General features: G+C 42.0%; 2 protein-coding genes and 1 pseudogene across 7 annotated transcripts; 2 read left to right on the top strand and 1 right to left on the bottom strand.

Moving 5' to 3' along the window:
• Positions 1-44,632: 44,632 nt before the first annotated feature.
• LOC117053869 (meiosis expressed gene 1 protein homolog) lies at positions 44,633-45,152 on the top strand. The gene has a single exon (XM_033162162.1). The coding sequence runs from the start codon at positions 44,675-44,677 to the stop codon at positions 45,095-45,097; it is 423 nt and encodes a 140-aa protein (XP_033018053.1). The 5' UTR covers positions 44,633-44,674; the 3' UTR covers positions 45,098-45,152.
• A 106,198-nt stretch (positions 45,153-151,350) lies between these two features.
• On the top strand, positions 151,351-491,170 carry TAFA5 (TAFA chemokine like family member 5). Of its 6 annotated transcripts, none has more exons than XM_033161854.1 (7): positions 151,351-151,701; positions 318,426-318,575; positions 356,871-356,927; positions 408,889-409,016; positions 462,354-462,401; positions 475,587-475,750; positions 489,773-491,170. In XM_033161854.1, exons 1-5 carry the CDS (start codon positions 151,584-151,586, stop codon positions 462,381-462,383), a joined length of 483 nt encoding a protein of 160 aa, XP_033017745.1. In that variant the 5' UTR covers positions 151,351-151,583; the 3' UTR covers positions 462,384-462,401; positions 475,587-475,750; positions 489,773-491,170. The 6 variants fall into 6 exon arrangements, with proteins under 6 accessions (XP_033017745.1, XP_033017750.1, XP_033017747.1 ...); XM_033161858.1 differs by lacking the exon at positions 151,351-151,701 and adding an exon at positions 247,973-248,198; XM_033161859.1 differs by lacking the exon at positions 356,871-356,927.
• On the bottom strand, positions 483,068-483,144 carry LOC117054610 (annotated as a pseudogene).
• Positions 491,171-576,716: the final 85,546 nt, after the last annotated feature.

Genomic DNA, 576,716 nt, shown 5'->3' with positions numbered 1-576,716 from the left:
AATTGAGCCAACTCTCAAGTGATAGCCATCTTGGCTATATTTCTCTTACTTGACGTTTAAGAAAGAGCAACTATTTAATTCTCAGAAGAGATGTCTCTGTATTATGGTATCCAAATAGGCTTTTAAATTGAAAATCTTTCTGTAATGCAATTCATTTCATGGCAAATATACAGTGTCACAGCTGAGGAGTCATAAGGAAATATTGGCTATTCAAATATAACCTTATTGATACAAGGCTAATCCTAGCCTTACAGAAGAAGGAATGGCAGTTTTGGCTAAGAAACTAGCAAGAAAGCAGACAGCCCTCCTGGATTATTGTGTCTTTGCAGCACTACAGATATTTGCTGTCCAGTAGCAATGGTACATTGCATTATTCACCACACATATAAGATAAAGATGCAATAAGGGTACTATATTCGTGCCACCATATATTGTATTACAGTCATAGAATATGGAGTTATTTTACTTAATTGCTCACCTGTAGGGGTGGTGGCAAAGGAGAATTGTGTGAATCAGGTCTGTGCACATACATGTTAACATACAGTCCAAACTAAGTCTGAGCACTTGAGTTTTCTAGTGCATATGAGTTATGACTCTTACCATGTTGCACTATTTGCAGTTGCAGAAAGGTGAGAATTTTGAACCAAATGTCAGTGGTTTGCAAAGGCAGCTTTTCAATTTGGGCAATCTAAAATTAATAATAATAATAATAATAATAATAATAATAATAATAATATATTTATACACATTTGTCATGACTTAAGTCCCATTGATTGCAATGGGAACGAAGTGCAATTAACAGCCAAGTTACAGGGAACCGGGCAGAGGGCCTTCTTGGTAGTGGCACCCACCCTGTGGAACAGCCTCCCACCAGATGTCAAAGAGAACAACAGCTATCTAACTTTTAGAAGACATCTGAAGGCAGCCCTGTTTAGGGAAGCTTTTAATGTTTGATGGATTAATGTATTTTAATATTTTGTTGGAAGCCGCCCAGAGTGGCTGGGGAAGCCCAGCCAGATGGGTGGGTTATAAATAAATAAATAATAGTAATAATAATAATTCTTATTACATGCAGCACAAACCTAGGCATGTTTACTTAGATGTGTTCAATGGCGCTTACTGTATGGTAAGTGCGTTGAGGATTGCAGCTGTCATCTGAATCCTAGTGTCCACATCCCATCTTGCCTAATATTTTCAATGTTCACCTCAACATCCTCCATAAAGTTTGGATTGTCTGCCTACTTTTATTAGATTGTGGACTCATCACATTCTCTCTCTCTCTCTCTCTCTCTCTCTCTCTCTCTCTCTCATTTTATTTTTATTTTTTGAATTATTTTTTATTAATTTTCCAAATTAGTACAAATCAAACCAAATTAATTCAATTCAATTCAATTTCCTAAATTCAGGTTTCCCACTCCTGTTCCAAACATATGACCATCATCATTTCCTCACAGCCTTTAAACCATTCTTCCAGCTGACCGCTTTTTTCACCTTACAAACAGCACCTCCGTTACATCTTATCTGTTTTGCTTTTTAAGTCTATCAAATCCTGAAAAGTTAAGTAGTTTTCGTTAATTTTCGTTGCAGTGAAGTAAATTAGGCATGTGTTTAACTTGTTTCCTGGAACTCCGTGGGACAAATGAAAGGTCAATGTTATATGGAAAAATATGAGAGAGACATTGCATTACCTTTGTAAATCAAGTATATATATATATATATGCCAAACAATATTTCCCGTAACTGTGGCATATGAGTGAAGTAACTGATTTACTAACAATGTGACAAGTTTGTATTGAGGTCAAAGCAAGAGTGAGGAAACCTCTAACCTTTCATCTGATGTTGGGCTACAATTCTCAGCAACCGAGGTTATTGAAAATGCTGGCTGGGGTTGAGAGGAGTTGGTGTTTATCAGATGGAAGGCCACAGGTTTCACCATTCCTGAATTAAAGGGTGATATGCAGTGCTTTCTTCTTTTTTGTAGCTGGAGTGTGCCGTAGCGCAATTCCGGCACCTCTCAGGTGGGCGCAACTGCGGTCCGGCCCTCCCACTGCCTCCTTCTTGCCTTAATGTACTTCTGAGAAGCCCAAAATGAACATTTCTGGTCAAAACAGAAGCTGGATAGTTTGTGCAAGTTTACATTTTATTTTATTTTAGCTCTGTGACTCCACCTAGCTCCTTGCCTCCCCTAGCCGTCAAGCTACGAGGCAGAACCAATTTGTATTTCCTTTTCTTCAGTGCATCTCCCATGTAGCAGCAGTGGGCTTTAAGCTTTCCAGCCAGGTCTCTACCATTATCATCATCATCATCATCATCATCAACCTTTTATTGGCATCAAACAAACAAACATACATACATACAAAACAGTAGCGAAATCATACTTTCACAGTGGGGCAAACTATATTAGAAGAGAAAAGAGACAAGACTCCACTGTCCACGATCACATCTCTGGGACTCCTGATAACTCAGACGATTGCAGAGCATTACGACGAGAAAAGAGCAAATGTAGGTATTGAGCTACCAATTTGGTAAGCGCCTGGTCAGTTCCCTTTAGTAGGAAATGCAAGACTTCCCGCTCTGGTCTCCTTCTAGGGATACAGAGCTGGTCCAGGAATTGCTGGCGGAGATCGACGTAAAGTTTGCAGTGAAAAACCATATGAACAAGGCTTTCCACCTGATGGTCATCGCATGGACAAATCCTCTCGCCCTCCACCCTGCCTGAAAACTTTCCCCATAGGAGGTTCGATGGATTTGCGTTGAACCTGGCCAACGAAAAAGCCCTTCTTTCTGGGGGGTTCAGTAGAAAATCTACCATTACATACATGTGTGTTTGCAAGAGGGCTCTTCTGAGCTGCTCTAGCTATCCGCCTGAATCTAAGAGAATGACGGAGGGAGGGACACATTTATTTGACCTGTACAAGAACCAGGGGCAAGACAGCTTACCGTAGTTTTTCCACTTCTGCAAGCATTGAATGCAGCTGTTGTGAAACCAGCATCTGTCCAGGGCTGCCCAGTGTCACCCTGCAACTTACTGGAGCAACTTCATGGTGAGTTATGGCACCTATTTTTCTTGCCAAAAAAAAAAAAAAGCACTGGTGATACGTATTTTAACATACGTGAACTGTTTCTCACTTTCTACAAAGCACATGGTGGTATTCCTAAATATTCTTTATGTGAAAAAGTGGGAAATGTCTAGAAATATCTAGAAATTTGGAATAAAAACCAATGCAGTTTGTACAGTGGTACCTTGGTTTAAAGGTAAAAGGACCCCTGACCATCAGGTCCAGTTGTGTCCGACTCTGGGGTTGCGGTGCTCATCTCACTCTATAGGCCGAGGGAGCCAGCGTTTGTCCACAGACAGCTTCCGGGTCATGTGGCCAGCATGACAAAGCTGCTTCTGGCAAACCAGAGCAGCACACGGAAATGCCATTTACCTTCCCTCTGGAGCGGTCCCTATTTATCTACTTGCACTTTGACGTGCTTTCGAACTGCTAGGTGGGCAGGAGCTGGGACCGAGCAACGGGAGCTCACCCCATGGCAGGGATTCGAACCGCCGACCTTATGATCAGCATGCCCTACACTCTGTGGTTTAACCCACAGCGCCACCTGGGTCACCTGCCTTGGTTTTAGAACAGCTTAATTTATGAACAACTTGGATTAAGAACGCTGCAAAGTAGGTGTTTTGGTTTGTGAACTTTGCCTTGGAATAAGAACATGTTTCGCTTCCTGTTGAGTGTGTTCCATTTGTAAATTGAGTTCCCCGCTGCTATGGGAAAGCACGCCTTTGTTTAAGAATGCTTTGGTTTAAGAACAGACTTCCGGAAAGGATTAAGTTTGTAAACCAAGGTACCACTGTAATAGAATGCATAATTTTCTTAACACAGCCCGTTTTGGTTTTGTTGGTGTTGTTGTTGTTTTTTACTTTCCATAACTCCCAAAATATAGGGAAATGAAGATAAATAGCAGTCTCAAAGCATGACATTGAAATATGCTTTAATGACAGAAAAAGAGTGGGCTTGTAGGGGGATCTGGGTCCCTCCTTCAGAAATACGAAGAGAGGTGCAATTTCTGTGTAACTCTAATGCGAGCCTGCCTGTTATATACTGTATTGGAGATCCTGCACTAGAATTAACTTCCCACTGGCAATTTCTGCTCTGTTACATTATCAGCATACCATGCTTACCACAAAAAAATATAAAATAAAAATGCCATTCCTGAAGGGCAGAGCACAAAACATTTTATGTGGCACAAAGGGCTGTAGCCAGAAGGAGGAATCAGCTATTCATGTGTGCATGTATGTCGTGCCTCAGATTTGCATAAAGTCTCTTTGAACCCTGGCCATTTTGGGATCTTCAGACACAAGCCAAAGAAGCCTAAGGAAATTCATGCATTGCAGGGGGATTGGAATAGATGACCCATGGGACCCCTGCCAGCTCTGCAGTTCTATTCTAAAATAAAGCCTGAAATCAGAACTGATCAGAGGCCACTTGAACTGCCACAATGGGAAGCCTTCCTGTTTTTCTCCAGAAGTCTTCTGTCTTAGCTAGCCAATCAGCAACAGTGCTGTGGCTGGTAAATTCTAGGGATTCTTGGATGGTAAATTCTAGGCAAGCAGTTAGAATCATAGAATCATAGAATCCTAGAGTTGGAAGAGACCACAAGGGCCATCCAGTCCAACCCCCTGCCAAGCAGGAAACACCATCAAAGCATTCCTGACAGATGGCTGTCAAGCCTCTGCTTAAAGACCTCCAAAGAAGGAGACTCCACCACACTCCTTGATAGCAAATTCCACTGCCGAACAGCTCTCACTGTCAGGAAGTTCTTCCTAATGTTTAGGTGGAATCTTCTTTCTTGTAGTTTGAATCCATTGCCCCGTGTCCGCTTCTCTGGAGCAGCAGAAAGCAACCTTTCACCCTCCTCTGTATGACATCCTTTTATATATTTGAACATGGCTATCATATCACCCCCCTTCATGGATCACTGCCTTGTCGTGGCGAAGGGGCTTGAATTACTCAAGAAGCTATTGACAGGTCAAGATGGACAGGTCATAGTGGAGAGTTTGGACCAAACGTGATCCACCTGGAGAAGGAACTGGCAAGCCGCTCCAGTATCCCTGCCAAGAAAACTCCATGGACAAAGACAACGGGCATATAAAAGATATGACGCTGGAAGATGAGCCCCTCAGGTCGGAAGGCGTCCAACATGCTACTGGGGAAGAGTGGAAGACAAGTACAAGTAGATCCAGAGCTGATGAAGCGGCTGGGCCAAAGCCGAAAGGACGCTCAGTTGCGGATATGCCTGGAAGCGAAAGGAAAGTCCAATGCTGTAAAGAAAAGTATTGCATAGGAACCTGGAATGTAAGAACCATGAACCTTGGTAAGCTGGATGTGGTAAAAAATGAGATGGCAAGAATAAACATTGACATCCTAGGCATCAGTGAACTAAAATGGACAGGAATGGGCGAATTCAGTTCGGATGACTATCATATCTACTACTGTGGACAGGAATCCCGTAAAAGAAATGGAGTGGCCCTCATAGTCAACAAAAGAGTGGCGAAAGCTGTACTGGGATGCAATTTCAAAAATGATAGAATGATCTCGATACGAATCCAAGGCAGACCTTTTAACATCACAGTAATCCAAGTTTATGCACCAACTACCAGTGCTGAAGAAACCGAAATTGACCAATTCTATGAAGACTTACAACACCTTATAGAAATGACACCAAAGAAGGATGTTCTTCTCATTATAGGGGATTGGAATGCTAAAGTAGGGAGTCAAGAGATAAAAGGAACAACTGGCAAGTTTGGCCTTGGAGATCAAAATGAAGCAGGGCAAAGGCTAATAGAGTTCTGTCAAGAGAACAAGCTGGTCATCACAAACACTCTTTTCCAACAACACAAGAGACGACTCTACACATGGACATCACCAGATGGGCAACATCGAAATCAGATTGATTATATTCTCTGCAGCCAAAGATGGAGAAGCTCTATACACTCAGCAAAAACAAGACCTGGAGCTGACTGTGGCTCAGATCATCAGCTTCTTATAGCAAAATTCCAGCTTAAACTGAAGAAAGTAGGAAAAACCACTGGGCCAGTAAGATTCAATCTAAATCGAATTCCTTATGAATACACAGTTGAAGTGAAGAACAGGTTCAAGGATTTAGATTTGGTGGATAGAGTACCTGAAGAACTGTGGATGGAGGCTCGTAACATTATACAGGAGACAGCAACGAAAACCATCCCAATGAAAAAGAAATGCAAGAAAGCAAAGTGGCTGTCCAATGAGGCCTTACAAATAGTGGGGGAGAGAAGACAAGCAAAATGCGAAGGAGATCGTGAAAGATACAGGAAATTGAATGCAGATTTCCAAAGAATAGCAAGGAGAGACAAGAGGGCCTTTCTAAACGAGCAATGCAAAGAAATAGAGGAAAATAACAGAATGGGAAAAACCAGAGATTTATTCAAGAAAATTGGAGATATGAAAGGAACATTTCGTACAAAGATTACCACAATTAAGGACAAAAGTGGAAAGGACCTAACAGAAGCAGAAGACATCAAGAAGAGATGGCAAGAATACACAGAGGAATTATACCAGAAAGATATGGAGGTCTCATATACCCCAGGTAATGTGGTTGCTGACCTTGAGCCAGACATCCTGGAGAGTGAAGTCAAATGGGCCTTAGAAAGCCTCGCTAACAACAAGGCCAGTGGAAGTGATGATATTCCAGCTGAACTATTTAAAATTTTAAAAGATGATGCTGTTAAGGTGCTACACTCAATATGCCAGCAAGTTTGGAAAACTCAGCAGTGGCCAGAGGATTGGAGAAGATCAGTCTACATCCCAATCCCAAAGAAGGGCAGTGCCAAAGAATGCTCCAACTACCGCACAATTGCACTCATTTCACACGCTAGTAAGGTTATGCTTAAAATTCTACAAGGCAGGCTTAAGCAGTATGTGGACCAAGAACTCCCAGAAGTGCAAGCTGGATTTCGAAGGGGCAGAGGAACCAGAGACCAAATTGCAAACATGCGCTGGATTATGGAGAAAGCCAGAGAGTTCCAGAAAAACATCTACTTCTGCTTCATTGACTATGCAAAAGCATTTGACTGTGTCGACCACAGCAAACTATGGCAAGTTCTTAAAGAAATGGGAGTGCCGGATCACCTCATTTGTCTCCTGAGAAATCTCTATGTGGGACAAGAAGCTACAGTTAGAACTGGGTATGGAACAACTGATTGGTTCAAAATTGGAAAAGGAGTACGACAAGGCTGTATATTGTCTCCCTGCTTATTTGACTTATATGCAGAATTCATCATGCGAAAGGCTGGACTGGATGAATCCCCAACCGGAATTAAGATTGCCGGAAAAAATATCAACAACCTCAGATATGCTGATGATACTACCTTGATGGCAGAAAGTGAGGAAGAATTAAAGAACCTTTTAATGAGGGTGAAAGAAGAGAGCGCAAAATATGGTCTGAAGCTCAACATCAAAAAAACTAAGATCATGGCCACTGGTCCCATCACCTCCTGGCAAATAGAAGGGGAAGAAATGGAGGCAGTGAGAGATTTCACTTTCTTGGGTTCCATGATCACTGCAGATGGTGACAGCAGTCACGAAATTAGAAGACGCCTGCTTCTTGGGAGAAAAGCAATGACAAACCTAGACAGCATCTTAAAAAGCAAAGACATCACCTTGCCGACAAAGGTCCGTGTAGTTAAAGCTATGGTTTTCCCAGTAGTAATGTACGGAAGTGAGAGCTGGACCATAAAGAAGGCTGATCGCCGTAGAATTGATGCTTTTGAATTATGGTGCTGGAGAAGACTCTTGAGAGTCCCATGGACTGCAAGAAGATCAAACCTATCCATTCTCAAAGAAATCAGCCCTGAGTACTCACTAGAAGGACAGATCCTGAAGTTGAGGCTCCAGTACTTTGGCCACCTCATGAGAAGAGAAGAATCCCTAGAAAAGACCCTGATGTTGGGAAAGATGGAGGGCACAAGGAGAAGGGGACGACAGAGAATGAGATGGTTGGACATTGTTCTCGAAGCTACTAACATGAGTTTGGCCAAACTGCGAGAGGCAGTGAAGGATAGGCGTGCCTGGCGTGCTCTGGTCCATGGGGTCACGAAGAGTCGGACACGACTGAACGACTGAACAACAACAACAACAACAATCATATCACCCCTTAACCTTCTCTTCTCCAGGCTAAACATACCCAGCTCCCTAAGCCGTTCCTCATAAGGCATCGTTTCCAGGCCTTTGACCATTTTGGTTGCCCTCTTCTGGACACATTCCAGCTTGTCAGTATCCTTCTTGAACTGCGGTTAAATCCAAACAAGTACAGCCGGTATATTTATCCAGATCAACAAATGTTCAAGCTTGGTTCATGACAATTGCTCTTCATTCTGCTACGAGACTTAGATAACAGGAAAACACTGCAAATGACATGTTTAGGGAAGCTTTTAATGTTTGATGGATTATTGTATTTTAAAGTTTTGTTGGAAGCCGCCCAGAGTGTCTGGGGAAGCCCAGCCAGATGGGAGGGGTATAAATAATAAATAAAAAAGAATAAATAAAAAGTAAAGAATGCAAAATAATCTATGAAATCAAAGATTAAAGCTTTATAACAAGGGGGGGGGTTAGTGTTATGCTTACCTGTCTCTTCAATTTCTATATCCTGTATCAATGGAGAGTTGGATTAGGGAAGTCAAATGTTTATATATAATTAGTTCGTTATTCAGTGGTGAATGGAACTGTAAAAATGTATTGAAGATGTATTGGAGATATGTGTTTTTAGTTAAGTTTGTTATGTTTAGTGTGTTTTGTTAATTTTGTTTTCTCTTGTTATACTGTAAAAAATGAATAAAATATTTTTTTAAAAAAATAAATTATTATTATTATTATTATTATTGACTCAACTTCATTAGTAAAGAAAAAGCATTTTTAAATGCATTATAACACTGTGACACCAGATACTGGTGGAGTTCTGTCTTTCAGCAACATGATTTCCCATTATGAGGTCTACAACACGTTTTCCTGAAACGTTTTTTTTTTATGTGTGTAGATCCAGCCTATAATTCTGTTTTAAAAAATCACAACAATTGAAAAATAGATACTCTGCACTGTGTTTCTTTTAGGGTAAACTTTTGCGTGTAATATTAATGTTCATAGATTTTATTTATTCAAACACAAACTTTAGACTTAGCCACAAAGAACTACCTGTATATCCTGATATAATTACTTCAGCATTACCTACTGATTCCTAATGTAGTCAAGAACAGAAAGATCCTGTGTAGATTGTAGTTCTGTGTTCAAGTGCAGGCCAATGGCTATAATTTTTTGACATGTTGTATCCATATCAAAATGTCTGACCTTGTTTCAGCAATTTTATTGTAGAAGGATAAGTGCTTCTGTTTTACCTAAGAAGACGAAGACAGCACAGTAGCTCAGGATACAAGTTTCTCTACCAAGTTGTCAATTCTCATATCTTTTCTTCAGGCTGAATAGGAAAAATATTTACTTTTCAACATGGGAGATGATGGATTGTTGGCTTTTTAAAAGGAAGGTTTTCTGAGATCAGAGGTTACCTCTGATCCAAAGGTATATTTATTGGTATATAACTATACCAATAAAGGTGGTGAATTATCTTCCTCCCCTATATGACCTCAGATTCGTCACTGTAATGAAATAGGCACTGCATTAAGCCTTAGTACTTCTGGAAGCACCTCTCAGTGTGGCTTTCAGGTCTTCACCTCTCCTTCCTTTGAAGTTAGGCTCAGAGAACGCAGCTGTTGAGTTTTGCAGAACCTTTTGCGCCCCTTGAATATATATCCCAAGTTCTGATTTTAAAATCCAAGCATTTTCCCCCCTGCCATTCAAGCAGATCCCTCTTTAATATTTTAGTTAATTTAATACCATGTGGTAGCATGCCTCAAGGCAATGAATATAGTTCTCTCTTTTTTCCCTTTGATTAAACATGCTGGCACAGTTTGTTTAAAGCCTGTGTGATCACAAGACATATGTAGCCTTTGAGAGTGAGGCCATTGGGGTGGTCTCATTGACGAACTGGTTTGCGTTCAACTTTATTTGGCAGGCCATGGTGGTAGTGTAGGGAATAGAAACTTTAAGGAAAGCTTATAATGTTACATCACACTAATCCACACAGTGGTGGCATCTGAAGTTGCAAAACTGTGGGCCTCCTTTTACAGCCTTCATCTTGAATGCAAGAAGGCAGGGAAATTAGTTGTTGTTGTTGTTGTTGTTGTTGTTGTTGTTGTTGTTGTTGTTGTTATATCCCATGTGTATGCACTGCCATACTATGTCAAATGAACATATACAGGTATGTGTATGAAGCAAAAAATGTCCAGGAAGGGCATAGATTTAGGACAGCATATATATTTGAGAAGCAAGCAACAGCAGAATTAAACTGGAATTTGACATCTGCATTAAAACAAGCAAACTTGTTGTTCGTTGACTTGGTTGTAAACCTGCTGTTTGTTTCCCAGGTCTTCGAGGTGGATTTAAATCTTGTCTCACTAACAACGTACAGTGGTACCTCAGGTTACAGATGCTTCAGGTTACAGACGCTTCAGGTTACAGACTCCGCTAACCCAGAAATAGTACCTCGGGCTAAGAACTTTGCTTCAGGATGAGAACAGAAATCGTGTGGCGGCGGAGCAGTGGCAGCGGGAGGCCCCTTAGCTAAAGTGGTTAAGAACAGTTTCAGGTTAAGAACGGACCTCTGGAACGAATTAAGTTCTTAACCCGAGGTACCATTGTACATACAAACCTATACTGTCTGCTGAACCTTGATTGAGGTTGCACACATGTTAGATTTCATAGATAGGTAGATGATAGATAGATAGATAGATAGATAGATAGATAGATAGATAGATAGATAGATGATAGATGGATAGATAGAGATAGAGATGATAGATAGATAGATAGATAGATAGATAGATAGATAGATAGATAGATAGATGTTAGATAGATGATAGGTAGAGATAGGTAGGTAGGTAGATGATAGATAGATGATAGAGATGATCACAGTGACATAGCGTGGGTTGCCAGTGCCCGGGACCACACAGAGGGTAGGTGGGTGGGTGGGCGATATATGAATGGATTATGCATGTGCATCCAGCTGCCTAAGGCATTCACAGCACCCAGGAGATTGCAGCCACAAAGATAAGAAAATAAGAGTCATTTCATCATCTGGAGAGGTCACTTCCTAGTTTTCATGGAGAAACCGTTTTCAGTAAAGCCCAGTGACAGAAATGTGTAGCTATATTGAGGAAGCAACGGGTGTTGAACTGTTCCACCCCTAACAAATGTTGTGCCCCATGGCCCCTCTCAATACAGGTAGATCAAATAAATAAATTTTATATTTATTGCTCTGCCAGGAACCTAAAATGTAGGCTTGCAGTGAGATTTCTCCTATTCCAAAGAGGAGAGCCTGGGTGCTGATCCAGTTAATTCACTGTGATTGATTACAACACATCTTCCATTCAGACATATTAGCCCCCATAACCTCACACCCATACCAACCAATTAAGAAATAACCAATAACTCATTACTCTGTGTACAAGAGCTAAATCTGCTTTATTCATGAACCATTTATTAGCCATGTTTCAAGTTAATCAGTAAGAATCTGAATATGCTTCATACTGCAGGCATGTTTCTGTGATACCCAGACCAAGTAAGCAGTTATCTGTTATTAAAGTTGACATTTCCTCCAAGGAGCGTGTTGTAACTTCTTCGGGCACATAAACAGTCTAGGGAGGATGGTATTTGCAAGAGTTGCTTAGATATCAGAAGAGCTAAATTCAGAGCTAGAAGCAGCAGCGGCATTCCAGTCCCAAGCTGGAAATCACCGCTAAAAGTGTGTGCCGGGAAGGACTGAAAAGATTTGACTCCTTAGAGTGTGAGGCAGTACACCATGCACTTCAAAACAGTCCCTAAACAAAGGCAGTGGTGAGTGCTGAATTCCAGAAGTCAAATCTGCATCCCTTGGCTACACCTTCAACTCTTACATAAAACATACAGTGTGGAATCAAAGAGGTCACAGTGGCATAAATGCCATCTGCCAGGTCTTGTGCTCAAGATTACCAACTTTGATTGGAATCAACAGCACAACACACACAATGGGGCTGCGAAGTCATGTTCCTTTCTCTTTCCTGAGCACCAGGTTGGAAGGAACAGTGGCAAGCATGAATGGATCCGTCTTAAATGTGTGATTAGCATGGTGCTGTTTGTCACAGAAAGCACAGCCCAGGGGAAGTGTGGGTTCACTCAAGCATTCAAGCCATCATAATGAGGAAGCAGGAAAGGATGGGGAGGGGAGAGAGATAATCATTCCTTGTCTCTTCTCAACTAATCTGAGAGAAAGAGAGAGAGAGAGAGAGAGAGAGAGAGAGAGAGAGAGAGAGAAGGCACATACAGCTAGCCATTTGATCCATGATTAAGCTGAAGAACATATTAACATGGGACCAGTGTGGATTTGAAGACTGCAAATGATGAAGGATCACTTTATGGAGAAAAGATACGGGGCATCCAACACAGTATCCTGCAAGCCATTAACTGTCACTTATTTCATTCGAGTTAATGCAACCAAAGATTTGCCACTGGTGAAAAGCAACCATGAAGAAAAGAGGTTTTCAAAAGATCTGGATGCCTGTCTGATCAACAAGGTTTGCTTTCTCACCTGCCATTTACCATGGGTTTGAGCAGGGCCAATTTGACCTTGCAAAGCACTGTACCAACCAGGGCAGAAACCAGTAGAAGCTGGAACCACTAAATAGGGAGACCTGTGCAATCTAGAGGACCCTTCTCCCAACTGTGCCCTGCCTTGTTTTGTTGAAAACTGCCTGAGGATTGTAGATGTGGAATATCTTCTAAGAAGGCCGCTCCACTTCCTTGTAGGGTGGTGTTCCGGGCAGGCCAGGTGGTCTCCCATACACAGCAGGGGCATGGCTAAGCCCCCTGCCGTGTCACGGCCCCCGGCCAACCAATCCGGTTGCCCGGGGGGAATGGCTTAGCAAATTTAAGCAGCTGCGCGGCCGAGGGATCTCCCTTCTTGTTCCGGCTTCCACGGGTCTGCACGCTTGGCTCCTGCGGTCATCAAACTTAGGGAGGCTTTGGTGTGCGGTTTGGCTGCAGTTGACTTCCTTAAACATCTGACTGGCGGATTCCCTACATGACAGCAAGACTGCATACCAAATAATAGGCTAGAAGGCTGTGGCTCTTCAGAAACTTCGCCACAGAGAGTCAACCTCCCAAGGCATCCATTCCTGATGAGTTGTGTACATGCAGTAGTTTATTACTCAGATGTTCTAGCAATGATTTAAAGTTTCACATAGCGTGTTCTCTTTCCTGGAGAGCACGTGTTGCGGTGGGGGCCAGCAAGACACCCCTCTGTTGCTGGGCGGGTTAGGATAGATGGTCTCTTGTAATTGGGTCCAGGGTGTAGCTGGGGAGATTTGTATGTAGCAAATTGTTGATTGACAGGCCAGGGTCTATATATAGTTTAGCACGATGCTCATTCCTCCTCTTTGCTGCGTGCATCGTATCTCCCGCCCTCCCTCCCTTTTACTAGGCCTCTGTGTATGACCTTGCTATGCCTGTCATGGGGTCGTCTGCTTTGGGGCAGGGGCCTGGTCGGAATTTTTCCTTTTGGCTGATTGGCTGGTGCCATCTGGGTTTTCGCCTACTGTGCAGCAATTAGTCACAACTTTGTAAGGTTGGCAGTTAGGCATTGGTTATTATTGGTTGGTGGAGGGGTCAGAAGTGACGGTGGCTGCCCCTCCAATGCTGCTGCTGCACGGGGAATTCCGTTAAAGGAATCCAGGGGCTCGCTATGCTTTTGTCCGTATCCCCCGGTCAGGGGCTAGGGCCACGCAAGAGCCCCTGGGAACATTTGGGGAGAGGCGAGGGCCAGACCCCCAGCTCCAATTCTCTCCCCAAAGGGTTTTCCCCTTACTGACAAATGTCAGTTCTGTCCCTAGAGTGACAGATAGTCTGAACCAATGCCTAAGCAACCACTCACGTATTTTGTATTTGAATAAAGTTGTGGTCAAAAGTTTTGGTTAAAGCCAAAAACCTTAAACTTAAATCATGTCTGAAGTGTGAATTATTTGAGGGGTGGTCTGGGGACCTCAACACGCAATTTGTCACTTTTGTACTTTCGTTGCTTTTGACAACATTGTTAACTACGCTCCAATGTGTCCCCAGTTTTGTTTTCCGCTACTTCTTTCTCAGTCCACTTAATGGACCTAAGAGGCCGTTAGCTTGACTACTGACAGTTCATGCCACAATAATCAGCCTTTTAAAATGTGTCACACCATCTTCTGTCTTTTTTTTGCTGCTACAGAGTAATCAGGTCGCTGTTCCAAAATCCACTGTATGGAACGTGGCAAAAGGAGCACTCTAAGGAATTTGTCCAATAGTGTAGACTCTTCGCTTTTGAGGGATCAAAGGTAGCATAATTTACTGGTGCTCATTCAGACTGGTATCCTTGTTTTTGTTTTTCAGAGTGACCAGTGCTACATTTTTCTGAAAAAGTTTAACTATTACACAAATAATCTGCACACACAGCAATTTCTTCCTAACCCACTTAGCTAGAAGTTGGCTTGTGCCCTGAAGCTTCTGTATGGTTTCCAAAATTATAATGCTGAAGAAGTTGTAGACTCTTGTAACTTATTTCATTATCCTCATAAAATGGCCAGTCTTCGGTGTGTGTGGAAATGCTGAGTTCTAAGCCTCTATAATTCCCTGTGGCTATGACAAATAATGTGATTGTTTTTCAGTTTCATTGAATGCCCAATGCTATTGTTTCTGAAAACCGAGAAGGCCTAGTTTCACTTTATCTACAGTGCATTCTGCAATCTTGTTCAGATCTCGTCAGTGAAGTGCACCCCAGATGTTGTTTGACTACAATTCCCATCATCCCTGACCATTTGTCATGCTGTCTGAGGCTGATGGGAATAGCTGTCCACATTACCAGGAGAGCACCTCATTGGGTACCTCAATCTTGTTCTTTAGAGCTGCCTGCCCAAACCAAAAACTAAAGCACAAAATAAGAAAGTAGCTTTCTGTGTTACTGACTACTAGTCCAGCATACCACTGGGATCAAAGAAAGTGATCGGGGACAAGGTACTATTTTTCATCAAGGAATTCTGAACATTCACCACATAGGCCATACTGTTCTCCAGATAGACCAGAAGATACTTATTCGAAGGATGAATCACTTATCAAACCTTTATTAGGCATTTACATGTAAAATTGCGAGAGCAAGAATCACGTACAGGAACTTTAAAATATATATACACAAAGAAACAACATTTAAACTCATAGGCTGATTGTATGTGTGTGTTAGTAAAATCTAGAATTTCCTCCTGTTAAAGTACTCCTTGAAGCACTGCTGCCAAAAACTCGGCATTTATATTGACATAGCTGACCCAGCTCAGTAAAGTCCTTCATGCAAAGAATGTACTCTCACATTTGGACTACGGATATCAGAAACATTGGAATACTGTGCTTAATCACCAGGGAACTTTCCAGGTGTTGACTTTCTCCAGTTATAGTGCTTATTTGCATATGATACATATCCCGCTTGATATCTGGAAGCCAGTTGAACACTGTGCCAGTCCCATGCTAGTCCAAGAGGCCCTTGCACTTTGGTAGTCCAACTTACCTGCACATGAAACAGGTTCCAGTTACAGGTGGGTAGCCGTGTTGGTCTGCCATAGTCGAAACAAAATAGAAAATTCTTTCCAGTAGCACCTTAGAGACCAACTGAGTTTGTTCTTGGTATGAGCTAAAGCTCATACAAAGAACAAACTCAGTTGGTCTCTAAGGTGCTACTGGAAAGAATTTTCTATTTTGTTATGAAACAGGTTGTTTCGTATGGTGGCACCAGTTCTTTGAAACTGCCTCTCAAAATACACGAGACGCTTATGATCTTTTGATTCCATCATATACAGAAGAACATTTTTCTTTCTTTCTTTCCTTCACTGAGGCTCTCCCAGTTTACTTAATTTGTCCACAATTAGGCTAAGGAGTAAACCCTACACAAATCCAGAGCAGAGTCCCTAAGCTGGTTGGATGATGCCTTGTACGCCTCCTTCCAGCAACTCCTGCAGCCATGCTGGTGCCAAACATATTGTCCTGCTTTCCTTTGGACCACATCAGTGAGGCTAAGAAGGAGGTTTGTGGTTTGGGCAGCACAGGACCTCCATACACACTGTCCAGCCTTGTGCTCCAGGAAGGTCACTTCAACAGTTGGGCTTTGCCACCAGAAGCGTATTCCATAGTCTCTTGAGACAGACAGACAGACAGACAGACACCAGCAACAATTACTGCTGCCATTCTGGTATTTGCCTTATTTTGTTTTTATGACATGTTACTATTTTTATGTTATATATTATAAACTTTTTTTTAACAAAAATTTATTGGTTTTCCACATTAAAAGAACAAGTACAACTAAGAAACAACAAATAATAACAATCATTCAAAGAAAAAACAAATACTACAAACAACATCAACAAAATAGAAGAAAATAAAACAAATACATACCTTACACGTAGAAACACACCAACTATTAATTTTAATCTTATTCCAAATCTTATTTGGGGGGACTTCCCCCGTTCTCTCTTCTGCGTTCAGTTCTAATTTACTTTAGTAACTTTTCCAATTATATTAACTAAACATTCACCATCATTTCTTATTCTTCATTTCAACATCTTATAACATTTAAATTCCAAATAAAATAAAAAATACCACATCATATTGCGAGTCTTAACTTCTTATAGCCTTATCTTTCTCTTAGTTCCATAAAACTGCTGCTCTTATTATATTATAAACTTTTAATGCACCACTTGAATGGTTTCATGGTGAACACTCTAAAAGTATTTTTAAATAAATACAAATAAATAAGGTAAAGATTGGTACAAATGGCACAGCAGCCTATACATCTTTTAAGAAGTTTCTGCTTCGCTTCCAGGCTAGGCATGACCATGGCAGGTGCAGCCACCAACTGGAAATGTCTTCATCACAGACTAGGAAATATCTTAAGATGGAAATAATGGTTATGCTATATTGCAATGTAACAATTCAGGAGGTTTGGTTTGCCCGTGGAATGGAGTGGGGCTGAGGGGGAGTTTGTTCCCACATGAAAGCTGCAGCATTTTTAAAGAAATGTGTCCCTGGGGCAGAATATCTGACAACTAGCAAAAATAAATAAATCCACATGCTTTAGGGATAATTGCCTTCTCATTTGCTCCAGGGTAATCAATGTATATGCTGACGTACTCTGTTGAAACATAGCCCATGGTAAATGGCTCTAATAAATCATTTGATCCCTACCTCGAGGAGACCCTTGCAGAATTTGTTTTTGTGTGTTTAGACCTTTTACCTTTCCCCAAATAAATTCACACCAGAGTCAGATATTTGGTTTGGTTTGTGGCAGAAATTTAGGCCACAACTTTATTGAAAACAACTAAGTGAGTGGTTGCATAGGTTCTGGTTCGACTAACTCCCTGCACCCTTGCAGGCAGTGCTGTCCCAGAGCCACGCTCGTAGGACAGCCAAGGATGAACACCAGGGACAGCTGATGGAAGGAGCACCAATCAGCTGCCCTGGACTCAGGCGCAGGCTGGACCCCTTTCGGGGAACACCAAACCAATAAGTCCCTGGATTCCTCTACCAGAATATCCTTCATTTGCATAGGAGTGGCCATGTCACGTGCCACGCCTATCACCTGAACCAGAGCCTATCTACAACATACAAGTTGTGACTATTTGCTACGCGGCAGGCGAAACCCAAATGGCACCAGCCAATCCGCCAAGTGGGGAAAATTTCTGCCGTGCCCAATGGCGGATGACACACAACAGCATAGCAAGGTCAAGCACAAGCCCTAAATATAAGGAGAGGTGGGTGGGTGTTCCAGTGCGATAGCCCCAAAGAAGAAGCTCAGTAGCCTCGCATGGGCTTAAATAGGTCCCGCGTTGCTGCTTTTTGCGACACCCCATTGGTCAGATTGCACCCCAGCAACACGGGACCGACCTATCGGGGGTTGTGGCTGATTCCATATTACCCCCCACAACACCGGGTCAGATGGCCAGGTCGCACTGCAACACGTGCCCTCTGTTATGTAGGACACGCTTTCTTGAAAACCATCTCCGTGTCTTTTTAAACAATACAAATTAAGATTGGGAGGAAGGTGAGCTTGCTTAAATTACCTCAGGGCAGCTGTTTTATATGAACCAGCTTTTGCAGGAAATATGGCCTCGAGTTGAGATATACATGTGGGTCTCCGGGCCTTTTTCATCTGGTGACAGCTGCCTATCTATATATATATATATTTCATATATGCAGCCAGCTCTTCCTTACCAAATCAAGGAACGTTTTTGATTTTGTAGACTAAATCATAGTGGGAAATTGTTATTATTATTTTCTTCCTCATTACCAAGGCAGGCCTGCTTGGCTAGATTATTATGTTATTCCGAAAGTAGCTATTCCCTCCAAGTCTTGCATACAAGTTTATTATCTACTTCTTTTCACTGTTAACAAGCCTAAACAGCATCCTGAGGCAGGCTTGGAGCTGCATATTAATTAGGCATTTTTTTAATTATTTTTTTGCAAGGGAAAAGTTCACAGAAAGCAACAGGGAAAGAGAGCTGTTCAGATAAGTATGAAAGGAGGGAATTAGAACTAGTATAAGCAGCTGGGTAGACCTGCAGGACGATTTCTGGATTGGGGCAAATGTAAAATCTCGGCAGCCAATTCCCCCCCTCTGTGCCCACCTGTGGATGCTGCAGCTATCATCTCTTCTCCCTAAGGTATACTCATCTTAAGCATCTTCCTGTACAAGCAATGCTGAGAATTGTCCCACCCAAGGCAGCTATACGACAGCCTCTTGGGCATACCGTATTTTCAAGATGAGCTCTTGCATTTCATTGCCATTGCTTCAAGATTACATTCAACGAAATTCTTATGCACTCCTTCGTATAACACATGACCGGTATGTGGAGTTCACTGCCACAAGGTGTTGTGATGACCAGCACCTTAGGTGGCACTAAAAGAGGGTAGATGATTTATGGAGGGAAAGTCTATCATCAGTCATGATGGTGATATACAGGTGAAACTCGAAAAATTAGAATATCGTGGAAAAGTCCATTTATGTAAGCAATTGTTTTCATTAGCTACTGGAGTTTAATATATGAGATAGACTCGTGACATGAAAAGCGAGATATGTCAAGCCTTTGTTTGTTACAATTGTGAGGATTATGGCGTACAGCTGATGAAAACCCCAAAGTTGAAATTGTTAATTTGGAGTTCTCATCAGCTGTACGCCATAATCATCACAATTATAACAAATAAAGGCTTGACATATCTCGCTTTGCATGTCATGAGTCTATCTCATATATTAGTTTCACCTTTTAAGTTGTATTACTGAAAGAAATGAACCTTTCCACAATATTCAAATTTTTCGAGTTTCACCTGTATAGTCACTTTTCCAACCTGGCACCTTCCATATTGAGCCCATCATACATGGCTGTTGACCATTCTGGACCATTATAGTCCAAAAGATATGGAGGGCACCAGGCCAAGGAACGCTGTTACATAGAGTCACCAAGTTCAGAGGCAATATGCAAGTGAATATGAGTTACTGGGGGAACAGAATGAGAAAGGGCTATTGCGTTCATGTCTTGCCTGCAGGATTCCTGGACACATCTGGTTAGCTATTGTGAGAAACGGGGTCCTCAGTCAGAAGGATCTTCATTCTGATCCAGTCAAACTCTTGGAACCTTGCTAGGACAGACCAAGAGCCGACTGCACTCACCACTAGGACCCAAGTCCTCTTGTTCAGAAGGTAGCCCTTTGCCTTATAGTGATTATATAATCGAAATTGCAGTAGTATGTATAAACAAACAAACAAACAAATGTGAATGCTATAATAGGACAAATGGAAGAATGGTTAGATAATTCAGGGAAAATATACATAATAGATTTGTAAAAAAGAAAAAAGAATGTAAAATAACGAACACTGTAAAGGAACAATTAGCATTATATATATTATAGTAGAGTGAATTTTGTGCTAAACAGTCATATTTGTATACAATGTTGTGCTTTAATGTAATTTTATGTGAATCCTGAAGGGGGGAAGAGGGCTGTTATATTCCTACTTTATTGACATTATTTTTGTAATGCATTTTGCATTTTAAACTGTGTTCTAACTTATATGTTAATCAACTGTTTTGTTTTTTGTTTTGTTTTTAATGTTTTTACTGTATTTATATTCGATGTTAGCCTCCCTGGGCCCAGTCTTGGCCAGGGAGGGCAGGGTATAAATTATTATTATTATTATTATTATTATTATTATTATTATTATTATTATTATTATTATTATAACATATCTCTATCTCTATCTCTATCTATCTATCTATCTATCATCATCATCTATGTACCAAATATGGCCACCTCGTGAAAAGACTCCCTGGAAAAGACCCTGATGTTTTGTTGGGAAAGATGGAGGGCACAAGGAGAAGGGGACGAAATAGGAAGAGATGGTTGGACAGTGTTCTCAAAGCTACTAACATGAGTTTGGCCAAACTGCGGGAGGCAGTGGAGGATAGGGGTGCCTGGCATGCTCTGGTCCATGGGGTCACGAAGAGTCGGACATGACTGAATGACTGAACAACAACAACAACAACAACAACAACAAATTCTGTAAATTTAAATGCTTTTAAAATACACTGCTTTTATGCTACCTCCAGAACCAAATATCAGTCACTGGGGAGCAACAGTGAGAGGGGGCTACTGCCCTCATGCCCGGATTGTGGTCTTCCCACAGGCATCTGATTGTTCACTATGAGGGATAGAGTCTGGGCTAGAAAGGGCTGAACTTGTGCCCTTACAATTTAACTGAGGCTATACCTGGGAGAGCATTTGCACCTGATTGAAATTCCACCCTGTGTTAAGTTCTCAGGCGCCGCCCTCCCTCTCCCTCACTTCCTCTGCTCCTTTCACTTTGTAAATTTCCTTTTCAGAAATATAGAGATACTGTCCTGATTTATTAAGTGGAACTCTGCAGAGGAACGATGTACTCTGCTAACCAAACTTCAGAACACATGTCCTCCCCAAAGTTGTTAATTTTAGGAGCCACGAGGCACAAAGAATGTTGATATGTGTGTAGTGTATTTAATGGCGTCCTGAACCTTTGCAGAACTCATTAGCTTGTATACAGCGAGGTTTTCAAATACGCTCCTTAGACAGCAATCCAATACAGTTTGCCAACTGAAGGTTAAATTTTATTTTTAGATAATGCTTTATATTAAGGTGTGCCCTTCCTGTGCCACACGCACACATGCACACCACATGCCTTCTGCCCTGTAGATACATAGAAGCATAATAAATCCTTCAAATCCTTCAAATTGCAGAGATGCCTTGGAGAGGGGAAGGGTGAACACTGAGGCATTTGAGATCTCAATGGGATACAGAAGCGCTACCAGATGCAAATTCACTTGCCCTGGTTTTTTTTATAGTTTTCAACAAAGATATTAGCATATTAGTCTTCCATTAGATCTAATGCATAAATCAAGTCAAGATGACCCTTTGTTTTACTTTGCAGAGGAAAAAGAAACATATGCCCCATACCGCTTCTGCCTCCTTCACCTCTTCTCTCAATATAGTAGATTTTCATAAAGCGGTTAAATGAAAGAACAATATTTCAGAGCTCTGCTTCCCGGGGCTACGTTCTGTCAGGTAGGGGAATTAAGCTCATTAGACTGCTTAGGAAAACTTATTTTGGGGAAGATGGTGATAAATGGCTGCATCTGAGTAGCTGCAGGTGTCTTGATGGACAGCTTCATGCAAATAGAATACTGTCCCTCCACCCCAGAGTGTCTCTCTCTCTCTCTCTCTCTCTCTCTCTCTCTCTCTCTCTCTCCTCTAACTTTATGGCATTTTGACAAACCTTAAACTCTGTGTTCCTGTAAGATTGCTCTCTCTTGTCTAATATGTCTACCAATGACACCCATTTCCCAACCTTATTTTTCTTCTTACTATGGAGCCCTATGCTCCCCCATAACCTTGGCTGATAACTCCGACTCTGTAGTGTAATGTAGCAGTAGGATCGCTGCTTTCTCCATAGCTTTCTATTCTGTTAATGTGTATCTGTACAAGGGTCTTGTCAAGTCCAAGGCGGCCAGAATTGCCACTGTCATAGAACCGCAGAATTGTAGAGATGGAAGTGACCCTGGGGAACATCTGGGTTATATTGCATCTGGGAAATGTTTATTGGGTGGAATCCTTTCGTCATCTTCCTAAAGGGGTGTGTGGGGCGGTGACTCAATGCCCCCAGTGTGGCAGCTATAACGGGGTTCCCCGTTAAAGGGGTATTGGGGGGAGGCATTGACCATACACCGAGAGGTTGTCATTGCTCTCCCCCACCAGTGGCGGCAAATGGAGGGCGGGCTCTCTGCTTGAACATATGTTCTCCAGAGCTAGCCCAATCTCCACACATTCTGGATAACCCTGCAGTTTCCCAGATCCCTGGCTGGGGGCTGGGTAGGATAAACGCCCAATGCCTGAGCCAAGGCCTCCCTACATCTGAATCTTAATAAAGTTGTGGCCAATTTTAATCCCATAGCACGTTGTCTTGTGTTATTATTCCGCTCGGGGGTTGCCTGGGGTTTGGGGGACTCCGCCTGTCCATGCAATAGGCAATACCCACAGGTAATTTAGTATCAAATGCTGCTGACCAAAATCCTCAGGGTATTCTTGGGCTATGGAATGAAACAACTGTAAAAAAAATAAGATGAGTACACCAGAACCTCATACCACTTTCAAACCCATTGATTTCTCCACCCCTTGCCAGAAACACTCCCCCGAGACTGTATTGTGACTTTCCACAGACATTTTTAGAGACAAAGAGAAGCATTCTAGAACATGCATACCCCTTTTCTGACAAGTCATGTGAAGCTACTCCAGCAGTGATGCCAGAAAATATCCAAGGCAACGTTGACAGGAAGCTTATTGAGGTAAAACCGCATGGCACGTTTGTGATTGAAAGTATCAGAACAGCATATCAGCTAGTCTGGTCCCAGTGACAAAAGTATCCTTGGAACTATTTTAAGATACCACCGAATAAAATGAGACAATGCTCAGGGACAAAATTATAGATCTGTCATTGTAATGAGAGATCAGCCACAGAGTGACCTCAAAGTGGCACTTGAGAAGTTAACACACTTATTTCTCTCATCTATGCATTATCCATATCTTGCGGACTAAAGGGTCTCCAAACTAAGGATGCTTGAGGAATTCAAGGGGTCTAGACTGCCAAGTAGGTTTGGAAGGATCTGTCCATTTTGGTCCTCTCTGTTTCGATTTTTCCATTCTTAAAATCAGCTCTCCACATTTTTGCAACAATTTGCATTTTTTTGAAAAATCCTCACGAAAATTAGTCAGCATTTTTTGTGAGATTTTCTCTTAAAACCCCTACTTTTGTGTGCAGTTTTTACTAATGTACTAATGTCCCCATTTTCCTAAGCAATTTCTCCTAATATAATGCTTTCTCTTATGTTATTTTCTCTCTCTCTCTCTCTCTCTCTCTCTCTCTCTCTCTCTCTCTCTCTCACACACACACACACACACACACACACACACATCCCACACACATATAGTCAAAAACTAAGGCCATGTTGGGCTACACAATCTTGAAATTATCTTGAAAAGTAGGGATTGAAATATCCCTACTTCCTCACTATATTTAAGGATCTGGTGACTTCTGTTTCAGTGTATCTGAAGAAGTGTGCATGCACACGAAAGCTCATACCAAGAACAAACTCAGTTGGTCTCTAAGGTGCTACTGGAAAGAATTTTCTATTTTGTTTTGAAATGTAGAGTTCATGTTCATCTATCATCTATATCTATCTATATCTATCTATCTATCTATCATCTATCTATCTATCATTTACCATCTATTCATTTTAATGCATATAAAAATCTATGCATTTTTTAAAACAGTGCTTAGTTGGCAAACTGCATCACAAAATTCAGATAAGTGGACATTTGAAAGCATGGCTGTGTTTTTGTTCTCGAATCTCTTGCCCCACCTCTATTTCAGAGATAATTCACCTGTTCTACAGCTCCTGATCTGAGTTGGTGACAGGAACATAATCCCACCTCCATATTCTCCAGTTCTTTACAGTTAGCACCCGCTTGGAGATCAGGGACCACTTTTGACTAGTGGTACATTTGGAATTTTGCAAAAATACAAGGAACACCAGTCCCAGAATGGCTGCTGTGGGGCATGTGTCACTCAATAGGGTGGCCACATTTTTAAAAAAAGCAGAAAGAGAGACAGGAGCACAAAATAGTGCAGGCATGACCCTCATTGGCCATCCTATCAAATGAAAAAAGAAGAAGATGTCACCTTGTCATGCAGCAATGTGCTTGCTCACAGAGATAATCTCTTTGCATCTCGTCTCTCTTCAGAACAGATTGGAGGGCAGGTTCCCAATCCTGGTAGCCAATGAAATATGCATATGATATTAAACATTAAAACATGATGCATTATAATGAAGATCAGGGAAGGAATCTTCCATCATCCTGGTTATGTCCCATGTACCTTTATTTCACTAGCCAATAATGTCTGAAAAGCTATAGTTTATCAAAGTTTTTAAGAAACATGAGATCCGCATTTCAAGATAAGTGTGTAGCCCAACATGGCCTTAGCCAGGGAACCCCAAACTCAGCCCTCCAGATGTTTTGGGACTATAACTCCCATCATCCCTAGCTAACCGGACCAGTGGTCAGGGATGATGGGGATTGTAGTCCCAAAACATCTGGAGGGCCGAGTTTGGGGGTGCGTGGCCTTAGTTTTTGAGAAGAAGATGAAAAAGGTTTTGAAACAATTTGGTGAAGCGAGTTACGTTAGGCACTATCAAAATGGCAACACAGTATGTTACACGTAAGTCTGCTCACCTTTCCCGGTGGGCAGCATTGCGGCCAGGCAGCTGGGACCCAAGAGTGATCTGGCCGGGGGGGGGGGGGGGAGAGAAAGTTGACACCCTCTTCTGCATCGTCCCAGCTGGGACCTTCTGAAAAAGGAGAAATTGTTGATTTCAATTTATGCTTTAAAATATATTTAAGGTATAAGGGCAGTGTCTAACTAAGTCATACTCAGAGTAGACTCTTTAAAATCATTGGGCAAGTTACCGGTACTACATCTGTTGATTTCAGTGAGTCTACTCCACAGGAGCCAACGCCTAGGGGCCGAGGGCCCTCCATCCCCCCAATAAAATATTTGAGGGGGCTGCCTCCCCATAGCTGATGGACATTGTCATTCAAATGGGTTGCATGCACTGTGTCATGTGACTGATTATGTGGGGCGGGGGCTCAGCTCAGGCCCCCAATATTTTATTCAAGTTGGCACCCCATGTCTACTCTCAGTGTGACTAACAATGAATATGATTTAGACCATGGGTAGGCAAACTAAGGCCCAGGGGCAGGATCCAGCCCAATCGCCTTCTAAATCTGACCAGCAGACAGTCCGAGAATCAGCAAGTTTTTACATGAGTAAAATGTGTCCTTTTATTTGAAATGCATCTCTGGGTTATTTGTGGGGAATAGGAATTCATTCTTCTTTTTTTCAAAATACAGTGGTACCGCGGGTTAAGAACTTAATTTGTCCATTCTTAACCTGAAACTGTTCTTAACCTGAGGTACCACTTAAGCTAATGGGGCCTCCCACTGCCGTCGTGTGATTTCTGTTCTCATCCTGAACCCAAGGTAATTTCTTAACCTGAGGTAATTTCTGGGTTAGCAGAGTCTGTAAACTGAAGCCTCTGTAACCCAAAGTACCACTGTATAGTCTGGCCCCCCACAAGGTCTGGGGGACAGTGAACTGGCCCTCCGCTGAAAAAGTTTGCTGACCCCTTATTTAAACAGATTCTTGCTATGTAAAATAAAGATAATCCAGTTTTAAAAAAGCTTTCCAAAAGCCACAATATGTAAAGCACACCACCCACTAACTTTTTGAGAGCAATTTCTCTTAACTCCCTTTACGCTTATTTTGAATGCAGGCAATATTTATTTGTCAAAACGTTGATTACGTTTGTGCAATACATTTGCCCGGAATTGAAAAAGCTGTGTTTTAATTTCACAAACATGCACAACTTTGGTGAATGTGGAAACACATATTCGGTAGCAGAAGCAACAAACGTGGTCCAAAGCGTTCTACTGTATAATTCTTCTGCACCAGAGTCTACTGCTGCCTCATGATGTATTTTCTCACAGGCTATTATTAACATGTGTTGTAGCAAAGCACATTGCAAGAATCCTTGGGTACAACACATGTTAATAATAGCCTTTGAGAAAATACATCATGAGGCAGAATGAAGCAAGCTGACACAAGAAGACACCTCTAATGAAATCTGAAAGGGAGAAAAAACGGACCATTATTAGAATTCAATCTAAAATGATATCAATGGATGAAGGCAGATGGAAGAGTGAAATATTTGCAGATTCCAACTACCATCTGGCCCTAATTTATTATCCATCTGATTGCAGGTAATTATTATTTGTCTGGTATCACTAAGCACTTGTTATTTATCTTGTTAAACCACATTTGGTTTTAACACAAAGACCTTCGCAGATTTGGGTGATGTGTAATTTATGTAAGTCCTTTTATTGTCCTTTGCTTTCTTCACAGGGCATCTGAAAACAACCACTGCTCTCAACTTAGCTGATTAATTAATTTCCAGCCTTCCACTTCCCTGGATTGCAGCCTTGGGTTACAGGTTTAAAATGATAAATTTGCAGCAGGGCATCATTTATCAAGCTATATACTGCGAATTCCTGAAAAATCCCCCTTTTAGCCAACATTTAATAGTCTGTTGTCCCCCAAATCCTCTTGTCCTACCTTTGTTTTATCTTTAGGTCTGGATATGCATATATTATGGTATGCTTTGAATTTTGTGAGAAGCGTTGCCTTTAATTCTATTATTGCTGAAAATTGTATATATATTTTTAGCTGTTATCGTGTAAGCTACCTAGGATGACTTTTACACATGAAGCCTGGCTATAAATGTTCTAAATAAATAAATAAATAAAGTGATGTACTGGGGCCACAATTGTGTGTGTGTTTGTGAGTGTGAAAGCTGTAAAGTTGTGCAGTACTTGATATAAATGACAACATTCTACCTGCTACTCTTTCGTTTCCCTGCATACTTTCAACCCTCAACAGTTCAAACATGAATACCTGAATACCCAAGCAGTGAAGATTACATAATTTTGTAAAACCTAATTGCATGTTGACATGGTGGCACAATCTTTGCTCCAAAACCCAAATTGTTCCCAGCATCCTTGGCAGGAGATTGGTGCTTCCTGTTTAGTGCTGATCCGTTGATAGAACCTTCTTATTGGGTTTTTGGTTTCTGCAACATCCCATTGGTGAGGTGTGTTGGTCACCCCCCATGAATTAATATTCAGGAGGAATTTAAAAGCATTATTGTTCACTCAGGCATTGCCCCTGCCCTGCTTGTGGGCTTCCCATAAGCATCTGTTTGGCTACTGTGGAAATGGAATTCAGGATTACATTCGTCTTGGTCTACTCCAACAGAGATCTTGTGTCGCATTTTAACTGTGGGTGCATTCCTGAGACCTTACTGAATCTTAGGGTTTTTTATGTTGTCTCCACCCACTCAACTACGCCTCATCTGTCAAACATTCCCTTCACTCTCACATACAATCATTGTTTTGTTGTTGTTCAGTCATTCAGTCGTGTCCGACTCTTCATGACCCCATGGACCAGAGCACGCCAGGCACGCCTATCCTTCACTGCCTCTCGCAGTTTGGCCAAACTCATGTTAGTAGCTTCAAGAAGACTGTCCAACCATCTCATCCTCTGTCGTCCCCTTCTCCTTGTGCCCTCCATCTTTCCCAACATCAGGGTCTTTTCCATTTGTACTAAATGCTGCACCACAAAACGGACACATCTCAGCAGATGACTGGAGCGGGTGGGTGGGTCTATGCTTGTCATCATGAAATAAATCGCAGTGAGACAAAATAAGTCCCAAGGAACCAGCAAATATACCCAGCACCGAAATCTGTTGCATCCAACGAATGATACCCAAGAATGAATTATGACCACAGATATACTCATAAAACAATTGCGTATCTCCAGCTACATAATAAAGCTTTGACTGATTTTGAGAAGTACATGAAACCCAAGATGTAGTTACCCTAACAACATGCACAGTAGCTAAGACTCTAAATGTAGAATGTGTTATTTGTGAATTTTGGGAGCTCTCCACAACTGTAGCCACCTGTAAGGTTTTCAGTGGCTGCTTTACACTACAAGCTAGCTAAGACTTAGTTTGCCATTCTATTTTATTGTATTTTATTGTTACTGTGGGGTTTTAGCGGCTGTTGTTCCCACTTGCACAAACTGTTTTCTATGTGTTTTTTATTTGTATGGGCCTATGGCCGTAAATAAAATTCTATTCTATTCTAGCCAGTGTGGTGTAGTGGTTAAGAGCGGTAGACTTGTTATCTGGGGAACCGGGTTCGCGTCTCCGCTCCTCCACATGCAGCTGCTGGGTGACCTTGGGCTAGTCACACTTCTCTGAAGTCTCTCAGCCCCACTCACCTCACATAGTGTTTGTTGTGGGGGAGGAAGGGAAAGGAGAATGTTAGCCGCTTTGAGACTCCTTCGGGTAGTGAAAAGCGGGATATCAAATCCAAACTCTTCTTCTTCTCTTCTTCTTCTCATGAGTAACCAGGCTGACGCAGAATCTTCTGAAACTAAGTTTCTTTATTGTGCAATTATATACAGTGCAGCTAAGGAAAAGTCATCCAGCTCAGAGTCAGGGAATGACCCCTTCCGGTTCTTTGCCCAGCACAAAAGGCGCGGGATGCGGAACCCCCGCCTACCCCCTCTGTGTCTTTCCCCCCTGCGCAAAGTTCACTGAAAGTGGAACTTAATCAGTAACAACACTTCTGAAGGAGGGAAGCCTCACCTTTCTCTTCTTTGCCGTTAAAGTTTCCCCAAAATAAATTTCAATTCAAATGTGCAGGGTCCTGGTAGTTGCAACACTCGGCAGGGGGGGGGAGGCTTCTTTTCCTCACTGTAATTTCGCCTGCAATGAAAGAAGAAGAAGAGTTTGGATTTGATATCCCGCTTTATCACTACCCGAAGGAGTCTCAAAGCGGCTAACATTCTCCTTTCCCTTCCTCCCCCACAACAAACACTCTGTGAGGTGAGTGGGGCTGAGAGACTTCAGAGAAGTGGGACTAGCCCAAGGTCACCCAGCAGCTGCATGTGGAGGAGCGGAGACACGAACCCGGTTCCATTTGCTTTTATTTACTTTAAATCAGCAGCAGAGGTAAGTAGCTAGAGTTAGGTAGTTGTTAGCTTTTGCTTTACTCTCACCTCTCTGTTGGGTAACAGTACACAGGAGCACAGGGAACCATGACATGTCTAATTCCCTCAAGGGCTTCTGCGGCTGGGGATCATCTAGCAAATGAGATGATGTCATCACTCATCACGCCATGTTGCCAGTGTGATTCGACGACCCAATAACATTAAAGAGGGCAATCAAAGCCAATTCAGAGTCAAGGCCATGCTTCCCAGCTCAGCATTGCTGCATTGGGGGCACATTTCCCCCTCATTTTAGAGGAGTCATTGGCACTGGCGGAGGAAGATGGGGTCAGGGGGAGCGCACCACCCCCGGCAGTGCGATCCTCGTGGGGTGCCATTATGTCTGCCCCTGCCCACGCTGGGTGCCACACCCCCACAGGTAGCGTGCCACACCCCCAGGCAGCGCACCACGCCCCTACAGGGGCATGTCACACCCCCAGGATGCATGTCACGCCCCTCTGGGTTGTATGCCATGCCTACGGGATGCGTGCCAGCCATGCCCATGCCTGCTCTCCGCCCCCTGGTGCCGGAGCATGAAGCTCCGCCACTGGTCACTGGGGAGAAAATCCAAAAGTAGGAGCACATTTCTCCCATGCTCAAAAAAACTTGACCACCTTTCGGCAACATTCGCTTTTTGTTTGCTCCAGATGTATGGTATTGCACAGTTCAGTTCTCAAATCACTCCTTTTCAGTTTACATGGCAGAGACATTTCTCATATTGGAGACACCCTCCTATGTATATAGGTGAACTTGCATGCTCTTTTTACCTCTGTTAAACTCGTTAATTGCCTTGTGTAACTTTAATCTTCTGGGGCTTTGTATACTCCCGTTTTAATAAAAGGTGGTCTTTGAAATTCTGTTATCCCTTACCTTTTTACTTATGGGCCCTTTTAATTACAGTTTCATTGTGTTTGCCTTAGCATGGCCTTAATGTTACTATGGCACAAGCCCAGAACTCCTACTAACATTTCGTGCGCATGTGGGTCACTTTAGGCTGATCCAGGTTTGTCTGCATAGGAGAAGCGTGGTAGATATCTTCAGCTTCCTGGTGCACTTCTTCCTGCACAAACATAGTTGTCATGAGCATATCCAGCCCAAGAAGGACAGTGGCTGGTAGTTTAATTCTCTATTGACAAAGCACACACTTACAGTAGCTCCAAAACACCAAGAAACACAGTTGTGGTGGCTCAATAGCTGGCATGCCCTCCCTAGGCTTGCTGTGTGAGATGGACTCTTGGAGCAACAATGTGACCATGCCTCCACAAGTACTTCCCAATGGAAATAAGGATGTCCTATTCCATCATCATCATCATCATCATCATCATCATCATCATCATCACTGTTTACACCACAGCCATCTGACTAGGTTGCCCAAGCCCTTCTGGGTGACTTCCAACATATATAAAAACATAGGTAAAGGGACCCCTGACCGCTAAGTCCAGTCGTGGATGACTCTGGGGTTGTGGTGCCCATCTCATTTTACTGGCCGAGGAAGCTGGCATTTGTCTGCAGACAGCTTTGGGGTCATGTGGCCAGCATGACTAAGCCGCTTCTGGCAAACCAGAGCAGCGCACGGAAATGCTGTTTCCCTTCCCTCCAGAGTGGTACCTATTTATCTACTTGCACTTTGATGTGCTTTCGAAGTGCTAGGTGGGCAGGAGCTGGGACCGAGCAACAGGAGTTCACCCCCTCGCAGGGATTCGAACTGCCGATCTTCCGATCGGCAAGCCCTAGGCTCTGTGGTTTAGACCGCAGTGCCACCCGCATCCCTATATAAAAACATAAGAAAACATTAAACATTAAAAAGAACCTTCCCTATACAGGTCTGCCTTCAGATGGCTCAGGAGTTGGAAAACTCTAACATTTCTCCAATGAAAATAGGGGAGTCCTACTATACCCTCCAACATTTCTATGATGAAAATAGGGACATCCTAAGGGGAAACGGGACATTCTGGGATCAAGTCAGAACCAGGACTGCTTCTGTAAATCTGGGACTGTCCCTGAAAAATAGGGACACTTGGAGGGTTTGATTAACTACCCTCACATACAAGCCACATGTGACTTCTCCTAAATGGAAGTTGCCTCTGTGTCTGCTTCTTCAAGCCCCTCCTGGTTCTGAGAGAAAATGGAGAAGGGGATGGAGGGAATTCTACTGCCCTGCCCCTCTCAGGTCCCAACTCCACCTTCACTCCTGCCATGTCCTGCACCTCCTCCCCAGTCTCTGACTACTCAGACTCTTCCCCTTCCTCCTGCCTTGGCTCCTGTATCACAGGAGGTGAAGAACCCCTTAAATTTATACCCCCTTCACCTGATTCAGCCTTAAGGCCTGTGCCACACACTACTCAGAGCCCTGCCAGACCCTGACAATAGTGGAGGCTGGTTCATTCGGGCCAATGGAGCACTGTGCCATCAACCTAGCCTTACTTACAACCAATCAGGGTGTATCTCTGCCTGTCATTGGCACTGACATAACCTACTGTTGGTCTCCCCGTATTCCGCCGTACCCATTCAACCCACCATCTACCACTGCATAGGCTGATCGCCGAAGAATTGCTGCTTTTGAATTATGGTGCTGGAGGAGACTCTTGAGAGTCCCATGGACTGCAAGAGGATCAAACATATCCATCCTTAAAGAAATCAGCCCTGGGTGCTCACTGGAAGGGCAGATCCTGAAGCTGAGGCTCCAATACTTTGGCCACCTCATGAGAAGAGAAGACTCCCTGGAAAAGACCCTGATGTTGGGAAAGATGGAGGGCACACGGAGAAGGGGACGGCAGAGGACGAGATGGTTGGACAGTGTTCTCGAAGCTATTAACATGAGTCTGACCAAACTGGGAGGCAGTGGAAGACAGGAGTGCCTGGCGTGCTCTGGTCCATGGGTCACGAAGAGTCGGACACGACTGAAGGACTGAACAACAACAACAACCACTGCATACACAAGTGGGATAGTTGCTGCTGAATGTTGCTTACCCTTCTTATCCCATGTGCCTCTGGATATGTATAGAGCTCAAGGACTCACTAACATAGAGATCTATAATGTATTTCTAGGGACCTGAAGGAAAGCAATGTCTGCATTAAAGTAGTGCTTACAGTAACATCTGCCCTGAGAAATAATTTGAGTGGGGGATGAATGCTTCTTATATGTATTTATTTTATTTTATTTTATTTAAGCAGGAGGTAATTATAAACCGATAGCTGCTTAGAAATGGCACCCTGTAATGTTCAAGTGTTGGCAATTACCAGAGAGAAGTTAGAAGTGGGCATTCAGAAACAAGCAAAAAGTACAATTTCTGTGTAGAATTGAGGCCAAGTTCCACTGTTAAGGGAAGCAAAGTGTCATGAACAAATACCTTTGGTGTTGCAACACCATATTCCTTGGATAATTGTTCCAACTTAATTGGATTTGCCTGTTGGGAGAGGTCGGCTAGAGGTCTGGAGTAAGGAGCCACCAGTAAACCGGTGGGAAGGCAAAGCATACAACTGTGTGCACATTGTGTGCAACTTATAGGATATGTACACACCCTACAGTTAAAGAACACGATTTTCCCCGAAACATCCTGGGAAATGTGGTTTGTTAAGGGTGTTGGGGATTATAGATCTGTGGGGGTAACCTAAAGTTCCCATGGCAACTTTTGAGGTAAATGTGTGTTTTAAATATGCACAGCCATAAGGAGATGACAGACAGACAGGCAGACAGACAGACAGACATTGCCCACAATTATTTCAAGTTGTGTGTATGTGTGTAACTTTGTACTTCTAAATGATGCAGTATCACACATTGCTAAGAGGCGTATAAATGGAAAGTAAAGTGGTACTTTGGTTCTCAAATGCCCGGGCACTCAAACAACTTGGAATCCGAACATTGCAAACCCGGAAGAAAGTGTTCCGGTGTGCAAACTTTTTTCGGAAGCCAGATATGCTCCATTTTGAGTGTTATACTTCCGATTTGAGTGCCACACTTCCATTTTGAGTGTTACGCTGAGGTGTGTATGTTTTTGCTATTTATTCTGCGTTTTTGTGGCTCTCTTTTTGTGTGTGTGACTGTGTGAAACCCAGGTCAGCTACTGATTGATTGATTGATTGTGCGACGGCAGTACATTGTTTATTTCTCTCATTTTATGGATCAATGGTCTCGTGAGATAGTAAAATTCACGTTAAATTACTGTTTTAGAGGTTGTTTTTAAAAGTCTGGAACGAATTAATCCATTTTGCATTACAGTGGACGCTCGGGTTGCGGACACGATCTGTGCAGGAGGCGCGTTCGCAACCCGTAGTGTCCGTCACCCGCAGCGCCGCATCTGTGCACATGCAGGTTGCAATTTGCTGTGCCTGTGCATGCGCGAAGCGCTGAACCTGGAAGTAACCCGTTTCGGTACTTCCAGGTTTGGCGCGTTCATATCCCATGATGAACTCAACCCGAGGTATGACTGTACTTTCTATGGGAAAGCGTGCCTTGGTTTTGGAACACTTTAGAACAGACTTCTGGAACGGATTAAGTTTGAGAACCAAGGTACCACTGTACAAATTTGTATGCAGTTGTATGTGTGTGTGAACACATAGGTATATTTGCACTTGTCTGTCATCATGCTGATTGAACGAGTGCACATGCATCACGAAGCAAGTTTGCAGGCAAGTCTTCCATCAATGTCCTCTTGGTCATCATCACCACCAGACCAGGGAGCAGGAAGAAGGCAAAGCTGAGCTGATGAAATGGGAAGGTGGGAAGTCCAGCCTACACTCTCTCTGCCGTTGACAAATTTAGAGAACTGCAGATGTTCAAGGAACAGCTACATTTCCATTTACGTATCTTTTAGGTAAAGGGACCCTTAACCATTAGGTCCAGTCGTGTCCGATTCTGGGGTTGCGGCGCTCATCTCTCTTTACTAGCCGAGGGAGCTGGCGTACAGCTTCCGGGTCATGTGGCCAGCATGACTAAGCTGCTTCTGGAAAACCAGAGCAGTGCACAGAAACGCCGTTTACCTTCCCGCTGGAGTGGTACCTATTTATCTACTTGCACTTTTGACATGCTTTGGAACTGCTGGGTGGGCAGGAGCTGGGACCAAGCAACGGGAGCTCACCCCGTCGTGGGGATTCGAACTGCCGACCTTCTGATCGGCAAGCCCTAGGCTCTGTGGTTTCACCCACAGCGCCACCCGTGTCCCACCTGCGTATCTTTTGGGGAACTGCAAATTACGCAGTTTATCCCCCATCACTCCCAACAGCACAGGTTATGCTTTTAACCTTATTGTAGTAGAGAATGGAAGCCTTTGTGTCATATTTAGAGACGTTCACATATCTCTGTTGTAGAGAGTGTGATGCAAAAAGGAAATGTCCTTGATTAAGAGTAGAAACCAAGATAATATTTGGCTGTGTGAACAACCAGATGAACAGTACCGGGCACTACCACTTTCAAAGAAATGATTACAATACAGATACGTTTCACTGAATATTAATCAAACGCATCCTAAAAGAATAGCCAGTAGACAATCTTCAGTAAAGAACTAGGGTTTTCAGTCCATCATCAAGTAGCCATCACTTACTGACAGCTTTTTAGGGCTTCAGTCCTATGTGCATGGTTAAACTCCTATTAGAGTTCAATTATTAGAGGAGTGTAATTCAGGTACAGAGCAAGAAAAGCAAACATTCATTTATGTGTTATATGAAATGTTTTTAACACCTTCTTTGTGACTCATACCCTGCCAAGATAGAGGGACACTAGTATAAAGGAAATATGCACATTGACAGCCTGAGATTTCCGATATGCACGTGCGTGTAAAAATGTATGAATTAGATTAAAAATGATTCAGCTATTGCAATAAACGGCTACTGTTGCTAAGGAGCATTTTGGGTCTTTTGTGGACTATTCCATGGCTTTGATTCTATTCTGCTAGAAAAACATAACCTGACCTAGGGCTATATGATAATACTCCCCCCCCCAATGATACATATGTCTGGTTCGCCAGTGTCATTGTCATGACCTCTTATAGTCTTACAGACATTTTTCCATCTGTGCCATATCAAGCAGTTGGTCCCCTACCTTTCCCGCCCTGACCTGACCACAGTGATCCATGTGATGGTCACCTCCAGGCTTGACTACTGTAACTCGCTCTATGCGGGGCTGCCTTTGAGACTGTCCCAGAAACTCCAGCGGGTGCAGAATGCTGCAGCGAGGCTCCTCATGGGGACCTTGCCATGGGAGCATATTCATTCAGTGCTTTACCAGCTGCACTGGCTCCCGGTGGAGTACCGGGTCAGGTTCAAAGTGCTGGTTCTGACCTTTAAAGCCCTATGCAGCTTAGGACCCTCATACTTACAGGACCGCCTCTCCTGGTATGCCCCACAGAGGACCTTAAGGTCCACAAATAACAATAGCCCAAGGGTCCCGGGCCCAAAGAAGCCAGATTATCCTCCACAAGGGCCAGGACTTTTTCAGTGTTGGTTCCGACCTGGTGAAATACTCTGTCCTATAGACTAGGGCCCTGCGGGACCTGACCTCCTTCCGCAGGGCCTGTAAGACAGAGTTATTCCGCCTGGCCTTTAATCTAGCCTGATCCCCTATTCCTTTTCCCCTTCCCTTTTTTCTGGAGAAACCCTTCTGGGTCCCTACATTAAAATTCCTCCCTGGTCTCCCTACTGGCCTAGCATGACTAACCTGGCCAGTTAGCCCTGGTGATCCCATTGATGTTTGTTTTTATGCTGTTTTTTTTAGCTGTTTTTAAAGTTGTTTTAACCATTGTCTTGCATTTGTTGTTAGCCACCCTGAGCCCGGTTTTTGGATTGGGAAGGGCGGGGTAGAAATAAAATTATTATTATTATTATTATTATTATTATTATTATTATTATTATTATTATTTGCAGAAAAATACTGCATTTATCCCAGTTTGCATCCATCTTTCATTTTAACTGGTTCTATATAGTTCCTGGTTATTTTTTTTACATATAATAGTTTTCATTTGTGCAAATGTTTTCACTGCTTATATATGCAATTGCTCACTCTATGTTTTTATTGTAAATCACTTTAGGAAGTCTCATGGGATGCAAGTCATAAAAGAAATAAATATGCACTTTTTCATATGAGATACATTTTTGCGCGGGGTGGTGGTGGTAGGGTTTTATATCTTTTATTTCTTAAATAGGGATGAGGCATCTGTTGTTCTCCAGATTTACTTGCGCTGCAATCCCTAAGCATTGATCAAGCTGCTGAGGCTGATGGGAGCTGGACTCTGAAAACATCTTGAGGAGCCGAGGTCCCCCATCTCTGTCCTAAGAGACTAATAACTCAACGTATATGTTACTGGTAAGCAGCCTGACAGTATTCCTAGGTATCATTCTGCAACATCTATGGATATGAAATACTACATCTATGCATATTCAGTGAGAGGACTGCACTGAAAGTATGCATGTCCACTGACTACAACAATATTCACTTAAGATCTCAGATCTCAGAGCCAGTGTGGTGTAGTGGTTAAGAGCAAAGGACTCGTAACCTGGTGAACCAGGTTCGATTCCCCGCTCCTCCACATGCAGCTGCTGGGTGACCTTGGGCCAGTCACAATTCCTTGAAGTCTCTCAGCCTCACGGAGTGTTTGTTGTGGGGGAGGAAGGGAAAGGAGATTGTTAGCTGCTTTGAGACTCCTTAGGGTAGTGATAAAGCGGGATATCAAATCCAAACTCCTCCTCCTCCTCCTCTTCTTCTCCTTCTCCTTCTCCTTCTCCTTCTCCTTCTTCTTCTTCTGATGGGCCCTGTTTCTGAGGCTGTATAGTGGTGCCTCGCAAGACGGAAATAATTCGTTCTGCAAGTGTCTTCGTATAGCGAATTTTTCGTCTATACGAAGGCAGAATAGCGGTTTTCGCGGGGGGGGGGGGAATTGTCTTGCAAGGCAAACCCATTGACTTTTTCGTCTTGTGGGGCAGCCTTCTGCTAGTGAATGCCTTTCATCTAGTGAGTTTTTCGTCTAGCGAGGCATTCGTCTAGCGGGGCGCCACTGTACATTTTATTCCAGGTTCAAATCCCGATTAAGAAAAATGAAGCTTCATGCTTGAGCCATTCCCTATTTTGAGGAGATAAAGAAATGGCTCTCACACATACTTCTTTTTGAAATGGAAATGGGAAAGTGAATGTGAGGGCGAGATTATGGTTTGTACCAGGATAGCAGTTGATTTTTAGGTGGGTTCCTCCTTGCTTTGTTGTGTATTTTTTTAAAAATCTTTCATGCTGCTGTTTATCTGCTCTGCTGCCAGTTTTAAAAAATCTGATCTTTCTGGTTCCTTTCATTCTTGCTGATGTATGCCTCCTTGAGCATCTTATTATTCAACAGAAAGGCAAAATGTAAATATTTTAAACAAAGAAATAAATGCTTCCTCTCTTCTTCCTTTGTTTCTCTAAATATTGGCAATATGGGTCTTCTCCCCCTCTCACAAATTAGACCTGTTACCAAGTCTTGTAATTTTCTTTCTCTTTAATATTTATAAATTCAGGTTTGTTTTTTTAATTATATCCATAGATACTGATACAATTTTACTTCAGGCTCTTATTATTTCTCTTGCCTCAATTATTGCAACATTGTGTTAGCACTTGTAGCGCAGGCTTGCTTGATGAGTCCTGGGCTTAGTGGCAGAGAGGACATCTTAACATTTAATATTGTTATGCAGATGTAGCTCCCTAATTGCAAAACTGAAATCACCGGGTATTCTGAAATTCTCTTCCTCCCTCCTGGAATGCATTAAAATTGTTTGCAAGCAATTCTGTTACTATGGAAATGATCTGCCATGCTTAAGTTAATTTGCTATTATTTTGTTCAAGGGAAAAAAGTTCATATTTGAGTCAAGTAGCCTTCCTCCTAGAGCACTGCACTAAATTTCGTTACTCACATAGTTTTCTGCAATGGTGTCTTGCCACAGTTCATCATTACTATTACTATTACTACTACTACTACTACTACTATTAGTAATAATGATAATGATAATAATAATAATAATAATAATAATAATAGTAGTAGTAGTAGTACTATTACTACTAGTACTATTACTACTAATACTATTACTACTGGTAGTAGTATCTCTAGATCCCATCCTTCTTCGTAAAACATCCCAGAGCAGCAAACAGGAAGCAATAACACAAAAGTAATGTTACAAAAGTTAAGTGCCACTAGGGCCGGATTTAGGTTTAATGAGGCCCTAAGCTTCTGAAGGTAATGGTGCCCTTTATATGCCCAGCTGTCCTTTGCCAACAACAAATTGTCACTATTTTTTGTGCTGAATATATGCTATATGGTAATTTATGGACCTAATAGGTATCTAAAGCCATTTGCACATAACAAAATATGTATTTTATCAAAGTAATTGTTGAATTTACCTTATATTTTGGAAATGTACATCCAGTTTTTTCCTTTAATTTTTTTTGGGGCCCCCAAGAGAGTGGGGCCCTAAGCTATAGCTTGTTTAACTTATAAGTAAATCCGGCACTGGGTTCCACCCCCACTCTCTGCCAAGGAATAGCCAGATCTCGGGATTCCAGGCACTCACCGCACTCACCCAGGGGTCTGTGTTCCTTTGGAGAAGTGAGACGCAGTGGATATTGTTGTAGCTTTAAGAAATATGCTTTATTCACCTATTTATACCTTCAGTCTACATGGAGGGACAGAATAGCATCTTATACAACCCAACCATCGTGTCTAGGAACTGACTTCAGAAACCCTAGATTTGAGAACACACACTCTGAGCCTGGATTCAAATGTGGACCACAGTAACACTAAACACCACCTCAGTTTCCACACATTTCAAGTAAGATGTGCATGACAAACCAGTTCTGTCCCATTGACAGAACCATAGTGAAAAAAATACTTCATTACCCAGTTTCCAGAATGCACAAGATTTACTGCATAGGCACTGTTCCAACCATTCCAGCTGTAAAGATCCATACTTTGTTGACCACCGGGAGTGCCGTTCAGTGGAAAGGTGGGTTATCAATTTAACAATAAATATTCATGGGCTGGAAAGTTTATCCATTAGATAATGTTTGAAACAAACCCTGCATTATTGTCCCACACAACTTGCGTTAACCACCCTAGAATATATATTTAGCCAGAAACAAAGGAATGTTTTTGTTGTGTGTGTAATTTCGTTAACAGATTTTCTTTCCTTCAGTCCAGAAACAACAAATTAAGCTGCCTGCTAAATTCCTACACAGTCTAAATTCCCCTGGTGATCCTTATTTCATTCCAAGGAAGAACAGTGATCCCAAGACCATTGTTTTGAGAAATCTATTGCCATTATGCAGCACAGAAGAGGGTACTAAAATCAGTCAAACACATATTTATTTATTTCTGTTTCATTTCTTAACTTTACAACCTACCTTTCATCAGTCATGGAACCCAAGGTTCATTCGAGTAGTTCCTATGTGGTCACCAAGTTGAACCAGACTCACATTTGCTTAGCTACAGCAAGCTTCATGTACTTTCAGACCATTCCCATTCATAATCCACACCGTGATCAACTCCAACCCGGAAACCAATGTCCCCACTGTGGAAGGACGTGTGGATCCAGAATTGGCCTCCACAGTCACTTACGGACTCATTGTCAAAAAAACGTGTTTATGGAAGACAATCTTACTCAGCTACGAGTGATCGCCAAAGAAGAAGATTCATGGCAACAAAAGAGATGTGTCATCTTATGCCAAAACCTCTGAAAATATCATTGGAGATACCAAAACAAGGAACGTTGACCATGAGTATCATGAAGTGTTTGGAGGGGGAGACAAGGAATTTGTTGTTGTTCAGTCATTCAGTCGTGTCCGACTCTTCGTGACCCCATGGACCACAGCACGCCAAGCACCCCTATCCTCCACTGCCTCCCACAGTTTGGCCAAACTCATGCCAGTCGCTTTGAGAACACTGTCCAACCATCTCATCCTCTGTCGTCCCCTTCTCCTTGTGCCCTCCATCTTTCCCAACATCAGGGTCTTTTCCAGGGAGTCTTCTCTTCTCATGAGGTGGCCAAAGTATTGGAGCTTCAACTTCAGGATCTGCCCTTCCAGTGAGCACTCAGGGCTGATTTCTTTAAGGATGGATATGTTTGATCTTTTTGCAGTCCACGGGACTCTCAAGAGTCTCCTCCAGCACCATAGACAAGGAATAGCTGCTGATAAACCTCTGCCTTTCAAACCCATCTTGTCTATCTAAATAAATTACCAGCTGCCCTGAGTAACAGAAGCTATCTTGAGATCCTCCTTAGCTTTGCTCCCTGAAATTCCTTTTCACTGAAGGTGTCAAAAACTCAACCCCAAAGCAAAGGCTTTTTTAAAACGCAGAGCAATCGTGGGATACAAGATAAATGTGTGGTAGATCAGTACAGACAAATTTAACAATATAAGGGAGGGGGAGGGTTGGGAAATTATTTCATGGTTCCTGTGTGCATTTTATAATTTAAAACCTTCTTGTAAATGGGTGCTACACCTTGTGTATATAAGCAATATAAGCAAATATTGGCTTCTAGGAACATATTGGCTTACGGAGCAGAAACTTCATGTCTATACTAAGGGTGGATAAATCTTCTCCTGACAGTTTTGGTTTCTTTTGGTTTCTCATTTTTTCCGTTTTTTCAGTTCACCACAATTCCAGAGAATTATTATTATTATTTTAAATAACCTTCAGAACAATTCATAAGCATTTCAGTATATTTCCTAATAAACACATTTATGTATGACATTTTGACCGGGAGAGCTCAGTCATTAGAGCATAAGACTCTTAATCTCTGGGTTGTGGGTTCGAGATCCATGTTGAGCAAAAGATTCCTGCATCGCAGAAGGTTGTAGGAGACTAGATGACACTCGTGGTCCTCTCCAACCCTACAATTCGGTGATTCGATACACATTTTGCAAGAAATTGTCCCATTATATTTTGTATGTTAATTTAAGATACACGTGTGAGCAAACTTTCTCTGAATATATGCATTTTCCCCCCTACACGTTGTCAACGGATAGTTGTGCTTTGATTTACAATTGGTTCAAGAAGTGTGAAGAAACAACTGTTAAAGACAAGAATGTGTGATAAAATTGCATGTGTGGGCAAGCTTGTCAGAACAAAAAAAGGAGGGATTTTAACAGCCACTGGAAATTGTACAAGATAAACCTTATCAATAGGCAGGTAGTTCCAGAGATTAGGAGCTGCCACACTAAAAGACCAGTGCCACAGTGCAATAACTTAATGGCTGAGCAGAGATTTGAACCTGGCAATCCTATATTCAGACTCAACATTTTTATCAGTGGACCTCGCACTCCATTCATTTTCCATCAAGATGAACCACACCGCAGCACAAAGTGATCTGCAAATTGTAAAGATAGCAATATGAAAGTAGTTGGGGGTTGTGAGCACAGCTGTTTAATTAAAGACGCACACTTTCTATTGTTCTTTTTAAGGCTGGTGCTTGACATCATTCCTTAAGACTCAAAAAATGAATTATCTTGCCCTTGCGAGGCTTAAGCATCTATTCATGATTCACTACATACAATAACACAAAGATTCTGCTTATCTCATTCCACTTAGAGATATGTGCAGACAAATGTTATTAACACAAAAGAGGTCAATGGAGACACTCGTGCGAAGCTCTTCTTCATATGGCAGATGGCAGTATTGGGCAATTGTTAATGCGGTCCATTTGTTGTTTCCTTTCCACCTCAAACTACGAAGCTGATGACCTAGAAGCTCTGTGTCTGCTTGTTAAGGGAGTGAGACAAATGCCATTGGACTGCTCCCTGACACTGTTCCTTGCAACCAGGAGACATCTCACATCACAAAACAGGCATAACATAGCTCTGAAATAAACACCATTGGACTCACTTTGCAAAATCAATTGCTTAGATATAGTCAAATCACAACTCCAGTTGGACTGCATGGCTGATGCAACAATGAAAGCATTTAAAAAACAAACAAACAGAAAAGTCCAATTTTAAAAATAGGTCCTATTTAAAAAATAGGAAATCAGCATCAAATGAGATCTATAGTGGTACCTTGGTTCTCAAACTTAATCCGTTCTGGAACTCCGTTCCAAAACCAAAGCGTTCCAAAACCAAGGCACGCTTTTCCATAGAAAGTAATGCAAAATGGATTAACCCGTTCCAAACTTTTAAGAACAACTTCTAAAAGAGCAATTTAACATGAATTTTACTATCTAACGAGACCATTGATCCATAAAATGAGAGAAATAAACAATGTACTGCAGACGCACAATCAATCAATCAATCAATCAATCAGTAGCTGAACTGGGTTCCACACAGTCACACACACACAAAAAGAGAGCCACAAAAACACAGAATAAATAGCAAAAGCAGACACACCTCGGCGTAACACTCATAACAGAAGTGTGGCACTCAAATTGGAAGCGTAACACTCAAAACGAAGCACGTTTGGCTTCTGAAAAGAGTTCGCAAACCGGAGCACTTCCAGGTTTGCATTGTTCAGGTTCCAAGTTGTTTGAGTGCCAAGGCATTTGAGAACCAAAGTACCACTGTAGTGGGGAAATGTAAAGACATCCTATACAAAAGAGACAGACCCTCCAAGTGTCCCTATTTTCCAGGGAAAATCCGGGATTTGCAGAAGCCATCCCGGTTTCTGATTTGATCCCGGAATGTCCTGCTTTTCCTTCTTGTTGTTCAGTCGTTCAGTCGTGTCCAACTCTTCGTGACCCCATGGACCAGAGCACGCCTATCTTTCACTGCCTCCCGCAGTTTGGCCAAATTCATGCTAGTCGCTTCGAGAACACTGTCCAACCATCTCATCATCTGTTGTCCCCTTCTCCTTGTGCCCTCCATCACTGTGCCCTTTTCCTTAGGACATCCCTATTTTCATTGGAGAAGTCATAGGAATGTTGTAGGGTATTGTAAAGGTAAAGGTAAAGGTACCCCTGACAGTTAAGTCCAGTCATGGACGACTCTGGGGTTGCACACTCATCTCGCTCTATAGGCCGAGAGAGCTGGCGTTTGACCGCAGACAGCTTCCGGGTCACGTGGCCAGCATGACTAAGCCGCTTCTGGCAAACCAGAGCAGCGCACGGAAATGCTTTTTCCCTTCCCTCCAGAGCAGTACCTATTTATCTACTTGCACTTTGACGTGCTTTCGAAGTGCTAGGTGGGCAGGAGCTGAGACCGAACAACAGGAGCTCACCCCATCGCGGGGATTCGCACCGCTGACCTTCTGATCGGCAAGCCCTAGGCTCTGTGGTTTAGACCACAGCGCCACCTGCTATTGTAGGGTGCCCCTATTTTCACTGGGAAAATGTTGGAAGTTATGATGTTATGTGACCTCCTCAAGCCAAGGAGGTAAGTACAGTATACAACCTTTAGAATACATCTGAAAGCATCCCAGTATAAGAAAGTTTTTTTAATGTCTAATGTTTTATTATGTTTTTATATATGTTGGAAGCTGCTCATAGTGGCAACCCAGTCAGATGGGTGGGGGGTATAAATAATAAAATGTTGTTGTTGTTGTTGTTATCATCATTATCATCATTATTATTAATACAAAATTTAAAAAAAAATCCTTCCAGTAGCACCTTAGAGACCAACTAAGTTTGTTCTTGGTATGAGCTTTCGTGCACACTTCTTCAGATACTATTAGGATTCCCTATTTTCATCAGATAAATATTGCACGGTTTGAAATGTTGGAGGGTCTGGTGGGTGAAGGTAGGGCCATAATTTGGGGGTGGCATGAGTAGTCACGACGACCAGTAGATTCTTATCTGCTGCAGCCTTCATCTCCCTTCACAGCCGTTGTAACATACCACTTGTTATCATCCTCCTGTTCTGGAAACACTTGCCTGTGAGTGCTCCAGTTGGAGAACAGCCTTTACCAAAGATGTCATGGGCTTTGAAGACGCTCGAACTCAGGACTCAAGAGAGAAACATGCTAAGAGCAAGGCACGCTTGGCAAATCCACACCGTGATCAACTCCCGCCTGGAAAACAATGTCCCCACTGTGGAAGGACATGTGGATCCAGAATAGGCCTCCACAGTCACTTATGGACTCACTGTCAAAACTGTGTTTATGGAAGACAATCTTACTCAGCTACGAGTGATCGCCAAAGAAGAAGGAGATAATTTGGAGAATCCGGGTTCAAAGTCTGACATGAAGCCAAAGGCTCGAGACGCAGCCCCATTGGCCGAACTCCCGTCGAAGATTGCTAAGCAACTGCACAACCGCTGAGTGGAGGAGGGGAAAACGGTGTGCGCGGAGACGCTCCCGTCAGGGGAGCTATTATGGAAAACCCAGTAGCATTCATGGATGGTAAGGATGTACCATGTTCAGCTTTCTCCTCTGATGAAGCACCTGTGTCAGATGTGCCTGGGACATCATTCAGGAGAGAATCAGATAGCCTTGAAGACTCCAAATTAACTGGTGAAGTCTCTGGAGCCACAGCCGGTATTGACACCAAACCTAAATCCATACATCGTGCCAAGATACGGTCAGGTGAAGTTGAGAATCTCTACAGATTTCAGCAAGCCGGATATAGGGATGAAATTCAATATAAGCAAGTGAAGCATGTAGACATGGTGGAAAGGTGGCCTGAAACTGGATTCATGAAGAAGCTTCAGAGAAGGGACAATACTTTCTATTGTTACAACAAAGAAAGAGAATGTGAAGACAAAGAAGTTCATAAAGTTAAAGTTTATGCTTACTGATTTTTGTTACGCCCCACTGTTGTTGTTTTTCTAAAAGTAAAGTGCATTGAAATCATGAAGACAAACTAATAAGGTGATGAGTTTCCCTTAGGAATGCTCTGCTCAGCTCCTGGGCACGTGTCAAAATAAAAACAGGGCTGTGAATATAAAGAGCCACCCAGAATTGAGCTTAGCATGGACACAGCAACAGCATTAAGGTTTCCCACTCTATTACAATGCTAGATGGCACTAGCAGTGGCGGAGAATTTATACCAATGAATATCATAAACTTTATAGCCCAATATATACCTTTGCTTTGGTCACTGAGGATAAGACACAAAGCCTGCATGTCCTCTGCAGATGGAATTGCAGGTGATTTATTTCTGTCTGTAGAGCCCGAGCGCTGCAAGTTTCAATTTTCATAAATACTTCATGTGCTTTTTCTTGGAAACAGTATATTTTTCTCATTAAACTGATCTTCTTTCAACAACTCCTCACAGCTTTCTCCCTTTTAAAAAGTGATTTATTCATCCGGAGAGTTATGAATTAAAAATGGACCTTTGATAAACTGACCAAAAGCTGTTCTCACTTTTGTATCACACTACTGGAAAAGAACGAGCTACTGGAATGTAGCAGCATGCCTTTACATGCTTGAGTTTTGCGCACCTCGCATCATCTTCACATTTACAATTTAAAACCTGTCTTTAAGTGCATTAAGAATCAAAGTGTTTTACAGATGATGATGATTCCATAGCTGTCAACTTTTCCCTTTTCTTGCAAGGAATCCTATTCGCAATAAGGGAATTTCCCTTTAAAAAAGGGGAAAGTTGACAGCTATGGATTTTGCTGCTGCTGCTGCTTAATAATAAATTCCTAAAGTCTAGTGTACTGTTCTCTGTAATAGTACAGGTAGTTAAACATCCCTAAAATGCATCATATTACAAAGAGAAATAGATGAAGCTGCCTCAGGAATGTTATAGTTTTGAAAGTTAGCATGGAAATATCCGAAATAAATGAATGGGTGGTGGCGACGGCAGGTGGCAGTCATATATTCTGGTCAATTTAAAGACCATTCCATCTCCTCAGGAGGTTTTAGGGGGTTGATTTGGAACTCAGAGCTTTTTAAAGAAAATAAGAAGAACCTGCCAATGCAGAGATGTAGCATGGAGACCAGGGGGGCAGTAGCCCCGGGCACACAATCATAGCTGTCAACTTTTCCCTTTTCTTGCGAGGAATCCTATTTGGAATAAGGGGGTTTCCCTTTTAAAAAAGGGGAAAGTTGACAACTATGCACACAATTTTGAGGAGGCTCAATCAGGCGCCCTTGCATCAGGTATGGAGCCTTTGCAGCTGAGGTGCGGTGGTTGGTCTAGTGGGCAGGTGGGTGGAAGCAGTGGGCAAGGAGCCTGTTGGAGACAGGCTCTGTTCATCCTCCCTGTGCGCCCCCCTGCTGTGCGCCCCCAACCTCTCAGCAAGAAGCATAATTACTGAGGCTGGGCGTGAGCCTCTGAATAATAACACTGAGAAGCAAGCCAGCCCCTTTTACCACTAAGCTCCCTGGGAACTGTAGTCCCACACGCGGTCCCGCACAGGGCGCCCACATTATGACATTATGTGCTTCTTCCTTTAGGTCCATAGAACCCCACACCGACTGCCTGAGAATCATTTTATAGTTGCTGCTGTGTGGGCCATGTTCAACAATGCTCCAATTAGAAGCCCTAACCTATAATTACTACCTTCACTGCTGGAGACTGAGGCATTTTCATTTGTGATGAGGAATTTACGGCAGTTTTTCAATGTTCCTGAGTATATTATTAGCACATGAACACATGACAGAGAGACGGGAGGTGGGGAGAGGCAGGAACAGAAAGGGATATTAACGTGCTTAATTTCTTTATCGTACATGCTGCTTATTATTAGATATTTTGTACCCTTTGAAAAAAAAGTTAATAGCTTTCACTGGATTAGTAACTGGAGGTTTACGTTTAATGCTTTAGCTAAAGCTGCATGGTATGTATGTCAGCAGTAGCCAACCTGGTGCTCTCGAGAATGACACTTCTCATCATACATAACTATTGGTCATGCAGAGAGAGAGAGAGGGAGAGGGAGAGGGAGAGGGAGAGGGAGAGAGAGAGAGAGAGAGGGAGAGAGGGAGGGAGGGAGGGAGGGAGGGAGGGAGAGCTCTGTATTGTTCTCAAAAGACCTTGGTACTCAAACAACTTGGAACCCAAACACTGCAAACCCAGAAGTAAGTGTTCCAGTTTACGAACCTAACACACCCTGGTGGGTCTCCCCAATAGAGGCCTTTAGTATGAAGAAAATAAATACAAGAGCAAATTGGCCAACCTATAAACAGTTACTGGAAGAAACGCAAGGTAAATTTAAATTAAAAACATATGAGGAATTAAAAGAATTGGGTTTGGATAGATGGCACTACATTCAATTGAGAAGTGTGTTCAATGCGGACCAAAAAAAGGGGGGGTTTGTTAAGGAGGAGTCCAAATTCACAACTGAGGTCATACAAAATAATAGGAAATTATTATCAAAGACATATAACTTATTATTAAATTGGGATTTGATGGATGGAGAAGTGAAGGAGACAATGTTAAAATGGTCAAAGGATCTTGGGCAAATGATCAATTTAGAGCAGTGGGGAAAATTATGAAATTATGATATACCGGTAAATTTACGGCCTCGTATATGATTAGAGAAAACTTCATAAAAATGTTTTACAGGTGGCATTTAACACCTGTAAAGCTAGCAAAAATTTATAAGAGGAATACCAACATTTGTTGGAGGTGTGAGAAGGAGGTGGGGTGGGTAATGCATATGTGGTGGACGTGCGAGATAATTAGGCCTTTCTGGACAATGATTCATGAGGAAATTAAGAAGATGCTAAAATTATCAATAATTAAAAGACCAGAATTGCATACCTGTTGGGACTATTAAATCAAGAAATACCACAGAGAAATTGATTTTGTGGTTGTTGTTGTTTTGCGGCTCTGTTTTTGTGACTGTGTGGAACCCAGTTCAGCTACTGATGGACTGATTGTGTGGCTGCAGTACATCGTTTATTGCTTTCCTTTTATGGGTCAATGGTCTCGTTAAATAGCAAAATTCGTGTTAAATGGCGGTTTGAGGGGTTGTTTTTAAAAGTCTGGAACAGATTAACCCGTTTTGCATTACTTTCTATGGGAAAGCGCACCTTGGTTTTGGAATCCTTTGGTTTTGGAACGGACTTCCATCCAGAAGAGATTAAGTCTGAGAACCAAGCTAGCACTGTGTTCAGTTCAGATCCCAATTTAGGGCTTTGGAAAACAGCCCACTTTGGTTCAAGGTGGTTTATAGGCTATCCAAGTCTGCTTCATTTAGAATCATAGAATCATTGAATTGTAGAGTTGGAAGGAACCCTGGGGATCATCTAGTCCAACCCCTGCAATGCAAGAATATGCAGCTGTCCCATATGGGGAATGAACCTGCACCATGCTCTAACCAACTGACCTATCCTCTTCCTCCCCCCTCCATTCAGTATTGAAATATTTTTTTTAAAAAAATGTCAATACCTTGAGTTGTGCTTATCTAAAGGGAAAAAAACTGATAATATTAAGTAGCAGAAAATTAGGCAAGAAGAACAATATTGGCAACAAATCCTGGAATGTTTCCTTTGGTCAAGTTCTTGGTATGCAAAATTTAGCATGTAGGATTGAGTTGGTGCATATGCAGGAGGCAATGGAAGATTAAGGCTGTTGATCTTTTCTCCTTTTTTTAAAGGCACCATGAGCTAGATTTGGAGCAGGAAAGGTGCTGTTGAGAGATAGCAACGTAACCCTCACTATGACAATTTACAAAGAGGCCCGAAGCACTCGTTTTCGTTACTTGTGTGAAACATCGGCCTAAGAGTCTGGGACTGCAACAGAGATGAGTTTCCTATGAATGATTCTCAATTATACAAGCGCAGCAGCTAGAATCATTCTGTTCGCATGACACTGTGCTTGCTATTTCCCCACTTGTTTAAATCTCTGGCATCTCACGCGTTGGCATGAATATTCGCAAACATGCAAAAGGGTAAGCAGAAACTGAGGGTGAGTTTTCATATTCCATTTAAATAGCTGCCATGCAGTAGTAACAAGCAGCAGCCTACATGTGATGATAATAATAATAATAATAATAATAATAATAATAATAATAATAATAATAATAATAATAATAATAAAACAACTCTGCCTGATAGGCTTATTATCAGTGCTTCTTGGGTTACTATTGTTGAATAATTTCTTGCTATGACGAACGTCAGTAATCTCTGATGACTGATGACACGATAACAGGTTTTTAAATTTTCACACATTGTCGTCATTTAATAATAGCTCTGTGCAGATCCAAATCATATATTTAAAGCACATCCAATGTGCATTTGAGGCACATGCCAGGGTGATATATACTGGGCAAGCCAATTTGTATTGTATTGTATTGTATTGTATTGTATTGTATTGTATTGTATTGTATTGCATCACTTTGACATTGTCCATTCCATTGTCCAATTTTACAACCAGTCCAATCCTCTTTGGTCTGCATTGACCCATACCAACATTCTGCTGGGACTATCTTCAGAGCTCTCACAGTGATGTATATGGACTTTAACTGGTATTTTGTGGACTCAGGATACGTAACAGCATGTATTCCTGCCTTGCCACTTGTTTACGTTTTAGATGTTATGGAATGAACAACAGTAATAATAGCAATAATAATAATAATAATAATAATAATAATAATAATTTTTAAAAGAATTATAGCGTGCTGAAATGTATGGTTTGATTTTCCATTTCATTTTTCCTGCTGCCCAATGAATAAGAGAGAGGAAAGAGGCATTGAAAAACCATAATTCTACAAGCAGGAAATCCTTCTTTGTTTAAATTCATATAACTTCCCTGTAGAAATTCATATAACTTCCATTCGCGTCATGATCAGATTCACAGGACCAAAGGAAATCTGCAGAGTGCACATCAGTCTCGCTAACAAAGTCAATTTTTTGTAGTTGCTCTTTCACTCCAGCTTGTACTGTGAAGCTCACATTTAACTTTTAATTAAATCTCTGGAATATGAGATGGTATAAAATGTTACATTTATCAGTTTAATTTTGAAGCATTTATTGAATACACAGCATTGCCCTATGATTCAAATGAATTTCATTTACCAGGAATCACGATTCATTTATTTTATTTTTCTGACACTAGCACAGATTCTCATGCCCAGCTGGTCTTTTCGAGAAAAATGGTTAATAAATGAGGTTTAAGTCCTTGTGTATTGCCAAACATTTCAGATCTATTGAATGTTCTGAAAAAGAGATCATTCACTCAGGAAATTAGTCTTTTCAGCAATACATATATTTAAACTTCTATTCTTGAATTAAATGCCTCCTGTTGCAATAAACATTTTTTTAAAGGCAGTATATAATTAGGTGGAGCTCTGAGAGTTGTGAGGGTGGTGGGGTAACTGTTATTTGTGTTTAGGTCTTACTTATTCATTTGTTAAACTGTATCCAAATCTTTAAACTAAGAACCCAAAGAGGGGAAGAGAATCCCCAGGTGTTATGCTAGGCTGTGACATTTCAGGTGAAGAACTAAATGCTCATGTGTTTGAATCTTCTTGCACATTGCAAACAAAAAAAGCACAAATTCCTTGCAAATGTGATATAAATAAATAGGTATAGCACCCAGTTGTTACAGGATGATGTGCGTTGTAGTCCAACAACTTCTGAAGGGCCTCAGGTTGCCCATAATTTAATATAAGGCACCAGTGGCCTCTGTTTGCTTGGAAGTTTGAAGCAAATTTGCCCACTGAGGGCAAAAAGAGATGTGCTAATAGTGAGCTCAGCTGCTGAGTTGTGATGGCTATGTGACCAAAATAGAAAGAAGAGAGGGGTTTTTTTTGGGGGGGGGGCGTCCTAAGGTTTACAAAAAGTATAGGAAATATTTAGGGGGAAAAACTTAAGGGGGGAAGCCCTCAGTGCAGTGAAAAGGGAACTTCTTCAGTACAGATACTGAGGGAAGAAAGGAGAACATGACGGAATATTCCGGAAAGGCCATGGCTGGCTGGCTGAAACACTGAACACTCCACACCATGACATTTTGTAGCAAGCTACATTTATAAAAGTATAATAATGACACACATTACACAAACAACAACGTGGATAATGAGCTTTCATAGTGGAATTATTTTGCTAATGGATGTGTTGGGGACATTCCATTGCCGGCCCTACCATTAGGCAGAGTGCTAGAGCCACTTTCGTCTGCTGATTTTGGCTGTCTTGAATGGGCAGCAAATCATTAGTTATTTAATTCATTGTCATTGATTTTTTTTTATTTTTATTTTTTGCTGCCAGGGAAGGGGAAAGGCATTTGTGGATTCCTTCCCCGCCCCCCGCCCCCACCGCCTCGAGTACCAAAATAACTTGAATGGCCTTGGGCACTCTGCATGTTGACTTGGGAGAATGGAAGCTATTTGCTGCTCTGCCTCAGGCAGCAAAATGTTTTGGGGTGCAACTGCATTTAGTTTACATTAAACGTTGCCCTAAACATTGAATTAAACATTACAGTCAAAACTCGGTTGTCAAACTTAATCCGTTCTGGAAGCCCGTCCAGCTTCCGAAATGTTCAACAACCGAGGCGCGGCTTCCGACTGGTTGCAGGAGCTTCCTGCACTCAAGCGGAAGCCACGTCGGACGTTCGGCTTCTGAAAAACATTTGGAAACCGGAACACTTACTTCTGGGTTTTTGGCGTTCAGGAGCCAAACGTACAGTAACGGAGGCATTTGTGAGCTGAGGTTGGACTGTACATCTAAGGATGGAACTCAATGCTAAGCTCCACATGGGGCTGGCACTGAAAATATTTAGGTACATTTCCCCATGTCAAAATAAATCCATACATTGATGTCACCACACTCTCTTTCTGTTCCAAATGAATTGAAGACAACAGCAGGGTAGTGATTGGGAAATATGAGGTGTAAAATGCAAAAGTATGCTTAATAATAATAATAATAATAATAATAATATATTTATATCCCACCCATCTGGCTAGACTAGGTTCATCCCTGATGGATGACTTTTACAGGAACAGGACAGAGTTACCTTCCTTCTGCTTCATGATCTCTCTGTGGCTTTGGCCATGGCATCATCCTGGACCACCTCCACAGAATGGGAATTAGTAGCCCTATCAAATCAAGAAAGTAACATTTGAAGAGTGCTTTTTGTTCCTTGGCTATACAATGCCCCAGGGCCCTATTTTATCCCCAAGACCTGGGGTCAGAAAACTTTTTCAGCAGGGGGTCGGTCCACTGTCCCTCAGACGTTGTGGTGGGCTGGACTATATTGGGGGGGGGGTGGAAATGAATGAACTCCTATGCCCCACAAATAACCCAGAGATGCATTTTAAATAAAAGCACACATTCTCCTCTTGTAAAAACATCAGGCTGGCCCCACAAATAACCCAGAGATGCATTTTAAATAAAAGCACACATTCTCCTCTTGTAAAAACATCGGGTTGGCCCCACAAATAACCCAGAGATGCATTTTAAATAAAAGGGCACATTCTACTCATGTGAAAACATCGGGTTGGCCCCACAAATAACCCAGAGATGCATTTTAAATAAAAGGGCACATTCTACTCATGTGAAAACACACTGATTCCCGGACCGTCCGCGGGTCGGATTAAAAAGGTGATTGGGCTGGATGCGGCCCCCGGGCCTTAATTTGCCTACCCATGCCCAAGACTATTGAATATCTACATGTAAAACCATCCACCTATCCCCTAAATAATTGTTTCATTATTTTTACTATTTTAAAAACCTCCTTGACGCACTCACATCCAAATCCCAAGGTTAAACCCAAAAGGATTTGCAGCTGTCAAACACAAAATCATTACTGCTACAAATTTTTCAAATGTAACTTAAGCTTTTTCTGTATAAATATGCATTTGTGAAATAAAGTTTGCAATAAAAAGGACTTGCATGATGTAGCTAAGTAAGTGATATAATGTGCAATCCTAAACCCGCTTATCGGAGATTGAATTAAACAGGACCTACTTATGAGTAGACATGGTTAGAACTGGACCAATAAATGGCTTTGTGATGGGCCATTAGTAACTTCATTAACTTTGTCCTTAAGGTGCCACAAGACTTCTTGTTGTTTTTCCTCCAAAAATAAAAATAAAAATGGGCTACTCATCTGGAAATTCATTAACTTTAAATAGGAACACACAGGGAAGGTAATTGATTTTGTGGATATCTGTTGATAGCAGAGATATGCAAATCTATTGTCTGCTATAAGTTAAAAAACACACACCATGTATTTCAGCATCAGTGAATAAAAATGGAGGAAAGACTTGTGTAAAATAATCCAATTGAAAATGTAATGGAAAATATCAGATGAATGCTGGAATGGATTGGGGAACATTTATACATCTCTAGTTCATTTTTAGGGATGCAGTTGGCTCTGTGGGTTAAATCACAAAGCCTAGAGCTTGTTGATCAGAAGGTCGGTGGTTCAAATCCCCGCGACAGGGTGAGCTCCCGTTGTTTGGTCCCAGCTCCTGCCCACCTAGCAGTTTGAAAGCACGTCAAAGTGCAAGTAGATAAAGAGGTACCACTCCGGCGGAAAGGTAAAAGGTGTTTCTGTGCGCTGCTCTGGTTTGGCAGAAGCAGCTTAGTCATGCTGGGCACATGGCCCGGAAGCTGTACGCCGGCTCCCTCGGCCAGTAAAGCGGGATGAGCGCCGCAACCTCAGAGTCATCCGCAGCTGGACCTAATGGTCAGGGGTCCCTTTACCCCTTTACCTTTAGTTCATTTTTACTTGTCGCCCCTTTGCACATAAAACAAGATTTCCCACCCGCTTAGTTGATCATTTTGCCAGTGTACCCAACCCCATCACCTCTCTTTGTTTATCTAAGAATCAATTCTTTGTCTGCTTCCAGCCTAGATGAAACACGGAAAACAAACACGGGCTTTTCTGTTCAATTTGCATCCAAGGAAAGTTGCTGCTAACAACCCTTATCCATGAATTACTCACTCCTAAAGATCAATATTTATATGCTTGCTGAAGTGTCCTCAGCAAGATCAATGAAACTCACTAGAGAAAAAGAATGAGAGAGCGCTGTTGTCAGAGGCTAGCAAACAGCGACGGGTTTCTGGTTCACAGTATGCACATCCGAACATAGTAGGGCCCCATATTCACAACCAGCTTTAAAATTGTGTGTGTGTGTGTGCATGTTTACGATTAGTCACAGGCATGTATTGAGTAAGCCAGTTTCCTGCTTCTGTGATGATAATCAGATATACGTTATTGCTTCTAGTTTTCTAAAACAAACAAACAAAACATTGGTGCTATAAAAAATGTATTTGGTTATTCCAGGGATGGAAAAACTGTGTGTGACTCTGACCTTAACATGGTAGGTTACAACCATGGAGATATCAGAGGTTCTCTCTCTCTCTCTCTCTCTCTCTCTCACACACACACACACACACACACACACACACACACGTTTGTGGGTCCATGCACAGTTTGCCTAAGGATGAAAAGGGTGCAACAACACTCCAGAGTTAAAATTGGCCCACAACTGTATTGTATGCAGATGTAGGTTGTCTTTGTCGCCAACTGTGCTTCTTGCTTATCAGCGCACCAAGCCTTTATATCACAGTGGTGGACCAGAGTGAAGACTTGCTCACTCCGGTCTGCCGCCAAGGCGCTGCCCCCTTTGACAGCCTCTCCATTTTCCCCCCGGCATGCTATCCCATCATCCCCTACAGCCAGCTGGGTCCGAGGACAATGTTCAACCATTCAACCATAGAATCATAGAGTTGGAAGAGACCATAAGGGCCATCCAGTCCAACCCCCTGCCAAGCAGGAAACACCATCAAAGCATTCCTGACAGATGGCTGTCAAGCCTCTGCTTAAAGACCTCCAAAGAAGGAGACTCCACCACACTCCTTGGCAGCAAATTCCACTGTCGAACAGCTCTTACTGTCAGGAAGTTCTTCCTAATGTTTAGGTGGAATCTTTTTTCTTGTAGTTTGAATCCATTGCCCCGTGTCCGCTTCTCTGGAGCAGCAGAAAACAACCTTTCACCCTCCTCTATATGACATCCTTTTATATATTTGAACATGTCTATCAGATCACCCCTTAACCTTCTCTTCTCCAGGCTAAACATACCCAGCTCCCTAAGCCGTTCCTCATAAGGCATCGTTTCCAGGCCTTTGACCATTTTGGTTGCCCTCCTCTGGACACGTTCCAGCTTGTCAGTATCCTTCTTGAACTGTGGAGGAGGAGAGGCTGGCTACATGAAGGAGGAGAGGCTGGCTACTCCCCCTCCCCTCGCTCCCCAGAGCCACACTGGGCTGTGACTGTTGCCCACCCAAAGAGGGTAAGTGATCTTTCCATCTAGGCAAGCAAGGGTCATTATCACGGGCCCAAGGACACATTCCAGTGTGGAAAAGGAAATTGTGGAGCAAGGTCAGTAGGAGAAGTGCCCTGTTTAGAGTCCTTGGGTCTGAATAGAGAGGTATGGAGGCCACATACATAGGATACAAAATTGTGTTTATTAGAAGAAATTATCACTAAATGTTTATTAAAAAATTTTAAGGTGGAAATGTGGCAGATGGAAATGAATACTGCAAACTGAAAAGAGCTGAAATTGACAGATTCCTGGATTTGAGATCTTACAATACATTCGTCTTATTGGTATTAAGTGAGCTGCTGGTAAACAGGTTCCTGGGTTTCCCCCAGAGCTCCCACATTCAGATAGAGTTCCAGAATTATCTCAGTGGACACTTTGTTGAAATGCAAAACTGTGCTTATTTTTCTTTGAAAACATTGATTCTGGTGAGACTTCTGTTTAGAAATGGCCTCTGTTGTTTCACAGACAGCCTTCTGCAAGGCAGTGCACAGGAGCACATGGGTACGAAGATGGTTCCCCATTTCTCTTCAACAGACATTGTGGGTGAGTGGGTGTCTGATTACATGAAAAGAGGGGAAGTAATACAGTGGTCCCTTGGTTCTCAAACTTAATCCATTCCAGAAGTCCGTTCCAAAACCAAAGCGTTCCAAAACCAAGGCACGCTTTCCCATAGAAGTTAATGCAAAATGAATTAATCCATTCCAGACTTTTAAAAACAACCCCTAAAACAGCAATTTATCATGAATTCTACTATCTAATTGCTCCATAAAATGAAAGCAATAATCAATCAATCAATTTATTTATTGCATTAGCCAATTGGCCATAGCACATAGTGAGAGACCAGGCAGTGACCTGTCACGATTATACATAGAATACTACAGATACAGTTAAAACATTAAGTGTAAAATCATGCTAAGTAATACAGATAAAATAAAGAGCAATGACAGGGCATGTTGACTGTCTCTATGTCAGGAAGTTATAAAGGACTAGGGCTGAGGCAAGTTAGCCAAAAAGGTGGCCCTGAGTTGAGCTCCCGTTGCTCGGTCCCAGCTCCTGCCCACTTAGCAGTTCGAAATCACGTCAAAGTGCAAGTAGATAAATAGGTACCGCTCCAGCGGGAAGGTAAACAGCGTTTCTGTGCACTGCTCTGGTTCACCAGAAGCCACTTAGTCATGCTGGCACATCCCTCGGCCACAATTGCGAGATGTGCGCCGCAACCCCAGAGTCGGACATGACTGGACCTAATGGTCAGGGTTCCCTTTACCTTTACCTAATATGTAGATGGCCACTCCACGTGAAATCAGGGGGTTGGCATCCGCCAGTAAGTATTTCATGCGGTCATCGTCCCAGGCGATGATCGGTGCAATTAAAAGGAAAAGTCTGGGTCTTATTGAGGCATATAGTGGGCAGTAGAGGAAGAAGTGAATAAAGTCCTCTATCTTTCCCTTGTTGCATGGGCAGAGACGAAGATCCAGAGGAGTATTGGAAAATACACCCTATAAGAATGCTGTGGGGATGGCATGAAATCGAGCTAGTGTGAAGGCCCTTCTTAGCGTAGGATTTATCAGGTCACTCAAATAGTGGGCCAAAGATCTAACTACTTTCACGCGAGGGAACCAATGTATTCTACTATAAAATAAATAAGACAGCATTGTAGATGATAAAAATTAAAATTATTTTTTTTTCTTACCTGCACTGGTGATAGTCATTGTTTGGATGGGGGACTTCTATCAGTCAGTAGTTGAACTGGGTTCCACACAGTCACAAAAAACAAATTAATCGAAAAAGCCTTAAAAACAAAAAACACAAAATAAATAGCGAAAACAAAAGCGCCAAACTTAATCAGTTCCGGGAGTCAATTTGACTTCTGAAATGTTCAAAAACCAAGGCACAGCTTCTGATTGGTGCAGGTGCCCCAGAAACAATAGCCGACTGCAGCATCGGATGTTCAGCTTCCGAAAAACATTTGAAAACCGGAACACTTACTTCCGGGTTTTCGGAGTTTGAGAACCAAAGCATTTGAGAACCAAGGTACCACTGTGCTTTCCTGGAAGCCATATGCAATCCAGTAGGCATGGACTGGGCTGGAAAAAATATACACTCTGCAAATGCTCAAAGACTCTTCTATTTATTTAATTTTCCATTACACCCGGGGCTGCTGAAGGGACTGCATGAGTTGTACCACCTTTCCAAGGAGACAGAAGGGCAGGCCTGCCAGCCTGCCAACTGAGGCTGCTGAAGAGAAATCAACATGCTAACAATGTATATTTTTTAAAGCTTCCTATCTAGCTGAAAGCATAAATTCCTATTCAGTTACTTATTTAGCTAGTTATAGATGCATTAAAGAGCTGTATGAAATATGTAAGGATACATCAGTGCTACATTCCCCACAAACTGTCACATTTTGGGGGTTCCTAAAGAGTCAATTAAGAGCAATTAAGAAGACGGCAATCTTCTGCCTGCAGCTGTGGCCAGAAAGAGAGGGATATATGACATTGCAAGGCGTCTAAGCAATTAAAAGAACTAATGAATCCTCGCAACACACATTTAACAAGACAATATTCTACTCAAGACTCGGGATTGGAGAGCTTTCTCTCCATCCTTGGTCTCAGTATCTTCTAGACATTCGTTTTCAGAAAGAGCATAAGCTCGTGTACATGAATGGGAGCCTCAGACACAGCCAGGTGACAGCTTGCTTCTCTGAAAAAAACTCTCCTAGTGTTTTTCTCAGTTGGATAAGCAAACCATTTTCCTCCTTGTCATGAATACATCACGCTGAATCTATTTAAAACAACTTGTTTATTTTCATTGCCAGGCATGTTGGGGGGGGGGAAAGAGGGTTGAAATGACTAATTTTTGTATTCACATTTTCAAAAACATCCCATTGCTACCACCCAATTAATTTATAATATAAAAAAAAACTCTTGTCAAAAGCATGAGAAACCTGTTGACAATTTCTGTTTTGAGAAAATAATTCACACCTATGAATGTTCAGATAATTTGCAACCCAGATATGTGAGTTGTTGTTTTTTCAACAAAAGGAAAAAAAAAACACTCAGCGTCATGCTGACAACATGAAACATTAAAGAAGAGAATGCAATTAGTGTAAAAGTTAGCTCTGTATAAAATCTAACTGGAATATTTCCACTTATTTTTTCTGTTTAATGAAGAATGTGTGTCTGTATATTTGGCATTAGATCAATAATCTGTTCTGAGATGACACCACAGCAGATTGGGTAAAACTCTAGGTGAAATGAATTGTGTGTAACTCCATTAAGGAAGATTAATTGGAGGTGCTTACACAGGTGTAATATCCAAAGAGGCCTGGTTCCAATGTTGTTCTGATTGACAGTATTCAATGTTTTCTATGGCCGCTTATACTGCCAGTGCCCTTTCACAAGGGCAAGCAGCTCTCTGCCTTCATCCAAAGAACATTATGTGTTTAATTTAGTGGTGGTCTAGGTCGTCCGTCCGTCCCCCCATTCATTTCAACTGAAGATGTTTATGTTGGAAACATTTTATTCTACAACGCAACTAGATAAAAACAGAATAAAACGAGAGAATTATATAAATCCAAAGTTCCATTTTCAGTTAGCTGAGCATTAAATAAGTTAAAAGTACAGTGGCACCTCAGTTTAAGAAGTCGGGTCCACTTCCTGGTGGGGCCGTGTTGCGGTCCGGCCCCCTAGCCACTCCCCCTCAGCGCCAGTGCGGGACGGCATCCCATGTCACGATGGGGGAGATCCCATCCACGTCAGGATGCCAGGTGGCTAATCCGGATGCCTGGAGGCGTGGCCCGGGGACGATTTAATCGTTGGCGCAACTCTGAGGCTTCCTCTTTCAGCCTCGTGCCGCGGATCTCCCGCCCTCCCACCCTTTTTCAGGTTGCGTCATTGGCCTTGCTATGGACTTTGGTTGGTCGCCATTGAGGGGCCTGGAAGGACTTTTTCCACTTGGCAAATTGGTACCAGCCACTTGGTTTTCACCTACCTCGTAGCAATCGTCACAGCTTTGTAAGGTTAGGCGGTTAAGCATTGGAATAGCGATGTGGGGGGGAGGGGAGATGCGGCCATCACCTGCCCCTCCATGCTTAACTTAAGGGTGTACCGTTAAAGGAATCCGGGGGTGTGGATCTCGTCCAGAGCCCAGGGAGGGGCTAGGGTCATGCCACGACCCCAAAGGGAACCCGGGGGGTGCTCGAGTCGAGTCGGGCAGGAGTCAGTTATAGTCTGTTGATGCCAATGCCTAAGCAAATACCGCTCACATTCTGTAATCAATAAAGTTGTGGCCTAAATTTTGCCCATTAACATTTAACCTAAAATTCAGTGTCCTTGTGTCTTTATTCTCCTGGGGGTGGCTTGGGGGGCCTTGACACGCAACAGTCCGGATTAAGAACGATTCGGTTTACAAACTCCGCAAAACCGAAAATAGCGCCTTGGTTTGCGAACTTTACCTCAGTCTAAGAACGGAATCCGAATGGCGGAAGGGCACCGGCAGTGGGAGGCTTCATTAGGGAAAGTGTGCCTCGGTTTAAGAACTGTTTCAGTTTCAGAATGGACTTCCAGAATGGACTAAGTTCGTAAACCGAGGTACCACTTTAAGATAATCCTTCCGAGAAGATGCACAAGGAAGGTTTGGTACTGCATACATATTTCGTCTATTAACATTTGTGGCAAATAGGTACCAAGTTTAATGGATTGAGTCCCTTTATGGATACTTCTGATCACTCTTGTCTCCTATGTCAGTTTCTCAGAAAGATCTCGGCGGCAGATTTATTGGGCATAGTTCTGCGACAAATGTACTCCTGCTGACTTTCAGTAATGTGCTATATCCATGCACGATGCTGTTAAGAGCAAAGTAGTGAAGTCTTTATGAAACACAGTTTTGCATTTACTCCCATTCATTAAGAACTGAACCAGCCTGGGGGGGATCCTTTCAGAACCAAATGGTGGAAATAAAAATATCAGTGTGTATAAAGAAATGGTCAATTTAGCAGCGAATGTGGGAGACACCTGCAATCGTTTTCTTAACTCTGTGACAATCTCCTCTGTCCTGCTCATTCGGCATAAATGTGAAATATATAGATACAATTAAATGAAGGTGTGTGAAGTGAAGATTTTACATTGAGATCTTATAAATTTGCAATTTAAATACATATATATACTATTGCTTGAAGTAAGGGAAGCAAAATTGCAGCTAAGAAGCTCAAATCATATATATTACTGACACCCTTCTTTTGGAAATTAAACCAATGTCCAGACTTCAGCATTATAAAACTTTACTTGCAGAAACTTATAGATAAATTAAAACGTAATATTTACAGTCGCAAGTCAGGTAAGCAACACCAGCCCACCCAATTCCATCACCTGCTACTGGGTTGCTGACACATCTAAAACCTTCTCTTGCGAGCAACCAGAGAGCACCAGACTTGATGTACAACTTGATTCATAGGCAGGGTTTTTATCTAATCAGCATGATAATCTGGGGTGGGGGTGGGGATTAGGCGGCCTTCATCCCTAACCTCACTCACCTATCTTGGCTGTCTATGGCACATTTTGCTTCCTGTCTGTCAGAGACCGTGCTGAAGAGGATGGCACTGAGGAGGAATGGTGGGAGCCAACTCCTCCTCCTGCTCCTGCTCTGGATCCTGGATCTTCCCAGGAGCAGGAGGACAATATAGATTTGGAGCGGTGGTTTGCAGAGGGGCATAGTTCAGAAGGCAGAAGCTGGGAAATACTGGATGGGGAACAGCTAGCAGAAGAAGCACAGGAACAGAGAGGGTTAACAGATTCACAGTCTCTGGATAGCATTCACCCCCCTTCTTAGAAGTGACGTAGATTAATAGGGACAGAAGGAGGTGGGGTTCTTAATTGGGATCACTGCCATTCTAGGAGATCAAATAAAAATAAAAAAAATTCCTTCCAGTAGCACCTTAGAGACCAATTAAGTTTGTTCTTGGTATGAGCTGTCGTGTGCATGTGTTCTTTGTTCTCTCACTGTGATTATTAAAGTTTCTAACTGGTAAGAAGACTCTTTTTCCTTTAGTCTGCTTATCTACTGCCACGGTCAAGGAAGCTGATTCCCTGAAGCCTGACACTGTCTGAGTTTTCCACCCTGGTGAATTTCCATGTTTGCTCTGCTAACTGGCAAAACAAGATTCCAGTTTCCAGCATTTGTCCCAAATCTATTGACTGATCCCCAAGAGTCCCTGTGCCTTTGGTTACAGGAACATCTGATTTTATTTTCTATGTGCCTCCACACACACTATTTATTTTCTACCTAGGGATGAGGGAGACTTTTGACTCAGTTTTGCTTTTAAAGGTGTAGTTATCAAAGCTGCACTTTCTGAAACAATGTGAGAACAAAACCACAGGAATCCTTTGAAATTCACATCTTATCCACGTTTTGTGATGCAGCTCTCCAACCATATTACCGCTTCCGGAGTAGATATAGCCTGCCAAATTACGGATGATAAAACGAAGGGGTTTTTTTGTGGGGGAGACCTTCGAAGTTGCTTCTTTTCCTGTGGTTATGTAGGGAACAATTTTATCATGAAAATGGCATGTGTCACATAGGTGCTCCTGGAAAAGTAAACCTGAAAAGATTCAGAAGAATATGGACTGGGACTATGGAGTTATGATGAATGAAAAGAAAACATCTTCAGACTTGCCCTCTGCTCAGCTGGAACCAAAAGTAACAGAAAGCAAGTGCAAAGATGATTTAACAAGAGTGGATGTGTTGGCATGTGACAAAGGAGGCAGAAGAACTTGAGCATAGCAAGAAGAAAGTGATACATTACTTCAACATCCCTTCCCACAAAGCTCTGTGATTGGAGAACCCTGATAAAACCGCTCTCCCTGATGAAAACCTAGACCTGTCAAGTCACAAAAGGGCCCTCTGAATTGTGGCCCTTTCCTTATGTGGCAAGTTTGGGAAGAAACATTTCATGTTTTGCGGACACAATGTCCTCAGTGATGGTTTTAAGAAGTGAATTTTGGAAGCACTTCTGAGGTCCCTGCTTCAGTTTGGGGTGCTTCAGATAGCCCTGAATCTTTCTGAAACACACCTACTTGGTATCTGAAGAAGTGTGCATGCACACAAAAGCTCATACCAAGAACTAACTTAGTTGGTCTCTAAGGTGCTACTGGAAGGGATTTTTTATTTTGTTTTGTTTTGTCCAGAAAAAGCATGCACAAGTGGCTCCTGGGGGAAAATAAAATGTCTCTATATCCAGCATTCATATGGCACTCATGGAGCAATCTCACTGCCAACTCTAAAGTAAGCTGTACTGAATTCAATGGGTGTATAATATTTAAACCAGTAGTCAAAACAAAATATAAAATATAAAATCAAAAAATCCTTCCAGCATGCACACAAAAGCTCATACCAAGAACTAACTTAGTTGGTCTCTAAGGTGCTACTGGAAGGAATTTTTTATTTTATTTTATTTTGACTATGGCAGACCAAAACGGCTACCTACCTGTAACCAACACCTACTTGAGTTATTGATGAAGGATTGTACAAATCCAGTATTAATGATGTACTTACTATTGTTAGATGGATAGAGGCAGTAGAGTTGCTGGGAAGTTATTCCCAAGTTTCTGGCAAACCTAGGCACATATACTGTGGCTTACCTCTCTTTGCACCATCAAGTGCTACAGGAAGTAAAATTAGGTTACATATTTAACTTTTACAGCAATGATTACAACAAAATTATTATGAACTTACAGTGGGGACATATAAGGCATTATGTAGACAATGTTAAGCCCTTCAAAGCTGCAATCCTACAATGCCCTGGGTATTCACTGGGACTTCCTTCTGAGTAGAACTGCATTTTCAGTACCACTGGTTTCAACGGTAGAGAGCTATAAACATGTTTACATATCCCACTGCAATAAATTGGACCAAGAAGTGCTTAATTATGTCTGGGTTGTGTTCATAATTTCCGTGTAAGTTAACAGCAAATTCCCATTGAAAGAATTTGAATTAGAAGCAGACAAGCCATTAGTAGAGAACATCTGCTTTTTCTCAGTAGATTCCATTTCTTAAATTTGATGAGCCTGTTCTGTAGGATGGAATCTTCACAATTTATTACTTGCTGAGTTAAATTCTAATGCCAGTTGATATTTCTCATTTATCTGCTGATGTAAATGCATAGCAGAAAACACAAGGCATGTGAAGCAACATTACAAAGGATACAGATTTGAGATGAGAAGGATCTGAGATCTTTAATAATGTCAGTATCATTAAAATAAAAGTTTTTTTAAACACACACACAATAGAAAATACCTCCTAAAAACCAGGGTGCAAAATTAATCCAGCACACTGGCTAATTAGCATTCCACTCAAGTCATGAGTCAAAGTCAAAATCTCCATTTAAATGAAGATATTCGAAAAGAGTACCACAGACCATTCTGCCCGCATCAGTTTAATTCAGTGAGTAGGTAGAGGCTTTACAGCTCTTGTGTGAACACCGTATTTCACATCTCCATATGGCTTCAGTTATGTACATTTTTCATGTTGCTGAGTGACTTTACAAAGAGTGTTGCCTGATATTCCTGGAGAATGAGTCGACAGGTTTCCCTCCTGCTTAAACACGCAGGAAACTTGGTCCACGTGAGTCTTGCACTGAAATGAAGCGTGCATTTAAAATAGAAGCAGGCAGGCATTATCCCCAGTCTTCAAAAATAAAAATAAAAAAAATCCCTCTGCTATGTATTTCCAAATAAACATGAAATTGGCTTGTGCCGATGTAATAAATATTTTCACCCTCGGATTCACCTTTATATGTCCTGCTTTACATTTGGCAGAAATCCAAACTGTCATTCTACAGCCTAGCTGAGTAATATTGCCAATGTTTACAAATCCTTAAAAAAAAAAGGTTTATTTCCTAAGGATTGAGCTCCCTTTTTAGCAGTGAATGCACCCTTTGCTTTGCTTTCTGCAGCAATTGTGTCTGCGCCTCAAAGAAACAACTCAATTCATAATGTCGCAATTTCACCGAATCTGGATCACAAAGACAGGCTTTGATGTACCCTATGCATACTGCAGTTCGTTTTCAAAATGCTTTCTTGTAATTTGTCAGTGAATTATACATCACAAGGATTGTTGAAAGAAAAGGAAGAGGGCTGCTGGGCTAAAAAAGAGGCTAGAGTTTCAGTCTGTGTAAACAAGGGTGGCTGAACTGAATTAATGATGGGGATTAATGTATCTTGGGTCCTCGAGCATTAGGAACCCCAGGGTGCCTGACACATATGTATACCCATCAGCGGTAGAAATCTCTTCCATTTTACAGACTTTTAATACACAGGGGGGAATCCTATGACTAAACATAGCAGCAGACAAGTGAGATCAAGCATTGCTACTAGCTGGCTCAAAATGAGAAAGGAGTCCAGTTGCTCGTGATGCTCAAACGTTACAACATGCATGCAGTGAATCAAGGGCAGGGTGATGTGGGACCACAGGGGGAATTGCCATAGTTTGAACTGAGCTGCTGTTGGAGTCACTTCTGACTTACTTCTGCTCCACAGAGGCATCCCAACAGTGGAAGGAGGAGGAGGAGGAGGAGGAGGAGGAGGAGGAAGAGGAGGAGGAGGAGGAGGAAGAAGAAGAAGAAGAAGAAGAAGAAGAAGAAGAAGAAGAAGAAGAAGAAGAAGAAGAGGAGGAGGAAGAAGAAGAAGAAGAAGAAGAAGAAGAAGAAGAAGAAGAAGAAGAAGAAGAAGAAGAAGAAGAAGAAGAAGAAGAAGAGGAGGAAGAAGAAGAAGAAGAAATAGGTGGCACTGTGGTCTAAACCGGGGATGCCCAAAGCTCAACTACTTTTACTTCCGCCCAAAACTCAACAACTTTGACATCCTAAAAAAAGCTCACCAACTTTGGTAGATCACTCCCAGTTGTTTTGTTTTGTTTGTTTTTTTGTTAGTGGGAGTAGATCTCAGCCTCTTGAAAGTTGGACATGCCTGGTCTAAACCACTGAGTTTCTTGGCAGGGGCAGAGCAAGGGTGGGCGTTGTGGGCGGTCCGCCCCGTGTTCCACCCTGGAGGGGTGACACTTGGGACCCTGCCCCCATGACTGGTGACTCCCAAGCAGAGCCCCGTCGCCCGGCAAAAACCTCACTTGGCGCGGTGGGGCTCTGCTCGCTTGCTCAGCCGGCGCTTTGCGAAGTTCTCCCTTCCTGCTACTGGCAGGCCCTGAAGTCGTGGAGGCGAGGGGCGGGCCAGCGAGGGGCGTCACGCCCGTGCATCGTGCATTGTGACATCACGACGCATGCACGCTGCATAGCAGCACCCCGCATTTGGCGCCCCGGGCAGCCAAGCGGCTCCTTTCGCAGCTGCCTCTTGGGCTGGCCAATTGGAAGGTAGGCAGTTTGTATCCCCGTGACGGGGTGAGCTGCCATTCCTCTGTCCCAGCTCCTGCCAACCTAGCAGTTTGAAAGCACGTCAGTGTAAGTAGATAAATAGGTACCTCTGCAGCGGGAAAGTAAATGGCGTTTCCGTTCTCTCTGGTTTCCGTCACAGTGTTCTGTTGCACCAGAAGCGGTTTAGTCATGCTGGCCACATGACCCAGAAAGCTGTCTGTGGACAAATGCTGGCTCCCTCAGCCCGAAAGCAAGATGAGCAGCACACCCTATATTCGCCTTTGACTGGACTTAACCATCCAGGGGTCCATTACCTTTTTTTTTTTACCTTTAATTCCCACTGAGTCCAATGGGGCTTGCTCCCAGGTCAGCATGGCCTATATTATTTCTGTGTAGTTACAGGAATCATTATGACGAGCCAGCAATTAAAGCTTACCACATGCAGTATACATTTTGCGCATCAAATGTAACTGATCATAAGTTCATAAAGGTAAAGGTAAAGGGACCCATGGCAATTAGGTTTGGTCGTGTCCGACTCTGGGGTTGTGGCACTCATCTCGCATTACTGGCCAAGGGAGCCGGCGTACAGCTTCCGGGTCATGTGGCCAGCATGACTAAGCCACTTCTGGTGAACCAGGCAGCACACAGAAACGCTGTTTACCTTCCCGCCGGAGCGGTACCTATTTATCTACTTGCACTTTGACGTGCTTTCAAACTGCTAGGTTGGCAGGAGTAGGAACCGAGCAATGGGAGCTCACCCCATCGCGGGGGTTCGAACCGCCGACCTTCTGGTCAGCAAGCCCTAGGCTCTGTGGTTTAACCCACAGCACCACCCGCGTAAATAAGTTCATATACGTGACAAAATGATAGACCTTTCTGTTCTGCCCATGTTTTTCAGTCCTGAAACTTGATCAGTTACTTTTCCATTCCAGTGGCCTCTACCCTGTAAAGCCAAGGAAAGTGTCTTCATTTTACCTCCTTATGCTGTTACCCTGAAAGGACAGAGTCCTCTGCCCTAACTCCAGTGATCAGACAGAGCATACAGAGGAATAGTATAACTCTTTCTCTTTCACTAACTTTCCGGTTTCCAACTGCAATCTTCCCCTTTTCAGAAGCCCAAGCAATCTTCTGAGCAGACTTATTGCACATTCACTTCTTATCCTCACCTCCTTCCCACCCACTCCTATCTCTGGGATAGCTTTCAAAATTAACCAGTAAACTGCCATTTAAAGCTCTATTTTTTGGGAAAGTTCTGGTCTCGTCTCTGTTTCTTTCCTGTATTTCTTACGAGGGCAATCTGCTACCTGGGCTAAACAATCCACAGTTACTCACATTGTTATCCTTTGTATTTGAGAGTTGACCTGTGATTTGACACTTATTGTCACACTATCTCTTAGGGGAAAATGTGATGGAGCAACTGTATCTATAACCTTCTCTCACACATAGTTTCAAGCACATGGACGGCTAAGGCAGTCCTGTGACTCAAGATCAAAAGCAGATAGTAAACAAGGAATTGAAAGCCAAATAAAAAACCCCATTTTTTCATAGTAATGTTAGCATGTCAACATTATACACATACCGTATTTTTGGCTCCATAGGACACACAGGACCATAGGGCGCACCTCATTTTTAGAGGAGGAAACAAGAAAAAAAAATTTTTCTGGTTTTCCTCCTCTAAAAGCCGTTTTGTTGTTGTTGAGGATCAGCTAAAAGTTTTGCAGCTTTTTTGCAAGGGGAAAATCCCTGGCTTTTTTAAGGATCAGCTAAAAGTTTTGCAACTTTTTTTGCAAAGGGAAAAGCCCTGGTTTGTTTGTTTTTTTGTTTGTTTTTTGAGGATCAGCTAAAGGTTTTGCAGCTTTTTTTTGCAAAGGGGGAAAAGCAAAGAGGAAAAGCCCCATTTTTATGGGGTTTAACTCACATTTCTGAAAAATCTTAAGGAAAGGGAGCCGTTTCTACAGTTTCCAGACAGATAATCTAATCAGCCAGTCACATGTCCAGGGGAAACAAACAACCTCCCTCTGCAGCACATTCAACAAAGGAGGGCGGGGCAGAAAGGGAGCTGGGACTCTTATCTCTCTCCAGATCTCTTGCTGATCAGCTGCTGAGCGGGGTCCTTTCAACACTCCCCTTTCTCTTTGTAAAATAAAAAGCACAATCTGCTTTTGGCCCCAGGGCAATTCAGCTCCAGGGACCACCATTCGCTCCATAAGATGCACAGGTATTTCCCCTTACTTTTTAGGAGGAAAAAGTGTGTCTTATGCAGCGAAAAATACAGTGATTTTACATAATGTTCTCCCACCCTGAATATGATGGTGTACAAAGCATACTTTGTACTTTCAGATCAACCATACATACTACTAAAGAGGTAAGTCACTATTCAATTTACCTCTTCAATAACATGTCAATTTTATGCTCTTTGAGTACAGAATTGTCATGCAAAGGAAGTTCTGTTTTTAAACAAAATAATAGAAATAGATACAGCACATTCATAGAGTGCAAAACATAGGTTATATCTAATCTCTTTGAAGACTTAGAATCAGTATTTGCATGCCTAGGCCCCATGACCTGTGGTCCCCTAGTGGATAAATATAAATAAAATGCACAAACAAGCAGATTTTGGTTTATGGGTTCAAATAGGCCACAACTTTATTGGTTGCAGATGTGAGCGGTTTGGCTTAGGCATTGTGTGAAGCCAGACTATATATTGACTCCCGCCCATCTGGTGGGAGTCCAACTAACTGTAAACCACAGATAGGGGGAGCCCCAAGACTTACATCAAATAGGAGCACCCAAGGGGTCCCCGTCCCACATCCAGGCGTCAGATAGAATCCACACACCCAGATTCCTTTAGCAGGATACGCTTAATGAGGAGAGAAGTGGAGGCTAAAACCTCCCCTCCATCTAAACAAAGGCTTACCCAATGCCTAACATCAGAAAGTTTTGACAATTGCTATGAGATAGGCAAAAACCAAATGTCAGAGCAAACTTTCCAAGTGGGGAAAAATCCTACCCGGTCCAAAAAATATGGCGACCTACAGTTAGTCCATAGCAAGGTCATAGCAAGGTCATAATGCATCAAAGCAAAAAAAAGAGGGTGGGGGGTGGGAGATTCGGTGAAGGGTATAAGAGGATGGCCTCCCCACCATGCTGGAGTTTAAATTCCCAGCGGCTATGCCCCTTGTTGGCACTGAGCCAGTGTGGTGTAGTGGTTAAGAGCAGTAGACTTGTAATCTGGGGAACCGAGTTCGTGTCTCCACTCCTCCACATGCAGCTGCTGGGTGACCTTGGGCTAGTCACACTTCTCTGAAGTCTCTCATCCCCACTCACCTCACAGAGTGTTTGTTGTGGGGGAGGAAGGGAAAGGAGAATGTTAGCCGCTTTGGGACTCCTTCGGGTAGTGAAAAGCGGGATATCAAATCCAAACTCTTCTTCTTCTTCTTCTGAATGGTTGGTGAGTACAGGGAGATGACGGCAGGGAGTGTGCCAGTTTCCAGCCCTCGGCTGGGTGATGCAGGACCCAGGACCCAGCCGCGATGCTGCCCACCAAATAAGGCACAGCAAAATCGAAAGCAACACGATGGCCAGAAACAATTACAGTATAGAAAACTTTATGGAATAATGCAAAACACCAAAACTATCAAACTGAAGTCTCTGAAAGTCCTTGAATAAGTCACGGTGCCAGACATCACCCGGCGGAGATCAAGCTTGTAAAGCTTTGTATAATCGGCAAATGTCCAATTCTGATGTCCAACTCTGAACTCTGCTGAACAGTGTTTCCGGATAGCAACTACTGTTTCGTTCAGTTCTTCATCAGCCAATTAGTTCAACAAACATTTGTAAGTAGAAAGATGTGTAATTTCTTCATTAACCAATCTTTTATGTCACTGCGACTACATAATCAGAGGAGAGTATTTTTCATTCTCATGTATATTATAGCAATTCAAAAAAAGATTGGTTAATGAAGGAATTACACATCTTTCTACTTATGAGTGTTTGTTGAACTATCCGGAAACACTATCACAGAGTTCAGAGCTGGACATCAGAATTGGACATTTGCCTATTATACAAAGCTTTACAAGCTTGATCTCTGCCGGGTAAAGTCTGGCACCGTGACGTATTCAGGGACTTTCAGAGACTTCAGTTTGATAGTTTTGATGTTTTGCATTATTCCATAAAGATTTCTATACTATATTTGTTTCTGGCCATAGTGTTGCTTTCGATTTTGCCGAATCATATTTTGCAACACAGGGGTTTGTTTGTTGGTTTACTCACCAAATAAGGCAAGCACTGGCGGAGGGACGGGGGTGCGGAGGGAGCGAACCACCCCTGGCACCACTATTTTGGTTGGGTGCCATCGCGGTGCCCCCCTGACAGGCGCCGCACCCCCACCCCCACACACGCCAGTGGCTGCACCCCCACAGGCAGCACGTCACACACCCAGAACATGTGCCACGCCCCTGAGGGCGGTGCGCCACACCCTCGCGGGTGGCGTACCATGCCCCTGGGATGCACGCCATGCCCCCTGGATGGTGTGCCACACCCCCAGGATGCATGTCACACCCCCGGTAACGGAGCATGCTGTCGCGGGCCCTTCGCCCTGTACAGCCCACCCCCGGACGTTTTACGGTCTATGAGTGCTGCACCAACGACAAACAGTCCCCAGCTGCAGCCCTTCAGACTACTGGCTGGATCCTGCTTACTTCATTCACCACAGACGAGGATATTGTGAACTAAAAAGATGTTTATTGCGTACAAAGCTTGTGGTTGCTGATAAATAAAAGGTTGTTCAATAAGCTTATAACAGTTGTCCTATACCGGCCTAATACCTCTAAATGTTACCGGCCTATTACCTCTAATAGTTAACTAAATATCAATAACAACACGTTTCACAATCTCTTTATCCTCTCTGCTAACATCCACCTAAGACTCTAAACTCCCAGCTCTATCTCTTGACTCACACTTCACCTTCAACTCCCCGCACTTAACTGCAACTCCTCCTGCCCACACTTCAACTCTAACTCCTCCTGCCCATACTTCAACTCTAACTCCTCCTGCCCATACTTCAACTCCCTTACTGTCCACTGGGAGGGGTGTTTTATACGCAGGCTAAGCCCGCCCCTAAGGGTTCTAACTGTCAGAACATTTAACCCCTACCTGGCATGAGGCTAGTTCTCCACATACCTCCCTCCTTTTTAGGTTTGTATCAGAGGAGTTACTAGCCAAAGTATCCCTCTGATACAAACAACATTTTAAACATCACTATAGACATTACATAAACAAACATTTTATAACTCTTACCTATATTACCTAACTATGGCATAATATTACCTCTTCAGTAAAAGTACATATAGTTGTGAACATTATATACAATAGTTCATGCAGCATTAGGTCTTTATTGCAAGAAAAACCGTAACTGTCCATTAACCTTTGTCTTTGGGTCTTCATTATAAGGCGTCTGCGATGATGTTTAGGATCCTTTCACGCTCCTTATCGTCCTTAACCGTCGCAAGAAGTATCTTTCTCGGGGCACCAGTCTTTTCTCTGCCAAACGTGATGGGATGTAAGCTGTCTTCCCCGGCCAGATGACACAGTCCCATTCCGATCTCTGCACTCGAGGCGTCTGTAACGATTGTGGATCTCAAGCTGGGTAGAGTCCTTGTTTCTCAGGATCAAAAGCTCTCTTAGTTCAACCTCTCCCTCCTTCAGGATCTCTGTTAAATGTTTAAGCTCGCGGACTTGTACACACATCTCCAGGTCATCATAAGCTGCATAAACACTGGTTGTCTGGCTTTTAAATGCACTGGGAACTATTTGCAGAAGTTTGTGGATATCCTCTGTTTTATTCAGCTTGCTGAAGCTTTCTAGGCAAGCGTGATCTCTTAATGAAAGTAGGCTAACAAGCTCTGATTGCTTATTGCTCATAGCAATCTCCCTTGTTGTCAGTTCATCTTTGGGCTGTAGTGATTTATTAGTTCCCACTTCGAGCAATTTTAAGATTACTTTTGTATGTCTTTGACGTGGTAGCCCTGTTAATGCTGTGTAACCACATTCATTTTGGACATTTATTTGTGTTGCATGAGCAGCAGGGTACCCATCCTCCCACCACACAATCTCTAGTGTAGGAAACACTTTCACTTTCATAGAAAGTCGATGGGACCCCATGCCAGCTATAACTTCTAGCACGTCTTTCTTTCTATCTTTCCAACTGATGAATGGTTTATCATAACTTTGACTAGTTGTTCTAACTGATCTCACGGATAGGTCACTGGTCATTTTGCAGATAGACACTCCTTTACCAATATCATAGGCTTTTTCAACAACGTGACTACTGTAGTCTAGATTGGGCTCATGGTTTAGTGACTTGATTGGGTTTATCATATTCACATGCATGACCCGCCTCCCTTCACCATGCTGAATTATGTCGTTTATATCATTCATTTTTGAAATGATCTTACAAGGACCTTCCCATGTCAGTTGTAACTTGTCACTGTTTACTGGTCTGATTAATAAAATATCCTGTCCTGGCTCAAAAGATCTCTCATGTGTTTTTTTGTCATACCAAACTTTCTGTTTGTGTTGAGCAACCTTGCACTGTTCTCCTGCCAGCTCTAGTGATCGTTTGAGAATGTTCTGCAATTTAAATAGGTAGTCAACTACATTAATTCGCGCTACAAGGCCATTGGTCTGTGGGTGGTCAAGGGTATTGGTGATATGTTTGATCCCACACCTCTCCCACAAACGCTGCATAAGTTTAGAGGTGAATGAGGCTCCAAGGTCTGTCACGATCTGTTCTGCAAACCCTAGCCGACACATATAACTTATTAGAGCTGAAGCCACTGTTTCAGTCTCTATGTTTCGTAACGGATTCGCTTCCGGATATTTCGTCGCAAAATCCACAATAGTCAACAAAGTTTGATGTCCCCTGCGACTGGCTTTTGGCAGTCGTCCCATTACATCTATTGCGTTGGAAGGGTTGTGATATTATGGGCAAGGGGCATAATTGTGCTTTCGTTTTATCTTGCCCATGTCCTTGTGATTGGCAAGTATGGCACGTTCGACAAAATAACTTTATTTGCTTGCCCATCCCAGGCCAAAAGAAATTTTGGGACACCCTTTGTTTGGTTCTGGTGATTCCCAAGTGACCTCCAAAGATACTGCCATGGGCATGTTGTATTATCTTGGTTCTAAATTCAGTAGGTACGATCAGTTGCCTGTGGATTTCATTACCCCCTCTATTAGGCTTTAAAAGAATCTCTCTGTATAGCAACCCATTGTTGACTATAAACCGCTCCGGGCTTTCCGGGGTTAATACTGTATTCAAGGCTGTGGCTTGAAAATATTTCTGTAAATCTGTATCGAGTTTCTGCTTGGCTGCAAAACTAGCTGCTTGACTATTTGTAACTGGCACTAAACTTGTATCTTGTGTCAGTTCAACAATTGTATCAGGCCTTTCCTCCTGAGGTAACTGTCGCAGTTTTTGTGCCCTAGTTATTACAAATGCACTCTGTACATGGTCAAGTAGATCCCACCCGATTAACATTGGAGCTGGGATTTCTGGTGAAACTGCTACTTGCCATTTTCCAGACCATTGTTTATATGTCAGATTAACTAGTGCGACTGGCAAGATTTCTGGCTGTTTTGATATTCCTTTCAAACTGATTGTTTTGCCTTTAATAAAGTCTTCTGGCTTTAACAAATCAGGATGTACAATACTAATCTGAGACCCTGTGTCTTTTAAGCCTTTATATCGTTTACCATTCACCCAAATTTCTTCTCCTGTTTTGTGTAATAGCATGTCATCTTGTTGAATTATATAGCACCTCACAACTTGGGCCACTGGTAACTCATCAGCCTGTTCTCTAGACTGGGCCTCGGTTGCCATGGCAACCATGTTGGCAGTTGGCTCTGTCTCCACAGTTTGGACACAATATGTCTGCTTCTGAGGGATAGTATTTGCACTCCTAGTTCTGAGTTCAGTTCTACAGTCCAATTGTCTATGGCCTTTTTTCCCACATTGCCAACAGATTAATTCAGGCCTTTTACCCTCACTATATTTATTTACTTTTCCCTCAGTCCCCCCCGTTGTCATAGGCGTGTTATGGGGAACATTTGCATTGGCGGGAAAAATTTTCTTGGCAGTTTCTGTGGTAAACTTTGTGGGCTGTTGCGTTCTCTTAAACTTATTTGTTTCCCACTGCTTGTCCTTATATTTTGGGGCATCATAAGCGTGTTCTCGGATTTCATTTATTTCATCTGCCAGATTAGCAGCTTCCAGGATGGTTTTAGGGCGTCTTTCTTTAATTAAATACTTCAGATGGCTATTAATCGTGTCATAAAATTGTTCCAATGCGATCACCTCTTTTATTTTCGCCACAGAATCAGCACCCTCCTGTTCTAGCCACTTGTTTAAATAATTTGTAGTTTTAGCTCCTAGTTGAGCAAATGTTTCCTCACGCAACTTTTTTATTGTTCTAAACTTTTGTCTCAATTGTTCTGCAGTAATTCCGAATCTAACATAAACCAACTGTTTAAATGCTTCAAAATCTTTAGATTGATCAGATGGCATTTGAGAATAAATCTCTGTTAATGTTCCACTAATACGCGCTCTCAGTATTTGCATTTTCTCCTCATCTTTTACTTCAAAATCTTCGCAAGCCCTCTCAAAAGAAATGATAAACGCTTCAGGATCGTCTTTATCTCTGAAGTCAGGGAATCTTTTTAAATCCACCCTGCTAGGATTTTGTGTGGAACTATTGTTGTTGTTTCTATTTTCTACAGCTGATAATTCAAGTCTTTTCATTTCTAATAAATATTCTCTTTCCTCCCTTTCTCTTTCTCTCTCAATAGTTAAGGTCATTTCTTTCTCTTTCAGTTCTCTCTCTTTTGCCTCTCTTTCTCTCTCAATATTTAAGGTCATTTCTTTCTCTTTTAGTTTCATTTCTTTCTCTTGTAGTTCTCTTGCCTCTCTCTCTCTCTCTCTTTCAATATTTAATTCTCTCTCTTTTGCCTCAGCTTGTAACTTTAATTCTCTCTCTTTTGCTTCAGCTTGTAATTTTAATTCTCTCTCTTTTGCTTCAGCTTGCAATTTTTTCTCTCTTTCCTCAGCTTGCAATCTCATTTCTAATTCCTTCAGTTTATATTCTTGTTCTAGTTTCCATTTCTCAAATTCCTCTGAGGCTTTAAAACTCGTCCCCTCAGCAGGATTTTTGTTAACTGTTTCAGTACTGGTTTCCTCAATCTGGGAAACCCCATTTTCTTCTTCAGAGCTTTCTACTTGTGAGTCCCTAAGAGCTGTTTTAGTCTTTCTAGGTGGCATTTTCTATTTATTTGGTGGTATTATTTCTGTACTTAAATCAAGGATGTTTCAGTTAAACTATTTCTCCAGGCTTAGTTTCCACAGTTTAGGTCCAAAGTCACGCCTAAAGTTACCTCAGTGCACTTTGTCCAGCGTACTTTTCCGACCTCTCACTATAAACCTTTCTGCCTGAAATAGTTTCAAACGCAAAGTATCTTTGTAACTCTCTCACAATCTCACAGTCTTAGGCGCTATCACACCACACCCTAGGGCCAGGTAATTCCTCTCTGAATTCCCCTTCTCCCTTTCCAGGTGTATGCGATCCCCTTCCTGACTAGATTGTAGAGTCTCACAGAAGTTTGCTTAAATCCTCTTTAAGCCTCACACTTCACACAATGCGTCACCCTTAAATCCTTCTTGTACCTTGGCACTTCTTGCCAACACTTTAGATCTATCTTTGATCTCAATGTGACCACCACTTTATGACAATCTTTCGTCCCGCCGCTGCCACCACTTTAATGTAGCGGGCCCTTCGCCCTGTACAGCCCACCCCCGGACGTTTTACGGTCTATGAGTGCTGCACCAACGACAAACAGTCCCCAGCTGCAGCCCTTCAGACTACTGGCTGGATCCTGCTTACTTCATTCACCACAGACGAGGATATTGTGAACTAAAAAGATGTTTATTGCGTACAAAGCTTGTGGTTGCTGATAAATAAAAGGTTGTTCAATAAGCTTATAACAGTTGTCCTATACCGGCCTAATACCTCTAAATGTTACCGGCCTATTACCTCTAATAGTTAACTAAATATCAATAACAACACGTTTCACAATCTCTTTATCCTCTCTGCTAACATCCACCTAAGACTCTAAACTCCCAGCTCTATCTCTTGACTCACACTTCACCTTCAACTCCCCGCACTTAACTGCAACTCCTCCTGCCCACACTTCAACTCTAACTCCTCCTGCCCATACTTCAACTCTAACTCCTCCTGCCCATACTTCAACTCCCTTACTGTCCACTGGGAGGGGTGTTTTATACGCAGGCTAAGCCCGCCCCTAAGGGTTCTAACTGTCAGAACATTTAACCCCTACCTGGCATGAGGCTAGTTCTCCACACATGCAGCTTCACCACTGAAGGCAAGTGGACTTGAAAAACTCCTAACCAACCCACTTGCTTTCTCCCCCCCTTTTGTAAAAAACAAGCACAATGACATTGTAAAACATCATAACTTCATTGCTATCATCCATGGATGAGGAAGGGAATCAACTCATTTTCTCTTGTGTGTGGAAGCATATCTGTCATTCTAGAGTCTTTGTAGATTTCTCTTTGTTCTTCCTTGGCTTTGCTGTCTCCTGTCTGTGTATAATAGCGACATTAACAGCAAACAAGTTGTTGTTGTTTTTTGCAATCCGACTAATGCAATCTTTGGCAGCACTCCCAAAATGCACATTGTCACCCCTCCTCACTCACATGTTTCCCCATACCTCCCTTCCCCCTTACCACCATTGTGATGGACTGATCATTTGTTTACAGGAGATGGAACAGTCAATAAGTGAGTTTTTCAAAGCTGTGAGTGGGGATGTTTGTCATTTGAATAGCAGGTTCTGTGTCTGCAGTGGTTGAACAGCTTAAGATACTTTTTGGGGGGGGAGGGGGCAAACAAATTTGGTTAAATATCTTGCTGGGGATGTGCAGTGCCTTAGTAGGCAAAAGCGACTTAGAGGAGATATACGCCTTGGCTTATCTGCAGATCTCTGAAAATGTTATGGTCCATTTTCTGTTCAGCACCAATTTGTATAATGATTCTAAAGGAACATTAAGATACCCTGCGTTCACATGCAGTGTAAGTATATATTTAAAATGGAAAGAAACTGGGCATTTGTTGTTGATAACGATGAGCATATTGCCTTGCATACAGTTTAAATGAAGTGAGAAATACGCATTGGTGTTATTGGACAGAGCACGGTGCTGAATTCTAAATTAAGGGAAGGAGGAGAGACCATTGCAGTTTTGATCAGCAGAAAAATATTGCAGGGACGAATTGTAAACAGTGAGTCATGTTGGCCTGAACAACATACTACACTACAATGGCAATAAACCTTTCAGCCATGTAACATAACAGAGAATAGCCTACTTTATATGCATGAGGTATCCACTGTTTTCATACTTAACGTGGTGGATCATTGCAAAGCAGAGATATAAGGAGATGGATCTCCGTGTCTCTACTGTGATCTCCCCTGATCACAAGCTGTTTGCCCACACAGATCTCATTGCAGGATTGAGACCATATATCCGACATTTGTTGAGAAAATATGGTGGCTCAGGCATGCATTTGTTTATTTTTACATATACAGTGCAAAGCTCAGGAGTGTGATATATAGCAAGCCCATAATGTACACAGGGTTGTGTTCCGGGGATTGTCCCTAAAGCCAAAATCACATATAGTCAAAACACATTGGGTACTGCCAGGGACTGGGCAGAAAGAATTGGTGTAGACTGCCTCCCTAGCTTGACCCTTCCAGGGAAGAGGAAGAGGAAGACAGTTTAGAATTACAACAGGGGTTTGAGGGAGGTCACAGCTCATAGGCAGAGGAGGGGGGTAGTTGAGATATAATGGTAGAGGAGGAGAAGGAAGCTGATGGACACAGTGCCTTGAGAAAGTATTCCAGACCCCCCCCCTCTCCCGACCAGCCTTGAAAGTAGGAGAGCAAAGAGCTCAAAGACAAAGGGCACTTATCAGCACCCGTAGAAGAGACGACAAGATTGACGAATGAGGAAGATGGAAGAGACAGGGGGTGGAGATTCATTTGGGGCAACACCATTATCCAAGAGACTGGGTTCTATAGCCTCTCTCTGTAAAGACCGAATAAAAAGCAGACAGTAAGAAGCATTTCCTTGTCTTTGTACATTCCTGGGCAACCGGCCATGAGAGTCGCTGATAGCTGCCTGGCAGGTGCAATGGCGGCTGGGATTGCCAAAGTCTTTTCCCCCAGGCATCTCTCTCCCCTTTTCTACCTCACTTACTTGAACGCACACAAGTAAAATGTGCATAAGTTGCAGGCAAAACAAGAGAAGGGAACCTGTGTCCCTCCATATGTTGTTGGACTTCGGCTTCCATCATCCTTGATGCTTGGCCACCATGCTGGCCCCAGGGGTTTGTCTGTGAAGCGAGGTCCAAGTCCAGTCCTGGGTCTAGGGGTCCAAAGGAGGTCAGTCCGGCAGGGAGCGAGGCAGGGAGCAGGTCGAGGTCCAAGGCAGGTGCAGGCACGAGGTTGCAGGTCAAGCATACATTCACAACTAAGTTGCTCACGCAACTTGGGCTGGGTCTGGCTGGCTTTTATCTGGCCCTATGCTTAGGGCGGCCCCAATCCTCTGGAGACTCGCCTCTCTGGGCCTGGAGGCAAGCTCTTGTAAGCACTTAGCTCTCTTCGCCTCTCTGCCCTGAGCCTCTGCAGCTCAGGAGAGGCTGGTGGGTTACTGGACCCAGGGGCCGCCTCAGCTTCCTCTGATGAGGCTGGGAGTGGAGCACCTGCAGGCAATGGGTTTCTGCCTCCCATCAGGAGCCAGAACAGACTCTGCTGATGCCTGCACCTGGGGATCCAGCACAGGTGGGGATTCTTCAGGCTCAAGCCCTAGCCCTGGCTCAGCTGGTTCTGGAGGCGGGGAATCCTGTGCAGGCTGGGATCCCTCAGGTTCAGCATCTGAGTCTGACTCCCAGGCCATCACAGCCACTCTGGCTGGGCCATGGGCTACCCACTCCTGGGCTATGTGGTTCCAGAACATTCAGTATGTGATCCTTATTTGGCTGAGATAATCTGTGAAAATAACAGAAGCAGATTTGGAGACAGGAGGCCTGGAAGAACTTTGATAAAGGCTTTAAATAAGGTCAGATGAGGTAGCTTTCATAGCTGAAATAGGTGCTTATCAGCAAGAATTTTGAAGTGCTTGTGAGGAACATTCTCAGGGATGACTCACACCCTGGCCAGCACTTTTTTAATCTCCTGCCCTCGGGCAGGAGATGTAGAAGCACGATAAACCACACCAACAGGTTAAAGAACAGTTTCTAACCATGGGCTGTGAGGCTGCTGAATGGAAGACAGCAACATTGCAGCTGACGTTCGGGGTTGGTGGTCGTACGACAGCACATAGAGTGTAACAAGGACTGAGAGATTGTGTGTGGGGGGGGGTCTTGTTTAATCTCACTGTAAACATGTGGCACGGTGTCAATAAAGTATTTCTATTTACTATTCCTTTGTAGAGTGCTCTTTCAGCATGTGGCAGGGGCAGCGAACATGGTATCCTCCAGATTTTCGGACTATAATTCCCATCAGTCCCAGCCAGAGTGGCCAGTGGTCAAGGATGATGGGAGCCATAGTCCAACAATATATTGAGGACTACCCTTGTTTTGTGGTACTTAACACACACTGCTGATCTTTGGCCTATATGTGCTAAACTAAATGCATAGGAGTCGTAGTCTGTGGCATCTGCAGGGCACAACATTTGCTATAACTGGCTTAGTGAAAACGTCATTTGTGATCAGTAACCACAGCAATTTGAAGACACTCATCCTCACAGAAACACAGATATTGAAATGGCAACATGATGAACTCCAGGAAAAAAACTGCTTTCAAGTCTTCAGAAGAAGAAGAAGAGGAGGAGGAGGAGGAGGAGGAGGAGGAGGAGGAGTTTGGATTTGATATCCCGCTTTTCACTACCCGAAGGAGTCTCAAAGCGGCTAACATTCTCCTTTCCCTTCCTCCCCCACAACAAACACTCTGTGAGGTGAGTGGGCCTGAGAGACTTCAGAGAAGTGTGACCAGCCCAAGGTCACCCAGCAGCTGCATGTGGAGGAGCGGAGACGCGAACCCAGTTCCCCAGATTACGAGTCTACCACACTTAACCACTACACCACACTGGTCTACATCAACTCTAATAGTGGCAATCCTGACTGCCCCCAAGGAAATCCACTCACATAGAAATCCACACAAACACAATTTGTTTCATATTACGGTTTCTCTGTGTTTTCTTTGTGCCAGTCCTACAAATTCTGGAGAGAATCCAAGCCACAAAGCTATTGTTAGGGGCGGTTTTGTGGGGGTGGGGGTGGGATGTGGAGCACTGGATACAATACCTTTCAATGAACCAATTTCTGTTCTGGTAGAATCGTAACTTAAATGACAATAAAATATTATTACTCTCTTGGAAGATTTCCTTGCCTGCCAGTGTTTGCAATGAATAATGTGCCCTTGGCTCTAATTACTGACAGGTATTTATTACATCCACTCTACCGCATTTATTCAGGATGAATTGTTCATGTGAAGGACTAGCATTAACTTTTCCATGGAACTTAACAACAAAATCAAAAATCTAACTCCCTACATTGCAGGCATGGGGAATTATCCATCAAACACTTTAAGAACGATATTATGTGTTCCATAGTAGTGTGGTTTTCAGGTTTCTACAGAAACAACACAATTTCTGTAAAATATATGCATTGTGATGGCCTGGGACTCAGGCTCGGACTCAGAACCAGAGAAGTCTCAGTCTGCACCGGATCCTCTGCCTCAGACATCATCTGAACCAAGTCTGGGGCCTGATCCTGGAGATTCTGAGTCTGCACAGATTCCCCTGCAAGAAACACCAGCTGGGCCGAGTCAGGGGCCTGAGCCTGTCCTGGCTCCAGATGTGGAGATTACCTCGTTGCCTTCAGCTGGGCCATCACTTACAGCTGTTCCACTACTGGTTTGGTCAGGGGAGGCTGATGTGGCCCCTGATTCCAGTAACCCACCGGCGTCTCCTGAGCTGCAGAGACTCAGGTCTGAGAGAAGGAGAGACCTGAGTACTCGCAGGAGGAGTGCTCGCCTTCGGGCAAAACAGGGAGGTGAGTCGCTGGGAGATTGGGACCGGCCATTCCCCCGACAAAGATAAAATGCTGTCAGGCCCTGCTATGCTGGCTGGGACTGATGAGATTTGGAGTCAGCAGCAGATTTGTCATTTGCCGCTGAAATTTAAGACCCCAAGATCCACCACTGTCGGAGTCCCAATCTTCTCACCCCTTCTTTACAATATGACTGCAGGCCGATCCTACCTTTTCGGCTCTGAAGTGACAGGTTGTTTTTGTTCAGTCGTTCAGTCGTGTCCAGCTCTTCGTGACCCCATGGACCAAAGCACGCCAGGCACCCCTATCCTCCACTGCCTCCTGCAGTTTGGCCAACTGAAGTGACAGAGAGCTGGTTAGAAAATTAAAAAAAAAATGTTTTTACAAGTTTGCACTTGCCCAGTTTATTTTCTGGTTACTGTTGTTCTCACCGCTTTGTTGTTGTGGGCCTTTTCCCATGCGGATAAAAGGAGGAAATCCAATCACTACTTCTGTGCTGCTGGTATTGATGTCCGATACAGCTCTTGACGGTGAGACTGATGAGTGGCATGTAATGTCAGTTGAAGATGAGAGGCTACAAAGTCAAAAGAAATCTGCTGGACATGAACCCCATGGCACTACAGAAGCACTTAAAAGCTTGGACTTTCCAAGCCAAAAATGACTGAGGTTAAAATTATGAATTAAGAGCAGAACCACAACAGCAGTTCAAATGCAACTGGTGACAGCCAGGGTTACTACTAGCCTGTGTTCTGTTATAAAAGCAGAGCTTCCACTTAAGTCTCTGGGGTTTTTTATTGAAAGTTTGTCAGGCAATGAATATTGCCTGGCTCAAGCAATAAACATCTCAATCCTATGCATTGTGTGTAGTTGATATGTCTTCCCTGCTGCACAGAGCATATTCGTGGGAGCTGACTATTCAATGGAGAAGTGGCTGTGCTGATTAGCAATTACCTGGAGCAAACTTTGCTCAAGGTATTCTAATTGAAGGTCCTGATCTTTGTAAAGTCTTTGGGGCAACTCGAAGAGCTGTTTCTGTTCAATAAGGCTTGTTCACATTAAACCATCGCGTTTTCATAATTAGCCAACACAAACTGCCCTAAATGTGGGTTAGAAGCCAAATTCATGACAAATTCAGGCTATGGCAGCATATCTATGAAGGTAAAAAAGGGGGGAGTAAAGGACCCCTGGATTGTTAAGTCCAGTCAAAGGTGACTATGGGGTTGCAGCGCTCATCTCGCTTTCTGTCGGGGTTTGGGTGCTGGAGCTCCTCGTGCACGGCCTTGGACTGGTTATGCACGAGGTACCAGTTGCGGGGAAAGCGGCCAGCGTTCCGCGTGCTTTTGAGCACGGTCGCCGGCCAAGTCTCACAGTCTGAAGGATGTTGAGTAAGCCAATTGACGACTCCGATGAAGTGTGAGTTCCTAATTGCCTTCTTTAATGAATGGTTGCCTCGTGAAATAAAATATATACCCTGACTCTGAATAGACGGACCAGTTTAAAGAAATTAAATTTTTTTACTTTACTCCCCCTTTTAACCCCAAAGGAAGACAGACACCGGTTGTACCTTTAGTGGCTTCGGCAGAACCCGCATAGGCTCGTCCCCTAAGCTAAGTTCTCCTAAGCTTAAAGTCCCTGCGCGCCCAATCTTCCGCGAGGCTAACTAAATAAACTAAAACCGAAATATCTTCCGCGGGTCTAACCCTAGGCTAACCTAAAAGAACCTATCTAAAACTAAAACCGAATGATCTTCCGCGATCTAACTCTAACTAAAGAAAAACCCATCCAACCCATCCAGCCCGCTCCTAATCCCTTAAACTAAACTTGACTTCAACTAAAACCCAACTAAAAGAACATAAGAAGAACGTGCCTAAACCCAAACTGAACGTGAACGTGCCTAAGCGGGGTGCCTCTGCCTTTTATTAGGGAACAAACGTGACATCATCAATAATGCCTTAACCAATAAAATCACTGTTGCTGCCCTCCAAAAGGGCGGGAAGCAAGTTTAACGCTCAATAACAACTTTGAACATGACCGGAACTATAAAATAAAGGCGGATTAATCTCATAAGTGAACCACACTATTCATTCATGCTTTCACTTTCGCTTTTACGCGCAGTTATACTAAAAGTAGACCTCGAAAAACTCATAAAATAACCAAATAAATATGAATCCATGGCGGATCCGTGAAACGTATTCCGACATATCATCTTTCTTTTTTTGTTTTAAATTAAAATAATTTTGATTTAGTTATATAAAAAAAAATCAGAGATATCATAAGCATCCATCCGACACAAACACCACCACTTGCTCCGATATAGACCTCTACATGAAAAGGCGAACGTCGACAATGTCGACAGTGTCCATACCAAAGTCTACATCAAAACCGTGATAATGCCCGTGCCAGACAAACGCCCATGACACCAGCAAAACCATCAACATCCACCCCTTTCATAGGAGGAAATACTTGTACAATAATGTAGCAATAAAGTCATGAAAATAACAAACCACTAGCCGAACATAAAAAGTGATCGATCCGATACACTGTAAACCTTTTAGGCATATATAAATACTTCAATATGTAGTGTAACACAACAAATCACCTCATAAGCATGTATACTTTCGCGTGCAGCGTAAAACAACAAATTACTCCCCAAACACAAGAGAGGGCCTGATACAGGTCCAAAATTAAAAATAACGGATAACGACTGCCCAAACATAAGAGAGGTCCCGATCCGGGACCCAAAATTAAAGTATAACTAGAGCTGGGGCTACATAGCCTACCCAGACCCCTCCCCCATTTTTTTTAATTTTTATTTGGAAAACTGAAGAAAAATGGATAAGGTAACAGAAAAGGGTTGTGGCACTGAGGCTACAGAATCGAGGGAACTTTCAGGAAGGTAGATTCTGTGCTTACCACAGGTAACGGGGAACTAGGATCCGATTCCAGAGAGGGGATTTAAGCCACCTATGTAATGGCTTTCCAGCCATGAGGAAGGATTTAAGCCACCTAAGTAAAGGTCTCCCAGCCATAAGGAAGGATTTAAGCCATCTACGCAAGGGTTTCCAGCGAAACGAGATGGGATTTAAACCAGCTACATAAGGGTCTCCCATCTACAGCAGGAAACAGAGTGAAGGGAAAAGCTGGGAACCTGGTTTACTGCCAAAGGTAGCATATAGAGGGGGATTTTTTCAAAGAAAAAAAAAAGGGGTACCAATAGGGTAGGATGTCACCAGACTTGACATATATACCTTGAAAAAATCCGAGAATGACCAATTCTTTGACCAAAGGAAATATTTCAAATAAAGTATATAAATGTTACCACATTTTGAACTACAACTTTTGCAAGCACAACGAGGAGATTTAAGATTACTGAAATAAAACATATACGCATGAATATGTCTATGACTAGAACTGCACAAAGACGATGCTTTGACCTTACACAAACATTTCCATATCATCAAAATTGTGACGCTCTAAATGGAAACCATTTCAGAAAAGTTTTGTATACATAAACACCCATATCATTAATTACCAAGCTATATTGAAAAACACATGTAACATGCGAGGCGGATATTTCAAGAAGCATACAAAGGTAAATATGCAATTTTCTACAAGTACAATATAAAGTACAAGACAGGTTTAGAACTGCAAAATGGTGTTGGAGAGGAGGATGAAGACGATGAATGAGTTGCCGGTCGTCTTCTTCTCCGACTACACACGACCATGTAGAAGAAATAGTCCTGGAAACTCAGGAAAAGTTCATGGAACTCAGGAAAGTACTGAAACATCGAGTTCTGAAGAAACAACAATACCTGAAGAAGAAAGGAGGTTAAGCAAGCAAATCAGGGTGATCTGCTAATGAATGCAGGTAAGAGAGTAACTGGAACAAATCCAGGCAGCCAGGAACCAGAGGCCGCCCAGAGGCAAACAAAAGGCCTAGGCAGTAGGAGGGTAAGGCAAACTGCCCAGAACTCAACTGGTGCTATTTGTTGAGCACTTTTGAAGAGTTGCTGCATTTGACAGGAAGTTGAGAAGTTAGCGAATAGCTAACAACCAGAGTTAGACATCACGGCTTGCGATGAAAAGGGAGTATCGAATTTCACGCAAAGTTAGTCCAGCGTGTTTCTTGAGCGAAGAATGGAGTTGAACACACAAACAGGGTGTGGGAAGTAGGAGTTTTTTTCCGCAGAAGTAAGGACAGTCCTCCGCTGAGAAGGATTAAGCAACAAGGGGCTGTCGTTGAAGACGCAGGCTAGCAAGTACCACGCAGGGTTACATGACTTGATCTTCAGGTGAAGAGTTCCTTGCGGAAGACAGCACTTCTGAGCACAAGGAGGAACCGCCTGAAGAGCCTGTAGTAGAGTTCTTGGTTGATGCAGGAAAAGATGCTCCAAAAGAATACCTGGGGAGACGCGGAGCATATTTGCAATCAGGTAGAGAGCAACAGAAAGCAGGTGAAAAGGGTTTGCGGTTTTGGTTGGAAACAGGTATGCTGCAAGAAGTGATGGCGGCAACCTGTAGGCACGGTGAGTACCATTCAAAATCAGCCAACAGAATGCCCATGCAAAAGACAGCACGGAACATAACAAGGAGCGTCCCACGGTTGGTGATTGGATCACTGAGACAAAGGAAAGTTTCAACGGCGTGAGAGCGCTTGAAGATGCTGCTGAACAGAACTTGTAGACAGGAGAATTCACCTCACCAAGCAGTGAAACCTTCCAGGGGAACTTTGCAATAGGCTTATAGCAAAGGACAGTTTTAAGACTATCAAGGGAACGCTCTAAGGCCAATGACTGTGGAGCTTTATCCATGAGGTACTGACGGAGAGTAAGGGGTTGGATGCGATCCTGGTGTAGCAGCTCTTTGATTAGGGCCTCTGCTGCAGCGAGCTTTTCTGACGTCAGCGCCCATTGGTCGACCCATACAGGGGGTCCTTCCTTCCATGTGAGTGGAAGAGCATGTACTGGCGCTGATGCAAAGGCCCACATCAAAAATGCGTATGGACAACAGTTCTTGCTTTAGACAATAAGTCTCTACCCCAAAGGGTGATAGGCACATCCATAACAAGTGGACGGAGCTGCACCATGGAGCCTGAGTCTGACTGGAAGGTAATCGGATGCACGCTCTGGTGGGCGGGTTCGAAACCTCCGACTCCGAAGACTTCCTGGGTGACAGTCGTTGCCCACTGGTCAGGCCAATCTTTTCTGGCGATCACTGTGACATCTGCGCCTGTATCAAGAAGACCTTTGATCTTTCGTCCACCCATTTCTAAGACGAGATGAGGGCGTTCTTCTGTAATCTTGATTAGCGCCATTGCTGCCTGAGGAGGCAGAGAGTCTACAGGAGCTGTAGGTGTGGAAGTAAGCAAATAGAGTCTGGCAATTTCCAAACCTTTTGTTAGGACACAAGGAACAGTTGAAAATCCTGGAATCAGCAATTGCGATGAATCTGTGATTCGAACTAGGCCTGCAGTCAGTGTGACTGTGGCAGGGAGGCGATCCATCCTAGGCAGAATAAGGCAAATCGAAGTGTCTGGGAATGGACCACGAATGGATGTTGGCAATTGCTGAGCAAACCATGGATTTGAAAAGTAACAGTCCTCTGTTAAGAAGAGTGGTATACCTGGGACAGAAGAAGCTTCTTGTTCTTCATTGGCAGTGTCTGAAGACATCTTTTTGGCTTCGGGTTTTTTGCACTGCTGAAGTTGGCAAGTCTGAAGCTGCTTGGCGTTGAGTTGGCAAACTTGGGGTTCTTCTGTTAGTAAAAGTTGCTGATGCTGTTGAACCTGCTGGCACTCAGTCAGTTGTGCATCAAACTGGCAGGATGGAACTTCTTCTTTGACACAAGGCAGTCGAAGTTGTTGTTCCTGATAATTGCTTGATTGTGGCGGGCTGAGCTTAAAAGCTGGAGGTGACACAAAGGTGTGGACATTGTTAACTGGAGTGATGTTGAAGCTTCCATAAGAGGGAGCTGGCTCACTCACTTGTATTCTTTGGCCACATGGAAAGTGATCATCAGCTGGGTTGCAACTTAAACACTGCTGTTTCACCAAGGGCAAATGTTCTTCAACGATAGGCTGACCTTGATTTGAAGGTGAATAAAGCTCAGGTGTTGCAAGGTTGACTTCAGTGGGATGTCTTCTCAACGTTGAAGGCAATTCTGCGATCAGAGACTTGACTGTGATTGCTTGCTGTGAAGCGGGGGTGACATCAGCAGGAACTGAAGGTCGGTCAGCAGAAGGTGAACTGAATGCTATGTTCTCTACTGGAACCCTTTGAATAGGTAAGGCAGACGATGAAACCTCTGGAACCTGAATGTCTGATGAGGTCACATCTTTTCTCTGGACATCTGAAGAGTAGATATCTCTCTGGATTACTCTTTTTTCCTGATGACCTGGATAAGGAGTAGCGTTGTTCACCTTTCTGGGATGGTTGACCTTCACGATGTTCTTGAGCTTGCACCCTATTGTTTTACCGGGGCCGGGGCGCGGCCCGCAGAACCGTTTCCCTGAACTGGAGATGAGGTAGGTGATGTATTTTGTGGATTCAAACGACAATCATTCGCCCAATGAAATCCTTTTTGACAGATGGGACATCTCTCTGGCGGCTTGGCAGAAGGCCTTGGTGTTGCCGTGCACTGCGACCTGAAATGCTCATCGCCTCCACACCCATAGCACTTCTTGACTGGCGTAGAGCTGTCTTGACGTGGCATCTGTACCGCAGCTGCCAAGAGTTGTGCTTTGTAGGAGTGGGTACCAACATTCTGGCAGACGCGCAGCATCTCAGTCAATGTGGCATCTGGACGAGCTGCAACTGCTGTTAGGGCATTCTTGCAGTCATCATTGGCATTTTCAAAGGCAAGTTGTTTTGTCAGCATGTTTCTGGCATGACGATCTTCTATCTGGCGTTCCACTGCAACAATCAGGCGATCCACGAAGTCCCCATAAGGCTCTTTTGGACCTTGCCTAACTGCAGCGAATCCTGATACTGAGCTGGCATCTGTGCGATTGGGTAATCTGCGCCAAGCTTTGACCACGATGTCTGCTATGGTGACGAGTGCAGCATCGGGTATGGCTAGCTGTTGATTGAGATTGGAATAATGTCCTGATCCTGTGAGCATATCTTCTGTGGCGAGTGGCGTTGCACGTCTGGCTGCTACTTCTTTCCACTCCTGCAGGCACAGAAGAGCATCTGTAGGCGACAGGAAGGTGCGAAGAATCAACTTCCAATCAGATGGCAGAAGTCTACTAGTGGACAGTCCTTCAAGTAAACTTCTAGTATAAGGAGCTTGAAGTCCATTTTCGCGTATGGCTTTTTGCAGTTCACGTAGTGTTTCAAAAGGGATGGCCTGATATCTTGCAGGTTGTCCTCCATTAGCACGAATCACTGGAAAGATGTGCATTGGATCAGCACTAAAGTCTATTTGTCCCAAAGCTGCTTCCAAAGCTTGGGTTCTGCAGATGGGTTGCATTGCTGTTGGATCTGTAGGTGGCATCAGTGAGTTTAAATCTTCTTGATGCTTTCCAAATGATGAGCCACTAGATGGTGCTAAAGAGTCTTTGACATCTGGATGCCTTGAAGATGGCTGACTATGAAGACAAGATGGCTGACTTGAAGTTGGATGAAGACAAGATGGCTGACTTGAAGTTGGATGAAGACAAGATGGCTGACTTGAAGTTGGAGCATAAGGTTGTTGGCTCTGTACTGCAAGTCCTGGCATCTGGATCATCATTGTTTGGCTTTGTTCTTGTCTTGGAATCTGCATTGGCATCGGAGGTGCTGAAGGGTTGGTAAATTGCTGTTGTGCTGCTTGCATTGAAGCTTGGATTGCTGTTGATTGGAAATCAGCTTGCTGCAAAACTGGAGCTGCTGGCTTGAGCGCGGCCTGCAGGGCAGCAGGGTTTGCTGGCAAAAAGGCTGCTTGCTGCTGCTGCTGCTGGATCGCTGGCAAAAGCGCGGCTTGCGATGGAGGAAGCGGGACCGTTGCTTGGAGCGAGGTCCGCGGCTGCTGCTGACTTGAGATCGCTGGCTGGTAAAAGGCCTGCGATGACTGCTGAGCGACTGGCGGTGGGGCAGTCCGCAGCGGGGCTTGAAAGGCCGACGGCGTCTGCTGCACCGGCACAGGCGGCAATGAATCTGGCAATGACAAATTGGACAAGGGCGAGTGCGTGTACGACAACGGGGCCTGAACTGGCTGCTGCGAGGGGGCCGAAAACGGCACAACCGCAAGCGGCAGCACAGGGGCACTATTAAAAGCAATATTTCCCAAATTCACTGTTCCATTAAGCAAAACATTTCTTGGAGCGATTTGTTGAAAGCAGTTTCTTACTTTGCTCCATACTAATTGTACAGGAATTCCGATTTTCGGGTTGGCCATAAATTCTAACCCGATCCTTTCCCATGAAGCTAAATCTTTCGTTCCCTCCCTAGGGACCCAAGGGCAAACTTCCCCAATAGTTTTAACTAAAAGTTCTACTTCTGATTCAGAGACAGGGTGACCATTTCTTTTCAAAAGGTACAATAAATCTTCACAAAATTTAACTTGAGCAGTTGAGAGTGAGGAGCCCATTTTTTAACACTTTTCCAAAACTTTTCCTCCCCCACCCGTAGGCTTCTACTAGGGGACACCGGTCCTACCCGTAGGCTTTAACCGAAAAACCTGGCACCCGTAGGCTTTAGCCAGAAAACCTCCACCCCCACCCGTGGGCTTCTACTAGGGGCTACCGGCCCTACCCGTAGGCTTTGACCGAAAAACCTGGCACCCGTAGGCTTTTGCCAGAAAACCTTTCCCTCCCACCCGTAGGCTTTTTCGGGAGACACCGGCCCTACCCGTAGGCTTTGACCGAAAACCCTGGCACCCGTAGGCTTTAGCCAGAACCCTTCCCACCCGTAGGCTTTAGGGAAGACCTTACCCTGCCCGTAGGCTTACACTAAACTCCTTGCCGCTCTACCCGGGGACCCCTTGGGGCAAAATACACGCGCGCAATTTCTATTTACACTATCTTGGGCAAGCGGTGGATTCGCGCTACTGCAGCGAAATCCTGGATGAACCGGGCCGTTATACCTCACCTCTCAATGTCTGTTTCCGAGCCACTTCCGATATGTTGCCTTTAACCGGAGTCTTCGTGGAAGCGATTTTCGACTACGCTTTGCCTCAGAGAGGGCACCACTTGTCGGGGTTTGGGTGCTGGAGCTCCTCGTGCACGGCCTTGGACTGGTTATGCACGAGGTACCAGTTGCGGGGAAAGCGGCCAGCGTTCCGCGTGCTTTTGAGCACGGTCGCCGGCCAAGTCTCACAGTCTGAAGGATGTTGAGTAAGCCAATTGACGACTCCGATGAAGTGTGAGTTCCTAATTGCCTTCTTTAATGAATGGTTGCCTCGTGAAATAAAATATATACCCTGACTCTGAATAGACGGACCAGTTTAAAGAAATTAAATTTTTTTACTTTACTCCCCCTTTTAACCCCAAAGGAAGACAGACACCGGTTGTACCTTTAGTGGCTTCGGCAGAACCCGCATAGGCTCGTCCCCTAAGCTAAGTTCTCCTAAGCTTAAAGTCCCTGCGCGCCCAATCTTCCGCGAGGCTAACTAAATAAACTAAAACCGAAATATCTTCCGCGGGTCTAACCCTAGGCTAACCTAAAAGAACCTATCTAAAACTAAAACCGAATGATCTTCCGCGATCTAACTCTAACTAAAGAAAAACCCATCCAACCCATCCAGCCCGCTCCTAATCCCTTAAACTAAACTTGACTTCAACTAAAACCCAACTAAAAGAACATAAGAAGAACGTGCCTAAACCCAAACTGAACGTGAACGTGCCTAAGCGGGGTGCCTCTGCCTTTTATTAGGGAACAAACGTGACATCATCAATAATGCCTTAACCAATAAAATCACTGTTGCTGCCCTCCAAAAGGGCGGGAAGCAAGTTTAACGCTCAATAACAACTTTGAACATGACCGGAACTATAAAATAAAGGCGGATTAATCTCATAAGTGAACCACACTATTCATTCATGCTTTCACTTTCGCTTTTACGCGCAGTTATACTAAAAGTAGACCTCGAAAAACTCATAAAATAACCAAATAAATATGAATCCATGGCGGATCCGTGAAACGTATTCCGACAGCTTTCAGGCCAAGGGAGCCAGCGTTTGTCCACAGATAGCTTCCCAGGTCATGATTAAACCACTTCTGGTGCAACGTAACACTGTGACAGAAGCCAGAGCGCATGGAAACACCATTTACCTTCTCACCGCAGTGGTACCTATTTATCTGCTTGCACTGGTGTGCTTTTGAAGTGGTAGGTTGGCAGGAGCTGGGACAGAGCAACGGGAGCTCACCCCATTGCGTGGATTCAAACCGCCGACCTTCCAATTGGCAAGCCCAAGAGGCTCAGTGGTTTAGACCACAGAGCCACCCATGTCCCACATATCTATAAAGCACCACAGATGACTGATAAGCAGAGCTTCCTCAAGCTACAATGATTGTTTGGAAAGACTTTTACATTTGTTTGGAAACATGTGTCAAATAGTGGGTGTCTCCCCCTCACCTTCTGCTTTTTAAAAACTCAGTTATGCTATCTATGGGCAAGGTACAGATGAAAAGAATCCCAGCATTGAAGACCTGGCACTCACCTGAGTCTCAGAATTATAGATATTCCTGTATTTTTCTGTGTATAAGACTAGGGTTTCCCCCCTAAAAAATAATGTCAAAAATTAGGGTGCGTCTTATACATGGATACATCCCCCCATTTTCTTAAATCTGGGTCCCCCCAAATAGGGGGTGTCTTATACATGGGGGTGTCTTATAGACAGAAAAATACGGTATATACTTCTAATTACTTATTTCAGCAAGTCCACCCAGGCACATAATTTAGTAACCTATATGTATAGGATGACAATTTTGTTTGGATGCCTATATGTTTAATGTAAGATGGCTATTGTGAGCATTTTCTTCTACTGCCACCTTCCAGAATGGAGCTGCCAGCTGCGCCCCATTGCCGACAGGCGGGGGGGGGAGAGCGTGGAGAGACAGAAGGAGGTAATTAGGCAGGAATGTGGAACGAGGGAGGAGCAGCCTAGCTGCCGTAGAATCCTGAGCTCCAAGAACAAGGAGAAGGAAGGGGGGAGTTCAAGGGAGAAGACACAGACTGACAGTTTAAGCTCGGACTCAGAGGGAGGGCCACCGGAAATAGCCCATCCCACGACACGTAGGCACGCAATAATTAATGAGAGGCATGAACAGGAAAGGAAGCGGAAGTGGGGCCTTAAATGTGGAAAGAGGAAGGGGCGGAACTCAGACTTGGCAACAGCTGATTTGGAAGCAGACGCTGAGTGACTGAGCTCCAGAGTGATTTGTGTGTTTTGAGCAATAAACCTCAGTTAATTACTGCCGGAGTTGTCTCGCTTCTGTGGGAGACACCCAACCATTACAGGAGCAGGATAATGGAAGTTATCCATTCTGACAACCCAGCATGCAGTCTGAGCAGGCCACAGGAAGGAGACTTTTTCAAAACTCCACCAGGGTCTGTCCCTGCCCCCCCGCCCAAATCATTCTCTGCAAATGTGACAGAACATTCCTTTCCAGTCTAATTAAAAACCAGCCGTCTTTTTAATGGAAATATTTCAGTCAGAGATGATTCTCCAAAAAGACCCACAGACTCAAAAGATCTTGACTTTGGCTCAGAAGCTTCACACCGTGCGAGAGATCCTCCCATAGAATGTCAGCTGGCGGAAGGATGAAAGAACTGCGAAGTTGATTCTAATCGAGAAGTCAGATAAGTCAAGCTTCAAAGGCTAAGGAACTGGTTGGACCTCTCTCTCTTTTCTGGGTGGCATTAGCTCAGAACATAGGAAGCTCCATTGTACTATTTATCAGTTCGTCTCAGTATTGGCAACACCAGGAGTAGGAAACATTTTTTGGTCAGAAAGGCCAGGTCTTATGATGACATCAGGTGATTGACAGGCAGGTGATCCCACCTGCCTGTCATAGTTTGCCTGCTGGGGTAGGAGTTAGTCACCAAGCAGGATTCATACCCCACCCTGTTCATCAGCTGGTTTTTCTGCAGGCCAATGCCTAAAGAATTTAATACTGCTTTCTGTAGGGAATATAACTGTATCTGCACCCCACATCAAGTGGGTGTGGTTTGGGGGAGATTATCTGGCAGGCCAAAATTGCCTGCCAGGGAGGAGGTTCTCCACCCAGTGTCAGGAGCGGGAGTCAGAAGCAGGTCAGCAGTAAATCACACAACGTCAGTGAAATTAACACTTTATTCGAGAAAACACAGTCAACCCAGGAGGCCAGGCCTAGTGAGCACAGCAACTCGTCCAGTAGATCTTGCCCCATGAGGCATTTGTGGGAACTGAAGGCCCCCACCGTCCCACAGTTCCTCCTCTCCCAGGTCCTTCCCAAGTAATTTGAGACTCTATCATCTTATTTGTCTTTGCTCCTCTCTCTTTATACCACTTCTGGTTCTAGGAGACCAGGAGTAGGAGGGCTGGTCAGATCAGGAGGTTCTTCAGCAGGCTGCCTCATCTCTGCCTCTTGGCCCCCCTCATCTCCAGCCTGTACTTCTGCCTCTGATTCTGGACTCTGCCACGGCCTCTTCCTGCTCCTGAAACCCTGTTTCCGACACCTCCTCATCCAAGTCTGCTCCCTCTTCTCCTTCTGACCACTTGTCATCGTCCCACCACCAATCCCCTGGCTCTGCGCCTTCTTCCCTTAAGGGTTCCCCAACTGGTGCCTCCCACCACTCCTCTTCATCCAGTCCATAACACCCAGTCTACACTGACTGGAAGCAGATCTCAAGAGTTTCAAACAGGGGACATACCTGGAAATACTGGGGATTGAATCTGAGATATTTTGCATGCATAGCAGACACTACCACTGAGCTATAGTCCAGAACAACCAACAAAAACTCATCAGTAAGTATTGATGGGCATTCTTATTCTGGATATGCATATGTCTCAACAGAAAACAATACCTGTTTCAATAAACTTTAATGATCAAGGACCTTTGCATATTCCAAAAGGATTGTGTGAAGTGACATCCTGGGAGCCATTCTACCTGAACAATTTGAAGTTCAGTCATTGTTCATTCTCTCCAGCCTGCACCCTGCAACTCCTAAACGAAGATGGCTTTGATTAAGACTGTTAATAAAATATTAATGTCCTCATTAAACTTTGTGAAAATGTTTCAGTTCCCCCAAAGGGAAAACAGGGTTAAAAGAGTATTTCAGTTCTTCCCCACTGTAGCTGTGAGCCTTCTTATAGCCTACAGGTCTACAGTGGGTCATCCAAAATGTTCCAAGGAACAGACAGAAATGCTTCTGGGGTGATAAACTGAGGTGTAACCAGTCTCTCAACTTATTCAGCAGAACTGCCGGTTACAAAACCTTTGTGTCTTTCCAAAAGCCAAAGGTAAAGTCAGGTCAATTGTTGCCTCTGATAAAAAGGGCTAGGAGGCAGGATGACTACTCTTCACACAAGGGAGCAGATATGAATAGTTTCTTTGGAGAGAGGAAATAAGGGAAAGCGTAGATGTGATGAAGCATGACATTAAAATCCCAAAAGGTAGCTAAGGGTTTCCTTTAACAATATAGGTCAGGCTCATGCCATGATTTTGGATGACCCTGTTGCAATAATTAGAACTATTAAACTTGGAAAAATAAAAAAGTAAAAGTAAATGAAGGGATTGGAGTTTGGTCTTTGAGAGACATTTCAAAGTAAGAAGAAGAAAGTTTGTTTCAAAGGAACAACGTGTTGAGGCAAGTTACCTTGTTGAAATCAGTGCTGCTGCAGCTCCTAATCATTACCATTAGAATATGAGCTTGCAACTTCTGAGGAGCTTCTTCTGAGGAGCTCACTTAACAGGGCAATTCCTCAATAAAGTCCATCCTACAACACAAAGCACCATCTTATGGTACAAGCAAGGAACTTTTTAAAAAAGAAGTTCACTGTCTCCACATCCTCTTCATGGTTTGCCATGCAAGGCCACTCAACTACCCCACTTCCTGTTTTCCATTTTTCTTTTCCAACTGGCACTCGACATTCCATGGCTACTGAGCATGTGCAGTCCTCACTGGGGTGCCATCTTGGATGAGGTGTTTCCTTCAGGTCTTTTAATAACTTGTTGCTGTTTCGTTATGTTTTTGTTTCTTGTACCTATGCAAGTATCAATGTTCTCTGGCTTCACCACCTGCACTCACTATTAGAGAGAGTGGTGTTGAAAACGAGATTGTTTCCTCCTGCTTCGGAGGGGGGGACTCGTACCAATGTCTTCAAGTTGCAATAAAAGAGATTCCAACTAAACATCAGGAGGAACTGTCTGACATTAAGAGCTGTTTGACGGTGGAGCAGGCAAACTTTCATGAGAGGTGGTGGACTTTCCTTCCTTGGAGGTTTTTAAACAATGGTTGGATGGCCATCTGTCATGGTTGTCCTTGTCAGGAGGTCCTACACACGAGTAGGAGGGCATGAGTACATCTGTGCATGAGCCGCTGGCATCGGCACAAAACCAGTCCACCTATTCGCTTTCGGTTTTAGCTTCTTGCGTCTCCAATTACAGCTGTACTCACACAGACTCCACGCTGCAGCTACCGATTACCGGAGGCTTCAACCAGGACAAAAACAGCTCCCAGTCCTTTCTGCTGGCACCGAGCCTGCTGTCCTCTGTGGCCACAATCCCTGGGTCCATAACCATTGTCAGGAGGTCCTACACACAAGTAGGAGTCCAGTAGAGACACATGCCCGACTGACATGTTCTCTCCCTCCTGGTCGTTCAATTGGGAGATTCAAAATCTCTCTCCAGCCCGAACATCACAGCGACTGATACCTAAGAAGCATCAGCACACTTCAGGATCAGCAGAGTATAGGCAGTCAGCATTCAGACTCAGTACCACAGCTTTTAGGCTAAACTACGTTTATTTACATATACACTCTTGGAGCATCGTAACTCAGCTCTTTCCTCTTCAGCATCAGACATCAAAGATAAAGAACAGAGGACAAAAGTCCTACATAACGGAAACACAGTAATCCAAACATCCCGTCTCCGTCACTTCCCACAATGTGGAATGAAAACATACACCGTCATGTGATAAAAACAATCCCATGACCGCAACACGGGAAAATAATCCTAACAGTGCTATCTAACCTCCAACTTTGGAGTTTACAGCAACATGTTCTAACCAACTGAGCTATCCAAATGGTCATAGATTTTTTAAAATTATGGATTATCTTCCTAACTACCCCCCCCCCAAAAAAAACCAAGGTTCATAAGAAGCAATTCATAAATGGAAATAAATAAATAATGAAACCACAAGTCACAGGAAAATAGGTGTACGAGCATCAATTGTTTGAAAGAACAAGGAGAGATATTCCACTGATTTACTGGGCGACCCTACACACATTTACCCAGAAGTAAGGCTGGGGGTTTCAAGTAAGTGGGTATAGGATTGCAGCCCTAGGCTACAATGCTAAACTTCTTTACTAGGAAACGGTGAGGCATGCTTATGTCTCAACATGCATAGTGGAGGGCTCGAGGATCCTCTGAAGCATATGAGAGTTTTCATGGGGAGATTGAAAGTGGTGAAATTGCTAAATACCACCTTCCTCTAGTGGAAATCGCAGTTGCCTCCATCAACAAGAGGCAGCTTTTGTTCATAGAGCCCCAAGCTTGAACTGGGTTGGACTAGATGACCCTTAGGGTCCCTTCCAACTATACGATTCATGTTCTATTTAAAAGGTATCTCTTTATCATTACCATTTTATTTCCCCCCTTTCAATTCCTTTTTAAAGTCACAAATTCTATAAACTGCACAATCATTCGTGCCCGCCCACCCCCTTATAAAAAGATTCTTCACAGCATAGAGTTCCAAACTGATACAATTGATAATTAAAGCTCTGAAAGATTGCTTGGTTCTGAAGAGCTGATGAGCACCTTGACTTCTGTGTTACGCAGGCAAAGTGTTTCATAGCTGCTACAAAAGTTTGATTTCAGAGATTTCACAAGCAAATACACCCAGCTCTACCTCTCTTTTAAATCAGAACCAGTGAAGGCGGTGAAGGTCCTGTGTGAGTGCCTGGAGGCTGTTGGAGGATGGATAGCGGCTAACAGATTGAGGTTGAATCCTGACAAGACAGAAGTACTGTTTTTGGGGGACAGGAGGCGGGCGGGTGTGGGGGACTCCCTGGTCCTGAATGGGGTAACTGTGCCCCTGAAGGACCAGGTGCGCAGCCTGGGAGTCATTTTGGACTCACAGCTGTCCATGGAAGCGCAGGTTAATTGTGTGTCCAGGGCGGCTGTCTACCAGCTCCATCTGGTACGCAGGCTGAGACCCTACCTGCCCGCAGACTGTCTTGCCAGAGTGGTGCATGCTCTGGTTATCTCCCGCTTGGACTATTGCAATGCGCTCTACGTGGGGCTAGCTTTGAAGGTGACCCGGAAACTGCAATTAATCCAGAATGCGGCAGCTAGACTGGTGACTGGGAATGGCCGCCGGGACCACATAACACTGGTCCTGAGAGATCTGCATTGGCTCCCAGTACGTTTCCGAGCACAATTCAAAGTGTTGGTGTTGACCTTTAAAACCCTAAACGGCCTCGGTCCTGTATACCTGAAGGAGCGTCTCCACCCCCATCATTCAGCCCGGACACTGAGATCCAGCACCGAGGGCCTTCTGGCGGTTCCCTCACTGCGAGAAGCAAAGCTACAGGGAACCAGACAGAGGGCCTTCTCGGTAGTGGCGCCCGCCCTGTGGAACGCCCTCCCATCAGGGGTCAGAGAGATAAACAACTACCTGTCATTTAGAAAATACCTGAAGGCAGCCCTGTTTAGGGAAGTTTTTAATTTGTGACTTTGTATTGTATTTTGGTATTTGTTGGAGGCCGCCCAGAGTGGCTGGGGAGACCCGGCCAGATGGGCGGGGTATAAATAATAAATTATTATTATTTATTATTAGTAGCAGCAGCAGCAGAAACCAAGACCACAAAGATCTCAGGGGCAATTCTTCAGCAGATAATTAATGGAACAATCTTTACCATTTTATCTGTCTGGGAGCAAAACAAAGCAGAAGTTTTCTTTATTGAACCCAATTTGGCAGGGAAGTTGAGTGGGGTGTGTGTGTGGAATGCAACCCTTTGCATCAGTTTTGTAGAAAAATAAGCAAGACAAGCTGTTTGAGGCACTAAGCATGTTTGCTAATTCGGTGAGAAACTGCCTGGACTAAATGAACAAGGTCAGATTTGTTTCTATTTTGTGTGAAAAATCTGAGGCCCCTTTTCACATGCCTCCTCCACAAGAGGTTCGGAAGGTGGCAACATGAGACGAAGTCTTTTCTGTGGTGGCTCCCCATTTTTGGAATTCTCCCCCTAGGGAGGCTTGCCTGGCACCTTCATTACATATATTTAAGCGCCAGATGAAAACATTTCTCTTCAACTAAGTATTTGGTTAATTAACATTATATGGCCTTCAAAATGTGTTTGTGGGAGGGAGCTTATTGGTTTGTTTTTGTTTTATTATGCATTTTGTGTTCTCATTTTGTATTTCAATGTTCTCATCTATGTTGATTTATGGATGAGGAGTGGCATACAAATTTTAAAAATAAAAATACAGTAAAAAATGTTGACTGCTTCAATCTGTTAATTGCTAATCAATCCCATGCTGCTTTAATAAATTCATCTTCCAAGGCTGCTCTGTCAATATTTAATTAATGGGTCTTGGTATAATAAATTTTCTCATTAACAGCTGCTCTTTAAAACATGTGAAATCTCAATCATTTGGAATTTGGCACATTCTCTTTTTCAGACTTCATTCTATCTATGAGCGATATTTAAAAGTTTTGCTTTAATTGCCATTGCAGACTAAAAGCTTGGGGCAAAACATTTCAGAGTATCTGTTTTTGTCTCTCCGTTTATACAGTGCGTGTTGGTGCATCAGCCAAAGATTCACCCATCAAAATAAGGAAAAGAGACTGAGGCTGGATCTATATACGTTGAAAAAAAAGTTACATAAAAAGCGTTATAAAGCTCTTAATGGAAAATCCCATTGGCAACGGATCACAGCTCTACAGCATCATCTGGTGTCGCCTGTTTATAATGCAGTTATAGCGATATATTTGATTAGTGTAGCTGAGTCCTTACAGTGCAACTCTAACCATGCCTACAAAAAAAGTAAGTTTACCAAATTCAGTGGGGCAGGCTGCCAGCCAAGCAGATGGACAGTTGCATAGACTTACACTGCAATCATGTGTGTTTCTACTGAGAAGAAAGGTTTGCCCAATGAATTCAATGGGGCATAATCCCAGGAAAAGCAACACAACATTACAGCCTTAAATTTCATCAAAATGTGAGAAGGATTTTAGCACACTGTTCTCTATGCTGGATTGAAAGACGATTATGTGTTGCAGTAAGTGCTTTTTCTCTGGGGGTATTTAGAGGTATGCAGTACCGGCACACACACCCAAACACACACACACACACACACACACACACACACAATGTTAAAAGTGTGGCACTTACTACAACAAGTAGTGGTTGCAATAATTCTGCTCTGGATACCTGAATTACGTAAAATGAGGTGGGAAATGAGCGACAGTGTTTTGTGCTCCTCCTGCAGCTGAAACCTAATTCGAACAAGTAAAAGTAAACTTCGTACTGTGCAAACTGTTTTGTCAAACTGCAATTTAGGGTGATAAAATGTTAATTTTAATTAGGCTTCCCCAAGTTTCTTTCATTGCCTGCCCTTTAAAGTGCAATTATACAATATCTAAGACCCTCGGAGTTCATGCGATTATTTGCATATTGACCACATTTGTTCTCCACCATACTTGAGATCTGTAGGATTTTGTTCATTATAATGCAAATTGGCTGGCAAGTCATCTGCTAAAAGCATCAGGCGTACTTCATATAAATGCAATTAATAGCACTTTATTCACACAAATGATAAGTGACTGGAGTAAATCTTCCACTTTTAATGGAATGAAGGCGCAATTATTCCTTAACTGTTGAGGGGCTTGCCATATCTTCCCGATTCAGCAATTATGGTAGTTCGGCAAGCCCCCAAAAATGTTTCACAAAGGCTAAAGGGTAAATAATCATAATAACGGGTGGCTTTGGGGGATAGAAAATTGCCTATTTTGAGTCTGTTTCGCTTTCGTAGCAAAATAAAGAAATTAAGGGTGCAATATGGAGTGTAAGACTCCATCATATACACTGCTACGCTTTTTAAAAAAGTACGAAAGCGTTTCTATATATTGCCCTAACGTAATTTTTATCCCTAAAGACTCTATAAAGCAGCTCTTTATGTATTTTAGTTTTACTAAACAAGTGGGAAATATATAATGGGGCAGCAGGGGTGAATTTGGTTCTGTTCACAGAAAGGCTGTTTTATAGCTCTTTCTACCGTGTTGCATAAAGACGGTGAAACTAAATACAAATTGAACTTGTGCGGCCTGTTCCCTATGCGTAAATATGAGGAAAGTACAAGAGCTTCCTGACAGCATTTACAGAATAGCATTCGTGGTTCTTTGGATTCAATCCACTGTCTAGAATCAGGTAACTAATTTAATGAATCATCTACCTGATTTTTGTTGGAAGCCGCCCAGAGTGGCTGGGGAAATCCAGCCAGATGGGCGGGCTAATAATAATAATAATAATAATAATAATAATAATAATAATAATAATTTCAGAATTCTCCACCTAAGCTGCATAAGGAACTTTGGACTGACAGGACAGGTGTATGCAATTGAAAGGGAAGAAAGTAAAATAAATAAATAAATTCTAAGCTTAAGACATCTAATGCATAACTCAACTTTTCCCTTTTCTTGCAAGGAATCCTATTCGGAATAAGGGAATTTCCCTTTTAAAAAGGGAAAAGTTGACAGTTATGATCTAATGTAGCAAGAATCCTTGTGGCGAGGAACTGGGAAAATGAAACATTACCGACAATTCCAGATTGGCAGAGTATTTACAACTAGCAAAACTGACGGGAAGAGTTAGAGGAGCATTAAATCAGAAAATATATAGATTATGGAGAATATTTAAGGATTACTTACGGTAATATTATATTGTACTAACCATACCATACTAGCAGAACTTGAATGATATTTGTAAGTAAAAACATACAACAAATATTGTTTTTTGACTCGGCAGAAATAATATTAAAGAACATAAAACTGTGCGGGGAAAATAACGACAGTATAAATAGTATAATGAGAATGATTGGAAGGTTTACATTTAAGTGTTACATTTATTTAAGTGTTAATTAAGAAGATAATGTTTCTTTTTGTATATAGCTTTTCTTTTTCTTTCCTTCTTGTATTCTTTCCTTTCCTTTTTTTTTCTTTTCTGTTTTTCCTCAGTTTTTTGTAGTAACGATCTTGTATATTCCTGTATATGTTTGTTCTTTTAATCAATATAACAGGGGTGGCCAACTCCTAAGAGACTGTGATCTACTTACAGAGTTAAAAACTGGCAGTGATCTACCCCTTTTTGGGGGAACAAAATAAAAAATTCTTTCCAGTAGCACCTTAGAGACCAACTAAGTTTGTTCTTGGTATGAGCTTTCGTGTGCATGCACACTTCTTCAGACTCTTCTTTTTGGGGGATTCAGGTCAAAGTTGTTGAGCTTTTTCAGGGAGGAGGAAAGCCCCGTTTTTTAGGAGTTCAGGTCAAAGTTGTTGTTGAGCTTTTCTTAGGGGAGTTGAGCTTCTTCAGGGGAGCCAGTGATCTACCAGTGATCTACCACAGACGTCCAGTGATCTACTGGTAGATCACAATCTACCTGTTGGGCGTGCCTGCAATAGAGAATACTTATTTTAAAAAGACATCTAATGTAGTTTTACTGGAAAAAATAGGCAGTGTTGATTGCCCAGGCAGACGCATTATGTGACCCTTGAGAGCAGCAAAATAACCAGACTATACAACAGTGATGGGCCAAATCTTTATTGACAGCAGCAGGCCGGGCAAGGGTTGGCATGGCATTGGGTCCCAGAATCAGTTCATCATTCCACAAGCCCCATGTTGATGGAATAGATCCATTTGGTTTGGATCTCTCCAAGCCTGTATGCTGGGAGTCAGCCAGTCTTGAACCTTGGTGTGGTGCAAGCCGAGCAAGCAAAGTCTCCCAGGGGGACCAGGGTGCAGATTCTAACCAGGCAGATTCCGAACCCATGATTGGGTTTTGCCGTGGTCAATCCTCCCCTCAGGCCCCATACTATGGTGATCCTGCCCAATGCCATTTCCGCCCTCATACCAACAATGTTCTTCAGCCTAACAAAGGAAAGCGATAATTTCACTGAGAGAAAGGCGGAAAAACCCAACCAAGTGCCAATCAAGTTGAGAGAAAAAAGATCCTTCCCAGCCATGTCAACCAGTGACCAAAAATTGCTAAGTGAAGGCTCTAACTCAGGGGTAGGCAACCTAAAGCCCGGGGGCCAGATGCGGCCCATTCACCTTCTCAATCCGCTCCATGGACGGTCTGGGAATCAGCATGTTTTTATATGAATAGAATGTGTCCTTTTATTTAAAAATGCATCTCTGGGTTATTTGTGGGGCAGAGGAATTCGTTCCTATTTTCCCCAAAAAATATAGTCCGGGCCACTACATGGTCTGAGGGACGGTGGAAAGGTAGGTGTTCCCTGGGAGGCAGAGCTAGTTGGCATTCTAAAAGGAGGGGGAACAACCATTGAAAGGCAGTTGGGGGTTTGGCAGTTGGGGGTGGAGGGTTAGAGAGAGAGAAAAGGGGAGGTTAGGCTTTGGGGAATGGGAGGAAAGGTCATTACCATTGCTAAAGGGATGCAGGAAATATTACAACAAAGCTGAATTACATGAGAAGATTTGTACCAGTAATAACCCGAGACATCCATGTTTTCAAGTAACCTAATAAAGTTAAATGCGCTTAAACGTTCGCTGACTGTGGCAGTGTATCAGTACCTTAAGAGGTGTAACTAAGAGGAGAGAACAAAGCTTTCCTGTGGAAGAGGAAACTGTTTGCTTATTCTCCTGTCATACAGAGGGCTGGACAGTGAAGCCAAGTGTGCTACTTAATTGCCTAAAGGGAAGGCAAACTGCAGTAGTTGGGAACCCTGGTAGGGAGATCCCATAGGTGGCAAGAGGTTTTCAAATGTAGAGCCCTGAGGTACCTCAGAGACAGCTCCTGTATGAACACTGAAGGATTCATCCTAGTTGTCAGTGAAACCTAGGGAGTGTCTCTGTTGGGGAAGTATTGAGGGAGGGGGAAATAGGATCCCTCACAGCTGAAACAGTTGCTGACCCCTGCTCTAACCCAAGGGTGGGCAGGCAGCAAGTTCTCAAAGCAAATTTGTTTGTGAACTCCAGGGGAGCAGCCTTATATAGGCTTTCCCTTCCCCTATTCACCAAGGGCTAATGGGACAGTTTTTTTCCCCCATGAGCCCAACACACAGAGAAGATCCTGCGCAAAATCTTGCACAGCATTTTGCTGCAATCTATGGGACACAGCGCCATGGGCCAAAGGCGTCCCATGCTTATTGGGCCTGGAATGGGGCCTATGGGAATGTGTGCTTAATCACGTTTCGGCCTGATCAACACTTAGCAAATTGTTAAAAACTTAAAGGTAAAGGACCGCTGGCGCACAGAATGACCAGGTGGTCATGCAAGCAGATATTCTTCAGATTCATTTTTACTGATATTCCCTTGTGGAACTTTTCAGAAAAAGTAGATCAATTAGATAGTGAAGGCACGGTTGTGTTAATTTTGGAATGGAGATTTGTGAATGCTTTGATATGTCACTATCATGCCCCTATTCACTCTCTTACTAAAACCACAACAACAACAAAAACCCCTTTCAATGTGCAAGTTGAGTCAGCAAGTGATTTCAGTATGTAAAAGTATATTTCATAGGAGCATAGAAAATTACAGTAAGGTAAAAGGTAAAGGTAAAGGAGCCCTGGACAGTTAAGTCCAGTCAAAGGCGAATATGGGGGTGTGGCGCCCATCTTGCTTCAGGCCGAGGGAGCTGGCGTTTGTCCACAGACAGCTTTCCAGGTCATGTGGCAGCATGACTAAACCGCTTCTGGCACCAAAGGGACCGCCTCTCCTGGTATGTCCTGGGTAGGACCTTAAGGTCCTCAAATAATAACTTTTTGGAGATCCTGAGCCACAAGGATGTTAGGTTGGCTTCAACTAGGGCCAGGGCCTTCTCAGTACTGGTCCCGACTTGGTGGAACGGTCTATCACAAGAGACCAGGGCCCTGCAGGATTTGGCATCTTTCTGCAGGGCCTGCAAGACGGAGCTGTTCCACCTGGCCTTTGGGTTGGTTTCAGTTTATTTATTTTTTTTATTTTTTAAGCAGAATTTATTGACATTTTCACAAAATAACACAAACCCAACCCCCACACCTACAAATATCAAAACAAATACAAATACATATAATGTCAGGATTCTTCTTCTTATCTGTATACCTTACTGAAAAAAAAAATTTCTAGTTCCAAATCTTGACGTTTGACTTCCCCCGCCTATACACCTTCGGTTTTAAAACAATACACTATTTGCTTAACAACTTTTCTCTATAAAAATTTAACTTTACTTAAAAACACAAAAACACCTTTATCTTAATCTTTGCATTGTAACCTAAAACTTAACCAAATATTCTTACAGCTAAACTTATTTCTTCTATCATTTATCATGCTGCTTTTAACTTAAATTCAATATCTCCTTACTTATATAAAATAAACTTGTAATTAACAGACTTCACACTCCGATTTCGGATGCCATGGCAGACCATCTATATTATACATTAATTAGTTCAACCCACTCCCCTTCTGTCCATTATCTTCTCCTGTCTTTCACCAGAACCGAATCTCCTATTATATTCTTCTAAATGTCCACAGATCCAGGTTGCAACCACAACAAACCCTGCATCGAGCTCCAAGATGTTCATCCTCTCCATTCTGAGTTTCTCCGTGCCTTTGTGCCATACTTCTTCTTCTTGTAGAAATCTTAATTCTATGTCCCTCGACCCCGGGCTGCCACCTCGGAGTCTGGATATTAAAAATCTTTCCGTTCCAGGGCTGCTGCCACCCCCTGAAATCGGCCCCTGTTCCATTCGGATTTGCTCAGCCATCTCAAACCATCCTTCCAGCTCTTGGCAAAAGTCTGTTTCCATTGAATAAAACTTTCGAAAAGCCTCCTCTGTGGAAAACAAATTCTTTCCATTTATAATCGCACTCAAGGCTCTTAGTTTTCGATCAAGCAGTTCCAGTTGAAAGACAGTAAGCTTTTCCTCATCCTCCCAGTCCTTCAGTGCCAACGTAAGCGCAAAGTCCAACATCTTCGGGGGGGGGAGGTGGGTATCAAGTTACGTTTCCTGTCTTTCCTTCCTTTGTCTCAATTTTTTCCTACGCAAGTCCAAATCGCCGCCATTTCTTCCGATGCCGGGGTATAAAGACCAAAACTTCAAATGGAGATATTTTTTCCTCAGTTAACCCCCAAAAGGAGATCTCAACAGACTCAACTTTCAAGTTCCAAATACTTTCAATTGATTATTGTAGCAGCAGTCACTTAAGTTTAAGCAGTCACTTAAAGAGGCGGGCTGCCTGTTCTTCTTAATCCCAGAGCTTTCCCGGAATACAAAGAGTCAGTTAATTACTCACAGCTTCTGGTTTCTTAGCAACTCCTTAATGACAGGTAGAACAGAGACGCTCATCACGGACTTTGCCGCCGCATGTAAACATCCCGGTTAGGGCATTTCCCCTCAAGCCCGACTCCGTGGTCCCTTCACCCCCACTCCCCCTTTACAGGGGGCGCGGGGGAAGGGTTCGGAGCACAACGGGCACTGCCGGGGAGCCCAGGGCACGGGACGCTCTTCCCGCGCCCCAACCGAAGCCCCGCTATGCGGCTGCAGGGCTCCTGACCCCCGGGATGAACTGGGTGCTTCGCAGCCGAAGCAGCCCACGACCATCCATCATGGCGCCAGCCGCCGGAAGCCGGTTGGTTTCAGTTTAACCCTGATGTTTCATTCTTTTGGTGTGATTGGTGGGCTACTTAAAAATGAGGCTGCAGTATAAATTAAATTTTAAATTGTATTTTAATCTGTATTTTAATGAATTATTTTATGTTTTTTGTTGTGAGTTTATTGGTGTTAGCCGCCTTGGGCCCAGTTTGGCGGGGAAGGGCAGGGTATAAATAAAAATTTATTATTATTATTATTATTATTATTACTACAACAGAACACCATGATGGAAACCAGAGCTCACAGAAACACCGTTTACCTTCCCGCCACAGTGGTACCTATTTATCTACTTATCTATTTATCTACTTGCACTGGCGTGCTTTTGAACTGCTAGGTTGGCAGGAACTGGGACAGAGCATCAGAAGCTCACCCCATAGTGGGGATTTGAACCGCCGACCTTCTGATCAGCAAGCCCAAGAGGCTCAGTGGTTTAGATCACAGCGCCACCCGCGTCCCTCGAATTATCAAAGCATCTTTGGCCAGCCAAAATGCAACTTTCTAATTAGAAATGGCTTAGCACAGTGGGTAAAATTGCTTCTTGTCCCTTCTCAGTGGCCATCAGTGTCCATAGCAAGGACTAATCTAATGCAGGGAAGGGAAGGGACATTTGGACTGTTCTGTGCCATAGCCCAGGTTTGGATCAACTCTCGTAAGACTATTCTGTGGCAAGCAACTGAGTTCATCCCCTGAGCTAAACCAGAACACAGCCACGGCTTCCACACACACCCAACCAATCAGGAAGCAACCCCCAATCTTTGCACCATGCTGGCATTGCAGTGTGATGACATGTTATGGTGACAAGCTGAGATATAATACCATATACAACGCCATATTGATACATCACTGAAAACACCAAAGCTGTCTTTGGCAGCCAACACCAAAGGATCTGATCAGATTGAATGCTTTGAGATTAAATGCAATTGAAAACTGAACACAATGACCTTTTTGTTATTATACCAAAATAACAGCAGGAATTTTCACATTCAGCATTACGTTACCTAGTTTAATTTACAGAACAGAAACATTTAAATATAGTAATAGAAAAGGGATTCCCTTCAAGGCTATGAGAACAAAACAAAGGCATGTTTTATAAAAATATGCTTTCTTTAAAAATGTATTTTGTAGTTGTCCAATGAAGTGAACAGATTATATTCATCGTGACATATCTTAAACATATATCTAATTATACATTTATAATCCCTGTGCTGACTAAATTCAGTTAGATTATTGTTTAAGACCAGCTGTGTTGACATTATTGCAACGCAATGTACAACTTATGTTTTTACCTAGAAGGTTATTTGTGACAAATGACCTTTTTATAAAAATTGACTCATTTTTTAAAATTATGATTCTGTGGAACAAATCAGCCCACTCCTACTCCTACAGAAGTCGGTGGAAATTTCCTATCAACCTAAATACAGATTGGATCTGGGCATCAATCATTAGGCTTAATTTGGCATATGGTCTGTTTAAAAAATAATTATTACGTTTATTGATCACAAGAGCTCCCTTAGATGTGCCAATGGATGTAAGCATGCCAATTGGGATTATTATTATTCAAAAGCATTTTTTTTCTAGTGAAAAGATTTCCATATCGCAAAATGCTCACGAAAATCCCTGCAATGTTGACAGTTTTGCTGTGTAACAAAATCCTTCTCCCCTGGATACATGGAATTAGTCACACAGTTCTTTGGACGCAATTTGGAGGCAGTGAGAGATTTTACCATACTTTCTTGGGTTCCATGATCACTGCAGATGGTGACAGCAGTCACGAAATTAAAAGATGCCTGCTGCTTGGGAGAAAAGCAATGACAAACCTAGACAGCATCTTAAAAAGCAGAGACATCACCTTGCCGACAAAAGTCTGTATAGTTAAAGCTATGGTTTTCCCAGTAGTGATGTATGGAAGTGAGAGCTGGACCATAAAGAAGACTTTTGAATCATGGTGCTGGAAGAGACTCTTGAGAGTCCCATGGACTGCAAAAAGATCAAACTTATCCATCCTTAAAGAAATCAGACCTGAGTGCTCAATGGAAAGACAGGTCCTGAAGTTGAGGCTCCAGTACTTTGGCCACCTCATGAGAAGAGAAGACTCCCTGGAAAAGACCCTGATGTTGGGAAAGATGGAGGGCATAAGGAGAAGGGGACGACAGAGGATGAGATGGTTGGGACAGTGTTCTCGAAGCGACTAGCATGAGTTTGGCCAAACTGCGGGAGGCAGTGAAAGATAGGCGTGCCTGGTGTGCTCTGGTCCATGGGGTCACGAAGAGTCGGACACGACTGAACGACTGAACAACAACAAAGAAGAAGGAACCGGAGAAACTTTGCCTGGAAACCATTGAACTTGCAGAATGGTATGCCACCTTCTCTCCTGTACCATCTGGGCTACGATACCGCCCTTGAATCTCTGAGGTATAGCCTCTGGGACATATCACACAGTTATCTCCGATCTCGATCTCATGTTATCTGTGGCCCATTAGCAGTAGGAATTCACTCTGGGTTCGATTTTCAGACACCTGCATGTCTTAGAAATCTGTCTGTACCAATTTATCAGCGTCTTTTCACCAAAGCCAGATTAAATGTATTTCCATCAGAAGTGCTAAATGGCCGACTGAGAGGCATCCCTTATCAGAGTAGGATCTATGTATGCTCTCAAGACGTCAATTGTATGAGGCATATTTTATTGCATTGCGTACAATATGACCAAGCTAGGGAACTATTGATTAAACCGCTATTGGCAAATTGGCCGGGTCAGTCTGAAGCCTACTATACCAAATATATTTTGGACGACGTGCAATGATATCACAGTGGCTGTGGCAAAGTTTCTTTCAGTAGTCATACAAATCAAAGATCATCACACCTATGACTAAACAAATAACGCCTCGGTCTCCCTCCCCTGGAGGGTTGCCTGTATGAACCTGTATTTTATTCTGAATCCATGTTATGGGTTGTTGGACAGCAATAAAGAATAATAATAATAATAATAACAACAACAACAATAATAATTGTTGTTGTTGTTGTTGTTGTTGTTGTTGTTGTTATTATTATTATTATTATTATTATAGATATTTATTATAGATCATTGGACCACAATAAAGAAATATTATTATTATTATTATTATTATTATTATTATTATTATTATTATTATTATTAACATCATCATCATCATCATCATCATCATCATCATTATAGATCTTACAATCATTTAATTATTATTTTTAGCCTGCCATTCATTATGAGATCTCAGAATGGGTTACAACATAATTTTTTTAAAAAAAATAAGCAATCACAATACAGTCAAGAGCAGATAAAAGCACATCACTAAAAGTTTCAGTCGTAAAAAAACACCCACAGAGTCTCCTAATTACATAACACTGTGCCAACTCACATAGTACAATACAATTACATTGGTGTAAGTGATGTACACCCCTATTACGCCCAACTCAATGAAGACAATAAAAGTCAGAACAATTACAGAAAATAAGTTTAACCAAGAGCACTGATTCTGGCTATATTTCAGGAAACCTTTCCCAGTAAAAACAAAGCAAGACTTAAACAGGGCTATCAAGAGGGGAAAGTGCTTCGATTTTTTTTTTTAAACCCACACACCCTATTATTACATAATACGAAGATATTGCTGGGCGCCAACAGCGTGAAAACAGTGGCTCTTACTGTAATTTAAAATTTGCATGGGACACCTAGGGGCAAAAGGGACAATGTGGTGCTGTCAATTATTTTACAACATTATTTGATTTTTTTCTGTGTAAAGCGGAATGAGTTCACGACCTCATATGTTTCATCATTTACATGCCGTAGCAAGGGGGAAAGAGGAAAGCTCCGAGTGAATGTTTGAAGACATGGGCAATCGATAATGAAAAGCCTTGTCTTATGAAGTATACATTTTTATTATCCTGTCTTAGCAAGAACTTGTTTTCCTGCGGTTTTGACAATAATTGATCGCTCAGGAGTGAAAACCAGAGAATACATGGGATGTAAATAAATTTCAATCGTATACTTCTTTCCTCAGAAATGACATCAGTCAGTGAGGCTTTTTCGGACTTAACACTAAAATTATTGTTTAGTGTAGGTAAAGGAAACCTTAGGTTCAAAGCCAAATGCAGCTGTCTTGCCTATTACACAAAGGTGTAAAATTTACATTTCTTGCTACACACACTGCACCCAGCACTGGAACCTGGCCCTTAGAAGGTAGCCCAAAAGAGAATATGGCCCTCAGGCAGAAAAATATTCCCTGTCAATTCCCTGCTGGTTAGCTCAAACCAGTGTTTCCCAAACTTGAGTCTCTGGCTGTTGTTGGACTACAACCTCCACCATCCCTAGCTAGTAGGACCATGATGGGAATTACAGTCCCAAAACAAATGGAGACCCAAGTTTGGGAAACACTGGTTTAAACTCTGGTTAGTTCAAACACGCTTGGATTCATTGTGGTGTATTGGTGCCAGACTAGGGCCAGGTTCAAATGTCAACTGGGCTGTGAAGTACACTGAGTGACCTTCGGCCAATCGCTTTCTCTGAGTCTGACCTACCGGTACTTCATAAAGTTGATGTGAGGTAAAATGCCAGTGGTTTTGGTAAAAAGAGTTGATTGCTTGCAGTTAGTTGCTTGGAGGAAGGGCAGAGTATATATGTGAATATTAAAATGAAAAACAAATAAAGTATGGTTAGTTTAAAAGCAGAAGCAAATGCTCCTTTGGATCTCATCCTGGCCACCACACCAGAAGAGGAGAAAGCTTATGAGCATAAGGTTCAGAACAACATGGGTGCACAATGCTTACACAGTTTAGGATCTCAGTACCTAACATAACTCCTATACAGGCATAGGGAAACTCAGCCCTTCATAAGTTTTGGGACTACAATTCCCATCATCCTTGACCACTGGTCCTGTTAGCTAGGAATGATGGGAGTTGTAGTCCCAAAACAACTGGAGGGCTGGGTTTGCCTATGCCTGTCCTAATACGATATGCTCCCGCTCATGCCCTAAGGCCATGTACAGGGACCCTTCTCTAGGTGCCCCTTCAGTCTGAAGCTCAGAGGGTGGCCACAAGCATGACTATTTTTTCCAGCTGGAACTCAGTCCTGGCACCTCTCAGGTGGACATCATTGCCATCATAAGAGAACAAGGTAGGTGTTCATGGTGAATTCCGGAACCTCTTTTTCTAGAAAAATAGCACTAGTCGCAAGAGATATGGCTTTTTTCGTAGTGGGCCCCAGGTGCCAGGGCTTCGGGAATTCTGTTCCTTTCCCGGTGGCAGCAAGCACCAGAGAAATGAGATAAAGTCCTTTTTAATGAGTTTAATCAACCATAACAGCGATAGTCAAAAGAACGCCGTCTTCCCTAATTGTGGCGTCGCTCCAAACTGGGCTCCTCCTCCCTCCTTCCCTAGCAACAGCATCTCCCTTTACAGTGGCCATTCATGGTCAAAGGTCTATGATTTTATTGTTCCTGCACTCTTAACGAACGTTGAGTTCTGGGAGAAGGGGGATCAGAAATACTTTCCAGTGATAATGTGTCAGCTGGCTGCCCTTCTGCAGTTCACCCCTCCTTCTTGTAACACTTCCCAAGTCTTCTGTTCGTCTATCACTGAGCTGTGACTTCCCCCAAACTCCTCAAACCCCTGCTGTAAATCAAAGCTGCATTCCTCTTCTCCCGCCACGTCGGGAGGAGGGGGGGTGATCTCCACCATTCCTCCTCCCTCTTGCCTTCTTGAGTCCAGTCCCTGACACCAGGATATGAAATGCTGTCCTTGAAGAAGACCGTCTGGCATTACTGCCTTCTAAGATCTGGTTAAAATCCCCATTATATGGTCAGAGATTTTTAGCATACATGTCTGATGGCTACTTTGGTTCTGTGTTGTATGTGGCATTTTATTGTGATGGTTTTGTATTTTTATGCTTGTTGCATCAGTTTATTCGGTGTAGAAGAAGAGAAGAGAAGAAGAGTTTGGATTTGATATCCCGCTTTTCACTACCCAAAGGAATCTCAAAGCGGCTCACATTCTCCTTTCCCTTCCTCCCCCACAACACTCTGTGAGGTGAGTGGGGCTGAGAGACTTCAAGAAGTGTGACTAGCCCAAGGTCAACCAGCAGCTGCATGTGGAGGAGCGGAGACGCGAACCCGGTTCCCTAGATTACAAGTCTACCACTCTTAACCACTACACCACTCTGGCTCTCACCACACTGGCTCACTGGTGTAAGTGACTATGGACAGTTACTATTGCTGTCGTCCACCTTACTCCCAAGTAAATATGTGTAAGAGCGAGCCTAGGTTTAGTTGCACTTGTACTTTAATGTGTGCAACAATATATTAATGAAGGATAAGCAATATTGTATAACTGGAGCTCTATGTGACCTTGCAAAAGAGCAACGTATTACAGTTCTTAGAGCGGCAACTCCCCTCCCCCCCCCAAAAAAGTCATCAGTAACTGTTCAGCAGTTAACAGAAATAATTTGGCACAAAAGTCAAATACCATGCTCTCCTGACCATGGAAACAAAAGGGAAGAATTTTGAACCCATTAGCTTCTGGACGGTAATTCAAAAGCTAGATTCAAATCGCTGTACAGTATTCAGCTAGAAGACATCTCATGTAATTTCTGGATTTACATGGGTTGCACTCTGCCACATTTGAAGAATCAAAATAGCGTTTTCCAAATTGAATGGAACTTGCCTCCCTTTCCTTTCCCCAGTCCTCCTTAACTGGGACACTCTCCTGGGGAATCAGTGTTGTCAGCTGAAACAGAACCAAAAAAAATGAATTCATCGCTTATTGTCACAGTCTTATATTAGTGAATATTCAGCCCTAGAGTTTGTGTTTTTATTTTTTAACAAAAAATAAAGTGTACTCAAGACTAAGGTTGGGTGGTATCTGGTTTTCAACGTAGCGATATATCAGCAGCTAAACATCATGATATAGCAATATACAGTGGTACCTCAGGTTACAGACACTTCAGGTTATAGACTCCGCTAACCCAGAAATAACGCTTCAGGTTAAGAAATTTGCTTCGGGATAAGAACAGAAATCGTGCTCTGGCAGCGCAGCAGCAGCGGGAGGTCCCATTAGCTAAAGTGGTGCTTCAGGTTAAGAAGAGTTTCATGTTAAGAATGGACCTCCGGAACGAATTAAGTTCTTAACCTGAGGTACCACTGTATCACGATGTCTGAAATAAGGATTGAGCTATGTAGAGGCATTGGCTAGCTTCAAGGTTTTTCCCACTTGGTGATTTTTGCATAACACACACACACACACACACACACACACACACACCATTATTTGCAATATACTGCCAGGTCAAAAATTATGAAACCAATATCATGATATGGACTTGAAACTGGTTTTGGAAGATATATCATTATATTACCCAGTCCTACTCAAGACTGAATATTCTGAATAAAGGAACTGAATTTCTTGTGAATCTAAAACTGCACAAAATCTGAATAAGATCAAAACATAATATCATCTTAAACATATAGCTGGATTCTTGATTTTGTTGGGGTTGTGAGCCTGGATAGCTCAGTTGGTTAGAGTGTGCTGCTGATAATGCCAAGGTTGCAGGTTTGATCCCCATATGGGACACCTGCATATTCCTGCATTGCAGGAAGTTGGACTTGATCCATGGTTCCGAATGTGGAGCACCCGGGGGGGCAATTTGAATGGGCGGCAATTTGAGAATGAGTTAGACCAAGTTAATGGCCTTTTAGGCTTCCTCCATGTGAATAGGAGTTCGCTTTTTGAATAATAAGAATAATATCTCACAGGTAGGAGGCACCAGGATTTTAGAGGTGCTTAGGTGGGGTATGGCCCCTGTGGCGATCACCCAAACTTAGGAATGGCATAGAAGGAATTAAAAGGAATAACCAGTAAGAACCTTTAGGGGGCGGAGTTATGTGGGCTATATAAACCCCTCCCGGGGGAAGGAAGGGGGGTCTTTTGTCTTGTCTTTTGTCGGGGTCTTGGTCTTGGTCTTTGTCTTGGGGCTTGTTGTGGGTATTGAGAGGCTGGAAGGAGGGTGGCAAGGGAAGGAGTAGGAACAAGGGCGGGAGAAATCGTTGGGCACTGTTGTTAACAAGAACACAACCAAGAAAGAACTGTTTGTTCAGAAACCGCATGCTTATGTACTAAACTTCAAATAAAATAGTTTTTGTTCCAATATTCTCCTTGACTGAACAGAGTGAAGTAAATACCAGGCAGACTGGTTGGTAGTAGCGGTTAATTAACAAAGTGGTGAGCACAGGTATCAACGGACCGTTAAACGTCTGGGGGACCTGTGCAGGTTGGAGTGAACCGCCACAGCCCTCCCAAAAATGTTGGGAACCACTGGACTGGGTGGTCCTCAGGATCCCTCCCAACTCTACAATTCTATGATTCTATGAGGGTGCCCAGGATTCTGAGATAGAGAATGAAATCAGTGAAATGTAGCAATGGGTGACTTCCGACAGGATGGTGCAATGTGTGTTCTAGATATGACAAAGAGATAAAAGGTCTAGATATACATTCCAAGAGGCTGCCTTAGTGGGAGAGATGGGGAGTAGGGCTAATTCCAGCAGCAATGCCAAAAGACCAGCTCTGCCCGGCACCTCCTATCCTTGAATTGTCTCTCTTCCAGCTGGTCATTGTAAGAACTCTTTAAGAACTGGTGCTTGCGTTTGATTCCCCCCTCATCCTCCTCTTGCATGTAGTCCTTTTTTAGATGGCAAGCCTACAAACAAGGGCTGCCTTGTTTAAATTGATTGTGTGTAAGACTCTCTGGGAGCCTTTGGGCTGAAGAGTGGGATACAAGTAATCTAAATACCGCATTGGCCCGAATATAAGCCACACCCAAATATAAGCCACACCTTTAAAATTCAAGAGGGGGGGAAAGGGGAAAGGACAGTATCAGAATATAAGCCACTCCCTTAAAATTCCGCACACACACACACACCCCTGTTCCGTTTTACCTTATGTCTGTTTCAGCAGCGATATCGTAAAAGCCAATTTTTCTAAGGTCACGAATGTAAGCCGCACTTTAACATTTCATGGTCAGAATTTTTTTGGGAAAGTGAGGCTTATATTCAGGCCAATACGGTAAATAAATACATGGCTGTATCCTCAAATAGCTAGTCCTGCAACCTACCAGAGGTGACCTTGGAATTCATCTCAAGTACAACACAGGACCTACTCCCCAAGATGTAAGTATCGCTGAGCCAGTTTGGAGCAGCTTCTGAGTTAAATTAAGCTGATTGTTGTAGCTTTGAGACCAGCTGGTCGATTCAGTTCCAAGATGGAGATTGTCTCCCAGGTGCTACAGATAATCAGATTATACACCTATGATTCTGGGGTAAAGAAGCAGGGGCTGCTCTCCCCCTTGTTGATGAAAATAAAGCTTGTGAAAACTCCGAGACCAGAGGGAGGAGAAGGTGCAAGAAGATTGGAAGAAATTTAAAGAATATTTAAAACGACGTGAAAAGTTAGAGATTTGAAGTTGAAATCAGTGGATATTATAGGTGATAGCATTAAAATGTTAGTATAAGAAGATTGTGATTATTTTCATTTTTTTGTATTTTTGTTAAGAATAAGGTGGTAGATATAAGATGATAGATAAGGATTAAGATTAGTTGTAAAAGTAGAGTTAAAGTAGTTATAAAGTTACTACAGTATATTTGAAATGAACGCAGAAGAGAGGACGTGAGGAAGTCCCCCAAGTAAGATCATAAATAAGATTAAGATAATTAAATAGGTGTTTTGTGGTTTTAGGTGTGTTATATGTATTGTTTTTTCTTTTCTTTTTTTTGTATTGTGTTCTGTTTTGTATTTTATGGTCTGTATTGTTTATGTAGGTTTTCCTTTCTTTTTTCTGTATTTTTCTTAAATACCAATAAATTGCTTATAAAAAAAAAGAAAATAAAGCTTGTGAACCAAGGTTTTTTCCCCCTTCTTTGCCAGCTCACCCCTACCTTCTCCTTAAAAAGGTACTATCCAACTGCAGATTTCAGAATTAGTTAAAGTTAACTATCAAGCACTTGTTTGAACAATTTGAACAGAAAAGGCCCTCTCTCTTAAGCCCATCAAGCAAGTTGACCTTGCAAACAGCCTTACGAGCAGAACCTCCCAAACGCCCAGACCTGTTCATACAGGTGTAGGCAGTCTGCCAAAAACCGAGGTCCTAAACCATTTAGAGCTTTAAAGGTCAGCGTCAGCACTGTGAATTGGGCCTGGAAATGCGCCGACAGCCAGTAATTAGTACAGAAGTGGTGCCACAAACTCTGATCTTGAGGTACCTACAAGAACCCAGGTGGCGGCATTGTACACTGCAAAGTTTCCAAAGTTTCTTTAAAGGCATTCACGCATATCTCAGGGCTCTTGCAGTCTACTGAATATTCACCCGGCTTTGTTTCCATGGAGGTTAAATGGCAGGCATAGCCACACTTGTACGCTTAAAGCACACCCAATGCACATTTAAAGTGCATCTCTATTCCCAAAGAATCTTGGGAACTGTAGTTCGTTAAGGGTGCTTGGAATTGTAGCTATGTGGGAGGGAACTACAGTTCCCAGGATTCTTTGGGTGGGCTTGTATGGTGTGGGTCTTCCCAATATCAGTTCTCTATTGTTCTTGGGGCAGACCATTGTGTCGAGAAAGTGTTACCCCACAATTCCCTATCACTTTCCTCATCACGGAAAGTCCAGACTTTTGTGCAAGTGGGTTTGCTGAGCAAGACCCGAAAACCAACCTTAATTGTGCGATGCAGATTTGCTGGTATGCGACTGAATTCAAACTGAAAATATCAGCAGCTTGGAAGTGCCCTCAATTCTAGCAGTAAAATGTTGTTATGAGGGTTTTTTTTGGGGGGGGTAGGCTGAATGCCTGAGCCCCCTTCTAATTGTTAGCCGACTGGGGAGGTGATGAGCCATTAAGGGGAATAAAGAAACAGGCTCTGGTAAACGGATGGGGCCCCTTCCCCCAACTCACAGGGCACTGAATTTTGGTGTTGCACAGGGTGCCGCTGAAATTTGAGATCCCAAGGTCCACCACTGCAGCAGTCCATATCCATAGCAAGTGCCGGATTTACGTATAAGCTAAACAAGCTATAGCTTAGGGCCCCACTCTCTTGGGTCCCCCCAAAAAAATTAAAGGAAAAAAGCTGGATGTACATTTCCAAAATAAGATTAAAAAAACAAATAAAATAAAACCTACATACAGCAACAATGTTTTGTGTTGTGTAGGCTCCTATGATGTATGTCAGGCATCCCCAAACTCGGCCCTCCAGATGTTTTGGGACTACAATTCCCATCATCCCTGACCACTGGTCTTGTTAGCTAGGGATGATAGGCGTTGTAGTCCCAAAACATCTGGAGGGCCGAGTTTCGGGGTGCCTGATGTAATGTGCCCTGCCTTTTAGCCTGCTCCCTAAAATATCACTGGTTTGCACATTTCTATATATAGGGTGCCTGCATGCTGCATGTGTTGAACATATAGCATATGTTTAACACAAAAAAACAGCAACAATTTGTTGTTGTCAGGAAAACCCCCTCCCCGCTACGGCCAGCGTCGCAGGAGCATTTAGAATACAGGGATCCATGTCCGCTGTTTACGAGCTCCCCCTCCCCTTCTTCCAGTGGGAGCTCGCATTCTTCGCATTCCTCAGGCGGGGAAGGAGAGGGGGAGACAGGAAGGCGATGCAGGGGCTCAGAAGGGGTCAGAAAGCCTCAACACCACAGGGAAAGCAGAGATAGAGGTCAGGTTCCCATGCTACGTGGTCGGTCACAGGAGGGAAGGAGGAGGGGTTTTAGAGTTCCGAGGTTTCTCTGCTGGAAGAGAAACCGGAAGAGTTCATTCCTGGACACTGCTGAGCACTGAGATGGACGCTTGAGACTTTGCTTTGCTGTACATAGCTTGCACAATAAAGAACTTAGTTTTTAGAAGTTCTTTGCCTTGGATTGTTACTCATGAGCAACCACTCAGCGTCCTTACAGTTGTTGACAAAGGACAGCTGGACATATAAAGGGCCGCATTACCTTCAGTAGCTTAGGGCCTCATCAAACCTAAATCCGGCCCTGTCCACAGCACAAAAGTTTTTTTAGGGTCTGCAAGTATCCTTGTGGTATAAAAATGTAAATAACTTGGGAATCACAGAAAATATAACCCACAATTTACAGGTTTTCGAAGGCTTAAAAGATCCAGAGCATTGTTATATTGTTTGTTGGGATTTATACCAATACAACTAACCCCCAGGGCTGTTTGGTGCTACCAGTGCAGGAAATATGGGCTTCTTAATGTTTCTACTAACAGGTATTTCCTCCCATCTTCTGATTTTGTTGACAAATTAAGAGAATGGATACTCGGCCCTCTTGGACATTGCTGATTTTTTTTTAAAAAAAAATGTTTGTTGTGTTTGTTTGTATTTATCTCTCATGTATGATGGAATAAAATAAAGCAGACGTTTGAGCCCCTTGGAGTTAATAGTCCTCAGTTTAAATCCAATCTCTTTGAAATTCTCTGAAGCTTTGAGCTGCGTCGCTGCAACAACGCTCCTTTCGTTCAGTGTCGCAAACGCCTGTGAACAAATAAAAAGGTCAGAAACACAGCCGATGCAATAGGTATCAGTAGAACAAGTAGTATGATTCATAGCAGTGGTTCAAAAAAAATGGTTTGCTTATTTATGTGTGAAGAAGATACACAGAGCATAGCCAAGGCCAGTGCTTTGGTAAATATAAAAGGAAGAAGAAGAAGAAGAAGAAGAAGAAGAAGAAGAAGAAGAAGAAGAAGAAGAAGAAGAAGAAGAAGAAGAAGAAGAAGAAGAAGAAGAAGAAACAACCCTGGAGGTGCAGCTGAAACACAGAGATGGATTATTTCCATGAGGAAAAAGAAGGAGCAGATTCTAACACTAGAAATTATTACAGAAAGGGCATTTCACCCAATACGGTGGTTCCTTGGTTCTCAAACGCATTGGTACTCAAACAACTTGGAACCCAAACACTGCAAACCCAGAAGTAAGTGTTCCGGTTTGCAAACTATTTTTCGGAAGCTGAACATGCTCCGTTTTGAGTGTTACACTTCCAATTTGAGTTCCACACCTCCATTCTGAGTGTTACGCTGAGGTCTGTCTGTTTTTGCTATTTAAGTGTGGAAGTAACAATATGGGCCTTCAGTTTAGGATTGAATTGTAGCATAGACCATTCTTCGTTGAATTATCTATCATGGCAGCGCAAAATCTGGCGACTGAATATGTGACTTCTGGGCTCTTGTCCTGTAGTAATAGGGAGAGGCTAAACAGAAGCAAATAAAGGAGGAGCTCTCTGTACTGGACCACTCTACAAGGAATCACCCAGCTTGGCAAGAGTTCCACAAGGAAAGACAAACCATTTACCACTCTCAACTGGAGTTGCTGTATCTGAAGAAGTGTGCATGCACACAAAAGCTTATACCCAGAACAAACTTAGTTGGTCTCTAACGTGCTACTGGACAATTTAGCAATACATTTATTGGGCAAAACTGAGAGCATGGATACATGTATCAGGAGAAATGAACAGGATAATGCACATGCATTTTTGTACAGACCATTTATAATAATAATTATTATTATTATTTTGCAAACTGATGCAGAAATGGATTGAACTGCAGATAAGAATGAGAAATGGAAAGACACAGGAACCAACAAGTCCATCCATCCCTCAGCAGTCTTCTCATTACCAGGATCATATCTTGGAAGCTTGAGGTTGTGTGGTATTTATATAAATTAAATAAGCCAGTGGGAACTTTTTGCCCTCTCTCTCCACTCCTGATGCATTAAGGATTTCCTTGCTCTTTGGATTCTGAACACACAGTTTCCAGTGGGATTATACTTCCACTTTATTATGGTGGTATATGTAATTAACAATAAAAAAATACTTATAGCTTTATTGTTTGAGCATGACAGGCAACCAAAGTATGGTATAAAGGTGGCATTAATCACAGTTCCTTGAAAGGGGGAAAAGATGCAGTGCTATATTGCCTATAAATCAGAAAGACTTGTTTGGTAATTTATAGTGAAGTTTCTTCTCCCTCCTATCAATACATTGCACCGCTAATGTGTAGAAACTATGTGTTTCCTTTGTCTGCTATAGTATAAAAAACTCTGACTGGTGATAAATCTGTGTGTATATATTCAGGTAGTGGTATTCTCTTTGGCCCATAAATTTAGAAAACAGCAGAGTTTCTGAAAATATATAAAGCAGAAATAGGACTCCCTCCAGACAGAAGGGCAAGGCAGTAAAAATGAAGTTCTCTTTTTGCACAGGTCTTTTATAGGAAAGTATATGGCTGTTCTGGTTCGATATAGTCAAAATTCTATCCACGGCCCTAAATCATTTTTCAGTGGGAAGACGAGCATGAATTATATATTTGATGTGGTCTTCAATAAAATGCAAGATATGTGATTATGATTTTAGTGCCATTTAGGGACTATTGGTCAGGCAAAAATATAGCAAATGTGAAAGTCCTAAGTCAAAACATACGCCAACTCTTGAAAGAATAAAACTAAAGGAAATGGTTAAGATAAGTAGTGTGCTTTAGACCATAGAGTGCTACTAAATGTAATTTACAGATAAACAGAAAATAGATACATATATTATGTATAATGCACACAATGCACACCAACAATAGATATTTGTATTTTTGTCTAAATAGAAGAGCATTGGTATTCCTGCCTCAATCAAAACCCATAAAGCTGTCCAAACACAAAATCTGATGTAGTTCAGAAGCGTTGCCTAGAATTCAAATGAGTTATGTTATGTTGCCCTCATATAGATCTTCAGACAACAAGTTCCTCTCCCTCCTCTGTTCTGAATTTAGTTGTGATCCCCTTTATGGAAGAAAGTCCTAGTTACTCACTTTACTTATTTGCTTGCTTGCTTTATTTAACAAAATTTATATACTGCTTGATGGTAATAAAACCTATAATTATCTTACGAGAAATATTAAAAGTATCAATAACAAGCAGTTGAAGACAAAATACGCACAGATTATATATAACTACAGTCATACAATAATCCAGCTTTCTAATTTAAGAGGTTAATTTAATTTCTAAGAGGTTGTCCTTGGAATCGACCATGACATCCTTCTGGACCATCTAGAGGGGCTGGGAATGAGCACTTTGGTTTCGGAATGCTTTGGTTTTGGAACAAACTTCTGGAACGGATTAAGTTTGAGAACCAAGGTACCACTGTATTGGAGAATACTTCATTACAGCCTAACTAGTTTATTAAGTTTGTTAAATGCCTGATACAGCAATATTGTGAAAACTATGTGGGACATTTAGTGGACGAATCAGCTTTTATCTCCAGGGATTATACCTTTGATTTGCTGGTTTGGGGGATGTACGTGACTTTATAACCATTTTTAAGGATTTTTTTGAGGATAGAAACCACCGGCATATATTTGACACCATAATTATGGACACACTTGTGAAAACATTATATAACTGCACTCTATTGAACACTGGCAGCTTTGACATTTAGGAGGTGATTTTCAATTCATTTATTGATTCCATGCAAAGTCTCCTAACAAGCACCACATTTTATGGATCACTACCGGCTTAAGAAAGAGACACGGGTGGCGCTGTGGGTTAAACCACAGAGCCTAGGGCTTGCCGATCAGGTCGGCGGTTCGAATCCCCGCGACGGGGTGAGCTCCCGTTGCTCGGTCCCAGCTCCTGCCAAGCTAGCAGTTTGAAACCACGTCAAAAGTGCAAGTAGATAAATAGGTACCACTATGGCGGGAAGGTAAACGGTGTTTCCCTTTACCTTTACCTTTACCGGCTTAAGAATAGAAAGCAACCATGTGATTGGGCCAAATGATGCAGAACATGGACTTCAAATGGTTCCATGGGGAAAGCCATGTTTTCCCCCAGACAAATCTCTCTGAGTGTGATGACACATCATTAAGTCCCATTGCTCCCAATGGGACTTGAAACAGTATTTTCAATGTATGTGGTGGCAGGAGCCCAATGTGCTAACTAGCCACCTCTCTGAGCCACTGGAAGTACCTTTTTAAAAAATTGCAAGAGAAGAGAGAAGCAAAGCTCAGACCACCTCATAATGGATATCAACGATACTATGGATCTGGCAATGTGTGGCTTCCCAAATGAAATCCCTGATCTAATCTGCATATAGGTTGGTGGATCAGATCAGGAATTTGCTCTAGAAATCAGGTTTGCTGACTTCCACCTCATCCCTGCCCATAAAGGTAAAGGGACCCCTGACCATTAGGTCCAGTCGCACATGACTCTGGGGTTGCGGCACTCATCTCGCTTTATTGGCCGAGGGAGCCGATGTTTGTCCACAGACAGCTCCCAGGCCATGTGGCCAGCATGACTAAGCCGCTTCTGGTGAACCAGAGCAGTGCACGGAAATGCTGTTTACCTTCCCTCCAGAGAGGTACCTATTTATCTACTTGCACTTTGACGTGCTTTTGAACTGCTAGGTTGGCAGTAGCAGGGACTGAGCAATGGGACCTCACCCCGTCGTGGGGATTCAAATCACCGACCTTCTGATCGGCAAGTCCTAGGCTCTGTGGTTTAACCCACAGCGCCACCCAATGTCCCAATCACATGGTTGCTTTCTATAGTCTGGCTCAGAATAGGAATATGTACCTAATTAATAATTGCAAATGCCGCTGAACTACCTCTAGAGAGAAAATGCATGGCAATTGTAAAGCAAAATAGCAAATGGTGCCACTTATCTCTTAATGAACATGGTTGACATAAGGGAAAGTGTGTTTTGATTCCTTGTAATGCTTGCTGGCGGATATAGGAGGTTTGTTCTGTCGGATTAAACTGACAAGCAGAGAAGACTTGTTTGTATTCTCCTGATATGTAGATGCATGTAGGAAGGTGTGTGTTACATTGAACAATAATGGCAACAGCTATTCCCAGTTAATGAGAATTTGAAAAAAGAAGTCTATGCCGAATTGTTTATATAAGAGATTCACACTCCAAACAGCTCAGAATAAATACCAAGTCATAGGCAAGGCAATTTCTGTAGGAAGTGAGGTGGAAAACCATCCATATTGTTCTCAAAGAGATTACACCAAATCATATTAATTTAATTAAGACCTGAAATCAGGTTTCTGTAATTAATTTATGCTGTCGGCAATCAGGATGATTGAGTAGCTACCTTAGTTCATAGGCTAATTCTAGCGAGGTTGTTTACTAGATTCAATTTATGATCAAGAATGGAGAGAAAATGGTGCTAATATCTGGATGTAATTTTTTTTGTTTGCAATGTTTACATTATGGGGAGAAAGGTTGAGAGGCCCTTAAATGACTTCTGAAGCACAACCCCAACTCCAGTCAATTTGAGTCAAATCATGCCATCCCTGTATCCTTCTGAAAAGAGAAACTAGAACAGGAGCAAAAATTGTCAATGTTCATTTATTTATCCCACTTTCACAACAGAAATCAGTCCAGCAAATATGACCAGTATTCTCGGCTGTTCCTGATTTTTTTCTGCAAATGATACTCAGCAATAAATAACTAGACAATCCCCCTGCCTCATTTGCATTGCATTTCCTTTGCACTGAAATACATGGTGTGGAATAACATACAGGTGAAACTCGAAAAATTAGAATATCGTGGAAAGGTTCATTTCTTTCAGTAATTCAACTTAAAAGGTGAAACTAATATATGAGATAGACTCATGACATGCAAAGCGAGATATGTCAAGCCTTTATTTGTTATAATTGTGATGATTAGGGCGTACAGCTGATGAGGACCCCAAATTAACAATCTCAACTTTGGGGTTCTCATCAGCTGTACGCCATAATCATCACAATTGTAACAAACAAAGGCTTGACATATCTCACTTTGCATGTCATGAGTGTATCTCCTGTATTAAACTTCAGTAGCTAATGAAAACAATTGCTTACATAAATGGACTTTTCCACGATATTCTAATTTTTCGAGTTTCACCTGTAGTTAATTCGAAAAAGTGTCTCCATAGCAGACAGCAAGACAAAAATAATAGTTTTTTGTTGGAAGTTGATTTGCAGCTGCATGGAAACAGCACTTCATGTGACAAATAGGAGGTAGAATGGAAACTGATACCTTCTTATTACCCTAGCTAAGGTACATCATAAAAGGGGAGATGGGCAGAGGGAGTCCCCCAGGAATTTGTTCACTCTGGCGGGAATGTAAACGGCGTTTCCATATGCTGCTCTGGTTCGCCACAAGCGGCTTAGTCATGATGGCCACATGAACCGGAATCTGCATACCGGCTCCCTCGGCCAATAAAGCAAGATGAGTGTCGCAACCCCAAAGTCGTCCGCGACTGGACCTAACAGTCAGGGGCCACTTTACCTTTTAGATGTGTATAGTATTATACAATAGATCACCCTTTCACACACAAGGATGAGTCCATTTGTGGAGGTTTATTTCCATATATATGGAAAAATTCATATATGTTAATACGAATCAATGCTGTTTTGGTTTTTGTTATGTATTGGGTTTAACACGTTATGATTCTAACCAATCGCAGAGCGTAGGTGGACGAAAGTTCTAATGGCAATCTCTGTCAACTGTCAACTGCCAACGGGCAGTTCTTGTTGTTGGGCTTTCAGAGTGTGTTCTTGTTTTAATATGGGAGTGAGCTGTTGAATAAATGAAGTTACATTGGGCTTCTGACTTTTCCTGAATATTCAACACTGGCGACGAAGGTGGGATTCTGGCCCTCCCGGTTTTGAGGCCTGCCACACACAGTGAGCTTGAGTTGGAGGCCTGGATTTGAGGCCTGAGTTGGCACTGCAGCGCCTTCGCAATCAACCAGCACAACACAAGCGACAGCTCAAGGTACGAAAATGGCCACTGGACAGACTAGGCCACCACCAGACTTCGACTTGAGCCACCCCGAGCAATGGCCACAATGGCTCCGCCGAATAAAGAGCTATGTTCGGCTTCAAGGGTTTACTAGGGAAATTGATAAAGTAGATGTACTTCTCACTGTGCTGGGAAGTTCCGCCATCACTCTACTGGAAGGTCTGATGGCACCCAGGGACATAGAGGCCTGCACTTTCGATGAGCTGACACAGGCTATGACAAGACACCTCGCGCCTCAGCCAACTAAGAACCACTGCCGCTACGACTTGGCGCACAGAGTGCAACAAGTGCAAGAGTCAGCGAGTGAATACATCACCGCGCTCCGGGCAATTGCGATGTATTGCCAATTCACTGACATCGAGGAACGACTTCTCGAAAGATTCATCACTGGCGTGCGAGACAGCCATCTCCGCCGCAAGCTGCTGGCAAAAGATGACATCACAATGATGGAAGCAATAAATATGGCCACAGCCTTTGAGAAGGATAACGCCCATGAGGCGGCCTACAGCCTACATGCCGAAGTGAGAACTCACCGCATACAGCGAGACCGGTCATCTTCAGTAGATTCCCACAATGGGGATGTCCACCGAGCTTCGGACAGATCCGACCGACACCACAGCTCTCAAGCTACGAGCACAGTGTCGAACCAGCGATCATCTGACGCACCTCAAGGGACCTGCGCCAGCTGCGGAGAAAACCACGAGCGGCGGACATGCAGGTTTCGGAATGCCACATGTCGCCGCTGTGGGAAAACTGGGCACATTGGTCGAGTCTGCCGCTCCAAGACCTTCGGAGCACGACCCAAGCAACGTGTCCATGAGGCCTACATAGAGGAGGAGTTACAGTCCACCTCTTCAGCCAGGGTACTGCAACTTCCGTCCCCGGGGCCCAATAAGCTTAGGGTGCGACTCAAGATAGAGGGATCCCCGTGTACTATGGAGTTGGATACCGGCTCATCCTACTCCATAATATCTGCTAAGACTCTGAAAGAGCTTTGTCCTGACGGCGGTCCTCCTCTTCGCACAGCCCCCATAGTTCTGCGGGACTTCCAGAGGAAAAGAATACAGCTAAAGGGTATGGGCACCTTCAAGGTCCAGTTTAAGAAGTACACCAAGAATTTGAACCTAATCATAACTAAAGGCCCATTCACTAGCCTTCTAGGCCTAGCATGGTTCGGACCATTAGGCTTAAGCATTTCAGGGCTCAATCAGATTTCCCCAGGGGCAGAATTCGAATCAATCTGCCAGGAGTTTCCATCAGTCTTTGATGGAACCCTGGGCCTGTACAACGGACCCCCGATTTCCCTACGGCTGAACCCCACAGTGCAACCCATCCGGGTCAAGGCCCGTAGAGTCCCATTTGCACTGAAACCCAGGATCGATGAGGAGCTTGATCGCTTAGTCGCACAAGGGGTCTTAGAGCCGGTAGATTCGGGAACCTGGGAAACCCCAATTGTCACACCGGTTAAGCCAGACGGCTCAGTCCGTATTTGTGGTGATTACAAATGCACCCTGAACCGGGCCTTACAGGACCACGCATACCCGGTTCCAGTAGTGAACCACGTGTTAGCGACCCTGGCTGGGGCCAAGATTTTCGGGAAGTTAGATTTAGCGCAAGCTTATCAGCAGCTGCCCGTTGATGAAGCCACCGCAGACGCCCAGACAATCGTGACTCACAGGGGTGCTTTCAGGGTCAAACGCCTACAGTTTGGAGTTTGCGTGGCCCCAGGGTTATTTCAGAGCCTAATGGATCGTCTTCTTAAAGGCATTCCCGGAGTCACACCATTTTTCGATGATGTGCTGATTGCCGCATCATCAAAAGAGGACTTTACCGCCAGATTACGGACAGTGCTCCAACGCTTCCAGGCAGCAGGACTTAAAGTAAAGCAGAAAAAGTGCCTGTTGGGAGTTAGCAGTGTGGATTTCCTGGGGTTCCGGGTTGACGCGGATGGCCTGCATCCAGCAGAGGACAAAGTGCGTGCCATTTGCGATGCCCCAGACCCAAAGAACAAGGCAGAGTTACAAGCCTTCTTGGGACTTCTTAATTTTTATCATGCATTCCTGCCACACAAGGCAGCCGTAGCTGAGCCTTTGCACAGGCTCCTGGACAAAAAAGCACCATGGGTCTGGGGCCCTCGACAGGCCAAGGCTTTCCGAGGGGTCAAAGACTTGCTTGTGTCCAACTCAGTGTTGGCACACTTCGACGAAAAGCTTCCGGTGGTGTTGGCTTGCGATGCTTCCCCTTATGGAGTGGGCGCAGTACTGGGCCACCAGCTCCCAGATGGGAGGGAAGTTCCAGTGGCTTACTTCTCCCAAACTCTCACGTCGGCAGAGCGCAACTACTCCCAGATCGACAAGGAGGGTTTGGCAATAGTTAAAGGAGTCAAAAAGTTTCATGACTTCCTTTATGGTCGGCCTTTCACAATCATTACAGACCACAAGCCACTCCTGGGACTCTTTGCGCCTGACCGCCAGACACCCCAGATGCTTTCGCCACGAGTATTGCGCTGGTCCATTTTCCTGGCCGGGTACCAATACTCACTACAGCACCGACCTGGGAAAGCCATGGGTCACGCAGACGCGCTCAGCCGCTTGCCACTGCCGGAGAGCGGCCCTGACCCTGCTCCTGCCCACCAGATCCTGCGGCTGGAAGACTTACCTGACCAGCCCCTGCATGTGAAGGACATTGCCGCCGCAACCGCAAAGGACAGACTATTGGCCCGTGTCTCGGACTGGGTGGGGAGGGGGTGGCCCGGGAAGCCGGGTCCAGAATTTTCATGTTACACAGCCCGCAAAGACGAGCTGTCTACTCACCGAGGATGCGTGTTATGGGGTAGCCGTGTTATAGTCCCCACCCCGTTAAGAAAAAAAGTCTTAGAAGGGCTGCATGTGTCTCACCCGGGAATTGTCCGGATGAAGGCATTGGCCCGTAGCTATGTGTGGTGGCCAGGCATAGATGCGGAGATAGAGGGTTGGGTGAAACGTTGCGAGCCCTGCCAGGTCTCCCGGCCGGATCCACCCAAGGCTCCAGTACAGTCCTGGGAGTCCACACAGTCCCCATGGTCCCGGGTGCACGTGGACTTCGCGGGGCCTTTTCAGGGCCAACTCTTCCTAATAGTGATTGACTCTCAGTCCAAGTGGCTAGAGGTGGTGCCGACCTCAACCGTGTCCACAAGAGCAACTATAAACGCGCTTAGGAAGCTATTTGCAACACATGGCTTGCCAGACACACTGGTGAGTGATAATGGGACTGCTTTTACTTCGGCGGAATTCAAAGAATTTGTAACAAAGAATGGAATCCGCCACATTCGTTCCGCTCCTTTTCACCCAGCCACTAATGGCCAAGCTGAACGCATGGTCCGTACTACCAAAGACGCACTTAGGCGCATAGTGCATGGTGACTGGACTCTCCGGTTAGCGGAGTTCTTATTGGCCCAACACACCACTCCAAGCGCAGTGACCGGCCGGAGCCCAGCGGAGTTGCTTATGGGAAGGAGGCTCACTACCCTCCTTGATCGTATGCACCCCGACCGGGCTCTTGAGCAACGGCCATCGACTGTGGTGCGGGGGGCTCCTAGAGGGTTCTTCCCGGGGGACACTGTGTACATCCGGAACTATGGGCCCGGACAGGGTTGGGTCCCAGGTACCATTGCCCGCTGTACAGGTCCGGTCTCCTACGAGGTAGGGTTGGAGGGGGGTCTGGTTTGGAAGAGACACCTTGACCAGATCAGAACCAGGACACCTCCGAACAGGGAACTTCAAGAGGAACCAGAGTACAGAGAAATGGGTACTTTGGGAGAATCTGTGCCCAGGCCAGGGTGGGAACCAAATGGGTTGCCGGTGACCGAGTTACCCCAGCAAGGTGACTTCAGGCTGGAGTCCTCAATGGTGCCATTGGCCACGACCCCTTCAGAGCTGGCCTCCCCACTTAGACCGCAGGTACCGGAGGAACCTCCTGGGTCACCCATTCGGGCACAGGAACCACGACGGTCCCAGCGGGAGCGGAAAAGGCCAGCACACTTTGATGACTATGTTTGTTCCTTTTGTTAGGAAGTTGGGGGGAGGAGTGTTATGTATTGGGTTTAACACGTTATGATTCTAACCAATCGCAGAGCGTAGGTGGACGAAAGTTCTAATGGCAATCTCTGTCAACTGTCAACTGCCAACGGGCAGTTCTTGTTGTTGGGCTTTCAGAGTGTGTTCTTGTTTTAATATGGGAGTGAGCTGTTGAATAAATGAAGTTACATTGGGCTTCTGACTTTTCCTAAATATTCAACAGTTTTCAAATACAAGAGCATATTTGAAATGCTATTTAACCCTGTTTAGAGAAGTTTTTAATGTTTGATGTTTTATTCTGTTTTTAATATTTTGTTGGGAGCTGTCCAGAGTGGCTGGGGAAACCCAGTCAGATGGGCGGGGTTAGAACCACATGTCCCTTGTAAAATATTTTTTAAAGTCTTGCCCCTTAAAAAAGAAGAGGATAGAAAGTTCTCCAGTTCAAAGAGACTTCTGATTTCTACTCTTTCCTCTCTTTTTGCCTCATTTGCTTGTCTTTATCTCTGAAAGAATAATGGCAATATCTTAATTCAATTGCAATCATTTGAAGTGAAAAACTGCTCATCATTAATCTTTTAGTGACAGGCCTTTTGCAATTAAACTCCAAAGATATATAATTTCTTATTAAGTAAGATTCTTTTATTGTACAAATCACAAGTCAAATTTATCTGTTCTTGGGGCACTTCATGGTAATAAATTTGTATCTAATTTTATTTGAGTGTTTCAAATGTATGGATTTTCTGATTCATATTTGTGTCTAAAATTGCCATGATGAAATTAATTCAGCTTGCTAATGAATTAACAACAAAATGGAAAGGTGTTTTTTGATTTATTCCCGAATACTCCAGGAATAATGCCAAGAGATAGCAAAGGGTACATGGTTACTCTCAAAACGTATTTAGAACCCTGGAATTCCATGCACTAGAGATGCACAACAGCTTCAGGGCAAATTGCAAAAAGCAGGATACATTTCTAGAAATTTATAACGGGGTTGAAAGATACTCGGAGTCCAGTGTGACTTTCATGCTCTTTATTCAGCTCATAGTAGTGAGGAATGTAGTTCCCCCAAAACGTTTGCTTTATATACACTATTTACACAATGAGCCCCACGTGATTGGCTAATTCCGGGATACTCCTGTATGCCAATCAGAGTGCGGATTCACTTCCACCTGGAGCTGGATTGGGTGGCTCCTGCAGACCAATCAGACTGCTGCAATCTCAATCCTATTGTTCTAGGACCAATCAGACTGCTGCAGTTTGGATCCTATTCAACTCAGTACATAACAGGGGTGAAAGTCTCATTGAACTCAACAGGACTTACTTCTGAGTAGACATGCATAGGATTGCACTGCAAGTGGCATAGCAGCAACAAGGGTAGTAAAGCCCTCTTACTGGTGGAATGGGCTGTATTGTGAAAGAGAAGAGCTCAGTGGAAGAGGATCTGTTTTGCATGCAAAAAGGTTTTAGTTCAATCTCTGATGTCTACAGGTAGGGCTGGGAAGACTCCCGCCTGAAACCCTAGAGAGCCACTACCAATCAATGTCAACAATATTGAGCTAGATGGACCATGGTCTGACTTGGTATGCACCTATATGGGTGGCGTTTTGGTCTAAACCACTGACCCTCTTAGGCTCGCCGATCAGAGGGTTGGTAGTTCGAATCCCTGCAATGGAATGAGCTCCCGTTGCTCTGTCCCATCTGCCAACCTAACAGTTTGAAAGCACGCCAGTGCAAGTAGATAAATAGGGACCGCTTCAGTGGGAAGGTAAACAGCGTTTCCGTGCACTCTGGTTTCCATCACGGTGTCCCGTTGCGCCAGAAGCAGCTTAGCCATGAAAGCTGTCTGTGGACAAACGCGGGCTTCCTCAGCCTGAAAGTGAAATGAGTGCCACAACCCCATAGTCACCTTTGACTGGATTTAACCGTCCAGGGGTCATTTACCTTTACCTTTAATGTTACGTTAGTTTTCTATGCTCCTATGAAATATATGGAACATACTGAAATCACTTGCTGACTCCACCTGCACATTGAAAGGGTTTTTTGTTTTTGTTTTTAGTAAGAGGGTGAATAGGGCCATGATAGTGACACAGCAAAGCATTCACAAATCTCCAGTCCAAAATTACCGTATTTTTTGCTCCATAAGACGCACTTTTTTCCTCCTGAAAAGTAAGGGGAAATACCTGTGCGTCTTATGGAGCGAATGGTGGTCCCTGGAGCTGAATTGCCCAGGGGCCAAAAGCAGATTGTGCTTTTTATTTTACAAAGAGAAAAGGGAGTGTTGAAAGGACCCCGCTCAGCAGCTGATCATCAGGAGATCGGGAGAGAGATAAGAGTCCCCGGCTCCCTTTCAGCCCCGCCCTCCTTTGTTGAATGTGCTGCAGAGGGAGGTTGTTTGTTTCCCCAGGACATGTTACTGGCTGATTAGATTATCTGTCTGAAAACAGTCGAAATGGCTCCCTTTCCTTAAGATTTTTCAGAAATGTGAGTTAAACCCCATAAAAATGGGGCTTTTCCTCTTTGCTTTTCCCCCTTTGCAAAAGGAGCTTTGCTTTTCCCCCTTTGCAAAAAAAGCTGCAAAACCTTTAGCTGATCCTCAAAACAAAAACAAAAACAAAAAAAAACCCTAGGGCTTTTCCCTTTGCAAAAAAAGCTGCAAAACTTTTACCTGATTCTCAAAAAAGGCCTTTTGCCTTTGCAAAAACAGCAGCAAAACCTTTAGCTGATCCTCCAAAAAAAACCCCCCAAAACCCCAGGGCTTTTCCCTTTGCAAAAAAAGCTGCAAAACTTTTAGCTGATCCTCAAAAACAAAACAAAAAACAAAACAAAACAGGGCTTTTAGAGGAGGAAAACCAGAAAAATATTTTTTTTTCTTGTTTCCTCCTCTAAAAATGAGGTGCGCCCTATGGTCCGGAGCGTCCTATGGAGCGACAAATACGGTAACCCAACCGTGCCTTCCCTATCTAATTGATCTACTTTTCCTGAAAAGTTCCACAAGGGAATATCAGCTCACCCTAAGAATGAGTCTAAAGGGTTTCTGTTTGCATGACCACCTGGTCATTCTGTGCACAATGGAAACACACCACTCTGCACAAAATGCATATTCATATATATACGTACGTTCCGGGTTGCGTTCTTTTCGGGTTACGAACTCCGCTAACCTGGAAGCGTAACCCGATGTGTGCATGATTTGTGCATGCACAGAGCATTTTTCACAGTTTTTCGGGGGGTTTTGGTCTGCACATGAGCAGAACGAATTGTTCGGGTAACGTCCTTATCGGGTTACGTACTGTAACCCGGAACGGATTAAGTACGTAAGCCGGGGTACCACTGTATATATATATATATTCTGTTGCTGAATAGGAACCACACACACAGTGATCATCTCAGTTGCAACACAAATTAGCTTTTCCAGCAGCCATGTTGAGTCCAGGTTCACATGTGATTGGACCTTGATTTAATGGATGGTGCTTTAATTAAAATACCACCTTACAAGACTGCTACTAAAATTGCACACAGACCTTTCCAGCCGTCCTCTCATTACATCGTAACAATCTGACAAACAGAACATTGTTGGACAATAAATCAAAGACAAGAAATTCACAATTCTATTGTATTCAGTCATTCGGAGCCAGCAGGATAGCAGTCTGAAAAGAGAAAATGAACAATGTTGTCTATGATACATATCGCTGTAATATCTACTTTTCTAAGGTTATCACTGCTTTCAGGTAGCTTGATTTTGCACATTACAAAACAAAAGAGGTACAAGGCAGAACCCAGCCATTTTTTGTTTCTCTAACAGACTGGAAAAATGCAGGAAACTAAATTGTCTCGTGCTTCCTTGTTCCTAACAGGCAGTTCCACCTTTCAGAAATCAAGGTAAATAGTTCAGCTGTCCATTCAGCAGCTGTGCATCCAGAGAGTCTCAGTTTGAATCCCACAAATAATTTCTGCCTCTCAATAGACAATGCTGAGCTAGAAGGACCATCAGTGGTCCTACTAGGTACAATTTAACCTCATGCCGGCCACATGACCCGGAAAAACTGTCTGCGGACAAACGTTGGCTCCCTCGGCTAGTGAAGCAAGATGAGAGCCGCAACCCCAGAGTCGTTCGTGACTGGACTTAACTGTCAAGGGACCTTTACCTTTACCTTTTTACTCCAGTCCAAAGTTACAAGAGACCTGCATCCAAAGATCTGGTTATATATTCTGAATAAACATTGCCTATCTGATCTCTTGCTATGTTCTCCCCACATTCCACCTGTGCATATATTTGTCATCTTTTAGGTTCAATATTAATTTTTCCTGAAGCCCAATTCATCTTCCCTTTGCAGCTGTACTTAATACCAGTTCACCCTTGATCTGCTTTGCCTCCTTCTTGGTCAGATGGTTTATGAATATTCCTCAGCAGCACAGTGGTTACTAGGAACCACTGAGCTAGATCCTTCTTTTGGTGAATGAATACAAGTGGAATGTAATGGTCAATAACGCTATTACAGCATGAATGAGAATACCATAAATGTTATACTAGTAAGAGTCCTAGCATCAAATGTACATGTCCTTAACCAATGTCATTCTCTCTAAGACCTGACTTGATTTTGGGAACAGGGCTGGATTAACCATTAAGCAAAATAAGCATGTGCTTAGGGCATCAAGGGAAGCCCCCCCCCTTCCAGAAATTCTCCATTGCCAGATTTAAAGGTTAAAGGTAAAGGTACCCCTGACAGTTACGGACAACTCTGGGGTTGCGGCGCTCATCTCGCTCTATAGGCCAAGGGAGCTGGCATTTGTCCACAGGCAGCTTCCGGGTCATGTGGCCAGCATGACTAAGCCGTTTCTGGTGAACCAGAGCAGCGCACGGAAACACGGTTTACCTTCCCGCCAGAGTGGTACCTACTTATCTACTTGCACTTGACGTGCTTTCGAACTGCTAGGTGGGCAGGAGCTGGAACCGAGCAATGGGAGCTCACCCCATCGCGGGGATTCGAACTGCCGACCTTCCGATCGGCAAGCCCTAGGCTCTGTGGTTTAGACCACAGCGCCACCCGCGTCCCATTGCCAGATTTAGCATAGACCATATGGCTCATCTGAACAAAAACAAACATCATTTATGCAAATATGCAAAAATAAACATTATTTTCCATCTTGCTGTAGGTTTTGTTTCATTTCGGGGGGGGGAATATTTTATTTTGCAGTTTATTCTTGTTTATATTTTGAATTAGATACATATGGGGACAACGAAATCTTTTAAGTGCTTGGGGCCTCTAAAGGTCTTAATCCAGCCCTGTTTGGGAGATTTGGGATTTATACTACTGGAACACAACAGGCAGGAGAGAAAAAATGTCTTGCCATTCATATCATATGCGTAGCTTTTCTTAAACAACAATCCCAGGACTGCTAATTTGATTGATTTGCAAGCTAAGGCAGCACAGCAGACACGATCACAACTCCAGGATAGTCCCAGAATGTAGGATCTCATTTTTTAGAAGGGTCAAATGCTTTACTTAAAAAACACATTGTAAGAATAAATTTAATTCTGTTTTAGTAGAGCAGTATGCAGTTGAGACAAGCTCTGCAGTATTTAATCCTGTAGCAGATTCATATTCAAAACAGCATTTTGTGTCATATATATGGTTTTAACAGCCTCATCTTGACAAATTTTCCATAGCTTCGTATTTAACAGCAAAAATTATTTAAAGCCTTTAACAGATGATCTATAAATAGGGTTTTTTAAAAAAATGTTAATGGGGTACATTCTCGAGTATTAACTACAGAAGAGGAGCTGCAACAAATTCTGAAGGAGGAGCTCGGTTCTAGGGATGGCACAGTATTAAGCGTGTCGGTTTCTTAAAAAAGCAAACAAATGTACATTGTTTCCTATTTATTTCACACACTCTGTCCTCAAGGTTTCCACTTCTGTGCAGGATTATCATTTCCCCCCAAGCTTTCAAATTACAATACTTTGTAGCTAAAAAAAAAAACATTGACCTTCTGATCGGCAAGCCCAAGTGGCTCAGTGGTTTAGACCACAGCACCACCCACGTCCCTTTACAAAGAATAGTAAGCAGCAATATGAATTCCCTGCAGAAATCTACAACTGATTTTATCCGGTTGTTTATTACCTTAAAGGTGGGTTCAAACAACCATAGAATGAACTCTTCTTCTAAAAAAAAAAAAAAAAAATCATACCCTAAAGGCAGCCTACATCTGTCTTCGGAGAATGTTCAGTTCACCATGCTTTTATATGTTTGGAAAAAAATTTGTTTCATAAATGTAAAGGTCAAAATCAGGGGTGAGGAACCTCCTGCCCTCCAGATGTTGCTGGATTCCATTTCCAGCCATCCCTTATCTTTGGCCATGCTGCAGGGGGCTGGTGGGTGTTCAAATTCAACAAAAACATCTGGAGGGCCACAGGTTCCCTAACCCTACTTAAATGCTAAGCTGGGGGACCACAAATTAGAAGGAACTAAAGGTGCCGTCTTAAGGTTGCAATCCTGCATAAGTATGAGAGATTTCTCAGCAAACAGGCATAGAATTGGTCCTGTTTCACCCACCAAGCTGCCACAATTTTAGTGAATCCATTATGACTTCCATCTGCACCAGTATGTACAATGTTGCTTATGCACAACCAACGTGGGCAGGAATGTGATTAATGTATTTCTTTTTCCTCTTGCCTTTTAATCTATCTACGTGGGGTTGGTTGTCTATTTGTTTGGTTTGTAAGTCGCTTTGGCTTGACCTGGGCAAGATGAAGCAGCCAACAAATTTAATAAATATAAATAAATGTGCTGATCTTCATTCACATGAGCGATGACATACAGGTCAGACTTTAGTTCCATTCAAGTTAGTTGTACCATATGACGTTTTTTCACGGACTTCCTCTGTAATAAGACGATTGGCTTTTCCTACCCAGTTTCGATCAGTCAAAAAACACTGGGTTGCCGTCAGGTCACAAAAGATCATCTGGGCCAAGCCACTCAAAGTCAGGGCTGGATAACTTGAAAACCAAGACTTCCACTGGTTTAAAGGTTCACATTAATAAACCTCAAGTTGTATTTTATCCCTCCAGTTTCCCTCCCGTTTGCCCCATACTCCATGCAGGGTTTCCCAAACTTGGGTCCCCAGCTGTTTTTGGACTACAATCCCCATCATCCCTGACTACTGGACCTGCTAGCTTGGGATGATGGGAGTTGTAGGCTGAAAACAGCTGGAGACCCAAGTTTGGGAAACTCTGCTCCAAAGCAAGAATTTGATTAATCTGTTGGCCGATATTAAATGCATGCATTACAGTTAAACTTCTATTTGTAAATTAAATACTTCTCCTGGTTGTTTTTGTTGTTGTTCAGTCATTCAGTCATGTCCGACTCTTCATGACACCATGGACCAGAGCACACCAGGCACGCCTATCCTTCACTGCCTCTCGCAATTTGGCCAAACTCGTGTTAGTAGCTTCGAGAACACTGTCCAACCATCTCATCCTCTGTCGTCCCCTTCTCCTTGTGCCCTCCATCTTTCCCAACATCAGGGTCTTTTCTAGGGAGTCTTCTCTTCTCATGAGGTGGCCAAAGTACTGGAGCATCAACTTCAGGATCTGTCCTTCTAGTGAGCACTCCTGGTTGTTAGTATGCCTTTTAAAATAGTTTCTGGTCCTGGCACCTCTTTTTCTTTTTTAGCATTCTCTGTCCGCAAGGCATGCCAACACCCTACAGCTTCGTAAGCAATTGGCTATATATATCACAGCGATGGGACTGTTTGTCAGCACCCTTAATGTCATAGGAAAAGTCAAAAGCAAATATTGTTTTTGGAAGGCAAGACACTAGTAGCGTCGAGTGAGCTCCTGTTAAAACAGCAGCGGCTCCTGGAAAAGCGAATTTCCTGCAGAGAGCAGCATGTGTGGCTCTATGTGGAATAAAAGCATGTAGAAAGCTGTCCCAAATCTCAGAAGCCCTGGCTAAAATAAGGCTTAGGGTCCATATGCTAGGAGTTGTGAAGTCATCCCATTGTGTATAGTGGTTAGTGGTGGCTCCAAAATTCGTAATTACATGGCTGAGTACATTAATTTGCCCAGCTTGTGATGCTCAGGTGTATATATGGATCCCCGGTTTCCTAAAAGAGAGAGATGTTTTCTCACTCGGAATATTAATTGAGATTCTGCGCCTTCGCTGTCAACAGACTAAAGAACCTCATGGCAGTTGGTTTGTAGGAACCTGCACAGAAGTCATTTGATGTTAGTGCCTTATACTTGAGTTGCGTACACATGGCATTTTCTTCAGAATCATTGGAGACTGAGTGCTTGGTTGTTGTTTTTTTTACATAGACCACACACAATCCAGATCTACTGCAGATTGTTTGCCATGGAAAAACGTCTCCTGAGAAACTGGTTTCGTTCTGAAAATAAACCTTATACAGGTAAAGGTAAAGATAAAGGGACCCCTGACCGTTAGGCCCAGTCGCTGACGACTCTGCGGTTGCGCGCTCATCTCGTTCTATAGGCAGAGGGAGCTGGCGTTTGTCCGCAGACAGCTTCCGGGTCATGTGGCCAGCATGACTTCTGGCGAACCAGAATAGCTCACGGAAACACCGTTTACCTTCCAGCCGGAGCAGTACCTATTTATCTACTTGCACTTTGACATGTTTTCGAACTGCTAGGTTGGCAGGAGCAGGGACCGAGCAACGGGAGCTCACCCCGTCGCGGGGATTTGAACCACCGACCTTCTGATCGGCAAGCCCAAGAGGCTCTGTAGTTTAGACCACAGCACCACCCGCGTCTATATTCTATAGTACAATACTAAAGTCTCACATTGAATATAAGTGATCTGTGGAAAGGACTTTAGGATCTGAAAATTGAGATGGTGTATCTACTTTTGTAACCCAAGAAAATATTTAATAAAAACCACTAAAAAAATTACTTAGCCAATTTCAGTTTTAGTCAAGGGAGTTGTCCCATAACCAACTACAGTACAAAGTTGGAGTTAATATAGCAGTCATCATGGTGCCTCCCAGATTTTGTTGGACTATAACTCCAATCATCCCTAAACTGGCTGTGGCTAATGTTGATTGTATCCAGCAACATCTATAGATGGGAGGGGGGGAGCTGTTTGTACTACTTACAGAATTCTGCCCGTAAATATGCATTGGAGAATTAAAGGACACAAATGAGCGTTCCCCACATCAAACGGGGTGTGCATGTTGCGAGGTTGCGAGGAGGCCCTTTGAATCACAGTGGCAGCTCCTGGCAGTTGGTCTGGCTTCACCTTCCCAGGTTGGGATACCTGTGGACTCCACCTACACTAGCAGCGACCCAATCCTGGCTGGGGAGGTGTTGCCAATGGGATTGGCCAGGTAGAGGGAGGGATTATGCAGTACACACAATAGAACTTGAGTCATACCTGGGAAGCGGCCGTTGGATTCAGAGCTTCCCCACCCTCCACTCCCTCAATTGATGCTTACTTTGCAGGTTTAACCACCCCTTTTTCCACAGCCACACAGCCACGCAGGCGCTGCTATGACAAGGTCGCTGTTGAAGGGCCGGAAAGGAATTTCCCTGCATTGGCAGGTTTCGCCTTTCCCGTAGCGATTCGTCACAAGTTTGGCGGTTGCAGGCCTTGGGCGGAATCCTTTAGTCATTTACAGGATTGGGGGGGCATGGGGCGGTGACCCCCGCCCCCATTGTGGCGGCGATAACAGGGTTCCCGTTAAAGGGGTCTCAGGGGGAGGCATTGACCAAACGCCCAGGGTCATCATTGCCCTCCCCTTCCAGCGGCGGCGAACATAGGGGGGTGGGCTATCTGCTTGAACATATGTTCTCCAGACTAGCCCACTTCCCAATCAAGCTGGATAACCCTGAAGGTACCCAGAACCCCGGCTGGGGGGCTGGGAAGGATAAACGCCCAATGCCTGAGCCAAGGTCTTCCTACATCTGAAATATTAATAAAGTTGTGGCCAATTTAATCCCATAGAACGTTGTCATGAGTCTTTATTTCCCTCAGGGGCTGCCCCGGGGTGCGGGGGGACTTCGCCTGACTGCGCAATTGAAACCAAACATTTATATAGCTGATTGCTTCTTCTTTTAGACCAGTTGAAGGGGAAAGCTTCTAAAAATAAAGAAAGAGTACAGAAAGTACATTTTTTTAAAAAAGCAAAACCCTAATGATTTAATATAATGATCTCCTTGAGATAGTTGATTACAATCCACAGCCTCTTGAAATCTCTTCTTTTTAGTTTTTTTTAAATGCTTTATTGTTCATTTTCCATATATATACAACACATAATTATGTTCATTTCAATCAGTCCAATAAGGATGTCTAATGTTCACCCAAAAAAAAATATGCATACAATTTCATGCTCTTGAAATCTCATGTATGTTACCACTTCTGACACAAATATAGCCTTTTAACCCACACCCAAGTCTTTCAGTAGAGGATACTAATGGTCATAAATGACTTTAAAACATAATAAAGCTTGTAACAGGCTTGTTGATGATAGTCATTTTCGTATTGGTAATTCAGATCTAAGCCAATAATAATCCCTAAGCTTCCCCTGTGTGAAAAACAAACAATAAGGTGCATGGGCCCCATCCAGCTCAAAACATATTTTACTGCTTATGCATAAAGAGGAGAGGGGAATTCTCATATCAAATTCATTTCGTTTTTGTTATGGTGTAATAAAACAGAATTTGTCAAAAATAAAAATCATGGGATAAGTTGCCTCTGCACAATATATGCTCACAACTGAATCCCAGTTGCAAAAGGCCCAGGTGGACTGCTGCTCCCAGGGCAACAGAGCGAGCGGCAGAGAATGGGGGTGACAAGCGGCAGCCCCTCCCGCCACTCTCCACGTGCTGCCGCTCGCTCTGTCGCCCTGGGAGCAACAGCGCTGCACAGACAGGGTGCCGGGCAGCGGGGCTCCCCTTGGGGAGTGGCGGGAGGGGCCGCCACTTGTCTCACACACACACCCCCCAGCACCTGGGGCGTACCACCACCCCGCCACCCCCTAGCAACGCCCCTGCTCAGCCCCACTCACCTCACAGAGTGTTTGTTGTGGGGGAGGAAGGGAAAGGAGAATGTTAGCCACTTTGAGACTCCTTTGGGTAGTGATAAAGCGGGATATCAAATCCAAACTCTTCCTCCTCCTCCTCCTCCTCTTCTTTTTTCTCTCTTTGCTGTGTGATGCTGAAGAGGAAGGAGCTGAGTTACGATGCTCTGAGTGTGTATATGTAAATAAACATAGTTTAGCTTTAGCCAAAAAGCTGCGCTACTGAGTTTGAACGTTGACAGCCTATACTCTTCTGATCCTGAAGTGTGCTGATGTCTCTTAGGTATCAGTCGCTGTGATGTTCAGGCTGGAGAAAGATTTTGAATCTCCCAAATGAACAACAAGGAGGGAGAGAACATGCCAGTCGGGCATGTGTCTCTGTTGGATCCCTACTCGTGTGTAGGACCTCCTGACACTTGGAAAAGTTTTTCAGAAAAAAGTGATGTCCTGCTGCAACTGCTTCATAAGTAGCTTCATTTGTTTTGGCAAGCAACATTAAAAGCCCAAAGGTACCTTTTCAAACAGGATGGGAACATCTTGCTTGAATAACCTTGATGATTGCCCACATGTTCAATACACAATGCACTAATGAAGCTCACCCCAATCTCTCTTCATCTTTGGCGTTCTTAGGGTTTTTCCCTTGTTTGGAATAAATGTTGCTAAACATTCTGTGCACAGCACCGTTCACACACTTCTCAGTCTTCCACCACAGCATATGCTACCAATAACACCAACACTCATTACAATAAAATAAAAAATAAAAAAATTCCTTTCAGTAGCTCTTTAGAGACCAACTAAGTTTGTTCTTGGTATGAGCTTTCGTGTGCTCATTTATTTGAGAAGAAAACAATTAAAATATGCATACTTCTTGTTCAAAAATATGAACAGTACATATGTTCTCTACTTGCAGGTGCAAAAACAACCGTTTGAACCTTAAAACTGTTGACTGTAGTGTAGCTCTTTTGCAAGTACTAGAGCTACCCCATAGTGATTGATCTGATAAATGTCACCCAAGAGCCTTTTCATCCCATAGTATTACTAAGTACATTCCTTGGGAGTGTAAAAGCAATAAATCTGTTTGACCCCAAAGAAAAGAACCATCTGATTTTTATAAGTAACCATCTTCTGCTGACTGCATCTGTGACCTTTTCGACTTGTAGGTGTAGCGAAGAAAAGTTAAAAGGCATCTCTTCTCATCTCTGCCTTCAAGAAAAATAATAAGCTGCGGCCCACTGTCAGCTTTGAGTTTTTAGGCTTTCGAGAGTATGATTTCAAGCACATTGTTTCAAAGCCCTTATCACCTCCACCAAAATACTTTTGGCAAAGAGATTCTAAGTCATTACTAACAGCACAGTCCTAAACAAGTCTGTGCAGAAGTAAGTCCCATTGAGTTCCAGGCAAGAGGCTATATAGGACCGCAGCCTAAAAGATTCACTCATCACTTGTGAAATTGACTTGTGCTCCATAAAATGGGGACTGCCATGTTGCACACTAAATGATGCCCAACAGTTTTATTTATATATATATATATATATATATATATATATATATATATATATATATATATATATCTCAACCTCCCATCGAAAGATATTAGAAATTAGGTGAATTTTTATTTATTTATTTAAGAAGTTATAAACCACTAGTTCGTGGTGGCGTTGTGGGTGAAACTACAGAGCCTAGGGCTTGCCAATCAGAAGGTTGGTGGTTCAAATCCCCATGACGGGGTGAGCCCATAAACAGTCACTTCTATGGACTAAGATTTTTTTGTCATTCCCAGTTCTATGTATTATGATTCTATGGGTATGACAATAAACCTATACAGTGGTGCTTCAGGTTAAGAACAGTTTCAGGTTAAGAATGGATCTCCAGAACGAATTAAGTTCTTAACACTATTTGACTGTTGATTCAAAACCCTAAAATGTAGTTTATATAATTGACTTTTTATTTCTATTGTTTGTATATCGTATTGCTGTTTTATTGCTATGGCCGATGGCTGACCCAAATAAAGATTCATTCATTCATTCATTCATTCATTCATTCAGACGCTCTATCACTCAGCCACGGCCCTTCTCCACTCACCTACAATGATGTAATGGCCAGATAGGGATTCAAAGGATACCGAACTTATGCATAATGGATCTATAGTGTCCATTTCCATACCCATGTATGGAAGCAAATATAACACAAGTGCAGTGACGCCAGTCAGTTAATGTTAATCCTTTTCACTTTCCAGTAGGAATTGTACTCATGGTCTCCTGTGCACTGACCAAACAATAAGGTAACTTGATTTAATTTGACAACTTTGGCGATTTAGCATTCAAACTGCCTTGTTTTGTTTTGGTGGTGTTTGTTTTTGCCAATAAAAAGAAGAATATATATAACACGGGGCTAGCGAGCTCATTCATATAAGAGGACTTTACATTTGAAATAGACTGTGTCCTGCTTCGCTTTTTGCCAAATGAAGACCTAATGAGCTGAATCCAGAAAAGACAGTTTGACTTTCATCCCAACGGGACACGTTTGTCAGATTTTAAATCCAATTTATTTCAGTGGGGCTAACTTGTTCTTGATCCCACCCAAATGTGTTTTATTCTTATTAAGTTGGACACTGGGTTTATGGTTTATAGTACATTTTATCTACATTTTGTTCACATGGTCCTTTATTTCCCTCCACATTTCTTCATTTCATAATAAAGAAATCTTGCTTTGCTTCAGATTTACCAGTTCCTCGTAGTTCTAACATTTTGTAATGTATTTGCTGATGAGAAATAGATGCAAAACAGTATCCTAACATATTTCACTGGGATGTTTCAGAACAAGAAAGAGGAGGAGGAGAACTGAACCACAATATTTCTTAAAATTGCATTGTCCTTACAAACATACTTCAGAGGGAAAGAAATCCTTACTTTTTTAAAAAGCATAAGAAAAAGACAGAATGAATTCTTTCACGTAATTACTATTTTCAGTTGTCACAAATTCTTGTTGAAATTTTGGAATAATTAAGAATGAGGCAAGTGCTGTTTGGATAGGCAGAAGAATAATGTGAGACTCGGCTGAAGGAGACTTCGGAGAAATTAATAATAATTCCATGTGGATTCTTAATCTCTTTGAATCTGCTCAAATTATAGTACTGTGAGTATTGATGGTCATATTCTTTTGTTCAATGATATCTACCCTGCATATAACTATTCTGGAAAATTAGCAGTGTATTTGTAAGGGAGTGATTCATCAGAGACACAAATCCATGAGTAACCTTATTATATGGAAACTTATACTAAATTAGTCACAAATGTCACATACCTAAGAGAGGCAACACCTAATTTAGAAGGTAGAAAACACCTATAAACTTGAAATATGAACTTGAGGTAGCTGGAACCCCTTTGTTTGATGTCTCCAATGTTCAGCATATTAGAAATCCATTTCGTAAAACTCGTAGGCGTTGGAGCTCTTTACATCAACGCTATCCACTAATAACCATAAATAATGATGAAGAAGTTGATTTTATTATTTGTACCTCGCCCATCTGGTTGGGTTTCCCCAGTTTGGAATCCAACAAGTTAATTATTATTATTATTTTAAAATTTCCAGGACTTTATTGAATTTTGAAACAATTACAAAAAAGAGACATAAAAACACATTCATACATATATATGTAAAGTTATGTGTAAAGTAAAACAGTAAACAAAAGACAAAAGACAATCTGTGCCCCCCACCCAATATCAGCTTCCAGCCTTCCTGTTATTGCGGTTTGTACTAACTATATCTTTTTGTATACCTATTTTTTTTTATTTCTTCTTGCTTAACTTTACTCTTGAGGCCCACTTATACATTTGTTAGAAGATTGGCTCTTTCCACTATGTTTCCCATATAGTTTTTAAAAGATTCCCAATCTCTTTCTACTGCTTCATTTGTCACTCCTTTTACTTCTCCTATTTTTCTGGCCAGATTCTGATATCCTAATAATTTTATTTGCCAACCTTCCAAATTATCCAACAAGTTAATTAGTTAGTCCAATGATTTCCATTTGGTCAACAGAACTTCCCATTCCTGTCCTCTCTCCTCATGCACTCTCCAAATCCCCTTTGGGGGACTGAGAGAATCTGCAGAACAGATTCAGGGGGCATGGGAGTGCATGGGGAAAAGTTCTGGTGTGCAGCTGGAAGATCTTGCACTCATGGAGCTACTTGGTTGGATATCACCCAACGAATCTGGCAATAGGCTCCTTAGCAAAGCAACCTCTTGTCAGAACGGATAAAATGAACATAAGTCTTTCGCCCCATTTCTTCCAAAAACCTGCTGCTACCCAGGTGGTTGCCCTGTGGTTGCAGGTTATTGTCTGTGTTTTTAATGGATCTTTTAATAATATTTTAATTCTATTTAATTACATTTTAATGATTGTCTTTTCTATTGTTTCAGCTTGTTCTATTTTATATGTGTAAGCTGGGGGGAAGGCATAATATAAAATAGCAATAACAATAATAGAAAGGGCAGTCTGATCCCAGTACAGTGGAACCTCGAGTTGCGGACGTAATCCATCCTGGAGGCACATCCGCAACTAGAAGCATTCACATCCAGAAGCGCTGCATCTGCACACATGTGCGCCGTGATTTAGCGCTTCTGTGCATGCACCAGCAGCGAAACCCAGAAGTAAACATTCCGGTACTTCCGGCTTGCCGCGGGACGCAACTTGAAAGGACGTAACCTGAAGCAGACGCAACATGAGGTATGACTGTAATGCAAAACTGTGATCTGTACTCAGAAACACAAGCATAAGGCAATACAGTGGTACCTCAGTTTTCGAGCATCTCGGAAGTTGAACGTTTCGGTTTTCGAATGCCGAAAACCCGGAAGTAAATGCTTCCGTTTTCGAACGCACCTCGGAAGTCGAATGGCTTCCGCTGAGTGTTTTATCATTTTCTCCATTGAAATAGAAATTCTCCCTTTGCACCTCGGTTTTCGGATGTTTCAGAAGCCAAACGGTCTTCCGGAATGGATTATGTTCGAAAACCGAGGTACCACTGTAGGTGCTTTGTTGGTGTTTATATATTTGGTAAATCAATCTCACTGTTCTTCCGCTGGCAGTGAAGACTTAGAATCATAGAATTTTAGAGTTGGAAGAGACCACAAGGGCCATCCAGTCCAACCCCCTGCCAAGCAGGAAACACCATCAAAGCATTCCTGACAGATGGCTGTCAAGCCTCTGCTTAAAGACCTCCAAAGAAGGAGACTCCACCACACTCCTTGGTAGCAAATTCCACTGCCGAACAGCTCTCACTGTCAGGAAGTTCTTCCTAATGTTTAGGTGGAATCTTCTTTCTTGTAGTTTGAATCCATTGCTCCGTGTCCGCTTCTCTGGAGCAGCAGAAAACAACCTTTCACCCTCCTCTGTATGACATCCTTTTATATATTTGAACATGGCTATCATATCACCCCTTAACCTTCTCTTCTCCAGGGTAAAAATACCCAGCTCCCTAAGCCGTTCCTCATAAGGCATCATTTCCAGGCCTTTGAACATTTTGGTTGGACTTAAACCTGGCCAAATTTATTCCCAGGTCTCTCTCTATTCCAACACAGAAATTCTCTTCATTTTAGGTTAGGGATGGGGGGAGCAGATTGATTCAGTTCACATTTAAATCTGAATCTGTTGGATTTACAATTTCCAAAAGAATGTAAGGAATGACTGTAGCCATCATTTGAAATTTGCACTTATTAAAATTTAGCAATGCAGTTCTCCTACCAATGTTTACACACACACACACACACACACACACGGAGAAAGTGTGTATAAAAGTAAGTATATTAGTCAAAACAAGATAAATAAATGCACTATAGAGGAGAAATTTCTTGCAAAGTGAAATACAAAAATGACAGAACCTTCCATCCCTATTTTAGGTATACATTTTGATAGCCTTCCTAGTTCCTAATCTGAAATAAAGGCATTTTTGTGTGTTTGTCGTTCTTTCAATCACATTTCCAATTGTATCGTCTTAAATTAATACATGGTTTACTTTAGGGTCAAACTAGATATATTCTAGCCTTAGCATGCATGATTTTTAAAAATAAACAAATAACCAGCATGTGGGGAGGAGACAGATCAGGACGATGGTGTAGGGTGTCACTGTGAAATTCTTCTCCCATAGCAAATAGCCAATGTGGGAGGCCTAAGTTTGACTAGGGAACTTCGCAAAGAGAAAAGGTTGAACTCCCTTCCCCTTATGCCATGGTTCCAATCTAACTGGGTCACACTAGGTTACCTGTCAGGATCTTCCCAAGTGTTGCTCATGAGTAACGACAGAGTCTTCAGTAGCTAAGACTATTTATTGTGCATTTCTATTTACAGTGTAGAGCTAGTTCCAAACATGACCACTCAGTCACTTGCAGAATCCGGAAGTGCCCCTCTCCGGTTTCCCGCCCAACACCAAAGTCTCAGCACCCTAAAACGATGTCTGTGGTGCCTCCTGACCCCCCCCCCCCGATGCTGTGCTGGCACCGGAAGCAGCAGTTCTTCCTCAGATCCTCTCTGACTGGCGGTGCTGGGTCTTTGTCCAGAGTCTCCAAGCTCCTGCACCTCCTCTTCGCTTGGAGAGAGCTCAGAGGAAATGCTAGAGGAGGAGGAGTCCATCAACAGAAGTGGCTGGGGTTTCCTGTAACGTAGAGAGTCCTCCTCTTGTGAAGAGCTGCTCTCCCAGTCCTCCTCCCAAGGAGGAACTCTTTCCCTGTCCTCCTCATGAGCAGGACCTCCAACCAGCCCTTCCCCTCGTGTAGTCCTCCTGTCCCTCTCCTCCTCGAGAGGAGGACCTCTCTCCCCTTGCTCCTCCCAAGGAATACCCTTGCCCTGGCTCTCCTCCCGAGTAGGACCTCCCCTCTCCCTCTCCTCTCGAGGAGCTGGGCAATCCCTGACAGTACCTATTCTTAAAAAACCAGGAACACCAGGGGTAAAAAATGTGAGCAACACCATGTGTTGTTTGGATTTTAATATAATGATCTACCAGTGAACAGATTCGTAGCTGCTTAACTACTTAATTCTTGTTGGTGAGTCAGGTCAAGTTCATGCTATCATCCAGACTGAAGCAGTGACTCACTTCAGAATGAACAGGCAATTTGCTAAACTATAGGCATTTTTTTCAGAATAGAACGTTAGGTACAAAAGATACAACGCTTAATTTTCAATAGCAGCTAAGGTTGCTAAGTGATGTGCTTACCCATCACTTCACCTATAAAATCAAAGTGCTCATTGCACGAAGAAATGAAAAAAAAAACCTATTATTTAAAACTAAAACAGTTTCTCAAAATAAACACATTCACAGCTTTCTCATTAACACGAGGTGAGCAAGGATAGTGAGCTTTATACACATACCTTTTTGCACTGGAGGAACTTGTTTGAGACCATGTAATATCCATGTAGGGACGCGGGTGGCGCTATGGGTTAAAGCACAGAGCCTAGGGCTTGCTGATCAGAAGGTTGGTGGTTTGAATCCCCATGATGGGGTGAGCTCCCATTGCTCGGTCCCAGCTCCTGCCCACCTAACAGTTCGAAAGCACGTCAAAAGGGCAAGTAGATAAATAGGTACCGCTCCGGTGGGAAGGTAAACTGTGTTTCCGTGAGCTGCTCTGGTTCACCAGAAGTGGCTTTGTCATGCTGGCCACATGACCCGGAAGCTGTATACCGGCTCCTTCAGCCAATAAAGCGAGATGAGCGCTGCAACCCCAGAGTCGTCCACGACTGGGCCTAATGGTTAGGAGTCCCTTTACTTTTACCTTCAATATCCATGTACTCTTATGTTGTATCACAGAGATAATGACTCCAATCCAGCAAGGAGTTGTTGAGGCAATGCTCTCTTTTTTTTCTTAAAAAAATGTTTAGGGGTACTCTCATTTTCCTGCTCATATTGAAATACTGTCCCTTGATGAGGCAAAACTTAGATTCACAAAATGTTTAGGGGTTAGGTGTATAAAGAGTCTGAAGAAGTGTGCATGCACACAAAAGCTCATACCAAAAACAAACTTAGTTGGTCTCTAAGGTGCTACTGGAAGGATTTATTTATTTTTTATTTTGTTTTCTGGCCTAATAATAATTTGTTGTTGTTTAGTCGTTTAGTCGTGTCCGACTCTTTGTGACCCCATGGACCAGAGCACACCAGGCACTCCTGTCTTCCACTGCCTCCCGCAGTTTGGTCAGACTCATGTTGGTAGCTTTGAGAACACTGTCCAACCATCTCATCCTCTGTCGTCCCCTTCTCCTTCTGCCCTCAATCTTTCCCAACATCGGGGTCTTTTCCAGGCAGTCTTCTCTTCTCATGAGGTGGTCAAAGTATTGGAGGCTCAGCTTCAGTATCTGTCCTTCTAGTGAGCACTCAGGGCTGATTTCTTTAAGAATGGATAACTATGATCTTCTTGCAGTCCATGGGACTCTCAAGAGTCTCCTCCAGCACCATAATTCAAAAGCATCAATTCTTCGGCGATCAGCCTTCTTTATGGTCCAGCTCTCACTTCCATACATCACTAATAATAATAATAATAATAATAATAATAATAATAATAATAATAATTTTATTATTTATACCCCAGCAACTCTGGGCGGCTCTTAAATCTCTACATTAATTTTCCACGATCCAGTGGTGTTAACCCATCTTTCTGTTTTCCATTAAACAAAGAATCCTTTCCTGAAGGTTCAAATTGTATCCAATTGTATCCACACATACAATTAAAGTCCTGTCGAGCTCTCTGGTTTTCTCCTCTTCCCCTATCCTGCAGCAGGAGCTGTGAAGGAGTGGAAGGTGGATGCCCACACCCCAGGGGGGCTCCGCTGTGCCACCCACCCCTGTAGTGCCTTATCCTCTAAGCTCTGCTACTTTCTGGGAGGGGAATAGTGCAGTAGGAAGCAACTGGCCTATGGTGCTGCTTTGGAAGAGAGTGCAGACGGCCGCCTCTCTACCCACTTGCCCTCTCTGCTCTTTCTGCATCCTGCGGCACAAACAGTTGTCCACCTCACAGCCTCAATGGTCCACTTGAGTTTGCCCTCTGGGCATTATAGCAGGGAGGGATTCAGTCCAGTGTGAGCCAAATTCTTCCTGCCACACCACCAAGTGTGGCAAATGAGACAGCATGACGAGTCCTTATTAGTTCCCTCCCTTCCTTACTCCCAGATGGGCAAATCCTGCAGCCGACATGGCTTCCTGGGCACAGGACCAATCCAGCCTGCAGGCTGTGCCCAGAGAGGAAAAGGAAGGAAGGAAGGAAGGAAGGAAGGAAGGAAGGAAGGAAAGGAAGGAAGGAAGGAAGGAGCCTTCTCTCGCTTGCACCTCCCAAAGTGTACCTCCAGGTGTACCTATGTTCTTGGGACAGTCCTGGATTTACAGAAGCCGGTTTCCGATTTAATCCCACAATGCTCCGCTTTTCTTTAAGATGCCCCTATTTTCATTGGAGAACTGTTGGATGGTATGGTAGGACGTCCCTGTTTTCATAGGAGGGTATGGCATTATGCAACCCCAAGCAAAGGAGATAAGTAAGTATACAACCTTCAGAAGTCAGCCTTGTATAGGAAAGGTTTTGTTTTGTTTTGTTTTTTAATCTTTAATGTTCTCTTATGTTTTTATATAGGAAACCTCCTAAGAGTAGCTGGGGTAACCCAGTCAGATGGGCGAGGTATAAATCACATTATCATGGAATAGGACGTCTCTATTTTCAGCAGAGAAATATTGGGAGGGTATGTAAGCGACAGGGGAGGTGGGGACGCTGGTTCGAGGGACTTCATTTGGGGAACCCCTTCCCCTTTTAACCAGCCCCTCTCTTCCAGTGCTAGGAGGAAAAACTGCCATGCTGGGCGGATCCCCTCTCTGTTTCACTAGCAGCAGCCCCTTTTCCTGCAGCAGGCAGAAAGTGGCAGCGTTCGAGCAGACTTTATTAAACAACGACAAAAACAAACAGGTTCTTTAAAACGTGCGCTCCGGCACCGAACGCGTCGCGACGCGCGCTTTTTTGCAAAGGCGCGTTCAACTTTGCGCGCAGTTCGGCCTCCAGGGAGAAGGGGGGCCCGCTTCCCCGTCCGCGCGCACGGTGTGATTCTTTCGAGGCGCGCACATCGCCCCCCCCCCACCACCACTCCACCGCCGAAAAAGCCGCAGCCGGCAGAGGAAGGGGACGCAGCTCGCGAGACGAAGCCGACGACAAGCAGCCGCGTGCCGCCCGAATTCGGAGCGCGCGCGCGCGGCGCTTGGCGTCTCTCCCACCCGCGCTCGAGCCGTCGCCAAAGCGCGCGGGAAAAGACAAGAAAAAGAGAGAGAGAGAGAGAGAGGGAGAGAGAGAGAAGAGGGCGGGAACGGGACGCAGGCGGCTTCGCCCTCACTGAGCCCCCTCCTCACCATATATATATATAAAAGCAAAACAGTGGCGGAGGAGGAAGAGGCGCCGCAGGGCAAGCGCTCGGTCGACGGAGCTGCCTGCTACGAGCTGCCCAACCAACGGGCAGAAGGAGCTGATAGCTGTGCGGGGACGGGAATTATCCCACTGCGGACTGAAGACGGAGCGAAGAAGGCGAAGGGCAAGGCGCCCGGGAGAAGGCGGCGGCCAGGGGACTCCATCGCGCGTTCCCTGACTTGACCCGAAAGGCTGGGTGGGGGGTAGAAAGAGGATACACGTCGTCGTCTGTTGCGGAGGGCGAGCCATCACCTGTGGGCGCGGCCGGCTTCCCGCCTCCTCCTCCTCCTCTCCGAGGACAGCTGCGGCCATCACAGCCGCCGCCGGGGTCCGCGACGAGGCTGGGGACTCTACAAGTGCCGAAGGGAGGCGGCGAGTGAACGCGGAAGGGCCCGCTGCCGCCCCTCGGATAATACCGCCCGGAGGGGTTTCGAGCAGCTCCGCCGGCATCTTTTCCCGTCTCCCACCAGGATGCGCCCGCTTCTTCTCTTCGCCTCGTGGAGTTACGACGTCTCTCCCCACGTTTGGGCGTAGGGAGACGCCGCTGGCTGGCTGGGTTGCGCGCGCGTGCGCGCGTGTGAATGTGTGCGAGGCGGTCGTTTGCGTGTCGGCGTGGGTCTGGTTCCCCCGTCGCAGGACTCGCGAAGACGTGCCTCTCGCTGACGGGGAGGCTGGAACCGCGAGGCATCTCCGGCGCAGAGGGAGTCGCCTCGCCGATCTGTTCTGCTCGAGCCTCTCTGGATTCTCCGTCGAGGGGCGAATGGTAATAAAAAATGATAATGATAATATGCTGATTTTGGACACCGAAGCGAAATAACTTTGCCCTTCCTGCGAAACCAGTGCTCGCCCCGTCGAAAAGGAAGGAGGAAAGTTGCGGTGTTTTTCTCCCCTTCCTCGCTTCCCGATGAATCTGAATCACCGGCGGAGGAGAAACCTGAAGAGGTAAAATAAATAAATAAAATAAAAATTAAAAAAGTGCCTTGGCTTCCTTAGGCTGAAGATGCTCCTCGCTGCTTGTGGATGCTGAACCCGAGATCGGCCTGGAAGATGTTTCTCTTTGGGATTACACGTGGCGAAAGGCGGTCACTCCGAGGGAGAGCTGGCTGGTGGTGAGACTCACCTGACCCGCCCTGCCCTCCTCCTTGTTTTGTATTTGTTTTGGGGTGTTTTTTTCCTGCTCTGGGGGACGCAGTGGCTTCAATGGCTCCATCTCCCAGGAGAAGCAGCAGCAGCAGAAAAGATGCCATTGCTTTGCCAAGCGCGTCCTCAACTTTCTGGGCAATTATGATCTTGGTTGGCCTCCTCATCGCCTACTGCAGTAAGTAACAGCCGCAGCCAGATGGCAAATCCACTTCCTTTTTGGCTTGGGTTCTTGGTGGGTTCCCCGCCCCCCGTTTCTTTTTTTCTTTTCTTTGGGAGGTGGGGATAACATTATGCTTGAGAGGCCAAGTTGTCAAAACAGGCACAATGTGTTAATATTAAACTATGGTGCCAAGCAGTCCATCCCACAGAGGGGAAGCTCTGCGAGATGCTCTTCCTTCTATTCGAAACACTTTAATGCTAGCAATAAGAAATGTGGAAAGCCTGTGTTTCCTGTTGGAGGATGTGAGCACACCAGCGGAATCCGTGCCTATATTGTACTTGGTTTACTCCTGTAATTGGAAGCCTGTTTTCCTTTCATCTGTCTTGGTCCGCGCGCCCCCACTTGTGTTTCATGCGCTGAGTTTCACTTGCTCTCGTGACAGATGTCCTGGTAACCACTAGCATCATTTATGGCTCGACACATAGCAACGGAATTACCTGGCTGTAAAACTGCAATAGGGACAAAACTGGAATGTCCTTAGCATCATTCTGGAAAGACTGTTACCAGTGTTGTAATTATTTTTTATATAGTTTCACACTTCTACCTCTTAAAACTAGGAGCTGAGTAAGTGGAGGGTTGTGCATTGTTGATAGATAAGATGTGCTTCGTTTATAGAGGCCAATCTAAGGCTGCAGTCATACACTGTAAAGCTTACGGTTCTGACCAGTGACAGTTCTTGTATAAATATGAACATATTTGGTATGGCTGGGGCGGGGAGCTGTATTTGAACTGAACTGAAATTGATTTGAAATGCAGTTTCCTTGGTGTCTCAGAAAATGTTGCAGTTGAGCACTTGTGTCATTCTAAGGCTTTAATCCTATACAGTACACTTACCTGAAAGTAAGTAAGTACGGTGGAACTTAATAGGACTTATATTTGAGAAGGTGGGGATAGGATTGCTCTGTTGGTCTTCCTTACATTCTCTCCCCCCCTCCCCCTTAATATTAGCTTTTACGGTACTGTATTTTTAATCTGTGGTGGTTGCAAAACTCACTCGGTACAGTATGTTACTGAGATCCTTTCAGGGAATAATTCTTAGGCTGAAGTACAATACAGAGTACAAAAGTCATTCTGCAGCCTATGCTTAGGTTATCGAGAAAAGAAACAGAAGTGTGTCTTTCAGAAGTGTGCCTATCATACCCCGTACAGTTTTTATTTTGTGCACTCTCTCTCTTAACCTTTTGTGGGATACGTCATCCAGTGCTGTAAGGAAATTGAAGTGAGCTATGATGCTTCATCTCTTTGTGATGAATTCCATCACAATTGGGATCTTCTGTCATTGGCTCTATAAAACAGACTCGTCATCATATCCAAACATTCTAGTAGCACATTTCATTGTTTAAAACCATAATGTTCATTTAGTATGCTGATTTCCCCCTAGGCTTTCAAGTTCTTTTTTTACCTGTATATTTCCATTTGTAAGCATTCAACAGCATGATTTCCTGCATGTTTTCCTGGATTTTCATTGGGACTTACTTCATTCATACTTAGAGTTTATGGGATTGTAGCCCAAGTGTTCTTTGCGACTAATAAATATATTGGAAACTGGAAAGAGCACTCTGCAACACTTTAAATTACACTGTTTAAATATCGTGCTAAACGTATGTTAGAGAAGCATGATAATATGTGTGTATAATATGCAGTATATAGACATGATATTTCTAAATACCATTGACCAGGATTTTTTTCCTGCGCCAACAGAAGGAAAAACTTCAATAACTGTGAGAGAGCTATTTCCTAGAGATTTGATCTAGATATTGTGCGTTTTCTTCCCTTAAAATGTGTAACAATAACATTATTGTTTTCGTGTCTTTTCTCAGCACATAGATAAAGACTCATTTGTTTTTGTAAATGAACAATTCCTGAATAACTTATTTGCAAACAAAACCTCTGTTAGTCAACACGCAGTATATACAGGTATATTATGCCATTCAACTCTGAGCAAACATCAAGCAGTCTAAAATCTGTAGCATTGCAACAGTCTGCCCCTTATATTCTTCACTGACTTCAATGCACAACTTTGGAATGTTGAAGTATAATTTGCACATCAACTGACTGCTGTAGTGTTTGAAGTACATTTTTAGCTTTATCCTTTATCCAGGAATAATAATAAAAATCCTGTGCATATCTACTTAGGAGCAAGCTACTCCTCTCTGTGTAAACATGAATGATGATTGCTCTGTCAAAGTGTAAGTAGGGGGAAAGGTGTGCTAATGTAACTTCAATAGAGCCCCGTCACTTTAATAGTATACATGTTTGAAGATTCCCCTCAAGAATTGAAACATAGGCAGTTTGTTTTAAATGTCTCTTATTCAAACCATTTAAGAATTAGTCATTGGTTATTACTTTTGTGATGTTTGAAGTGTAAACAATATGAACATTTGCAGCATCCTTAATGTTATGTTCATTAGTATAAATACATCAGCGCATTTTAAATTGGGCAGCTTTAGTCCAAAGTACGCAGGCAGTTAAATTACAGCAAATTACCCCGAACATAGACTTCATATGATGGATAAGTAAAAGATTGAAGTAACCTTTCAACATAATTCAAAGTGTTGCTTCTCTTATTCCTTTCTCTTTTCTCCTCTATTAAGATATGTTCCTATTCTGGGTATTTTTAATGAAGAAGTGCAGGAGATAAATTTAGCTTGTAAAAAGTGTTACAAAAAGCATTTAGATCAACACACCACTAATTAGAATGCTATTTATTCTTTAATTTATTGACATGATAGCTGTTGCTTGTATACCCTAAGATGATAATCTTCTCGTTTCTCTTCTCCCACCCCCCACCCCTTAATTTTTTGGCTTATAGTTAAGGATAGTGGCTCCACCCAATGGCTGAAGGAGAGACCTGTACTAGACCAATTAGGTTAGTTGCTATAGTGATAAAGCTTTGTCAGGCATTTCCTCCGGAGGGAAAAAGAACCAGAGTTAAGAAGGCTCTAGGTGGGAGGCAGTGGCAGAAACTAGGGGGGGGGGGGAATAACTGTGATAAAATATTTTAAAATGTGCTTGCTTATGAAAGATCCTGTAATATTTCATTTTCAAAAAGCAAAACAGTGCACTTAAAACCCTACTCTATTAACGTGTTGAGCAGTGTATCAGACTCTTAAAGATGTCTGATCTTGCCATGATTAACATACGTTGGGATTGCATTTTGTCTGGGCTTCTGCAATTTGCTTTATGTTGGACTACCTTTGAAGCACTGCTTGGAAACTTCAACTGATGCAGCCTGATTGTTGACCAGGAACAGTTATAGGGAACATGCTGTTCACTGGCTACTGAATCATTTTAGGGCATGGAGGGCACAAGGAGAAGGGGACGACAGAGGATGAGATGGTTGGACAGTGTTCTTGAAGCTACTAACATGAGTTTGGCCAAACTGCGAGAGGCAGTGAAGGATAGGCGTGCCTGGCGTGCTCTGGTCCATGGGGTCACGAAGAGTCGGACACGACTGAACGACTGAACAACAACAACAACAACAAAACATAGGAAAGCCTAAGCAGCTTGGGACCAGGGTACTTTAAAGGCCATCTTCTCCCACATGAGCCCGTCTTTTAAAGGGTCTTTTTCTTCTGAGTTGTGGAACGAGAGGATTTCATCAGTGGCTGTACCCTTGCTTTTGAATCTTTTCCCTTATGGAGATTTGTTTAGCTCTCTTTGTTTTGTTTTCTTTCTGCCAGCAGAAAAGCAATTTTTACTTAGAGAACAAAGAAACCGTTTTTATTTAGAGAAGGCTTTTGACTGTCGGTTTAATTTGCCTCATTTATTGCTCAGCATATTTTAATCAACCGATATTGATGACGATTATTGTTCTGAGTAGTCTTACCTGCTTCTTATGTGTTCATGTTTCTATACATCCACCATTGGCTGCATTTTTACTGTATTGTTAGCGTCCTTGAGTGGCATGCATAGAAAAGCAGAATATAAATTGAAATTATAAACATATTAATGTAGATCTTGTGTAGATCCAGCAACAGGTGATTGGCAACTGGCCTCTTAAAGTAATCTAATTCTACAAGTTCATTAAATTGTAGTGGCTGGAGAGAAATACTTAATGTGGGCTTGTGATGCAACAGATCAGAGGTGTTAATAGTGTGATAAAGTACATGTTTGTAAGTAAAACATATCTAAATTGTCAATATTTCCCATTAGCCTAGATAATTGACATTTGAACTATTTAAACAAATCGCATAAACTACTTAATTTACAGTTACACTGCTGAGATGCTTTTAAGTCCTATCTAGTAAATAAATATTCTGTGTGATAACAACAGCAATGCTTCAGGGGACAAGACCTGTATGTAACTATATTTAGAATGCTATAATATTCATCTGCCATGAGCCGAAGGATGGTCTATGCTACAAACCAGTCCTAAAATGAAGGCCCATATTGTTAGATCTGTATCATTGAAGCCCCCACCCCATATTTAACTGATCTTTTTAAATTCTGATTATTGGTTTTTATTCACCCATTATTTATGCTTAATCAAGTATTCTATGCACCTGTACATGTTTTAATCTAAGGTTGTTTTTGCTCCCATTTATTTAACAATTATTCGCTTAGATTCATACTGTTAGGCTATTTATTTCTATGTTTTGCTTATGTTGGTCTGTGACCGAATAAAGTAAATTCATTCATTCATTCTATAGTATTCACAATAAAGTTGCTACATATTTTGTTGTTGTTCAGTTGTTCAGTCATGTCCGACTCTTCGTGACCTCATGGACCGTAGCACGCCAGGCACCCCTATATTTCACTGCCTCCCGCAGTTTGGCCAAACTCATGACAGTCGCTTCGAGAACACTGTCCAACCATCTCATCCTCTGTCGTCCCCTTCTCCTTGTGCCCTCCATCTTCCCCAACATCAGGGTCTCTTCCAGGGAGTCTTCTCTTCTCATGAGGTGGCCAAAGTGCTGGAGCCTCAGCTTCAGTATCTGCCCTTCCAGTGAGCACTCAGGGCTGATTTCTTTAAGGATGGATAAGTTTGATCTTTTTGCAGTCCATGGGACTCTCAAGAGTCCAGCACCATAATTCAAAAGCATCAATTCTTCGGTGATCAGTCTTCTTTATGGTCCAGCTCTCACTTCCATACATTACTACTGGGAAAACCATAGCTTTAACTATACGGACCTTTGTCGGCAAGGTGATGTCTCTGCCTTTTAAGATGCTGTCTAGGTTTGTCATTGCTTTCCTCCCAAGAAGCAGGCGTCTTTTAATTTCGTGACTGCTGTCACCATCTGCAGTGATCATGGAGCCCAAGAAAGTCAAATCTCTCACTGCCTCCATTTCTTCCCCTTCTATTTGCCAGGAGGTGATGGGACTACATATAGTTAGTTTTAATTTCCCCTGCACTAGTTCTTACAACTTCCACAGCATAGTTTCTGCAGCTTGCATGAAGTTGAAGATGCTGGTGCTACACACAGGCAGCCATGTGGAGGCAGACATCATGCATAGAACTTAAAACATGATGTTCTTAAAACACATCATGACATGGCGGTGGGGAATTACTTCCTTCCATCATCACCCCAATGTATTCCTCCTATTTTCATGAGACAACAGAAACCTACTAATCACCTACAGTGTTAGAAATGGAGATATGAAAACTAGGAGCTCAATCGCGCCTTAAGACTAGGTTATGAGCGCAACAACAGAATGTTTAGACGCACTTTCTGATAACAAGAATACAAAGCTGAAAATGAATGAACTGCAGCTAAAATATTATGTTCATTTTTCACATGGTCTAGTCCTTCCCCTGCCCACCCCCCAAAAATTGGGCAAACAGGCCAAACCCTATGCCAAAGGATAAATGGACATAAATCTGATATCAGGAATCACAAGACAGAGAAACCAGTAGGAGAACACTTCAATCTCCCAGGACATTCTATACAGGATCTCAAAGTAGCTGTCTTACTACAAAGGAATTTCAGAAATAGACTGGAAAGAGAAGTTGCTGAATTGCAACTCATTACCAAACTCAAAACCACAGAGAGACCTGGTCTGAACAAAGACATTGGATTCTTATCTCATTATACAATACAAAGCTATCTTTAGCCATCTCACCCCTTGCTTTTTCCTTTAGGACTAATTGCAGTCGTTAACAGTCATCAACAGATTTTCCACACCCATCAGCCAGTCACCCCATTCCCACCACCCTTCTGAGTAATACGCCTCCTCACTCTCTCACTATATATAAGGGTCTGGTGACTTCTGTTTCAGTGTATCTGAAGAAGTGTGCATGCACACGAAAGCTCATACCAAGAACAAACTTAGTTGGTCTCTAAGGTGCTACTGGAAGGATTTTTATTTTTATTTTGTTTTGACTATGGCAGACCAACACGGCTACCTACTTGTAACATTCTTTAAGAGGGTCTCTTCTCCAGTCTTTGGTGAGTAGCTGGAAGTGGGGAGGGAGAAAAAGGCCCTCCTTTCCCTTCCCTCTGAAGTTTTAATATGAAATCTTAGGCGCAGTACTGCTCCCAGAGCTCAGAAACTGTTTGCGCTAAGGAAATTCCCGGTCACAAAATGCGCCTAGAACAATGAGAGTTTTGAGCACTGATCATCTAGGAATTGTGGAACTGAACCAACAATTTCTAATTGTTTGGCCTTAAATGGAGCATTCCAAACAAATGTTTTAAAAGGCTCATCTTTTTTAAAAAAATCTTTTTTTGAGTTTTCAGAATCAAAAGTAGCAAAAAGCTTGACAGATGTTAACAAAATGTTCCATATCTCCACTTTCTTCTCCCAAGACGTGGAAACATAGTGGAGCCTGGATAGCTTAGTTGGTTAGTGTTGGTGCTGAGAACACCAGTGTTGCAGGTTCAATCCCCGATGGCTCTATATGGAAGTTAGACTAGATGATCATCAAGGTCCGTTCCAACTCTACAATTCTTATGATCTTATGGAGCAAGTCAGGGAGCATTTCTTGCTTGTGACTGAAACAAGTATCACCCTTTTAGAATCTGTTGCAATTTTGGGGGTGGGGTGGATAAAAATAGAGTCACCTAGCCTCCCATAGGGATGCAGGTGGCGCTGTGGGTTAAACCACAGAGCCTCGGGCTTGCCGATCAGAAGGTCGGTGGTTCGAATCCCCACGACTGGGTGAGCTCCTGTTGCTCGGTCCCTGCTCCTGCTCACCTAGCAGTTCAAAAGTACGTCAAAGTGCAAGTAGATAAATAGGTACCGCTCCGGCGGGAAGGTAAACAGCGTTTCCGTGCGCTGCTCTGGTTCACCAGAAGCGGCTTAGTCATGCTGGCCACATGACCTGGAAGCTGTACGCCGGATCCCTCGGCCAGTAATGCAAGATGAGCGCCGCAACCCCAGAGTCTGACTCGACTGGACCTAATGGTTAGGGGTCCCTTTATCTTTACCTTTAACCTCCCATATTCTTTTGTTGGTTACTGGGTCCAAAACAGCAGGCATCACAGGGGTGCCTATGGGTAAGAAACCTGGCAAATTCCAGACAAATCACTCCAGGGGCTTTTATACCAGACACCTTTAGCATTGATTTTGGGGTGGAAAGTTGTAAAAGAATGCAGGAGCCCTGCCAGATCAGCATCCTGCTCTCACAGTGGTTAATCGGATTCCCATGGGAAATCTGCAAGGAATTTGCTATCTCAAGCAAAACAAATCCCTCTTTTCAAGCTAGACCTGTGAGTTGCAAATGAGGTCTTCTTCTCCCCCTTCCTCATCCTAGCATGTTCCTTAAGTTTAGAGGCATGTTTCAAGTTTTTGCTCTTGAAAGCTGCCCCTGCCAAAGCATTGGGAATTGAGAGTGCCAGGAAAATAATTCCCTCTGATTACAATCTAGGCTTGCCCATCACAATGGAGCTCTTCTTCTGGACGCTCTCCCTACTCTGGTGTTCATTCTCCCTTCCCCATCATCTCAACCTGGAATTATGTCTGGGTTGTTGAGCGGCCACAAAGTGCTTCAGCTGTCCCTTCTTTCAGTTGTGCTGCCCTATAGAGATCCTACTTCACTTCTGGGAAGTTCAAAACATGGGGCAAACAGTAGCTGTCCTGCACCATGATTCCAGTCCAGGAGAGGCCTCCCAGTTTTCTGTTAAGGGAAATATGACAACTCCTAAACATTCTATATTAAATAGCGAAAATGGAAGTTAAGCTCTTAGATGTATGCTGCTGAGATATTGCTTTGGGGAACAGTATGAACGGCAAAGGAATACTTTTACATCTTATTTTTTAATTAATCATTATTGAAAATTATGTCAAAACAGACATCAAAAATTTCACAAATAAACGGCTGCAGCGTTATAAAGAATAAAAAGCTTCAAAAATTACTTATGCTCCCCCCCTCTCTCCTTCCCCCCTTCCCTGCTTCCCTCACCCATATGCGACCTTATTGGTATTATCATAATCTATTCTGCCATGTTACTTATTTTTATTCTTAATATACACATATCTTAATATCTTAATATACACATATCTTAATATCTTAATATACACATATCTTAATATCTTAATATACACATATATTAATATATTAACATCTTCACATATTATTATCCAATAACCTTGCAATTAATAATCCATTATATTTACTATTAGCTAATTTTCTTTTCCATATTTCTTCATATATATATATAAATCTACACTTTCCCATTCGTTCTTGACTTTCTGAGTAGAGCTTCCTCTTACCAATGCTGTTAGTTTCGCCAGTGTCATAAACTCATAAATTTTTAATCTCCATTCCAGCATGTCTGGTATTGTTGTTGTTTTCCAGTATTTTGCGACCGATAGCCTTGCTGCTGCTGTTCCATAAAGGAATATATTTTTCTTGTCATTAGGAATATCATCCGTTAATAAGCCCAGCAAATATGCTTCAGGTGTCTTAAAAAGGTAAAGGGACCCCTGACCATTAGGTCCAGTCGTGTCCGACTCTGGGGTTGTGGCGCTCATCTCGCGTTACTGGCCAAGGGAGCTGGAGTACAGCTTCCGGGTCATGTGGCCAGCATGACTAAGTCGCTTCTGGCGAACCAGAGCAGTGCATGGAAACGCCATTTAAATTCCTGCCAGAGCGGTACCTATTGATCTACTTGCACTTAGACGTGCTTTCGAACTGCTAGGTGGGCAGGAGCTGGGACTCAGCAACGGGAGCCACCCCGTTGCAGAGATTTGAACCGCTGACCTTCTCATCAGCAAGCCCTAGGCTCTGTGGTTCAACCCACAGCGCCACCCGCGTCCCTTTCAGGTTTCTTACATATTGTGATTTTAAAGATTTTTTTAAAAGTCCTCATGAATCTTAATCCAAAACTGTTTTGTTAGCCTGCACCCCCACCACATATGAAAAAGGGTTCCTACTTCTACTTTACATCTCCAGCATAAATTGGAACACTTTTATATCTTGTTAGATTTAAGCAAGGCCCAGTTTTGAAAAAGGTGTGGGAAAGGCATAGCATTGACATACTATATAATGAAATGTGAACATTTGCCGTTTCCAATAAGCTGCACTGAAACTTTGTGTAGTTTGCTAAAAGGCTTTCTTGATACAAGGTCACCGTTGTCTTTTGCCAAATACAAAAAAAAGTGCTCTAGGAATAAAAGATTGGTTACATAATATTTTTTTTAGTAGCATTTTTGCCTTCTTCTGTGCAACTACCTTTCTGCAGGGGAACCCTGTTACAATGCTTGTGCTATGTACGTATCCATATTTTTCTTTTCTCTCTCCCTCTCTCCCCCCTGCCCAAATACACACCAGTTTTTCCTTTTCAGTCTGTTTCTCTGTCAAGCTTATTACAGATATTTGAGAATTATGATGATGATCATTTTATCATATTAGAAAAGCAAATCATAAAAAATGCCCATATCTTTTACGAGACATCCCAGCTGCTCTTTTTAAAAATAAAAATAAAAAGAGGGCATGCTGTTGAATTAGAAAAGGTACTTTAAAATTAATGACCTCTGCAAAATGCCACCTGCCAGGCACGGCATCCAAACTGACATTCCAAATATTCTGGGGAGAAAGGGCAAAGCAGTTGATTATGTGTTAATGTATAGTATGATAGAGGACGCAGGTGGTACTGTGGGTTAAACCACAGAGCCTAGGGTTTGCTGATCAGAAGGTTGGCGGTTCAAATCCCTGCAACGGTGTGAGCTCCTGTTGCTCGGTCCCTGCTCCTGCCAACCTAGCAGTTCGAAAGGACGTCAAACTGCAAGTAGATAAATAGGTACTGCTCTGGTGGGAAGGTAAACGGCATTTCCATGCGCTGCTCTGGTTCACCAGAAGTGGCTTAGTCGTGCTGGCCACATGACCTGGAAGCTGTATGCCAGCTCCCTCGGCCAGTAAAGCGAGATGAACACCGCAACCCCAGAGTTGTCTGTGACTGACCTAATGGTCAGGGGTCCCTTTACCTTTATAGTATGAGAACCAAAGCTGAATTTGAAGAACAAAATAAAAAATAAAAATATTCCTTCCAGTAACACCCTAGAGACCAACTAAGTTTGTGCATGCACACGAAAGCTCATACCAAGAACAAACTTAGTTGGTCTCTAAGGTGCTACTGGAAGGAATTTTATTTTTTATTTTGTTTTGACTATGGCAGACCAACACGGCTACCTACCTGTAACTGAATTTGAAGAACTCCTTTTGCACATGCCCTCAGTTCTCATCCATCTAATCTTCGGTAGTGGAGAGGCATTATTTTTGAACAGGTGCACAATCTTTGTTCTTTACTCCTCAATTACCAAAATTATTCTTGCAAACATGGATAAAGAAGGAAGGTTTCCAGGTGTCAGGGACAGACTGGCCACTGAGAAGTGGTGGCATTACAAATACTTTTTAGAACAGAGTTTCTGTGGAAGGATAATTTCTTGCAAAACCATCTATCCGGCTCATCATTTTTGCTTCCGTTTGTTTCATGGTCCCATTGTTTCTGCCCTACCTAGAGTAGGTTTAGGAAGCCTTGCCTTCACTCCAATTCGGCTTCAGAAGTGATCCCTGCAGCATTAAAAAATGGAGACAAATCAAAATGAGAATCTGCCCCCCCTCTTGTTTTGGAATCCTTTGTGTTTTAAAAAGAATACCACCAAACAGCTGCTGGGAATACAATTAAACTTGCCTCATATTTCACCTCTGTTCAGGCTCTTCAATCACCGAAATGCCTCCAACTTTGCACCTTCCGAACAAGGGCATTTCAGCTGAGCAGTAGCCTGTATAAAATTATAGGGCTTGAGTTTTCTATTTCTGTTCTAGAAGATTGTATGTTGGTTTCATTACCATTTTCCAGACTGTCCTTGCATGAGAATAGGACTTGTTCTACAGCACCGAATAATAGTTAAACATTTTTTTTGTGTGAACTGACCTTACATTGTACTGTGAGTGTCCATCTTACCTTGTATATTTCTATTTCGTGTAGAACTTCATTGTTAACGGGTATTAAGGAATGGTTCACAATGTATGGTCATTATTTGATGTGTACAGTGTCAAGTATGAATGAGCCGTTTCTGAATCTGAGATGTCCCGTTCAGATGTGCAATTTATAACACCAAAGTTATAACTTTCATTTCATTCCCCATGTCCAATTCAGTGCTTTCTTGAAGCATTTTAGCTCAGATATTCAGCTGCCACCTCAGAAGTCCCGTGAAGAAAGATCAAGTGATATATGTTCATCTCGCCTTTATAATATTGGTGTGTGTGTACACACTGATGATAGTAGATTTTTTTTAAGATAAGACTTGTGACATGTGGTAGTACTCTTTTAAAACTTTGCTATATTTATTATAGGCCTATAAATAACATCTTCATGACACATAGAGGAAAAATTATATAGCCAACCATAGTATTTCTGTTTCTATTTAGGGTTGTGATGAGAAACGAAGCAGTCATACCAGATGGCATTTGAGGTTGTGTGTGCATGAATGACACCATGTATGAATTAATCATTTCCACCCCCATTTATATTGAGCCAAATACCTAGGACTGACAATTTAGTTCATTATATGATCATTCTTGCTTCCATGGAAACTGATGCTCCAAAGTCTAAGAATGCCACTGTGTGTGTGTGTGTGTGTGTGTGTGTGTGTGTGTGTGCCCCTTTTCTCTTATCTATATTTATGACATTCCTCACTATCCTATCGCAAGATGTGCATGTACCAATTAATATTAATTTTATAAAAAATCACTTGGACGTATACAGGAGCAACAGCTTGGTCGCTTAAGCTTATTTTAATTTCTTTGAGTGGCTAAGTAATGGTTGGGTCACATGTAGACTACATAGGAAGTCAGGCCATTGGTCCACCCAGCACAGTGACTGACAACTGTTCTCCAGGGTTGCAGACAAGTGTTTTCCACAGTCTTACCTGGACATGCTAGAGGTTGTATCTGGGACTTTCTGCATGCAAGGCAGATGCTCTACTACTGAGCTACAGCTCCTCCTCAAACTTGGGATTACATACTCCTTCCTTCCTCTTCCTCTTCTTCTTCCTCTTCCACTGTCTTCTGCAAAGCAGTTTTTTGTGGACAAAACAGCAAGCTATGCTTTGCCTCAAGCCTGGAGGAGGAGGAGCAAATTGTGAATACATAAACCTGAGGCTCCTTGCAGGCTCATCATCAGAGCACCATCAGAGCACAGGGCGTTATGTCTAAACCATCCCAGAGTGTTTATCTAACTAATTTTTTTTTATAAAGGATAATCTTACATTAAACGTAAGTGTGCATTTAATCTGGAAATTGAATTTCACCATAGTATCCTATTACCGCTATGTGCTAGTATGACTATTTAGTTACAGGTGGGTAGCCGTGTTGGTCTGCCATAGTCGAAACAAAATAGAAAATTCTTTCCAGTAGCACCTTAGAGACCAACTGAGTTTGTTCTTGGTATGAGCTTTCGTGTGCATGCACACTTCTTCAGATATATCTTCTTCAGTGTATCTGAAGAAGTGTGCATGCACACGAAAGCTCATACCAAGAACAAACTCAGTTGGTCTCTAAGGTGCTACTGGAAAGAATTTTCTATTTTGTTTCGACTATGACTATTTAGGTTATGGTGTCCTGAGCTTATTGTAGACCCTATTTCATTTTATGCATGTTCAGACTGTTAAGTTTTGAAAACTAATCTTATGTTGTAGTTGAATTCAAAGTCTCAACCCTCTTTTGCTAAACCTGCTAAGGACTTTGTCTTAATCGTGTAGTCTGAGCTTTTCATAAATCCTGGTTTGATCCTATCTAGTAGGAGGGAAAATGCCTCTTTCGGTTGATACCGTTTAAAATTATTTCCACGGGTAAATCAATGGGCTAAGTGTCACTACCCTGCATATCTGTGAAATCCTGAGGAAGCTCAGTGCCAGGACCAAAACATAAAAATGAATAGGTCAGAACTTGTTGTTGATCTTTCTTTCGGCCTGGGGAAACTTCCTGTTTCCCCCCAGAATGAAATTCATGTCATTGGCATGTAGAAGAATGTTACGTTTTTGTTTGTAACTTACTGAAACTCAAAACAGGATCTATACTGAATGTAATGACTAGCTAAAAGAAAATTATTGTTTCTCACTCTCTGTGTCTTGAACAACTAAATAAAATACTCGAAAAATTAGAATATCGTGGAAAGGTTCATTTCTTTCAGTAATTCAGCTTAAAAGGTGAAACTAATATATGAGATAGACTCATGACATGCAAAGCGAGATATGTCAAGCCTTTATTTGTTATAATTGTGATGATTATGGCGTACAGCTGATGAGAACCCCCAAATTAACAATTTCAACTTTGGGGTTATCATCAGCTGTACGCCATAAGCATCACAATTATAACAAATAAAGGCTTGACATATCTCGCTTTGCATGTCATGAGTCTATCGCATAAATTAAACTCCATTAGCTAATGAAAACAATTGCTTACATAAATGGACTTTTCCACGATACTCCAATTTTTCAAGTTTCACCTGTACATTGAAGTCTGCAGTTGACTGACTTGTTGATAGTTCAGGATTTGCCCACATGTCTAACAGGTCCATGCTATAGATTATAGAGAGAAGTTGAGGAGGAATAACAATATTTAGCCTGCTTGGCAGTAAATAGCATGCTTCAAAAGTGACACTTGTGTGCTAAGGCACAGTCAGCCTGCCACTGCGCACACACAAACACAGCAAAACAATCTTCGATCAAAACAGACCACAACGTAAGTTGGTGTTCAAAGGTATTCCATTTGTTTGGGATGGGTTCTGGGTGTGCACCGAGTGACTGGAATGGTTTCATTTCCAAAACGTTGTGCTCATGTGCATCTAAGCCACCCAACTGTTTTGACATCATTTTTATTTATAAAACCACTGCAGCTTTTGCTCCATCCCTTCTTGGTTTCTGTTTCGCCACAACCTCTTTGATTTCAGCCTGGCTTCTTAGCTCTGTCTTTCCTTACTTGTCTGCTACCCAGCTTGAGTTTGTGGTCCCAATCCTGTCTGTTTCTCTGGTTCTTTTCTCTCTCTTCATCTTCAGCATGTTTGCATTTTTACTTCATTTTTCAAAATCCAAGTATGTATTTTCACCTGGTTGCAATTAGTCCAGAGACAATCTCCTATCTCCTATACAAAGCACAATGTGTGTTTTCTCCCTGTTTGTGTCAGCACCAATGTTTGGCTAAGTAGCTGCTATATCCCTTCTCCTTTCCATATGAAATCTAAGCAGACTGCTTCTTTGTAGAGGGCAAAGAGCCAAGCACTACTGGCCGATTCATTTCTCAGGTGAGCTGCAATTGTCATCAGTTATTTGTTTCTGAGTTTGTCAAACCTGGCATCTTAATGTTCTCATCTTTTCAATTCATTTTCTACCATTTAGTATCTGGAAGACAATGCTTCAACAGCCTTGATTATTTTTTTATTCCAAATATGCATTTACATACAGGTTTTTTTTTTTTTAATGTTTCAAATTATAATACATACACATATTTCCGACAAAACATACACAACCTACATACATTTTTCAACATCTTAAAAACCAAACACTCCATCATACTTTCCTTATCTTCATCACACTCTACCCACCACCTTCCAACACCCCACACCCCACCCTGTGCATGACTTCCAGTCAACTCAGCTATAATTTCTTTCTGTTTCTCCTCTTTCTTTCTTCTAAAACACTATTATTCCAATTTCTCGTTTATTTACAGTTCCCCTTTGTTGTCTAACTTATTTAATATCCAATAGTTGTAACGGAACTTGTTCATTATAATAGGAGATTTGACTTTTCAACATAATTTTTCAAGTATCCTCTGAACGCTTTCCAATCTTTGTCTGCCCTTTCTTTTGTGGTCCTTCCAATTTCTTCCATTATTTTAGACATATTGTGATATTCTAGAAGTTTGGCGAGCCATTCTGTTTTTGTTGGGATTGCTCCACTTTTCCAATTTTTTGCTATCAGTAACCTTGCGGCTACTGTTGCATATAAGTATAATGTTTTATCTTCCTTCTTTAAACTGTCTGGTACTATTCCCAGTAGGAAACCTTCTGGTGTTTTTTTAAAAGAGTATTTAAACATTCTTTTCATCTCGTTATATACAGTTTCCCAAAATCGGACTATGTTGGGGCAATTCCACCATATGTGTATCATGGTGCCTTTTCCTGCATTGCATCGCCAGCAGACATCTCCGCAGTTTTTATTTATTTTGGCTATTTTTTCTGGTGTTAAGTACCACCTGTGTTGTATTTTCAAATAATTTTCTTTCAATATATTACATCTAGTAAAATTCATATCTTCTTTCCATAATTTTTCCCATTGCTCTAACATAATATTCTTTCCAATATCTATTGCCCATTTAATCATTGATTCTTTAACTAATTCATCCTTTGTCTCCCATTCTAACAACAAATTATATAATTTGGATATATTTTTTGAAGTTTCTTGTAATAAATATTTGCTAAATTTAGAAGTTCCTTTTTCAAATCCTATTTTTTTATCTTTTTGTAATCTGTATTTAATTTGGGTGTACTGAAACCAGTCTGTAATATATGCCTTTATTTCTTCATAATCTTTTAACTTTAATACAGCATTTTCTTCTTCTAATACATCTTTATAAGTGACCCAATTTTCTTTCATGTTCCATTTTTTAACTGCGACTATCTCTGCCGGCGATGCCCACCATGGTATTTTGGGCTCTAGGATTCTTTTGTGTTTTTCCCAAATTTTGTAAATAGATTTCCTAATTATATGCCCCAAAAAACCTTTATGCACTTTTACTTTTTCGTCCACTAGATAGGCATGCCATCCAAATCTCGTTTCCACTCCTTCTAGGTCCAATACGTCTGAATCGTCTAGTTTAATCCATTCTTTTAGCCAGGTCAGGCCCACCGCATCGTGATATAATTCTAAATCGGGGAGGCTAAATCCTCCTCTTTCTTTCTTATCAATCATGATTTTGTACTTTATTCTTGGTTTTTTCCCTGACCAAATGAAATTTGCCAAATCTTTTTTCCAATTTTTAAAGCATTTTTCTCCTCCTAATATTGGGATACATTGAAATAAAAACATCATCTTAGGTAATATATTCATTTTTATTACTGATATTCTCCCTAGTAATGATAAATTTAATTTGTCCCATACTTGTAAATCGTTTTTTACTTCTTTCCATACTTTCCCATAATTTTCATTAATTAAATCCATAGTATTTGTCGTTATGTTAATTCCCAAATATCTTAATTTTTTTTGAATGCCCAATCCTGTAATTTCTTGTAATTCCGCTTTATCTTTTTCTTTCATGTTCTTCACTAATACTTTTGTTTTCCCATAGTTTAATTTGAAACCTGCTAATCTACCGTATTCATTTATGCACTCTAATATTCTGGGTACACACTGTAAGGGATTTTCTGTTGTAATCATGATATCGTCCGCGTAAGCTCTCAGCTTGTATCTTTTAACACCCACTGCTATACCTCTAATTTGATTGTCTGATCTTATTTTCTCGAGTAATGTCTCTAATACTATTATAAATAACATTGGGGATAGAGGGCATCCTTGTCTTGTACCTTTGAATATATTGATCTCTTCCCCCATCTCTCCATTAATTATGATTTGTGCCTTTTGTTTATTATATATTGCATTAATACCTTTTTGGAAATTTTCTCCTAAATTCATTTCTTCAATCAATTTCCCCATAAATTCCCATGAAATTTTGTCAAATGCTTTTTCGGCATCAATTGAGATCAGTGCCGCTTGCTTATCGGTTCTGATTTGAAGATATTCTATTATATCTATTATATTTCTTATATTATCTTTTATCTGCCTTCCCTGTACAAAACCAGCCTGATTCTTGTGTACTATTTTCCCTATTATTTTTTTTAACCTATTAGCCAATAATCCTGCATATATTTTATAATCAGCATTTAATAGAGAGATGGGCCTATAATTTGAAATTGATTCTAGATCCGTACCTTGTTTTGGTAAGAGTGTTATGTATGCCTGGGTCCAAGAGTCTGGAATGTTCCCCTTCTCTAGTGCTTCCTCTATCACTTCTTTTAATGGTTCAACTATTTCTTCTATCATTTCTTTATAATATTCTGATGGTATGCCGTCCGGGCCTGGGGATTTTCCTATTTTAGTCTTTTGAATTATTTCTTTGATTTCTATGGTTGATATTGGTTCATTAAGTAATTTATAATCTTCTTCTGCTATTTTTGTTAATTTGTTTTCTTTTATATATTTCTCTATCTCCTCTATTGAGACTTCATCCTCCTGATATAATTTTTTATAATATTCTCCGAATTCTTTTTTGATTTCTACTGCATCCTTTATTGTTCTTTCTCCTATTTTTATTTTGTTTATTAATTTTTCACTTTTTCGTTTTTTTAATTGCCAGGCAAGTACCTTGCCTGGTTTATTTGCCCACTCGAAATTCCTATATTTCCAGAATTTAATTTGTTGCTCAACCTCTTGTTCTATGATTCTATTATATTCTGTTCTCAATATTTTAATTTCTTCTTTTAATCTCTCCTTATTTTTACTCATGTATGCTAATTTTTCTTTCCTCCTAATTTCTTTCAATAATTCCTTTTTCTTATTTTCTTTATTCTTATGTATTATTGAATTTTGTTGTATAAAGTATCCCCTTGCAACTGCTTTCCCAGCATCCCACACTGTTTTCACATTTATCCCTTTCTTCCAGTTGTTTTCAAAATATTCTTTCATCAGTCTTTTAGCTCCCTGAATTACACCTTGATTTTTTAGCAAAAAAACATTCATTCTCCACCTTTTGCTCCTTTTCTCCTCTTTTTCTTTAAGTATTAATGATACTGGGTTATGGTCAGTAAGTGTTTTGGGTAGTATTTCTGCTTTCTCTGTATTTATTGTCATGTCTTTGGTTACCCATATTCCATCGATTCTACTATGAGAATCGTTGGGTTCTGAGAAGTAAGTAAATTCTTTTTCAACAGGGTGTTTGTCTCTCCATATATCAACCAAATCAAGAATTTTCACCATTTCCACAAAGCTTTTTGGTAACTTCCCATCATTTCTCCCCGTCCCTTTCTGCAATCTATCTAATTCCGGTTCCATTACTCCGTTCAAATCCCCCAGCAGAATAATATTCATGTCCATATATTCCATTAGCAGAGATCTTACTTTGGCGTAAAACTCAGATTTCCCGTTGTTTGGCCCGTAAATTCCAACAACTACAATTGATTCTCCTTCTAATATTATTTTAATAATCACTATCCTCCCTTCTTCATCTACATATAATGATTTGGGTTCATACTTGCTTTTAACATATATTACAACCCCCCTCCTTTTCCTTACATCAGATGAGATGAACTCCTCCCCTAGCTTTGGTTTGACCAGTATTCTTTTATGTTTCCTATTAACATGAGTCTCTTGCAGACATATTAAATCCCACTTTTGTTTATCTAAGATGCGTTCTATTTTCTGTCTTTTCCTCCTATTATTTAAACCATTTACATTCCATGATAACAATTTGAATTTCATTCTTTATTAATTTAAAAAAAAATAAGGAAAAAAAGGAAAAAAAATTCCTTTTTTTCTTTTTCTTTAAAGGTCAATTGAAAGGCTTTCAGGTTTCTGTGTAAGTGAAAGAAATGAGTTTATATTTGTTATTGGTCTGGTTATTACCCCTGTTATAGTTCTTTATCCTTCCACCCTTTGCTGGACTTCTTCTTCCTCCTCCGATAGTTCTCCCTTTTTCCTTTCCTCTATTCTTCCTTCGCCTTTTCCTCCTCCCAGCTCATCACGATATTTCCTCCAGAATATGTCTGCTTCCTCAAATGTCTCAAATCGTCTTCTTTTTCCTTTAAAGTTGAAGGACATCCCCACTGGATATTCCCATCTAAAGGATATTGATTTTGTCCTTAGCGCTTTTGTTAAAAATTGGAATTGCTGTCTCTTTTTTCTCAGCCTCGGTGGGACCTCTTTCATAATTATTATTTCTTTTTCGTCAATCATTAATTTGTTCTTGCTCTTTGTTTGAAGAATTTTATCTCTCATCCAACTCGATGTGAATTCGATAATGCAATCTGCTGGCCATTTGTTCATTTTAGCTTTTCTTGAATTCACCCTGAAGATTTTCTCTGTCTGTTCAATTATATCTTTTTCTTGCAGATGCAACCACTTTGCTAAAATGTCAATCATTTTCTTCCATATATCTTCCTTCTCCTCCTCTGGGATGTTTCTAAATCTCAAGGTCTTCTCTTTAATCTGCATCTGTATCATTGAAAGAGCATCCGCAGTGGCTTCCTGGATTGCTTTTTGTTCTTCCAGCTCCTTTTTCAGTCTATCTATTTCTTTTCTGTATTCTCTTTGTTCTTTATTGGCTTTTTTCACCATCTCTTCCATTTGCTGATTCTTGTTCTTTAATTCTTGCACTTTTTTATCTGTCTCCTTCATTCCTTCCAGGACTTCTGATAATTTCTCCTTTATTTCTTCATTTTCCTTTTCATTTTTTTTCATTGTAGTCTCTAAATTTTCTAATTTCCCATCGATTGTATTAATTTTTTCATCCAGATCTTTTTTCATTTCCCCAATGTCCCCCTTCAGGCTCACAATGAGTTCTCTTAAGTCCATTTCCTGCTCCAAACCTGAGTTTCTTCTTTGTTGTTGTTGACCTGCAATTCCAGTCTGTTTCCTGGTTCCATAAGACATTTCGCGTTCTTTTTCCCAGCCACCAGATGTCCCTCTTTTCGCTTTCAAATTATTTTCCAGTTGTCTTTCCTTCTCTGTCCAGTGGGTGTCGCTGTGTTCTTTATTTCCAGTCCACCAGTGTCCTCCTTTCTCTAGCTTGCTTCCGCTCTTTGTCTCTGTTACTTCCTTCTTCTTGGTGGAAGCTCAGCTTTTTCAGACCATCGTCGCCATCTTTTTTGCTTTGTCCTCCTCCTTTCCCCCACAGCGATCCTTTTTCCCTTGTCCTTGCCTTCCCTTCAGAGATCTGCGTTTTATTTCAGAGCGGCTGCTTCACGTTCTTCTTTCCCAATCGCCAACTGCCTGCACCACTCTGCTTCGTTTGGCTTCAAGTCCGTTTCGGTTAGTGTGCTTTTAACAGAGTTAATTACAGTCTGAGTGACTTCTATACGTTCTCTTCTATTCCTTCTATTCTTCTGTTTTCCTGTTTATTTTGTGGTAGCGTTATTTTCCCCTCCGCTGCTTATTTTCTCTCCCTTTTTCCTTTTACTACAGTTCACTCTGCGGGAGGTTTTTTTCCCCCCTTTTTATGTTCTCGTTCCTCCCTTCTTCCCTTTTGTTTCAATCCTTTCCCACCGCCACCACTTTATGTTAGTTTTGATATAAAAATAGAAATTTCACCGTCTTGTAGCTGCTTCGGTAACATGAGGCTTTCTGCCGGTCTGCGTGTTGTTCTTCTCTGTGCCTTGGTTCCCCCCCACCTCAGCCGTTTTTCTGGCGAGGGGTGCCGGGATCCCAAATGGCACTGCCGAAGTTCCTTTAGCTTGGGCTTCCTTCCAAGCCTTCTGGGGGTCGTTTTAGCCTAACGTTCCCCCTCGCAGGCCGACGTACACCCCGACTTGCCAACTGCAGTCGGAGCTCACCCGTTGCAGCCGCGGTGAAATCGGAAGTCCAGGTTAATAACTAAAATATCTAAATATTGCAGAATTTAAGGTTTGTTTTCTTTTTTCTTTTTTCTTTTAAATGGTAGCTGCTGGCAACATGTTAGCTGCAAATTATCAACAGCAGTTATCCCTGCTCAAAGCATTTGGTTCACCCTCCATACCTTTTTCTTTTCATACTGTCAAACTAGGATTATATCTGCCTAGTAAATATGCAAGTTTTGCTTGTTTCTATTTATAAAAACAAAGCTTCTGGTTATTTAGCAGGAAAAAATGTGTATGGTATTGAATTCAAGTTTTCTCTGAATCTTGCAATGTACGATCTTGTAATTGTTCATCTCATAATTGCTATCAACCTTGTGGCTAATAAAAAATGTTCTTTCCCAAGGTTCTAAATTGCTTGATGCAGGGTGGATTTGATTAAAATCAAATTGATTTAAATCACGATTTAAATCACTAGTCAGTAAGGCTTGATTTAAATCATAGTTTTCTACATAAAGACTAATTCTTGCTGGTATAACTTTAATATGCAAGTAGATGAAGATTTTTAGAATAACAACTTTTCATATTAGTTTTTTTTTTATCCATAGGTTAATCATTCATATTTGGACAACTTTTCTGTTGTACTTAGGAAGGAGGAAAATAATAATTACTTTAATAATAACAATTTAAACAGATTTATTAGATCTATTCCACTCCAAACAATCAGAAAATATTGTTTCTATTCTATTCACTGAACTTCTTGAAACTTAGCACTGAAGGGGTTGATTCTGTATTCATAGGTTTGTAGAACAATAGGATTAAGGTCTTTTTCTCAACTCTGTTCATGTCATGACATTTTTGCTGTGAAGAAGCGGCATGTGATCTCTGCTGAGTCAAATTCAGTTTTGAGAACTGCAAAAGTAAACCAAGCATCTGTGATAATATCTTGTAGGCAGAGAAACTGCCCAATAATCTTACAAAAACCTCTGGAAGAGCATGACATTGTGAATGGATTAATGGAATTTATTTACCAAAAAAATTATACATATACAGCCTTATTCTACATAATTAAAAAACCTAATCTTTATGCTATTTCACGATGGAATAACCTTTGGATGGTAATATATTTTCCTCAAAAAGCATTTTATTTTTTAAAAAATCTGATTTAAATAAAAAAAAATCCGATTTAAATAAAAAAATCAGAATTTTTTTAATATATATTTTTAAAAAACCATTGATTTTTATCCACCCTGGCTCGATGTCATTTTTTTTGGGGGGATGTATGGCTTTTGTGCTGCTGCTTGGGAAGTGTGGCTAATTGTGGGGATGATGAAGGCAGTGTGTTACCTAGTCAGCAACCCAACATTCTTTCATTCTACAGATGTAATGCTAGGAGGATTAGATAAGTGGAAGGAACCATCCAGCCCCTACGATTCAAGACAAGATAATCCACCCATAGAATAAAGACATGCATTACATGAGTCTGACTAAAACCACACCTAAGAAGAACCTTTGGGGAGGGGAAAGATGCATTGGCAAGATATAGCGCTTACAAAACATTACTGTTTGGAAGTTAGGGGTAGGTTTTTTTTTTTTTTTTTGCGTGTGTCCAAATGCTCTGGAACGAGTGTACAGTCAAACATGTATATTTGTTTCTCAGCTATCTGCATTTGCTTTTGTAAATATCTCCCTGCTTACGTGGCACAGCTACACTCCTTGCTGTTGGGGTGTGTGCAACATTCCCAGCCTTCCATGGGAAGGAAATCAGCAAGGCCTTTCTTCTGTAAATTTCAGAAATGAAGCCTTGTCTAAAAGTTGGCCACAGAGAATTAAAGGAAATAAATACAAAATACCTAATGATTAATTGCAAGTGGTTTGCAGGAATTCCCCCCCCCAAAGAATTTATTGGATTTTAATAACAAAAATACACCAAACACAAATACATACACTACAAAAACTACATAAAATACACACAAACAAAACAATTATTTACTCATCCTTATCCTCTTTATAATCCTAAACTTGGGACTTCCTCACATCCTCTCTTTTGCGTTCATTTCTAATCTTCTTTAGTAACTTTGTAACATTGTAAAATCTACTTTCTTATATCTAATCTTGATCTTACAATTATAATCCACATATCTTAAATCCTAAATCTTATTCTTATCAGATAAAACATCAAATTCCACATCTCCACTTCTTTTATCCTCTTTTCACTTAACTTTGTTGTGCTGTAGCCTATATTTCTTCTGATTCCAATTTCAAATATATAAAAAATCAACACATATTAACAAATACCTAAGTATTTCTTCCATCTCATAGTCCGTTTTCCCTCTGGTGTCGGAGTGCCGTGGTCAGCCTTTATAAAAGGTTTGCAGGAATTTAAGGGCAGAGGCGCTTGCCATCCAGTACATTGAATATTGCAATCGTATATTCTGCAGTACTAATCCTTGCGCAAAACGCAACACACAAAAGCTCTGATTTCACCTTTCAGTTTGCATTTAAAGGAGAACCTACCTCATTCACATATTTTTGAATCAACACACGAATCAGAACACAACCTTCCTTTGAATTTTGCCGTGCTGTTCATCAGACAAGTGATTTGCACTTAACATGCATATACAGGTGTAAAGTGTGCATACAAATTCATATACCGGTGGAGATAACATGTAAACATGTGTTGAATTACTTTGTAAAAATGTGTATATTAGGCAAAATTGTGTACAAAAATGGGTACACGAGGCAAAATTTGTGGAAAATGCTTGATGAATTTTCCTGATAACTTTTTAAAAAAATGCAAACTGAAGTGAAAATGTGGAGAACTGAACTTAAGATTGAGAAAATGAGTAAGTAGAAGAAACTGAAATTGACGGATTCTTCTATCACTATGCACCAGGCATTGGAAAAGGAGGAAATAGCAAGGAGGACCATTGTTGCTTCTTTTATTCTCTAATTCCTAATGCAGAATATGAGATGGACCCCGCCTCCCCCAGTCCTCTGTGGTTGGTGACATCTACAGTTAATAGCTAAGTCATCAAGTCAAATATTGCTCTATAAACGTGCAGCTTTTTTGCTTCATATTAAAAACTCACAATTTTATTAAACATTCATAATTCATTCCATCTCATAGGCTTGCAGCAGGGGAACAACTGACAGAATCTGTCAGTCGACTGCAGACCACTTGCATTGCTGACTTCTCGTTTAAAATTGCTACATTACGTATTGAAATTTCAAAACATTCACTTGTAAAGATAATGAAGTTTTTAAAGGTGGCAGACAGTTCAGAGGCAGCATCTACTAAGCAATAGCAGCAATGGGACACAGACACAGAAGGCTGTTGCGCTGATCCCAGAGTCAATGGGTTTAGAAGTAATAGCCTTCATTGAATATTGCAATGGAAACATTCATCCTCATGGCTTAGCAACATCATTGCTATTAACTTTATAGCATCGTACCTAAGGAATAATTAAACCAGATGGCATGTTAAACCCAACTGAAAGCGTATAGGCATTTCTACTTTTAAGTTGATAAAAATTAAGTAAAACAACATATGTTCTTACACATCCAAATTCCTTTAACAACATATTAACTGCTTTCTTTAATATTCTTCTTGGTGATCAGAGACACTATGATTCCTTCTCTAATCTTTTCACTCTCATAATCAGTAGGAAATGTTTAGAACAATTATTTTTAGGCAACATTCAGGTTTTAGAAACCAATGGATTCATTTGCATTCAAAATAATACTTAATTGACTCATAGGACATACAGCGTGTACAACCAAGCAAATTATATTTTATGCAACAGATGTTTAGAACGGAATAACAAACATCCTATTTCCTGTTATTGGTAGTGACCTGTCACCATTTCTTTTAATGCCATAAAACACAATAATGCCATGCTGAAATTCTAATTATACTTCGAGTTCTTCCGGATTGCAAAAGAGGGAATGTAGCTCGGTAGTAGACCATATGTTTCCCATGGAGTTAGCAGAGGCTAAGATACAGTAAAACATTTTATTTGTACAAAGATGGTCTTACATGAAGGAGTGGAAGTAGACAAAATTTTTCTAAAAAGGAAGCCTATAACCCTTTGACCCCTTTGATGACATGTACTCTCTTTCTCTGGTTTGGAACGCCTGTTGCTTTATTTTGTGTCATAAACTAATTCGAGACTACCTTGATATCTTTTCACATTGCAACCTAGTTCTAAACTGTGGAGCGGGGGGGAAGGATCTCTGTGTGTAACACCTTTGAAAGTTCTTTAAACCCATTGAAGATAGAAAGGTAGTATATTTGGATAAAAGACTCAAAGTCTTACATGCTTGTTTGTTAGAGATTTCAGAGTTGCCTACGTGCAGAAATGCAGCTGTCTATCTCCAAGCAATTAACTAGTTGGCAGAAAGCCCAGATCTGCTCTCTCTCAGACCCTTAGCAACGACCTGTGATTGGTCAATGAGTTCCTAAAGACTCAGCTCTGTGTGAGAGCTTTGTGGTTAGTGTGTGGTTGGTGTAGAGAACGTGGTCAGTGTAGAGAGAGAGAGACAGAGAGGAAAAGATTTTATGTTTTGTTTTTTTTATTTGTAAAGTCTGTAAATAGTAACTTTATGGATGCTAGTTGCTTCAATCAATAAATACTGTATATAGTTATCCAGTGAGTTGCTGAGTTCCTGCGTTGTGCTGTCCAGTCAATTACACAACAGCCAGAAGCTTCCAGAAAAGTCTGCGTCTAACTCTGCGGTGTCCAGGAATACGTTATACTCCTGACACTAAATCTTAAGATTGTTTTTATCCTGGAGGGAGTTTGAATGGAGCATCTGTTCCATTCTCCACCTGCATTTTGAAAAGGATACAGTCCACAGCTAACTGGCTTTCCTGCGGGCTCCTATTTTCCAGCTTTCCCAGGCCCAATGCATTCCTGTCAGCTGAGAAGCATGTTGCCTATGCTCAAATGGGGGTGGGGGTGGGGGCTTTTAATGAAATCCACAAGCCTTCCCCCCCTGCTCCCTTGTAACCTGCTAAAATAGTAGCTGGTTGGATGGGGTCTTTTCAGCTCCCTTTAATTAACTATATAGTTCATGATGCAACTTGGCTGAGTTGGTCGTTCTGTCATCTAGGTGCCCCGAGCTTGGTCTGCTTTGGTACAGGTGCAGCTGAGAAGATAGTGGAAGACTGTTAGGTCCATGAAGCTGCCTGGATTTCTCTCCAGAAGTGAAAGGAAGAGGAGCGTAACTAAAGTAAAGTTATTCTGTGGGGTCTGGAGCAAGAAAAAGAAACACCCTCCTAGATTGTTAATCAAACCGATGGGTTTTTAGGAAGCAAGTTCTCATAAACCCGAAACAGTAACTTTATGTGCCAGCTTTTGTCTATGCATAGGAACATCACCATTTTGTTCCTTTAAAAATGTTATGTGTGCAATTGTTAATCAGTATATAGTTTGGTTCCTCATTGTTGATGAAACCTGAAAGCCCTATCTGTAGAACTGGATCAGGGCTAGTCGAGTAGTTATGTGTTTACAGTTCTTAATGGAAATGACATTTAATTCTGCAGTGCTTGCTATATCAAATATCATCCTGGAACTACAAAATAAAACCCCAAACAAACTGAATTGCTCATTGGAAAGGAACTGAAACAAAAGGATAATACACCTTCTTAAATTTTCCTCTGGATGGTATCCAGAAGGAATTTAAAAGATGAACAGGTTTTGTTGAAATCCCCAGTGCTGAAGTAAACTTCAACATGCAGGGTAAATTCAAAGTGTCTCTTTTGCCCACTTGCTTAATGGTGTCTCAAGGCACAAAGGAGTCTGTGAAAAAAATGATATGTGCTCAAATCCTGAAAGTGCAGATTTAAAATACTACAAATTACCCACATAGAGCTTGATGCCATCAAAAACCAGTTTACCACAGTGCCCTAAATAAAATGACCACAGGCTACTTTCTTTAAAATTGGAAAATTAACATTAAATCAAAAGAGACAGAGTAATTTTTAATGCAGCTTGAGAGGCCATCTATATTCTGAACTGATGGAAAGTATGCTTTTTCGCAGTGACAAAAGGTAAATGATTTTGAATTAGATTGAATTTAAATTTCATTACATATTTGCTGGAGACGGGAGGCTTCAATATTCCTCTTTTCTCTCACTTTCACTTCTAATAATTCTAATTCCCTAATGTATTTATTACACTATGATTTAAAAAATAACCAAGGGTGCTTCTATTCAAAAACAAACAGATTTGGTATGTCTGTGAAATAGACTTATGTGTAGTCGGAAGCTTTTTAACAATTCCAGAAAGCTCTTGAGTTTCACATTGCTTATGAAATGATAATGCAAGTGGATTTAGCATTTCTGTATCTGCAGGCTCAAGCTTACTCAGTTGTACCAAGGCAGCTTAAACTAATATCTAATCTCCTTATGGAATTGTTTCGCTATAACAACAAGATAGCTTGCAACAGGCTTGAACAACCAGATGGTTGTTTGGGAAGAGCTGAATGGAGATGGGAGTTGCACAACTTAAGGAATATCTAATTATATTCCTCCATGTGCTTATCATTTTTATGTTTGAAATTATGTAAGTGTTCTTTGTATGGTATTTCTCCAGTCTTCCAATTTTGTGCTATTAAAATTCTTGCTGCTGTAGTAGCGTACATAAATAGTGTCCAATTTTTCTTAGGCATTTCTTGTCCTATAATACCTAACATGAAAACTTCTGGGTTTTTTCCACAAAGGTTATTTTAAAATTTTTCTTTTCAATTCATTATATATCATTTCCCAAAACTTTTTTTTAATAAGCTTACAATCCCACCACATGTGATAAAATGTACCTTCCCCTTCTTTACATCTCCAACAAAACTTTTTTTCCACCAGTTGGTCTCAAATGTAACAATGCTTTCAAGAAAATTAACAGGTATAAATAATTGTGCATGGAGTACCTGAGTAGTCAAGATAGTGACTCATTTGTTCGATTTCCAACACTATCTGTTTCTAAGCAGATGAGTTATAATTTGCAAAAGCAAGTAGTGGTATTGAGTCATATTCTCTGACTCTTATATTCTCTGTAAACATATTTAAGTTTCATGATAAATATCAAAGACTGCCATAAAATAACAAAGAAGATAGAATCTCACCCTGAGGTCCTTTAGAGATTTGCTCCTGATTAAAACTCCATGAGGGTGGTTAATATCTCAAGGTTAAATTTCTTTCCTGAAAATACTTGGACAAAGATGAAATTGAAATCCATTTTGAATCATCCACAGGTTGACTTTTATTATTTTAATGAACAGCAGATACAGTCTTACATTGGAAGTTGAATGGAATCCGTTCCGGAAGTCCGTTCAACTTCGAAAACATTCAAAAACCAAAGTGCTATTTCTAATTGGCTTTAGGGAGCTCCTGCAGCCAATTGGAAGCCACAGAAGGGATTCGAACCACCGACCTTCTGATCGGCAAGCCCTAGGCTCTGTGGTTTAACCCACAGCACCACCCGCGTCCCAATCCCATCATACAGGGTGCAACCCCCCCAATATTAATAATTAAATTAATAATATTTAGGGGGTTCCAAATTTTAGGGGGTTCCAAATTTTAGGGGGTTCCAAATTTTGTCTTCGCTCAGGGTGACATATTGACAAAGTCCTCCCCTGCTTGCATCTTAGGATACACTCCTTTTCTCAAAGGACAAATGAGCCTGTATGTGTGAGTGAGTGAGTGAGTGTGAGAGAGAACTAATAAGGTCAGATTTCTTGTTTTTGAAGAAAAAAACACCACTAAAATATACCCTTCTCCTATGGAGTGTCAGCCTGGATAGTTCGGTTAGTTAGAGCATGGTGCTGATAATCCCAAGATTTCAAGTATAATCCCCATTATTTGGGGGGGGGGGGATTGGATTAGACCAGGCTTCCTCAAACTCGGTCCTCCAAATGTTTTGAAACTACAGTTCCCACCATCCCTGACCACAGGTCCTGCTACCTAGAGATCATGGGAGTTGTAGGTCAAAAACACCTGCAGGGCCAAGATTGAGGAAGCCTGGACTAGACAATCCTCAGGGTCCCTTCCTACTCCACAATTCTACGATTCTATAGTTCTTTATATAGAACCCTTGCAAAACAAACCCCAGTGATTTTTGTGTGAGAGAGATGGTACTCACCAGTACAGATTACCCTCACCTCTTTTCTTGCTGCCTATGGCAACCATTTTTATAGGCATTCATAAGACAATAAGTTGCAGATGATGTATTGTAACACAAAATCTGTATTGTATGTAAACAAAAAAAACCCAAATGTTCCCAAGAGAAGTATCCACAATAGAGTTAATTTCGTAAAAATCTGTATCAAACTGCAATTATTTATATGATACATTGGAAGCCAATTTACACGTTTTCCAAAAAAAGGGCAGAGCTAAATTTATCAGAGAATAGAATATTGGAGTCTAGCTCGTTAAGAACAGCTTGGCATAATTTTTGTAGTTAAGCCTGTCAGTAACAGGCTAATACATTTTTTTTGCCTGATTTCAGCTTGTGAACTAGAGCATGGTGATAATTTTGAGTGAAATATTCATCTACGATGATTTTACTTTCTTGGGCTCCATGATCACTGCAGATGGTGACAGCAGTCACGAAATTAAAAGATGCCTGCTTCTTGGGAGGAAAGCAATGACAAACCTAGACAGCATCTTAAAAAGCAGAGACATCACCTTGCCGACAAAGGTCCGTATAGTTAAAGCTATGGTTTTCCCAGTAGTAATGTACGGAAGTGAGAGCTGGACCATAAAGAAGACTGATCGCCAAAGAATTGATGCTTTTGAATTCTAGTGCTGGAGGAGACTCTTGAGAGTACCATGGACTGCAAGAAGATAAAACCTATCCATTCTCAAAGAAATCAGCCCTGAGTGCTCACTAGAAGGACAGATCCTGAAGTTGAGGCTCCAGTACTTTGGCCACCTCATGAGAAGAGAAGACTCCCTAGAAAAGACCCTGATGTTGGGAAAGATGGAGGGCACAAGGAGAAGGGGACGACAGAGGATGAGATGGTTGGGCAGTGTTCTCGAGGTGAGTTTGACCAAGCTGCGGGAGGCAGTGGAGGATAGGGGTGCCTGGCATGCTCTGGTCCATGGGGTCACGAAGAGACAGACACGACTGAACGACTAAACAACAACAACATTCATCTACGATAACCGGATCCAGTATCATGAGGACAGATCCATTGTGAATGATTGCTAATTTAGTGGGAACACATTTAACACTTTTTGTTTGCAATATATCTTTACATTGTATCATGTGGTGGTCTGCAACATATTGTGAAGGATCTTCTAGAGCAGGGGTCAGTAAACTTTTTCAGCAGGGGGCTGGTCCACTGTTCCTCAGACCTTGGGGGGGTGGACAATCCCCCCCCCCAAATGAACGAATTCCTATGCCCCACAAATAACCCAGGAATGCATTTTAAATAAAAGCACACATTCTACTCATGTAAAAACACACTGATTCCCGGACTGTCTGTACCCCAGATTTAGAAGGCGATTGGGCCAGATCTGGCCCCCGGGCCTTTTTTTTTGCCTACCCATGTTCTAGAGCATTTTTGCACATAGGATGGTTTGAAACCTGCAGTAAGTATACACTAGTCTGGAACATTTAAATCTAAACATGAAATTTAACTGCTAAGTACAAGCAATTCTCATTTTAGGCGCAGCTGATATGTGCACAATTGCGTGTGTGTGCGCACACACACACACACACACAGCGGCAAGCCCAGCAGTGCCCTGGAAATGTCATCAAGATGTCACTAAAACGTCACTAAAAGGGCAGACTGGGGGTGGGGCGGAGGTTGGGCAGGGGTGGAACAGGGTGTTTGCAGATTTCTTCAGTGGGCTTCTGATTTCACGTATGTGCGCAATGACCTCAAATACAACCCCCACAAATGCAGCTCCCTTGCAAACAGGGAGTTGCCTGTACAGAAAGAGAAAAACCTAAAAGAACTGTCAAATGTGGAAACAGAAGGCAAAAGATAAAAATATTTATCTGACGATCACGTCTTTGGTGGCAATGATGTTAAGCTGATTAAAATAACCTGAGTTGCTAGGTTCAGAAGTTTCTAATGTTCCCACCATGACATTGCAAAATCTGGCATTTTTCTATAGGCACCCTCCCCACCCTTACTGGGCTTCTAGAGCGGGAAGAGTTGGCATCTTAAGTTAGTTCAGCTTATGAGAACCGAAAGAAAGAAAATATTTAATAAATTTCATTAGTAATTTGTTAGAATTACATTAACTCTATTTACAGTAGCCAGAGGGGAGGGGAGAAATGACAATGCTCAGGAACCTTTAATGGTTGTGTAGAACAGATTGTGTAGACCACAGAGGTGTCAGCAGGTGTGTATTGCTTGGCAAGCTGCATCTGCTTAAATGTCCTCTTTTCCATAAAGCATGTCCTCCATAAAAGAGGGCATGTGTTACGGTGCGACCTGGCCATCTGACCCGGTTGTGGGGGGTAATATGGAAGCAGCCACAACCCCCGATAGGTCGGTCCCGTGTTGCTGCGGTGCAATCTGACCAATGGGGTGTCACAAAAAGCAGCTACGCGGGACCTATTTAAGCCCATGTGAGGCTACTGAGCTTCCTCTTTGGGGCTATCGCATCAGAACACCCGCCCACCTCTCCCTATATTTAGGGCTTGTGCTTGACCTTGCTATGCTGTTGTGTGTTGTCTGTCGTTGGGGCAGGGGCACGGCAGGAATTTTCCTCACTTGGCTGATTGGCTGGTGCCATTTGGTTTTCTCTTGCCGCGTAGCAATTAGTCACAACTTGTAAGTTGCGGACAGGCTCTGGTTCAGATGATAGGCATGGCACGTGAGGTGGCCATGCCTATGTAAAGGAAGGATATTCCGGTAGAGGAATCCAGGGACTCATTGGTTTGGCGTTCCCCGAATGGGGTCCGGCCTGCCCCCGAATCCAGGGGACATCAGGTCGGCTGTTTGGTGCCCCTTCCATCAGCTGTCCCTGGTGGGGACAGACAAGGATGAACAAAATATGGTCTGAAGCTCAACATTAAAAAAAAAAAAGATCATGGCCACTGGTCCCATCACCTCCTGGCCAACAGAAGGGGAAGAAATGGAGGCAGTTAGAGATTTTACTTTCTTGGGCTCCATGATCACTGCAGATGGTGACAGCAGTCACGAAATTAAAAGACGCCTGCTTCTTGGGAGAAAAGCAATGACAAACCTAGACAGCATCTTAAAAAGCAGAGACATCACCTTGCCGACAAAGGTCCATACAGTTAAAGCTATGGTTTTCCCAGTAGTGAGGTATGGAAGTGAGAGCTGGACCATAAAGAAGGCTGATTGCCAAAGAATTGATGCTTTTGAATTATGGTGCTGGAGGAGATTCTTGAGAGTCCCATGGACTGCAAGAAGATCAATCCTATCCATTCTGAAGGAAATCAGCCCTCAGTGCTCACTGGAAGGACAGATCCTGAAGCTGAGGCTCCAATACTTTGGCTACCTTACAAGAAGAGAAGACTCCCTGGAAAAGACCCTGATGTTGGGAATGATTGAGGGCAGAAGGAGAAGGGGACGACAGAGGACGAGATGGTTCTTGAAGCTGCCAACATGAGTTTGACCAAACTGCGGGAGGCAGTGGAAGACAGGAGTGCCTGGCATGCTCTGGTCCATGGGGTCATGAAGAGTTGGACACGACTAAACAACTAATCAAAAACAGCAACATGCTGTTTGTACCTTATAAAAAGTAACATCCAGGAAAACATAATAGCCCTCCTTTCAATATTTTCTGTGGACAAAACACTACTGTGCTACATGACTATTTTCGACTTGCGCTTATATCAGAATACCACACTTTGCATAACAAACTGTGCTAACGCACACAGGTGATAATTCTGCATTAATTAACATGGACATATGCATATGTGGCACATCACTGTGGAATTTACAAACCTCAATTGGCCATTACTCCCCAGCTAAGGTTTTGTTAATGTGTCCATTAGAAGACATTTCTGCTGTCTATTTATCTTGTAATATGTATGACGGCATTAGATAAGCTTACAATAGACAATGAAGTGAAGTGTGGGTGGAATAGAAATGGGTCATTTACTGCAGGTGTTATCTAGGGTTGTAGCTTGTCCTGGGAAGGGGGAAAATAAGTAACTAAAAACTGCTGGAAAATGACTACAGTGTTGGCTTTCACACAGTTAATTGAAAACTTAAGAGCTGGCAGTCACAGGGGGCAGGGCCAGCTTGTTCTGTTTTTCTCCCTTTCTAACCTCTTTGGAAAGCTGCATCCAGCACCAGATTTACGTATAAGCTAAACAAGCTATAGCTTGGGGCCCCACTCTCTTGCGGCCCCACAAAAAATGTAAAGGGGAAAACTGGATGTACATTTCCAAACTATAATATAAAAAACAAATAAAACAAAACCGAAATACAGCAACAGTGTTTTGTGTTGTGTAGGCTCCTATGGCGCTGTGGTCTAAACCACAGAGCCTCTTGGCCTTGCCGATCAGAAGGTCGGCGGCTCGAATCCCCGCGACGGGGTGAGCTCCTGTTGCTCAGTCCCTGCTCCTGCCAACCTAGCAGTTCGAAAGCACATCAAAGTGCAAGTAGATACATAGGTACCGCTGTGGCGGGAAGGTAAACGGCGTTTCCATGCGCTGCTCTGGTTCACCAGAAGCGGCTTAGTCATGCTGGCCACATGACCTGGAAGCTGTACGCCAGCTCCCTCGGCCAATAAAGCGAGATGAGCGCTGCAACCCCAGAGTCGGACACGACTGGACCTAATGGTCAGGGGTCCCTTTACCTTTACCTTTAGGCTCCTATGATGTAAGCAACGGCCTGCTAGCCTGCTCCCTAAAATATAACTGGTTTGCTCATTTCTATATGTAGGGTGCCTACATTCTGCATGGTCTGCTTGCATGGCAACATGCTCAAATGGCTTTAGATACCTATGAGGTCCATAAATTTCCATAGTGCATATATTCAACACAAAAAACGGCAACAATTTGTTTTTGGCAAAGGACAGCTGGACATATAAAGGGCCCCATTACCTTCAGGAGCTTAGGGCCTCATCAACCCTAAATCCGGCCCTGCTGGCTGCATCCCTCCTGATTTTAATTAATCTTAACATGTAGCAATAATGCATCACCTGCAAGGAAGAGACAGGTATAGTTATTTTATCATAGGCTGCTTAATCCAATGCAAGTAGGAGTTACTCGCAAGAAAGCATATATTGGATTGCAGTCTTAGACAACTTTCCCTACTGGTGCCATGCCTGTACCTTCAGTAGCAGCCAGGGTTGTTAAAGATGGCATGTCTATCAGTAGGAGGGAAAGCAGGTTGCAACCCAAGTCCAGTTCGTAGAACCCAAGTGTTCATTGGCTTATTGTTTACATATCAGTCTACTGCCAAACAGAGGGAAAAATAACATTAAGGTGCCTTAAATAATTTATATGTATAGGTGTAAATTTAGAAAGAACAGTTAATTTTCATAGAATGCAGTATGATTTCCTATCCAAATAACCCTGGATAGATGCCCTGTAGAAGGGAAAAAAATGAAGCCTCACTAGTCCTTCTCTCCAGTCTGATACATATGTTTTTCATTTGTTGCAAATCTAATTCTTTAATGAAGAACTTTAAACAAGCAAAAGTGAATGGTAGAGCATTGGCTGTGAGCCTGGAACCATTCCAAATGTTTTGAGAAATATTTGTTGAATGATGTCAAAATGGCACTTAGGTTCCGATAGATGGAACATTCTTATTACAAGGATCCTAGAGGTACAGGTCATGTTCACATCGGCATACAAATTAACCTGTAGAAAGTTGCCTGGTTGGTAACCTATAAAGAAATCTTCAATGTCAAGGCAGTCAATTTGTGCGGGAACGCTCGCTATCTAAAAGTTCCAAATCCATACTTGGCTTTCCCAGTTTTTCCATCTCTCATGGTAGAGGTTTTTTATCTTTTTATCATAATTGAAATTATTGCCTCCTGACCTGGCAAAGAGGATTTCAGCGGAGACATTCTTAAATCTACTCTCTGTGTTAATATTTGTACTTCCCCTCCCCTCCCCATCCCTTTCCTTTCCCGTGGTGTTCTGAAACGCTTGCTCGGTGTCTGAATGCTTTTGTAGAGAGTCTGTACTTACAGAAGTTGCAGTGTGGGATTTAGCAGTGTTTGCCTGTGAATGTGCTTCCCCTGTGAAATGAATGTTGACAGGGTTACAGAGGTGACGGTACCCTCCTGTTGCTGTTGTGTCGTCGTCGTTTTTTTTACAATGCAGTTGAAAGGTATCATGAAGAACACAGGATGCCTTTTGAATATTCTCTCTTGCAGGCAGTCGCTCCAGATTAATTCCTGCACTTTAGTTTTGCACTAAAAGCTTAGGAAGCTAAGCTGATTCACAGCACTGCTGAGGCAGTTTAGACACACTTGTTGCTCACAACCTAGCCTGTAAGGGAAAGCAAATTAGGGAAATGCATCGGAAAAACAAAACAAAACAAAACAAAACCCTACCTCAGGTAACATGATGTTTACAAAAACCTGTTTTCTTTTTGTATTCTATTACTGTACATTTTCAAAAGTCCATTCCAGTTGATATTCTTAGTCTATCGGGAGAAAATAAATGCAAATCAGTGCCGGAGTAGTCAAGAAGCATTTTAATGCCGTGAAACATACATTTTTAAAATTAGCTAACCCAGCAGTATTAGAAAAGAAGAATTTCACTAGATTCAAATAAGAAATGATTATATGACATCCTGGGAGCTGAGCTATATGAGAATGAATAATCCTTCACAGACTGAATATTTAGAGGAGTTCATGATGCTACAGAATAAATGCAGATCCTTGATGCATGTTTTCTCTAGTATTATTCTTTCAGAGAGTCATGCAGTTTTTACTGGACCTATAAACTGCTTCTTTCAAAAGAAAGCTCTCCTTCCAAATTTTGAGTGTTTCACTCAAAAAGTGCAAAAAGTGCTATATATACCACTGGAAAACTGTTCACAAAGTCATGCGTGAACACTGCACAATATCATTCTGTACACTGTACACAATATCATTCTGCTGCTCCAGAGAAGCGGACACGGGGCAATGGATTCAAACTACAAGAAAGAAGATTCCACCTAAACATTAGGAAGAACTTCCTGACAGTGAGAGCTGTTCGGCAGTGGAATTTGCTGCCAAGGAGTGTGGTGGAGTCTCCTTCTTTGGAGGTCTTTAAGCGGAGGCTTGACAGCCATCTGTCAGGAATGCTTTGATGGTGTTTCCTGCTTGGCAGGGGGTTGGACTGGATGGCCCTTGTGGTCTCTTCCAACTCTATGATTCTGTGATTCTATGTTCATAAAGCATTATGAGGTGGATCAGTGTATTTTGCACTAAATAGGCTATGGATGTCAAACATGCCAGGCTCATTTTATGTTTGGACCACTCATCTGGCTAGTCCATGAATACATGTTGGGTAGGGAGGATTTACAACTTAGAGCCAGAATACAGGAAGATTTGCTTCTCCCAGTATGTACATACCTGGAGCTTCCAACCGTCCTCCAGATGAGAGGTTGCAAGTGGCTATGGGTGAAAGGGTCTTTTTGGTGATGGCACTTTAGTTGAGGAAAAGCCTTTTAAGAAAGGCTTACCCGGCTGGCATGTACTTCAGTGCTTTTTTGGTGCCCGCCAAAAGTATTTTCCCCAGACTTTTAAAACCAAGCATTATTTTTTTAAAATGTATGATTGTATTGTATGATGGGGGCGCATAAACATCTATCCATCTTTTTTTAAAAAAAACCAAAATAAATAATAATAATAATAAAATCCTTCCAGTAGCACTTTAGAGACCAACTAAGTTTGTTCTTGGTGGATTGGCAGATATTAATAGTGGAATATTTACAACTAGCGGAGAGTACCGGAAGAATAAGAGGACAAACGAGTCAAAAAGTCCATAAAGAATGGAGATGTTTCAAGGAGTATTTGGTGAATAGTGGAGTAGGCAGTTTCCTTATGGCAGAACTAGACTGAACCTGATGAAAAACCAAGTTAGAGTAAATTAAGAGTAAAAAAGAATAAAAATAAAATTGAATAAATGTGCGATAATGTAGAACAAAGAGTTACATATAGCGACATTAATTGGAAGTCATTTTTAATTTTTAATTTTTTTGGGTGAAGATTCGGAACTATTTACAAGTTAAGCGTAATATGTAGATTTTTCTTCTTTTCTGTTAATTGTTTTGTTTGGTCTTGTCTTGTTTTGAGTCCTTTGATGTTTGTTAATTGTCTTTTAGTGTTATTTGTAATTTTTTTATAAACAATAAAGACTTATTAAAAAAAAGTTTGTTCTTGGTATGAGCTTTCGTGTGCATGCACACTTCTTCAGATACACTGAAACTTGCACTTTGACTTATATATTACAACAGTCATAATCAAGCAATTTAGATACTTTGTTTGTGAGAATAAAAGGGCAAAGCAGTTGAATGATAGAAGAGTGCTGACAAACTGTTTGGTGTTCTCTGCCAAAAAAAAAAAACACCCCCCCCCCCAAACAACCCATCACCACATTCTTTTTCTTTTGAAAATTCCTACATGGGTAGAACATTCTGACGTGTAGGTGACTGAATTCTTTGTTCCTTTCCAATTAGTCAGGCCCTCAAAAACATGCAATCACTGCCTGTTAAAATACGGCACATAGCGTGCAGTTTTATTGCTAAGATATTTTGATTGCCAAAAGTTAATAACGGTTATTTCCTCTGCATGCAAAACAGGAATTCAATATAAGTTGCACTGACATTCCAAGGAAATGAGCAACTAAAAAAAGAAGAAGAAGAAGTCAGGGGGAGCATTTATTATCTTTTTAAAAAGCCCCCCCCCCAAAAACCCAGTTTGTAATAACTAATGCTGAGTTGCTAGGATAATATCCAAGGAAGATGTCGAACTTGTATATTCCCGCTCAGAGCTGTGTTAATGTTAGTACTGCCCCCAGGCAGAAGAGATTTGGCACGGCCCCTTTCTCCCTCTATTTCAGGCTAGTAAAGGGAAAAGTTGAAGGAGAGAGGGGAAGAGGAAAGTATCCCATACCTTGCAGAGCTGCCTATTGTTCCTGTGGCTTGCATAAGGCGGTGGCTGGAGTGGACCAAAACAAAACAAAATCCCATACAGCAAAGAGACGAGCTCACACATCACCCTTTCTGGCCTGCAGCCCTGCAGTAGTGGCAGACCTTTTTTTTGAGGGGGTGTCTCACATTTTAGCAGCATCCCATGCAGTGCCAAAATCTCCCCCTTCTGCACGAGAGCCAGTGTGGTGTAGTGGTTAAGAGCGGTAGACTCGTAATCTGGGGAACCGGGTTCGTGTCTCCGCTCTTCCACATGCAGCTGCTGGGCGACCTTGGGCTAGTCACACTTCTCTGAAGTCTCTCAGGCCAACTCACCTCACAGAGTGTTTGTTGTGGGGGAGGAAGGGAAAGGAGAATGGTAGCCGCTTTGAGACTCCTTTGGGTAGTGGTAAAGCGGGATATCAAATCCAAACTGCCACATGCTCATTGGCCAGAAAAGTGCCACCAGCCAGCCAATGGGACAGGAATTCCCTTTATCATCACCACCTCCTGCTCTTGCAGGTTTCTATCCTTCTCTGAGTCTGCAAAAAGAAAGGCCTATTGCACAATCCAAAACCCAGTTCCTGTTCCCCATAATACCTAGAAGGAACTGGCTCCTCAAATTTGCAGCCAAAAGCAACTACGTGGTTTATCCTCCTGCCAAATATGTATCCATTCCTGCTGCACACATTATATTATCTATATATGGCTTTGTTCAGCTATCTAAGATGTGATGTTGTCAAAAAATCATGCCGGTGCTTGTTTTTCCCCAAACATTTTACTAAGAAGCAACCTGGTTATCAAAATCTGACATTTTGACACAGCAGGTAGTTAAAAAAAAATAAAATAAATATTTCGTTCCCTCGTCAATATTCTGCTTCTCTCAATTTATCCAGTCTTTGCTATGTTAAGCAAAAGGTTGACATTTGTGTGCTATCTATTAATGATTTCCCACCTTATCTGCATTGTAGAAACCTCTCAGTCACAAGTACTCAACTGTATAAATTGTATTGGACATAAACTATCTGAAAATAATGTATGTGCTGACTTGAGTGCAAATTTTGATGTAATAAGCATTATTAAACTTGTAATCAGGTTTTTACTTGTATTCTGCTGGGTCAACAGCAGATCAGTTAAGATTTAATGCTTCTGATTAAGGCTCAGCATTTGTTATTAAGCAATTATGCTTTAATTTTTTTTTCCTGTTGTCTAAGACTTTGTGTCTGTAACCTTGAGCATGCTACAGTCATTCGGATTTTTCAAATACTGTTACAGTGCTACCTTGGTTTACAGACAGTCCTGTTTACAAACTATTTGGTTTACGAACTCCGCAAAACCAGAAGTAGTGTCCTGGTTTGCATACTTAACCTCGGTCTAAGAACAGAATCTGAATGGTGGAAGGGCACCGGCGGCGGGACGCCTCATTAGGGAAAGCGCACCTCTGTTTAAGAACGGATTTGGTTTAAGAATGGACTTCAGGAACGGATTAAGTTCTTAAACCGAGGTACCAGTGTACTAAGAGTAGATCAGGAACAAACAGCTGATCAAAAGCATTTTGGACCTGGCTTGGCCAGGCAAGAAAAAGCAATAGGGGGAGACCAGTGGGGGATGGGAAAGGTAAAGGAAAGGGTGATGTTGGAGAGAAGGGGGGTGGGGTAAAGCATGAATTAATGGGGATATTATAAAGGCTGACCACGGTACTCTGACACCAGAGGGGAAACGGACTATGAGATGGAAGAAACATTTAGGTATTTGTCAATATGTGTTGATTTTTTATATATCTGAAATTGGAATCAGAAGAAATATAGGCTACAGCATAACAAAGTTAAGTGAAGAGAGGATAAAAGAAGTGGAGATGTGGAATTTGATGTTTTATCTGATAAGAATAAGATTTAGGATTTAAGACATGTGGATTATAATTGTAAGACTAAGATTAGATGTAAGAAAGTTAGATTTTACAATGTTACAAAATTACTAAAGAAGATTAGAAATGAACGCAAAAGAGAGGATGTGAGGAAGTCCCAAGTTTAGGATTATAAAGAGGATAAGGATGAGTAAATAATTGTTTTGTTTGTGTGTATTTTGTGTGGTTTTTTGTAGAGTATGTATTTGTGTTTTGTGTTATTTTTGTTATTGAATTACTGTCAACCAGCCCCCCACTCCTGCTACTTCAGCAAGCCCTAGGCTCTGTGGTTTAACCCACAGCGACACCCGCGTCCCATATTATCTCTTACTGATCTATATTTTTAGATATGCAAGTGACTTGGGGAGACCATGTTAACAATTTATACGGGCCTGAGAATCAGTGGAACACAAAAGCAGTTGTAATAAGGCCATATGTTTTATGTTTCCAACTTAGCTGGCCTATTGGGAACAATGTAAATAATGGCTGTGATTGAATACAAAGGAAAACCCTGAATTACGTAGCTCCCTGTACCCGTACTGATCACCTCTCATTTATGTGTGTTGCCCAATGAAGAGAGTGTGGTGGTTGAAACGGTCAGACCAGAATGAGAATGCGGTGGGTAAACTCCTGATTTTTTCCCCCTTCCCCTTCAGGCACTTATCAATTAATTTGTATAATCTGGAAAATTTCCCCTGATAGATGCCACATAATTGGCAACTGATGTTCTCCTGGAGGATGGCATTGGCTCTTGCTTGTCAAACTGTGTTCCCCACTACAGTCAACCCTGGAAAAAAAAAACATGTTTTTCTTGGCAGTGCTTACATGGCAGTAGGATGGCAACGTTTTCTGCTCTCGGGTTGCAAGCTATGCTGCAACTGACACATTGATAGCTCAGATGCCAGTCAAGAAGCCCCATCGTTCTTCTACTTTTCAAATTAGATTTTCCGGGAGGAAGGAGCATGGCGTGATTGGATCATAGTGGCTGGCAGATGACTGAGTTCTAAAGCACACAGATGGGCTCCTCGTTTCTGCTTAGCCCTCGTGTGTGCCCTGTCTCTGGCAGATGACATGAGAAAAGCCATGGGGACACATCTGCATACTAATGTGATTATTTTAAAAAGGTAATTTTCCATTCCACCTCTCTCCCCCCCCCACCCTTCCTCTCCCTTTTCATGACGGATCATACTTCATTCATATCAACTGGTACATCGAAAGTCAATGGCCTTGATCACATCTTTGCACATCACAGGAATAGATTTGGAATAAAAAGGGAACCATAATTGGGCCATAAAAAATAATAATCCAAAAGCAGCAATATAGTAGTAGCTTCATTAGAACCAAGTAGTAGTATACTACTATAGTAGTAGCTTCATTAGAACCAAGCTGCTTCAGTTCTTTGTGACCCAGTTCATAGAATCATAGAGTTGGAAGAGACCACAAGGACCATCCAGTCCAACCCCCTGCCAAGCAGGAAACACCATCAAAGCATTCCTGACATAAAGACCTCCAAAGAAGGAGACTCCACCACGCTCCTTGGCAGCAAATTCCACTGTCCTAATGAACTTGTTGCTGTTTGGGATGTTTTAGAATTAGAATAGATTGAGTATTATTAATTTTATTAATATGTTCAATTGAAATGTTTTTAGGTCATTATTTTTTTTAGGGTCAAACCTTCTCAAAGCAGCTTTAAACATATTGAAAGCCCACCACAGAATATTCAATCAAAACCTAATAACTATAAAACAATAAAAGAAGAATGGTTCCCCACCAGCTGAAACGTGCGGGAAATTTTCTCTAGTGTTTTTATGTAGGTGTTAAATAGTGTGGTTCAAAACAGAGTCCTGAGGAACCCTGGAAACAAAAGGCTCTAGACTAGAATAAAACTCCCTCAGTGCTACCGTCTGGAACTGATTCTCCAAAAAGGAGTAGGGCCAGTATACCCATGTTTCCTGAATTCAACCCAACAAGGCAGACCAGAAGGATAACATGGTTGAAAGGAGAAGCAATAGGTTGTACTTCCTGTATTCACTTCTTGGTGTAAGTTAGGCACCAGGATGACCAAAGCTGTTGTTAGATGTCTCTTGTGTTGTTTCTTTTGCTTCATGTTGCCTGCTTAGCGGTGCCTAATGCTAACCATGAGAACTGCAATGAATAAATGGTTGGGAATTGTGAGATAGAAAAATGTATACCTGAATATGCTAGCCTAGATTTGTCTCTAGCAGTGGAATGCATTGCCTGGACAGGCAGAGTCCCCCAAACCCTAGGTGACCCCCGAGCAGAATAATGACACATGACAACGTGCTATGGGATTAAAATTGGCCACAACATTATTAAGATTTAGATGTAGGGAGACCTTGGCTCAGGCATTGGGGGTTTATCCTTCCCAGCCCCCAGCCGGGGTCTGGGCAACGTCAGGGTTATCCAGAATGTGTGGGGATTGGGCTGGCTCTGGAGAACATATGTTCAAGCAGAGAGCCCGCCCCCCGTTTTGCCGCCACTGGTGGGGGAGAGCAATGACAACCTCTCGGCATATGGACAATGCCTCCCCCCAATACCCCTTTAACGGGGAACCCTGTTATCGACGCCACACTGGGGGTGTGGAGTCATCGCCCCCCCCATTTAGGAAGATGACTAAAGGATTTCGCCCAAGGCCTGAAACCGCCACCCGAGACCGCAAACTCGCAGTCTCGCCGCCAAGACTACCTACACCTGAAAAGACGCTTGCAATTCACCAACCATTCCAAAAGGCCATGCCTAATGTCACTCAGCCAATAATCAGTACCAGTGGCTGAAAGGATGCTTCACAATCTGCCAACCATTCCAAAAGGCCATGCTTAATGTCACTCAGCCAATAATCGTCACCTGTGGCTGAAAGGTGCATGCCATTGGGCCTGAATAGTTCCTTCCTGCATATTTAAATGCTGGGATGCCCCTTACCTGGCCGATCCCTTGGCAACGCCTCCCCCAGGCGGGATTGGATGGTTAACTGGGTAGGTGGAGACCCCAGGTATCCCTTCTGGGGGAAGGCAAAGCCAGTCCGAAGTACCAGGTGTCACTCAGGAATTCAGGAAGCTGCGCGCAACCACACAAACACCGCCCTCCATTTGAAGTGGGGAGCGGTCATTATCTTCAGCTGACTAAGTCCATCTGAGTACAGTTGTGCTTAATCATAGGTAAGTAAGTATAGGATTGCAGTCTAAATCAAGAAGTAACATTATTTTAATCTTACTCTTTCCCCTTCTCTGAGTTCCATCTATATAGCTGAGAGTTAAAAAGCCCCAGCGGGTTACATCAAATTTCAGATGCCTGTGACTTCCCCTTGCCTCTATACGGATGATGTTATAGGTATATTTGGAAATGAATATAAATTTGGGAATGCTTAATGTTCCCATGTTCTAAGTAGCAAACAGTTCCAAATATTATGGGATGGGGTGGGCTTTGATGGTGGTAAGCAAACAATAATAGTTCAAAAGGTGAAATGTTTGGCTTCCCTTGAACAAAAACTATATTTCTGGGAACATGTTTGAAATCATATTTAGTGGGTTTGGTTCCCTAGTTTTCCTCCTAGATATGACGAGCCTCATTTTTTAGAAAACACACACACAAAACCTTCTACCAGTTCTCTCCCCCCCCCCCATATTTCCCCTGCAGGGCAAATGCTGCAGCAGGGATTTTAAAGGTTTTAATAAATTTCCATATACGTTCTTTAGATATTGAGGAAAATAAAGATTCCAATTAAAGTAAATAAAACGCAGACTTCAATATACAAATTGCTTGCCCCCAGTACATCTACCATATTGCTTCTATATAATGCTTTTTTAAAAAAAAATCGCTTGGGCTGGGTCAGTATATTTCACATACTCCCAAGTATTATGTCTGCTAGATTCAGCAGGATATTAAGGTTAAAAACTATTTCAAAAGCTGCTATAGCTGCAGATCACAATGGAAAGCTTCCTTGGTGTTCAGACCAATAAATAAATTAGAAGAAGGGCTTTAAGCTCTGCATGATAAAACGAACTGAAAGTAGGGCAGAGAAAGAACAACCTTTGTAACGAGCCTTGCCTGGGGCTAAGAAGAATCAGAAGTTCATTGTGCATTGCTGCACATGGCGCAACAGTGTTGCAAAGAGTTGGTGACTGAGGTTTTGCAGAGCCTTGGGGTAGCAGCATTTCAGCTGTATGTAATGATAGCGAGTGCCTGGGATGTACTAAATAAATCTTGTTTCTGCAGTTCACATTTTCAAGCTGTAGTTTAAGAAGAGGATGGAAATCTTGAACGTGTTATGTCCCTATAGCTGCCAAGATGTGAGCTCTGTTATTCTACCTTTGCCAGAGTATTATAAATATGAGCAGTTAATAATAATAATAATAATAATAATAATAATAATAATAATAATAATAATAGGTAAGTTGGTGAGTTACATAAAGTGGTAGAATTAAAACAACAGAATTTATTTTTATATTTGTAGGGCAACTTCAGGATTGCCCTCTTTAAGAACAAGGACTGCATTGTAACAAGGTTGACTGGCTTCTGTCTCAATGAAGTTCCCAATCTTCATTAGCCTTCATTGTCTTGCATAGACAGAGCAACATGGTTGGGAAACTCCTCACCGCACCATTGTTGTTGCTTTCCCCATCCAAAATTCCTCGATGTTCTTTCCTTTGAAACATCTCATCTTCTAGCTGTTGTTGTTGCTAGTTTGATAGCTCCCAGCTTTTTCTCTCTCTGTCCCCCCCCCCCCCCTGTCCACTAAAGCCTGTTCTGGAACTAAACTATTAGTTTATTTGTAAGGAAAATCAAGGGTTGCTCATGCATATGTTACTATGAGTAGAACACACATGGACCAGCCTTGAAACACAACTGGCAGAATTCTGTGTTGTGCAGTGGTACCTCAGTTTAAGAACAGCCCTGTTTAAGAACTATTCAGTTTACGAACTCTGCAAAACGGGAAGTAGTGTCCCGGTTACAATGGTACCTTGGTTTACAAACAGTCCTGTTTACAAACTATTCGGTTTACGAACTCTGCAAAACCAGAAGTAGTGTCTCGGTTTGCAAACTTTACCTCGGTCTAAGAACAGAATCCGAACGGTGGAAGGGCACCGGCGGCAGGAGGCCTCATTAGGGAAAGCACGCCTTGGTTTAAGAACAGGACAGCATACAAATCAATATGGCTAACCTGATCCAAAACACCCACCCACCCCACTCACACAGGAAACCAAAGACCACCACAGCCAACCACAAATGAACAGTCAAACCCTACACCAATCGCAACCTCTCACCGCCAAAGAAACACAAGCAAACAACAGAGAACCAACACAAGCGACGCTGATACCAAATCCTACATATATTAAGGAAAATAGAAACATCACCTCCCCACCCCACCCTCCCACCCATCCCACCCACTTCCTTCCCCCCCTCTCTCCCTAATGTCTCAACAACTAAAATTGATCTGTAAAAATGTTTTATGGAAAAATACGAGAGACATTACACACACTTTGTAAACCAAGAAAATCTTTAATAAAAAAAATCAAAAAAGAAAAGAAAAAAAAGAATGGACTTCAGGAACGGATTAAGTTCTTAAACTGAGTTACCACTGTATTGTTATTTTGTTGGCTTATTGGAGGTGGGCAAACAGATTGGAGCAAAAAGAATAAGGGAACACAATTCCAACAACCACTTAAGTTGACGCTCTGGAATCTTTATTTAGTTTAATATCAGAATTCTCGCACACACACATTTCCTCTTCGGTGTTTTTTATACTGGGAAATTTTATAAAAGCAACACACTCATTGTTGTGCATACCCCAATGCCCATTCTTTATTTATTTATTTATTTATTTTGCTCTTATTACTATTCCAATGTACAAAGATATCTAAACATACACAAGCTGATTCTCATTGTTTCCTCTCATCTATCCTGACTTTAAAACCTTTGGGCTAATTTCAACCAGTTTCTTTAATACAGGGCTGGTGAAAGATTATGCTGCAGGAAGGCTTGCTGTCCAGTCAGGTAAGCTGAAGTAACAAATAGGCTTTAGTAGTCATGAGGGGAAAGAAATGCAGCTAGAAATCAAATTGGACCCCTTTGTTTACTTGCTGGTTTGGAACTCTATTGGCTTAGACTTGGATGTGTTACAAACATCTCTCTCATATTTTGTCATTTCAGATGAATTTTCTGTTTTGTTGTAGCAGTAATGCTACTTCTTGCTTTTTCTGAATTGCCCTCTGTAAGAGCTGCAACTGATTTGAAATGAATGTAGCCTCAAGTTACAGTCTATTCTACCACAGTAATGCTGCAACTGAAAGAGGGGAAAACCCTGATTTGTGCCATTGTAAATTACCATGTATACCTCTGTTTTATACAATATTAAAGCCATTCCTTTCATACATAAGATGCTTATTTAAAGTCAGTTTTTCTCATTGGTATTTAAGCAGTGTCAAAGGGAGGTTTTGAAGTGGGAGAACAATTTGGTGCAGAGGCCTGTGTCTGCATAATTTCAGCTGTAAATTCACAATGGGTTGAGCATATTACTCGAACCGTACACATCGAAGAATCTCCAGAAACATTTTAACATTTTGTACAGTATGCTGAAAACGTATCCTGTCCTGTGTGTCCCAGAAAGAGACAGGAAAAAGTAATGGAAGTCTCTTTCCACAGGGAAAGACAAGTTTTGAGAAATTGGAGGAGAGCTTTTGGCACGGTACAACTTTCAGACATGGAAATCTTAAGCCTTTAGAAACAAAATCCTAAATTTTAATCCGCAGAGTTGTGAAACTGTACTAGTATTTTGACCAGTTAATTCCTCTTTAAGTTTGCAGTATTAAAACTGCTCAAATTCAAGTATCGTGTCAGAACTGGGTTCATAGGTTAGAATGTATGTTTCTAAACTAGCTAATTCCTATGATAGTGGAAGTAGGCTATGCAAGTGCAAAATTCAACCAGGAGAGGACAATTGAAAAATCAGTTATAATGAGCTATACTGTCTGATAGCCAGACTGGAGATGATCTGTGATTGGAGTAGTAATTCTCTCCATGTGCAAAGGAGTCTTTCTTTGGGTTTCAGTGAGAAAGCAGCAGATTTCCCCTCTCTTCCCAGCATGGATGTTTTATTGGAACAGACATGCCAGTTCTCTCATGGAAATAGTAACCAGTACGGGTGTTCCTTTTGTACTGATTGTGGCAATGATAATGATCAGCTGGGTAACTCAGTGTTCTTATAAGCTATTTATTTCCCCAAAAGTCCCTTTCTTTGAACACTTTAAGGCTTCTTCTATTTCTTATTACCCTTCAGGCTAGGAACAAGAATTAGCACTTGTAGGCAAACTGTCTGCCTTTATTTTATCTTTATTTTGTCTCTGGCCACTCGAGCTCAGTTTGTTCTGGTTTTGCCTTTGGCAGGTTTGCTTTGTCACAATTTTAGAACTCCTGAGTTAGGAAATGGCAAGCGCAAAACATGTGTTTGGAGTGGTTTGAAAAGGCCGAATGTTCTCCTGAAACAAAATGTGACAGGAGAGTGAAAGGCTACCTTAACAGTTATGCAAGCATTTGTCTGTGAGGTTTTGAGACTTTAAGGACATAATATTTGGGAGTTGCTGCCTTTGGTGGTCTACACCCACATCTACACCAACATGGTAGTATTGGACAATTTTATAATCAAAGTGGGTCTTATGTATACAGTGGTACCTCGCAAGATGAATGCCTCGCTAGACGAATGCCTTGCTAGACGAAAGGCATTCGCTAATGAAAGGGTGACTCGCAAGATGAATTTTCCTATGGCCGTGACTCGCAAAACAAAAGCGTTTTGGGATTCCCCCCCCCGTAAAACCGCGCTTCCTCCGACCGTGCTTTGCAAGAGGAAATTTCCGCTATACGACAACATTCGTGGAACGAATTAATTTCGTCTTGCGAGGCACCACTGTATGTCATAAAATGGTCTGAAAGCACACTATGCAGCAATCTTTCTGAAGCTAAGAATATATTGGTCTCGTCTTGAATGGAAAACCAGAAGTGAACCCTACCTACATTTTCTCACATATCAACCTCAACATGCATTGAGGTACTTTTTGAGGTCCTTCTCCAGTGCCCTCACCATTTTAACTGAAGTGAGTGATGACCAAAGAAAGTCTTGCCACCACTGTGTTTGTTTTTGTGCCATGTGAATCTGTTTTTTTTTTATTTCCCCAGGCTTTAAAATGTCATTTTTAATACAATCAATCCACATGTTTTAGCATTGAGTTTGCACTGTATCTCATTTTTGCAAAGTTCTCTGAAAGCACTTTTGCTTTGTGCTCACTGGCAGGCCTGTTCAGACTTTTTAGGCCAATTTAGTTTAAATTTCTTGAGGATCTAGTCATTTTTATTATTTTGTATCGTTTTTATGGTATGTTTTGTTGTACACCACCTTGATACTTTACGTGAGAGGGTAGTTTGTAAATATTTTAAATAGATAGATAAATAAATAAATAAATATGTGTTTATATATGAATGATGACAAACGAATGTATATACATTGAATTTGGTTTCATCAGGGGGAAGAAAGGGGAATCCAGTTGGGTTGAGAAATGAGTAAGATATGAATCACTTATGGGGAATCTCCAACCAGTAGGCTTAGTGTTGCCCCACAGGCCTTCCGGTTTGACCTCTGAGGCTTTCTTGCCCTGGCTAAGCCTACCAGGTGTGTATTGCCACTATGACAATTCTAATGGGCTTTAGGAAGAATTCAAAAATCAATGCAATTTATTTTTATCACAGCAACTTGATTACTTCTTCAGAACCACCAATTTAGTCTTTGAAATCAAGGGGTTCTCAGTACTTGTCGTTACTAGGTATTAATGTTGGGATGTTAAAGAGCATGGGCTCCTCAACTGGTCATACCATACAGCTATGGTAGAATCTGCACTGAAAATGGGAAGTATATTGGTAAAACAACTTTCAGTGTTTGCAGCTAGCAAAAATGGTGTAAACTTTATGCGATTCACTCAGTAAGACCAATGTTAAGTCAGATAAACTCCTTAAACTTTTGCAATTTAGTGTGGAGGTGTTTTGTTTTGTTTTTTAGCTAATTTAGCTATAAGTGGGGTGACATACTCAAATGAGAACAGAGGAAACAGCAAAAAAGGGAGATTATAAAGCTCTTTTCTCAAATAAAAGATGTAATATATAAATTATTATTTTTTAAATGCATTGCTGTTTGACCTGAATTAGACAAGGCATTTATGTTGACTTTGACCAAACAGGGCTGGACCAAAGGTAGACCATCCATGACTCATGAGCTATATTGTACATTGATTTCTCAGGCTAACAGGGAAAAAAATATCTTCCTGCTTTTAGCCTGTAGCCTTTATTAAGCGAGTAAGAGAGACAGGAAGAAATCAAAGGAGCCTGCAAGCACCAAGTTCTTAACACACATTACCATCATAATTCTAATGCCTATAGCATGCAACATTTTGGCTAACTAAGTTACTCAAGTTGAAACAGGGCTACAAAGTTGGTGTTATTAAGCTTGTGTGTTTGAGATAGGCATAAAGAAACACCCTAACTCATGCTTTTTATTCTCTACTACCCATTTTTTATAAACCGCAAACATAGTGATATAATTAATTTGGACACAAAGCACGTTACAACAGAAAATAGGTAGCTTTGGATGAGCTTTTCACTTCCTCCCGTACGAACAACCTTTTGGCCTGATAAATTTAAAACTCTCATATAGTGTTGTTTCTAGCACTGTGCAGAAACTGCTACTGTAAATCCAGTCTCTTCTGAGGTTTACACAGCCGGCTATCCACACAAAGCCAATATTTCAGACTTGCTGTGCTTTAATACACCTGGCAGCAGAAATTCAATTACATTCTGCCTGCTTCGCAATCACCTTGTAATTTTGTGCAAAATTTGATATGCAATTTTGGTATTTATGTTTTAGACACATCCTGCTATGGACTCGGCTGAAAACTGCCGATTTGTTCCTTTCATTCAAACACTGTTGACAACCACTAATCATGAGCGTCAGTCTCTATATAGTCTCTCCTGACAGGTGGATCATCATTGGCAAATCTTTTTTTCTTCTTACTTTACACCTACTTGCCTTGAAATTTCCTGACGACTAGACTTTACTCTGCATCTAACTCATAAAAAATATCATAGGGCAAATTAAAATAGCTGACATTAAATTTCTAATTCTCAAAGTTTCTGGATCAGAAAACTGCAATCCCAGTATAATACGGGGACTTCCAGCAGACAAGGAGGGAGGGAATAAACAAGAACACAGTGTGAGGTACAAGGGAGAGCAGCAATGCTCCTGAAAACTAGTTGCTGGAAACCACAGAAGGGGAGAGCATTCCTGTTTTTTTGGATTAACCTTGATGAGCTTGGCCAGCTTCTAGAGGCTGATCCGGAAAAGAGACTTCTCACCATCTGGTGATGAAGAACTGGCACATGTGCTTGAAGAGGGAGATGAAGGTGAGGATGAAGAAGTTGAGTTGATGAGGATGTTGAGCTGATCCTCAACTGACAGCTCAGATAATTTGGATTTGGAAGATGACATTCTTTCCTGTATAACCAGGCCTCTGGCCTTTATCTGCGGCCTTTTAGAAGTGGGTGGATGTTTTTAATATATTTTTTCTTTCCCCTTAGTTTTAATGTATCCATGTGGGGTTTTTGTCTGGTTGGTTGTAAGTTGCTTTGTGTTGCTCTGGGCAAGATAAAGTGACTAACAAATTTAATAAGTACTACTACTACTAATAGTGTAGGGACGTGGGTGGTGCTGTGGTCTAAACCACAGAGCATAGGGTTTGCCGATCGGAAGGTCGGCGGTTCAAATCCCTGCAACGGGGTGAGCTCCCGTTGCTTGGTCCCAGCTCCTGCCCACCTAGCAGTTCGAAAGCACGTCAAAGTGCAAAGTAGATAAATAGGTACCACTCCAGCGGGAAGGTAAACAGCGTTTCCATGTGCTACTTTTGTTTCGCCAGAAGCGGCTTAGTCATGCTAGTCACATGACCAAGAAAAACTGTCTGTGGACAAATGTAGGCTCCCTCCAGAGTCGAGCCCACTTAACCGACTGGACTTAACTGTCAGGGGTCCTTTACCTTTACCTTTACTACTAATAATGTTCTTGTGATAGCAATCTCTGTGGAATAATAAAGTGCCTAAAATCCAGAGCAAAGTTTGTACAACAGCTAGCTCTTCCTTGCTAGAGGTCTTCAGGCTTGACAGCTGTTGAGCAGCTCTTGCTGTTCTTCTTAATGTTCCACCAAATCTACCCTCCGGAAACTGAAGCTGATAGGTGGTGATAATGGATAATGATGATTGGATTTATTACTCACTTCATCAGAAGGTGCCAGGGCGGGTTACAGCAGTATAAAATACTGCATTAAAGCAGTTTAAAACAAATTGCAATCACAACTAGAGTGGGTCGTAAAAATATATATCTCAGTTGTCAAAGTCCATGTGTCTAATCTACAGTAAGAGACCAAGTCTTCCCCCGCTTCTATGTGGCAGCTCTTGAATTATTTGACAGTTCTTTAGCTATCAGCCTTCTCTAGGGGTCCCCCCCATCTTTTCTCATATGGTTTCTATTCCATTGACAATCTTTATTGTCCCAATTAAATTGTCCATTGTTACTTGTATATATCCTTCTGCAACAAATAATCTTTGTATTAATGTTTGGAGGGGAGTGGAAGGAGTTTGCATGGAGTATGAATGTTAATGCAAGTAGGGAGGTTGAACGGGGCATTGAATAACAGTTGGGGTAGTGATAGGAATTTTTCAGATGGAGAGAGTGTGGGTGGAGAGTAGAGTCGAAACTAGCTGGATGGGAATGAATTTAGGAGATTACTAGTTCCAATCACATTCATCCTACACCAGTTTCCTCTGAATTTATTTTCATTACGTATTAGTAAGATAAACATTTCTTTGGTTAACCCTAAATAATGTCAGTGAAACCAATGCTGATGTGATTTGAACATCTGTCCCAATGCTTATACCATGAACTGGACACCATGCCTGTGTCCAATTCTGGATACTACACCTTAAGAAAAAATGTAGACTAATTGGAATAAGTTCACTGGAAGGCAGTGAAGATGTTCAAGAGTATGCCTAAAGTCTCGTGAGCTTTCTCTTGTGTCATATGCATTCCTCTATATAAACTTAAGCAACTCAGTTGGCCTGAATATTGCATGACGTATACACCAAGTATTAGAATTATGATGACACTCTGTAATTTAACTCCTCTTCTTTTGACAACAGGAACAGGGATAAAGGGCGCCCCTGTTGAGTTTCGCTTGAGAGAAAGACATTCTAAATTAACAAAATCTTTCTCAGTGTCTAAACAAAATACCCCACACCCAATATATAGTGATACGAAGAGTACAGATACACATTTTTAATAAATTCTCAGCCTTTTGGCTAAGATCAAGTGTGTAATAAATTAAAAAATTAAGTTGAACAGAGCTCATGAATATTGACAAATCCTGATATGATATGGTAGCCCATAGTACTTCTCAATTAAATGAGTCAACCTTCTCTTTTTTGATAACTCCCCCCCCCTCAGAATCTTTTGTAAAGTGAATAATTTTTTTAAAGGAAGGAAGGAAGGATCTACATTGCAGCTGTAAATTTGTTGGCATTAATAGTATGTGCAACAGCACTGTCCTTTTTTTTTAAAAAAAAAGCTTAAAATACAAATATGAGTTCAAGGCCCTAACATAAATGTTGGATAATGGAAGGTATTTGCATATATAATAATTATATTATTTCAAAGCAATGCCAGTTGAATGTTTTAACTATTCAAAAGCGTGTCTCTCTTTTATAGTGCTGAAGAGAACCTATTATAATCAAAGAACAACATTATCAGCTGAGTATTTGTGTCCATTAGTCTTTTCCTCATGTTCCTCATGTGTATTTATTGTGAAAAGGACAAAAGAAATCCTATTTGATGTGCTTTCAGATATAGAACCTTTTATCATGTTACTTTAGAGAAAATATCTCTTTAGATGAAAGACTCATATATAGGTTTGGATAGGTTTTATTATATTTGATTTATTTTTTAATCATATTTGTAACTTGCCCTTCATTAAATAATCCCAGGGTGGGTTGCACCTGTAAGACCCAAGTTCTTAAAAACATTAGAAGAGTCTGCTGGATCAGGCCACTGACTCATCTAGTCTAGCATCCTTTTCTCACATTGGCAAACTATGATCCTTATATCAAGGATCACTACCTGAGCCTCCATAATTAATTGCACGTTGATGATGTTTCTGCTGACTTTCTGTAGCTCTGCTCTCATATTCTCTCTCTCTCTCTCTCTTTGGTGATCCCTCGTAACCGAGTAAGATTGTCTTCCATAAACACAGTTTTAACAATGAGTCCGTAAGTGACTGTGGAGGCCAATTATGGATCCACACGTCCTTCCACAGTGGGGACATTGGCTTCTGGGTGGGAGTTGATCCTGGTGTGAATTTGCCAAGCATGCCTTCCTCTTAGCTCATTTCTCCCTTGTGTCCTCTGTTCGAGTGTCTTCAAATACCATGAAACCTTTGGTAATGACCGTTCCCCACATCAAATGGGGTGCACATTTTGCGTGGTTGTGCGTAGCCTCCTGGGATCACGGGGCAGCTCCTGGCAGTTGGGTCTGGCACCACCTTCCCAGGCTGGATACCTGTGGTCTCCACCTACTCCAGCAGCCGCCCAATCCCAGCTGGGGAGGTGTTGCCGGGGGGATTGGCCAGGTAGAAGGAGGGAATACACAGTGCACACAATAGAAGTTGAGTCATACCTGGGAAGCGGTCGTTGGCTTCGCTTGACCACGCAAAGGCTATTATCCAATTGGAGTGGTTGCAGGCCAATGCTTCCCAGTTGTTGGTGTTTATAATTTTTTTTATTTATTTTAGATTTGCCTTGAGACAGTCTTTAAACCTCTTTTGTTGACCACCAGCATTACGCTTTCCATTTTTAAGTTCGGAATAGAGTAGTTGCTTTGGAAGACGATAATCAGGCATCCAAAAACATGACCAGTCCAACAAAGTTGATATTGAAGAATCATTGCTTCAGCACTGGCGATCTTTGCTTCTTCCAGTACACTGGTGTTAGTTCGCCTGTCTTCCCAAGTGATGTGTAAAATTTTCATTGACTGAACTTGCAGAAGGCAGTAGAGTTGTGCCTGTTGCCCCTCCTATCAACCTCTGCATATTCAGGGGAAGAAAATTGGCTTTACACATGCAAACTGCATGGGTGTAATGTCAGCTTATTATATGTGTGTACAGTACAATAAAGACAAACCATTGGAAAAAAAACCATCAAAACTGGATAACACATTTTGATTAGTTAAAAAAAAAAGTCACATACTTGAACTATTGTTTATGCATTGGATTTGTATATCCTGTAATATTTTCTTATTTTAAGAAATTTTCTTTATCTCGTTAACAGAAATGGAAAAGCTGTTTTGTTTTTAATGAAGAGTCTGTAGTGCATGGGGAGTCTTACACATGCTATGATCCCTGATTATGTAGTTACAGATATATGTGTGTAGAACCCTATTTTCACCTGTTACTGGATTCATAGAAGTTCAGAGGCTTGGGGCAAGGCCAGTGGGTTTGTTACAAACGCGTTGTCTAGCTTCTACCCCCCCCCCGCCCTTTTGAAGGACAGGTGCCTGACATGTAATTTGCACATGGGCAGTACTGCCATCATCCATTAATAACTTAGCTTGAATGTGTGGAGATTCAAATTTGCTGTACCTTAGAGGTGAAAGACACAGTTAGCCCTCCTAGCAATTCTGTAGCTTTAGCCACAACAGTCAGTGTGAGATTGTCTAAGTCAAGGCTTATTACTCAATTCTAGCTTTCTAATTTAAGATATATATTAAAAAGCAAAGACATCACCTTGCCGACAAAGGTCTGTATAGTTAAAGCTATGGTTTTCCCAGTAGTAATGTACGGAAGTGAGAGCTGGACCATCAAGAAGGCTGATCGCCGAATAATTGTTGCTTTTGAATTATGGTGCTGGAGGAGACTCTTGAGAGTCCCATGGACTGCAAGCAGATCAAACCTTTCCATTCTCAAAGAAATCGGCCCTGAGTGCGCACTAGAAGGACAGATCCTGAAGTTGAGGCTCCAGTACTTTGGCCACCTCATGAGAAGAGAAGACTCCCTGGAAAAGACCCTGATGTTGGGAAAGATGGAGGGCACAAGGAGAAGGGGACGACAGAGGATGAGATGGTTGGACAGTGTTCTCGAAGCTACTAACATGAGTTTGGCCAAACTGCGGGAGGCAGTGAAGGATAGGCGTGCCTGGCATGCTCTGGTCCATGGGGTCACCAAGAGTCGGACACGACTGAACAACAACAAACATATTGAAGATTAAAGAGCAAAATGAATGAGAAAAGTATTAGATCTATTGAAATGGTATTTTCTAACAGATTCTGTTTGCTTGATACAAACCCCAAAATTAGTTTCAGTAACTCGCGTATAAACATGGTACGTCCTTCAGTCATAGATGTCAACTTTCCCTTTTTTGCGGGAAATTCCCTTATTTCAATGCTGTTTCCCATTGCAAAAAAAGAGGGAAAGTTGACAGCTATGGCCGTTTCCCATTGCAAAAAAGAAAAAAAGAAAAAAAAGGAAGGTTGACAGCTCTGCCTTCAGTGTGTCAAGGACATGGTTTTTGTCCTAACAGTGAAATAGGCAGAGCTTTCTTAAGTCAAATAAGGGTGGAGAGAAAAGCATATTCAAAATCAGTTTTCATGCTATGTTCCAGCAGCAGGACCTGGAATGGAACAGGAGCAATGACCAGTCAGATAGGTCACTATCCTGGACCAATCCTGGACATTTTAGGTACATGTACACATGGAAGGTGAAACTTACTGCTGTGAACAAAACAAGGTGTTAACTCTAAAAGATTTGTGTGAGGAGACATCTCTTCTCCGTGTGTGGTTTTGTGGTAGATGCTTCTGATGACATGACTTGCTGTCTCTGCAGTTTCTGGTCAGAGATAGTATTTCTGAAAAGGAAAAAAAGGGGGGGAGAAACCCAGCTATTTCATCATTGGGTATGAACCTTATACACTTCCAATCTATGCATGGCTAGATTATAATGGAGTATATGGATATAGAATAATTTGCAACTGTCTACTTTTCACAGTTTTAAAAGCTAAAGCAGTGTTTGCTATTTTAGGTTTTTTTTTCTAGATATGCTAGAAATGCAGAACTGTCCTTGAATAGTTATCAATAGATCAAAACCTACTTCATTGGCTGTGATGTGTGAAGTGGCAGCTTTCAATACATGGTTTCTTAATATTCATGTGCATGATTTGATACTGTAGAGCAGGGGTCAGCAAATGTTTTCAGCAGGGGGCTGGTCCACTGTCCCCAGACCTTGTGGGGGGCCAGACTATATTTTGGGGGGGAAATATGAACGAATTCCTATGCCCCACAAATAACCCAGAGATGCATTTTAAATAAAAGCACACATTCTACTCATGTAAACAACACCAGGCAGGTCCCACAAATAACCCAGAGATGCATTTTAAATAAAAGGACACATTCTACTAATGTAAAAAACACACTGATTCCCGGACTGTCCGTGGGCCGGATTTAGAAGGCGATTGGGCCGCATCTGGCCCTGGGCCTAAGTTTGGGGACGCCTGCTATAGAGTAGGGCCCAGTTCAGCACTTCATTTTTTTTTTTTTTATCAGAATTTATTGACATTTTCACAAAATAACACAAACCCAACCCACACCTACAAATATCAAAACAAATACAAATACACATAATGTCAGGATTCTTCTTCTTATCTGTATACCTTATTAAAAAAAAAATTCCTAGTTCCAAATCTTGACGTTTGACTTCCCCCGCCTGTACACCTTCGGTTTTAAAACAATACACTATTTCCTTAACAACTTTTCTCTATGAAAATTTAACTTTACTTAAAAAAGAAAAAACACCTTTGTCTTATTCTTTGCATTATAACCTAAAACTTAACCAAATATTCTTACAGCTAAACTTATTTCTTCTATCATTTATCATGCTGCTTTTAACTTAAGCTCAATATCTCCTTACTTATTTAACATAGACTTATAATTAACAAACTTCACACTCCGATTTCGGATACCATGGCAGACCATCTATATTATACATTAATTAATTCAACCCACTCCCCTTCTGTCCATTATCTTCTCCTGTCCTTCACCAGAACCAGATCTCCAATTATATTCTTCTAAATATCCACAGATCCAGGTTGCAACCACCACAAACCCTGCATCGAGCTCCAAGATGTTCGTCCTCTCCATTCTGAGTTTCTCCGTGCCTTTGTGCCATGCTTCTTCTTCTTGTAGAAATCTTAATTCTATGTCCCTCGACCCCGAGCTGCCACCTCGGAGTCTGGATATTAAAAATCTTTCCGTTCCAGGGTTACTGCCACCCCCTGAAATCGGTCCCTGTTCCATTCGGATTTGCTCAGCCATCTCCAACCATCGTTCCAACACATCTTCCAACTCTTTGCAGAAGTCTGTTTCCATTGAATAAAACTTTCGAAAAGCCTCCTCTGTGGAAAACATATTCTTTCCATTTATAATCGCACTCAAGGCTCTTAGTTTTCGATCAAGCAGTTCCAGTTGAAAGACAGTGAGTTTTTCCTCCTCCTCCCAATCCTTTAATGCCAACGTAAGCGCGAAGCCCAACATCTTCGGGGGGGGGGGAGGTGGGTATCAAGTTACGTTTCCTGTCTTTTCCTTCCTTTGTCTCAATTTTTTCCTACGCAAGTCCAAATCGCCGCCATTTCTTCCGATCCCGGAGTATAAAGACCAAAACTTCAAATGGAGATATTTTTTCCTCAGTTAACCCCCAAAAGGAGATCTCAACAGACTCAGTTCTCAAATTCCAAATACTTTCTATTGATTGTTGTAACAGCAGTCACTTAAAGAGTTAATTTCTTTCACCACCCGAAGGGAGAGAGGCGGGCTGCCTTTCTTCTTCTTAATCCCAGAGCTTTCCCGGAATACAAAGAGTCAGTTAATTACTCACAGCTTCTGGTTTCTTAGCAACTCCTTAATGACAGGTAGAACAGAGACGCTCATCACGGACTTTGCCGCCGCATGTAAACATCCCGGTTGGGGCATTTCCCCTAAAGCCCGGCTCCGTGGTCCCTTCACCCCCACTCCCCCTTTACAGGGGGAGCGGGGGAAGGGTTCGGAGCGCAACGGGCACAGCCGGGGAGCCCAGGGCACGGGACGCTCTTCCCGTGCCCCCACCGAAGCCCCGCTATGCGGCTGCAGGGCTCCTAACCCCCGGAATGAACTGGGTGCTTCGCAGCCGAAGCAACCCAGGACCGTCCATAATGGCGCCAGCCGCCGGAAGTCCCAGTTCAGCACTTCAGATCGGGCTTGATCTGGACCTACATCTTTCCTTGCTCTCCTCACCACCGACTGCATGCTTAATTAGGGTTTAAAACCATGATTAAACATGTAGCTACTACCACTGCTGCTACTAATGTTAATAGCCATCACTCCTTTTGACAGCCCTAGAATGCTTCAGGTGGCCAACACTGGATGTGGAGACTTGGGAGTCCCAGTATTAAATAAGACTTACATTAGCAAGATACGTTGTGTACAAAAATGTGTAGCTTTGATAAAACAGCTTTGCATGCAGTGACATACAAAATCTATATATAGGCTTCTACAGTCATATGTGGGTGTGGCAATTATCTTTAATGATATAGAATATTGTGGAGTTGGTGGCTTGTGGGATGGCTGTTTTCGTGATCACCTCTTGTAAACAAACAGAAGAAAGTGAGTTGGCAGCATCTGATGTCAAGTTTTAAACTGAGTCACCAGAATGCCCCCCTCTGCTCCCCATTCTCCCTCTTGTTTCTCATTCACCAGAATATCCTCTTCTCTCCCCACCCCCAATTCTCATTGCATGGCCAGGCGGAGTCCCCCAAACTCCATGCAGCCCCTGAGCTGAATAATGACACAAGACAATGTGCTATGGGATTAGAATTGGCCACAACTTTATTAAGATTCAGATGTAGGAAGACCTTGGCTCAGGCATTGGGCGTTTATCCTTCCCAGCCTCCCAGCTGGGGGTCTGGGTAACTTCAGAGTTATCCAGCATGTGTCGGGATTGGGCTAAGTCTGGAGAACATGTGTTCAAGCAGAGAGCCTACCCCTGGTTCGCCACTGTTGGAGGGAGAGGACAATGACAACCTCTGGGCGTATGGCCAATGCCTCCCCCCAAGCCCCTTTAACGGGAACCCTGTTATCACCGCAGCACTGGGGTGTGTGAAGTCACCCCCCACTCCATTTAGGAAGATGACAAAAGCATTCTGCCCAAGGCCTGCAACCGCGAAAGTTGTGACGAATTGCTACGGGAAAGGCAAAACCTGCCAATCCAGGGAAATTCCTGTCTGGCCCTTCAACAGTGGCCTTGACATAGCAGCGCCTGCATGCCTGTGTGCCTGTGGAAAAGAGGTTGACCTGCAAAGTAAGCATTAATTGAGGGAGTGGAAGGTGGGAGAAGCTCTGGAGCCGACTGCTGCTTCTCAGGTAAGCTACACCCTCTATTGTGTACTGTGTGGTCCCTCCTCTCATCTGGCCAATCCCACTGGCAACACCTCCCCAGGCGGGATTGGCGGCTGGCTGAGGTAGGCGGAGACCACAGGTATCTTGCCAGGGAAGTAGGTGCCACTCCGAACTGCCAGGTGCTGCTCTGGGATCTAAGGGGAGCTGTGCGCGACCACGCAAAATGCGCACCCCATTTGATATGGGGAACAGTCATTCTTCTCTATTACACATTCTCACCATACCACCTTCTGGGCAGCAACCTAGCCATCTGTAGCTTTACCTTTTGTATTGTTAAACACCTGGAGCCAAACGCCTTTAGAGGTCCTTTAAAAAATGGCCAGGGCAGCAAAGTCAATGGCAGACTCCTCAATGGACACTTAATCCTCTCTTCCAGGGTTATGACTTCCAGTATTGTAACCTACAGGAATCTGTAGATCAAACAATGGAATGTGGATCAAAAGTACAAGGCAAACATGTCTGCCAACCTTTTGCCAGGCAAATAGTTTGAGGATTCTCTCATGCCTGTATTAGATGTCTTGTAAAAGTCAGATACATGTTTGTTTCTGAAATATACTCGGAGTCCTGTAGTGACTTCATGCTCTTTATTGCAGCTTGTAAAACAGTGATTTAATTGCCCCCCCAAAAAAAAACCTCAGGCTTTTATATACAGTGGTACCTCGACTTACGAATTTAATCTGTTCTGAATGCACATTCGTAGGTCGAAAAATTCGTAAGTCGAAAAAGCAATTTCCCCATAGGAATGCATTGGAAACGAAAAATTCGGAAAAATTCGTAAGTCGAGTAAACCGCATCTAAAATTCATAAGTCGAGTAAACCCCATCTAAAACTGCCAACGGATGTCCTTCGGATGTCAAAAAATTCATAGGCGTGTGGGCACTTTTTCCATTCATAAATCGAAAAATTCGTATGTCGAGTAATTCGTAAGTCGAGGTACCACTGTACATTATTTACAGAATGAGTTCCATCTGATTGGCTGATTCTGCTTCCCTCATGGAGCCTGATTGGTCTTCTCCTGCAAACCAATCAGTTGTTGCATTCTAGGATCCTACTTGCCTATCGTTCTAGGATCCAAGCTTAGTACATAACAATTTCCTTGACATAGGATGCGAGGATGTTCCATAGAGTGGGTGTGGCAACTGAGAAGGCCCTCTGTCTTGATCGCTGTAGCCTCATTTCTTGCAAGGAGGGAACTGCCAGAGGGTGCTTGGAGCTGCTACTCAGTTTCTGGGCTGAACACTGTGGGTGGAGATGCTCCTTCAGGTATACAGGACCAAAACCATTTAGTGCCTTAAAGTTCATCACCCCTGGCCATGTGTGAAAGGCATGTCAGAGTTATACGTCTCTTTCCTCGATAGAACCAAGAGCTCCCTATCCAGTTCAGCAACTATAACATTTGGTGGAATTCTGTACATGGATAAAATAATTTTATCCCACGATGGGTGGAAGGGGACAATAATATGAGAAATGTGGTCTCACAACTTGGCCGGCCTCACAAACCTCTCTCATCTTCAGGGTGCAATGACAACATGTATAAACTCTGTATATCTTCCTTCAACGTCTCTCTTCCAATCCATTTTCCATTTTTTTCTGTCTTTCTTCATGAAATATAGAAGACAGATAAAGAAGATTAATAATGTTTAATAACCACCTCTGAACTATTCTATTGCCTATACCAAAATATATATTTTACTGGATTTCAGTCTTATTATCATTTATAAATGCAGTCCATCCGTCCCCAGCATGGAACTATAGCTCTTCACTTTTCTTTCTCTTTAGCCACATATCTTACGCAAGATTACTGAGTTACTGAGCACATGCAATGTCTTTGTAATTGAGCCAGTCATTTTAAAACACTCTCAGCATTTTTGCCAAAGATGCTTAAAATATTTGCTGGATGTTACAATGCAGATTAATTGATATTAGTTGGCTTATTGATTTTTGCCCCGTTTCAATTCATTTCAGGAACTGACACCTCAAAAAGTTAACAAATTTAATTACCCCCTTTCTCATTTGGTGTGTTGCATTTTCAAAGTGATATAGGGGAAAAAAGACAGTCTTCACAAATTCTTAAATTTAAACATAACTCCTTTTACAAAAGAATTCATTATTCACATATTATAGGGCCTGAAGATAGAACAAGGAAAATGGAGAAGCAGGTTGATACCACTGCTCTGTGGAGAGGGTTATTGTTTTCATTTGTTATTATGGTATGTATTGTTGAGTTTTTATATTGTAAACTGCCCTGTAATCTTTAGATGAAGGGTGGTATAGAAATAATAATAATAATAATAATAATAATAATAATAATAATAATAATAATAATAATAATAACAACAACAAAATCGAAAATTCTTTCTAGTAGCACCTTAGAGACCAACTGAGTTTGTTCCTGGTATGAGCTTTCGTGTGCATGCACACTTCTTCGGATACCAATAATAATAATAATATGGATAGCTGCAATAATTGGGAGATAAACTAAAAAAGTAAAAGTAAGATCAGCTGTAAGATCAACATGCTTCACACAACCTGCAATTCTGCCTCAAGGAGAAGACCCTCCCTCCAAAAGGAGACACCATTCTACCCATGCAGGAACTCCAACCAAACCATCATGTTTCACTGCAAGGGCCTGGGCACACAGAGGCAGTGGTGGGATTCTGTTATACTGTCATGGCATCACAAAGCCTCTGAAGAAAATCCCACCCAGAATAAAAGTAGTTTTATTCTCTTGACAGCATGCCTGGAGCCCGCTAGTGGCATCTACACAGTCTTACCTAAGCGTGGTAGGCAGGTCTGGGCAACTGTATCATGTGATGCTAAGTAAGGCCACACACAGACCCTCCAAGACTCCCTATTTTCCTGGGACAGTCCCAGAATCATGGAAGCCATCCTGGTTTCTGATTTGATCCCAGAATGCCCTCTTTTCCTTTTGGACGTCCCTATTTTCATCAGAGAGATGTTATGGAGTTATCTGACCTCCGAGCCCTCTGAAGGCAGCCCTGTATAGGGAAGTTTTCTTTAATGTTTAATGTTTTTATTATGTTTTTATATATGTTAGAAGCCACCCAGAGTGGCCGGGGCAACCCAGACAGATGGGTGGGGAAGAAGAGGAGGAGGAGGAGGAGGATGCTAGCCAGCCCATAATTGGGCAAGATAGTTCCTACTGAACACCTGACCCTCATGGTCAGGGTTGGTGCATCACCGCTCGAGGTGAAGTGGGAAGTGCCATTTTGCCTGCTTCTGCCGCCGCTCCCACCAACACCTGCTATCATAGTCTTGTGCTGAACAACAGTGAGTAATAGAGTTCAGTGGAGTGGGAGGCCGGGCAGCCAGCATATTCTCTGAGGTGTGCTTGCCTGGAGGCAGAGTTAGTATCCAAAGTCAGGTGTAGCCCTAGGGCCAGGTGAACAGCAATCCACATGGTCCAGGGAATCTGATGGTCAAGCGTCAAGTCATGCAGGAAGCAACACTGTAGGGCCAGCATCTGCCTACTGCCACTGCCTGCTCCACCACATCCACCACTGGTGAAGAAGCACCACCACCATTGGCACTGATTTTTGGTAAGATCGCACCAGTTTCTTTTTTTTATTTTTAAAAATTGGTTTTTCCGTATATACATCTTCTAACAATATTTCTCTAACAGTTTTCCATAATTCCCTACGCCCTCCCCTGGACTTCCCTCATACTCCCATTTTGTCTTATTCCCATATTGTTCACCCTGAGTATTGTTTCCCCAAAATTTTCCCAATTGTGATTGTTTACACAAATCCTGCCAGTGAGTCCAGTTCTTTATGTTGCCTCTTCATATATTTTGTAAATGGTTCCCAGTCTCTTTTAAAGTCTTTGTTGTCCTTTTCATGTAGTTTATCTCTTAGTTTTGCCACTTCTGCATATTCCATATGTTTCCCTTGCCATTGTTCTTCCATTGGTATTTCTTCTGTCTTCCAAGCTGGTGCTAATATAATTTTTGCCACTGTTGTCATGTACACAAATAATTTTCAATTTCCCTTTTTTATATCTTGATCTGAAATTCCTAGGAGGAATGCTTCTGCTTTTTAAACATTTTTTTCCAATTCATTATATATCATTTCCCAATAATTTCTAACCTTTTTGCATTCCCACCACACACTTGTGGGACCGCCTCTCCTGGTATGCCCCACAGAGGACCTTAAGGTCCACAAATAACAATAGTTTAAGGGTCACAGGCCTAAAATAAGTCAGATTATCCTCCACAAGGGCCAGGGCTTTTTCAGTGTTGGCTCCGACCTGGTGGAATACTCTGTCCCACAAGACTAGGGTCCTCCTTCCGCAGGGCCTGTAAAACAAAGTTATTCTGCCTGGTCTTTAATCTAGCCTGATCCCCTATTCCTTTTCCCCTTCCCTTTTTTCCTGAAGAAACCCTTCTGGGTCCCTACATTCAAATTCCTCCCTGGTCTCCCTACTGGCCTAGCATGACTAACCTGGCCAGTTAGCCCTGGTGATCCCACTGATGTTTGTTTTTATGCTGTTTTTTAAAATTGTTTTAATCATTGACTTATATTTGTTGTTAGCCACCCTGAGCCCGGTCTTTGGATTGGGAAGGGCGGGGTAGAAATAAATTATTATTATTATTATTATTATTATTATTATTATTATTATTATTAGATAAAATGTGCCATCTTTTTCTTTAGATCGCACCAGTTTCAAGCAAGATCTCACCCAAAATGGATGTGATCTTCCCCAAAATTGATGCAGATGGAGACTGGGCTTTTCCATCGCTGGCGAAGACCCATGGGCATGCTGCCAGGGGGCTTTTGCTGCGTGAAGCAGTGGGCTCACCCTGCCTAATGGCTGGGCCAGCTCTGATCATGGTGCAAAAAGCAAAAGGGAAAAGGCAGATGGATTAAGTGCACCAGATGTAGCAAGTTTAGCATTCCTTTGCCATGCTGAATGAGATTAACCGAGGAGGTGGCTGGTATGTGTGTGTGTGTGTGTGTGTGTATATATATATATATAGCAACGCTTACACCTCCTACTCCCAGTCCAGCCTCCCAAGCATTAGGACACCAACATGCACGCAATCTCTGTTCTGGCATCACATGAGGAGAGGCCAATCTGCTCTTCACGAAATGCAGCGGAGCAGCACCATCCTCCGTAATTATGGTCAGAGGTCATTGCAAGCATCTTGAAATGCATAGGTTTTATGCCAGTTAATCATTCGGTAACAACAAGCACAAGTTGAACCCTGAAGAATCACCTTAGATATTCTTCACAGTGAATGGGGATTTTAGTTTGAGTTGACAGCAAGGTTCCTAATGAAAACTTTTATTTGATTGGGCACTGGCAGTTCATGCTAACGTTGCTTGCCACATGACATCTCTCCCTTGAATACTGATTTCATGCAGAAGCTGAAGGTATCCGAAGACCTAGAAGAACACTAGTTTTTCTATTATACCATCTACATATTTTTTGTTACTTCATCCCTTGGGAAAGGAGAATGTTAGCTGCTTTGAGACTCCTTAGGGTAGTGATAAAGTGGGATATCAAATCCAAATTCCTCCTCCTCCTCCTCCTCCTCCTCCGCTTCTTCTTCTTCTTCTTCTTCTTCTTCTTCTTCTTCTTCTTCTTCTTCTTCGTGACCCCATGGACCAGAGCACGCCAGGCACTCCTGTCTTCCATTGCCTCCCACAGTTTGGTCAGACTCATGTTGGTAGCTTCGAGGACACTGTCCAACCATCTTGTCCTCTGTCGCCCCCCTTCTCCTTGTGCCCTCCATCTTTCCCAGCATCAGGGTCTTTTCCAGTGAGTCTTCTCTTCTCATGAGGTAGCCAAAGTATTGGAGCTCCACTTCAGGATCTGTCCTTCCAGTGAGCACTCAGGGCTGATTTCCTTAAGAATGGATAGGCTTGATAATCTTGCAGTCCATGAGTCTCCTCCAGCGCCATAATTAAAAAGCGATCAATTCTTCGGCGATCAGCCTTCTTTATGGTCCAGCTCTCACTTCCATACATCACTACTGGGAAAACCATAGCTAATACAGGCTTAATTGTAGGGAGCAACTCTCCCTTTGTAGATAGCAGAGCATTTAGCATCCTGATAGTGCTTCACACTGTGATTGTCATTTTACAAACGTATGGTAGCAATCTTGTAATCCCCTCATAGGTGCTTGATTTTGGGAAATGGCACATTACATTTGAAGCGTCACAACCTTGAACCTAAGCTTTGATTTGAAGGGAAGGCTTGCTTCTCTAAAAGTCACTTTTACAAGCTGTAACATAACAATTCACATTGCAGTTTGAATTCAAATGACCGCTATGTTATATGGTGAATTCATCAACTTTATGAATTTTTATGCACTTTCCTCTAAATATTTGTTTTGGTATTAATATTTATTGAAAATTTCCTCTAAATATTGACAATGGAGACATTATTTAAAAGTTTGTTTTTGCTGGGATTGTTGCAATAAAGAGCATGATCAAAACCATTACATAAATTAATTAATAAAATAAAAATAAAAATCACAAGGAAAATCCCACACACATTACTTAACACAGCTCGACAAATTGTACCGATGGGGTCATGGAATATTTTAAGGGGTTTGTGATGAGAATGCAATTTTTACTTATTTGAGATGACGATACGGCAGCATATTCAAAGTATGTGTTAATACTTTTAACTGGAATGCCAGATTATTCTGCAATAGGCAGTGTTCTTAAAGGAATTCTACTGATTTTCTGCGGGACTTCACTAATTTAGCAACTGTTCAATTAGTTATGCTAACTGGTGTACATTATTTAGATTACTTTTGTTGTTGTTGTGTTGTTGTTTTAAACTCTTATATTTACAGTCGTACCTTGGCTCCCAAACACCTTGGGAGTCAAACGTTTTGGCTCCTGAACAATCGAAAACTGGAAGTAAGTGTTCCGGTTTTTGAACATTCTTTTGGAAGCCGAACGTCCGGCATGGCTTCCACTATTGTTTCCGGCGCTCCTGCACAATTGGAAACCATTCAGAAGCTTTGCCTTGGTTTCTGAACATTTCAGAAGTTGAACAGACTTCCGGAACTGATTCTGTTCGACTTCCAAGGCACGACTGTATAACTTTTTAAAAAATAGTTTTTTGTATATGCAGTTGTTTTAATTGTTTGTATATGTACCTCTTGTATGTGTTCCTGCATTGTAAATTGCTTTGGGGTGCCTTAAGGGAGGCAATTCATAAATGAAATAAACATCTGCATTTGCATCCTGTTTTCCCGGCCTCCACCTCATATATTTTCCCCTGGTTATCCTTTCAGTAGCTGCCTTTCAAGTCTGTGAGTTATTGCAAACCAAGGGAAATGCCTAGGAGCTTTTGTGCAATTTTAACTAGTTTTAGAAAATGATAAAAAAATGTTTGAAAAACACCTTTGAGAAATTACAGGAATTTGTCCCACTTTGAAATGTAGAGAAATGTTAATGTTTGTTACATATCTTCTAACCATTGTACTGCATAAAATACACTTTTACACTGATCCATAGTTCCTGTTGTTCACGTAATGGCTACACATGCAGTAATTGGTTCTTCACTTTCCAGTGACTGTGCTCATTGATCTCTCTCACACCTCTCCATCTCCTTTTCCGTGTAAAATTTCCCTTACTCTACATTGAAGATGAATATGCATTAAATAGAGACGGAGAGAGAGAGAGAGAGAGAGAGAGAGAGAGAGAGAGAGAGAGAGAGAGAATATTGTGGTTTTGGGCTTGGGAAACAGGAAAGCTTGAATTGAGAATGTTCCATTTCCAGATAAGTGTATATAGGATTTCAGGCTTTGTTCATCCAATCCAATAATGACCAAAGGATATATTTCCACTGAAAGTTTGCTTCCATGCCAGCTTCTGAGTGCTAAATGAAGGATAACGAGTTGGAAAATTACGGATGTATAAAGTTTTAAGAATGTACTGGAGAATATGTATATGAAGGTTTTTTTTTTTTTTTTTTTACTACATTCTGTATTAAGAAAGGTAGATGCAAAGGGATTTGGCAGGAAGTCGGATTTGTGGAATTATTTTTTGTGGAAATATAAGTCGAGATATACCGGTGTGTGTGTGTGTTTGTGTGTGTGTGTGTGTGTGTATATATATATATATATATATATATATATATCGTATTATTTTTCATTTTTGATATTTTTGGTATTATTATTTTTTAAAAGGGGCCATTTAAGATATTAAAAACAAAACACAGATATAAGAAAAATAAAAAAGAAAGAAAGTTTGGGGGTTTTAAAAGCTAAAGTGAAAATTAGATTGTCTGGTTCTGTGAAGCTCGTTCATTCCAGGGAAAAGAAGAAGAAAATGTTTAACATTCACTCTTGGTACTTATCCCTCCCATTCTTTGTGGCTGGCAGCCTATTTCTATTCATATCATGGTATGTCTGCCAGCCTTTTAAGAGAACTGGGAAGGAAGGTGGCCAGAAAATTTATATCTTTCCTTCTCCGTAGTGATTTCAAAATGTTTCATAGGTAGAAGCTGGTCTGCCAAAACACAGTATAAGGACAAGAATGTTTTTTTAGGTACAGTTTTTCTTCCTTATGACTGAGCATTTTGGTTCGTCTCCTTTGTCATCAGTCAGGTCAAACAGCCTCACTAGAGGTGTTTACACAGGTATCTTACACTATTATTGATATTATTGATTTATGTTTCAGCTGCTGTATTTATCTTCACGTCTGTTCCATTTTTATTAATTTTGTACTGGTGTTTTATATAGTTGCTTTTGTTTGTTTTCAGCCACCTTGAATGTAAAAATTTTGTCAGAGAGGAAAAAATGCATTCAGTGGTGATACTTTTCATTGTATTATATGGTTAATTAAGGTATTTTTAGGCTAACTCTTAGGGTGAAGCTTTCACAGTGTGGCTTAATCATGTAAAATATAATACCATATTGCTGCAGCCTCTAAAATATATTGACAACAGGGGAAGGGCCACCAGCTGAAGGGTAGAGCATATGTTCTGCTTGCAAAAGGTTCCATGTTCAATCCTTGGTATTTCCAGTAGGACTGGGGGAAACATCTGATTGAAACCCTGCTGCTGCCAGTCAGTGTCACATCTACTGTGCTAGATTAATAGTCTTAAGGCAACTTCTTATATTCCTTCAGTTTCAGGAGCACAGGTTCCCAGCTTGATTACACAGTAAGTCTAGGTAATTAAAAAGGAGGATTTATTGCAAAAACAAAGAGATAGCTCCGGACGGCTTTAACCAAGCCTCCGGCATCATTACTCAAGATGACCCTTTGGAAGACTCCTTCCAGTGTCTACAGAATATATTGAACTTTCACACCTTGCGTCTCTTGTTTTGCTTCCTGTCTAACAGCCCTCCCATTTGCCAACGGTGTGGACTTATTGGATCAGCTCCAACCTCTTCCTTTTCAGATACGCTGTCTCTGAGTTTGTGCTTCCTGTGACCTTTGGCTGTGTTCTAGCCTGCTGTCAGCTACTGCCTTATCACCCTGCTTGTGAAGGTCAGGAAGAGCTGAAGTCTGCAGCTGCTGGCTCTCCCCTGCCTGACTAACATCTAAGCCTCTCTGTTCCTGGCTGCATTCTGCCGTTGGCTGCAAACCTTCGCTTGGAGCTGGCTCATTTCTGACATTCAGGTGCCTGACATTAACTTAAGATAGGTGTTGGAACTCCTGAACAGAAGGAGTAATATGTCAGATTGTGGGACTTAGTAGCATTTGGTAAATTAAGGTGACAATTAATGTGCTTTATTACTAACAGGTCTGAAGTTCGGTGGAAGTGTTTCAAATGCTACTTTTAAAATGGTGTGCCAAACAGATGACAACAACAAATAACACTCTTTCATTTGTGCATTGTTATTATGCAATCTAGGTTAAGGTTACCAGATTTTTTTTCAATGAATCCGGGGACCCTTTTCAATTTACCAGACTGGAAACAGGGACGTCTGGTAACCTTAATCTAGGTAAGAACGAATAAAAATGGTAAAGGGACCCCTGATCATTAGGTCCAGTCCTGTCCAACTCTGGGGTTGCGGCGCTCATCTCACGTTACTGGCCGATGGAGCCTGTGTACAGCTTCCGGGCTTATTCTTTTGCAATACAGTGGTATCTTGGAAGTTGAACGGAATCCGTTCCAGAAGTCTGTTCGGCTTCCAAAACCTTCAGAAGCCAAGGTGCGACTTCCGATTGGCTGCAGGAAGCTTCTGCAGCCAATCGGAAGCCACGGAAACTACACTGGACGTTTGGGTTCCAAAGAAGTTCGCAAACCAGAACACTTCCAGGTTTGTGGCGTTTGCCTCCTAAAATGGAGAGAGTTGACAAGCAACCCAATATTGTGATAGAATCATAGAATTGTAAAGTTGGCAGGGACAATGAGGATCATCTAGTCCATGGGTAGGCAAACTAAGGCCCGGGGGCCGGATGTGGCCCAATTGCCTTCTAAATCCGGTCCACGGACGGTCCAGGAGTCAGTGTGTTTTTTACATGAGTAGAATGTGTCCTTTTATTTAAAATGCATCTCTGGGTTATTTTTGGGGCATAGGAATTCATTCATCCCCCCCAATATAGTCTGCCCCCCCCCAAAAGGTCTGAGGGACAGTGGACCAACCCCCTGGTGAAAAAGTTTGCTGACCCCTGAAGTTGAACCCCCTACAATGCAGAAATCTTTCAGTGGGAACAATTGATAGGAAATCATGTTAAACAGTATCACTCTCTAAACAGGTGGGTAGCCGTGCTGGTCTGCCATAGTCGAAACAAAATAGAAAATTCTTTCCAGTAGCACCTTAGAGACCAACTGAGTTTGTTCTTGGTATGAGCTTTCGTGTGCATGCACGGTATCTGAAGAAGTGTGCATGCACACGAAAGCTCATACCAAGAACAAACTCAGTTGGTCTCTAAGGTGCTACTGGAAAGAATTTTCTACTCTCTAAACAAACAGACCTGGGTAGTGCTATGCCCCATTCATGCTAATTTTTCTGCAGTTTTAGATATACTTTCTGTGTATGCTTTATGCTTAAGCCATTGTGGATGAAGTAGTGATGAATTTACCAAGAATGCAAAGGAGCTAAAACAAAAGCTGCAAAATTGGTAAAAGCATGTGTAAAATAAACGTTAGTATGTACAATTATGAGGGGAGTGTGTAACTAGAAACACTACTAGACGGGGTGTATAAATGTTCATTTTAACAGTGTGTTTGTGTGTTACGTAGTAATTCAGACACAAGGAACGCAGGGTTCTAGTGATCTGCTGTTTCAGGATTCAGTACTTTGGTCACCAAAGCATGGATTTCTCATTAGCAGTTCTGTGTACGCAATTTGTGCCCAATCTAAACACATTGCCTTAGGAAGAACAAGATGGTAAGTGATTCTGTTGGAAGAGAAGCCATTTAGCTGCTTCGTTTACTGCCTTTCTAGAAATTGACCGCGACATCTTTTCACGCTTCTAAACTTGCATGCGCAGAGCAGCAGCACGAAGAAGCAGCATTTTAAAAAATGAAGCAAACGGACATCTTTAAGGAGATTGTCACCCCTGTACTTGACCATATGTCACCAGCAAGGAGAAAATTAGACTAGAAAAAAACTGGAGAATCATACATGGCTGCTAAGTTCAGCCCAAGAGAACTGTGACATTGTAGCCTTCAGTGGTATACTAACATTGAAGGTATACAAATAGGAAACAGTGTGGTATAAGTACAAGACTCAGTCTGGGAAAACCCAGATTCAAATCCACGCAGTCATGTAAGGGTTAATTTCCTTGGGCTAATTTCTGTGTCTTGGCCTACACTCTCACTGGGTTGCTGTGATGCTAAAAAAAAGTAGAACTGTTTTTTTAAAAAATATACAGTGGTACCTCAAATTATGAATTACTTGACATACGAATTTTTCAACTTACAAATGAAAAAAGTGCCCGCACGCCTACGAATTTTTTGACATCCGAAGGACATCCATTGGCGGTTTTAGATGGGGTTTACTCGACTTACGAATTTTAGATGCGGTTTACTCGACTTACGAATTTTTTCGAATTTTTCGTTTCCAATGCATTCCTATGGGGAAATCACTTTTTTCGACTTACGAATTTTTTGACCTACGAATGTGCATTCGGAACGGATTAAATTTGTAAGTCGAGGTACCACTGTATCCATATCTATCTATATCTATATCTATATCATCTATATCTATATCTATCTATCTATCTAATCTATCAAGTTTTCAGTATAAGATAAAATAAAAACCAATCTAAAAAAGAGGAAGCGAAAATAAGAAATAGAAGTAGATATAAACACTGTCTATCTCAGTCGTATCACATCTTTTATCCATATACAGGAAAGTCGATCTTCCCAGTTCTCACCTGGGAACTTCTGTTTCTCCCCCCACCCTCCAACCCTCAAGGGATCCTTTCTACCTTGTCTCGCACACAGAGCCCATCACCACCCCCCTGCCAACTTTCTGTGTATGTCCTCATCGACCCAGGATAGAGGGCTTCTTGAAATTAAAAATAAAAATGAGACAATACAAGGAAATATTATAAAAAAGTAAAGAAAACAGAGAATTTTAGAAGCCTGACATGATATAAATGTAATAAATAAATAAATTATACTTAAAGAAATATTTTTGATAAGCAGGTTTTATTTTGGGGGGCAGATTTTGTAGTTCTGTGATATGTACCATTTCGCCTTCTGACAGTGTCTATCTGCTTCATTTCAAAAGAAGAAAATCAGGACTGCAGGGTTTGCGGTTATGTTTGCTTTTTATGCTTCCTGGTGCCTAAGGAATGAGAATGCGCATTAGAATGTGTATCCTATTGAAAGCAAAGGACAGCGTATGTGTTTGGATTTTGTATCCAATTTTCACTTGCAGCTCCTATCAAGAAGAAGTTCCATCCTGTTCCATGGGAGGGAAAAGTAGAAAACTGTAGAAAGAAAGGAACATATTTTGTATTTCCCTAGTTACTGACCATATAGATTTCCCACCTCTTCTAAGCAAGATCTCAACTAGGCATAAATGGTGTTCAGACATAATAATAATAATAATAATAATAATAATAATAACAACAACAACAACAACAACAACAACAATTTATTTATTTATTTATACATACATACATACCCCGCCCATCTGGCTGGGTTTACCCAGCCACTCTGGGCGGCTTCCAACAGAACATTAAAATGCAATAATCTATTAAACATTAAAAACTTCCTTAAACAGGGCTGCCTTCAGATGTCTTCTAAAGGTCTGGTAGTTGTTTTTCTCTTTGACATCTGGTGGGAGGGCATTCCACAGGGTGGGTGCCACTACCGAGAAGGCCCTCTGCCTGGTTCCCTGTAACTTGGCTTCTTGTAGTGACGGAACCGCCAGAAGGCCCTCGGAGCTGGACCTCAGTGTCCAGGCGGAACGATGGGGGTGGAGACGCTCCTTCAGGTATACACTAAGTAATAACTAAGACTGAGCAAAAGGGGTCTATGTCTGTTGTCCAAGAGCTCTGAAATGTATTACTTGGGGGTGGGGTATATAAGTTATTTTCCCTGTTGAGTTTTAGTAATTCTGTGCATCTGTTCTGGGAGACTTTGCGACAGAGAAGTTTTAATTGCTGATGGAACTGTTTATTTTATATGGTAAAAAACAACAACAACTCTATAAATTGCATTTTAATATATTCTTAATTTTGTAATTGCAAAATGTGTTAACCATGATTAGTAGCCTGGAATGTGATGCAGATATTCTAATAGTTACAGAGGAGAGGAGAAAAATGGAAAACTCATGGAGCTTTAATTCAGCAGAGTTAAAACTATAGCATAAAATACACAAAAATAACAGAGTTATTCAGGCTTGGTGTCTATTATGATAGGCCTCTCCTATGATATCAGAATCAATTTACATTTAGCACTAGGGACTGACAAAATTAGGCTGGACCCTAAACGCTGAATTTAGAAATTCAGTGTAATTTTTGTGTAAAGAGCACATCCTGGGTTTTCATTTATGTCTCTCCTCCTGTTCCCAACTTCTTTGCTTTCTTATGGTTAAAATGTCACCACAAGGTGGAGTTCTGGAACAATTTATTTAGCATCTGAAGGTTTAGATTCAGGTTGTTGATGGACATCCCTTTAAGTAGATAAAAACCCAAGTATTTTCAAGCTCTCCTCTTTCAGTTGTGTCATGAACTTATCAGGGATGCAGTTCAGCATGAAATATTAGCATCTAAGGCAAGCAGGCTGAATCTTCAGAGCTCTTGTTAGAAGGTCAAGCTAGCATCTTAACACGTATTTAGACTTGGCATTAAGCCTGGACTTTTCATCTCTTACTTGTCAGATACAAACCTAGTGAAGCTCTGAAGCACAGGACAGATTTTGATTTAGTTTTGCTCTCTGATCCTAGATGCTGCACGACTCCCCAGTTCTTGGAATGCCCAGGAGGGACCTAACTTCCCAGGTGTTAACACAAATGGCAAAGTTGGGGGGGAGGCTTTATAGGCAAGGCATACTAAACCACAAATCGGGTTCTCAAATGAGAGCACGTGTTGCGGTGGGGGCTAGAAGACACCTCCTTGTTGCTGGGCGGATTGGCTAGCTGGCCACAGCTTCTATAGGCCCCTGTGAGTTGCCAGGCAGAATTTAATGTATCAATTTGATGATGGACAGCCCAGCGTCCTATATATTGTCCTGCAAGAAGGAGGATCCTTCTCTTGGCTGTTTGCTTCGGATCACCCACCCTCCCTCCCTTTATTTAGGCCTCTGCACTTGACCTTGCAACTGCCTGTCATGGGGTCGTCTGCTTTTGGGGCAGGGGCCCAGTAGGAATTTTGTCCATTTGGCTGATTGGCTGTTGCCATCTGGTTTTTGCCTACTGCAGTAGCAACTAGTCACAACTTGTAAGGTTGGCGGTTAGGCATTGGTTCCTGTGTTGGTACTGGAAGGATGGGCCACCCCTTCCAGAATGATGATGTGCAGGGAATTCCGTTAAAGGAATCCAGGGGCTCAAGATACTTTTGTCCGAACCCCCGGTCGGGGGACAGGGCCACGCAAGAGCCCCTGGGACCCCTGGGGAGAGGGGGGCACTACTTCACCCAGCCTCCTTAACTCTCCCCAGGTGGCATTCTCCCACACTGACAGAATGTCAGCTCTGTCCCGGCGGACAGCTAGTCTGAACCAATGCCTATGCAACCACTCACATAATTTGTATTTTAATAAAGTTGTGGCCTAAATTATTGCCAAAAACCCAAACAAATATGGTGTGTCAGGTGTGAGTTATGGGGGGGTGTGTCTTGGGGACCTCAACACGCAAAACTTTATTTTGGCTAACATGCACAGGTTCTTTAATCTTGGCTAAAATTCTAATTAAAAATCTAGAAACAAGATAACATAGAAACAAGGCAGATGCTTGGTTTTCTGTCTGCGAGTTAAGAGTATTATTTTTTCTGCTCAACTTGAAGCATCTGATGATAAACTGCAGAATCTGAATGCAATGCAGTATTCCTGTATCAGCCGTTTATTTTTGGTAGAAGTGAAAGTATAGTATGGAGAATTGGGTTTGGGGATAGTTTGCCTCATACCTGCCCCCCCAATTTCATTGGCTCAGGGTTTCCTTTGCACAGAAATATGGGAAATGAAATGTATGTGTTGTGTGTAGGTTCTTGGTGGGCACCTTTAATTCATGGAGGGAAGGGGGGTCAGTGGATGCGACTTCAATCTCTCCTCCACAGTGGTTAAGAGCGGTAGATTCGTAATCTGGTGAACCGGGTTAGCGTCTCCGCTCCTCCACATACAGCTGCTGGTTGACCTTGGGCTAGTCACACTTGGCTTTGAAGTCTCTGAGCCCCACTCACCTCACAGAGTGTTTGTTGTGGGGGAGGAAGGGAAAGGAGAATGTTAGCCACTTTGAGACTCCTTCGGGTAGTGATAAAGCGGGATATCAAATCCAAACTCCTCCTCTTCTTCTTCTTCTTCTCCTCCTCCTCCTCCTCCTCCACCACCACAACCTATTCATTTCAGCCTTTGGTGACTGACTACTGCTGAGAGTGTGGTACAGTGGTTAGAGTATTAGACTAAGGAGACCAGGGTTCAAATTCCCACTCAGCCATGTAGTTCACCGGGAGACCTTGGGCTAGCCACTGCCTCTCAGCCTAAACTACCTCACAGGGATGTTGTGCGGATAAAATGAGGAGGGAGAACCTTAGATGAAGAGTGGGTTACAAATGCAGTAAGAGAGGAAGTGCTGTTTTGAATATATATTTTATTTTTTTCTTAGCCTTTTTTATTAGGACCGTTGTATAACGCAGAAGCTTTTTTTCCTTTGGATTCCTTTGGCCCATGATATTATATTGGTTTCCAGTGCCCTGTATCTTATTAGATTTTGTATTAAGCTCTTTTTAGACAGGTATTGGGGAGTATTTCAATGAATTCATTATCTAACAGCACAGTCCTAACCATGTGTACTCAAAATTGAATTCCCAGTTCCTTATTCCCAGGTATGTAGGATTAGAATTGCAGCCTCTGTCTGCTGGTTTTTCAGTTTAAGGCTCTCTTAAAGTTCTTCACCATATTATTTTTAGCAAAGAAGGTTGCAGTAGACAGTGGCGGAACTTCATGTTCCAGCGCCGGGTGGCGTGGCACACTGCCCACAGGGGTGTGGTGCGCATCCTGGGGGTGTGGTGCGCTGCCTGCGGGGGCGTGGCACCCAGCGTGGGTGGGTGGGGCAGCCATGATGGCACCCCACCGGGATCACGCTGCCGGGGGTGGTGCGCTCCCCCCCCCGCACTCCTCTTCCTCTACCATTGGCAGTAGATACTGCCATGATTAAGATGATACACATTTGGTTGGAATTGCTTTTATTAGTATCTTCCTTATTGCTTTGGAAACACAGATACTAAAAATAAACATGTTGGTATGGTTAAAATTCTGAGTAGCTCATGTACCACACTTATGTGCACTTTTCATTGTGCAGTCTGTATTGATTTATTCCAACATGAAGTTTCCATTTTACTTTTGCTTTTGTGTCACTTATTCACAGTATCCCCTGAAGATGATTTTTAAATATGTTGTGCTTATTATTTGTTGTTGTTCAGTCATTCAGTTGTGTCCGACTCTTCGTGACCCCATGGACCAGAGCACGCCAGGCATGCCTATCTACCACTGCCTCCCGCAGTTTGGCCAAACTCATGCTAGTCGCTTCGAGAACACTGTCCAACCATCTCGTCCTCTGTCGTCCCCTTCTCCTTGTGCCCTCCATCTTTCCCAACATCAGGGTCTTTTCTAGGGAGTCTTCTCTTCTCATGAGGTGGCCAAAGTACTGGAGCCTCAACTTCAGGATCTGTCCTTCCAGTGAGCACTCAGGGCTGATTTCTTTAAGGATGGATAGGTTTGATCTTTGCAGTCCATGGGACTCTCAAGAGTCTCCTCCAGGACCATAATTCAAAAGCATCAATTCGGCGATCAGTCTTCTTTATGGTCCAGCTCTCACTTCCATACATTACTACTTATTATATATTTAGTTAATTAAAACATGCATTTCCCACCCTCCTGTTGCATAAGCACCGCACAGGGCAGCTTATAACATTTGAAGTTACATTTTCATATAGACAACAGTATAAAACAAGGAACAGGAGGCGTTGACCCTCATTTTCTTCTGCTTGTAGGGTTAAGCATGATTCCTGGAAATAAGTACCGCTGAAGTCAATCGAGCATGTCTCCAGATGAATGTGCACTGGCTCAGCATGCTAGGAATCACACTGCTCACTGCTGCAGGTCTAGTATGGCATCATTGTGATGCTGGAATGACAGCATACAAGTACAATACAGAGAGCACATGATAAAATATTGAGGAAAAGGCAGCCAGACTGTAGTCTCTGTTCAGAATGTCCCTTGTTCCACCTGACAGGAAGCAAACCTGACCAGATAAATACAAGAGGTTAGAATTAACCCACATTAAATGTTCAAATGGCTGTTTCAATTTTATAAACTCTAGCTGCTAATATGGAAAACAGGAAGACTGTTCTGGTACTTACATAATGGGACCACCATATCATTTTTTCTTTTAACAATGTTTTTCTTATTATTCTTGACACCCATGCCATCTTATGGAGGCATTGTCTCACCGGAGACACAAGGCTGTTTCTATTCAATTAATAACTAGTTGAAAGCTATAGCTATACTTCTTAATATTGGTATATGTAAACATATGAAACATAAATCTCTTTAAATGGAGCGGTTATCTACACCTGTGCTTTTGTTCAGTTTTTGTTCAGTTTTTCGTTTTTTGCCTGTTGTGAAATCATATATATATATGAAATATGAAATAATTGCCTTTAAAAGCATAGTTATCTTTTGCATAGTGTACAAACTGAATACTAGGTGATCTCATTCAGCTAAAGAATACTAAAGTAAACTAATTCATTCAAGTTCTCTTCATTTGCCAGATCAGATATATTCATTTATCAAAGCCACATTAAGTACTGCAAGTTCCCATTTTTCTAGCCATCCTGCTGTACAATCTTATATCCATTATTCTTCAAAAAAGGGAAGAAAAGAATCCAGGCAACTACTGAATGGACAGATTGGCATCACTGCCTAAAAACAACATCTAGAATGGATAATTAATCATTCAGTCTGCACACAGTTAGGAAAACAAACAAACCACAGATATCACAAATATCCAGCATTGATTTCTTAAGGCTAACAAAGATGATCATGCCATGATGGAGAACTGTGCAAAAGATTAAAATGAACCTTAAAATGAATTTCAGGAGAGAAATGTACAGTTCTGTTTTGGGTAGAAAGAATCAGATGCCCAAATACAGGACGGGTGACAAGATACCTCAGCAGAAAGCAGTACAGGTGTAAAGGATCCAGAGGTTTTAGTAACCAGAAACGAAACATATATCACCAGCGCAATGCAGCATCTAAAATGGCAACGGTAGTTCTAAGTCACATCAACAGACACATAGTGCCCAGATTGCAAGAGGCAGGAGTGCTGCTCTATTCTGCTTTGACCAGACTTTACCAGGAGTACTGTGACACTGCAATCCTCTGATGAAACGTTGAAGCCGTTGGACATATGTAGCCTGGAGAATATTTTATTATGCGGCAGTGGAGTAGCTGTTGGCATCCATCTGTCTTGAGAGACAATGGAGTACACCTCTTGGGGTGACGTCAAACTGCTGCGTGAGCAGCACTGGAGTGACCTCCCCAGGGAACAAGCCTGCACAGTGTGTATAGAGGTCCTAGGCTGCCCAGAAGACAAGACTGATGTGGTCCAAAGGAAATCAGAGCAAAACATTTGGCACCAGCTTGACTGCAGGAGTTGCCAGAAGGAGGCATATAAGGCACCATCCAATTGCCTTGTGGACTCCACTTCCAGGTTTGCGGCGTTTGGGAGCCAAAACATGCGACTCGCAAGGTGTTTGGGATCTAAGGTATGACTGTATATATCTAGAGAGAGAGAGAATATGTTTGAGAGCAGTTAGCAGTTTTCAGCTTGGTTCCATTTCTCTTCCATTACTTATAAGCAAAAAATTGTAGTGCCTCCTAAAAAGGAGAGAGTTGACAAGCAACCCAATATTGTGATAGAATCATAGAATTGTAAAGTTGGCAGGGACAATGAGGATCATGGGTAGGCAAATTAGGCCCGGGGGCCAGATCTGGCCCAATTCAATCTGGCCTGTGGACCATCCGGGAATCAGTGTGTTTTTACATGAGTAGAATGTGTCCTTTTATTTAAAATGCATCTCTGGGTTATTTGTGGGGCATAGGAATTAATTCATCCCCCCCCAAAAAAAATATAGTCCATCCCCTCACAATGTCTGAGGCATAGTGAATTGGCCCCCTGCTGAAAAGTTTGCTGACCCCTGGACTACACTCTGGATTTGTGTAGCGTTACCGGGTAACTCCTCAGCCTTTTCTTTTCCCATAGAGCGGAGGTTTAGGATCAGAGTTTTCATTCTTCTAGATGGGCTACCTTCCCAGGTGGACAAGGCCCAACTGCCCCTCACTTCCCTCTACAGCACGTGGAGAAACTGCCTTCTTGGCCATTGAATCCACTATTGGTCTCATCCCACTGGAGCCTGTCTTCTCCTGCAGGGGAGTCCCTAACTCACTGAAGATTTGAGACCTATTGGCTCCCCTCACCTGGTTTAGCAGACCATATTTGGAATGGCATTCTTCAGATATTTGAAAGGCTGTCACATAGATTAGCGTAGAGTAGAGCTGTATTTTCCCAGCGGCAATTTTCCAGTGGCCACATGCCAGTAATAGGTTCAGCCAGAAGCAAAATTGGGTGGGACAAGATACTTGACTGTACTGTAGGCTCAATTTTAGCCACAAAAAGGAAGAGGCTCTGAATCTAGGCAAGCAATACAGTTAATACAGTTCAAGAAGAGGCACAAGTACTTGAGGAAGGCATGCAGCAGAACCAATATGACACGTGGTCTGAAGAGAGGGGATGATTGTGACCAGGAATACATACATACATATATCATTTGATTTTTATGCTACCTTTTCATAGCCAAAACCATGCTCAAGGTGGCTTTACAGCATGAAAAAAAATCACATAATTGCAAACCTATTCCCTCCCAGACTTTGCCGCTTTGACCTCATGGGATAAAGACAAAATCCGCAAATGGATTTTAGACAGGACGAAGCATTGGATTTGGCTCTATCTAACTCGGCTAGCCTATCTATGTGGTTCCCCCGCGTGAAGGCAGTAAGATCCCTGGCCCACTATCTGAGTGACCTGACGAACCCTATGCAAAGAAGAGCCTTTACACTTGCCCGCTTCCACTCCATTCCTACAGCATTCCTACAGGGTATATTTTCCAACACTCCTCTTGATCTTCACCTTTGTCCATGCAACAGGGGAAAGATAGAGGACTTTATTCACTTTTTCTTTCACTGCTCTTTATATGACTCAATAAGACCAAGGCTCTTCCTATTAATTCCCCCATCCATTGTCTTGGAAGATGACTGTATGAAATACTTATTGGTGGACGCCAACCCCATGGTTACCCACGGTGTGGCCATCTATATTTTGCAGGCCCTGAAACTCAGGGCCACCTCGATAGGTTAACTTTTTTAAAGCCCTGGACTTTTGTAAATATTCTGAAATACCCATAGCCACATTATTTATTACTGCTTTTACCATATCTTGTTTTATCTACCATGATTTTATACCTGTTGTTTAGCAAATGTAGCTAACATATTTTGTATAACTGCGGCAGGTTTCTGCCTGTATTCTTTTCTATGTGCTATGGCCAATTGGCTAATGCAATAAACTTTGATTTGATTTGATAATTGCAAACATAACAAAAGTGGTTATCAACAATAAATAAAACATCAGAAAGTACGCAACGAAATTGAACAAGATAGAAAATAAACATACAAAATATTAACAGCAGCAACAACAACAACCCTATCCGACAAAACTCCTATTAGCAATACCCCAGCTTAAGTAATGAATACAATTGGTCTGTAGTGACAAGCTGGATACTATAGCAAATCTCTCAAGCCACAGATCTGCTCTTCCGGGGAGTGCAACTGCATCTGGAACAGGATGAACCCACTTTTTCAAGGAATTACATCCCTTGACACAGAAACTATCTACCAACAGTAAATCTAATTTACCATGATCTATAGATGTCAATGAGAATATTCTGGAATAAGTGTGTTGTGCACCAAATACCAATTTAACTTTATTAATTTCCTTAGTGACGCCATGCATTTGTTATCCCTTTCAGGCAATCTAACAACAAAGCACTTAGAAACAAACATGTCCTACTAAGGACTTGATTGTATTGCCTTTGGTGAAGCTTTGAGATTGAAAGTTTTCCATAGCAGAATGTTTGTACTTAAATAGATTTGCTAGTGATAGGGTGAGGTTCAGTTTATTTTTAGAATGCTGTTTGGTGTGTCTCCTCAGAATGATGTAGAATAGCATTTCCAAAATCAATTGGAAATGGATTTCCACAGTTTAACATGTTGGAATGAGAGAGGCCACCTGGGTCATTTTTAGTTCAAATGTTTCCATGGAGAAGGGTTTACCTCTTTATTTAGAAGACTCACTTACAGAGCAATACTATTCTTGCATTACATTTGGGGTTGGGAGGCAGAGGATATATGCTGCCATTATGCTGGTATAATAGCTACCGTATCCCATACATGCTCAGCCTGGGAAGGGAAGGGAAAGCACCCAACACAGAAAATACAAAAAAGGGGGATACAAATTATAGATGTGCCTTGGAAAAACTTCCAGTGTCCTCCAACCAACTGTGGGATGTGATACATAAGAAGCAGTCAAGTACAACATTCCTTGTTTTCCTAGAGTGGACATGCGGGAGAATGTTTGCTTCAGTCAGTCAAAAACTTCCTGTTTCCTCCTGGCTGGAGCATCCTTCGTTTGCATGTGACTGAATGTGGGCAGGATCTCACCTGTCCAGGTAACAAAAGGACAAGAAAGAGACCCAGCCGTGTGAACTAGCTCATTTATTACATGGAGGGGAGGGCAGGGAGGGGCATCTCCCAGTTGTGAATCCAGGATATGACCACACAATATGAAATAGAAAGGTGCCCCCACATCCGGGTGGAGCCAAGTCATTGGAAAAGCACTGCAAGAACCAATAGGGTAGCTTCTATATGCACCAAGCAACTCTTCCCTGCCCTCGGGAAATCCATGTGACCCTCCCTTTCCCTCTATGTTGCCAGACCTCCAATAAAGGGAAGCCAATTACTGAGAAGAAGACTGATCTTGGTCAATGGCAATCTAAACTCCTGAAGCCAGGGATGGTGAGCTCTTCATCAGTTGATGGACTATAAATGCCATCATCCCTGACCATTGGTCATACTGGTTAGGATCAGTGGGAGCTGGGAGTTCCAAAAGATATGCAGAGCCACACATTCTCTACTCCAGCCTTACTGATGGAGCACAGATTGGGGTATAATAAACATAAGTAAATTTTGCAGCAACCTTTCTTATTAATCTCCCTCCGTCTCTCTCTCCCTCTCTCCCCACTGCTCAGGAAATTTTCACAAGTTCAGGTTTAGTTTTCTTTGGATGAGAACTGGGAACTGCCTTTTATTTTTGTTTTGAGTTAAATGTTGTGTTTGGGGAGGGACACTGGTTTGCAGCGTTTGCCCAATGGCATTGCACCTAGTGTTTTCACGTACAGATTCTCACCTTCCTAAATTCAAGGTTGTGGAATTAGTTTATGGAGAGCTAGCCTTTCTTATTTTTTTAGGTTGGTATGTGTCACCTACATCTTTTACTCCTATAGCTGGAATTCTCCTTCTGGCTTTTCAAATTCTAATACGTTATTATGAAGGGTGTTCTATAAATGTCTCAAATAAAATAAATGTGCATCAGAAGTGCAGCATGAGAAGAATGTTGCATTTTTGTATGTGTTTGTGTGTGTGTGTGTGTGTGCGCGCACACACACACACACACACACACACACACAGTTTTCAGTGGGCAAATGGTGCAGTAGAAACTGTCAAAAGCCTCTTTCTCTTTTCACCTTCTCACTAAGGCTTCTGATAGACTTCCTTGGTTACTGAGAGCCAGTGTGGTGTAGTAGTGGTTAAGAGTGGTAGACTCATAATCTGGTGAACCGGGTTCGCGTCTCCGCTAATCCACATGCAGCTGCTGGGTGACCTTGGGAAAGGAGAATGTTAACCCCTTTGAGACTCGCTAGGGTAGTGATAAAGCGGGATATCAAATCCAAACTCCTCCTCCTCCTCCTCCTCCTCCTCCTCCTCCTCCTCCTCTTCTTCCTTCTTCCTCCTTCCTCCTTCTTTCTTCTTTCTTCTTATGTTTTGAAATATAATGTGCAATATGATCTCAAAATACAGTGGCACCCCCTCCTCCATGATGGGCTTCTAACTTTGTGCAGTTGTTTTGCTTTTAATTTGTAAGTTGTCTTTTGAATCCGTTTTAGGTTGAAAAGTCTACTGGCCTCAATGCAGAAATGTTTCTTAACATTATTAATTTCAGTTATTTAGGACACTCTTAATTATGGTAATTATAGCTTGCTGGCTGGTGGATAGTTTCCAGGCACATATTCACATGTCTATGGCCAACATCAGAGTTCAGCTTAACTCTTGCTCCTTAAAAGCTTGGATATATGTGGCAATTGTAAGGAGCACTTTAACAAATAACTTACAGAAATCAAGCTCTGTTGTCTTCCTGCGACGTTCATGCCAGTCGTTTTGCTAAACAATTTTTAATCCACCTGCACCATAAACAACTCCTCTATTCCAAAGGGGGAAACAATGTGTGGAGGAAAGACTCTTGTAGTATGAATAAAACAAAACACACACACACACACACACACACTCAATGGAAAAATGTACCTTCTGGGATATTTCTTCTTATCTTCAAAGAAAGCTATTTAACATTTTAGGTCAGGCTCCTTGAATGTGCTATATTCATTCACATAGCTATAGATGGTAATATAAACAGAATATTAATGCATTTGAACAAGCCATTTACAAAACTCGGCACACCTGTCCACAAAAAAAACCCTCACAGTTCTGTTAACCAGCCTATCGGGAGAGAAAACAGACGGAAATGGATGCAAATAAAAACTGAATATTTTTTAGTACAAATATAAACTATTACGGGGGGGGGCAGGGGAGTTACTATCAGCCATAATTGCAGTTTGTACACATGCCTTTGTATTTTGAGATCATACCGCAAATTATATTTGAAAGTATAAGTAACCATCAGATGCCTTAGTGAGAAGGTGAAAAGAGTTTCTTATTGCAAGGTAAATTGCTGTAATTTCTCATAGTCAGAGGGTCAGGAGCTCAGATACTGATCTCATCCACTTACTCAGATAGGACAACGTTATTGATAAACACCTTGGTACTTGCGGTGTCTGCTGAGAATTGATGGCAGTCCTGCATGCTTACATCAACAGAACACCCTCTTTCTTGCTAATCTCCTCGCTAACCTTTATACCTCAAGCAATACTCTTCAATATCGAATTAATCACAGTTTTGCCAATACAATCTGATACTTCAATTTACTACCTGACATTTTCTTTTATTCTGGAAAGGCAGACTCAGAACAAAATTAAAGTAAGTTTCCATTTAAGTGAGGCTTGCATAACTTCAATGGCAAATTAAAAATGAACAGTCATTGTTCTGACCTGTACAACCAGGGTTTTTTCCCCTTTAATTTTTTGGGGGACCCCCAAGAGCCCTAAGCTATAGCCTGTTTAGCTTATACATAAATCCAGCACTGCTTTTTGGTGTCATTTTTAGCAAAGAAAGAAGAATTCATGAGTGTGGTGTAGTGGTTAAGAGTGGTAGACTCTAATCTGGTGAACCAGGTTCGCTCCTCCGCTCCTCCACATGCAGCTGCTGGGTGACCTTGGGCTAGTCACACTTCTCTGAAGTCTCTCAGCCCCACTCACCTCACAGAGTGTTTGTTGTAGGGGAGGAAGGGAAAGGAGAATGTTAGCCGCTTTGAGACTCCTTCGGGTAGTGATAAAGCGGGATATCAAATCCATACTCTTCTTCTTCTTCTTTGGCAGCAGCATGGCCTTGAGTTTTCCCAGAAAAGTACACACCGTGAACAGTTAAGCAGTTTGCAGAACTGTCTACCAGTTTGTTTTGTATTTTGAGAGGTATAGCCTCTATACTGAGAAAATTTAGAGAGGCATAAAAATGCAAGTGGAACTAACAGCAAAATATTGCAGTGTAGAGCACTCCTATCCAAGTTAAAACTCAACCAGCCATGCTTTCTTCCTGGACACTTCATTCCATTTCTCCTGCTCTTCCAAACACTCAGCATTTCATGGTCATTGAGCATGGACAATCCTTAATGTATTTCTGGGAGGGTGCTTTCCCTTTTTATCCTAAAGTTGATAGATAGATAGATAGATAGATAGATAGATCATGCTCAGGGAAATATCTTTTTATTATTATTCCTAAAATGAAAGTACTGTATTTGCATTCATTCTTACTGCCATTTCCTGGCTGTGATTAACTGAGGTTGTGCAATGACAGCACTTGCCAGTTATAACTGTTTTTTCTTTTCTTTTTTTAAGACAGTAAGAATCAAATGTATGCATACTGTTCTGGTCTCCACTGTTGCATTTCTGCCTTAACTAGGAAGAGTGATAAACACTGACTCTGTGAAATGTTTAATCCTGTATCTTCACATGTATTGTTGCCCTGTGTCTTCAGATGTGTCAGACCCACAACAGGGCACTTGGTTCTGTTCTGTTTTTCATTTCCTTGTGGATTTTCAAGAGTGATTCCGACTGAATCATGTATTCAGGATATAGTAGCAATTTTGAAATAGATAACTCCCAGTAGTTAGGTTGTGTTAGGTTGCCTGAGGTGTTTTTGGATAGGTAAAGAACTACACTGAGCCTTGACATATACTCACAATTTTGTGCTGTGAATTTAAATTTCACAAAACCTGTTCAAAATCTCCCAGTGACCCAATATTTCAGGATCATTGACGCAATGGGTCAATTGTTGGTGTAAAATGAGTTTGTACTCAGGGGGTTTATTTTACGGACCAAATGCAGACCTTGTGTCACAGGAAAATGCAGTTGTGGAAATAAATCAAAAGGGATTGTTGGTCTTTGTATAAAATTCAATAATTTTATTGTTTTTTTGTAATTGCCCTTAAGTATCTAAAAATAAAAAATTGGTGAATTGCATCAAAACTGGAATACAGAATACTGCTAGGCGGAACCTACAGCAAGTATTTGGTTTACTGAAATCTGATTGATCTGAACTTCCCCTCAAAAATAAAGTGGGAGGGATTGGGAACACTTTCAACCTCAGAAACAGATGCCCACACCTCCCATTTTAGCCATGCCATTAGTTTAAAAGGAATCCTTTTAGAAAACTAGAAACTTCATAGGAGCTCAAATTACAGGGGTCATATAATTATGTATATATATTTTTATTCATGTATACAAAGTGTCATGTGTGAGTTGAGTTATCATAATATGAAGTCTTGGGGTGTTTTTTTCTCCTAAAAAAATCAGGGCTGACTAGTTATTGGCAACTATGTGCACTTGCTTAGAAATTGATTGGTTTTGGAATAATTTTCACTAGTGCTTTAATTCAGGGATTACCAAGCAGTGATTTCATCTTTTGACCTTCTCCAGTTATAGCAGCTCTGAGACAAAATCTTTGTTATTGTAACTGAAAAGTAGATAAGAATCAGGATGTCTTGCAATAAACTGACTTAAGTAAAACTTACAGGATTGAGCCAAACTTAGTCTTGCTTAGAGAAGACCCGATGAAATTATTGTGTCTGTTCTATGCATGACTAAATCCTGATTCAACTCACAGCAGCAAAAATAAGAACAGGAAAGCGAGTTCAAGATAGGGGACACACAACTAGAAAAGTTGCTAGCTAACTTTAAGAATGTGCTGTTACAAAATCTGTCATGTGTCTCTATATCTACTATACTATCTTTGCAAGTTGAGGCTTAATTGTATTGTTGTTGTTGTTGTTGTTGTTCAGTTGTTCAGTTGTGACCGACTCTTCATGACCCCATGGACCAGAGCACACCAGGCACCCCTATCTTTCACTGCCTCCCGCAGTTTGGCCAAACTCAGGCTAGTTGCTTCGAGAACACTGTCCAACCATCTCATCCTCTGTCGTCCCCTTCTCCTTGTGCCCTCCATCTTTCCCAACATCAGGGTCTTTTCCAGGGAGTCTTGTCTTCTCATGAGGTGGCCAAAGTACTGGAGCCTCAACTTCAGGATCTGTCCTTCTAGTGAGCACTCAGGGCTGATATTCTATTTGAACATGACTGGCATTTTGAAACATTCATTTCTTTTAAATTATTCTAACCATTTATTTAAAAAAAATATTCTAACTTGGCATATCAAAGGGATTTATTTCTAAGTAATGTGGAGAACTTAGGTAATGTGTTTGCAGTTCTATTTTTCTGAACTTCGAAATCTTAGATTTCAGGGAGATGAATGTATATATTAAGTCATACTGTTAATACTATATTGTGAGAAACGAAAGGTGGCAAACTTAGCAAAGTGGTCTTATGTAACAATGTACTAACCGGGGCTCTTAATGCAAGTGATGTCTGCAATTACAGAATGGTGGTGCACATAATATGACATAGAGGGGCAGGGCAAAATATGCATTGGAGGGTCAGCAGTAGAGAGAAGGTAACGACCCCTAATCTTCATATTACCGTACCATAAGAGAGTTCTTAAGAGCATTAAAATAACTCCTTAGAGCACAGAGGACTGAAATGAAGAAGCTGTAATTCACCGTAATGCCTAGTCAATGAAACTTTGGGTTTTATTTATAAAAAGAACAACCCAAAGCTTCTAAACTATATTCCATATAGCTTGCTTGTAAACTTTAGCACAGGGACCCAGGGCTTGCCTAGGGCTTGCGTATCGAGGACCTCAATCCACCCCCCATTGACTTGACACAGGAGACAGATTTTTGGTTTGGGTTTTTGGCAAATAATTTAGGGCCACAACTTTATTTAAATACAAATTCGGTGAGTGGTTGCGTAGGCATTGGTTCAGACTACTGTCACACCGGGACAGAGGCTGGCCTAAAACCAGCGATTGGGAGAATGCGACTGAGGAGAGTTAAGGACCGGGGGGAAGCAACGCGTCCCTCTTCCTCAATGGTCCCGGGGACTCGGCTTATGGCCCTAACCCCTACCGGGGGCTTCGGACAAAGCATAAGAGTCGCCGGATTCCTTTAACGGAATTCCCAGCATCAACCTGATTCTGGATGGGCAGCGCCCAATCCAGCAATCCACACAGGAACCAATGCCTAACCGCCAACCTTACAAGTTGTGACAAGTTGCTACTGCAGTAGGCAAAACCAAAAGGCACAGCCAATCGGCCAGATGGGCAAATTCCTACTGGGCCCCTGCAAAGCAGACGACCCCATGACAGGCAGAGCAAAGTCAAAGCAGAGGCCTAAGAAAAAAGGGGGGGCGGGACGGGTGATCAGCAGCCGAAGCCAAGAGAAGGAACACCCTGCGTGCGGAGGCTTAAATAGGACGCTAAGCTGTCCATCACAAATTGCAACATTAACTTTTGCCCAGCAACTCCTAACTGACCATTAGCTACTAAGGCCGGCTACCGGCCCCACCCCCACAGGAAGGGAATGTGTCTTGCCAGGTCCCGATCGCAACACGTGCTCTTACTCATAGTAGAACCCGATTTGCTGATCAGAAGGTTGGCGGTTTGAATCCCTGACATGGGGTGAGCTCCCGTTGCTCGGTCCCAGCTCCTGCCCACCTAGCAGTTCGAAAGCACGTCAAAGTGCAAGTAGATAAATAGGGACCGCTCCGGCGGGAAGGTAAACGGCGTTTCCGTGCACTGCTCTGGTTCGCCAGAAGCAGCTTAGTCATGCGGGCCATATGACTCGGAAGCTGTCTGCGGACAAATGCCGGCTCCCTCGGCCTATAGAGCGAGATGAGCGCCATAACCCCAGAGTCGGACACGAGTGGACCTGATGGTCAGGGGTCCATTTACCATTTACCTTTAAACTTTATCACATTGCCATTCAGAATTGCACATGCAGTTCAGTTACTAAGTATTTGAAGTGTGGTTGCTTTTTTTGTTTGCATTGTGGAAAGGAAGATCTTTGCACTATAGTTCTGTTTCATCCGACTAAAGGATTAGAACAGCATGCTTATATCGAAATAGTTTTCAAAAATTATTTTTCAATTCACATGTTCAGGATCTTATCCGTGTTATGCATCCTTTTTATCAAGCAACACCCTCTCTTAAATATGTGGGGTCTCCATCTATTCTGTGATGTGTTTTTTGTTATTTGGCTGGCAATTGCTTGTGTTTTTTTCATAGAAGTACAAAGAGCTGCTTGTTCATTTCCTTCTGAGTCACCCAGTGTGTCAATAATATACATACATACATTCTTTGATTTGACCGTCAGTCGGAAAAAATACATTTGTACAGAATTAAAACCTCTGAAGGAACTTTGAAGAAAAAAAGGAAAACATAACTCTCAATGGAATGGAGCTAAACAGATAGCCCCATATCGGTGTCAATAATATTAGATCACTGTAAGGTGATCTAATATTGCAGAACCTGGCCTCCATAAATGCATTATGTTTTTTCCTAAAATTTCTTAAAAATAGCAGGAAGAACTTTCTCATAATATTTCCTGCAAATCCAGATCTGTTGCCATCCAATAGTCTCATCAGACGAAACTACTGCACAGCATGGTGTAGTGGTTAAGAGCGGCGGACTTGTAATCTGGTGAACAGGGTTTGCTTCCCCACTCCCCCACATGCAGCTGCTGGGTGACCTTGGGGTAGTCACACTTCTCTGAAGTCTCTCAGTCCCACTCACCTCACAGAGTGTTTGTTGTGGGGGAGGAAGGGAAAGGAGAGTGTAAGATGCTTTGAGACTCCTTAAGGACAGTACTTTGGCCACCTCATGAGAAGAGACGACTCCCTGGAAAAGACCCTGATGTTGGGAAAGATTGAGGGCACAAGGAGAAGGGGACGACAGAGGAAGAGATGGTTGGACAGTTTTCTCGAAGCTACCAACATGAGTCTGGCCAAACTGTGGTAGGCAGTGGAAGGCAGGAGTGCCTGGCGTGCTCTGGTCCATGGGGTCACAAAGAGTTGGACACGACTAAATGACTAAACAACAACAACAAAGGGGAGTGAAAGGCAGGATATCAAGTCCAAACTCCTCCTCCTCCTCTTCTTCTTCTTCTTCTTCTTCTTCTTCTTCTTCTTCTTCTTCTTCTTCTTCTAATTTATTATTAAGGCAATTTTTTTTGCCTGGTATGGACTTCCAAGCAGAATTGGCCTAAATAATAATTGATACACATATTAGGCCAAATGATCACTGTCAGTCAGCAAATGTTTCTGAACAGAACCATAATTTAGATGTTTGTTTTGGAATTTCACATTTATATTATTGCCTGAAACTACTATATACTTCGTAAATGATTTGGTTAGGCACCCCACCACCACCACCACCAGACTTCTGACCTGCACCCTCTCATCATAGCCATGGTTTATTGCCACTTTGTAGAGCCTGAAACAAGAAGGTTTGAAATGTAGTTGGTATGAAGTATGGCTAATTTTGCGGCAGAAGTGGGTGCACAGTTGTAGCTCACAGTCTAGCATTCAAGGTTTGGAGCAGAACAGTCATTCTTAGTTGACCTAAATCCACATTAGTGCTGCACTGAAAACCTATGATGGGTTCATGCACTGAATCACCCAGCCATAAGGGAATGGTGTTACATTGAGGATAAAATACTTATAATGGAGATAGTTAATGCAAATGCATATTGTCCCCCCACCCACCCTTTTTTCCTACATGGTTTTGGCTTTGTTATGCTGATTGCCTTCTAGGTTTTGGCTTTGTTATGCTGATTGCCTTCTAGGTCCTTGATACCACTAGACTTGGTTATCACAAAAAGCAAATGGCACCAGTTTTCTTCATGCATGGCTGTTTCTAGGGACTCCTGTCTTCAATTCTGATGGGTTGTTTTTTTTCAGAGGAGGTGATTAATGATGAATGCTTCTGCACTCCTGCAACTATTACTTAACTCTATTTAAGGAGATGTCAGCATGTTAGACAGATATATTCCAGATCAACAAGGAAGTGATATTGGAAAGTATGTATGTACATTGCAAAATCTTTTATTGCTTGTAACATAGATCGCACAACAGATTTATATATGGTTATGAATGAGTTAATTTTGCTCACAAAATAATGAAACTTAAATCACACGACCAAAATTGGGCAGAAATGCATGTTTTTAATTTAGTATGTAACAGAGAATCATCCTACTAAAATGGTAAGTAAAACAATCTATAGCTACACAAAAATCCAGATAGAGCACAGAGTACTAAACCCCCAAAGGGTCTACTCAGAAGTTAGTTTTATTGAACTCACTGGGGCTAACTCCCAGATTAAGTAGGGTTAGAATTGCAGCCTGAGTTCCCTGTTGATGACTTATGTTTCTGATAATAGAAATGGGTATCCCGCATGATAGCTGATTCATTTGTTACAACTGATGTAATTCTGGTGCTAATAAAGTCATGCAGAATAAAATATTCTGTTCTTCATTTCCTTTTGTGTGTGGTTCCTCTGGTCAAGGGAAATTTCCCCCTGACACCATCATGGCCATTACTGCATAACGGGGGGTTGCAATTGATCATAGTGACTTTTCCTAGTAAGAATAACAGAAATCTCTGGATATTTTTACCTATTTAAAAATAAATAAACTGTGTACAATGACAATATTAAGAATGATATAGTCTAGATCTGACAGTTATGTGAATATATTAAATTCAGTGGTACCTCAGTTGATGAACTTAATGCGTTCTGGAAGTCTGTTCTTAAATCGAAACCGTTCTTAAACCAAGACACGCTTTCTTTAATGAGGCCTCCCGCCGCCAGTGCCCTTCTACGGTTCGGCTTCTGTTCTTAGACTGAGGTAAAGTTCACAAACCGGGACACTACTTCTGGTTTTGCGGAGTTCGTAAACCAAATAGTTCGTAAACAGGGCTGTTCTTAAACCAAGGTACCACTATAAGTCATTTATGCAGTAATGTTAGAAGAGGTCTGATGAGCAACCTAGGACAGACCATTTGTACCAGTAGAGGTCCCTGTATCTAGGCTGAACCAGTTCCGTTCAGTTTTCTTCTTCTTTAATCTGTTTTTCAGTTAAGAAGTAATATTTGATAGCCAGGCTAAAGCCGTTTCTTTCAACTTTGGAATCGTTCCTCAGGACAGAGAGGAGGAAGTTATGGTCACTTCTTTCATATGCTTAAAAATTGCTACTGCACCTTTCCTTCATACCTGTCCTTCATCTAAGAAGGTTTCTGCTGCACTATTTTTCATATTGCATGTTACAGATTTTTCTTACTATCTTTCCCATGTTTCCTCCAACAACCAACTGAGGTTGGAAGTAGAAAAACAGTCTGTGACTTAAGTTCACCTCTGAGATACTGTAATCTGTGTGTACCAACTTATTCAGTTGCATAAGAACTATGTTGTAATTTTGATTTTTCATCCTTTCACACTATACCTAAATTTGAATGTTTGATTTTGTCAGATTGTAAGTTTTCCAAGTATTCACGTTTTTCACTGTTTTCTGGGGTTTGTGCTTCATTCAGTGATTAGCAATGGGGCAGTTACAACAAATAAATAAAAAATAAATAAAAAGGTTGCAATCTACAGTACTCTGCCCTCCTCTTCCCCCTGGTTTTTAAAATTATGGATTCTACCCTATCCCTTAGGTCAGCTAATACATTCTAAGGGTGTTTCTTCACAATGTGGTGGGGGTGGAAGCTGAGACGAGCTTGATGTAGCAGTTCTATTCTTGGCTAACCTTGAGGAAACTGGAACAGTTATTATGTTTTGTTTTTGGAGGAATTGCTTAGATAAAACATCATCATCATCATCAACAACAACAACCACAACAACAACAACACAAAAAGTTGAACCATTCTGACCAGGAAAAATTCTGTGCCCACTAGAAATCTGTTCCATCAACACCAGGAATTACTGATTTAGAGGGCCTGTACAAATTAAACAGACCTGGAGATAGCTCGAGACACTATTTGAGTGCCCTGCACCAACTTCACACTTTAGCTACATGTCTACACCACAAGTACATTGATTTTATGGGAGCATGCTTCACCTGCCATGGTTCACCTGTTGAATTCTGCTAGCGATCCCAATCTTGTTTCATTGCATCCCAGCCAGAAACTTTACTGTAAAACTAGAGTAAATCTGTGGTGAAGATTTTTCCTACATATTCTGAAGAAAATCCATTCTGTTAAGCAAAAATGGACTTTCAAACAAGTTGTATAGGATTCCAGCCTTACAGCACTGTGCATACCTATGTAAGTTCAGTGGGGTTCTTTGTATGTTTTTGCAACACTGAAGAAATTATACTCTATACTCTTTTTCTAGCCTCAAAATGCAATTCACATTTTCTGACTCTTTCTGCACCAAAACTGCTCTGCAGTCTTGCTGGGCACAGCAGCACCCACTGAAATAAGATCTTAATTATATCTAAACAGACTGAATACTGACTGCTTTGATACCATTGAACCTTGATTTACTGTTTGTTGTAGGGATGGTACTAGCACTGGACAAGCACTAAGTCTATTTTGGGAGATGGGTCAAGAGTATATTAAAAAATTGCATGTATACATATAAAATAACAGAACACAATGATTTTTTCGCAATACTGTATTTGCTTAGGCAATGGAATCGACGAAAATGGTTAGGCAAGTCCCATTAATTTCAATGAAGTAAGCCCTATCGATTTTAGTGACACTTGCTGCCAGGTAAGATAGCTTGCAGTGTAAGAAATTATGATAAGGAGATGCAATGCCAATAGTAACACCCCCGGGGAGCTGCTGGATGACAATAGGTAGTTATCAGAAACAGGTGGTATGCCTTGAGAGGGGAACTAGCAGCGATCTGCAGATGGCACACAGTGACATTATCGGCAGAAAAGAAAAGTAATGGAAGTGTTGATCTGCAGAGAAGTAAACGAAAGGGAGTGCTAAATAGCAAAAAAGCAGTCTGCGCCTCCCGTGCCTCTAGCTGCTCTTCTGTATTTCCCGGACCGTTCCATGTGGCCCATGTTGCTTCCTAAATGGTCCTCCAGTCCTTCCCCGTGGCATCACTTACATCACACTTCTCAGCGCACAGCAAGCGCACTGTCTGGGATCTCGTTGTCGGTCCCTCTGGTACTGTAAATCACACCACCACACCACCTCCCCCTACGCCCGTACGCCCCTGCAGCTTACTTGCCTTTCTGTAAATTCGCTACAACCTACTGGCATTCAAGCGGCTCTGCTGGCGTTCTGCTGGGCGGCTGAGAGGAAGCCGCTGGTTTTAATAAATATCACCCACACATCAAAGCCCGCATTTCGAGGCGGGGTGGGAAATGTAGCTCTGGCATTCAGTGAAGCTCCTGCCCCGCTCTGGCTACCTTTCCTCCTCTGCTCCTGCCTTGCGTTTTGGTGTCTCCCTCTCCACCCCTCTCTTGCCGCCAAGCTTCCAGCGGCGCAGTTCCAGCTCGGCGCTGCCAGACTTGCCTACCTCCCCTCTTCGCTTGTTTGTCGTAGGGAGCTGCCTGTCGGAGCCCGAGCAGCTTGCCGGAGGGGGGTCCGCTTGCGCCCAGCGCGCACGCTCGCCTCTCGGGCATGCTCCTTAACAAGCGAGCGAGCCCAGCCTGCTGGGGACCGAGGCGCTGCGAAAGTTGCTCCACGGCGCTAGGAGTCTTGCAATAAGACGCTGCTGGGGGAGAGCGCGCCCAAGGCGCTGCTTTCGCCGCCATCCAACGAAGGCGCGCAGCCGGCCAAGCCTTCCCGCCTCTCCGCGCTGCGAGGAGGGAAAAGAAGCAGCAGCCCCGAGGGAGGCTGTGTCCCTGGAGTCAGTGCAGAATTGGCTCCGCCGCCTTGGCAGACGAGGAGGCACTTCGGAGCCCGAGAAGGGAAGATTGCAGCCCCAGCGACACCCACCAGCACCCGCCAGAAGAGGAGAAGGGGAAAGCTCCGGGGGAAGCCGAGGCGGCCGTCCCCACCCTGTGCCAGCGCACCTCGAGCAAAGCCTCACCAAAAACCCCTCGCTGCCTGCAGCCAGCGAGCTTACGCGAGCGGGGCTGGCTGCAGAAGCTACCTTCCTCCCGCCACCAGGACCGAGGAGCAGCCGCGTCTCTCCGCCCGATCCCTCCCGTAGCAGCGGCAGCGGCGGCGTCTCAGCCTGGGCACCGATTTCCGTGGAGGGGGGGGGGGCAACGCTGCGATGGAGGTGTCAACCTGTGGTCTGCTGCTGCTGCGACCCCTCTCCTAAACCGCGAAGCGGCGTCGCTTGCTCGTTTGCCCCAAGACGCTCTGCGGGTGCCGCGGCGGCGGGGGGGGGGGTGCTCGGGTGCGCGCGTGTGTGCGCGGTGAAGAAGGCGAGGCGAAGGCGCACGGGGCGCGCGAGGGAAGAAGAGCGAGCCAGCCTTTCCCCGGCCAGGTTTGGGAGGCGACGGGAAGGTGGCGGCGAGCAGAGGGGAGGCGGGAAGTCCCCGCGCCCTTCCCGGCTTCGCCCAGCAGCAAGCGCGCAAGAGATGCCCAAGCCGCCGCCAGCTGGCACCTGCGCTGCCCTGCGATGAAAGGATTAATTGAGTTGCTTTGAACCGCGGAGGGGAAGCGGCCGGCTCTGGGGACCGAGCAAGGGAAGCCGTCGGAGGGAAGTTGGACAACGAGGCAGCCTCCTTTGCACCCTCCCTCCTTTGCAGCCCATCCTTCCCTTCTTCTTCTTCTCCTTCTTCTTTTTTTTACAGGGTCGTGCCAAGCAAGCCCAGGGAGCGGCATCTGCAGGAGCTTCGCGCCCACAGGGCAGCATCAGCGCTGAGAGGACCGGCTTGTCTCCCGCATTGCTCTCCCTTGCTGAACCGAAGCCGTCGCTGAGCAGCAGCAGCAGCAGCGAAAAAAACAAGCTCATCAGAGCAGGGGGGAGCGATTGCGCAATTCTGCCCAGATTGTCTCCCCTCCCCTTCCTCTCAACTCTCCCCCCCCCACTCCACCCCAACCCCCAATGCTGCTCAACTCCCGAGGAAACAGAAAGCTGATTCATGGAGCCCAGACCCAGCTTCCTCTGTGCTGCTCTCCTTTTGAAGATCAGGATGCTGCGCCTGCTGCTTGAGACTTTGTGTTAACCCCCTTGCTTTTCCCTCCCCCAAGCCGAGGGGAGCGAGGGGGGAGGAAGGAAAGGAAGGAGAGAAAAAAAAAGGCTCTCTGCGATCTCTAGCCTTTTCTCTGTTTTGGGAGTGTGGTTACTGGCTGGCTCAAACCTGGGAAACATTGATGCATCGCTGTGGAAATTCATTGTGTGACTTTCTGGGTATTTGCTGAGTTCCAACCCGAGATGCAGGTCTTGAAAGCTTTATGGGCAATAGCAGGAGCAGCTATCTGCTGTTTTCTTATATTTGTCATCCACTCCCAGTTCCTTAAAGAAGGTAATTATATCTGCATGCCTGCATACACTGGTGTTTCTCCCCCCCCCCTTCCTGCTTCTGAATGCCGAGATATTCCTTATTTCTTTCTGTTTATTTGCATTATGTCCTAGTTCCACAGATCTCTTCTTATCTAGTGCATTGGTAGGTCATTACCAAAACAGGCTTTCTTTCTTTTTTAAACTTTATTTTATATGCAAGGAAGACACAGGGTTTGTATTCCTGCTGAGTGCATTCTATGTGGGCAGTGCTGAAATCTCTAGCCTTAGTTCATACATTTATAAGCTGAAAACTGTTGTTTTCTTCTTGGTGAATGACCTGCTCTCTGCTGCCATTTAGAACTTGAAATAACACTAAGCCACTGGTAAGTGTATTAATACACTATGAATCCCAATAAGTAAAAATATGTATCTCATATATATATATATATATACATATATATATATATATATATATATATATATATATATATATATATATATACATACATATATATATATATATATATATATATATATATATATATGACTCACCAGTCATCCTCTTCTTTTTCTTCTTTTTTTTAAAAAGCAAATTCAATACATTTTCAATAGATGGCACTAAAGTTCTATGATCGGGGCGAGGAAGAGTAGAGCTTCAGCAGGAGTCTCATTCCTCCATCCTCCTTTCCTAAGAGTGGAAGAGGCCTTTCTGCCTGATTTTAGGGTGGTTTTTGTTTTTTCCTTAAGTGTTCAAATAAATTTTGTCTCAGAACAAGCAAACAAATAAGCATACAGCCAAAGCAAAGCAAATGTAATGATTATATTTCATGTGTGTTGGGGGGAGAAGAATCTGATGTATTTTGTAGTTGAACATAAGATTATTATTATTATTATTTTTCTTAAGCCTTTCAGCTTTTGGTTTTTTTTTTTTTGCCACCTTACTGAGAATATTAGCGGTTAGTCCTTCGAGAAGGTTGATCTAATTAACTGAATCCTTTACAAGCCACTGCCCAAGGTGAAAGTTTAGCATGTTGTTGATTGAATATGTGTGTGGTCAGGTGTGAGAAAAGGTGTAGCTATTTTATTTTTTTAAGAAATGCAGCAAAGGTTTATAGTGACACCTTTTGCTACCAGTAGATTAAATTCAGATAGTATGTTAGTTGCACTAAGGTCCCATTGAAATCAATGGAGAAAATGAGTCTTGGTTTAAGTCAGGTCGCATTGATTTCAGTTGGAATGAAGTCCAACTAACTTCATCTGGACCTCATCCAATACTAGGAGGAAAAAAAGAGAGGAATAAGTCTTCAGATGTCTCAGGATCAATATTTATTAAAAGTACACCCTCAGGATGATATTGACTCTTGGAAATATGCAAGAACTTTCAGTACACCATTGGCAAAGTGCTCTCCCCAATTGGCCACTGTAGTCTTTATATATGTCAGTTGGTCATGAACTTTAAATATGTAAGTCATCTAGCAAAAATATTGTTATGTATCCATAAGTATTTAGCATTTTTTAATAAAAAAAATCCCTTTCGTGTACCAGATACATGGAATGCCTTGCTAGTGTTTCCTAGGAGCTCATTGATTTTAAGATTGTTGTTACTGATAATACTGCTAACAACACAGTGTAGAAACATTCTTAGTGCCTTTCCAGTTTTAAGAATTGTATAGAAGTAGATATATTAACATCAAGGGGGAAATAGGGTTATCCCACTAATAAGAATTTTCAAATTTATAGACTTCCCTAATGCATCCAGGAAGTAGTCCTCTTAAAACACTATAGGGATTAGCAATCTGGTTTTACAAGAAGACGAATTAAATCTCAGCTGTTTAGGGTTTTGTTTCTTTTTGAGAACAAGAGAATAATGCCTATCTATTTATTATTTTATACCTAGAGTGTGGTTACTCTGGAAGTTGGTTGAGAGAATTTGTCCCAAGCTTCCTGTGTAGCTAGGCAACTTGAAGCTTAGTCTATTTTAGCATTTTGACTGATTTTTTTTTTTTTTGGAGACCATCATCCACAGTGATAGTTGTACTTTAGCTTCTACAGAAACACCACACAATTAAATAGGTTTGGAAGTTTTCCATATTGTTTATTTCTCCATGTGCTTCAAAACACATTTTTCTTGCCTGCATGACTAGATCTGTTTTTATATTGGAGTGTAGTGATTTTCATATACTGTTCTAAGATTTTTTTTGGGGTAAAATATATCTATGATGCACTCCTTTTTAAATAGCGGGGAACTGAATTTTACCTTTTCTTTAGTTCAGTATTAGATGATGGGGTTGCATGTGTTCCCACCTGTAAATCCCTGGATGAGTCCACTTGCTTGTATATTAGACTTACATCATCAGCATAAATGTGGCAAGCAGCCATGTCTTATTGTCATATGTTTGGACCTCGTCATTTGTTAGCTTGAGGATGTTAGTTTGTTGGTTGGGAGATAAACTCTGTTGTTTCAGTGCACGGTTGAAGTTAGGATACCTTGCCTTCATTTTTGGTGGCCCCATTGTATAGCCTTATTTCATAATAAAAACAAGAAATCTCTCTTTCCCCCAAGAAGATCTATTAGATGGACCCACAATACCAAGCAAGTACCTTACAATTTATTTATCTTGATCAGACTTAATTGCCAGAACTAAGATATGATGATCTGTTCAAAAAAACACCTGCTAAGAACTGCTGGAAAATATTGTGCCCAATTGGGTGTAATCTTTGGCTAAGTTTTAAGTCGCTTACTCTGAAATGGTCTTAGTCATGCTAAAAGGTAGCAAGGCCTTTGCTTAAATCCAGATTATCATGCATGTTGATTTGCTAACAAATGCTAGATCTATTTATTAACTAAATGTAGCAGCTGTTCACTTTGTTGTAGCTGTTGCCCCTCCCAGAGCACCAGAATTCCTGGTGTGTGGGTTTGTTTTAAATATATTGTGTGTACACTGCCTATATTAGCTGCAGCATAAACATAATAGTGTGCATGCTCCGTTTTTTTGTGATCCTAGAGAATAAAGCAAGTAAGATTGACTTTAATAATGAAAAAAAAATCTAGCAAGGTCAGTTTCCTGTGTTGGCTTTCAAAGCTGTCCAGTTAAGTACGGAATAAGTATTTTGTTGCTGTGGCAATGGGCTACTCTTGACAAATGTACAGAATAAGTATTTTGTTGTTGCACTGGGCTACTCTTGGAAAATGTACAGAATCAATTCACATTAACAGTAGTACTGCATTATTGTACGATTCATAAGTGGTAAGAAAACAGGCAACACTTGTTCTGAGATGAGTGAGAAAGAGCTGTTTAAATGGCTGTTTCCATTAATACGTGTGCTTTTTTTTCCACCCAAGAAGTGAATAATGGCTGACACAAGAGTGCCATTTTTCCACACTTTGGCTTTTGTGTGGAAATACAGGTCGTCCTGTGGCTAATCCATTTCCCTACGTCCAATCTGTCTTTCATTGTTTCAAAAAGATGAATAGAGCTGTGAACCAAGAAAAAGGCTATTGTGACATGTAATTGGTGTCCCATGCCTGTCTGATCTTCATACAAAGCAGTTTAACATATTCGGGTAGGTTTCTGTCAGTTTGAAGAGCTGTTAAAAATTAAAACACTTAGCAATTGCTATAGAAGATTAGAAGTAGGCATGGGATATTGATTAGCTCTCGCTAATTCAAAATGTTCTCTCACCTTTTTAATACTGTCTTCAATGGAAAGCAGAGCTGTATAAATATTATTGGGTGCTGCAACCCTTTCCCCAGCAAAACAGAACACCAAATATTTTCCCCATTGCAATCACTGAATAGTGTGTCGACGATGAAAGGGCGTCTTGAATAGGTGGCTGTGTAAAGACTTTGAAGGAGCTTAATTAGATGGAAAACTTCACCGCTGTATACAAGGAGCAATATATAACCACTCTTTTCTTTATCTTAGAGAATGTTGTACAGCTTTGGAATGCCTGTTTCATAATATGGATGTAGATGTTGTAGTAGCACATCCTTCTGAATCCTTGTTATGTAAATAGGAAGCAAACTTTTCTTATTTATAATAACTAGGATTTTGAATGCAGTGTTGGGTCAGAATAGAAGGATGTGTCTCTGTAAAAGTTAAACTGTGAAAAGAAAACACTTGCTTATTGGAGGATACCCAAAACCAAAGGAAGTTAAGAACTACTGCCAACTCTTATTGGCCTGCTGCTTTTAGAACGAAAGTATATTTTTGATTATTGTTTTTGTTGTTTCGTATAGGCAGTGGTATAATTCAGTCCAGATTCTGTGCAATGAATCTCCCACCACCAATTTCAATCTTATTTAGTAGTTTTGTTTTAATTCATCATAGATTTTGATCCATTAAGGCCCAAGAACCCAAAATTTACCTGTCTAAGTTGTCTTATTCTTGAAACTTGCTGTATTACCATGAAAACTGTACTAGAGATGGGGTACACCAAAGCTATTCCTGAAAAATTTCTCAAAGCATAACGTAGCTCAACATTGCAGAGATATTTCACTGCAGTTGTACAGTAAGCACCAGCATTGGTCAAAAAAAGGGCACAAGGTTATGGGTTAATTATCATTGTAGATACAGGCTTGTTAGTGGCTTATGTTAGAGCTTGTTGAGAAGATTAGTTTTTATTTTGTGACTGAGTGCCATTTGACAAATATTTCAAAGTATATGGAAACCAGGCCTGAAACTTTCCTACTGTATCGGAGGGTAGTTTGCTTCGTCAAACCACTGTCTTTATGGAGACTCTCACAGGACCACAAAGGTTAGAACTGCACACAGTCACAGCTGAAACAAGCGTTGTTTCACTGGAGCATTTGTCCTGTTCTGGGCTTCCCATAGGCAAATGATTGGCCACTTTGAGAACAGACTGCTAGACCCGATGGATTTTTTGATCTGATCTTGCAGAAGTGTTACGTTCTTGTGAGGAGATTATCATAACTCTCCAATATGACGACATAGCAAAAGGTTTTATGCTAATATTATAGTATTTACGTGACCTACTTAAGTTACGACTCTACGCCGTGGTACTTGTATTGCTGGAGCATATGGAACTGGCAATAAGGACTCCCGAATCTAGAGAGAGGATACAGATAAGGAGCATGGGTGTGGTCTTGGCACCGCACTGTTGTAATCTTCACTTGTTTGCTGTTGCAGTGTAATATGTGCAAGGTCACATACGGCAAGGGATGGAGATGAGGGCTGCTGTTTCCCCTGGGCTGTTGAGCAGCCTTTTACTTGACAAGTCAAGCTCACAAAGACTGCTTTTACTGCAGTACCTCAAATCCTTAAAGCTGGTTTAAAGGATTCAGCAACTCAGTTTTGCATATTTCAATTGGGCTAATTCCAGAGTTGGTCTTTTTCAGTTGCAACCTTAAAGTACATAGAATCATAGAATCATAGAGTTGGAAGAGACCACAAGGGCCATCCAGTCCAACCCCCTGCCAAGCAGGAAACACCATCAAAGCATTCCTGACAGATGGCTGCCAAGCCTCTGCTTAAAGACCTCCAAAGAAGGAGACTCCACCACACTCCTTGGCAGCAAATTCCACTGTCGAACAGCTCTTACTGTCAGGAAGTTCTTCCTAATGTTTAGGTGGAATCTTCTTTCTTGTGGTTTGAATCCATTGCCCCGTGCCCGCTTCTCTGGAGGAGCAGAAAACAACCTTTCTCCCTCCTCTGTATAACATCCTTTTATATATTTGAACATGGCTATCATATCACCCCTTAACCTTCTCTTCTCCAGGCTAAACATACCCAGCTCCCTAAGCCGTTCCTCATAAGGCATCGTTTCCAGGCCTTTGACCATTTTGGTTGCCCTCCTCTGGACACGTTCCAGCTTGTCAGTATCCTTCTTGAACTGTGGTGCCCAGAACTGGACACAGTATTCCAGGTGAGGTCTGACCAGAGCGGAATACATGTGTGCATGTATATTTTCCCCCACAAATGTAGCAAATGCTCATTTGAGACAGGGGGCATCACTGTTGTTTTGGTGTGTTACAATTTCCTCTATGGAGCTGAAGTTGGTATGCACTGTTTTGTCACCTGTTTTAGCTTCACAATAGCTTTGTAGGGTAAGTTCGGATTGACAGGTAGTAACTGGCTCAAGGTCGCCCAGTGAGTTCCGTGGCTGAATGGAGATTTGAACCTTTTGCTTCCTCAGTTCTAGTCTGACACTTGAACCACTGTTCCTCGGACTGAGGCTTATAAATGACGGATACACATTTAGGAACATGATATATGTGCCAGCTATTAACCAACTGTGAGTTATATGAGGCTTCAAAATCTGTTGGAGCAAATCCTTCCTGCTTCAAGTTTCAGGATGCTCGTATGGGGCTGCCCCTGTGGTTTTTAGATCGTGGAACTTCCTTAATGGAATAAAGAACAACATATCTTTATAGATTGATAAATAGGTGCAATCTTTGGAGTGCAATGCATATATTTCTGAGCAGACTAACAAGTCTCTTTCTTTATCCTTAAGTTTCATAAGTCCTGAACATTTTGCTTTCTGGATAGGGGTGGTTTTTGCTTCTCTTACTGTTTCCAGTTTTTAAAAACCCATTTGTATTTTGGCCCTTACTGAATACCAATAGTATACCAGGTGCTGGATTGTGGCAAATGTTCGTGGCTACCCTGACCTGTCTTGTGCCCTGAAAGATATTGCATTTGAGCTCCTGGTCCCTATATTTCACTGACTACTCATTAGCTTCCATCTTTTAATCAGCATAGAAATCATAATAGAATTGTTGAGTTGGAAGGAACCCTGAGGATCATTTAGTTCAACCCCCTGCAATGGAGAAATATGCAGTTGTCCCATACAGGGATTGAACCTGCGACCTTAGTGTTATCAGTAAAAAGGTAAAGGTACCCCTGACCATTAGGTCCAGTGATGGACAACTCTGTGCTTGCATGCTCATCTCGCGCTATAGACCAAGGGAGCTGGCGTTTGTCCGCAGACACCTTCCGGGTCATGTGACCAGCATGACTAAGCTGCTTCTGGTGAACCAGAGCAGCGCACGGAAACACTATTTAGCTTCCCACCAGAGCGGTACCTATTTATCTACTTGCACTTGATATGCTTTTGAACTGCTAGGTGGGCAGGAGCCGGGACCGAACAACGGGAGCTCACCCCGTCGTGGGGATTCGAACTGCTGACCTTCCAATCAGCAAGCCCTAGGCTCTGTGGTTTAGAGCACAGCGCCACATGCGTCCCTTTGGTGTTATCAGTACCATGCTCTAAGCTTTCTACCAGACGGTCGAGATTTTGAATATACTTAAAAATAATACTGAAAGTGTCTAACTATAAAGCAATAGTTCTGTGGTGTTTGTAATCCAGTGATAGGATTTTCACAAAAAGTGTGTTGTTCTTTGGAAAACTTTTTTAACCAAACAGTATGCTTTTGCTAAATTTTCTTGGAAAGCATCACTGTTCTTTCAGGTGCAGGGGTGAAAACAACTCTTACTGAAGCATGAGAAATTTGAATGAAAATTCCAGTATGTCTTGATTATAACTTGGAAAACTTCATTAAAACAAGGAGGACACTGAATAAAAACTCTTTCATTAAGAGAATGTTGTCTACTGTGTAGATTATTAATTGTCGTGCAGCAATTGTTGTTATGGTAACAACTAAGTATGGATCTGTGCTAGAGGAATAGGAAAGCAGAGTAGCTGAAGCAGGAGAAATTAGTGCAGGAGAAAGCATGAAGTCTGATGTTCGAGATCAAGCCGCATCAAAAGACCATTTTTTAATTCAGCCATGAGCCCTGATGTGCTGGCATCACCACTCCTTTCACCCAATTTAGCTATTAAGTTCAGACCACAGCCTTACTTGGAAGCAGAGAACTATTATGCACTGTGTCTGGAAAGCTTCATTCTTGCACAACCTACTTTCTTGAAGTAGGTTTCCCATAATTGCCCAATGGGTGTTAAATTTACTAAGCAAAAATGCATGTTCAGGGGTGCCAAATAGTTAAGGCATAACTCATCAGTTTCAACCATCAGGAGTTTTATATCTCCATCCTTATCTAGAGAGAGACGTATTGCTGGTTTTTCAGTACCGTAACTTTAGAGGTTCAAGGATGAAGAGCAGGGACATCATTTGATGACCAGAAGTCTCTTTTGAACCACTTAGAAGTGGCAAGCCCCCCCCCCTTTTATTTTACTTAATGCATTTAAATACCATGTAATCATTAGCATTTCTAGGTGGCGTACTTAAAAGTAAACCATACAGAGAATAAAGCAATAAAATTCCATCATAAAAATCAACATAACCTGGAATGCTGTTTTATTTATGACATTTAATTTAACATGTACCCTGAACTTTTACTCTTATCAGTCATGACTGTAACAAAACAACCACAAGGAAAACCCCTTTGCTTCTGTACCCCAGTTTTAGGAAACAAAGGGTTGTCTCTAGTGTTAATTGTACTCAGAGTAGACCCATTGAAATTAATAATAATAATAATAATAATAATAATAATAATAATAATAATAATAATTTTTTATTTATACCCCGCCCTTCCCAGCCAAAAACCGGGCTCAGGGCAGCTAACACTAATTAAAATCACAGCAAAAACATAAAAAAACAATCAATTTAAAATACAGATTAAAATACAAATTTAAAAATTCAAAATTAAAACTGCAGTCTCATTTCCAAATAGCCCACCAATAAAAGAATGAAGCATAACTATCAAACAGAAACCAACCCAAAGGCCAGGTGGAACAGCTCCGTCTTGCAGGCCCTGCGGAAAGATGCCAAATCCCGCAGGGCCCTGGTCTCTTGTGATAGACTGTTCCACCAAGTCGGTGCTAATACCGAGAAAGCCCTGGCCCTAGTTGAGGCCAACCTAGCATCTTTGTTGCTCGGGACCTCCAAAATATTATTATTTGAGGACCTTAAGGTCCTACACGGGACATACCAGGAGAATTAAAGGGAATGATTGACTTGGGTCCATTAATTTTATTAGAACAACTCTGAATGAGACTTAGCTGTATACAACACAAATTGATCTTGAGTATGTACTCTTGCTTAAGACCAACCGTTGCTGGATAAGATCAAGATGGCACTAGGTATTCTGCTTGCACATTTGCCCTTATTTTCAGCATTTTTGCTGCATCAAACAATGTACCCTTTCCTGACTGTGCTCTGTTGCACAAACGCGTGGATGACTGAGCCAAAGTTGAGTAAATTTCCTTATCTTTTGAGACAATTATTGATCCTTTACGGCACACACTGTTTTATATATAGTTCTGCCACTTGAGGAAATTGAATGTGCTTTTAGACATAGAATCGTAGAATTGTAGAGTTGGAAGGGACTATGAGGGTCCAACCCCATGAAGTACAGAAATATTTTGCCCAACATGGGTCTCAAACCCATTACCCTGAGATTAGGAGTCTAATGTTCTACCTTACTGAGGATGTACTGTAAACCCAAGATTTTAACCTTGAACATTCAAAATTTGTATCTGTGTGATCTGAAGTTTTTCATAATTTAAGTGCACACGATATCACACAGATAGGTTATCTTATCTGTACTCTTGTGCACTTAAAACATGGGTAGGCAAACTAAGGCCCAGGGGCCGGATCCGGCTCAATCATCTTCTAAATCTGGCCCGCGGACGGTCCGGGAATCAGCATGTTTTTTTACATGAGTAGAATGTGTCCTTTTATTTAAAATACATCTCTGTGTTATTTGTGGGGCATGGGAATTCGTTCATTTTCCCCCAAAAAATATATTCCGGCCCCCCACAAGGTCTGAGGGACAGTGGACAGGCCCCCTGCTGAAAAAGTTTGCTGGTTCCTGACTTAAAATATGAACAAGAGTGTTTCACAACACATGCCCAGTGTGAAGCATATTGTGCTATTTCTGTTACTCTTTGGAGAAGTCGTCAGTTGTAGATTCCATACTCTGGATTTTGTTGCTTGGTCTGCATAGTATAGGAAAATGTGCATTGCATGCAGTTAATGAAAGATGAATCAGTTTTTAGATTATACATACCCTGACACAAGTAACCATATTTTTCTCACCTAGGCTTTCCGTGGTACTGAAGACCCAAGGACAATGTATTTATTTATTGCTGTATCAATCACAGTTATAATACTAGACAAAAATAAAATCTAACTTGTATCTGCATCATTATGCTAAACGTTTAACTAAAAATTTCTGGTATTTAGCATTCCAAGTAGTAATTCCTTAATAATTCTTAGCTGATCGATGAAACAACCAGTTAAAAATACTTCAGATTACTGACCATGTCAATCTCAAAGCTGTCTCTTAATGCTTGTTAACATACCAATTTAGTTGGAATGGTTGTTTAAAATGCTTTTTGAATGTTTTTAAAATTACCTACTTAACAAATTCAACGTTTTAAGGTAATTTGTTTCAATTACAAAAGACTGTAGAACATAAGCAAGAAGCTACATGCATGATTGCATCAGTTGGCAGAGCCAGAAGTTGAAAAGACAAGAGTGGATTAAAAACTGTTCTTCCATTGTTGAGATGTCTGCAAAAAGAAATTTCTTGTTTGTTAATGTTTGTTCAATCACAGAGACTATCTAAGAGACAGAAGCAGAGAGGTTTGGATTTGAATAATAAGTAAAAATTGGCAGGGAAGAGGGTTGCATATGATGAAGGTTGCATACTATGACAGTTAAGTCCAGTCGCAGGCCTTTGGTTGATCTCATAGGATTCCTCGCAAGAAAAGGGAAAAGTTGACAGCTATGCCTCTCTCTATGTCTCCAGACTCCAGTCAAAAACGTTTCTTCCTTAGACATGGCTCCAGTGATAGATACCACAAAATGTATCTGTGGCTGTGGTGCTTACGGTTTGTTTATCTTTTTTTTGGGGGGGGGGGTTGTTGGTGCTCAGATTTTATATATTGGGTTTTTATTACTAAAAATAGGATATTTTTCATTGAAACTGTTATATCTCAAGGAATGCCTTTCTCCATATGAACCTACCTGGACCCAGAGATCATCCTTTGGGGTCCTTCTTTGTATCCCCCTCCTCCTTGAGAGGTCCAGAGGGTAGCAACACGAAAACAGGCCTTTTCTGCAGTGTTCCCCATTTGCGGAATGCTCTCCCCAGGGAGGTTAAGCCGGCACCTTTAGGTGCCAGGCAAAAACATTTTGACATCCAATTCCCCCCTTAAATGTGTCGCCGGGTGGTGTGCGTATTAGTTTGTTCTTATTTTTACTACGTATTTTGCAGTTTTTATATTGTGATTTTTTTTTGTGAACTGCCCTGAGATCTGCGGATGAAGATTGGCGTACAAATTTAATAAATAATCATAACAATTCTTGGCCAGCTGTTGTGAAGTTGAAGACGCAAGATTAAAAAAATGAATTAATAGAAGTTGCGGTTGCGATAAAATCTGAGTTACGAAATTTAACATTCCTGTCAGCAGCCTTGAGCATTCAGGGTTTTGTGGGAATGGCTTACTTACACATCATTCTGTGGAACAGAGGCCTAATTTTATGTAGGACAATCCAGAAAGAAGAAACCACTTTTATTTCTAGTTCCCTCTTGTGTTCCGTCACGTCAAAGCCACTTCTTACGCTGCGAAGCATGAGATATGTGTTGGAGCAGAACATCAGTTGGGGTTGCTGCTAACGTTGGAAATAACTGTCATTTGGATTGATGAATGTTTGTTTAAAATGCCAGCGCTTTCTCCTGGTGCTCCTTAGTTTCTTCATATACCAGCATAGGAAGAGAAGTTCTTACCCTTCCTCAAAATCTCTGCACATACCAGAGAAGTTGGGAGAGATTGGTAGCAAAAACAAATAGAAGTTTGCTAGTTGGAATCTGTCTGTCTCAGGAGACATTGGAAGAATCCCCCTTTGGGGGTAAAGCAAAACTGTTGGAGAGTTGTAGTGCCTGCTCTGGGTGTAGGGACTGATATGGTGGGGGGCAAACTTCAGATAATTGAGTACTTTTAATGCTTTTCAATAATATTCATGGATCTATCCCACCTTGGCTACGCCCATGTCTACTACTATAATTTGTTTGGCAATTTTCTAAAGCAATAGTGCAATCAGAGCACCTCTGCATATGATGTTCTGCACTCTCCAACCTGTTCCTTTAAGTATTTACACTCCTCTTTCCTCTGTAAATGGAGATGAGGAGTGCTGCTGTTTTGCATCTCAGTTATCTCCTGTCACCATATTCCCTGGGCATTCTCTTGGCTATGTGGTTGTCTTGTAGTTGGCTGGGTATCAACCAAAACTCACCCCAGTCAAAACCTTTACAAGTTGGACTGCAGCTCAGGGTATCCCTCAATTGACCACCTAGCCTGCTACACTTGAAGAAACCCAAAACCTGTTTATATGTAGCCAATGAACTTGAACTGAAACATTTGCTTTTTTTAAAGTACTATTTTGCTTTGCTTTGTCTTCCAGATTTTTTTTTAAAATCTGAATAAACTTGATAAAATTTGGCTGCTGTAGTCCTGGCTGTAATTGTGCCAAAATCAAAGGGTTATATCAACCTTCCATATGCTTAAGCACTTGGTTCATGCTATGTGTGTGTATGACTAGTTGGTCAACAGATGTGTTGGGCTCAAGAAAGAGCTCAGGATGCTATCTCTGCCTCCGGTCCTAAATACTTGCATTGGGACCTCAGAAATCACTCCCGTCTGTTGGCCACATCATGGAATCAGTCCTCAAAGCACTTAAGTTGCATAGCACATTTGTGATACGTACAGGTGTTTACGGAGCTAAAATGCAAGAGAGCATCAGGGATGAGTGAAGGAGAAACTAGCTTGGCTTCTTTACAAGTTCTCTTTAAGACCAAACTGGAGGTGAAGGCAGTTGTTGTTGTTTAGTCGTTTAGTCATGTCCGACTCTTCATGACCCCATGGACCAGAGCACGCCAGGCACTCCTGTCTTCTACTGCCTCCCGCAGTTTGGTCAAACTCATGTTGGTAGCTTTGAGAGCACTGTCCAACCACCTCGTCCTCTGTCGTCCCCTTCTCCTTGTGCCCTCCATCTTTCCCAACATCAGGGTCTTTTCCAGTGAGTCTTCTCTTCTCATGAAGTGGCCAAAGTATTGGAGCCTCAGCTTCAGGATCTGTCCTTCCAGTGAGCACTCAGGGCTGATTTCCTTCAGAATGGATAGGTTTGATCTTCTTGCAGTCCATGGGACTCTCCAGAGTCTCCTCCAGCACCACAATTCAAAAGCATCAATGACGATCAGCCTTCTTTATGGTCCAGCTCTCACTTCCATACATCACTGCTGGGAAAACCATAGCTTAACTATATGGTAGCCATGTTTATTCATGTGCTTGCCCTGCTGAAGTGTAAATGAAGGAATCACAGGAATCTACCCTTAATACCAAAGAGATGTCTGTGGGAACCTTTCTCCCCCCCACCTTGCCTTCCATATCCCAATATGCCTCCTCTAGCCCAACAACATTGCTGTGATAACATGAGCTGAACTGAGAGAACAGTGCCTGGAATCACTGATCTTAGACATATGAGGATGGTTCACCCCCCACCCCACTCCACTCCACCCGCATATACCATTTGGAATTGAAATTAGACCCCACTCAGCTGCTTAATACTTTGACATGGCAAGCGTAGAAACAATAAACATCTACGGTAGTTTGGTCATCCACTTGGTCAAAGAAGCCTGGTGTGTTTTGAGCAGGCCTAGGCAAACTCAGCCCTCCAGATGTTTTGGGACTACAACTCCCATCATCCCTAGCTAACAGGACCAGTGGTCAGGGATGATGGGAATTGTAGTCCCAAAACAGCTGGAGTTTGGAGCAGTAGAATGCAAAGCAGCAATAATGCGGCCTAGAGGCAATTCCTCAAAATCACAACAAAACCCAATGAATTGCCTTAAAAACTGAGGAACTTGTAGTGGGTCCAGTTTCTACTGGTGTAGGATTTTTTACCCTTTTCCCGGCCTAAGCCAATAATGGCAATATACGCAGGAACAAGACTCTTTGACTCGGAACTAAACCAGAATCTTTCTAATTAAAACTAGGAAACTTATGGCACATGATCAACATTTTTAGTAGAGGGTGGTAGCAAAAATGAAGGCATTTTTTTTAGTGCCTTTGAGTGTGAAAATGTTGCATTTTTTGAAATATATAGTTTGCCTCTTTTGTATGTGAGTACTTATTATTGCGCTAAATTTCCCTTGTTTTATAAAAGATAATTATGAGTGTCTTAAGTTCCGAGATAACACCAATCACTTTGTTCCTGATTTTATTTATTTATTCATATTCTCATGTTTTGCTGTGCTTGCCGGTTTTGCTTTGGCAACTGGATGATAAACTTCAAGAAGCTTTTGTTTCTACTCCTCCTACGCTTGTAAGAAAAACACTTTACTAATCGGAGATATGAAGTGAAAAGACCTCAGTCTGGTGTTTTTGTTTTTTGTTTTAAGATGTGTTTCATAAAGGTACCTTCCAATTCTATGTAAAAGCATTAGTTTATGTGAAGTATTGTTGTTTAATAAAGGGATGGTATCTCTTTCTGACAGGGACGTGGGTGGCGCTGTGGTCTAAACAACTGAGCCTCTTGGGCTTGCCGATCGGAAGGTTAGCGGTTCGAATCCCCACGATAGGGTGAGCTCCCATTGCTCGGTCCTAGCTCCTGCAAACCTAGCAGTTCAAAAGCACGTCAAAGTGCAAGTAGATAAATAGGTACCGCTCTGGCGGGAAGGTAATCAGCATTTCCGTGCACTGCTCTGGTTTCTCCAGAAGTGGCTTAGTCATGCTGGCCACATGACCCGGAAGCTGTACACCGGCTCCCTTGGCTTATAGAGCGAGAACAGCATGCAACCCCAGAGTTGTTCGTGACTGGACTTAATGGTCAGGGGTACCTTTACCTTTATCTCTTTCTGACATCTGTAATAACTTCTGCCTCGGTAGACTCGTAATCTGGTGAACCATGTTCGCGTCTCCGCTCCTCCACATGCAGCTGTTGGGTGACCTTGGGCTAGTCACACTTCTCTGAAGTCTCTCAGCCCCACTCACCTCACAGAGTGTTTGTTGTGGGGGAGGAAGGGAAAGGAGAATGATAGCCGCTTTGAGACTCCTTTGGGTACTGATAAAGCAGGATATCAAATCCAAACTCCTCCTCCTCCTCCTCCCCTTCTTCTTCTTCTTCTTCTTCTTCTTCTTCTTCTTCTTCTTCTTCTTCTTCTTCTTCCTGTGAGGTACTGCAGATCTAATGCTTCTCTTGTACATTTCCCTGCCCCACTTCAGCCCGATGCAGATTAGAAGTATGAATAAAAAGCAGTGTGGAATTACTAACATTCAGCTGCTTAACCGCTACATCAACACAGAGTATTAAAGTCACATTTTTCATACTGTTGTGGGAAGTTAAGACATTCCACTTCCACACCTTGGATGTTTAGTTCATGACTTCACTATACATTTGTCTTTTTGCCTTGCTTGGTGTTTATTTGATGAATAATCAAAGGAATATGGAGCTTGGCAATGGACTAAGATATGAGCAGGGCTTCCTTTTCAGCCGGAAGTCACCGAAACTCAGTTCTGGCACCTCTCTGGTGGGCGCCATTGCCAAGGGAGGCATTCTTGGTGAGTTCCGGCACTTCTTTTTCTAGAAAAAAAATAGCACTGGAGGTGAGGGAGCTATGTGGACCGTGGCTTGTGCCATGCTTTGTTGATACAACGCCATGACTGCCTGTGACTCAAATGCTTAAAACAAAATATGAAGCTAGTATTGTGCACTGTGGTTTAAAAGGAAGTTACATTTTTATTAAGAAGCTGTAGCTCCCTCGAATTTCATTAACAACAGGGGTGGGTGGAAGACCAGAGCAGTAACAATGAATAATCATGCATGGACAGGTTTGTGGTGGATGCGGTGGGAGAAATGCAATTTAATTTATTGGGGTAACAACTACCGTAGTCTTGTCCCCCCTCTGCTATAAACCTAACTGGGGAAAACCCCATAATTTTGTTCTAGAAAAGCAAGGCACATGCTTGTTGTCTTTTCTGACCTTGTAAGAAAGGTTCTTTTGCTCCTTTCATCTCCTTCCTTTTCTTTATTGATCTAAATGAAGTCCTGGTTCTTAATGCGTCTTAGTTTCCATTTAATTTCATTATGTTTTCTTTTTATTGTAAAGCCTCCACTGGCTTTATTGAATTCTATTATTTGAGAGACACAAAAAGTCTTGACTGATCATCACTCGCAGTATTAATTACGCCACCCAAGCACTATGTACACTTAATAATTTGAATGTGATGTGTAGAATAATGAAGAAATCAGTACTCTGTACAGTTACATTAACAAGTAATTTGAAAAATGAATTTTGCTTCACGAATGGATGAGGTTTGTAGGCTTCTGTAGTACTTAAGGAGATGATGAAAGTCAAATTAGAAATGCAACATCTCTCTAAGATTAATTCCAATACTATTACTTACTAACATTCTGCCTAAGGTGTCTGTTCTGTCACTCCCAAGCCCACATAATGTCTATTAGCCGTAATGGGAGTTGCAAGCATGCATACATTTGTAAGAAGATAGCAATACCCATTTGGAAAATTAAGTTATCCAACATTAGACAGACTCCTAAAAGCATAGTTTGCTACTTGGAAAATAGCACCTCTGGTTTTATCCTCTGGAGTTAACACAAAAGGCCAAGCATTAAAACTTAACCACCCAGCAACCAGTGATATAGTTATTTATTTTGATAAAATTATGTAAACAGTAACCAGAAAACATTTCTAAGTCAGACATATTCAAAATATCAAATCCAGCTTTAACTGCTTTTTGTGTTAACATGCCAGCAGACCATCACGCTGTTTCTATATAATGAAAAATAACACTCGGCAGTTGCATAAATTAGAAGTATTTTTTTGCAGCGTTCGGTGAAAGGATTTGAATGAACTTCACACTATCTCGTCTTCCTTCCTCTCTCTTGTCATTCACACATGCCACAAAGCATGTTCCACTCCTCCTGTTAGTGCTGGGAAGAAATTAAGCCAGGATCCCTGGTTTAGTGTTAATTCCAAACAAGTGGTTGTTTTGCATTTCACTCCCACAAACCCGCAATCTCTGGTCCAGGTTTCCTACACACTGTAGTTCATTGGTATGAAATAAATCACAGTCCTAACACTTAGCCAGGCATCATGGTTTGTTTCCTCTACACACTAGCCAGAATCAGCTCTGATAGACATGATCACAACAAATCATTATCCATGGTTTAATGTGATGCTAGAACTCTCCCATTTGTTTGTTGTTGTTGTTCAGTCGTTCAGTCGTGTCCGACTCTTCGTGACCCCATGGACCAGAGCACGCCAGGCACGCCTATCCTTCACTGCCTCTCGCAGTTTGGCCAAACTCATGTTAGTAGCTTCAAGAACACTGTCCAACCATCTCATCCTCTGTCGTCCCCTTCTCCTTGTGCCCTCCATCTTTCCCAACATCAGGGTCTTTTCTAGGGAGTCTTCTCTTCTCATGAGGTGGCCAAAGTACTGGAGCCTCAACTTCAGGATCTGTCCTTCTAGTGAGCACTCAGGGCTGATAGCCTTCAGAATGGATAGGTTTGATCTTCTTGCAGTCCATGGGACTCTCAAGAGTCTCCTCCACCACCATAATTCAAAAGCATCAATTCTTCGGCAATCAGTCTTCTTTATGGTCCAGCTCTCACTTTCATACATTACTACTGGGAAAACCATAGCTTTAACTATATGGACCTTTGTCGGCAAGGTGATGTCTTTGCTTTTTAAGATGCTGTCTAGGTTTGCCATCTCTTTTCTCCCAAGAAGCAGGCGTCTTCTAATTTTGTGACTGCTGTCACCATCTGCAGTGATCATGGAACCCAAGAAAGTGAAATCTCTCACTGCCTCCATTTCTTCCCCTTCTATTTGCCAGGAGGTGATGGGACCAGTGGCCATGATCTTAGTTTTTTTGATGTTGAGCTTCAGACCATATTTTGCGCTCTCTTCTTTCACCCTCATTAAAAGGTTCTTTAATTCTTCCTCACTTTCTGCCATCAAGGTAGTATCATCAGCATATCTGAGGTTGTTGATATTTTTTCCGGCAATCTTAATTCCCCATTTGTTAGCTTGGCTATAATGGCCAGGTCCCACATTTCTTTAATAGTCCCAAGTGTATGAAAGATTCTCCAAGTTTATATATAAGTTTGAACCCCAACAGTGCACATCAAAGACTTGTAGACAGCCTGAATTTGGATATTGTCAAAACAAGCTGTCACCAGTAACAATTTTGGGGATATATTATAGAAGAGAAATAGGCTTGCATGTCTTCTCATTTACACCTCAGTATTTGGAATGGTATTTTGATTTTTGAAGCTGTATAAATTAAATGATAAATGATACATTCCTATTTTACTGCTGAAATGTTTCCTGTTTTCTTTTTGAGGGAAAATATATCCAGTTAATATTGTATCCTTTGAAGATTACACATTTGTCGCCATTTTCGTCACGTACTGGAGTGCAAAATAGTTTGGATGTCTAGATTCTCAACTCTGCTCATAGATCATATCGGTTCACATACTGATAATCCCTAGTTGGTTCCCCAAAACAATAAGAATGGGAAAACATTACACTTTAATATCTTGGGAGGAGGGAACCCATTTGGAGAATACAAATTTATGTGAAATGGTATTTTAGTAATATTCATCTTAGCACTGTTCTTAAATGCACAATAATTCCACCTTAATACTCCACCTGGCCTTTGGGTTGGTTTCTGTTTGATACACATGCTTCATTCTTTTATTGGTGGGCTACTTGAAAATGAGACTGCAGTTTGAATTTTGAATTTGTATTTTAATCTGTATTTTTAAATTGATTGTTTTATGTTTTTGCTGTGATTTTAATTGGTGTTAGCCGCCCTGAGCCCGGTTTTTCGCTGGGAAGGGCGGGGTATAAATAAAAATTTATTATTATTATTATTAAACCAGGTCAGCATTAATTCAACTATAACATAATTTATATTTTGCTTTCTGCCTCTTCCTACGGTTATTTTAAACGGGCAATATGTGAAGGAATGGGATTGTATAACTGTTAAGCAATATTAAAACACAAAGGCAGATGGACCCTTTCTTGTGCCAGAGGAAAACTGTGTGTGGCAATGCAAGCGTTTGCCAGTTATGAGCAGTAAGCTAGGGACTGACATGAGCCTAGTTATAGACAAAAATGTCTGCCTCCTTGAGGAGCAGAGATCACATTTTGCCTGTGCAAGTACCTACTGCTTAAAGTACTGCTACATGCATTTTGCAGCATCCTGTTGAGAACTGATTTAACACCCAGCCCCATTTGCTGAGGAGTAAACTAACTTCCTAAACTGTTCTGAGATCAGAAATGATATGTAGTGAAAAATCAAACATTTCCACAAAGATACAATTTATTTATTGCATTTGCCATATGGCCATAGCACATAGTAAAAGACCAGGCAGTGGCCTGGCACGATTATACAAAGAATACAACGGATACAGTTAAAAGTTTGGAGGTAAAATCGTGCTGGAAAATACAAATAAAATAAAAAGCAATAGCAGGGCACGACGACAGAGTCCATGTCAGGAAGATACATAAGACTAAGGCTAAGGGAAGTTAGCCAAAAAGGCTACTTACTAAATGGTTAATGATTTATGCAAACTCTGTGTATGCTCAGCTGATCACCCATTCCCAGCACCCTTCTGAGTTATACCTCTCCCCAATCCCTCACTATATTTAAGGATCTGGTGACTTCTGTTTCAGTGTATCTGAAGAAGTGTGCATGCACACGAAAGCTCATACCAAGAACAAGCTCAGTTGGTCTCTAAGGTGCTACTGGAAAGAATTTTCTATTTTGTTTCGACTATGGCAGACCAACACGGCTACCCACCTGTAACTGCATCTGTGTATGCTGTGTTTGAGCTGCTTATTTCTTCAGAATCCTGCAGGATGCCCTTATGCAGTGCAAAAGGATAAACATCCGGGATGAAGGGTTCTGTGACTCCGGAGCCAAAGCGCCCCGAGAATTGGTCAGAGTTTTTGCTTCTCTTGTAAAGAACACAGTGAGCCACATTCGTTGTTCAAACAATTTGTTTATAGAGGTTCAGGAAAGCAACACTGTCATGGTTATAACCTTTTGATGTTTTGAAGCTTCTGGTTATGCCCACAGGGAGGCTACTTCCTTTTGTAAAAGAAAGCATTGGTTCTTCGAAGTTCTTAGTATCTCTCTCCCCCCACCCCCACCCCCACCCCCGGAAAAAAAGCTTTGAGCTCACAATCGCTGAGTGGAATATTTTTAGCCCTATCTGCCATTTCCCGTGCGCTTGCTTGCATGTAAATCGCTCTGAGATGAATAATATCTTCTCCTGTGCAAGAGTGAGCAGAATTCCAGGCCTTTCCCCGAATCTTATGAGGATAGTTTTGTTGAAAAGAACAAGATCGGAATGAAATAGGGTAAGTAAGGTAAAGGAGATGGACATGGCTCCTATCTTTTATGGTCTTAATACAGTAACACTTTCACACAGCTCTTTGCTCACACTGTGTTGAATTACAAGGCATCCTGAAATATGGGGAAGTTTTCTCTCGCAGTATAACATATGCAGTGCTAATTTTTTTGGGGGGGAGACGTCAGCATGAAGGCTTACCCCGTTCTCTTAGAATGGCAATGGCACCCACCTGAGAGGTGCCAGAACTGAGTTCCGGTGAGTTCCAACTGAGGGACGTGGGTGGCGCTGATCAGAAGGTCGGCGGTTCGAATCCCAACGATGGGGTGAGCTCCCGTTGCTCGGTCCCAGCTCCTGCCCACCTGGCAGTTCGAAAGCATGTCAAAGTGCAAGTAGATAAATAGGGACCGCTTCGGCGGGAAGGTAAACGGCGTTTCCGTGCGCTGCTCTGGTTCGCCAGAAGCGGCTTAGTCATGCTGGCCACATGACCCGGAAGCTGTACGCCGGCTCCCTCGGCCAGTAACGCGAGATGAGCGCCGCAACCCCAGAGTCGGACATGACTGGACCTAATGGTCATGGGTCCCTTTAATGAAGGAAATGGTAGGAAATCCTTTTCTGCAGGACTATCGCTATATAAGGTCCAACATGTTTAGAATTAGGAATCGACAATCTCCCCCCTCCCCTTTACTTTTGCAATTATTCATTGGTTCATGATCTGCTGTATCATTTTAGCCCGGTTCCTTAGGTCGGGGTGAGGAACTTGTTTCAGGGCTGTATTCAGTGCTATTTTTCTAGAAAAAGAGGTGTCGGAACTCACCACGAACACCTCCATTGTTCTCTATTACTCTGGTGGTCACATTGGGATGGCGAGAGCGTTCTCCCATCCCTATCACCTGAACCAGAGCCTACCCGCAACCTTACAAGTTGTGACGGTTTGCTAAGTGGCAGGCGAAACCCAAATAGCAACAGCCAAGTGGGGGGAATTCCTGCCGTTCCCCTGTCCCAACGACAGACGACACACACGACGGCATAGCAAGGTCAAATGCACAAGCCTAAAAGTAGGGAGTGGTGGGTGGGTGTTCCGATGCACACGCCGAAAAGAGGAAGCTCTGGGTCACGTGCATGGGTATTTGTAGGTCCCTCGATCCGTTTAGCTTGCGTCCCATTGGCCTGATTGAACCCTGCATCGAGGGACCTACCGATTGGGTGTTGTGGCTGTCAATCAAACCCACCCGCAACACAGGGCTTGGTTGCCAGGTCTCACCACAATACGTGCCCTCTTTAAGGGAGGACCCTATTTAACACATGGTGTAGGACAAACTGTAAATATAATTTACAAGAAAATATACATTTCACTGCGTATGTTTTCGCACCCCACATCTTATAATTTTGTTCTCAATTTCAATGAGGTAAACACTATTGTTTGATATATTTTTAAGGGTGTGTATTTGAGCCGAGACACCTTTCTATTCTTTTATGTGTTTGCATTGGTGTACAATAATAGGTGGTGAAAGGCTGCTGCTAGGCTGATGCTTTAAACATAATGTACACTTCAACAACACAAAAAGTCAGAATATGAGAGCTGCTGTTGCTTTTGTGCTTTCTAACTGCAGGTCACTGTTCTGTAGTTGTTGTTGTTTTTTTTACCGAGAGAGAAAATGAATGTATTGAAACACTGAAAACATGATGCCTATACAAATACGCTACATTACATTAATTTCTTGCTATGTCAAGAGGTTTGTATTTGGCTGAGGTCTGAATTCAGTTGAACTACTGCACCTGAAATGAGATTAGAGAAATTCATGTAGAATAAAGATATTATCGTTGGCTGCTAGTCTTGTCATCTATATGCTGCCTTCGGGTTCAGAGGCAAACCAGTTGCTTGAGATCAACAGTGGTAGGAGACTACTTTCCACATTGCCAGGTTGTGGGCTGCTCATATGCATCTGTTTGGACACTGTGGTACTGGAATTCTGGAACAGATAGCCCTATGATCTTATCCAGCAGGCCTCATATTCTCTGTTTATTTCTTTTCTAGGAGAATTATGCACTTGAAATGGACATGCACATGCATGACTAATTTACAGGTTACTGCGCTCTATTATTCCACTGCAGTATACTCACGTGGGTGGCGCTGTGGGTTAAACCACAGAGCTTAGGGCTCGCCGATCAGAAGGTCGGTGGTTCAAATCCCCACGACAGGGTGAGCTCCTGTTGCTTGGTCCCTGTTCCTGTCAACCTAGCAGTTCGAAAGCACGTCAAAGTGCAAGTAGATAAATAGGTACCGCTATGGCGGGAAGGTAAACAGCATTTCCGTGCGCTGCTCTGGTTCCGCAGAAGCGGCTTAGTCATGCTGGCCACATGACCCAGAAGCTGTATGTCAGCTCCCTCGGCCAGTAATGCGAGATGAGCGCCCACAACCCCAGAGTCATCCGCGACTGGATGTTGTGTAGTGGTTAAGAGCGGTAGACTCGTTATCTGGGGAACCGGGTTTGCGTCTCAGAATGTGGACAGAGTGGCTTAAAAGCCAGATTTAAGGGACGTGCTGGCCACATGACCTAGAAGCTGTACACTGGCTCCCTCGGCTTATAGAGCGAGATCAGCATGCAACTCCAGAGTCGTTCGTGACTGGACTTAACGGTCAGGGGTACCTTTACCTTTACCTTTATCTCTTTCTGACATCTGTAATAACTTCTGCCTCGGTAGACTCGTAATCTGGTGAACCAGGTTCGCGTCTCCGCTCCTCCACATGCAGCTGCTGGGTGACCTTGGGCTAGTCACACTTCTCTGAAGTCTCTCAGCCCCACTCACCTCACAGAGTGTTTGTTGTGGGGGAGGAAGGGAAAGGAGAATGTTAGCCACTTTGAGACTCCTTCGGGTAGTGAAAAGCGGGATATCAAATCCAAACTCTTCTTCTTCTTTATACCCATTTGACTGAAATTGCAAATATGTGTGCTCTAGCATCTATGTTAAAAACTGTATCATGGATATTTAATTGAAGTACAACTGTGCACTAATCCTTCAAGAATTTTTGGCAGAGTATATTTAAATCATATATTGGATTAAATCAGAACATTCTGGAATGTTTTCTTTTCTATTGCCTGATTAAACTAAAAATGAGTGTGAAAAAGGGTCTGTAGAACTTCTGCAATGTATCAGTTTGCATTTTTATACATATCAAGTCATGTTAGTGATGGTGATTTTACAATGCTTTATATGTAATGCTTTATAGAAAAAGCATGTTATGTAGTACTTTGAAAATGTTTTGTGGATTAAGCAGTTTTAACTAGGGACAAAGCCAGAAACCTCATTATGTAGTCTTCAGAATTCACTTGAAATTGATAACTAAAGCAATAGCTAAAGAACAGAAACACAGAACATGACAGGACATCTAATCTGTCCCCTATTCTAAAACAGAATATACAATACCTAAAAGCAACATGAGGAATGCTTAACCACCCATTTCTTGGATCCACTGTTATTTAGACACTAGAGTTGATGAAGTTCAACCAAAGGTCATTTATATAGAGAGCACCCCATATTCCTTTTTGTGGGATGAATTTTACTTGTGGAATTCTGTGGATGTAAACAGGGAGCTTGGAGGAATGTGGCTGCCACATTTCTGCTCAACCCATTCCCAATTTTGCTGCTACAGTGGTACCTCGGGTTAAGAACTTAATTCGTTCTGGAGGTCCGTTCTTAACCTGAAACTGTTCTTAACCTGAGGTACCACTTTAGCTAATGGGGCCTCCCGCTGCGCTGCCGCTGCGCGATTTCTGTTCTCATCCTGAAGCAAAGTTCTTAACCCGAGGTACTATTTCTGGGTTAGCGGAGTCTGTAACCTGAAGCGTCTGTAACACGAAGCGTCTGTAACCCCGAGTACCACTGTAACACCCAGCAGGAAAAGTTTCCTGTGTCCAGGAACTGTTAAATGCCTCATTTTTTATGGTCCTGGACACCTTGATGGAGATGGTTCCAGGACATTTACTAAAGAAATCCTCCATAGATCCCGAGGACTTAAATAATTATCAGCTGCTTGTGAATACCCTTTTCTTGAAGAAGATATTTGAACATGTAGTTGATCTGAAACCCCAGACTCTCTGGGATAAAATTGATCATCTAAATCAATTTGAGACTGGCTTCAGGCCCTGCCCAACTTGTTTTTATATTTAACATTTCTACCCTTCCATTAAGTTATAAAATGGTGATTTTGATCCATCTTCATACTGCTTTCTGAATATCATACTTCCACTGAATAAAGCTTTACAGGTGAAACTCGAAAAATTAGAATATCGTGGAAAGGTTCATTTCTTTCAGTAATTCAACTTAAAAGGTGAAACTAATATATGAGATAGACTCATGACATGCAAAGCGGGATATGTCATGGCTTTATTTGTTATAATTGTGATGATTATGGCGTACAGCTGATGAGAACCCCAAATTAGCAGTTTCAACTTTGGGGTTTTCAGTTGTATGCCATAATCGTCACAATTATAACAAATAAAGGCTTGACATATCTCGCTTTGCATGTCATGAGTCTATCTCATATATTTAACTCCAGTAGCTAATGAAAACAATTGCTTACATAAATGGACTTTTCCACGATATTCTAATTTTTCGAGTTTCACCTGTACTTTTTTTTTTTGCTCTGCTACACTAACTCTCATAGGAAATGGAACATAGAAAATGTCTTGGTCTCACTTGAACTATAACCCTGATATATTGGCTATATAAAATGGTAGGTTGAGGTGGTGGTCGGGAGAGTCTAAGAAAGAAATATGGTTGTTTTCTCATTGGAAGCAGAGTTCTAAATACCATTTCCACATTGCTTTCAATGTTTTTCATCACCATGCTCAATAGTTTCCATTAAGGTTTAAAAATAGCTTCTCAGAATGTGGACAGAGTGGCTTAAAAGCCAGATTTAAGGGACTTGCTGAGATGTGTTTAAAGCCCCTCCCCCCACACACTCATCAAGTGTGTGAGAGAGTGCTCTCCGTAGCTGCTTGCAAGACTGACTGTTCAAATATGGATGCTAGCAGAATTTAGAGTCATTCAAGGGGCAAATCGGCTGCAACAGATCAGCATTGTACAACATAGAGCGGCAGAACGGAAGTCTGTTCTTAAACCGAAACTGCTCTTAAACCAAGACGCACTTTCCCTAATGAGGCCTCCCGCCACCGGTGCCCTTCCACCGTCCGGCTTCCATTGTAAGACCAAGGTAAAGTTCGCAATCCGGGACACTACTTCTGGTTTTGCAGAGTTCGTGAACCTAATAATTCGTAAACAGGGCTGTTCTTAAACCGAGGTACCACTGCACAAGGAGCAGGGAAGGGGTTCTTAAAGAAACAAACAAGGCAAAAGTCAATGTAAATAAGCTATGAATAAAGAATATTTTCCACTTTTTTATACAGTGGTACCTCGGGTTAAGAACTTAATTCATTCTGGAGGTCCGTTCTTAACCTGAAACTGTTCTTAACCTGAGGTACCACTTTAGCTAATGGGGCCTCCCGCTGCCCTGCGCCACGCCACGGCAGCGTGATTTCTGTTCTCATCCTGAAGCAAAGTTCTTAACCCGAGGTGCTATTTCTGGATTAAGGTTTTGTGAAAGAGCCCTTTGACAAATGATAAATGATTCCAAGTCATGAGTGTGAGGGCATGGGGAGATGTGACTCACCTGGTGGAGCAGAACCAAGCCATTAGCTTCCAGGCAGATGTGCGGCTTCTGCTTACCAGGAGAGAGAAGTGGGAGGACATGGCAAGGGGGAAGATGCTCTAGCATGGGTACCAATCTGTTGCTTCCACAGTGCAGCATCATCACCTCTTTGGCCCTCTCACGTTTGCTGGTGAGATGGCTTTGTCACCAGGCTGTATTACCATTTCAAATCTTACGTTTAGTCTTAAAAGGGTTGTGTCCTAATTGATAAAAACCTGGAACAACTTCTTAGGTTTTTGAGGTAATTAGGTGATTCACGGTGGATCAGATCTTTGGATGTTTGCCGTTTACACAGTCTGTTGGTGAATCGTTTTCCACAAAATAAATCTGGAGGGGGAACACTTGCAAATGTCATGATGAGATAATTGCTAAATAAAGACGATGCTTTCTAAATTTTGGAAATGGTAGTATGATATTAATTCATAGATTTGTTTTTTTTTTCAGAATCCTTTTTATTGGTTTTACAAACATACAATATATTTACAATTTATTACATATTGATCATTTAATATTTTGGCCTCCTTTGGCCAGGACTTCCCTCAAACCTTCCATATAGCTTCCAAAAGTATTCCCTTTTTGTTTTTATATTTCTTCCATATATCATTGCTTTAATATTCATATCTAACATAATCATTGCTTATTTCATCTTACAATATTTATTCTTTACTACAAAGTCTCTTGCAATCCTACTCACGTATTTAATTGTGTATTTTCCCTCAAATAATTTACATTTTTTTCCCCAATCTCCAATAAATTTCTGATCTCGCTGTTCCCGAACTCTCCCTGTCATTTTATCTAACTCCGCATATTCCAATATTTTCATTATCCACTCCTCTTTTGTCGGCAATATATCTTGTTTCCATTTTTGTGCCATTAGAATTCTGGCTGCTGTTACCATATATTTGAAAAGCTTTACATAATCTTTTTTAATTTCCGTACATGTAATGCCTAATAAAAAAGCCTCTGGTTTTTTTTTTAGCAAAATTGTATCCTAATATTTTCTTCAATTCATTGTATATTTCATTCCAATAATTTTTCGCCTTTTTACACTCCCACCACATGTGATAGAAAGATCCAACATTTTCTTTGCACTTCCAGCACTTATTATCACCTTTATGCATTTTTGCCAATTTGACCGGGGTTATGTACCACCTGTACATTATTTTTAAAATATTTTCCTTTAATGCATTGCATGCCGTGAATTTCATCCCTTCTTTCTACATTCTTTCCCAATCTTTCATCATAATATTATAGCCGTTATTTCATAGATTTGTTTGCTTCTCTTTCCTTTTTGGATATGAGGCATTACCGAAATAGTGCTTTGCTGTGATATGGACATTCGCATATCAAACTCTTTAGCTGGCACCAATTCTCACAGTTTAATTTCTACAGATTTAATGCGCCTAAGTCAAAGAACATTGCATCATGTGTAAGTAAAGCTGGTGAAGCGCCCCTATTTTTCAACTGCACATTGTGAGGAAATGGTAATTTAACAATATGCATTTAATTCATATTGTCTGGAAGCGATCAGAAGAAACATGATCATCTATCATCCTCTGGCTGAGGGGGAATCATACTGGTATTTTAGTGATCTCTGTCGAAACTTTGGTTGACCATTCCCAACACATATGACATTTACATTTAAAGACAGAAAATAGTGTACAGTATAAATAGTTTGTACATGGTAGATGTCTATGTTTTCATAGGTTTTCAAATCCGTTAGAACTCTTAATCATTGATTGCCTCTATTATTATTGCACAAAAAATGAAAGGCACAAATACAGGACAGGTGACACCTGGCTTGAGAGCAGTACATGTGAAAAGGATCTAGGAGTCTTGGTAGACCACAAACTTGACATGAGTCAACAGTGTGATGCAGCAGCTAAAAAAGCCAATGCAATTCTGGGCTGCATCAATAGGAGTATAGCGTCTAGATCAAGGGAAGTAATAGTGCCACTGTATTCCGCTCTGGTCAGACCTCACCTGGAATACTGTGTCCAGTTCTGGGCACCACAGTTCAAGAAGGATACTGACAAGCTGGAACGTGTCCAGAGGAGGGCAACCAAAATGGTCAATGGCCTGGAAACGATGCCTTATGAGGAACGGCTTAGGGAGCTGGGTACGTTTAGCCTGGAGAAGAGAAGGTTAAGGGGTGATATGATAGCCATGTTCAAATATATAAAAGGATGTCATATAGAGGAGGGTGAAAGGTTGTTTTCTGCTGCTCCAGAGAAGCGGACACGGGGCAATGGATTCAAACTACAAGAAAGAAGGTTCCACCTAAATATTAGGAAGAACTTCCTGACAGTGAGAGCTGTTTGGCAGTGGAATTTGCTACCAAGGAGTGTGGTGGAGTCTCCTTCTTTGGAGGTCTTTAAGCAGAGGCTTGACAGCCATCTGTCAGGAATGCTTTGATGGTGTTTCCTGCTTGGCAGGGGGTTGGACTGGATGGCCCTTGTGGTCTCTTCCAACTTTATGATTCTATGATTCTATGATCTGATTTGAAAATACTCATCCCAATGCAGGTCTTACTCTTTCAGTCCTTCTTTTGCCTCTTACTTAAAAGTGCAAACATTGTTACCATTTCAGATAATATAAACCTTAATCTCCCATTGCTTCTTTTAATTTTTCCCCCCAGATTCTATCTCACATAGTTCACATTATATGTTTTTCTTCTTCTGCTCCCCTCCACCCCCCAATATATATCTTGTCTTATTGGTTCAGCTACTTCTTTTTGGGGTAGGACTCTGGGTTTTTTGGTGGGGGGGGAATGGCGTGAAGATAAAATGCGGGCAAAATAAAATGAAGCGCATGGAAGTGATTCAAATGACGTGCTTGCCTGAAGCTCTTCAAAGGCTAGGTGGAATTTTAGGAGGTAAATTGTAATGAACATTGTCAGGCTGACAGCCTGCAGGTTCCATCTTTTTCTCCTGGTGAAAAGGAAGACACCTGCATCTCAAGCTGTGTCCTAGTAATAATCAAATATGTGCGCACTGCCACTCACAATAATACTTTGGGAGGAAAAGTAGAATGAGGTACTAAGGCTTTAATGTTAATGCTAAAGGTAATTAGCACCTTATTGGGAGGCATGTTGGCCCTTGGGTAGGAAATCACATTTAATTCAACATTCAGATGTACGATAAATGTATACACAATTCCTTGTTCCTTAAAATGAGAGTTTGCAAAGGAACAGGAATGCAGTTCCTTAAGAATGACCTAGATCATTCTGTTTGCTAGTGGAAGATTACCGGTAAAGGTTTCAGTGCCGTGAGATTGCTAATGCTGATATTACAAACAATGATGTGCGATTAGTGGGATTTCCAGGCTTAGCGCAGCAAGGAAGTTCTATTTTATTTCCCTTTCTTACCGGGTGAGCTGTACTTCAGGACCTTCTTGTTTTTCTCCCTCACTTCCGTTTTCTATAGAGATACATTGTGTTATTAATTAGAAGAAGATTTATAAACAAGAGGAAGGCAAGTGTAAGTAATTGATTGTGGCCAATTAATGTAATCAATGCAAGTGTCTCTTTCTTTGCTAACTAGTAAAGGGCATCATAAGGGACAATGAATCACTGTGCTGAGTTTCTTCTATTGTTTCTGTGCATCGCCTGAGCTCTGCGAGTGTGGCTTTCTCCTGATTGAAGCGCAGAGTGTTTGAGGACCGGGACATTCGCAGGGAAACCAAAATGCTTGTTTACAAAGCTATTGTACTACCAACCTTACTGTATGCTTGTGAAACATGGACCACTTATAAACGCCATCTCCAACTCCTCAAAAAATCCCATCAACGGAATGGAATTTGTCTCTGAAAAATTTTACACATTACTTGGGAAGACAGGCAAACTAATTAATATCAGTGTACTGGAAGAAGCGAAGACCACCAGTGTTGAAGCAATGATTCTTCAACATCAACTTCGTTGGACTGGTCATGTTGTGTGGATACCTGATGATCGTCTTCCAAACTACTCTATTCCAAAGTTAAAAATGGAAAGTGTAATGCTGGTGGTCAACAAAAGAGGTTTAAAGACTGTCTCAAAGCAAATCTAAAAAAATGTAGTATAAACACCGACAACAGGGAAACACTGGCCTGTGAGTGCTCCAGTTGGAGAACAGCCTTTATCAAAGGTGTCATGGGCTTTGAAGACACTCAAACTCAGGACGCAAGGGAGAAACATGCTAGTCACTTACGGACTCATTGTTAAAACCGTGTTTATGGGAAACAATCTCACTCAGCTATGAGTGATCCCCGAAGAAGATGGTCAAATAGTAGGGCAAATGGCAAGAACCTTACGTGCATGCTGCTTTGGCCCTCTTGTCCAAAATACAGATATGCAGGTGTGGCCACAACGTATACTTAATAGTCATGGCCATTATCAGTATCCTTCATTCTAAACAACCAGTGTCTCTTTTTCTTATACTACAATACAGCCAATTTTCTCGAAGTGTTAATCTTGGTCTCCTTATGGGGAAATAAGCAGCTGGTAGCCAAAAAGAGGAGAAATCTTCTTTAAAAGTGGGGGAGGGAGGGAATTAGATTGTATAGATCACCCATCTGGGGTGATCAATAAAAGAATTGGCTGGATCTCCAGAGCCAAAGCACAGAGCTAAATACTCTCTCTAGCAAGAGACAGCTCCCAGTGATGTATTTATTACATCCCACCTTTCCTCCATCATGAAACTCATGGTCTCCAATCCAGACAGACCTGCTTAACTTCAACAAGGTATGCCCTCAGTACATACCATAGCATGCACTATACTAGTATTATATTAGTGTAGTTATGTCCCCCTCACAAACAATCTAAGAAACTGAAGTTTGGTAAGTGTGCTGATAATTTTGTTAGAGATAAAAAAGGAAGAAGAAAAAAACAGCACCCCACCTAACTGTTAAAAATGTATGCTTTTAAATATCTAGGTTATTTTGTGCTGTAGGGTTCAAATGCTCTATGGAAGATAAAAAGAAAAATATTTCAGATTCTGATTTAATCATCAGCTGCCGCCGTTTAACATGCAGTGCTGTACAAATGAGAGAGGGATTTTGTTGGCTAAGTGGTTTGATACTCTAAGATCTATCTATTTTCACAGGGTACAGACTTAGCAATTGAATGGTGATAACCTGTAATTGTTAGTTGTGGCAGTAATCCTATAATCAAATGTTACTGCACTTGCTTGTGTTAAATGTGCCTTGTCACATACTAAATTTTACCTAACGTGAATGATGTTGCCTTTTTTATTATTGCAATGGAATCTGCATTCCACTGGGGATAGCGCCTGACAGTTTGAACGTTTGCCTGCGCACGTTGTGGACCTCCCCTTTCAATTGTCAGGGGTCTACAAACCAGCTATTTGCAGCTGATTATTATTTGTCACCACTGATTATTATTTTGATTGATATGCTGATAGACAGTTTCACTTCATGTTCAATGCTGGTTTCTTTCAACTATTACACTTGAAAATGAGCTGGCAGCAACCACCTCCAGTGATTCACCACTTAAAAGGAGTTTCTACCTGCTTGGAGGAACAGATCCTAAACACTATTGAGAATTCCAGATTTTTGCAGAGGCTTTAGATGTGCCACTTGGTACAACAGAAACTAGAGAGGGACCAGCCACCATCTGAAATTCTTGGAAATCAATCGGGATGTTCAGGTTTGGATTTCTAGTCAGCACAGCTGTTAGCTCTGCCCTTAACTAGAGTTTCTAATCTGTGGCTGAACGGATGAGGTTATACAGACTAAAACAAAATCCATTTATTTATTTATTTTTAAGTGGAGGCAATGTCACTGAGAAATCTGTGTACCCTGGATCAGTTAACTTTGCTAATTATCAGTGGGGTGCTTGTCACCACATCAATACAGGTTCACAGTCTTGGGTGTCATTCTGAATCTTATATGTTTTTAATATGCACGTTGATGTGGTTTCTCAATCAGCTTTCTCTCACGAAGGAGGAGGTAAGCAAGAGGAGCCCCCCGCCGCACAGCGATTTAAAAAATGTAAGCCACTCCCCCTGGCCAACCGGATTGGCCAGCCGGTGTGTGTGACGCAGCTGGGACTCCCAGTGACGTGGGTGGCTTCGCCACGCCCCCCCCACGCCCCACTGAACATGGGGAGTGCATGTGGCCTGCCTGCAACCCCTAAACTCTGCTGATTTAGGCCAATTATAGATCCATCTCCAACCTGCTTTTAGGGTGAAGAACTGCAAAAGCCAGTGTGGTGTAGTGGTTAAGAGTGGTAGACTCATAATCTGGGGAACCGGGTTCGTGTCTCCGCTCCTCCACATGCAGCTGCTGGGTGACCTTGGGCTAGTCACACTTCTCTGAAGTCTCTCAGCCCCACTCACCTCACAGAGTGTTTGTTGTGGGGGAGGAAGGGAAAGGAGAATGTTAGCCGCTTTGAGACTCCTTTGGGTAGTGATAAAGCGGGATATCAAATCCAAAAACTCTCTTCTTCATGGGACAACTTTTGACATTTTCAGCTGAAGCTAGTTTAACTCAGGAGCTTACTTTTCAAGTTGTACTCTTTCTGCATCAGTCAGGCATGGGACCATGGTGAATTGGGAGACAGCCAAAATACAACTCTATACAGGTCTACATTGACATGATTTGACATATTTCTCACAGCAAAGCATAATAATGAGGTGCAATGAAATAGTAGGTGTCCTGTCCAAGTCTGATTGATCAAATCTGGGATTTTGACCCTCAACATCAGACGTTAGATTTGAAAAGATACAGTCTTTGAGAGTAGCGACAGTGTGATCCAGAAATCCCTAAAACCAATTTACTCCAAGAATTTGCAAGCCAGTTTGTACACACGGCATCAACCGTATGAAGAGTGAGAATATGGCATACAGAGCAAGCAGCTTTCTTATGAAATGTGAGAAGCAGAAGGAAACTGACAGAGTTAGGATGGATCGGAGTATGCTGTTCCCTTTGATACTGAGAACAGGAATAAATCAACAGGGGTTGTAGGTAGCTTCTAAAAAGACTCACACTCTCTTCTTCAGAAGAAATAGGCAGATGGACATGCTGATACAGGTGGGAAGTCTTGGTATAGTCAAGGGACTTACTTGGAGATTACCTTAAGGGCTGTTCTCTACACTTAGCCTCATATGACTTGCTGAATTTTAGCAGACTGCTTTGCTTATTTAAAGATTCAGTGCTAGTGCCCTTCTCGATATCTCCTTCTGCATGCCACATGGAATTTTACTTCACCAAATGCCATTCTTGAATCTTCACATCCATTGCCACTGTGTTTTAAAGCTAAGGGAGATTGGATTTTTCTGCTATTGTTTTGCCCATTATGTAGAAACCTAGTGCATACTGTAACCTTATGACTATGGGCTCATTGTAATGCAGTTCATATACAGTGTTAACATAGAAACAATCTTCTTCTTGGCGATCACTCGTAGCCGATAAGATTGTCTTCCATAAACATGGTTTTAACAATGAGTCCGTAAGTGACTGTGGAGGCCAATTCTGGATCCACACGTCCTTCCACAGTGGGGATGTTGGTTTCCGGGCAGGAGTTGATCACGGTGTGGATTTGCCAAGTGTGCCTTCTTCCTAGCACATTTCTCCCTTGCGTCCAGAGTTCAAGTGCCTTCAAAGCCCATGACATCTTTGGTAAAGGCTGTTTTCCAAATGGAGCACTCGCAGGCCAGTGTTTCCCAGTTGTCAGGGTTTATACTACGTTTTTTAAGATTTGCCTTGGGACAGTCTTTAAACCACTTTTGTTGGCCACCAGCATTATGCTTTCCATTTTAAAGTTTGGAATAGAGTAGTTGCTTTGGAAGATGATAATCAGGCATCCGAACAACACGACCAGTCCAACGAAGTTGATGTTGAAGAATCATTGCTTTAACACTGGTGATCTTTTCTTCTTCCAGTACACTTTTCTTCTTCCAGTTCACCTGTTTTCCCAAGTGATGTGTCAATGGAATCTTTCGAGGAGTTGAAGATGACATTTCTAAGTGGTTTGTGTTTCACAAGCATAAAGTAAAGTTGGTAGTACAATTTGCCCATCAAGATGATGCTGAACATGCTGCAGTTTTTATTTCTGGGGAACCCCAGCCCAAATCGCTGAGGAGATGCTTACTCAAGAGGACACACAACAATGACAGTCAGCATTATTCATGTTTTTTGTGCACCCTTCTTCCTTTCTCTGTGTTACTGTAGGTCTTTCTGAATCCAGTTGGTAACACTTCCTCCTTTTGCCTGTCAACTGATGGAACAGGGTGTGTGCTGTTTTCTTCGCTACCAAGAATACTGTCTCCATATATTCACTATCTGTCACTCCCCTTTTGGTGTTTTCCCACAGATCAGTTCTCCTTGTGCCACCGTTTTTAGTAATCTGTTTCCTCACTGTTTCCCCATAGGTCTCACTGCACCCACCCAGTCTCAAAATCTATCCTTCTTCTTCAGTTTCTGTGTTTGTTTTGTTAGTTGCCTCCTCACGGAAGCCCAGTCCCCATGTTTCTGTGTGTATCACTTGTCTGGGCATTCCTGCTGCTTGAGATTGAGGTTACAATCTTGAAGCAGTGATTCATGCAGACCTGCTGCATTTGCCTCTTCTGGGGGTGACACCTTGTGCCCCTCTTTTCATCAGGTTTAAAGGATCCACTCACACCAATGTAGACACAGGCATAATTCTTGCAGTAATGGAAAGGGCATCTGGCTCTCTTTGTGGTTACTGTGGGATGTGATCCATGAGAGGCAGTCAAGTGCAACATTCCTTCTAATGCTAGAGAAGACATGCAAGGGGATGTTTGGTCCAGCCAGTCAAAACTTCCTGTTCCTCCTCGGCTGGAGCATCCTTCCTTTTGCATGTGATAGGAGGTGGGCGTCACCTAACCTGTCCAGGTAACAAAAGGACGAGTCACACAGCACACCTTCCTCTTTTTGACTTCCTTCTTCGTTTCACCAGCTTCTAGCTAGAATTGCTCTGCTAGCTCTTAGCTAGCAGAAGCACTGGAATTATTTCCCCATATGGGGTAGATCCACATGTACATATTTGTAACTAAGTCTGCCTTCAGGAATCCAGCTGTGAACTGATGTGAGTAAACTTCTTTTATTGACTTTGAATAAATAAGATAGTCTCGTCTTTATTCTTTTAAGGGGGATTCAAGGGAACTTACCAGGAACGTACAATTCAATCTGAGACAGACTGAATTGTATAATAGTGAGAGGTTCACACGAGCCTGCAACCAGCTATCTGTTGTGCATATAAAAAGGGGTGTGTGTGTAATTCTGCTACATAAAGAAACTTGCTAGCGCAAGTTAGGAAGGATATTAATAAACAATATATCCCCTGCCACCCTGAACATTCGCACAGATACTTGATTTTACAGGAGTCTTTCTTTCATTTATTTTCCGTGCCATACCTGCAATTCTCTTGTGATACAATTTTAGAATGACTTATCCGACTCTCAGCTACAAACCATCAACATGTCTGGGCCAGAACTTTACCGCTCGGTCACAAATGTACAGGAAGCTGAAATCTACAGGCAGCAAACATTATTTGAATGCTGAGATAGCTTCATTATATCCTCTGTTTTCTCAAAGGATTGTGGGTCCTTAGTTGGCAGAAAATATGTTGTTTGATTCGTTTAGTCTGGGAAGTATTTTCTTTCCCTCCTAGCAAAGTGGATATATGGTTTCCTGGCTGCTAGAATTTTCCTGTGTCCTCTACAATAAAGTAAAATGCAAAGATCTGGTTTCCTCATTGGCAAAACATTATTTGCCTTCAAGCTCATATTGAAGATCAGATTTTGTACCCAGCACTGGGTTTTTAGTGCCCTTTTTGCTGAAAGTGGGAGTTTTATTTTGGTAGCTAGCAAGGAAACATTAGCTGATGGTGGAGATTGGATTCTCCTTGACTTTGAAAGAAATGTTTTAGTGTTCAGACTTGCCCTGAAGTGCTTAATTTGAAAACAGGCACTCAGGCAAGGAAAAGTTACCACAGTGCATAAAATAATGCTACATGCTAATAAAAACTTATTATTAATTTCAGTTCAAGCCCTGCCTTAATAAACTTTATTCCACATAATATAATCTGTTCCTTATCTGCAGTGTACAGAAGATGCTTGGGGTGTGATTTTTCTTGAAATAAATTACTTTTCTTGTACATTATGCATTCTGTTTGTTAAAGAGATTGTTTTAGGTACAGAGAAGAGAATTAAATTTGGTTTTAAAAACTATTTAGCAACTGTTTCGAAAATTACAGATCACCTATGATAACCATACTTTATAACTGGCAAATCATAGCTGTGAATTGGCTTGAAAAGCAATCGTCTATGGCATTCAAACATCATTTCACATTCTTACACTTCATTAAATGTACATGTGTTTATCTTTATAATTTGCAAGTTGCCTTATCATATTGCCATAATTGGAAATAATGACTATTTTCCTGAACATAGAGAATTTCAATGTACATAATCAAGCCATGACTGTTGAAATAGCAGCATCAACGAGCCAACAGACATTTTTTTTGTCTTGAATTTCATAAACTCGTTTTTCCGTTTCATCAAAATGAATCAATAATAATACTTAACAGGAATAGGATGAATGTACCAAAGAGACAGCTTTTTACAATCTTTTCAGTCGATTTATTAGTCATTCTGAACTGTAAATTGTGAAATTCCCTGAAGCGCTTAGTGATCTGAATGTTTATGTTGCTTATTGCGTATTGATTTCTAAATACTTGATTGTTAACATTCATGTGCATTGTTCATGTACACTATTCATTCCTTGACTTTGAATAATTGCATCCAGAAACAATGCTTCACCTTTTCTGATTATCAGTTTTTACCTTTCTTCCAAGTCATATATAACTGCAGGTTTTGAGGAGAGAGTTACTTCCATCAAGAAATGATAATGCAATATTTTATTCTTAGAGGAAGCACATGCTTTGTGTATTGGAAGTATTTTCTCAATTTGATACTATTATACACATAACTCAAGGTTTTAACACCATCTTTATCACTAAGCATTAGATTATCTTCAGCCAATATAGTTGGATAAAAAAAATATGATTCAATTATTCCACAATACAGAAGGCAGCATTATTTCTGTGTCTGCTGAAAATTATTCATGTTAAACTAAGCTAGGAGAGATGCCTGCTGAGTATCTCTTTGGCTGTTGAAAACAGAGAATGTTTCTCTCTTTAGAGACTTGAGGGTTTGCTTTCTATTTTGAGCAAATATCATTTTGAGTCTTAATTAATAACCAAGTCTTAAAAGGGCAGTGTCATCCTTGATTTCATCCCTGTCAAGCATAAGCTGTGTGTGACTAAAAGATTCGGAAATCAAAGATGGATAAGAAGTTGGCCGCAAATCATTCTTACTAAAACAAACAAGCAAACAAACAAACAAGCCAGAACCAATGACATTTTTATATAAGGGTCTGGTGACTTCTGTTTCAGTGTATCTGAAGAAGTGTACAAGCACATGGAAGCTCATACCAATAACAAACTTAGTTGGTCTCTAACGTGCTACTGGAAGGAATTTTGACATTTTTAATGTAAATGTTTACTGTAGGTTTTTTTTTTCATAAAAAGAAACCAAATGTTGTGTCCATGGCGAGCTTCTTCAAGAGTTGCCATATTACTGTTTGTTTAAGGCAGGCATGGCCAAACTTGGCCCTCCAGATGTTTTGGGACTACGATTCCCATCATCCCTGACCGCTGGTTTTGTTAGCTAGGGATTATGGGAGTTGTAGTCCCAAAACATCTGGAGGGCCAAGTTTGGCCATGCCTGGTTTAAGGGCTGCAGGCACCACTCCACCATGTAGAGACCACACCTGAACCCATCTGTCAGGTCCCCTGAGAAGCTTTCACCGGCAAGGATGGGCAGGGGTCAAGAGAACATGAAACTTTCGGACATTTGACTTTAAAATTTACTGGGGGTACTCAGTGACCCTTGGCTAAACCATCTGGGGTACCTTAGTTGATAAATCTTGTTCCATTTTGAATAAAGACAACTTCTTCCATGCCTTGAGATCTGCGTGGGAGAAAATACACGTGAAAAAGATCCCTTAATTGTTCAGGGTTTTCCACCCCCCCCCCATCTTGCCCTGTCTTTTGAATCACCCCGGTGATCATTTGATCCGTCAGAGCATTAAAAGGATTTTAATACAGATATTAGAGGAGCTTAAAGTTTTTAAAGTTGTACCGGAAGCCAGGATTTTCCCTCTGATGAGCTAGCGAAGTATTTCTACTTTATGATTGTTCTGTTCAGATTCTTTGGAGAGATATTATCCTTTCTATTCTTAAACTAAACTAAATGCACATGCAAATCAGCAGCAGATTTGCCTAATGCACACTTAACACATTTGATCATTAGGTAGAACAGTCGGTTTCATATATTCACAAGATCAGATTTCTTGTGCCTTTACATTTTGGCGTGTGCTGAGCGAGAGGGAGAGAGCATGCTAATGAAGCATTATCTTAATTGTGCTAATGCAATAGATTCTCATGTAGTCTCACAGTATATTTTTCAAGCTTTGCAATAATTATCAAATAGCTTTTCATATTTGACCTATTTTTTTAAAAGATCTTAAAAGCTATGCTTTAAGAACAATGCCTTAGTGTTCTCTAGGCATTGAGACAAAGGTTTATTCCAATTTCCATTCACACCCTTCATACATTTTTTTTCCTAACATCAAAAGAAGATAATTCACATTAGCATCAGATACTTACTGGTTCAATATCATTTAAAAAAATAAAATGGACTAATTACTCTTTAGAATGAAGCTTGGAGAAGAGGCTCATAATTTGCACATTTTTCATGTTTTAATTTAAGGAAAGAGAGGAACAACCTCTTGCTCAATGGTCCAGTCAAGGGGTTGCATCCAGTGGTCTCCTTGTCTTTGTGGACACTTGGTGTTATGTATTGAAGTTCTCACCCTAGGCTACTAGGGGCGTTGTGTATATAGTTTCACTCTGCCCACCGTGACTGCAGTTCTCACTCAGGTCCACATGCAAATGAAGGATTGAGAGTGCCGCTCACGGATTGGGTAGCTAGAGAGAGAGTTGTTTCTGTTGCATGTTACTGAGTGCTATATAAGCAGGCTGGCTCAGCCCTTCAGTTCGGTTCTGTTCCAGCCTGAGGATAATGAGAGCTGCTTGGAGAATCACTGTGTCATCTGCATTGTCCATCCACTACTTAATACTTGGTTTTGAGATGGCTCAGTCTGTAGAGCAGGAGACTCTTAATCTCAGAGTCGTGGGTTCAAGCCCCACGTTGGGCAAGAGATTCCTGCACTGCAGGGGATTGGACTAGATGACCCTCATGGTTCCTTCCAACTCTACAGTTCTATGAATCTATTATTTTATTCTACTCACTTAAGCTCCTGTCCTGCTCCAAAACTGCTCTTGAAGCCCCCCCCCTCTCTCCCCCCCCTCTCTCTCTGTGTAGCCCTGCTACCTAGGCTCCATTGCATTTTCCACCATAAGAAGTGGCATTTTGCTAGTTTATGCATACATGTTTGTATATTGCAGACTTCTAAATATTTATTTATTTATTATTAATTAAATTGTATCCTGCCTCAAAAGAGCTGAAGGCAAAAAATACCAAAGTAGTGAAACATTACAATTTATAAAAATTGAGCATTTTTTTTTTTGGGGGGGGAGGATTTTTCCCGGTGGTTGCCATACCAAAAAAAATATATGTTCCCTTGCATTGGTATGTGTCGACAAACGATCTTGGAAAAAGTTTTGTGGGCTGTTGCTGTTAAATGGAAGTATTTCCAGAAAGAGGAGTTTAATGGATTGTGGTAATGTTAAGACTATAGAGTTTTTGAACGGTGTTCTGGGGCACCCTGAAGTTCCTTGAAAGCTTATAAGGGTGTTCGTCAAATATGTTTATGTTTGGGTTTGTCGAGAAAATGTCAGGCGTCTATTTTACTGAAGTCATCTCGAATAGCATTGAGTGCCAATAGAATGACAAAGTGTTTACTATATTATTCCAACAAAGTACTAATCATGTGCTATAGAGTGACATTGAAGCCTGCAGTTTGTGATTTCTAATGCATGTCAAGATCTTCATTAATATGCACATTAATGGAGCATAATTGACTGTAAGCCAGATGGACAGTGGTAAAATACTTTATAATGAACCTCTTCAATGCAATATTTGCTGCCTCAAGGAGAACAATAAAAGCATCCACATTTCCTTTAATGTCATTCAATAAAATGCTGGCATATTAGCAAGCAAAATGATCGTGTTGTGCAAGGTCTTTAAAGATTTGGCGAAGTGAAATCCATTAAAGCCATAAATTGCTGGAGTGTAAGAGTTTACCAAGAGAGAGCAGAGAAACGTATCTATGTCTTATGACTCTTGCATTTATTTATTTATTTTGAAAAAAGAGAAATAATTAGTACTGCAGATGGCAATGTGAGAGGATAAGGAAATAATTTCTTCAGTTAGGAAAATAACAAGTCATTATGAGCCGAGCCCGACGGTCTCCGAGTTTGGGCCTAGCTCATAAGCAGCATGTCAGGAATCAGCCAATCTTAGTACTCAACCCATTATCTCGGGTGTGTTGGGGTGTGTGTGTGAATACATTAGAACAGCCCCGTTAGTATTGGGATAAAGCTTTTTTTTACATTTTGAGATGTATATAATTGTTTTCAGCTTTCAATTTATGACCTTTACTGCTAGAGTGCATAGTAGATGTTAGCATTGGATGATAATAATAATAATAATAATAATAATTTATGTATATACTGCTTATCTGACTGGACAGCTCCCAACAAAATATTAAAAACACAGTGAAACATCAACTGTTAAAAACTTCCCTGAATCATGTTTAGTCAAAGCCCTTTGGGGTCAATGGTGCACGGAATTGCCTTCAGATGTTTTCTAAAGGTTATGTAGTTACTCATCTTCCTGACATCTAATGGGAGGGCGTTCCATAAGGAGGGAGCCACTACCGAGAAGGCCCCCTGCCTGGTTCCCTGTAGTTTCACATCTCACAGCGAGGGAAATGCCCAAAGGCCCTCAGAGCTGGACCTCTGTGTCTGGGCTGGACGATGGAGTGGAGATGCTCCTTCAGGGCCAAGGCCTTTTAGGGCTTTAAAGGTCAATAGAAACACGTTGCATTGGGATCGTAAACATACTGGGAGCCAGTGTAGATACCTTAGGACCAGTGTGATATGGTCCCAGCAGATGTTCCCAGTCACCAGCCTAGCATTCTGGATTAGCTATAGTGTCTGAGTCACCTTCAATGGTAGCTCCATGTAGGGCACATTGCATTAAGTAGTATGCCAACAAGTTATGCGGGGATTGCGTTCTGGAATCGCACCTAAAGCCAAAATCATGTTTAGTCAAAGCCCTTTGGGTTCAATGTTGCACGGAATTGCCAAAGTCATTCCCCCCAGAACTCTGTCCCCTCCCCACCCTTTTTTGAATTTATTATATTTTTTCTACACATGCATAAAGCTGAATGAGCATAAGTTGAATGCACGTAAGTTGTGGGCTTCTGGGACACGGGTGGAACTGTGGGTTAAACCACAGAGCCTAGGGCTTGCCGATCAGAAGGTTGGCGGTTCGAATCCCCGTGACGGGGTGAGCTCCCGTTGCTCGGCCCCAGCTCCTGCCAACCTAGCATTTCGAAAGCACGTCAAAGTGCAAGTAGATAAATAGGTACCGCTCCGGTAAAGGTAAACGGGAAGGTTAATGGTGTTTCCGTGCATTGCTCTGGTTTACCAGAAGAGGCTTAGTCATGCTGGCCACATAAGCTGGAAGCTGTCTGTGGACAAACACCGGCTCCCTCGGCCTCTAGAGCGAGATGAGCACGCAACCCCAGAGTCGGACACGACTGGACCTAACGGTCGGGGTACCTTTACCTTTAAGGGCTTACATACCCAACTGGGATTGTGCCCTTGTGAGAACTAGCATTCTGATATGGCAGGATTTTCATTGCCCTACCACTGTAGGGCTAGGTTAGAAGCAATACATTGCGGTTTCTGTCGCAGTGCAGTGACTACATCAAGAGTATGGTAAATAAAGTCAACGATCTGGGATAAAATAGGCCGTAACTTTATTGATTCCAGATGCAGGTGTATTTTGAATCAGGCATTGCGTGTACATCCGTTTCAGCTTTCTGCTGGAGGGCAGAGACATTTCAGGGTTGTACCAGGGATTATGGTGCTGGAGGAGACTCTTGAGAGTCCCATGGACTGCAAGAAGATCAAACCTATCCATTCTCAAAGAAATCAGCCCTGAGTGCTCACTAGAAGGACAGATCCTGAAGTTGAGGCTCCAGTACTTTGGCCACCTCATGAGAAGAGAAGACTCCCTAGAAAAGACCCTGATGTTGGGAAAGATGGAGGGCACAAGGAGAAGGGGACGACAGAGGGTGAGATGGTTGGACAGTGTTCTCGAAACTACTAACATGAGTTTGGCCAAACTACAAGAGGCAGTGAAGGATAGGCGTGCCTGGCGTGCTCTGGTCCATGGGGTCACGAAGAGTCGGACATGACTGAACGACTGAACAACAACAACAACCAGGGATTACGGCCTCCGCAAGATGCCTGTCTACCCTGAAGGCTGCCCACAGGCCATCGCTGCAAACTTCTGACCTGTCTGGACAGAGACTTCCACCATGACCCCTTTAAAAGAGTACACTGAATATGCCACAGGTTTCGCTCAGGGCAATACACCAATTTACCCAACTTTAGATGACTAGGATTATAAAAGGTCATTGATAAGGGAGGGAAAGAGGATTTGCTCTTCTGCAAGGGAGTGAGTCAGATATGACTGGCTTTTATGCATTTCTAGCTGGCCAAGCATGGGGACAGCCAATACCTGCCAGCCAGCAAGGCCCTGCCCATTAGCAGGGGCTTCTGATTGGCTTGTTTAAATTTGCATTTTTGGCGGCCCAACCAGCCAGGAAAATTCTCCAATGGCCGGCTGAACACGTGTGTTCTGGCTGCTGCTGCCCACTCAGGAAAAGCGTAACAGTCCATTCTAGCCATAAAAAATAACAGCTATTGTTTATGTGGAGCATTGCTCTCAAATGCTGGAGACACTCATTGAATTGTTTTGATATATATTAAGACACACACTGAGTTATAATTCTTTTAACACGAACAATGCAGATAGCATTGCAATTTTTTGTGTGTAAGCCTCCTACTCCATGATATTTAGAAGATCACAAATTAGTCATTGGATTTAAGAGAGTGTCATCAGATATAGTCAATCAATTCACTTAAAGTCCATTAATCATCCCATCTGCACTCCTATATTATTTTTTGTCAGTTCAGTGAGAAACATCTATTTTTGTTTTGGCTATAAATGGAGTCAGTGGCCATTTACTTGTTCAGAATTCCTTGGTACGTTTTCCCCCCTTCCTTTGGAAACTTGGCAGGAGAAACTTTGAAAAACATGTTTACACACAAGTATTTGACTGTGTCTAAATAAGCTGCCATTTAAAACCCTCAATTAAAATTCAATTACCAGCTTGTAAAATATTGTCCCTGCCAGGTTTATGCATTAACCTTTGGTTTCTTGGGAGATAGTAACAAATTTTCATTCCACGTTAGTCTATATCTCCAATAATAAGTACACTATCAGGACCCACACTCGCACCAAAATCCCCCAGAAGAACAGTATTAGTACTAGGATTTATCTCCAAGCTCTTATAGCAGATGTCTTGAATCCTGCCAAACGTGAAGGTAAAAAAGAAAAGAAGGAAGAGTTTTGGAAGGACAATACTTTAAAATAAAAGTCCCACAAACTCAAAATCTGAAATAGTAGTGTCAAATTTCCTACAATGATTTACCGTATTTTTCCATGTATAACACCCCCTATGTATTTTGGGGGACTCCAATTTAAGAAAATGGGGGGATATGGCACAGAGTTGTTGAGCTTTTTTGGGGGAGGATTGGCCACAGTTGGAAGACGCACACATCGCCAAAGCCAAAAACCATCTGCCTGCTCACCACCAGAAGCCGACAATCGTCCACCCAATTGCCGCAGCGGCAGCCAATCCGAAGCAGCCCTTGCCGGAGCCACCAATCACACACACAATCGCCGCCGACAAGCTCCTGCTAGCGGCTGAAACCAATCGCCCATCTGCACTATCCATGTATAAGACAACCCAAGATTTTGACCATTATTTTTACAGTAAAAACAAAACAAAACTCGTCTTATACATGGAAAAGTATGGTATATTTGTTGAATCATTCTCTCTCTCTCTCTCTCTCTCTCTCTCTCTCTCTCTCTCTCTCTCAACTTAAAGAAACAAGACAAAATAAGCTCCCCACTAGCTCTTGCTTTTCTATTCAATATAGTAGTTGCAGGGCTCAGTCCTGCTAATGGGTGGTTCCCTCAACTGTATGGCTGGGAGGTTGCCTGATTTTGATGGGGTTACAGGCCCTCTGAAGGAGCAGGTACGCAGCTTGGGCGTACTGCTGGATCCTTTGCTGTCGCTTGAGTCTCAGGTGGCCTCAGTGGCACAGAGTGTCTTCTACCAGCTTTGGCTTCTACCAGACAGGGATAGCCTAACCACTGTTGTCTAATGTTCTAGTAATCTCTAGGTTAGATTACTGCAGTGTGTTATGCATAGACCTTCCTCTGAAGATGGTTCAGATACAGGGACGTCTTAGCCATTGAGGCTACTGGTGCAAGGCGGCATGGCGCCATGGCCTGAGGAGGCCCCGCCGGCAGTGCCGCTCTCTCCCACCTCTTCTCAGGATGCGGACGCAGGCAGGCCGTCGGCGAGCCTCCCGTCGTCGCTGCAGCCGGGGCTCCCTGGATGGTAGCACGGCGCCACCGCTTCGGCCGAGCAGGCGGAGGTGGAGGTGGAGCACAGCTGGCAGCGTCCCCACCCGCCCCTCCACGCCCTCCGGCTGCCCGCTGCGCCTGGTCCTGCCTGGCGGAGCGTGAGTTCGGCGTCCCCACCCGCTGCGCTGCGCCCTCCGGCTGCCCACTGCGCCTGGCCCTGCCCGGCGGAACGCGAGGGGCGAAGGAGGGATCTTCGCGCCAGGGCACCGGATTTACTTAAGATGGCCCTGTTCAGAAACTTCAGCTATTTCAGAATTCAGTAGCCAGTGGGGAAAGACAGTTTGAATATATTGCAGTGATCCTGATCCAACTGCACTGGATCACAATTACAGTGGTAACTTAGTTTACAACCATAATCCGTTCCAGAGGTCCGTTTCTAAACCAAAACAGGTTGTAATCCAAGGCATGCTTTTGCCAATGGGGCCTCCCCAAAAATTGCTAATAATAATAATAATAATAATAATAATAATAATAATAATAATAATAAATTTCTGATTAGATGTGCATTTCAACTTTTGCCTTTGTAATTTACTGCCCTTATGACTTGGCTTTTTACTACTGCTGCTGTTTTTATGATTGTCTTTATTCCATTGATTTATTGCTGTTTTTGAGTGTCTTGAGAGACAGATGGGCACAAGTATTTTAATAATTGAATGTATTAGATAATTTTAGAGTGTGTCGAAAGAGGATATTGTACATTGATTTATAATTCTGTGCATGCTTTAGGAAGGCACACATAGAGGGTTGTACAGCAGTCTCCTCTCCCTTCTCGTTGATTTCAACTGTTCCTTCCATTGCTTATTTCAGGGGTAGGCAACCTAAGGCCCGGGGGCCGGATGCAACCCTTCTCAATCCGGCCGCGGATGGTTCAGAAATCAGCATGTTTTTACATTAGTAGAATGTGTCCTTTTATTTAAACAACAGGGACTAAACATGCCCAAAGAGGAGACATTGTCAAAGCCCAGGGTAATTTTCCAAGTAAAGGTAAAGGGACCCCTGACTGTTAAGTCCAGTCGCGGATGACTCTGGGGTTGCAGCGCTCATCTCGATCTATAGGCTGAGGGAGCTGGCGTTTGTCGGCAGACAGTTTTTTCAGCTCATGTGGCCAACATGACTAAGCCACTTCTGGCGAACCAGAACAGTGCAAGGAAACACCGTTTCCCTTCCCGCCAGAGTGGTACCTATTTATCTACTTGCACTTTGATGTTCTTTCGAACTGCTAGGTTGGCAGGAGCAGGGACCGAGCAACGGGAGCTCACCCCATTGCGGGGGTTTGAACCACTGACCTTCTGATCAGTAAGCCCTAGGCTCTGTGGTTTAGACCACAGCGCTGGCCGCGTCCCATTTTTCAAGTACAATTCAGCATTTTTTTTAGTGCAGTTGATGCTAGTGTATTGTGGTACTAACATGAAGTGTATGTAAAGGGCCACAAAATAGTGTTGTATTGTCTGTTGGATTATAACAGCCTTGCTTCGAGAGTGCTAAGGTGGGGGGACATGGATAGGGTCATGGTCTTTATGGTCCCATATATATGGAAGCATCAGATATATTTTGTAGCCGAATATTTACTTTGCTGTTCATGCTATAAAATTAGTGAAGGTTATTAATTCTCTCTTGCTTGGGACTTGCTCATTTTATACCATAATGACTTGCATAGTCACATTCAGCCTCTTGAGAAAACTGTTGAAACTAAGATTCTTGGCAGTTTTCTGTAGTGCTGAAGAGAGTGCACAAAAGCTATACTGCCTGTCAATTTTAGTTTCGTTTTCTCTTTTCTTGGATGTGTTGACTCATCTCCTTGACAAGGCACAAGACCACTACATTTGCCCTAATTATGCTGTACCTCACAGAGATTAAATAAAGTTCTGTAGACTGGTTAAAAAAATCTGAGTGAGGTCATTTCTACTGTCTGCATTATCACAGATCATATCTTTTCTGCAAATGAGATTCTATTCAACTCATATCTGTATTTGAATCTGTTTAAAATATTTCAAATATTTCTCTATCCCTGGCTATTTCTTTTCTTTTCTAAAAAGTAGCACTTCCAAGTGATAGAAATTATCCTAAATGGAAATGTCAGTTTTTGCTACAAGCTCTGGCCTGTCAATCTACAAATTTACAAAACTACAATTTACAAATTATCATTAACGTAGAAGCATGGCAAAAGAAGGGAATAAAAATTCAACACATCAGATAACTAGTATTTATTAGATAATAATGTGAGCCATATAATCTTAATGCATAAAGATTGTGATGTGTTTAAAATTGGTTTTCTAACCATCATTATTGACACTTCCCTTGGATCTAAGGATTGAAGAAGAAGAGCAGAATTGGTGTCCCTATTCCCCAACATGCCATATATCACATAGCATCACCTTGCTATTACATCATGTAGTAGTAGTAGTAATAATAATAATAATAATAATAATAATAATAATAATAATAATATTTCTACCCCACCCATCTGGCTAGGTTTCCCCAGCCACTCTGGGTGGCTTCCAACAAAATATAAAAAAATACATTAAAACATAATTCATTAAAAACTTCCCTAAACACTCAGTTTAAGACAGGGTTTTGTTTTGTTTTGTTTAAGTATGCAACAGGAAAATAATGTGCAGTTGAAAAAGAAGGGAAGAAAATTAGACACACGGGTTGTATGTGTTTATTAAGAACTTGAATTACAGGCAATGTCAGGGACTGTTATGTACACACATTAAATGATCTCAGCTTCCGTACATAAACCATATTAAAACCCCTTTATTTATTTTTGACCAGAATCTCCTCTATTTCACCTTCATATACAGGCAGGTAACGCTCCATCACATCCTTATCAATATTCTTAAAAAATTCCTGTTTTTTTGTCGCTTAGGCCTATCTCGCTTACCATGTTGGTCTTGGGTCCCACTCAGCAAATTGTGGCATATTAATATTAGGAGAACAAAATGTCTTTCATGAACACTGTTTTCAAACTACGGTGGAGACTTGGATTCTTGAACATTTTTGCAATTGAAAGGTTGTCTCCTAGGCTCTGTTTTTGTTTTATGCTCCTTTGCTCTGCCGCCCACATCAGCTCGGGGTTTGCAGTGAATTCCCCCAGAAGTAATATTGCTAGATCTCCACAACTCTGTGCCCAACGTTTTCTGCTAGTTTTGTCCTACCTTCCACCTCTTACTTTCCTCATCTTCTATCTGTGCACAACTACAGCGGTACCTCGGGTTAAGAAATTAATTTGTTCTGGAGGTCCGTTCTTAACCTGAAACTGTTCTTAACCTGAGGTACCATTTTAGCTAACGGGGCCTCCCGCTGCCATCGCGCCACCGCCGTGCTACCACTGCACGATTTCTGTTCTCATCCTGAGGTAAAGTTCTTAACCTGAGGTGCTATTTCTGGGTTAGCGGTGTCCGTAACCTGAAGCGTCTGTAACCTGAGGTACCACTGTATTAACAACGCCATTATAATCTCACCTGCAACACACACACACACACACACACACACACACACACTGGTTATAGTACCTAGCCAGAAAAAAAACCTTTGCAGTCATATTTCAAACTATGTGGGAGGGTAGTGAAAAATAGGTAGTTGAAACAGTACTAGCAAGACTACAACAGACCATAGCTCAGTGTTCCCCAACCTTGGGCCTCCAGCTGTTTTTGGACTACAGCTCCCATCATCCCTAGCTACCAAGGCCAGTGGTCAGGGATGATGGGAGTTGTAGGCCAAAAACAGCTGGAGGCCCAAGGTTGGGGAACACTGCCATAGCTGTCAACTTTTCCCTTTTCTTGTGAGGAATCCTATTGACAGCTATGCAATAGACAAGGAGGACTCTAAACAAAACATAAAATATATTGTATATATATTAACTTTTTTTTTTTACATCCAAAATCATGAGTCTATATAGATGGTACACCTGAAACTATAGACTATAGAAGTCTTCATCCCCCGCCCCCTCTAGAGAATTTAAAGGATTTTAGATATGGCAGAAGATGGTGAGTGAAAGACTGATTGCTCTGATAACTTGAACTTCTCAAAAAGCAGAACTTGACCAGGAGAGAGGCCACCATGGGGAGAAAAAAACAAAAAGGAAACAGTGTGGAAATGAGCAGTTCATAGGGAGAGATGAATTGGTGGGGAGGGAAAAGCTTTCTGGCACTTTGAAATTCTTTGAAGTGACAAATGCCTCGACCCTTTTTTGTGGAAAAGTACTGATTTGAACACAATTGATAAAAGCAACAAAGATATCTAGGTCAAATATTGACTTCAGTAAAGAGGCTCTTTAGTCTTTAGGCCACCATTTAATAGCAGACAGCAACCTTTGACGTTCAGTGTTTCTGGTAGTTATAAGTAAAGTGCGGCGCTGAATTTAGGCCACTGAGGGTGGTTGCCTTGTACAGGGTGTTGAGCCAAGGGGCTGCAAAACAATAACATTGGGAAGATCCATAAAAAGGCAAAAGCCATTGCATGGCCAGGCGGAGTCCCCCGAACCCCGGGCGGCCCCTGAGGGAAATAATGACACGTGACAACGTTCTATGGGATTAAATTGGCCACAACTTTATTAATATTCAGATGTAGGGAGACCTTGGCTCAGGAATTGGGCGTTTATCCTTCCCAGCCCCCCAGCTGGGGATCTGGAAAACATCAGGGTTATCCAGCATGAGTGGGGAGTGGGCTAGCTCTGGAGAACATATGTTCAAGCAGATAGCCTGCCCCCCCTTGTTCGCCACCGCTGGAGGGGGAGGGCAGTGATGACCTCAGGGCGTATGGTCAATGCCTCCCCCTGAGACCCCCTTTAATGGGAACCCTGTTATTGACGCCGCAATGGGGGCGGGGGGTCACCGCCCCATGCCCCCCCCCATCTTGTAAATGACTAAAGGATTCCACCCAAGGCTGTAACCGCCAAAGTTGTGACAAATTGCTACGGGAAAGGCGAAACCTGCCAATGCAGGGAAAGTCCTTTCCGGCCCTTTAACAGCGACCTTGTCATAGCAGCACCTGCGTGGCTATGTGGCTGTGGAAAAAAGGTGGTTGAACCTGCAAAGTAAGCGTCAATTGAGGGAGTGGAGGGTGGGGAAGCTCTGAATCCAACGGCCGCTTCCTAGGTATGACTCAAGTTCTATTGTGTGTACTGAATAATTCCCCCTTCTACCTGGTCAATCCCCCTGGCAACACTTCCCCAGCCGGGATTGGGCAGCTGGTAAGTAGGTGGAGTTCACAGGTGTCCAACTTGGGAAGGTGGGCCAGACCCAACTGCCAGGGGCTGCACCGTGATCCAAGGGGGATACTCGCAACCACGCAAAAGGCGCACCCCATTTAATGTGGGGAGTGCTCATTATAGTGGAAATAATATTTTTTGGGAGGTGCACCCCATAATTTGTCCTCAGGACACCATGTTACCATAGTCTATCTGGGTAAGTAGGCTGCTTAGACCTATAATAAGGGATTTTATTAATCATTGTGTAGAACTAGTAAATGAATTTCAGTGATATTTTAAGAAAGAAATAATTAAGATATAATTATAGCTTACTCTGGAGAAGAGGGGGGAAAGCCCAAAGGTGACTAACCCGCTGTTGCTCACATGCAATGGATAAGTTTATTTTATTTCTAAGATGCTCAACCTGTGCATGGAATTATTTGGATATATATTTGACATTTTTGTTCTGTTATGAAGAAAGCACTGCAAGGAAAGTTTTGAATACAGTGGTACCTCGGGTTAAGAACTTAATTTGTTCCGGAGGTCCGTTCTTAACCTGAAACTGTTCTTAACCTGAAGCACCACTTTAGCTAATGGGACCTCCCGCTGCCGCCAGAGCAAGATTTCTGTTCTTATCCTGAAACAAAGTTCTTCACCTGAAGCGTTATTTCTGGGTTAGCGGAGTCTGTAACCTGAAGCGTATGTAACCTGAGGTACCGCTGTAGTATCTACCGTATTTTTCGCTCCATAGGACGCACTGGACCATAGGGCGCACCTCATTTTTAGAGGAGGAAACAAGGAAAAAAATATTTTTCTGGTTTTCCTCCTCTAAAAGCCCTGTTTTTTTGAGGATCAGCTAAAAGTTTTGCAGCTTTTTTTGCAAAGGGAAAAGCACCGGCTTTTTTGAGGATCAGCTAAAAGTTTTGCAGCTTTTTTGCAAAGGGAAAAGCCCTGGTTTTTTGAGGATCAGTAAAAGCTTTGCAGCTTTTTTTTGCAAAGGGTAAAGCCCTGTTTTTTTGAGGATCAGCTAAAGGTTTTGCAGCTTTTTTTGCAAAGGGAAAAGCCCTGGCTTTTTTGAGGATCAGCTAAAAGTTTTGCAGCTTTTTTTGCAAAGGGGGAAAAGCAAAGCTCCTTTTGCAAAGGGGGAAAAGCAAAGAGGAAAAGCCCCATTTTTATGGGGTCCAACTCACATTTCTGAAAAATCTTAAAGAAAGGGAGCAGTTTCTACTGTTTCCAGACAGATAATCTAATCAGCCAGCCACATGTCCTGGGGAAACAAACAACCTCCCTCTGCAGCACATTCAACAAAGGAGGGCGGGGCTGAAAGGGAGCCGGGACTCTTATCTCTCTCCCGAACTCTTGCTGATCAGCTGCTGAGGGGTCCTTTCAACACCCCCCTTTCACTTTGTAAAATAAAAAGCACAATCTGCTTTTGGCCCCTGGGCAATTTAGCTCCAGGGACCACCATTCACTCCATAAGACGCACAGACATTTCCCCTTACTTTTTCGGAGGAAAAAGGTGCATCTTATGGAGCGAAAAATACAGTAATGGGTCTGGACGATGCTTCATTTCAAAATGAGTTAATTTTTATGCACCCAGTCACTTCAAACTCCACAATATTAATATCGGCAATATGTCAGTGTATGCTAGCATTCTGTGAGAGAAGAGGCAGTGTGCCATGAGAAGAAGAAAAAATCAAAACTAACGCGGCATGTGTGAGCCTGGGTACTCAGTTCTACTCCTGCTTTCTTGTTATCATGGCCCAACCTGCTTCCCATACTGGGTAGAGTAGTATGACACTTAGGAGTGACCTCAAGCCAAACTATGCTTTTGATTTTAGTAAGGCAACAAGCTAACCAGTGTTTTTTTTTGGGGGGGGGCAGAATCTAATTTTACAGGTTGAATGGTTAGGTATTAGAGCAAATTAAGAAAATAAAATAGGGATAAAAGCTTCCAGCTATACGTAAGGTAAAGGTAAAGGGACCCCTGACCATTAGGTCCAGTCGTGTCCGACTCTGGGGTTGCGGTGCTCATCTCACATTACTGGCTGAGGGAGCCGGCGTACAGCTTCTGGGTCATGTGGCCAGCATGACTAAGCTGCTTCTGGCGAACCAGAACAGTGCACGGAAATGCCATTTACCTTCCCGTCAGAGCGGTACCTATTTATCTACTTGCAGTTTGACGTGCTTTCCAACTGCTAGGTTGGCAGGAGCTGGGACCGAGCAACGGGATCTCACCCCATCACGGGGATTCGAACCACCAACCTTCTGATCAGGAACCCCTAGGCTCTGTGGTTTAACCCACAGTGCCACCCGCGTCCCTTCATACCTGCAGCTATACGTATTCTAGACTAAATAGGAAAAAAAAAATTGTCCAGTAGCACCTTATAGACCAACTAAGTTTGTTCCGGTATAAGCTTCCGTGTGTATTCATCAGTTTTGATTATAAACCTTATTATAAAGAGTTATTGTAGTGAGTGGTATTCTGAGCTGAGGCACTTGCAAGAGCATAGCGAACAAACAACTTTCCAAATTATATAAGTTATGATGCAATCATATATACAACCCATGTGTTGCTTGCTTAGGGTTACACAGAAAACTACATAATTTATCTTCATTTCTTCATTTCTTAACTTCAAAAATGATGTGAAGGAGCATCTTTGTTAAATGAGATAGCATTAACTTTAGGTCAGTATAGATTTTTACCTCTCCTTTCCTCCAATCCTAAAACACCTATAATTCTATGTGAGACAAACTTTAAACCAACTGGTATAAATATGCTTCAATGTAGCTGTAAGGACGCTCTGTGGTTGCTCGTGAGAAATCAGCCAGACTCAGAACTTCTAAGCTAAGTTCTTTATTGTGCAAAACTATTTACAGTGGAGCAAAAGTACAAACGTCCATCTCATCCCTCCGCAGAGTCCGGGAATGAACCCTTCCGGTTCTTTGTCCAGCAAAAGAGGCGCGGGATTCTGAACCCCCGCCTCCCCCTTCCACGTCTTTCCTGTCTGCGACCTCGGAGCGTGGGAAACCGACCCTGTTCCCCGCTTTGCCCTTGGCGCTGAGGCTCTGCGATATGCTCACAGCCCCTGCGCCGACTTCCTGCCTCCAACTCCCCCTCCCCACTGGAGGAATGGTCGCTTCCTCCTGAGGAGGGGGATGACGAGCTGGTGAACAACGGAGGAGGTTCCCTGTACTGCAAACGATCCCGGGGTGCTGCCTGCCGTGGGGAGGGGGGTTTCCTGACAGTAGCTTACACATTTATCTTACAGTGCCAATATTTATTTTTGTTCAACATATCTACCCCTAGATTTAATTGGAAAAAGAGTGCCTTGTCACCCTAAACAATAAGAAATGTATTTCCCTCTTTTTTTGGCTATCATAGTTGTAGTCAAACACAAAATTAAATTGAATGAAATTTTATGGACAAAAGCTACCCCCATATTATTTAAGTAACAGTTTTTAGTGATTCTGAATGAGCAGTTTGTATGAGCAGATCGTCTGGTTAATGTAAAATTGTGAAAGCAATTGCTCCTTCATAGTTCCTTACAAATTAGAAGGCCAAATATAGACGCTGTTATATTTTCATTCAGAGTATACCTCCAGGGCTATTTCTATAGATCCTCATTAAATTCTTTCCAAAATGGTTTTCTTTAAATAAGGTGAAGGTCATTGTGGTTGTCTTGCAAATCTCTCACCCTACTGAATGGGAATTCATAAATCTTTGTATTGGAAGCAAGGTAACTCTTGACGAGTTCTTGAAATCTTGAGTACATGTAATAGCTACTTAAATAAATAAAGGATTAAACAATTTTATAGAAAATTTTATAACCTTTTGTTCAGTTGTGAATTGTTCTTAAAATAAACCCTCTAAGTGTCATTTTTGTATATCTTCTTAGAGCTGAGCTTTTCCGTATAATATTTTAGTCAGCTTCTCATAAATATGTGTTAAAATATATGACCTGAGCAAGCTCTAGTCATGCCTTTAAAAGTACTTATGCCTAATTAGTTCTGACAGAATGCAGGTTGGAAGTGCACCTCCAAAACCCGTTGTATTTATAGCAGTAGATTTCCATCTATGGTTTCCTGTCTAACAAGATGCCTGCTTTATATACATGGATCTCCTTTGCCGGATGAATGATCTAAACTCTGAAGTATACCTAAACAACTACTGAGATGCATTATGTACAGAATATTTCTGTTTTTTGCATGTCGAGGTCCCCAAGCCACACTAAAAAATAATCACATTTCACACAGAATTTTGTTTAAGGTTTTTGGCATAATTTTTGGCCACAACTTTATTAAATTCAAAATGTGAGTGGTTGCTTAGGCACTGGGTGTGACTATCTGTCCCCGCCCAGGGACAGAACTGACATCTGCAAGCCAGCGAAAGTCAGTAAGGGAAAACATTTTGGGGAGAGAATAGAGCTAGGTGTCAGGCCCTCACCTCTCCCCAAAGGCTCCCAGGGGCTCGGACAAGAGCATGGCTAACCCCTGGATTCCTTTAACCAAATACCCTTGCAGCAGCAGCATTGGAGGGGCAGGCACAGCCAGTCCATACCCTCCACCAACCAAATTTAACCAATGCCTAACCACAACCTTACAAGTTGTGACAATTTGCTACGCAGTAGGCAAAAACCAAATGGCACCAGCCAATCAGCCAAATGGACAAAATTCCTACCAGGCACCTGCCCCAAAAGCAGACAGGCATAGCAAGGTCAACGCGAAAAGCTCTAAAACTAGGGAGGGTGGGCGGGTGCGCGCAGGGAAAAGAGGAAGCTCAACGCTGCCCGCAGGGAATGTATAGCCTCCAGACTGTCAATCAAAATTGGCAACATCAAAATCTCCCCAACAACCCAGAAGACCCCAATCACATTCGTGGCCATCCAATCAAATCCGCCTAGCGACAGAGGGATGTCTTGCTGGACCCCACCGCAACATGTGCTCTCCATGAAGGAGAACACGCTTTCTCACATTAACCTTTATACATGATCATTTTGTGTTGCAATTCATTAATGTACAAGCTGCCAGAATACATGTTGCTGTTAGCATCTGTCTGTCTCAAGAAACAATGGAATGTGCCTCCAGGGGGGATTTCAAAATGCTTGAGAATCACAGTGCCGCTGTGGCTGCAGAGACCACTAGCTTGTAAATGCTGCCTCCTGCATTGTTTTTGCTGCGCTAGCAGCACTGACACGACCTCTTCGGGGCATAAACCTGGTGTGTTTGGAGGTCCTGGTCCCTCCCAGACGACAAGATGCGGCCACCCTCGCTGATGTGGTCCAGAGGAAAGCAGTGCAATACATTTGGCTCCAGCTTTGCTGCAGGAGATTTAAGGACTGTTTTAAGGACTCTGGATTTGTCTAGTCTTTACTCCTTAGCCTATTTCTCTGGGTGAGAGCTACTATGGAGAAAATTCATTTCTGTGTCATCGTCAAACAGTGCGTTATAAAATTTGGTGCCACTAAGCTTCTGGTTTTGACCTTGATTTATACAATCATTCAGTTATTCTAATAATGTATGAATCTCATTCAGCTCATACTGTCTCCTAGTGTACGGTATGCACTAACAAGGCTACAATGACATGTGATTCATTTGGTAACATCTGATCACTCTTTGTCTGGCCTTTTGGATGAATGGATGTTTTCCTGTATTGTTCCTCTGTACTTCTATTCTGAATATTTTGTTATTAGTTGACATTGTGGTTTGTAATTTGATTATTTCAATGCTTGCATATTTTGTTCTTAATTCTAACGTTTTTGTAGCCAGGACACGGGTGACGCTGTGGTCTAAACCACTGAGCCTAGGGCTTGCCGATCGCAAGGTCGGCGGTTCGAATCCCCGCGACGGGGTGAGCTCCCGTTGCTCGGTCCCAGCTCCTGCCAACCTAGCAGTTCGAAAGCACGTCAAAGTGCAAGTAGATAAATAGGTACCGCTCCGGCAAGAAGATAAACGCCGTTTCCATGCGCTGCTCTAGTTTTGCCAGAAGCGGCTTAGTCATGCTGGCCACAAGACCTGGAAAAAACAGTCTGCTGACAAACATTGGCTCCCTCGGCCAGTAAAGCAAGATGAGTGCCACAACCACAGAGTCATTCACGACTGGGCTTAACTGTTAGGAGTCTTTTACCTTTACCTAGCTTATAAGCACAATAAGTTGTTGTTGTGTTGCTCAAAAATTGATCATAGGGTCAGAGAGAGAGGTGGATCAGGTGCCATAGTTTGTATACTCTTATGTAAATACATAATCACTTAACAGACTTTCTGGTCAACAGGTTGATTCTTTTGCAGTCGCCCCTTAAAAACACACCATAATGTAATATATCTGCGGTGCTAAATGTTTAGGTTTGGTAAATATTATGGTTTAATTAGAACTTGCATTTTATAACTGGGATATAAGGTGGCCTCAATCTGTGTTAGAATGCGGTAATGTTACAGTTTTAGGTGTTCAGTTAGTGGCTATGTGTAAAGACCAAGAATGTTCTCAAGATCCATGTTGATTGAGATATGTGTGTGGACCTACTTCTGAGCACCAGCAATTAGCATCTGAAGAGTTAATTAACCTAGATAAATGTCCTAAGTGTGTACCAGCCTTTAATCCTAGTCAGTAAAAAAAAAAGTGTTGATGAAGTCAAGCGAACTCCTTTGTTAGGTGAGCCTGGGGGGGATAAAACATTAGTACTTCAACGTATCAAAAGAACTGGCTGTTAGAATGCAAATGGTTAAAGGGGGCTTTGTATTTAGAAACAGCAGAGTGTGGAGAGATGGGACCAGGAAGCAGAGAATGTTCCCTGGAGACTAAGATAGGCTGTAGAGCAAAAAGGATGCTGAAGATGCTGCTGTAAGGATAAACTGGTGTGTTTTGGGATACTGCTGCTCTGTGCCCCTCAACAGAAGACTAGAGGTTGCATACGTGTGTAAAATAAATCATAAATCCTGGGTGAATGCTTGGAAACCCCCTGGAATCTTGCTATTTCTCGGCAGAGATTGGGGGTTGGCACCCAACCTTTGTAACAATATATAAAATGCTTTCTAGAGCATTTATTTCCTTTTTCTTTTGGTATATAGAGCATTTAACCTACTTCTGTATATTATTTATTGGTTCTTTATAAGCAGGTGTAAACACGTTGTGGGACAGGCTTTCACCTTATTCTGCCCACGAAACCATTGTAAGATTGCAATATTGGGTTTCGGAATAGTTTCCCCACCTTCATTTAAATAGTCAGCATTTTATGCAAAAAAAATTGGGTAGTGTGATTTATAACTCAATAATCGTTTTCTAAAAAGAATCTGGCGTCTGATGAATGTAAACCAAGTCTTCGTGTTGGCTTTCTATTTACCTTTTCAGTATTAAGATTTTTGTAGCTGCGAAGTGGAAAGTGCCCTGGTACTACATTTTTATCTGAATGGAACGTTTCCCTCTTATTTATTCCAAGTATGACCACATCAGAACCTTCTGCTGCTTCTAAATATTTGTATGCGGTAATCTTTGACATATTCCTTTTACCTCCCTGCTTCGCCTCACACACACATTCCTGCTTGCTCGCCCTCCTATGGAATCCCATGACTGCTGTGTGTTTATCATACAGCTGTGCCAAAAGCAAAGGCTGAATGAATGAGATGGAGATTAAAGCCAGTAGTCTGAACCTGTATTCAATCACTGCAGTCGTGCTGTTTGCCTCCTGAATGCTGATGAAGTGCCATGAATGGTCCCATGTACTCTCATTCCAATATATTCCAGGCAGTAGTGATTATTGCTTGTACTCGGCTAAAGCTCGAGATAAATGGCAAAGCCTTGCTTAGCAACAGAAGGCTTCCTCTTATCTCTCATAGGATTGCAAACTTAAGGATGCGGCACTCCGTATAGAAGCAAAACTGACGGGGGAAAGATGCCATAGGCTCTTTGCTTTCCATGGAGATTTGAAACAGCCAGCAGCAACATGAATCTTTGCAGTTCAACAGGTTTACGTGTACAAATAATTTCTCTCTTTGCTAATGTAGCCCAGCCAAACACGATTTTATTATTCAATAAACAACTGTATTTTTTTTTAAAAAAAAAACTTAGCACTAAAATTGATGTTTGTGTTAGGATCGTACGTATACACAACCCTCTGTGCTTTGTTTTCTTTCCTCGGTGATACGTAATGGCTTATATCTTTTAGCTGCAAAAAGTTCCATAATCTTAAAATGTTTCATTATTTTGCCCGTATGCTTGTTTTACCTGCTTGCACCTACCAAAGTTTAAATATTTGAAAATCAAATAGGTGAGCAATGCTAAAGCAACACATGGGAGAGAAAAAGACATAGGTACACAACTTGGACCGCAGGTTCTTAACAATATCACTGGAATAAGGTTATTTCTTTGTATCCATAAGACACACTTTTTTCCTCCTAAAAAGTAAGGGGAAATATCGGTGTGTCTTATGGAGCGAATGGTGGTCCCTGGAGCTGAATTGCCCAGGGGTCAAAAAAGGATAATGCTTTTTATTTTACAAAGAGAAAAGGGAGTGTTGAAAGGACCCCGCTCAGCAGCTGATCAGCAAGAGATCGGAGAGAGATAAGAGTCCCGGCTCCCTTTCAGCCCCACCCTCTTGCCCAGGCCTCCATTGTTGAATGTGCTGCAGAGGGAGGTTGTTTGTTTCCCCAGAGACATGTGACTGGCTGATTAGATTATCTGTCTGCAAACTGTAGAAAAGGCTCCTTTAGAAGCTGCAGAAATGTGAGTTCAGCCCCATAAAAATGGGGCTTTTCCTCTTTGCTTTTCCCCCTTTGCAAAAAAAGCTGCAAAAATTTTAGCTGATCCTCAAAAAAACAGGGTTTTTCCCTTTGCAAAAAAGCTGCAAAACTTTTAGCTGATCCTCAAAAAAACAGGGCTTTTCCCTTCGCAAAAAAGCTGCAAAACTTTTAGCTGATCCTCAAAAAAAACCAGGGCTTTTAGAAGAGGAAAACCAGAAAAAAAAATTTCCCTTGTTTCCTCCTCTAAAAACGAGGTGCGTCCTATGGTCCAGTGCGCCCTATGGAGCGAAAAATACGGTAATTTTAGTGCAAACTAGAAGCCTCTTTTTTGGTTTCTGTTTTCTATCTCCACAAGAGGGAGATAGGCAGAGTATGGGCTCAGTAATAATGTACTCTGCATTCCCACTTCATGTACATCAAAACAGAGCCCAGGCACGTCAGGGGTGACAATCACCCAGTCTCTTGAAATCAAACCAACTCCCGCAATACAGTAATGGCTTTCCAGGGCTAATTGCACTTTATAAAAAATTAGCAAACCTGTGACTTTTGCGTTAGATAGAGTAAAATGTTTACACTGACAGTGAGCACAGTTCCACTGAGTAAATAATAAAGAGGCAAAGGGTTCAGATTATTAGATTACAAGACCTAATTTTTTGCTGCTTATTTGTTTAACGCACTAAGGATCCAGACAAGTATTTCCCTGGCAAGGGGACTAAATGTCTGCAGGTACCAGTGAATAGTCTCTGCTTCATGACGTGTACAGAGGAAAAAAATATGCATAGGAATCCTGTATCCCCCCCCCCCCCCAGTTTATATCCTGCCTCTCATGTGTTATGCTTGCAAACATTTACTACTTGGGTGAGTGGGAACAGCAAATATGTAATCTTGTAAACTGCAGGTGTGTGAGTAGGATTCTTGAGTGATGAGTGGCTACAAGATCCATTCAGTGAAAGGAGGATAATGCCATATTGGCTTTTCTATATGATGAACCAGATGTTTATGGCTTCTAAGAGCCTGTTGTGGTTAAAACTTTTAGAGATTCAAGTGGAGACGATACTATTATAAGGATAGCAAGCTCAGAAAGGTGGACAGGTGAGCCTTTACTGCTTGAAGGGTGAAGTCCAGTGTGAAGAAGGCTGAGTAACTCTCCTTCTTGATAAAAATAAATTCTCAATGCTATGATTTAAGCTGTTTTATACAGGGCTTTTTTCCAGCCGGAACTCAGTTCTGATGCTTTTCAGGTGGGCACCATTGCAATTCTAAGAGGTGTTCATGGTGAGTTCCAGCACCCCTTTTCCTAGAAAAAGAGCACTGGTTTTATAGGTGACTTATTGCTGTGTTTATCTGTTCCTTTGTTTGCTTTTGGTGTCTTGTAACCCACTATGAAGGGACGCGGGTGGCTATGTGGTCTAAACCACAGAGCCTCTTGGGCTTGCCAATCAGAAGGTTGGCAGTTCAAATCCCCGTGACAGGGTGAGCTCCCGTTGCTAAGTCACAGCTCCTGCCAACCTAGCAGTTCAAAAGCACGCCCAAAAGTGCAAGTAGATAAATAGGTACCGCTCTGGCGGGAAGGTAAACAGTGTTTCCATGCGCTGCTCTGGTTTCGGTATTCCGTTGCACCAGAAGCGGCTTAGTCATGCTGGCCACATGACTCGGGAAAACTGTTAGCAGACAAACGCCGGCTCCCTCGGCCTGTAAAGTGAGATGAGCGCCGCAACCCCAGAGTCGTCTGCGACTGGACTTAACTGTCAGGGGTCCTTTACCTTTACTTTTAACCCACTTTGATTATGCTTGGAGAGAGGCATGCTAGAAACGAAGGTAACACTGGATTGGGCCATCGTGTCTTATACAATCACAAAGGATATCCTGGAGGGTTATATATAATCATAGGTGTTGTTGTTGTTGTTTTTTTAAAAAAAATGTAAAGGCAGTCTGGATGGTTAGGTCCAGTCAAAGGTGACTTTGGGGTATGGTGCTCATCTCAATTTAGGCCTAGGAAGCTGGCGTTTGTCCACAGACGGTTTTCCGGGTCATGTGGTCAACATGACTAAACTGCTTTTAGTGCAACAGGACACCGTGATGAGTACCAGAGCGCACAGAAATGCCATTTACCTTCCCGCCACAGCGGTGCCTATTTATCTACTTGCACTGGTGTGCTTTCGAACTGCTAGGTTGGCAGAAGCTGGGGGACAGAGCAACGGGAGCTCACTCCGCTGCGGGGATTTGAACTGCTGACCTTCCGATCGGCAAGCCCAAGAGGCTCCATGGTTTAAACCACAGCGCCACCTGCTCCCCAAACTTTATCTTTACCTATATATGGTCATATAACCATAGCCACAACATGGGAGAGTTGGCCTTCAAGTTCCTGCTTAGGTCAGCTGTGCAAATAAGTCCACAAAAGTCCATGGCCTAGAGATAGGTGGAGAGGAGAATCCAGCCTGCAGAATGTAGCTGTGATGACCTGGGAGTCAGACTCTGATGCTGAACCTGAGGGATCCCAGCCTGCACAGGATTCCCCGCCTCCAGAACCAGCTGAGCCAGGGCCAGGGCTTGAGCCTGAAGGATCCCCACCTGTGCTGGATCCCCAGGTGCAGGCATCAGGACAGTCTGCTCTGGCTCCTGATGGGAGGGAGGACCCATTGCCTGCAGGTGCTCCACTCCCAGCCTCTTCAGAGGAAGCTGAGGCAGCCCCTGGGTCCAGTAACCCACCAGCCTCTCCTGAGCTGCAGAGGCTCAGGACAGAGAGGCGAAGGGAGCTAAGTGCCTACAGGAGGAGTGCTCGCCTCCAGGCCCGGAGGAGAGGCGAGTCTCCGGAGGATCGGGGCCGCCCTAAGCATAGGGCCAGATAAAAGCCAGCCAGACCCACCCCAAGTTGCGTGAGCAACTTAGTTGCAAGCGTATGCTCAACCTACAACCTCGTGCCTGCACTTGCCTTGGACCTTGACTTGCTCCCCGCCTCGCTCCCTGCCAGACTGACCTCCTTTGGACCCCTAGATCCAGGACTGGACTTGGACCTTGCTTCACGGACAAACCCCTGGGGCCAGCACAGTAGCTGGCAGAAAATGGGTAAAGAGCTCTTCCCCCTTTGCAGCAGCCTACTTCATTTCTGTGCTGGTCATGGAAGAAGGGGTTTCCTTCTGACAGCCCACTTCATCTCTGCACTGAGTGCAAAGACGGGAAAGAGCATTTGTGGGACATGCTCACTCACTTGCATGGAGATGAGTGAGCAAGTTGCTTATGTTCTTGTTGCCTATGGCTACCCAATAAGGTCTGGCTTAGATCATTTGCTTCATTTACCACAGCATATGTTTTCCCCTCTCTCTTTAGAGGATTGCTAATCTGTATGTTAACTTTCCTCCTTTTAAAAAATATATGTTATTAAGCTTTACATAACAAATTTAAATTCAAACATTAAACATCCACACCATCATTTAGGATTCCCTGAATCTTTCGACTCCCCTCCACCCTTCCATGGTTACCTTTATCAATCTTCCCCCCCCCCCCGCCCCAACTGCTTCCCTTTATTTTCTCTATTTTTATTTTTAATAATCCATTTTTACCATAGTTTTTCGTCTATTACAAGCATTACTCAAATCCTGCCAAAGTTTTTAGTTGTTTACAGCATTTGTATGTTAACTTTCATCTCTATGATTGAAATGTGGTTTAACCAACCAGTGAGTGATGCATGAAATAGGTAGAATTTCTCTTAACAGATTCTGATTTTTGCTGTCAGAGTGGGTCTTTAAAACCAGATCTGCACAGGACTTGTGCTCAGTCATTGCGAATGGCATTGTTGAACTGCTGCCACATTTATCACCCCGCTGGATTTCTGTTTCCAGTGCCTGTGAACTTTATCAAAGGGGGGGGGGGAGAAGCCAACATTCTTCTTCTCCTTTTTAGTTCCATATGATTGTATCCTTCCTTTTAATTCCACTCCTTTTTCAACTTTTATTTGAGATGGACCATTATTTCCAATTTGGTTAGGCCATCACATGTAATACACCTGTGGTGGGTTAGTGTTTGTGGATGTTAGCAACAGGAGTAAATTGTTCTGTTGCTTGCCCTGAATGAATGAATGAATGAATGTACTTTATTCGGTCACAGACCAGCATAAAACAAGATATTTGCATTTATAAAAACAATGTAAAAACAATGTAAAATATATATGTTTAAATGGGTACTCATTACATGATGAGGGCATATTCAACATATCCAGCCCAACTTAAACCATGTCCTTAAAATCATTGATTAAACATAGATATAACTAATAAAATTTAGACTCGGATATCGGTTCTATGAGATAGGCTACTAAAATATAGATCCAACAATATTTTAGGCCACTATTTAAAGTTGATTTACATCACAGACCATCTTTCGACGTATATCTATCAAGGCTGCACAGAATCTGGCGACAGCGTAAGTGATTTCTGGGCTTTCATCCTGTAATAGCAATGAGACTGGAGTTGCTTGCCCTGAATGTATTTTTGCAGGTAGCCATTGACAAAGGTGTGTGAATGATAATGATTGTGTACATTTGAATGCAGCTCCCACCAAGGGTGTTTGTAAGTCCCTGAGCGTGCTCCCAACTAGTATGTGCAGGGCCTCTCAAAATAATAATAATAATAAGAGTTTGGATTTGATATCCCGCTTTATCACTACCCGAAGGAGTCTCAAAGCGGCTCACATTCTCCTTAAATAACAGTAAAGTTATTTAATTTGGCCTAATATAATGGCAATTCCACTGATAAAGTGGAATATTGGTATATATATATATATATATATAACTGAAAACCCTGTTGGAAAACTAGAAGTATGTTCTTCCTTTCCATTTACCCTGTGGAATATTTTCTGTAAATGCTTTCTGACTGCTCTCTTTGAATAACGCTACTTTGGTGTTAAAATTACATCTTAAGTTTTAAAAACTCTCAGTACTTTAGGCATAATATTGTTTGCTTTTGTGTCTGGACTGCATCCTCCTTCATTTTCTCCAGTTTTCATATAATGCTTTGATTAGGTGCAATCGTACAAGTGTATTGCAATACCTCATTTATGCTGAAACCTGTACAAGGTATGAAAATCCCCGAACAGAATTTGTAATGCATGTATTTGAGCAGTGCAAACCTACCTTTCTTTTCTGTTGCTAAATTCATGGGAGGCTGTAGGCCTGCATTTTCTTCCTATGATTCCAGCAGTCATCGGACTCATTTGATTAGAGATAGCTGCATTCAGTTTTTAAAATGGAACGGTAATAGAATAAGCTTATCTCATATCAGCTGTGCAGTTTTGTTGGACCAAACTGACATAAATTTATGAAATCTGATGACAGTAGTAAACTGAAGCTGTCTAGCTCAAAATTGCAAAGGAAGCGATGGAGAAGCAGACATTAATGAGCTGGGAAATTTTTCATCTGGAGCAGTAAACAAGAAACGACACATTTTAGAACTGGGCCTCGGATCAGAAAGCAAATATTTATAAATACTGTGCTGGACACTGCCAGTAGATTGCGCTTAAAGTAACAATCCTTATTCTTGCAAATAGTCACATTGTTAATGCCAAGTATGTAATATGTGGGGTACAGCATACCCCTAAATATTTCTCTGATGAAAGTTGGGACAACAACCATAAGTTGGACCATAAAGAAGGCTGATCACCGAAGAATTGATGCTTTTGAATTATGGTGCTGGAGGAGACTCTTGAGAGTCCCATGGACTGCAAGAAGATCAAACCCATCCATTCTTCAGGAAATCAGTCCTGAGTGCTCACTGGAAGGAAAGACCCTGAAGCTGAGGCTCCAATACTTTGGCCACCTCATGAGAAGAGAAGACTCCCTGGAAAAGACCCTGATGTTGGGAAAGATGGAGGGCACAAGGAGAAGGGGATGACAGAGGACGAGATGGTTGGACAGTGTTCTTGAAGCTACCAACATGAATCTGACCAAACTGCTGGAGGCAGTGGAAGGCAGGAGTGCCTGGCATGCTCTGGTCCATGGGGTCATGAAGAGTCGGACACGACTAAACAACTAAACAACAACAACAACAATACCCTACCCATCTGACTGGGTTCCCCCAGCCGCTCTGGCTTCCAACATACATAAAAGCATAATAAAACATTAAACACTAAACAACTTTCCTACATAGGGCTGCCTTCCGGTGTATTCTAAAGGTTTTATAGTTACTCCATAACTTCATACCCAATAGGAATGTTCTACCATACCTTCCAGCATTTCTCCAATGAAAATAGGGACATCCCAAGGAAAAGCGGGACATTCCTGGATCAAATAAAAAACTGAGGTGGCTTCTGTACATCCGGGACTGTCCTTGGAAAATAGGGGCACTTGGAGGGTGTGTGTATGGAAGAGGAAATATCTAAGTATTGAAGAAGAATGGAATATTTCATCAAATTTTCATGTTACTTGTACTGCACTCAGAATGTTCAAGCAGCAGAAGTCCTACCTACTCATTATCTCCACACACTTACTTTTACTCAATGGAAGAGAAACGGGGCCATAGCTACTAGCTCACAACTGGCATCATGTTCTCATGGGCCATGTAGATAGTTAGAGCAAATGTCCATAGAGGGACACCTTTGTGCAGGCAACTGTTTGTGTGCATAGAATTTCTGCTGCCTGGGTGACACACTGGCTGCTTATTATTCCGTGACCAGGCCACAACAGCCCCAGCTCCCAGGGATCATAAGAAAGGAATAAAGACTGACAAAGTGTTATGGAATTAAAATTAGACCACAACTTTATTTAAACTTCCAAATGTAGGAAGACCTTGGCTTTGGCCTTGGGCGTGTATCCCTCCCAGCCCCCCAGCTGGGGGAAATGGGGCACATCAGGGTAAATGGGATATGGGGGTGCTCTGCGAGACGTAAGTGTAGCAGGCAACCAAGCCCATATCCCCGCACGCAGGGTAGTTCACTGACAACCTTTCAGTGTATGGCCAGTGACACCCATTATAGAACCCCTTTTAAGAGGGGACACTGGAATAGCCGCCACAGGTGGGTGAGTCACCACTTCATGCCCCCCTATTATAGGGAAGAAAAGACTAAAGGATTCATCCACTTGCCTCTACATAATTCCATCCTTATATCGGACATGATGATATATCAGAATATTGTGATGTGTAAAGGTAAAGGGACCCATGACCATTAGGTCCAGTCATGTCCGACTCTGGGGTTGCGGCGCTCATCTCGCGTTACTGGCCGAGGGAGCCGGTGTACAGCTTCCGGGTCATGTGGCCAGCATGACAAAGCCGCTTCTGGCGAACCAGAGCAGCGCACGGAAATGCCGTTTACCTTCCCACTGGAGCGGTACCTATTTATGTACTTGCACTTTGATGTGCTTTCGAACTGCTAGGTGGGCAGGAGCTGGGACTGAGCAATGGGAGATCACCCCGTCACGGGGATTCGAACCGCCGACCTTCTGATCAGCCACAGAGTATAGCTGCTGATAAATCATGATGCTGAAAACCAGATATCGCCCAGCCCCAGTCGGCAGCCTCTGCTCTAGAGTGTATATATTGTTCATGCATATATGATATAGGTATGCTTCTTAGTCTTCCTTGGGAAATCTGCAAAAATCCTTTATACAGTGGCTACTGGGATTCACTTCTTCATAGCAGATGTGATATCTGCAGGTAAAATTTGTTAGCAGCGAATTAGTCAAATGAACCTTTGCACATTTTGAGTTATAAAAAGAGCTTGTGTTGCTAGGCATCCAAATGACGGCACATGGGGAAAAATTACTTTGTGAGAGTGTAATATAAGGCTGCATGTGCAATTCAGATAAATACATTTCTAGATTAATATAAAACAAGCAGTTGTTTTTTAAAGGTCTCTAGAATGCTAAGTTCAAACAGAACAGGACCTCTTGCTGCCACAAAGGTAAAGGTAAAGGGACCCCTGACCATTAGGTCCAGTTGCGGACGACTCTGGGGTTGCGGCGCTCATCTCGCTTTACTGGCCAAGGGAGCCGGCGTACAGCTTCCGGGTCATGTGGCCAGCATGACTAAGCCGCTTCTGGCGAACCAGAGCAGCGCATGGAAATGCCATTTCCCTTCCCGCCAGAGCGGTACCTATTTATCTACTTGCACTTTGATGTGCTTTCGAAATGCTAGGTTGGCAGGAGCAGGGACCGAGCAATGGGAGCTCATCCCGTTGTGGGGTTTCGAACCGCCGACCTTCTGATCGGCAAGCCCTAGGTTCTGTGGTTTAGACCACAGCGCCACCTCCAGCCAATTGCCGATAGGTGCCTGGGATTCACGTTTTCACAGGTACAGAATGCAGCATATTCCTGATGATTTTAAAAAAGTGTTATATTTGCAACAGAAGTGCATCACTGAGAAAGTTAAGTGTTCTGATTACCATAAATGGAAACCATATTTAGAATACCATAAATGGAAACCATATTTAGAATACAGCCAATAGTGTCCATGCACTAGCAGAACGGGTGTCTGCTTGTACAATGGAACATTCTCACTCTCCCTTACCCAGTGTGCCTTCCAGATTGCTCCAAAAGGTTAGGGAAACATCTGCTATTGACCTTGTATTTGTCATTTCATGTATTTAATGCACACCCTCCCCGCCCAAGTATGAAGGGTTCTTACAAATGCCAGAAAGGTGCTATCTGCTCTGCCACGTTCTCGTGCAAATTCAAATTTCTGCTGCTATATAACTTTCAGCGTATTGCAGATATTAGCATAACTGTGCATTCCGGTCTACTTCTGTATCTGCACCTGCACTTTTTCCCTATTTTCAGATTTCCTGACGATTAAATGCATTCTGCCTGTGCTGTTTCACATAAATAAAGTTAACATTATATATTCAATCATGAGCCAATAACTGGGGGCTCTGTTCTGTCTTGCAGGAGGCAAACATAAAACATCTGCTTAGGGGGAAAGTTATGTTTTTATCAGCACTACATTAAGAACCAGTACATAAGCTACAATCTAGCAGCTGCAACAAAACATACAGTGCCATCCTCCATTTTTGTTTGTTTATTTAAAGCTTACTGGCATGACGGGAAATTACTTTTTTTAAAAAATAAACCTGTTTAAACAGTCACTGCTTAGCTGCCATGGTTAGACAGCTCCAGCAGCCATGGGATTTTGTGTTCACACTGGGAGCCCAGCATTACCCAGGCAACATGCAGCCACACATTGTGTTGGTGTAGGGTGGGTGGAGCTGAGCAAATAGACTATGTAAGCCAGTTCTGTTTTAAGACTACAATTCCCATCACCTTTGACCACTGGTCCTGTTAGCTAGAGATGATGGGAGTTGTAGTCCCAAAACAGCTAGGGGCCAAGTTTGGCCATCACTGAAAGCTCTACTCCCTTCCTGGCCTCTTCGGATCTTCTCAGCACCCTCCCATCCTGAGCGCAGTGCACATCACACTCACTGACTCCTGGGGGCTGAGTAGTTTCCCCACCACCACCACCACCACATTGCTTCTGACAGCTGACATAGAAGAGTTGAAGAGTTTGGATTTGATATCCCGCTTTATCACTACCCGAAGGAGTCTCAAAGCGGCTAACATTCTCATTTCCCTTCCTCCCCCAACAAACAAACAAACAAAGTGTGTATCTGAAGAAGTGTGCATGCACACGAAAGCTCATACCAAGAACAAACTTAGTTCTACTCTAAGGTGCTACTGGAAAGAATTTTTTTTATTTTGTTTTAACAAACAAACTGTGAGGTGAGTGGGGCTGAGACACTTCAAAGAACTGTGACTAGCCCAAGGTCACCCAGCAGCTGCATGTGGAGGAGCGGAGACGCGAACCCGGTTCACCAAATTACAATTACAGGTGGGTAGCCGTGTTGGTCTGCCATAGTCAAAACAAAATCGAAAATTCTTTCCAGTAGCACCTTAGAGACCAACTGAGTTTGTTCCTGGTATGAGCTTTCGTGTGCATGCACACTTCTTATCTGAAGAAGTGTGCATGCACACGAAAGCTCATACCAGGAACAAACTCAGTTGGTCTCTAAGGTGCTACTGGAAAGAATTTTCGATTTTGTTTTCACCAAATTACAAGTCTACCTCTCTTAACCACTACACCACACTGGCTCTCCTATGCACTTTCTCTTACTGTGTTGTTTTGATGCTTTGCCTTTCTTAACTAGGTTAATTGGGTTGGCTGTTCCTATCATTATCCCTGTTTAATTGGCCACTTTGGGCAGCAATGTGTTGGAATTTCACAGGACAGAGTTTGGGCGAGCATCCTTAGCTACCTTTATGGTGAATGGCGAGACCAGGGATTAACCTTCAAGGTTTGTGGGGCCACTTGGCTTGGTAAGGATCACCTTGGAGGCTAACCTGGTGTACTGAGAGTGGGTGGGTGAGGAAGGCCTCAGGCATGGGGCTGATAAAAGGGGGTGGTAACGGAACTGAAGCCACTCCCCTTTTTTATGTAGCAAGGCAGGCTTCCCCCAAAAGCGAGGTTCCCACACAGTCACACTGCAGATAATTTGTATAAATTTAAATAAGCAAACTCCCATGTTTTACCCAAACATTTCTTGTGGCACGCCTTTTTATTTCATAGCTGTGGCCGCTACAGGCAACCCCAAATTTCTGTTGGAGTTGTGTTCTGGGTTATTGTGTGCTTGTACAAAATTGTGTGCAATAGAAACATTCTGCCTCATTCCACTCTCAACCCTCCCTGCTCCACTCTTTTAGTAATGTCTTTTATGATGTTTCCAGGTCGCTTTGGGTTCAGAAGCGACCTGGGATATCCCACACATATCCTTTGCGCCTAAAATGGGGTTTGCTTGTACAAGGTTTTCTGTCAATATAATTTTTTTCCTTAAAATGTTTTTTTCCCAGAGTTGTAATCCTATTGCTTTTTTAAAATAGCAGTAATATTATGGAAAAGATCATGTTGAAAGGGGTGATACTTTATTTCCTGAATAATTCCAATTGCTTAGAATTGTTTAAAGCAATTACGTATTTTATGCTGATGCTTTGCAGCAGAAGTAAGATTGAAGCAGAGCAATGATAAAAGCTTTTAATTGACTGCAGTTTGTTATTTTTAAACTGTACTGTGTTTCGCCAAAGTTGTGGAGGTACGGATCCATAATTCCAGGTATTTTGGATAAAGGATATTTAATTCTTAACATACCTCTTTTCCCTTTGAATACTTTTGTGCTTCTTGCACAAGTGTACTTGAAATACGTCTTTTATTTTAAAGCAGTTCTTTCAACAAAGTAAAAGTGATTTGTTCCATGAAGCCGTTTATAGAAAATAGTTTTCTGACTGGTCCAGACTGAAAGTTTTCATTTGGCTAGCACAAGGAGAATATGCTGGTTATCTCTGTTGTTATTGTATCCATAAGCTCATTTTCCATTTGTTGTGCAGTGCCTGTGTGCCTGCTATGGCAATGGGTTGTGACTTTTTTTTCCTGTAATAGAGTGGCTATGGCGCATTCAGTGACTATGGTACCTGTTGCTGGTTCTTTTCCCAGGTCAATTGGCTGCAGGTACATGTGAGATTGTTACGTTGGACAGAGATAGCAGTCAACCCCGAAGGACTATAGCCCGGCAAACAGCTCGTTGTGCATGTAAAAAAGGACAGATTGCCGGTACAACGAGAGCAAGGCCAGCCTGCGTCGATGGTAAGACACAAAAGATCATTTAACTTAATATCCACCCAACACGGAATCGGTTATCAAGCACTTCATTTGTTCAGATTGAAAAAAGCGTCTTGTCAAATATTTGTGCAATCACCAGCCAAGCCAGCATGTTGACCCGAGGATTACACTGGAAATTCTTGTACACATTAACTGTGTGCCTCTAACGGGCAATGGACTCGCTTTCTTTTCTGGTCTGGAGCCTTTGTTTTCTGTTAGCTGATGAAGTCGAGAAATGTTCGGTCATTTCTCCATGGATCTGTATCTGTGGGATGGTTGTGTGTCTGTTCCATACCAATGGGCAACCAAGCCATGCTGTCCAGATGGCGTATTGGAACAAGTGCCGTATGTTTTCTCTGCCAGAATCCACAGAGTTAGAATTGGTTTTGTAATGGTGTGGGAAATGGATGTCCTGCATTGCAGTACTATTGTGTTAAGAGAGAGATTGCTTCTCGAAAACCTTCCTATTGCTTCCTTCGAGCATCAAGAGCTGGGTTCACAGCCAGCCTAACTGGCATTTGCTAGTTGAATACTCTACATCTTAATTTGAATCATAGCCAACATGACCACTCCTGCATGAAAGTTAATGTGGTTGGGGAGAGGTGGAAGTGCTAGCGAATAAGACATTAAAATGGAACTGTTGTGTTATACCTTATATTTCTGCTGCCCCTTACCTCATTAAAAACGTCATTCTGTATGATTCACTGCAGATGCAGTGTGTTGCCTGCAGCTTGCAAAAATGCTGATGTAGAGGGAGGATGGAAATATTTTACTTTGAAATCATTTTTATGTCTCAAATGAGCTGCTGTATCCCAACTAAGACACCAGTGGTGCAGTCAGCAGTGTAAGCCTGCTGATGAAAAGTTACCGACAAACATTCAGGTTGCAATTAAACTAAAATAAAACAGGACTCCTGTTATAAATAGACGACATTAAAAATAGCATGTTTTGATTTAGGTTTCGCAGGGGGGGGGGAATACAAACGGATGCTTCTGTAAAAAAAAAAAGATAATAAATTCAGGTCTGCTTTGAAAAATGACTCACACTTGAGCCCATTAAAAAAAAATAATGCTGAGACTTCAGTACCATTTCATCAGAATTTGACTCCCCTACTGACTATCAAAGAAGACAGCACAAAGGGGATTTCATTGCCTGTCCACCGAGCTAAATATAAAGCATCACATTCATTCTATTTTTGTGTTTTGCCTTCATTTTTGCTGGTAATCTAAAATCTGCTGGTTCTTTCTATTTGCACCATCATATTTTGCCATGGTATGTTTAGTTGTTTTCCTTCTCCCCTTTAGATTTAAATAATGTTGTTTCATTTGCAGTTCTAAGTCAAATATCTTAATAGGTCTACTAATTTTGAAATTGCGTTTAATTAGTCCGGCATGTTAACTTGCTTTATTTTTGCATACTTTAAAGATTTCTATCCAACTTTTCCTCTATTGAGTATACTCAGTTTATGATATATTGGAGTTCTTCCATCTGAAAATACAGATACAGCTTTGGTTCAACCAAAGTCATTATGTACATGTGATTTAGATACGTATTAGTGTTGAGTGGACCCATGTTCTACATTTACAGACTCATTTGTTCTGTACCAGTGAAATAAAAAATATATATTTTATTTTGATTTAGGTTAGATTTTGTTATGAATTCTGTTCTTTTATTCCCATTGTGCATGTTATTTATTAATACCCCATTTGGAAGTAAACTTTATTACAACCAATATAATCTATAACCAAAAAATGTGTGTAAGATTCTGTGTAAGTTGTCATTGTAAAATATTTATCAGCATCATTTTCTTAAATAATTCAAATAGTGAACTCAAGTGGCTCAGTGTCTATCAGGCTGGTAGCAAAGAGACTACCTCAAATTAGAATATTGATTGCTGCATAGTCAGGGAACTCCCTAGTAATTTAGAAGAATATAAGTTTGTATAACTAACCCTGAAATGACCTGATAAGGACTTATGAACTTGAAGAATTTAGGGGTTGTTGATGCTATAAACAGTTGAGTCTGCAGCAATGATAAATTCCAGAGCAACTGAACTTGTTTGATGGAGCTTCAGATTGCATGCCGAAGGCAGGAACTTCTCCCTTTATTGTTACATTTTATTTAGGCAGAAGGAGAAACCCACTGCTGCACCTCACAGCTACCATAAATTCTGAATTTAGACTTTTTTCTCCATTTGCACTGTTTTTGCTACTGCCACAGGAAGAAGGGCTGTAAAGGAACTCCAAGTCAGAAAGACTATAATCCAGCAGCTAAGTCTGATTGAGAGCAAATGAGAGACAGAATGTCAATGCATGTGTTAATTACAAGAACAAATGAAACTGAAATGTTTTCAAATATACATTAAATTAAGGTGAAATAATGAAAGTAAGACTTTAAAAACCACAGTGAATTGCCATAACTTAATAAAATTAGATAAGGTTTCTTTAAATGTAATCAATTCACTAAGCGGTTATTCTCGCTAGGGCAGGATACAGTTAACAAAATAAATAAAATCAGAAATAAAGCAAAGTAGCAAATAGTAGCTATTAACATGTCAAAGGCAAACATGTAAAAGTAACTTGCCATCTTCATAGTGGCATTCTTAGTGTCGTGGGATATTTGACAAAATGTGTGGACAATGACTTCAGTTGACTAGCGTGCCCAACCTAGATTTTGTATGCATATCACTTCATAGTTCATTTCAAATCATGGTGTACCTCTTAGATACAAGACTTTCATAGGTTTGATTCCCTGTTGCATCTCTGGTTTAATATTCACATATGTTAGTGTTCACATCTGATTAGCATGTTTTCACTCGACACTGATTTTTTAAATTATTTTTATTTTTATTTTATTTTTTTAGACCAGAATGTTAATCACATTACTTTCAGCTAATATTATTTTCTCTACCCCCCTGCCACACCCAGTTATCTCTGGAAACATACTGGGTAAATAGTTGGGGGTCAAAACTGTGAATGAATCCTAGTTCACCAGACTCTTACAAAATTATGGTGTGTCTGCTTTACGTTGTGTCCTTGAAAGGGAGAATGTAAAATATGCTTCACTCTAAATATAGAAAATAAGAGCAATACATAATTAAATTAATGCACTACAACTGTGATCCATGAAATGGTTACAGCTGACACTTGGATTTTAGCCATTCTAATTGCATTGACTTCAATGGGTGCAAATTGTTTTAAATTAAAGCACTGTGGCTTAAATAGCTTATCTTCAGTGAGACTAAAATGGCTGCACTCCAAATACCCTGTCTTAGTGTATTCATGAGCTGAGCTGAATAAGTACAGTTCTTATGACTATAAGACGTTTTATGGATTGGTATCCGTTAAATTCCTGAAAATACTCTGAATGTACTGTAGGAGATCTCAGCCTTTAAATGTCACCATGCTTAAGATATAAGGCTTCTTAAGATTATAAATACTGGATTTATAGTGTGTGTTACTGCTTTCACTGGATATAAATCTAGCGCAAATAAAACACAAAAGGAAAGATCTGATGGATTTGTTACTAGCATGGTGTTGGCTGGTGGGGGAAACTTTAGGAAGACAGGTGTTTGTTGCTAAAACCTTGGGATTTTTCCATATTCGTATTCAGACGAATAGGCTTGGATAATTTATTTCAAGACAGAAGAGCTAATTAGTTTCAGTAGCGATTGGTCTGATCATATAACAGTTTGTTAATTGGGAAACGAATTAGGTATTGCGTGTTCAGACCTCCCCAATAAATAAAGACACATTTGACTCAAATTTTTATTTTGTTTTTTGGCAGAATTTAGGCCACAGCTTTATTGATTACAGATAAGTGAGTGGTTGCATAGGCTCTGGTTCGACTAGCTCCCTATGCCCAAGGTAGGTAGCGCTGACCCAGGGCGCACCATAGGACAGCCAAGGGGAAAGGTCAAGATCCTGGGAGCAGACTCTGTCCTCTCCCCAGATGCTCCCTGGGACTCAGGCACGGGCACAACCCCCTACCGGAGATTGACCAAACCAATTTGAGTCCTTGGATTCCTTTAATGGAATACCATTCACAAAGAGATTGGCACAGCTCCGCATCCCTATCCACCTTGAACCAGTGCCTATCTGCAACCTTACAAGTTGTGACGATTTGCTACGCGGCAGGCGAAACCCAAATGGCAACAGCCAATCAGCCAAGTGGGGAAATTCCTACCGTGCCCCTGTCCCAACGACAGACAACGGCATAGCAAGGTCAGTTGCTGAAAAAACCCTAAATATAGGGAGAGGTAGGCAGATGTTCAAAGACATCACCATGCCGACAAAGGTCCGTATAGTTAAAGCTATGGTTTTCCCAGTAGTAATGTACGGAAGTGAGAGCTGGACCATAAAGAAGGCTGATCGCTGAAGAATTGATGCTTTTGAATTATGGTGCTGGAGGAGACTCTTGAGAGTCCCATGGACTGCAAAAAGATCAAACCTATCCATTCTCAAGGAAATCGGCCCTGAGTGCTCACTGGAAGGACAGATCCTGAAGTTGAGGCTCCAGTACTTTGGCCACCTCATGAGAAGAGAAGTCTCCCTAGAAAAGACCCTGATGTTGGGAAAGATGGAGGGCACAAGGAGAAGGGGACGACAGAGGATGAGATGGTTGGACAGTGTTCTCGAAGCTACTAACATGAGTTTGGCCAAACTGCGGGAGGCAGTGAAAGATAGGCGTGCTCTGGGCCATGGGGTCACGAAGAGTCAGACATGACTGAACGACTGAACAACAACAAGGCGAGTGTTCTGATGCACAAGCGAAAAGAGGAAGCTCTACGACATGTGCATGGGTATAAATAGGTCCCTCAAACCATTTGCCTTCTTTCCCATTGGCCAAATTGAACCCAGCATCAAGGGACCACCAATCAGGCGTTGTGGCTATCCAAATGACCCCACCCACAAGCTTGGGTCAGTCACATTGATCTCACCACAACACGTGCCCTCTGTGAGGAGAACACAATTTGTCAAGTTGCTAAACCAGTACACCTTTTTATCTTTCATTCAGGAAAAGAAAAGAGTAGTAGTGTCACAATTATCACTATTGAGGCCGTGAGGCATCGATCAAAGTCTAAGTTTATGCTCTTTAAAGGCTTATAGTTAATTAAACTTTTTCTTTTCACGTAATATGAATACAGATAGACATAAGGATACAATAACTTCATAGGTCCCTTCCACATCTGTGTACACAGAAAGATCAGCCATGCATCATAATTGCAAAAAGAAATTCTAATAATACCACAGTAATTTGGATGCTAATGCAGCTTGGCAACCTGTGACTAGTGAAGATTTATTCTAGTTGAATGGAGAACGTTACTTGGATACCACAAGTATTTAATGTTTCAAATGAAACAGTCCAAATTATCTTGGAGCACAATGAAGTTCCTCAGCCTTGAGGTAAGGACAGAGATACCGGTTTGATCCAAGCTTTTAAGTTTTTTTAATTGTGTTTCAGAAAAGTTATTCTGACACCCAATGTACCTGAGCGCAGAAGAGATAGTTGACTTTTTTGGAATGTCACTATATGGTGATTTATAGTGACATTCCAAAAAAAGTCACTATATGGTGATCTATGGGGTGAGCTCCCGTTCCTCGGTCCCAGCTCCTGCCAACCTAGTAGTTCGAAAGCACGTCAAAGTGCAAATAAATAAATAGGTACCGCTCTGGCGGGGAGGTAAACTGTGTTTCTGTTTGCTGATCTGGTTTATTTAGATAATTGTAAGAAGATTACAGATGGATGCGGGTGGCGCTGTGGGTTAAACCACAGATCCTAGGGCTTGCTGATCAGAAGGTCAGCAGTTCGAATCCCCGCAACGGTCCCTGCTCCTGCCAACCTAGCAGTTCGAAAGCACGAAGTGCAAGTAGATAAATAAGTACCGCTCCGGCGGGAAGGTAAACGGCGTTTCTGTGTGCTGATCTGGTTTGCCAGAAGCGGCTTAGTCATGCAGGCCACATGACCCCGGAAGCTGTATGCTGGCTCCCTCGGCCAATAAAGCAAGATGAGTGCCGCAACCCCAAAGTCGTCCGCAACTGGCCTAATGGTCGGGGGTCCCTTTACCTTTTTTACCTATATGGTGATCTACATGTTAAAGCCTGAAAGGAGGACATGGAAAACAACACCAGTGTCACAGCTGTCATGCAGTGGTTATAAATGCATTGGGTTATATTTACTGTAATTAAGCCACCCTGTTTTACTTGCACAATGGAGCTTTTCAGCCTTATCTCCCTGTGTCCCCCCACAGTCTGCTCCAGGGTTTCCTAATAATAATAATAATAATAATAATAATAATAATAATAATAATTTTATTTATACCCCGCCCTTCCCAGCCAGAGAACCGGGCTCAGGGCGGCTAACATCAATTAAAATCACAACAAAAAACATAAAAACGATCAATTTAAAATAACAGATTAAAATACAAATTTAAAATTCAATTAAAACTGCAGGTCTCAATTTCAAAATAACCCACCAATAAAAGATGAAGCATAGGAGAGAATAGAGAGGGGAAGTCCAACTGTGGTTGACTTAAATGGATACAACCAATGAGCTTGTATCACGTGGAGAATCATTGTACCAATATAACACAATAATGATAATGTATATGAAGCAGGCTTCTTCTACTAGTTCCTGAGATTACGGCCTTGGGATAGTCAGCCATCAAGTGTTACATCAGGAGTTTCAGTGGTGCTGATGACGTCCAAAACAGCTTTCGCCATCTCTCCCTCATGAGAAGAATTAAGTACAGTGGTACCTTGGTTTTAGAACAGCTTAGTTTATGAACAACTTGGATTAAGAACTCTGGAAACCTGGAAGTAGGTGTTTTGGTTTGTGAACTTTGCCTTGGAATAAGAACATGTTTCACTTCCTGTTGAGTGTGTTCCGTTTGTAAATTGAGTCCCCTGCTGCTATAGGAAAGCACACCTTGGTTTAAGAACGCTTTGGTTTAAGAACGGACTTTCGGAACGGATTAAGTTCGTAAACCACTGTACATCAAAGGCACACTTGGCAAGCACTGCCCATAATTTGATGTTAAGGCTAAAGCACCAACATGTATGTGCACTGGCTGCTGGTGGTGTGGTCACTGATGGTGGAAGGAAAAAAGATGTGCCTTACAGATGATATAGCAGTTATCATATTGACTTTGAAATTAACCCTGTTGGGTTTTATGCAGCGGTTGCTCTTCATTCATCTGACTAATGTGTTTCGCGCTATAAGGAATCGAAATGACTGCTGGTAGAACTGAGATCTTCCTTCTGTCCATCGCACTGGGTTGGCTTGCTTATCCCCTGTGAAAGTGCTACTATGGTTGTTGGGAAACGGTTGCGAGCCTCTGAATGTAAAACAAACATTTGAAACATGATTGAGTTGGGGGAGAGAAGTGCTCTCCTGTGCATTTCTATGGCTCATGTGTACGGTTTCCTGTGTTTTGTGGATAATTTTAAAAAGGCAGAATAAGGTATGGTGTTTCTTGTGTTTTATAGAGGTGACATGCAAAGGAAAACATAAGTTAGTTACTGTGCATTCTGTTTTAATATGCTCTAAAGTAGTTGAATGACAGCTACAGTCTCCCCACCTTACCCTTGTTCTTTATTCAAACTCCTTAATTGCTGATGGCACCATCTTATAGCTTGTATGCACCACACCTCACCTTGCGTCACTCATAAGGGATTTCCCCAATGTTTGTCCCTTTTAAATTTACCTTTCCTTGATATACTTGGCCTCTTCCTCTTCCTCATCATTTTGCTTCTTCCATCACCTTTGTGTTGTACTCATCTTTCCATTCTGTCCTATTTCTGTTGCTCCACGAATACCATGTGGCTGTGGAGGTGATCTCTATTATGTCCTAGAAAGCATCTAGGGATTAAAATAGGTGTCGCCAAAGCATGAAGAAAGAATTATGGGTGATGAATAGCTATTCATGTTGTAGTTTGCTTCTTTCGCTTCCCTGGAAATTATATTTCATCTGTAGTATCCCCAAAGACGTGGAGATTTAACTGTAAGCACAAATTACTTCATCTCTCACTTTAATGTGGTCTCCTCTGGGGTCTAACCTGGCAACAACATGGCAGCTGAGGCTGGGAAATGAAAACTGAGAGTGCTGGGAAATTTTAAGATTTAATTATTTAAACTGGAACTTCGCCAGGATGCAAGGTTTAACTCCCTCATGCATACGGACCATGCCATGGGATCTTTAATTACATCAAATGCATGTTTTATTTTACTGGGGAAATGACATGTTCAAAAACATAGTTCATCAGAAGGGGATGTTTGTTCACTGCATACATAATTCTGCCATTTGCATTCCGTGTAGTTCCCAGGTAATTTTGCCTTAGTGATTGCTAGGGATGTGCCAAACCTGTCTCCTTATTTCTGTTGAATTTTCTGCTTGGCTTCCCTAAGCTCTTTGGTAGGGAAGGGTTCAAAGTTCAGATAGTCTTGCTTTTCTGTGTCTTAGCATGCAGGGTTCTTGTCCCATTGCCACTTAAACACACACACACACACAAAAGTAATTTGCACAAAGTGAAGCAGGCTTCTACATGCGTATTTACATAATGCATACACAATTTGAATGCACAAAATGGCACTCTGAACCACCCAGCGAAGGCTGAAATGTGGCTACATATGTGCTTTGAGTCTACATTCTTTGTAGTGTTTCATTTATGTATGGAAGTACTCAATCCATATTTTCCTGTGCACGGCCATATTTGCTATCTATATTCTGTAAAATGATAATAACTGAAAAGTGAACCCTAGCATTCAACTTTTCTTGAAGTCGCTGGCCACAAGGCCTCTATTAGTGAGACTTTCTGTCTTTGCTGTAGTCATTGCAGAATTTCATTATCCCACTGGGAAAGAATAAATAGAATGAGTGTAGATAACTAGCAGCTTATAATGGCTGTATCAACAATAGCCATTCATACTCATGTCAAGAAAAATAAGGAAAGCCTATCTTCAAAAACCTTTACTACTTTCTGTGAGAGCTTCAGTAACTATTGAATCCAATTCTTTGCAGCTTTCATAAGAGTACTTTATCCCCTAGAGCTTATTAACCCCAATTGTAGCCCTACAATGCAGTATTAATGATTTCTTTTTTCAGGTTGTCTTGAAGCATTGTTGACATTACATGGTCACCTTCACTGATGCTTTAACTCTGAATAAAAGCTTTAACTCTGAATAAAAAGTGGTTGTGAGAATATATAACAAAATAAACATTCTTCCATTTGCACTCCGTTAACAAAGTAGCTACTAAACTTCCCAGCAAGGTACCTTCTCCATTGCATTAAGCTACAAAGTATTGGTAACTAACTAAGTAACAAACAAACAATCTCTCTCTCTCTCTCTCTCACACACACACACACACACACACACACACACACAGTATCTGTGTTTGTATTTGGCCAATAAAGTCATTTTCAGTGCCCTAGACAGGGGTTTCTAACAAACACTTTTTTTTTTGGTGTCATTCCATTTTTTTTGTATCATCCAACTCCACAGGACAATTTGGAAACAAACATTTTACCCATTGCTTGGAAATTTTAGATCACAATTGAAATCTCAATATTATCACACAAATATATGTCAAGAAGTATATAATCTATATTGGCTCCCAGTACGTTTCCGAGCACAATTCAAAGTGTTGGTGCTGACCTTTAAAGCCCTAAATGGCCTCGGCCCAGTATACCTGAAGGAACATCTCCACCCTCATCGTTCAGCCTGGACACTGAGGTCCAGCTCTGAGGGCCTTCAGGCAGTTCCCTCACTGCGAAAAGTGAAGTTACAGGGAACCAGGCAGAGGGCCTTCTCGGTAGTGGCACCTGCCCTGTGGAACGCCCTCCCATCAGATGTCAAGGAGATAAAGAACTACCTGACATTTAGAAAACATCTGAAGGAAGCCCTGTTTAGGGAAGTTTTTAATGTGTGACATTTTAACCTTTGTTGGAAGCCACCCAGAGTGGCTGTGTTTCTCCTGCCAGATGGGCAGGGTACAAATAATAAATGATGATGATGATGATGATGATGTGAGCAGGGCACAAAAAGGGCAAGGAAGGCTTTTCAAACACACACACACACACCTATCCTGAAACCTGTTTAGGGAAGCTTTTAATGTTTAATAGACTATTGTATTTTAATATTCTGTTGGAAGCTGCCCAGAGTGGCTGGGGAAACACAGCAAGATGGGCGGGGTACATATATATATATATATATATATATATATATATATATATATATATATTATTCAACCGTCAATTTAAGCGTTCTCAAAGCAGCCTTGTAAATTGCTCACTTCTGATACACAGCGACTGCCCTTCGTTGTCTGCTCTGGCAATGGAGCTGTGTAAGCTATGGAACTCGCCATAGCTTTGCACCTTGTTTAATTCGGCAACTGTTCCATAGGGGCTAAACATTATTTTCTTTTCCCACTTTTGTGCTAGGAAAAATTAACAAAGGTTGTGAGTGGGACTGGGGTGTGTGTGAGGATTTGAGGGTGGGATTTTTAACACTGAAACATTTAATAATAAATGCAATTTTGAGCTTGCTAAACTCACTGGCACGTTTTTAAGCGATCTTTGTGAGATCTGCTTATTGGTAAGTCAGAGGTTGCATTTAAACGACTCAATCGTATAGGTGGGAGAGTTGCAGATAGGTGACAACTCTATTGTAGTTTAGAAAGTGGAATTATTGTCATTGTCATTGTCGTTGTCATTAAAATTATAGCACTGTTTCACCAGTATTATCCCTCAGTGATAAAGATACCACAAAGTCCCCCCCCTTGTTTTTCCACTAGGGGCTTTTTAATAGTAATAGGGAGAAAGTGATGTGTGTATTCAGCCCAGCATGAATCACCTGTGTACCTCTCTGCTTAAACAACGGTACATGTCCCTAGTCCATTTCTAGGTCAATTGAAACTCTTGGTGCTTTCCTTTAAAGCTTTTCACAGTTTGGGACCAACCAGGGTCCCTGAAGAACATCATTTAATGTTATTTTTCAGGAGGCCCTACTGTTTGTAGATTACATTGAGTGCAAGCTATTGAAGCTTTTCAGTTACGACTTACGGTAGATGCTTTGGAACAATGCAATTGATAATGAAAAGATTTAGGGAAGGAACCCCAAAATCAGAAATTCAAGCTTACTCTAGCATATGCCCAAGAACATGAATTAAGCAACGAGAGGTTAGAATACTGAGCAATGAATTAAGGAAGTCAAATGTTAGATCCCTCAGTGGAATTGTTTATTCCCTATAAAGGGAAATTGTGAATTTTAATGTTCTTGATGGGGGTGGGGGAGGATCATATGCAACAAATTTAGAAAGAACTTATAGGCATGGTGTGAGAGATAGTGAGATTTTTTTTTAATAAGCAGCCACCAGAAAATCATGAACACCAAGCAGGTAGAGCAACAGAATCTACTATAGAGAAGGGTCAGGATCAAAAGAATTAAGTTTGTAAGGGATATGGAGATATTCAGGATGAAATCAACCAATTTACAGCTAGGTTGTGTTAAAGGAGCTCTTTATAAATGGTTTCAGAAATGTTGTTATAAATGAAACAAATAATAATGGCAAATGTATTATTCGCTTGTGTTAACTTCAATGGATTAAATAACCCGGTGAAATGAAAAGGAGGTTTACTATACTAAGCAAATAATATACAAGAAACTCATACCGAACAAAAGCACTGTTAAGAAATTAGGAGATGATTTTTGTTGTTGTTGCCTGTAATGTTATCTTCTGAAACTAAAAGGGTAGCCGTGTGTGTGTGTGTGTAATATAGCATAGATAGCTATAAAATTTTGAAATGGAAAAAATAGAGCATGATGTACAAGGCCATTATGCCATCCTTTTGGGGACGTTGAAAGGAACTAAATACACTATTGCAAATATACCGGTACATGCCCCTTGAGGCAATGTGATCTATTTTCTATAAATGTTTTTTTCTGATTTAATAACTAAGTTTTAATATGGTCACATTATGTGCACTGGAGATTTTAATGGACCAATATTTATCTGAAAAGGGAGCTTTGGGGTGATCCCAAAATAGTGTATCATCATCATCATGTATTTTAAAAAAAGTTAAAAGTAAGTACTCCATACTTTATGTTTAACATACAGGTGGAACTCGAAAAATTAGAATATCGTGGATAAGTCCATTTATGTAAGCAATTGTTTTCATTAGCTACTGTAGTTTAATATATGAGATAGACTCATGACATGCAAAGCGAGATATGTCAAGCCTTTGTTTGTTATAATTGTGATGATTATGGCATACAACTGATGAAAACCCCAAAGTTGAGATTGTGAATTTGGGGTTCTCATCAGCTGTACGCCATAATAATCACAATCATAACAAATAAAGGCTTGACATATCTCGCTTTGCATGTCACGAGTCTATCTCGTATATTAGTTCCACCTTTTAAGTTGAATTACTGAACGAAATGAACCTTTCCATGATATTCTAATTTTTCGAGTTTCACCTGTATATATGGAAACATAAATTTCCTTGTGAGAGAGATTACACATTACTGTAAAATACCCTTTCTCAACCTTGGGTTCCTAGATGTTGTTGGACCACAACTCCCATCATTCCTAAGCAGCCTGGTCAGTGGTCAGGGATAATGGCAGTTGTAGTTCAAGAGCATATGTGGACCCAAGGTTGAGAAAGGCTTTTCTAAGTATACAATTCATTTTCATGTATTGATTTTTATTTGCTATCTCCTGAGTTAATAAAAAGTTCAGTTTTGCAGATAACCAACCAGTTATGATAACCATTAGGCTTAAGAAGGAGAAAAAAAATTAAAACCTGGAGATTGAATACTTTGGTTTTACAAGTTGAGTTTCTTGGAACTTTTTGAAAGATCTTTTAAAGATTTTTGGAAATTAAAAATGCTATTGCTGTCAAAGACACTGCTGTATATGAAATATTAAAAGCTTATATGAGGGAGTATTTCAGAAAGAATTCAGCTATTTTTTAAAAAAAGAAGATCAGAATATTAATATAAATTGGTTTGCAAATAATTATTGGAATTGGGGGGGAAAAACTTTCACAATTAAAACAAATTGTTAAATTGCCGAAGTACTTATGAGGTACCATTTTTTTTTGAAAAGGTGATGAATCAGATTATATATTAATTCTTTTTCTACACAAACTTAATTCCCCCTATAAAGAAAGATGATGGACAATTTGCTTCAAGTAAACAAGAATGCCTGGAATAATTTAGATAGCTCTGTACAAAGCTGTGCTTGGAACAACGGAAAACAACAGCATAGTCAGAGATTTTTTGGAAATATTTATTCGAGAACAGTAATTAAGGGATGCAGTAGCCCATCTTAGCACATGTTACAGAAATCTCCAGGACCAGATGGATTTCCAGATGAATGGGATAAACTTTTACAAAAGAAGTACTAAAGTTATTAGCAAGATTTAAGTGAGTGACAAATCCCACAGCCTTGGAATGAGGCCCAGATTGTTTTTTCCCCCCTTTCCAAAACAAGAAAAAACTGTATTGCTACTGACAATTTACAGATTTATTTCTGTACTTAATTGTGATTACAAGACCTTCACCTTAATCTTGGCAAGACAACTGGATTCAGACATGTCTAAATTAATTTACTCAGATCAAGAACATTTTCTTAAGAACTGAATATTTGTTCACAATATTCATAAAATGACTAATATCTTAACTATGGAGATCAGAGGGGGGAAACCCAAAAATGATCATATGAGTTGATGAATACAAGGCCTTTGATTGGATTGAATCACCCTGTTTCAGGTTTTAGTCAAATTTAATTGTAGCCCCAAGTTTAAAAATGGAATGCATCTACCATTCGAATCAAGCATGGCTTTTAGATAATTTCCCTACAAAGAGGATATTTATTAAATGCATTGAAGACATTTTATATTAAATGTATTTTAAGAACTATCTTATTGAGATGACATAGCTCTGATAAGTATGTTGTCATTTAGTCGATTAGTCGTGTCCAACTCTTCATGACCCCATGGACCAGAGCACGCCAGGCACTCCTGTCTTCCACTGCCTCCCGGAGTTTGGTCAAATTCATGGGGGTTGCTTCTATAACACTGTCCAACCACTTTGTCTTCTGTCATCCCCTTCTCCTTGTGCCCTCAATCTTACCCAACACCAGAGGTGTTCCCCCCCCCCCGAGAGTCTTCTCTTCTCATGAGGTGCCCAAAGTACTGGAGCCTCAGCTTCAGGATCTGTCCTTCCAGTGAGCACTCTGGGTTGAATTTGGACCACAGCGCCACCCACATCCCATGCATCTGGGTAGGCTTGTCTAAACAAAAATGTTTTTAGCAGGCACTGAAAAGTGCACAGTGCTTGATCTCAATAGGCAAGATGTTTCAAATTGCAGATCCCACCATGCTTAACAATCAAGAATACAGAATGGGTATTATGTGGCACCTTTATTTGTAAAGTCAATATAGATTAAACAGAGTTATTTGCTCTTTAGGATGTGGGTGGTGCTGTGGTCTAAACCACAGAGCCTAGGGCTTAGCAATCAGAAGGTCTGTGGTTCGAATCCCCATGATGGGGTGAGCTCCCGTTGTTCAGTCCCTGCTCCTGCCAACCAGCAGTTTGAAAGCACGTCAAAAAGTGCAAGTAGATTAATAGGTACCGCTCCGGCGGGAAGGTAAACTGTGTTTCCGTGCGCTGCTCTGTTTCGCCAGAAGCGGCTTAGTCATGCTGGCCACATGACCCGGATGCTGTATGCTGGCTCCCTCGGCCAGTAATGCGAGATGACCGCCACATCCCCAGAGTCGTCCACGACTGGACCTAATGGTCAGGGGTCCCTTTACCTTTACCTAATCTGAAAGCAAATGCCTACTTCGATTGAAAAATAAATAAATTCCAGGTTCATCAGCAAATGGCAAAATGTTTAGGGTTGTATCCAGTGCTACACAATCAGTATTCCATTCATGCAAGAGGACTTCTCTTACCATTCCCCTTCCCTGCAGAAAATCTCCAGAAATTCCCCAAACTCTTGACCAAATGTTGAGGGTGCATAGGGGCTGTAGGGGAGAGGAGGGGATATTGATACTGCACAAACATACCGTAAGTCTGTTTCAGGAGTAGAGTGGCAGTGTTGGAAACAGCTTTTAACAATTATACTATCTATAACTTATTTATTGGACAAAAAATTGAGAGCTGACTAGGAAAATGGGTATTTCAGTTATCAGCTTCGCCACAAATATCTTCAATAAAAAAAGTTCTTTAGGGAAAAAATGCCACAGCACTTTCTATTAGCGGCAACAGAGTAAAAAAATACTTAAATTGGCAACACCTTTAAAACAATTTCATATTGAATAATAAGCCTGGAATAAAAGATAAAAGAATCTACTTTAATAGAAATAAGGAACCCTGCCATTCTCTAATTTAAAATCACACTAGCAGGCTAATGGATTAGTATTGATATCTGAGTAGTTAGTATCAAGGCTTTGGATGAGACTATATGAATGACATCAAAAAGGTTTTGTGCAGATCCTACCAAGTGCCTTACCATGTATAAAAGCAGGGATCGAAAGTCAGAGAAAGGGATCAAGTTGTATTTTTCTAGCCGTGTGAAATAGATAGACGTAGAAATTATTTGTGCCCAGTGTTGGCTTCTGTTTTATTTCATCCACAATTTAGTAAAAATGGAACTATTGGCACATTTACTAATTCCGAGAAGAGATTATTTCCAATCCTTAACACAGATGAGAGGCAGAAAATGCAGAGCTGAGCCATGGAGGAGGCAGGTGCCTGCTCTAAGACAGGAAAATAGGCAGGCAAGCAGAGCAGGAAGGGAATATAATCTGTTATTTTCTTGGCTAGCTCAAAATCCTGAAGGTTGAATGTTTGTGAGTGGTGCAGCTTTGGCAGGGTGTTGCTGCTTTTGTTGTTACTGTTATTGATTAGCGTCATTTAGCAATTATTTCAAGTCTAGCTCCATTCACTAGGCGGGCTTCTTTGTAGCCGAATAAGATTGTCTTCCATGAATGTGGTCACACAAACTATTAGCCAACAACTATTTTCTTTCTTTTTTGATAGACATCTTTATTGGTTTTTCAATTAGTCTATAGCCATCCTTTTCATACATGTCAATATTCACACACACACACACACACACACACACACACACACACAAACCCCACTTGGACACAATGAACATTCCAATGTCTAACATGTATGCATAAACTAAAGAGAAAATAAATACAGTATTGTGTTACTTATCTACTTGCTGGTATGGAGGAGCCAACAAATATTTTCTATGTAATATAATAATGATACTTTTTATACGGCATATTTGTAGGGTCAGAGTTCCTTTTGGTATTCTCTGAAACAATCTCTCTCTCTCTCTCTCTCTCTCTCTCTCTCTCTATATATATATATATATATATATATACTGTTATCCTCTAGCAGCTTAGGGTTGATGCTGAGAAACAATTGCTTGCTGGTTTTAACTGGGGGCTTTCAGTTCGCAGGCTGCACTGTTACTCGCTATGCCATGACAGTATTTCCAGGAGCAATGTATAAATGCAGAAGCACTACTGTACTTCCCTAGTCCTAGTTCCCTGCTGTGCCACACATACCCTGCAGCAGGGAACACCAATGGTACTTTGTGCAGAGATATGCCTCTTATTTCCTGTGGTTTAGAATCTATGCATATTGATGTAAGCAGAATCTGCTCCTTTTCCCTTATCCAAGAGCCCGTATAGAGTCCTTAAGTGGGTTCCCTATCGGTAGGAGACAATGACCAGAGGATATTGAGAAGCAAAGCAGCTAGTAAGCCTGATCTTTATTAAACAGGGTCCTCACTCACCACATCATAGCTGTCAACTTTCCCCTTTTTTGCAGGAAATTCCCTTATTCCAGCGCCGTTTCCCATTGCAAAGAAAGGGAAAGTTGACAGCTATGGCCATTTCCCAATGCAAGAAAAAGGAAGGTTGATAGCTCTGCACAACATGCAGGAGGTAGGAGGAACCCAGAACAATGGTGTGCAAGCCCTTATATAAACTTTTCAAATTGCCCACCCTGTAGCTCAAGACCACCCCCCAAAACATCATACATACATCACAGAAGGAGGCGGTCTACAACAGAAATCGTGTCTGCCAGGATACCTGACAATGGCCAGTGATTGCTTACTTGGGCAGCCTGGCCATTGTTTAGCAATGGTAAATACTTTAATTCCTGAATCAAGGTGACCAGCTCGCCCTATTCATGAACAAATAGGTAAGCAAAAGACAATGGAGAAGCTTTCCCTGTTTCCTTCCTCCTTGCAGAGAAACATTTGAAGTCAATTTGGGAGAGTCAAAATGGTTTCAGGATTCTTCTCCTGTACTATTTCAGGCACGTGGTTTACATACTTATGTACAGGTGAAACTCGAAAAATTAGAATATCGTGGAAAAGTCCATTTATGTAAGCCATTGTTTTCATTAGCTACTGGAGTTTAATATATGAGATAGACTCATGACATGCAAAGCGAGATACGTCGAGCCTTTGTGTGTTATAATTGTGATGATTATGGCGTACAGCTGATGAGAACCCCAAAGTTGAAATCGTTAATTTGGGGTTCTCATCAGCTGTACGCCATAATCATCACAGTTATAACAAGTAAAGGCTTGACATATCTCGCTTTGCATGTCATGAGTCTGTCTCATATATTAGTCTCACCTTTTAAGTTGAATTATTGAAAGAAACGAACCTTTCCACGATATTCTAATTTTTCGAGTTTCACCTGTATGTGTTTGCCTTGTAAATTTATGAACATTTAGTTTATATATTCGAGACCTTAATTTTTTGTAACAATATTAGCGGGATGCTATAGGTTTTCAAAAATGCTCTTTGCCTCAGATTTTTCTGCCCTTTCCTTGCCACTCTGCTCCTCTTTCTCCCCCTCATCTCTTATCTTTCTGTTCAGCTGACAAAACACTCTGCAGAGCACTGCATTATTCTTGCAATTGGCTGGGGAAAGTGTTGGAGCCAGGCAAGAAAGGAAAGAGTCTACTATTTCCTTGTTAGCCCAAGGACAATTTGCTACTCTTGCCCCTGTGAGCAAGCGAAAGAATATTTGTGCTGCTGGTATAGCTAGTAACATAACAGTATCTGAAGACCTTTTCATTATTTAATGCTAGGTATTTATCAGCGGTACTGAAAGTCAGTAGTTCCTGATTACAAAATGCACCCCCCCCCAAAAAAAAAGTATGCATGCACTAGGATTGTGCCATATCCTATTAGTACTAGATCTTTTGTGGCACTCTTGCTTTTCGTATTATTTGTGTGCCTGAGGGCTTTTACCATTGAATTAGTGGTCCAATAAAGCTATTCATCACAAATTCTCTGAAAGATAATATGAGAGCTGCTACATTTTGCTATGATCCACAGTCACTGCTTCTGATTAACAGAGACTAAGATGAATTTAAACTTCATTTTAAGTAAGAATCAAATCAGATGAAACAGAAGAGTGGTCAAATGCACATCAAATACCATTCTTATAAAATTTATTTTTCAGGTTTTACTCTGAATGTGACACTTTTTACAGCTACGATTGCCAATAATAATTGACATAGTTGACTTCTACAACACACGTAATGTCTCTGCCTTTAGGAAATGCCTGGGGCTCAGAACATTTTTAGTAAGTGACTTTCTGTCAGAATCCAGTGTCATAAATTTAAAATAATGAAAAATTAAAGTTTCCATTGTCTGTGGTTTCTCTACCAGGAAATAGTCAGCTATTTTATTTTATTCATTTTAATAAATTTCTATACCAGTTTTCAAGAATTAAATTATTTCATGGCAGGTCACATAAAATGCAACAACAGAAAGCAATATGTACGTTTCCAAAATATCTCAGTAAAGCAGTCCCATATCTTTCATACTAGCAATCCAACAATAGTCAAGTGACTAAGACTAGGTCACACAATCAGAGCCCCTTCCCCAGTCCAGACCCACATAGTCAGGTTATATAATGTAATATATATAATATAATGTAATATATACAACAGTCAGGTTATATAATGTAATACAAAAGTAATATAATGATGTAGCACTGGGGTGATAAAGTCCCTTGTTTTAATTTCACAAGGTGACTTTAGGCAACTGTCTGTTAGGTCACAAGAGTGCCTGGTCTAAAATTGTCTATCAGAAACTTCACTCTTGTGGTTTATCACCACAACAGCTACTCACCTTGGGTTTTAGTAGAGAAAACAGTCTAATTTGTCAGCGCTTAAATGATATCGAACATCAGAGCAACTTGGCTACAGTAAAGAAATTTTGCTCATGGTATGATTATTTTCCACCTTCCCATTTCGACTCTCTGGCACCCTATTTGCATAACCTAGCAATTCCAAAATATAGACATGCTTTTACCCTCGCAAGATTGAACGTACTGCCCTCGGCTGTACTTGAGGGACGATTCCAACAGAATCCACACAAAAAAACGCTTATGTCCCTGGGGAGATGGCAGTACCGAATCAGTGGTGCATGCCCTTTTAGCTTGACTCTTTATAAAGACTTGAGGAATGAGTTGATCACCCATCTTTTATTGTCCATTCCGGGTCACCCAACCGCTGCCATGGTGTCTTTTCTCTTGACAGATCAAGATGAGCAGGTGACAACACAGGTTGCAAGGTTTTTAGCTGGGGCAATCAGAATAGGACCCACTATTTGACTGTTGATTCAGGACCCTAAAGTGTGTTTTATATAATTGACTTTTAATTTCTGTTCTTTGTGTATCGCGTTGTTTTTTGGTTGCTACAGCCGATGGCTGACACATATAAAGATTCATTCATTCATTCATTCTCCATTAGGTCAGTCTGAGTGCCCTGTATGTATAAAATATGGGGCTTCCCTTGAGACAAGGCCCAATGGTGCAGCTGGTGCAGAACTCTGCAGTCAAGTTCTTGAGTCATACGCCTATTGCCCTTGTGCTTATGGAACTGTACTCACTGGCAATCGGCTACCAGGCGATGTTCAGCATCTTTTTTTAAACTAACCTATAAAATTCAGACCAATTTGGGACAAAGCTACCTGAAGGACTGCTTTTCCCCTCTGTGAACCTGTACCATCCCTTAGATCACCAGGGAATTTTTTTACTATGAAACTCCACCCTACAGAAACCCCACGCAAATAATTGGGCATCTTTCCCATTGCCACTACACCTTGGAATGCCTTCCCTCTGTCATACACCACCCATCGAGCACAGGTTTAACTGGGGCCAACCTCTAATAATAATAATAATAATAATAATAATAATAATAATAATAATAATAATCCGCTGATGTTTTGTTTAAAAATTATAATAGTTGAGTTCTGCTATTTCCTCCAGGTTATCTAACATCCATATATTTTTCCTCATAGTTTTCATAGGGCATTGAAATCTCCCTGACTCCCCTAAACATAATCATTAGATTTCCTTGATATATTTACCTCCACCCTGTCTGATTTATCAAGTTTTATTTCATAACCAGAAAGATGTGTAAAGCTCCTCAATACGGAATGTGGGACTTTCAGTATCAGAACCACTTTTCTGCATAAAGCAACACCTTTGCGAATCACAGAAATGAAATGAACCCCCTTATTTGATCATTAATTCTCGGGCTTGTTGCCAAAGCATCTGCACATAAAACAAAACAACAGAGGGAACAGGAGACATTCCCTGGACAAAATAAATTCCTCTGACAAATACTATCATCACGGATCTTCAGCTAGACCCCAACCCATCTGAGGAAGGAAAATGAGGCCAGATAAAGTGTGCCCCTCTCTTTTTCCTTTCCCGTCATTGTCATCATTACCATCATTTTTAATTTGTATACCGTCTTTCTATCTTAGTCTGTTACTTTAAAGTCCTTTCAAAGTTCTAAGTAGAAAGGCTAAGTATACATATGTTGTATGTCATATGTTGTTTGAAAAATCGTGCGTGATGGGCCAATGGCCGTAATAAATATCTATCTATCTATCTTTCTATCTTACAATGCCCAAGGCGGTTTACAAGCTGAAGAAATGTACATCTTATAACAATCTAATGCAACACAGAAATGTGATAATAAAGCATAACTTTAAAATAGGCAACCTACATCAAAAAACAGTTACAGGTAGGTAGCCGTGTTGGTCTGCCATAGTTAAAAAAAAAATCCTTCCAGTAGCACCTTAGAGACCAACTAAGTTTGTTCTTGGTATGAGCTTTCGTGTGCATGCCACGTCTTCCTGAGGAACGAAAACAAAGCAAGCTAAATACTTCTAGCAAAGGATTCCTGCATTGCAGAGGATTGGACCAGATGACTCTTGTGGTCCCTTCCAACTCTATGATTCTATGAAAATGGGTGCAGACAAGATCCTTATCATCCCCACGCCCTGCAAGCCAGGTTTGGCAGGTGTGTGGGACCAGCCACAAGTCAGAGTTCAAGGGAGATTGTTGTATCTTCCAACCAGCTGATTGGTGGTTACAGCAATGCCCTTTGTAGATGCTGAGAGCTCAAAGTGGCTCTCTGTAGCAGATGGTCAGATGATCTTCGGTTATCAGAAGCCCCTTTGAAGCCTCTGCAGAGCAGAAAATGCTCTTAAAATTAGAACAGTTTTCCCTCTCCAGAGTAAGTGGTTGGTATTCCAAGTGCTTCTTCTAGTACTTGGAATGAAAAATTCTTTCTGTGGAAAAAAGAAAAAAACACTTTTTATTGCCACAGGACACAGTTACCTAGAGGAAGCTTTTAAAATCCTTGCTGTTTCCTCCTGCCTCTTCAGCTACAGCAGTTTATTGTGACTAAGATATAATCACATTGATCTAGTAATACTTGATTTATACAGTATAAAGTTCTGTATAAATGGTCCCGAATAGAGTTGGAAAAGAGTTGACTAGTGAAGAGCAATTTCAGTTTCTAGAGTAGGGTTGAAGAACAAATCAATAATATTCATGATATTTCTACAAAATGATTTACCAAATTGTTATTGATGCACAAACTCTTCTCTCAGAAACACACTTAAAAAAATAAAATAAGACAGCATAGATTGAAATTTGTTTGGATATCTTGTGCCTTCACAGACAATAAGTGCAATTATTATCTATGGGAGGTTTTCTGTTCCTGGAGTTTGAACATACCATTAAAAACCATTACGGTTTTGTTCTCTCAGACATTTCTGCTGGTGTCTTCCAAACATCCTCCTCTTAGCAACATTTATACAGGTTTCCCAACTTTCTGCAAAGTCGTTAAGAGTGCATTTCTATTTTTCCAGGGCAGCTTTGCCAAAACAGTCCTTCTGAAACGTAATAGAGAAAGAAACATATTTTGTATTTTGCAATGTTGTATTTGTCATGATTTCCCTTTTCTAGAATGGAAAAAAATGTCTTTTGCTCTGCATGATGTAGCACCAAAAAGGTGTTTTCAAACATCCCATCTCAAAAATAGTAATGAATTCATGAGGGTGGGGGTAACAGTGCTATTCTCACCTCTGTTGCATTTCTACTGATGGCTTCTTAATTTGATTATTGAATACTCAATAACAGTAAACTTGAAGAATGCATTCACACCTTCCTGTTCACTTCTTTCAGCTTTTTGGGTCAGAACTAGTTGTGGCAACAATCAAGGTGTTGCTGCAAATGGTGGCACCCACAAGCCAAAAACATGAAGTAATAATATCATTTCCATAACTATACATTGCAGAAGAAGAAGCATTATCATGACGATGAGGTGCTGTTCTTGGGACCAAACCCAACTTTATTGTCACGGTCATGGATTCATGGGACTCTCAAGAGCCTCCTCCAGCACCAGAATTCAAAAGCATCAATTCTTTGGCGATCAGCCTTCTTTATGGTCCAGCTCTCACTTCCATACATTACTACTGGGAAAACCATAGCTTTAACTATATGGACCTTTGTCAGCAAGTTGCTGCTTTTTAAGATGCTGTCTAGGTTTGTCATTGGGACCCAGGTGGCGCTGTGGGTTAAACCACAGAGTCTAGGGCTTGCTGATCAGAAGGTCGGCGGTTAGAATCCCTGTCATGGGGTGAGCTCCCGTTGCTCGGTCCCAGCTCCTGCCCACCTAGCAGTTCAAAAGCACATCAAAGTGCAAGTAGATAAATAGGGAAGGTAAACGGCGTTTCCGTGTGCTGCTCTGGTTCGCCAAAAGCGGCTTTGTCATGCTGGTCACATGACCCGGAAGCTGTCTGTGGACAAACGCCGGCTCCCTCGGCCTATACAGCAAGATGAGTGCCGCAACCCGAGTCGGACATGACTGGACCTGATGGTCAGGGGTCCCTTTACCTTTACCTTTTAGGTTTGTCATTGCTTGTCTCCCAAGAAGCAGGCGTCTTTTAATTTCGTGACTGCTATCACCATCTGCAATGATCATGGAGCCCAAGAAAGTAAAATCTCTCACTGCCTCTATTTCTTCCCCTTCTATTTGCCAGGAGGTGACAGCTTAGCAACTGCTATATTGCTACTGTTGCAGTAATGTTTAAAATATCCAGTTACTGAATGTGTCATTGGAGCTGTCTTAAATAAATCATAATATCCAGAATTTCCAGCTTGAGGTGGAAGAAATGTAAACCATTGGCTTGCATTGGAAATGTCTCTGTATCTTGTTGTCTTATGCACCCGGACTTCTTTAAGTCAAGTGAGTCTTCAGTCAGGTTGAAATATATTTCTAAAAATTATTGATCTAGTTTTATTTTCACAGTATTGCCAATCAAGTGCATTCAGGAAAGGCTGTAGGGGAGTCAGATGACAGAGTAGAGATTAAATCAAGTATAAAAAGTCTTGCATAGCCCAGTCCAAAGATCCTGAAGGCGCTGAGTGTTCTTTATCACAGTGCACTGTTTTAGTTTAAAGAACAGTAATGCAAACACAGCTAGCAAGACATTTGCAGCCATTTAATCAAATCTCTGCCTCATTTAGCCTTTGCCAGAGGGGACCACATGATCAAAACTGTGTTGTGAAGGAGGCAAAATCCCATATAAACTATTTATTTCTGAAGTCTGCTGAAATAGTTACCACTGCATGATGCTTTTTGCCACAAGGCCTGAATGTAAAAGCACTTTGGGTATTATTTTCCCCTCTGTTAAGGTTGGAAATGTGCACTGCAAGGAGGGGAAAGTAATGTTATTGGACTAAAATAAAAATATTTAAGTTAAGTTTAGTTCATTGTAGATGTCTCCTATCTGTTTCATTTAAAATCAGGAAGTGCAATCTGAATTATTTTTATCTAACTCTGTAATTTGTAATACAGCCATTGTGTTGGTTTCCTTGACTGTGCTTTGAAAATAGCAATTCCTTTGATTAGGGTTTGAAATAAGTGCTGTGTGCTATCAGGCAGTGAGTGGCAATTTTCATTTTGCGTTGAGATGTAAATCAGATATGATTTTCTTTGTTCCATCTATATTTGTGTGTCTGGATATAATGAAGTATTTATTATCTGAGCTGCATTAGTGGAACTTGCCCGCTGAATCATCTACATTTACCCCAACTAGTATTTTTATTTAGATAATTGTAAGAAGATTACAGATGAATGTGGGTGGCGCTGTGGGTTAAACCACAGAGCCTAGGGCTTGCTGATCAGAAGGTCAGCAGTTTGAATCCCCACAACGGTCCCTGCTCCTGCCAACCTAGCAGTTCAAAAGCACGAAGTGCAAGTAGATAAATATGTACCACTCCGGCGGGAAGGAAAATGGCGTTTCCGTGTGCTGATCTGGTTTGCCAGAAGTGGCTTAGTCATGCTGGCCACATGACCCGGAAGCTGTACGCTGGCTCCCTCGGCCAATAAAGTGAGATGAGTGCTGCAAACCCAGAGTTGTCTGTCACTGGACGTAATAGTCAGGGGTCCTTTTACCATTACCTTTAAGAAGACTACACAGATTCTATAAGATTCTTCTGTCTTGGAAAGACTTCATGGGTTCTACCTGGCAGATTCAAAAGGCTTTTACATGATTGTTCTCTTTCTGCTGGTTTATCTTTGTTATCTTTCAGAGCCATCCTAAATTGCAGTTTAGGAGATGCGGGTGGCGCTGTGTTCAAAACCACTGAGCCTCTTGGGCTTGCCAGTTGGAAGGTCGGCGGTTCGAATCCCCATGATGGAGTGAGCTTCCGTTGCTCTTTCCTAGCTCCTGCCAACCTAGCAGTTCGAAAGCTCACCAGTGCAAGTAGATAAATAGGTACAGAGCACGCCAGGCACTCATGTCTTCCACTGCCTCCCGCACTTTGGTCAAACTCATGTTAGTAGCGTCGAGAACACTGTCCAACCATCTCATCCTCTGTCATCCCCTTCTCCTTGTGCCTGCCATCTTTCCCAACATCAGGGTCTTTTCCAGGGAGTCTTCTCTTCTCATGAGGTGGCCAAAGTACTGGAGCCTCAACTTCAGGATCTGTCCTTCCAGTGAGCACTCAGGGCTGATTTCTTTAAGGATGGATAAGTTTGGTCTTTTTGCAGTCCATGGGACTCTCAAGAGTCTCCTCCAGCACCATAATTCAAAAGCATCCACTCTTTGGTGATCAGCCTTCTTTATGGTCCAGCTCTCACTTCCATACATCACTACTGGGAAAACCATAGCTTTAACTATACGGACCTCTGTCAGCAAGGTGATGTCTCTGCTTTTTAAGATGCTGTCTAGGATTGCCATCTCTTTTCTCCCAAGAAGCAGGCGTCTTTTAATTTCGTGACTGCCTACAGAACACAAAACACTGTTGCTGTATATTGGTTTTATTTTATTAAAGGAAAAAACCCAGTGGTTTTTTCCTTTAATTTTTTTGCCCCCCCCAAAAAAAAGAGAGTGGGGCCCTAAGCTATAGCTTGTTTAGCTTATATGTAAATCCGGCACTGGTGGTAGTACTCACTCCAATGATCATTTGGCCTGATACTCCCCTTCAACATAATGCAAATTGTTGTATTAGCATCATCAAGTTACTGGTACCATTTGGGCAAAACAACAACAACAACAACAACAACAACAACAACAACAACAACCCCAAAACCCAATTGGATTGTGTAGTAAAATGCTATTTATTTTTCTCCTTTGGCTCCTGTTTTGAGACTAATTTGAGGATGTATGAAAAATGAGTCTGCTTGTCTCTAGTGGACAATACTCTGCATCATAAGTAATCATGAATTATTCAACAAAACTGGCCACATCCCAGCCATCAGGCATTCTGTTGCACTTTATAGGTGAATGGAGAACACCTGCAAGATGCATAAACAACCAGAATCCACATAGCTAAGGTACCTCAGCTTCAACTGCCATTAGTCCTTTTAACCTTCGTAAAACGTAAGGCAGAACCGCTAATCTAATTGCTTCCGTTTTCTATATGCTCCCATCTTCCTGGTTAACAAAGGAAAGTGACGGCCAACATCATGCAGTTGTGTACGAAGAGTAGCTGAATACAATTTTATTTTCTGGTATTATAGCCATGTAACGCAGTGGTAATGTTTGGTGAATCTGAGGTTGGAAACTTGGCTTCAATAAAGACAGAATGCATGTGGTGGTTAATGTTGCTAAAATCTCTGAGGCCTTGAATCTGTTTCTTTTAAGTTTTACAACAGAATCCTATACATGTTTACACTAAAGTCTAACTATGTTCAATGGAGTTTACTCCCAGTGAAGTATGCATATACAGTAGAACCTCTACCTGCCACCATAATCTGTTCCGGAGGTCCATCTGGAAGAAGAAGAAGAAGAAGAAGAAGAAGAAGAAGAAGAAGAAGAAGAGGTTGGATTTGATATCCCGCTTTTCACTACCCGAAGGAGTCTCAAAGCGGCTAACATTCTCCTTTCCCTTCCTCCCCCAAGAGGTGAGTGGGGCTGAGAGACTTCAAAGAAGTGTGACTAGCCCAAGGTCACCCAGCAGCTGCATGTGGAGGAGTGGAGACACGAACCCGGTTCCCCAGATTACGAGTCTACCACTACACCACACTGGAGGTCGAAACGGGTCGCTGGGAGAGGCGCCGTTGTGCGCAGGCGGCGATTGCCCGTTTCTGAGCATGCGCGAACATCGATCGCCACTTCTGTGCATGTGTGAATGGTGATCGCTGCTCCTGTGCATGTGCAAACAGCGGCAAACCCGCCAATTACTTCCAGGTTTGCCGTGGACGTTGGGCGAAAGTGGAGGCATACGTAAGAAGAGGTTGGACTGTAATTGCCGCCTTAGTAATTCTTTGACTTCCCGGTGATGCTATATAATGTTGGGGGTGGTGGTGCGAGGAGTGACTTGCTTGTTGAGCATGCTGCTTTATGGAAGTGAGTCGTGGGCAACATATACCCACCAGGAGCTACGCCTCCTCAGTGCCTTCCATATACACTGTTTCAGGAAGATATTGGGCACCACATGGCAGGACAGTGTCTCAAGACAATGATGTGCTCTTCCAAGCCCACATTCCCAGCATGTTCACACTTCTGTCTCAGCGACGTTTACGCTGGCTAGGTCATGGACACAGAATGGTAGATGGCAGGATCCCCAAGGATGTGCTTTACAGGGAGCTGGCTTCAGGCATCTGGCCTGTTGGCAGACCAAGTCTGTGTTACAAAGATGTCTGCGAAGGTGACATGAAGGCTGGCAACATTAACCCCACCATGTGGGAATCCCTTGCAGATGACCACAGTGCCTGGAGACAAGAGCACAGAGAGGAGCCTAGAGAGAAGAAATGTCATGGTATACCTGAACGCCTTCATCTGCCCCACTTGTAACAAAACATGTCTGTCCCATATTGGTCTCTACAGCCACAGCAGGGTGCTGTAACTCCAACTGTTTGACTTCACTCTGGATGAAGCACTCTTCCACTGTCTCTAGAGCAGGCATAGGCAACCTTCGGCTCTCCAGATGTTTCGGACTACAATTCCCATCATCCCTGACCACTGGTCCTGTTAGCTAGGGATCATGGGAGTTGTAGGCCAAAACATCTGGAGAGCCGAAGGTTGCCTATGCCTGCTCTAGAGACAGATGGATGTCAACTAATTCTTGGACTTCCTAGTGACTCTATATATCACTGAGGGGGGAGAGGAGAGTGTCTATAGTTCATGTTAAATTCAAATTGAAAATGGCTGGTTTTACTTCTTTGTATAATTTATGAACCACAACCCCAAGGCTTTTTTTGGAGGTATGTTGCATACTTTGAGAAGGATGCATTTTTAAAAAAATAAATAAATCACTTTATTAGTAGATTTGTCCTAGTACAGAGTAATTTGCTTCTGGTCTTTCATGCCAGATAATTTAAAAATATATGCATTAGAATCCTTATGTAAACCACTTGTCTGCAGTCACTATAGGCAATATGTGAAGGGGTAACATTTCTTACCAAAGGTATTTCCACAGGAAATATTCAAATTATCATTTTGAAATCATTCTCCAAAGGTTTATGACCATAGCTATACCACTACTTACACATCAAGGGACACTTTAATTTTCAAATATTTATTAGTAATTACTAAATATATAGATATTTTCCTGCCCCCACATGTTTGTACTTAAAGGTAACCATTTTAAATAGACTGTTATACACCAAAGAAATCCCCTGTGTTGCAAAACAGAACACTCTGAAAATAGACTGTTGACAGAAGGTTTAAAGAACATTATCTTCAGTGTGAAAGAACCTCTCTTGGTCAGTATTTATTTATTTAAAGCATTATATGCCACGTACAAAAATGAACAGAAACAAAACAGCAGCTGCTTAACACCCAAACTTTTTTTTATTAAAAACAACAAATTTTTAAAGTTGATTTAAAAACTAACCAAGACAGGGACCATGCTGGCTTCCGTCTGGGAAGAGTTCCAAAGAAATGGGGCCCTCCCTGACAAGACCCTGCCTCAATTGTTGGCGATTCTTAATAGTTCTTCTTTGACAGGGGCCTGAGGATGTTCATATTGTTTTAGGAAATTATTTAAATAACCTGGCCCTTTCAACTTGAACCTGAAAACAACTAGGCAGCCAGTGAATATTGTACAGTAACGGTGCTATATTTACTGAACATCCAACCCTTATAGGCATCCTAAGTGACTATGTTCTGCATTAGTTGTGAAATTAACAACCTCTTAAAGTGGAGTGGACTTTTGTAGTCTGACCATAACCAGGCCATGTGTAACTGACCAGGGTCTGTTTTCTCATAAGAACATATGAAGAGCCCGCTGGATCAGGCCAGTGGCCCATCTAGTCTAGCAATCCTGTTGTCACAGGATTGAGTGGCCAGCCAGGTGCCTGTGGTAAACCCACAAGCAGGATTCAAGCACAAGAGCACTCTCCCCTCGTGTGGTTTCCACTGTGGTGTAGTGGTTAAGAGTGGTAGACTCGTAATCTGGTGAACCGGGTTCGCGTCTCCTCTCCTCCACATGCAGCTGCTGAGTGACCTTGGGCTAGTCACACTTCTCTGAAGTCTCTCAGCCCCACTCACCTCACAGAGTGTTTGTTGTGGGGGAGGAAGGGAAAGGAGAATGTTAGCCGCTTTGAGACTCCTTCAGGTAGTGATAAAGCGGGATATCAAATCCAAACTCTTCTTCTTCTTCTTCTTCTTCTTCTTCTGAAGCACTACTCCATCTGTCAAACCAAAGCATAGCTATGGCTAGTAGGATGTCCTGTTGGCATCCGTCCGTCTCAAGAGGCAATGGAGGAATGAAGGCAAACTGTAGGAAATTGCAGCAACTGTTGAGGCTGCAGAGAGATACAGGAGAGACATGCTTTTTTGCAGCTGGGGCAGATGAAGGCGTCCAGTTGTGCTGCTGCAGATGCACCACAACATTTCTTCTCTCTACACTCCCCCCACTACACTCCCCAGCTGTCATTCCTTCTGGTGTTGCTGCTATGGGTATACATCCAGACTGCCTGTCTCCAGGCAATTATTATTTTTTAAATCCATCTAGGCTTGTGGCCATCATTTTCTCCTGTGGGAGTGAGTTCCATAGTTTAAATATGCACTTCTTTTTAGATGGAGTGAGCCAGACTAAGCTGATAAAAAGCAAGTCAGGCTACCAGTTCCACCTATGCATTCATAGATACCATCAAGACAAAGAGAATGAATTTGCTTGAACTATGAATTTGAACTTGCACGGCATGTCTCCATTCAGAAATGGAAACTTCTCTACCCAGTTTTTCCATCTTAGGTGGATTAAGCTTCAGTTTGTCTGTCATCCTATGTTCAGTCATTCAGTTGTGTCTGACTCTTTGTGACCCCATGGACCAGAGCACGCCAGGCACCCCTATCCTCCACTGCCTCCCGCAGTTTGGCCAAACTCATGCCAGTTGCTTCGAGAACACTGTCCAACCATCTCATCCTCTGTCGTCCCCTTCTCCTTGTGCCCTCCATCTTTCCCAACATCAGGGTCTTTTCTAGGGTGTCTTCTCTTCTCATGAGGTGGCCAAAGTACTGGGGCCTCAACTTCAGGATCTGTCCTTCCAGTGAGCACTCAGGGTTTCCTTAATAATGGATGGGTTTGATCTTGCAGTCCATGGGACTCCCAAGAGTCTCCTCCAGCACCATAATTCAAAAGCATCAATTCTTCGGCGATCAGTCTTCTTTATGGTCCAGCTCTCTCTTCCATACATTACTATATGGACCTTTGTCAGCAAGGTGATGTCTCTACTTTTTAAGATGCCGTCTAGGCTTGCTTTCCTCCCAAGAAGCAGGCGTCTTTTAATTTTGTGACTGCTGCCATCCTATAGACACCTCCAAACACCTGTTCATGCTTCCTGCTGCCACATACTGGTGACACCTAAGCCCAAACTTCCAGATGATTTTTCCCCCTAATGCATGTTTTTTAAAAAACAAACAGTTGGAACTTGAGACACCCCAATGGCATGAGGTTGAACAGAAATCCATAACCCCTACCTTCTGTAGCTGTCTCCTGCTAGGACCTTAGCCACTCTAACACTTTTTCTCAGCTCCAGCCGAGGGAAGTGGTCTAGCAGGATGTCATGGCTGATGCTATCAAGAGCCACTGAAGGATCATGGGGAGAACTAACATCAATTCCTGCAACTGGCTTTGCTAAAGAAGCTCTGGGACCAGAACTGGCATGACTGGGGTCCTTCCTTGAGAGCGAGTGTGGTGTAGTGGTTAAGAGTGGTAGACTCGTAATCTGGGGAACCGGGTTCGCGCCTCCGCTCCTCCGCATGCAGCTGCTGGATGACCTTGGGCTAGTCACACTTCTCTGAAGTCTCTCAGCCCCACTCACCTCACAGAGTGTATGTTGTGGAGGAGGAGGAAGGAAAAGGAGAATGTTAGCTGCTTGGAGACTCCTTTGGGTAGTGATAAAGTGGGATATCAAATCCAAACTCCTCTTCTTCCTTTGCGAAAAGCTAGCACCTTGTTCCTGATCGTTTGCAGAAATTGCTGCTTTTTCCCAATGGCCACTGCTCTGCTGCGTTCCTCCTGGCTGCGTCAGTTTGCTAGTTCTCAGGAGATTGGTAAATATCAGGAGAAAGGAAGGGCTGCTGTTGCAGAAGCTCTCCTTCTGATGTCACACTGTTCATTCCTTTCTGCTGTTTATGTAGCAGACTGAATTTGTGTGCAGACTGACGATCATGTAAACTTATTCATTCCTAAGCAAATTGCTTAGCAACAGGTAGGGTAATACAGGGAAATTAGCCTAAATTTGGCTATCGTTTCTAGACACGTTCCAGCTCACTGTTTATCTTAGGTTTTCATGCCTGAGCATGAAAGGTTTTCCTTTTCTGTTTCTTCATGTGTTTATGTTTAGTAAGTGTGGGTCGGACGAATGAGGCAATATTTGGGGGATGTTCAAACTTTAAAAAAGAACAAAACAAAACAAAACCAAGCCTGAAGTTGTTGCTACTGTGACAATAAAATGCAACTACAGTGGTTACAGAAGACAGTCTGCTGAAGAACTCAGGGCAATTGTGTTTTTAAAGGTTTTCTCTGCAGCCAGGTGGACTAGATTATATCAAACAACTAGCAGTAGTCATTTTCAACAGAATGTTAGATCAAAGTGTAAATCAAAACTGTCTTCCAAACCTAAACAGATATGTTACAGACTAGAATTCCATGTAACTAATTTATTTTGCAATTCATTGTAGGCACAACATTTCTATATGATGCAAATGTTGCAGTAAACCTATGGACCATGTTCACATGTTACAACAGTGAGCAAACCAAGGTTTGTTCTTGGTTACAGGTGAGAGCTTAACCACAAGCCCTGGTTCAGATGACTCAGTAAGCCACCCCTTTGCTTAGCTTTCATGCAGAAAATGAGCAAAGATGAGCAAAGAAGGTGTGAGCTCATTTCAGGAAGTCAGGACACTTGTGTGGTTTCAGCAAGCCATAGTTTGGCTTACTGTGATATACACCCCAGGTCCTTATAATCTTCAAGAAATTTATGCAGTTCTTCAACAATGGGGAATTAAAAAAAATTCATATGCTTATCATAAGAAATAAATATATGGGTTCAATTCTTTCACATACTACTCTGGATTTTGCATATGCTTCCTATCTTCGTAAATATGTATACAGAAAAAGTTCCTAGCAAACTTACATTTCCAGAATGCAAAAACCTGTCCCTGACTGATTTCAAACTTAATTGTACATGTAATGAATATAACAAGATTCTTCGGTGTTAACACTTGCATGTATTGATACGTTATCTTAGCAGCTCTTGTGACTTACTTCATTCAGTTAAAGTAAACAATTCATTGCACACAGTAACACAAATTTGTGATGGGCAGTATGGCAATAATTTATTAACCTTTTTAGCAAACTACACTGTGAGTTGTCTCTGCATGGTAGTATGACTAACTTACCTTTCCTGGTTTTCATGGAAATTCTGCTGTCAAGGAGGTCCACAACATTAACTGTAATGGATAAGATTAAAGATAAACTGATCTGTCCAAATGTGTGTTGATTCATTTCCAGAACATTTGAAAATTAGAATCCCACAAAGTGCTGAGCACTTGTAGGTTTATCAGCATGTAAAATCCGAGACAAATTGATTCTTAAAATAGGCTGATAGATTACAGAACCGAGCACCATTTTCAAACTCGATTAGATGCGTTGCCGAAACATGCAGAAAGTCATTTCTCTCTGGGAAGATTTTTATCAAGTTCTTCTCAATAGAGTACAAGTGTTAAATGGGCTTATCACATTGACAACATGTCTGCGCTGTATCAAACAAGGGAAACACCATAGAGTGTGCTTGTCAGGAATTGCTGCAGTTCTTATGTGTAGCACAAGGTCAGCCACATTCACACAGCTAAACTGAATGTCCCCAGGTCATTCTCACGTAACTTGAGGATGAGGATGGCTTGTGGACCTGATGACATTGCACAGTCACAGACCATTGGCATGTCCTGTCCGGTACACCTAACAGTATTTTATATACCTTTAACATCTACGTGGAACTGCTGGTGGTGGTTGCCTGGGAATGTGAAGTTGGGTGTCAGTAACATATAGATCACACAAAAAGAATAGAAGGGCAAGAACTCAGGCCTACTGGATAGTGGTTCAAATTATACAAATGTTTCAAATAATCTCTTCTGTAGATGGATTTATTCATAGAAGTTTATACGTCAGATGAAGCCTATACACCAGGACAAGGCCCTGTTTCGAAAATTCTTCTTCAGCAGATAGTCTTAGAGTCAACGTTGAGCTTTGATCAAGAGCTCCAACTTCTTTAGTAACATATAGATGGCATACGTTCTATCTTTGGGAGGCTATGAAGGTTCTGAATTGTTTCCTGAGCACAGTTATATATTGAATGTGGGCAGATAAACTGAGGCTTAATCCAGCCAAGACAGAAGTGTTGATAGTCAGCGGAAACTATATGACAGGACTAGGTATACAGCTGAGGCCGAACTGGATTTTGCTCCCCTTGAAGGATTGGGTTTATAGTATGGGAGTTATTCTTGTCATTTGCCCCTGGGTTGGATATACAGTTTGCTGCTATGCCACGGACTGACTTTGCACAGCTTCAGCTAATGTGTCAGCTGCACCTTTTCCTCGGGAAAAGCAGATCTGCCCCAGTTACACATTCTTTGCCACATCCAGGTTGTTTTACTGCATGTTTGCCCTGGAAATGCCCTGGAAATGTGTTTGGAACCTTAAGCTCCTTCAAAATGCACCGGCTTAAATGAATTGCACTGGTTTCTAAATTGTTTCAGGGCACAATTTAGGGTGCTGATAATTACACATCAAGTCCTAAATGGTTTGACACCAGACCATTTCAAGGGCTGTCTTCTCCCACATGAATCTGTTGGTTTTCAAGCATTATTTCCATTCTATTTCTCCTTGATCATCACTTCCAAACACATTTTGGGTGGTATCTAGCTTTATTCATACTCAGAGGAGACCCACTGAAATCAATGGACTTACTCTAAGTGTGACTTAGTTGAGCTCTGTACTCCTAGTCCTTACTTTGCAGATGTGGCTTGAATTCAGCACTTAAAAAAATATCAAGCTGTGCGGGAAAGGAGGGGAAAAAAGGGTGTGTGCTTAAGAGTTCTCTCTCAATTATTATTATTATTTTGCAATTGCAGCTGAAAGGTTTCCTGCACCTGATGGTGTGTCGACCAAGGGAAAGGTGGGTGTCGGTTGCCCAAAACAGTTTCAGAGGCTTAGTAGGCCTAATTGGTTTCATGGGCCAAAGGTTCTCACCACTATTTCCACTGCCCTCTGATTGTTTTTATTGTATACTAGTTCCACCCTCTAAATATAAGCACCCACAGTTAAATTGCACAAGTTAAGAAGAACTTACAAAAATGTGCAACTGCTAGTACTAGTAAGCAGCAGCTGCAGGTATTCGTAATTGTAGAACTACTACTTAGGATCTTTCCATACATAGGCGTACCCAGCGAGGGGCAGGCGGGGCAGCTGCCCTCCCAGAAGCAAAAATAATAATAAATGGTTATAAAGTGGTGAAATGAAACAAAATTAGGTAGGGCGATGGCGAATAATCAGTTGTTTACCACACTGAAATGGTGTAAAAACCGAGAAGTATCTAGAGCCACCGCACGACTGGTAGAGGAATATATGTCAGCCAGCCAGTGGGATTCAAGGGAGGGAGAGGTCTCTAGCGGGTTCTAGCAGAGAGAAGAGGGAATCTTCTAGACGGGTCTAGTGAGTTCCGCATCACTATATAAACTGAGCCGCCCGCCGCTACTTGATCAGTATTTTAAGTGCCTTCCCGTCCACCATGGCTACTGTTGAATGATCTTTCCGTACCCTTCGAAGGGTAAAGACCTGGCTCAGAAGTACAATGGGAGAGGACAGACTGACTGGGTTGTGTTTGATGAGCATCCATCGGAAATTCTTCAAGGAAAATCAGGACTGGATTGAAACGAAAGTTTTGAACAAGTTTTCTTCAAACCCAAGAAAAATGATATTAGTATAAGACATGCAACTAGAATAAAAATTCATTTTTTCCAAGCAAATTACAGTAATAACTACTGTAATAAAGCACTGCTATAATTATATATAATTTTCTTAAAATTTTGGTTTCATTCGCCTTTTCCGTGCTGAAATGTCACAACCTGAACGACCATGGCTTGCCCCCCCCCCAGTTTTGATCCTGGGTACGCCCATGTTTCCATATGTTACATTTTAAAGCTTATTGGTTTTGATATTGTATCCTACCCTTCCAAGTCGTATTTGCTGTAGAATGGAAACCCATCTGTTTAGCTAAATAGATTCTGTAGGGTGGGCATTTTTTTAAAAAAATAGTCTGGATACTGCATTGATAGATCAGCATGTCTCCCTCTTCCCTCCCCTCCTCACCTTTGATAATACATAAAATATGGATAGGTTACTCTACAAATATTGATCTGCATTGCTTATACAGCACTTAATTAGTTTTGCTGAAGATCATAGTACTGTATTTATAGCAATAATCTTTTAAAGAAGATGATGTATAGCCAAATAATGAAGCAAGAGTTGCCAAACAGGATATCTAAGGACAATTAATTATCATTGGCAAAGAGGACTCTGTAAATAATGCTGTTGAAGTTCTTTGAGTTTTTTTCTTCCTGGAAGTGGTTTAATTATGTTTATCACTTAGGGTTGCCAGATTTCTGATCACCGTCCTATCCCAAAAGAAGAAAAACGGACTTCTGGGTGGATTGGACATTCCTTATAAATCATGACTCAGGATGTAATTATGTGTTACCTTAATTGATGTTTTTATAATTTATATATTTTTTATAATTTTATAAATAGGGGGTGATGTTTTATGTTGTAAATTTACTGCTTAGTCTGTTACTTTAAAGTCCTTTCGAAGTTCTAAGTAGAAAGGCTAAGTATACATATGTTGTTTGAAAAATCATGCGTGATGGGCCAATGGCCGTAATAATAAATATCTATCTATCTATCTATCTATCTATCTATCTATCTATCTAATTATGTTTTATTATTTCTTGTATGTTTCGTTTTTGAATTCTTTTTGTTTTTACATATCCTTTCCCATCTATTAAGAGGCTCTTAAGGCAGCGAATAAGTAAATAAATATTAATTGAAAACAGTATTTATTAAAGTTGCCAACATTTTTTTAAAAAAACAAATCAAACTGAGAGTGGCAGAAAAGTTGGTAGACGAGGTCTTCAGGGACATGATAGCCACATCCTGTTCCCAGGATTATAGCTGCGCTGTTTCTTGGAGAATAAGATTCTTTAGGAAGGAGAGCAAAACTTTGAGGAAGAGTGAAAGGCAAAAGATTTATACGATGTCAGTGGCTGCAAGGCTGCTCGTTGCGAAAAGCTGGAAAAGTGTTGCTCTACCGACAAAAACTGAGTGGCTTGCTAAACTAATGGAGCATTATAATCTGACTAAGTCAATGGGAAATATTGGAGGGGTTTCAAAGGACAGGATGGAGAAGGAATGGAAGATGTTTAAAGGATACATACAAAATTATATTGAAAAACCAGAACTCCTATCAAGATGAAACAAGTTCCGTGATCAATATAGGTAAAAAAGAAAAAAAGGAATCTAAAGTATTAAATTATGAATATTAAAACACTGTTGTTGTTGTTCAGTCGTGTCCAACTCTTCATGACCCCATGGACCAGAGCACACCAGGCACCCCTATCCTCCACTGCCTCCGGCAGTTTGGCCAAACTCATGCCAGTCGCTTCGAGAACACTGTCCAACCATCTCATCCTCTGTCCTCCCCTTCTCCTTGTGCCCTCCATCTTTCCCAACATTTGTTTTTTTTTTTTCCTAGGGAGTCTTCTCTTCTCATGAGATAACATCTATAGTAATGAGTAATAGAAAGATAAGAAGTAAATAAAATTAACAGTATGCAAGGAGAAATATTGGAAATATATATTAAATATATATTACAGCTGAAATATATATATATATATATATATATATATATATATATATATATATATATATATATATATATATATATTATATTATATTTATTAAATATATAATATATATTAAAATATATTACAGCTGAAATGATTGGAAGCCTAGCACAGGGTGAGGTGAGGGGTGGAGGAGGAATAAGAAAGCATGCACAATATTGATTATAGGTATGTATGAACATTTTTATCAAATGTATGAAAGTATGTATGAATGTGTATTTACAAATGTATGTATTATTGTTGAACATTTTCAATAATTTTTTTTTTTTTAAAAAAAAGACTTTAAGGAAGAGGGAAACAATAGCTTAGAAGGGGACCCATTACTTGAGGAAGGATCAGTTACCCTCTCATGCCAGTGATACTTCTCTGGGGGATGGGAGAAAATCCTGGTAGTAGGTGATTCAGTCATTAGGAACATAGATAGGCCACATGTAATGAACACAAGATTTTGTTTTCTTATATTGTGTGGTTTTTTAAGTTCTTTGTGTGTGTGTGTGTGAGCTGTGATGGTAAACCAAAGGTCACTAAATTAAAAAAAGGTTGCCTATCCTTGATTAGTTTATGGCAATCCTGCTACCCCAAAGGCTGCTACAGTATGGTGCGAATGGAGGCAACAGTTTGTTTTCATTCTTATTTCTTCCATTGCATTCTATCGAGGTTGCTATGGAAAACAAAGAAAGTTATCTCTGTATGGTAGGCCTTTATTTCCCGCAAAATAAGGAACGGACAATCCCAATGTGAGCTTTTTAATGAAAGAAAATGCCCTGTTTTGGAAGCCAAGGGAATTTCTGTCATATGACGGTCAAGGAATTATAAATGAGACTTTAATAAAATTCAGAAAAAGATTAATGCTTTGGCATGAAATCAAAACTTTAGCATTGAGCACACCATGCTGAAGTCCTGCAAAACAATGGCACTAATTTTAGATGCTTCATATCTCGCCAGGTACACAATATAGGTTTCTTCTACCTTCCACTCAAATCTCATTTTCTTCCTCACTATAGATACGACAGCTTCTTTGCTGACTCTTTGGTTTGTTGTGGTGGACTGCTGGCCCATTTGTAAGTTACTTCACCTCACTTAATTCAGCTTGCATAGTGCTCCACTTTGCCTTTATGTCATACGTCATCTTAGAGAATGAATGTATTTACACGGGGAAAATTTAACTGCAGATAGGGAAGCTGTTGAAGAGAGAGAATATGTGAAAACAAAACAGGATTTACCAAAGGTGAACACCACATGGCACCTCTGCCTGATTATGAGAGCAATTTTGATTGCTTTTGTATGTGTGGGACGACTGAGCGAAATGCAGTGACTTCTTGTTTTAATCTTACATCCCATTACCTGAACGGTGCATTTATTTTATCGACACGCACATTTTTGCAACTCTGCATTTGCTTGAGCCGTTGATATTTGTACTAATCCATATTAATGAAATTATATGCTGCAAACTGTAACTTAATTATGGTGAAAGGAGGAGTGATGCTTTGCAGAGTCATCCTAATGCATTTGCCTGGGTCTCAGATATTACTTGCAACATCTGTAAATTAGCTGTCGCTGTGTTAGTAGTGGTTAGCATTTAAAACAACAACACTGCTGTAACCAGCAAGTAGATGTGTGTGTCTTTTCAGTAGCATATACTGTATTTTTGTTGTACAACATACATACATACACCCCCATGCATGGGGGACTACAAATTAAGAAAACACCCCTCAGCATTACCCATGTATAAGACAAGACCCAATTTTAAAGCTAATTTTGGGGTTAAAAAACCCCTAGTCTTATACATGGAAAAAATACGGTATATGGGGCAAAATGTACTCTGGAACCAGGAATAGTTATTGACTCATAAATGTTGGAAATAATTGTAGACAGAGGGAAAAAAATTGTTTCCCCTTATCCCCCTTATTCCCTCCCTCCCTTTTTTTGTACAAAGGGGAGTTATTTATTCATTTAAAACCTTGCTACAACCATCTTGCAAATAATTATTTAAATAGTTGGAATTTTGTGGGTGCTGTCTAATGCTATGATATTTCCCTTATATACCAAAAAAACACATAACAACAAGGTATAAGTAGACGTTTAAACTAGGCTAAACTGTGATGTTTCAGGTGTGGACTGCAGCTGTACTGAAGTCTTGTTGCACGTTACAATTCATTCTGCAACCCTGTCTCTGATGTTAAAATCAGAATACGCCAGCAGTCCCTGGTGTGGGAGTTAATGGATAATATGTACACAGCAGATGCATTTAAGTCAGCTCTACAGTCGGTCCCATTGAACTCTTATCATCAGTTGATCATGCATTAATCTATGCTAGAGGAAGAGTCTGTGATTATTTTTGCCTACTACTGAAGTACTTAAATCCTGTGAACCATGAATTACATTTTGCCCATGGGGACTTTTTCCATCTCTTCCCAGTGAATCCACTTTTTTTTCCAATGAGCCATTGCTGAGTGTTAGCAAACACTCCAAAACCACAGTTTACTTGCCTAGGGGGTAGGGAGAATAGAGCAGTGTGGGGGGGGGGGAGGGAGGGAGAGAGAAGGAAGGAAGGAAGGGAGAGAGAGAGAAGGGGGGAAGGGGAAGGGAGATGGAGAAGGAGGGGAAGAGGGAGAGGGGAGAGAGAGAGAGTTGGTTTTTGTTGTTGTTCAGTCGTTCAGTCATGTCCGACTCTTTGTGACCCCATAGACCAGAGCACGCCAGGCACCCCTATCCTCCACTGCCTCCCGCAGTTTGGCCAAACTCAAGAGTTGGTTAGTGTAAATCAAATTCCCCTAGTACAAGTGGAGGTGCGTAGCATTATGACTGCACGGGATCAAAGCAATTGGATCAAAGCACTGGATCCACCAATTGCCACAGATGTATTTTTGCATGTGTATATAAAAACCATATGCATGCGAGTTGTTGTTCTTCGATTAGTGTGTCTTTTGCACATGTGAAATATCCCATCAGTTACAACGACTGAAACATGTGTACCTTAGCTGGTGGGTTAAAAAACAACAACGCAACAACTATCACGAGGTCTTCGACTAGGTAGTGATGGGGCATGAAACAGATGAACAAACAATGCTTGCCACACAGAGATAATGTCTGTCCTCTTCTACCTCTGGTGCCATCTGCGATGGGCAAAACTACAACTGTGCTGGGTTCCATGAGTGAAAAAATAGGACCAGTTAAAGCAATTGCCTCAAAGACTTAAGCAAGGCTGCTCAAAGTTCTGTGGTGGGAACAACAGGAACATTATATGCTGTACACAGTATGGGCAATTGCTGCAACTATCAGTTCCAGATCTATTCTGTTGTTGGGATGGGCCTGCATTCCTCTTCTCTCGTCCCACTAGAGTAAGCAGGGCGGCTGCCATTATGTTTCAGAACATTTGATGCAGCAATTATTTGGAGCGCAACGTAGACAACAGTTTTCCGCGGCAGAATTGAACGTTCAGAACCACTCCACTTCAGCTCAGGCTAATGGAGTGCTCTGCTTCTTTCGAAACGTTTGGTAACTATGTAAGATTCTTTCCCGTGGACCTCTCATTGCCATGCTGCTGTAGATATCACTCAGGCAAGCAGCTCTCCCACAAAAAGCCATTTAACTTATTAACTTAACTGTCAACTTTCATTCAACATCCCACCACCATGGGTACTCTTTTTTATGGCACTTCTCTCCCAGACATATTATAGCACTTCTCATTATGAACTACTGTGTTCATGTTAATGTATTCAATTTCTGCTTAATGACTATCAAATATAATTTAATTAAGGGAATGCTAATTCATACATAATAGAATAAATATAAATCTGTACAGGCAGCCTTGGCTGACGACTCTGTGTACCGTGAGAAATTTATTTATGCGTATTGTAAGCTCCGTATAGATGACCTTGTCGGTGGGTGGGTAGCGTTTTTAGTTCTTTAGATGCCTTAAAGGTAAAGGTAAAGGGACCCCTGACCATTAGGTCCAGTCATGTCCGACTCTGGGGTTGCGGCGCTCATCTCGCGTTACTGGCCGAGGGAGCCGGCGTACAGCTTCCGGGTCATGTGGCCAGCATGCCTAAGCCACTTCTGGTGAACCAGAGCAGCACACAGAAATGCCGTTTACCTTCCCGCTGGAGCGGTACCTATTTATCTACTTGCAATTTTACGTGCTTTCGAACTCCTAGGTTGGCAGGAGCAGGGACCAAACAACGGGATCTCAACCCGCCGCGGGGATTCGAACCACCAACCTTCTGATCAGCAAGCCCTAGGCTCTGTGGTTTAACCCACAGCGCCACCCGCATCCCCTTAGATGCCTTAGATGTCTATAAATTGAAATAATTCATCTTTGTATCAAGTCCTTTAAGGACTGGAAGTATTTTACATTTTGGGTGTGCTTTATTTCACTACAGTAGCACCTCGTCTCGGGTAACGTAAACTTCGGGTTGCGAAAGCGGCAAATCCGGAAGTGTTTCACCGTCTGCTCATGCACAGAAGTGGTCCCTCCGGTTGCGTAAACCTGGGGATCCGACCGGAGCTCCAGAACGGATCCCGTCCGCAACCAGAGGTACCACTGTATTTTAGAATCGACGAATTGCAAGAATTGTGCCAGTTAAAATACAGTTGCAGATGGGGGAATTCCCTAATGATAAACTCCACTGACATAAAAAACTCACTGTATAGATCCGTATGAATTTATTGAGTGAAATATACTCGGAGTCAGGTGTTGATTTCTTGCCCTTTATTCAGCTCATAGTAGCGAGGAATGCAATCTCCCCAAAACGTCTGCTTTATATACACTATTTACACAATGGGCCCCACATGATTGGCTAATTCCAGGATACTCCTGTATGCCATTCAGGTTGTGGATTCACTTCCACCTGGAGCTGGATTGGGTGGCTCCTGCGGACCAATCAGACTGCTGCATTGTGGATCCTATTCAACTCAGTACATAACATTGAGAATCTCTGTTTGCAACAGTTGGACACACCAGGAAACGTTGCTGTTAGTTTTGTTCTCTCGACATTTTTATCCAGTTGTTTTAAATGCCATTTTGTTAAACTGGAATACAAGTTGTAATCAAGGCGGCAGGCTGAGCAATTAAAACCCACAACCTCCTGCACTAGGGTGGGTTTGGGTGAAGAGGAGGTGTCCCTCTACGTAACTGCACCAAGCTGTGTCATCGGAAAACACCACAGTTAAGAGCAGGCATAGGCAAACTTGCCCCTCCAGATGACTGCAATTCCCATCATCCCTGACCACTGGTCATGTTAGCTAGGGATCATGGGAGTTGTAGTCCCAAAACATCTGGAGGGCCGAGTTTGCCTATGCCTGAGTTAGAGTTTCCGAGCTGATGCGAGAATTCGGGTTCTCAAAGCAGTAGTGGCCACACTACCCTATCGAGCCCTGTCAATGTCAGCAAGGGGTTTTGACAGAAGTTGCAGTGAACACATGGGATAATAAATGATTTTATGGGGAAAGGGGATACAGTGGAATGGCTGAGTGTTCCTTCGCAGGAGCAGGAATGAGAAGTGGTTTGGAAGCAGGAGGAAGTGAAAGCAAGGGGGCATATCAAAAGGTTAGACGAAGAAAACAGGAGGCAAGTCAAGTAAAATGGGGGGGGGTGGACAAGAAAGCATGGAAGAGAGGTGGGGGAGGAAGGTCAACAGAGAGAGGACAGAACGGAAGAGGAATCTGAAATCAGAACAGGTTGTTATATTTATTCTATAACACATCCTGAAGGCCTTTGAATAAACATTCTACCTGCATTTCTGGGTTTTAATTTTGACCTTATGTGCATAAAAATATTTTCAATATTGAGTTTAATACAACAAACATTAAGATTTGTTAATACAAGGTTATTGACTCGATGTTACAGTTTAATACTTCAGAATCTCTGCATTATCAAAAAAGCAGGAAGGGAGATAAATTGATAAAATGAACAAAAAACAAAGGTTGATAGTCCCAATTTGAACAAGCAAAATTTATGTAGGATAGTTTTTGCATAGCTCCTAACAAAATGTTAATATTTTGTTTATATATACACAAACTGTAGCACATTGTTTTTTTCCAGCTTAAGGCAAATGTCAAAGAAAACTCGAAAAAGATTTTTTAAAAAATAATAATAATATGGATTGTATCTTTGCATTGCAGTGCAATTAGATTTAAATGTGTATATGAAATGTCACGATGACCTTTCATATTCCCTTCTCTCCTTTAGAAAAAAATACTGCTTATTATCTAATCCAGGGATTTTCTTTCTTTCTTTCTTTCTTTCTTTCTTTCTTTCTTTCTTTCTTTCTTTCTCTCTCTCTCTCTCTCTCTCTCTCTCTTTCTTTCTTTCTTTTTGACTTGTGCTCAGACACTCAGCATTATTATCTCCCAATGAGAGGATACAACCCTGTACTGCCAACTTGCCCATCCTACCAAGATCACAAGAACTTTTGCTAGGAATGCAATTTCAGTCTGGATGATATGAGAATAACAGGAGGGGGGAACATTCATATACCGTACCTAGGATCAAACACATCCAAGGTCTAAAAAGGTGCATTGTAAGTCGTGGTTTATTTTCTTGGGGTTATCAACCAAAGACAGCAGCAGTAATAACTACAACAGATAGGGTTGTGCCTTTGGGCTTGTAGTGTACATCTAGTACATAATCCATTTTGAGATGTAGATGTACCAGGGAAATAATGTCGCATGGTGTGAAAGGTGGAAATGATTCACCCATTGCCCTTCTAATTTCTTTGTTGTTGCTGTTGCCTTATATGCTATCATCTGTGTGAATAGCTATGATTACATATTCCGTACTCCTGTTATGAGACAGAAAAGGGCACCCTAATCTAGAAAGCAATGTACCGTCTGAATTTTAGAAGCAGGTTGTCCATGTTGCAATCTGGTTTTTCTGCTAATTTGTTTACAAAGCTAAGGATTCAATTTCACCTAGGAAATGTGCTTCTTCACCTGGCTCCGCCCACAAATAAAAACAACAACAACAACAACAACAACAACAACAACACTGCTCAGAATTTAAACTTCACCAAGCCTTTTCAAAGGCTATATCTGGAACCTGACTATAGCTTCTCTTTCATTACGAGAATTAGATGTGAAGAAACAGTCCTTTCTCTGCCTTAGAATCATAGAATCATAGAGTTGGAAGAGACCACAAGGGCCATCCAGTCCAACCCCCTGCCAAGCAGGAAACACCATCAAAGCATTCCTGACAGATGGCTGTCAAGCCTCCACTTAAAGACCTCCAAAGAAGGAGACTCCACCACACTCCTTGGTAGCAAATTCCACTGCCAAACAGCTCTCACTGTCAGGAAGTTCTTCCTAATGTTTGGTGGAATCTTCTTTCTTGTAGTTTGAATCCATTGCCCCGTGCCCGCTTCTCTGGAGCAGCAGAAAACAACCTTTCACCCTCCTCTATATGACATCCTTTTATATATTTGAACATGGCTATCATATCACCCCTTAACCTTCTCTTCTCCAGGCTAAACATACCCAGCTCCCTAAGCCGTTCCTCATAAGACATCGTTTCCAGGCCTTTGACCATTTTGGTTGCCCTCTTCTGGACACGTTTCAGCTTGTCAGTATACTTCTTGAACTGTGGTGCCCAGAACTGGACACAGTATTCCAGGTGAGGTCTGACCAGAGCAGAATATAGTGGTACTATACCTTGAAACAGTTCCTCGCAACACTGTTCCCCTGTGTACCCGGTTTGCTTCTGTCTTTGTACAGAAGGACTATAAGAAGAAAAGTATGACAGTTGGATAGGTTATCTCCCTCCACAAAACATGGGCAAGACGTGAAGCGCTTTGTGCTCACCTAGATCTCAGGAGACCAGTAGCTGGGTGCCAGAGATGACTTGAATTCCTCATTTCTCAAACAGAGCATCTTCAGACAAGAATACATATTGCACACCTTCCCATCTTGAATACTCCAGGACTGTTTGCCTTCTGTCTAGAATCAAGCAATGCTACCCAGAACTGTCAGGAGGGGAACAGGGATTTTGTGGTTTTTACAGGGGCGGGCGTAGATTGCATGATAAAGGTGTTGTGTTATATTTGAAAACAATTGCTCAGACTTGGCAAAATGTGTCCAAGCAGTTGACATTGTTGATCAAATATGTTTGTCCCCAGTGCTATTTTTCTAGAAAAAGAGGTGCTGGAACTCACCACAAACGCCCCCCTTGTTCTCTTATAATGGCAGTGGTCCCCATCCGAGAGGTGCAAGAGCTGGGAAAAAAGCCCTGATTGTCCCTGACTCCTTTAAATTGTGTTCTCTATTTGAAGACTCCCTGTTTAAAAATCTGCTTTGGCTGCTAAATTGATTCTGATTACATGCACCTTCTATATAGTGCGGAACCAAATATCTAATTTAAAAGATTGGCTCCTGAAGATAATTCTTTCTTGGATAGGTAAGAATGTGTTTTTATAACTACTGCTTGTTGAAATGTGTTTTTTGTAATTACGCACTTTAAATATAACATTTTTGGTAAAAAGAAAAGAAAGAAATCTTGATGAATTCCATGCTGCATATGCATCTGATTATCGGCACCACACATAACAGTTATGGAATGAAATATATAGAAATAGGAAGCGACATTTTATGGAATGTGATGAGCTAGGATCTTAACATCTCCACTTCCTTGTTATATCTTAGCACCCTTGCCAACCCACTGAAAATGAAATGGAGCAAAATGCAGGAGAAAAAGAGAGCCTCTGCAATAAATCTATGAAAATGCAACCAGCCAAGGCCTGCAGAGTTGGTAGAAGTAGCCAACAAAAAGTAATACTGCAGCTCTGACCGGTTTTAATTAAAAAGCCTCAAAAATGAATATTCGGGCTGATTAACTTTAATCGCTTGTCCCAGTACAAGCGCTAATTAAAGTTATCATAGGAAAATTTATGGAAGTGGCCAATGGTGTCTTTGCAAGAACCCAAGCAGAGTCCTAAATCATCCTGATTGCCAAGGCACAAGGAGATGCCACAAATTATAAGAGCCGTAAGTAATTTCTCAAGGATGTCTACAATATATTGATATCCTGGGTGTGCTCTTCTATCAAACCAACTTCATCAGCTTTTGAGGTTGTACATATTTTCTTCAAATAAGTCAGCATTTTTTTCTTGCTTCTTAGGTTGCCTCCAATGATAGGGTAGCATATGCTGGGATTGAGCCTAGGATTTGAAATGTCACTTTTAGGGATCCTTTCCCTTTGGCAGGAAAGGATCATGGCTGTCATTTGAATAGGGAATTGCATAAGCCCTCATTCACCTGCTGTTATTCACTTAAGAGGTTGAAGAGCCAGAGCTCAAGGCAGTTGGAGGCTGCAATTCTAGACACAGTTACCAGGGAGCAAGGTGATATGAACTCAGTAGTATCTACTTCTGAGTACAAGTGCATAGGATTATGCTGTGTGTCTAGTGATGTTGGTTGTGATCATTTATAAGAATGTAAGAACCCAACATGATCACTGCAGATGGTGACAGTAGTCACGAAATTAAAAGACGCCTGCTTCTTGGGAGGAAAGCAATGACAAACCTAGACAGCATCTTATAAAGCAGAGACATCACCTTGCCGACAAAGGTCCGTATAGTTAAAGCTATGGTTTTCCCAGTAGTGATGTATGGAAGTGAGAGCTGGACCATAAAGAAGACTGATCACCGAAGAATTGATGCTTTTGAATTATGGTGCTGGAGGAGACTCTTGAGAATCCCATGGACTGCAAAAAAATCAAACTTATCCATCCTTAAAGAAATCAGCCCTGAGTGCTCACTGGAAGGACAGATCCTGAAGTTGAGGCTCCAGTACTTTGGCCACCTCATGAGAAATGAGAAGAGAAGACTCCCTGGAAAAGACCCTGATGTTGGGAAAGATGGAGGGCACAAGGAGAAGGGGACAACAGAGGATGAGATGGTTGAAGCGATTAGCATGTGTTTGGCCAAACTGCGGGAGGCAGTGGAGGATAGGGGTGCCTGGCGTGCTCTGGTCCATGGGGTCACGAAGAGTCGGACATGACAGAATGACTGAACAACAACAACAAAAAGAGCCCAACTGGATAATCCATGGTCTATCTAGTCCAGTACCCTGTTTTTGCAGTGACTGACCAGATGCCCATGGGAAACCTGCAAGCCTCCAACTGGTGGTTGTTATTAAAAAAAAAATCCATGTCAAATAAACGCAAAACATTTGCTGCTGGTTGTAATGTGTACCACTCACTTAAGAAAATAATTTTCCAGTCTTTATTTTTACGTCATTTCTATTTTCTTAGACATTCATGGTACTTCTTTATAAAGAATGAGGTGTCTGCAGATAAAAAATATGTTAATATCATGACATCATTGCCCAGTATTTTATCTGTATCTACGATAACGTAATTACAAATCTTATATATGCAAAGTTAATACATTTTTAATAACAATATTGTAGGGTTTCAACTGATTAGCTCGCAACTCAATAATATCATGCAAGTGCTTCTTGAGAATACATAAACTTTTCTTTGTAATTACTCGATAAGAAAAAATAATTATTGCGATACTTGAATTAAAAGCAAACATCTTCAAGTGCAGAAACTATTTAAATAATAGCGGCTAGAAACTTGAGAGATAGAAGGTGTGTAGCATATTGTATCCTTTTTACGAACTGGATTAAAGGGATTTTTGCATGCATGTTTGTTACCTTCATATTCACTCCCTTATAAACCACAGGCAACTCCCCAGTTATGCTTGTTCAATATGTGCATGATCATGTATGCGTGCATTGCTCTGAACCCGGAGGTGACCCGGAAACATAAAAGATGTCAGTCAAACATCTTTGGGAGCAGGGGTGGGGCGGAATGAGGGGAGCAGGGGTGGGGCGGAATGAGGTGTTTGCAGACTTTTTCAGGCTTTTTCAATTACACACAATTTCACAGAAGCAGCTGATTACCCAGGACAAAACCCCTGTGCAAATCAAGGGGTGCATATAACTCATCCATATGCAGTCGTACCTCGGAAGTCGAACGGAATCCGTTCCGGAAGACCATTAGACTTCCAAAACGTTTGGAAACCAAGATGTGGCTTCCAATTGGCTGCAGGAAGCTCCATAGGATGTTCTGTTTCCAAAAGAATGTTCGAAAACTGGAACACTCACGTCCGGTTTCTGTTTGCTCACGAGCCAGAACATTTGACTCCCAAGGCGTTTGGGCACTGAGGTACGACTGTACGTGTGAAATTTCACATATAGCACTGACCTTTGGATTAGCATCTTAAAAAGCAGAGACATCACCTTGCTGACAAAGGTCCGTATAGTTAAAGCTATAGTTTTCCCAGTAGTGATGTATGGAAGTGAGAGCTGGACCATAAAGAAGGCTGATCAACAAAGAATGGATGCTTTTGAATTATGGTGCTGGAGGAGACTCTTGGGAGTCCCGTGGACTGCAAGAAGATCGAGCCTATCCATTCTGAAGGAAATCAGCCCTGAGTGCTCACTGGAAGGACAGATCCTTAAGCTGAGGCTCCAATACTTTGGCCACCTCATGAGAAGAGAAGACTGCCTGGAAAAGACCCTGATGTTTGGAAAGATGGAGGGCACAAGGAGAAGGGGACGGCAGAGGATGAGATGGTTGGACAGTGTTCTCGAAGCTACCAACATGAGTCTGAACAAACTGCAGGAGGCAGTGAAAGACAGGAATGCCTGGTCCATGGGGTCACGAAGAGTCAGACACAACTAAATGACTAAACAACAACAACCAAAAATGCGCAGCCAGTTAAGACTTTTTTGATGCACAACAGAGTCCCTCTTTTTTATATTTAACTGATTCAGAAAAGACTGCTCAGATACGATCCTGAGCTTACCTTTACAGAGGTGATATATAAAATTTGTTGCCACCTGTGTGGAGACCTCCAAAAAGTGCTTCATCGTGTCTGTCACTGCACATGACTCTAATAATGTTATCCCTCTTGTCTCATAAACACATGCTGCAGTACACTAGCTAGCATGTTGTATTCTCCATAATTCTTTTTCAGTCTGTTAAACAAAGTGGGGAGGAGAGAAAAAAGATGTAGAAGCCATGAAGATTGCAGTTTAGACACAATCTTAAAATAAAGGTACGAGGAGACTGTGGGTTTAATTGGATTAGGCTCTAGAGGCTGTGCAGGTTTCAAGATGGCATCTGGGACAAAAAGCAAATCCCTCTTCTTTAATTAAGACTGTAAATAAATTCATACTTGGTGTCTTTAACATTGTTGGCTGAATTTTGCATATCCACTGCGCTCTTTTTCTTTTCATTTTTTGCTTAACGCTAAACATGATGAAAAGTTCTGGAGATTACGAAAACTTGCTTACTGTTTTGTGACAAGGTAGTATCCAACTGTGGATTTCGGATTAAATTTTCCCCCCAGTTCACCGTACGCATTTGTTTGTTGTTTTGTCACATGCTAACTTGTCTCTGTGAAAGAACTGCACAGTATGTTTGTGAACAGATACATGGCATAAAAGACTTTTAACAGTGCGTTGTATCCAGACTCTTAGTTGTGTTTAATCCCCTGCTTAAATCAGTGGAACTTAAGTTGTGACTTGCTTATCCAATTTTCAGCGGGAGCTTAGTGCAATGTCTTTAGTTGCCAGTTATGTCTACCAAATGGGGACATACAGGGAAGCATTTTACAATGGTTCCCATGTAGTACTGTAATAGTTACAGCAGTCCTTAGATGACCATATCACTGGGTGTCCATCAAGTAAACAAAGCCGAACACCACATATATTGTATGCAATTTCATTTTTTCATTGCAGTTTTCTGTGCTTGTTTATTCTTTAATGCTGCAAAAAAAAACAAAAAAAAACACCACACACCTGGATTTAATGTTCAAAACAGTAGTAGTCCAGTGGTGATAACATGATTGACAATCATAATTGCCCCTATCTTTGAGATGTTCTTTGCCAAGATAAGTGCTCACCTGGAATCATGTGAAAAACCGAAACACTGAATCAGACACATACGTTGACTGCTGAATTAGAAACAACAGCAGAATATATTTTAATGTATTCCTATGTGCTCAAAACAAAATTGTGTGGTTTTTAGAATTATTGATAAAGAAACAACCAAACTGTTTTATTGTGAAAGATTCCCCCCCCCCAAGAAACCAAAGCACAGCTATAGTTCATCAACTTCTGATTGAAAACAAGAACAATCCTAAAGGGAAAGCTTAGTATTAGGATTGCAGCTCCGTAAGCTTGCTTCTATGGGATGTTGGGGGGTATTGACAACTAGGGTGGGAAACATGCAGCCGACTTTACCCGGGGTGCAAGGGATGCGGTGCACCTGAGTGCCGAATTCAGGGGGAGGGGGGCAGGCGCCTGCCACTGAAGCCACCTAAGCTCTTAACTATCTACCTCCGGGATGTCCAACCGGTCGACCACGATCGCTGTGTCATTTCCGTTCTCTTTTGTGGAGGAGCTGCAGAATCAATGTATTCGGCTGTGCCCCCCTAGCGGTGTCTTTCATCATCGCATGATTGCAAAAACAGAAGACAGAGTTTTCACTGCCGCTTTAAATTTTTTCATATAAAGGTAAAGGGATCCCTGACCGTTAAGTCCAGTTGCGGATGACTCTGGGGTTGCGGCGCTCATCTCACTTTATTGGCCAAGGGAGCCGGTGTTTGTCCGCAGACAGCTTCCGGGTTGTGGCCAGCATGACTAAGCCGCTTCTGGCAAAAAAATGCTCAACAACTATGACCTGGCAGATCTTTGTACCTTGGTGGTGCATATGCTAAAGACGGCCCTGTGCCCTGCTGCCCCCCAGTGACAGGTTCTACTCCCTCCCCTTTTGCCCATGCTGTCATTGTGCTGCCTCTGTCTACGGTGTCTGTTTTGGCCAACGGGTAACAGCAACTGTACACACCTCACTGTTGCCCCGCCCCACCACTGTAACTCTCTGGGAGTGACAATGTTGCCAGAACCAACCAGTTGCCCTAGAAAAACCAGCCTTCAGAGAGGTTGACAAGACCCACTGACCCTCCATATAGTCATCTTTCCTTATGACATGCAACAGTTAACGGAAGGAGAGACAGTCATTAGCTGCAGTTGGGTTAGAGCAGGGGTCAGCAACCTTTTTCAGCTATGGGATGGTCCACCGTCCCTCAGACCATGTGTGTGGGGGGGGAGCGGATTATATTTTTTTTTGGGGGGGGGAATGAACAAATTCTTGTGCCCCACAAATAACCCAGAGATGCATTTTAAATAAAAGGACACATTCTACTCATGTCAAAACACCAGCCAGGCCCCACAAATAACCCAGAGATGCATTTTAAATAAAAGGACACATTCTACTCATGTCAAAACACCTGCCAGGCCCCACAAATAACCCAGAGATGCATTTTAAATAAAAGGACACATTCTACTCATGTCAAAACACCTGCCAGGCCCCACAAATAACCCAGAGATGCATTTTAAATAAAAGGACACATTCTACTCATGTAAAACACGCTGATTCCCGGACCATTTGCGGGCCGGATTGAGAAGGCGATTGGGCCACATCCAGCCCACGGGCCTTAGGTTGCCTACCCCTGGGTTAGAGCGTTGTGCTGATAATGGCAAGGTTTTCAGGTTTAATCCCTGTATCGGACAGTTGCATATTTCTGCATTGCAGCAGGTTGGACTAGAAGATGGTCCTCAGGGTCCCTTCCAACTCTACAGTGAGAGGCACCCTCAAGCAAACAACCGAAAGCACTTCAACATACAACCCCTACCCCCACCCCCAACTTTGCTGTGATAGATCAATCGGCATATTTTTGACCAAATGTGTTGCTGCTGCTCTGAAAGAGAGGCGAAGCCATCTCTGGAGAACTGGGAGGGCAGAAGAAGCAGGAGAGCAGCAGGTATGTTGTGCTGCTTGCTTTGGTTGAAAACAGAAACTGGGGGCCGTGAGATGATAATTTTATTTTCGCAGCACTGAAAAGCTCTGTTCCCCACCCCCATGCCTATTAACCTTGCTCTTTTTCCTTGCTCTCTCCTAGTCTTGTTTTCCCTCTCCCCAACCTTAACCTGTGTGTTTGTGTCGAATATTTGTGCCCATTCTCTCTCTCTCTCCCTCCGTGTGCCTGTGTCAAGTGTGCTATGTCTGTTGCCATTCCTGGCCCTGCCCACTCCTACCTCCATCTGCCATTAGCTACCCCTGCCCTCTGCCTTGCTTTCCGCCACAGCGGACACCAGCTGCCACTGCTTGCTTCAGATGTAAACTCTTTGGTTGACCTTAAGCAAACTTAATCTCAGTTGGTTTTCGCCTTCCTAATATGGAAAGTGTCCTCAACTGCCTACACACTTGGAAAGCACTTGGAAGCTGGGGAGGGAGACTGCTACATTTGATATCTTTCTTATGTGAGGACTGATTTGGGCATCTTTTACCCCAATTAAAAGCCTTGGTCAAGTCTTTATTAGTGCAAAAGCTAAATGTAGGAAGTATAATGTTTTAAAGTTCTTGAAATGTGTGCAGCCCACAGCAAGTGTGATGTTTGTGTGCTGGTTCGGAACTCAAGATTTACAGCACCGTAGGGCCCTGCGCACACTATTGTGTAATGAACATTTAAACGCTAAAACTCAATCTCGATTCTCAGGATTCCAGTGAGGTTTGGTGCAATAATGACTTGTACACACAGGGATTTGTGTATAAATTAAGATTTACTCATTGAAATTAATGAACTTGACTAGATGAGGCAAATTGCGTGTCAAGACCCTCAAGCCAGCCCCCCTGTTAAAAATAAAGAAATTCACGCTGACGCAGAATTTTGGTTTAAGGTTTACGGGCAAAATTTAGACCACAACTTTATTGATTACAGCAAATGTGAGCGGTATTGGCTTAGGAATTGGCAAAAAGACTATATCGGACTCCTGCCCCCTTTGGAGGAAGTCAGTAAGAGGGAGCTGCTTTGGGGAAACCTGCCTGCATCTCCCCCAGTGTTCCCAGAAGCCTGGCATGGCCCTAGCCCCTCAACCAGACTTCAACAGGATCCAGGCCCCAGATTCCTTTAACGGAATACCCTTGAACAATGGAGGGGCAGGCGATGGCCGACCTCCCCTCCCTCCCTCACCAATAAGCCAATGCCTAACTGCCAAACCTTACAAAACTGTGACAATTGCTAAGAGGTAGGCAGAAACCAAAAGGCTAGTGCCAATCTACCAAATGGAAAAATTCCTACTCCCAAGACAGGCAACCAACCGAAGTCCAAAGCAAGGCCAGAGGACACCTAAATTAAAGGGAGGGAGGGCGGGAGTTCGGCAGCGTGAAGCAGGTGCTTGGCACATGCCATAGCTGTCAACCCTCCCTGCTGTTCCCCGCTGCTATAATAAGGGGAATACCTGCAAAAAAAGGGGAAAGGTTGACAGCTATGCACACGTCGCACTGCTGCTTTTATACACCCCATGATCACCTCACTCAAAATGATTGGCCAATAGGCCTGGGGTGATTGTGGTGCCACCCCGGGGTGAGGGTATTACTCTGCCCACGCCGGGGTGGGGGGAACTGGGTTGAGGAACTGCCCACAACCAGGACCATCTTTTAAGATGGTCCCACATGGGTAGCACTTTTAGTGTCACTTTAATAATTCCATACAGGGAACCAGGCAGAGGGCCTTCTCGGTAGTGGCGCCCGCCCTGTGGAACGCCCTCCCATCACAGGTCAAGGAGATAAACAACTACCTGACATTCAGAAAATACCTGAAGGCAGCCCTTTTTAGGGAAGTTTTTAATGTGTGATATTTTTGTATTTGATTTTTGTTGGAAGCTGCCCAGAGTGGCTGGGGAAATCCAGCCAGATGGGTGGGGTACAAATAATAAATATTATATTATATTATATTATATTATATTATATTATATTATATTATATTATATTATATTATATTATATTATATTATATTACCAAGATAATCATTTAACTTTACTTTGGGTGCAAACTCTGTGCTTCCTCATTTTCTGCTAATGAGACTTGAATGTACTAACTGGTATGCTGTAGCTGCTTTGTCTCTCATGAGGAAATATTGTAAAACACAGGCAAGGGCCACGCAACGTTTACGGGAATTTGTAAGGTGCACAACCGCCAATATCATGTTGTGAAGTGAATGTATCTGCAGTTGTCAAAAAAAAAAAGTTATGCATTGTTACACTTTTGCAATGGCTTATTTGTTGTGAACAAGGAGAAGATATTCCCTTTTCACCTTTTCTCTGACATATGCAAAATGATTTTTTTTTTGGGGGGGGGGTTACCTCTGACAGTTCCTTTTACCGCTTTTGTTGCCCCTGTCAATAACTCTTCATTAGCTAGGAGTCTCTTGGGTGTTGATTAATTTCAATTCTCTCAAGATGCTAGGTCCAATTAGGTAGGTCCCAAGGAAATTAGATGAAATGGAGCAGCATTATCCAAGCACTTACTAACCCAGATTTTTATTTTGCTCCTCTCTTTACTAATAGTTATATTTAATTATGGAGAATTTTGGTGGGCAGGCTCGAGTACTAGTAATTTTGTGTCAGTTTAATGAGTAAGAATGGCATTTGGAATCTCCTGTGCCATCTGCACTGACAGATAAAGGTGTTTTTGAAAAGTATTAAAAGTGAAAAAAAAATATTGATGGAAGCTATTTTGGATTTTTCTTTCATTTTTAAAGAGGAAAAGGGCCAGCTTGGAATGTGTACTTAGCAAGGTGATTTGCTAATATACACGGCATTTGTCATTTTCAGTGACAATACATATGGACAATTACAACCCTAGTGTTTAGAGTTGATAATATGGAGGGATAATTTCCTTAGCCTATATTGCTCCGGAAGAAAGCCTATTATCAGGATGGGTTTTATGTTGAGCAGCCTCTAGCTGAAGCAGGTTTTGGCAGTGCATTTATATATAACACTCAGCACTAGTGATGGAGAGTAACCAATTAAAAAAAAAGAGTTTTATTTTCCTACAGAAAAAACCTATCATGATATGCAAACTTAGAAAAAAAGACCCCATTTCTGCCCCATACAGACACAAATAAAACCCCATGTGCTACTGGAATCCACCCTCCCACTTGTCACCACAAACAATTTCTGAGTAGGGCTGGATCTAGAAACACCAAAAAAGTGTTCCAGTTATAAACACGTAGATTTAAACAGGGGAAACAATTGTTATTATACAGCCTATTAAGTTTATGTGGTTTTTCCTCTCTCGAAAGGATGTTAGTGGTCACCTGCCAATTCCACCATGTTGCACCAACATCTGCTGTGGTTGCCAAATTGCTGCCAAGTGCGATTCAGAATGTTGTTGATGGCCTTCAAGGCCCCAATTGTCTCAGGCGCAGGATACCTGAGGGGTCCCCTCCTTCCATACCACCCACCCCAGTCTCTAAGATCAGAAGGAGAGACCCCTCCAACCTAAGGTGGGGATACAGTTGATGGCAGCAAGGGTTAAGGCCCTTCCAGTGGCTGTACCAGTATTTGTGGACCACCTTGTCCCTGTTCATCTGTCTTTCACTGGTAAAATATTCCAACTAGCTTTTGCCAGCTTTGTTGTTGTTGTTGTTGTTCAGTCATTCAGTCGTGTCTGACCCTGCATGACCCCATGGACCAGAGCACGCCAGGCACGCCTATCCTTCACTGCCTCTCGCAGTTTGGCCAAACTCATGTTAGTAGCTTCGAGGACACTCTCCAACCATCTCATCCTCTGTCGTCCCCTTCTCCTTGTGCCCTCCATCTTTCCCAACATCAGGGTCTTTTCCAGGGAGTCTTCTCTTCTCATGAGATGGCCAAAGTACTGGAGCCTCAACTTCAGGATCTGTCCTTCTAGTGAGCACTCAGGGCTGATTTCTTTGTGAATGGATAGGTTTGATCTTCTTGCAGTCCATGGGACTCTCAATAGTCTCCTCCAGCACCATAATTCAAAAGCATCAATTCTACGGCGATCAGCCTTCTTTATGGTCCAGCTCTCACTTCCATACATTACTACTGGGAAAACCATAGCTTTAACTTTACGGACCTTTGTCGGCAAGGTGATGTCTTTGCTTTTTAAGATGCTGTCTAGGTTTTTCATTGCTTTTCTCCCAAGAAGCAGGCGTCTTCTAATTTCGTGACTGCTGTCACCATCTGCAGTGATCATGGAACCCAAGAAACTGAAATCTCTCACTGCCTCCTTTTGCCAGCTTACACTATATTTACTTGTGATCTCTGCTGCTGATGCTTTTAAATGGATTTTAATGCCATGCATTTTATTCATCGTGCATTTTACGTATTTTAATACGCTTCCTTGTTTGTGTTGTGATTTTTAACTGTTGCAAATCGCCCTAAGTGATGCAGTGGGGCAAGAAGGGCAGGCGTTTTTAATACAGAGAAGTAAAATTGTAAAGCCCCGTGCTTTACCTCTGAGCTACCAGCTGTTCCTGTGCATGCTCAAACAATTGGTTAATTACCAATAGGCTTAAACAACCTCTCTATCTGCAATAGTTAATTCTTCCTCTTTATTAGTTCCATTAACATTTTAAGTCTTCTATCTTGTATGTTGCAGCTGTTCCTCTGTTTAATTACTAATTGGAAATTCAAAATCATTAACAGTTGGTATTTTGATTTTTGGCTTCTTTCACCTATGGATGCTGTGATGCAAAATTAGAAACCTCCTTTCTTTGTTATATGCTGTCTTGTATTCCATTTTAAAAACAGGAAAGTCCCGGTCGTGTCATGGCCCCTTGTCGACCAATCAGGTTGACCGGGGAGGGCTTGGGCTATTTAAACAGCCGCACGGCTGGGGGGCTCTCCCTTCCTTTCTCCTCCTTCATCAGATCTCCCACCCTCCCACCCTATTTTCATACGTTCGCCATCTTGGCCTTGCTATGGACCATGGCATGGTCGCCTGTTGAGGTGGCCAGGTAGGAATTTTCCCACTTGGCAAATTGGCACCAGCCATATGGATTTTGCCTGCCTCATAGCAATCGTCACAACTTTGTAAGGTTCGGCGGTTGGGCATTGGTGAAACCTGGTTTATGGGAGGGGAGGTTGTTGCCTTCAGCCGCCCCTCCTCTTTAAGGGTATTCCGTTAAAGGGATTCGGGGGTGTGGATGCTGTCCGAAGCCCAGGTATGGGCTAGGGCCATGCCACGACCCCATCGGGGACCCTGGGGGAGCTCTCAGTTGATGTACATCAACAGGGCTCCCCCTACTGGTGGTTGACCCTTACTGGACTATCTGCATGGTGGGCAGGAGTCAGATATAGTCGCTTCAATTCCAGTGCCTAAGCCATAAAGAAGGCTGATCACCATAGAATTGATGCTTTTGAATTATGGTGCTGGAGGAGACTCTTGAGAGTCCCATGGACTGCAAGAAGATCAAACTTATCCATTCTCAAAGAAATCAGCGCTGAGTGCTCACTAGAAGGACAGATCCTGAAGTTGAGGCTCCAGTACTTTGGCCACCTCATGAGAAGAGAAGACTCCCTAGAAAAGACCCTGATGTTGGGAAAGATGGAGGGCACAAGGAGAAGAGGACGACAGAGGATGAGATGGTTGGACAGTGTTCTCGAAGCTACTAACATGAGTTTGGCCAAACTGCGAGAGGCAGTGAAGGATAGGCGTGCCTGGCGTGCTCTGGTCCATGGGGTCACAAAGAGTCGGACACGACTGAACGACTGAACAACAACAACAACAAAGCCAATACCACTCACATCTGTAACCAATAAATTTGTGGCCTTAATTATCCCATTAACCCAAATTCTGGTCTCCGTGTGTTTTATTATCCATGAAAAGGGGGAGGGCTCAGGGTCTTGACATGCAAGGAGGTGGGGTGATTCTAGGACCCTGTCAGTGTCCTCATGGCTCCTTATCAAAGCCCAGCACCTCACTTATCTGGCTTTTGGAAGGCAGCATGAGGACCGGGAATGGGGAGTCCAATGTGTTGACGAAGGCCACCAAAAAAGGCCTTGGGGACCACATTTGACCTTTGGGGCTGTGTGTTGGACAATCCTGACTCAGGTGTGAAAACCTTAAATCTTGAAAAAGACCTGCCTAGGGAGAATTTGCAATTCCAAAGCTCCCTTTGGCCCAGGGAACTATTTGAATGATTTTCAATTTTTTTTAAATCTTGACCAATTACCACAGTTATCCATCCGTACGTGATTAGCAGTTGGATAAATATGACAAGTTCACGCATAGGTGTTTTCCTTCTGCACCTGTTTGCATGTAGAGGTCCTCAAGCCCACCCCCAAGTGATTCACACCGGACACAGAAATTTTGTTAAGGTTAATGGCATAAAATTTTGGCCACAACTGTTTTATTAAATTACAACATGTGAGTGGTTGCTTAGGCATTGGTTTGACTATAAGTCCCATCTAGGGGACAGGCTGACTTCCAACCGCTTGGTGGAAGACAGCAAAGGGGAAAACACTTAGAGGAGAGGATTTGGGGACGGGGTGGCCAAGACCCTCCCTCTCCCTTAATGTTCCCAGGGGCCCTAGCGTGGCCCTAACCCATGACCAAGGGACGGACAAGCATGGAGAGCCCCTGGATTCCTTTAACGGAATTCCCCTGCGCAGCAGCAGCATTGGAGGGGCAGGCACGGCCAACCACTTCCGCTCCACCAACCAATTGAATAACCAATGCCTAACCGCCAACCTTACAGTTGTGACTAATTGCTACGCAGTAGGCAAAACCCAATGGCCAAAGCCAATCTGCCAATTGGGAAAATTCCTACCAGGCCCCTGCCACAAAGCAGACGACCCCATGACAGGCATAGCAAGGTCAACGCACACACCTATACCGAGGGGGGGACGGGTGGGAGATCCGATGCACGCAGCAAAGAGGGGCAGTTGCTAAGAACGCCCAGCATATATAACCCCTGAGCTGTCTATCAAACTTTGCAACATGCTATTCTCCCCAACAACCCCAACAGCCCCTATCAGTATCCTAGCTAGCTAATTAGATCCCGCCCCACAACTCCAGCAGGGTGTCTTGCTAGGCCCCAACCGCAACGCGTGCTCTCTAGGAAGGAGAACACGCTATATCATTTGCCTTACTGTGAGCAAATTCCAGGGTGAACTGGATTAAATGCATTTTTTGAGTTTGTTCCTTCCTATAAGCAGTGAACAGGAGAAATTTTTTAAAAGCAGTTTTATTATAAGTACTGTATATGCAGAAGTCAACTAGAAATTTCCTTATGGCTGAAAACTTATTAAGTGCTTTAGTTTAAATCTAGGTAAAATACAGTAAATAGATAATGTGTTGCACAGATATCTTTTTTTGTGCTTCAGCAACACATTTCAGCACTTTCACATTGCTATTTCCAGATCTGTGTCCCCAACCCCTGCGAGTGGAATGCTGAATAGTTTATAAGTAATGTAACCATTTAATATCCAATTAGATTTGCTTATCTCACAGAAATAGAATTAGAATATAGATTCAGCATGTGCTTGGTCAACAATTAAAATGTTGTTTTCCTATATTTAGTTTCTGTAATCTCAATTTGAGTTTCTAACTAGAAGTTGTTTTCTGTACAATCTCTTATGTAGAATTCATTTTTGTCAGTGGTGCTTGCCCCAGACTACTGGCGATAATTTATTCACATGAATATCTTTTATTTGAAAATTATTTCGCATTATATCCATAGTACAGGCAGAATCTGCTCTCAGTTTAGCTCTTGGATTTTTTTTTTCTATTTAGGAGAAGCTACTCAGATTATTTTAATTTCTAGAATTATTTATACCTGACTTGAGGGGATACTCCATCAGGCAAGGCCTTCTTCCACCTGCCTTGCCCCATCCTCCAGCCGCCGCTTCTCAATTTGTATTGTATTATTTTATGCACTGTGGCTTGCCATTGTTTTATTGATTGTAGTTTCAAAATTATTTATTGTAATTGTTAATTGTTCGGTTTCTGTTTACTTTTTATATGCTGATATTATTACTCTATACTATTCTACTAGAAATAGAAATACTTTATTGTCACTGTACCACTTGTATACAGTGAGATTAAATGAGCCCACCTCCCCCCACCCAAGCTCTCGGTCATTGTTACCTTGAATTCTTGAATGTTACTTTATTTGATGTAGATTGCTTATTTTAAAGCTATTTGTCAGGGAATTGTCCCCGGCGCAGCGCAAGGTGGTGGAAGGGCTCTCGGGATGCTACAGAGAGCCCCGGTCCCACCTGGCCAGCAGCCCCTCCTCTGGCAGCCGAGGGAGCAGCGAGGCTTCCAGCGGGGAGGGGCAGGCTTTTCAGGGTATGGAGGGAGAAGGCTCTGAGGAGGCTGAAGAGCCCTTGCACTCCTCTCGCTCAAGGGGCGAGGAAAGAGACACGCAGCTTCTGGCGCCCCAAAGGCGTCGAGGAGTGAAACGAAAGGATGGGAGGCGGGATTTCCGTATACCGAAGCTCTTTTGTTGGGGTCATTCCCGAATTCCGACGATGCTTGATACAGACATGAACTTATTAGCTCTGCACTGTACATAGTTTGCACAATAAAACTCTTAAAGGAAACTCGGAGTTTTGCCTGCTTACTCATGAGCAACCAACAGAGGACCTTACACTATGCTTTAATATAACGTTTCTGTATTGCATTGGATTGCTATAAGGTGTAAATTCTCTGCCTCTTCAGCTTGTAAAATGCCTTGAATATTGTAAGATAGAAAAGCGGTATACATATTAAAAGTGATGAGTGATGGTGATGATGATGATGATGACTGAGTGGAAATTATTATTGGAGTAAGATTTTGGTGGGGTTTTTTGTTTGTGACACTTATCTAATACTACTCAGCTAATTTTACTGTGGTGCATACAGAGATGGGAAGCCCGGGGGGGGGGACGGAAAAATTGAAGAGGAAGTATGGAATATTCAATCTATATCAAACTGTGCTATTTTAAAATTTTCCGGAAAAAAACAGCTTTGGGGGAAAATGGGGGGATGTCCCCCCATTTTTTTCCGGTTTCTGCCAAGGCCTTCCCATCTCTAGGTGCATAATGTACTCATTAAATTTATGTTGGCAAACATCCATGTGGTATTTGCTAGTTTGGATGGTGCCTTGTGTACATTCTTTCAGCAATTCCTGCAGCCAAGCTGGTGCCAAACGTATTGCTCTACTTGCCATTAGAGCATATCGGCCAGGCTGAGAGTGGGGTCTTGTCATCTGGGTAGCCCAGGACCTCCAGACACACTGCCCAGGCTAGCAACACAGGGAGGTTACTTTGGTGCTACTAATACAAGGGTTTAACTTCACCCCCAGAGGCACACTGTCTCTTGAGACAGATGCATGACAACGCTAATCCAATGATAATCACACATGTTGAGTAACAGAAATGCCAACAGGAACAGGAAGTTCTGCGGTCAGTGCAAATTAGTCCCAAATAAGTGCATTCAATTACAATATATATTAGAAACAACAAACAATCTTGTAAAAGGCCTGTTAGGAATCAGAAATTTGAACTATATAAGAATGGATATTGTGAAAAAGAAGGAGCGTGGGTGAAGAAATAGAGGTGGCAGGGAGCATATGAAATTAAGTGTGGGGATACATTTTTAAGGTTCTAATGAGTCCTTTAGTGAGTTCTTCTAATGCAAATACTAGGAATGTGGAACAAAGACAAATACCTTGCTTTGTTGTTGTTTAGTAGTGCCTGACACTTTGTGGCTCCATGGACCAGAGCATGCCAGGCACTCCTGTCTTCCACTGCCTCCCGCAGTTTGGTCAAACTCATGTTAGTAACTTCGAGAACACTGTCCAACCATCTCATCCTCTGTCATCCCCTTCTCCTTGTGCCTGCCATCTTTCCCAACATCAGGGTCTTTTCCAGGGAGTCTTCTCTTCTCATGAGGTGGCCAAAGTATTGGAGCCTCAGCTTCAGGATCTGTCCTTCCAGTGAGCATTCAGGGCTGATTTCTTTAAGGATGGATAAGTTTGATCGTTTTGCAGTCCATGGGACTCTCAAGAGTCTCCTCCAGCACCATAATTCAAAAGCATCAATTCTTCGGCGATCAGTCTTCTTTACGGTCCAGCTCTCACTTCCATACATTACTACTGGGAAAACCATAGCTTTAACTGTACGGACCTTTGTCGGCAAGGTGATGTCTCTTTTTTTCTGGTTAACCACAAATGTTTGTCTTGGTAATTTCTGTAAGATTTGTAACATGGAAAGTAGGAACTGAATGTGCAGAATAGTTGTGGTGGTGAGTGTCCTTTATGATCACAAGTTTTAGAGGCATGCATCCAATCCATGCTATCATTTCTCATACCTCATCACCAATTTCTTGCAATTATGTTAAGCAGTCAGTGCAGTTTGTGGAAAGTAAAGGTCTCATTACTTACACACACACACACACACACACACACACACACCAATTTCTTTACAAGTGATATGTTTTTGATAAAAGAGAGAGAGAGAGATAATTAAAGAATTAAGCAAGTTTACCTCTATTAGACTCCCTGTTGTCTTCCCACCACATTTCCACCAAGCAACCATCTATTTCACATGATTGTCTGTTAAATGAAAGCAATCAGGTCAACAGTGTGTTCCACTTGTGTTTCTTTGCTGGCGAGAAAGGTCGGGATTGGCAGAGAACCTACACAATCAACACTGACACCAAACCCTACATATATTAAGGAAAACAGAAACATTGTCACCTCACCCATCCCTCACCCCACCCACCTCCTTTCCCCCTTCTTTCCCTAATGTCTCAACAACCCAAACTGATTTGTAAAAATGTTAGATGGAAAAAATACGAGAGAGACATTGCACACACTTTTGTAAATCAAGAATTTTTTTTAATAAACAAATAAATAATGGGGGGACAGTGTGTCCCACTTAGCCTGTCAAAACCACACACACATCTTTCCGACCTTCCATTACCTTCATTCTGATATAAACAGAATCAGCTTAATTAGCTTCCTAATAAGTATTATCACATGCATCCGTGTGCAAACGAACATTGTATTGTGTGGGGCCTGGTGAAACTTTTGCCATTCTGGGTTAATTTTGGCTCTGTGGGTGGTTGGTCATTGAGATATCTGATATTCTGGAAGAGGATTCATTCTCCTTGACAACAACAGTAAGAGTGATTAGTTCAGCTTCTAGACTGGGTTTATGTTCTGTCTCCTAAGTTTCAGAATGTTTTCCTATTTTTTCCATTGTGCTGGCTTTCGGTCTGATCTTTGTATTTAGAAGACATTGTGTATGCCTGCATGGTTTTGTTTTGTTTTGTTTTTTTACTAAATTTCATATTGCTAATCGCTCTGTTGTTACCTCGGCATGAGAAACATACACCTTACGGCACTGATTTAAATAGCACACCTGCTGTTTAATTAGTGTATTAAAAACTAAAACGGATCATTATATTTCTAGGCCTTTTTTGGTAGAAATTTCACCAAGGCAGACTTAGCACCAAGTTCAAAACTAGCATATTAACTAAAGATAAGCATATTTCTGCTGCCTTCACTTTCCTGGTTTGCCCTTCCATATATTCATGAATTCATGCACACACACTGTGTGTGTGTGTGTGTGTGTGTGTGTGTGTGTGTGAATTTTAAACAAATATGATCATATATTTATGAAAACAAAACAAAAAACCATCCGAATTACTACTGTATTCTTGGGGCAATAAGAGATGGCAGATGAAGTAAAAACATACAGCCTTTTCTAGTTGGTTTCCTCTGGAGGAAAAAGCCACAAGTACAATTTAAGGGTTTGGCACTGCAGAAATTCATTTATGCTAAGGTATTTCTGACTTTTCCTGGGACCGAAGCTTCCCATGGTAACAGCTAGTGCTGCATTGTAACAAAAGTGGCTGCTGTTGTGCCAAAGCAGTCATGTTGCTTTCATATATTAATTCTGTTGCTGGAAAATTTCATTTCATGTCCTGACACTTTCCAAATGTGAGAGAATAAGCAGTGCAGTTTAAAGTAAAAGCTTGCAACTGGCATTAAAGTGATGCTTCTTCATTAGCTCGCTTTACAAAATATTTCTGCTTGCCATCTGAATCTCCTGATGCAAATTGTTCCAGCTAGCAGATGTGCAGCGCTTGTGTGCTACGGTTTTTAGCAGTTAAATATAACTACCCGTTCTGTAGGATTCAATATGGCTTCGTGCAGCTTATGTGCTTCAGCTGGGACACTGTATACCTACTTTGAGAATGAATTTCTGGCTCTTTTGCTTGACAAAAGTGTAATGGCAAAAAGGTTTAGACACAAAAAAGATAAGTGAAGAAAACCCCAAGCCAATTTTCCCTCACCCCATTCATTTCTTGTTGCTTAAGTTTTTGCCTCAATATGCATTCCATGACTGTAATCTAGTATCTAAAAGCCTGGTAAATATGACTGTCAAATCATATAAATTCCATGCAACATTAACTGTCTTCCTTATTCATGCATCTCCTAAGTATAACATTTATTCTTCTTAGGGCAAGATCTGCCAAAGAACTGGACTGTTTTGGTGTAACCCCCAGGCATGTCCAAAGTCCGTTTCGGGGGTCTAATCCAGCCCGCTGGTCACTTTAATCTGGCCCCTGTGGCAGTTCATTTCCTGGGGTAAAATCCTAAAATAAACCCCTCAACAACTTCAACCCTAAGAAAAGCTCAAAAACAGCAAACCTAAAAAAAAGGTTGGCCTTTTGATAGGCCCTCACGGCCCTTCACTTCATCAGATCTAGCCCTCTTTGAACAAAGTTTGGACACCACTGCTACACACACAGACACACACCCCACACCAATGCTAACAAGTTCATTATGGGTTAGCAAACAGCCAGATACCATAGATATGGATATGCAACTAGTAGTTACCTATTTGCAGGTGTGGCTGACTCATTGAAAAAATATTCTGGTTTTCTGGATAGGAACAGCTGCTGAAAGAGGTTGCTTTAAACACACACACACACACACACACACACACACCCCACATCCAGGGAGATACAGCTTTGAGGTCAAAGGCATGAGCTTTGTCACACATCCCATCATACTTGGATCATGCCTATGAGAGAGAAGGGGCAATATCCCTGTTAAGAACCAAGGAATTAAATAATATATCTTGTTTGAAATTGAAAACGGTGTCCTTAAATTATTGAAACAATTGCTTTAGGTAGATTTAAACAGAATTTTTGCAACAGTGTGGCTGTGTTAATGTAGTAGTGGGCAGCTATGCTATATAATTACTACTACTACTACTACTACTACTACATGGGACAATTGTGCTTTGGATATGCACAGCTGACCCAATTGCTGGTATTTGTGCTGTTCTGGGGCAGTCTACTACAATTTAATTTCTGTGCTACACTGAGTAATCAGGCTTCCTCACCGAACAGTTGGCATAACTTCCACACAGCTATGATGAATAGGAATGCAGCTTGTATGTTTCAAACTAGGTCTCCAACAATCAGAACACGGCTATATCATCACAAGAATATCGAGACCATCAGATACAATTCAATTATGTTAATTATTACATATATTATAATGTGTCTAAAAGTAGAAGAGGTGTTCTCTGATTGTTGTTGTTCAGTCGTTCAGTCATGTCCGACTCTTCGTGACCCCATGGACCAGAGCAAGCCAGGCACCCCTATCCTCCTCTGCTTACCGCAGTTTGGCCAATCTCATGCCAATCGCTTCAAGAACACTGTCCAGCCATCTCGTCCTCTGTCGTCCCCTTCTCCTTGTGCCCTCCATCTTTCCCAACATCAGGGTCTTCCAGGGAGTCTTCTCTTCTCATGAGGTGGCCAAAGTACTGGAGCCTCAGCTTCAGGATCTACCCTTCCAGTGAGCACCCAGGGCTGATTTCTCTGATTAACAGCAACTAAAAAGATATGGCTTCTGGTGGAATACCGCATAATTCAACTTTATATTCGGTGAAAATATTGGACTTTAAAACTGAAGGGGAAAACCCACTGAGTCAGGTTCATTTAAGGGAAAAAATTGACAGTTTTCAAAGCCACATGAGCAATGACTGTGGAATAACTCCTTGGGGGCTTCTGCTGAAATCAACCAAACTAATTCCACATTACATAAAGAATATTATATCAAGTCATTTAGTTCTAATGTCTTTGCACACTTAGTGAGCACTATTCCTTACTTTTTCCTGCTTCTCCATCCCAGTCTTCTGGTGATTCTAAGTTGCATGAACACCGACTCTCATAATTTGCAGTGGGCTGTACGCAAGCAAGAAAGGATTTCAGGGCTTAAAAGCACTGCTGGGAAGTCATATGCTAGATTTCCTCATTTATATTTAACTTTTATCAGCTTTGAAAAGGGTTTCTAATTTTAAACACTGCTGCTTCAACCCCCCCCCCCTCTCTCTTCAGAAAAGCTTTAATTTGCTTGGGTGCATCTCTAATTTAGCTGCCAACACACTTCAGCCCTAGAGTAGGCTTTGAACATGGAAATTGCTGCCTCTTCCCACCCCTCTCCTTCACAGGAAATGGGGCAAATAGCTGAAAACTAGAGCTGTTGCATCATACAGACATGGTTTGTCTGGTGAGACTGAAGCCTTATCCTGTGCGTTTCTATTTTGTGTAATAGTTGACTAATCACTTCCACATGCAGCTGCTGTCCCCATGCAGAGGATTGCCGTTGTGTAATTAAAAGGAATTTGGAAAACATTTTGCAAAGCAGAACTGTACCATGGACCTGTTTTTGTCCATGGAGTTTCCTTGGCAGGGATACTGGAGTGGCTTGCCGGTTCTTGCTCCAGGTGGATCACGTTTAGTCAAAAGTCTCCACTATGACCTGTATGTCTTCGGTGGCTCTGCACGGCATAGCTCATAGCTTCTCTGAGTTATTAAAGCCCCTTTGCCACGACAAGGCAGTGATCCATGAAGGATCTGCTTCTTGGGAGAAAAGCAATGACAAACCTAACATCTTAAAAGCAGAGACATCACCCTGCCGACAAAGGTCTGTACTGATTTTCCCAGTAGTGATGTATGGAAGGGAGAGCTGGACCATAAAGAAGGCTGATCGCCGAAGAATTGATGCTTTTGGGTTATAGTACTGGAGGAGACTCTTGAGAGTCCCATGGTCTGCAAGAAGATCAAACCTATCCATTCTGAAGGAAATCAGCCCTGAGTGCTCACTGGAAGGACAGATCCTGAAGCTGAGGCTCCAATACTTTGGCCACCTCATGAGAAGAGAAGACTCCCTGGAAAAGACCCTGATGTTGGGAAAGATGGAGGGCACAAGGAGAAGGGGACGACAGAGGGCGAGATGGTTGGACAGTGTTCTCAAAGCTACTAACATGAGTTTGACCAAACTGCGGGAGGCAGTGGAAGACAGGAGTGCCTGGCGTGCTCTGGTCCATGGGGTGACGAAGAGTCGGACACAACTAAACGACTAAACAACAACAACAACAACCATGGACCTGCTGTCACAACCTTCTTGTTTCCAGGTATGGAGGTCGTTGCTGGTCATAACCGAAACACAGTGTACAAAATATATAAACTATTTATTTATTAAATGTTTAATTTCTTTCCCATGCTGCATTCAGAAGGACCCCAGACTAGCTAACCTATTAAGAATATAATTAAAAACATTCCCCAAACAGTAAGAAAATACCTTCTACAAGCTAAATTCTCTAAATTCTTCTTCCTTGTTAATGCATGTGCATACCGTATGATGGGACTCTTGTTCTTAGTATAGGGGTTTATTGTGACCCATCTTTTCTCCAGAACTCTTTCTACAATTCTGGTTCAGAGTTTTTCAATAAACTCAAGGAAGTGCCATCTGAAAAACATTCCTTCCCACCGATTCTTGTAGCAGTGTTTCCAAAGCACGGAAGATCTCTTATACGTCAATGTATGAAGGAACAAGTTAATTCCAATTCCATTTGGGTTTAGTTTATCTGTGTGTTTATGGTCAGTCAAATAATCAGCATGGGTTTTTCAGTGCATCTTCCTCTTTGCGAAAGGGAGATGTTTGTATTTGTTTTTCTTCATAGAGGTTTCCCGAGGCACTGAAAATTCTGGTGCGATATGTATAGCAGAACAATTTGTGTTACTATGCTGAAAGACACTCCCCTCAATGAAATCATTTTGAAAACAACAGCAAAATGCCCCTAAATAGAGAGAGAACTCCTAAATGGATGTGGCAAGTGTCCTTGAGGTCTTTTCAGTAATCAAGAGTGTTGCTTGGGTGTGTTAGTGGAGAGAATTCAGAATATACATCATTAACCCTCATCATCTCTCTAACTGTGGAGTTCACTTGAGCATACAGAACATATTTAGCTTGTTCGCTGTTTGCAGGGGCAATTTTTATTAGGTCCTATCACAGGGTACCCACATGCCTGAGAAATTCATTTTGCCATCAAGCAGCATGTGTAAGTCAAGTAGTGTTTTCTTGCAAAGATTACTGCAAATGGATATAGATTAAGGTCTACTTTCTGTGAAGAAGAAAATTAATCGAAGCAGGATTAAGGCTATACATTGCTTTCATTCTGTAGAGGTGCTTCACTGATTTGTTAAATAATGGATTATTTGATGTACTGTAGTGGGACTGATGTAGGTCACTTTCATCTTTGCAAGTTTTAGACTTAAGAAGAAAGAGGGCAATCTTGATGTTCAATTTTCCGACAGAAAAGATTGGATCCACAAAACATATTTTCTGCTGGCTTCCTTTGTATTTCCGATTATTTTATTTAGTTTTTTTCAAGCCACCTTTCAGGGCACACTGCAATGCAACCTACTTTGTATTTTTAGGTTGCTAAAATACAATAAAATCACAATATGCCATTGAGTTATAATCATTAAATTAAACCCAGAAACAATAGCTTAAAAAAATTCAAACACAGTGCATTTAACAAGCATTGGAATATAGCAGCAGCAACAACAGCAATAACATTGTCAGAGTTTACTAGCAACTTTGGACTTCTAGAAGTATGAAAGCACAGATGAGAAGGCCTTATACCTTGTATTCACTAATCTAACAGCTCTTAGAAGAGGACCAAACCGTCTTAATGCTCAGACAGGTTCTTAACATAGTTTGTGATTTAAGCCAAAGAAACAAAAGCTATATGGGTGTATAGTGATGTTGTTGTTGTTGTTGCAACAGAGTTAATAAAGAACCCCATTGCATAAGTTCTGCACCAACCATTTCTCTCTATATTATCAATGGAAATGCATGTGCTAATGACAAGCTGTTGTGTTTTTCTTAAAAGGCCTTCATTTGCAATGGAAAAGAAATCTTAACAGAGAATGGGTGGGTTGAGAAATGAAGTGTGATGAGTTGGGAATAGCGGCAATTGTTTACTGCCTTTTAATGATTATTTTTTTAAAAAAAAATATGCAAATTGGGGGGAGTACTGAGAGCCAGTGTGGTGTAGTGGTTAAGAGCGGTAGACTCGTAATCTGGGGAACCGGGTTCGCTTCTCCGCTCCACCACATGCAGCTGCTGGGTGACCTTGGGCTGCTCACACTTCTTTGAAGTCTCTCAGCCCCACTCACTTCACAGAGTGTTTGTTGTGGGGGGGGGGAGGAAGGGAAAGGAGAATGTTTGCCGCTTTGAGACTCCTTTGGGTAGTGAAAAGCGGGATATCAAATCCAAACTCTTCTTCTTCGGCTCAAAACGCTTCAACTCTAGGACTCACTTTTCTTTTCTTTTCTTTTCTTTTTTAAAACTGGTATTAATTCAAAACTAGTGGTGGTAGCTCGGCAAAAATCCACCCCGCTCCCCAAACCACAGCAGTTTTCAGAGCTTCAAAATGCCAAATCTTTGATGAGAATACTTGTAGCTTATACCCTACATCAGGCATAGGCAACCTTCGCTCTCCAGATGTTTCGGACTACAATTCCCATCATCCCTGACCACTGGTCCTGTTAGCTAGGGATCATGGGAGTTGTAGGCCAAAACATCTGGAGAGCCGAAGGTTGCCTATGCCTGCCCTACATGAATGTATGGCTTTCGAAAAGAGAAGGTAGAATGTTACCAAAGAATCCCATCAGATAAATACTGCATTGGCCATTTCCCAAGATATTGCAGAAGCAGATATGTGTGCTAATTAAAATCAAGTTCTGTACTTCAATTCAAACATATATATTTCAAGAGTAGCAAAAAATTATCTGCTACTTAAATCAGCAGTTTTAAATATAGGCTACAATCCTATATCCAGTTACCTAGGAGAAAGCCTGTTGGAGCTTATTATTTGGACTAAATCTAGCTTTTTAACCCTGTAGATTCAGAACACTCAGGGGGATATTCTGTGTTTCAAAGCTCCTTTGAGAGTGCAGGTATTCATATCTGATGAATATCATATCCCACTGTGCTAAACCTTAGAAAGTGCAGAAATTAAACCTATGTTGGCTTCCTGTTTCCGGTGTGCCAGGAATGGATTCTCTCCCAACACCACAGGAGAGAGAGACAGATGGAGATAATCAGATAATGATGGAGAAATTTCATTATCTGCATTCTTCTTTGGTTGTTGTTAAGTTGTTTAGTCATGTCTGACCCTTTGTGACCCCATGGACCAGAGCACGCCAGGCACTCCTGTCTTCCACTGCCTCCCGCAGTTTGGTCAGACTCATGTTGGTACCTTCGAGAACACTGTCCAACCACCTCGTCCTCTGTCATCCCCTTCTCCTTGTGCCCTCAATCTTTCCCAACATCAGGGTCTTTCCCAGGGAGTCTTCTCTTCTCACGAGGTGCCCAAAGTATTGGAGCCTCAGCTTCAGGATCTGTCCTTCCAGTGAGCACTCAGGGCTGATTTCCTTCAGAATGGATAGGTTTGATCTTCTTGCAGTCCGTGGGACTCTCAAGAGTCTCCTCCAGCACCATAATTCAAAAGCATCAATTCTTTGGCGATCAGTCTTCTTTATGGTCCAGCTCTCACTTCCGTACATTACTACTGGGAAAACCATAGCTTTAACTATACGGACCTTTGTCAGCAAGGTGATGTCTCTGCTTTTTAAGATGCTGTCTAGGTTTGTCATTGCTTTTCTCCGAAGAAGCAGGCGTCTCCTAATTTTGTGACTGCTGTCACCATCTGCAGTGATCATGGAACCCAAGAAAGTAACATCTCTCACTGTCTCCATTTCTGCCGGGCTTACGTTGCTCCAATAGTCGGCTCCTCCTTCCGCTCCCAGGAGATTCAGGTGTACCCAGCCCCTCCTCCTCCTCTTGAGCAGAGCCTAAACACAGCCGTTCTTCTGCAGCCTGTTCTGTCGGCTCTGTGCTGCTTTGAGAATTGACAGCCAGAATTCCAGAGAGAAGGGGGCTTACCCCCCTCAATGTGGGAAGGAATCAAGTTTCAACTCCCCTCAGTCTGCCCCACTCCATGGGGTGAGGGGAGCCCACGGGTTGCTTACTTAAACTTTTTCCTCTGCATTTATGATGCAGCAACCCTCTGTGGAATGCAAGTTTTATTTGAACAAATCTGCACAAGTGAGGATGGGAGAAAATGGAATATAATTGTTCTTATCCCCTGCTGTACATTGTAAATGTCTTGGGCTATACACGATTGATTGATTGATTGATTGATTGATTGATTGACTTGTGTATCTTGCCAACTAGGCTGGTAACTATCCCAATATTAGATTTCTTCTAAATTGTTCATGTGTCTCTTTATATATGGGAAACTGGAACTGGTATGTTGCTTTTAGTAGTTTTAGATTGCCTAATATGGAAACACACTTCCAAACGGCATATGTTCTGCCTTCACCAACAGAGGCATTATGCCAATTGCTTGGCCCAGGGGGGAAAGTTTGGTTCACACTTCAACATGTCGTTCCTTAATTTGCACTTCCTGAAACAATACACAAACTGAAACACAGTTGCGCTTCAAAATTCACACTTCCCTGAATGTTGCGATGCAGTTCTCCAACCCAATAATTTGTGCAAGTACGTGTGTACTTAAGTGTGCATTAAAAGCCTTGTACAACATAAAATAACAACTAAAAACGGATTACACTGAGAGAAATGCTTGCAAAAATGTTCATATTGGAGGAAATTTTGTATATTGTTGTTGTTGTTCAGTCGTTCAGTCGTGTCCGACTCTTCGTGACCCCATGGACCAGAGCATGCCAGGCACCCCTATCCTCCACTGCCTCCCGCAGTTTGGCCAAACTCATGCCAGTCACTTCGAGCACACTGTCCAACCATCTCATCCTCTGTCGTCCCCTTCTCCTTGTGCCCTCCTCCATCTTTCCCAACATCAGGGTCTTTTCTTCTCATGAGGTAGCCAACGTACTGGAGCCTCAACTTCAGATCTGCCCTTCCAGTGAGCACTCAGGGCTGATTTCTTTAAGGATGGATAAGTTTTATCTTTTTGCAGTCCATGGGACTCTCAAGAGTCTCCTCCAGCACCGTAATTAATTTTGTATATATCAGGATAAATTTGCACTACAAGGCTGATGAATTTTCATGAAGTCCCCCCCCACACACCTAAAAATAAAATTCAGAAACTGGTGGGAAAATGGGGAGGACTCAGTTTAAGATTGGGAATATGAGACTTGAGAGGCTCATGCATTCCTAGTCTGAGTCACAAGTGAGGAGTGTGCTGTTGCTGTCAGGTTCTATTTTCAGGCTTCCATAGGTACCTGGTTGGCGACCGTGAGAACAGGGTGCTTGGCTTGATGGAACATTGGCTGATTCACCAGGGCTTTGTGGAAGTGTAAAGGGGTGTTTCTCGAAGTTGGGTCTCCAGCTGTTGGTGGACTAAAATTCCCATCATCCCTGAACACTGGTCCTGCTAACTAGGGATGGTGTGAGTTGTAGTCCAAAAACAGCTAGAGACCCAACTTCGGGAAATGCTGGTGTAAGGATCTGAATGCATGCACACACATTTTTGATCATATGGGTGTTCCATGAAGTGCTGGTGAGCTGTATGTGTATGCCTCTTTGCTGCTGAAGCGTGAATGGGGCTTTTGCAAAGCTTTCAGAGCATTGTCTATTAGGGCTGGGCGATCTCAGCTTTTCAACATGGCGGTGTATCGCCAGCCAAACATCGTGGTTTGGCGATATACTACGATGTTGACAAAACAAGATGCGCCGGCCTCTGCCTGCGAGACACCGGGTGAAACTGCCCCAGCTCTCACCTCGAGAACTGAGGCGGTTTCACCCAGGCTCACGTGCTAGGAGAATGCAGCTTGTTTGTCCCGCTCAGATGTGGGGAGGGAACGTTCCCCTCCTGCAGCTGAGACAGCCTCAGTGCTTGCGAGCCGGTGAAGCATCGGGGCTCCTTTAACTGCTGGTTGCAGGGAGAAGCAACTGCACTCCCCTCGGCTAAGCAGTTTCACAGAGCCCCCATCCTGCCGCTGGCTTGCAGGTGCCAGTGCCAGGCAGGGGCTCCTTTAACTGCCTGACGCAAGGGCAACTGCACACTCCTTGGTTGAGCAGTTCAAAGATGCAGATGGAGGAACAAGCTGTATCGACGTCTCGCTGATACAGCTCACTTCTCCCTCTCCGTCGTATGAGGAGCAGGAGATAAGAACTCTTGACTCACTGCTAGCAGAGGGAGTCAGGAGTGGTGGTGGTTTCACCAGCGATATACCACTGAGTGAAGCCGACATTGTGTTCCGCTCCTCATAAGGGTCTTGGGCAATATATTGCCTAGATATAACAATAAGGACTATGTTTGTTCCACTTGGACATCCAGCCATCCAGGTGCCTATTTTTTGTGTGTGCAAGATATTGGATCACATACTCTCACAGCTAGGTTAGGGTCAGTTGGAGATCTGTGCTATAGTTCTTACCCCTTCCGTCAAATGAAGGACCCAAATACATAGCTTCACACAAACTGTCCCGGAAAGAATCAAATGCTGCGCGTTACGCATAACAGAGGCATGCTTTCATTGCAGATACCGGACGCTTTTTAAAGAGCATTCTTATCTAGTTGCCTTGTGCCCCATGAAAAACGTGCATGCTGTGTTCGTGAGGATTAGTTTATTCAAGGCCAGGGACGTTTTCTTAAAAAGCACTTGTGTGTGTTTTTTGAAAAGCCTGAGCATTTAGATTTCAAGAAAGATTTCCATGTACGGAGCAGGTTCGCGCTGGAATAATAATTACTTTCTATATAAGTTGTGTTTGCTCAAATGGTGCTGAGAAGCTAGAATGATAAACACTTTGACCTTTTATTGAAGTGCTTTTATGTTGATTTGAAATGATAAACACTCATTCATAGCAGGTGTAGGGGTGTGTGTGTGCGCGCAGAAGAAAGAAGTCATGCTGTTTTTCTATAAATGTAAACATTGTGATGAACCCTTTATGAGCATCCTCTTCATTATGAAAGACACTCATTTTCTAAATAGTACTCTCCAAATCTGGAAGAGGTGAATAAAATCATGAACTCTTGCTTGAAAGATCCCAAGGTGGGGGACAGTTGCTTCCTGAGTGATTTCTCTTGACTCTCTGAGTCAGAAAGCGGACTGAGAACACATAGCATGAAGCACCTCTGTATGTTTGTTCATATAAGCTTCTTGTTCTTTTTAGAAAGTTAAATATTGAAAGGCAAGGCAGGTCTCTAATGTTCATGGCACCCTGGGATGCTAAGTGGTATACAGTCCTACCTTGGATTCCAAATACCTTGGTACCTGGACGTTTTGGCTCCCGAACTCCGGAAATGAAGAAGTGATTGTTCCAGTTTGTGAGCGTTCTTTGGAACCCGAACGTCCAACAGGGCTTCTGATTGGCTTCAGGGGCTTCCAGCAGCCAATCAGAAGCCACACTTTGGTTTCTGAACATTTTGGAAGTCGAGCGGACTTCCGGAAAAGATTTCATTCGACTTCAGAGGTCTGACTGTATAAAGACCTGTCTGTAAGCCTGAAGGGCAAATATTCCAGCTTCATGAATCCCAGTGCCTGGTAACCATTTTCAGTTGGTGGGTGTCTGATATATACTGCATCCCCCAATTTCCCAATACAGTGGTGCCTCGCAAGACGAAATTAATTCATTCTGCGAGTGCTGTCATATAGCGAAAATTTCGTCTTGCGACGCACCAACGGGGGAAGAGCAGTTTGACGGGGGGGAGGGGAATCGCAAAAAAAATTCGCCTTGCAAGGCAAGCCCATTGGAAAATTTGTCTTGCGAGACAGCCTTTCGCTAGCGAATGCCTTTCGTCCAGCGAGTTTTTCGTCTAGTGAGGCATTCGTCTAGTGAGGTACCACTGTATGACAGTGAGCATAGTGTTGGAACTGCAGTGGTTGTTTATAAACTTCTGGTCACTTTGCCTTAGAAATTTCTACAACCTTTAATTAGATAAACCTGCCTTGGTTTAAAGTTTTCCGAGAGTTTCACTGAAGCATAGATTGGTTTGTGGGGCGGAGGGCAGCTCTTTCAAGCACATTCCATAGGTAGTCTCACAGTAGTGATTACTGAGATGAAGTGATGCGTATTCGGCCAATGGAATATTCATGCTGTTTTGATGCCGGCAGATCTGTCCTGTCAGCATTCCTTTCTGTAAGAACTGCAAACAAGCGACAACATCTCTTCGGAAGTAGTAGCCCTTAATTGATTAAATTTAATTTTAAAGGTCATTGGTATAGTAAGAAGAAGAAGAAGTAGTAGGAAAAATCCACACATATGGTAGCCTTTTAATAATCATTTATTCTTTGTATCCTGCCCATCTGATGGGTTGCCCCAGACACTCTGGGAGACTCCCAGCATATGTAAAAACATAGCAGAACATTAAACCTGAAAAAGCTCCCATATTCGGGGCTTTTTATATTAGGATTGATAGCGAAATAGTTGCTTCATTGTCAAAAGGAAGGATGTGTGCCTTGTAACATCCTCGATATGTTGAGATCATTTTGAAAGAAAGTTATTTTTTGCCTCCAAAAGAGTGCGTAATGCATTCCTGCAACAAAAGGGCTGATTCACTGCAGTCTCTACATACAATTCAATGGGGCTCACAATTCCAGCATTCTATAAAACATTAAAAGTGAACAATAATCAATGAAAATATAGTGCTTATATAGCAATAATTCACATAGCATTTATATGCTTCGGGCCAAATACTGTTATTACTGTTAGAGCTGAACTGAAAACTTTATTTGCATAGCCAACAGCCATTGCAACAAAAGATACACAATGTACAATTAAAAACAATATAAGGTAAAAAAGATCAATCAAATTGTTATGGCTATCGTTCAAATAGTGGCCCTTAGTCTCATTGAGCCCTCAATAAATCTAGCAACGTTTGTTGTTGTCAGCGCATTTTGATCAGATAAGAGAAAGAACAACGTATTTGCAGATGGACGGCCTGGGATAATGAGTAAGAGTGGAGTAATAAATTCGAACCTCAGATCTTTATAGAGGGAACATGACAGGAGGACATGATCCACTGCTTCCAAGTTGCCGTTTCCGCAGGGGCAAAGTCTTTTTTTCGATTGGGATCTTTACGAAACATTTGTCTTAAATCCTTACTCTAGGGGCAGCTAACCCTGCAAATGTTACCGAACTCTGCCAGGATGGCTAATAGTCTGGTATGCTGGGAGATGAACCACCCCTGACTCACTAGCAGGCCAAATTGTATATATTCCTCTTTAGCTAAATTGCAGCCACAGTATGCGTAAAAGCACCTGAACAGGTTCCTTCCTGATACCTTGTCATCAGCCATACCGTCAAGCAAAGACCACCTCTCCTCATATGAACCAACCTGGACCCTGAGACCATCAACCGAAGCACTTCTCTGTGTGCCTCCTCAGCAAGATGTCTGGAAGGCAGCAACACAAGAACAGGCCTTTTCTGTGGTGGCTCCCCACTTGAGAGCCAGTGTGGTGTAGTGGTTAAGAGTGGTAGACTCGTAATCTGGGGAACCGGGTTCGCGTCCCCGCTCCTCCACATGCAGCTGCTGGGTGACCTTGGGCTAGTCACACTTCTCTGAAGTCTCTCAGCCCCACTCACCTCACAGAGTGTTTGTTGTGGGGCAGGAAGGGAAAGGAGAATGTTGGCCGCTTTGAGACTTCTTTGGGTAGTGATAAAGCGGGATATCAAATCCAAACTCTTCTTCTCTTCTTCTTCTTGTGGAATTCTCTCCCCTGGAAGCCTCCCCTGGCACCTTCAATAAATATATTTTGGCGCCAGACAAAAATTAAACAATGACTAATTAAACCCATACAAGTAACGTTGATACAAAACTTAACACCAAACAGAAGAATAAAAGTATAACCACACGACCCCCCAACCCCTCCTTCCCCCTCTTTTCTTCCTAAGAAAATAAAAATAAATGATTGGTGAATTAACAAAAAAACAGAAAAACTCTTTTCTATCCTATTTACCCTTTATTTAAATCAATTCATGAACCAAGAACGTATACAATGACCACTAATAATGAACCATATGTTGTAGATATTACTCCACATTTTTGTGATATGCAAAAGACATCAGAAAAAATGGGTATACATATTTATATAACATTATTACTGTTTATAAAACCCAATAAATGTTATAAAAATGACTAAACAATCTATGTCCTTTCAACCTGGGGGAAGTACTGATTTTGTTTCTTACCCTGTAATGTATATATATATATTTTGTTTCATATTGTAAACCACCCTGTGATCGCCAGATGAAGGGTGGTATAGAAATTTAATAAAAATAATAATAACTACTCACTAATTCAAAGTGTGTGGCTCTATGGGTTAAACCACAGAGCCTAGGGCTTGTCGATCAGAAGGTCGGTGGTTCGAATCCCCGCGAGGGGGTGAGCTCCCGTTGCTCGGTCCCAGCTCCTGCCCACCTAGCAGTTTGAAAGCACGTCAAAGTACAAGTAGATAAATAGGTACCGCTCCGGCGGGAAGGTAAATGCCTTTTCCGTGTGCTGCTCTGGTTCGCCAGAAGCGGCTTAGTCATGCTGGCCACATGACCCAGAAACTGTACGCCGGCTCCCTCGGCTAGTAACGTGAGATGAGCGCCGCAACCCCAGAGTCGGACATGACTGGACCTAATGGTCAGGGGTCCCTTTACCTTTAATTCAAATTCTAGTTTATACATTCATCAGGGTAGAGACTCGCCTGTTTGCTCATGTTGTCCTGTATAGTGACATGCCCATTAATTGCAGTATATATATATATTAAACATTCTTTGTGTTTGGCATACTTCATCTCAGAAATCCTTACTGTCTATAAATTAATTTACAGACCTGTCAAGCAGTGCAATCTGATTATCTGATTGTGGCTGGTGAAAATGGGCAGGGATTTTTGTGGCTAGCCTAATATTATACTGGGAATTTCACAGCGCACATTCTTAGCCACCACAGCAGCTCTCAGTATAGTTATAAGAATCATATCATCAGTTTACAAGCTGTTTCACAGCTTCATGCGTCCCAGTATTCTTCTGTTGCTTTCCTATAGGCATTAAACACAATTTTCTTATTGATTTCAGGCCTCTCATTTTAAGGTACTTAGGAACATGATATATTGCATTTTTTTGTGTGTATGACCATTCTAAAATGTGGTTTAACTCAACCATAAGTCACAGGCCTACCACAGAAACTTTTTGATGTTTGCTATGCCTTACCACAACATTTTATAGAACCGCAAAGATTTCTCTTGACCTCACTATTCAGTAATGCATTAAATACTGCACATTGCCTCTCTGCGAAAGGCAATGCATTGAAATGCTATTGTACATCTCTGAATGTTGTTTATCTCAATATTCTGCAGAGGCAAATATGGATAACAGCAGCGTATTTGCACTGCAAAGATTGATTCATTTTTAAAGCTGAATTTTTCATACAAGATTAATGCTTTCTGGAGTCCCTGGAGTCACAAAAAGAATGGCAAATATTAACTTCTGTTTAACCAATACTTTATCAAGGTAATCATGTGGACTGGAATGATCACAAGGGCAAAATCTGAGAATGAAAGAACAGAGCGAGCTGGGGTTAAATATTAAAATTTGCTGTGGGTTGCAGTCAGTATTACATGAGCAGAAGTCAAGTTCGTACAATGAAATTTCTTTTCTCCTTCTTACCTCTGCAGCTGTTATGGCAGTGCAGAAATTGATGCCCCAATCTTTGCTATACCAGTTTATAACACTGTGTGAACTCCCTGTCTATTATTGGTTTTCTAGTGAGAGGGAACCATGCGATAAAATTTTGAAACCAGACACAATCGTGCATAATATGAAATATTATAATAAAACTCATATTATAAAATAATTGTTTAACATGTTTTTAACATCTAGCATGAACAAAGTGTCAGCATTATTTTTAAATAAAGGAGTACCTTTAAAAAAAAGGAATGCACTTTTGCATTACTTTCATTTCTGCTTTATTTATCCATAAAGTGTTTCCGCAGATTGAGGTTGAATCCTGACAAGACAGAAGTACTGTTTTGGGGGGAACAGGGGGCGGGCGGCTGTGGGGGACTCCCTGGTCCTGAATGGGGTAACTGTGCCCCTGAAGGACCAGGTGCGCAGACTGGGAGTCATTTTGGACTCACAGCTGTCCATGGAGGCGCAGGTCAATTCTGTGTCCAGGGCAGCTGTCTACCATCTCTATCTGGTACGCAGGCTGAGACCCTACCTGCCCGCAGACTGTCTCGCCAGAGTGGTGCATGCTCTGGTTATTTCCTGGTTGGACTACTTCAATGCGCTCTACGTGGGGCTACCTTTGAAGGTGACCCGGAAACTGCAATTAATCCAGAATGTGGCAGCTAGACTGGTGACTGGGAGTGGCCGCCGAGACCGCATAACACCGGTCCTGAAAAATCTGCATTGGCTCCCAGTAAGTTTCTGAGCACAATTCAAAGTGTTGGTGCTGACCTTGAAAGCCCCAAACAGCCTTGGCTCAGTATACCTGAAGGAACGTCTCCACCCCCATCATTCAGCCCAGACACTGAGGTCCAGCACCGAGGGCCTTCTGGCGGTTCCTCACTGTGAGAAGTGAGGTTACAGGGAACCAGGCCGAGGGCCTTCTTGGTAGTGGCGCCTGCCCTGTGGCACACCCTCCTATCAGATGTCAAGGAAATAAACAACTATCTGACTTTTAGAAGACATCTGAAGGCAGCCCTGTTAGGGAAGTTTTTAATGTCTGAGGTTTTATTGTATTTTTAATATTCTGTTGGCTGCCACCAAGAGTGATTGATGGGGTATAAATAAATTATTATTATTATTATTATTATTATTATTATTATTATTATTATTATTATTATTATTAGCTTGCATTATTTTATTTTAATTTTGCTTTTGCCAAATGTGGAACTGCCTTAATTTTTTATTTTTATTTTTTAGAATAACTAAGAAACCAGTGCTCTGTGTTTCCCATTGATTTCTGTCCCTTTATAACACACATCAAAATGTTTGAACAATGTGACAGGCTTTAGCTGTCAATCAGGAATTTCATTATGTGCACCTATGACACCAGATGCATATCTAACAAGAGCTTTGATTGGCAGGAAAAATAATCAATTCATGTCACATCCATGTCTGTCATTAACTGATATTCCAACACATGGATTTTATTTATCAGCCAGGTATTTTTATTTTAAATTGTTGAAATTTGATTGGTTGTCAAGGGTAGATGGGTGGATGGATGGATAGACAAATGAAGCTTTCAACCTAGTTCTGCTTTCCCCCTGATACATCTGTTGCAACATTGTTAACTTCCAGAAACAAAATAGTTTTGCTAGAGCTCTGGGATGGGGTATGTGTGTGTTATCCTGAGGCGTGGGGTTGGGTACAGTTCTTTTAGTACAACTCTTTGGAACTCCTTAGCATTTGAGATCTAGGAGGCTCCTTCACAGTACAGTGGTACCTTGGTTTTCAAACTTAATCCATTCTGGAAGTCCGTTCCAAAACCAAAGTGTTCTAAAACCAAGGTGTGCTTTCCCATAGATAGTAATGCAAAATGGATTAATCCGTTCCAGACTTTTAAAAACAACCCCTGAAACAGGAATTTAACATTAATTTTACTATCTAATGAGACCATTGATCCATAAAATGAAAGCAATAAGCAATGTACTGCAGTCACACAATCAATCCATCAATCAATCAATCAGTAGCTGAACTGGGTTCCACACAGTCACAAAAAAGAGCCACAAAAAACTAAAATAAATAGCAAAAACAGACAGATTTCAGCGTAACACTGCAGACGGAAGTGTGGCACTCAAAACAGTGCATGTTTGGCTTCCAAAAAAAAATTCACAAACCAGAGCACTTACTTCCGGGTTTGTGGTGTTTGGGTTCCAAGTTGTTTGAGTGCCAAGGTGTTTGAGAACCAAGGTACCACTGTACTGCTAAAAACATTCATCCTCAGAGAAGCCTCCCCAGATGCATAGAAAGTAGAAGTAATTTTAATCTGTTTCAGCAATTTAACTTGCATGCTTTAAAGTAGGGTTGTACCCCCCCCTTGATTTCACTGTTTTATCTTTTAAAATCGCTTTGAGGTTTCATTTACAATCAAACAGTGTATGCATTTTATGAAATAAACAAACTTGTTCTTTGCTGTATTCTAGCAGTAGGAATTTGTTTCAGCTTAGTGCCATCAGTACAATATCACGAACTGCGTTGATGCCCTTTGGTTTTCTTGGGGGCGGGGGGGAGCAAAAATTATTTCACTGATAGCCACAACAAATACCTTTTATGTCCCTTTGCATATCAATTTGCATTTCTCACTTCCTGTTCACTCAAACAAGTTGGGCTGGGACAAGAACATTTATCAAGGATTTTGGCTCATCCACAGGATGTACCATAGAAGGAATATGATACGGATGCCATCGTTTTCCCCCCCCCCCGTCACTTTAGTTTACCATTTTATAGCTTTATGACATTTTAATGATTTCATTGTACACTGCATTGGCATTTTTATGACCTGCCGATGTATGAATATTCTTTTAGAATCTTGCTAATGCTAAGCTAATTTTCTCTGGTGTGTGTTTCAAGATTGCCTGGGTACCCTTGTGTCCTCCCACCTTGAATTCTATTTTGGGAGAAAGACGAGACATAAATACCATAAATGAGCTGATTTGTTGACTACTGTGAGGTTTGGAGCTTTCAGGGTTAAAGAAGCTCAAACAGTTCGCTCCTCCCACAGGGAGGAAGATGCGTCATACATCCAGGATATCTGCTGTATGCGATGTCTTTGTGATTTATGTGACGCACCGTTTATTTCTTGGTCAGTCTTACTTTCACTTTTGAGCGAACATGTCGTCCGTGAGCCCCGGAGAAGAGCTTCATGATTTATATGCTTGTAATTAAAGCTTGCTTACTTTGAAACAACCCAGACATTGTGGGAGTTTATTTGCTGGCACGAAAGGCACACATACCGTTGCGCAAGAAGAAGAAGACGTTAGAAGTTTGAAAAACTCTGCTAAAGCACTGGAGAAGCAGGAGAATGCAGAAGGAAGCGTAGCTGGACACCACTCCCAAGTGCTAAACTGGTTTTGAGGCTTTTCCAGTTAAAACCAAAAGTCCAACAACTACCCCTATGCTGCCTTGAGTGTGAAACTGAGGTAATAGCACTAGAAGTTGAGTGAGGTTATCAAAAACCTTTTTTCCTCAGAGTTGTTCAAGAGTATATAGACTTCTTGGAAGATTCCAGAGGAAGAGGTGGGTCTAGAGGATTAAGACGAAAAGACTGATTAAGAGAGAGGAGGGGTTCCAAGAATGACACATAATTGGAGCTTGCTCCTAATACCAGAGTGGTGAGGTGGCTAGTCTGACATTTCCAAGCCTATGAGTGACTGGTTAGGATCTCTATTCCCTACCTTTCCAAACACCAGGGACAAGGATGTGAAACACTGCGCGTGGAGTGAGGGAATGGTAGCAAGCTGCTTTTGTACATCACTACCCAGTATTGTCTCCTCTGATGGGCTGTGGCTCTCCTGGGGTTTTAGGCAGAGATCTGTTCCTGCTTCCTCATCTTTTTTTTAATTATGAAATATTTTCTTGATTTACAAAAGTGTGTGCAATGTCTCTCCCGTATTTTTTCCATGTAACATTTTTACAAATCGGATTTGGTTGTTGAGACATTAGGGAGAGAAGGGGGGAAGGAGGTGGGGGGGATGGGGGATGGGTGAGGTGTGGTGACGATGTTTCTATTTTCCTTAATATGTGTAGGTTTTGGTGTCAACGTTGTTTGTGTAGGTTCTCTGTTGTTCGCTTGTGTTTCTTTGGCGATGAGAGCGGTCGGGATTGGCGTAGGGTGTGATTGTTCATTTGTGGATGGCTGTGGTGATCTTTGGTTTTCTGTGTGAATGGGGTTGGTGGGTGTTTTGGATCAGGTTAGCCATATTGATTTGTATGCTGTCGGTAGATTCTTGTCATTGTCTTGTTGGGCTGTGTGTGTGATGAAGGGGAACCATACCGGGGTGAAGGTGTCTTCTTCTGTTTCTCCTTGTGTCAGTTTCAGGTTACTGGTTAGTTTTCCTAGTAGGGCTGTTTCCCATACTACTTGGTACCATTGGTCCATGTTTACTCCTGACAGGTCTTTCCAATGTCTGGTTATGATGTTTCCGGCTGCTGAGAATAGATGGATTATGAGTTCTTCGTATTGCAAGTGGGCATTGTTGTCTTGGAAGATGTTTAGTAAGACCAATTCTGGGGTGGTTTCTAACACTTGCTTGGTTATTTTAGATATTTCTCGTGTGGTCCTCATCTTTTGAACGGGAGGTGCCAGAGATTGAGCCTGGGATCTTCTGCATGGGAGAATTGTTCTGCTCCTGAGCAGAACTCTGCAAGTTGGCTAAGATATATGGACATATTGCAGCAGGAAGGGGACTCATTTAAGTTAAAAAGCTACGACCAAGTGAAAAGTCAGGTCCCCGATTGGCTGCAATATCACCAGGTGTATGAAACATTTAAAATGGACAAAAAAGTTGGTTTTCAAGCAGAAAAATCAAAACTGGAAACAGAACTGATAGAATCGAACTTTAAGAACCTTTCCAAAATGTATAATCTTTTGCTAGAGTGGCATACGAAAGACGAACTGGTTAAATCGCCAATGATAGATTGGGCGAAAGATGTAGGACATAATATTATGATGGATGACTGGGAGAGATTGTGGCAGAAAGGTATCAAATTTACTGCTTGTCATAGTTTAAGAGAAAACATAATGAAAATGGTTTATAGATGGTATTTGACACCAGTTAAGATAGCTAAGATGAATACCAAAATGTCAGATGTATGTTGGAAATGTAAACATGCGAAAGGTACCTTTTTTCATATGTGGTGGTTGTGCCCAGCGGTAAATGCTTTCTGGGATAAGATTTATAACGAGCTTAAGAAGGTAATGAAAGTTACCTTTTGTAAGAAACCAGAGGCATTCCTTCTGAGCATAACCAATGAAGAGATACCCAGTCAGGATAGAGTGTTTTTTATGTATGCCACAACAGCAGCTAGAATCTTATTGGCAAGAACATGGAAAGGTGAAGAGATACCAACGGTGGAAGAATGGCAGATGAAGATGATGGAGTATATGGAACTCGCAGAACTGACCGCCAGAATCCGGGACCAGAGGGAGGAGAAGGTGTCACAGGATTGGAAAAAATTTAAAGATTATTTAGTTAAATCAGTTAAATTGAATATTTGAGCAGAACTAAATAGAATCGGCTTTAGTAGGTTTATGTTAGATAATACGGTTAAGAGGAAATTTTTTGTGTGAATGATTTATTTGCTAAAAATATGTTAAGATATGAGGCTAGGATAAGATTTATAGTTAATTAGGTATTTGATTAAGTAAAGTTAAGAATATTAAAAATTTGGGCAAATGTCAATTGAACAAGATATAAAGCTACCTAGAAGATATATATGATTTTGAAGACAGTGGAGGGAATGGGGGAAGCCCCCAAATAGAGAAGATAGAAACAAGGAAAGTATGAAGATTAGTGTGAGTTTAAGGTTTGTATAAGTTTCTTTTTTCTTTTTATTGTTATTGTTTGATTGTGTTTATGTAGTTTGTTTTTATGGTGTTAATGTTGGTGTTCATGTTATGTTTTTCTTCTGTTTTAATTGAAAATAATAAAAATCTTATAAAAAAAAAGGAAGATGTTTAGTAAGACCAATTCTGGGGTGGTTTCTAACACTTGCTTGGTTATTTTAGATATTTCTCGTGTGGTCCTCATCTTTTGAACGGGAGGTGCCAGAGATTGAGCCTGGGATCTTCTGCATGGGAGAATTGTTCTGCTCCTGAGCTCTTGCTCCTCCCAAATGTTATGTGAAACAGGGAGCTAGCTGCCTTAAGAGAGCCGCAGTTTAAAACCCGCAATATTTCTTGCTACTTTTACTCGTAGTACTTTGCGATACTATCCTGCGATACCTCCACTAGCTGTTTCCTCTGGCTCCCATTAACTCTGACAGGCTCAGCATATTGGCAACAAAGCAAGATGTCCCAAAAAACCTGATCCCTGTAGTGGTTTCTGCTGGCATGTCAGAGATCAGTTTAAATTTTACTTTGCTTCCAGTACACTAATTGAATACAGCAGAGCGGAACAGCAGGGGATGGAAACAGAGCACAGTGATTCCTGACAAAGATTTCTCTCCAGAGGCAAGCATTCAATTAACATCCCTTGTTAGACAGCAAAAACTAACTACCCTGAAGCTATCTGACTCTTATTTGTTCTTTCCCCCAAAAAACTAGGATTTCAACAGTTTGGGAGATAATTCTCTTCAGAGTTTCAAAATCTCATGCAAGCCCTTGTGGCCTAGCTTATTCATGCTAGGTGGTCAGCTGATTCAGATATAAATTGGAAGTGTTAATTTGAAACAGGCCAGTGGTTTCATAAACTTTGTGCCTTCGGGAAACTTTACAGAGAGAAATATCTGAAGCAGGCCGGTGGTTTTATCAATATTGTGCCTTCAGGAGACTTTGCAATGGTTGCTGGCACATTTTAGCGTATAAATTCATATCAAAGGTGGGGGACAGAAAGTACAAAAATCTGATAAATACGTGTGCACACATGTTCACTCACATGTTCTGTCTTAATCCTGTTCTCCTAATCGTAGCCCAGTATAAGTGTCATAGCATTTTCGAAACAGAGCTGGGTGTTTTGCTTTGTCCAGATAGATCTTCAGAGGAAGGGGATTTCACTCTCTTTCTTAAATAAATAAATAATGGAACAAATCGATATCAATCCTGTATTAATATCCTTGCTTTTTATACTTCACATGGAAACAGTAAGTGCAAGAATTCCTTATTAGTCAAAGCTATATATGATGGTTCAATACAAGGAATTAAGTACAGTGGTACCTTGGTTCTCAAACGCCTTGGTACTCAAACGACTTGGAACCCAAACAATGCAAACTCGGAAGTAAGTGTTCCGGTTTGCAAACTTTTTTTGGAAGCCGAAACGTGCTCCATTTTGAGTGTTACGCTTCCGTTTTGAGTGCCACACTTCCGTTTTGAGTGTTATGCTGAGATCTTTCTGTTTCTGTTATTTATTTTGCATTTTTGTTTTTGCGGCTCTTTTTGTTTTGTTTTCGTGACTGTGTGCAACCCAGTTCAGCTACTGATTGATTGATTGTGTGACTGCAGTACATTGGTTATTGCTTTCGTTTAATGGATCCATGGCCTCGTTAGTTAGCGAAATTCATGTTAAATTGCTGTTTTGGGGGTTGTTTTTAAAAGTCTGGAACGGATGAATCCATTTTGCATTACTTTCTATGGGAAAGCGCTCCTTGGTTTTGGAACGTTTTGGTTTTGGACCGGAGTTTCGGAATGGATTATGTTTGAGAACCAAGGTACCACTGTAGTCTGCTATATCTTTTCCTTTAAACATTAGAATAATACAGTAGGATCACAGCTCACACAGATTTTACTTCTGTGATCGTGGCTTTATGTGTGTGGCCAAAAGGAAGTGGGTGGGTTGAGAAACTATCAGAAGGGGCTGTCCCAGATCTTGCGAGAGCCTCAATTGCCCAAAAGAGTGGCTCTCAGAGCCTGGTAAACAAGGCAGAGAGCATAAAAAGTTTCTGTGCAAGGTTTTCCTACCATGGCAAAAATGTTTACGCCCTCTGCCTTGCTTTCTAGGCTCTGGGTAGTTCCCACAAGAGACCTTTCCAGAGCCTGGTAAACAAGGTAAAGGGCAAGACCCACTTTGCATGCCAGATTTAGAAAGGTAGAGATGGTCACGTGACAGTGGTTCAAGGGTCTGACTTCATGTGATTTTGCCTTTATGTGCAATTCAGGACCCCTGGACAGTTAAGTCCAGTCAAAGGTGACTATGGGGTTGTGGCGCTCATCTCGCTTTCAGGCCGAGGGAGCCAGCATTTGTCCACAGACAGCTTTCCGGTTCATGTGGCCAGAATGACTAAACCGCTTCTGGCGCAACGGAACACCATGACAAAAACCAGAGCGCACAGAAACACTGTTTACCATCCCGCCACAGTGGTACTTATTTATCTACTTGCACTGGTGTGCTTTCGAACTGCTAGGTTGGCAGAAGCTGGGGCAGAGCAACGGGAGCTCACCCTGTCATGGGGATTCAAACCACCAACCTTCTAATCGGCATGCCCAAGACGTTCAGTGGTTTAGACCACAGTGCCACCCTAGTGTAAGACGTGATCCTACTATATATTTGGATTCCCCACCCGCGAATATTCACAGGAGATTTCCAGTTACTGTTGTTCTTACTTAGAGTATATACCTATGGTGGGTAATGACAGACTATGGCATTATTTTGATCTGTATTTCCATCTGGGGGAAATTATACAGGCAGCCCCTGGTTTACCCAGGGTTATGTTCCAAGGCACCGTGCACATGGATGACATCGTGTATAAATGAAATCCATTGAAAAAGACTGTAAACACCCCGTTCCACCCCACCCCATCCCCTTTCTGCCCTCTAAGTGATGTTTCAGTGGCGTCTTTATGACATTTCTGGGCCACTTCCAGGTTGGGCGCAATATGCATATACACGACCGTAAACAGGGGCTGCCTGTACCGTATGGGGAGAGAAAAGGCTTGCTAGAGCAGATAGCCATATGGCTATGTTTAAAACCCCAGCCAATATATCTTGCTGTGACATAGATCTATCACTACGATAATGTTGACTTCAAAGTTCTCTACACACGCATAAAGAAAAATGCCTTGTTTGCAAAGGAATAATTCAAACCCAACAGTTGATGAAGAAGGAGAGGAAGTTGTCGGGGTTGTTTGCTTCAAACAAACAGACTAGAATATGGATGGATGCTGGTCGTGCCCAGAAATAAAATAAAAATTCTGGGACACAATCTATGAAGAAATGAATTTTATTTTTTTTTACTAAAAAATACATCAAGAATCATTCCTTCTTGGAATTCTAACTGTTAATATTCCAAAAGAAAGATTAAATTATTTTTCTAAGCAGTGGTGATGGCTAGGGTATTAATTGTCAAGTATTGGGAGGGAGACCATTTACCTAATAAAGAAGAATGGCTACAAAAATTGAGCAAGTACTTGGAACTCACTAAGTTGACTGAAGCCTTAAGGAACAAGTCAAATAAAATAGTCCAGAAGGAATGGGATTGTCTAAATACCTACCTATCGAGTTAAGGTTCAACAACCAATGTTTGGTTGTGTTTAGAATAAACCTGTAAGTGAGAAAATGTCTCCTTATACCAAGATAAGGAATATATTGAAAAAAAGAGAAATGGTACTAGTTATAGGAAATGAACCACCGTGAGGTCGACGGAAGTCAAAATCAAAAACCAAAAGTATAATAGAAAGAGATTCACCCCAGAAGGGTCAGTATACAGGTAAAGAAATGACATTTTGGGATGACTGTTATAGTTACCTTGTATTATACTTACGGGTTTTTTTTTTACTGTTTGCGTTCGTTCTGGTTCTTTTATTTTTTCTTTCTTTGTGTATCCAGTAGAAACGTCTGTATTCTTCGTTTCATTTGTATTTGCATAATAATTCAATTAAAAAAATATTTCTAAAGAATATGGATGAATGCATTCACTAGATCTGTAAAATCCATGAACCGGAGCCAAGTAGGTTCCATGAAAGAAAACCGACACCCTGGTGCAATTGGTCCATTTCAGCTGCTTCCAGCACTTATGAGCCCATATCAGTTTCACAGCCTTTACAGAAGAGGTCAGCATGGAGGTGAAGCCAACAAAAGATACATCTTTCTTGATAGCACCTCTTCAGAGATGGATCTTGTGTGCTGGCTCTGCTGTCCCCTTTCTCCCCTGAACTTGGGGCAGCTTATTTTGAGCAAGGACCATATAATTACTCGCCTGTCATTTCAAGGTCTCTGACCCGGAGTGTCACAAAGACTTTTTTTTGTATTGTTGTGGTGGAATTTAATTATGGTCACATTGGCTGTGCTCGCAAGGAACACCTCAGGCTCCAACCCACACGCATACCCTTCGTCTAACACAACTGCGAGGAAGAATTTCGAAGCTTTGGCTTCCATTTTGGATTAACCAGAGCTTGCCTTTTCATCCATATCTGGATAAACTGTGATTAATCTGACCTATGCTTTGTTGAAACAAGCCAACTTCATACTTCATTTGGTGAACTGACCTGTTTCAGCAACCACAGTTAAGATCAACCACAATTTAGGGTTCAGAAATGACACGAAAGTGTGGTTAATCTGAAATGGAAGCAACATCATTCAATCTCCTTATAGTTGTGCACAAGGAGAAGGGTCATGCTATACCTTGTGTAAGGTCCTTGGATGGTTGCTCATGAGAAACCAGGCAAAACTCCGACCTTTCCTTTAGTAGTTTTATTGTGCATACTATATACAATGCAGAGCTAAAAATCCATGTCTGTATCAATTGTCTTCAGAATCCGGGAATGGCCCCTTCCGGTTCTGACCCCAACATAAGAGTATACGGAATTTCCACCTCCCTTCTTTACGTTTCACCCTGCTACGTACTTGGGGCGACGGAACTGGCGTGACTCCCTCCTCGCCCGCTGAACGAGGGGAGTGCAGGGTCTCTCCAACATCTCCAGAGCCTCTGCTCTCCAACCCCTTTGCTGCCTGCCCCTCCCCACTGGAGACCTCGCTGCTCCCTCCACTGGACGAAGAGGTGCTACTGGTCAGGTGGGGCTGAGGCTCTCTGTAGCATCCTGAATGCCCTTCCACCACCCTGCGCTGAGCCGGGGACAGTTCCCTGACACCTTGGTTAAGCATGTTATAGAAATGGAGCATTGATGGATTATCAAAAGAAGCAAATCTTGTGGACAGGAAAACGTGAACTATAAGCTGAACTTCCTATGATTTTCTCTCTCTCTCTTTTGTTGTCCACAGCACGCATTATAAAAACAAAACAGTGGTGTGAAATGCTTCCATGTTTAGAAGGAGAAGGCTGTGATTTGCTAATCAATAAATCAGGCTGGACCTGTACACAACCAGGTGGGAGAATAAAGACAACTACGGTAAGCCTTTTCTGTTCTTTGCATTCCTTTGCGTTCCACCTAAACTATAACTTTTCACTCATCAAGCGGGTGTTTAGCCATAAATCGCAAACACAAACACACCATTAATATGTGTGTGGAATCCAATATGCTTAGGTATCTGTCAGTATTTATAAGTTATGGTTGGCCATTGTCATGTGCACTCTGGAACTTGTCGCCTTGCCTGCTTTGTGTGGGGTGGCCTTTGAAGACATCTCAGATACTTCAGATGGTCCATAGTGTGGCACCAGAGCTTCTGCTGAATATAAGACTCTGGAAGTATGTGACACCAGTTTTATGTAAGTGGCTAAATTCACAGTGGTGCTTTCCCTATTATACCTAAATAACTGGATCTGAGGCACCTTCTCCTATATATGTCCCCATGAGATGTTGCCTAAGGCATCACCACTGTTTGAAAGAAGGTTTTCTGTTACTGGAAATGTGTCGGTTTGGGTGCTAGAATCTGGGTTATGAAAGTCTGACCCCCAAAAAAGCCTTACAAGGTCCACACTGTTAGATTTCTAGGCATTCGGGGAAGTCAAACCAGTGGCTGGCTTTTTTACGTAAGAAACCTTCAGATGAAAAATTGAGTTGCTTTTTGAGCATTCTTGACGTGTTTGATGAAACTTTTAATACGGTTTTATGATGATTTTGATCTCTTTTTTTATTTTGACTGTAAGCTGTTCTGAGCACCTTCAGGTGGGAAACTGAAATATAAATGTAAATATAAATAAATTGATGCAAATAATTCAGACCAGAGAAGTTTAAGGAAAATGTCACAGTATCAAATATGTGGCTGAAATCATTCTCTGAGTTATGCATTTGGCAAGGCCATATTGCAGTCTTTACACCTCACTTACCACCTGATCCTGGCTGTCCATCAGATGCCTAATCACCCTAAGCAGCTTACACAGCTTAGTTTCACTAGACCAGGACAATATTCATTGGCAAGCTGCTCCCCTTTCCCAGGAAATTTACTTGAGATGTACTTCCTTTGATTGCCATTCCCTCACGTTTGTATTCCTGATCCCACTGGTTCCGTGCCATATTTTGTTGCAGAACTAATCAGTGAAAACTGAATCATCATAACATGTGAAGAGAAACCAGCATTAGAGTCTAAAAATAACAAGATGACTGTAATTGGCAAATTTGCAAGTGTATAAACCCCCAGGGATGTCGCAGTGACTTTAAAATAAGTCAGTGTGCCCCCCTTTTTAAGGACAAACTAGACATGGGCATTAACCCATGTTGTTTGGCCTAATTGTTTTCTTCCTTTTTTGTTTCTCACAAATAATGGGTGATCTGGATTTGGAACAGTGGCATGGGAGAGGGCTTAAATCTTTGACTGCTGCTGTGGCTTCATTCAGGGTTGTGCAATGTGAAGAAGGTCCCCCATCAATCCAGAGCCATGTAACTCCTAGGCATGTCTTGTGCCCAACTGGTGAATCACCAAGCTAGTACACCTCAGCAATTTCCTGACCTCCCAGGCAATTGACAATTTCCTTGTTTTTTTAATTTTCCAACACATATTTATTGAGTCTCGGGGGTGTGGAGGACCTGTATGTTCTATAGCTGGTGGACCATGTTTGGCTTGGTGGTCACATTGTACAAGCTTCCTTTTATCCCTCCGAAGCAGCAGGGGGAGTGGTAAGCAGCAGCAACACTGTGCTTGTTGGGACTAGGATGGAGTTGGGGCAAGGTACAAGCAATGTCAAGGGAGCTCTGGATTGACAATGGCAGCACGGGCGGCGTGTGCATATATTGCAACCACCAAAACTGAACTCACCTAATCTCACCACTGCCATGTCCCATCCTGGTGGACTACCACCAGGAAAACTACTGCTTGTTTCCAGAGAATATTATGTACAGTATCTTTTCCCCCAATGGACTATTAATTATATATTGTGGTTTCACTCATTTGTCTTTATTATGGCTGAGTTCCACAAAGATTTGTCCCCCAAAGTATTGTGAGCTGTGGTTGTTAACTATATCATAAATGATCTAGAGCAGGCTTCCTCAAACTTGGACCTCCAGATGTTTTGAGACCACAATTCCCATCATCCCTGACCATTGGTCCTGCTAGCTAGGGATCATGGGAGTTGTAGGCCAGAAACATCTGAAGGGCCGAGTTTGAGGAAGCCTGGTCTAGAGTTAGAGATGAGAAGCAGGGTTTCCTGATGATGTAATGTTCAGGGTAGCTGTCAGAATTTTCAGTGGTTGCTCATGAGTAACGCGCCAGACGCAGAGCTTCTAGAAACTAAGTTCTTTATTGTGAAGGCTATTTACAGTGCAGAGTAAGTTCATACGTCCATCTCAATCCTCAGCAGAGTCCCGGAATGAAGTCTTCTGTTTCCTTGCCCAGCAAAAAAGCCGCGGGATTCTAAACCCCCGCCTCCCTCTCCCACTTCCTTCTTGCATCCTACCCCTGAGCGTGGGAACCTAACCTCTATCCCCACTTTCCCTGTGGTGCTGAGGCTCTCTGACCCCTTCCGAGCCCCTGCATCGCCTTGCTGACTCCACCTCCACCTCCCCGCTTGAGGAATGGTCGCTTCCGCTCTCGGAGGGGGAGGAGGAGCTCGTAAACAGCGGACGTGGGTCCCTGTACTCCAAATACTCCCGCGACACCGGCAGCCATGGTGAGGGGTTTTTCCTGACAGTAGCTAAAGCAAAATGCAACTGCAAGGAGCTCCAAAAGGATCTTTCCAGTCTGGGTGAACGGGCAGTAAAATGGGCAAATGCAGCTCAGCATAAGCAAATCTAAACTGATGTACGCTGGGGTAAAAAATAAATCCCAATTTTACATATACTGTATGCTGCTGGGGTCTGAATTTGTGCTGGCTGACCAAGAACAAGAGAGACATTGGGGTCATAGTGTATAATTTGATTAAGACATCAATCTAGTGTGTGATATCTGTGAAAAAGGCAAATGACATCCAATGGATCATTCGGAAAGGGTCTTAACAACTAAACTTGCATTTATAATAATGAAGTTATACAAATCTATTGTGTGACTGCACTTGGAATACTGTTCTTGTCACCTCACCTCAAAAAGGATATTTATATTTTGGGAAAAGGATGACCAAAATGACCGAGGAGTTGGAGCAACTCTCCAACGAGGAAAGGATCCAACATTTTGGATTGTTTAGTTTAGGGTAAAAGGGAGATGTGACAGAGGGCTTCTCCTTTTCACGTTTCAGGGATATAACTTGGCCGTGTTTCCAAAGCAAAAAATGCACTATTCTGTTGGTGTTATAAGGGAGATTAATTTTAGCACCAAAGTGTATATATATATTGTCAATGATCCATCACTACTTAATTGTTACTTAATTAATTCCTTCTTTTACATGATGCGATTATAAGGCATGGAGCTTAACAGAACATTCATGCTCCAGTTCCTCAGCAGCTAACCTTTTTCAACTTCTGCGATTTTACTGCTAAATTGGCTGAAGTGGGAAATTAAGGAGTATGAAGAAGCTAAAAGAGAGCTCACAGTAGATAAAGGGTGTAATTACTCTGACACGGAGCTCAGTGCTTGGCTAGTAAAATTTACTAAGGATCCAGCTTCACCAAGGGATGTGACTTTCTTAATAGAGTTTACTTACACAGAGAGCAACTTAGCACCCCCCACTATTAATATAAATGACATTCTGGTTGGGTGGGAAAGGTAATTTGTTCCTTACCATCAGCTTTATTATATTGTAGTTCGTTTCTACTAACTGGAATCCAAGTGAATTTCCTTTTGCTACTATTGCATACAAGCCCAGCCCCAAATAAATAAATCTGTGGGCTCAGTTAGATCAAACAAAGGGAGTTGCCTCCGTACTTACCTCCATCCTAAATGGTGGTAGATTTGGAAATAAACAGGTTTTTCTTACCGTTTTATATCAGTAACCAGTTATCTGAACATGGGGGGTGGGTGTCAGCAAATCTGCCAGAACTATAATCCCACTTCAGACAGTGACTTCACCTGTAAAATGTTTCTTTTTCAATGCCAGTTAGTATAAAGGACTAATAATTATCTCCATGAAATAATGGAAAAGGAGAAAGAAGGAAAAATGTATCTGATATAAGGCCCAAATGGATAGCTGTTGCAATCCTGGAAGAAATCTCAGTCTGATCACACAAATATTTGCATTGGTATCTCATACCCTCCAACATCCCACTGATCAAAAACCGAGACACTCGTTTCTTTTCGTCCCGAGCTCTCGCAGGAGCCAGCTGATTCGTGCCGGAGCACTGGCCCCAAAATGGGACATTCCAGGATCCAATCAGAAGCCAGGATGGCTCCTGTAATTCCAGGATGTCCTGATTAAATTGGAATGGTTGAGGGACCTGCCATCCAATCTGAAACTCGGTGGCACAATAGCTCTTTTGGATGGATGGGGGCCTGAACTAAGAGCACATAGCTCTCCCTGGGACAATGGTTCAATGACTACTGGTGTGTGTGTGCAGGGGAGAGAGATAGAGATAGATAGATAGATAGATAGAGAGAGAGAGAGAGAGAGAGAGAGAGAGAATCCTTCAGCTTAGTTATAAATGGCATGCTTTGCATTACTCAGGTTAAATCCCTAGTATCTTCAGATTTTTTTATATACAGCAAACCTTGGTTCCCGAATAGCTTAGTTGCCGATGAAATCGGCTCCCAAATGTCGCAAACCTGCAATTAAGTGTTCCAGTTTGCGAGCGTTTTTCGGAAGCCGAACATTTGACGTGGCTTCTGTTTGAGTGCAGGAAGCTCCTGCAGCCAATTTGAAGCAACACCTTGGCTTTCAAATGGTTTTGGGAGGCGAACGGACTCCCGGAACAGATTAAGTTCAAGCACCAAGTACCACTGTATACCATTGCATATGGTCTCTTATCATACATACGTTTGGTTTGCATACGTTTTGGATTACAAAGACATCAAACCCGGAAGTGCGTGTCCCAGTTTGCAATTTTTTTTATTATAACTCAATTTTTTTGGATTACAAACAATTTTTTTTTGAGGCCCCATTGGTGAAAGCGCACCTTGGGTTACAACCTGTTTTGGTTTACAGAACCTCCAGAACCGATTATGGTTGTAAACCAAGGTGCCACTGTACTTCACACTTTTTGTTTGTGTTTTGGAGTGGAGATTAGTTTATAAAGTGGCATTAACGCAATCCATCCACCTGTTCAAAAAGACGGGGGGGGGGAAGCACCAAAGACCAGCTATTGCAGAAACAAATCCGCAGAGCGATCTGTTGAATTGTTGAGATTAAAATGTCAAAAAGGCACTTCCAGTTGCTGAGATACTGTAGTTGCGGTATTAACTTGAACCTCTTGCTAATCCTATATATTCATTCAAATTCCCGGTGCTCCATAAAACAAAGCTATCTTTTTATGTAATATTACTTTAATGATCAGCAAAGGGTGCACCCAAGTCAAAGTATGTAAAAGTGCTGAGATATTAATACTAAGTTTGAAAATATTAATCTTCCCCGTTGCCTTTTTTGAGTACAGATATCCTGCAGGCAAAAAGCTTCTGGCCATGGGCTTCTGATTTATAGCTGTTCTTCATCCCCTATAGGATTAGAGTGGTTTTCATGGCACATGTGTAGATTACAGAGCCAATCAATAGTGCCAGTGCAAACTTTTTGCTCCAAGCTTCTGTTTAATAGTATGCTCTTGAAACATTTTATTTTAAAGCTTTCTTTTCCTTGCCTACAAGTTTGTCAGTGGGTGATCAGTATAATTCTCAGGATTAGTAATTAACTGTTAATAATCTAGTAGCTGGTATATGCTACTTATGCTAAATGAAAAAGGAGGACATTGGAGACGAGTCTAGATATAAGCTTCCTGTATAGTTTATTCTATGGTTTGCAAGGGTTTTTATTCAGTTTCTAAGTATGTGTTTCTTTGAAACTCCCTGTCTTTAATATGAAGCACATACCTTTGATGTAAGGTTTGTCATACTTGTTGAAAATATTTCTTGTTGCTAAACCTAACCAGGCAAGCAATTTTGTCGCATGTATTTAGTTTTTAAGTTGTTGATTTTATATCAGTTTGGTTAATTTTATCGTCTCTACTGTTTCTAAAATATGTTTTAACATTGTGATATTAAATGAATGTTATGTAAACCGCTTTAAAATTTATTATTATTATTGAGCATTATATAAATCTTGCGCGTCGAGGCCCCGAGGCCTCCCCCATATGTTGAATAATAACACTTGGACACGGTATTTTAGGTTAATGGGCAAATAAAGGCCACAACTTTTATTGGCTACAGAATGTGAGTGGTATTGGTTTAGGCGTTGAAATTGAATCGACTATATCTGACTCCTGCCTAAATCTTGCTAAACGAAAGAAAGATACTCGGCACATGCTCAGGGGCCTTATGGTCCTTGACAAGTTCTTGGAGTAAGGCCTGGCATTCAGTGAAGTGAAATTGACAAGTCTTGCCTCAAATATAGCCCTGGAGGGTAGGAAGTATTTTATTGTTTTGCTACTTTTATGGAAGTAGCAGTTGACGTATCTGATTCAAGTTTGGCCATGGTGTTCCTACATCTTTTTTTTTTTTTACCTTCATGTGCTTCAAGGTGAGCTCTGATGTTGAAGTCAAGGGGTTGTATCTCATCCAAGAGAGTTTATGGAAGCATCAACTGTCGTCCGCTGTGCTTCCCAAAAAGCTTCTCCTGAAGATCAAGGGATACTCAGGACAGGCTCAAGATGGGGTGGTGAAAGAGGGTAATTGGGGAAAATCTGGCAGAGTCCACTTGGTTTAGAATAGAATGGCCTGGTTATTACCAATATATGGGACCAAACATACTGAGCATATCTGGCTGTTTCTTAAAGAGGTTAAATAATTCTTCATGAAATTCCAAGTGCTGGTTTTCACCTTGTTGTTGTTGTTCAGTCGTTCAGTCGTGTCCGACTCTTCGTGACCCCATGGACCAGAGAATGCCAGGCACCCCTATCCTCCACTGCCTCCCGCAGTTTGGCCAAACTCATGTTAGTAGCTTCGAGAACACTGTCCAACCAGTGTTCTATAAAGACCTAAATAGCTCTGGGCCTGAGTCTCAGAAGGACCCTCTTTTCCTGTATGAACCTTCTTGTTTGTTGAGATCATGAGTGAAGAACATGCTCCTGGTTTACCTGGGAGGTTTGGTATGCTGTCATCAGGGATAAGGCCTTTTCCGTAGTGGCACCTCAAGTACAGAATGCCTTACGCAAACATACTGGCCAGCTCCCATTGTATTCTCTTTTATGCAGCAGGTAAAATCGGTTACAGGGAACGCGGGTGGTGCTGTGGTTTAAACCACTGAGCCTAGGACTTGCCAATCGCAAGGTCGGCGGATCGAATCCCTGCGTTGCTCGGTCCCAGCTCCTGCCAACCTAGCAGTTTGAAAGCACATCAAAGTGCAAGTAGATAAATAGGTACCGCTCTTGCAGGAAGGTAAATGGTGTTTCTGCTCTGGTTTCGCCAGAAGTGGCTTAATCATGCTGGCCCCATGACTGGGAAAAACTCTGTGGACAAGCGCCAGCTCCCTCAGCCTATAAAGCGAGATGAGTGCCACAACCTCAGAGTCGTTTACGACTGGACTTAACTGTCAGGGGTTCTTTACCTTTACCTTTTTAAAATTGGTTACATTTTCCTAAATATTTTTGGGGAGATAGGAAAGTAGGCGTTCTGTTGTTGATACCTAGTCTTCTACTAATTATTGCTGGTGATTTGTTCTGTCCACAACCCTTATTTCTTTTTATTCAGTTTGTTCGATAATTTGTTTCTGTGTGCCTTTGGAGACCAACTGATAGATAAGGCAAATTATAAAACTTTATAATAAGCAATTAAAATATACTGAGAACATGCAGTCTACCCACACCTTTTTATGTGGCAGATGGATTGTGTTGGTGGGGCTAGGGTCTACTCCTGTGTGGATGTACACACGTAGATGTTGGAAAACACAATATGGTCTAGGCTTCTGAATGCCAGGCCATTGTCTGAGTCATCATAAGTAAATTTTACATCTGTTGCTGCTGAATTGTGACTTTTGAAGTCAGAGAGAGAGAGAGGCATTTAGTAGGCATTCAAAAAAGTAAGAACCATACAAGTTGTGAATAGTTGCTACTGCAGTAGGCAAAACCAGATGGCCACAGCCAATCAGCCAAATGTTAAATTCCTACTGGGCCCCTGCCCCAAAGCAGATAACCTCATGACAAGCAGTTGCAAGGTCAAGTAGCATCCTAAGAAAACCAAGGGAGGGAAGGGCAGGTGATCCGAAGCATGCAGCCAAGAGGAGGATCACCCTGCGTGCTAGAGTATATAAAGGACGCTGGGCTGTCCATCAAGAATGGCAACATTTAATTCTCCCCAGCAACATAGCTAAAGCCTAATGAAGCTGTGACCAGCCAAATAACCCGCCCAGCGGCAAGGGAAGTGGCTTGCCAGCCCCCACTGCAACCCGTGCTCTTACTGAGTAGAACATGATTTGGCATTAAGCAATCTATGGTATAAAACATTTTAAAAATAAAAAGTCAACAAAATAAACAGACCAAAAAAAAGAGAGGAAAACACACTTTACCCCTCAGACTAGCCAATCCTTTGAACAGCTTGGTTAAAACTCATAATATGGAAAGCTGCTTAAGAGCACAGAATTAGCATGCACTAAACAGAAAAAGCTAAATCAGATCCAACCCCCATCTATTGTAAGCTGTAAAGTAGGCATAGCTCTTCCAGACGTTGAGGGAGTACAGTTCATGTTAATCCTGATTATTAGCTATGCAGACTGGGGCTTATGGAAGTTGTAACTCCAATCACATGGGCAGGGACACTATAAATTCCCCATTTGTGCTACAAAACAATGTATATTGAGATTCCTGTATTGTACGGGGTCGGATAGATGGCCCTCAGTGTCCCTTGGAATTCTACAATTCTATAATTCTATGCATAGTTGTATTAGATGTCACTGTGCAATCATCAGTGTGGTGTAGTGGTTAAGAGCAGTAGACTCGTAATATGGTGAACCGGGTTTGAGTCTCCGCTCCTCCACATGCAGCTGCTGGGTGACCTTGGGCTAGTCACACTTCTTTGAAGTCTCTCAGCCCCACTCACCTCACAGAGTGTTTGTTGTGGGGGAGGAAGGGAAAGGAGAATGTTAGCCGCTTTGAGACTCCTTTGGGTAGTGATAAAGCGGGATAGCAAATCCAAACTCTTCTTCTTCCTCCTCTTCTTCTTCTTCATCATCATCACAATATCCTTATATCTGAGCAAATGGCCCATTTCATGTTGGCTTAGAACAATTTTTAAGGATGGCACGAAGTACCTAATGGTGATTTAGAATAAGGAGAATCTGCTTTGCATATAGATTTCTCTTTCTTATAGCTGCCAAGAGAAGATTAAAAAAAAATGAAATGGGTGAGAGGTTAGAAAGTCTTTGATGCTGACATGGCAAAGAGAAACAATTCTCATTTTATTCTCAAGATATTCAATAGCAGACATTGTTCTGTTTAACCATTACAGCAAAGAGTGCATCGTGGCTTAAGGTGATGTTCCATGGACCAGTGACTGCATTTTGTCCCTTGTAACTTGCTGGCTGTTATTTCAGCCCCCTCCCTGCCAAACAACAACAGCAACCTATCACTATCACAGATTGAACGTTGACTTTATTTTATTGCTGAAAATTCAACCTTTTTTTCAGATTCCAGTCACCTGACTGAGAAAGCCAACAATGTCAGAAATCCAGAATGCTTCATTTCCAAGCTCTCTTCCCTGCTTGATAGCTCGGATTATGGGAAATGCTAGTTGATAATACCAGAGGTGTCTGTGACAGTAAATTCTTGAACTATAATAAATGATGCATTTGGTACCTCCGGGCTTCAACTGGCACTGAAGATTTCATTTCATGACATGTATGTTCAATTTCAGATGGCGCTGGTCGTTTAGTAGTTCAGTAGTCTAATTACCACAGTGTAATTTTACTGCATTGTATGATGAGATATGGAATCTCTGTTAATGCTTGATTGGTAAAAGCTCACAAGAGACCCCTTGATATTCCAGTTGCTGAGTGATGAACCGTATATTTGAATGCCTCGCATGCAAAAACAACACTGTCACCTCGAGTGACTTTTAACTTAATTGAACCAAGTAAAATGGGCAAGGTTTGCTGATAGAAGGGGGCAGGCGGATAATTTTGTAAATCTAAGGATTTGGGTCTTTCAGTCGATAGCAGTCCTTGTGGAAGGGTAAAACTTTTCAGGGGTGTCTTAAGAGGACCTGACTTTAGGAGGAATAAACACCTGGGGAGGGGATGTAGTAGCAACACAACCTGTTTTTGTAAGGTTCAAACAAGAAATTTGCAAGAATCATGTCAATTTTTAAACAGCACAATACTGCTAGAATAAATAGCAACAATATAATAACAACATTAAACAGTGAAGACTTTTGGATTGTTGGAAAGCCTTCAAACCAACTTAGCACACAAATGGAGTCCAGCAAGTTTCTGCTGCGCGCGTACCTGCTGTATGTTCTCACTTGCTTCTCCTGTGCCATCCGCAGAGTATCTTGTGCAACGGTGTGCGTCCATGCCAGTAATTATAGACGACAAAGTCCAGCTTCTTTTCCTAATCTAGAAGCTTTATTTACAAGGCATAAATTACATTCCTGGAGAGACGCACGACATTCTCGCCTTCTCCTCGTACCGACCAAAAGCGAAAGGAACAGATACAGAAACAACAAGTATCACATTACACAGAGTCTTCCGGCGATAGGAAAACCAGATGTGCGGGGCGACCTGGTTGAGCTTGTTAACCCTGGAAGCTCCAACCCTCTACAAACAGCATGTTGCAATATGTTTATCAAAAATTGCAGCATGCAGTAATTAATAAATAAAAATGCCAGTCATCTAATTTAAAGGACCCCAATATTTAGGGTTGCCATATTTCAAAAAGTGAAATTCCGGACACAAAACCAACTCCATTTCCCATCTAGATCAAAAATTACTCCATGTCATCCCCACCCACCCCACCAACATCTAGGGCACTTTATAATATTACCACCCTCTACCTCCCCAAACTAAATAAGATGCCCCCATCAACAACACCTGAAGGTACCTTCCATTGTAAACATTTCCAGGGAGGTAGTCATTTTTGGTTCTTGTAGCAAAAAATAATGAACTATCTTATGGCATGCTAAACCCTAACGAAAGAATGAATGGCATTGGCTTTCATGGACAGATGCACAACATCAGATGCACATGACAAATAAAACCCAGAAACATGAGGAGTTAGGAGTCCATCGTGGTTTATTGCAAAGCAATAGGTTACAGTCGGGTCGTTCCGTGAAACCTTCGACCCCGCCCGGTGGTTCAGGCAGTGGTATTTATAAAGTTTCAAACAAAGCATTTCAGTTTTCACCAATCATATACAGTACGTCATTACCTCATTTTCATGTTTAATACACATGCTCAACAAGCACTGACAATTTTGCTGATTCAGTGTGGCTCCCACCATATTCTGTTACACCGTGTGAATATAAATGTGTTACATGTAGGCATTTGCACTGTGTAGCAACTTATGTTCTAGCTTTCAGCTATATCTTTGTGATTCACATATTAGCTGTATTCCTGCCCCAATGCAGTATGGGGGGGGGCAACTTGCAAAATCATCAGTTTCATAAAGCAGCAGGTTACCATAACTTTCTCTATTAGAAGCGCACTCAAGGATTTCCAGGGGTACACATTTCCTCATTTCTTGTGGCCCTTTGGGCCACCACCGCATCCCGCCCCCTTTCAAGCTTAAAGGTGTGAGATTACTCGCATCATTCAGCTTGACTCTTGGGTAACTCATCTCGATGCTCCTGGGGCAGTTGATTGTATTGCAAAAGTAACTGCTTTGGGGCTATGTTTGAAAGCATTCCAGAAACCAAGCAACAGACTAAGGCAAGTAGGCAAGGACTCATGGCCACAACAAGCTCAGTGAGATATACGCATCCTGGAAAATGTATGGTATGTTCAACTCGCAGCAGTGGGTCAGTGGAATCACTGGGAGGTTACATTGCTTGAAGCATCTATTTTCAGGCCACGTATTGTTCCTTCCATTCCCTCCACTGCTGATTCTGTAACTTTCGTTGCCCAAAGAGGCTCAAGGAAATATTTCACTTTCTCAGAAACTGCTGGTCAGTCCATGGGGAAGGTTTTCCCAGCTCTACACATGGGGAGCAATGGGAAATGTTGTCACTGCTACTGGATTTTCAGTAGGTATGGCATTCAATCCACTTTGAGAGACGACTTGTAAAGAGGGGTATAAAATAAATGAAGAAAATAAATAAATCCCAGTACTGGTACAAAAGTACCAAACATAACCTCACTAATTTATTGAATCCTAACTATATAAGGGGATTATGGGTGGCACTGTAGGTTAAACCACAGAGCCTAGGGCTTGCTGATCAGAAGGTTGGCGGTTCGAATCCCTGCGATGGGGTGAGCTCCCGTTGCTTGGTCCCAGCTCCTGCCCACCAACAGTTCAAAAACACATCAAAGTGCAAGTAGATAAATAGGTACCACTCTGGCGGGAAGGTAAATGGCGTTTCCGTACGCTGTTCTGGTTCACCAGAAGCGGCTTAGTCATGCTGGCCACATGACCTGGAAGCTGTACGCCGGCTTCCTCAGCCAGTAACGCAAGATGAGCGCCGCAACCCCAGAATCGGACATGACTGAACCTAATGGTCAGGGGTCCCTTTACCTTTACCTAACTATATAAGAGGTCGAAGGAACATTTTCAAATTATCCATGCCATTTTGCTTGAATATTTGTATATATGGTCCCCCCCCCCCAACTTTAATTTGCTCAAAAATGCAAATGAGAAGAGATTGCAAGGTTAGGGAAGTTTTCAAATGTAGTCAATAAAGCACAAATTATGCACAATATGGACGTTTCCAAATAGCCAACACATTACATTAGCAAAATTGCAGTGCAGATTCTGTTATGCATTAGTCCATGAATAGCCTCATAAATCTGTGTCTAGAAAGAAATGCTTATTACTAACAAGAATCTCCCCAAAGACCTGTTATTTCTTTTAAAAAACCAAACAATCCAAAATTCATTTTGTGCTTACTCAAAGATATAGGATAAGCACACACACCCTTTCCTTTCCTTTCCAAAACTGAAATGAATATAACATCAGAGGTTCTCTCGGTCTGCCTAGAGAAATATGTGATTATTTTTTTTACATGGTTCATGCTATTTCATTAGCATGAAAAATGCTGAGTGGTGTGTTTTGACTAAATATGTTTTCATTACTTCTGTATATAAGTCATCAGTTCTGAACTGACTTTGGATATGTTTCTAATGCAAATTATTTCCAACGATCCCAGAATCCCTACTGTGAAACCACACCGTAATGTGATTTTCCTCATTTAATTCTTATGCATATATCTTTGAATTCATATATTTTCTCCTTGAATTCATGTATGGGGATTTAAAAATCTATAATAGCTGAGCAACAATCACACAAGCTATTGTAGGTGAAAAAATTTAAATACCCTGTACAGTGGTAACTTGGTTCTCAAACTTAATCCATTCTGGATGTCTGTTCCCAAACCAAAGCGTTCCAAAACCAAGGCAGGCTTTTCCATAGAAAGTAATGCAAAACAGATTAATCCATTCCAGATGTTTAAAAACAACACATAAAGCAGCAATTTAACATGAATTTTACTATCTAATCAGAACATTGATCCATAAAATGAAAGCAATAATCAATGTACTGTACTGTGAACTAAATAAAACAGTACTGTAGATGATAAAAAGAATGTTTTTTAAAAAATCTTACTTGCACTGATTATAGTCATTGTTTGGATGGGGGGCTTTTATCCATGTCCACAGTCACACAATGAATCAATCAATCAATCAATCAATCAATCAGTAGCTGAACGGGGATCCACACAGTAAAAAAAAAACAAATTACGTGAAAAAGCCTCAAAACAAAAAACGCAAAATAAATATCAAAAAACAAAAGCACCAGAAGTAAAAAAGAAACATCGTCACCCCACCCCGCCTATCTCCCCACCCCACACACCCCTCTCCCCCTTTTCTTCCTAATGTCTCCACAAAAACTGATTTGTAAAAATGTTATATAGAAAAATACGAGAGAGACATTGCACTACCTTTGTAACTCAAGAAAATCTTTAATAAAAATATTTTTTTTTAAAAAAACCACCAAATATAAGGCCCAAATATCACCTCAGAACACTGCAATCGGAAACAGAAGGCTTGAATTACAATGAGGGGATGCAAATTAGCAGCGCAACAGGAAACACAGGGGGACTCAAAACAGAGCATGTTCAGCTTCCGGGGGGGGGGGTTCCGAAAACCGGAACACCTACTTCCGTTTGTGTAGCGTTTGGGTTCCAAGTTTTTTAAAAAACCGAGGTACCACTGTGCATAATTGATCCATCATTTTGGTATCACAGTGCCTTTATACAAATGGACTTATTTACACAATCCTGCATATGATATATTTCAATGATTTGGGAGTCTTGGACCATTTTTTGTGTGTGTGTGTGTGGACCTCAATGCTTTAGCCACCCAGTGAATTCCTCGCTTGGCTGTCCCATTAGGGCGTGTTGAATTTTTCATCTTTAAAAATCCTGATTTGAGGGGTGTTAAAAAGTTGTGGTATGATTAGGTAATTTGAAATATATTTTGGTTACTTGTAAATATTTAGGTCTTGCTTGGTAAATATCTATGTGAAAAGTTCCTACTTTTTAATTTTTTTAAATTTTTCTGTCATTTAAACGTATATGTTATTCCCAAATTTTCATGAAAACAGATGTTGATATGTGCCTAAAATTGATTACAAGATATTGTAGTTCTGTTATATATGTATTGTAGTTATCTGTATTATTAATATTAATATTAATATTAATATTAATATTATTAATTATTAATATGCAGTTATCTGTATTATTAATACTGGGTATGTTTAGCCTGGAGAAGAGAAGGTTAAGGGGTGATATGACAGCCATGTTCAAATATATCAAAGGATGTCATACAGAGGAGGGAGAAAGGTTGTTTTCTGCTGCTCCAGAGAAGCGGACACGGGGCAATGGATTCAAACTACAAGAAAGAAGATTCCACCTAAATATTAGGAAGAACTTCCAGACAGTAAGAGCTGTTCGACAGTGCAATTTGCTGCCAAGGAGTGTGGTGGAGTCTCCTTCTTTGGAGGTCTTTAAGCGGAGGCTTGACAGCCATCTGTCAGGAATGCTTTGATGGTGTTTCCTGCTTGGCAGAGGGTTGGACTGGATGGCCCTTGTGGTCTCTTCCAACTCTAGGATTCTATGACTCTAATATTATACAATGGTATGCGATTTCTTTTTTGCTTTGTACAACCAGTGATAACTGCTTCACTATGACTACAAAGAAGAGAACAAGGCAGGGAACATTCACACATATGAGCAACCTTATTGGAAGTGGAAGAGACATGTTGCCTTCTGAATTACCAACTTTGCGAGACATGTTAAGATATGGACTGTTGCTGAGAGAACAAAGTAAGTGAGGATATGAGAAACTATCCAGCTGCCAGTGTTGCAAAAGACTTATAGCCTAAAGTACTTGAAAAATGGGAACGAGCAAACTGTTCTTTTGTTTTCCCTGTTGTGAATTCAAGAGTTACAGTATTAGCAAAGATTCAAGAAAGTTGAGAGCAAGCAGAAAACATATCCCTTGGAACGGGCATGTTAGATATTAAAGAAGTCTTTGCTTCAAAACTTGACAAGCTCTTTGACATTCTCAATTGCAAATGTGAAATCATTATGTGCTCTGAATTTGGCTGTGCTACAGATTGCACAAAAGAAGCTCACATTAATTGCACATGCTCTAAAGAGAAGAAGATCCCAGTGAAAGAACTTGCTTTCATTAAAGGCCAGAGAAACAATATTGGTTCTATTGGACCACACCAAATTGGTTTGCCAGATTTTCCAGAACATAACAGACTGATAAAGAAGCAAAAGTGAGGAGAAGTTGAGAGAACAAGACTTGCTGATGCTGAATAGAAAAAGGAATGTTTGCAGACTTCTTCACTTCCATCACATGAAGAAAGTTCCTCCGGGGTTGGAAATGAAAAAGAATCTGATACAGAAGATGGAAGTGAATCAAATTATGATTTAGCAGCTCCTTCAACTTCTAATGGAGAGAAACAGTACAATACATTAGATATTCCTAATGTTGCTATGCAGAGCATCAGATACGGTGTTGGTCTTCGTGCCACAGCTGCAATTACCACCGCTGCATTTATTGATATTGGCTTGATCACTGAAGAGAATACGAAACTTGTTGTTGACCACAATAAAGTAAAGAGAGCACAGGAGAAATTGATGTCATCATTAGACAATGAATTTGAAGAAATTCAAATTCATTGTAAGGTGGCTTACAACAGCAAACAGACTTTGTCGCTTGTGAGTTTCCAAACATGGCCTAAAAGGCAAAAACCTCAATAATTTAAGGCTGATTGTAGAATACATTGTTGGTGTGTACTATCCGTGTTGGTTCAATATAAAAGTAAAGCATTTGTGGATAGAAGGCCCATGTCATTTGTTGTTTCAATTGCAACAGCTTAGACTGCAAAACAAGGCTGCTGTTTTGCCGACTGTTAAGCGTTCAGCGTGGTATGCATTTAGTGAAATGTTAATTCAGACACTGCTGTGCTCAAATAATAAGGAAGAAAGGAGAGCTGGAATTCAAAAGATCATCGATTTGAGAGGTGGCAATGATGATATATTTGGAGACCTTTCAGTACGTCCAAGGAAGACACCTTCTATAAACACCTTTGCTTCAAACTTATTGGAGTTGATAGACTGGTTTGATGGAGTTTATGAACCTCCATTAACATGCAAAATCACCTTGACAGAAATAAAGGAATTTATTGACAAGCCTATGCAAGTTCCTCAGTGGCCTTGTCATGGTCAAGGGATTGAAAGATGTGTGAAACAAGTCATGGAGGCTGCAGAGAGGCCAAGAAGCAGGTCGTCGGCTTTTGTCAAGAAATGAATCAATACAGGACTTGATGAAACTTGTTATTAATTCCAATTAATGTTATTCTTTTTTTAAACTATAATAGGACGTTATAAGATAAAGTGATGATATGTTGTTACAGCTGGAAATAAAATTTCTTTATATTTTGCTTGTATAAAATGATTAAAAACTTTAACTTTGCTTCAAAATGCGAGTTTTTGGCTTTTTTATAGTGTATTTCAAACAAATCTCAATTTACCAAGCTAAACATCAACCAATCATAAAAATAATTGCAGATTTGGATTCCTCATGTGCAATTACATATTTTTAGACCCCCTCATTGAGCAAATTCACAAAATAAAATTTTCCGTCCTTAAATGACACGCCCTACTGTCCCATCCCCCTGCCACAGCCTTTTGGTTGGACCAATACCAGAATCAGCAACTACTTGCATGCTGAGTAAAAGTGCTCAGGAGACAGACCAATTCAAGAGGGAATGAAGGAAGATCCTTACTCAGCTTGTTTCCATACGTGTCTGTCCATTGGCTATGGAAGATATCTGATTCGTGTATATTGTAAAGGTAAAGGTAAAGGGACCCCTGACCATCAGGTCCAGTTGTGTCCGACTCTGGGGTTGCGGTGCTCATCTCGCGTTACTGGCCAAGGGAGCCGGCATTTGTCTGCAGACAGCTTCCAGGTCATGTGGCCAGCATGACAAAGCCGCTTCTGGCGAACCAGAGCAGCGCATGGAAACACCGTTTACCTTCCCGCTGGAGCAGTCCCTATTTATCAACTTGCACTTTGATGTGCTTTCAAACTGCTAGGTGGGCTGGAGCTGGGACCGGGCAACGGGAGCTCACCCCGTGGCAGGGATTCGAACCGCCGACCTTCTGATCAGCAAGCCCTAGGCTCTGTGGTTTAACCCACAGCGCCACCTGGGTCCCTGGGCGTGTATATTGTACATGTCACCAAATCATGATTGATACATATCATGTATCCAGTTTGCCAGTGTGCACTGTTATATGGAGACATTTTTATTTATTTTTGGTCATTGTGTCTATAGTATTCATTTTATACAGCTATCATTTTAAGTTGTATATTGTTATCTATGGAATAGTTTTGTACTACTTACATTCACAGGCTACCTTGTCTCCTTTGTATTCATATATTATCTATCAGGGAACACTTACTCTTGTTTTTTGTTTTTTCACTTAGTAGTAAATAAGAATTTTAGGATTGGAGTTTCCAGTGATAATTCAAGTATCTCATTGCAAAAATAAAACGTACGAGAGATGGTGGAGCCAATGATTTTACAAGGCTGCTTTTAAATATAAATCTACCAAAATTATTATTATTATCTAGAGTGGATAGAGTTAACACTTTTGAAGAAACTACCAGGATATGCCTAACATTGTTGTTGTTCAGTCGTTCAGTTGTGTCCGACTCTTTGTGACCCCATGGACCAGAGCACACTAGGCACCCCTATCCTAACATAGGTAAAGGTAAAGGGACCCCTGACCGTTAGGTCCAGTCACGGACGCTTCTGGGGTTGTGGCGCTCATCTCGCTTTGCTGGCCAAGGGAGCCAGCGTACAGCTTCCGGGTCATGTGGCCAGCATGACAAAGCTACTTCTGGCGAACCAGAGCAGCGCACCGAAATGCCGTTTACCTTCCCGCCAGAGTGGTACCTATTTATCTACTTGCACTTTGACGTGCTTTCGAACTGCTAGGTTGGCAGTAGCAGGGACTGAGCAAAGGGAGCTCACCGTGTCACGGGGATTCGAACCACCGACCTTCTGATCGGCGAGCCCTAGGCTCTGTGGTTTAAACCACAGCGCCACCTGTGTCCCTCATGCCTAACATACTTGGAGGTTTAATTTCTCCCCTTACAAATAATGTGAACTGTTTTTTAAAGCAGATTTAAAACAAGCATATTTTGTGGTAGGGGAGGTTGCACAAAGAGATTTCTTTTTCTTGCTGCTATTCTGTATCTCTGTGAAGCTTTGTTTTTGAAGTTTGATTGTATGGTACTTCGTTTGAATTTCTGCTGTCTTATGTATGCGACTAAAACTGGGGCAGGGGGAGGGAACTGTCACATTGTGAAAGAGGTATTTTTGAAGCAAGAAACCCGGAGGTTTCTTTTACTAGATGAAACCAATGGTCTATATTGTCTAAGACTATATTCGAAAGTGGCAGCGGTGCCGCCAGAAAAAATAAAATACATGCTGAGGAGAACAGAAAAAGAGCAAAGTCCATTTGGGGAAAGGGCAGGAGAAACATGTGAAAAGTGCCCTCCCTATAAGGGGAGGCCCAAGTATTGGTTGTTGTTGATGAGCTATTTGCATGGCGAGGCCCTGAGGCCCATCCCATTTCTTAGATAATGAAACACACAGACACCAATATTTTGGGTTAATGGGGTGAATAAGGCCACAACTTTATTGGTTATAGATGTGAGCAGTATTGGCTTAGGCACTGGAACTGAACCAACTACAGTATATCTGACTCCTGCCTGTCATGCAGGATATTCTAGTGAGGGTCAACTACCAGTAGGGGGAGTCCTGTTGATGTACATCAACTGAGAGCTCCTCCAGGGTCACTGATGGGGTCGTGGAATGGCCCTAGCCCATATCCAGGGCTTCAGACAAGATCCACATCCCTGGATCCCTTTAACGTAGGCATGTCCAAAGTCCGTTTCGGGGGCCTAAGCAGGCCCACAGGTCGGCTTAATCCAGCCCCTGTGGCAGTGTATTTCCTGTGGGGTAAAATCGTAAAAATAGCAGCTCAAGAACTTCAATCCTAAAAAATAGGTCAACAACTTTGGTTGGCCCCCAAGGCCCTTCACTTCATCAAATCTGGCCCTCTTTGGAAAAAGTTTTGACACCACTGTTTTAACGGAATACCCTTAAAGAGGAGGAGCAGGTGAAGGCCACAACCTCCCACCCCCAAACCAGGTTTTACCAATGCCTAACTGCCAAACCTTACAAAATTGTGACAATTGCTACGAGGCAGGCGAAAACCACATGGCTGGTGCCAACTTGCCAAGTGGGAAAATTCCTTTTTTTATATATATATATATAATTTTTATTATTTTTACACTAAAATACTACAATAATCCTTAACAAACATTTTCATATATTTTCCATTTGGCTACCAAGCCGTGACTTCCGTCAGTCCCTTCAAGTGGTTTTCTAAATTTTAACTTAATATTATACTTCTTTAATCAACCATTGCTTACATTTTCAAAAAAAAAGAATTTCCCTTACTTTACTATCCTACTTACAATAATAGTTCTACACGTTCACTACAAAACTTCTTGAAATCCTATTAACGTATTCAAATGTAAATTGTCTTTCAAATAGTTCGTAAACTTTAACCAGTCTTTGATGAATTTCTGGTCCCGCTGCTCTCGGATTCTTCCCGTTAGTTTGTCCATTTCTGCGTATTCAGTCAATTTCACTGTCCATTCCTCTTTCGTCGGTAATTCTTCTTGTTTCCATTTTTGTGCTAGAAGAATTCTAGCTGCCGCCGTTGCGTATTGGAAAAGTCTGATGTCCTTTTTTTCAATGTCTGTACCTACAATACCTAACAAAAATGCTTCGGGTTTCTTAACAAAATTATATCTCAACATTTTTCTTAACTCATGATATATCATATCCCAATACACTCTCACCTTTTTACAATCCCACCACATGTGAAAAAAGGTACCGACATTTTGTTTACATTTCCAACACTTATTGTCTGACTTATACATCTTAGCTAGTTTAACTGGGGTAATATGCCATCTATACATCATTTTCAATAAATTTTCTTTTATTGACGTACATGCCGTAAATTTCATTCCTTCCCTCCAGAGTTTTTCCCAGTCTTCTAGCATAATGTTGTGTCCAATATCTTTTGCCCAATGAATCATCACCGATTTCACTTCTTCATCTTTTAAGTTCCATTCCAACAGCATTTTGTACATCTTAGCAAGTACTTTAAAGTCATTATTAAGTACTTCAACTTCAAACTTTGATTTTGTCTCGCTAAATCCCGTCTTTTTCATATCGCTTTTAAACATTTCATTAATTTGATGGTACTGCAACCAATTATTAACATGTTCTTTCACTTCCTCATATGGTTTTAATTTCCATTTGTTACCTTCTTTTTTGAGCAATGTCTCATAAGTTATCCATTTCTGACTCATATTTGTCTTTTTCAGACTAATTATTTCAATTGGGGATAACCACCATGGTGTTTTCCTTTCCAACAAATTTTTGTATCTGTCCCATACTTCATAGAGTGACTTCCGGAAAATGTGGTTTCCAAAACTTCTATGTACCTTTATCTTTTCTTGCCAAAGGTATGCGTGCCATCCGAATCTGTTATCATGTCCTTCCAGGTCTAAAAGATCTGGTTTCTTCAAATTTATCCATTCCTTTATCCAACATAGACAAGCTGCTTCATAGTATAGCTTCAAATCCGGTAAGGAAAAACCTCCTCTTTCCTTACTATCTGTCAATAATTTAAATCTTATTCGGGGTTTTTTCCCCTGCCAGATAAATCTTGAAAGTTTCTTTTGCCATTCTCTGAAAACAGCTGTCCCTTTTATTATTGGTATTGTTTGAAACAAGAATAGCATTCTCGGTAGCACGCTCATTTTTACCGCTGAGATTCTTCCCAATAAAGAAAGTTTCATCCTTTCCCACACTTCCAGGTCTCTCTTAATTTTATTCCATGTTAATTCATAGTTGTCTTGATACAGATTAATACTCTTTGGCGTTATCCATATTCCCAAATATTTAACTTTCTTTGCCACTTCAATTTGTATTTTTTGTTGCAGTTCCTGTGCTTCTCCATTTTTCATATTCTTAACCAAGATTTTAGTCTTTTTCTTATTAAGTTTAAATCCTGCGAATTGACCAAATTCTTCCATCTCCTCTAATACTGCGTTCGCGCTTTCTAAAGGTTCTTCAACTGTCAGTACCAAGTCGTCGGCATAGGCTTTCACTTTATGTTGAGTCTTTCCGATTGTAATTCCTTTTATTCTTTCTGATTGCCTTATCGTCTTCAAAAGGACTTCCAGGACCGAGATGAATAATAACGGTGAAAGTGGACATCCTTGTCTTGTTTCCTTCTCAATTTCTATACTTTCAGTTAGCGTATTATTTACAATTATTTTTGCTCTTTGCTGTGAATATATTGCCTTGATACTTCTTATAAATTTTTCTCCCATATCCATTGCTTCAAAATTCTTTACCATAAACTCCCACGAAATATTGTCAAAGGCCTTTTCCGCATCCACAAAAATCATAGCGGCTTGCTTCTCATTCCTGACAGTCAGATATTCAATAATATTAATTATATTTCTTACATTGTCTTTTAACTGTCTGCCTGGTAGGAAGCCCGCCTGGTCTTCATGAATTATTTCTTTCAGTATATTCTTCATTCTGTTTGCTAATATGCTAGCAAAAATCTTATAATCATTATTCAATAGCGAAATTGGCCTGTAATTCTTGATTTGGAGCAAATCTGAATCAGGTTTTGGTATCAATGTTATGTACGCATCCTTCCAAGTGTCTGGTATTTCCGCTTTCTCTAAAATATTGTTCATCACTTCCTTGAAGGGTTCAAGTAGAATGTCTCTAAATTTTTTATAGTATCTTGCCGTAAATCCATCCGGTCCCGGAGCCTTCCCACTTTTCAAATTTTTAATTGCTTTGGTAATCTCCTCTTTTTCAGCCAAGTGGGAAAATTCCTACCTGGCCCCCTCAACAGGCGACCAACCGTAATCCATAGCAAGGCCAAGATGGTGAACGCATGAAAATAGGGCGGGAAGGCGGGACAGCCCATGCAGGATTGTGACGTTAACACATGAGAGCGCTGGAGGTGAAATGGTTAAACAGGTTACCCAATCAGAACCAGGGGGGTGGAGTCAGAGGGACTATAAACCAGCTCTGGGAGAGGTGAGAGGAGTTCGTTGGCGGGTTGGGAGGTTGGTTGGAGTGGGAGTGAATTGGGAGAGAGTCTGTGGGTAGGTTGAGTTAGTGTAGCAGAATAAGCTGAGTCAGGAACAGTTAGGAGCTAAGAAGACAAGTAATAAGCGGAGAGGTGGTTTGGGGAGTAAGAGCAAGGAGAGGGAGTTATAGATCTGGATAGGCACCCCATGATTGTAATTGACTGAGATCGTTTATGAAACCACACGCTTGTTAAACTACAATAAATAAACAGAAGTTTTATGTTACAATTTAACCCTGACTGGACTCAGTATTTTACCTGGTAGGTCCTGGTTGGTGGCAGCGAGAAATAAAGTGGTGGCACAGGGATCAATAGACGGTGAAACGTCCGGGGACCCTGTGTGATCGCCACAACGGTAAAAGGAGACTGAGCCCCCAGCCATGCGGATTTGTCCATGCGATGACCACCAGGTGGAAAGCCTTGTTCCTATGGTTTTTCACTGTAAACTTTACGACGACCTCTGCCAGCAATTCCTGGACCAGCTCTGTATCCCTAGAAGGAGACCAGAGCGGGAGGTCTTACATTTCCTACTAATGGGGACTGACCAGGAGCTCACCAAATTGGTAGCTCAATACCTACATTTGCTCTTTTCTCGTCGTAATATTCTGCAGTCGTCTGAGTTATCAGGAGTCCCAGAGATGTGATGGTGGACAGCGGAGTCTTTTCTCTTTTCTCTTTTAGCATAGTTTGTGCCACTGTGAAAGTATTAATCCGGTTCTGTTCTGTATGTGTGTTTGTTTGATGCCAATAAAAGGTTGATGATGAGGTAAGTGTGGGAATTATAGTTTAGCCAGGCGCTGCCATGCCACGCCTTTATATCAAGATAGAATAATTAATATACAGTGTTGGCATGCCACACTAATTAATCAACCTACAGAGCCTCAATTGGCACACCATATGGCTCTGTGGGCATTGTGGGCACCAAGTTGGGAAACACATGTTTAGGCAGAGCAGGAGAACAAAGGAATAGGTGAAAAAGTACTGGGGGATCATGAGGTGTTCAGCAGGAGGGGATGAGTAAGTGAGAGGAGAGCACGTACACAATGAAGATGTCATATGGGTGTAGCCAAAGGAGCAACTTCCATATTTGGTATTAGAAAGCACACCAATCCTTATTTGGTCTTTGGAGTTCTCTCTGTATGTTAATGTTTAACCTAGCTGTGAGTTTTCAATAAAAGGAGCCCCCGAGGATGCCTCGGGGTGGCCTTCCCTTCGCATCATCCTGTTCATCGCGTCAGTTAATTTCCCACAATCAACAATATCTAATATTAGTTTTAATATCTAATATTTCATAAAAACAGGTAAGCAATGGCCCGGTCAACCAGATTGGTCGGCCATGGGGCGTGACACAGCTGGGATTCCCAACAATGCCCCCCGCTGTACATGGAGAGTGCTTGTGGCCAGCCTGCAACTCTGCCCCCCTGGGAGGGTGGATGTTTTTGCCAGAGCTGCTTGGCCCCTTGTAGCACCACTTATGACTGCTCACACAACTCTGGGAAGCAAGGCATGAAAATGACAATCATATTCTGTTCTTCATTCCTACCCTGCGCTGGTATTCAAGGCATACTGCCTCTCTATATTAGCAAAGAGAGCCAGTGTGGTGTAGTGGTTAAGAGCGGTAGACTCGTAATCTGGGGAACCGGGTTCGCGTCTCCGCTCCTCCACATGCAGCTGCTGGGTGACCTTGGGCTAGTCACACTTCTCTGAAGTCTCTCAGCCCCACTCACCTCACAGAGTGTTTGTTGTGGGGGAGGAAGGGAAAGGAGATTGTTAGCCGCTTTGAGACTCCTCAGGGTAGTGAAAAGCGGGATATCAAATCCAAACTCTTCTTCTTCTTCTTCTTCAAAGCCAGCCCACCCATGTGGCAAGGTTAGGTGACTGCCTCGGGCGGCAGGATGCACAAGGGCAGCGGATCCCAATGTAGATCTTTATTCCCCATTTTTTCCTGGTGTAGATTTTGACTCAACCATTCTTCCCTGGTGGGGAGGGAGGTGCCATTTTGGGGTACCTTGGGGGGCCAAAATGTCTTGGGCCAGCCCTGTACGTAAGACAGACTTTTCACCTGATGGAAAGCAATTTAATCTCCTGTGCTCTCAGCAAAGACTTTAACTTTTCAGTTTGATATTTCCCAGACTGTTTGCTTTTTAATGTTTTCTATTAGTTTTCTATTAACAAACTCTAATGGGATTCAATGAATTGTAGCTGGATGGAAAAATAGAAGAAAATCCACTGATACATTTGTTGTACTACAGAAGAAAACAGGTTGCTTCTTTTTAAGCATAAGGCAAACTTCCTTTTCCTTTTCCTTTCCTTTCTTCCTTTTTTTTGCCATTGCAGATGTTTGCAGATCTGTGGCATGAGAATTGCTCATGGTAATGATATTCCAAAATATTCTAATCAGTGTTTATTCTGCCACGTTTTATTTTTGTTTGTGTTTGAAGACAAGCTGGATGCAGAAATCTCTGAAATTGTAATAAAGCAGCTAGATAAAAATAAATGACCAAATGCCTATAATTTGGAGGGGAAAAAATTGTGATAAAATCACTCCCAGTTTACGGAAAGTTGCTTAACCGAGTCTCTGTGTTAAAGAGTTGCATTTTATTTGACGACAGAATCACATTCCACAATAAATTTGGAAAGGCAAGAATGGTTGGAAAATTTCACCTCAGGCCTGCTTAGATAACATTGTAAACTTTTTCATGCCTCCATCTCGACAACAGATCTTCAAATTCGTGGAAATACCATGACAACTGTCAAACTGAATGCAGGGTTCTACTGTTCACGGTAATCCACACCCAATATAACATTCCGCTATTCAAGTTTCTGTTGTAATTCAATGTCCCCAAACAACAAGCAAGGAACCTTTTTCTTCTCTTCTTCTTTTTGCTTACCCACGCAATGCAGTTAATTGGTTGTTTCCTCGCTTCCTCACAAAACACTCCTTAAGGGCATGCAAACAAGAACGCAATTGAAATAATACGTTAGTGTTTGTATTTAATTCTAGATTAATTAAATTGACATGGTCCCCAAAGTATAGTATTGTGGCTTTAAAAAACACAGCTACACACTATAAATTCCTTTGAGGGTTGTGGTAAGCTCCACCCATTGCGGGTGGAATATGTGTTCTCAGATTTGCCAATTGTCTATTATTTTGCTGGTTCAATTAATGAAATCTTGAAAGCCAGGGAGCCATGGAGCCAGCTTGATAGAGCTCCCCCTTCCCCTGATATTGACCCAATCTGTATTTTTATGGTCCAACAAACTCCATTCTAGTTCAACACTTGACCTAAAAAGTTTTGTCTTGTCTCTATCTCAGATTCAGAATTTCCACCACCCACAAAGTCCTCTCTATCTCCACTTCTGTAATGCTATCCTGACACCTATTACTACGTAAACAAGATTCTGGCTAGAATATTTCCACTCATTTGAATGGGAAAGGTACACATTCTATGTACTGTAACCGTGATGTTCTGAATATCCCTTTCCATTTATTATGCAATATAATTTTAATTGCTGAGGTGTTTGACGCACAGGCCCAAAAGGAAACAAACCCATTCACTGTTATCACACCTATTCACTTTCTGTTTCTGGATGTGCTTTAATCTGGTAATGAAATAGTTTCAGTCTTTTCCCCCTCCGTTTTATAGAAAAAATGGCTTGCTCACATACAAGTTTTTACAGTTGTATCACAGGTGAACATCTGACATGGAAAATGGAAATAAAAACAAGAGAGATCTTAAACTGTAGTAGATTCTGCTTCGGGGATCCAAACTACACATGATGTGGGAGATCTGTGAAGATTACCCATGTGCTTAATTTTTTGGCGAGGGGAAGTCCAATTTGGATTATATCTGCAGCCTTTGAAGAGAGAGTGAGTTGTTTCCCTCTTCTCATGTTGTTTCCCCAAAATTTCCAGTTCAACTAAATATGGACTTTTTGGTTTAGGAGTTTTCTAGTTCATCTGCAAATTCATTTTCTTACATGTGTTTTTAGCCTGCGGATGATTTTGGCATTTAAGCTTAAAGTTTGGAAAAATAAGCAATTCACATTCCTCTGTGTGTGTGCTTTGATAATTTAGCATAGCAGGTTGCAATATTCCAAGTGCTGGGGGGTTTTCTGTTTGTTTGTTTGTTTGTTTGTTTTTGTTTGTTTGTTTGTTTGTTTTTGCAAATGATTATTTGAATGATCTTGAATTGAACTGTGAAGTAAGCATGAACTGAACCAGTTCATTTAACACAGGGTCAAATGTGAACTTGAATTAATTCCTTTGGGGACATGCTGAACTTCAACTAGAACTTCTTCTTCTTCTTCTTCTTCTTCTTCTTCTTCTTCTTCTTCTTCTTCTTCTTCTTCTTCTTCTTCTATAAATGAATTTTCCAAGGTCTGCTTGACTATTTGTACTGATACAGATTGTGGTATTATAGAAACAGTAACTTTACAAGATGATCAGTTTTTGAACAATTTCTTCAATGCAGTAGGCACTAGGAAAGTATGACAGCATAGTGTATAGTAAGTCACCTGGGTTGAGTGGAGCCATAATGTTTTTTGTGTCCAAGTGAAGAAAAATATCATCCTATATTTACACGTGTTTTCCTCTCTGCTATCTGTTTACTTCAGTCCCTCTGGTGTGTCTTAAACTGTTGCTTGGATAAAGCATGCAGTCACTCAAGACTGACATAGGAACTGTTCTGATTTTTGTCCAAGAATACACAAAAACAAGGCAACAAGGAGTTAAAGAGAAGTGAAAAATGGCAGACTCTATGCATCCCTTTCCAATTGCAGAGCATTGTCTGCTGTGGCACTACAGAACTCGCTCTCCATAGAGAGCTTGTTTTTTCCCCCTACACCAGTGTTTTTCAACCTTTTTTGGGCAAAGGCACACTTGTTTCATGAAAAAAATCATGAGGCACGCCACCATTAGAAAATGTTAAAAAAATTTAACTCTGTGCCTATATTGACTATAACATAAGGCAGGCATGTCCAACAGGTAGATAGTGATCTACCGGTAGATCACTGGACGTCTCCGGTAGATCACTGGTAGATCATGGGCTCCCCCCAAAGAAGCTGAACAACTGTGGCTCCCCTTAAAAAAGCTCAACATTTTACCTCCTCCCTGAAAAAACTCAACAACTTTGACCCGAACCCCCCCCCCCAAATGGGCCTTCCTCCTTCCTAAAAAAAAAGCTCAACGACTTTGACCTGAAAAGGGGGTAAATCCCTGCCAGTTTTTAACTCTGTGAGTAGATCGCAGTCTCTTGGGAGTTGGCCACCCCTGATATAAAGTAATTCTCTTGAATAGGAATCAAATAAACAATTTTTCCCACGGCACACCAGGCAACATCTCGTGGCACACTAGTGTGCCGCGGAACAGTGGTTGGAAAACACTGCCCTACACTACCTAGTTTTGGGTGTCTGCTTCAGACACATTTATTTCCACATGTTTGCTCGTTCACACTACTCAACCATGGTTAACATTGCAAGCAAACCAGGCCACAGTGTGTGCTAAGCTCTAGTTTGCATATTTGGAATTCTTTATTTCTGTGCATCTGGCAGACAGTTCGTCAGTTCTCTAGTGAATTCAAACCGATCAAGTATTGGTGTTCGGTGTGTGTTATCATTTTGTTACTTCAGTCTATGAGAAATTGACTATTTTTAATCTCTGTCTTCTTTGTGGTCCAGCTGCTGGCATGTGAGTTTTCTGCATAGACAGACTGATCAATCGCCATGTGCAAACAGCAGTCGCTTGTTAAGCCCCCACTGGGGTTTTTTATTGTTCTACCATTTGTGTAGATCTTCCCACAGGATTTTTAAGAGCCTCCCCGTCCCAATTTTGATCTTTTACTTTCAAGGGAAACTGAGTCTATGATCTTGCCATGGAGCAGAATCAGATACATTTGGAGGAAGGAGTGTTGAAAAGTTGACCTACTGCTTACAGGGGAATTTGTTCCCAAGGTTATGCTACAGCGTGTTCTCCTTCATGGAGAGCACATGTTGCGGTGGGGGCTAGCAAGTCACCCCTCTGCTGCTGGGCGGGTTTGTATGGATGGCCACTACTGTGATTGGGCTCTGGCTGTCGTTGGGGAGATTCATATGTTGCAACATGTTGATGGACAGTCCGGAGCCTATAAATGACCCTGCACTCAGCGTCGGAGCCCTCCTGGCTTCGTGCATCGGACCGCCTGCTCTCCCGCCCTGTTATTAGGCCTCTGCATTGACCTTGCTATGCCTGTCATGGGGTCGTCTGCTTTTGGAGCAGGGGCCTGGTAGGAATTTTTCCATTTGGCTGATTGGCTGGTGCCATTTGGTTTTTGCCTACTGCATAGCAATTAGTCACAACTTGTAAGGTTGGCGGTTAGGCATTGGTTATAAATTGGTTGAGGAGGGGCAGAGTTGGCTGTGGTTGCCCCTCCTATGCTGCGAAGGGGCAGGTTGGCTGTGGTTGCCCCTTCAATGCTGCTGCTGCAAGGGGAATTCCATTAAAGGAATCCAGGGGCTCACCATGCTTGTCCGTTTCCCCCGGTCGGGGGATAGGGCCCATGCAAGAGCCCCTGGGACCATTAGGGGAGAACGGGCGCACATTCTCTCCCCCAAGTGTTTTCCCCTATACTGACTCCGCAGGCGGGTGGATGTCAGTTCTGTCCCCAGAGGGACAGATAGTCCTAACCAATGCCTAAGCAACCACTCACTTATTTTGTATTCAATAAAGTTGTGGCCAAATTAATGCCCAAAACCTTAAACTTATATCTGGTGTGAAGTGTGTTTTACTTGAGGGGTGGTTTGGGGACCTCGACACGCAACTAAGACAACCATCCCATACTGCTAATTATCCAAAAATAATACTTGCCTAAGAAGATAGCAGTGCAGCTCCCTTTCTTGCCATATCTCTCGCATGAGGTCTCCAAAATGTTGTTTTCCCCAGAAGATAAATAGTACCACTGTCTTTAAGCAATTACGCATTCATGTGTATAAATAAGGAACAAGGAAATAATAAGCTGTCTGCTAAATAGAAATGTTCAGTCATGGGCTCCTGCAAGCCATGGCTCTAAATCACAGACTTGTGCATTACCCAAAGGTTTATGCTTCAGATATTTCTAGTGTAACATTAAGTAGCCATGGCAGCTGCCTTTTGTTACTGTTTTCTCGGCGTTGTTTTAATTAACTCATTCTGCTAGAACAGCAGAAAAAGGTAGCTAGCTAATGATGGTGTCTTCTCATCTAACAAGAGCAGGTGACACAATGTATGTCCAGATGAGGTTTTTGGATTCCTTCTTTATCTGGCTGTTAAATTGTCTCTAGTTCTCAAATTCAAAATCCAAATACAATGAAGCAAGTGTTTGTGCAGGTATTTTTACCCCCTGGTGTGATGTCTACCTAACTTTAACATGGAAGCTATTATCCTATCCAAAATTATAGATTGCAGATATTGATGCATTTGAATAGCAGAATCCCGCTATGATGATGGAAACAGTCATTGCATGTCAATATACAAGAGGCTGAGCCTTGGCCGCACACTGGTTTAAATGCAACCAGCCACGCCTATCGGTCGCACCGATTGGTCAGCCAGCCAGGCGCCATGCCCAGGGCTCAGCAAATGGCATCAGGGGATGGAGCCATCCCCTGCACACGTGAAGGGCTCGTGATGCCTGCAACCCCCCTACTTTCTATGGGCAGAAGGGGCTTCATAATGATATTTAATTAACTGTAGAATAGATGCAGATTCATTGTTTACCAGCAGTTTGCTAGGCAGCAGGAGGGAAGGTCAAATCCTTATATATCCACGCACGCATGTATAGTATAGAGTCAACCCAGGTTGAGCACGTTAATAAGTAAACTAGTCATCTACGGAAATATTGATTGATTAATCTGGAGGGGGTATTTATTCAGTAGGTCTTCATAAAATAGCTCTTGCCTGTTTTTCAAGTTGTTTTAGTTCTGATTTGACACCATACAAAAGAATAAATACCAAAATATTTCAGATGATATTTCCTTCGAAAAAATTATTCATCAATATGCTTCCGCCCTGCATTTTAAGAGAAGTCTCCACAAGGTGCTAAAAACCCTGTCTTGGGTACCATGGTTGGCCAAATACACTTTGGCACCTGAGGTGAGCCGCAAAATGGCGCTCCACACCACCAGGGAAGGAAGGGTGAGTGGAGATCTACCTCAGGAACAAGAGAAGAATAAAGATCTACATCAGGAACAAAGGGGCGAATCAAATGAAGCTTACCTGAAGTGTGTTGAAGTTGGAATCAAGGGCTATTGTTCTGTTCTGAATCACACCAGGCAAATGCAGACCCCAGGAGACCCCAGAGGGCAGGCCCTGCCATTTCCTCCCTACCAATAGGAAGAGACCAGCAGTGCCTCTTATTTGTCAAGAGGCTACTGTTGAGGAGACAGCAGATCCAGCCTAATAAGGGATATGATGATGATGCTTTCCTTGGATGCTGGATCTGCTGTCCCTGTGGGTACTGCCACCTGAGGCAATCACCTCAGCTTGCCTCATGGGTAGACTGCCCCTGCCTGGAAGCAGCCTACTGCATTGATTTTAGTGGTGGACTAGAAAGCAGGGCAGGTTCATAAAGGTTTAAGTCAGGGTGGGGAACCCGTGACTCTCCAAATGCTGTTGGGCATCATGCCTGGCAGTGGGGTCTTCACTTTGCTGGCACTATGCAGATCTGGGTCTGGTCAGTGCCTTAATATTTGACTGTGTGGGAGCCACATGTACACCTGCTTTCCACGATAGGGAAAAAATGGCAGAATATAAATGTAAGGAAAGGAAATAAACATTTAGAGCACGTCAGTATAGCCATCCATTGTTTAAATTATCCGATAACTTAAACACAAACATTTAGAGTTTTAAAGGTTACTGCTAGCACTGTAAATTTGAGTTGACAATGACTGACAGCTTCTGTTCTTTAAACTACCATTTGTGTTACACAATACAGTAGCCTGATTTGTAAAATTAGCAGCTTGATTTGTAAAATTTGCAGATTTCATTCTGTGATTGCTACTCTTTCGCTTCAGTTTACTTGCTTATATTGCAGCTATACATTTAAACTCACACATACCAGCACTGACTCCTGGCATCGAATGAAGCCACCAATTACACAGCTTAATGTTAACAATGTTTACTTTTCCCATTCAGATCAATTTGTCCAGATTCAAACTCTGGGGCTTCAAAGGGCATTGTGGGAGTGGAGGAAGATGTGGAAGGGGTATGTTGAAAGCATTGTGAAAAGGTGGTTGGGGCTGTGGAGAAGCTGGGGGGGCTGGAGTGTGAAGAGCTGGGGGGCTGAGGTTTGGAAGCAGCTGTGGTGTGTGTTTGGAGCTATGGGGTGGAAGGAGCTATGGGGTTTGGGGGTGAGCTGTAAAGGGTGGCAAGTGGAGTTTTACATATTAATCCAAATCATTCCAGCGATGATAAGACTTCTAAAGTTCCAGTCATTATAAAAATAAAAATTTAGAAAATATTGCATAGAGGAATTGCACCCTGATTCATTTTGTGACCTTGTACAAGATAATTTTTCTCTCACAGTTGCCTGTTCATAAAAGAGAATAATAGTGAATACTATTGACTTCCTATATGACAAACCTAGACAGCATCTTAAAAAAACAAAGACATCACCTTGCCGACAAAGGTCCGTATAGTTAAAGCTATGGTTTTCCCAGTAGTAATGTACGGAAGTGAGAGCTGGACCATAAAGAAGGCTGATCACCGAAGAATTGATGCTTTTGAATTATGGTGCTGGAGGCGACTCTTGAGAGTCCCATGGACTGCAAGAAGATCAAACTTATCCATTCTTAAAGAAATCAGCCCTGAGTGCTCACTAGAAGGACAGATCCTGAAGTTGAGGCTCCAGTACTTTGGCCACCTCATGAGAAGGGAAGACTCCCTGGAAAAGACCCTGATGTTGGGAAAGATGGAGGGCACAAGAAGGGGATGACAAGGATGAGATGGTTGGACAGTGTTCTTGAAGCTACTAACATGAGTTTGGCCAAACTGCGAGAGGCAGTGAAGGATTGGCGTGCCTGGCGTGCTCTGGTCCATGGGGTCACGAAGAGTCGGACACGACTGAACGACTGAACAACAACAATTGACTTCTCCCGTATTTGAAGGCAGTGAGTCCAATGGTGAAGAAGGCGGTTTCTGCAAGTGTTGTAGAGGGAAGTGAGGGGTAGTTGAAGCTTGTCAACCTGGGAAGGTAGCCCATCTAGGACAAGAAAAGCACTGCTTTCCTTTGGAACACACCTGCAAGTCTGAGAAGAGGGTCTTGTCATCTGGGCAGCCCAGGACCTCCATACACAGAGCCCAGAGAGGTCCCTTTGGTGCTGCTAATGCAGTGGTTTGTCTTCGCCCCTGGAGGCGCACTCCATTGTCTCTCAAGACAGATGGATGCCAACAACATCACTATTGGGTGGTTGAAACTGTTTATGTGGAAAACGGTTGTACCTTGGAAGTCAAACGGAATCCGTTCCAGAAGTCTTTTCAACTTCCAAAACATTCGAAAACCAAATTGCGGCTTCTGATTAGCTGCAGGAAGTTCCTGCAGCCAATCGGAAGCCACAGAAGCCCCGTTGGATGTTCAGGTTCCCAAAGAAAGTTCGCCAACCGGAAAAGTCACTTCCGGGTTTGTGGTGTAGGGGAGCCAAAAAGTCTGAGTTCCAGGGTGTTCGGGATCCAAGGTATGGCTGTATTTCTTTGCCATCCTTCAGTAAAAACTGTGTAACAAAATGATTAAAAACAATAAATACAAGGAAATCATTATGATTTCAGATAGGGATGCCTCTGCTAGTCACTGCCAACAATCCTGAGCTGGATGAACCGCTGGTCTGAATCACCATGTCACTTTCCTTGATCTTGCAGCTAATCTGCCTTTGACTGTGTACTATTGAATCAAATCGTCTAACACAGTGGTTCCCAATTAGCTAAGCTAGGCTTCCTCAAAGGGACGCGGGTGGCACTAGGGCTTGTCGATCAGAAGGTCGGTGGTTTGAATCCCCACGACGGGGTGAGCTCCCATTGCTTGGTCCCTGCTCCTGCCAACCTAGCAGTTCGAAAGCACATCAAAGTGCAAGTAGATAAATAGGTACCGCTCTGGCGGGAAGGTAAACTGCGTTTCCATGTGCTGGTCTAGTTCGCCAAAAGCAGCTTAGTCATGCTGGCCACATGACCCGGAAGCTGTAGGCCGGCTCCCTCGGCCAATAAAGTGAGATGAGCGCCGCAACCCCAGAGTCGTCCGCGACTGGACTTAACGGTCAGGCATCCCTTTACCTTTACCTTTAGGCTCCCTCAACCTTGGCCCTCCAGATGTTTTGAGACTACAGTTCCCATCATCCCTGACCACTGGTCCTGCTAGCTAGGGATCATGGGAGTTGTAAGCCAAAAACATCTGGAGGGCAAGGTTGAGGAAGCCTGAGCAAGCACTATGGACTTGTTTTTCAAAAGCCAAGCCATGGATCCCCTAATTTTGAAATTTTTGATATCTTTATGGTAGTTTTTTGTTATATGAATGGTGCCATGGAACCCCCAGGAGGGTTATGCAGAGCCCCTGGGGTTCACAGACCACCAGTTGGGAACCACTTGGTGTAACCGAATTGACCAACAGATTTCAAGTGAAGAGCACTGACAAAATAACACGTCCTCAGTAAACTGATTTACTTCTTCAATAGGAGTCTTGTGGACTATTATTTCTTCCTTTCTGCAGAATATAGGCCGTACATAAATGCAAACACAGTATCTGTTAATTGGTCCTATATTTCAATAAAATGTATGTGTTGGATAATTGAGCAGTGTGAAAATGATGTGTTTACTTTTTGGTCTAAAATGAAAACCAAAAATTGGATAGACCAAATTCACATTGTTTCTGACAGCAATCGGCAATATTGCAGTCCTAGAAGAACATTGCCATTACCCTCCCAATGGCTATTTACAGTAATTGCACAACATTACTCTCAATTCTCCTTAAAACAGTATTTCAGAGGACAATTTTAAATACATAAATGGTAAATAATTGAAATAAATGAGGACTTTACAGAACTGCTTATTCACCAGTAGGCTTAAGAAGAAGAAAAAGCTTCTGGAGAAAGCCGTGCGCATATATGGTACTTAGCTCTCTAAATGAAGAGGGATGATCTTTTGCAGGAAAGTAAATCTTGTTTGAAGTTATAATCAGCACAGTACTATTCGTACAAACCCCAGCTTACATACAGCAATATACGGAGCAAAGGATTCAAAATATGAATCAATGGAGTCTGTTGATATACTGTCAATACGTATATTGATATATCTATATATGTATGGATATACTGTTTTCAGTGGTGGAAATAAACTAGTTTTTAACACAACCTGCTTGAGTGTCTCAGAAATGGCAGGTGTGTTCTTGTTCAGATTAAATATAGATGCATATGTGGAAAGCATTCTTATTTTAGGACTTCTACCATTGGTTGGCTATATGCGGGAGAGAAATGGTCCGTTCCATCTTGCTTCTTTCGTTTTGCACGTTGTAATGTAGCAAGTTCTCCATTATAGAGGAGCCATTTTGAGTCATCTTCTAATACACTAAGTTGTGTAAAGGGAACATGTTTGAGTGACAGTACATGTCTTAATAATGTAGTAGCAGCAGCAGTAGTAGTAGTAGTAAACCACTGGACCCTACCTGGACCACTGAGCTATGTAGTTAAGCTTGTTTGCTTCAACCTTGCAGGTAGATAAAATAAAAGGCACTACTCCTGTCATCTGTGTGCATGTAGCAAGCATTTTGCAGTAATCCAGTTTAAGGAAAATGGATGCAAAGAAAAAAAATGGATCAAAACCAGGCTATTTGGATCCATATATATTTGACAATGTATCTCAGTTTTTGTTGTTCAGTCTTTCAGTCATGTCCGACTCTTCGTGACCCCATGGACCAGAGCATGCCAGGCACCCCTATCCTCCACTGCCTCCCGGAGTTTGGCCAAACTCATGCCAGTCGCTTCGAGAACACTGTCCAACCATCTCATCCTCTGTCGTCCCCTTCTCCCAACATTAGGGTCTTTTCCAGGGAGTCTTCTCTTCTCATGAGGTGGCCAAAGTACTGGAGCCTCAGCTTCAGGATCTGTCCTTCCAGTGAGCACTCAGGGCTGATTTCTTTAAGGATGGATATGTTTGATCTTTTTGCAGTCCATGGGACTCTCAAGAGTCTCCTCCAGCACCATAATTCAAAAGCATCAATTCTTCGGCGATCAGCCTTCTTTATGGTCCAGCTCTCACTTCCATACATCACTACTGGGAAAACCATAGCTTTAACTATACACACCTTTGTCGGCAAGGTGATGTCTCTGCTTTTTAAGATGCTGTCTAGGTTTGTCATTGCTTTCCTCCCAAGAAGCAGGCATCTTTTAATTTTGTGACTGCTGTCACCATCTGCAGTGATCATGGAGCCCAAGAAAGTAAAATCCCTCACTGCCTCCATTTCTTTCCCTTCTATTTGCCAGGAGGTGATGGGACCAGTGGCCATGATCTTAGTTTTTTTGATGTTGAGCTTCAGACCATATTTTGCACTCTCCTCATTATCTCAGTACACATCAACAATCTCAGTCTTTACACCACACAGCATTTTTCTCAAAAGTCGTATCGGGTTCCTCACAGGGTCAGATACTCAACCGTGTTCCTCTGAGAGTAAGACACAGCCTTGTACACTATATTTATATCTGCTTCAAAATGACAGTGTGTGCATTTTAATGTCATCTTAGTACACCCTGTTCACTTTATGTGTCTTTGCAAGTAATACAAATTAAATTTCGAATGCAAGAAAGGTCCTTGACATTTACTACTGAAACAATGATTTGATGAGGGGAGGGGGGGGGGAAGCTGCAGCACACCACTTCTCCTCAGATCAAAATGGACTGTTATGACCCTCTTTACAGGAAAAAAGCATCAGATTTACTTTCACACTTCTATTATGAATCAATATTCTGAGGTACAACTGCCACTTGAATGCTGAAGTAGTTCAGCCCACACCTTTGCCATAAACAAAACGGCATAAACTAGCAGTAAGGATGGGGGAGCAAATATGTCTTCTTTCAGCACTATAAAATTGTGCCACCTTTGGTCTGAGAACTATTCTTATTGGCAAGATATTCTCAACTCCCACCTCTTATACAACCAACCCAAATTATGCTACAGTGGTACCTCGGGTCACAGAGGCTTCAGGTTACAGACTCTGCTAACCCAGAAATAGTACCTCAGGTTAAGAACTTTGCTTCAGGATGAGAACAGAAATCAGGCAGCGGTGGCATGGCGGCAGCAGGAGGCCCCATTAGCTAAAGTGGTGCTTCAGGTTAAGAACGGACCTCCGGAACAAATTAAGAACGTAACCAGAGGTACCACTGTACTCTGTCTTATGCATACAGGTGAAACTCGAAAAATTATAATATCGTGAAAAGGTTCGTTTCTTTCAGTAATTCAACTTAAAAGGTGAAACTAATATATGAGATAGACTCATGACATGCAAAGCGAGATATGTCAAGCCTTTACTTATTATAACTGTGACGATAATGGCATACAGCTGATGAGAACCCCAAATTAACAATCTCAACTTTGGGGTTTTCATCAGCTGTACGCCATAATCATCACAATTGTAACAAACAAAGGCTTGACATATCTCTCTTTGCATGTCATGAGTCTATCTCATATATTAAACTCCAGTAGCTAATGAAAACAATTGTTTACACTAATGGACTTTCCACGATATTCTAATTTTTCGAGTTTCACCTGTATGTGGAAGAGATGCCTGTTGCTTCTGGCATTCGCCTTTCTTGGGAGACATTGGATGAGTACGCCTTCAGGGGGTAAAGTCAAACTGTTGGGCAGTTACAGTGCCTGCTGTGGCTGTAGAGATACACACGACATCATTTTGAGTGCAAGAGATGCCCCCTTTGGTAGAATAAGGAGTTTGAGATACTAGGGAGATTTGCATTGGAATCCCTGCTCAGTCACAAAACGCAATGGGTGGTCTTAGGCAAGTCACCAATTCTGACTCTATCCTGCGTCTCAGGGATATTTCGCAAGTATAAAACGAGTGCCGAGCTTCTTGGAACAGATGGGGTATGAAAACAATACTCTAGCTGGGCAGCACTGTGCTCACGAGTGCCACTTACGACCGCCAAGATGAAGTGCAGCAATGCCAGTCACATGCATCTGTGGATGTGTCGGCGTTGTAACTGCAAAATATTCACTCTACACTTGGAAGAAATCGACCTTTTAGTGTGGCAAGCAGCAGCAGTTCACTAGCTCTTGTGTCTCAAAAGGACCAATATGCTAAAGGAAGATGCAGGTAATAGCAACTCCAGGGAAACCAAGGGTCAGAACAGATTGTGGGAAAAGAAGGAGCAATTCAAATGAAGTGAGGGAGAAGGAGGAAAGAGTGGTTTACTCCAAGCTATCTTCCCAATCCTGTTTCTTCCTGGAAGGGTGCTAGTTTTATTAATTACTTGTTTCCATCATTTTTAGCATCCAAGGACATCTGAAATTGTAATTCTATCTAAACTGACCCACAGTTTCCCTTTTCCTATTCCATGCTTCTGAGTAAGTGGTTGGAGGGGTGAAAAAATTGTTGTTGTTTAGTCATTTAGTCGTGTCCGACTCTACATGTCCCCATGGACCAGAGCACGCCAGGCACTCCTGTCTTCCACTGCCTCCTGCAGTTTGGTCAGACTCATGTTGGTAGCTTCGAGAACACTGTGTCCAACCATCTCGTCTTCTGTTGTCTTTCCCAAAATCAGGGTCTTTTCCAGGGAGTCTTCTCTTCTCATGAGGTGGCCAAAGTATTGGAGCCTCAGCTTCAGGATCTGTCCTTCCAGTGAGCACTCAGGGCTGATTTCCTTCACAATTGATAGGTTTGATCTTCTTGCAGTCCACGGGACTCTCAAGTGTCTTCTCCAGCTCCATAATTCAAAAGCATCAATTCTTCGGCGATCAGTCTTCTTTATGGTCCAGCTCTCACTTCCATACATTACTCTTCCATACATTACTACTGGGGAAACCATAGCTTTAACTATACGGACCTTTGTCATTGCCTTTCTCCCAAGAAGCAGGCGTCTTTTAATTTTGTGACTGCTGTCGCCATCTGCAATGATCATGGAAACCAAGAAAGTAAAATCTCTCACTGCCTCCATTTCTTAAAACTGAACACTACCCCACAAGAAAGAATAGGGTCTTCAGATATCTTGTAAACAGTCTGTGTGGTTAGAGGTGCCAGGGATTGAAGGCGCATGAACATATTTCTATGAGACACCTTCCAGAATATAATTGTCACCACAAAGTCATAGAAACGGAGAGAGGTGAAAAACCAATGAGGCATTATATGGCAGTAGCCTCACAATTTTAAAAGATAGCAGGGTCCCTACAAACAGAACAGTAAGTGGTATTTCATGGACTGGAGTCATATAGGCATCAGCAAAAAAAGTCAGGGAAGGCAGTCTGGTTATTTTAGAAATACGGGCTGTATTATATCAACCTTTAATAAGTCACGTTTTGAAACTTTTTAGGGATTGCCTAGCTATGTATGACGGACGCGGGTGGTGCTGTGGGTTAAACCACAGAGCCTAGGGCTTGCTGATCAGAAGGTCGGCGGTTTGAATCCCCGAGACAGGGTGAGCTCCCATTGCTCGGTCCCAGCTCCTGCCAATCTAGCAGTTCGAAAGCACATCAAAGTGCAAGTAGATAAATAGGGAAGGTAAACGGCATTTCCGTGCGCTCCTCTGGTTCACCAGAAGCGGCTTAGTCATGCTGGTCACATGACCCGGAAGTTGTACGCCGGCTCCCTCGGCCAATAAAGCGAGATGAGCGCCGCAACCCCAGAGTCGGACACGACTGGACCTAATGGTCAGGGGTCCCTTTACCTTTAGCTATGTAAGGAAACAGAATGGTTTTCTTTTCTTTGGGTTATGCCTGACTGACTGACTGACTGACTTAAATACCGAACCAGCTGTACGTGAACAGGAGTAATTCTAAAGCTTGCAGCAGAGGGATGTAAAGTGAAAAACACGTGTCAGCTCTTCTTGCAAAATCTGTAAATTATAGCAATAATAAAACGATTTCTTAAGCATATTTTCCAGCTTAGTATTCACCACTGTTTTATTTGATGTGGCACTTCAAAATGCTCTTTCATTTCTGGATTAAAATAATAGGATAACAGCAGCTTTTGGCTACCTGACAAAATGCTAAAATGTGCAGCAGCCCGATTGATTGGTGCACTCGCCCACCTCTTTAATTCCAGGAAGAGTCAAGTCTTCCTTTTTCTTATGTTACAAGGATTTCCCCAACTCAACTAAATATAGTTAAGAGTATTCTGTTTGCTACTCTGAAGTAGTTGTAGCTCTGGTGCTGGTAATGTCAGTTTATTTAAATCAGTCTGCTCTCAAGAGTTGTATAACTGGGAGCCTAGGGACCCTTTAATACTGGAGTAACAGTGAAGGACCTAGCTTGGTACTGAAGCATCCCTGGGATCCATGTAAGGTCTGAGCTTCATTTTACAGAGGACGAGTGGGGTGGGGGGTCAAATAGTGTCTTGTGGTTGTGCATTAAATGTCCTCATTTGTTAATACTTTTTTTCTGAACGTATGTAATATCTGCATTCATCAAGCAGATCAGAGAGAACAAAAAAAATTCAGAAGTCTTTCCCCCTCCAAAAAACATAAAGTACAATTAACAGTGACAGCATGTAATAATTCATTACATATCTTTAGCAAGAAAATAATATCTTTAGCAAGAAAATAAGAAGGGAGAATAGAATGAAGTCATTTCAGAAAATAAACTGTAAACAAAAGCCAAGCTGTCCAAACCCTGAAAACAAAAACAAAGAACAGCCTTTGAAATTCTATGGTACAAGACCTCTGCAAGCTATTTCAGATTTTAGCCCCCATGTTCGGCATGATCTCCTGCAATCTGAATATTTTATTAAGTGTGGTCACCTTTGACACAAAAATCCACTTTGATCCTTCCAAACATTCACTTAGCTACTAACTCAGAAAGCTTTTTGAATATTAACTTGGTTGTAGACCATTTGTTCAGCACTCATAGCGGCAGTAGAACATTTTAAAGATAAAGGGACCCCTGACCATTTGGTCCAGTCATGTCCGACTCTGGGGTTGCGGCACTCATCTCACGTTAATGGCCAAGGGAGCCGGCGTACAGCTTCTGGATCATGTGGCCACCATGACTAAGCCGCTTCTGGCGAACCAGAACAGCGCACGGAAATGCCATTTACCTTCCCGCCAAAGCGGTACCTATTTATTTACTTGCACTTTGACTTGCTTTTGAACTGCTAGGTGAGCAGGAGCTGGGACCGAGCAATGGGAGCTCACCCCGTCGTGGGGATTCAAACCGCCGACCTTCTGATCAGCAAGCCCTAGACTCTGTGGTTTAACCCACAGCGCCACCCGCGTCTAAGAACATCTTAGAACTGAACAATAGCTGGGGCCCAAGAATCCAACTTCTGGTGTAGAACTGGTGTAAGACCTCGATGAACAATCACTGGATTCCATAGCTGATATGCACATTTCAATTACAGTGGTACCTCTGGTTATGAACTTAATTCGTTCCAGAGATCTGTTCTTAAGCTGAAACCGTTCTTATTCTGAGGCGCGCTTTCACCAACGGTGCTTCCCATTGCGTGTGCGCTTCTGGTGCGTGATTTCCGTTCGCACCCTGGGGCAAAGTTTGCAACCAGGAGCAGCTACTTCTGGGTTAGCGGAGCTCGTAACCTGAAGCGTTTGTAACCAGAAGCATTCGTAACCAGAGGTATCACTGTACATTTAATTAACAAGCTACCAAATCCTGTAGCTCGCAGTGTTGCACTGCTTAGTGCTGTGTCCTTCCAGCATTCAGAATTGTCAACAGAGAATACAGTACTTGCAATACCAATATGCATTTTTCTTCTTCTCTTCCTATTGGTTCAAATGGTGCAGGAACCCATACAGGATATCAGTCCCTGACAATCTTTCAAAAGTCCAGTGTGCAGAAGCACAGTCCTAGAGAGAACATTTGAGTGGGCATAATTATTTCCTAACCTTTATTGGGTTATTATATTTAAGCCCTGCAGTTCAAGGTTTCAAGTAAGTGTCCTACAAAGTAATAACCCACATTCTCAAAGCGACACAACTATTGACACAAGGTGACTCTATACATTTTGTAAGATTACTCTTAAATGCAAATTAATTTACTAAGTAGAAACTCTTAGGAAGGTTAGTTGAAGGAAAAGCGATTAAAAACAGAGAAATGTGTCAACATGGTGCCAAAAAAAAATGAAGATCCTTTTCTCTGCACATGAATGACTTTACAAATCTGAGAAATTTTCTTACTCCCATTATTTATATTTTTAAATTGTAATGGATGTATGGAGATTGTTGACCTGTTAAACAATGACTAAGTGTTTACAGGGATGAACTAAAGCATAGGTAGGCAAACTAAGGCCCGGGGGCCGGATCCGGCCCAATCGCCTTCTAAATCCGGCCCACAGATGGTCCGGGAATCAGCGTGTTTTTTACATGAGTAGAATCTGTCCTTTTATTTAAAATGCATCTCTGGGTTATTTGTGGGGCCTGCCTGGTGTCTTTACATGAGTAGAATGTGTGCTTTTATTTAAAATGCATCTCTGGGTTATTTGTGGGGAATAGGATCATTAGTTTTTTTCCAAAATATAGTCCAGCCCTCCACAAGGTCTGAGGGACAGTGGACCGGCCCCCTGTTGAAAAAGTTTGCTGACCCCTGAACTAAAGCAAGCCTTGTCCTTACATGCCCCCCTCCAACTGCTGCCCCTTCTCAACAAGAAGCACCTTGTTTTGAATGCCAAACTTTCCCAAACCATAGTTTGTATTAAATAGGTTAGTGGAAACAAACTTGCGCCAAACCATGGCTATGAGCAGAGAGCTTGTTTTTGCTAACCATGGTCAAGACTGACAACAGTTTAGGGTTCAGGCCTGATGCTAAACAGTCATAAATGTAAAACAAATGCGAAAGCTTCTGATCTGCTCTGACTACACCAGAAAAAGTGAGAGGTTGGGAAGAGGCGGGGAGGAAAGCCAGAGGCGACCGTTTTTCCAGGACAGGTTTATTCACCTTTAGGCGTTTTCTGTACATCCTTGTTTATTCGTGATTTGAAATTTCTGCTTCTTTTTTTTTCCAAAAAGTTTGTGCATATTGGTGCAATTAAAATTTTAATGTAACTCAACTGCATTACATTAGGTTTCTTTGCGGCACAAACTCTCCTGTAGACAATTAAAACAATAGATAGCTGCTGCATTTGCAGAGTATAGACAAAAGCTCTTTTCTATCCTCTGCAGTTACGCAGCTAGCACAGGGAATTTATTTAGCTAACCAAGCGCAGCTCCAGAGCTGTGCTGACATAGGGATCTATGCAGGTGCAAAAACAAGAGGATAAATACATATATATAAGCAACAATAATGTCCAGCATCATTAGAAAAAGACTCCAATGAAAACTAAATGCTTGCCAAATGGAAAAACAAATGCATTTTAAAGCATCTGATAAATTATTGCAGGCAGGGAGGAAAATAAAACTATTAAAATGTAATTCGGAATGTAATTAAAATGTACATTGTTGCGGACTACCAGTACTAAATTGAGTAATTTAACTAAGGAAGCAAATAAAGATGATGAATTTTTTTGTGGCATTCTCCCTTCAGTCTAAACATTAAGAAGTTCTTCTCTCAGTTACACTGATGTAATATGGAATATATATATATATATATATATATATATATATATATATATATCTAGCATTCCACAGGCAAAAAACAATGATACCATGAAGCCAACCCACACCATATTAATTGGTATAAAATGCCTCATTATTTTCACATAAAGTATATTTTGGCATGCTTTTAGAAAACAATCTAGGGTAATCTCTTTACATCTTGCTGTGAAAAGCTGGTGGTTGCTAGAGCAAGTTCTCCAATAATATTAATATATAGAACAGGGCCTCTCAGCCATATTAACTCTTGCAATGTCAGGGGAAATACTCTCTTAAACACCTGCCTCTACTTGCCATTACTCTGACCTCAATAGTGTGACCCATTTGATTCAGTGGCCCACTTCAGGCAAGGATAACTCGTTTTATAAATGCCAAGATGAGGGAAGGTAAAGGTAAAGATCCCCATGATGGTTAAGTCCAATCGAAATCGACTATGGCGCGTGGTGCTCATCTTGCTTCAGGCCAAGGGAGCCAGCATTTGTCCTTCAGACAATGTCCGGGTCATGTGGCCAGCATGACTAAACCACTTCTGGTGCAATGGGACACCGTGACAAGTGCCAGAGCGCATGAAAACACTGTTTACCTTTCCGCCACAGTGGTACCTATTTATCTACTTGTGCTGGTATGCTTTCGAACTGCTAGGTTGGCAGAAGCTGAGACAGAGTAACAGGAGCTCACCCTCAAACTGCCGACCTTCCAATCGGCAAGCCCAAGAGGCTCAGTGGTTTAAACCACCCTTTTTTCTCGTCCCTCCACAGCCTAATTAACTCTAGTTTCTTCTTTCATCAGAAAGACCAGTTCCAAAGCCGGTAACAATAGGTTTCTGGTAAAACTTTGGTTTGTTAGGGACGTCATGATTTAATCACGGCTCATGTGAACAGAGCTGTATCCTGTTCCTTTGCTCCGACAAAATGATCATTCGTATATTGGCTCGCTGAGATATTATAATCTAAAGCGAGCCACGGAGAGCCATTGCAAAGGTAAATGAATGTGTACATGAAACCACCATAAATTGATCACCACAGCCCATTTCCATCAGCAGTCCATTAAATCATAACTACATTTACAAGACCGTTCGTGGTTATTTTTAAAACATTTGCTCATTATGAACATCAAGGATACTTTAAAAATATAGCAATAACTATCTTTGAAGTCATGTTCATTCAGGGAGTGAGAAAGTATTTTGGCACGGTTCCCAGAGCACTGCAGAGTTAGTTGGTGTGTAAGACATTGTCCCATGGGGAGAAATTGTAAGGCTGAATCACTGTGTTTTAATTCTTCGCAATTGTTCTTGCATGGTCAAAGGGACATATGGCAGTAGTGCTCCTATTTATTACTTAGTGTTATAGCCATTGGCAGTCAGCCCATTTCCATTAGTCATCAATACTCAATGCTTTTAAGCTGTTATTTTAAGTGGAGTACCAACTTAACCAAACAATGAGTCTATACCAGGCCTCAGCCGTAAATGGACTTAGCCAAAGTGGATGATCACTGACTTGCTCAAAGAGATCTTTGAACAATTTAACGCCACGTCATTAAACTATGGAATTTGCAATCACAAGGTGATGTGATGCCATTTAAAGATAACTTTTTAAAGGGGGTATTAGACTAATCAGTGAAAGATATTGTTATGTATTGAAGTTCTCACCCTAGGCCACTAGGGGTGTGTGTATATAGTTCATTCTGCTGCAGTTTTCACTCAGGTCCGCATATGCAAATGAAGGATTGTAAACTGACGTTCAGGGATTGGGTAACTGCAGAAAGTTGTTACTGTTGCTTTGTAGCTGAGTTCTATATAAGCAGGCTGTTGAGGCCTTCAGTTAGTCCTGTTCCAGCCTGAGAATAAACAAGAGCTGTTTGGAAATCACTGTGTCGTCTGCTGTGTCCACCCACGACTTAACAGATATGTCTATCAATGGCTGCTAGTCATGGAAGCTATATACTACCTCTGAGAAAGAAGAGTTGGAGAGAGCTAGTACCCTTCTTGGCTTCTTTAGATACATCTTGGTTAGCCACTGTTGGAGGATGGATGGTGGCCTGTGGATTGAGGTTGAATCCTGACAAGACAGAAGTACTGTTTTGGGGGAGACGGGGCAGGTGGGCGGGTGTGGGGGACTTCCTGGTCCTGAATGGGGCAACTGTGCTCCTGAAGGAGCAGGTGCGCAGCCTAGGAGTCATTTTGGACTCACAGCTGTCCATGGAGGCGCAGGTCAATTCTGTGTCCAGGGCAGCTGTCTATCAGCTCCATCTGGTACGCAGGCTGAGACCCTACCTGTCCACATACTGTCTTGCCAGAGTGGTGCATGCTCTAGTTGTCTCCCACTTGGACTACTGCAATGCTCTCTATGTTGGGGTACCTTTGAAGGCAGCTAGACTGGTGACTGGGAGTGACCGCAGAGACCATATAACATTGACTCCCAGTATGTTTCTGAGCACAATTCAAAGTGTTGGTGCTGAACTTTGAAGCCCTAAACGGCCTCGGCCCAGTATACCTGAAGGAGCATCTCTGCCCCCATCATTCTGCCCAGACCCTGAGGTCCAGCTCCAAGGGCCTTCTGGTGGTTCCCTCACTGCGAGAAGCGAGGTTACAGGGAACCAGGCAGAGGGCCTTTTCGGTGGTGGCACCCGCCCTGTGGAACGCCCTCCCATCAGATGTCAAATAAACAAACAACCAGCTGACATTTAGAAGACATCTGAAGGCAGCCCTGTTTAGGGAAGTTTTTAATGACTGGTGTTTTAATGAATTTTTAATCTTTTGTTGGAAGCTGCCCAGAGTGACTGGTGAAATCCATCCAGATCGGTGGGGTATTAATAATAAATTAGTATTATTATTCATGTGAGAAGGAGGGTGCTGGACGAAACAGGGTTTGGTGTCATCCAGATAGCATGTGTTATTTCCAGTACAGGTAACTATTGTGAAGACATAAAGTACATTAAATATTGAAACATTTCTGATTAGCTAGGAACATATTTCTTATATAAGGCTCGATTATGAAACCCATTTCTTGATTTTGGAAAAGTAGCAGTCCTAGTCTACTGTGCTGTGGATTTTATTAAAGTGTAAATTGAAGGGGGGGTAGAGCAATGCCTTTCACTGACTGCAACTCTCTCAGAAATCTTAAGTATAAAGCAAAAAAACAACAACAACGAAGCCTCAAAACGCTTCTGCTACATTTTGGTTAAAACCTTCAGCAACACAAAAGACTGTGTAGTTTTTCTTCTTAAGACAACATCTTCTGAAATAGGTGAACAAGATGTTGTATTACAATTCCATCTAACAGAAAATTGAGGTGGCTGAACGCTGATAGGATAGGAAGGGCCAGTGAGAAATAAGAGGGGAGTAATTAGTAAGTTTGGATAATGACAAGCAGAATTATAAAATATTTTTTAAAACCCAGAAACCCAATTAGGACTGAACATTCTTAGCAGCACCCAGAATTACTAAGTGTCTGTTGGAAAAGAAAATCAGAAATCGAGAAGCTTGAACTTTCCAGTTTGAACCCGTTAGAATTTATATTATGCTGGAGAAGAGCATGGTTAGCTTTGCTCTGAGTGAACAGAGCCAATTTATTGGCATTTGATGGTGAACTGTGAAATTTTGGTGCAGATTCCGTTTATGCATCTTAAACATACATGGAAAATGCTAGATGTTTCTATTACACATCATTGACCAGCAGGGAGTTGCTTGTTTTTCTTTATCTTAAAGTGGTCAATAATGCTACTCAGGAACCAGGTTGGTTTCAGAGGTGTATGCTTGCAGTTTGACCTACTTAGCTGCAAACCTGTGGTCTCTCGACTTTTTGCCTAATTAAAAGGGGAGTTACTTTCTGCACCGGGTGTGGGAAGGGATGTGCTAAGATAATTGGTTAATTGAAACTGTATTTAGTTTGATCAAATGTCTTGTAAGTTGCTGGTGAGGAGGAGTGATGGCTTGCAGCGTTTGGTGGTTATGTTTTCAAAAATAAAACTAAGAAAGGATATTGCGGACAGCTTTTTATTTCTACGCTCCATTTGCTGCGCACACTCTGTGTTGATGAAGAAGTTCAACAGGGACACCAGATGACCTAATATGACTAATAAACCATGCACAAAGCCGCTGTTGATATATACTCTTCATTTATCCATTGCCTTCCTCTTTGTTTTAATCATCAAGCACAAACATATATTTAGAATCATTGAGGCCATTGCTACATATGTAGCTATGATTTTGCTTCTTATTTAGAAGTGTTTTCATCTGCCATCAGACCAATGAAGATAGCTAGAAGGCAATACCTTTGTGGTTTAATATACATATACTGCTTCCTGTAGTAGTTTGGAGAATACTGCCATCAACAGTTTTTGTCGTCATCTTACTGATAAAAGCAGCATTTATACCTAACTTTGAGCTATTGATTAAATTTTAAAAATGACCAATTGAAACTGGATCACTCATAGATGTTGTTGTTGTTCAGTCGTTCAGTTGTGTCCGACTCTTCATGACCCCATGGACCAGAGCATGCCAGGCACCCCTATCCTCCACTGTCTCCCGCACTTTGGCCAAACTCATGCCAGTCGCTTCGAGAACACTGTCCAACCATCTCATCCTCTGTCGTCCCCTTCTGCTTGTGCCCTCAATCTTTCCCAACATCAGTGTCTTTTCCAGGGAATCTTCTCTTCTCATGAGGTGGCCAAAGTACTGGAGCCTCAACTTCAGGATCTGTCCTTTCAGTGAGCACTCAGGACTGATTTCTTTAAGGATGGATAAGTTTGATCTTTTTGCAGTCCATGGGACTCTCAAGAGTCTCCTCCAGCACCATAATTCAAAAGCATCAATTCTTTGGCGATCAGTTTTCTTTATAGTCCAGCTCTCACTTCCGTACATTACTACTGGGAAAACCATAGCTTTAACTATACGGACCTTTGTCGGCAAGGTCTGGCAAGGTCATAGATGTTAAAGACTCACAAATCCTGCTGATCAAGGATTGTTCCCTTGCCATTTAACTTGCTCTATCTTCTTTTGCCCTGGGGGCAGGAAAGTGGAGTTTTTAGAATTCTTCCTTGCTTGGAATAACAGGAAAGGAAAAGAAGTAAAAAGGGCACAAGCTCCATTTCCTCCAAGGGAAGTGAGTGAATCAATAGCAATGGAGCCAAGTGTCCATTTCACTTACTTTTTTAGCCTTTTCTTGCTATGCCAGGGAAGAGAAGAGGTAAACTAATGAGCTCTGGTAATCTAATGTGCTTCAGAATTTGGGTTATCTAATCTCACTGGCTGGGATCAGGAGAGCTTGTTGTTGTTCAGTCGTTCAGTCGTGTCCGCTTTGAATGCTGCTTTCAGTTTTAAAAGTGCTTTGCATTTTTGGAATAAAAGGCAGCTGTTCCTACAAGCCCAAAGTCCCCTTGGGCATGCAAAATGAGTCACGTGGTTCTTTGTACCTCAGTCATAGCATTTTGCACAATAGTTTCTTATTGTATTCCTATTTGCTCCTTAACCTCATCATTTTTTTCCTATGCGGAACTGAAGCATTTTAAATCTGCAGGTCCACTCACAAAATAGGTTTCCTTTGAAGTAGAAATGGCAATTACTGCTTATTAGAGGCTGCAGGTTCCTATGATTTTATGGGGGGGGGGACAAATCCTTAGGGTGGTATCCGATTAAGTCAAACTCAAGAGTAAGCCCACTGAAAAAAACTGGCAAGTTACTTACATCCATTGATATCAACTGATTATTCCTAGCATTGGTTATCACCCTTAATAAACTTTATTTTTATGGATAGATCACACACCGGAACATATATATTTTACTAGCCTTTCTCCAACCTGGTGCCCTCTAGAGTTTTGATCCAAATCATATGGAGGAGAACCTTGTTGGAGAAGGCTGCCTTATAGAAAGTTAGTCCATTGGTCTGTCCAGCTCAGTATTTTTTTATTTTTTTAAACCAACCAGCAGCAGCTTTTCCCCACATCCAAAATGAAGACTCAACAACGGGTACTGGTAGGAAGGTTATATTTTTAAAACCACAACAAGGAAAACATGTAAAAGTCTCAAGCACATGTGTGGGCAGGTAAAATTTAACAGGCGATTATCAAATATCCTGCCTGAGGCTGTGGGCCAAACCACACTAGATGAATGCCATCACCCAAGCTAGTGTGATGGAAGTCAATGGAAACCATGGGGGTGCCATATAGCAGATGCCAGCAAAGTATCTTGCCCAATGTTCAGCAGGTGGCACTTTTGTTGTTCAGTCGTGTCCGACTCTTTGTGACCCCATGGACCAGAGCACGCCAGGCACCCCTATCCTCCATTGCCTTCCACAGTTTGGCCAAACACTTTGGCTTGGGGCACTTACCAGGCCCCAAGCACAGTAAGCCACCATGTCGGCTGACAAAAGGAGGTGGTTGGTGAAGTGTCTTCTTCCCAGCTTGCCTCCGGGTGCTGCCCATCTACCTGTCTGAGCTGAATGCCAACCAGCAACCCATGTCACCACAAGCCAATCAAATTAAAAGCAGTCGAATATTAAGGCAAAATTGGGCATTGTAAAATGTACTCTAAAACTTCCTAAAACTCGCTCCACCAATGACCACATAATTAGCCGCCCAGAGTGGCTGGGGAAACCCAGGCGGATGGGCGGGGTACAAATAAATTATTATTATTATTATTATTATTATTATTATTAAGAAAACCTCATCCCCCTCCCCTTGGAATTGTGAGGCTTCCTTTCCATATATGCTATACCTATTACATTTACACAGTTTAATAGAATGCACAGAGTAGTAAATCATTTACAGATACTCCATATTTGAAGAAAAATGTTAGGGTAACCTCAAAAAACAACAGCAAATCTGAATTGTTGAAAACCTACCCAGTGATTAAAATGCAGCCATGCTCAGCCAAATGGTTGTGAAACATAGAAGCCACTTTTCTCCATCTATACACTTATGAAGAAACAAATTACTCCATGTATTCTCGGTATGCAGATTATTATGAAATGTAAAGTTCAAATTACCCGGTGTCAGTGGTAATTACTATATGTAAGATGCTCAGCGAACAATCATTTTAAACCAAAAGCGTCAGTTATAAAGTACCAGTATATTAAGACATGAAGATAACTAATAATCACACACACTGAGAGCCAGCGTGGTGTAGTGGTTAAGAGCGGTGGACTCGTAATCTGGTGAACCGGGTTCGCTCGCCCGCTCCTCCACATGCATGGTTGGTTGCGTTCAGTTGATTGCAGTGAGTTTTGTGTGGTGTGTGTGTGAGGAGGGGAGGGGGGTTGGGTCAAATTAGTCATATCAATTTGTATGCTGACGGATGGGTGTTAGGTCATTGTCTTGGGCTGAATATGTAATAAAAGGGAGCCACACCGGGGTGAAGGCACCCTCTTTTGTCTGTCCCTGTACTAATTTGAATATGTTTGTTAGCTTTTCTAGTAGAGCTTTTGCGCCATACAGTTTGGTACCTGGGTCCGTGTTCCCTCCTGATAGGTCCCTCCAGTATCTATTTATGGCACTTGTAGCTGCTGAGAGTAAGTGGGTTATGAGTTCTTTGTAATGTGAGTGCGCATTGTTGTCTCAGAATATATTTAATAGAGCCAGTTCTGGAGTTTCTTCTAATACAGCTTCTGTTATTTTGCAGATTTCTTGTAGGACTGATGAATATGCAATGTCTTGTTATGTTTTTATATATGTTGGAAGCCACCCAGAGTGGCTGGGGCAACCCAGTCAGATGGGCGGGGTATAAATAATAAAATTATTATGGAATAGGGCGTCCCTGTTTTCATCAGAAAAATGTTGGCGGGTATGTTGTAAGCCAGTATTGATCCTGTGGAGTAAAGGCAGGGCCAAGCTAGATGTGATGGGGGCATTTTCCAGTGCCTCAATATGGAACCAACCCATCCAGTAAGAAAAAAGGGTAAGGGAAAAGGGGCAAGGGAAAGCACAGGAATGAAAATTACATGTCCCCTCCCTCTCTGACTGGTGGCTTATGTCACCCATGGCTCTGCACTTCAGTCCCAAATGCGCCTCTGCCTTGGGTAGAAGAGCTGTGGGTATCTAAGAGCTTTTCCACACATCCGCTTGTTACATGCCACTGCTTTCTCTGGGGAAAACACGCTGCTTACCACTGAATTGGAACAAACTGCAATCCACATAAAAACAGATTCAGTAGGAAATGGCGGGTTTCCCCTGGGGGAAATTGGAAGAAGCGTGGGTGAGCCATAAGCAGCGGCGGAGGAAACCACTCGGGCGCCTGGGGCTTCGCGCCCAGGGGCGGGGCACTCCGTGGGGCCTCTAGAGTCTGCCTGCATCCCCCCACTCAGCCTCCCTACAGCTGGGGGGGGAGGCAGTGGGCAGACCGTTAGGGCAGTGCGGAGCCTGTGTGCACCCAAACCACCGCGTCTCTCCCAGGAGAGACGTGTGGCTCGGGCACGCTGCAGGCCCCGCAGTAAGTGCTGCCTGGCATTTAGTCACCCCCCTCAGTGTTGACACCCAGGGCGGACCGCACCCACCACAACCCCTTCCTCTGAAGAAGAAGAAGAAGAAGAAGAAGAAGAAGAAGAAGAAGAAGAAGAAGAAGAAGAAGAAGAGTTTGGATTTGATATCCCGCTTTATCACTACCCTAAGGAGTCTCGAAGCGGCTAACATTCTCCTTTCCCTTCCTCCCCCACAACAAACACTCTGTGAGGTGAGTGGGGCTGAGAGACTTCAGAGAAGTGTGACTAGCCCAAGGTCACCCAGCAGCTTCATGTGGAGGAGCGGGGAAGCGAATCCGGTTCCCCAGATTACGAGTCTACCGCTCTTAACCACTACACCACACTGGCTCTGCCCCTGGCTCCCTTCAAATACAGTCTTGCTTTTAAAATCTGTGTTCCCCATACTTCTCTCCGTAAGCGATTAGGGCGGTTCCCTGTAGAATCGCACAGAACTGTGGCCGTCTCCTCCAGTGTTGACCTGAGCATCTCATTTGAAGTGGGTTGAGGAGGGAAGGGGACCGTAAATGCTGTCGCGCCGCAGAAACAGAAAGCAGAATTCCAGCCCACAAGTTCCGACCGGATCATTCTCTTTCCTCCCTGAGCATATGTCAATACACAGCACAACAGAGCGGGGAAAGCTAAATAAATAAGTGTGACATGAGGTTTTAGTACAATAACAGCAAGGGAGGAGGCAGGGCACTTCAATTAATAATGGAGCTCAGAGTTCCTGATAGAGCCGTTCTTTAATAATGTTTAAAAGAGGTACAAGGAGCCCTGGGAGAAGCTTTACAGATAACTGCAATGGGCATTCTGCCCAGCTGTGCCCAGGAGGCACAGCTCCTCCTGCAGAATAAGTTCAAAAAGGAAATGGAAATTGCTTCCTTTGACAAGAATGGGTATCTTTCGAAGCAAGGTTTCAGCCGGCACTGACGCAGGAATAAACGTGGCCTGATACCCCACAGTACTGAGAAAAGGCGCAGGCAAATTTCCGCTTTGGGATATTTCAGAGTTCCCACCAGCAGGATGGGAGTTGTGCCTGTTGGCGATTCGATGGAGATTTAGGTTGCCACACTGGATCTTCCGTAAAAGTTTATTTGAACTCTCAATGAAAATTAGCTGCTGCTTCCGTACACTCGCAGTGTTTCTCCTTTTTTCCAGCGTAACTATGATGACAAAAAACTTCTCTGAATATAATTGCATTTGGAGGTAAGCAAAATCTAAAGAAAAGGGAAAAAACCCAGTTTCAATTCATGCTATATGTTAAAATGAACAACCCTGTAATGAAAAGAGAATTACAGTGGTACCTTGGTTTGCATAAGTTTGGGATTACAAACACGTCCAACCCGGAAGTGTGTGTCCCGGTTTGTAACCTTTTTTTTTGGATTACAACCCATTTATTATTATTATTATTATTTTGGATTACGAACAAAAAATTTTGGGAGGCCCCATTGGAAAAAGTGCACCTTGGGTTACAGCCTGTTTTGGTTTACAGACAGACCTCCAGAACGGATTACAATTGTAAACCAAGGTGCCACTGTACTAAATTGTGGTGGGAAATCAAATTGCAAGCCAATAGCATTAGGAGGTTACATATTTTAAACAGTATCCCTGTTGACTGGTTCATATCTTATAAGGAAGTGCAGTTTATAAATATTTAAAATATATAACTACAGTGGGAACATATTTAAGCAGTTATTGTGGTGGTTAGAGTGCCAGCCTGGGAGACCTAGGAGTTCAAACCCCACTTGGCCATGAAGCTCACTGCGTGGCCATGGGCCAGTCAATATCGCTTAGCCTAAACTATCTCACAGGGTTTTTCCGAGAATTAAATGGCAAGAGGTGGCCATGTACACTACCTTGTGCTCTTTGGAACAAATGAGGGATAAAAATTCGGTACATTAAAATAAATCGGAATCAGAATAAAGTTTATTGTGAGGACTAAGCCTTTACACATATATCTACCTAATAGTATTGAATTTTTTTTACATGTAGCCTTAACAATGGCTTCGTCAGATAAAAAAAGATACATTGTAGACAGATTATGGAGATGAAAAAGGGACATTATCCTTGTCGACCAAAAATATTTCCCTGACTTTCATAGCCTTCATCACGTAAACCGCTGCCCCATGAGAAATCTGAGGATTGATATCAGCTAATAAACATTTTACATGATCTTCAGGGTTGCTTATTGAGTTGGGTATAATTTGCAGAATTCCACCTCTAAAGCTTGAATAAAGAGGACAATGAAGAAAGTAGTGTATAAGGTCCTCTTTGGTTCTCATGGAGCAAGGGCACAAACGGTGCTCTAATGGGGTTCTGGCAAATCTGCCGGCCAGGTATGCTGTAGGTATTGTTTGGAACCGAGCCATAGTAAAAGCTCTCTGAAGAGTGGGGTCATGATGTCCGCCAGATAACTTGCACAAACTTTAACTCCCTTTAATCGGGGGAACCAATAAGAAAACCCAGGATTTTTTGTCTTCATGATGTCTAAAGTGGCATCCATATCAAAAATCCATTCCCGAATTTTATTAGGGCTCCAGAGTTTAAGAGTATTGAACTCAGGGAGGGTATATCTGGATAAAATATCTGAGAGGTTTTGGCACCAAGCAGAATTGTGTTGGACGAATGCATAGGCTTGTTTAGCCAGTAGAGTGTCCGGGGCATTTGCAAGATTGATAAATGAGCCTAAAAATCTAAAATGGGCCCTAGCAGACAAAGAGGGTAGGCTCACTTCCACTCTTAGGAGGGCTGCTGGGGTTCCTTTGGGGAGGCCTAGAACTCTTTTAAGAAAAAGGTTCTGTAAGATTTCAAGCCGATCTAACAGCTTCTGGTTCCACCCCCAGAGCTTCTGAGGAATCACCTCACCAACAAAGGCTTTTAGTGCCGGGATCACTAATTGTCCTCCCCTCGTATAAAAAATTTTTAAGCAATGCACCGGAAGTCCTACGTGTTAGGAGAGTTATGGCCTTGATATGGGCAAGCCAACTAGATGTAGCCTGAAAAGTGACACCAATATATTTTTTTAAAAGACATTGTTCAATTGTGTGGTCATCTAAGGACCATCTAGAGCTATGGCGGGCTCTGGTAAAGACCACAATTTTTGCTTTGGCATAATTTATCTTTAGTGTATTACGGGTGCCATTAAAATAAATAAATGTATCTTAACAGTAACTTTGCCAGAGTTCTAGTCTCAAAATCTCAGCTTTATTTTCATCTTGCCTATCCTAGAAGGGCTGATTCCAAGTTGAGTTCAGGCTCAGCATTTCCTAAAGACAAGCAAAGGCCCAGCACCTGAACAGGATAAAGTTATACACATTCTCTACAGCTCTGAGCTCAGTACTTACTATTTAAATCCCCCTTGCCACTATTGCTTGGATATGTTCAAGTCATTGCAGCCTAAGAAAGTTGGAGAGCGCTGTCTGTCATCTGTTTGCTTGCCCATTTTCCATTGTGTCTAATAACATCTGAGAGGGGTAGACCAGCTGAATCTTTGAATGTTAAAATAGAGTGGTCCAGCCATTCTGGAAAAAAAAGTGTTTGCAGCCACCTTTCTATTAAAAAGAGAAACGCTGTGCATTTTACTTTGTAGGGCTGAGCCCTGGTTTCTCAAATTGACCAGGCATGCCCAACAAGTCAACCGCGACCTACCGGTCGACCGCAGAATGTCCCTGGTATGTATGTATGTATGTATATATATATATAGTAGATCGCAGTCTCTTGGAAGTTGGACATGCCTGTAATAGACCATCCCGGTAGTAGTCTTCCTTGATCAGCTTCCCAATATGAGTTCTGCCGGTGTGATTCATCATTTGCAGTTTTCCATTTCCTTTACATGAGATGCTGTGTTTGTTTTTTCCATGGCAAACCTGCAGTATTCAGAAGTTCAGAATATTGTTGAATTCAGTGTATATTTGTGTGTCGTTATGCAAGTGAGTTTGGACATTAGTATTGATGCAGCTCCCCAGCTTGTAACCAAGATAGAATATTTCGCATTTGAATGTATAAATGCAATTCCAGTCATGCCCTATATAGGTCATGTTCTATGGTGGAGGTTTGCACAGAAATCCCATTATTTGTGCCCTACTATTAACATATCACCCTGTGTCGCAGAGTGGCATTTCTTTCGGTGCATGCTCTTGATACCAGCTAGCCTCATAAATGTACTGTAGCTTTCACCCTATCCATATCACCTTTCACAAGTCAGCCTGCATTTCAACTCCAAAATCGAGACAAAATCTATTTGCCAAAAGTGTATCATTTACATTCCTTTTGTCTTCTTTTGATTGCATTATGTAGAACACCATGAACACAGTGTTATGTACATACATAACAAAATTACTATTAATAATAATAATACCAGGCTCATTGTGAATTTTGATTACCTGCAAACCAAGGGTTCTAATCTGCAAATTCCAGCTTTCTGTTGCTGTTCATAGGAGTATAGTATATTTTTTCACCTTCTGTGATGTTTTAAAGAAATTATCAGCAGACTTGTTTGGGGCATGTGCCTGTATGCATATCTTCATGTTCACGTAACAGAAATAATTGGAGAGAATCATAGAATCATAGAGTTGGAAGAGACCACAAGGGCCATCCAGTCCAACCCCCTGCCAAGCAAGAAACACCATCAAAGCATTCCTGACAGATGGCTGTCAAGCCTCTGCTTAAAGACCTCCAAAGAAGGAGACTCCACCACACTCCTTGGTAGCAAATTCCACTGCCGAACAGCTCTCACTGTCAGGAAGTTCTTCCTAATGTTTAGGTGGAATCCTCTTTCTTGTAGTTTGAATCCATTGCTCCGTGTCCGCTTCTCTGGAGCAGCAGAAAACAACCTTTCACCCTCCTCTATATGACATCCTTTTATATATTTGAACATGGCTATCATATCACCCCCTTAACCTTCTCTTCTCCAGGCTAAACATACCCAGCTCCCTAAGCCGTTCCTCATAAGGCATTGTTTCCAGGCCTTTGACCATTTTGGTTGCCCTCTTCTGGACACGTTCCAGAGAACCATTTCCTACTGCTACCCTGACTCTCTTCTGCCAGAAAACCCTCTGCTGCCTTCCAGTATCCTTGGAGTTCAGTTCAGTTCAGTTCAGTTTATTGTGTTTACTGTGCAGCCATTACACATAATGAAGTAAGGTGTTAGGTTTGCCGGCAGGAGACGTTATTAGATGATGGAGGCAGGCATTTGCAGATGTTAGAAGCCTTTTCCAACTGTTCAGTTGGAACATTCGTGAAAGACGGACCTTTTGGCAAGCAAAGGAAACGGCAAATGTATGTCCTTAAGCAGAACAGGAACAGACCATTGACAATTGTTGCCAGTTGAGAATGAACTGCTGCTACTAGGATAGAAGAACTCGTGGTCTCAGTCAGCATAATGACCTATGTTCAGGGTTGATAAATAAGGCATCTCTTCATAACAAAGGGGGGGGAACGTTCTTTTATTATTCATCAACCTGGATGTAGTTTAAAACACTGCTCATATAACTATTTACTACTGCTTCCATGCTATGTGTCCACAGTTTTAAGTTACTGGCAGGTGAAATGTTTTTAACATTCTTCCTCTATTATGAAAGATACATAAAGAAAACGACATTTTCCCAGGAACAAGCTGCTTTTTTATTACAGCCTTAAAAGTAAAAAAAAAAAACAGCATGGCTATAGGTGGAGAGCATTTCTTGAAAGCTATAGATAATTTGTCAGGCCAGCTGCAGCTCTTGATAGCTATTCAGCCACATCCAAACAGTTTTAATTCGCACCTGCCTTTTATTGTTGTGTGAAAGAAGGTAACATGATAGATGCGACTGTTTCTGGTTAATACTGTATCAAAAAGGGTTTGATGACACAGAATGTTATGGCCAGCCCTAAAATCCTATCCCAAGTATGAAGCTTTTATAGATCTTCTTACCTAGGGGGGAGCCCACTGGTCAGCCCAGGTGGGCAGTACCAATCCAGAATTTAGAACACATTAGTGTCTGGGGAAATGTTCCAAACTACGGTTCCAGTGGCAACTGCCCACAAAACTGAGAGTTCCTAGGCATTGTCGTGGTTGCTCCTGACACTAGGATTAATTTGTTACAGACACTTTGAAGTTTCATTATTACACTGGAGTTGTTGTTCTTCATCCTCATCATCATATTCAGGTATTCAAAGTGCCTCTCATGCATTATCTCCCAGCTCCCAGCTAATAAAACTTGTGCGGATGGCAAATGTATAGCTAAATCACAAGGATTTGTAAGGTGCGGTGGAGATTCCCAGCAAGTGAAGCGACTGCATTAGATAAGATACCATTACTGTTAAAGCTGAAGGATTAATTATTAGGACTATCATCTAAAAGTAAACGGGTTACCAGAGTAGGAATAATTTAGTCAACTGATTAAAAGAAATCCTACGGTATCCTACGCCAGGTAAAACATAGAGGGCATTAATTAAAAACTGTTATGTGATCAAGATTTTAGTCTTTGGAAGAATTATCATCAAAACTTTTATTGGCATCACATACAAACATCCGAAACAAATGGAAGAATTATGTGGACCGTATTACTCAAAATTTTCAAATTAGCAGGTGTGCAAAAGCTGAAATCGGCAACACATGTTCGTAGGGTAGCTGATTAAAAATCTTAGTTTTATCCATGATTATCCATGCTGATTAATTTATTAGAGTTTGTTGTTGGCCTCTTTCTTCTTTGACTGCTCAGCTACTAGCTTGGTCATCCTTTGACTGTTAGCAATGCTTTCTATCACTTGTGCAGCCTCAAAAAAAAAAAAAAAAAAAACCACACAAACACACGTACAGGTTCTGTTGTCTAGCAATAACAATATATGTAAGGGAATAAATAAGGTGTAAATCTGTGAAGAACCCATATGTGATGCTGCCTCATCACCTTCGTGAGACATTAGACTTCAAAGTATAGAATTAATGTGAGAATTTCATTGTTGATCAAGATAAATTCACGGGAGTATGGTAAAAAAGAAGAAGAAGCATTTAGCTATACTTGGCAAGCATATTATCCATACTCTCCCGTCTCTTGGACACATATCACAGAAATGGTTCAGGAATTACAAGAAGTAGAAGACGGGGTGGGAAGCCTTCTAAATTGTACTTTCAAAAGGTAGGATGAGAGATGTGTGAACTACTAAAATAGGAGTGGATTTCACAGTATGCTGAGAGAAATGAGATGGGGAAGATATGTTTGAAGCAGGTGGAAGAGTGGATGTAGAACAAAAAAGCAGTGCTTGGTGGGTATGGCTTTAGCCATTGGGGATCCTCTTCAGAGCCCAGCCCATCAGGGATATACCAGATGCCTAGCTGAAATTTCAGCGCGCTCTCTCTCTCTCTTTCGCTCTCACTCTTTCTAAAGACCTTTCTTTTTGCTTTGGGAGGAATGGCGAGGGTAGATGTGGAGACATGAGGGGGTCATTCTATCCAGAAGTTCAGTATGAAGTTACCTTTTCCACTTAAGCTCCCTGTGCAAAATGAAAAGCCCAGGTGACCCTTCTGAATGGTGTGGGCAACGTCATGAAGAGAGAGGAGTGCCATTCAGTGGGAGAAGAGAACTGGCAAAAATCAGCTGCAGGCACCTTGCATAAGCAGGATGTAGGCACCATACTGTCTCCAGGTAGTGTCACCGCTACTGAAGAGGTGCTTTACCCAATCACATGCATAGCTTTCAACTTTTCCCTTTTCTTGCGAGAAATCCTATTCGGAATAAGGGAATTTCCCTTCAAAAAAGCAAAAAGTTGACAGCTATGGTCACATGTTGCCTTTAGTTCAAAGTGCAAAGGCACCAAAAATAGTGGAAGGAAGGAAGGGGAAGAAAGGGGTATCCAAAGTTGCTTAAGACAGAAATGGGATTCCAGATGACCTTAATAGATTGGAGAACTGCGTCCATACTAAGAAAATGAATTTCATTAGGAAGAAATGTAAGGTTCTACACTTAGGCAGGAAGAACCAGCTGCATCAATATAATATAGGGGGTGTCTGGCTTGCCATTAGTACATGTGAAAAGCACCCAGGGGTCTTAGTAGACCACAAGCTTAATATGAGTCATCAAGGGGGGGGGAAGCTAACGCTATTCTAGGCTGCATCAAGAGAAGTACAGGTATAGTTTCCAGGTCAAGGGAAGTAAATCCACTCCACTTAACCGTGGGGCGGGGTTGCGGTGGACCGTGCAACTGCCCACTCTCCCGGGGTATGGGGATGTTGTCCCATGTTGCCCAGGGGATCCCGGCCACATCAGCAGCAGCCGTATAATCAGTTGGTTGTGGGGGTGTGGCCGGGACCCCTTTTAAACGGAGGCACGAGCCAGGAGGCTTCCTCTTGGCTTGCTTCCTCGATCTGGATTGAGGTTTTCCTGCCCGCTGCTCCGTGCTCCCTTCTTGCTTCGCGCCCACCCATTCTGCCTGCTTGAAGCCTCTTCCTACCTCTTCTTCTGCCGGCGGAAGAGCAGCGCTTGATCCTTCCCCATTGACCTTCAGGAATCAGCTGAAGAGTGCAGTATAGAGTGTCTGTGGGGTAGCGTGTGCATGCTGGAACAGTCTTTACTTTTGTGGAGGTTCTTTGGAGCCGAGTGTGTGTCGGGGGTATGGGTTTTCGCTACTGTTTTTCCCCATGCCACTTGCCTTCGGGAACCCAGGGAGAGCTTGAGTTGGTCTGCTTCAACGGGGCTCCCCTTACCAGTGGTTTACCCTTACCAGACTTCCTGCGCGGCGGGCAGGAGTCAGATATAGTCTGGTCTATCCAATGCCTAAGCCAATTACCGCTCACATTCTGTAATTTGCCCAATAACATTAACCATATATTCTGTGCCCTGGTGTCTTTATTCATCTTTGAGGGGGTGGTTGTGTGGTCTCAACGCGCAATAGTCACACTCTATTCTGCCTTGATCAGAGCACACCTGGAGTACTGTGTGGGCACCACAGTTTAAGAAGGATATTAACAAGCTGGAATGTGTGCCAAGGAGGGCGACCAAGATGATCAAGCGTCTGGAAACCAAGCCTTATGAGGAATGGTTGAGGGAATCGGGAATGTTTAGCCTGGTAAAGAGAAGACTGAGAGGTAATAATATAGCCATCTTTAAGTAACTAAAGGGCTGTCACATGGCGAGTAGAGCAAGCTTGTTTTCTCCTGCTCTGGAGGGTAGGACCCAAGCCAATTGCTTCAAGCTGCAAGAAAGGAGATTCTGGCATAACATCAGGAAGATCTTTCTGACAGTAAGAGCTGTTTGACAGTGGAACAGACTCCCATGAGAGGTGATGGACTCTCCTTCCTTGAAGATTTATATGCAGAGGTTAGATAGTCATCTGTCATGTATGATCTAGTAGAGATGCATTGTATTGGGTTGGACTGGATGTCCTTTGGGGCCCCTTCCAAATCTATGATTCTTTGATTCTATACCATGCATAGTTTGCTTTTTGGTGGGCACGGTGTATTGGATGGTGCTAAGCACTTGCAAAAGATGTAGTTTATCCGCATTGGCATTACCAGTCGAGTGCATGTTTGCCTTTCAAGAGCTCATCTTTTTAATTTAGCAAAAATGTGTATGATTGATGAAACATGGCTTTTAATGTTTGTCTTCTATAAATGCAAAAGCTACAGTGAGATATTCATTTTGGATACGTCATTGAAACACTGTAAAACTGGCATACGTGCAACATCCTGGGTACCAGATCTTGCATCTGAAGATGATATTTGTGCCCATTGTGAATTAACATGCAACACACAAGGTCATCAAATTATTTATCTATTTGTTTGTTTGTTTGTTTGTTTATACATACCCTGCCCATCTGGCTGGGTTTCCCCAGCCACTTTGGGCGGCTTCCAACAAAATATTAAAATACAATAGTCTGTTAAACATTAAAAGCTTCCCTAAACAGGGCTGCCTTCAGATGTCTTCTAAAAGTCTGGTAGTTGTTTTTCTCTTTGACATCTGGTGGGAGGGCATTGGTGCCACTACCAAAAAGGCCCTCTGCCTGGTTCCCTGTAACTTGGCTTCTCACAGCAAGGGAGCTGCCAGAAGGCCCTCAGAGCTGGACCTCGGTGTCTGGGCTGAACGATGGAGGTGGACCGAGGCCGTTTAGGGCTTTAAAGGTCAGCACCAACACTTTGAATTGTGCTCAGAAACATACTGGGAGCCAATGTAGATTTTTCAAGACTGGTATTATGTGGTCTCGATGGCCGCTCCCAGTCACCAGTCTAGCTGCCACATTCTGGATTAGTTGTAGTTTCCGGGTCACGTTCAAAGGTAGCCCCACATAGAGCGCATTGCAGTAGTCCAATCGGGAGATAACCAGAGCATGCACCACTCTGGCGAGACAGTGCACAGGCAGGTAGGGTCTCAGCCTGCATACCAGATGGAGCTGGTAGACAGCTGCCCTGGACACAGAATTGACCTGCGCCTCCATGGACAGCTGTGAGTCCAAAATGACTCCCAGGCTGCGCATCTGCTCCTTCAGGGGCACAGTTATCCCATTCAGGACCAGGGAATCCTCCACACCTCCCCGCATCCTTCCCCCCAAAACAGTACTTCTGTCTTGTCAGGATTCAACTTCAATCTGTTAGCTGCCATCCATCCTCCAACCATTTCCAGACACTCACACAGGGCATTCACCACCTTCATTGGTTCTAACTTAAAGAGAGTTAGAGCTGGGTATCTTCTGCATACTGATGAACACCCAACCCCAACCCCCTGATGATCTCTCCCAGCAGCTGCATGTACTGTAGATGTTGAAAAGCATGGGGGAGAGGACAGAACTAGAATGCAATTTGTAAAGCACACCCAATATACTTTGTTGTGCCTTCGAAGTGTGTCGAAGGGTTGTCCAAGTATCTGTGCCATTTTGAATATCAGAACGCCTGAGCAAAACTCTGATTGTGTTTTGATCATGGTGATTTCCAAATTATTATCATTTGCATTCTTCATAGTTGAAATTAAGTGTCAATCCTATTTAGAACAGTAAAGTATTTAATTTATATTGCCCTACCCCAAGTTCACAATTAATTTCACAAAGCCAATAATAGCCTACACTGTGATGATTGTTTCTATCACCTTTCCAGCCATTGTGATTTCTAACTGAGTTTATTTAATGCTGATTAATTCCTTCTGTCGCTCAAAACTTAAAACTCTCATATGGATTTGTGGATAGAACAAATGTTGTATGGATGGAGAGATGCTGCTTGATAGTACTGACTCAGGATTACACTTTATATTGGTAACTTCTCAGCATTTTATTTGTTCATGGCAGGGTGGATTTTATTTGAATCAAATTGGCTTAAATCATGATTTAAATCACTAGTCAGTAAGACTTGATTTAAATCTTTTTTTTTTTTTTACAGAAACACTGATTCTTGCTGGTATAATCTTAATATTTAAAACCAGATGAAGGTTTCATTTTTGGAATAATAAATTTTCAGAGTAGTTTTTACAGTTATATCAAAAATTACTGATTTGGTTATACTGTTAGAAATATATAGACAGATAATTATGATATTATTGTGAGGTTTAATAAGTTAACTGTTTATATTTGGACAACTTTTCTGCTGTACTTTATTGAAAGGTGAAGAATAATAATAATAATAATAATAATAATAATAATAATAATAATAATTTATTAGTTGCACACTGCCCATCTAACTGAATTTCCCCAGCCACTCTGGGCGGCGGCTCCCAAACGATTTTTAAAACAATACAGCATTAAATATTTAAAACTTCCCTAAACAGGGCTTCCTTCAGCTGTCTCTTAAAAATAGGATAGCTGCTTATTTCCTTGACATCTGATGGAAGTCCAAGTTGAACAATGTTTAATCAATTTATTTAACTAATACAACAACATTATAGCATATGTTTGCGTGTTTGCTAACTGATATGTTTAAACGGGTTAAAAAAAAAACACCTTAAGAGTTTTAACACACATGAAAAACTTAAAACAAATCATTTTCTGATGAATAGCCTTTGGACTATAATGTAACTTAAATAGAAAACTATCTTTAGAAAGATTTTTCCTCCAAAAGCCTTTTACTTTAAAAATCCAATTTAAATTAAAAAAAAATCCAATTTAAATTTAAAAAATCTGATTTTTAATTATTATTTTTTTTAAAGCATTTATTTTTATCCACCCTGGTTCATGGTTTATGCTTCTTTTTAGTTGATAATTCTGTGTGAGGTTGCACTACTTCAGACTGCAGTTGGGTCTTTAAAGGATTGGATATTTTTCCATACATGGAGTGGGGGCAATCCGCCCACACAAGAAAAAGAGCTTGTCTGGGAATATGGCTTGAGCAGAGTTTTACCTCCTCAGTTAACTATAACATGTTGCTATGCTTTGACAAAGTGTGTGCATTTCTTAAAGACCAAATAATGAAAATGCTTGAATTCCCCCCAACAAAATTTCAGCTTACCCTGTAGACTGATTCTGAATGAGACATCAGTAACATTCTTACCAGCTGTTAACTTGTGGACAGCCTATAGTTAAATAGTGAGGTATACTTCCATAGTTCCACAGCCTATTTCAATAAATGGTCAGGGAAAGTAATATTCTGCTCGAGAAAACAGATGAAATTGTAGGGGAATGGGAAGGTTATTTCCTTATGTTTATCCCTACCTCTAGAGACTCTGTTCCACCCTCATTTGGAGAGCCAGTGTGGTGTAGTGGTTAAGAGTGGTGGACTCGTAATCTGGTGAACCGGGTTCACCTCTCTGCTCCTCCACATGCAGCTGCTGGGTGACCTTGGGCTAGTCACACTTCTTTGAAGTCTCTCAGCCCCACACACCTCACAAAGTGTTTGTTGTGGGGGAGGAAGGGAAAGGAGAATGTTAGCCGCTTTGAGACTCCTTCGGGTAGTGAAAAGCGGGATATCAAATCCAAACTCCTCCTCTTCTTCTTCTTCTTCTTCTTCTTCTTCTTCTTCTTCTCCTCTTCATCTCACTCCCAGCTCATGAATAAAAGTGCTTTTGGGACCCATCTATGTTAATACTTGTTAACTAGATTGTACCTGTTTATGGATATTTATTTGGATGAAGGTTTGGTAGCAAGTTGCCCTCTACTGTGGGGTTTGAACTGGGGGCGTTGTGCTTCAGCCCAGGATTCCTGTGCCATTGAGGCTGGTGACCAGGGGGTGGAAGTAAAGGCAGTACCAGATAAGATGACAGGAAGAGTTCGAAACCGACGGGACCAGGAATTCCTGAAGGATTGGACTAAGTTTGAGAAATATTTGAAAGACAATTGTAAACAACAAATCCCGCTAATAGGCTTACAAGAAGTTTTGTAAGGTTAAATTTAGGAAATATTATGGAAATAATTTTGGGTGGTAATAATTGTTGTGATAAAAAATAATAGTGAAGTTGGAAATACAGTAAGAAATTTGAAAATTTCAAAATCCTGAGAAGCGGTTGAGGGAAGTCAAAAATATGTATAAGAGAGGAATAAGAATGGATGTTTAAAAGAATGTATGTTAAATTTAATAAAAAATTATATATATATATATATATATATATATATATATATATATATATATATATATTAAAAAGGAAGTAAAGGCAGTACCAGGCATAACTCTATCCCCACATTCCCACTTCCTCTTGCTCCTGCTGGTCATCAGTTGATAATAAAACACATCACATCCTAACAAGTATGGACAAGGGAGAAATTCGATTCAGTTCACATTTACAAGCAAACTTACTTAATTTGCATTTTTCATAACAATACGAGAACTGAAGCACAGCCAACCTTCTTCAAATTTTGCAACAATGTATACCAGCCCATCAGTATGTATGATTATGTACACACCAGAGTACAGTGCATATATAAGGGGGGGGACAAAATGCATTATTTGGGGGGAAATTGCTTGGGGAAAGTGTGTACGTTAGACATAATTGCATGCAAATGTTTGTACAGTCGTACCTCCGTAGTCAAACACCTTGCGAGTTGAACGTTTTGGCTCCCGAACGCCACAAATCCGGAAGTGAGTGTTCCGGTTTGCGAACGTTCTTTGGAACCCGAACGTCCGACGTAGGTTTTGCGGCTTCCGATTGGCTGCAGGAGCTTCCTGCAGCCAATCTGAAGCTGCACCTTGGTTTCTGAATGTTTTGGAAGTCGAACGGACCTCCGGAACGGATTCTGTTCGACGTCCGAGGTGCGACTGTATTAGGAGAACTCTGCAAGAAAATGCTAATGAATTTACATGAGACCATCTTTTTTTTTTTAAATGCAAACTAATGTGGAAATATGGTTACCTTAAAACTGGGGGGCGGGGGACGGGGAGAGAGAGATAAATGAAGCAAAACTGAAATGGACACATTTGCCCATCCCTGCTGCATAGCCAGGTTTCTTACTTTACGGACGACAGTTCTCCTTTTGAAGGGATATCATAGGTTAGTCTTCTGTTTAAAGGTGTTCACTGTCTGAAGAGGTGTCTGGTCCAAGTCTGAATTAAAGATAAAGAATCCTAAGAAGGGAGAGCAGGAGGGGCCTTGAAGCTACTCATCAACAGTTAGCACCCGGACAGCAGACTGAGCAGAAACACAGGTCACCCGGTCACAGTCTTCGCTACTATGGTGAGATGTCCTGTATTTCTATTTAAGTTTTGGTAGTTCTTTCCAAATAAGTGTCTATACATTAAAAATCAACACATGGAATTTTTTATGCAAGTATGTGCCCCTCTTTTGCCCTCCTCTGTGTTGACGCATTTCCTCTTTTTTTGGTAATGCATAACTGGCACTCTGTACCATGTTTGTGCAGGCTGCAAGATATACTGCTTTCCTCTAGGGCTTATCCACACATTCCTTTTGCTCCGCTGTTTCCAGACACAGGTGCACAATTTAAAGCTCCATCCCTGAGTGCCCCCCTCTTTTTCCTCTGGGGTTTTCCTCACGAAACCTGGTTCTTAAAGCTGAATCAGCGCAAACAGCAATTCGGGTTTTCAGTGATTCTAGAAAGTACAGAGGAAAGGTAAGTGTTCGTAAGCACTTCCTCTGGGCAACGTATTGCTGAGCTAGCAGGCTATTCTTGAGTTGCCAAACAATGTGAGCTACCTGTTTGCCCCAGGTATTTGCTAGCCCTTGAACATGATGCCCTGACACTTTGGACATGTGTTAAGAAGGAGATTCCAAAGGGACTTACCATATTTTTCGCTCCATAAGACGCACTTTTTTCCTCCTAAAAATTAAGGGGAAATATCTGTGCGTCTTATGGAGTGAATGGTGGTCCCTGGAGCCGAATTGCCCAGGGGCCAAAAGCAGATAGTGCTTTTTATTTTACAAAGAGAAAAAGGGGTGTTGAAAGGACCCCACTCAGCAGCTGATCAGCAAGAGATCAGGAGAGAGATAAGAGTCCCGGCTCCCTTTCAGCCCCGCCCTCCATTGTTGAATGTGCTGCAGAGGGAGGTTGTTTGTTTCCCCAGCGACATGTGACTGGCTGATTAGATTATCTGTCTGGAAACTGTAGAAATGGCTCCCTTTCCTTCAGAAGCTGTAGAAATGTGAGTTGAACCCCATAAAAAATGGGGCTTTTCCTCTTTGCTTTTCCCCCTTTGCAAAAGGAGCTTTGCTTTTTCTCCCTTTGCAAAAAAGCTGCAAAACTTTTAGCTGATCCTCAAAAAAACCCAGGGCTTTTCCCCTTGCAAAAAAGCTGCAAAACTTTTAGCTGATCCTCATAAAAACAGGGCTTTTAGAGGAGGAAAACCAGGTTTTTTTTTCCCTTGTTTCCTCCTCTAAAAAGGAGGTGCGTCCTATGGTCCGGTGCGCCCTATGGGGCGAAAAATACGGTAGCAGTATTGAATCAGGTATACATATATCTGTGTTTGCACCTGCATCCAGTATGCATGAAAATTACCGTTGCAATTCTATTGTACATTTTTTCATTAATGTGATGCATCCCAGGTTTTGAAGAAAATTGTGTCTATTTCCTTGCAAAAGTTAAATAAAAAGACTTAAGGAATTCCTGTGAAGAAACTCCCACAACCTCTGTATTTGAAGGGAAACATCAGTGAAAGAACCTTATTACAAGTATACTCCTGTTTTTACATGTTCCTTTTAAGTTACATGTTCCTTTTAAGTTACTGCAATATAAACAAATAAAAACAACCTCCTCAGATATTTTTTTTTGATGCTGAGTTTTCTTTGTTTTGCTTTAATTTTGGGAACCTAGAACAACTTTGCATTATGACTCATTTTTCTAAGGAGAATTGGACTTAATGGCTAGAAGAGGGAGAGAAATGATTTAGCTTAAGTATTAGTATGAGTAGTCTACTATTCGTTTCTTTTTATTACAGACATAGTAGCGATTGTGAACTTGTTTCTAAAGCTTGATATGTTCTATAAGGACAGATGACTTTGTAACAGTTTGTGATAACATTGCTTTCTGAATCTGAATAGCTGAATGTTTCACTGCAGTCTGGGTTATTTGCCATAAATGCCACTCCCAACACAGAGAAAAAATGACCTCTGGCAAAGCGTTGGGTTTGTTGGAAGATTTTCCCCCACCTTCCCTTTGGAGACAGCCCAGGAAATTCCAGGTGTCAGAATTTTTGGCTCATTGTGCTGCCAGGTTGTAACAAAAGTCCCAAGAGTAGAATGGGCAGAATGTTGCTGCTCAAGAAATTAACAAATTCAGTATATATATTTTTAAAAGCACCTTTATAAACTTTTTTAAAAAATGTTATAAAAAAGAGGGACTCTTGTTATTATCCAGTTACTATTTCTGTATGAGTATTTTGCAAGAATATTGGATTGAATGGAGCGAAGAAGGTATGCAGTTGGATTATAAAATATGAAAATTGGCATCGATGCTGCAATATTGTAAGCATAACCCCATTTCTTGCATTCCCTATCCCATGAAAATCTCCCCTCCTTTTCAGGATTCAGCATGGTGTAGCAAAATATCTGCACTGATGCTAATCATAGCTAGTGTTATCCAGGATTGCCTTTAATCTGGATTTGCATGCTAGGAATCAAGTTTATTATCTCGTGCAAGTGTCTCTCAAGATATGATCTCCTCTGTTGATTGTCTTCATTCTGTAAGTCCATGGCAATGAGTAAGATAGTTACGACTATAGCCCTGAAATCATGGCATTTATGCACGTAGCCCTGCTCTATGTGTGGAAATTGGTTTTTTGAAAGAAGAAGGCCGAAACTGTTTACTAGATAAGAGCAGTTAACTTGTAGGAATCAGGTGCTGCTAATATATTGTGTTTTGGACTTTAAGACAGTTGTCTGGTTTGCGCTGCATACTTGCCAAACCATTGTTTAGCATGAACACACTAGGAGAGAATGTTGCAGCTAAGCTTGGCTGCCCCCTGGCCTTTCCACTGCTACACATTGCCAAGGAATGGCCTGACATAGTTTGTTGTCTGAACCCGGGGTCATGGTTTAGCTCTACCAGACAAACCACAAGCCATAAACCATAAACTGAACCTTGGTTACAGCTTATAGCTAGTCTGGGGAAATTTAAACAATGAGCTACAGTTCTGAAAACACACTAAACCAAACAATATCTTAGATCACTACTGCTGCAGAATGAATGAGAAGGAGCAAAGTGACCATGATCTCATATCCAGGAGACCACATGCTTACATTTAGCATGATCTGTGAAATATTGCACTCAGGCATAATTACTGTTAATAGCTTACAATTACTGTGGTTTTAGCCTTTTATTTAATATTAGCAGGAAGTTTTCAGTGCTGAGAACTTCAAGAAACAAAAAAGTATGTGTTGTTGTTGTTGTTTAAAAAAATGACAGTGCAATTTATGAGTTTTAGGGCCATGTGCCTGTTGTATATGCATGCACACACCAACTCAGGACTCTGAGCTGACCCAGCTCCAAATCAATCTGCGAAGAGAGAGCTAATGTTTAATTTAGAGAAAATTTGGTCTGCCATCTTGATTCAAAATGATGCCCAGCATCCAAACATAGATTAAGTCCATCACCTCTACTTCAGGAACATTTTTTTTTTTTTGCCAAGTTTGGCAACCATTTTTTGAGAGGCATCCAAATTGGAGCAGGTTGGAACTACCCCACCAAACTGGGGAACAATATATTCAGACCTGTCCAAATTGGTGCAGGTTCAAACCACTGATGGGTCTGGCCCTGTAAACCTGAAGGAGTGTCTCCATCCCCATCGGTCAGCCTGGACACTGCAGATGACAGTACAACTGGCTGAGAAACCTTCTTGTTCTGTTATATGCAGCCCGAGCAATTAGAAATCTAGACAATTTTCATGCAATCTGGTATAAATGTATTGAATACCCGAATGAGCCAGAAACTGAATACGCACACTGCATATACATGAAAGACTCTGGGGTGATTTAATTAGATGAGAAGGAAAAGAAAGGTGGCAGACCCCTCAAAGCATTCTAATGTCAAGTGGTGTTCTTGTTCTTGTTGTTATCTTTAATCATTACATTTATATACCACTCTTCATCCAAAGATCCCAGGGTGGTTTACATCATACAGTAGTCCAGCCCTGTGTTGTAACAGTGTATGTTGAGAACAGTTAGATGATCTTTCTTGCATCGCACCATGACAAACTGCTTCTACAGTGGTACCTTGGTTCTCAAACTTAATCCGTCCTGCAAGTCCGTTCCAAAACCAAAGCGTTCCAAAACCAAGGTGCGCTTTCTCATAGAAAGTAATGCAAAATGGACTAATCCATTCCAGACTTCCAAAAACAACCCCTAAAACAGCAATTTAACATGAATTTTACTATCTAAAGAGACCACCGATCAACAAAATGAAAGCAATAAACAATGTACCTCAGTCACACTATCCATCCATCAATCAGTAGCTGAACTGGGTTCCACACAGTCACAAAAACAAGCGGAAAGAGGCGCAAAAACAAAAACGCAAAATAAATAGCAAAAACAGACAGACCTCAGCGTAACACTCAAAACAGAAGGGTGGCACTCGAATGAGAAGTGTTAACACTCAAAACAGAGCACATTTGACTTCCGGAAAAAAGTTCGCAAACTGGAACACTTACTTCCAGGTTTGCAATGTTTGGGTTCCAAGTTGTTTGAGTACCAAGGCATTTGAGGACCAAGGTACCACTGTATTACCGTAAATATTTTCCTGAAAGGCACTGTTTTTGTCTGTATGTTGATACGTTATTTCTTGCAAAATGTTTTTTTGTAAAAACAGCACAGTCAAATGCAGCCCCCAATCAGGTGCCTTCTTCAGTTTTCTCATATCATCAGAAGAGTGTGTCTGTGCTTTTATCATGGAACACAGACATTGGGTGTGGCTATTTTCTGCTTCTGGGGTGTGGGTGGGTGTCTTCGTGCGCATTCGTTTCTGTAGCCAAAGCTTCAGCCGTTCCAAGCATGTGTCTTTTTCTAGAGGGAAATCTTTGTCTCTGCCATGTGTACAGAGAGATCTGGGTTTTCACCTTCCCATGCCATCTGGACTGCAATTATTTCTTCAGACCCTAGCCATTTAATTTGGTAGTGTATTTTATAACTGCTAATACTCAGTGCTTCTATAGTTCCCGAGAGATCCACTCTTTGCTCATAGCCTCAAAAGGAGGGGGGAGAAATTAAATGCCTTGTAGTTTCTCAACAAGTTTAAACATTACATTTATTATAGTTTTCTCAAGTTTGGCCAAAGCTGGAAAAAGAAAAAAGGAAAACCTTGTCTGCACTTAGTACTAAGAACAGGATTCTGAAATCTTGGGGTAGCCTTGGTAGCCAGGCCAACGTTTGTGTTTGCCAAAATCTCTGCCCCTACAAAGGACAAGGGTTTTGTCTCTGACACATCACACTGTACTTTGAGTTCTAGCGCAAATGGGAATGCAGACTTGTCTCTCTCCTAGCCCCGTTATACAACCTTTAGAAGTTCTTGAGATGTCTCCAGTTCAACTGTCTTCATCCTTGTCATACTGTTCTGAGACTGTCTTCATCCTTGTCATACTATTCTGAGACACTCAGAAGGCAGTGAAATCTTTCACTCTCTTACTAAGCGCAAGTTGTGATTTGCCAATCAAATTAAACATAGCTAGGTTTATAATGCAGTTTATGTTTGCATTATTTTCTATTTATGCTACCTTATTTCACTTTTGAAGACAGGAGTGCCTGGCATGCTCTGGTCCATGGGGTCACAAAGAGTCGGACACGACTAAATAGCTAAGCAACAAAATTTCACTTTTATGTTGTTAAACTTTGTTTCGGAATGGCCTGATGGTTAGAAATTTCACTGCGCTCTGATTGACTTCAAAACCTGGTACAATGTCACGTAAAGCCCAATCCTTCTCTAGGCTCCAGAAAATGGGACACTCGCAAGTTGAAATGTTGTCGGGAGAGTAAACACGGTACTCACAAACACGACTGTGAACCCCTGACCAAGAAGCAGAGCTTTGCTTTTAGAAAGCAAAGTTCTGAAGCGGAGGACAAGTTTAATGCTAATGGGTTCTTGTTGAACTGCTGCATGTGATTATCAGTTCAGAAATGGCACAATGATAAATAGCAGATCGTGTATCTCACTGGATTTGACTAATGACATTGCCACAGCAGTACCCTGGCTTCTCTCTTCACATCAGGCTTGTTTGCTTTTCCAGGTCATTGCATTTCTTCTGTGTAGCAGTTTTATGACCCCCTAAGGTCAGTGAGATACCTGTTTTTAGAAGGAGCAGGGAAGCAAATGCAAACTATAGTGTTAATTTAAGCTGGAAGTCCATTTTGATTTCAGTATTTACTAATGCTGAGATTAACTATTTGGAGGAAAAAATACACAATGATCGCTAAGTTGTGCATTCATGGGACTCAGCTACATTAGTCAAAATACAGCATTATAAATGTGTTATAACAGTGTGACATCAGATGGCGCTGAAATCACAACTGTCAGCTTTCAGTTGTCAGCTTTACAACTTTTTTTGCAAATCGTTTTCAGAGCATTCTTTATAGCTGCGTAGATCTAGCCTTGGTTCATACACTATTAGTAGTTGAGCAACTTGAAGCAGATTTAACTTCACTGTGGAGTGTGGGCACACATCCAATGAAAAGATCTTTGCCCAGACAACTATGTTTACTACAAAGAATACAAATTTCAGGCAACTGTGACAAATAAACAGCCTGATTATTATTTTTTAATGGACCAGAGGTAATTTGGATTCATCAAGAGTTCAACGAATTATTGTTGATGATTGGTAGTTAGACTATCTTTATAAAACCAGTGAAATGGTTTCTAAAAGAAAACCAAAGGTAAGAGTCCTACAAGGAGTAAAAGCATGATTGGTCAAATGTTCTGACCAAGAGGCAAAGAAGTAAATTGGACTTAGAGATTTAGAGAATGAGAGAACCCTGCTGGGAGAAGACCTGAAATCCGACAACTGAGGAGAACAAGAAGCCATGCTGTGAGGTGGTAGTGAAATTTCTGTAGGCAACTTGGTTTTGCATTATTCGCATTATATAAGAAAGGGTAGAGGCATTTTTTTTTTCATTGTTATATTTGTTTAGAACATTTCTGAGCTGTTCCTTGCGAGATACCTCATACGAAATCAGTGTGTGTGTGTGTGTCTAGTCCTGCCCTTAGTCCCTCTGTGCCGAAATCTAAACAGAGCAGAATTAGTTTTTGTTTGTCCAGCACTCCCTTTTGAGATTAACATTCCTGTCAGTAATTGTTTTGCAGTACTTGATTCAGATGCTACAGTGTTGGCAGCGGCCTCAAATCAAATTGCTATTCACTTACCTGTGGCATCGAAACCTACATCTGAACCAGATTGTTTTCGTTGTTGATGGGATCAGCTGTAGATGAGTGACGACTGAATTTTGCATATTGGTTCAAAAATAACTAGTAATACTTTTTCAAGTAAAGCAGGATTGTGGGGTGGGGATTTGAAATAGCAAAGAAGCCAAGCAGGTGGAGAATGAGCTGCAGAGCTTCACATGAGGTTTGAAATAAACCAGCTTTTCCTTTGATGCAGATACTACACTTGATCTTAGCCAAAAGGCCGAGAAGTGGCAGTTAGATTTCATTGCTATGCGACTGTAATAATGGTTCTGTAGAAACATTACAACATATACTTTTTTGCTGCCCAATTTATTTGGCAGCCCAGTCTAGATTTCTATCCCCCCTTCTGATAGGACAGGCAGACAGAACCCAGGAGGCTAAATTAATCCATTTGTTGAATGACGAGGAACCAAGTAGATCTCTTACAGTTGCTAGATTTTTGATAAATGTCCTATCCCAGAAAAAGAGAAATGGGTCACTGCATAGTTTTGATAGTTTAACTAATACCCAGTATTATTAAGAGGAAATTAAGTTATTAATTAACTCTTAAATAAAGTTTTAGCTGAATCCCTATGCTGCATATGTATTAACCAAATTGAGTTAAAATGTTATTTTTGAAGGGCTGTTTAGATTTGATATTGTTCAAATTGCAGCAGTTGCTGCTTCGTTTTTTAATTGTTTTATGTCGAGTTGCTTCAAATTGTATGTTCTGTTTGCTTTGTCTGTTTTGTTTTGATATGGGCCAATGGCCGTAATAAATTTACTACTACTCCTTTGATGCAGGCCCCCTAGTCCTTTAAGACTGCAATCCTAAACATATTTACTAGCTAGTAAGTGTCACTTGAACTCAGTGTAACTTACTTCTAAGTAAGCATAATGAGATGGTGTTGGGCATGATTCTAATTATTCCCCTTTTAAATAGTCTCTTTTCTTTATTTAATTTCCATAAAGAGAATTATAGCCTGATTCTTTTTTAGAAGTCAGTCATTTGAATGATTAATTCAAAATTTATAGAGCTGTAATGGAGAAACAATTTCTTTTTTTAAAAAAAAAAACCATCTTTTTGTAATTAAGTAATAATAAACCTTGGTTGCACTACTCTTGTATATAGCAGACCAAATGTACTGCAGATAGCACATCCAACAAAGCATAAAGGATACTAGAACAAAATTGCAACACTGTGTTTTGTTATTGAGCATAAATGCCAAAGAATAAAGTTTAAAAAATTAGAACACATGATAAAAATGCTAAAATGGACAAACAACACAAAATTTATTACTGTATAGTAAAATTGCAAGACTGCCATCGTGCTACAATTTCAATAGTTGCCAATAGGTGGCCATGGCAAATCCATCATGACAACAGCCATACAACAGGCAGGCAGGTGAGCGTGCAGGCAGCAAGTGGCTGAGGTGAGCTGTACAGAGGAGAGGGGAGGGGAGGGGTTTTGTGCAAGCTGTGAAGGGATAGGTGAGATGTAAAGAAAGGGGATTTTGCTCAGGTGCAAAGGGAGGGGGAGTGGTTGGCCAGGTGTGGGGCAAGGTAGATTGGCAAGGGGTTGGTAGGTGGGGTTGGCGAGCACAGCCAATGGGGTGGCAGCCCCCTAGTACAATACCAAAATAGCATTTGAACTATGTCGAACAAGCATAAATTAGATGTGGTCTCAAGTTTATTCAGTTTTAGTACAGTGGTACTTCAGGTTACGTACTTAATTCGTTCCGGAAGTCCGTTCTTAACCTGAAACTGTTCTTAACCTGAGGCACGCTTTCGCTAATGGGGCCTCCCGCTGCCGCTGCACCACCGGCTCACGATTTCCATTCTCATCCTGGGGCAAAGTTCATAACCCGAGGTACTACTTCCGGGTTAGCAGAGTTTGTAACCCAAAGCATTTGTAACCCGAGGTGTTTGTAACCCGAGGTACCACAGTATATAACTGTGACAACTGATGGAGCCATATTATTTGCATATTAGTAGGTATAAGAAATATGGTTGTGATTAACCATCAGCTTACTTGGTCTGTGAGGGTAACTGACGTCAAGTGATTATATTAATGTAATCATGAAAATTGGGGGATAAGGCTGGAGCCATATATTATTGACGGTTAGCTCCTCTGTAGTCCTTGTCTGTTGCTATGTTGTTTTCCGTTTGTTGCCTATAAGGCACTATTGTAATTCGCAACATGAGTTCAATCCATAACAAAGAAACAGCAGGAATTATTCCAAGCCTAGCTATGAACCAAATGGAAACATATTTTGCCTTGTTGACCTTGGGTACTTGATAGGGTCTGATCCATCTCCCCACTGCTACTCCCCATTAGCCTAGTCCATGAAATAGTGGTTGGTTGGATAAGCAGGTTGGAGAAAACGGGCTTAGAGGCTGATGGGTGAGCCAGAGGAGGTTGGGTTCTTCTCAGTCATTATCTAAACTTGTATGACTCTTATATGACCTTTGCCCCCCCAAAATGATTGCTTGTGTAAGATTCTATGGAATATATTTAACAGTTCAAACAGTGAATATAAATGAGAATATTAGCATGAACTCCCTATATACAAATATTCTGTACAGGCACCATACAATAGAGAATACCCTGTAAAAGAGACACCTTAGAACCACCTACACATGTTCTAGCAATCCTGTGGAAATTGCTTCAATTAAATACTTTGATTTTAATAAAAATGTTCCTAGTAGGTTTCAGAAATAGCTATAAGATCCCCCGGTGGCTTCAAATTCACCAATTGGTATGCAGCTGGTTTTGAAAACAAATTCGTTCTTTTGAAAACCCTATTTTTGTATTGCGGAAATACATTACTGTTTGTGTAATACAAAGTGGGACTTTGTCAGAATTGCATTCTTCATTTCTTCATTCTTCATTTCTTTGGGTTATTATAATCTGAAACAAAATGCAGTGCAACACAGGTTTAATTCGAAAGCTTTTAATCAAGAGAGAGAGAAAAGGTGTTATTTAACAAGTGTTTTAAGAAAATCTACAGATAAACAAGAATATTGCTTTGCCGTTGTCTGCCCTCAGTATATGAGAAATGCTTTATCATAGGGTCATGTTTGTGTGCACCAGAACTTGCATTAATATTTCTGCTTTTTAGCTCTTTTTTAAAAGACTAGCACATGTCGTAAAATATTTATTTTTAGAGATTCTTTTTAACCATTAAAGAGAACTGAAAACCTGCAGGTTTGGCCTACAAAGCTGCCCCAAAATTGGTTCCAATGCATATCTGATATAATACATGGGCCAAGGATGTGGAATTGGCTGTAGCGCTTTTGTGTGTGTTTGTGTGTGTCTGTGTGTTTCCTACTGGTTGGTATGTGAAGGGTGTATGAGTGAAACATCCTAACTACCAAACCTAAATCCATTGCTTGGAAATAAGTTTACTGAATTGCATTGGGTCTTTCTTCCAATCGGGATCATGGTGTAAATACTGCAGTTCAACAAATAACTGATTTGCTGCTCAAAAATACATGGTTAGTTTTAGGGAAAGCCGCTGTTGATGTTTTCGTGGAATATTCCAGCTTCACTGCAGATAGTGGCGTAGCCATCATTCCTCTCTTTACATGGGTCCCTCAGGTTTTATTGTTTAATGTTTGGGATGTAAAGCTCAGCTCCTGGGGAATTTCATATATCCTGAGGGATGCCATTCGCTTTTGAAGGTATCTGGTGCTGACTGACAGCTTACAGAAGGGAACCCCTCAGAGGAACAGGGAAGGACACACACACACACACACACACACACACACACACACCATCCCTCCTACAGCATCCTGCAGCTCCATCTCAAAGCAGTCCCTCAATTCTCCAAACCAGATTTAGGGATGTGGGGGAATCACAAAAAAGATCATTGAATGCTGTAATTGCTCAAGAAGACAGCTCTTTTATATATATATATATATAAGAATTTATTAAATTTTAACAATAAAACACACACAAAATACAAAATACAACAAAAACAAAAAAGAAACTACAAAACTACAAAAAACTACAAAAAATACAAAAATCTTAACAAACACTTATTTAACTATCCTTGTCTTATTCCTAACATTGTTTTGGGACCTCCTCACATCCTCTCTTCTGCGTTCATTTCTAATCTTCTTTAGTAACTTTATAACATTATAAAAACCTCTTTCTCATCTAATCTTAATCTTTATATCCAATAATCATCATTTATCTATAATCTTAATTCTAATAGAAATAAACACAACACACTTCTAACTACTTCTTATATCCTATCTTAATCGAACTTCTAACATTACTGTAGCCTTATCTATCCTCTGATTTTAGTTTCAAATGTCTATCTTTTCACGTCGTTTCAAATAGTCTTTAAATTTCTTCCCAAGAAGACAGCTCTTACCCTGGACAGAAAGAGGAAGGAGAGGGTCACAATGAATGGATCATTTCAGCAGTTGTTAAACATGAAGCCAGCAGCGTCATGTGAGAAGAATAGTGGTGGCAGTTTATTTATTTCAGTGGGTTTGTGCCAAGTATGACTAATGTCAGAGATCACCCCATAATCTTAGCAAAATACATACATACATACATACATACTTCAGTTTATTTGCCTCTCCACAGTTCAAAAAATGCTCAAGGCGGCTAACAGTGTAAAAAGAATACATTACTACAACATAACAAATGTGGACACATTCAGTAAATTAAACATTAAAGAAGTATAAAACCATACTGAACAATTCCTACATGAATCACAACAAAATCTCAAATAAAGATACAAAAAAACAACAACAGCGACACCCGTCCCTCCTAAACATTACCCCAGTCTGCATAGAAAGATCTTATCCATCTGGCATGGCCACCATAAAATATTTAGACAATTCTTCATGGATAAGTTATTTGTTTTCTAAAAAGGGGAAATGGGTGAACCTTCTGGTAACTCTAGGCAAAAACTATTGACGTTGATGAATCTTTTGCAGTGTTGGTTTGCTGTACAGGCAGAGACAATACCAAAACGCAGATTTTTATGCACCTGTTAGTGCAGATATTAATTTTTCCATATGAGCAATGATCTTGCAATCCCAGAAGCTTAAGGTTTCTAAATCTAGCAACCCTTTGATTGTAAGCTGCAGGAATTGTGTAAGGTTGCTGTAACATTATACTGATCCAAAAGATCAAGCAAGAGAAGCCAAAAGAGAAAGGTTGGGGAGGGGGCAGCTAGAAACGATGTTTTCTTGCTAAATGTATATACGTCAAACAAGAAAATATCACAATAACCAACCCAGTTTTTTTGCCTTCAGCCTGTCTGGGGTCATGTGGGCTGGAGTCTGACCACTAGTCCGAAAAGGAAAGGCTTTTTTTGCGAGAGTTCTGGGGTGTGTTTTCCTGGAAAAGGTGAGAGGATAAAAGCAGAACTCTCAAATAAACTTTGTGCCCTATGTGAGACTTTATACACAGAGCTTTTGTTTAACTGCTGGAGGCAGATGTTCTTTTCATTTACCTCTCAAATTGGTAGGTTCAAAACGTATAAGTAATCCTGTTCTCTGTTTTGCTTGCTAGTGTTTGCCCTTTTATATTTTCTTGTCCGTCAATAGTAAACATTCTAAATATTGAGGAAATGCAAGAAGATTGGAAGAAATTTAAAGAATATTTGAAACAACGTGAAAAGTTAGATATTTGAAATTGAAATCAGTGGATATTATAGGCGATAGCATTACAATGTTAGTTTAAAAGAGTATATAAGAAGTTAAGTTAGTGATATATATGATTTTTTTCTGTATTTTGGTAAGAATAAGGTATCACATATAAGTTGTTAGATAAGGTTTAAGATAAGTTGTAAAGAAGATTTAAAGTAGTTACAAAGTTACTAAAGTATATATGAAATGAACGCAAAAGAGAGGGCGAGAGGAAGTCCCCCCCCAATTAAGATACAAAATAAGATCAAGATAGCTAATTAGGTGTTTTATGTATTTTTTATGTTTTGTATTAGTTTTTTCTTTGTTTTATTTTTTGTAGTATTATGTATACCTTTTTGTAATTTGTATGTTTGAATTGTTTTTTATTTGTTTGTTAATTTTCTTGAAATACCAATAAATTCTTATTAAAAAAACTAAATATTGAGGAAACATGGTGATACCAAAGGAATTATGGCTTTACTGTTTAGAATTTGGGTTTGCATGACACAGCTATAATCTACCGTTATGCTGAGGTAGATTCTATAAACTGAGGGGAATGTTGTTGTTTTTTTTAAAAAAAGAAAGCCTTGCTTCATTAATGTTCCAGTAATCATTTCTTTTAATTTTCTAATATCTATGTGGGTTTTTTTTTTTTTTTTGTTCTACCTTGCGTATATGCATTTTTAAATGTTTCTTGCTATAAAAAATTTCTGCTTCTCTACAATCTTTTATCCATTTTTAATAAAATAGGTTATATTTTGCCTTTATTTTACAGTAATTTCTATTGTTCTTTTTTATTTATTAGTTTCCTCCTTAAAAAAATTAATATCTTGTTATATTGATCATAAATACCTGTTTAGTGATGGTATCACTAGAGGGCAGTATTGATTAAATTAGTCTACTGAATAATCAGAACGTGACCTTGCATCTTAAGCAGAAAACACCTGTTATAAATCATATTTATTCACTGCGCTTTACTATACTGTGTCCAAATGAGGCTGCATTTCAGAGTGTTGTGTGTACAATATGTTATAAGCTTCCATTCTATTTCCCCCCCCCCCCGAAAATGTTTATTGAACTTTCTTTACCCAGTTAAGGCCAAGACAAATATTTTATATTTTTGGAGGTGACGGCAGTGAGGATCAGTAAATAGCCGACGCTAGTCTAAAACGTCTGTTGATCAAGTTTGCATTTAAGATATGTACTCATTTGTTCTTATTGACTTGCAGGTCTCCTGACAAATGCAGCAACAGAGAAGCCTTGTAGGAGTTTTTCAGCTCTGCGTGGGCTACATTCCCTAGTCAAGTTTCACGGCTGTGGATCATCCATTATATGTCATCAACTCAACTGTCTGTTTCTCTGTATTTCATCAAAGACAGCATAATTCTACGTTATGAGCTAAAGTCTGTCCTACCATACTAAAGAGCACTGGACTAAGGAAGAGAGAGATAAATGCTTGGGCATTAGCAATACGAAAACGAAACAACACCAGTTCACAGTTAACGTCTCATCTGCGTTTTGCGCCACTGTTGAACTTCATCTGTGGTCATGTTCCAACGGGAAGAGTCAACTACCACTGGAGAGTATTCATCCCAATCAGCCTTAGAGAAGACTGTTTTGTCTACGGGAGGACACTAAGGTGCAGAAGGCAATTTCTTCTTGTGCCCTAGACTGCCTAATTGCTTTTATTTTCTTATGTTTCAGTATATACAATAGACCAAAGAGCAAAATCTATTTTAGAGTGGACACGATGTTACTGTTAGCAAGGTTATTTGGGTTCAGTAGTATGGCGACCACCTTGCACGAATTCAACTCGCCCAGTGCTGCAATATTGCCGTCCAGCAAAAGTCCTTGTGGAACACTGCGGAAAAGGCTGGAACTGCTCTTGGGGAAAGGTACACGGGAAAACACAAGGGGACAAGGAGGGGAAACGGCCGTTCTTCAACAAGAAAACAGAACTTTGATCAAAAACAACACAAACTGTCTACGCACCACCTTTACTCCTCTGTGCTTAGATTGACTTCTCGTACTAAAAATCATTTTGAGTTTAACCAGTTCGACATGCCTCTTCTATGGTTCCATTTTTTGATCGTTAAAAGTTGGATAATACAGTATTTGCAAAGAGCATGTTTGGTCATCTGTGGCCTATGTCTCATCTGATACACCATTTAGCACCAGAAAGCAAAATCCAAGGGGCGGGGCAGGGGGGGGGGAAGTAACACTTGTTTGAAAGAGATCATTAAATGTATTTTGAAAAGCCTAAAGTTATATATTTAACAGTTTTTATATGTTGTATATTTGTAGAAAATCCTATTTAACAATTAACGTGGTAACTCTGACAGTCATGACAAAAAAAAGAAAAAAAATATGGATCAGAGTTGAGTTGTTGTTTTATTACTTCAGTTGTCTCTGAAGTGACTGGTGTAGTTTGCTTTCTTCCATTGGGACATTCTGGATGTAAAGCATGACCAGAGAGGACTCTGTAGAAAAAGCAAAGAATAATGTTGTTTATATTACATAAATGCATTCAACCATTGCACTGTTAGAAGGCTTTCTCTCTCTTCCCCCCCCCCTTTTCATTTTCTCCCCGTTTTTCTTTGAGGGGGGTGGTCTTTTGTATACCAGTAAAAAAAAAAAAACAGTGTAAAATATTTTAATCATTTATTTCCCATACTGAGTTGAGTTCTTTTCTCTCTCTCTCTCTTCTCTCCCCCTCCTTTCCAATTTGGTATAAGGGTCAGCTTGCTCCTTGATCAAGATATAGGTGGTTTGTTTGTTTTATCTCATACTTTAGAAAGTCCCCTTGTCCAATATTATATAGGGCAGTGAAGAGTGCTATTTAAGAAACAAGAGAAGAAGATAGACCAATAACCTCCAAACATATGGTATCTTTTTGTCTACTACAGGTATTGCTCACAGTGATACGACGAGGTCAACAAATGAGCTTTCCTCCTTTTCCCCAAATATTTGCCGATATTAAACTTTCCCCCCCAATGTCCACTGTAGTATACTACCTAAATGCTCCAATTAACTTTTAGTATTATGCTAGTTCTATGCTACTAAAGAAAAAAAAAGTATATAGGGATTGTTCAAGCAACCATAGATGAGAGGTATGAAAAAGAAGTTCATTTATTTAAGACCTCTTCCAATTTTCAGGATTATTTTAATGCACAGGTTGAAGAAACCATGAATTGTAGGTGATAGTGTCTATGAATAAAACATGTACATGGATGGTCTTATTTCATCCTAAGGGTTTCGAACAGTGTCCAAGTAGCAATTAAAGCCCAGCCACTTGAAAAGCATTATGAACTGACTGCACTATAAATGACCAATGTCTGATTCAAAGTGTCATGCAATAAATGATCGCAGATACTTCACCTGTATTACAAGAACTGGAGAGCCAGATCCCCCCACTCCGCCGATTTTATCTTCTGTTATGGTTTTATTTTTATTTTTAAGGGAGTGTAGCAGCCTTATTTAGTAAATACTGAACAAAAAAAAATTAAAAATGTTTCAACATTTTTGTTGCTTTACAGTATTCAGTTTTGTGTTGGTTCAGCTAAATTATGGAAAAAAATAAAGAAAACCCTTTTATAAGAGAGACTTTTGTTCACTGCTTATGACATGAGACAACTTTCTCAGGAGGAGGAAGGGGTGGGTATGTGAGGCGAACGAATCATTATTTTATATGGAAAATGGTAGTTGGGTCAGGGCCATTTCTGGACTGTGCTGAAGTTGAGACTTCAACCATCTCCTTGAAATGGCTCTCAACAGAGAAGGATTTGGAAAACACAGGCGGATAACTAGTTTTCTGCTTTCTAAACTTAACTACCAGCTGATTAGGTTCTAATCAAACTGACAATTATGTGCATGAAAGTTAACTTTCATTATAATGGCGATTAGAAATTGTTGGCTGCGTAAGATCAAATAAATTCACTGAAGGCATGGGGACCTTTCTGAACAATGTAGGATGGGGGATTCTGGAGAAGGGGGAAATTGCTATGCATTACCTAATGACTAGGGACATGGGTGGCACTGTGGTCTAAACCACTGAGCCTCTTGGGCTTGCCGATCGGAAGGTCAGCGGTTCAAATCCCCACAACGGATTGAGCTCCCGTTGCTCTGTCCCAGCTCCTGCCAACCTAGCAGTTTGAAAGCACATCAGTGCAAGTAGATAAATAGGTACCACTGTGGTGGGAAGGTAAACAGTGTTTCCATGCTCTCTGGTTTCCATCACGGTGTTGCGTTGCGCCAGAAGCGGTTTAGTCATTCTGGCCACATGACCAGGAAAGCTGTCTGTGGACAAACGCCTGCTCCCTCGGCCTGAAAGCAAGATGAGCGCCACAACCCCCTAGTCGCCTTTGACTGGACTTAACCATCCAGGGGTCCTTTTCCTTTTCCTTTTACCTTATAATCTGGGTAATAAGGCCATTTCCCACAGGTATGGGGTACAGAGAATCCTGACTGATTCTTGCACTGGACCACGATTCTTCCATCCTTGCAAGACTGGTGTTCTCTGACTCCAAAGAAAAGGAAATGCACAAAAAATAGGCTGAGAAGCAACCCAATGTGCTCTAATTAGAAATGAATTTCAGCCTAGTTTTATATGACAGCAGCCTCAGGCAAATTCCAGAGGCAGCTCCTTCCAAGCTGTCTTTCCAAAATGTAGAATTTTGAATGCACAGCCAATATTTGCTTGGCTGTATGAACTGAAATGTGCACTTAGCGTTGTAATGGGAATGAAAGTATTTATTTCCTATTCTGTACGATGAAGCACTTATTTTCTGCTTCAGAAATGTGTCCCTTACCTTTTGAAAATGGTCAAAGACACACAGGCAGTTAAAAAACAGATTAGTAGTCATACTCCTTTTCTTGGCTGGGGAATTGGTGTCTAATCTGCCATTATGCCTTTGAAATGATTGTGTTTTAAACAGCAGGCAATGGGAAATCATACGGCAGTTGAAACTAAAATGAATGTGAGTAAATGTAGCACTTAGTCAATGCGACTTATAAGAACTAAAAAACTTGACTTGCTGGATAAGATCGAGATCCATATAGTACAGTATTGTGTTTCAATAGCAGCCAACAAGATGGCTTGGGAAGCTCTTAGTCTTTCTGAACAAGCTGGATTTTTTAAACCATTATTTTAAATATTAATTTACTACCACAGCTGTTTAATTCAATCCCACTAATTGTGGGAATGTTTAGGAATGTGGGGGAGCATATATTGTTTAAGATATCCTATCCCGACTTGTGTTTACAAGTTCAGCAATATCAGCAGAGCTAACATTCCCTTTTTAAAGTCGCACAGCGAAAGCTTTGCTTAGATTCGTTTGAATCTCCTTAAAATAATGTCCTGGTATTTTCCCCTTTATCCCTCCCAAAATAAGATGCTACACAGTCTTCTATAAAAGATATAAAAAGAGTTTACTTACAATCATCAACTGATCACAATAGTATCCCAGTAGAGGCAGTGAAGGATAGGCGTGCCTGGAGTGCTCTGGTCCGTGGGGTCACGAAGAGTCGGACACAACTGAACGACTGAACAACAACAAAGAGGCAGACTTGAACTTAGTAAAAGTTAACATGTGGTGGCCATCTCCATAAGGGAGAAATAGCTCCTTTGTTCTCTTGGCTGGAAGCCAAGAGACCCTCATAGTGATGTGGTTCTTTTGAGAATGTCATCAGGAAGAGGAGAGAGAAGGCATCTGGTCTCAAGAGTTTTGTACACAGGTGGGACCACACCCACCTCTAGTTACCCACAGGAAGTTGTCTCAGTCCAGGTAAACAGGAAATTATGGCTGGAGGACTGAGACACCCTTCATGTCCACTCTAGCAATGTTATGTTTTGACTGCTCTGTGTTTACATCCCACACTAATGACATTCGTTATACTCACAGTGGTAAGTCTTCTTTATGTACCCTATGGAGTCCAAAAGGAAACCATAGCTGAGTATATGAATTCTGAAAGACATGTCAGTATCAACTGATTTATTTCACTGAACTTGAGAGAGGGAATAAGACAGGATTATATGTCTGATCGAATCCAGACATAAATTGTTTCTTCCCTCTTATGAGGCTCCCAAGCATTCGGTGCAGCACGAGGAGAGCTTATTAGAAGTATCTTTCACAGGTATGTATTAAGCAGATACCCACCACAAATGGAATGGAATCATTATAACAGGCTCTTCCTCTTCATTAAACTGTGTTGCCCCTTCAGTATCCAGCCCCAATCTTCTCCCTCTGAGCTCTCCACAGTGTCCCACCACCACTCTCTGAACCTTCCTCCCCTGGGGGGTTCCTCCCACCGCTCCCCTTCGTCCAGCCAGTCCCTGACATTGGTTGCATTTTTGTTAATAATACGTAACAGAACCTGACATGTGGAGTGGTCTTTTGGAGGTTACCGGTTTAGCAACAGAAGAACGAGTGGATGTGTTAAATCAGTGGTTGCTGAATTTTATGTCATTGTTGGCAATGCACACAGAGGATTGAGATGTGGCAATGGATCCTCTGATTCGCTACTTCCCAGCTGGGGTTAAAATTGCTCTATCAGTCTAGATCCAGCCCATTATTGTTTAGGGAACGAGACGCTGGCAACCATTGATGCCATGGTCTCCAACAAACCTGAATCAAAGCACCATGAAGACAGAATCAGTTTCCCTGTTGAATATATACTTATTACAAACTTGGGGGTTTGGCTGTGAAAGTGTGAACTGGAATTAATCAGTTAAGGCAGGAGTCACAAATGTGGCACCCCCCACCACATGCCCACAGAGGGTTTCCTGGCTCTTGCAGGGATCACTCCCCCCCCCCACCTGCGGAAATTAGGCTTGGAAGCAGCATTTTTTTCCTTTTTGTAGCAAATAGAGTCCACTGTGGTTTGAGCTTGACTGAAATGTGTTTGGGTGTGTGACGCCCATGACAGTTTCTTCAGTCTGCAAATGTGCCCACAAGTCCAAAAAGGTTGGCGACCTCAAAACACATCAAAAACTCCAAGGTAACCGGTAAGTGTTTATTAAATCATGAGACTCATTTAGTCCCTGTGGTTTGAAAAGTGTGACTGTGTTATGTAGACATTTTCAAATGTTAGATGGTGATATTCATTCTTAACCCTTGTGGTTGTATACTTTAAAAGATGAAAGTGTACCTCTGAGAGCCTCTACACAATAGGTATATATATATATATATATATATATATATATATATATATATATATATATATATATATATATAAAGCAAATTGATTCCCCAACACATATGGCAGAGGGTTTTTTAAAAAGAGCTGTAGTTTGGTTAATTGGATCAAATTGCAAATCCCATATTTCCTGTAAGTTAGTACAGCCTTGTGGAGACTGTGGAAAAACTCCAGTAACTAGACTTCCATGATAGCAAATGAATTCAACATACAAAATAGGCAGGTTGTCTGGAACGCATGCAACATTTATAATCATCTTGTGTGCATGGCTACATTTTTTTCTCCCCGGTGAAAAGATAGCTGAGGCAATACTGAGGACAGACAGATCTGTCAATGTGCTTGTTCAGTGTGCAAAAACACGCAGCAATGCAAGTAAAGTGTCAGGCTACATTAAGAAGTGAATATAGTAACTCTTGGAACTCAGTTGTCTAAATGCAGCAAATGCCTCCACATTGATGTTGAACATATTCTGCCAATGTATTATGCATATTAGCAACAAAAAAAATAGCTTGATGTGCTACAGCATAACCATTACACCATCTCTCCTATATATAAAATACCTAGCGTTTCCTGAAATGAAAGCTATTCAGTTCCTCACTGGAGGTGAACCAGAGACAGCCTGCTCTTTGGGCTCTGACTTTGCAGACTTTGCAAAGGGACGCGGGTGGCGCTGTGGGTTAAACCACTGAGCCTAGGGCTTGCTGATCAGAAGATCGGCGGTTCGAATCCCCGGGACAGGGTGAGCTCCCGTTGCTCGGCCCCAGCTCCTGCCAACCTAGCAGTTCGAAAGCACGTCAAAAACTGCAAGTAGATAAATAGGTACCGCTGCGGCGGGGAAGGTAAACGGCGTTTCCGTACGCTGCTCTGGTTCTCCAGAAACGGCTTAGTCATGCTGGCCACATGACCCGGAAGCTGTCTGCGGACAAACGCCGGCTTCCTCGGCCTATAGAGCAAGATGAGCACCACAACCCTAGAGTCGTCCATGACTGGACCTAGCGGTCAGGGGGTACCTTTACCTTTTAAGTCAAAGATGGTTGAAGATAGTCTCTGCAGTTGCCTGTTCATTTATTTGGAGATTCTCACTTTCTCCTAGACCCTTAAGGCAGAAAAACAGCAGCAGCAGGTAAAATGGAGGTAAGTATTGAGGTTAAGTTTGCCCTTGTCTCTTTCAGCTCCAAAACATAATCCTATTGACTTTTAGAAGTAGCACCAAAAAAAAAAGGAGTGACCTAAAGGCTGACCAGAGGATATTTCCGACCTGACAAAGCAAGCTGAGGACCTATGTTTATGTATGCTACTATACAGCAGCCTGAATGAAGTGCACCCAATTATGACTGCCAAGGCAACACCACTTACTGTGAATTACTAACATATTTTGCTAGCACTTTTCTTTCTTCTCTCTCTCTCTCTTTGCATCTTTGTCAACAACAGAGTAATATCCAAAGAAGTGACCGAGTTTAATGTTCTGGTACTGAATTAACCTTTTCTTTTCTCCCCATAAAGGTTACATTGTTGAATTAAGCAAAGGCATGCAACTAAAATCCATCCTCCGAACAAGCTCTGAACAAGATTGATTGGAATGATTGATTGCCCTGTCTAGATTTTGAAATGCTTACTGACGTACTCCTTCTTTGTTCAGTGTTCTTTCACATTTAATAAACTCTTAGGACCTGGCATGCATGTATGTACGTTTGCCATAGAAACTAAGCAGCCCTGCATTTCCTAAGCTTAAAGCCCGACTGAATCTTTAATTTTTTCCCCCGGTGTTCTGTACTTAGAAATGCTGGTGCCATTCACACACTCGGCTCTCTAAAGAGGAATGGTCCCTGAGCTCCGAAAAGCCAAAGGTGCAGATTGTACAAGTTCCCAGGTTTTTACTCTGCCGCATTGAAATAATGTATGAGATCTGACAAGATGTTACCCATAATCCACACAAGACTCCATGCTGAAAGAGCCATATCAAGGGACCATATGAAGGTCAAGGTAAAGGGACCCCTGACAATTAAGTCCAGTCGCGGACGACTCTGGGGTTGTAGCGCTCATATCGCTTTAAAGGCCGAGGGAGCAGGCGTTTGTCCACAGACATAAGAGTTATTTTCCATTTCAAGGTACAATTAAACAATTATATTTAACAATCCATATGCAGAAGTAAATGCCATGATTCCTTGCAAGAAGAAAAAAAACCCATGTAAACATTGAGATATGCCAGATTATTAAAACAAAACAAAACACCACTTTTCTATACTTCTGTGGACTATCTTTGGTTATTCCTTTTATTTCTTTCACAGATTGCTGCACAACTTCCGAGCTTTGAGATTTATACACCAGCTACATTTCCCCCCTGTTATAATAACATAGCTCACATTCTAGGGAGACCTGCATAATAGGAAGAACCAATAAAGAAAACTGATTCTACTGTGTTGTTAAGTCGCAAGAAAGGTATTTTCTTCTTCTTCTCCCTTCTGAAGAAAAGGTAAACAACTGGATGTGATAAGTTCTCATTCATGTATGGAGGGCAGCTTCTTTCCTTTTTTAAAATGCAGAATGGAGGAAAGAACCATATTTTGGGAGTAAACGTGTTCGGATGCAATGCCAAGTACGCCATCACAACTTCCTGGTGATTATTGTGTTAAATTTTAATCTCTGTGTTATAAAATCAGTGTTGCTCATTAATTTTTCATCGTGAGAGGACTTTGTCCACATGTCATCATCGAAAGGAAGAAGCTGCAGGCCCATTCACATGTTATATATTCCAGTCATGGAACTGTTCCCTGTTCCTAGTTTCCCGCTGCAACGCAATGAATAAATTTTTAATGCATACGAATGGCTTCGCTGTCCGCCTGTTCTCTATGGGTCTCTAACTCTGACTAAAGATTATGGTTTCTAGGTAGAACATCTATAGCTGCCTTACGCGAAGACTGTTGGTTCAGCTAGCTCAGCTAATTTCTACACCAGGAGTAGCCAGTGTGCTTGCAGTTGGACTATTGGCTGTATGATAATGTGCATTCAATGCTGATATGCAACCACAACTTTGGGCTTGTTGTACACATGATGCCATTCCCATGCCACCCCTGTTTCTCAGTCTAAAGGAAATTCTGCTGGAAATCTGAATTTCCAGTCATATCTGAAGAAGTGTGCATGCACACGAAAGCTTATACCAAGAACAAACTTAGTTGGTCTCTAAGGGATGTGGGTGGCGCTGTGGGTTAAACCACAGAGTCTAGGGCTGGCTGATCAGAAGGTCGGCAGTTCGAATCCCCGCAACGGGGTGAGCTCCCATTGCTCGGTCCCAGCACCTGCCCACCTAGCAGTTCGAAAGCACGTCAAAGTGCAAGTAGATAAAGAGGTACCAATCCAGCAGGAAGGTAAACGGCATTTCCGTGCGCTGCTCTGGTTCACCAGAAGCAGCTTAGTCATCCTAGCCACATGACCCGGAAGCTGTATGCCGGCTCCCTTGGCCAGTAACGCCAGATGAGCTCTGTAACCCCTGAGTCGGACACGACTGGACCTAATGGTCAGGGGTCCCTTTACCTTTAAGGTGCTACTGGACAATTATATATATAGATAGATAGATAGATAGATAGATAGATAGATAGATAGACTGCGTCAGACCAACACGGCTACCTACCTGAATCTGCTGGAACAGTTAGAATCAGTTTTGTGCTAAGAATGTATTACCTGCAAACGTGTGCACACAGAGAGTGCTTTCTCGGGTTGCCTCCTATTGAAACAAATTTACTGTTATTTCAGGACTTTGCCACTCCCCCTGAAGGAGCGTCTCCACCCCCGTCGTTCAGCTCAGACACTGAGATCCAGCGCTGAGGGCCTTCTGGTGGTTCCCTCACTGCGAGAAGTGAGGTTGCAGGGGACCAGGCAGAGGGCCTTCTCAGTGGTGGCACCCTCCCTGTGGAACACCTTCCCATCAGATGTCATCAGACTATGCAGCCTTTAGAAGACATCTGAAGGCAGCTGTGTATAAGGAAGTTTTTTATGTTTCATGTTTCATTAAGTTTTGTATGTGCTGGAAGCCACCCAGAGTGGCTGGGGCCACCCAGTCAGATGGGTGGGGTAATAATAATAATAATAATAATAATAATAATAATAATAGGCAACACAGAAATCTGTGCAGTAACTTAGCCCTCTCTGTACATATCCTCTGTATATCAGTTGATCAATACACCAATTTCTAGCCCTCCTCAAACAAGATCAACTGAAAACCACTAAGTACAAAAATGGGCAGTGCACATTTCAAAGACTATGTGCGTACACAGCCTACAAATGGCATTAATCCCAGTGAGCTTGACAAATGATCACGGATGATGGGAGTTGTAGTCCAGCAACATACAGAGAGTGCCATGTTGGCTACCCCTAGGCTACACTGATTAGCAATGGCTCTCCAAGATCTTCAGCAGGAAATCTCAGCCCAGCTAGAGAAACTGAGTGTTGACATTTAACATGGAAAGCATGTGTTGAGCATCGGTGCTGGGTCCCTGGGGTCCTGGGTGCCCGAAGACCCACAAAATTCCCTAGGAAGGAGCTGGGCACCACAAATTTTGGCGCCAGGGCCATGCATGGCTGTGCTGCATGGTACCCAGGGCTGTGGGGCCAAGCTGGCACTCCTGACCCTGAGCTACAGCTGTCCCCCTTTTAGGGAAGTTGTGTGTTTGAGTGTGTTAGCTTTAAGAACATAAAATGATAGAATTGAAAGGGACCATGAGGATCATGTAGACTAACTCTGTACATTGTATTTTTACAACTTGTAGAAGTGTCCCTGTGCATGGTGAATGTGGTTGTATTAAGGATGCCATGCAACTCAAATGTTTGGTCAGCAAGATTTTCTTGTTTGTTGAAAGATCGGGTCAATACCACTGTGTGTCCTTGAATAATTCTTATTTCTAGCTTTTCTATCCATAGCTAATTATTCAATTTGTGTGCTTTTGTCCGCATCCTCCGTCAGTATATCCCTACCATTGCTAAGAATCTTGTGGCTGTGAAACAAGATGCAGTTTTGTCATATCACAAATAGAGAGGCAGGCAAGGGGCTTCTTCAGTTGAGCAGCTGGGTAATCTTTAAGAACACTTCCCTTTAGCAATCGTAAGGGAATCCTGGGGCAATATTTACTTGAGACAAGTCTGATATTGGCCCACAGTGTAAAACCAGTGAGATAGCTTGACTGTTGCTCAATTTGAAACCTAAGACATTTTGCATTATCTCTAGAGCTTCACAAAATAAGGTTTTCTGCAAGGGTGCATGTCATGAGAAGAGAGAATTGGTCTCATGCAAAATGTAGACTCTGGAAGAAACCAAGACATTCCTAATACAAAAAAACAAACAAAACAAAAACCCTGATACTTTCCTGACAAATCCAATGTCTCATCTAGCTATGGCTTGAAAGTACATTTTGTGATATAGCTCAAACCACATCCACCGATTGCATCCATCCTTATTCTCATTTTAGTGGCAAGAAATCCCACAGGAAAGGGTTAGTTCCTTCAGGTAGGCATGGTCAACCAAATGTATTATTTGATTGGAGACAAAAAATATTCCATTTGCTTTTCAAGGAAGAGGAGGACTTGGATGAGTTCCTAAACTCTAGCCCTTGCTAACACAGAAAGAAAAAGAACAAACACTTTCCCCCTCCTATTCATCCAGATCACACCATGTTCCTCTTACAGGTGGGTAGCCGTGTTGGTCTGCCATAGTCAAAACAAAATCAAAAATTCTTTCCAGTAGCACCTTAGAGACCAACTGAGTTTGTTCTTGGTATGAGCTTTCGTGTGCATGCACACTTCTTCAGGTATGTATCTGAAGAAGTGTGCATGCACACGAAAGCTCATACCAAGAACAAACTCACATGTTCCTCTTGTTAAGTGCACAAGAAACAACAATTTTAATACACACACCTTCTGTTCAGCTAGTGTCTCCTCCCTCAGGACTTCACAAAGAGTCTGGTGGTGATTCTGGCCACCTGATTCATGCCTCATCAGGGACTCAGCCAGGTTCAGAGTCTAGATTCTCCCCGTTTCCTTTTTAACAGAAAGAGATTCACTCATTTCAGGACAATCTATCCAACTCCTGGAGGTGATCCCAGACACCGTTCTACGTCAGATCATTTTTTCTCCAGAGTGGATGAGGCCAGTTTTATGCGTTTTTGCCAACCCCGCCATAATACCTGATGCATGTTTCAAATTTACAGGGATCAGTGATCAATTCTGCACACCTCGTTCAATCTACAGATGGCTCAGAGGCTCTTCAAGCACATGATGATCCAATCATTCTCTTTCCTGTTGGACCAGTAAGAGCAAACTTATGACAGAATAGCCTATTGAAGGAGCCCACCAGGAGCTACCACAATGGGCATGAGGAGGTCAGGGTAGAGAAATGTCTAGCAGTCTGGTTATCCCTACATACTGTCTCTCAGTATAGTTCAGGTTGCTCACATGCTGAACAGTATAACCACCAAAGCTCACATCAACTGCCTGAGTAGAAACAACACTGATAGCAGGGTTGGAACTACATTTTGGGGGCCCTGCAGCTTGAACTGTCATGAGGGCCCCTTCACACCAGTTACCACTGTTATCTTCTTCAGTGGGGTTGTTCCATGACAGATCATGACAATTTTTCCAAGGGTTTGCGTTCTTGGTACCCACTTGATTACTCTCTTGAACTCATTGTTATTCCTCTAGGCCAGGGTTCCCCAAACTTATGTCTCCAGATGTTGCTAGACTACAACTCCCATCATCCCTCACTAGCAGGACCATTGGTCAGGGATGATGGGAACTGTAGTCCAAAAACAGCCAGAAACTCAAGGTTGAGGAACCCTGCTCTAGGGTCTTGATGTCTGTTTGAAAGAGGGGAATTTACCGGTACTTTAGTCACAGCATAACAGCCACATTAGCTGAGCATCTGCAAAGAGACTTTGGTGTGAAGGCAAATTGGTTAAACTGAGACAGAAGAAGAGTCCCTCCCTGGCCATTTTTGCTCTAATTTGGGAACACTTCAGACACTCTCACCGAAACCCTTAGAACTAATTTCACCAGTAGTTCTATGCCACCCACAGCCCTCAATATGAAATGCAGATCACTCCTCTCTGAATCGCGGGAATCCTGCATACAGGTGTAGTTCAGTGGAGGAGCAATTGTTTTGCATGCAGAATTCCCTCCCCTCCATCTCTCTCACACACAGAGAGAGAACAGCAGTCGAGAGGCTATATGAAGAAAGCAGCTTCCCACCCTAACCCACAAGGAGGTTAATTGGCTTCTTTCAGTTTCAATTTTGCATTGCGAGGCAAAAGCCTAGTGTGGAATTATCCAATTGGGGCTTGCTTCTGAACGGACATACACGTAGGCTTGTACTACCAGAGTCCTAGAGAAAAACACAGGGTGTTGGAAAAGTAGGTCGTACTCAAGGGTAGACCCATGAGGATTCACGGAGTTAAGGAAGACTCACTTGTGTGTTTGTCTGCTTCTTATGACATAGTTGGATACTACCCAAATACTATAACAAGCTTGGAGACTATAAAGCAAAATAATACAGTATTCATTTCAGTCTCTATATTCATGCCCGATGAAGGTATAAGAACATGCTAGTGGCTTTGTTCTAGAAATTAATAGCTGGACATTGGAGGGGGGAGAAATGACCCGGACTGCCTGTCTTTAATTACTGCAGATTCCTGGCTCAATTCATGCTCGTACGGAGGGATTTCATTTACCCTATAAGACTTCATAGCCCTACATAGTAATAAAGTAGGGTTACATTTCTGGACTAAAGTGATAACATGACCAAATCGATTTCATTAGTATATCTGTCATATATCCCGTTAATGATGGCTAACAGTGGAATAGAAGCTGACAACAATCTTTGAAAAACTGTGCAGATCAAAATTACATTACATGGACATTCATGAATTTTAATGTCATCCTTTTCATCACAGGTTTTTTTTTTTTTTTAAAAACACTCTTGAAATTCTAAGCTCAGAAGAAAAGAATTAAACTTTTTGCACCTGCCTTGGCTTCTATTATTCCCTCTATTTCTGATGTTCAGGCATGAGTGCTGATTTTTATTCAGCCGAAACAGCGGCACCCATGCACAGGGGGGAGAAGCGCCGGCAAACTCTCCGAAGCTCTGAGGTTAGCAGAAGTACAAAACAAAATATTTAGGGGAAACAAACTTAAAGTGGAAATGTCGCCTGACTTGTTAGGGAGCAGAACAGAAGACCAGAGGGGAGGGAAATGTAATAGAGGGCACTGCTGACGGACTGGCGCAGAGAACAAGACCACTTCACACTGCAACTTTTTGTTGTAGGTCCCACTGGTTATTTCTATCGTCACAAGTTAACAGCCTGAGTGCATGGAAGACGTTTCTACTAACTATAACAGGAGAGAGTCTTGCTGAATGTCTCCAGTGAGTACTTAGGGAAGAATGGATGAATCAAGTGTTGACGCCGGACTCATTTCTTTTGAATGACTTGAGAGGTTTAGGACACCCAAATTGCTGTTTAGGAGACTGTTTGTGGAAGCTGCTTTTTGTATTAATAGACTTCGGGATTTAGTGTCCTCTTGCATCTAGTCCCTACCTTGTTTTAATGCTAATGAAGGTTCTGCTGCTATCAGAAGGAGAATGGATCTCTTTGAATATCACCAGTCATCTGATAAGCAGAGCATAAATGCATGAGAATTAATGGGGAAGGGGGGATGCCAACACTGAGCTTACAGCTACAACAGATTTTTTTGCATGTTCTTCTAAGAGGAACCTAAAGCACAAAAAGGCAAGGGGGTCTTCCATATAGTGGAAGGGTCTTTCAGACAGGCAAATAGATCTGTGCATGTAAATAAAGCTTCCCAAGCTTCCCGCCTTGGAGATAGAAAAAAAATGAGAATATTTTAAAAGTTCCTATCAAAACCAAGCTATTCAAAGGAACTTTATGCATGCTTACCTGAGAGAAAGCCTCACCAGACATAGTGGTACTTTACTGAGAAGTGAACATGGATAGGTTTGTGCTGCAAGTTAAACCAATGTCCGGACTTTAACATTCCAAAACTTTACAATAAGAAACTTATAGTTGAATTAAAACATGCCTCGCAGATCCTATGGGAGATTTCCACTTTCCCCTTCTCTTGCAGTTTTGCTCTCTTTCTTTCAAGCAGAGAAGAAGCACTCCAACATTCAATTCAACTTAGCAGTGTTCACAGTGGATTCTAAAACAGAGTCATCTTGCTTCACATAAAACAGAGTCTCTCCTTCACTAGATACCTCCCATGTGATCAACGTTAGCCAATCACATGAGAACTACTAGAAATCAGTTACCAACCAATCAAATTTAAACACGTAGTAATGCATACAAGCATTTCAGTGAACTAAATTACTATACTTAACAGATTTTGCTATGGGAGATCCTGGTTTCAGTCCAAACCCTGGATGCGTCATTGAAAGCCCTCAGCCTCGGTGTGTGTGTGTGTGTGTGAAAATTGCTGTCTGTGCTTAGAGTCAGGAACACTTATCCAAAGCAGTGTATGGTGTGGGATGTGAAACACAAGAGCAGTCAAGTACAATATCCCTAGAATGGACATACAAGGGGATGTCTGGACCAGCCAGTCAGAACTTCCTGCTTCTCCTAGGCTGGGATAGACTTCCTCTGCATATGACTAGAGGTGGGCGTGACCTCACCTGCCCAGGTAACGAAAGAGCAGGACTGGTCAGCCATCTCTCGCTCTCTGACCACATTCATCGAAGATGCAACATCTGCTTAGCCTAAGATGTTCTCTTGGCTTGCAGCCAAGAGAGGACAAAGGAGCTGTCTAATAATAATAATAATAATAATAATAATAATAATAATAATAATAATTTATTTATTTATTTATTTATACCCCACCCATCTAGCTGGGCTTTCCCAGCCATTCTGGGCGGCTTCCAACAAAACATTAAAATACAATATGGGATAGTTTCCAGGTGTATATTACTTTTGTAACTTAAGTCTGCCTTCTGGGATCCAGTTGTGAACAGAATGTGTGAGTAAGCTCTTTTTATACTTTTATAGAAGACTGTCTATCTTTTTATGAGGGACTAAATGGGGAATTACCAAAAGGAAAACGTATTTTAGAGGCTTTAGTAAGCCTGAGCAAATGCATCCGCTGTGCAAGTTTTAAAAAAAGGAATGTTACTCTGCTAAATTGTAGAACATGTGTTAATCAAACAATATACCCTCTCCTGCATCCCTGAATATTCCCACATAGGTGAGCAGCAAGAACCTTGCCCTCAGCAACTATGTTCTTTAACAGGAGATTAATAGCTGGCCAGATGAGATGGAAAACATATTGGAATGTAATGATAAAAGAGTTAGCACAAACGAGGAGAATTGCCAAGGACAAGTTTGGGAGGGAAAGGTAACGAGTATGCAAGCAAAAACCTGCTGAAAAGGGATGATTGAGAATGACACCTGTATAAGATAACAAGTTTCTAAGTGGAAAAACAGCTCCAAATATGGTGTGCCCAATTGGAAGACCAGGTGGAGTGTCCACGAGCTGTTCACACATTGCTTTGGCCAATAATACAGTGGTGCCCCGCTAGACGAATGCCTCGCTAGACGAAAAACTCACTAGACGAACGGCATTCGTCTAGCAGAAGCTGCCCCGCAAGACGAAAAAGTCTATGGGGCTGCCTCGCAAGACGATTATTATTATTTTTTTAGCGTGAAAACCTCCGCGCTGCATTGCCGCTTCGCTAGACGAAAAATTCGCTTTACGAAGACACTCGTAGAACGAATTATTTTCGTCTAGCGGGGCACCACTGTATTGCCTAAATGATACGGACACAAGGATTGCATGTATTTACCTGATAGAAGAAGAGTATATAAGGCCATGTAGCATTGTCAGACCATGCTTGTGGCAATAGCCTCATGGCTGACCATTCAGCGCTGTCTTAATGATTAATAAATGTCTGTTGAGCCTAAGCTAGTGGCCAAAATTGTGGAAACCTTTTGAGAAAAGTGTGTTTCTGAGGTTTGATGGCTCATAACACCTGGTTGGCTCTCTAAACACTCGTGCTCATTGGCTACATTAAAATGCATATCAACCAAAGCAAGTTGTGCTTCCTTTTTCTGGTTATTTGGCTATATCTTTTGACAGAATGCAGATAATTGAACAAACGTCATTGCATTACAGTCTTCATTACATTATCTTTCCCTTGATATGTAATTTTATGGTATTACTAAAAAAAAAAGTAGTGTTATGAACCATCAAACTTTGAAAACACACTTTTTCCAAAAGGTTTCCACAATTTATGCCACTGGTGTACTTAACTCCTCTTTCCTTAGGAGCTTTTGGCAGTCTATTCCAAGGAAGGATACCTAGGAATTTTCCTAACAATGCACACACATGCCTTTGTCTAACACAGAGACACACACCCCTACCCCTGCCCTCTTGCACATCCAACCAAGAAAGGAACAAAAAAGGTTAAGCACTATGAACTGCCCTGTCGCCCATTAGTCTTTGCCAAGTTGCGGTACATGTGGTACACTCAGTGGAGTGGTTATTCCACTCTCATGCAGTATAAGACCACCAATTGCTGCTAGCCACTACTCTTTGTTCTACCTCAACCATCAGAGGCTTTAGGCCTCTGAATACCAGTTGCTGGGAACTGCAGGGAACAGAGCAGCACTCTGGTCCAGAATTCAGGTTTCCCATGGACATCTGCTTGGCCACTGCAAAAACAGGCTGCTAGGCTAGATGAGTCCTTGATCTACTTCTGCTGGGCCCTTAAAAAGGAAAAGGGACCCCTGGCCATTAGATCCAGACGTGTCCGACTCTGGGGTTACGGTGCTCATCTCACATTACTGGCCGAGGGAGCCAGTGTACAGCTTGCAGGTCATGTGGCCAGCATGACAAAGCCGCTTCTGGCGAACCAGAGCAGCACACGGAAACGACGTTTACCTTCCCGCCGGAGTGGTACCTATTTATCTACTTGCACTTTTGAAGTGCTTTCGAACTGCTAGGTGGGCAGGAGCTGGGAGCGAGCAATGGGAGCTCACCCCGTTGCGGGCATTTGAACCGCCGACCTTCTGATCAGCAAGCCCTAGGCTCTGTGGTTTAACCCACAGCGCCACCCACGTCCCTTACCTGCTGGGCCCTTACACGTGCTTTTATATGTACCAAATTTCATATTTCATGTAGAAGCACATTGCCAATAAAGTAGCATTTGCTAAATTCCACATTTATTTTGTGCATGCCTCAATTCAGTGCTAAAGAAGAAGATAGGGTTGTTTGTGCATCGCCCTTTCAAGGTAATCAGCAATAAACGGTTGCCAGAAGAGAACCAAATTAAACTTTATATTGAAGCCCTGTGAGAAACTATATTTCAGTAGTTCACGATTTTGCACAGTGCTCAGCTATCTGCAGTTTGCAGAGATTTTAACTGTAAAGAAATAAAACCCAGTGAAGTTTAAAGTTTAAGGGCCCTAGGCACCCTTTTGGCGGACTGAAATTTTGGTTGATAAAGCTTGCTTTCTTGGGAATCATCACTCTTGGAGATTGCCAGTTTGTCTGCAAACCTGCTTCTTTTATTCCTCGTCTTGTGTTATAATTCTTGCTGGAGTTTGAGAAACAATTTAAATATTATCTTCAACGAATTATGTCGAGACAGAGGTAATGTTTTGGTGTGAGGGGAAACAAAACATCTCTTTCAGATGGCTAACTCCAAACCCTCCAACATTTCTCCAATGAATATAGGGACTTTCTACCATGCTCTCCAACATTTCTCTGATGAGAATAGGGACATCCTAGGGGAAAGTGGGACATCCCAGGATCAAATCAGAAACAGGGATGGCTTCTGTTACAGGTAGGTAGCCGTGTTGGTCTGCAATAGTCAAAACAAAATTAAAATATAAGAATTCCTTCCAGTAGCACCTTAGAGACCAACTAAGTTTGTTCTTGGTATGAGCTTTCGTGCATGCACACGAAAGCTCATACCAAGAACAAACTTAGTTGGTCTCTAAGGTGCTACTGGAAGGGATGGCTTCTGTAAATCTGGGACTGTCCCTGGAAGATTATAGGGACACTTGGAGGGTCTGTGATAGCAGACAGGCATGAGCTAGGTAGGTGGCAGCCTCAGGTGTCTTCAATGCAAGGAAGGGTTGTTTCCTAAGCTGTTTTGTCTCTTCCCTGTGGGCTACAGATCTCTTTTTGGAGTCCCCGAGGCCGAACAGAGAGTGGCAGGTTGCAGCTGTGCCTTAGGTGTGCTCAGCTGGTAAGCCGCTGTTGTAGTTAATGGCATATGTTCAGGAGTTTAAACATAAACATAAACAGGGAACTTTTAGCGATCCCGCCGCATAATTGCTGGCGTACATCATCCATCCATGCTGCAAGTCATTTCAGCTCTCTTTTAAAAAATGCACAGACATCATGTTAAATCCCCCGGTTGACCCACGGTTACTGGCGGCTGCGCTAGCATTGTTTACAGTCTAAATCTAATTATGTTGTATTTGGGAATGAGAAGGAAATCAATATCTAATATTTATTTCCCCGCTGCTTTCCTCATCATGGCTAGCGTGGCAGAGCAAATGCCAATATTGTGAACTCATACCTTTTGCTTTGTTGCATTTCCAATGGCAGAGACAAGGTCGGAATACATGGCAAATCCCCAAGATGTTTGACAATTAATAGGTGGTTATCAGACAGTGCAATCAAAGTCTGCAGGCAAATATCAATGCAGAGCAAATGATAACTGCAGGATCTCTGACTATAAATGCCACCCTTTGATTTTAAGCAGAGAACTGTCACCTGATTATCTGTAAGTGCTTGACAGTTCACAGGCTAAATGCTTGTTAGAAGTTATTTTTTTTCTGGTTTTTTGTTTTGTTTTCCTATAAATTACCTATCTAAAACCTGTCACTTCTCTAAATTATTTTCTGCTAATATGACCTCATAATAAATCAAGGGAAGTGTTGGGTGGAATGCATGAGAATAAGAATTGCAATCGTTATCTTCACTGCTCTTCATGCTTAGGATTTTATAACTTTCTTAACCGGCCATGGAGGAGGTTGTATTTTCTCCATGGCTTACTTTATGATCCCGTTTCACCTCCCGGGTGGCTGGGATCCAGAGACTTCCATGCACATGCTTGAAGGAAATGAGGTTCTGTGAAGGAGGGCACAGAACATCTGGTATGCAGGCTGAGACCCTACTGCCCGCGGACTGTCATGCCAGAGTGGTGCATGCTCTAGTTATCTCTTGCTTGGATTACTGCAATGCGCTCTACGTGGGGCTACCTTTGAAGGTGACCAGGAAACTACAACTAATCCAGAATGTGGCAGCTAGAGTGGTGACTGGGAGCGGCCGCCGAAACCACATAACACCAGCCTTGAAAGACCTACATTGGCTCCCAGTACGTTTCCGAGCACAGTTCAAAGTGTTGGTGCTGACCTTTAAAGCGCTAAACAGCCTCGGTCCAATATACCTGAAGGAGCGTCTCCATCCCCATCATTCTGCCCAGACACTGAGGTCCAGTGCCAAGGGCCTTCTGGCGGTTCCCTCACTACAAGAAGCCAAGTTATAGGGAACCAGGCAGAGGGCCTTCTTGGTAGTGGCACCCACCCTGTGGAACACCCTCCCACCAGATGTCAAACAGAAAACCAACTACCAGGCTTTTAGGAGACACCTGAAAGCAGCCCTGTTTTGGGAAGCTTTTGATGTTTAATAGATTATTGTATTTTAACATTTTGTTGGAAGCCGCCCAGTGTGGCTGGGGAAACCCAGCCAGATCGGCGGGGTATAAATAAATTATTATTATTATTATTATTATTATTATTATTATTATTATTATTTCATACTGTCACCATTTTGGGGTGGGATTCAGTCACATACTGGCAAATTCCGGCAGTGCAATTTAAGTTCTTTTGGAACTCCTGCACAACAAATGCACTCCCTCAAAAAACAACAACCCCGAACTTCTTGCAATAAAGGAAAGAAATGGTCAAACACACTGGAAAGTAGGAGATAACATTTGCTTGGTGCAACATCATCTCATCTCCCAGCAAACCCATCAGCGCGGACGCCCATTAAATAGCTGACATTGTCTAATCTGCCTGCGGACAAATCAGAATGAATGCTCAATAAGCAGGTCATCTGGAAGCGGCATGAGTCTCTCTTTTGACTGCAGTTCATCATGCTCCATTGATTGCTGTCCTGGAGGGCTCCTTTCTGGAGTGGCTCTTCGGGCGGCTGAAAAAGAACAGGTGGGAAAGGAATACAGAAGCCTGATGTACACACTGAAGCTTTCACTCTATACCCAATGTCCCAGCCCATGAACATCTCATGAACATCTCATGCCCAGCCCTGATCTTGTATGAGACATGAAGTCCTCTGAGGATGAACCAGATTTCACTCTAGTTTCCGGTTCCTTGTTCCTAGTTCTACTTCCCTCTTTTTGCTGTCTTGTACCTTGCCTGACCCTCTCTGTGATATTGGACTATTGCCCAATCTTGCTTCTGGACCACATTTTGAACCTAGACTCTTTCTCCATGCTTGGCATGGGTTTGTTTGGACTGGGCTGCACCTTCAACCCTCTTCTCAATGGTGGGTAAAACAAATAAAATAAAAAATAAAAAAATCCTTCCAGTAGCACTAAGTTTGTTCTTGGTATGAGCTTGGTATGAGCATGCACACTTCTTCGGATACCAAGTTTCTTGGTGAGGTTGATGGACTTCCATTTCATGTGGCTTCTGCCATAGTCAAAACAAATTAACACGAAAGCTCATACCAAGAACAAACTTAGTTGGTCTCTAAGGTGCTACTGGAAGGATATTCATTCATTCATTCATTTATTTATTTATTTATTTTGACTATGGCAGACCAACATGGCTACCTACCTGTAACTCAATGGTGGGTGTTTTGCTGAGGCTTATACCTCCTGAGTTTTGGAACCTAGCTCCTGGTGGCAACTGCTGGAGTAGCCATGTGCTCTCTTTCCTACATATACCAGTAACTGGGCATGTATTTGAAGATGAGCACAAACAGAAATTCCCAATGCGGTGGAAAGTTTTGATACACATCCCATTCATGTGTTACTCATGCAAAGGTCACTCATACGTAGGTGAAGAGCCAAAGTCTCTGCCCATATTTATTTGCACTGAAAAAATGTACCTGTGCTGCTGATAAACGTAGTAATCTAGTATAATATATGCAACATGTTGGCAGCGCACAATAATCTCCAAGTCAATTATACATTCTTAATCATATATTAGTCATTGGAGTTCTGAGAAAAATATATAAAGTCTTATACAAAAGCCACAAGGACTTATAACCTGACAAATCTGAAAACAGACTGTTGATATCTAATTACAATGTGTTTTTTTTTTCAAAAGTTTGATACCATCAAAATATCTAATTCTAGTATGTCTTCCAGATGTTAAACTCAGTCTGTAGATTTCCTTTAAATAAATTTCTGAAGATATCAACAAAGGTAAGTTCACTGTGGTTTCCAAAAATGTGAGGTGTTGGTGATATTACAAACAGACGTTAAAAAAAGAAGAAGAAGAAGAAGAAGAAGAAGAAGAAGAAGAAGAAGAAGAAGAAGAAGAAGAAGAAGAAGAGTTTGGATTTGATATCCCGCTTTTCACTACCCGAAGGAGTCTCAAAGCGGCTAACATTCTCCTTTCCCTTCCTGCCCCACAACAAACACTCTGTGAGGTGAGTGGGGCTGAGAGACTTCAAAGAAGTGTGACTAGCCCAAGGTCACCCAGCAGCTGCATGTGGAGGAGCGGAGACGCGAACCCGGTTCACCAGATTATGAGTATACCACTCTTAACCACTTAACCACTACACCACATAAAGATGAAGAGACAGGGTGCCGGCATTTTTCACCTGTTTTGCCCAGGCAATCCTGTAGTTTAGGAGGCCGTTATCTGCCCCCAATGGGGCCCTTTGAATGGGGCTTGCAGATAGCACACTCCCACGAAAGATTACGGGCTTCTTCAGTGGTTCTCAAAACTTGGATACATATACAAATTCATGAAGAAAACTTTTTCCTGGCTTAAGCTGAAGAACTGGGTTTGCTTATTTGCGGGCTGCAACGGGTCAGGCTGAACTATAAACAAGCCTACTTTTACACGTGCACATTAAATGCACTCATATGTTGGGAAGCTACCCAATGTCCCCTAGATGTTAAAGCATCATTGGTTGCCTAAAAACTTTGGCTAAGGATTTATATTTATAACAATGTCTCAATGTTCATTAACTCTCATTCCAAAATGGCATCTATTATAAGATATGGATGAAAACTCTCTCCTGGAACACCAACAACATTGGACTCTTTCCCTCTTTTCTTGTCTCAGCTGAGTCCTACTGCACAATAGAGCCAATCAATTAGAGACTGAGGATATGTACATTTCCCCCCTAGAATCAATGGAGACTGAGCACTTGCTTTTTCTATGTCGTTTACACACAATACAAATCTGCTGCAATATATATATATATATATATATATATATATATATATATATATATATATAGTCCCGGAAAAACACCCTTTGAGAAACTGGTTTCATTCTGAAAATAAAAGCTCACTGGGGATTGTTTCTGCATTGTTCCACAGTGTGTCCATTTGAAAACAGATACAGGCAGTCCTGGTAATACAATGTGTGTCTATGTATCCACACTTGCCCAATGATGTTATGGGTGGGCATATATCAACTGCCTTCTTCCTTCACCTGAGGCATTTGCAGGACGGAAAAAGGTGTGGATAATCTAATCAAGGGGGTGGTTTTCAAAAAACGCACCAAGTAACCACACTGTCAGGGGCTGGAATGAGGAGGAATGGTGGGGTCACCCCCCCCCTTCTCTTGAACCTTTCTGAAAACAGGAGGACAGTATAGATTTAGAACAGCGGTTTGCAGAAGGGCATAGTTCATCTGTGGGTTATTTGTTGGGCATAGGAATTCATTCATTTATTTTTTTTCGAAATATGGTCCAGCCCCCGACAAGGTCTGAGGGACAGTGGACCGCCCCCCTGCTGAATAAGTTTGCTGACCCCTGTAAATCTTTCTGCACAACTCCCCCATCCCCTCCAGTTAAGATATGTGCATCTCTGCAAATATCCATAAGAGATAAGTATTTGAAATCATTCTAATTTTAACCATTTTTTTAAGAGAGATGATTATCAAGAACTGCCGGTCTCCATGAATACTTGACAGGCAGCATTAATAGCAATATTGTTCTTCTTGATTTATAATTATAAAAGAACATGCTACCTGTAAAACCGTTATCAGGTTTTCAATAGAATCTGATTACAGTGTGAAATATACATATGATGAGGCTGGTTTTATAATATGGTGTGTGTCTGTTTTTTTGGTTCTACAGATTGGGTTTCTCAAACTCCATTAACTGAGCAAAGCTCCAAGACTTCAAAATACAGTGGTGCCTCGCAAGAGGAAATTATTTCGTTCCGCAAGACTTTTTGTCTTGCGAAAATTTCGTCTTGCGAGGCACCGTTTCCCGTAGGAACGCATTAAAATTTAATTAATGCGTTCCTATGGGAAAAAAGTCCGGGGGCGCCGGTCGGAAGGGGCGATGGCCGATCGCACCCGCCATCTTGGGTGGAAAGCGCATGTATGGACATGCGCAGTCCACCCAAGATGGCGGGCGCGATCGGCCGGCGCCCCTTCAGACCGGCACCGGAGCCGCGCCATGCTGCGTTTTAAGGCTGCAGTGAGCGAACAGCAGCCTTACAGCTCCAGCCAGTTTACAGTGGTACTGCGCAAGACGAATTCGTCTTGCAAAGCACGGCCATAGATGAATTCGTCTCGCGAGTCAACTAAAAAATCGCAAAACCCTTTGCGAGTTTTTCGTTGTGCGAGGCATTCGTCTTGTGGGGTACCACTGTAATACTACCACATCAGAGTCCAAAATATCTTGGCAGAAGGTGTGAACATGCCTTCTAAAGGGCCCTACAGAGCTGGTCTGGAGAGGTTTGCATCTACCCACACAGTGAAAATGGCTACTACTTTAACCACTACACAACACACTTTTCTCCATCTAGCCACCCCGTGCTCCAAACAGAGCATTGTTATTTCAAGCTTCAGCAGTAAACAGTCCATGAAAGGCAAAAGAAAGAAGCTAAGGTGAAGATACGTGAAAATGGTATAAATGGATACGGCTGTAAGGGAAATTAATTGGTATACTTCCATCTTAAGGTTGCCATTAACCCATGAGATTGTTATGGATATGAAATAATAAAATGGGCCATTTGACTTTATTTTCTTTTGACCTTGGGTTTCCCTTTAGCAACTCATGTGGTTGTCAGCAAAGTATTTTAATAGCCACTATTAGTTAATTTCTGGCAGCTGTTTCTTTTCCAGATTCTTTCTTATCCTGGGATGGCAAGAGTATCACATCAGGGGTGGGATTAGGGTCAGAGAAACAGCCTGTTCTTTTGTCTGCTTTTCAAAGTTATTTTCACAAAAGGGATGTCTTTGAAAACAAAGTACCTCATGACATGAATCTTAAAAAAATATTTTCATATTCTATTTTAAATATCCATGTCACTGGAGATATAAATAACTTACATTTATTGCTGCTATGCATGGTTGATTCTCCTGGATCTCGCAGAGATCTTCAGTACCATTGACTACAGTACGATGGTACCTTGGTTCTCGAACTTTGTCCATTCCAGGAGTCCATTCAACTCCCAAAACCATTCAAAACCAAGGTGCAGCTTCCAATTGGCTGCAGGAACTTCCTGCAGGAGCGACAGACATTCAGCTTCTGAAAAATGTTCTCAAACCAGAGGACATACTTCCAGGTTTGCAACATTTGGGAGCTGATTTGTTCGACAACTAAGCTGGTCGAGAACCAAGTTACCACTGTATCCTCTGTGTCATCAGGCCAAGATGGGGATAACTGGTACTTCTCTTCAGTGGCTCCAGACCTATCTGGAAGGTTGGACCCAGAAGGTGATGATGAGTTGTGAAGTACCAATGGCCCATTCAGTCTCCTATGCATCTTAGCAAGTATATGAAACTATGAAGAGTTTTTTGCTGGTGTTATCAGTATGTAGATGAGACACAGCTCTGCTTCTCTTTTCTATCAACCTGTCCCAACAGGGCAGAGGAAATGATTAGCCAACACCTGAAGGCCCATTTAGGAGCAGATGGAAGTGAACCAACAGAAACTTAATGTAGGTAAGGCAGATTACAGGTAGGTAGCCGTGTTGGTCTGCCATAGTCAAAACAAAATAAAAAATTAAAAACTAAGTTTGTTCTTGGTATGAGAAGAAGTGTGCATGCACACAAAAGCTCATACCAAGAACAAATTTAGTTGGTCTCTAAGGTGCCACTGGAAGGAATTTTTTATTTTTTACTTTGGTTTAAGGTAAGGCAGAGGTACTGTTGGTCAAGAATACTGGTAATCTATCCCAGGCGGGGTAGCCATCCTCCTAAAAAAGCAGGTATATAGATTGGGGGTAATCCTCAATTTTCCCTGAATGCAACCACTTTTCCTGGATACTCAACTATGGTGGCAATTGCAAGAAATGCCTTTTATCAGCTCCAGGTAATAAGCCAGCTGTGATGTTTCCTGGAAAAGTTCAACTTGGTCTCAGTTGCTCCCAAGATGGACTACCACAGTGCACTCTACTTGGAGCTGCCCTTGAAGATTTTTGGAGGAAGAAGAAGAAGAAGAGTTTGGACTTGATATCCCGCTTTGTTGTTGTTGTTCAGTCGTTCAGTTGTGTCCGACTCTTCGTGACCCCATGGACCAGAGCATGCCAGGCAAGCCTATCCTTCACTGCCTCTCGCAGTTTGGCCAAACTCATGTTAGTAGCTTCGAGAACACTGTCCAACCATCTCATCCTCTGTCGTCCCCTTCTCCTTGTGCCCTCCATCTTTCCCAACATCAGGGTCTTTTCCAGGGAGTCTTCTCTTCTCATGAGGTGGCCAAAGTACTGGAGCCTCAGCTTCAGGATCTGTCCTTCTAGTGAGCACTCAGGGCCGATTTCCTTGAGAATGGATAGGTTTGATCTTCTTGCAGTCCATGGGACTCTCAAGAGTCTCCTCCAGCACCATAATTCAAAAGCATCAATTCTTCGGCACTTTATCCCGCTTTATCACTACCCGAAATAGTCTCAAAGCGGCTAACAATCTCCTTTACCTTCTTCCCCCACAACAAACACTCTGTGAGGTGAGTGAGGCTGAGAGGCCTCAGAGAAGTGTGACTAGCCCAAGGTGCATGTGGAGGAGCGGGGACGCGAACCCGGTTCACCAGATTATGAGTCCACTACTCTTAACCACTACACCACACTGGCTCTCAGTGGAGGCTTCAGTTGGTCGAAAATGCAGTGGCCAGACTTCTCTCTCAGGCCCATTAGAATGATCATATTACTCGGAACCTCTATCAACATCACTGGCTTCCTGTTTGCTTCCAAGTTCAATTTAGATTACAGATTCTTTCCTTTAAAGCATGAAAAAGCTTAGTTCCAGGTTATTTTAGGAACCACTTGCTTTGGGGTTAACATTATGCTCAAGGCTCTTAGTTTCAGTGCCCTTTTGAGAGGTTTGATGAGTGAGTGTGAGTCATGGTCTTTTCTATGGAAGTGCTGTGGCTCTGGAATTTTATTGCCATTTAAATTTGGCAAGCTTCCTCTCAGTGTTCTCTCCACAAGAAACTGAAGTGGCCTTCTAATGCACAACATCTTTGTGCTGCTAATTTTGAGCATCAACATCTTTTCACCTCACCGCTATTTGTTTATAATGCTACTAGCATTTTAAAAAATTACAACTATCAGTCTTATTAGTAATAATTGTATATCATACTTTTATCGGATGCTATAAGCAATTTGAAAAGCTCTTAAGTTAACATATACTCCTAAAACAATCCTGCAATGGGTGTAGGTTGCTCAATAGTTTTAACATAGCTGGAATCAGGTATAGGTTGACTGAAATTAACAATGTACTGTGGCCAGAATTGTACCCTTATATATAACCTTCCCATTGTAAAAAGGTAAAGGTGAAGGACCCCTGGACAGTTAAATCCAGTCAACGGCGACTATGGGGTTGCAGTGCTCATCTCGCTTTCAGGCCAAGGGAGCTGACATTCGTCCACAGACAATTTTCTGGGTCATGAAGCCAGCAAGACCAAACTGTTTCTGGCGCAACAGAACACTGTGACAGGAGCCAAAGTGCACAGAAACATGATTTACTTTCCCACCGCAGTGGTACCTATTTATCTACTTGCACTGGCGTGCTTTCGAACTACTAGGTTGGCAGGAGCTGGGACCGAGCAACGGGATCTCACCCTGTTGCGGGGATTTGAACCGCCAACCTTATGATCGGCAAGCCCAAGAGGCTCAGTGGTTTAGACCACAGTGCCACTTGCTTCCCTTTTATTTATTATTCACACAGTGACTGTGTGAGACTTTGCATGTTTGGGGAAGTGCTAGTAGCAAGACTGGGGAATCGTTTGCATGGACAGGCGGAGTCCCCCAACCCCCAGGCGACCCCCGAGCAAAATAATGACACAAGACAACGTGTTATGGGATTAAAATTGGCCACAACTTTATGAAGATTCAGATGTAGGGAGACCTTGGCTCAGGCATTGGGCATTTATCCTTCCCAGCCCCCAGCCGGGGATCTGGGAAACATCAGGGTTATCCAGAATGTGCGGGGACTTGGCTAGCTCTGGAGAATATGTTCAAGCAGAGAGCCCGTCCCCCGTTTTGCCGCCACTGGTGGGGGAGAGCAATGACAACCTCTCTGCGTATGGACAATGTCTCCCCCCAATACCCCTTTAACGGGGAACCCTGTTATTGCTGCCACACTGGAGGTGTGGAGTCACCACCCCACGCACACCCCCATTTAGGAAGATGACTAAAGGATTCCGCCCAAGGCCTGAAACCACCAAAGTTGTGACGAATTGCTACGGGAAAGGCGAAACCTGCCAATGCAGGGAAATTCCTTTCCGGCCCTTTAACAGCGGCCTTGACATAGCAGCGCCTGTGTACCTGTGGAGAAGCATTAATTGAGGGAGTGGAGGGTGGGAGAAGCTCTGGAGCCTGACTGCTGTTTCCTGGTAAGCTACACCTTCTACTGTGTGGGCTAGGTAGTCCCTCCCCTTACCTGGCCAATCCCTTGGCTACTCCCCCAGGCAGGATTGGGCGTTTAGCTGGGGTAGGCGGAGACCCCAGGTATCCCTCCTGGGGGAAGGCGCAGCCAGTCCGAACTACCAGGTGTCACCTAGGATCTCAAGGGGCTGTGCGCGACCACGCAAACGTCGCCCCCCATTTGATGTGGGGAGCGATCATTGCAGAGAGTTTAGTGCTGCAAATGGGTATACATACGCAAGTCAGTTTCCTTATGCCTTTTTAAAAGCTGCCACGTGGCTGGTTCAGAAGTGTGAAAAATCCAAATGTGAGTCAATGCAAAATTCTGATTAATTGCTGATGCCAGTCACCTTCCAGGGTGGAAGCATGAATTAATGTTTTACTAGACATTGCTAAATGCAAAAGGGCTTCTTTTATCCCTGGATAAAATAGATTGCTACTGTCGTTTCTCAGGTTCATTTCTGTGAGTAATTAACTTGTTGACAGACCATATCCCTACATAAAAGAATAGATTCCATTTAATTACACCCGAGTACCTAGCTTTGGAAAAGGCAGCTGAACAATGGGATGTCGCTGCACTGGATTAATTTCAGATATGGAAATAAAGATGAACATCTTCTCATGCAGAAACTCCTTGCTTGTTTGCGACTTGATTTTGGGTTTACCCAGGGCTGGCATGAGGCATTGTGCTACTGAGATGTTTGGATCATCCATCAATTGCCTTCTTGTGCCCTGATCTCATCTGCCTCCTCTCTTCCCGCACCCACACAGGGCAGTAGTTTTTACTGCTGCATCAGTGGTGGTAAGAAGAAGAGAAGAGAAGAGTTTGGATTTGATATCCCGCTTTTCACTACCCAAAGGAGTCTCAAAGCGGCTAACATTCTCCTTTCCCTTCCTCCCCCACAACAAACACTCTGTGAGGTGAGTGGGGCTGAGAGACTTCAGAGAAGTGTGACTAGCTCAAGGTCACCCAGCAGCTGCATGTGGAGGAGCGGAGACACGAACCCAGTTCCCCAGATTACGAGTCTGCCGCTCTTAACCACTACACCACGCTGGCTCTCCAGTAAGGTAAAAGCAGTGTCTAGAATGACCTCGTGAATGGAAAAGGGGAAACATACATATATACAAAAATATCTATATATTAAGATGAAAATAATACTGGAATACAGATAAAATATGAAATGTGAAAGGAAGTGTTGTGAGAGTGATGGAAGTCTAATATTACTATTATTATTTTGTAAAACAGTGTTTATTGTATTGAAATATTATACTTTTCTTTATTCTTTTACTGTCTACATTTCTTTGCATTTCTTTTCTTTTCTTCTTTTTTTCCCTTTTTCTTTATTTTGTTCTTTATGTATGGCTTGGTATTGATGTATTTACTTTGCAATAAAAATTCTAAAAGAGCCAGTGAGAGAGAGCCAGTTTGGTGTAGTGGTTAAGAGTGGTAGACTCGTAATCTGGGGAACCGGGTTCGCTTCCCCGCTCCTCCACATGCAGCTGCTGGGTGACCTTGGGCTAGTCACACTTCTCTGAGGTCTCTCAGCCCCACTCACCTCACAGAGTGTTTGTTGTGGGGGAGGAAGGGAAAGGAGAATGTGAGCCGCTTTGAGACTCCTTCGGGTAGTGAAAAGCGGGATATCAAATCCAAACTCTTCTTCTTCTTAAAAAGAGAGAGTGAGGGAGAAAGGGCAGGAGGTTATGGGTTGGGTTAAAAGCTAACCCATAACCAGGATTCCGTTCTGCTCGGGGTTTGGTTAAAGTCAACCAGGATTGTTTGTGGGAAGCCATGTGCTATAAATGTATAAATACACAGCCCTATTCTGCCTTAGAGGAGACATGTGAGAGATACTCAGGGTTGTAACCAGTGCTAGTTCTACTCAGGGTAGAACCATTGAAGTTAATGGACATAACTTAGGTCAATTAATTTGAATGGATTTATTCTGAGCAGGGCTTGGTTGAATAAAAGAAATACTGTTTCCTAAGGGAACCCAAATACTATCTATTTCGGTATTCCCTGCCCCCCCTTTACTATTTTCTATTGATAAGAGCTTAAATTGACTATTGCAAATTTTCTTTCCTCCTCCAAGAAATACACTTAAAGTTAAGTGTGCCATCAATATCTGGAGGGTCTAGGATGTAGGAATCTGCATTGTTTGTTGCAGTGGTCTCCTCTGTCATGTGTACGGCATTTGCAGGATCTTGTGTTCCTGTTTGCATCCTCCCAACCTTCCTTGGAAAGTTTAGGATGATCTCTCCTACCATTCCAGAGGTAGGTCAATTCCAGGAGTGTTGAGGAGATCTCCTGCTTCCAGTCTACTTGTTGCTGTGAGCTGACCCCCTCGTGACGATAAAATGGAAAGGGAAGCCTCAGCAATACTTAATTCCAACTTCTTTCAGTTTAATCATGCAAGCACAAGGAGGCCAACGATCACTCATGGTGTTAAAATTAGGCTATGGAGAAAGGACAATATTCGCACCGCCAATAGTCTGAGTAGTATAAATTTGTAGACGCATCACAGAATCAAGTATGCCAATATAATGCAAACAGATATAGCTAGTACAATCATCTCCCTCCCCCAAAGTATTATTTATTAAATATCACTCAACATCCAAAAAACCAAAGTGCTGCACCAACAAGTACAAAATAATCCCTTTGCAGTGCCACAAATCCAACTCAATGGTGTAACGTTGGAAAATGTTGATCACTTCTCCTACCTAGGCAGTTATCTTTCCACAAGGGCCAACATCGATGCCAAAATCCAGCATCGCCTGAGCTCTGCGAGTGCGGCTTTCTCCCAATTGAAGTGCAGAGTGTTTAAGGACTGGGATATTCACAGGGAAACCAAAATGCTTGTTTACAAAACTATTGTACTACCAACCTTACTGTATGCTTGTGAAACATGGACCACTTATAAACGCCATCTCCAACTCCTCGAAAAATTCCATCAATGTTGTCTCTGGAAAATTTTACACATCACTTGGGAAGACAGGCAAACTAATGTCAGTGTACTGGAAGAAGCAAAGATCGCCAGTGTAGGAGCAATGATTCTTCAACATCAACTTCGTTGGACTGGTCATGTTGTGCAGATGCCTGATCACCGTCTTCCAAAGCAACTACTCTATTCCGAACTTAAAAATGGAAAGCGTAATGCTGGTGGTCAACAAGAAAGGTTTAAAGACTGTCTCAAGGCAAATGTTTAAAAATGTAGTATAAACACTGACAACTGGGAAACACTGGCCTGCGAGTGCTCCAGTTGGAGAACAGCCTTTACCGAAGGTGTCATGGGCTTTGAAGACACTCAGGACGAAAGGGAGAAATGTGCTAAGAAGAAGGCACACCTGGCAAATCCACACCGTGATCAACTCCCGCCCAGAAACCAATGTCCCCACTATGGAAGGATGTGTGGATCTAGAATTGGCCTCCACAGTCACTTACGGACTCATTGTTACAACTGTGTTTATGGAAGACAATCTTACTCGGCTACGAGTGATCGCCAAAGAAGAGGAAGAAAGAAATTATTAAATAACAGTGCACATTCAAAAACCTCCGAACCAATTCATTTAGTTATGTTGTTCTTTGGGATATCTTGAGGACAGGCCCTAAATGAGCAGCAAGGTCCTGCAGTTAAGCATAATTTATCGCCTAGGAAGGGATCTGGTCAAACCGCATTAATTATATAATTGCTTTATATCTAAAAAAGAGAAGGCACAGGTCCTAAAATGCTTAAATCAGAATCATTTAGAAGCAACTTGATAGATATTAAACACCTCTGAGAAGGAAAAATGCTGCAGGCAGTTTTCTTAATAAGTCTGGTTTGGTTAATTATTGCCTAAAGCAGTTCTGAACTAATTATTTACTCCCCAAGGGGGACTCCACGTTTTCGGCATAAAAGTGCCAGAGATTGATTTTCCTTAATTGACAGCATACAGTACTAGGCAGACCACATGGAGCTGAAGGTTAAACCATTTATAGAAAGCAATAGCCAAGCCCCTACAGAGTACCAGGCAATGCATCAACGCGGATGGGAGACCCAAGTCCCAAATCGCGGCACTTTCAGAGAAGAGGCCTATTTGTCTCTGTCATCTGGCCTTTACGGTTCATTTAACATCTTAAATAGCCTGAATAAATTAACTCGGTTTCATAGTTACACATCTCCCCCCCACACCAAAGACTTGCATTCCCATTCAACAGTGGATTTGGGAAGGTTTTAATAACTTTTTAAGCACACAGGTAATAAAGGCTAGGGATTTGTTACTCTACCTGAAATGCCGGTACCGGCAGAATGCTTAAAACAAGTTCTTACTCACTGCTAAAGGTTCCTGTTAAATTACATTCTAGTAGAGCGGTTTTAAAAGATAGGGGGCATACTGATGAGCAATTTGAGCCGACCACTCTGATTTCAACTTTGACCCTGAGCTGTGAACAAGGTTTCCTCCAATTTCAATGATCACCTTTCAAAAAGAAAACAAAGACTAGCAGTTCAGAAATAAGTGAAAGGTCGGTGTTGACCTCATGCTGTCCTGGACACTGTAAATATGTGGAGATAGGGACTCACGGGAACAGGCCCCTGATTTGAGGGACATTGCATGAATGGGTTAGGCACACATTTGTGGTGAAAAATCTGAGAATTCAGATGCAACGAATATTCATAGAGAATTCAAAGCATTGCACGCCTCTCCAAATCTCTGAGTAGTGCAAGATTCCAGTGGTCCCAGGTGTTGGTGTTTCCTTTTGGGAAGGAGACACCATGGAGACTGTGGTGTCTTTAAGATATATGGTTTATTGGCACATATTTATTTACACATATTGAGCCTGTGGTGGACAGGTTCAGAGCATCTCTCATCAGCACCACAAGAGGGTATTGTTTTCCCCATAGACACAGCCTTGTATGCAAACAGACATCAAACATCATGCTCTATCTCTCTGGTTTTTCACCTTGCTGCCTTTATTCTCAGTGACATCACTCCTAAACTCTCAACTCTCGACTCTGGCTTTATCTGTCAAGGGGGGGGGGGGGTTATCCATTTGCTGCTCTACCTCTCTTTTAAATCGGAACCAGTGAGGGCAGTGAGGGTCCTGTGTGAGTGTCTGGAGGCGGTTGGAAGATGGATGGAAGCTAACAAATTGAAGTACTGTTTTGGGGGGACAGGAGGTGAGCAGGTGTGGAGGACTCCCTGGTCCTGAATGGGGTAACTGTGCCCCTGAAGGACCAGGTGCACAGCCTGGGAGTCATTTTGGACTCACAACTGTCCATGGAGATGCAGGTCATTTCTGTGTCCAGGGCAGCTGTCTACCAGCTCCATCTGGTACGCAGGCTGAGACCCTGCCTGCCCACGGACTGTCTCGCCAGAGTGGTGGATGCTCTAGTTATCTCCCGCTTGGACTTACGCAATGTGCTCTACGTGGGGCAACATTTGAATGTGACTCGGAAACTGCAATTAATCCAGAATGCGGCAGCTAAACTGGTGACTGGGAGTGGCCGCCGAGACCATATACACCGGTCCTGAGAGATCTGCATTGGCTCCCAGTACGTTTCCGAGCACAATTCAAAGTGCTGGTGCTGACCTTTAAGACCCTAAACAGCCTCGGTCCTGTATACTTGAAGGAGCATCTCCATCCCCATCGTTCAGCCTGGACACTACTGAGGTCCAGCACCGAGGGCCTTCTGGCGGTTCCCTCACTGCAAGAAGTGAAGTTACAGGGAACCAGGCAGAGGGCCTTCTTGGTAGTGGCACCCGCCCTGTGGAATGTCCTTCCATCAGATGTCTAGGAAATAAGCAACTATCTTACTTTTAAAATACATCTGAAGGCAGCCCTGCTTAGGGAAGTTTTTAATGTTTAATGCAGTATTGCTGGCTTCCTCAACCTCGGCCCTCCAGATGTTTTTGGCTTACAACTCCCTTGATCCCTAGCTAGCAGGATCAGTGGTCAGGGATGATGAGGGTTGCTGATGGGCGGGGTATTAATAAATATATAAATCTTTGATGGCGACATCATTTTATCCTGTCTCTCACAGATGCCCTTTGTTCCCTTAAGGACTCATCACCCAGGGCTTACCACCTTAAGAGGAAGCAAGGCTGGCATAATTAGCTTTTTACACTCGTTAGATCCAGGTATTTGAGTAGTCTTGCACTCAGCTTATCACTCCAAGCCCTAACTAAATTCTAACACTTACTGGTTCCAGAAATTCATTCATTCATTCTGTCAGGGAGTGCCCGGCTCCTTGCGAGGAGAGGCAGAGAGGAGGCACTTCTCAGGAGGAGAGCCGGGGCAAGGGTTTTCCTTGGGAGGAGCAAGGGGAGAGAGGTCCTCCTCTTGAGGAAGAGAGGGACAGGAGGACTACTCAAGAGGAGGGGCTGGTTGGAGGTCCTGTTCGAGAGGAGGACTGGGAGAGCAGCTCTTCGTGAGAGGAGGGCTCTCTACATTACAGGGAACCCCAGCCGCTTCTGTCGACAGACTCCTCCTCCTCTTCTAGCCTTTTGCCTGAGCTCTCTCCAAGGGAGGGGGAGCTGCAAAGGCTTGGAGACTCTGGGCACTGCCAGCCAGAGAGGATCTGAGGAAGAATCGCCGCTTCCGGGGCTAGCACAGCATCGGGGGGGTCAGGGGGCACCGCAGACGTCGTTTTAGGGTGCCGAGACTTTGGAGAAGGGCACTTCTGGATTCTGTAAGTGACTGAGCAGTCATGTTTTGAACGAGCTCTACACTGTAAATAGTAATGCACAATAAATAGTCTTAGATACTGAAGGCTCTGCCGTTACTCATGAGCAACACTTGGGAAGATCCTGACACATAAATACATACCCTGCCCTTCCTGGCCAGAACTGGGCTCAGAGAGGCTAACACCAATAAAATTACAATAAAGCGTAATAGGAAAAATACAATTTAAAATGCAGCCTCATTTTAGTAGTAGCTCATAAATCAAAACCATAAGGGGAAGGAAACATAAGGGTCAGACTGGGTCCAAACCAAAGGCCACACGGAACACCTCTGTCTTGCAGGCCCTGCGGAAAGATGTCAAATCCCACAGGCCCCTGGTCTCTTGTGACAGAGCGTTCCACCAAGTCGGGGCCAGTACTGAAAAGGCCCTGGCCCTAGTTGAGACCCATCTAACCACCTTGCGGCTCGGGACCTCCAAAGTGTTGTTATTTGTGGGTCTTAATTTAGAAGTGCCTAGCACCCACAAACTTATAATAATGGTTTATAGAGGCATCAGAACCACTTGTTATGGCAACAGGCAATTTCTCAATTCTGGCCTGTCTCTACAAGCAACTAAGTGAGCCCCATAACTTTTATTCATTTTTAAAATCTGCGATATGCTGCAGAATATCCTCGCTTTATTTCTATCCCAAATGTATTTGCGTTGAGAATTTGTGAAAGAAATAAAATACATGCATGCATGTGAACTGTTGTGTCCTAGGAAGGCGTGCCCTTCTGAATCTAGTGCATGCCTTAGGATGTGTTACGCTGAGAGCTGAATGCTTCTATTGATACGCATAAGAGTCTTGGAAATTTGCTACACTGCTCTTTGAAGACTAAATTAAAAACAATAAAATGGCTGTTCAGAAAACTCTTACACATTTACTGGCTTTTGGAGAATTTGCCCTGCTTTAAGAAGGCCATTGGTGTCACAACAAAGACCTCTGCGCCTCTGATTTACTTTCTAAGCAATATAAATTCCCCTTTAAGCTGCTGCAATTCAGTGAAAGTTCAGGGTTTTTGAAACTATTCAAGCCTGTTGATTGCTATTCTCTTTCAATGAGGTGCCCACAGTATCTGAAACAATACCCGGATTAAGAATTCAATATGGTCTATTAATAAGTGGCCATATAATTGCAAAAGGATTATTCGCACAACAAAGGATTATTCATATAGCTCTGCAGTGAAGGTATTTAATATGTTTCTCTACTAATATGTGTTAGGAAAAAAAACCTACTTCAAGAAGCTTAGCAAACCTTTGTAAGAAATTGACCCATGAAGCTCCTTTATTGAGTTGTACCTTATTTTATTTTTTTAAAGAGATGCTCAGGGCCATGCTTTGTTGCATAGCTCAGTTAAGAAAAGCTGTCACTCGATTCAGGTTATTGGATATTCGTACACAGTGAAATAACAGTTGTTCAGTGATGTGGTCTTCTATCTACTTGCTTTCTCTGTGCGTGATATGTAGAAATACAGTCTATCTCTTTGTGCATATGAACTGCCACCTGATTAAATAAATTTTAGATAGCATACGAATTCCATTCCATTAATTGGCAATATCTGCATCGTTTGCACATGAGAAGAAGTGTTAGTTCAAAAGAGGGTTGGGAATTGCCGTTTTAAAGATTTGTCACCATCTTAGAAGAGCGATTTCCCCCTTCTCTCTTATCCAAGATCGAACATCTCTCATAATGTGTGGCTTCAGTTTTAGAAGTACTGGCATTTGATGTTTAAAAAATTAAAAATCTTCTGCTCAGTTAGAAGGGAGCACCTTTTCAGTGGATAAAATCATTTCAACTGACGCACCTAATAAATTAATCTGAGAGATTAATCAACGGGAAATTGCAGCCTTAGTGTCAGTGTGTGTATGTGTGGGGAGGGAACAGAAATAATATTTTGTCTTGATAATTGAGATGAAGAATTAAAGTATTGCTTCTTGAGTTCTGGCTCCTAAATTGGGGGGGGGGCATTTAAATTAGCCCAAACATATCTTTATTTGAAAATCAGAAGAAGAGGGAACGAGACCACAAAAGAGCTAATCTGTATTTATCCAGGCAATTTAGAAGCGGCAGCCGACATTGTGCCTTTGTCTCCCTTGAATTGCCCTAAAAAAGACACGTTCATAATTTTTAGGCTGAACACAATATTTCTGATTAACATGATTTGGAGAGAACTATCATTTCAGCATTTGGCCTTTGGATATGTATATGTGTGTGAGAGTTTTATTTTGCTGGCTTTGAAGAGCCTCAATTTAAAGATAGACAGAAGTCATACATTTGTTGACAATGTACAGATCAAAACAGGAACAAGCAGCTACTATTCAAGAAAATTGTTTGAAGCCCACATTAATTGGCAGCCTGCTTCTACGGCCAGTTTTGTTGCAGAAGGCTAAAGATGTGACAGGCTCTTCTACAGTTTAAACAGTCATAGCATGTATTTTCTGTGGGAATGTTAAGGATAGTAGGAGAGGATATAGTGATTAAATATTATCCTCCCTTCACTCACACTAGTGAGTCATGTAGCAGAGCAGATTCCCCTCAATACAGCAGGAAGCTAGTTTGCAGATTCGTTTAAATCTCTTTAGTTAAGCAATCTAGTTTGGCTTGATCAGACTGGATTCTTTCTGGTGCCCCCTTTGATCCCTCTTAAAAGAATAAAGACACAAGAGTCTTTCCTTAAAGGAAACAGGAATTTTACTCACATTCAGTTCACAGTATGATCCCTGAAGGCAGACTTTAGCTTGCAGTTACAGAAGATAGTGTGAGTTCATCCCTTATGGGGATTCAGCCCATGTGCTGCTGGCTGAGAGCCAGCAGACAGCAAAATACATTAAGAGAGCAGCATCAAGAGAACAAAATGGCTGCAGGAGAGCAGCATGGCACCAAGAGGAAGATGGCTGCATGACTCGGCTCTTTTGTGGAGTCAGCCAGGGTCACGCACATCTGCTTGGTCACATGCAGGGGGAGGACGCTCCAGACCAGTGGAACAGGACGTTATACCGGTTGGAGTAACATCCCCCTGCCTGTGTCCACTCTAGGGAAACAAGGAATGTTGTATTTGACTGCTCCAATGGATTACATCCCACATTTTCAACAGGAGGGATTAGAGCAGGACATTGTGAAGAGGCATCCCTAGGGTGGACTATGAAGAAGAGAGCCTTAATAGATCCAAGAACATTGAAAGAGAATTGGAGAACTCTGGAGCCTAAGATCCTGAGGGAATGAGATGTTGCTCATGTTAAGGCCTACCGCCCCATGATCTTACACAATAAATACAACGGGGGAAATGGAGGCTGGGTGAACTGGGAAAGATTATAATTTAATACAGAGGGTTCTGCCATAAACTCCATAGGGAAGCTGGGCTTTGAGGGATGATTTGAATCAAGTAATAGAAAGCAGGAGACGACGGTCTTCTAACTTGGTGCTTCCCACCCATTGTTTTTGTAAGTAGTTCCATAAAATGGTTTTAATTGTTTAATCTAAGTGGTTAATTAGCTAAATGTTGCAGGTCTAATGAAGAAGGATGGAAACATTTAGCACCCCGCCACCAGCTAATAAGTCGACAAGTCAACACTTACACCTCCAGTCTTGTTTTTAAAATAGTCAGACGTGTCACTGCAATGGGAATCGGAATTCACAATCACATTTTAGCACATGCAAAAGACCCAATTAGAGCAGCCAGATGGCCAGTGAACCTGCTGGCATGACCATGGATGTCTGTTCAGAACAACAAGGTCGAGGTACTTGAACTTTGGGTGGCAAAAAATATTCTCGATAATATGCAAAACTGAAAGGGGGGAAATGTGTAATTGAAGCATTCCATCTTGTACACACATTGGTCTGGGCCAATCCGCCTCAACCTTGAGAGAAGCATTCTGCATTTCTATTGTCTCTGCGAGGTAGATGTTCCTTAAACAAATTCTGATGGTTGCATTTTCTCTAAAACTGACAGATATGTAAGTCAGAACTTCTTCTTTTTTGAAATCTTGGACCAAGATCTTATCTTCAACAATGACCTGTAGTGGATGTGATGGACCAGTCCAGGAATTGTCATTTCACTCTGAACCTTCCCACAGCAGCTACTTTATATTCACCTGTTCTCCAAAAGCAAATCTTGCACTTATTTGTACATCTGTTTCATTCATTTCTTCTATATGAGTGCAATGTATCTGGATATAACCCATGTGGGCAATACATGGGGGGGGGGAACCCTCTTCCCCAAAAATCCTAGACTGCCTTTCGGTTTATTTTACTGTCTATATGGAGGGGTCTTGGATAGCTCGATTGTGGCGGTGATAACACCAAGGTTGCAGGTTCAATCCCCATATGAGACAGCTGCATATTCTGGCATTTCAGGGGGTTGGTCTAGATGATCATCAGGGTCCCTTTCAACACTACAATTCTAAGATTCTCTCTCTCTCTGTGTGTGTGTGTGTGTGTGCAGTAACAATTATTGGCAGAATACCTTGTTCCAATACTAGGGTTGTTGGGTTTTGTTTTGTTTTGTTTTTTACAAATACTCGCCTAAGATCCAGGACAAAGCACCGCCTTGTGGAAATTTGATAATGTCAGGGAAAATCTGGATGTATGGCAGCCCTATCCAATACCAGTACATTCAAGCAGTTACATTGTTATGCAGCACATACTGTAGATTGTCTCTTTCTCCCATTATTGCTCTCTACTGGCCATGTTAAAGGTAAAGGTAAAGGACCCCTGACCTTTAGGTCCAGTCGCGGACGACTCTGGGGTTGTGGCGCTCATCTCACTTTACAGGCCAAGGGAGCTGCCGTTTGTCCGCAGACAGTTTTTCGGGGTCATATGGCCAGCATGACTAAGCCGCTTCTGGCACCACGGAACACCAAAACCAGAGCAGCGCACAGAAATGCCATTCACCTTCCCGCCGCAGTGGTACCTATTTATCTACTTGCACTGGCGTGCTTTTGAACTGCTAGGTTGGGCAGGAGCTGGGACTGAGCAACGGGAGCTCACCCCATTGCGGGGATTTGAACCACCAACCTTCTGATCAGCAAGCCCAAGAGGCTCGTGGTTTAGACCACAGCGCCACTCGCATCCCTCATTGGCCATGTTAGCTACTCCTAATAGACCTGTAGACTCAAGGAGACCAAGGAAGCATTAGCCATCCAGAGATAAGTGAATTTTTGATAGTGCAAGTGAATGGTTTCACACTGGATAGTTCTATTGATCCCCCTCCCCCAGTAAAAATGTTTCTGGCTTGTTACAGTGTCTTGTGTTCCTTTTCTGTGATCCCAGTGCAATTGGTGGGGTCCAATGTAGTCATTCTGTCAGCAGAACAGGCAGTTTTGTTTGCAGGAAGAAGAAAATTCTGCTCTCAAAGAAGGGGTCTTTCCATGAGCTCAGTTCTCCTTCCGTAAATTGACCCTCCTCCTCCTCCTCCTCCTCCTCCTCCTCCTTTAAAAAAATAGTTTTTATTGAGTTTTACATTTTTATCATAATAATAACAACATATCATATAATAGAAAAAAAACAGTGCCATTCCCCAAATTTTCCCCTCCCTCCGACTTCCCTCAACTCCCTCTTCTGGTTTTTAGCATATTCACTTCCCCTGCTTGTTATATTATATCTTCATATTGAGTTCTTAATATCAAATATTGCTCTTCTCTTATCATTTTGACATCCTCTTTATCATTCCTGCATTTATTTTGTTACTTGTAGGCATTTACTCAAACCCTGCTAGTGAGTCCATTTCTTTGCATTGTTTCTGTATATACCTCACAAATGGTTCCCAATCTTTTTGTAAGTCTCCGTTGTCTTTATCTCTAAGTCTTTCAGTTAGTTTCACCATTTCAGCATGTTCCATCAATTTTTCTTGCCTTTGTTCTTTACTTGGTATTTTGTCACTTTTCCATCTTTGGGCTAGCAATATCCTAGCCGTGGTTGTAAAAGTAAAGGTAAAGGGACCCCTGAACATTAGGTCCAGTCGCGGACAAATCTGGGGTTGCGGCGCTCATCTCAAGTTACTGGCCGAGGGAGCTGGTGTACAGCTTCCGGGTCATGTGGCCAGCATGACTAAGCCACTTCTGGTGAACCAGAGCAGCGCACAGAAACACCGCTTACCTTCCCGCCAGAGCAGTACCTATTTATCTACTTGCACTTTGATGTGCTTTGGAACTGCTAGGTTGGCAGGAGCAGGGACCGAGCAATGGGAGCTCACCCCGTCGCGGGGATTCGAACTGCCAACCTTCTGATCAGCAAGCCCTAGGCTGTGGTTTAACCCACAGTGCCATCTGCGTCCCAGCTGTGGTTGTAGCATACATAGTTTCTTCTTCTCTTTTGGCACATCTTGACCTGAAATGCCTAATAAAAATGCTTCTGGTGAATTGGTGTTCCTTCTGTTGACAGAGCAGGTATGTTAGATTCCCACCCACTAAGCTGCACATGCATCAAGAACCAACTAACAAGTCAACACTTGACCCTGATTTCAACAAACATCCATGTGGAAGGGAGATAAACTCATGCCGAGAAAGGACTGGTATGGACACCAAAAGGGGGGGGGGGAGGGAAGGTTAGGTTAAGTTTATGAATGGATGAATTGCTTCACACGGAATTGTAAGTCCCAAAGTGATTTACAACATATTCAGAGTACAAACATCACCTCTTCGGTCCTGCCCAAATGTCAGCACAACTTGTTTGCTGCATTATAGAATTAGCTTATCTTCGTATTCTCACCTGCCCAATTAACGCCTCAGTTCCTCTCAGGTTTCACTTATTAGATTAGTTGCAGTGTGCTGGTAGAAATAACATGGGGCCTTCGCTGCTGGATGAAGCTGCCAAATCAAGCATCTTGCGCTCATTTGCATGTGTGATTCTCCATCTAGTTAGGGATATGTGCCTGTAGTTGTATCAGGGCATATGGCTGAAGATTCAGCATTCAGTTCGATGTTATACATGGTGTAGGAATGTCACTTGATAGCTGCATTTGTCTGCATTAAGGAACACAGGCCCTGCTGGCAAGGAGTTCTACACTTCAGCCACAGGGAAATCCTTGGTATGTGTGTGGTCCATTCTGTTACTTGGAGCAAACAGCACAGCCCAGGTTTGCAATTAAAGTATGCCATTTAAAGGTAAAAGTAAAGGGACCCCTGACCCTTAGGTCCAGTCGCGGACTACTCTGGGGTTGTGGCGCTCATCTTGCTTTATTGGCCGAGGGAGCCGGCATACAGCTTCTGGTTCATGTGGCTACCATGACTAAGCCACTTCTGGCGAACCAGAGCAGCGCACGGAAACACCGTTTACCTTCCTGTCGGAGCGGTATCTATTTATCTACTTGCACTTTGATGTGCTTTCGAACTGCTAGGTTGGCAGGAGCAGGGACCGTGCAACAGGAGCTCACCCCATTGCGGGGATTTGATCCGCCGACCTTCTGATCGGCAAGCCCTAGGCTCAGTGGTTTAGACCACAGCACCACCCACATGCCATTTATTAAAGATAAAAAAGAAGGAAAGAAAAATTCTTAAATAAATTCAGTGACGTAGCATGGAATGCCAGTACCCAGGGCAATGCAAAGGTGGGCGAGAGGGAAACAGACAGACCACACATTCACATTCAACTGCCTAACAGTGTCTGCATCACCCAGGAGATCGCAGCCACAAAGATAATAAAAGAAGAGTTGTTTCATTTTCTGGAGAGGTCACTTCCTGGCTCACATGGAGAAGCCATTTTCAACGGAGCCCAGCAAAAGAAGTGTACAGCTGTACTGAGGCAGCACCGGGTGTTGAAATTTTGCACCCCTAACAATTTTGTGCCTGGGACAACTGTCCCTGTAACCCCCCCCCCCAACACTGTGCTACTGCATAGATTGCAAAACAGCCAGCAATTTGTGGCTTATTGCTCTGGACTTCGGAAGTTGAACACAACCTCCCAGTCCCTTGGTATTAAGAAGTGACAATGGCCATTGTCTTCCTACACCTTAGATGTTTTATTCACAGCTCTATACATCACCCTAACCACCAAATTTGGCTAAGATGCCTCTCCCGATCCTTAACTGGATCACTGTGCAAACTTACCTCCTGACCCTTTGTGGATGTCCTTTGGGGCATGTGCAGAGTCTCTACTCTTTGTGAATGTGAGTTTCCCCTTTTTTCTCAGCTCTTAACATTACTACAGATAGATGTTTATTCGGCATTTGCGCCCATCATACAATACAATCATACAATACAAAACAAGCAGTCAATCAAAAATCAGATAAAATCAAATAAAACGACAACCCAATACAGGCCGTGGATATAACAACACAACTCACAGGGACCAATATTATCACTTTGATGAAACATATCTAAAAAAGAATTAAGGTTAAAATTTAGGCACCCAAAACTAAAACCAATGTCTAATTCTATTTTTGAAAAACATATCTAATTATCAGTAATCGGCCGACATCCCATTTTGTCTCTTGTGCGAGATGACGAACATTACTACATATTTTCTTTAGCTTTGTTCTTTTGGTCTAACCATACGTCTGACTCCTACCCACCAAAATCCTCTTTCAGAATTTCCCTAGTTCTTGTACTTCCTTTGTTTCACTCAAACCAGCTTAGCTCTCTAGTATTGCTATTGTTTTATGCTACTAAGCCTGTATTATCTCTACAACCAGTGCTTTTTTCCTAGAAAAATAGGTGCCAGTACTCACCATGAAGTTGTTATAGTAAGTGCCACACTTTTTAACAACAACAAAAAGATGTATCTTTACTGCGTACCTTTGGGTACCCCCTGAAGAATCCCTGTTCTATACCTGTATAATATGCCTCTGATATGTGCATATAAACAAGCTCCATACCTCCTTCTCAGTTCTACACTGAATAACTCTGAACTTCTGATGTGCAATCCATAATCCAAAGTCAGTTCTGAAGTTCATGTCTGCAAATGGAGTTGTGTATTAGTAAGGCACACAATACATTAACCTGCTTATAGTGTTATGGTAATTCCCATAATGTCTGATGCTACTCCCCACCCCCAAATATTCCAAGTACAAAACTGAGGCCATGTAAACCAGCATTGTTAGCAGATCTATGGGGGCTCCTGTTAATTAAAGCTGATCCAGATAACTAATGCCCTTTAAAAATAATTAGAATATATGCACCCAAATGGTATATTTATAGTTCATTACGCCAGATAATTTGAGTGCATATTTTTGTCCCTTACAAAGAGATTAAATCAGTGTAAGTTGCATGATGTATTTTGCAACCTGACCACACTGCATAGCAAACACCATTCATACTGATTTGTTTACACATTTATAAACTTAAACTCCTTCTGGATATGAAAAGGAGAAGATTTACAAATGTCTGTGTGTAAATATAGGCATATATATTCTCCCAGTGCCTGAGTCCATCTCTGCTGAATATTAATAGGAGCCCCAGATTGGCTTGGGAAGAAGATATTTCTAGTAAATATGCACATGCTTCACCCACCTCCCCTAAAAGTAGGGAACAATTATTTGGTTAGCCAACTTTCGCTGTACTTGCCTGTTCATTGTAATGACATATGTATGTTTTTTTACTGGCCTCAAAAATTGTCGTTGTCCCCCCACCCCCCGATCCTATTTGTAACAGAGATTATTTCTTTTTTAGAAATCTTCCTGTGAGCCAAAAGATTTGTCACTGACTCTGGTGTCTCACATAATCAAATCACCATTCTTGGTAGGAGGCAAAGTTCTTTCTTTAGTGATGTTTTTGCCTTGTTCACAAGCTCTGTCCTGGAGGCAACCTGTCTGGTTTGATCTTTCTGTACGAAGATGCAAGAAGAAGAAGAAGAAGAAGAAGAAGAAGAAGAAGAAGAAGAAGAAAGGAGAAAAATGACTTTCCTTTTGACTCTTTTCATGTTTACCGGTAAACTGAAAGTTCAAAGCAAGAGGAAAGAGTACAAATATATTTTTTAATATATTGTGTGGGACTACGATGAGGAGGTCCACTTCTCTTGCTTGTGGAAGGAACAGCCATCGCTTGGTGATAGAGCATTTGCTTAGCAAGCAGAAAGTCCCGGTTTCAACCCCAGACCTCTCTAGGTAGGCCTAAGAAATCCTGGACAGCAACTGCCAGTCAGTGTGGACAATACCAGTGGTCTGACTTTGTACGAGGTCCCTGTGAAGGAGCCCTTGGGATCTTCAGCTCTGTCAAGATGTTTTGCAATTCCACTTATATGTGTATGTGAAGGTTGTGTGGACTACATCTCCCATCATTCTCGACCACTTGTGCTGCTAGCTAGGAGTGATGGGGATTGTAGTCTAACAACATCTGGAGACCCAAGGTTGAGAAGTGCGCCGACCTAATGGGTAACACAAAATGTTGAGAGCATCCCCACTCCATGAATTAGAGCAGAGTTTCCCAAACTTGGGTCCCCAGCTGCTTTTGGACTACAGTTCTCATCATCCATGACCACTGATCTTGCTAGCGAGGGGTGATGGGTTTCACAGTTCAAAAACGGTTGGAGACCCAAGTTTGGGAAACACTGAACATGCAGGTTAGGAGAGCAAAGCTACCTCTCATATCTTCTTAGCTGAATTACTAAAATACCTTTCTCCCAATCCACCTCTGACATTGGAAGTGAGCCAAGCTTGTGAGAAGTGGCTTGAAGTGTCCCAACACCAGTCGCACCAACTATAACGGACTGGCAAAACTTAATGATAGAATATCTGCAATTAGCTAAAACAACAAGTAAAATTAGGAAACAGATGACCCAAGAAGTATGGAAAGAGTGGAGGATATTTAAAGAATACTTAAGGAATAGTGGTATAAGTGGAATCCTAATGGCAGAGGCAGACTGAACCTTTAAAGTAATAAATAGAGACTTAAGGATGGAAAAATATGATTTGTAAATGAAATATATAACTGTACGTGACATAAATATAATAGTTTAAAATTCAATGAGGATAATTGGAGGTGCAAGAATATGTTTGTAAATAAGAAAAGAAAAGGATAGTAGTATGTATATGTCTATTTTGTGTGTTTGTGTTTGTGTATATGTGTATTTGTATTTATATGTGCATTTTTTTAAATAATAAAGAGAGATATTTTAAAAAAAATGAAGTGTCCCAACACTGTAAGTTATTTTGATGGAGGGAAAAGGCTTTAGCTGCTCTCGCTAGAACATTTATTCAATGTAAAAATAAAAACAAATCACCCCAACTTTATGTGTGAATGAGGCAGACATTGAATAATATATATGTGGCTGCTCCACTGTGTCCCATTTGGGTTTTTGATTAGGCTGTTGGAGCAGAAATAGCAGTAGTCAGCAGTTCTTTTGGTTTAGCCTGCCAAATACGTGATTGAGCCATTCTGGTAAAATTGTAGGGTTGCCATCTTTCAAAAAGTAAAAGCCAGGACATCCCTGGGGGGAGGGGAGCCACACTGCTTTTCCGGGAGCGTAAGGTTGCGAATATAAGCCATACTTTAACTTTTCACAGTTGGAATTTGGGGGGAAAGTGTGGCTTATTTTCGGGCCAGTACAGGAATATGGTCTTCTATTTCTTCATTGCTTTTCACAAAATGTGTCAGAGCGGCTTACAAAATATTAAAAGGCAGAACAACTCATCAAACATTTAAAATCTATGATGTACAGTAAAATGAAGAATCATTAAATATATTCATCCTTCAACAAGAACGCAAAAAATTAAGACCATTCTGGACAGTGGCCTCTTGCCCTGCCTGAGTTTGGTAGCGATAGGATATCAGAGCGATTCAGAAGCACAGGGTCTTAAGGCCAAGCACAGCGAGGCAGCCTACGATGAGATGTCATCCAACAGAAGGGTCCTGAGGCAAGGTCAAGATCACACAGCAAAAACATATTTTCAAGAGCAAGGTATTAGCAGGGGTCCAGGGGTCAGTAGCACGGGGTCAGTCAGGATAGATAGTAGTAACAAAAGGCTGGATCTACAGAACCAAGGGCCAGTGTTCTTCCTGCAACATACAGGGAGAAACTCGAAGCTTATGGAGCAAGACTTATCTGCAACTAGTTAACCCCAGCCTTTAAGGTTCACTGTTTCTGAAGAGGCTTCATGGTCCTGAAGAGCCTTGTTCTTCTGGGCCTTGAGACTCGTGCACTGCCTCCTTGGTGCTGGCATTCTCTGGGGCTGGAAGATAACTCAACCTCCCCCCCCCCAGGTGATGGATGTGCTGCAGGTGAATAAGGAAGCTCATTCTGAGGTCCTCCTGGGTCCTCTGCTGCACATTGGATTGGCATCACATCTCAAGAAATGCTTTGAGTGTCTGGGATAACACCAGAGTCAGCCCCAAGTCTTCAGACTTATCTCTTTGTTTCATAACAATTATGCACGGCTTGATTTTAACAATCCAACCAACCTCAAAGTTATTTGTTGTCCTTTTGTCCCCCAGCCACTATTTCTGCCTGTTTCTTGATTCACCTTTCCTTCTCTTTTTTGCCCTTGTTGCCCTTGGTTGATTTGTCCATTCTGCTGCTGAATCTACTTCACTACAGTGACGTGTGCCATTTGTTTTAGAGCAGAGTTGGGGAACCACTTTGGTCTAGCAAGCTGGATCAAAATGTGGCCAATACTCTATAGGCAACATCTGACAGATGGGCAGGGGCTATCCACCTGCCAATCACCTGACATCGTATGGTGTCAGGTGAAGCCAATCCTTTCCCAAAGTAACAGAGCTTGTGTTGTTATTCAGTCGTTCAGTCGTGTCCGACTCTTCATGACCCCATGGACCAGAGCATGCCAGGCACCCATATCCTCCACTGCCACTCGCAGTTTGGCCAAACTCATGCTAGTCACTTCGAGAACACTGTCCAACCATCTCATCCTCTGTCGTCCCCTTCTCCTTGTGCCCTCCATCATTCCCAACATCAGGGTCTTTTCTAGGGAGACTCTCTTCTCATGAGGTGGCCAAAGTACTGGAGCCTCAACTTCAGGATCTGTCCTTCCAGTGAGCACTCAGGGCTGATTTCTTTAAGGATGGATGAGTTTGATCTTTTTGCACTCCATGGGACTCTCAAGAGTCTCCTCCAGCACCATAATTCAAAAGCATCAATTCTTTGGGGAATCAGCCTTCTTTATGGTCCAGCTCTCACTTCCATACATTACTACTGGGAAAACCATAGCTTTAACTATACGGACCTTGGTTGGCAAGGTGATGTCTTTGCTTTTTAAGATGCTGTCTAGGTTTGTCATTGCTTTTCTCCCAAGAAGCAGGCGTCTTCTAATTTTGTGACTGCTGTCACCATCTGCAGTGATCATGGAACCCAAGAAATTAAAATCTCTAACTGCCTCCATTTCTTCCCCTTCTATATGCCAGGAGGTGATGGGACCAGTGGCCATGATCTTAGTTTTTTTTGATGTTGAGCTTCAGACCATATTTTGCACTCTCCACTTTCACCCTCATTAAGAGGTTCTTTAATTCCTCCTCACTTTCTGCCATCAAGGTTGTGTCATCAGCATATCTGAGGTTGTTGATATTTCTTCTGGCAATCTTAATTCCGGTTTGGGATTCATCCAGTCCAGCCTTTCGCATGATGAATTCTGCATATAAGTTAAATAAGCAGGGAGACAATATACAGCCTTGTTGTACTCCTTTCCCAATTTTGAACCAATCAGTTGTTCCATATCCAGTTCTAACTGTAGCTTCTTGTCCCACATAGAGATTTCTCAGGAGACACATGAGGTGATCAGGCACTCCCATTTCTTTAAGAACTTGCCATAGTTTGCTGTGGTCGACACAGTCAAATACTTTTGTGTAGTCAATGAAGCAGAAGTAGATGTTTTTCTGGAACTGTCCTTCATGGAGCACTGTCTTGTCGTGGCGAAGGGGCTTGAATAACTCAGGGTAGCTATGAGCTATGCCATGCAGGGCCACCCAAGATGGACAGGTCATAGCGGAGAGTTTTGACTAAATGTGATCCACCTGGAGAAGGAACTGGCAAGTCACTCCAGTATCCCTGCCAAGAAAACTCCATGGACAAAGACAACAGAGCTTGTATTCGGTGCCAAACATAAACAGCACTGGGTGCAATCCAGGGTTGCAAAGGAACAACCAAGAGTACATGGCTTAAAGTTTGCTTCCAGTTGTTATTTTGCAGTATGACTTGTGCCACTCAGCATTTCAGTTGTTCCTTCTTATGATGTCAGGTGAGTAACAGGTGGGTGGAGCCAGCTGGAAACAGCCTGGTGGGCCTCATTCGGCCCATGGGCTGAAGGTTCCCTACTGCTGCTTTATGGGTATCTATGAGTGCCACAACCCCAGAGTCATCTGCGACTGGACCTAATGGTCAGGGGTACCTTTACCTTTACCTATGATATCATCACTTCAAATATAGCATTGTGAAGTCATTGAGAAAACTGGGCAGGCCCACTCATAATGCTGAAAGGAAACCACTGAATATGCAGCTAGCATCAAAAGACTCATTTTACCATGAAAATGATTCAAAGAGTTTCAGTTCTGCCCTAGTTTCAGGTATAACTTGGCTCCAACAGTCTTCTCCATTGTGAATGGGAAAGCACCAATGCTTTAGTAAACACATCAGGGCTCCTGTGCACCTAAGTCATGCCTGAAAAGATGTGCTGGCAAGGAAGACTCTCTGCTGCACATCCTGGTTCTCTGTGGCATGAGTTTAAAAGGCTAGAAACTCTGTGATCACGCCTCACACTATATAATGTTATTTCCCTCTGTGTCAATAATTTGTAGCTCCTATAAATGAAGCTTTTTGAAAATCAAGTTAGCCATGTTTATCATACAGATACACTTAATGGATGTGATTTACTTTCCCTTTATGGCTTCAACCTTGGAGTAACAAAATCGAGTCAATTGGGTTGCACGATACATTCTGATTTCCCTCATTTATTCAGCGTTGATTGTGTGAAATTTCAGCATATGGGATTGGGAATGAGTCATGATTGGTCTCATCAGTGTAGTTCCTAGGCTTTCTGTGGATAATATTATTTATGCAGGGTGATGCTATAAATGCAACATGGCTTTTCAATCAAAAGAACTCATTTTGAATACAAAGAGAACTCTAAGAAACAACTGCATCGTAGTGTGGCTGCTTATAAGTGCTCTCTAAGAGAAGGGGAGATATTTTGTAATACAATGAGGGCAGGCCAACATGAAATACACACACTCCCCATGATATGACAATCTCAATGGGGTTTATTTGGCAAATAATCTCAGTGTGGTTTACTTGACAATCCGTAGTTTCGGGAGCAGGGAGTTTTGGCAGGTGATAACTGTCTAATAATTTGCATAACAATCTTATTAGATCATCTCCTCCTCTTCAACATTCCACACTTCCATTGGTGTCCCCCACACCAGATTTCTCTCCTATTTTAAGTGCTCATTGATCTGCTCTTGCCAGATCCTACGCTCATTGGAACCAGAATGTTTTAGCCCGAAAACCTTTCTTGAATTATTGAAGCATGAGAACGAATTATAAAAAATCAGAGAGCTTCTGATCATATACAGAGATATTCTATTAAAGTACAATACTTGGGAACCAGAGACAGCAGCTATGATCTCAGGGCTTGCAAGTACAATGAAGGCTTCTTTCCACACCTCCCTTTTTAGGAATTCACCAATTCATCCAAAATCTTCAAAAAAAAAAAAAAATACTTACAGGTGAAACTCGAAAAATTAGAATATCGTGGAAAAGTCCATTTATGTAAGCAATTGTTTTCATTAGCTACTGGAGTTTAATATATGAGATAGACTCATGACATGCAAAGCGAGATATGTCAAGCCTTTGTTTGTTATAATTGTGATGATTGTGGCATACAGCTGATGAAAACCCCAAAGTTGAAATTGTTAATTTGGGGTTCTCACCAGCTTTATGCCATAATCACCACAATTATAACAAATAAAGTATTCACATATCTCGCTTTGCATGTCATGAGTCTATCTCATATATTAGTTTCACCTTTTAAGTTGGATTACTGAAAGAAATGAACCTTTCCACGATATTCTAATTTTTCGAGTTTCACCTGTACATATTTGCAGTCCATTAGAATGGAATTCTAATAAGCCAGGGACTGTGGCTCAGTGGTAGAGCATATTATTTGCATGCAGAAAGTCCCAGGATCAATCCCAGGCAATCTCCATGCAGGACTGGTAGAGAGCTTTCCCCCAAACCCTAGAAACCTGCTGTCAATCAATTTAGACAATAGTGAGCTAGATGGACCAATGGTCTGTCTCAGTACAGCTTTTATGTACGCCAATGAAATGTGATCAAGGATTCAAATAAAGAACAATCCATGGTTGGCATTCATGGTTCAGATTTAGGGTCAAGCTACACAAAGCATGGGAGATGTGTCCTGGATTGGCCCACAGTTATATTAATTACAAATAATCACGAAACGGAGTGAGAGGCTGGTGATTAACCTTTTCCCCATTGTGTGATATTTTCTTGATTTACATTGTCCCTGCAGCAGCTAGCAGGAGGGGACTTTGGCCTTTCAAATTTCAGTGGTGCCCTGTGTGAGGCCAACATTCAACCCCTGGCCTCTTGCCTTCCATTCTGCTCAATTCACTATGTCTTAGTTGCAATGCTCTGTGACACCCCATAGGCCCATCACCCAGTGCAGCAGAACCAGTCGTGCTGTCATAAATCTGCCTCTTCAGCTAGTAACAGGCAACACACATGTGTGTATTTTTATGCTGTGAGTTCTATGAGTGGCTTGGGCAGGGCAATTTTGAGTGGAAATGAAAGTAAGCATTGATGAATGGAGTTTGGGAGGCGGATGGACAGTTTTACAGCTTCAGATGTCCTCTACTCTGTGAACAACAACAATAATAATGCTGCCCATCTGACTGGGTTACCCTCCTCACTCTGGATAGCTTCCAACAAATTAAACACATTGAGCATAGTAAACCATCAAACATTAAGAACGTCCCTATACAGGGCTGCTTTCATATGTCTTCTAAAAGTCAGATAGTTTTTTTATTTCCTTGCTATTTGATGGGAGGGCATTCCACAGGGCGGGCACCACTACCAAGAAGGCCCTCTGCCTGGTTCCATGTAGCCTCACTTCTCTCAGTGAGGAAACTGCCAGAAGGCCCCCAATGCTGGATGTCAGTGTCTGGGCTGGATGATAGAGGTGGAAACGCTCTTTCTGTTTCTGAGCTTCATGAATGACTGGTGTTCTTTATGTAGCCAAAGTAGGACTATGCCAGCAGACTCAGTGAAACACCAAGGTTTCCCCTTCAAATTATTTCAGGGGGAAAGGCTCTCTGTGGCCATGGCATGCTGGCAGATGGGAGAGGGCTGGAAAACTGGTTGGGAGGGGGACTGAAATAGCATATTGTGGAAGGTAGCATTGAAATCTAGAACAGTGAACAAGAGCATCCCACTCGGCCACATTTTATTGCAGGTCCACATACATAGATGAAACCATTTTCATGTGTTGAACAGTGACCTCTGTTATTCATTCTCCAACAGAAAACCCTCTCATCAGCATCAGCTCAGCATCAACATCTGTAATAAGGACTGCAATTGATTATATGATGCAACTGCACATATATCCTATTCCATCAAAATTACAACTGTGATGTTTTGTTTCAACGCACAGGAAACAAATCCTGTGCAAATTGGTAAAACACTACACAAAATGAATGCTTCTGTGATTATAAGTGTCAGGGATTTGCCTTCTCCTCGCGAGGAGAGCCCGGGCAGAGGTCCTGCTCAGGGGGAGAGCCAGGGCGGGAGTACTCCGAGCAAAGAGAGAGGGGAAAGAGATCCTCCGAGGGGGGAGGATCAGGGCAGGGAACTTCCTCAAGAGCAGGTCTTGCTCAGGTACAGGGATCCCCAGCAACTGCTGTCATCTGACTCATCTCACAGCCCGTCTCCAGAGCTCTCTCCCATGGAAGAGGAGGAGGAGCAGACAGTCAGGGATGCAAGGGGGAGACCCAGCACCACCAGCCAGACGCGATCGGAGGGAGAGTTACAGCTTCCGGCACAGGCGCAGCGCCGGGGGGCTAGGAGACCCAGAAGACATTGTTTCAGGGTGCCAAGGCTTTGGTGCTGGGCGGGAAACCGGAGAGGAGCACTTCTGGATTCTGCAAGTGACTGAGCAGTCATGTTTTTAGCTAGCTCTGCACTGTAAATAAGTATGCACAATAAAGTAGTCTTTAGAGTAAGAGGACTCTGTCGTTACTTGTGAGCAACCCCCTGGGGTATCCTGACAATAAGGAACAAAGTGAGGGAAATCTGCTCAATCCCAGTTGAACATAAAGCTGGCGTTTGTTGGTTTTTAATCAAGTTTTACTTTTAATAATTTTCTTAGTCAAAAGTGTAGCTTTGAAAATCTCTAGCTATTTGTGAAAACCCGAAAAGGTTGGGGAGCAGCCACACTTTGAACAACAGTTTGAATCTGGAGGCTGGCTAAGCTGCTTCCAACCTCTTCCTTCACCAAATAAAATCAGTGCCATTTTGAAATTTTAAAAAAGTCAAGCCTTAAACACAACACAACACAACACAACACAACACAAACAACTGAAGCCAGTGTTTTAAAGGTTGATTTATGTAGACATGAGTGAGGAACCTCCATATATATATATATATATATATATATATATATATATATATATATATATGGAAAATCCATGTTATTTGTATTCTTGTGCACATAGGTGAAATTTGTGGAACTGCAAATCTATGGTCTTATGCCCACATGAAGGTTTAGTCTGATTACCAGAAAGAAATGAAAAACCTCACAGAAAAAGGGACTCCGGGCAATCTAGAAAAGCGAGACAGACATCTATTCAGAGTTTTCTATGATGGAGCATATCCATTTGATACATTAACTAATTAAAAAGATAAACGACTATTACTTACCATTGCAAATGGCATTTACCAGCCCTGCAGGACTGGGAGAGTTTCAGCCTTATGTTTGAATCCATGATCACACTTAATCTGTACCACCCACATTTATTTTGAAAGTGCTACTCAATATAGTCCATAGATTACTGTCACACCGAGATCATGCAACCAGTTCAGAATAGTTAAGCCAAAGTAGTTCATTATAAGCCAGCTAATGACATCCTAACTATGTTTTACAAATGGCGTCATAAATGTCCATGCCAGCAGCAACAGCCCTGAGGGAGTTTTGCCTCTGGAATGTAGCTGTAGCACATTATAAAATGGACCTTTCTGGAACAGTGATTGTGTTACTTATGGCTGCTAAATGTAGGCAGGAGTATGTTGGTCTGCTGGACTAGGTCTGCAAGGAAGTTGCCCATAGGGTATTCCTTTGCACACCTGATGCCTGTCAAAAGCAGGTTTCGGTTTTACCACACATCAGACTTGTCACCTAAACTGTGGTTTGCATTATTCATTGAAACAAGCCAAGATCAGAAACCATAAGTTTGATTTTGGGCTTGTTTCAATAGGTGAGAGTTCAGACAAACCATGGTTTGACCTGGCACAGATCAAACTACAAACTGTGGCTGATTTAAAACAGGAAACATTATTCTAATCTCCTTACAGTACAGTGAAGGAAGGAAGCAAGAGAAGGGGAGAATCTATTACCAGAGACGTGAGTAGGCTTGTTCCATAGCAGTAAACTATGGTCCAGAAAAAAAATCTTAGGAGCTGGCTAGGATGCTCCACTGACTAGATTTTCTTTTGGTGGCTTTCTTTACAAAAGTAGGCTGCAGCCTTTAACCCTATTCGTGTCTCCTCATCTTTCTTCCTGTAATCTGCAATAAACTGCTGAAGCTGAGTTTGCCAGAAGTGAGTCATGACTATATGATGAAGGGCAGACAAATGACATAGAACTGATTTGTTTGAAGAAAAGGTGGATGACAATCACCGCATATCGCACAGGTGTGATGGGGTTATATCTGTGGCCCCAAAACCACTTCCTTGACAGAACTGTGCTGTTTTCATTGCAATCCACAGAGAGACAAATGCAGATAAGTAAAAAGCACTGTAAGGAAACTTCTATTTGTAGACCATGTAAGAAAACTGAAAAGCAGGTTTTCATCCTTGAAGCTAATGACTATCACCCACTCACTTGTGCTAAGAATAATCCCTTAATGGCATCAAGCTGAACGCAGACTGTACTTTCACAGAATCTTTGCCATTGTATTCGGAAAGCACTGGGCAAAATAGAAGGTGGACAATGAGCAGGTGAAAGTGCTATCTATGCAAAACCTGAAATTGTTTGCTTGTGCCATCTTGCCACCCGAGTGTGATTTTAGCAACCCTTCTCCCATAGATGAATGTACAGTGAACCCTACATGTTATATTTGTTAAACTACGATCTTTAAACCTTTTGACCCCAGAAAAATCCTTGTTGATACATGCAAAGACCCTCTGGTGTTAAATCAACACTGAATGTCAGTTGTGTGTTTTGTCGAGCTCCTTTTACACAACACTGCAGAGCTAATGGATCGCTTCACATACTACTTCAATTGTTTCAAATGCAATAACCAGAGTGGTTTTGCAGTCAGATGCTGCTGGGTGCTGAAGAAGTGTGCATGCACACGAAAGCTCATACCAAGAACAAACTTAGTTGGTCTTTAAGGTGCTACTGGAAGGATTTTTTAATTTTTTTAATTTTCTCACAACTTTATTGGTTACAGATGTCAGCAATTTGGCTTAGGCATTGGGCGAAGCCAGGCTATATCTTGACCCCCGCCCGCCTGCAGGGAGTTGAACTACAGATAAACCACCAATAGGGGGAGCCCTATGACTTACATCAAATAGGGGCACCCCGAGGGGTCCCCGTTGGAGTCGTGGCATGGCGCTAACCCATGTCCGGGCTTCAGACAGGATCCACACCCTGGGATCCCTTTAACAGGATACCCTTATAGAGGAGGGCCAGGCAGAGGCTACAACGTCCCCTCCATGAAACAAAGCCTTACCCAATGTCTAACGGCCACTCAAGCCAATACCCTCACACCTGCAAACAACCTCTGATGCCCTCTGCACTCCCATTCAGCCAAATATCATTTCCAGAGAACTTGGGAAATCGAAGCTCTGTGGGTGGACTAGGGGTTACCAAAGAATTCTCATCACCCTTAACAGACTACAGTTCCCAGGATTCATTGGGGGAAGCCATGGCTGTTTAGAGTGGTATGATACGGCAAGAAGAAGAAGAAGAAGAAGAAGAAGAAGAAGAAGAAGAAGAAGAAGAGGAGGAGGAGGAGGAGGAGGAGGAGGAGGAGGAGGAGGAGGAGGAGGAGGAGTTTGGATTTGATATCCCGCTTTATCACTACCCGAAGGAGTCTCAAAGCGGCTAACATTCTCCTTTCCCTTCCTCCCCCACAACAAACACTCTGTGAGGTGAGTGAGGCTGAGAGACTTCAAATAAGTGTGACTAGCCCAAGGTCACCCAGCAGCTGCATGTGGAGGCGCGGGGAAGCGAACCCGGTTCCCCAGATTACGAGTCCACCGCTCCTAACCACTACACCACATCCAGTGCAGATGTCACCTCGTTTAACTATGTTTCTTGAGGGTTGTGGCCATGTAAAATATTTCTCAAAAATGTGGCTGTAGTAAAATGTTTAGTATCAGCCATGTATTCATATTATTTATTGTTATTCTCTTAGAAAATGTGCGCCCCTCTCAACTTCTATTGCAGTCTCAGTGCTCAGGACAACATAGAACACTTAAAAGGCATCCACATAACACAACCTAAAAGAAGAAAGACAGGTAAAGCAGATAAAACCCTAAAAAGAACCAGGAGATCAGCCTATTAAAAATACTGAACCCAACAGGCCGATACAAAATGCTTTGAGGTTAAAGTGGCACGATATCTGTCAATGGATCAGCCAGTAGCTTATGGAAGAGTAAATTGTTTCTGTTTCACAAAAATAAATAAATAAATGAAACTCAACGGGATCTGGTCCCTCATGTGACAAAGTATCTCGGTATGGAGACAATCCTTATTTGTGTTTCATGAGGATGACTCATGGCAAGAAAAGTTAAGCTGCAAAGAGGGCAGTCATTACCTTTTAAGTAAATCCCATTGAAATCAATAGGACTTTTATCCCAATAAATGGATTTAGCACTGAGGTCCTGGTCCCTAAATGGGGCATCTGTCAGCACAGATTTTTATTTCACCTTCAAATTGACTTGAAAGTGAGGATTTCTGACCAAAAGGGAGGTTTAAGTGTTAAGTAGTTTTAAATAACTACACAAGCAAGATTATGCTGCACTCTGCCATTTCTTTAGTGTGTTTCCCCCCCTTTCCTTTTATTGAGCCAAGCCGCATTTGATAGTGATTTTTACTCAGAGTCTCCCAAAAACCTCACTCAAACCAATAATCATGTGTTGATAGGTGAAATTAGTTTCAGAATTCTAATGAAGCTCAGCATCTGGGAGACAGACAGCTCATCTGAAGATTAAATGAGAAAAATTGCCACTTTTGCTGGTTCCTTTAGAAACTCATTTACATTCTGTCAGCTTCCATTAGGAATGGGAACTGCAAATATCGAAGGAAATATGCATGAATTCAGCAGTCCTACGGCCAATCGGAGTCAGTTCCTCCTTGCTTACAAAGCTGCCGGGAGACATAATGTACTTACTCCTTCTGGAAATAGTAGGTGATAACACCTTCATCTGAAATGGTCAGGAACCATTTTGAATTTCACAGCTGACAAAGGATGACTGAAAGGTAAATCTGGCATTCTTTCATGTCTGGGTATGTCTTTGACATATTTGGGATAACATGTAAAGGTACAGGAGTGATCTTTTTCATCCTCTTAGGTTTAGAAGTCTGTCCTCACCACAAGAGACACAAAGAATATGTACTTGTCCCTGCAGCCGTTTGAACGTGACATTGCGATGTGGAAAATGCCTGCTTTGAATTCAATAGGGAGCCCTAGAAAAATGTTGCTTAGACTTCTTCAGACATTTTTGTTCTGCTCTGTGTTAGGTTAATGTACGAGGAGAGAACATTTGGACGTGCCCTGACTCCATCTCTGGTCACCATTCTGGTCTCCTTGCACATGTTGGAAGGGGATTTCTGATTCATGGAGCATCCTTCATTTGTATAGTCTTCTGTGCATTTTAGAACCCTATATCTTAAACCCCATACACTATGAGTACAGCAGTCTTCCTGATTCAGAGGTTCACTCTGCAACTTAACAGAATGCCACAAGTGCAGGTGGAGCTAACGTCTTTGTTAGGGTTGTCGTATTTCAAGAGGTAAAAATCTGGAGACAAAACATTGCTGAGCTTTTTTTAGCGCAATTGTCTTCCATAAATATGGTTTTAACAGTGGGTCCGTAAGTGACGGTGGAGGCCAATTCTGTATCCACATGTCCTTCCACAGTGGAGATAAAGGTTTCTGGGAGGGCACTTCTTCAAGCCCTTTCCCCTTTTCGGGGAGAGCAGAGTGGATCCTAAATAGGGCTGCTCGGTCATGGATGAAGAAGAAGAAGAAGAAGAAGAAGAAGAAGAAGAAGAAGAAGAAGAAGAAGAAGAAGAAGAAGAGTTTGGATTTGATATCCCGCTTTTCATTACCCGAAGGAGTCTCAAAGCGGCTCACATTCTCCTTTCCCTTCCTCCCCCACAACAAACACTCTGTGAGGTGAGTGGGGCTGAGAGACTTCAGAGAAGTGTGACTAGCCCAAGGTCACCCAGCAGCTGCATGTGGAGGAGTGGAGACGCAAACCCGGTTCCCCAGATTACGAGTCTACCGCTCCTAACCACTACACCACACTGGCTCACCAGTATATACCAGAGCTGCTGAGCTGCTCAACTGCCTCATTCCTTGAGCATTCTCATGTCCTTCCACAGTGAAGCCATAGGTTACTGAGCGAGAGTTGATCACGTTGAGGGTTTGCCAAATGTGCCTTCCTCTTAGCATGATAAAAAAATCACAAATTGGTGCAGAAATGTGCAGAACTGAATTTAAGATTGAGAAACAGAGAAAACCAAAATGGACAGATTTGTCCATTCTTATTCACAATCCTATTGAGATTGGGTTTACATAAGCATATCAGGCTTTCTTTTGCTTTTGAAACTTGCAAGACATTTATATTGATCAACATGACCAATTTGCATTGATGGCACCTTTTTATGCTTCTTTGACATGTAAACATGATGAAGCTTTCTTCATGAATTTCCACACGGGTCACCGACCTATATAAGAACTCGGTGCTGTAAGCACTTTTAAACTCTACAGAGTGCATTTCATATTAGGAAGATTATCTTTGCACAGCAAACTATCACTTAATGAACAGTTGAGTGAAGGAAATGTATGTTGAGAAATGAATAAAGATTTCAGAAGGCAATTAAGCTGAGCATTATGTTTGTATCCCTCCCCCCTTTATATTTGCATTACAAAACAAGTTCCTACAACTGGGGAAATGCTATAAAGACAGATGTGTGATTACTGTAGAACTCAACAGACTTTGTCACTGAAGTTTTATATTTTTTTTAAAAAAAATCAACTGTTCCTACCACAGTGATGAATCATTTGTTTAGGATGTAGTCAGGATGCTTCAGCACATTATGACAAATAAATATTTATAAATATATTATCCATCTATACAAAAGAGGATGACAAGAATGGGGAGACGTATTGGTGATTTGAGCTCCATACTTGAGAGCCATGTCAGTCTTCTGAGACCAAAATAAGAACATAAAAAACATAATAAGAGCCTGCCGGATCAGGCCAATGGCCCATCTTGTCCAGCATCCTGTTTTGACAGTGGTCACCCACATGCCTGTGAGAAACCCACAAATCTTCTGCAAAGATATAACAGTATCTTTGCAGAAACAGCTTCTCAAAGCTGTGTTGACACGCTTGCATTTCATATGGGCTTACCTTTGGTTAAAATGTTCATGTGTGAATTGCAGGCTCAGAACAGAAACAAAATAAGGCTTGAGATACGCATGAAAGCAAGTATTTCGTCTTTAGATCCAACACAAGGACTGCTGGCAACATTTTTGTGATGTGTGAAGGCATGAGCTAGATCAGGGTTGGGCAACCTTTGGTGATGTTGCTGGAGTCCACCGTGGCCTCCCTTGAGCCCTGACCATTGGCCATGCTTGCTGGGGCTTATGGGAGTTGGAGACCCACAATATCTGGAGGGCCGCAGGTTCCCCACTCAGAGGCTAGATAATGGCACAGTTAAGCTATAGTTTTACACAGGTCAGAGGCCAATGGCATGATTCTGACTGAGACCCCCAAGCCAAGGAGATAACTATACAACCTTTAGAAGACATCTGAAGGCAGCCCTGTATAGGGAAGTTTAATTTTTTAAAAATGTTTTATTATGCTTTTCTAAATGTTGGAAGCTGCCCAGAGTAGCTCGGGCAACCCAGGCAGATGGGCAGGGTATAAATAATAGCATTGTTATTGTTATTATGGAATAAAAGGTAAAGGTAAAGGACCCCTGACAGTTAAGTCCAGTCACAAGCGACTCTGGGGTTGCGGCGCTCACCTCGCTTTGCAGGCCGAGGGAGCTGGTGTTTGTCCGCAGACAGTTTTTCCAGGTCATGCAGCCAGCATGACTAAGCTGCTTCTGGCGCAACGGAACACCAAAACCAGAGCAGTGCACAGAAACAGCATTTACCTTCCCACTGGAGCGGTACCTATTTATCTACTTGCACTTTTTTTTGGCCTGCTTTCGAACTGCTAGGTTGGCAGGAGCTGGGACTGAGCAACAGGAGCTCACCCCGTTGCGGGGATTCGAATCGCCGACCTTCCAATCGGCAAACCCATCTTTTAAAATGTGTCCAAATGTGCACAAGGGGTGGAAAATCAAAAGAAATTTCACTTTAAGTACGACTTTAAGGGTTATGTTGTCCAGCTGCATGAGCAGAGGAGGACATTTGGCACTTCAAGTCATTTTGTGCACCAGTGACTCATTTTCCCATCTCTGAGCTCAGGTCTGTTGTGTTGTTTAGTTAGCAGGTCACCAAGAAGTTACAGGGTTTTCATTTACTTTAGAGATACATTCCCGCCCCCTATATTTAAATGAAAGCATTGTGCTGTCCCTCATCCTTGGGAAAGGGATGAGACAGAACTCCAAAGAAATAGAATACCCTTAATGCGGTATTGACCTACTGTCTGTTAGGGCTGAGAGAAAAACCCGGTCCCGTATAGAATGATAAACACATTAACAAGGAGGATGGAATTAGTATGGCTGCCATGAAACATTGTTCCTTGTTCCTCTGTTGTACTGACTAGGATTATAGGCATCCAAGTATCGTGCCATTCTGCCTTTAATTAGATTCTCTGTGGGTTTTCTATGAACTGAGATATGGCTCACAGCTCTATAATTAGGAATTCTGAGTAGAGGTTTTAACTGAAAAATACTGATAAAAGACCCCTGATAAAGGAAGGAAGAAAATGGAAAAGACTAGACAAGGCTACTCAGCTTATATGGACTTTCTCCCGTTCGGCTTGCTTATTTTATATAGGTTAGGTTGGAATACTCTGGTAGGCACGGAAAAGTAGAATGTGTTAAATATAAAACCAGGACTGCATACAAAACTTTGTTTTCTGTAGAATCAATGGAGACGGAGTCCTTTGTTTCCAGATTTATTTCATATTTTTTGCACCTGAAATTCCAAAAATAAAAGCTCATTGTGCATTGATTCTGTAATACCGCACAATGTGTCCATTTGAATACAGATGTACGTGATTCTGGCAGTGGTGTGTGTCTGTGTGTATCCACACCTGCCTAATGACATTGTGGATAGGCATATACCAATATTCTTCTTCATTTATTTGGGCTATGTGCAGGGAGGAAAAGGATTGGATAAGCTAACCAAGATAAGGGTTTTGAAACACTCGCCAGGTAACCACACACATCCTTGTGGATGGCAGCATCTGGAGTCACTCTAGATTGAAAGAAGCATGTTGAGGATGAGCATGAATGATTCCAGATTGAGAAAAAACTACATTTGTGTTTTCTGCAAATGGGTTAGTGTGTACACAGCCCAGAAATATAATAATATCAGTTTAATAGGATGAACAATGAATTCTACACAACTGAGACCACAACTTTCTGGGTATCTTTCAGCAAGCCACTCACTCTCATTCTTGATGTCCCTCTCAATCTTTAACAACAACAAATTGATAATGCTGGCTTTTGTAAGAGTGAGAAATTAAATGCTTTCTAAATCTAGACTATTAAGTTACAAATAGCTGGTAAATTGGTATGATAAAATATGGTATGATGAAAAGTTTTATTTTTATGTTTGCATTTTGACTGGATCTTTGGTCATATTCCCTGAGCACTGTAAATTGCCTGATTATTTTTTTAAAAAAAATTTAAAACATAATTTTATTAATCTAGATTTTCAAGATAGCCTACAAAAGAGAATCATAAAACAGATATAAAACAGATCAAAAACATCAGAAACAAAAGCAATTATCAAGGCAACAGTAAGAATACAAAAAAAAAGTAGATATAACACCAGTTAAAATCCTGGGCAAATTGCCTGAATTCGAAATTGACTCACCATGTATCACTCACAGTTGCATTGCATGTCGGTTATTCCCCAGAAAAACCCCAAACATACATTATGTTCAGTTCTCGTGCCAGTGTAGTGGGCCTATTTCTTTTTTTCTTTTTTAAATAAATATTGATATTTTATTGAAATAGTTTCACTTATAAAGCAATAAAGTGATACCAAAAAAGACACAAAACAGTGTAAAGGGGATATATATATATATATTGATGTATACAAAAAATACCCTAACCCATGTATTCTTTTATAAATTTGATATTATTATCCTAATACCAATGTAAATATCAATAGTCTGCTACATTTTGAATAACTTTGTTGGGAATTTTGGTTTTAAGTGGGAAAGCCTCAAAATCAGTTCAGCACTTGGAGCGGTGTCCAGAAACGCTTCCTGCTGCGTTTCCCTGGTTCTCCAGTGCTTTTGCAGAGTTGTTCAAACTTCAAACTTCTTCTTGCGCAACGGTATGTGTGCCTTTCTTGCCAGCAATTAAACTCTCACAAAGTCTGGCTTGTTTCAAGTCAAGCAAGCTTTATTTACAGGCATATAAATCATGGACATTCTTTCCGGGGCTCACGGAGGACATCTCTGCTCCAGTGAAAAACCAAAGTATGACTGACCAGGAAATAAACAGTGTGTCATATAAATCACATAGGTTTCGCATACAGCAGATACCCCAGATGTTGTGACACATCTTCCCTGTGGGAGGGGCGAACTGTTGAGCTTATTTAACCCTGAAAGCTCCAAACCTCACAAACTTTATTCCAAATATTGTCATATTTATCCAAGCAGAGTCTATGTCTGTAAGCAGTCTGTTCGCAAGTTGCAAGTGTTATCATATTATCAATCCACTGATTAAAGGAGATCTAATGTTTGCTATTAGATATAAAAGCATATTAATTGTATAGTGCAATTAATGTCATGTCTAGTTTGGCGCTAAGAACGGGTGTAAAACAGGCTATAGCCTATAGTTGCTTCCTTGGCAGTAGGAAACCCAGGGCAGCTTTTATATTGTTGATTTGTTTTGGAGGAGAAGACAGCAGTCTCCTATGATTCTTTGTAAAAATCTGTTTATTTTCAAGCACAAGTACAGCTAGGTGAAAGACAGGGAAGCTGTCCACTTCTATGAATTTTTCAATGCAGCTCTCCAGTCAAGTAATGTGTACCAATGTGCATATACTAGTTAAAAATACAAATATTAGTGGGGTGGGTGGGTGTTATGTTAGGCTAAATTGCATGAAATGTCTATATTGGGAGAAAGTTTCACTAAAATGCAGGTGAAGGTTCATGTGGACTTGTGGAGAACTGAATTTAAGACTGGGGGAAAAGGAGGAACTGAAATTGACAGATTCACTCATCCCTAATCTGGACCACTTCTTCCAGCTATTGAACCAATAGATTTTTTGTTGAGTATTTCTAGCTACTTGTTTTCCTGGAGCTTTGTTTCCTGTAATGGACCATAATCTAATCTGACCATGCACTCATTAGAAGGTGTGCTTAGGTATGGTTCATTTAGTCACTTGTTCATTCAATTGACTGAGTAATCATTTGTCTATTTTGTCCAGCGATTTGGTGACTTTGTGATAAAATGGCCATGTGATATTCAGTTTGACATTTGGAAGGTAACGGCAGAATACATCCAGATTCGGGGTCAGTTCATATGACCAGTTTCGGGTTAGTTATCAAGGGACAGCATATTCAAATTGACACAATGCAATCAGTTTGAGCATATGTTGTGCCTGCAGAAAGTCCCAGATTTAGTTATAGGGATTTCATGGAGCAAGGCGATGGTATATCTCTACCTTGGTTCTCAAACTTGATCTGTTCCGGAAGTCCGTTCCAAAACCAAAGCATTCCAAAACCAAGGCGCACTTTCCCATAGAAAGTAATGCAAAACGAATCGATCTGTTCCAGACTTTTAAAAACAACCCCTAAAACAGCAATTTAACATGAATTTTACTATTTAACGAGACCATTGATCTATAAAATGAAAGCAATAAACAATGTACTGCAGTCGCACAATCAATCAATCAATCAGTAGCTGAACTGGGTTGCACACAGTCACAAAAACAAAAAAGAGCCGCAAAAACAAAAAATGCAAAATAGATAGCAAAAACAGACAGAGTAACACTCAAAACGCAAGTGTGGCACTCAAATCGGAAGCGTAACACTCAAAATGGAAGTGTGGCACTCAAATCAGAAACGTGGTACTCAAAACAGAGCACACTCTGCTTCCCCAAAAAAGTTCACAAACTGGAACACTTACTTCCGGGTTTGCAGTGTTTGGGTTCCAAGTTGTTTGAGTACCGAGGCGTTTCAGAACCAAGGTATCACTGTGCATGAGATCCTTGAAGAGCGATGCCAGTGGGCTAGGGATTGCCAACATGAGCAAGTTGGTCCTGTGCGCCATGAAGTCTCAGGAAATACCCTCTCAAAAATCCACAGTGCAGAGGAGACTGCTAATCCTGCTCAGATCCTGGTTTCATCACATCAACCTCTCCTACATTCTCCTTAAACATGTCCCTGTTTCAATGGGTTGGACACTCATCCTCTTGTTCTGAACAGAGGGGGTGTGTAAAGAGCAAACACAACAGTGGCCAATGTAGATCCCCTTTCCCAATGATGGCGCAGCTGATGTGGGTTCATGTCCGTATAATTTTGTGGTCTCCTCTCTTTTTCAAATGTGGCCGCCATTTTGTGTTAGGCCACAGCACAAAAGCAGCCATTTTATGCCTGGGGTTCAGGGTAGCTTCTTCAAATTCCAGACATGCCCATTGGCCCAGAAAAGTTGGCAAACCTCAGAATAGAAAATCTCAAGCTGGACGGACACATCTATATCCTTGTTTTGGGCCGGCCAAATTCCCCCTAAGAACCAGAAGGCAGACACGGTTTCTTCCTTGGCCTATTCCTTTCTGTTGAGTATGTGTTGCGTCAAAAACTCTTCCACCTTGAGAAGAATTCATAGGTAACTGCCAAGAGGTTGCCGCCATCCACTGCTTGCAGATTTATTATTTGACCCATCCGCATCAAAATATTAATACATGATCCATTTCACTTTTGACCTGAATTAATATATACGATTCGCTCTGTCGTCCACTGTCACCTTCTTGCTGGTTTTGCTAAAGCAGCATTTCTTTAGCATTAGCAAAATTTAAGGCGAAAAGGCAGTTGGAATTTGAAACAGGATCGAGTTGTCTAGCATATATTGATAATCCATCAGAATCTGCACCCCCAAATTCTTTAATAAAATGGATAATATATATATATATATACTAGTATATATTTTATGAAACTTGACAACATTAGCAGAGGATTACAGCTCTCACGGGGGTTCACTAATGACAGCCAACTTCAATAGAAGAAAGATTTCATCTAATATCAGTGTCTGGCAAGTCAATTTGCAAGGTTATTTTTGCAGATTAAATTAGTTAAATTGGGAGGTCACCCTCTTGATTCTAAATCAAGAAAGACAGAGATATAATAGCATACCACTATAGCACTGCTATTATCCAATAATTTGCTATAATGAAGTTAGCCCCCTTCCCAATGATGACAGGATAAAGAAATTTTGTAGCATCACAAACATGATGAAAGACCAACTGTACTGTATATCTCCATTTTCATGCTCTAGGTAGAGCAGTGTTCTCTTGTGAATGGCATAACTGGATCATTCTGATTTTAACTTAGGATCAAATCTCACTTTATTTAATACATAATCATTTATACATTTGATAATCTATGATTTCTGCATTAGTAATTAAATATCGGATTTCATAGTGGAAAAAATAAACAATTAAAAAGACAGTGTCTATGTCAAAGGCATTTCGAAGTCAACATAAGTCTACTGAAACTTATCTGATACCCTAGTACAATGTTTCTTAAATTGACTTAATTGGCTCATAGAACAGAAGCAAGTATTCTGCTGATCTAACAATTATAAATCATAAGGGTGCCAATTTTACATTGATATCAGACTGTGAAAATATTAACCCCCTCCAAAAAATGATTCATTTGCCAAGTATTGGCCAGATAACAGAAAATTTCAAAAGTCCCAATATTTATTTATTAAAGCAATTCATAGACCACTTACTATCAATAAATCTCAGTAGTTTACTTTTTAAAAATCCAAGCATATACACTACAACACAGTATCCACATATGTAACAATATTCATATTAATGTTCTTGGGAAGGCTTTGCCAGGAATTGCATACACACACACACACACATTTTAATGGTTGGGGGACTCAGACTGAAGAAAATGGGAGGAGATGTATCCATCTGTAAGATGCCCCCTAATTTTTGACATTATTTTTTAGGGAAAAAACCTAGTCTTATACAAGGAAAAATACAGTATTTTCTTTCCTGTCCAACCTGATGTCTGTGAGAAACTCCCAAAGACCTGAATTCTAGAGAGTTCTCTAGTAGTTCTCATGTGATTGGCTAACGTTGGTCATATTGGAGGTATCGAGCGAAGGGGAGACTCCGTTTTTTTGTGAATCAAGACGACTGTGTTTTAGAATCCACTGTGAACACTGCTAAGTTGAAGAGAGTGTTGGAGTGCTTCTCATAGGAGCTGCAAGACTTTGCTTAAATGAGTGCAGAAGGCTGAGTGTGGAGTTCCGGAAAGAGAGGAAAAGACAGTTAGAAGAAGAGGCTATAAGCCCATACTTGGACCACTTGTGTTTTAATTCATCTATAACAGCCACCTCCCACTATAAAAAACTGGCAATGATCTGCCAAAGTTGTTGAGCCTTTTTTAGGAATCCAGAGTTGTTGAGCTTTTTGGGGGGTTGGGGGGTTGTCATCCCACGATCGACCAAGGACCCCCCACAATCGACCAGTAGATCGCGATCGACCTGTTGCACATCCTTGGTCTACAACTATAAGTTTATGCAAGTGAAGTTTCTGAATGTTAAAGTTTGGACAATGGTTTAATTTCCAGAGAAGGATGTCAGTCCTATGGATGATTTGAGCTTCTCAGCTGCATTTTCGCTACCCTTACTTCAACAATTACTGCCTCCGACATTAGTGAAACTAATTATAAGAAACCACATGGATTCTTTGGTGTGTACTATGGACGAAACCAATAAACTGATGAAATTGTAGAGTTTGTTTGGTTCGCTGTGCCACACATTACAGAGCCTTGTGGAACCGTATGAACACCTTGTACCCTTTTTTCTGTTCAGACTTGAGAGGAACAAATATCTGGCATCTATAAAGCTCTGTAAATCACTGTGATAATAAGCACAGTTTGTCCACTTGTTCCGGCTGTTGAAAGTACAGCCATCCTACGCTGTGTCCAAGCATTCCATTTTAGGCCTTATATTTGTTGTGCAATTCTTTTGTTTCCCCTTCACAATGCAAAGGACTTTGGGGGCTGGCCTTTCCCTTTTTTTTTTTTGCAAAGTCCTCCCCCCCCCCCAAGCACATCACCTTGGAGCCACGTACAGCAGTTGCCTTCTGCAAGCTGTGATTAGTGGACTTGCCGCAAACGTTGGTTTTTCTGGAGTCTTGAGTGCTCATTTAAAATGGTTGGAAGTGAAGGCTGAGGCTGCCTGTGAGAAACCACCAATTTGTCTGATAACACCAACAAAATATTAGGAAGGAAAGATAGATAAGCCAATGATGAAGCAATAATGAGGAGGCCAGGAAAGCCTTTAAAAAGCACTTAGAATTCACAGCCTTCACTCATCTCTCTCCTCTGTATTGCACTTTTCACTTTTCTGTTTAAAAGGCAATTTCCCCCTTGCTGCTTCCAGCTAATTTTTATATTGCTGTTTGCATTGGTTATGTGTCGCCCATTCTCGTTCGTCTCTCCTTTCATTATAATTTCTCCGTTCATTAAGCTATCATCCTTTTAAATGTAATTATCTGCATTCTCTGTCCTTTCAGGGAGTCTATATCTTGTACTTGTCTTAATAGACTGCTTTATTATGCCGTGTTTCTAACACATTATGTTTCCCTTTGCCTAAACTGGTTACGCGGAGCGCAGTTTAAAAACCAGAGGCATCGGGTGGCTCTTCCTGTCCCCTTCGCCCCAAGTTGTAACAGCTCAAGCCATTGCTATCGCCAGTGCCAATCCCGTTGTCCCCATGGATTCACAATGTGCTCACTGAAGGCTGCAGAACTTCTATAGAGCGTTAACATAGAAGAAGAAGAAGAAGAAGAAGAAGAAGAAGAAGAAGAAGAAGAAGAAGAAGAGAAGAGTTTGGATTTGATATCCCGCTTTTCACTACCCGAAGAAGTCTCAAAGTGGCTAACATTCTCCTTTCCCTTCCTCCCCCACAACAAACACTCTGTGAGGTGAGTGGGGCTGAGAGACTTCAGAGAAGTGTGACTAGCCCAAGGTCACCCAGCAGCTGCATGTGGAGGAGCGGAGACACGAACCCGGTTCCCCAGATTACGAGTCTACCACTCTTAACCACTACACCACACTGGCTCTCATACCATACCACCATCATGTTCCTTAGCTGCTGCATCGCTGAGAGATACAATACACCAGTTTCCCCCAAAGTCGGGACTCCAGCTGTTTTTTGGACTACAACTCCCATCATCCCTAGCTAGCAAGACCAGTGGTTAGTGATGGTGGGAATAGTAGTCCAAAAACAGCTGGAGACCCAACTTTTGGAAACATTGACTCTTCCATTTTGCCTGTTCAGAATAATCCCACCTCATGAATAGAAAGGGACCGTGGGACCATGACCCTGGTGTCATCCGCAAATCTGTGCTGTGTTCCTCAAACCTTGTAGGGGCAGCTCCAGAACCCCATTCTATGTGACTCCTTTGTATTAGGCACATGACAAGGGAAATCTATGGGTGCTATGTAGCAACACGCCTCTGAGTAAGTGGTCTCATTCCACTATAACAACAAACAACAACAACAACAACAAGCACTCACACTTTACATTGTGGGTGCCCTTTGCAGGATCGCACGCGGTGCTACAGTTCCCAGGGAACTTAACAGCAAACAGGGACTGGCCTGCCTCTCAGTGTTATTATTTGGAGGTTCACGCCCAGCCTCAGTAGTCAAGTTTCATTTCTGGGAGGTGGGGCCAGCCCCAATTATATATATAGGGGGTGGAGCCAACAGTAGCCAGGCAGTCGGCTCAGGAGATTCACCCACCCTACCCTCCCTTAGTTTAATATTTTCTTGTTTGCAGGTTAACTTTTTCTTCCTTTATAGTGGGAGCTGCTGCAGTCTTTGACTGGTTGCTGTTGAAGGACTGGGAAGAAATTTCCCTGCATTGGCAGGTTTTGTCTTCCCCGTAGCAATTTGTCGCAACTTTGGCGGTTTATGGCCTTGGGTGGAATTCTTTAGTCTTTTCTTCCCTATAATGGGGGGGGCATGAAGTGGTGACTCGCCCCCCTGTGGCATCGATTCCAGGGTCCCTTCTTAAGAGGGGTTCTATAATGGGTGTCACTGGCCATACACTGAAAGGTTGTCAGTGAACTACCCTGTGTGCGGGGATATGGGCTGGGCTGCCTGCCACACATACATCTCACAGAGCACCCCCATATCCCATTTACCCTGATGTGCCCCAGTTCCCCTGGTTGGGGGGCTGGGAGGTTATACACACCCAAGGCCTAAGCCAAGGTCTTCCTACATTCAGAAGTTTAATAAAGTTGTGGCCTAATGTTAATTCCATAACCCCTCCTGGGAATATTTATTCCTTTCTTATGATCCCTGGGGGCTGGGGCTGTCACTGGCTGGTCACGCAATATTTATACTCCGCTTATCTGGCTTGGTTTCCCCAGCCACTCTGGGCGGCTCCCAACAGAACACTAAAAACAGAATAAAACTTCAAACATTAAAAAAAAACTCCCTAAACAAGGCTGCCTTCAGATGTCTTCTAAAAGTCAGATAGTTGCTTATTTCCTTGACATCTGATGGGAGGGCATTCCACAGGGCGGGTGCCACTACTGAGAAGGCCCTTACAAGATGTACTTCAATAATGCCACCAGCAGTGGTGGGGAGAGGTTTAATGACATATCTCCCTAACATATCTCCCATAGGCCTGGGTGTCATGGCTGCCACAACATTTTAAATGGGGGGGGGGCAGGCACCCACAAAGCGTGGCATTAATAATGTTTCCAAACAACATAGACTGGCTCAGATATGTTATTTCTGGGAGGAAGAAATAAAGGGATAATAAACATATCTGTTTAAGACAAACTTTGGAGAGCTTGCTCATCCCTGGGGAAGTTTAATCATCTAACTTCTGTGTTGGGCCTAAGGAAATATCTGGCGCCATTAAAATGCTCCACCAGTGACAAGAGATCTGCAAGCAGGCACATTGGGTGCTAATTGAATTCTTCTACTGTGCCCCTCATGAATCTCATGTTCAGACAAATATCAAAGGCTACTCATCATTTGACCACCCTAACTGTTTCATCAAAGCAGCACAAAAGGTGGGTGGAATGTAAATTCTGATTCATTAACGATCTGTCAAAGAGACACCTTCCTAGTTTGCAAAGAAAAGGGAGCTTTGTGATTTATTTCACATTCATACATGGACACGGTGACCTGATCTTAGAAGCCTCTATTCTTCTTTATGTCTCTGCGCAAATGCGCCCACAAGAGCCCAGAAACAATGCCCATAGGTCTGGGAAAAAATGTGACATTTAATCCTGGATTTACATCAGGAAATAGGGACAAATTTTCAAACGCTTTCGCAAACGTTAGACTGAGGGAAAGAGATTTGCCGTGGAAAGCCAGGCACGCATAAATGGTTCTAGGAACAAGAGATGTATTTACAAATGTAAGTGTATATTATTTCTGTTGCAATGTTGGCTACACAAAGTGTTTTACAATTTGAATATTTTATTTATTGCATTTTAATCCAATCCTTCTTGCAGTATCTTCAAGGAAGCATACACTTTCTACCTTCCCCAAATGTCAACTTTGCAACCATGTGTGGTAGGTTACATTGAAGAAGAGTGACTTGTTCAATACCAGGGGGGGCAGCTTGAATAAAATATTGGGGGAGGCAGATAAGCTCCACCCTGCACAACTGATCACATGGAATGGTGCACACACCATTCTAATAATAATAATAATAATAATAATAATAATAATAATAATAATAATTTATTGATAACCCGCCCATTTGACTGGGTTTCCCCAGCCACTCTGGGCAGCTTCCAACAAAATATTAAAATGCAGTGGTCTGTTAAACATTAAAAGCTTCCCTAAACAGGGCTGCCTTCAGATGTCTTCTAAAAGGCTGGTAGTAGTTTTCTCTTTGACATCTGGTGGGAGGGTGTTCCACAGGGTGCCACTACCGAGAAGGCCCTCTGCCTGGTTCCCTGTAACTTGGCTTCTCGCAGCGAGGGAACCGCCAGAAGGCCCTCGGCGCTGGACCTCAGTGTCTGGACAGAATGATGGGGGTGGACACACTCCTTCAGGTATACTGGACTGAGGCCGTTTAGGGCTTTAAAAGTCAGCACTAATACTTTGAATTGTGCTCTGAAATGTACTGGGAGCCAATGTAGGTCTTTCAAGACCGGTGTTATGTGGTCTTGGTGGCCGCTCCCAGTCGCCAGTCTAGCTGCCGCATTCTGGATTAGTTGTAGTTTCCGGGTCACCTTCAAAGGTAGCCCCACGTAGAGCGCATTGCAGTAGTCCAAGCTCATCAGTGGTAATGCTCATCAACTTTGCCCCCCCTCAAAGTTGTGGGGAAAGCTAAGGGAACTCAGCCCCTAGGAGCTGGCTCCTCTGTCCAATGCTCTCTAAAGATTTCCATAGCTAAGTATGATCTTTGAACAGATGGGACATGAGGTCTCTCTGGCCCTTTCACCAGACACTAGTTGTGTATCTACAATTACTGATAGGTTGTGGCCTCTGGTTTCTGAAACCATGGTGGTGGTTTCCAAAAAAATCATTTGAACCTTATGAACTTTTGAGTTAATTCCACTCCAGGGCTTTCCCCCCATTCATTCCTTCAAACCACAATTTCAGATGCACTTGTTTTAGCTTCCAGCCTCCAATCCTTATTTTAAATCGTTTCAAGTTTTACATCGATCTTATTTGAGCTTACTATTTCCATTGCTCATTTGGAACTGCATCAGTTTTTCGAATTGCTTTTGTTTTCCCTTTCTGCTTCAATTTCTAGGCGTAAATCACATTGGTTTTACATCAACTTTTCAATCATTTTCATCTGAGAGAACTATTTTTTACTCCTCACTTTAAATCACATCAACTTCCATATTCTGGTAATTTATGTAACTGTAAGCCATGTCCCATTCTTTTAAAATGTTCTTACGTATATAAATCTTTGGCTTTCTGAAAGGCCCTATACAAAATTTGTTAGGATCCTGAGTAGTTGACAACTTTGATGAAATTGTTTCAATATGTCTTCAGAAGAAGAATTGTTCAGTATATCTTGGATAATGTCCAGGAATGTGCGCTAAGTAGAAAATTGTGCAGAAGAGACATGGAGGTTCAAATAAGTAGGGGAAAATCAGGCACCTCCACAGAGAACATGAGAAAATGATGCCCTGGCATGAATAATAGCAACCCTAAATGCTATACAAAGTTGAAGAAGTGTACACCCAGTTTGTGTTCACTTGCTTATGGAGGTAATAATAATGGATGAAAAAAAATCTTGAAAACATTAAAACCTTCCCCCCCTCCCCTCCAAAATAATGGGTGGGTTTACAGCCTGGGGTTCATTGCAGGATTTACACACAAGTAGGCCTACACTGGGACGCGGGTGACGCTGGGGGTTAAACCACAGAGCCTAGGGCTTGCCGATCAGAAGCTCGGTGGTTTGAATTCCCACAACGGGGTGAGCTCCCGTTGCTTGGTCCCAGCTCCTGCCCACCTAGCAGTTCGAAAGCACGTCAAAGTGCAAGCAGATAAATAGGTACCACTCCGGCAGGAAGGTAAACGGTGTTTCTGTGTGCTGCTTTGGTTCGCCAGAAGCAGCTTAGTCATGCTGGCTACATGACCCGGAAGTACGCCGGCTCCCTCGGGCATTAACGCGAGATGAGCGCCGCAAATCCAGAGTCGGACATGACTGGACCTAATGGTGAGGGGTCCCTTTACCTTTACCTAGGCCTACAGTAGAGTTCTCATAATTTAATGTCTGCTGCACAATTGTAAACAGTGTTCCCCATTTCAGTTGCCTATCATTTACAATTTTCATTTTGGAGATGTTAGAAGCAACAACCAATCCAGCGAAGCAGATATGTGCTTTTCTTTTGAAATACTACACATGGTTTGTTTGCTTTTTAAGGGTGTCTGTGACATTTTACCATCTCAAGGGAAGTAATAGGGAGATCTATTCTGCCTTGGTCAGGCTACACCTGGAGTACTGTGCACTACAATTTAAGAAGGATACCGGCAAGCTGGAACTTGTGCAGAGGAGGGTAACCAAGATGGCCAAAGGTCTTGGAAACCAAGCCAAGTAATGGCCAAAAAGATCTAGCTGTTCATGAAGTGGCTGTTGAGCAATTGTATGTATGCAACTCCGCTAAAGCAGTTTTAGCTACAGAACTGCAATTTAAGGGAACGGATGAAATATTTAATTTATGTTTCCCAGGGACCGTTGGAGGGATCAGATGTAGTACTCCAGTGTTGGAGACTGATCCTTGACACTGAAGAGCAAGATCTGAGGTTGAAGCTTCCCAACATTCGGCCACTAGCCGCTCTGATACTTGGTCCAGCCGACATCAGAAGGGCCAAAAAGTGTCCTTCCACTCTCACTTCAAAACTGGCAGGCTGCTGGATAAGGTGGTAGGACTATCTTCATTTTCTCACTTTAGTATGCAACTGTAAATGTATTTTTCTTTTAACCTTGCGATACAAGTCAGCCCGACTCAGAATACAGCTATGTACTTCACTCACCACAAAATATAGAGCAGACATCTTAAAACGGCAACTCTTTAAATCTCAACTATATTTCTAACATTCTAAATATGATCGCGCATACCCAAAATGTTCTCCCATATATCACCCCATTTATGTATACCATCCACAATTGCAAATGTATAATTAGGGACACAATGCAGGCAGACGCTAATTGAAATTGGTTCATTAGTGTTCTTTTAATATATGGTGCGAAATATAAATTGCCATTTGAAATTGTTCAAAGACCTTAATTTTAATGTTTTTTAAAAATTAGAACAAATTGAAAGAGAGTTCTAAAAATGAAAATGGAGTATTGGGGAAAACATTTTTGAACATCATATGCATTAAGCACTGACAGCTAATTTTAAACATCTGCTAGATTGTGATTAGAATGTTTAATTCTCATGATCTGGTAAACTGGAAGTAATGAGCTTAATATGCTACTTTGTTCCTTGTTGGGGCAGAATTCTTTCAAAACTCTCTGTTATGTTGACTCACTGTGTCAAGGGGCTGAAAGGACGATCAGGTCATTCACTGGTCAGAGAAGAAGAAACGAGGCTAACATTCAGTTAGATTGTTTATTGCGTGTCAAGACCCCGAGGCCTCCTCCCTTATGTTGAATAAAAACACGTGGACACCATGTATTAGGTCAATGGGCAAAATTTAGGCCACAACTTTTTTAGTTACAGAATGTGAGTGGTATTGGCTTAGGCAATGGAATTGAACCGACTATATCTGACTCCTGCCTGCCTGCAGGAAGTCTCACAAGGGTTATCCACAAGTAGGGGGAGCCCTGTTGATGCACAAGAAGGAGATCCCCAGGCTTAAAAGGGGGTAAGCCACGCCCCCTGGCCAACTGGATTGGCCAGCCGAGGGCGTAACGGAGCCAAGGACTCCCTGATGATGTGAGGCTTTGCCTAGCCCCCGCTGAGTGTGGAGGTCACGTGGCCTGACCGCAACACCACCCCACCTTGAGGGTAGTGGAAAAAATATACAGAGGCTCATAAAGGCAACCCGCCCCCCAACAAAGAAGTCCCTCAAACTGGCGTGTAGCACCTCCTTCTCCTTCTAGCCCTCTGAGTCAGGCCTCCTTCCCTGTAATCTTCTGCTACGGTGAGCCTCAGGAGCCTCTCTCTGTGCCTGGCTAGCCTGTTGCTCAGAAACATGTAACATCCGCGTTCTAGGAGTAAGTGGGGCTGGAGAGCCAGCAGCAGAGAAGCTATCAGGGTAGATCTGCAGGAGAGCTGCAGGGTCTGGCTCCCATCTCTCACCTTTGTCAGAGCTTGCATCCAAACTGGAAACCACATCACCCTGCCCTTTGCCGGGCCACCTGCCTGCTTCTGCCTCTCCGTGATCCCTCAAGCTTCCTTCTTCTAGTACCTCCTGGTTTTTCCCCTCCTCTGAGGTGTGGCCAGTCTTCCACCACCAGGATCCATGATCTGAGTCATCGTTTTCTGTACCTTTCCTGAGGGGCTCTTGGGTGGGCAGATCCCACCACTCTTCCTCATCCAGCCAGTCCCTGACCCTCTGAGAATGTTCACATTTTACTGAGCCATGTTCAGAAACAAGCCGTAATCAGCAAGCCAACAACAAACCATAGTTTGGGATTTGCTAGCAATTATTGCTACTTAAGGAGCAACAATCTCTGGTTCGGATTATTATTATTATTATTATTATTATTATTATTATTATTATTATTATTATTTTATTTATACCCCATCCATTCGGCTGGGTCGGAACCCATTGCTTTCTGGTTTGTTTATCCCACCCACTCCAGAGGAGGTGGGAAATGGGAGTGTTCACCTCTTGTTTCCTTGCAATAAGCCACAATAAGCCAGAAAGTCCAATTTATTGTTACATGTGAATGCAGCCACCGCTAATTTCACTGCTAACAGAAGTTTGGGTTACCACAATTGTTTCGTTTGATTTTTCATCTGGACTTGAAAGACCACCTATGTTCAGAAACACATGAACCAAACATGCTTTTCTACTGATAGTTGCTAATTATTATAGAATACTGTAGGAAAATGGTATGTGTTGTTGTTGTTGTTGTTTATTTTATTTTATTTATACCCTACCAATCTGGCTGGGTTTCTCCAGCCACTCTGGACAGCTTAGAGCACATACAAAATTGTAAAACATCAGATATTAAAATTTTCCAGATACAGGACTGCCTTTCAATGTCTTCTAAAAGTCAGATAGTTGTTCATTTCTTTGACATCTGATGGGAGGGTATTCCACAAGGTGGGCACCACTAACAAGAAGGCCCTCTGCCAGCAAAAGCAACTGGCAAATTAGTTGATTATCAGTAGCGTTTTATCATGCATGATGATGGATTGCTAAATTTCCTGCAACATTCAAACTCAGCAACTGAAAACCCGTAGTTTTGTTAAAACAAAAAATGCCACAATTAAGAAGACAGACTCTGCTTTCTTTCTTATTTCCAAAGTATATTGTTGCCTGCACAAACTTCCAGTTTCACTAGCTGTTAAGAACATAGATGAAGTCTTTTATTAATGAATTTGTAGTGAGTGTTTTGTTTTGTTTTGTTTTACTGTGGCTTTAATTTTGCCTCTGCAGAACCTTACTTGATCATCCTTGTGAAACGTCTGGTACGTTTTCAGTCTCTACAAATGTAATGTACAATCACTGTAAACAATTCCAGGAAGGTAGACAAATATAAACACCCTAATATTACTGAAACGATTACCATAAGGTGCACCAAGGCATAATGTGTTTCTTATTTCAGGAGGCTAATCAATGCTGCCTGTATTATAGCACACAAGACTATACTATAATCTTTCCTTGGACAATTAATGGGACAATTTTTGCTAACTGTAAAGAGTTTGGAACAAAAGCGATTCTGGTGGGGTTCCTTGTTCCTTTCGCTGGAGTTATGCTGTATTTCCCTGTATTTATTTATTCTTTTGATCCCCCTTCTTATACAAATGAATTCAGAAGAATCTTTATTTACGACCCCTTAGATTGAGACTAGAATTGGAAGTAATTATGATTACTGGATCTGATTGGAAACAATGAAATGCCTTTAGTTTCCTCTGCTTCCCCGCCTTAGGGGTCCAAAACACATCAGATATAGAGATAAATGTGTAGGCTTGTCACTTATAGAAGATTGTACTGAGCAGATAAACTGGCAACAGCTATTCTGGCCTAGAATTGCTCACTTGGTAGAAGAAGAAGAAGAAGAGTTTGGATTTGATATCCCGCTTTTCACTACCCGAAGGAGTCTCAAAGCGGCTAACATTCTCCTTTCCCTTCCTCCCCCACAAGAAACACTCTGTGAGGTGAGTGGGGCTGAGAGACTTCAGAGAAGTGTGACTAGCCCAAGGTCACCCAGCAGCTGCATGTGGAGGAGCGGAGACGCGAACCCGGTTCCCCAGATAACGAGTCTGCCGCTCTTAACCACTACACCACACTGGCTCTCGACTGTGAGTCTCGAACCCACAGCCTCATGAGTATGAAAGTCATACTCATGAGGCTGTGGGTTCGAGACTCACAGTGGGCAAAAGATTCCTGCATTGTGGGGTGGTTGGACTAGATGGTCCTTATGGTCTCTTCCAGCTGAGGCTCCAATGCTTTGGCCACCTCATGAGAAGAGAAGACTCTCTGGAAAAGACCCTGATGTTGGGAAAGATTGAGGGCACAAGGAGAAGGGGACGACAGAGGATGAGATGGTGGGACAGTGTTCTCGAAGCTACCAACATGAGTCTGACCAAAGTGCGGGAGGCAGTGGAAGACGGGAGTGCCTGGTGTGCTCTGGTCCATGGGGTCACGAAGAGTCGGACACAACTAAACGACTAAACAACAACAAAACAAACCACACTTTAGAGAAGCACCTTAGATGGCAGGAGAACTTTCATCTGCTATATTGCATATTGAGTTATTATGGTACTCAAGCATTACATGTTTAATTGACTGATCTAATTGTTAATAATTTTGATTGGATTGTATTTATTTGTGGTATGTTTATGAATGGGCACGACTAACGTAGACTGATGAATTTCAAAGGCTCTGATCTCAGCAGGACTTAGCTGAACCCTTAGAAGACCCTCCCCCCCACAGTACTTAAAAAAACAAAACTGGAGGGGAAAATTGAACCCTGCTATGCCCTCATCCCCCCCAACCCTGATTTCCACCAGATTTATACATTTTTAGTTCACACCATAAGGGAATGCCCTCTAAACTGATGCCAATTACTTGCCCTTTTGTTTTCTATTTTAAAAGCCTGATTATTACAGTGGATTAGAACTCCTACCTGAGCCATAGGCATGCACCTAAAAGTGGCAGAAAACCCACAGTTCCCGCACTCTTAAAGCTATTCTTAATGCATTACAAAAACAGCATTTTCCGCTATTTTGAAATGTTCATGCAAGGTGGTAGAAATGGGCTCATTTTAGAGGTAATTCCGGGGTGTAAAGGCACAAACAAAAGCAGATCTGAGTCAAAATAATAAGGCATAGAATCCACTTTATTTCTTTGAAGGGTTTCGGTAGCAATTTCCCTGATTCCCCATCATGTCTCGATTATGAGGGGCGTTCTGGTTCAAATTCAACATCATTTGGGTCCAAAAGAGAGCTGTGATTAGGTATTCTCGACCGTCTCTCCAAAACTAATGCAAAATCCCATATTCATGCTTTAGAAGGGCTGTAGTTTGCCTTGATTACAGCAGTGCCCTGTGATGCGACTCTTCTGATGATGCTACACATGTCTTTTCACTGGATCTAGGATATGGAAATCAGGATCCTGACACAGCCTGCAATTTATTGATCACATTGTCCCTGAGATACTTTTGTTGCAATGGCTCCGCTCTCGGTTCACATGCTGATTTGAAATTGTTATTCCACACCGAGCCGAGCTTTTTGTGACTTGGCACCATTTCATTTGTACAGGCCCAAGTTGGAAAGTCACAGAAGGCCTCTCTTCTCTTCCTGGTACCATCTTTTACACATCTTCTCCTAGACGGATAACCCACTTCAGTTAAGTTGAAGTAGATAGATTTAAGCTGCTGTAGCTCCATTTGTTTTAGTGATAGCTGACCAGCTTGCAAACTTTACCTATATTAAGGCACATATCCACATATCCACAATGAACATCTCCAACACACCCTCCAAGTGTCCCTGTTTTCCAGAGAGAGTCCCAGATTTACAGAAACTATCCTGGTTTCTGATTTCATCATGGAAAAATAGGAAAAATTCCTATTTTCATCTAAGAAATGGTGGAGTGTATGGTAAAAGGTAAAGGTACCCCTGACCGTTAGCTCCAGTCACGGATGACTCTGGGGTTGCACGCTCATCTCACTCTATAGGCCGAGGGAGCTGGCGTTTGTCTGCCGACAGCATGAATAAGCCGCTTCTGTTGAACCAGAGGAGCGCATGGAAATGCTGTTTACCATCCCACCTATTTATCTACTTGCACTTCATGCTTTCGAACTGCTAAGTTGGCAGGAGCAATGGGAGCTCACACTGTCGTGGGGTTTCGAACCGCCGACCTTCTGATCGGCAAGCCCTAGGCTCTGTGGTTTAGACCACAGTTCCACCCGCGCTACCCGTATGGCAGAATGTCCCTATTTTCATTGGACAAATGTTGGAGGGCATGGAATAGGATGTCAATATTTTAATGAGAGGAGTTTTGGAGGGTTTGGAATAGGAAGTCCCTATTTTCATCAGAGAAATGTTGGAGGGTATGCTCTGAACCTTGACACCACCCACCATCTGTCCTAACTGTGCACTGATACCCTGGTCGTGTGCATGGCAAACTGGAAGAATTGTGAAAGTGGCAGAAATATGACCCCATGTTGATAAAACAATTGTTTTTTTCTTAGTGCTGTTCTGAGTTATATGGGTTGCATCCAAGAGCTTGTTTATGGGAACAAATCCTAAATAAATACAAACATTTAATGAAAAAACCATTTAAAATAACTTTTGTTTTTTTAAAAAAAACCCAGAAGCTTTTCTTTAAATTAGGAATTATAGGTACCGAGATACCAAAGGATTGCTTATGTATGTGACAAAAGCCACACGGATGCTACTAGCCCAGAGATGGAAGGAAGAAACTACCCCGACAAGAGAAGAATGGCAAACCAAGTTGATGGACTATGCTGAAATGGCAAAATTAACTGGGAAGCTTAGAAATCAAGAAGACAAGAACTTTAACAAGGAATGGGAAAAGTTTATCATTTATTTATGAGACCACTGCAAGCAGGCTAAAACGTTAGCAGGATTTTAACCACATTTGTAAAGTAATGGAAAGTATGGATAATTTAGAAGGATTAAAAATTGATATGCAGGTGTAAATAACATAGTTTGGACCCATGGAAGGGATCCAGGGAAGTCAGGAGATTCAGAGCAATCTCGATATTTGGATTTGCAACTGTTTTTTTTGTTGTATGTTTATATATTTTTTAAAAAAACAAATTATATATATATATATATATATATATATATATATATATATATACACACACACACACACACACACACACACACACACACACACACATATATACACAAAATAAATAGAAAAATAATAATTGTAAATTTAGCTGCACTCAGTGGTGTTCCCTGCTGCCTACCAAAAACCTGCCACCTGAGGCAGACTGCTAAATGGTAAAGTTGACCCCCAGTTATGTCCACTGGCACTGCCAACTGTGGAAAAACTCTATCTGGGCATGTCTTGTGACCATGGCTCTGGTTTTTATTTGCCTGCGAATCTTGCAGTTACTTTGCTTTGATACAAATATTAAATCTATGACCTGAATTGATATTGGCTTTGCTGCTAGTGCTGCAAGAAAGGGGCAAGTAAGAGGTTTAGTACTTTATATTTCTGCAAGGCACCAGCCGATTATCACTGGGGGATGTCACATTGTTACATTATACAACATAATATAGTAAAACGGCACACGCAGAACCTGGATGATATCTTATGCATAATAACTAGTTGTTGTGAGCTCCCCAAAGCAGTAAAATAGGAGGATGTGATGTTAGCCTTCACTTAGCTTCTATTTAATTGATCCCTTATTCCAATGTAAGAGTATATGAAATTGCATACTGACTGAAGAGCATTTTGACACTCTCATGACATGTACTTGGCTATAAAGGCACTTATTGGATTTTCAGCATTCAGAGCTTAGAGGGTAGCATGTAAAACAATGCACTCGGGACCATCTGAAATTCAAGGATGTGAAAATAAAGTGGCTGTACTGTATTATCTCGTGCTCACTTATTTTCAGAGCAAAACACTTCTGTTTTGGAAATGTGACTATTGCCAAAGCATAAATGTCTAACATAATAAGAGACTTAAAAATGCTGAGATCTAACAACTGCAATCCAGCTTCTTCAATGAGATGCAGCCCTGAAAAGAGTTACTCCTTTTTGAAATTTATTTGGGGTACCTTTGACCCCTATGATGGCTGCAAAAGATGGTATCATTTATGAAAGGGAAGCCGGCAGGTTTAAAGGCAATTTATATTTCAAATCCCTCTATTTTCAGCATTCCCCTTTCATATGTACAAAGCAGCAAACAGCTTCTGAGATCTACAATTTACAGCTGTTGTTGCACAAGGACTCAAAGGCAATCATGCGACCTGACAAGATGCAATGCACTCCTCTTTATATTCAAATATTTCCTGCTATGGTTTTCCCAGTAGTGATGTACGGAAGTGAGAGCTGGACCATAAAGAAGGCTGATCGCCGAAGAATTGATGCGTTTGAATTATGGTGCTGGAGGAGACTCTTGAGAGTCCCATGGACTGCAAGAAGATCAAACCTATCCATTCTCAAAGAAATCAGCCCTGAGTGCTCACTAGAAGGACAGATCCTGAAGTTGAGGCTCCAGTACTTTGGCCACCTCATGAGAAGAGAAGACTCCCTAGAAAAGACCCTGATGTTGGGAAAGATGGAGGGCACAAGGAGAAGGGGACGACAGAGGATGAGATGGTTGGACAGTGTTCTCGAAGCTACTAACATGAGTTTGGCCAAACTGCGGGAGGCAGTGAATGATAGGCGTGCCTGGCGTGCTCTGGTCCATGGGGTCACGAAGAGTCGGACACGACTGAACCACTGAACAACAACAACAAATTTCCTGTTAAGGGGAAAACAGATGCAATGAAATTTCGCTCAACGTTGCAGCTATCCAATCACAGTAAGCTTTGCTAAAGGGGCTTGTGGTGTGACTCTAGCCTACAACTAGCTTATCTCTTTAAAAAGTGAGAGTTCACTCAGGTTCTATTTGCTGGAGGTAGACAAGCCACGTGGCTCTTGCCAAGTCTCAGAGCACAAGCCTGGGAGAAGCTTTTCATCCAGCAAAGAAGTCAGGCAATTCCAGTGTCCATGAACATTATGACAGCCCCACCTCCCAACTTCCAAATGGTGGTAACAGCTCCTTTTTTTGGCCACATCCTAGTCATCCAATTCACTGCTCAAAGTCACCTGTCGACCAGAGCCCACCTGGATCAAGGTCTCTTAAAAATGGGGTGCTTGTTCCTAAATGTCTTTCCTTATCCAATTGACAGTTCAAGATGCTATATTACTTACGAGAAAACCAGAAGCCTACATCTGTGAGTCGTTGCATAGGATAGGTAGACTTGAAATGTATCTTTATTTTCTCTCGTTCACTATTTTGTCTGTTCTCTCTTGCTCTCAAACATTGCTCTCATTAAGTCTCTTGAAATTAAGTCTCATTTGAGGTGCATTTGTGACTTCTCACCAGAGATGGTGTCTTCCGCACCCTAGATCTCTTTGGCCCATGCCACACACTAACATTGGGATGCACTGTGGGTGAAACCACTGAACCTAGGGCTTGCTGATCAGAAGGTCGGTGGTTCGAATCCCCACGACGGGGTGAGCTCCCGTTGCCCATTCCCAGCTCCTGCCCACCTAGCAGTTTGAAAGCACATCAAAGTGCAAGTATATAAATAGGTACCGCTCCGGCGGGAAGGTAAATGGTGTTTCCGTGCACTGCTCTGGTTCGCCAGAAGTGGCTTTGTTATGCTGGCTACATGACCCGGAAGCTGTACGCCGGCTCCCTTGGCCAGTAACTCGAGATGAGCGCCGCAACCCCAGAGTGGGACATGACTGGACCTAATGGTCAGGGGTCCCTTTACCTTTACACACTTACGTCTCGGGATAACTAACTGGAGGATAGCAAACTGCTCTGCTTTCCAGGAGAGGGATAGGCATGGGCTGGTTGCTTCCTCATCTCAATAACTTGTATTCCTCACTCGTGACCTCGAGAATTGCCCTTGCCTCACGGTCAGAGGAAAACGAGGGCTGCTGGCAGCATACTTCAGGGTTTCGAGACTGGAGCTGCTCCAGTTCCCAGGCAGGGAAAATGAACTGTTGGGCTCTCCACCACAAGACTAGCTACATATTGCTTGCCAAAAAAGAAAAAAAAAGAAAAGTAGATTTTGACTTGGAAACAGAGAAGTCACAGTAGAGATACAGTCATACCTCGGATTACGGCCGCTTCAGCTTGTGCGTTTTTGGGTTGCGCACCATGCCAAACCTGGAAGTACCGGAACGGGTAACTTCTGGGTCTGGCACTTTGCGCATGTGCAGAAGTGCTATATTGCACTTCGTGCATGCGCTGAAGGCCAAATCACAACTCGTGTGTGCCAAGACGCGACACTGCGGGTTGTGAACGTGCTTCCCGTACGGATCGCGTTCGCAACCTGAGCGTCCACTGTACTTAACTATTTCCACGTTAGCTACTTTCCCACTCCAAATTCTCATTCCTACCCCACCTCTTCCCGTTGCAGCTTTCCCCATGTGGGATTTTAAATACATGCTTTGACTTTGACAAATTTCCCATTGACAGGACAGCCAAGCATGCTAGCTTCTGTGCATGCCTGGGGTTTGTTTCTCCAGTAAAGGGAAAGGGGAGCGCTGCTATTGTGTTTGCTTTATGCCAGTTTCACCTTGTTTTTTATTTGGGAAAGGTAGAATTAGCACCCTTTTCATTCCGCGTGAAGTGAGAGTTTGACTTAAAGAGCTGCCTGTTTGCTGGCTTTCATTTCTAATCCTCCTTTCGGTCAGCTCAATTTTGAATTAAGATGAATCCGCCTGTGTTTCATGCTGCATTTCCGAAGCACGTAATAATGGTTCTTTGGGGGAATTGCTCTTCTGAAACATCATGTTAACTCAGGTCCCATGAGGTTAGATCAGTCATGTCGCACGCCCTATCATATCTGAAATCCCAAGGAAATATAGTATGAAAGGTGCCTCAAATAACACATTACAATACAGCAGATTGCAAACCGATACGTCAGAATGTGGCAGCTCAGGAATCAACTTATCTACTTGTTTGCGTAATCTGCCGCAAGCCCAATTTATTTAGGTTGTTTCTTCTTTCCTTCTAGAAAAAATAATAATAATAATTATAGGGGTTTAAAAGATTTTCCACTACGGCAAGTTCCCTCCCCACCCCACACTTCTTTTGGACACAATTCTTTTTCTCAGCACAAAAGTGGTACCAATCTCTCAAAATAGATGCAAATAGTATGCAGTGATAGCAATGCTACAAATAACAGAAAATGACATATCCTGAGGACTGAGAAAGTCATGGACTCAAGCAATGGGGGGTGGGAGAGTGCCTCTGTTTTGTTGTTTTTCTGTTGCTTTCTGGGAGAGGGAAGGCTGTTGTGTGGGCAGCACGGGGTGAAGTGCTGGAGCCAATCTGTCTGTCTTACCAATAAGTTAGTACCATGCCAACCTTGCCTCTACATTGCCCCTCTTCCTCTGTCTCCTGGTAAAGGTAAAGGCACCCCTGACAGTTAAGTCCAGTCTTGAAAGACTCTGAGGTTGTGGTGCTCATCTCGCTTTACTGGCCAAGGGAGCCGATGTTTGTCCACAGACAGTTTTTCTGGGTCATGTGGCCAGCATGACTAAGCCGCTTCTGGTGAAGCCAGAGCAGCGCACGGAAACACTGTTTACCTTCCCGCCGGAGCAGTACCTGTTTATCTACTTGCACTTTGATGTGCTTTTGAACTGCTAGGTTGGCAGGAGCTGGGAAGAAGAAGAAGAAGAAGAAGAGTTTGGATTTGATATCCCGCTTTTCACTACCCGAAGGAGTCTCAAAGCGGCTAACATTCTCCTTTGCCTTCCTCCCCTACAACAAACACTCTGTGAGGTGAGTGGGGCCGAGAGACTTCAGAGAAGTGTGACTAGCCGAAGGTCACCCAGCAGCTGCATGTGGAGGAGCGGAGACGCGAACCCGGTTCCCCAGATAACGAGTCTACCGCTCTTAACCACTACACCACACTGGGACTGAACGATGGGAGCTCATCCCGTCATGGGGCCCCAAACCGCCAACCTTCTAATCAGCAAGTCCAAGCTGCACAGTGGTTTAAACCACAGCGCCACCAGCATCCCTCTTTCTCTCGGTAAGCAAAGGTAAAAAAGAAGAAGGTAAAGGACCCCTGGATGGTTAAGTCCAGTCAAAGGCGACCTTGGGGTTGCAGCGCTCATCTCGCTTTCAGGCCAAGGGAGCCGGCGTTTGTCCACAGACAAACGCTTTCCGGGTCATGTGGCCAGCAGGACTAAACCACTTCTGGTGCAACAGAACACCATGGCTGAAGCCAGAGAGCATGGAAACACTGTTTACCTTCCTGCCACTTCAGTACCTATTTATCTACTTGCACTGGTGTGCTTTTGAACTGCTAGGTTGGCAGGAGCTGGGACAGAGCAACGGAAGCTCACCACCGTCACAGGGATTTTAACCACTGACCTTCTTCTGATCAGCAAGCTCAAGAGGCTCAGTGGTTTAGACTACAGCACCGCCTGTGTCCGTGTTATGGTGCAGATACCTAGGGAAAGATGCCCAGGGCAGGGTAATTTATTAGGTAGCAACATCATGTGGACTGGATGTGCACTAGGTGCCCTTCAAAGCTGCTGCTTTGAGCTCCGTGAAGGAATTCTGG

This window comes from Lacerta agilis, chromosome 10 (genome assembly GCF_009819535.1).
Source record: "Lacerta agilis isolate rLacAgi1 chromosome 10, rLacAgi1.pri, whole genome shotgun sequence".
NCBI lineage: Eukaryota > Metazoa > Chordata > Lepidosauria > Squamata > Lacertidae > Lacerta > Lacerta agilis.
The sequence above is the reverse complement of the archived record's forward strand: the minus strand, read 5'-3'. Positions and strand labels throughout refer to the sequence as shown.

What these genes read in the sequence shown, in the direction of transcription:
- LOC117053869 (XM_033162162.1), top strand. Translation starts at nt 44,675, where the DNA reads ATGGAAAACCCAGTAGCATTCATGGATGGTAAGGATGTACCATGTTCA.
- TAFA5 (XM_033161854.1), top strand. Translation starts at nt 151,584, where the DNA reads ATGGCTCCATCTCCCAGGAGAAGCAGCAGCAGCAGAAAAGATGCCATT. An exon ending in CCTCCTCATCGCCTACTGCA is followed by an intron (nt 151,702 to 318,425) that starts GTAAGTAACAGC and finishes TTCTTTTCCCAG; the next exon opens with GTCAATTGGCTGCAGGTACA. An exon ending in GGAGAATAAAGACAACTACG is followed by an intron (nt 409,017 to 462,353) that starts GTAAGCCTTTTC and finishes CCTTTTTTCCAG; the next exon opens with CGTAACTATGATGACAAAAA.